At 46.3% G+C, this 482368-nt stretch overlaps 8 protein-coding genes, 1 non-coding gene and 1 pseudogene across 29 annotated transcripts; 3 read left to right on the top strand and 7 right to left on the bottom strand.

Annotated features, from left to right (window-relative positions):
• Nucleotides 1-30099: 30099 nt before the first annotated feature.
• Nucleotides 30100-195974, bottom strand: ZBTB26 (zinc finger and BTB domain containing 26). 3 transcript variants are annotated; one of them, XM_053373289.1, is made up of 3 exons: nt 195842-195974; nt 192618-194050; nt 30100-30119 (listed from the first exon to the last, which is right to left on the bottom strand). In XM_053373289.1, the coding sequence occupies exon 2, from the start codon at nt 194038-194040 to the stop codon at nt 192697-192699; it is 1344 nt and encodes a 447-aa protein (XP_053229264.1). In that variant the 5' UTR covers nt 194041-194050; nt 195842-195974; the 3' UTR covers nt 30100-30119; nt 192618-192696. The 3 variants fall into 3 exon arrangements, with proteins under 3 accessions (XP_053229264.1, XP_053229263.1, XP_053229265.1); XM_053373288.1 differs by having other exon boundaries at nt 195847-195974; XM_053373290.1 differs by lacking the exon at nt 195842-195974 and adding an exon at nt 194330-195084.
• Nucleotides 37794-88760, top strand: PTGS1 (prostaglandin-endoperoxide synthase 1). The gene is made up of 11 exons (XM_053373287.1): nt 37794-37903; nt 38037-38099; nt 69116-69232; nt 70959-71099; nt 71918-72061; nt 77728-77909; nt 80882-80965; nt 81339-81585; nt 83001-83287; nt 85345-85492; nt 87084-88760. Exons 1-11 carry the CDS (start codon nt 37897-37899, stop codon nt 87443-87445), a joined length of 1782 nt encoding a protein of 593 aa, XP_053229262.1. The 5' UTR covers nt 37794-37896; the 3' UTR covers nt 87446-88760.
• On the bottom strand, nt 101845-111196 carry PDCL (phosducin like). Of its 3 annotated transcripts, none has more exons than XM_053373293.1 (4): nt 111101-111196; nt 105831-106017; nt 103386-103567; nt 101845-102448 (listed from the first exon to the last, which is right to left on the bottom strand). In XM_053373293.1, the coding sequence occupies exons 2-4, from the start codon at nt 106006-106008 to the stop codon at nt 101894-101896; spliced, it is 915 nt and encodes a 304-aa protein (XP_053229268.1). In that variant the 5' UTR covers nt 106009-106017; nt 111101-111196; the 3' UTR covers nt 101845-101893. The 3 variants fall into 3 exon arrangements, with proteins under 3 accessions (XP_053229268.1, XP_053229270.1, XP_053229269.1); XM_053373295.1 differs by lacking the exon at nt 111101-111196 and adding an exon at nt 108113-108179; XM_053373294.1 differs by lacking the exon at nt 111101-111196 and adding an exon at nt 106431-107516.
• RC3H2 (ring finger and CCCH-type domains 2) lies at nt 117905-168551 on the bottom strand. 6 transcript variants are annotated; one of them, XM_053373270.1, is made up of 23 exons: nt 168424-168547; nt 160703-160921; nt 158212-158258; nt 154112-154409; nt 152393-152510; nt 151249-151482; nt 150709-150884; nt 149698-149898; nt 148609-148741; nt 147423-147541; nt 144950-145062; nt 137250-137561; nt 136482-136714; nt 133506-133927; nt 132110-132286; nt 130216-130371; nt 129536-129749; nt 129327-129411; nt 128202-128283; nt 127895-128029; nt 121472-121579; nt 120683-120831; nt 117905-119447 (listed from the first exon to the last, which is right to left on the bottom strand). In XM_053373270.1, the coding sequence occupies exons 4-23, from the start codon at nt 154340-154342 to the stop codon at nt 119231-119233; spliced, it is 3615 nt and encodes a 1204-aa protein (XP_053229245.1). In that variant the 5' UTR covers nt 154343-154409; nt 158212-158258; nt 160703-160921; nt 168424-168547; the 3' UTR covers nt 117905-119230. The 6 variants fall into 6 exon arrangements, with proteins under 6 accessions (XP_053229245.1, XP_053229242.1, XP_053229243.1 ...); XM_053373267.1 differs by lacking the exon at nt 158212-158258 and having other exon boundaries at nt 160875-160921; nt 168424-168549; XM_053373268.1 differs by lacking the exon at nt 158212-158258.
• Nucleotides 149538-149650, bottom strand: LOC128407062 (small nucleolar RNA SNORD90). The gene has a single exon (XR_008328710.1). It is a non-coding gene; the product is annotated as a small nucleolar RNA SNORD90 (small nucleolar RNA).
• Nucleotides 171831-186076, bottom strand: ZBTB6 (zinc finger and BTB domain containing 6). The gene is made up of 2 exons (XM_053373291.1): nt 185890-186076; nt 171831-176835 (listed from the first exon to the last, which is right to left on the bottom strand). The coding sequence occupies exon 2, from the start codon at nt 176823-176825 to the stop codon at nt 175539-175541; it is 1287 nt and encodes a 428-aa protein (XP_053229266.1). The 5' UTR covers nt 176826-176835; nt 185890-186076; the 3' UTR covers nt 171831-175538.
• Nucleotides 195975-196161: 187 nt separating the features above from the next.
• RABGAP1 (RAB GTPase activating protein 1) lies at nt 196162-290366 on the top strand. 4 transcript variants are annotated; one of them, XM_053373273.1, is made up of 26 exons: nt 196162-196306; nt 209707-209907; nt 218332-218572; nt 219659-219863; nt 221819-221993; nt 223410-223567; nt 225418-225528; nt 226353-226419; nt 226577-226679; nt 228583-228752; nt 230866-231040; nt 232837-232930; nt 236661-236811; nt 270135-270248; nt 272336-272410; nt 276833-276958; nt 278451-278594; nt 281622-281663; nt 282657-282785; nt 284518-284610; nt 285221-285331; nt 286914-287018; nt 287440-287523; nt 287903-287974; nt 288981-289178; nt 289459-290366. In XM_053373273.1, exons 2-26 carry the CDS (start codon nt 209758-209760, stop codon nt 289579-289581), a joined length of 3216 nt encoding a protein of 1071 aa, XP_053229248.1. In that variant the 5' UTR covers nt 196162-196306; nt 209707-209757; the 3' UTR covers nt 289582-290366. The 4 variants fall into 4 exon arrangements, with proteins under 4 accessions (XP_053229248.1, XP_053229250.1, XP_053229249.1 ...); XM_053373275.1 differs by lacking the exon at nt 209707-209907; XM_053373274.1 differs by lacking the exon at nt 276833-276958.
• On the top strand, nt 244717-248089 carry GPR21 (G protein-coupled receptor 21). The gene has a single exon (XM_053373292.1). The coding sequence runs from the start codon at nt 246236-246238 to the stop codon at nt 247292-247294; it is 1059 nt and encodes a 352-aa protein (XP_053229267.1). The 5' UTR covers nt 244717-246235; the 3' UTR covers nt 247295-248089.
• On the bottom strand, nt 265038-427131 carry STRBP (spermatid perinuclear RNA binding protein). 9 transcript variants are annotated; one of them, XR_008328419.1, is made up of 18 exons: nt 427009-427130; nt 366433-366653; nt 353538-353703; nt 351387-351531; nt 339654-339748; nt 339062-339157; nt 337300-337411; nt 335409-335506; nt 333649-333760; nt 320472-320564; nt 318680-318879; nt 314885-315043; nt 311295-311429; nt 310409-310549; nt 307810-307933; nt 306519-306569; nt 266661-266781; nt 265038-265127 (listed from the first exon to the last, which is right to left on the bottom strand). XR_008328419.1 is itself a non-coding variant. In XM_053373285.1 (18 exons), the coding sequence occupies exons 2-18, from the start codon at nt 369183-369185 to the stop codon at nt 300468-300470; spliced, it is 2046 nt and encodes a 681-aa protein (XP_053229260.1). In that variant the 5' UTR covers nt 369186-369370; nt 427009-427114; the 3' UTR covers nt 300332-300467. The 9 variants fall into 9 exon arrangements, 8 of the variants coding, with proteins under 8 accessions (XP_053229258.1, XP_053229255.1, XP_053229260.1 ...); XM_053373285.1 differs by lacking the exons at nt 265038-265127; nt 266661-266781 and adding exons at nt 300332-300562; nt 369183-369370 and having other exon boundaries at nt 427009-427114; XM_053373284.1 differs by lacking the exons at nt 265038-265127; nt 266661-266781; nt 427009-427130 and adding exons at nt 300332-300562; nt 369183-369370; nt 374787-374896.
• LOC128407039 (uncharacterized) lies at nt 358036-358154 on the bottom strand (annotated as a pseudogene).
• Nucleotides 427132-482368: the final 55237 nt, after the last annotated feature.

Raw genomic sequence — 482368 nt, 5'->3', positions numbered from 1 at the left:
CACTGGCTCTCATAGGTTCCCCCCCCAGCTTTTAATTTTCATCCGTTGTCATAACTGATCTCCCTGTTTTATATACATTATCAAATGAAGTTTTTGGTTTTTTTAAACTTTGCAGGGAAATTTGCAGTAAAACGATGCTGGAGATTGGCGGGGGGGGGGGGGTAGAGCATCTCAGTAGCAGAGACCTGCCTTGCAAGCTGAAGGTCCCAGGTTCCCTCCCCAGTGGCATCTTCAGGTGGGGCTCGGAGAGGTTCCTGCCTGAGATCCTGGAGAGCCGTGGCTGCCATTCAGTGTAGACAGCACTGATCAAGATGGACCTGTGGTCTGATTCGGTAGAAGGCAGCTTCCTAAGTTCCAACGAGGGCTTGAGAACAGAGGCCTCCTAGAAAGGGGGAGATGGGGGACTCCCAGCTGAATTTGTGGATTGCCTGCAACTATTAGTTATCTCTCTGCAATTTACGAAAAGAGCTCCACCCCCACACCCCCTGTTTGGCTATCACTCCATCCAGGGCTGTCTTAAGCATATGCGGCGCCAGGGTACAAAGATCTGCCTGGTGCCACCCCCACCCCCGGTTGCCCAGTCCCAGGCGTGCAGGAGGGCAGAGCCGGCTGGCTGCCTCAATCGCCCCATAAACTTGTGGCACAGAGCCGCGTGCAGCAGAAGAGCCCATTGTGGCGCTCTGACCAACAGGCGGGCTCATTCCTGGACTCAACTCTTGGGCCCTGGACTCTTGGCCTGGCACCCCAGAGAGCCTGGCACCCGGGTGCCCCGCACCCCTTGCGCCTATGGGTAAGACGGCCCTGACTCCGTCACCATCTTGGTCTCCCTCAGCAAATCCCTGCCACACATCTAACTGCAGGACCTGCAGGGCATGAGGCAGCACGGGTGCCCACAGCATGGGCAGGGGGGACACCCACCTGTGAAACATCACCCCCAGATTCCATTAAAATGAAGAAGAGGTTTCCAGCATACTTATTCACACAGCACCTAGTGAAACTGTGAACTTGCTCCTGCCGGAGGCCGTTATGGCCACCAACTAGTATGGCTGTAAAATAGGATTGTGACGAATTCACAGAGCATGTGGCTCTCTAATAACCCTCACAGTTATGCTCTTAACTCCATGGTTTAGGGGTGGGGCTTGTGCATAAGGGGCGGGACAAAGCAGGCTAGTGTGAGGAGCCTATTTTTCTTTGGCAATTCCAGGAGCAAAGAACAGTGCACACGCTATTTATTCCCCTAAAGTGTACAGCTTTTAAAAATAATAATTACAATACTCAAAACAGTTGTGGGAGATTTGGGGCTGCTTACCTTTCCTGGTACAGTGGTACCTCTGGATACGAACGGGATCCTTTCCGGATCCCTGTTCACATCCTAAAGTGAATGTAACCCGCGCCTGCGCGGGTCATGATTTGGTGTTTCCGCGCATGCGCGTGACACCATTTTGACCATCTGCACATGCGCGAGTAGCAAAACCTGGAAGTAACATGTTCCATTACTTCCGGGTCGCCGTGGAGCGCAACCCGAAAGTGCTCAACCTGAAGCATATTTAACCCGAGGCATGACGGTAGTTGTTATTGACTGCATGCACTCACTTTTTAATTCCAGAAGAAGAAGAAGAGAAGAGTTTGGATTTTATTTCCCGCTTTATCACTCCCCTTCAGGAGTCTCAAAGTGGCTAACATTCTCCTTTCCCTTCCTCCCCCACAACAAGCACTCTGTGAGGTGAGCGGGGCTGAGAGACTTCAGAGAAGTGTGACTGGCCCAAGGTCACCCAGCAGCGGCATGTGGAGGAGCGGGGAAGCGAACCCGGTTCACCAGATTACGAGACTACCGCTCTTAACCACTACACTACACTGGCTCTCAGTAAAATTCATAAAAATTCCAGTTTTATGTTTTGTTTGATATGTTAGTCACCTTGCTTAGATTCCCGGTTTTTTTGGTCAGTTGCCTTGGATATCTTACAAATAGAAAGCTGGGGCAGAAATACTTTTAATAACAAACTGATCTGAAATTCAAATACCTGGGCAGGTCACGGCCCAGCCCCAGACAAGCTGGCAGCCCCACAAATGCACTGGGGCAGATTGTAAAAGGTGGCAAACCTATTTTTCCTCCTGTGTTTGAAGGATGTTGATTATACCTTCTGACGGGAACCCAAGGAAGGCCCTGCCCTCCCTGCCTCTTTCCTAACCATCTCTCTCCTAATCATCCATGCTAATTTAAAGAAGCTGTCATTATAAATTAAAACCTTTACCAGCAAAGGAATCGGTGGGGAATGGAGGGGATAAGCCACTTGGGCTGTGAGAAAGCCTCACCTTCAGCCGCTTAATTTTCTAAAAATCAAATATACATACTCCCTCACGCCTACGTTGCCTCAGAGGGGAGGCAGGGGAAAAACAAACCACTGGTTCCTTTTGATATTTTCCCCTTGCCGGTCTTAATCGTCTTTTAATTAACGGGAGCTACCTACCCTGCAACTGTGGCAATGAGCAGGTAAGGTTTTCCTGGAGGGCTAAGCCGTTGCTCCCCCACCCTTAAGCCCCCACCATGCCCAGGGTCTGCTTACTCCATTTCTCCTCCTCCCCCGGACGTAGGTCCATTCTGAAGCAATTTTTATAAAATAAACTCTCTAATCAGGTAAATGATTCCATACGCTAAATTGCTGCCTTGCAGCTGCTTTCGTAAACCTGCTCTTTCTTCCCCCACTCGCTCACTTAAAAAAAAAAACACAACAAAAAGGGGGGGAAACAGGGCTTGGGGGGGCAGGGAGACAGGCAGACAGTAACTGTGCCCCCCCCCCAATTAAAGACAAATCTGGGTTCAGGTGAAAGGGATCCTTTGCAATGATGCATCACCCAATATTAAGGATGTCACCTGGGACAATTCTGGTGGGCGGCTGATAACCTGGGGGTGATGGGGGCGGGGAGTATTGCCTTCTGTTTAGGTTCACATCCGCTGCAATTTCCTGGCCTCTGGCGTGGACCATGACAGACTGCTGGGCAAGTCAAACTCTGGGCCACGTGTGGCCTCCCTCTGCCTCTTGCTGACCTGTGTCCTGATGAGAGAGAGAGAGAGACAGAGAGAGAGGGGGAGAGAGAGAGAGGGAGGGAGGGAAAACACCAGCCAGCCCAGCGTTATTTTGCTGATCATTTGGGCTTATTTCGGAGGCTGGGGTTTCCTAGCCACCCAGCCATGCAAATCTTCCCTCTCCACCCTTCCAAAACAAAGGCAAGATTATATAAACAGCCAGCCTCTGAGCATGTAGAGAAACATGCTTTCCTGCTATGCTCAGAAACAAAGGCTCTCCCTATACATCTCGGAAGCGTTGTCAATGAGCTGTAATTCATATCATGGCATCTCTGCGGAAGCTGCAGCCAGCACACAGCACCGCTCAGAGACGCTCTGTTTGTAAGGCCTGGGTCTCCAGTTAATGCTTCTAGCTCAGGTTCATCCCCAGCACATATTTGTTTCCTGAATCAAAGGGCTGTTCCCCCACCCCAATTCATCTTCCTCTTCTACTGAAAGGAGACCACCCAGGATGGCAGGAAGGGGCCACCACCTTAAGGGTACTATAGAAAACCCTTAGCAACCTGGGACCAGTTTACCTGTGAGATCTCCTTGCCCCATATTAGGCTTGCCATATTTCAAAAAGTGAAAATCTGGACACAAAATCGACACTTCTGACATGGATTGCCATACATCCGGATTCTCCCAGACATGCTTGCGAATTCCAGATGTATGGCAACCCTACATATGCACCCACTCAACCAGATCAACTCAATCTGCAGAGCTGACAGGCTGCATTTGTAAGAAATCAATATTTAGTGTGACGGCGCTCAAACTTTGGAACTCCCTTCCTATTGATGCCAGGCAGCTGCCTTCATTGTACTCTTTTCTACACCTGCTAAAAATATTTTTGTCTAAGCAAGCCTAGCCAAATGTGTAAAATGTTGATGTGCATTTTTATCTGATTTTAGTTTATCTCTGATTATATTTTATTGGAATCTTTTAAATAACTGTTTTTAACAATAAATTTTTTCTTTCGCTGCTTTGAGTTGTTTATAATTTATGAATTAACTAAATCAATATCCCAACAAGCCTTGGAGGCGGGCTGTGGACCAGCCACCCACTTTTAGCCTAAGGCACCTTTGCCCAACCTGGGCTCCTCGTGGGGGTTAGGAACAGAAAGTGATTATTCAAGTAAGTTTTACTCAGAGTAAATCCTTTGAAATTAATGGACCTAGCTTTGTCATGTTAATTTAAGTGGATCCACTCTGAGTAAGGGACGCGGGTGGCGCTGTGGGTTAAACCACAGAGCCTAGAACTTGCCGATCAGAAGGTCAGCGGTTCGAATCCCAGCTACGGGGTGAGCTCCCGTTGCTCGGTCCCTGCTCCTGCCAACCTAGCAGTTCGAAAGCACATCAAAGTGCAAGAAAATAAATAGGTACCACTCCGGCGGGAAGGTAAACGGCATTTCCGTGCGCTGCTCTGGTTTGCCAGAAGCGGCTTAGTCCTGCTGGCCACATGACCCGGAAGCTGTATGCCGGCTCCCTCGGCCAATAAAGCGAGATGAGCGCCGCAACCTCAGAGTCGGCCACGACTAGACCTAATGGTCAGGGGTCCCTTTGCCTTTACCTTACTCTGAGTAAGATTTAGTTTAATGCCACCCACCATAATCCAGACCCCTGGTTCTTCCCACTCGAGACTGTACACCAAGAGTCTTCCACTGGGACCACTTCGAACTCAAACAGACATTTGGGGGCCATTTGTTTGCTGCAGCTATTGCGACAGGCAAAGGCCTGTCAGTGAGTTCCAAACTAACAGCGAGATGCTCTCGAGGGTTCAGGGCAGGTTTGGGCTGCCATACATCCAAAAGGCAGCACTTTCTTCTGGATCTTAAGCTCAACAACTTTCAGGGTGTCCTGGTTTTTACTTTTTGAAATACGGGAACAGTAGGGAGGTTAATTAAGTTGGAGTTCTTGTTAATAATGTACCAAGAAAAATGTTATATAATACTGTTTTATAATTTATGATAATTTAGAATTTAAATGTATTTTCATGTAATATTTGATACTTCCAGCTGATGAAGGTGAATACATCGAAACAGGGCCCTGTCCTGGTTTCTGATCCATAATTGACTTCTGACTTCTGCTCAGTGATTGAAACTAAGACCTCCACGTCGAATTTGACTATGGACTAACATAAACTTATCTCTACTCATAAACTCCTATCTCTAATTCTGTAACGAATTATTGTGTTATACATATCTTTATGAGTTTGAGTTTGCAATCTCTGTTGGAGTTTGTAATCTCTATTTGAATTTGTAATCCTTGTCAGAAGACATAATTTGGGTTAGTTTTTGTTAGAATTGACTATTGATTTGCGAGTAGGGACCACTCCCAATATTGAAACTTACATTAACTGTAGGGAGGTGGCATTCCTGACCCCACCTGGAGATGCCACTGGGGGGGGGGTTCAACCTGGGACCTTCTGCATGCAAAGCAGGTGCTCCACCGCTCTGCTATCACCCTTTCCCTGAGCAGAGAGTCCCACAACATGGAGGTGGATGGGGGGAAGGAGAGGCTCCCCATCTCTGCCCTACAAAATGATGGGGGTTTCCTCACATACATGAAGGCTGCCTGACCCACTGCCCCAGCAGTAAATAGCCACAACCAACAGCTACATAAATAGAGGTCACATCCACACCAGACATTTAAAAGCACTCTTATACCACTTTTAATGGTGACTTCTTCCCCCAACAAATCCTGGAAACTGCAGTGTCGGTTTGTTTTTAAAAGGCATTCAGACTTATTAAGAGGCCCCTCGCAGAGCAAAAATTCCCAGCACCCTTACTAAACTGCAGTTCCCAGGTCCTAGTCCTACATGCTAAAGATTGCACCCACACTGCCTCTGGTGAGGATGTGAACAGAATTAGTTCAAAACCAGTTCCAGGCCATGTGGAGCAACTTTCTGCCCTATCTGCCAGTTTTGTTGTACCTTCCTTACCTCTTCAGGTGAGATCCGCTAACCCTAGGACGGGAGGAGAGGGCCAGCCCTGCAGGTGCAAGGGATCATTGCTGCAACTCAAGCCTGACACAGGAAACTTCATGCAGCTCTATGGGAATCGTTTTTGGAAGGAGGAGGGTGCTGGATCAGACCAATGGCCCATTTAGTGCAGCGTCCAGTTCTTACTGCTGGAGACCAGCAAGCAGGATCAAGCACAAGAAGAGCCTCCTGCTCCATGAATCTGTCCAGTCCTCTTTCAAAGCCACCTAAGTTGGCAGCCATCACTGCCTTCTCCAGTGGGAAGGAGTTCCACAGATTACCGTATTTTTCGCTCTATAGGACGCACTTTTCCCCCTTCAAAAATGAAGGGGAAATGTGTGTGCGTCCTATGGAGCGATGACGCCATAGCCCCGCGACCCTCTCCCGGCTGGAGAGGTGACGCGCGGCTATGGCAGCAGCCTCTCCACTGCGCCTTTCCGCTGCTCCCTGACCTGCTCTTTGGGGCTGGTGGTGGTCTTCCCCCCAACAGCCCCAAAGAGCAGGTCGAAAGGAACCTGACGCCTGGAGAGCAAGAGGGGTCGGTGCACACCGACTCCTCTCGCTCTCCAGGCTTCCAAGGTAGCTGCCTGAACGCACCTTAAACGGCACCTTGTTTTAGAGCAGGAAAACAAGAGAGGGGAAATTCTCCCCCTTTCTGTGCAGCGCCTCCTGTCGCTTCGCTGAAGGGGCGCTGGGCAGAGAGGGGGAGAATGTTTTTTTCTTGTTCTTCCCCCTCTAAAACAAGGTGCATCCTATTGTCCGGTGCGTCCTATGGTGCGAAAAATACGGTAACTAAACACCAGCATGTCACTTCTTACTTGCCTTTTCTCTTAACTGAAAAGTCCTGAATGTGGTGACTGGGGAACCACTCCAACCTCATCTCTGTTGCTCTTTTCTGAACCTTTTCCAACTCTGCTGCTGCTGCTGCTGCTGCAGTAGTAGTAGTAGTAGTAGTAGTAATAATAATAATAGCAGGACCACAACTCAAGCAACATCTTTCTAGCAGCAACAGCAGCAGCAGCAATAATAATAATAATAATAATAATAATAATAATAATAATAATAGCAGGACCACAGCTCAGGCAGCATCTTCCTAGCAACCTGGAAGCATTTATGCCTCTGAAATGGATCCCTTTTCTCCATGCCTTGCTGGGGATCCGCTGTGGCCAGCTACCCCGAGAGCACATGATGGATTTGATTGCCGAGCAGCTGCTTTTTCCGGGAGGACGTCTTGGGTTTCGCTGTCCCAGACTTCCTGTCCAGCACCAGACTTGGCTTTTCATCTCTCCTTCCAAGCGGTCTGTCAGTGGCTCAGGAAACAACTGCCCTTCTCCAGAGGATGGCAGCAGGCGCAAAAGGCCACAGGGCAGAAAGGCTGGCAGGAGCCGGCAGAAAGAGAGAGGGTTTATTGTATTTTTAATATTTTGTTGGAAGCCGCCCAGAGTAGCTGGGGAAACCCAGCCAGATGGGCAGGGTATAAATAATAAATTATTATTATTATTATTATTATTATTATTATTATTATTATTATTACTACTACTACTACTACTACTACCAGGCTTTCTGCTGTGGAGCACAAACCAGCATTATGGGGGGAAGAGGGAGGGAGGGGAGAGCCCCCAGACCTGATGGCCATCAATAGTGGTCACCTAGAAGTTTTCAGTGCCCCTCCCCTTACAAAACAACACATTGTTACTATTTTTAATTAATAAACAAAATTCATCAAAGATAAAGAGCATAGCAAATGCTGCTGCAGGAAGGTGGTAAGCAGCATAATAAAGTTGGGCATTATTGTTGAACGTCGGTTTTTTCAGGGTAAGCTTTATTTATTTACTTCACTTTATAGTGCATATGGGACGCAGGTGGCACTGTGGGTAAACCACTGAGCCTTGGGCTTGCCAATCGGAAGGTCGGCGGTTTGAATCTCTGCAATGGGGTGAGCTCCCATTGCTCGGTCCCTGCTCCTGCCAACCTAGCAGTTCGAAAGCACGTCAAAGCGCAAGTAGATAAATAGGTACCGCTCCGGCGGGAAGGTAAACGGCGTTTCCGTGTGCTGCTCTGCTTCGCCAGAAGCGGCTAAGTCATGTTGGCCACATGACCTGGAAAAACGGTCTGCGGACAAACGCCGGCTCCCTCGGCCAGTAAAGCGAGATGAGCGCCGCAACCCCAGAGTTGTTTGCAACTGGACTTAACTGTCAGGGGTCCTTTACCTTTATAGTGCATATAAAACAGAGAGAACGATTATAACACCAGAAGAAAAGTAAAGGCGGAAGAACCAAACTACAAAATAGGCATGTAGAATGGGTACTGATGCACATGAGTTAAAATAACAAACTCCAAATATCAGCAGGATCTGATTGTCAGTCTAGTTTCACATTCTCCAGGACTGGGATGGGGACAGTGTTTAAAATGATGGTTCTGCTGTACTTGTAATAAAGAAATGCCAAATCATGCAAACAGTGTGATTAAGTCCTTGTTGAAATCTGAAGTTATACCTATTTTTCTCCATTATAGCTATTTTCCAGAGCGAGTGCTACAAAGCGTCCAGGTTTATAGTTCCAGATCTCTGGGCTTGTGACAATAATTGAACTTGTTGCAAAACTTTACCCCCCACACCAAAAAAATACCAATTTCTCCATAAACTCATTGGGCTGGTTTATATGTATTATTTGGTAATAATTGTACCAATTTTTCTCAATGCACTCAAATGTAGCAGGAGCAGTGCTTTTTTTCTGGGGGGGACGCAGGGGTACGCATACCCCTAAACATTTTGTGAAACCTCATACTTTTGTCCATTTACTGTATTTATTTTAGCCGATTTGAACTATAAAATGGTGGTTTTCTTGAGTTAAAATGAAAGTACTCCTAAACATTTTTTTAGGGGGGAGGGAAAGCACTGAGTACCAGGACGTATGTCTGCACCCCTCCATTATTTCATATTATTATCTCAGAAGCAGTTATAAGGTTGAACACTATTTCTTGATCATTTTCTGAAATAATTTACAGTGGTACCTCGGGTTAAGAACTTAATTCGTTCTGAAAGTCCGTTCATAACCTGAAACTGTTCTTAACCTGAAGCACCACTTTAGCTAATGGGGCCTCCCGCTGCCGCTGCACGATTTCTGTTCTCATCCTGAAGCAAAGTTCTTAACCCAAGGTACTGTTTCTGGGTTAGCGGAGTCTGTAACCTGAAGCGTCTGTAACCTGAAGCGTATGTAACCTGAGGTACCACTGTATTTTGGATAACCAAGCGTAAACATTTTAGGTTCCAAGAGTATGCCATATCCTAACATGGCAGTTGCCCTCCCCCCTTGGCTTTCAGATGGCTTTAAAAGAGCATTGGACAAGGCTTATCAATGGCTACCAGCCCTGATGGCTCGGCTTCTGTGGTGCTTGCAAGGCGGCAAGGCTTCTGAACACCAGTTGCTGGAAGAAGCCACAGGAGGGGACAGTCCTGTTTGTGGGTTTCCCACAAGCACCTCATTGGCCTCTGTGAGAACAGGATGCTGGGCTAGATGGGCCTTTGGCCTGATCCATCAGACCCTTATGGTTCTTAAATGCAAGGCCAGGCAACTTCCATGCAAAGATCTTTAAGTAAGAAACTAGAAATAAAACTGCCAATATCATAATGCAGTTATTCAAAGCTGTAGTGCGAACCACATTTGGAATACAGAAATACCTCTGGTGGCGAACGGGATCCGTTCCGGAGCCCCGTTCGCAAACTGAGCAGAATGCAACCAGCGTGTGCACGTGTCGCGATTTACCGCCTCTGCACATGCGTGTGACGCGATTCACCGCTTCTGCGCACGCGCATGACGTCATTTTGAGCGTCTGCACATGCGCAAGTGGCGAAACCCGGAAGTAACCCTTTCCGGTACTCCCTGGTCGCAACCTGAAAAGATTTAACCTGAAGCAAACGTAACAAGAGGTGTGACTGTACTATGTTCAGTTATGTTCAGTCTTCCATCAAAAAGGAAGGGTGTTGCAAAGGTTCAATGGGATGGAGGAAGCCCCCTCTGCAGAAAGGTGCGGGGCCTTTTAATGTACAGTAAAGACAAGGAAGAGGCTTTTTTTCTTAAAAAAGTAATGTTTAGGGATACTCTCATTTTGACTCAAGAAAATCACCATTTTATAGTTCAAATCGGGTAAAATAAATACAGTAAATGGACAAAAGTACAAAGATACACAAAAGGTTTAGGGGTGTGTGTACCCCTGCGTCCCCCCGGAAAAGCACTGATAAGAGGCAACACAACAGAAGTTTTTTTAAAAAAAAAACTAGAACTTGTGAACATCCAACGAAGCTGGATGTTGGAAGATTCAGGACAGAGAAAAGGAAGGGAGGGACACAACAGCTGAGGAAGGCTTTGGGTCTCAGAATAGTATCTGGTTGGCCACTAGGGGTCAGAGGACACTGTCCCATATCACACGGTTCTTCTGAAGTTGGCTTCTGGGTTAAGTCATTGGCCTTCAGGTGGTAAGTTGCATAGGAGCCAAGTCCAGGGGCCATGGGTGCTTAAAGGTAAAGGTAAAGGTACCCCTGAATGTTAGGTCCAGTCGTGACCGACTGTGGGGTTGCGGCGCTCATCTCCCTTTACTGGCCGAGGGAGCCGGCGTACAGCTTCCAGGTCATGTGGCTAGCATGACTAAGCCGCTTCTGGCGAACCAGAGCAACGCACGGAAACACCGTTTACCTTCCCACCGGAGCGGTACCTATTTATCTACTTGCACTGGAATGCTTTTGAACTGCTAGGTTGGCAGGAGCAGGGACTGAGCAACGGGAGCTCACCCCGTTGCAGGGATTTGAACCGCCGACCTTCTGATCGGCAAGTCCTAGGCTCTGTGGTTTAACCCACAGCGCCACCCACGTCCCAACAGGAGGCAATGATGGCCACCAATTTGGAGAGCCTTGATGGAGGTTTGGACAAATCCATGGAGGAGGAGGAGACGAGCCACAGTTACTGCGCTGTGCCTCCGTGGTCAAGAGGCAGCGAGGCTTCTGAATACCAGATGCAGGAAAACACAGGAGAGGAGACCTGCTCTTGTGCAAGAATCCTGCTTGCTGGTTTCCCACAAGCATCTAGTCAGCCACTGTGAGAACAGGACTAGATAGCTCATTGGCCTGATCCAGCTAATGGCTCTTCCTACCTTCATAAGCTTCATCTGCCTGGATGAACAAGGACTGACCTTGCCAGCTTATGCTTTGCGGATGAGCATCAGGCTGGTAAAGGCTATGCGAGACAAACAAACTGTATCGGACAATCAGTTCTTCTTCTTACATTATGATGTTCCCTAAACAAACCTTCACTTGAAAGCCGCTCTGTTGTGTTCCTCTCTAAACACCGGCTGGAGGGATTGGGGCTTAATCTGTTTGGCCTTCCCAGGTGACAGCAGGGCTCAGCTAACATGGAAACCGTGATCCAAGGTACCTGAAGCAGCTCAGCCAAAAAGCAAGGGGTAGGAGGATGAGATAGGCAGGTGTGAAGGTGTAGGTCCCACCCCTGACTATTAGGTCCAACTCTGGTGTTGCGGCGCTCATCTCACTTTACTGGACGAGGGAGTCGGCATTTGTTAGCAGACCACTTTCTGGGTCATGTGGCCAGCATGACTAAGCCACTTCTGGCGAACCAGAGCAGCGCACGGAAACACCGCTTACCTTCCCGCCGGAGCGGTACCTATTTATCTACTTGCACTTTGACATGCTTTCAAACTGCTAGGTTGACAGGAGCAGGGACCGAACAACGGGAGCTCACCCCGTCACAGGGATTTGAACTGCCAGCCTTCTGAGCCCTAGGCTTTGTGGTTTAGACCACAGCGCCACCCACGTCCCAATATATGTTGGCACCCACAATAATATGATTGTGGGGGCTGGGCACCCACAAAGTCAATGAGAAAAGCTGGCAGGCAGACAAGCAGTTCCACTCCGCCCTCCACAGCCACCGAGATAGGCAACAAAGACGTGTGACACCACACACACCTGCCTGCGTTCACCCACAATCCTGAGGGTGAGTTGGCTCCCCTGCTAAGTTGCGAACCAATATATTAGCTATGTGATTTTGCTCTTCCCTTCAACCAGGAAAATGCATGATCAGTAAGAAGACAGTCCCTGTCACCAGACTCTTAATCTAAATGACACGACACAAAAGGAAAAGAGACTGGGAAGGAAGAGGGGAAGAGCAAACCCAGGCACTTGTTCTGAGTTACAAAGTTCTTGGGCCAGGGAGAAAGCAAGCTTGCTGCAGCAGCTGCTTCTCTTGCCAGCAGGGGGGCAGGCTGGTCTCCCCCATGCCATGATGCTGTTTCCAGGAGGCAAAGGGAACAGCCTCTCAGTGTCCCTTAGACTCCTGGTCAACAGAACGTTTCATCAGGAGGAGGGGCTGCGGCTGAGCGGTCAAGCACCTGCACTGAATGCAGAAGGCCCCTTAGCCTGGCCAGGTAGGGAATGGCCCCCAGCTGAAACCTGCTATCAACCTGCTTGCCAGAGCTTAAGGCTTAAGGAAAAAAATATAACAGGCTAAAGAAGGGGTGAGGGAGACATACAGCCATCATTTAAATGTTCCGTTTTGCAGACTGGAGCTGGTCTTTCCTATAGAGATGGTCATAGACTCTATTGCTGCAAGCAATTTGTCCTCAAATATGATGCCCGACTGCCCCTCAGTGGCCACATGTGGATTTGCAGCATGTCCTAACCCTGCTCTGTCTCCCTGAGCTGTTCACACTGTGCTGTTGTCATACATAACGGGCCCGCTTTATCTTCTGCTTTCCGTGCTCGTATTTGTGCATTTCCACCCGCACACACACACAGTCCAAGCCAGTGTTATAAGGATGCCGCCTAGGACCCTCGTACCTACGGGACCACCTCTCCCGGTATGCCCCGTGGAGGACCTTAAGGTCCATAAATAGCAACACCCTCGAGGTCCCAGGCCCTAAGAAAGTCAGATTAGCCTCAACCAGAGCCAGGGCCTTTTCAACACTGGCCCCAGCCTGGTGGAACGCTCTGTCTCATGAGACCAGGGCCCTGCAGGATCTGATTTCTTTCCACAGGGCCTGTAAGACAGAGATGTTCCGCCTGGCCTTTGGCTTGGAATCCACTTGATTCCCTCCCCCCCCCCCTTTCCTTTGTCCTTTCTCCTTCTGTGATGGAACTCCTATTTGGGGACTTCCCTGGCTTTTTTCTGGCCCACGTAGGACCAGTCTGGATAGTTGGCCTTGGTGAAGACTTGACGTTTTCTCCCCCCAAAACAGTTTTTGATCTGGGCTTCCACTGAAATGAGGCTGCATTTTAAGTTGTATTTTAATTCTGTTTTTAAGTTGCATTTTAATCAATTGTTTTTATACCTGATGTTAGCCGCCCTGAGCCCGGTCTTGGCCGGGGAGGATGGGGTATAAATAAAATAATTTTTTATTATTATTATTATTATTATTATTATTATTATTATTATTATTATCATTATCATCATCATTATCACCATCATCTCTCAAATATAGAATAAATATTCATAAATGTGTGCATATCTAAATATATAAAACATGTGTCTGAAATAGTACAGGAGAGCAATCCTGAAGCCATTTTGACTCTCCCAGTGACCTCAAATATTCCTCTGCAGTAAAGGAGGCAAATAGGGAAAGGCTTCCCATTGTCTTTTCACTTACAAATCCTGTCTTAAAGGTGTACTGTATTTGTGTCTGAATAGGATAAGCCTGTGAAGGATTCAGGAACCAAAGTATTAACCATCACAAAAGAATGGCCAGGCTGCCCAGGTAATGCAATCAGCGACCATTATCAGGTATCCTGGCAGACAAGATTTCTGCTGTAAACAGCCTCCTATGATGTATGTATGATGATTTTGGGGTGGCTAAGAGGTCTTTGGCTAAGGGGGTTGGGCAATGTCAAAAGTCTTTAAAAGTTCCTGGACACTTTTGTTCAGGGTCTCTCCCTCCTTGGAAAGAGTGGAGGGAACTCTGTGGCAACAGAAAAATGAAGATTTGCCTTGCTTTCACCGCATCCTGCCTCCATCCATTCTTCTCTGGCCGATCAAGGACTTAAGGGACTCAAAGTCCCATGGGGAGTTGGGCAGCAAAAGCAAAACCCCAATTTTTATGTCACCAGCATGACCTACAATGGAACTCACTGCCACAATACATAGTCTTTTTGCTGCTGAAGTTTTGCTATCTCGCTGTGCCTGTTTGTGGGCATCTGTAATAATTTTGTTTCTATGCAATACTTTTTGGCTGCTTTAAAAGGGGATTAGACACAGGGGGCAAAATGGCTGTGTGTGTGTGTAAAATTTTGGCGTCGCACAGGGTGCTGCTGAAATTTGAAAGACCAAAGTCCACCTCTGCTGCCTGGCATCTGCCAGAGGCATCTTGTTTGTTTGTTTGTTTGTTTGTTTGCTTGCTTGCTTGCTTGCTTGCTTGCTTGCTTGCTTGCTTGCTTGCTGTACTTATGATCCACCTTTTTCTCCAAGGAGCACAATGTGGCATGCATTAATTCTCCTCCTCCTCATTTAATCCCCACAAAAAACTTGTGAGGTAGGCTATGCTGAGAGGCAGTGACTGGCCCAAGGCCACCCAGGGTGCCCTTAAAATAATGAAATGATTTGTTAAATCGTGGCTTGGAGCTTCAAGCCCTTCCACACCCACTAGCCCCCTAACCCATTAGACCAGCTCACCCCATTCTCCCCGTCTTTCACACGTAGACAGAAAATGTTGATCACCTGCTGTAGAATATTAGAGAGGGTTCTTTGCAAATTCTTGGCAAATATTCAAAATAGCTTTCCCAACCTCATTTGTATAAACATGGAAGAAACATCAAATGGTTTATATACCAAAGGTCTTGGGGTATAAACCATCTGGCACATTTTGCAAACAGCATCCATCACAACCGCAAGAAAAGGAATTTCTAAAAAGCCTTTTAGAGGATCCTGTACACTTCAGCTGCATTTATTTCTGTAATTAGGACAGCAACTCTGTTAGGTACGTGAGGGTCAGGATTATATCTCAGCAGTGCAGACCAGCAACGGAGTGCTGGAAAAGTGAGGTTTGAGGCAGCCCAGTTTATGAGGTCTCGGCTAAGTCACTGAGCTACATTAGCCCTCAATGCATTACGTACATTGGATCCTATGCATTTTTTTTATTTACTCTGAAGTAAGCCCCATTGAGTTTTATGTGGGCTGGTTCCTAAGAAACTGTGCTGAGGACTGCAGCCACAGTCAAATTTTAGACGGGAGGGAAGGGGCGACTCCATGTCATGAGACAAAGGTTCTTGAGAGCAAAAGCAGTAAGGCCTACACAATCATTCAAGCCTAGGCCTGCTAACTGTTAACGGTTAACAGCAAACTGCTAAGTCTCTGTGACTCGTGGCTCATCTTGGGTGATGACTCACTATCCCTGTAACAAGTAGCTATGGGCCTCAGTCAGAGAGCTGTATGGATTGTGTATGGAGTAGTCTGTGGAATATAGCCATACAGTGGTACCTCTGGATGTGAACGGGATCCATTCCAGAGCCCCATTCGCATCCTGAAGCGAACGCAACCCACGTCTGCGCGTGCGCGGGTCGCGATTCGCCGCTTCCGCGCATGTTATCATTTTGAGCGTCTGCGCATGCGCAAGCGGCGAAACCCGGAAGTAACGCGTTCCATTACTTCCGTGTCGCCATGGAGCGCAACCCGAAAATGCTGAACCTGAAGCTACTTCAACCTGAGGTATGACTATACCTCCTTTTGCGTCCAGGATCCATTCCGGAGCCCCAGGCGCTCAACAAAAGGGACGCTCAACAAAGCGCTCTTCTGCGCATGCGTGAAGCGCAGTTTAGTGCTTTTGCACATGTGCAATTTAGCGCTTCTGCACATGTGTGAGCAGCAAACCCGGAAGTAACCCATTCCGGTACTTTCAGGTTTGCCGCAGACATTCGACGAAATGGACCCTAACCGGGGCAGACTCAAAACGAGGTACAGTGGTACCTTGGGTTAAGGACTTAATTCGTTCTGGAGGTTTGTTCTTAACCTGAAACTGTTCTTAACCTGAGGTACCACTTTAGCTAATGGGGCCTCCTGCTGCTGTGCCGCTGCTGCGCAATTTCTGTTCTCATCCTGAAGCAAAGTTCTTAACCCGAGCTACTATTTCTGGATTAGCGGAGTCTGTAACCTGAAGCGTGGTACCACTGTACCACTGTAGTGCTGTTGTTGCTGCTATGTAAAGCTAAGACAGACAGAGTGGCTCCAGGACTCTAGTAAATTACTAGCTAAGACTGTGCCTCTATGAAGAGTCAGCTAGCTGCTATGAGCACTCTGTGTATGCTCTTTGACTATGCTGTTTCTGAACAAGTTTATTTTCTTCCGTAAAGTTTTATTCTGTTTATGAGGAAGACTGTGTGTGGTTACTTTACCGTTGCGCGACACTCCAAAGGGTGCTTAGCCCTGCTCTCTCCTCTTGCCTCTGTGGCTTCTGGAGACAGCTACACCAGGCAAACTGAAAAGCAGACAACCTGAAGAGAAAACACTAACAAAGTAAAAACGGAAACAGAAGAGAAAACTGAAGCTGGTGGGTTTTTATGTGTGTTTCTTTTTTTAAGGTGAGAAATGTTTCAACCTAGGAATGATGTTAAATAAATAAGAAGCGCCAGACCCAGATAACATTTTGGATGGAAGGCACAGGCAAGGTTGCAAGTGCAGGGGCTCTACTGAGCCTGAAGGGGCTTTGACGCTAAACAGGCCAGACTCCTTTACACATCTGTAAACATTGCAGGCAGCAAGTCAGATGGCAGAGCAGTCTTGTCAGACAGCACAAGACGTGAAATGTGTATTTTGATTTGACAACGCTTACAGCTGGGTGGGATATTTCTTGTTGCACTATTCTGTATATGGCAGGAAGATGGAGGACACAGAGCAGTTCTTAAGAACAACAGCAGCAAAAGGTTCCCAGAGGCGAGGCCTACATAGCTCTCTTTGCAAAACAGGGTAAAATGCTGTTGTGTGCACCCAATCCTTGGGATGAAGGTCAGTGGAAACTGTGGTGTCTTCAGGATATATGGTTTTATACACATACCACCTGAGCATCGTGTGGAGGGGCTCACAGCACTGACACTCCCGTAGTTCTTGTTTCCTCATTAGGTTTCCAGGGAAGCTCCCAAACTCAGCTTTGGATCCAACACAAAGCTTCCAGGGCCAGTGTGATAAGAATGTTAAAGTTTAAGATATATAATAAATGTTCATAAATGTACCAACCAAGCACGTACATAGATCAGCACAGGAAGACCGACCTGAAACCATTTTTGATTCCCAAACTGACCAAATGTTTTCTCTGCAAGGTCAAAGGAAAATGGAAAAGCCTCCCCATTGTCTCTTTCCTCACAAATCCTGTCTTAAGGGCAAATTTAAGATATGAATAAGGTGTGAGCCTGTGACCTGGCACAGGAACAAAGTATTTGTTATGTATGTTCTCACCCTGGCCACCAGGAGTATTGTGTATGTAGTTTTCACTCAGGTCCACGTCAGTTATTTTAGGCGGGAAACCCTGGGTTGTTGTTGCTCGAATGTTGACAGCTGGCTGTCTATAAAAGCAGGCCGGCTGAGCTGTTTGCTGTTCATTTCTGTCCAGCTTACAAATAAAAAGCTGCTTTAGAAGAATCGCTGTGTCGTCTGCTATGTCTACCCACTATTCAACAGTATTTATCATTACAAAAGACTGGCAAGGCTCCCCAGGCAATCCAATCAAGTGACCATTAAACAGGTAACCTGGCAGACAGGAGGTAAACGAAGCACTCAGATTTCTGCTGTAGACCGCCCTTTCTGTGATGTAGGTATGATGTATCTGGGGAGGTGGTCTTGAGCTCCACCCCTTCTGTGATGTATGTATGATGTTTCTGGAGGTGGTCTTGGACTCCAGGAAGGGAATTTAAAATGTCTATATAAGGCCTTGTGCGCCATTGTTCTGGGTTCCTCCTCTTTCCTGCTTGTGGTGAGTAAGGACCCTGTTGCAACAGTTCAATAAAGATCAGGCTTACTAGCTGCTTTGCTTCTCAATATTCTCTGGTTGGCCTCTGTTATTTTCTCCTACCAATAGGGAACCCACGCAAGGACTCTATATGAGCTCTTGGATACCCCATTATGGAAAAGGTGCAGATTGATTTTGTTTACAACACCAGCCAAAACCACACACATGTACATACACTGCCAACTTGGCCTATTGTACTGCATCCTAGGATGACATGGAATCTGCCCTTTGTTTCCATAGCTACCTCTTTGGACTAGTAAAAGGAAGTGCTTAACTGGCCATCACTTTAGCAAAGATTTGGTTTACTTCATACATTTTATTTATTTATTGCATGCACATGCCTCCTTTTTCTCCAAGGAGCTCAAGGTGGCGAACATTGTTCTTAAACTCCACCTACAATCCATAAAACTAACCCTGTGAGGTAGCCTAGGCTGAGGGAAGGCAGTGACTGGCCCCAAGGCCACACCCAGCGAGTGGCATCGTGGCATAGTGGAAATTTGAACCCTGGTCTCGCCCAGGTACTTGCCCAGCCCTGTACCTACTGCACCACAAGTGGCTCCTGGTGTTAGTGAATGTTAGTGGGCATTCTGTGGGCACAGCATGGTTGAGGGCAGGGGAAGGTCCACGGTTTCAGAGGAGCCCCCAAGGGCAAACCCAGAACTATGGGCTCAACCACACTTCTGTTGTGGCCGCATTTTATTCTGTTTGCCCTGTGCTTTCAAGGCACGGGTTTGAGGGGTTTTTCGTTTCCCCGCCACTACTTACCTACTGTTTACCACTGAATCAGAACAAATTGTCCATCTGTGAAAAACCTGATTTATGTTTGTTATCATTCCGTGGCAAACAGTGGAGAAAGAAGTGAGGTCACACAACCTTTGCCTAGAAAGCCCTTTCAGACCTTTGCCTAGAAAGCCCAGGGCAGGGGGAAGGGAATCTGTGGCCCTGTAGATATTCTTTGACCCTCAATTCCCGTCAGCTTGGTCAGAGGTGATAGGGGCTGGAGCCTCATGGCGCCCAGCTGTGATGGAAGGCAGCTAGTAACATGCAAGCGTTTTGTCACCACTGTTTTCATTCTGCTCCAGATGCAGCCAGCCACAACATTCTAGTTTGGGCTCCCAGCCATGGCTTTTTAATCCACGCCTGAAATCAAGCCAGGAAGGCAGAAGTACCCAGAGCCAAGGGACAGCCGCCCAGCAAGACTAACACCAAGATCGGAAACATCTGGGGTGAGACAAGGCCAGCGAGAGCACGCAAGGGGCCTGGAATGGCAGAGAAAGCAAATGCAGATGAATTAGTGTCTGCAGAAAGCCAGGCTATGGGGGGCTTCCCTTGCACTCGATTCAGAAGCTGCGGCTGACAGGAGGGGGCCCTTGTCAGCATGTAAGCCCTCTGCTCAGAGACCTGCACTGGTTGCCCATTTGCTGCCACGACAAGTTCAGGATATTACAATATAAGCCCTTAACAGCTTGGGACCAGAGATCCTCTTACTCCATATACGCCCACTCTACTAAATCAACACAATCTGCAGAGCTGGCACTGTTACAGGTGCCATATGGCACCCATTCTGCATCCGTAAGAAATCAGCATCTTAGTGTGATGGCAGCCACCCTTTGGAACTCCCTGCCTATTGAAATCAGGCAGATGCCTTCACTGTACTCTTTACAGAGCCTGCTAAAAACATTTTTGTTTAAACAAGACTATCCAGATACAGTGGTACCTTGGGTTACAGATGCTTCAGGTTACAGATCCGCTAATCCAGAAATAGTATCTTGGGTTAAGAACTTTGCTTCAGGATGAGAACAGAAATTGCATGGTGGCGGCGCAGCGGCAGCGACAGGCCCCATTAGCTAAAATGCTACCTCAGGTTAAGAACAGTTTCAGGTTAAGAACGGACCTCCAGAACGAATTAAGTTCTTAACCTGAGGTACCACTGTATGCGGAATGTTTACATGTGTCTTAATTTGGTTTTTAGCTTATGGTTGATTTTAATTATTTTTTTAATGTTTTCAATAGCTGTTTTTAACTGTTTTTCCTGATAACTTTGTGGTTTTGCTCTTTATATAAACCCCTTTGAGGATTAATTTTTTTAACACCATCAGTGGTATATCGATTTTATGGAACAAACCAATAAATACATAAATAGCCAGAAGGAGACTTAGACTGCCAGCCAAAGCTTGTTTTCTTCTGCTCCAGAGGGTAGGACCAAGGGGTTCAAATTGCAAGAAAGGAGATTCCAACTAAGTGCAGTACAGTAGACACTCGGGTTGCGAACATGATCCGTGCGGGATGTACGTTCACAACCCACAGCAGCACGTCTGCGCACGCGCGGGTTGCGATTCGGCGCTTCTGTGCATGCGCAAAGCTCAATTTAGCGCTTCTGCGCATGCGCGGCTACCAAAACCTGGAAGTAACCCGTTCTGGTACTTCTGGGTTTTGGTAGTCCGTAACCCGAAAAAACGCAACCTAAAGCATCTCTAACCCGAGGTATGACTGTATTCAGAAGAACAGTAAGAGTCACTTGACAGTGGAATGGACTCCTTTGGAAGCTGGTGGACTCTCCTTACCTGGTGGTGTTTAAAGAGAGGTTGGACAGCCCTCTGTCAGAGATTCTCCTGATTCCTGTGTTGGAGGGGGCGAGATTACTCTTTGGGTCACTTTCTTCCAACTCTACAATTCTATGAGATCAAGGGCAGGACTTGGAGGGTTTTTTTGTTCTTTCTTTGTAAAGCCCAGGGAGATATCTTTAGAATTTTGTGAGTCTGAGGCCTAAAAAGGGGGGAATCAGTACCATAGCCACCTGGAACTGCAGAGGGAGACCTAACTTTGCACATGCTCTGTTAAGTTATGGGTGAACATATCAGACGACACAACGATTCTTCAAACAGCTCTTGTTTATTCACAGGCCAGAACTGAACTGAAGGGTTCAGCCAGCCTGCTTATATAGAGCTCCACTAGAATGCAACAGTAACCATTTTCTGTAACTATCCAATCACTGAACTTCACTTTCAATCCCTTATTTGCATATGTGGACCTGAGTGAAAACTATCTACAGTATCCCCCTGCTGGCCCAGGGTGAGAACTTCAGTACATAACATGCTCAGAGTAGTCACCTTCACTTACTGAAGGCCGGTTCCAGGGCTGAGGGCAGCCTCACCTTGTCCCAGTTGGATAAGCAGCATGAATTCCAGGGGAAAGTTGGCAAGAAATGCATTTGCTCTCTCTCCCCCACCCCTTCCTTCTGCCACCTTCTTCTCAAGGAACTGAGGGGGAGCAATATACCACAAGCCTGGCAAATCTGGAAATAGACTGCAGAGGGAGACCAAACTTTGCACATGCTCAGCTAACGCTGGTATTCATTTCAGAAGGAAAGGAAATTCTCTTTAAGAGGCAGAAGATGAAATGTTATCTGCTAGGAAGGCAACACAGTTTACTTTGTTTGCAAAGAGTTAGAAGACCAAGCTGGCATCCTCCTTGAGACTCGCCTATCCTATCAGCAGGCTCTCATCATTAGTCACCCCAGGGGTTTGGTTTTCCTGTTGCAAGCTGGCATTTTGAGGAAGTAGCAAAGGAGATAAGCTGCTCTTCTTCCTCTACACAGTTTAACGAATCAAAGACTGCAAAGCTCATAAAAGGGGGCTGTGGAATTGAGAACCAAGGCTGGGCCCAGGGAGGGTCCTTCTGGGTTATGTAGAAGCAGAAGTTTGCAGGTGGCTATGGAGCTACTTAAAGGGATGCGGGTGGTGCTGTGGGTTAAACCACAGAGCCTAGGTGTTATGTACTGAGTTGAATAGGATCCAAACTGCAGCAGTCTGATTGGTCCTAGAACAATAGGATCCAAAAGGCAGCAGTCTGATTGGTCCTAGAACAATAGGATTCAGAATGCAGCAGTCTGATTGGTCCTAGAACAATGCAGCAGCATGATTGGTTGGCAGGAACTACCCAATCATGCTCCAGATAGAAGTGAATCCACAACCTGATTGGCTTACAGTAGAATTCCGGAATTAGCCAATCATGTGCAGCCCATTGTGTAAATAATGTATATAAAGCAGATACTTTGAGGGGACTTTCATTCATTCCTCCTCACCACTATGAGCTGAATAAAGAGCATGAAATCACTTCGCGACTCTGAGTATATTTCACTGGCGACGAAGGTGGGATCCCGCTGAGCTGACTGCCACACACAGCACCGCAGCACCGCCACCTGCCGCACCGCTGCCTCGCACCGTGTATCCAGGCTTCAGCTCCGGGACACAAGGAACTCAGAATGGCAACCGACAACAGCTTCTCGCCATTCAACCCAGCATCTGGAGACTGGGAAGCGTACGCCTCCCGTTTCACCTTCCTCCTAGAAGCCAAAGGGGTCACCGATGAAGAAGACGCCAAGAAGAGGGCAATATTCTTCAGCGTCTGCGGAGAGGAGACGTTTGAAATCGCCCGGGCCCTCCTTGCGCCTGAAGACGTCGCTACTGTTCCATACAAAACAATAATGGAACAGCTGAAGGGGCACTTTTCGCCGCAGCCCTCAGTGGTGGCTCGTCGAAATGCCTTCTACGCAAAGCGGCAAGCCCCTGGGGAAACCATAACTGGGTTTGTGACGTCTCTCCGCCAAGCCGCCCGGTTCTGCAACTTCTCAGAGCTGGAGAACATGCTTCGTGACCGCCTCGTCGGTGGCCTGAAGGATGAGAAGCTGCAACGACGCCTCTACGCTAAGAAGGACCTAACGTTCCAGGTCGCTCTGGAGGAGGCCCTGGCAACGGAAGCTGCCGAGAGGTCGACGCAAGAGGCACGGCCGAGCCAGCTGTCCCAACCGAGGGTCCACCACGAAGACCTCACCGACGACTCAGGATCCGACAGGGAGGAGGTGCACCGAGTACAGCAGCGCACTCAAGCAGCCCACATACCACAGCTGCCTCGACGAGAAGGAGGGAGCTGCGCAAGCTGTGGAGAAAGTCACGAGAGGAGGACCTGCCGTTTCCGCAACGCAGAGTGCAGGCAGTGCAGAAAATTGGGACACATCGCCCGGGTGTGTCGGGCTCGGCCCACCCGACGCCAGGCATCAGATGACCAATCCAAGAGCCCCAGGTCCCGGGGCCCAACGCACCAAGGCAACTCGACAGAGCTCACGGAATTCCAGGTATACCAGTTGCCCCACCCCAACGTAGAGAAAATTTATGTTGACGTACAGATAGAGGGGGCCCCATGCCGCATGGAGCTTGACACGGGTTCAACTCTATCCATAATCTCGGCAAGGACCTTAAGGAAACTGTGTCCTACTGGGGGTCCCAAACTCAGGCCGGCCCCATTCACCCTCCGGGACTTCCAAAAACGTAAGGTCCCCACAATGGGGGTGGGGACCTTCAGGGTGCAATACCGAGGGCGGACGCGGCAACTGGACTTGCTTGTGGTCAAGGGCCCCTACATTAGCTTACTGGGATTGGCATGGTTTGGACCACTGGGGCTAGCCGTCACCGGGGTGAACCACACTAGCTTACAAGTGGACGTGGACGCAGTATGCAAGGAATTTCCGGGGGTTTTCGATGGGAAATTGGGACAGTATACGGGCCCCCCCATTGCTCTACAGCTTGACCCCGCAGTACGACCGGTCAGGCTCAAGGCCCGCCGGGTCCCGTTCGCCCTGAAACCCCGTATAGACGAGGAATTGGACCGGCTCGTGGAGCAAGGAGTGCTGGAGCCGGTGCCTAATGCCCCCTGGGAAACCCCAATCGTCACGCCCGTCAAGCCTAATGGTTCAGTCCGCATCTGCGCAGACTACAAATGTACCATAAACAAGGCCCTCACGGCCCATGCATACCCAGTGCCAGTGGTCAGCCATGTTCTTGCCACCCTGGCTGGGTCGAAAATTTTTGGCAAGCTGGACTTGGCCCAAGCATATCAACAGCTGCCAGTAGATGAGGCCACAGCAGAGGCACAGACGATTGTGACGCACAGAGGAGCATTCAGGGTAAAGCGGCTGCAATTCGGTGTCAGCGTGGCACCAGGCATATTCCAGAATCTAATGGACTCTCTACTTAAAGGGATTCCTGGCGTCACCCCCTTCTTCGATGATGTGTTGATTGCCGGGCCCACACCAGAGGAGTTTGAGGACCGCCTCCGCACCGTTCTGCACCGTTTCCAGACGGCGGGTCTCAAGGTGAAGCGGGAAAAATGTCTACTAGGAGTGCCTCAGGTGGACTTTCTGGGATTTATGGTGGACGCAGAAGGGGTCCACCCGACTGGGGACAAGGTACGGGCCATTTGTGATGCCCCAGCGCCCAAGAACAAGACTGAACTTCAGGCCTTCTTGGGACTATTGAACTTTTACCATTCCTTCCTTCCCCACAAGGCGGCGGTAGCAGAGCCCCTACACAGACTCCTGGACAAGCGGGCCCCTTGGGTGTGGGGCCAGCGCCAGGAGGCCGCATTCCAGGCAGTCAAGGACTTGCTTGTCTCAAACTCGGTCTTGGCACACTTCGACGAGAGGCTGCCGGTGGTGCTAGCATGCGATGCCTCGCCCTATGGAATTGGCGCTGTCCTGGGACACCAACTCCCAGATGGAAGAGAGGTACCGGTGGCATACTTTTCCCAGACACTCAACGCAACCGAGCGGAACTACTCGCAAATCGACAAGGAGGGTCTGGCAATCGTGAAGGGAGTAAAAAAATTCCATGATTTCTTGTACGGGCGGCCCTTCACCGTGGTGACTGACCACAAGCCGTTGCTTGGCTTATTTGCCCCTGAAAAGCAGACCCCCCAAGTGCTGTCTCCTCGCGTCCTCAGGTGGTCAATTTTCCTTGCCAGCTACCAGTATGCACTGATTCACCGTCCGGGGAAGGCGATGGGCCATGCGGATGCCCTCAGCAGGCTACCACTACCGGAAACAGGCCCCGACCCAGCACCTGCACAAGAGGTTATGAGCCTGGAGCTGCTTCCCGACCGCCCCATTCAGGCACAAGAAGTTGCACACCATTCCAAGAAAGATAGGGTCATCTCCCGGGTCCTGGACTGGGTGTGGAGGGGATGGCCCAGCAGCAGCCCCGGGCCAGAATTCGCCGGCTACACAACCCGCAAACATGAACTGTCGGCCCACAAGGGGTGCCTGTTATGGGGAAGCAGGGTCATTGTTCCCCAGCCCCTCCGCAAAAGGGTCCTCACAGCCCTACACGAGACACACCCAGGGGTAGTAAGAATGAAGGCCCTTGCCAGGAGTTATGTGTGGTGGCCGGGGATCGACGGAGAGATAGAGGCCTGGGTCAAACACTGCCAGGCCTGCCAAGAATCCCGCCCAGATCCCCCAAGGGCCCCAGTCCAGTCCTGGGAGTCCGCCCGAGCACCATGGTCACGCCTGCATGTGGACTTCGCTGGCCCCTTTCAGGGGAAAACATTCTTCATAGTGGTGGACTCCTACACCAAATGGCTGGAAGTCGCACTGGTACCGTCCACTTCTACGTCCGCAGCCATCCGGGTACTACGCAGGCTGTTTGCAACCCACGGGCTCCCTGACACTCTCGTCTCAGACAACGGGACTGCATTTACGTCAGGAGAATTCCAAACCTTCACAGCGCAGAACGCCATCCGCCACATCCGTTCGGCGCCATTCCATCCTGCCACCAATGGCCAAGCAGAACGCATGGTGCGGACCACCAAGGACACCCTTCGCCGCATGACGCAAGGGGATTGGGAGTACCGCCTTGCCACATTCCTTCTAGCACAGCACAGCACCCCCAGCTCAACGACTGGCCGGAGCCCCGCTGAACTACTAATGGGTCGGCGCCTTGCAATCAGATTGGACCGCATTCACCCCGATAGAGCTCAGGATGAGGTAGTGGTGGGGGAAGGCAGGAACCCCCGGACCTTCGAGGCCCAGGACCCAGTGTACGCAAAGAATTTTGGGGCAGGCCCAGCATGGGTACCCGCCACAGTCACCAGGGTCACTGGCCCCGTGTCGTATGAGGTGCTAACAGATGGGGGGCAATGCTGGCGCCGCCACTGCGACCAGATACGGCGACGATTCCCGGGAGAAAACCAGGAGGAGGAAAGGTCAGAGGAGTCCCAAGGGAACAGAGGGGCAGTGAGGCCCATAGAGCACGAGGGGCCAGCAGGAGAGGCAGAATCAGTAAATACAGAGAGGACCTGCGAGGCCGAAAGGACACCGGAACCAGAACCACGACTGAGCGAGCCGGTTGCGCCAGACCAAATAGCCCCATCACAGCCAGCATCCTTGGAACACGAGCCAGAACCTGGACCCCGGACCAGGGAACACCCCAGGCCGCAACGCACACGTAGGCCGCCAGCGTACCTCGAGGACTATGAATGCGACCTCCCGGGCAGGACTGGAACTTAGAGGGGAGGGGTGTTATGTACTGAGTTGAATAGGATCCAAACTGCAGCAGTCTGATTGGTCCTAGAACAATAGGATCCAAAAGGCAGCAGTCTGATTGGTCCTAGAACAATAGGATTCAGAATGCAGCAGTCTGATTGGTCCTAGAACAATGCAGCAGCATGATTGGTTGGCAGGAACTACCCAATCATGCTCCAGATAGAAGTGAATCCACAACCTGATTGGCTTACAGTAGAATTCCGGAATTAGCCAATCATGTGCAGCCCATTGTGTAAATAATGTATATAAAGCAGATACTTTGAGGGGACTTTCATTCATTCCTCCTCACCACTATGAGCTGAATAAAGAGCATGAAATCACTTCGCGACTCTGAGTATATTTCACTAGGACTTGCTGATCAGAAGGTCGGCGGTTCGAATCCCCGCAATGGGGTGAGCTCCCGTTGCTCGGTCCCTTCTCCTGCCATCCTAGCAGTTCGAAAGCACGTCAAAGTGCAAGTAGATAAATAGGTACCGCTCTGGCGGGAAGGTAAACCGCGTTTCCGTGCGCTGCTCTGGTTCACCAGAAGCGGCTTAGTCATGCTGGCCACATGACCTGGAAGCTGTACGCTGGTTCCCTCGGCCAATAAAGCGAGATGAGCGTCGCAACTCCAGAGTTGGCCACGACTGGAACTAATGGTCAAGGGTCACTTTACCTTTTTATGGAGCTACTTTGCATTAGATTTCTCCACCTGGGTGATGTCAGCCCAGTCTCTTGCTTCACATTGTTTTACCACTGCTAAGGCTGGGGAGGGGAGACCTTTTGGCAGGAACAGTCTACCGCCAGAAAGGGCCATTTAAATATGGAAGTGGAGGGAGGGAGAGAGATTTGGCCCACTGGTCACGCTAATCACAAGCAAGCCCCATTGAATTGAACATGAAAGGAGGTGGCGCACCACTGTGGAGGGCAGCAGCTGGCTAGTGCCCACTGTGGTGCAACCAAGCACCAGGCTTTTGCATGGTTCTCAGTGAACATTCTAGCCAGCATCTTAAAAAGCAGAGCCATCACCTTGCCAACAAAGGTCCGTATAGTTAAAGCTCTGATTTTTCCAGTAGTGATGTATGGAAGTGAGAGCTGGACCATAAAGAAGGCTGATCACCGAAGAATGCATGCTTTTGAATTCTGGTGCTGGAGGAGACTCTTGAGAGTCCCATGGACTGCGACAGATCCTGAAGCTGAGGCTCCAATACTTTGGCCAACTCATGAGAAGAGAAGACTCCCTGGAAAAGACCCTGATGTTGGGAAAGATGGAGGGCACAAGGAGAAGGGAACAACAGAGGACAAGATGGTGGGACAGTGTTCTCAAAGCTACCAGCATGAGTTTGACCAAACTGCGGGAGGCAGTGGAAGACAGGAGTGCCTGGCGTGCTCTGGTCCATGAGGTCACGAAGAGTTGGACATGACTAAACGACTAAACAACAACAACAACAGAGAACCTTCCACACAATATGTTATTGGTGGATTGGGCCACATATTAAAAATTGAGATGCGGCAATAGTCATTGGGATTTCTCCACCTCAGAAACTAAAATATATTCAGCCACAGTCTTGGCTTCTTGGGAGTGGGGAATGGGGGGAAGGAGAGAAAATCCTTCCAACTCATTTTCAGTTTGGTAAGCTGTGGAACTCCTTGCAACTGGGTATAAGGCCAGAAAATGTTGGGACTTTTTGTATACGGGAGCTTGCTTGGAGAAAAACGGGTGTGGAAGTGCAAGGAGTCTGCCAGTTTCACCCACCCCTAGAGCTACATGCCTGCCTTGCGCTGGTGATATCACTCACTTCCTCACCTGGGGCATAGCAGCCATCATGAGTAATGTGGGCTGAGACTGGCAAAATGTGGTGCAAAACACTTGACAAAAATGTGCACCACCAGAGGAAGCTTGGATTTTTAAGACTTGCCATGTGTAGCTACGTTAATAGGTTTGATTAATCAATTGAAAACATTTGTGTATGGCTAAAAAAGGTACCCAAAGTTAACGATGCTGCGAACAAATTTTTTTAATTTTTTTAAAAAATATAGGTGTTTATATTTTTATTTTAAAAAAACAGCAACTGCAGGTGGCCAAAGGGCCTCTTAGAATCAAGGAAGGAAGGCCTCTGCTTAATGTCATCTACAACCCAAAAAGTGTTTGCTCTGCCGCAAGACAGTTTTAGGTTTGAGGGGTCAGTCTGGGTGACATTTGTGGATGATCCTGGACCTGTGAGGTTAGGACCAAAGAAAGAAGCTTGTTGGAGCAATCAGGCCAGTTTCTCTGTCAAGGAGAATCAGCATCTTAAAAGGGTGAGCTCTGTTGCCATAGAGACAATAGGTGGGCCTTTTCCCACTCCTTACCTAGGAGGCCAGGGCTGCGTGTGAGAGAGTTTTGGCTGATGATGGAAGCTGTAGTCTCAGCCTTGACACCTTGGGTCCATACTGGAGGAAAGGGTTATTCCCAAATATTAGATGAATAAATATTATTTCTGACTACATAGGTTCAACTTGTAAAACGCACAGAGCATTTAACAAAACTATATTCTGTCAGTTGAGATGCAAATTAGAATGCTTTTAATAAGAAAGGCAAGCGACGCGGGTGGTGCTGTGGGTTAAACCACAGAGCCTAGGACTTGCCGATCAGAAGGTTGGCAGTTCGAATCCCCGTGACGGGGTGAGCTCCGGTTGCTCTGTCCCTGTTCCTGCCAACATAGCAGTTCTAAAGCACGTCAGAGATAAATAGGTACCGCTCCAGCGGGAAGGTAAACAGCATTTCCTATGGTAAAAGGGCAGTCCTTCCAAAGGATGGCTTTATTTAAAAAGAAGAAGAAAGAAGGATTAATGGTTTTGTAGACTGAATTTCCATGTACGGAGGCAGTTATCATTGTATAGAAAGCTGATGGATCCTGGGAACAAACGAGGTAAGGCTATCACTTCTATTCCCCTGCTTTTAGGATCTCCTGGGCCACCCAGCTGGTTTATTTTTTACAATGTGAATGCTGGATTAGAGACAGACCCTTGGTCTGATCTTACAAGTCCCCACTAGGAGACCTGTGAATTCACAGGGGTTGCTAAATGATTAAAAGCTTTGGAGTTATGCTGATCTCTTCCTCAGGCGAGTTGCTCCATGAACTGGAAAAAAAAATGCAGACCCTAAAATATGGACATTAGAGTCTCCCCTCCTTTGCTTTTAATGGGGGCGGGTGTTTCCCCACTCCTAAAACACAGTTGGAGAAGCAGTCTGTGCAACTCAAAAGCTTGCACATTTAAAAGATGCAGGCTCTGTACACATTGCTGCACATTTCCACCTCTGGTGGGGTTTGAAGCTGAGTACACAATCCATAAGTATCCTGTAGCTTCTTAGCTCATAATCATCATTAATAATATTTATGTACTGCTTTATATGCAAAATCCCTGAGCACTTTAACACAGTAAGATAATTTTTTTAAGGAAAAAGGAAAATGTATATACAGCATTTTAAACAAAAAATTTAAAACACCTCACGTCACGAAAAGCAAAGAAGCTGTCAATAATGATGGCTTTTTATTAGGTAGATGAGGGAATATAATTAACTATATCCCACCCCCCCACCCCAGACCTACATGTGTGGATCAACAGTCAAAAGGATCAGCTTTTCAGCTTGTTTTTAAAAGCGTGGGCCTGAGCAGAGTTTAAAATCCCATCTTAAGCGGTTTAATTGAAAGCAAAGGATTCAGCTCTTAGGCTGATCCCCCCCCCCTTTGTAACCCCATTTATCAAAGAAACAAGCTGCAGACTGAAAAGTAAGTTCAAGACATATAATTTATACACAGTCAAGCCTTTGTCTTTAGCATGTTGTAGGAAACCCCCCCAATCATTCAGTTTGTACAAACACGACACACACACACATGCGACATACACGACACTTCTGTTATAAATTCATAGAAAATCAGCCGTACATCGGATCTGTACTGTTCCACTTTATTTTACACCATGAAGGAAGGACTATCAAAGGGAGGAGACTTGACACAAGGCAGCCACAATTCCCCAAGAGCACCAACATGTCCGCAGCAAGCCCTACCCAGTTGGCATGCCAACCTTGATGGTCCTAGACAGAAGATCATTACACTCACAATGGACCTGAATATGGAAGTGGATTCAGTAAGGACTGAAACAAAGGACAGTGACCAGCCCTTCCCTCTGGGGGCAGGAAACAGTGAACTCCTCTTTGCCCCCAGGAATGTAATCATGGGGAGGGGGAAAGGAGGAACCGGACAGGTGACAAGACACTCAGGTTACCACCACAACTCCTCCCTGAACCCCTCCTCTTTGTGATGTGTCAATGATGTAGTCATGATGTAGTTTTGATGTAGTCTTAGGGGTGTAGCATGGGGGATTAGTAGCTAATAAAAGTTGGGGTCTTCTTTCGTTCGGGGCTTCCATCTTGTTCCACCTGGTGGCAGGTGGGAGTCCTGTTGCGACAGTCTTCAATAAAGACCAAGCCTACTGGCTGCTGTTTCGCTCTGGTATTCCTGGCTGGTGTCCTTGTTTTTTGTCCAAGGGAGCCCTCAGAATTCTCCGTTAACAAGCAGCAACAGCATTAAAATAAATGCAGTAAAATACTTGTGTTTACAGTAAAAACAGCTTCAGGCTTGTGCCTAATGCTGGACCATGTTTAAAAGATAAACCCACAGCAATCCAGTTTCCATCCATTTGTAAAATGGAAGCCAGACCCTCCAAGTTTCCCTATTTTCCAGGGAAGTCCCAGATTTAGAGAAGCCGTCCCGGTTTCTGATTTGATCCAGGAATGTCCCACTTTTCCTTAGGATGTCCCTATTTTCATTGGAGAAATGTTGGAGGGTATGGGAAGTTGCAGCCAGACTCAGGCACGTCCATTTCAGACAGCCATTGCACATGTTCAGATGACTGCAGGCCTGGTAATGGCTTCAGTGAACTGGAGCTCTGCATGGGGAAATGAACTGGTCAGTGGGCACTGGGTGAAGAAGGCACCTCCCCTCTGGAACGCACAGCATTATGTGATTTGAAAAGCAGTGTTGTTCAAATTCAACAGCAAATAATAGCAAATGCAGATGTGCACATCTGAGACACAAGTTCCTGCCAAAACAACTGTATTTGCTTTGCTGGCCTGATATGTAAGAAGTCAGGGGCAAAATAGCTTGGATTCCTAAGACGCAAGAAGCAGGAATGAATAAACAGTTCAGTTCACCAAACAACGTTGTCTCATTTCTGAGTGAGCAGAAGCTTAAGAGGAAGCCATATGCTTCGGACTATTTGTCCAACTAGTGTAAGAGAGGCTTCTCAGTGGCTCCTAGCCACAATGGCTATGCTTCACCTCCTTGGCTGGAGGCTGTATGCTTCGGAATACCAGTGTAATAAACGAAAATCTGCCCTTATTCCCTTATGGGGGACACAAGAGCCCTTATAGAGTCCTTTGTAGGTTCTCCATCGGTCGGAGAAAATAACAGAGGCCAACCAGAGAATATTGAGAAGCAAAGCAGCTAGCAAGCCTGATCTTTATTGAACTGTTGCAGCAGGGTGCTCCCCCCACACGCAGGAAAGGAGGAGGACCCAGAACCCAGGTGTGCCCGCCCTTATATAGACATTTTAAATTGCCCGCCCTGGAGTCCAAGACCACCCCCAGAAACATCATACATACATCACAGAAGGGGTGTAGCTCAAGACCACCCCCCAGACACATCATACCTACATCACAGAAAGGGGTGGTCTACAACAGAAATCTGAGTGAATTGTTTACCATAAATCTGTTGTTTACCTCCTGTCTGGCAGGTTACCTGTTAATGCTTACTTGATTGGATACCCTGGGGAGCCTGGCCAGTCTTTTGTAATGATAAATACTTAGTTCCTGAGCCAGGTCACAGGCTCACCCTATTCATACACAGACATACCCTTAAGACAGGATTTGTGAATGAAAAGACAATGGGGAGGCTTTTCCATTTTCCTTGACCTTGCAGAGAAATTATTTGGTCAGTTTGGGAGTCAAAATGGTTTCCGGGCTGTTTTCCTGTGCTGCTTCAGACATGTGGTTTATATATTTATGTACGTGTTTGCTTGGTACATTTATGAACATTTATAATATATATGAGACCTCAATTTTTTATTTCACCAGAAACCACAAGAGGAAAGAGGGCACTTGTGTTTGTGTCCTGCTTGCAGATTTCCCAAAATGGGCATCTGGTTGGCCACTGTGAGAACAGGATGCTGCAGTAGATGGGCCACTGGTTGGATCCATCAAGCTCCTTATATTCTTCTGCGCCCTGGGAGTAATGGGGCTTGCAGTCTAAAAACAGCTGGAGGGCACTAGGTTGGGAATGACAGCTCTGCTCACCAGGGTATCTAGCAGAGAAGGGTGTGGGTTACCTGATGCCTTCTAACAGGAGGTGTTTGGGATTGAACCTAAAACTTTCTGCATACAGAGCAGATGCTTTGCCCCCAGGGTGTGGGCAGAAAGAGGGGGAGAGATGACCAAAACAAAATGAAAGAGGTGGCAGAGAGAGAAGGAGGTGGCAGAAGGAGAGGTGGAGGAAGGGAGGCACAGAGAGAGGGGGGAGGGAGGGGAAGGCGATAGAGAGAAAAAGGTGTGGCAGAAAGGAATGGCAAAAGAGAGAGACCAAGGGCTTGCAGAAAAAGAGAGAGAACAAGGGTGGCATAGACAGCCAGGAAAGTGGTGGTAGAAAGAGAATACAGTGGTACCTCGGGTTACAGAAGCTTCAGGTTGCATGTTTTCGGGTTGCGCACTGCGCCAAACCCAGAAGTACCGGAACAGGTTACTTCCGGGTTTTGGCGTTTGTGCAAGTGCAGGAACACTAAATCGTGCTTTGTGCATGAGCAGAAGCACCGAATCGCAACCTGCACGTGCGCAGATGTGGTGCTGCGGGTTGCAAACGTGCCTCCCACACGGATCACGTTCGCAACCTGAATGTCCACTGTATTTATCCCTCCAGGTGCCAGGTATGTGGGCTGAACCCTTGACAGCAAAAATGAAAAGCATAGGAATTAGGCCACAAAGCAAGTCAAGCTACAAAGCAAGCTGGCTTCACCCTTCCTAGCCCACTTAAGAAAGAATCATGCAAGCAAGTGTAAAAGTAAGATTTACAAAGTTTATAATCATGCATTGGTTTGTAGCAACATTGGCAGTAAAAACCATAAGGGCAAAATACTTAAATTTACAATGTAACCTGCTTCAAGCATGTGCCTAAAATTGGAGAGAGCGGGGGCACGTCTGCCTCCAACACTGGTCAGAGGAAGAACAGGAAGTACTTGATGCGTCTTCCTCTCCAGGAGAGGAGGGGAAATGACATCACACAGAGCCCTCTCTGCTAATTTTATCTGCCTATCAGCAATACGGATGCGGGTGGCGCTGTGGGTTAAACCACAGAGCCTGGGACTTGCCAATCAGAAGGTCGGCGGTTTGAGTCCTTGCGACGGGGCGAGCTCCCGTTGCTCCATCCCTGCTCCTGCCAACGTAGCAGTTTGAAAGCACATCAAAGTGCAAGTAGATAAATAGGTACCACTCTGGGGGGAAGGTAAATGGCGTTTCCATGCGCTGCTCTGGCTTGCCAGAAACGGCTTAGTCATGCTGGCCACATGACCTGGAAGCTGCACGCCGGCTCCCTCAGCCAATAAAGCGAGATGAGTGCTGCAACCCCAGAGTTGTCAGCAACTGGACCTAATGGTCAGGGGTCCCTTTACCTTTATCTTTATCAGCAATACAACTCTTTGGTATTAGCCCCCTCATGCTAACTAGCAAGAACACACATTTGTTAGGTTGGGCTGCTAATCTCCCGCAAAAGGCTGGTGGGAAAGAGAGAGTCACAGAAATCAAGGGGGGGGGGATACTTATTTGGGCAGTTGCTCCAGGCTCTTCTAGTTTAAGCTCTGTCCAGTCCTGGCATGTTATCCTGCTTTTTCTTTCAGGGGACTCTCTCATTTTGGTGCAGCAAAGCAACCTTTCATAAACCAGCTTGGCTAGGGCAGGGGGCAGAGGTGGAATCTACTGGTCAGGGGTGGGAGCACAACCTTGTTGATAATCCCATTAATTAGCAAAAGCAAGACAATATTAGGTAAAATAAGAAGAAAAAGGGCCTGTTGTCAATGCATGCCAACAACTGGATTCAGTGGTTTTGGCATGCAGTTTTGAAAAATTCACTGCAAAACAAACAGTGGGAAATAGTAAATTTATGGTGGGACCGTTGAAGAACTGAAAACATTCCATTGTGTGCACATATTATGCCTGGCTCTTAAAAATTGATGGTGGCTCCCAGGAATTTGAAGTATTTTGCCTAACCTTAGAAGTGACTTTGAAGGGTTTTAAAAAATGGTTCCATTGTTCCATTGTTCTCCTCTGGGTAAATGTGGAGGAGGAAGGAAGTGGAATGGCAGAAGGCTTTGTGTTTGTTAGGGTTGGATGAGAGAGGGGACCAGCCTTTGGCAAAGGAGATCTGCAGCTGAGTAGCTACCAGGTTAGCAGAAACAGAGAAAGGTTTTTCAAAACACTAGGGGACATCTTATGAAGCTGATGGTTGGAAGATAAAAAGAAACCCTTCTCATGCAGCCATAGTCAGAGTATGGAACCCCCTCTCACATGAGGCAGTGATGTCAACAGAGACAGGTGGCTTCAAAAGAAGACTGGACTAATTCATGGAGAAGAAGGCTATCAATGGCTACTAGGCAGTGTGGTGTAGCAGTTAGAGTACAGGATGCGGATCTAGGAGACTAGGGTTCGAATCCCTATTCAGCCATTAGGCTCACTGGCCCCTCACTATATAATAATATAATAATAATTTATTATTTATACCCCGCCCATCTGGCTGGGTCCCCCCAGCCACTCTGGGCAGCTTCCAACAAAATACTAAAATACAATAACCTATTAAACATCAAAAGCTTCCCTAAAGAGGGCTGCCTTTAGATGTCTTCTAAAAGTTTGGTAGTTATTTTTCTCTTTGACATCTGGTGGGAGGGCGTTCCACAGGGCAGGTGCCACCACCAAGAAGGCCCTCTGCCTGGTTCCCTGTAACTTGGCTTCTTGCAGTGAGGGAACCGCCAGAAGGCCCTTGGAGGTGGACCCAGGTGTCCGGGCAGAACGATGGAGGTGGAGATGCTCCTTCAGGTATACTGGACCGAGGCCGTTTAGGGCTTTAAAGGTCAGCACCAACACTTTGAATTGTGCTCGGAAACGTACTGGGAGCCAGTGTAGGTCTTTCATGACCAGTGTTCAAGACTCACTCTCAGACTAACCTGCCTCACAGGGTTGTTGTGCGGATAATGTGGGCAGGGATCTTCCTATGTTCTCTCTTGGGGGATGACCAACATATGCTGGACTCCTAATTCACATCAGATTCAGGCAGTGGCTCCAGGCTGGTGGGAGGCCAGTAGTATCTTCAAGGCCCCCACGGGACTCCCACCCCTGGAAAAAGCCTCACCATAAGTAAAAGCAGGAGGGGGCTTGGAAACTTTTGGACCTTGCCCAGGCGAGTCGCAAGACTGAGTCAGTCAAGGGAGGCCTTGTGAAGACCTGTTGCAATACAGCTGCTGCTTTGATGACAGATGGGGGAGGGTGAGTGCCGCCTGCTTTTGCCCCAAGCTGTCTGTGGGGCCCAGGAAGCTGCGTGCGATTCTCCTAAATAACACACCTCAGAACCCCCAGGTTCAGTCCTCTGCATCTCTAGGTAGGACTGGGAAAGGTCCCTGCCTGAAACTCTTTTAAGAGTTGCATTTGTAGCCCTGCACAGCAGCTGCCCACACACACACACACACACACACACGCCCAGGCTTAATTTAGAACCCCTTTCAAAAAATAGCACTGGCTGTGCTGCGGAAACTTTCAGTTTCCTCTGTGTCCCAGGCTTGTGTGGCGTTGGTGCTCTGGCATGCAGGAAAGAGCCCTGTGGGTGTCTAAAAAGGTTACCCACCCTACCCTAAGACTGTGGCCTCCGTGGCCAAGGTGCCAATGTTCAGGTGCATATGCATAAGGATATAAGAAGATCACTGACATTCTGCTTCTTTTGATGCCCATGAATTATAGTGTTTCGAAAGAGGAAGGAAAACTTTTCACTACCCACTTTCTTCATGCTCTTAGGGCTATGTACACTTTCGTCCCTTCGGGGGAGGGGACCACTCTTTATGGCTCCATTGGAGCAAATGGCAATTGGGTTTCCCACAGATTCTCATTTGTTCCAATTTGACGCTAAAGAGCAGGTGTTCCATGAGAAAGGAGTGGGGCAAGGGAAACACGGCTCAGACTCATGGTTTTTAGGGGAAGTGTGGAGAGCCCTTGTTTGCCTTTTACATCTCGGGTGTCCGAGGGTCAGGCCTTCTCAATAAAGGACAATCAACATTATATTTTGGGAGTGACTCGTGTCTTTATGCAGCTGCCTTGTTTTTTACTTTCTGGATGCCCCATAATCGTGTTATAAAGTGGTCGTTTTCTGTGTTATAAATCAGTCATGGCCGGGAGTAGTTTCTTTTTGTTTTCCATTGTATTTCTTATCAATAATAATAATAATAAATGGTGTGGCATAAGTAAGTTTTTATTCTGAAATTGTGGCCCAGAGAAAAAAGTTGGAGAACCACTGGTCTAACTGTTGCACTGCTGTAACTGCTTTGAAATGAGACAGTTTATATAATCCTAAGCAGATGCAAGGGAAGGGGGCAGATGCAATTGCTCACCCGCTACTCACTTTCGTAGAGGTGACAGCAAAGTTGTGAAAGTTGGCTTGCTTGTTCTGTGTGTGTGTGTGTGTGTGTGTGTGTGAAAACACTAGGTCACCGCCAGGAGTGCCAGCTTGGCTCTGTGACCGTGGATGCCCAGGGCTGTGGATGCCACGCAGTGTGCAAGGCCCTGACACCAAAATTTGTGGATGCCTGGCCCCTTCATGGGGAATTTTTTCGGTGCTCGGACACCCAGGGCCCCAGCACCAATGGCTACCGCACAATACCAGAAAACTCACCAGCTTGTCCCTTCCAGCTTCTGGGCAGCTCATGTGTCACACTCAAAGACTTGCAAAAAGACCCCCGTCCTAGGAACACCAGAAGAGCCTGCAGGATGAGGCCGATGACCCCTGTAGTCCAGCGTCCAATTAACAAAGATGCCTGTGGGGAACCTGTAGGTAGGATCCAGGCACAAGAGTGCTCTCCCTGTGGCTCTCAGGAACTGGTGTTCAGAAGCATTATTGCCTCTGACAGTGGAGGCAAGGCCATTTCATCCATGAATTTGTCCAGTCCTCTTTTAAAAGTGGTGGCCATCACTGTCTCCTTTGCGAGGGAGTTCCACAGTTTAACCACGTGCTACGTCAGGAATTCTTTCCTTCTCCAAAGAAGAAGTCAAGAGCCCACCGGCACAGCCTGTGCAAACGCAGGCAGAGGCAAGAATCCGAAGGAGGAGCGTCCCACGGGGCGGGGACTTTGCCGGGCTGCCTTTGGAGCCCACAGCAGGCAGGAAAAGGCACAGCTATCTGCCTGCTGGATTTACCGTGCCTGGAGCCTCTCTCCTCTTGCAATGTACTGTAAGTCCTGGCCAAGCGCCTGGCCGCTCCCTGCTGCTGCTGCTGCTGCCCCCTCTTTCCCCCTCCAACCCCCAAGGATTCTTCATCCTCACTCCCACCACTAACCAGCTTCCTTCTTTTTCTGACTTTGCAGGGCTGTGCTGTGCTCTTCCCTTGGTGATGCTCCTTGGTGCCAGCCCTGGAAGCCTCAGCACAGGTAGGGAAACTCTTCCACCATCACCAAGAACACCTGCAAGCTTTTGCAGCAAGCTGCTTGTGCCAGTGAGACCTGGGCAGTGTGGGTGAGAGGCAGACAGAGAGAGAGACTAGCCACGAATGTGCGCCCTGAGGTCTCTGAGGTCAGTGGCACTGGTCATTCCTGGGTGGCGGTGAGAGGGCTGCAGTTGTCGGTCTGCAAAAGGCAAGGATGACACCCTCCCTCCCTCTGCTATTCCTAGGGTGAGCAGGAGGGAATGGACTTTGTTTCCATAGGCTTCTCAGAGGTGCCTGGCTGACCATTGCCAGAAACAGGATACCGGGCTGCGGGTGGGGGAAGGGTTGGTCTGATCCAGCATTTCTTCCCCCTTGCGTTTTTCGGGATGGGAATTTGATTGGAACCAGGTCTTTGCTACAGAAGAGCTCCAATTGTACTTTCACACATCCTGAATTAGGAAGCAAGAGGCTCCAGGGCATCTTGGAGCATGAATATCTGGCAAAGAGGCAGCCAGAGGCTGGGGTTGCTTCTGAGAGGTGTTTGGCTTAGTTATGTGGACTTGAGACCGGGCTCAGAGGAGGTAGCGCATCCATTTAGGTGAGCCCTCCTTCACCTGGTGCCCTGGCACTACCATTCCCATCAGATCCAGACTGCTGGCTGAGACAACTGGGAGTTGTAGTCCAAAACATCTGGAAGGCACCAGGTTCCAGAGCACAGACATGTGGGCGTGTTGTGGAAGTTACGGCATGTGCTTAAGTAACTTACAAAGCTTTTATAATTCACATTTTCCATTGTTGCTCTTTCATATGATAATCAAAACCAGTGGGCATGTGTGTGTGTGTATTAAAGCTTTACCCGCAAGTTAAAAGAAAAGAAAAGAAATGATATAAACATTAAAAAGATTAAATTGTATTTGACATTGATATATTAAGGATTTTTTAAATTTGCAACTCAATATATAGTACAGGGTATATAATTTATATATAATTATTTTCTGCCCTTAAATATTGATCCTGTTTCTTTCTGTTATTTCCTTCTGTAAGATACTAAGCCTTTTTAATTAAAAAAGGTTATAATAATTTACAAATAACTGTATGGCATTTACAAGCAATCCATAGATTGAAACCCGAAGCCTTGCATTCCTAACGGAGGAGAAACAAACCCCATTTTTCTACAGCCTTACCATCTGTCTACCTGCCTTCCCTCTCTCTAATAAGACTTGTTAATTTAATGCTATCGATCATCACCTGAACTTCTGATAACTGCAAAGCAGTTGAGGGTGCCGTATGTTTTTTCCAGTTCAGACAAATTATCATTCTGGCAGTACAGATGGCTATGATGTTTCTGAGCTATTTCTGAGAGCGAAATACTTCTAAGATGTCAGATGAATGTGCTGCAGTGAACATCCTTTGGGAAACAGTACGTGAAGCCCTTAGGGGGCAGAGCACTGTGCTTGTTTCTTTCGGTGCTCAGGGCCAGTTCTGGAGGTAACCAGGCAAAGCGCCCCCAAGCAGGCTCTCCGCTGGTGATGGAAGCATCTGTACTAGGTGTGTGTGTCCCCCCCTCCCGGTCGGTAATTAAAAGGTCTGAGCTTGAGTGCCAAGCATGCGCCTGACGTGAGTGACTTGAGGCTTCCAGCTGTGGAATTCCATCCTGCAATTGGAAATATTTTAAGGGCTCTGGCTGAGGCTGGTGTGAGGCCTCCAGGCCCTTGGGCCACACGGGGCGCGTGGGTGGGCTTGGCCTGAATATCTAAGGTCCTCCATCTTTCACTCCTCACCCCCATCCCTCAAATACCTCCTTTCTTTGCAACCCCTGGTGGGTTGAGAAACTGACCCCTGGGTAACCCCAGTGGGAATGAAAACAGCGAAGGTAGAGCTCAAAACCCCCATCTGGTTCAGAGTCAGGGTGTTCTCCAGGCTGCTACTGCCTTAAAGGAGGGATTCAAGTCTGTGCTTTCAGTTTGCAAAGCGTGACAAAAGGGCTCTGCAACTAATCCACCTTAAAAAAAAAATAAACAGGCTTTTTGCAGTTTGGGAAGCGATGGAGAGAGGCACTGGAAAGTGTAGGGTGAGCAAAAGATGAGCAGGAATATGTGTAAGGACCACTTGAGCAAATCAAGATGTATAATAGAATTGTAGAATTGGAAGGGACCTCAAGGGTCATCTAGTCCAACCCCTGGCAATGCAGGAATCACAGCTACAGAATTCTGCTTAATAAACCTCCAGTGAAGGGGAATCCTCCACTTTCCAAGGGAGTCCACTGCACTGTCATGCAGCTCTTACCGTCAGAAAGCTCTTCCCAATATATGTGATGAGTGTGGGATCAATGCTCAGAAAAGACTGAATATGAGCTAACTCTGCATATGCTAGACACAAGCTATTGTTGATGGATGGATGGATTGGATTTGCACTGGGCTCTTCTGCTAAGAGGGGCTTCCATAGCAACATTTGATAACAACCATTAAAACAGGACAGTCCCTGCCTTCACCTGGAATAACATGACACAAGGGGAAAAGGGACGTGGAGGGAAGAGGAAAAATCAAAACATAGATTTCTAAATAAAATAAAATAAAATAATTAAAATTTTCCTTCCAGTAGCACCTTAGAGACCAACTAAGTTTGTTTTTGGTATGAGCTTTCGTGTGCATGCACACTTCTTCAGATACACAGAAACAGAAGTCACCAGACCCTTATATATAGTGGGAAGAAGTGTGCATGCACATGGAAGCGCATACCAATAACAAACTTAGTTGGTCTCTAAGGTGCTACTGGAAGGAATTATTTTATTTATTTTGTTTTGTTTTGACTACGGCAGACCAACACGGCTACCTACCTGTACACAGATTTCTAAACACTTTCCCCTATATTGACCCAATGCTGACACAAGACGTTCCTGATGGAGCTGGCCTCTCACAACAGAGCCCAGTAATTATGTTTGCTCAGTAATTATGGACCTTTTCAGTGTTGGCTCCCTGTTTGTGGAAAAGTCTTGCCAGGGTGGATCCTATGGCACTACCTTTATCTACTTTTAGGCGCATTTTTAACTTTTAACTTGCATTTTTAACTCTGGCTTTTGGACCTCCATTAGAATCTTTTCTAGTACTTGTGCCATCTTTTAGTGAGGAAGGATCTGTAAGGCCTGGCTGTTACCTGTACAGGTGTGGTTTCTAAGTTTTCTCTTGGCTGCGTTCATTGACGCTGGCTTTTATCTGTTCACATGGTGTTTGTTACATCACTTTGGGTCACTCTGGTAAGAGAGCGAGTAATATAAAAGCAAATATTTATCTGTTTATTGAATTTATATCCCACCTTTTTCCAAGGAGCTCAAGGTGGGGTACACAGTTCACCCCCCTCCCCATTTTATCCTCCCAACTATCCTGGGAGGCAGGTTAGGCTGAGAGGCAGTGACTGGACCCCAAGGTCATCCAGTGAGTTTCATGGCTGAGTGGGAATTCGAACCCTGGTCTCTCCCAGGTCCTAGTCTAACACTCTAACCACTACACAACATTGCCTGGAGGAGTCCTACCAAGCTGGCCTTTCAGCTCTTCCAATCCAGGTCCCTCCTCCTCCTGCTACTGCAAACCTCTCCCCACTGGAGCTGAATTTAGGCCAATGCTGATCCTCCTAACCTCTGTTCCATCACCACTGACACCCATTGAGCACCCACAACTTCAGTTGCTTGAGAGGAATTTGCCTCTGAGCATGTGAAGAATTCTTTCCTCTAACCCCTGATTGCCAGCCAACCCCCAAGTACCCAAGGCTTAGTGGGTGATAGAGGCAGAGAAAGTTTCATTGCATCCCCTTCTCATTCTGCATACCAAACACCTTTCTTTCTCCTACTTTCAAGTTGTTTCCCTGTTGCTAAATTCTAAAACCTACAGAATACAGTGGTACCTTGGGTTAAGTACTTAATTCGTTCCGGAAGTCCATTCTTAACCTGAAACTGTTCTTAACCTGAAGCACCACTTTAGCTAATGGGGCCTCCCGTTGCTGCTGCACCGCCGGAGCACGATTTCTGTTCTCATCCTGAAGCAAAGTTCTTAACTTGAAGCACTATTTCTGGGTTAGCAGAGTCTGTAACCTGAAGCGAATGTAACCTGAAGCGTATGTAACCTGAGGTACCACTGTACAGACAAAGGAGAGTTATAGAGGTGGGAAGAAGAGCAGGGGGGTCAGGGGTTGGGGGTCAAGGCTAACTAAACAGCTCTCACAATGAATATTTTAAGCATTTATTACAATCTGGCATGTTGCAAAAAGGGGAAACTGCAAACCTAGCAACTTCTTTATTTTTTAAAAAAAGTTCCCCAGAACTTCAGAGTTCCTTCATGTATCCTTGTACTCTAGTTTTTCAATCTGGGTCAGTAGAAAAGGGGAAATGGGACTTCATGGCATCTGCATCCTGATAACCCCACACTATAAATTCCTGGAAGGCCTTACAGAATGTGCAGAATGAAATGGAGAACCCATCCACACTTACCATTGTCTTGTGGTTTCTTCATTTGTTCTGTGATTTCAAGCCATGGGTCCTGGAGGGTTTTGCTTTCCCTCGCCACTTTCCCAAACTCACTGCTTATTGCTGAATCGGGACAAATGCCAATCTGCAGAAAACGTGATTGTTGTTGTTTAGTCGTTTAGTCGCGTCCGCCTCTTCGTGACCCCCTGGACCAGAGTACGCCAGGCCCTCCTGTCTTCCACTGCCTCCCGCAGTTTGGTCAAACTCATGCTGGTAGCTTCGAGAACACTGCCCCACCATCTCGTCCTCTGTCGTCCCCTTCTCCTTGTGCCCTCCATCTTTCCCAACACCAGGGTCTTTTCCAGGGAGTCTTCTCTTCTCCTGAGGTGGCCAAAGTATTGGAGCTTCAGCTTCAGGATCTGTCCTTCCAGTGAGCACTCAGGGCTGATTTCCTTCAGAATGGAGAGGTTTGATCTTCTTGCAGTCCATGGGACTCTCAAGAGTCTCCTCCAGCACCAGAATTCAAAAGCATCCATTCTCCGGCGATCAGCCTTCTTTGTGGTCCAGCTCTCACTTCCATACATCACTACAGTACTGGGAAAACCATAGCTTTAAGAAGTCCCAAATGTTGTACCCTTTCCTCACAGGGGAGTCCTTCCATGTCCTTGATCATTTTGGTTACCCTTTCTTGAACCTTTTTGCATCTGGCTATCTATCCACCTTGTTACACTTAGTTCAAAGAGCTCTGCCCTCCCTGCTCAGGTGGGGAAGGGGATCCCCTACCCCACCCAAGGAGAGAGAATATGTGAAGCCAGTTGTGGCATCGTCCCCATGCTGCTCCAGGCTTCTCCAGAGTCTCCTCCAGCACCATAATTCAAAAGCATCCATTCTCCGGCGATCAGCCTTCTTTATGGTCCAGCTCTCACTTCCATACATCACTACTGGGAAAACCATAGCTTTAACTATACAGAACTTTGTTGAAAATGTGATTAACATTGACCATAAAGTGTGGGTTTTCCTGGGGAAGCAATGTGACAAAAGAAAAGCCTCTTGGACCTGTGCCTAGAAATGATGGGGCATTCAGAAGTGTGGGTGAACCCATTGTTCTGTGGGGCCCTGAGGCATTGTTGCCATAGAGTCAAGTATGGGTCCCCCAGCCCACTCTCTGATTAGCTGCCATAAGGCAGCAAGATAAATTCCTGAAGAGTGGAGCTCCATTCATCAGACAGCAGCAAGAATAACAGGAACATCATGCAGAAGGTGTGTTGGCGCATTGTAATATGTGGATTCCACAAGTTGCAAGACATCCTGGTGATAGCTAAGAGAGCAGAAGAGGTATTATTCCAGCATCTGATTTATCTATTCCATCTGTTGGTGGGCTATCCACAGGCACACTCATATTTTCAGAAGCTCCAGGAACGCCTTCTAAGAATGAGAAATGAACTGTGAACCTCTATCTGAGATTACTGTACAGTCATACCTCATGTTACGTCCACTTCATGTTATGTTCTTTCAGGTTATGTCCTGCAGCGACCTGGAAGTACCGGAAAGCATTACTTCTGGGTTTTGCTGTTCGCGCATGCGCAGAAGCACAAAATGACGTCATGTGCATGCACAGAAACGGCAAATCGCAACCCGCGCATGCACTCTTTTCATGTTGCGACCAGGCCTCCGGAATGCATCCCGTTTGCAACCAGAGGTACCATTGTACATTACCTGGAAGCCCATGAAGGTAGAGCTATTGATTGGTAAACATCTGGATGATCCTGGTAACATATGGCTGAGTTCAAATGAGTTATCTTGGCCGGCAACACCCCAGCTAAGATCACATTGTCTGCTTATGAAGATGGGAATTTGACAATGTAGTGAAATGAGATTTCAGCCCAATTCCTCATTAGACAGTGGCTGGAGTAGGGCCTGGTATCTTGGTCCTAACACACACTTCACAGGCATGGATGGAGCACTTGACCTCGTTTTGAAGAGATGGCAGCAAGAAGGCATGAACAGGGTTTTCAGGAACCTCCAGCTCCCTATAGTAGAAGCAGCCTGGCACTGATGGGGCATCTGAAGACTAAGTAGACACCCTTTAATGTAGAGCCTCCAGTGGTGGAACGGGTGGTCAACCTTTGCATTGGTGATGGGGAACTTGTAGCCTTCCACATGTTCTTAGACTGCAATGCCCATCAGCTCTAGCCAGCAGGGCCAGTGGTGAGAAGTCCAACAACCATGGAGGACAAGGCCATCAATGCAAGGCTGGATTAAGACCTTTAGAGACCCTAAGTACTTAAAAGATTTTGGTGCCCCTGTATATATCTAAATCAAAATATAAACAATAAAAAACCATAAAATAAAATTTTATTTTTTGAAATGAAACAAAACCTACAGCAAGATAGAAAAGTAAGATGAATTTTTGTATACTTCCACTTTATTTATATTTGGGGGGGGAATCCTATTTTACTAATTGTAAAGTCTTTGATCAGATCCTCAGAACTAATCTGACATGACACATCTGCTTCCATATTTAGTAGAGATAAGGCATTCAACCTGACTTCTTGCATAGTTGTTCTTTTGGGTTTTTAAATATCCCTCAACTGAGAAAATGAACGCTCAGCTGAGCAATTTGCGGCGAAAAGCAATGACAAACCTAGACAGCATCTTAAAAAGCAGAGACATCACCTTGCCAACAAAGGCCCGTATAGTTAAAGCCGTGGTTTTCCCAGTAGTGATGTATAGAAGTGAGAGCGGGACCATCAAGAAGGCTGATCGCCGAAGAATTGATGCTTTTGAATTCTGGTGCTGGAGAAGACTCTTGAGAGTCCCATGGACTGCAAGAAGATCAAACGCATCCATTCTAAAGGAAATCAGCCCTGAGTGCTCACTGGAAGGACAGATCCTGAAGCTGAGACTTCAGTACTTTGGTCACCTCATGAGAAGAGAAGACTCCTTGGAAAAGACCCTGATGCTGGGAAAGATGGAGGGCACAAGGAGAAGGGGACGACAGAGGACAAGATGGTTGGATAGTGTTCTCAAAGCTACGAGCATGAGTGTGACCAAACTGCGGGAGGCAGTGGAAGACAGGAGTGCCTGGCGTGCTCTGGTCCATGGGGTCATGAAGAGTCGGACTAAACAACAACAACAATGTTAAAAATGCAAACTATATAGGTGCTGCAGCTAGGAAGACAGGTGGTTGGATGAATACTTCCTGGGGTTTTGGTTTTTTAAAAAAGAAAACGCATGCGTACTCTCTTTCCCTCCCTCCCACCATAGGGTTGCCATATTTCAGAAAGTGAAAATCTGGACAGAAAACTCCGGCCCCTCAGCATGGTCCCAGGTGCTGGCAACCCACGCTATGCCACTGATGGTATCCTTCTAGAGGGGTTGTCTAAGTCTGGGAAATTGTAGCCCTTTGAGGGGAATGAGGGGGGGTGTCTCCTAACAAGCAAACTACACTTCCCAGGATACTTAGAGGTGAGCCACGGCTGTTTAAAGTGGTATGATACTGATTTACATTTACATTGTGGATGAGGCCATGTTCTTGAAGCAGTAGAATTAGTGGTGGATTGATTCTGCTTTATTAGTTGTTCTGTGATACTTCCTCAGCGCTGCCACTTATTGTTGTTTGGAAAAGGCTGTAGTTCACCAAAGTGGTACCTTAAACATTTGCAGAACGAAACATCATGAGATTGCAGCAGGAAATTACAGGATATGTACTGACTGGAAACAAAGAAATGTGTCCTCCCCAAAACTTTTGCAGGCATGAAACGTATTGAAAGCCGGATCTCATACTAAAGTCTTGATAGCTTCATGAACAGGGCCGTTTTTAGGTTTGATGAGGCCCTGAGCTACTGAAGGTAATGGGGCCCTTTATATGTCCAGCTGTCCTTTGTCAACAACAAATTGTCACTGCTTTTGTGTTGAATATATGCTATATGGGAATATATGGACCTAATAGGTATCTAAAGCCATTTGCACATAACAAACAGGAGCCTACATAACACCTTTGCTGTATGTAGGTTTTATTTTATTTGTTTTTTAGCTTATATTTTGGAAATGTACACCCAGTTTTTCCCTTATTTTGGGGGGGGGCCAAGAGAGTGAGGCCCTAAGCCTGAGCTTGTTTAGCTTATATGTAAATCTGGCACTGCTCATGAATTGTCACAAATACACAGTCAAAAGGATGCCTGGAGGGACCCAAAAGGAGTCATAGAAATTGGGATCATGAGTAGACAATGTGTTGGCTAATAATTGCACCTCCCCATCCTAGCCCTGGTGCTTCATTAACTTTAATGTAACCTTTGACACCTCCCTCTCCATGGAGGCGCAGGTTGCAGCTACAGCAAAGGCGGCCTTTTTTAATCTCCGCCGTATTAAGCAGTTGGTCCCTTACCTTTCTGGCCCCGATCTGGCCACAGTGATCCATGCGATGGTCACCTCCAGGCTTGATTCCTGTAATTCACTCCAAGTGGGGCTGCCCTTGAAGCTGACTCAGAAACTCCAGCAGGTGCAGAATGCTGCAGCGAGACTCCTTACGGGGTCCTTGCCATGGCATCACATTTATCCAGTGCTTTACCAGCTGCACTGGCTCCCGGTGGAGTACAGGGTCAGGTTTAAGGTGCTGGTTTTAACCTTTAAAGCCCTATATGGCCTAGGACCCTCGTACCTATGGGACCGCCTCTCCTGGTATGTCCCACGGAGGACCTTACAGCCCGCAAATAACAACACTTTGGAAGTCCCGAGCCCCAAGGAGGTCAGATTGGCCTCGGCCAGGGCCTTTTTAGCTCTGGCCCCGGCCTGGTGGAACACCCTACCGCAGGAGACCAGGGCCCTGCGGGATTTGACCTCTTTCCGTAGGGCATGCAAGACGGAGCTGTTCTGCCTGGCCTTTGGGCTGGACTCAGTCTAACCCCCCCCCCTCTCATTTTTATTTTTTTATTTTTTTTATGGAACCCCTCATATGGGATTTTGTATATAAATTTTCCCTCGGCTCTTTTTCTGGTCCATGTAGGACCAGCATGCATAGTTGGTCGCGGTGAATATTTGACGTTTTCTCCCCTTATGGCTTTGATCTATAGGCTACCACTAAAACGAGGCTGCATTTTAAGCTGCATTTTAAACTGTATTCTAACTTATATTTTAATCAACTGTTTTTTGTTTGTTTTGTTTTGTTTTGAATGTTTTTACTATATTTATCTTTAGTCTTAGCTGCCCTGAGCCTGGTCTTGGCTGGGGAGGGCAGGGTATAAATAAAATTTGTTTGTGTGTGTATATTTTTGGGGGGAGGTGTTCCACTGGTTTTGAAGGATTGAAACTGGAGTATTAGCTCATTTATTAACTGATTGCACCATGGCCATAGCCAGGATTTATGTTAAGGGAGACAGAACCTCAGTTAAGTATTTTTATTGATTTACTTGATTTACAATAAAAAGTAAGTTTTATTGTTCCCCACCCTGAGATTTCATGATAAAAGCTAGGCTACCAACGTCTTTAGTAAACATAGTATAAACTTAAATGAAAGCCTCATGACCCAAAGTGAAGCTGCGTTTCCTGGGTCATAACACAGCATTGTTCCCTGGGGCTTTTGTAAAGTAATGTGTGTGGAGGGGTGTGATTTGAAATTGCACGCCACCCTTGTGAGGGCAGCCAGAGGCCAGCCCACACAGGGCTTCTGTGCCTTTCACAGTTGTGCAGGCGAGGGAATTTCAGGAGCTGCACGTTGTCATGCAAGCGATACCTATTGAAAGGTGCAAGATCCGTGTCTGCTTTTAAAAACACAAGACTACCAGAACAGCCCTGCTGGATCAGGCCCATGGACCATGTAGCCCAGCATCCTGTTCCCACTGTGGCCAACCAGATGCCTGTGGGAGGGCAGCAAGCAGGACTTGACCACAAATCTCCCCTCCTGTGGCTCCCAGCATTACTGCCTCCAGTTATGGAAGCAGAAGAGAGCCACCATGCCTAGCAGATGCTGATCGCCTTGTCCTCTATGAATCAATCCTCTTTTAGAGTCCTCCAAATGGATGGCCATTATTGCAAGTTCCATAGTTAACTCCAAGCTGCATGAAGAAGTACTTTCTTTGCTGTTGCCCTGAATCTTTCAACATTCAGCTTTGCTAGATGTCCACAAATCCTGGTGTTGTGACAGAGGGAGGAAAGCTTTTTTCTGCCCACTCTCTTGATTCCAAGCATAATTTTATAACCTTCTCTCGGGTTGCTTCTTTCTTGCCTTTTCTCTTGAGGCATCTGATCAAGGCTTGTTGTTGTTGTTTAGTTGTTTAGTCGTGTCCGACTCTTCGTAACCCCATGGACCAGAGCACGCCAGGACCTCCTGTCTTCCACTGCCTCCCGCAGTTTGGTCAAATTCATGCTGGTAGCTTCGAGAACACTGTCCAACCATCTTGTCCTCTGTTGTCCCCTTCTCCTTGTGCCCACCGTCTTTCCCAACATCAGGGTCTTTTCTCATGAGGTGGCCAAAGTATTGGAGCCTCAACTTCAGGATCTGTCCTTCCAGTGAGCACTTAGAGCTGATTTCCTTCAGAATGGAGAGGTTGGATCTTCTTGCAGTCCATCGGACTCTCAAGTCTCCTCCAGCACCATAATTCAAAAGCATCAATTCTTCAGCGATCAGCCTTCTTTATGGTCCCGCTCTCACTTCCATACATCACTACTGGGAAAACCATAGCTTTAAGAAGTCTCAAATGTTGCACCCTTTCCTCACAGGGGAGTCCTTCCATGTCCTTGATCGTTTTGGTTGCCCTTTCTTGAACCTTTTTGCATCTGGCCATCTATCCACCTTGTTACATTGAGTTCAAAGAGCTCTTCTGCCCTCCCTGCTCAGATGGGGACACCCAGGGACAGAGAATATGTGAAGCCAGTTGTGGCATAGTTCCCATGCTGCTCCAGGCCTCACAACACCACCAGCATCCACAAGGCTTTATTTTTTAAAGTTAAAGAAGGAAAGGGGGTGGACATGACCCTCAGCCACATCAAAAAGCCTTGTTCACACATTACACTGAACACAGGGTCTCTGTACATGTACAAGTGTTTGCATGAAAGAGGGTACACTTGTTGATTTGTACAGGTCAGCTCTTCCATACTCAGGTACACTTACTTGTGAATAACTACAGGTGTGCTGCTCAACACACAATCTGCCTACGCAGATGGTATGAGTGTTGGATGGAATGTGCTAGTATGGTGCAGACTCAGCTCAGCCTGGGCACTCAGCACCAGCTTGCATTATGAATAGAGGCAGGACCCTGAGAATGCACCCAACATTCTCCTGCATGTACCTCTCCGTGGCAAAGGTACAGGTAGGAGGGCAAAACAGTGTTCAGGTGGCCCAATTCAAAAGAGGACCTGTGTTGTTCCTGCACCTTTAATAGTTGCATGGCAGCTGAAATTCCTTCTTCTGCACTTCTTTTCAAGGTGCAAGAGTCCTTGCCACCTTTGTTCCTAGTCTTCTAGGCAAGCTGGTCCCTTGTGATGAAACTTCTCATTAAGGAACCGCAGAGAAGCTTGCAAACAGCCCTTTCTGGGTTTTTTTTCTGTCTCATTCCCAGAAAGAAAAATAGCAGCTAGCTTCCGAAGCGGGAAACAGGCAGAGCTCAGCCTTTACTGGCCTGAGATAAAGGGTTGCTCCCACTTCTTCCAAACTGACTGCTGTATTAATATGTCAGCCCCTTGGCCTCATGCATCCCTCTTGCACTTCCCGGAGGTTAACCACAAATGAACTCCCACAAATGAACAATCTTTAGGGAGTTACCAGGAAGAGCCACCTCCACGCTGTTTTTCAAAGGGACAAGCGAGTTGCGTCCTTTCCTTCCAGCAGATTCAAATAGCTGGGCATTCCAGAAAGTATAACGTTCTGTAAATATGTGAGGAAATAGATAGGCCTTTTAAAAGGGCTTGAGATGTTTGCTTTAACTTAATTTGCAAGTAAGGCATGGGCGAGAGAGGCTTTGACATTCTCCCTTCTCCAGAGGGCTTGATTTAAGCCTTCCTAGGCCCAGATGGTTTATTTATATGTGCAAATGAAACATTTTATCCTCTGGACAAGAACCAGGAATTCTAGCTCAGAAGCTGCAGCCCAGGATAGCGGACACGAGGGATGGGGTTGGGTGGGATTTGCTTCAGAGTTCCTCAAACATTTGTAAGAGCACAGTTTGAATTTATGCATCAAAGGTAATAATTGAATCCCCATTTAAAAATATTCATACCTCTGAATGTTTCTCTTGCAACCCAGGGATGTGTCCACAATGACACTCTCAACCAAGGGAGATGCTGGAGGGGGCAGGGGGCAAGTACCCCCCAAAAGAGTTCACCTCCTCATTCTCCCCCCCCCAAATTCCTGGACTCATTAACATATTGCTGTGTGGCACCCCAGTCTCCAAGTGGTGAGAAATTCCTGTGGTTCCAACTGCTTACCCAGATTCGTTTTTCTTGTAATAAAAGTCACCGGAGATTGCGGTGTCTTTAGGATATGTAGTTTTATTTACACATCTATACAACCTGAGTGTAAGATGGAGAGGCTCACAGCATTAACATTCCAATGGGTTTTGGGATCCAGCACAGAGCAAGCGTGTCTCTGGGTCTCCAGCTTCCAGCCTGCTTTTTCCAGCTCATCTCCCACACACCACCCTGGCTCTTGTTCTCCTACCTAGCAGCCAGGTGAGGAGGGAGAGGAAAGGCCCACCCATCAGCCTGGAGGGCCTCATCCCTTCACTGTAGCTCTTGCAATGGAGTGTTGAATGGTTTCTTTAAATGTAAAGGTTCATCATTGTTCCACCCGATGTGTATGTCTTTAAGGGGCCAGAGCAAGGGCCAGAGCAAGATAATGAGACCCAGCTTTACAGCTGTGAAACATAGCTGGTGCTGCTAGGTTGTATTTGATTAAGGTGTGTCAGCATTTGGGTGTAGTATATAAGGAGCAGCACCTAGCTCTCCCATTACCCTGGGGGATGGGTTGGTGGTTGGGTCTGGTTTGGTTGTTAATGTATTTAGTGTAAAAGGAGTTTTTGTTTTTCTTATTAAAACCTTGTTTAAGTTATTTTTGAGTCGTTTTCTTTTTAATGCATGGTCTCCCCAGCAAGCTCTCTGCAGCGCTACCATACTGCAAACAGACAACATGGAGCCCATCCTTTTGGGTGCGGATGAGGACACTGCAGTGGCCAGCCAAGGCACCGTCTTACAAAGAAACTTCTCTGGCTAGTTTAGCAGTAGGATCCTCTCTTTGAATCTAATGCTCCCCAGGTACAGGATCCTAAGAATTGGAAGGGACTCGTGGCATCATCCAGACTGACCGCCGCAAAGCAAAACATCATTCAAGTGTAAGGTAAAGGGACCCCAGACCATTAGGTCCAGTCGTGACCGACTCTGGGGTTGCAGCACTCATCTCGCTTTACTGGCTGAGAGAGCCGGCGTACAGCTTCCGGGTCATGTGGCCAGCATGACGAAGCCGCTTCTGGCAAACCAGAGCAGCGCACGAAACGCCGTTTACCTTCCCGCCGGAGCGGTACCTATTTATCTCCTTGCACTTTGATGTGCTTTCGAACTGCTAGGTTGGCAGGAGCTGGACCCAAGCAACAGGAGCTCACCCCGTCACGGGGATTCGAACCACCGACCTTCCGATCGGCAAGTCCTAGGCTCTGTGGTTTAACCCACAGCGCCACCCGCATCCCTCATTCAAGTGTAGTCATATATTATTTCTGTAGCTTTCCAACAGTGCAGCTGCCGCTCTTGAGGCAGAAATTTCTGCGTCTTTTGCAGCTGCTGACAAGAGATCATTGAGAACCCAGAAATGGGGAAGCATCTAACTTACAGCATTGAGCAGCCAGATTCCTTTTTTTTATTTATTTTATTTTTATTATTATTGAAATCTTGAAAAACAACATCAAACAATAGCATCAGAAAAAAAACAGAAAAGAAAATAAAAAGAAAAAAAGAGGGGGGAAAACAACATCTATAAACATAAAACAAACAAACTAACATAACATCACTCAGTTGACTTCCTTCCATCTCAGTTTAGGCAAAATAAACTCATATCCTATCTGCAGTTATATTATATCAGCTCTTTACATCGCAGGTTTTAAATTCCGCCCACTGTGATTTTGGTAATACCTAGATTAATTTCAATGTAACTTAAAAATTTACTCCAGGCATTCGTAAACTTTACATTTTTTTGATGCCTGATTTTTTGTGACATTCTTGCTAATTCAATATACTCAAATAGTTTCATTTGCCATTCTCTAATAGTGGGGATGTTTGAGGTTTTCCAGTTTTGCGCTAACAAAATTCTGGCGGCCACCATTGCATATTGAAAGAATGTTTGGTCTTCACTTTTGATCTCCTCTCCTATCATACCTAAAAGGAACGCTTCAGGTTTTTTGGGGAAGGTGTATTTCAATATTTTTTTCAATTCATCATAAATTTGTCCCCAAAATCTTTTCACTTCGTCACAGGTCCACCACATGTGAAAGAAATTACCCTCTTTAATTTTACATTTCCAGCATGTGCTGTCTCCGGTCTTATACATCTTCCCCAGTTTTGCTGGGGTGATGTACCAACGATACATCATTTCCTCCATATTTTCTCGGAGAGCAGCACATGCTGTAAACTTCATACCTTTCTTCCAAAGTTTTACCCATCTGTCAAACTCCAGATTATATCCAAGGTCTCTGGCCCATTTGACCATGACTCCTTTCACCTCTTCATCTTTAGTTTCCCAGTCTAACAGTTGGTTATACATTTTGGATAGAAGTTTAGTATTACTTTCTAAGATTTCCACCTGGTACCTGGACTTTTTTTCACTCTTCCCTATTTTTTTATGATCATACCATAACGCATTAATTTGGTGAAATTGTATCCATCCAGTTAATTTATCCTTTAACTCTTCGTACGGTCTAATTTTCCACCCTCTTTCTGATTTAACTAGGAGATCTTCGTATGTCCATCTTTCACATTCCAGATTTAACTTTTTAGTTGTTAAGATATCAATTGGTGAGAGCCACCAAGGAGTGTCTTTTTCAATAAGCTTTTTATTCCTATTCCAAACTTCAAGTAACGAGCCTCTAATGATGTGATTAGAGAAGCCTCTGTGAATCTTTCCTTTATCCTGCCACAGATAAGCATGCCAGCTGAATCTGATGTTAAATCCCTCTAAATCCAGCAAATCCGTGTTTAAAAAAAAAAAAAAAGAGCAGCCAGATTCCAACCTGGTCTCCACCTCCAGCATCCCAGACCCACCCAACCAGCATGGGAACAGAGCCTTTAGTCACTGAAGAGATGTCTCCTAACCTTTTGCGCTGATTGGAGCCCACCAGAGTGAAAGGAGTATCACCCATGAGGATGGGCTTCCAGGGTCACTTTGTGGGAGAGGTGTCGGAAGGACACTGAGGAGGAATGTGGAGGACCTGAGAGGATAAGAGCAGACAAGCACGTGCAAATTTACCAGCAGCCTCTTACTCTAGTGGTGACCTTGGAAGTTCTTTTCTGACTCCATTGTGGCCACAATACTGCACTCTGGAGTTTCTTGCTGCCATTGAGAGCCTAGGTGCTCTTGAGCTTCACCAGACGCAGGACTTGCACACAACTGAAGAAACATCAATCAAAGTTTGCTGTCCGTTTTGGTTGTCTAAAGCTGCATGAATCAGCACTTGGGTTTAAAGCAATCATTCTGAAATGAGATAGTCACTTCCTTTAGTTTTGAGATGCTGCACAGATTGTCACAGCAACATTTTAAAAGAGATCAAGAGAGTTTTGTGTCACCCCTGAAGACTAGCCAATATATTACACAATAAGCGTTATAACTTAGAACTCTAGTCTGTAACCTCCAGATAGTCCCTTAGCGCCTTTCCCTTCACTCTCCCAATTTTCCATTTTTTTAAAAAAATGTAGGGAGTTGGACTAGATGATGCTTTGGACCTCTTCCAACTCTACAATTTGGTGCTTTGGTTGGGATGGTCTGTTTTTAGGGGGCATTATTTTGGGGTCTTTTTTATTATTTGAGTGGGGGGGTGCAGATAGGTGTTTTCCTGTTTAGAGGTGAGCGACACAGGGAAGACTCAATATGTGTCCTTCATACAGTGGTCTCTCGGGTTATATACGCTTCAGGTTACATACGCTTCAGGTTACAGACTCCGCTAACCCAGAAATAGTGCTTCAGGTTAAGAACTTTGCTTCAGGATGAGAACAGAAATCGGACTCCGGCGGCGCGGCAGCAGCAGGAGGCCCAATTAGCTAAAGTGGTGCTTCAGATTAAGAACAATTTCAGGTTAAGAACAGACCTCCGGAACGAATAAAGTACTTAACCCGAGGTACCACTGCATTGTCAAAAGGATGTCATGAGCTTTAGACAACTGCTTGAGGAATCCCATGGAGTAGCGTCAGTACAAGATCCAGCTAGCATTGTATCATTGATCAGAAAGGGTTGAGCCCCGTCACTTGTATTTTTAAAGTCATCAGCCTCTGGGGGTCTGCATGAGGGTGTGGCAAACTCTTCTGTAGCTGCACTGCTTTTAATTTTTATGTGGGGGGTTGGGGTGTGTGTGCGACAGGACTGCTACAAGCAGTGTGCCATTGTGGTGTGATAAGAGAGTGTGAGACCAGGGTTCAAATTCCCACTCAAGTCATGAAACTCACTGGGGGAACTACCATACAGGCAGGATATAAATGTGATAATAATAAACATATTCATTCATACAGTGGGACCTCAGGTTACATACGCTTCAGGTTACACACTCCGCTAACCCAGAAATGGTGCTTCAGGTTAAGAACTTTGCTTCAGGATGAGAACAGAAATCGGACTCCGGCGGCGCGGCAGCAGCAGGAGACCCCATTAGCTAAAGTGGTGCTTCAGGTTAAGAACGGATCTCCAGAACGAATTAAGTTCTTAACCCGAGGTACCCCCCCCCCTCTCTCTCTCTCTGGTTTTTTACATATCATTTTCAACAATCATTTAACATAACTTCTTATCTTATACAATATTTAGACTTCCATCGACAACCTCTGATGATTTTCCGTTCTTTATCACTTATTCTGCATTTCTTAATTTCTCTATTACTCCTTATTATCATCAACTAATAATTCTCATAGTCTTCCTTGCAATATTTAATATAATCCTCCTTACAGAACTTCTTGCAGTCCAACTAGCGTAATCTGTTCATTACTATTGCTTTTCAAATAGTTCATATATTTACTCCAGTCTTCTAAGAATCTCTGGTCCCGCAGGTTTCGAAACCTTCCTGTTAATTTATCTAATTCCGCATAGTCCAATAAACACGTTCATCTTGCCCCAGCTTGATTGATGGAATCCACTGCCATCAACCTCTCCTTCACTGGAGGTTTCTAAGCAGAGGTTTGATGGCTGCCTGTCCGGGGTCCTTAAGCTGTGATTGCTGCATTGCAGAGGGTTAGACTAGATGACTCTTGGGGTCCCTCCCAACTCTACAATTCTATGATCAGAGGAGGAGGAGATGTCTGTTAATGTCTACCAGTCATGGTGGCTGCATGGCCTTCAGAGTCTGCTTCATCTGCTAGGGAACAGCAGGAGGAAAGGACTGTGCTGCCTGGACATGCCCAGCTGGCTACTCTAGGCCGCATGGATCTCTGGTCTGATCCTGCAGCTGAGCTGTTCTGGAGGTAACTTCTGGCATCCAGTGGTGGGTGCCTATCCCAAAAGCAGGAGGCAGCATCATGGGAACAGGATGTGCGCCACCAGGTCTGCACTTGCCAGGGGAGTGACTCTTGTCCCATGACGCCTGTCCATGCGCAGCCTCAGGTGGGAAGGGCATGTATTCTCATGCCCCTCCATCCCCACCTCACATTCCCTGGGGTTGCCAAGTGTAATTCATCACCACAGCTGAACGAAGCCAGGACTTCCAGAGGACATTCCCTTTAGAGACTGGTGCCAGGAGGGTGTGTGTGCATTCACAAAGCTTCGGGGGAAAGGATCCTTCTGGAAAAGTCCTTCTGGAGGGCAACCAATATGATAATGGATCTGGAAAGCAAGCCTTATGAGGAACAGTGAAGGGAGTTGGGGATGTTTAGCCTGGAGAAGAGGAGACTGAGAGGTGACAGGACAGCCATCTTCATATGTATCTGAAGGGCTGTCACATGGAAGATGGAACTAGCCTGTTTTCTGCTGCTCCAGAGGGTAGGATACAAACCAATGGATTCAAAGGAGATTCTGGCCGTAGTAGATTCAGAAGCATTTTCCAATGGTAAGAGCTGTCTGCAGGGGAATGGACTCCATCATAAGCTGGTGGACCCCTTTTCATTGAAGGTTTTAAAGCAGAGGTTGGATTGGCCACCAGTCACAGATTCCTTAGCTGTGACTTCTGCATTGCAGGAGGTTGGACTAGATGACCCTTGAGGCCCCTTCCAGCTCTGCAATTCTGTGATTCTATGAAATGCTCAACAGACTTAATTGTTAGAGGAATGTAGGACGGACCGTTCCAGTTCAGGAGAATTATGAACAGAATTATTAACATTTATTAATTGTGACCATCTTTATCTTTCTATATTTCACATATGTAAGTTGCTTTTCAACAAGTACCCATGAAGACATGCAAACCATAAAAGAACACCAACATTTCTCACTGAGAAAAGAGATCGGTAAAGGGACCCCTGACCATTAGGTCCAGTTGTGGACGACTCTGGGGTTGCGGTTCTCATCTCGCTTTACTGGCTGAGGAAGCTGGCGTACAGCTTCCGGGTCATGTGGCCAACATGACGAAGCCGCTTCTGGCGAACTAGAGCAGTGCACGGAAACGTGTGTACCTTCCCGCCGGAGCAGTACCTATTTATCTACTTGCACTTTGACGTGCTTTCAAACTGCTAGGTTGGCAGGAGCTGGGACCGAGCAACGGGAGCTCACCCCATCGCAGGGATTCGAACCACCGACCTTCTTTTCGGCAAGTCCCAGGCTCTGTGGTTTAACCCACAGTGCTACCCACGTCCCTGAGAAAAGAGATATTTGCTGGTAAAAAGGAAGAAGTATTTGTGTGCTTCCAAAAAAAAATAAAATACAAAACCCCTCGGAATTATAGTACATACTTTCTCCCTTTCTTTGCGATGCTCTCTGCTTGACCTCTCCAGGAGAGGCTGTTCTCCACCCAGTCAGGAAACTGGGACAGGAGCCAGTAAGGGCTTGGGATCTCACAGAGCAAGGAGTGCATGTTCGGGAAGAGTCCTTGGCTGCCATTTGGTCTAGAGCTGCATTTTTGAGACTGTTACCATCAACTGTTAAGCACCATGTGAATCTCATTCCTCCTTATCTGTCCTGAGGGTGGCCAGTCAGCAGTGATGGAGCCAGGGTTCCTGTATGATTAATAGCTGTGGAGAAGAACTGTAGGTTTCAGCAGGTGAAGACACTCTCTTCTGCACAACTGTTAAAACCGGCATTAAAGTACAGTTTGCCCTGACAGTAGCCCACTGGCCGCCATCACCTCCACCTTCGTTTCCAAAGCCCTGTCCTGAATAGGAAAGTCTTAGCCTGCCCAACAAAAGGTTAATAAGAAGAAGGGAGTCATCCTAATCTCTCTTGGGAGGGGTCTCACAATCTGGGAGCAACTGCAGAAAAGGCCCTCTCTCATGTCACCACCAGCTGTGGAGAGGTGTTCACAAGAGGATCTTAGCACCTGGGCAGGTTCAGACAGAGAGATACAATTATCCAGGTAGCCTAGGGCCAAGCCATGTAGGGCCTTATAGGTCATAACCAGCACTCTGATGCCCAGAAATGGATTGGTCACCAGTGATGTTGTTTTTTTAACAGGGGAATAACATTCTTTCCGTAACCAGGCCTCAGTCAGCAGTCTGACAGCAGCATCTTGGACCAGCTGAAAACTTCCAAACACTTTGCAAAGGCAGCCCCACATGGAGTGTGCTACAGTAGTCCAACTGGGATGTAGCTAAGGCATTGTATCCTGTGAAGCACCAAACTCACAGTTCTGAGCTTTGTGCTTTTAATAATGTATAATTATTCCTTCTGTTTTATTAAATCTGAGATGCCAGAACTCATAGCACTGAAATACAGGGTTTTTTTCCCTAAGCTCACCATACTGTTTAAAAGGTTTTAAGGTTTCTACCAAGTTTTTAGTCTGCTTATGGAAGGTTCAGGCCCACTTCTGGCAACCCTTAGTAGCCCATGCATTTGGAATGGGTGCTCAAAGACCCATGGAATTGTAGAGTTGGGAAGGGCCCTCAAGGGCCATCTAGTTCAACCCCTGCAATTCTGGAATCACAGCTAAATAATCCCTGACAGGTGGCCATCTGGCCTTTGTTTCGAAACTTCCAGGGAAGGAGAGTCCAGCACCTTTTAAGCTGGTCTGATGTCAAACAGCTTCTAGCATCAGAAAATTATTCTGAATGTTTAGTCAGAATCTCCTTTCTTATAACTTGAATCCATTGAGTCCTACCCTCCAGAGCAGAAGAAAATAAGTTTGCTCCCTCTTCCATGGGGCAGCCCTTAAGATATGTGAAGATGGCTATCATATCTCTTCTCAGTCTTCTCTTTTCAAGGCTAGACATACCTTGCTCCTTCAACTGGTCCTCATAAGCTTAGTTTCCAGACCCTTGACCATCTTGGTTGTCCTCCTCTACACACCTTGCAGTTTGTCAATATCCTGCAGAACTGGACACTATTTCTGTTGATGCAGTCAACAACAACAACAAAATAATAAAGCTCAACAACTTTGCCCCCCCCCAAAAAACCCCTCAACATTTGTGTCCAGATTTTCACTTTTTGAAATATGGCAACCCAAATACATACATAGATAACATCATTTTTTCTTGTCTCCTTTCCACAGTCCAAATCAGGGGTAGGCGACCTAAGGCCCGGGGGCTGGATGCGGCCCAGTCGCCTTCTCAATCTGGCCTGCGGACGGTCTGGGAATCAGCATGTTTTTACATGAGTAGAATGTATCCTTTTATTTAAAATGCATCTTTGGGTTATTTGTGGAGCATAGGAATTCGTTCACACACGGTCTGAGGGATGGTGGACTGGCCCATGGCCCACGGCTGAAAAAGGTTGCTGGCCCCTACTCCAAACCATGCTCTAGGCAGCTCACAACATGGGGGAAAATGTAATTACAAACATAGCAAAAGTAGTCAAACAATAAATAAAACATTAAAAAGCACACAACCAAATAGAATAATTTCCATGTAAATCACAAGATGTAAAAGAAAGATACATGAAAGTAATATAAATAACAATCAATGTCGCTTTTAAAGCTTGACTCATCTGTAAGATCCTTACGCACCCACACCAGTTTCTTTAGGTACCTCCCACTTTTCTTTCTTGTTGGAACTGTTTGTGATTGTGCCTTAAACACCTCACCTTTAAGAAACTCCCGTCCATCATGGACTCCCATTTCTAATAATGGGATCTTGCCCAGAAGTTTTTTGAAACCAGCTTTCTTAAAGTCCAGAGTGTGTGTTTGACTATACTCAGCTTTCCCTTGCCTCTGTGTAATCAGTCCCAAGAGGAAATGCTCACTCCATGAGGAAACCTTGCCTTGGGTCCAGGAAGCAGCAGGAGCCTTGATAACTTCATTTATGAACAACAGCTCAGCAGCTCAGCACAGCAGCTGGATCTTGCTTTAGGCAAGGCTAAGGCTCCAACTATCTCCCACGATGGAGGGACTCACAGACCAAAGAGAGGAGGGGGTTAGGACTAGATGGCCCCTCAAGCCCCTTCAAACTCTACAATTCTATGATTCAATTACAGATCGAGTACGTCTCTCATAGGAGAAGTAAACCCAAGACAAATCCGAAGTGGAGTCCCTGAGATAGTTGGCAGGCGCCTGGTACACCTCTGTCCCGCAGCTCTTGCAGCTAATCTGGTGCCAAACCTATTGCTCTGCTTTCCTTTGGACTACGTCAGCAAGGCCCAGAGGGGGGTCTTGTAGATGTCTGGGCAGCCCAGGACCTCCATATGCACGGCCCAGGCCTGTGCCCCGGGGGGGAGGTTACTTCAGCGCTTAGCAAGAGCTCAGGGGTATCAGCTGTTGTTTTATTACATTGGCCACTCATTATCTCTGAAGATGCAAGGATCTTCTCCAGCTCCATTTACTGGGTTTGTTTAGTTCTTCCCCATCTCATATAAACACAGCATTCTCCAGCGTCCTATTAATTTAAGCTTACAAACTACAGCTGCATCCCTGTTTGGCATGTCAAGAAAAAGACAAGCCACAACAGCTGCTGTGCAGCTGTGGGTGCTAATGTCATTCCGTTGGCTCAGAGGTCTTGGCTCTTGATGTGGATTGGCCTGGGCCGTGATGAGACACCGAGAAGGACTAGGGACAGACAAAGTTTATGGTTACGAGAACATGGTAATTAAAAAACCCCAAACACCCCATGTTTAGGGGATGTATAAGTGGGGATACCAAACAGTAGCAGAGGGGCTGTTGCCTTTGTGGCCTGCCTGGGGGCTTCATAGAAATCTCTAGTTGGCCACTCTTAGGATCTGGGTGCTGGATTATATCATTTGATCTTGCGGGTTGATTTGTACTTTTTGGTCAACTATGCCAGTGAGGTCTTGAGATGTGCTTCTGCAATGGCTCAGCCTCGGAGCATAAACTCGTTCAGAGTTGCAACAGGCAGGCTCTTCCAGGAGCAGGTAGTTTTTTTACCAGAGACTCCCCATGGGATTGATGCTGGTGAATTCAGATTGCTGGAAGCCCACTTCTTAATGACACAAAACTCTTCCTGGAACCCCTTTTTGTACCAAGTATCTAGGGCAGTAGCCAATGTTAGTCCTGCTCAGAGTAGACCCATTGAAATTGAGGGTCTGCTCTGAGCAGGCTGCAACCTGAGTAGACTACAACTTCTAGTTCACTAGTTTGGTTCAACACAGAGGAGTGGTGGGAGGAACTGAGTAAATAAAATTCAGAGCCTGGGGATTGGTGGTAGGGTGGTGGTGATGAGTGGTCACAGGGAGAAGACTGGGAGGAGGAGGTGTCGGAAGCTGAAGAGGTAACAGGGTTTAGTGAGCAGGGTGAGTCTGTGGCAGACTCCAGAAGCAGAAGCTGGCGAGGGATAGGAGGGAGGTCAAAAGGCAGAGATGAAGCACCCTTGTCTCCCAGAACCTGAAGATGCATAAAAAGGCCAGAGGAGAGGTTGGCTGCACACAACTTGGGGGAAAGCCCTGGAGAGAAGGAGACGTGGGCAGCTGTGGAGAGCCGGTGACTTTCAGCCTCCATAATTTCATGGAAGAAGACCTACCAGGAATGAGCTGATGTGCTCATTAGGCCTGACACTCAGCCAAGTCTGGGAAGATCATGCATTGCTAATAAAGCGTTAACTCTAACTTCGGACAGTGATTGCTGACTGGCACACTCTGGGACAAGTGGTCTTCAACTGTTCGGTCAGGACTCAGTAGTGGGTCGCAGTCTAACCCAAGGCGAGTCACGATGGGAGCGCTAAAAAGGTAAAGGTAAAGGTACCCCTGCCCGTACGGGCCAGTCTTGACAGACTCTAGATTTGTGCGCCCATCTCACTCAAGAGGTCGAGGGCCAGCGCTGTCCGAAGACACTTCCGGGTCACGTGGCCAGCGTGACAAAGCTGCATCTGGCGAGCCAGCGCAGCACACGGAAACGCCATTTACCTTCCCGCCAGTAAGTGGTCCCTATTTATCTACTTGCACTTTGATGTGCTTTCGAACTGCTAGGTTGGCAGGCGCTGGGACCGAGCAACGGGAGCGCACCCCGCCGCGGGGATTCGAACCGCCAACCTTTCAATCGGCAAGCCCTAGGCGCTGAGGCTTTTACCCACAGCGCCACCCGCAAATATGTGGTAAAAGATTAAGAAATAGGTCCCCAAATGTAGGAAGTCAGGCCATTGGCCACCTAAATAAATAAATAAATATTTTTTTATTTATACCCCGCCCTTCCCGGTTCAGGAAACCGCCCTCAGGGCGGCTAACAACAAATTTAAAATACTTAATAGATGATACAAAAAAAAAAGAGCATAAAATACGGTATAAAGCGTAAATAACAATAAAATCAAAAGTCAGATTAGGGGGGGAAATCCATCCAATAAACATTAGATGATCACCAGGGCTAGCTGACTAAATCAGTCCCACTTGGGCCAGAAAGGAACCAGGGGAGAACCAGCTGTGGGATCCCAGAGCAGGGAATCTTCACAAAAAGGGGAGAGGGAGGGAAGGAAGGGGAACAAAAGATCAGGCCAGGTTCAAATTGAAAGCCATGTGGAATAGTTCTGTCTTACAGGCCCTGCGGAAGGAGGTTAAATCCTGCAGGGCCCTGGTCTCATGGGACAGAGCATTCCACCAGGTCGGAGCCATCACTGAGAAGGCCCTGGCCCTGGTGGAGGATAGTCTGACTTCCTTAGTGCCTGGGACCTCTAAACGATGGTTATTCATGGACCTTAAGGTCCTCTGCGGGGCAGACTAGGAGAGGTGGTCCCATAAGTACGAGGTCCCTAAGCCACAAAGGGCTTTAAAGGTCTAGCTCAATATTGTCTACACTCTCAAGGATTTTAGGCAGGAAGCCTCTCTCAACCCTACCTGGAGATGCCAGGAATTGGACCCAGAAGTTCTGCATGTTTGGGTTAAAAGTGGTTCCTGGGTCTGAAGTGAGTGGAGATACCTGCCCTAGTTTGTATCTAGATCTCTGACCAGATTGAAAACAGGCAGAGATTCTTGGCTGTAACTGAGAGGTTATCAGCTAGCTGTCAGGGTCATCTGTCCTAATCTTCTAATGCAGATAATTTGGGCTTCTTGGCTCAACTTGGCTGCATGCTTTTAAAATCATCCTGAGTACTTGGGGGGGGGGGGAAGGCAAAGGGTCCGTGTAGAAATGATTCCTTCATCAATGGCCTCGTTTTCTCTTCCTCCTCCTGGCACACCCTCTTGCAATGGCCAATTTGCAATGAAAATCCAACACCAGGCCCCTTTCTTTTGTAAAGAGATCCCGTGTGCTTCTAAATTTCCTTTGCGTGGTTAGGTGGCCCAGAGAAGGACAAGTCCTACATTGTGCTAGGGGCGGCCTCATTTGCTTAAAGCCTCCACAGGTGTGGAAATCTGCTATCATCGGATTCCCAAATTCCCCTAATCTCTGATGACTGCAGTAGCTTTACTCATGTGTGCCTATGCAGGAGTTGCAGATTGGGGGCCGGCACCAGCCCAGCGCAGCAACTTGTTCAGAGACACAGTAAGCAGCCTCTTCCCAGGAGCAGGTAGTTTTCCAGCATCTCTCCAAGGGGAATTATTCAATTGTTCTGTCACACATTGAAGTGGTCTACTGGCAGAGTTAAGGAGGTGAGCTTGGAGCAGCTGCTGAGTCAGAGAAGCAGCAGGGAGAGTTTTCTGTTACGTTGTGGGGGGGGGGTGTAGGTTAATTATTTGATTCATCTTACCCCATGCCAAACCTGGTGCCTTGCAGCTACAATTCTCATCAGCCTCAGCTTTCCCAACCCATACTTCCATGGGCAGCAAAAGCGCAAGCAAAATGGTCCAGGGGTTGGAGCAATTTCCCTATGAAGAAAGGTTGCAGAGTTCAGGACACTTGGGTTTAGAGAAAAGGCGTGTAATAATAATAATAATAATAATAATAATAATAATAATAATAATATTTTATTATTTATACCCCGCCCATCTGGCTGGGCTTCCCTAGCCACTCTGGGCGGCTTCCAAAAAAATATTAAAATACTATAATACATCAAACATTAAAAGCTTCCCTAAACAGGGCTGCCTTCAGATGTCTTCTAAAAGTCTGATAGTTGTTGTTCTCTTTGACATCTGGTGGGAGGGCATTCCACAGGGCAGGCGCCACCACCAAGAAGGCCCTCTGCCTGGTTCCCTGTAACTTGGCTTCTCACAGTGAGGGAACCGCCAGAAGGCCCTCGGAGCTGGACCTCAGTGTCCGGGCAGAATGATGGAGGTGGAGACGCTCCTTCAGGTATACAGGACTGAGACCGTTTAGGGCTTTAAAGGTCAGCCCCAACACTTTGAATTGTGCTTGGAAACGTACTGGGAGCCAATGTAGGTCTTTCAAGACCGGTGTTATGTGGTCTCAGCGGCCTCTCCAAGTCACCAGTCTAGCTGCCGCATTCTGGATTACAGTGGTACCTCGGGTTACATACGCTTCAGGTTAGAGACTCTGCTAACCCAGAAATAGTACCTTGGGTTAAGAACTTTGCTTCAGGATGAGAACAGAAATCGTGCAGCGGCAGCAGCGGGAGGCCCCATTAGCTAAAGTGGTGCTTCAGGTTAAGAACAGTTTCAGGTTAAGAACAGACCTCCAGAACGAATTAAGTTCTTAACCCGAGGTACCACTATAGTTGTAAGAGGTGGCATGATAGAAGTTCATAAAATTATGCATGGCATGGAGAGTGGACAGAGAAACCTTTTTCTCCCTCTTGCATAATACTTGGAACTCATGGGCGTCCAATGGAAAGTCCTTCTCCATGCAGCACAGAGTTAAAATCCAGGGAACTCCTTCCTTCCCCCAGGAGGCAGCGATGGCCACCAACTTGGATGGTTGTAAGAGAGGATTGGACAAATCCACGGAGGAGGAGAGGGCTATCAATGGCTCCTAGCCACAATGGCTATGCTCTGCCTCCACAGTTTGAGACAGCAATGCTCCTGAGTCCCAGCTGCTGGAAATCGTGGGCAGGAGAGCACTCTTGTGCTTGACTCCTGCTTGCTCGTCTCCCACTGGGGCACCTGGTTAGCCAGTGTGGTACCAGGATGCTGGACTAGATAAGCCTGATCCAGCAGACCCTTTTAATGTTCTTATGTTAGCAGCAAGGTCAGTGGAAAAGACAGGTTCCTGCCCTAATGAGATTACCAACTTAATGTCTGGCAGTAGAGGCAGTAACAGAGGCAAGAAGAGCAAGGAGCCTGGCCACACTGAAAGCTGCTCCTCTTCAAACTTCTAGATGCATAGGTTCTGGGATAACCCAGAGGCTTGGGGGAGCTGCTGGTTCCTCCCAGTGTATGCTGCTAGCCTCTGATCCATTTTCAGAGGATGTGGTGCAGGAGTTTGGCTCCAGTGGTGGGGTGGAGTCTGCCTGGAAGGTACTGTTTCATCATCCACGCTTTCTGCTCCTGTGCTCTGGGCCACATCTAACCCTTTGTTTGTTTAGCTCAGATTGCTTCCTTATCTCAGCACTCTGTTTAATGGGGCTATAAAAAAAACATGGGGCCTGGATCCCTTGCCAGCAGGGTTGATTTGTGATGGGAAAGTCCTTGCTTCTTCAGTTGCCTAACTTTGCTACAAGGCAAGGCAACCTTCTTCAAGCCCAGTCCAGCCAAGGACAACCATGTCTCACTTGGCCAAACAGCGGAAGCTGGGTGACATCAGATACGACCCTGAGCTCTACTAAAATCCAGCACATATGTTTTCCCAAGCTGGCCAGAGAACTCTGGACAAACCTCCACACCCTCTGAGCTTTACAGTTGTAGACAAACACCAGGAAGATTCAGGAGGAATAAAAGGAAGTCCTGTTAAATAGAAGGAAGTTAAAACGATGGCACTCGCTTCCACAGGGGACAGTGGTGGCCCCATACTTGGACAGCTTTAAAAGACGATTGAACAAATTCATGGAGAAGGAGAAGGCTAACAATGGCTTCTGTTACCAGAAAAATGCCCATTGCATATCCCACCTCCTTTTCCTTTCTCTATACAGTATGTCTGTTGTGTGCCACTGTGAAAAGAATTTTAAGGTCGTAAAGGTAAAGGGACCCCTGACCATTAGGTCCAGTCGTGACCGACTCTGGGGTTGTGGCGCTCATCTCGCTTTATTGGCCAAGGGAGCCGGCGTACAGCTTCCGGGTCATGTGGCCAGCAGGACTAAGCCGCTTCTGGCAAACCAGAGCAGTGCACGGAAATGCCGTTTACCTTCCCGCCAGAGCGGTACCTATTTATCTACTTGCACTTGACGTGCTTTCAAACTGCTAGGTTGGCAGGAGCAGGGACCGAGCAACAGGAGCTCACCCCGTCGCGGGGATTTGAACCGCCGACATTCTAATCAGTAACTCCTAGGCTCTGAGGTTTAACCCACAGCGCCACCTGCGTCCCTAACCCTTTAAGGTCTTAGGTATATATTAAATGTTCATAAATGTACCAACCAAGCATGTACATAGATCAGCACAGGAAGACCGACCTGAAACCATTTTTGATTCCCAAACTGAATGTCCCCAGGATATACATGAAAATAAGTGTATATTTATGCCATATACTTTCACCTGAGTTTCCCCATGGAACAATTATTCTTGCCTCATTGCATTCGGGAAAACCCCCCATGATTCCCCTAGCCAGAGATAAGGTAGGCAGATAACCATTAGGGGAAGTTCCTGAATCTGCCATTGTTTGCTCAGATGTTCTGCACAGAGAATGTCTGCTGAGCATCCTCATTGTCTTCATCAAATGCAAATGCTTTGTGTAAAACTGTGTCTGGAACCACATGAAACTTGCTAAATCTTTAGGAATACCACGCCTTGACCTACCTGAGCCATTGTAACCCCATATTAGGTGGGATGTATTTCTGATTTTGTTTGCAAAAGGGGATGTTCTTTTCCATGCTGAAAGGCAAACCTTTAAAAAGAGTGGTTTTTCTTGTTTCTGGGTCCTTCACCTCCTGACAAAAAAAGGGGGGGCTCTATTGCAACAAATCATAAAAGATCAGCTTTGCTTTCACTGGATTTCTGCTTCAGCTCATTAATCTCTGACCAGTAACGAACTTGGGGAGTTTGGCCATCTGGTAACACTACTAGCCCTGGTGGCTGGGCTTTGCCTCTATGGTCAGAGGCAATAATGCTTCTGAATGATTGCTGGAAGCCACAGGAGGAGAGGGGGGGGCCTTGGGCTGAGATCCTGCTTGTGGACTTCCCATTGGGGCCTCTGGTTGACCACTGTGAGAGCAGGATGCTGGACTAGATGAGCCACTGGCCTGATCCAGCCTCGAGGCTCTTCTTACATTCTTAGCATTGGGGAATCATCACAGAAAGTGGAACGTTGGGTGGACAGCCCATGGTTATTGTGTCAGTGACATATTGCAGGAGATCCCTAAAAAAGCCAGTGGTCTCAAGGGATCCTGACTTTCTTTGTAAATCAACATCTGGCTTAAAGAAGAAGTCAGTTCATTTGAAAACACTGGTCCCTTTTTATGAAACTTGATGCCTCTTCATAGTCTCTTGATCGGTAGACAGAACTTAAAAGTAATACAGAGCCAGGTCTAATGTAGAGTCATTGTGGTGTTTTGGACAGTTATATGTAGATCTCTGTTCGTAAATCGTATTTCCTCTTTGCTGTTCTTTTCATTTGCGAATGGAATCACTTGCCTTAGAGTACAATCCCTATACACACTTAATTGGGAGTTAGCCTATTGAACCCATTGGAATTTGCTTCTGAGTATAACAGTTTCTATAATAGCCAGCTGAAACAATTCAGGGGCAGGAGGTGCTTGCCCTGCTTCCCATCTCCCCACCCCACTCAGGCAGTCTGATGGAATAGCTGCCCCCAAGATGGCAACTGAGGGAGTGTTGGCCTGGTGAGGCTGGCCTGTCACCGCAGAGCAGATGGCGTGATAAACTGTTGGCCATCTAATTCTACATACCAGAGGTTTCATATTGCATGCTAGATGCTTGTATATTGCACAGTATCAAATCAACAAGAAATAAATCTCTTGAAACCAATAGACTTATAAAGAATATTATGAACAAGAGACTCAAACATGGCTCAGGGCAGCTTACAGTAGGACTGTCAAGTAATAAATACTCAAATATCAATATGCTGCATAATTTGGACCTGCCACTGTGAGAAGAGAGATGAATGTGTCTGCCATACTTATCATTACAGCCACTTCTATTTTTCTAGAAAAAGAGGTGCCAGAACTCACCATGAACACCTCCCTTGTTCTCTTATAATGGCAATGGCACCCACCTGAGAGGTGGCAGAACTGAGTTCTGGTGAGTTCCAACTGGAAAAAAGTGCCCTTAGAGTGGTACTTATACTGACAGTGAACATTTTCTGTTAAGAGCAGTGCTGCATCATCTAGATTCACTGTTTTTGGAGTCGAAACAAAATAAAAAAATTCCTTCCTGTAGCACCTTAGAGACCAACTAAGTTTGTTATTTGTATGAGCTTTTGTTGCATTCACACTTCTTCAGATAGTACAAGAGTGTACAAGTTTTCAGACTGTACAAGTCCTGCTTATCTCTCACCTTGATCACTCAGATCATCTGCAGGGACAAGATGACAAGACTCATTTGACAGCAACAAGCAGCTGGGCCTATAGTCTTACCAGCCCAGTCTTATGGAACGCTCTGCCACTGCAGAGAACGCTCTGCAGGCACCTTTCGTTTCAACATTTAAATGCCTGCTGAAAACTCTTCAATTTTGCCAAGCCTATGCTTGGCAAAGAACACATCTTTCCACAATAGTTGATTCCTTGATTCCTGATTTTGATTGTTTTATGCAGTTTTTGCTGTATGATTTTTGGGTGCAGTTGTTTGCGAGCTGTTACAATCTTTTTTATGAAGAGCAGTTTTAATAAATAAAAAGTGACAATAATTTGTTTTCTCTCCCCGCCTCTCCTGCCCCACACAGTGAATCCATGCTGCTATTTCCCATGCCAACACAAGGGCGTGTGTGTCCGGGTTGGCACAGAGGGCTACGAATGCGATTGCACCCGGACCGGCTACTTTGGCACAAACTGCTCTCTGCGTGAGTATCCCTGTGGCCTTTCTGCAACATGGTGTATGGGTGGATAAATAAGCAGATTCCAGATAACTGAAGAGTCCAGAAACGGTGGGAAAAGCTGCTTATCTTGGAGAACCTTCTTGTTGCTGCTGTTCTACCATTACACGCTACCTCAGTCTCTGAGTGGTGAGAGGCTCCAGGGGTTCCAGTTGCTCCCCCAGGCTTTGGTTTCCTTGGAACTAAGGTCACTGGAGACTGTGGGGTCTTCAGGGTCTGTGATTTATTTACACCCATAGACAGCCTGAGCATAGGAAGGAGGGGCTTACAGCATCATCACCCCAGCATATCTTGCTTGGATCCAGCACAAAGCAAGCAGGTCTCTGTCTCCAGCTCCCAGTCTTCTTTTTTAGTTCAGCACTCTCTCTCTCTCTCTCTCTCTCTCTCTCACACACACACACACACACACACACTGGCTATTATCTGTAGCCAGTGCCACTTATGCTGATCGAAGCAGTTGAGTGGACACATGTAGAGTAAGGCAATTTTGTGGTTATCTGTTGATAGCTATTAGTCATTAATCATAATCATAATAACAATAAATTTTATTTATACCCCACCCTCCCCAGCCAAGACCGGGTTCAGGGCGGCTAACACCAGGTGTAAAAACAATTGATTAAAATACAACTTAAAAACAAGATTAAAATACAACATTATTATGCAGCCTCATCTCAGTAGAAACTCAAATCAAAAACTTTTTGGGGATGAAAACGTCAAATCTTCCCCAAGGCCAACTATCCAGACTGGTCCTACGTGGGCCAGAAAAAAGCCAGGGATTATGGATAGAAAGGGGTGAAACCTCCATGTTCAGAGGCATCTACCTGCGAATATCAGTTATCAGTGAGGCATGTTGCTTCAGTGCCTCTATTTGTTAGGCTCCCCAGAGATAATCTGCTTGGCTGTCATGGAAAACTAGATGCTGGACTGGGTGGGCTGAGCTTTGGCATTATCCAGCTGGGCTCCTCTGGTGACATTCTGATAGGAACAAAGGGAGCAGCAGCATACTGAGTCAGACCTCCAGTCCATCCAACTTAGCATTGTCGACACTGATAGGCTGCCCAGGGTTTCATAGGAGGAAATTCCCTGCCCTACCTGGAGAAGTCACTGGGGACTAAACCATGCATGAAAAGCAGATACTTTGCCCCTGATAGCTAAGAAGGAAGCCTCCAAGTCTAGTGGCAGTCTACCTCCAAATACCAGGTGCCGGGGCCAAGCAATAGGGGAGGGGGGTTGCCTGCCTGCTGTGCCTGCCTGCTTTCTGGGCACATCTGGATGGAGGCTGTGGGAACAACAGGATTCTGGATGAGCAAGGATTTTTAAGCTGTAATTCCTGAATTGCAGAGGATTGGAGTGGATAACTCTTTAGGTCCCTTCCAGTGTGGTGTAGCAGAGAGCCAGTTTGGTGTAGTGGTTAAGAGTGGTAGACTCGTAATCTGGTGAACCGGGTTCGCGTCTCTGCTCCTCCACATGCATCTGCTGGGTGACCTTGGGCCAGTCACACTTCTTTGAAGTCTCTCAGCCCCACTCACATCACAGAGTCTTTGTTGTGGGGGAGGAAGGGAAAGGAGAATGTTAGCTGCTTTGAGACTCCTTCGGGTAGTGATAAAGCGGGGTATCAAATCCAAACTACTCTTCTTCTTCATCATCATCTTCCAACTCTATGATTATATGATATTTGTGTTTTCTTTCCCAGCGGAGTTCTGGACGCGGTTGCGCGATGCCCTGAAGCCGAGCCCAGCCTTCTATCATTTCATCCTGACTCACTTCCAGTGGTTCTGGACCATTGTCAACAACACCTTCATCCGGGACACTTTGATGCGTTTGGTGCTGACGAGTAAGTGAAGAGCAGTAGATTGACAGCGGGACTTCGGGTGATTGGGGGGCAGTCTCTCTGACCAACCAACAAACAAACAACTCTTACCTCCCAAAAATGAGCTTTTGAGCATGATTGCACAAGGGGGCCGGGGAATTATCCCAGGAATCCTGAGATCTTGGCAAGAAGGATCCATATCCTATGGATGCTTCCAGCAGTTCACCAAGGTTTCCCACTAATTAGCATGGAGGGCACAATCCATTGGGCCGATTCGCTCCTACAGGAGGCAGCAATGGCTCCTAGCCAAAATAGCTTTGCTCTGCACATTTGGAGGCAGCAATCATTCCAAATATCATTTGCCAGAAACTGCAGGAGGGGAGAGGGCTCTTATGAATGGATCCAAGATGCCAGGTTACTGCGGGGATCTGGAGATTTCATGCTCTACAGAACAAGCCACACCGGCAACGAATGGGAGAATGCCAAGAGCAGGGGTCAGCAACGTAAGGCCCATTGGCCACAAGAGGCCCATGGGGGTCGTTTAACTGGCTCATGAGCCTCCCCCGAACTGAGCCGCCCACTCGGCGAGTCCCCACGCAGTGCACTAAACCAGCACAGAACGGCACAGGGACTCACTTCCGCGGTGCCGAAAATCGTGTCTGCGCAAACACAGACGCTGGAAATCGCGGGCCAGGGAGGGATCTCCTCTGGAGTGAACTGGCCCAGGTGAGGTAAACCTTGCGGACCCCTGCCCAAGAGCATCACTGTGGAGGAAGGTGTCAGTTGGCCGGTGTTCAATGGAGGTTTATTTTGCACTCTTCTCTCTCTCTCTCTCTCTGCAGTCCGAGCCAACCTCATCCCCAGTCCACCCACGTACAATTCCGCTCACGGCTACATCAGCTGGGAGTCCTATGCCAATGTCAGCTATTTCACTAGGGTCCTCCCACCGGTGCCCACCGACTGCCCCACGCCAATGGGAACAAAAGGTGGGTGCAGCTCAGCAGGGCCTCCACCGCACCTCAGCTTAACTTTTCTCTTGAGATAGCAGCAGCGAAATCTGCTCCGTATCAAGTCCGTTCCTGCCTTCACAGCTGTGTCACATGGCTTAACTTTTCCAAGAGATGAAAGTGGTGTAGTGTGAAAGTTTCTGTTGATAGCATCTAGGTGTGTGCTGGCAAGGAGGGCTGTTATTAGGGAGGGGACGCAGCTCAGGGCGAGGGTTTGTTTATTTATTTGTCTCGTCACTGATAGGTTCAATAACAGGCACAGAACTGAAGAGTTTGGAAGGGGCTCTTTCAAATTGTCTAGTCTGACCCAATGCACAGTGCAAGCAAGACCTACAAACCAAGCCTTATGAGGAATGGTTGAAGGAATTGGATATGTTTAGCTTGGAGAAGAGGAGACTGAAAGGGAATATGATAGCCATCTTCAAATACCTGAAGGGCTGTCACATGGAAGAGGGAGCAAGCTTGCTTTCTGCCTCTCTGGAACCAACAGCTTCAAGTTACAAGAAAGGAGAGTCCGACTCAACATCGGGAAGGACTTTCTCACAGTAAGAGCTGTTCAGCAGTGGAGCAGACTCTCTAGGGAGGTTGTGGACTCTCTCTTGTTTTTGAACAGAGCTTGGCTGGTCATCTGTCATGTGATTTCCGCATTGCAGGGGGTTGGACTAGATGACCCTTTGGGACCCTTCCAACTCTACAATTCTATGCTTCCGTCTGCAACTCAGGACATTACAACTGCAGCATCCTTGCTGCCTGAATATTTCCGTCCAGGAGAGGCCACTGCCTGCTGTGGAGGAGGTTTCCTCACTAGAAAGTTCTGAGAGTGTCTTTTCTACTATCAGACTCAGTCGCCTCACCTCAGAAAAGGATGTTTCAGGGTTGGGCAAGAGTCAGAAAAGGGCAGCCCAGATGATCAAGGGGACACTATGACTCTCCTGCAAGGAAAGGTTGCAGTGTTTGGGACTTTTTAGTTTAGACCATGAGTAGGCAAACTAAGGCCTGGGGGCTGGATCCAGCCCAATCGCCTTCTAAATCCGGCCTGCGGACCGTCCAGGAATCAGTGTGTTTTTATATGAGTAGAATGTGTGCTTTTATTTAAAATGCATCTCTGGGTTATTTGTGGGGCATAGGAATTCGTTCATTATTATTTTTCAAAATATAGTCTGGCCCCCCACAAGGTCTGAGGGACAGTAGGCCGGCCCCCTGCTGAAAAAGTTTGCTGACCCCTGGTTTAGACAAAAGGTGACATGATAGAATAGAAAATGTATTTCTTGCATTTGTGTCCCAGCTTTTTCTCCAAGGCACTCAAGCTGGTTTACATGGTTCTCCCTCTCCTAATTTAATCTCCTGTGAGGTAAGTCAGGCTGAGAGACTGTGACTAGCCCAAGGTCACACCCAGTGAACTTCATAGCTGAGTGGGGATTTGAATCCTGGTCTCCTGGGTTGTAGTCCAGTACACTAACCCGTATACCAACCTGGCTCTCTTACAAAATTATGCAATGGATAGAGAAAAGTTATCATCTCTCTTGCAGAGCTACAACTCCCAGAGTGGCTTAATAATCAATCCCTCTTCATTGAGAGTCCTGGGAATAGTAGTGCTTCTGTGAGGAAAACAGGGAATCTCCTAAAGACATTCATCACCCTTAACAAATTAACAGTTCCCATAAGCCTTTGTGGGAAGCCGCAACTGTTTAATAGTGGTTTAAATGTACTGTGTGAACATGGCCTTCATATCATTCTGGGCACCTTTTCTTTTGAGGATATTGAAGAAAGCTTGTGAGAATGCTTATCAACCAAATTGTTGTTTTTTTAATAAGATATTTATTGAGATTTTACAAAAAATAGACAAAAGTTTACAAAGAAAAATACATAAAAGAAAAATACAATAATCATAAAAGTAAAAACACATATTTAAAAGAAAAGAAAAAAATTGAAAAGAAAAATAGATCCATCTTTATGCCTTTTGCTTCATTTACTAGTTTCTTTGACTTCCACCCGCCTCCCCTTTTTGTATTCCCATTTAGCTAATCAATTCAGCAAATCCTTGGCCTATTTTCTTTATCTTAACTCTTTATCTTGACATATTTATAAATGAATATTTTCATCCTTTGTCAATCTATATTTAACATATTCTTTTTAACTTTGTTGCTAACACCTCTTATTTTCAATCCAACGTCAAATTAACATTCTATAACTTTACAATATTTCTGCAAATAGTCCTTAAATTTCTTCCAATCTTCTTCCACCGACTCTTCTCCCAGGTTACGGATTCTGCCAGTCATTTCAGCCAGTTCCATGCAATCCATCAACTTCATTTGCCATTCTTCCAGAGTGGGTAGCTCTTGCGTCTTCCAATACTTTGCAATAAGTATTCTTGCTGCTGTTGTCGCAAACATAAAGAAAGTTCTATCCTTCTTTGACACCAATTGGCCGACTATGCCCAGGAGAAAGGCCTCTGGTTTCTTCAAAAAAGTGTACCTAAGTACCTTTTTCATTTCATTATATATCATCTCCCAGAAAGCCTTAATCCTTGGGCACGTCCACCAAAGGTGAAAGAATGTACCTTCGGTCTCCTTACATTTCCAACACTTATTGTCGGGCAAATGATAGATTTTTGCAAGCTTGACTGGTGTCATGTACCACCTATATATCATTTTCATAATATTTTCTCTTAAGGCATTACATGCCGTAAATTTCATACCAGTGGTCCACAACCGTTCCCAGTCAGCAAACATAATGTTATGTCCTATATCCTGTGCCCATTTAATCATAGCAGATTTGACCGTCTCATCCTGCGTGTTCCATTTTAACAGCAAGTTATACATTCTTGACAGTATCTTAGTTTTGGGCTCTAACAGTTCCGTTTCCAATTTTGATTTTTCCACCTGGAAGCCAATTTTTTTATCGAAATTAAAAGCCTCTCTTATTTGATAATAATGAAGCCAATCTCGCACTTTGTCTTTTAGTTTCTCAAAGCTTTGCAATTTCAACTTATCTCCCTCTTGTTCCAAAATTTCCCAATATTTAGGCCATTTGGCCTCCATATTGGGTCTTCTCAGAGCCTTTGCTTCCATTGGTGACAACCACCTTGGAGTTTTGTTTTCCAATAAGTCTTTATACCTTATCCAGACATTAAACAATGCCTTCCTGACAATATGGTTTTTGAAAGCTTTATGTGCTTTAACCTTGTCATACCACAAATATGCATGCCAACCAAAAACATGGTTAAAACCTTCTAAGTCTAAAATGTCTGTGTTCTCAAGAAGTAGCCACTCTTTCAGCCAGCAAAAAGGTGCTGATTCATAATAAAGTTTAAGGTCTGGCAGGGCAAATCCACCTCTTTCCTTTGCATCAGTTAGTATTTTAAATTTTATTCTGGCCCTCTTGCCATTTCTAGACGAATCTAGAAATGTCCTTCTGCCACTTCTTGAAACAGTCCATTTTGTCCACAATTTGTAATGATTGAAACAAAAACAACATTCTTGGCAATACATTCATCTTAATAGCTGCTATTCGACCCAACAAGGAAAGCTTCAGATTTGACCATATTTCTAAGTCTTTTTTCACTTCTGTCCAACATTTCTCATAATTGTCTTTAAATAAGTTCCCATTTTTAGCCGTCATATTAACCCCTAGGTATTTTACTTTCTTAACTATTGTCAAACCTGTCTCTTTCTGAAACCTCTCTTTCTCAAATGGTGTTAAGTTTTTCTCCAAAACTTTAGTTTTAGATTTGTTCAACCTAAATCCTGCCACATGCCCAAATTCTTGAATCAGTTCTAACACTCTTTTTGTACTAGATTCCGGCTCCTGTAACGTCAAGACTAGATCATCTGCAAAAGCTTTCAATTTGTATTGTTTAACTCCGAACTGTACCCCTTTAACCAGCCGGTCCCTTCTAATCATGTTTAGCAAAACCTCCAGGACCGAGATAAATAGCAATGGGGAAATTGGGCAGCCTTGTCGTGTCCCTTTCTCTATCTTAAATTCTTCCATCATCACATTGTTAACTAATAGCTTAGCCTTTTGTTCTGAATAGATTGCACTTATACCATTTTCAAACCCTTGACCGACCCCCATCCCCTGAAGATTTTTCTTCATAAACTTCCAAGAAATATTATCAAAGGCTTTCTCTGCATCTATAAAAATTAAAACTGCTTTAGTGTTAATATTCACTTGCAATTTCTCCAAAATGTTAATTATATTCCTCGTGTTGTCCGACAAGTGTCTACCTGGGAGAAAGCCAGCTTGGTCCTTATGTATCTCTTCCATTAATACTTTTTTTAGCCTATTAGCCAAAATGTCAGCAAATATTTTGTAATCCACATTAAGTAGGGATATGGGGCGGTAATTCTTAAGTTGTGTCTTTTCAGACTTAGTTTTCGGTATAAGGGTGATGTAGGCTTCTTTCCACGACTCTGGCGCTTTTTCCCCCTCCAAAATTTCATTACAAACCTCCTTTAGTGGTTGAATTAACCAGTCTTTCAAAGATTTGTAATATTTTGAGGTTAAACCATCCGGCCCTGGAGATTTGCCCAACTGCATGTTCTGAATAGCACCTTCTATCTCTTGTTCTGTGATTTTATGGTTCAACATTGTCTTATCTTCTTGAGAGATTTTTTGTAATCCATTTGTTTCTATAAATTGGTCTATGTCAGACTCTTTCTGTGGCCCTTGTGTATATAGCTGTTTAAAGTACCTCTGGAAACAGTTTCTAATTTCCCCTGGGTTCTGAATGTTCCTTCCTTCCACTTCCAAATTAGTGATGGTATTGAGCTTTTGTCTTTTTGTCTGGTTTCTCTTCAGATCGTATAAATCTTTCGCCTTTTGCTTATCAACCAAACTGACTGCTCCGGTTGTCAGAAGGAAAGTGTGGCTCAGAAAAGAAAGCAAAGGTGCCTTTAGCTCTGTACTCCAACAATTTGACAACTGGCTCAGCTAAAGTTGGTGGATCTCCTAAGTACAGACTTGTGGGTCTGATTTTATGGCCTGTTTCTTAAATGAATTGGAGTCCATGCACATCAAAACTCCCCCTCTGGTTGACTGGTGTGTGTTCCTGTTTGCTCTCCTGCTGCGTGTTCACACACCTTCCAGCCAGAGGTACTAAACCTTGATGTGAACTAACTCCATTGAAAAGCCTTGTCTTTGAGTTGCTTGGATGGGAGTCTTTGTAGTGGTTCATTCACATATGAAAGCCACCACTCAATACTGCAGCTGTTTACTATCACCTTTAACCACGTCAATTTTGATTTTCAAAAGTTAGAAAAGATGAGTCCCATGAGCGACTGGTGTGTACCTGAAGGCAGCCCTGTTTAGGGAAGCTTTTAATGTTTAATAGACTATTGTATTTTAATATTTTGTTGGAAGCCGCCCAGAGTGGCGGGGTATAAATAAATTATTATTATTATTATTATTATTATTATTATTATTATTATTATTAGTTATTATTATCCTATAAGGGCATGCCTGAGCCCCCTGCCTTGGCTACAGGAGTCTTGCAGCTTTAGCTGTGACTCCTGCACTGCAGGGAATTGGATTAAATGGCCATTGGGGTCTCTTCCAACTCAGCTGTTCTATGATTCTATTAAATAAATAGCCACACGCCAGAGGGGCAACTTTGGAATTGCTTTTTCGTTCCTCTCTTGCAGGGCCGCTGCAGCTTCCTGATGCACAGCTAGTAGCTGAAGAGTTTTTCCTGCGCAAGAAATTCCACCCGGACCCCCAGGGGACAAACTTGATGTTTGCGTTCTTTGCCCAACACTTCACGCACCAGTTCTTCAAGACGTCTGGGAAGATGGGCCATGGCTTCACCAGGGCTCTAGGCCATGGGGTGAGCAGAACCCTAGCATGCTAAATCCTGGGGGCCTTCAAAGCCTCATCCTGGGTCTCCTGCTGCAGAAATAAGGGCATGGAGTGACCCTCAAAGGTGGTTCCCCCCCCCCCAGTACAACATTGATATACACTGCTTGATTATTATTTTTTAAAAAAAGAACCTCAAAGTGGCTTGCAAAAAGATAAAACAAACAAACAAAATCAAGACAAAATTACAACAGTACTTTAAAACATACAAAAGTTAAAACACTAAAACAGTTTGGAATTATCTCAACTGGGTAGGCTTGATATGATACGATACGATAAACTTTATTGTCATTGTCCCATACAGAACAACAAAATTGAAAAATCTACATCAGACATTCAAAAACCCAACAAGCCTGCTATCCCAGCTATCCCAGCCTGGTTAGCCCCCTAAAAACTCTGATACCCCATAACTGAATACAATTTACTCCCATAGAGACTACCTTACACTGCGTTTAAAACCAAAATCGCATTTGGATAGAAACCGTTTCTCAGGCGACTAGTCCTAGTCTTGATAACCCTGGACCTTCTTCCAGAAGGCAGAAGCTGGAAGAGATCATTTCCGGGGTGGGCACTATCCTGCGCTATCTCTGCAGCTTTCTTATGATACCTGGAAGCATAGATTTGATCCAAGGTGGGAAGAGGGCACCCAATTATTCTCTCCGCAGTCTTTACAACCCTGGACAGCATTGTTTTTCCCCTGACTGTGCAGCTCCCAAACCACACACACAGACCATGTTAATAGTACAATAGTACAATAGTAAACAGTACAATAGTAAAATGCCTTGTCTAAACAAGGATGTTTTTAGCAGGCACTGCGAAAAGTACAGTGAGGGCTCCTCTGCCTGATATCAAGAGGCAGGGAGTTCCAAAGTGTAGAGGCTGCCACACTAAAGGACCAAGTTTTTACTAAAGCGGGACGGGTAATATGTCGCCCCTGTAACACTGCTAGCTCTGCCAATCAAAGTGATTGAGTGGGCACATGTGAGGCAAGGGGGTCTTGTAGGTAAACTGGTCCCAGGTTGTTGAGGGCTTTGTATACCAACAGGGACACCTTGAAGTTGGGCCAGTAGCAAATGGGCAACCAGTGCAGGTCTCTGAGCACAGGTATTAGCAACCGTGCTGCAGCCTTCTGCACTAACTGCAGCTTCTGGATCAGGCACAAATGAAGCCCCGCACATTGCAGCCTTGATGAAGGGGTGGAAGAAAACATGGTGGAATGGAGAAAAGACAGAACTTTTCTAGGACCAAGTGGAGTGCCCACTTCTGCAGCTGCCTAAATTCAAGGCCCTTAGAAGGTCAATGGTGGCTTCACATTTAAAAGAGCTATGCAGAGTTCAGTGAGGGTTGCTTTAGTCAAGGGCTTTTGTGGGCAATGCTTGGGCTCCATCCAAGGATGCATCACCCATGAGGACAAGGAGAATTCCAGTAGATACAGAAAGGAGCTTAAAACAGCATGTGAAGCATGAGTTTCTCTTGGCATTGGGTGACAAAACAAACCATATGTCAAATGGAAGCATGTATACCACCTTGCAAGCGTGCACATTCTGAAAGGTTGGTTAAATGCCACCCTAATCTCCCAAGTAGTGAGAGACTCCAGGGGTTCCAGGTGCTTACCCAGGTTCAGTTTCCTTGAGACGAAGGTCATCGGAGATTGCGGTATCTTTAGGATACAGTGGTACCTCTGGATGTGAACGGGATCCGTTCCGGAGCCCCGTTTGCATCCTGAAGTGAACGCAACCTGCGACAGCGTATGCGCAGGTCACGATTTACCACTTCCACGCGTGCGCATGATGTCATTTTGAGTGTCTGCGCACGCATGAGTGGTGAAACCCGGAAGTGACGCGTTCCGTTACTTCCGGGTCGCCGCGGAGCGCAACCCAGAAATGCTCAACCCAAAGCTACTTCACCCCGAGGTATGACTGTATGTAGTTTTATTTACACATCTATACAACCTGAGCGTAAGATGGAGAGGCTCACAGCATTAACATTCCAATGGGTTTTGGGATCCAGCACAGAGCAAGCGTGTCTCTGGGTCTCCAGCTTCCAGCCTGCTTTTTCCAGCTCATCTCCCACACACCACCCTGGCTCTTGTTCTCCTACCTAGCAGCCAGGTGAGGAGGGAGAGGAAAGGCCCACCCATCAGCCTGGAGGGCCTCCTCCCTTCACTGTAGCTCTTGCAATGGAGCCCATCCTTTTGGGATGCGGATGAGACACTGCAGTGGCCAGCCAAGGCCATCGTCTTACAAAGAAACTTGCCTGGCTAGTTCAGCAGTAGGATCCTCTCTTTGAATCTAACGCTCCCCAGGTACAGGATCCTAAGAATTGGAAGGGAGACATGGCATCATCCAGACTCACTTCCCAAACCCAGATCACTCACTTCCAAGAATATGAATACATTAGATAAATAATATTGAAAGTCTGGCAGTCCTTTTGGAAAAGCAAAAGCTGTTCCCTGAGTTGGGTGGGTGGAATCAAGAGCAGAAAAATACAAGGGAAGGGCAATTAATCCACTCCCCATCAGGGTGTGTGACTTGTTCCCAAGTAGGTTTAAACCCTAATACAGTATTGGGGGGGGGGCAGGACAGGCAGGGAAGAAATTAATTACACAGGTTAATTTTTATATTGTTTTATTGCACACCAATGCTTTAAATTCTTTATTTTATGTTACCTGAAATTGGGTACCAGGTAAGCAATAACATCTCTAAGCAGTTTATGCAGAATATAAAATATACGTTTAAGAAGTTTATAAATGTGAGCAGTTAGAAACAGGTCCTTCTATATCTGCAGCTGGAGGCAGTGATGCTTCGAATACCAGTTGCTGGAAACCACTAGCCTGATCCGGCTTCAGGGCTCTTCTGATGTACTTACATGCTTTCAAAATTTCTAAATACAAAGCAGCTGCTACAGTTTCATGAGCTGTAACCACCTGGACCTTTTCTGCAGGTGGATCTTGGACATTTATATGGAGACAACTTGGAACGCCAACAAGAACTGAGGCTCTTCCGAGACGGGAAGTTGAAATACCAGGTATGAAAGTGGATAAATGGTCCTCCTGCCTTGGGAGAGCAAAACATGATGGCCCTAGACAGCGGCTGCCGATCAAAATAGTCAATACTGGGCTAGACAGGCAAACAGTCTGGTCTGCTCATCATCCCAGGTGGGGTACTCTGTCTGATGCCACAGGAGGCAAACCTGTGTTTTATTTGTCTGGTTTTAGAATGTCTCTAATCCCCTTCAGAATAAATATTTCCTGGGCAGGTTATGAAGCATGCAGATGAGGGTGATGGGACCAAGAGAAGGGCAGGTTCGTATGGGAGGACATGATATTTCAGATAGCTTGGGCCTGCGAGGAGTTTGAGATGCACCCCTGATGAGCACCCTTCCTCTCTCACCTCCCTAGGTGGTGAAAGGGGAAATTTATCCCCCGACGGTACTGGACGCCCCCGTGCACATGATCTACCCAAAGCACATCCCAGCAGAAAAGCAGCTGGCTGTGGGCCAGGAGGTGTTTGGCCTGCTCCCGGGACTCATGATGTACGCCACCATTTGGCTCCGCGAGCATAACCGCGTCTGTGACCTTCTCAAGCAGATTCACCCCACCTGGGATGATGAGCAGCTGTTCCAGACCGCAAGGCTCATTCTTATTGGTGTGTGAGGGGGGAGGGCTGTGGGGGAGGGCAACAGGGCAGTAGGGTGTTCCAACCAAGCGCCATGCCAACATTCTTCCAGTGTTATTTCCTCCACACAGACACACACGCACGCACACACTCATTCATTCTCCAATTAATGAGGAAACAATTTGCATTTGAAAATTATAGACTTGGTAGCATTGGAAAGATATTCCACACACACACACATAGATCATATCGTCCAACCCCCTGCAATTCAGGAATCTCAGCTAAAGAATCCCTGACAGAGGGCCACCCAACTTCTGTTGAAAAACCTCCAGTGGAGTCCACCACCAAAGGAACAAGAGAGGCGAAATCTGTGAAGCTCGACTGTTTTAGCACCAGTATTTAAAAAAGCACATAAGCATCAGATTTCCTGGATTCTTGACCTGTTTGGACAGATTAAGAAGCTGGTACAGCTCCAAAGTCCAGCATGATAATACCACCTTGCAGATTGATGTTTGTATGTTAAAAACTTTGTTGTGGAGTGGACCACCAAGCCCTTATTATCTTCAGGGCTTAGGTGGGATTGGCAAAGTGAGATGTTTGTGGCTTTTTGGTTTAAAAGAAGGTGAGTGACATAATAGAAGTATACAGTGGTACCTCGGGTTAAGAACTTAATTCGTTCCAGAGGTCCATTCTTAACCTGAAACTGTTCTTAACCTGAAGTACCACTTTAGCTAATGGGGCCTCATGCTGCCGCCGTGCTGCTGCTGTGCAATTTCTGTTCTCATCCTGAAGCAAAGTTCTTTACCTGTTTCTGGGTTAGCAGAGTCTGTAACCTGAAGCATCTGTAACCTGAAGCATCTGTAACCTGAGGTACCACTGTACAATGTTAGGCCTAGCATGGAAAAAGTGGAGAGAGAAAAGTCTCTCCCCCCCCCCCCACACATAATAGTAATAATAATATATTTATTCATGCCCTGCCTTTTCATGCCCTAGCACTAGAACTCTGGGACATCCAGTGAAGCTGAGTGTTGGAAGATTCAGGACAGACAAAGTCCTTCTTCATGCACCATATAGTTAAACTATGGAACTACAGAAGGCAGCGATAGCCACCGACCTAGATCGGTTAAAAAAGGGATAGACAAATTCATGGAGGAGAGGGCTGTCAATTGCTTCTAGCTATGATGGTTGTGCTCTGCCTCTGCAGTTAGGAGCAGCAGTGCTCCTGAAAACCGGAAGCTGGAAACCACAGGAAGGGGAGAGGGCTCCTGTGCTTGAATCCTGTTTGCTGGATTCCCATTGGGCATCTGGTGGCCACTGGAAGGACAGGATGCTGGGCTAGATGGGGCCACTTTGGCCTGATCCAATGGCCTCCTCTTACATTCTTGGATCAAGAGCTCAGTTGTCTGCATCCTCACCCGTTGACTCCCTCCCTCTGCTCTTCCCAGGTGAGACCATCAAGATCGTCATTGAGGACTATGTCCAGCATCTGAGTGGCTACTTCCTACAGCTGAAGTTCGACCCAGAACTCCTCTTTGGAGTCCAGTTCCAGTACCGGAACCGCATTGCAGTGGAATTCAACCAGCTCTACCATTGGCATCCACTGATGCCAGATACCTTTAAGATCCAGGATCAAGAGTACAGCTACAACCAGTTTGTCTACAACACCACTATGCTGATGGACTATGGAGTGGAGGCCCTTGTAGATGCCTTCTCCAGGCAGCAAGCTGGGCAGGTGGGTGCATTGGCCACACCCATCCCAAAGGGCCAAGCCAATCTTGAGGAGCAGGATGGTTCTTGGTCCACCAGGATAGGAAAGCAAGCAAACCTAGGGAACTGACATACCTCAAGTAGCCATACCATGCCAGCTGCAACTGTCGGCTTTTAGTTCTAATAGATCAGTGGTTCCCCAGCTTTTCTGGGCCACTGCCTCCTGATTTTGCAAATTTGCCCCAGTGTCCCCCTACCCTATAAAAAGTATTACAGTCATACCTCTGGATGCAAACAGGATCCGTTCTGGAGCCCCGTTCGCATCCTGAAGTGAACGCAACCCGCACCTGCGCGTTTGCATGTGCGCAGGTCGCAATTCACCGCTTTCGTGCATGCACATGACATCATTTTTAGCGTATGCGCATGCGCAAGTGGCGAAACCCGGAAGTAACGCATTCCGTTACTTCCGGGTCGCCACACAGCGTAACCTGAAAACGCTCAACCTGAAGCCTATTTAACCCGAGGTATGACTGTATTCAGAATAGTGGTTTACTGTGGTTCCACTGTGGAAGATACCAACACGATAAAATTCAAAACAGTGACAGTTAAGGACACATTTGTTGAAAAGCAAATTAAAACTATTTAGTGTAATTAAGTCAACAGAAGTGATGAACTTGATCCAGTGATAATCAGCTTAGCAAGAGACTTAGATACCACCTTTAGTAACTATTTCACTGTTTGATAAATTCTCAATGTGACAGATGCGCTTGCTGAAGTGAAACCAGTTTCCCAATACCTGGTTTAAAATCGCTTAGCAGGAATCATTCATACACACACACACACACACACACACACACACACAGTGCTTTTTTCTGGGGGATGCAGGGGGATGCTTTGTGAATCTAAGTTTGGCCTCATTGAGGAGCAGTATTTCAGTATGAGGAGGGAAAAGAGGACCCCTAAACATTTTTTAAAAAGAAAAAAAACACTGTACACATACACACTCTTCACCTACCACAGATTCATGGTCACTAACTTATCAGAAAATAAATAGCTGTTGCCAGTAATTAGCTAAACAAACGTAAACAAAGGAAACAGATTTGACAATGAGAGGAGCAGTAGAACTTTAAATATAAAGTGAGGAAGGTGTTTTGCTTTAGGAAGGTGTAACCTGGACAATGGTAAGTAAACACTTGGCACGCTCAGAGGCACCCACCTCCAGCGCACCCTTGCCTCTTAGCACCCCACTAGGTAATCCTTCCCCAGGGGGTGATAGCACCCACTTGGGAACCACTATTGCAGAGAGTCTGGATAAGGGTTTGAACAGTGCATTTGTTGTTGTCTTTCTTTGTTTTTTTGCAATGCTGATTTGTGGCCTCTTTCTTCCCCTCCCTCCCATAAAAGGCTATTTTCATATAAATGCCTGGATGGCTGAGGATTTTAAGAGTTACTGCTCATTCAAAGTTTTCCTGCTCACAGGCTATTTTATTGTTTCCTGTTCAGTGTAGCTGAGGGATTTGTGATCAGCTGCACCTTAAGAGAAGGAAAATTATAGCTCCATAAAGAAAGAAGAGGGGAGAAGTAAACAATGAATGGTAATTAAAGCCACTAATGGGGAACAGGAACTGACTAATCATGGGGCAGTTCACCACAAATCCCTCAGCCTTGTTGAAGGACATGGCAAGGCCTGCAGTGAAAGAACTTATTAACATTGCAGGGGACCCTTAACTGAAGGAGACTTACATGTGAGTAGACATTGCAGAAGGGTCATGGTCCCAGGGAGAGACTTAATGGGATCACACTGCTATATTAAGTGCTGCCCCAAACCACCATTTTAATTACCCTTCCTGCTGACTGTAGAAAAGCAGAGCCTCAGTCCTGCGGCTGTGGAAGCAACTTTGGTGTCAGAAGTGGGATTTGGATTTTGACCCCTGCCCTCCCAACGGATGGTCTGCAGGCCCAACCATCTCAACAAATTACTTATGATTGCATGCAAACGGGAACTTCTCAAGGGTGGGTGGGAAATCTAGGTGGCTTGGCCCCTCCCCTCCTGCTAACCAAGCCTCTCCATTGGCTTTTCAGATTGGTGGGGTACCAAACATCCACAAGCAGCTTCTTAAAGTGGCCATTGGAGTCATTGAGGAGTCAAGGCTGCTGCGCCTCCAGTCCTTCAACGAGTATCGGAAGAGGTTTGGCATGAAGCCCTACACCTCCTTCCAGGAGCTGACAGGTAGGGCAGGCAACCTGCCGGAATGAGGGGAGGGGGCTCCCAGAGGGGTCACCATGTGGGGCACTTTAGATGCCACCCCCCACCCTGCAAAGGCCATTGTGTTTCCCTGTGAGGAAAAGGCTAAAAAGTGTGTGTGGTGTGTGTGTGTGTGTGTGTATTGGTGTTTTAATTTGGGGAGGGGGAGTGGTAGAGGGTGAAGGGAGATGTTGGTTTCTGAAAGGGTATGCGTAGAGTAGAGCCTGTTTTTCCTAGAGTGCTTGAATTCAGTGTTGTCCACTGAAATGGACACGTAGAAGATTCAGAACTGTTTATTAATTATTATATTTGAATGTATCACTCACCTTTCACCCTGAGGTCCCAGACATCCCTACCCCACAGCATACAGAACTCACTGCCACAAGATGCATCACTGCAGGGATGACGACTTAGCCTTAGAGGCTCAGTCCAGTGAGGGGGAGGAGCCAGAGTAGTTAAGCGGAAAGTCCATATTCAGAGGCAGTCTACCTCTGAAGCTGAGGGGCAGGAATGAGGTGGGGGGATGAGGCGGAAGAGGAAAATTGTCTGTTGTGAAAATAACACGGGGAGGAAGAGAGCCTTTGTGTCTTCTTGAGCACCTTGAAGAAAAATGAGATATAATTTTTGAAATACCGTGGTACCTCTGGTTGCGAACTGGATCCGTTCCGGAGCCACGTTAGTAACCTGAAAGGAACACAACCTGCGTCTGCGCACGCACGGGTTCCGATTCGTCGCTTCTGCGGATGTGCGTGACGTCATTTTGTGCGTCTGCGCATGCGCGAGTGGCGAAACCCAGAAGTAACCCTTCCCAGTACTTCCGGGTCGCTGCGGGACGCAACCTGAAAAAACGTATCATGAAGCAAATGTAACATGAGGTATGACTGTAAATGAAATACAGAGTCACGGCCCACTTTTGAGCAGAAGGGGAGCCCCGCTGGATCAGGCCCATGGCCCATCTAGCCCAGCATTTCATTCTAACAGTGGTCAACCAGATTCTCCAATGGGAAACCCGTAAGCAGAACCAAGCACAAGAGCAACTCTTCCCTCCCATTTTGTTGTTTAGTCGTTTAGTCGTGTCCGACTCTTCGTGACCCCATGGACCAGAGCACGCCAGGCCCTCCTGTCTTCCACTGCCTCCCGCAGTTTAGTCAAACTCATGCTGGTAGCTTCAAGAACACAGTCCAACCATCTCATCCGCTGTCGTCCCCTTCTCCTTGTGCCCTCCATCTTTCCCAACATCAGGGGCTTTTCCAGGGAGTCTTCTCTTCTCATGAGGTGGCCAAAGTACTGGAGCCTCAGCTTCCCTCCCGTAGTTTATAGCAATTGAGATTTGGAAGCATTTCTGCCTCCCAACTGTGGAGGAAGAGCTGAGCAATCAAGGCTGGGAGCCATTAATTGGACAAATTCATGGAGGAGGCCAGGGCAATCCTCTTTCAAAACCACCCATGGTGGTGGCTGCTACTGTCTCCTGCAGGAAGGAGTCCCATAGATTAACCATGCGCTGTGTGAAGGAGGACCTTTGTCTGCCCTAAATCTTCCATATTCAGTTCTTCCTCTCTCTCTCTCCTTCTCTCAGGTGAAGAAGAAACTGCTGCCAAACTGGAGGCCCTCTACAGAGACATTGACGCCCTTGAGTTCTACCCAGGTCTGCTGGTGGAGAAGAGCCAGCACAACTCGATTTTCGGCGAGAGCATGGTGGAGATCGGGGCCCCATTCTCCTTGAAGGGTCTTTTCGGGAACCCCATCTGCTCCCCAGAGTACTGGAAGCCCAGCACCTTCGGTGGTGAGGCTGGCTTCCAGCTGGTGAACACGGCCTCACTCCAGAAACTGGTATGCCTCAATGTGAAGAGGTGTCCCTACGTGGCCTTCCGGGTTCCTGGCGGTGGAGAGGACGCCGTTGTGCTTGCAAAGGAGAAGGGGCCATTGGATGAGCTCTAGGATGAGCATCGGGGGCAGAGGGCAGGGGCTGCTCCTTGGCTTGGCTGTGGTCCAGCCAGTGGCAAGTGGCAAGGAGTGGTGGTAGACTATGGCTGGCTGGTGGGGAGGAATGGAGAGAACAGAACAGCATCCCTGCTCATCACACACCTGGAAATGTATTGTGGAGGGTTAGGTTCAGAGAGGAGAATTAAAAGTACAGTTTACTGGGAGAAATGAAAAGCCTTTTGTGGTCTGCCTGCCCTCTGCCCAGCCGGCTTCCTCTTTCCCTCCCACCTTCTTCTTCCAAGGTCATTTTGGCCCATCACACGTGGCAGTAAAACACGTAATACAGGGATGTGGTTGGGTGCCAAGAGCTTTCTCCTTATGACACATAGCCCAAATCACCTGCTCCTCCTGCTTTCAACTTTGATTTTTATTTGTTTTACTTTGCTTTCTAGGAGGGCTGGGCACTGTTGCGGAGCTCCTCAGCCACTTGTCCTGTTAACGTCCCAGTTGTCTAGACATAAAAACCAGCACAACACATTATATGCAGATTTATGTCTGCTTCATGATATGCCATGGGTTCCAATTGTATCTTTCACCCCCTGGAGCCAGTTCCCAAACATCATTCCCTAAAATCTCTAGAGGAAAATAGAGAATTGCAGAACCATGAAGTCGTAGGGGACTCCAAGGGTCATGTAGCCCAACCCCTTGCAATGCAGGAACATCAGTAAAGCATGCAAGACCGATGGCCATCCACCCTCTGCTTCAAAATCTCCAAGGAAGGAAAGTCCACAACCTCTCGTGGGAGACCATTCCAGTGTCAAACAGCTCTTACTCTCAGAAAGTTCTTCCTGATGTTTAGTTGTAATCTTCTTTCTTGTAACTTGAAGCCATTGGTTCGAGTCCTACCCTCCATGGCAGGAGAAAACAAGTTTGCTCCTTCTTCTGTGTGACAGCTCTTAAGATATTTGAAGATGGCTATCGTATCTCTTCTCACTCTCCTCTTCTCTGGGCTAAACATACCCAGCTCCTTCAACTGTTCCTCATAAGGCTTGGCTTCCAGACACACTTGATCACATCTTTCGCCGCCCTCTGCACACCTTCCAGCTTGTCAATAGAACTGCAGAACCAGTCCAATCTCTTTTAAACCTGTGGTGTATACATGCCTTAGAATAATAGGTCTGGGAATTTTTTGTGGGGGATATAAAGTGTTTTCCTTTTGACCTCCACTCAGATGAGTGTGTGAGAGTGTGTGTTTCTGCTATGGGGCGGAGAGGGTGTTGGGAGTGAAGGGAATGGTCAGAATAAATAGTGATTTCATTTCCAAAAGTCACACATGTGCTTCCTTTCTTTAGGGTGAGGGACCATTTATCATACCATCAACTGGCAAACGTGGTCGATGCTGGGGGCACAGATGTGGTTGTTGGGCCCTTGAGGACAAGATCCAGCACTGCCTTGTGTGCCCTTCAGCCAATCATTCTCCTGCAAGTGCTAAGATCTCTAGTCCAGGAGTGGGGAGACTCTTTCAGACCAAGGCAATCTTCCAGGGGCTACTTGCCAGTGGCGGAGGTTGCAGAGGTCCAAAGTGGGTGCATTGGCAATAAGCTACATTCTGACCACACAAACGCCAGAAGCTTCTACATGCACACAAACGTGTCACTCACCCAAACCAGCAAGAGGGGTCATCACAATCCCAGAACACCACCTTGATGAGGGAAGCCCAACTTTTCATACCCCGTGGAGCACAAGAGCGCACAGACACACTGCTTTGTCATGCCGGGGTGGGGAGGAGTGATGCCAGAATTTGAGCCCCTGCCCCACAGCCCTCGCACTGCCTTCCCAAAGCAAGCTCAGTGAGGTACCAAGCTTTGGGAAGGAGGTACCAGGCTCTGGCAGAGCCCTAGAGCCCTAACAAGGCTTTAGTTAAGCTTCCCCCCAACTTACATTGGGAAGGCAGTGCAATGGCTGGGGGGGGGTTCAAATGTTGCCAAGAGCCTCAGAGAAGGCCTCAAGGGCTGCATTGGGCTGTGCATAGCACCAGGGGCAGAGGAAGGGAAGGCGGCGGAGGCGGCCCACCATGGGTGTCATCACTGAGGCGGTGACATTCTGCGTGCCGCCCGCAACTCCCAAGCCTACCCCGAGCCGTCGGGGGGAGGGGCGGAGCTGTGCCAACTTCCCCCTTCCCCCTTCATTTTGACAGCTCAGGGGAGGCTTGGGAGTCGTGGCCGGCTGGCTCAACATTGCCCCATGCTCATGGTTGGCTTATGGTTTTTTGGCACATTTCCACTCCAGTTCTCTGTCCCACAGTGCAGGAGGGGTGAGCAGTGAGCTGATTGTGAGAGTTTCAAAGTGCAGGGACGACACACTGAAAACATTTTGGGCTATGATTTGGAGAAATCCAAATGCTATCACCAGCTTACACTAGAAGTTCAACTGTGAAAACACTCTCCTATGGAAGGCACCAGTTGGTCAGTGCCTGTGGAGTCACAAACTACCACACTCTTGTGCTACTCCAGTGTGTTTCAACAAGGCTTCAGCAGGAGATTGTGGCAGACTGTGGCCCGTGGGTCAGATTTCTCTCCCTTTTGCTCCCAAGTCTGCTGGGGAAGGCTTACCCTCTGCTGAAAGAGCCAGTTGGTCCCATGGCAACACATCCATGCATGGTCAACTCTTTAGACATGTGAGGTAAAGGATAAAGGGATCCCTGACCATTAGGTCCAGTCGCGGACGACTCTGGGGTTGCGGCGCTCTTCTCGCTTTATTAGCCGAGGGAGCCAGCGTACAGCTTCCGGGTCATGTGGCCAGCATGACTAAGCCACTTCTGGCAAACCAGAGCAGCGCACGGAAACGCCGTTTACCTTCCCGATGGAGCGGTACCTATTTATCTACTTGCACTTTGACGTGCTTTCAAACTGCTAGGTGGGCAGGAGCAGGGACCGAGCAACGGGAGCTCACCCTGTCGCGGAGATTTGAACCACTGACCTTCTGATCGGCAAGTCCTAGGCTCTGTGGTTTAACCCACAGCGCCACCCATGTCCCTCTTAGACATGTGAACAGGGTGCTTAATAGGCCCGGCTCACTAGCAAACTCTGAGATGGTGGCAGCCTGGTTGCCTGTTTTTTCTTTTGCAACCATCGCAGGTGGGGGGGGCACAGGGGGAATATCTAATAAATTTTAAAGCTTTCCCAGAAGAGATGATGAGGCCACCCTTGGGGGTATAATGCAGGGAGCTGCCCCCCCCATGTAAAACCTAATCTCCCTGTGTTTATTTTTAATTGGCCACGAAAAACAAAGCAGAGGTGTCAACAGGTGGAGAGTGGAAAACTTATATTATTGTTTATGAATTAGTGAAACCGGGCAGCTGGTATAGGTAGCTGATATTGTCTTACAGCAGGTTTTGCAAGTCAAAGTATGAGTCAAAATGAAATGGCCAGCTCAGAAAAGGAAGTGGGGGGGGGGAGTGGAAGAGATATTTTAGCTCTGCACGAAGGTCTTCAAGCTGCTGGTGCTGCCACCCCAGATTAAACTGGGAGTAGCCTTATCAGAATAACATTTTCTGAGTTAGTATTGGAACCTTCCCCAACCTGGTGCCCTCCAGGTGCTGTGGACTACAACCGCGACATCAGTCCCTGGGATTGACCTTAATGGCTGGGCCTGATGGGAGTTGTAGAAGACATCTAGATAGCACCTGATTGGTAAAGGGTTCACCTAACCCCCTGCTGTAGCAGGTTAATATATCATTCTGCTATAGCAGCAATATAAGGATCTAGGGGTCTGGGTGGACCACACGCTTAACATGAATCTAGACTGTGATGCAGCAGCAAAAAATGCTATTCTAGGCTGCATCAACAGAAGTCTAGGGTCCAAATCATGGAAAGTAATAGCACCACTCTCTTCTGCCTTGGTCAGACCACACCTGGAGTCCTGTGTCCAGTTCTGGGCGCCACAGTTTAAGAAGGATGTTCACAGGCTGGAAGGTGTGTGGAGGACGACGGCCAGGGTGATTAAGGGTCTGGAAACCAAGCCTTGTGAGGAAAGGTTGAGGGAGTTGAGGGTGTTTAGCCTGGAGAAGAGAAGACTGATAGGAGAGACAATAGCCATCTTCAAATATCTGAAGGGCTGTCAGATGGAATATAGTAATATCCAAGGCAACACGATGACCAAATACAATGATATCAATATACACTTTTTATATAATATGAAATATATGAAAACACATAAACAGAAAACTTATGAATCTTTGAAAGTCACAAAATATGCACTCTTAATGGATTCTCTTGAAAACATAAAACCAAATAAACATAAGTCTTATAAGTCTCTGAAAGTCTTTGAAGATTATGCAAGTCTCTGAAAGAAGCAATGCATCAGATTCCACATAGCGCAGCATCCTGTTCTCACAGTGGACAACCAGATGCCCGTGCGGGGAAACCTGCAAGTGGGCCCTGAGCACAAGAGCAACACTCTTCCCTCCTGCGGCCCCCTCCCAGCATTCAGAGGCATTTATTGCCTTTGACCATGGAAGCAAAGCAGAGCCATTGTGGCTAGCAGCCCCTGATAACCTTCTCTTCCATGAATTTTGGTGGCCATCCCTGCCTCCTCCTGTGGGAGTGAGTGCCATAGTTTTACTATGCGCTTTGTGAAGATGTACATGTACAGTCATACCTTGGGTTACAGACACTTTGGGTTGTGCGATTTCGGGTTGCACTCCGGGTTACTTCCGGGTTTCGGCGCTTGCGCAGAAGCGCTAAATCGCACTTTGCCCATGCGCAGAAGCGCCAAATCACAACCCGCATATGCACAGACACGGCACTGCGGGTTGCGGACACTGGGGGTTGCGAACGTGCCTCCTGCATGGATCACGTTCGCAAGCCGAGCGTCCACTGTACTTTCTTTTGTTTGTCCTGAATCTTCCAACATTCTGCTTCATTGAGTGTCCACAAGTTCTCGCATTAGGAGAGAGGGAGAAAAGCTTTTCTTTGTCCACTTTCTTCATGCTGTGCATAATTTTACAAACTTTTACCTTGTCACCTCTTACTTATCTTTTTTCTGAACTAAAAAGTCCCAAACAGTGGACAGGCAGCCATCCACCAAACTAATTTTAATGTCAGTGAGATACACGTTTGTCCAGCCTAGGGGTGGAAAAGAAAAAGAGAGGAATAGATGGGTTACAACAGGGAGGCTGGATTTTCTTGTTGTTTTGATGACCAGTTTGCACAGAATTGTAACCTGAGCCTCATGCAAAAAAGGCTTTCGGGAAGGAGACAGATGGTGCGCCAACATTTCTAGTAAACAAGTATTAGCCTCACATGGTCCAGACACAGGTCGGGAAATTTAAAAAGGAAACCTAAAGGGCATTTGTGTGTTTGAGATCAAGCTTGCATGGTCTTAAAAACACTTTGTGGTTTTTTAGTGTTTGGGTGTATGCTCACTGATAGGCAGGAATGAAGAATGTATCCAGCTGAGCATGAGCACAGTTACATTCCTTGCATCACAGAATAAGTCATATCTCCTAATGCTCTGCAAGCCTCCAATGGCCACAAGAGCTTCTGGGCCAAAGCAGGTCAAAGTGCACGTTGCCAAATGGGAAAACCCACATCCCACCAATGGATGGGAGCAGGAAGAAGCTCAGGCTGGTCCTTCAACACAGTTGCTTCTTGCAATCCAAAAGGATTCATTTATTTGCTTAGCACTTTTGTACCTTGGGGTGTATGAGGTTTTGGGGAGCAGTAGTGCCTCAGGTGCGGTACATGTCATTCTTAGGTAGTTTGTCCGCCTTTGGTCCCCACCCTGCACTCATTTCTCACCTGTGGTTCCTGGAAGCTGTCAGCATGTGACAGCAGCCACAGCCTGGGAATGGCTTTGACTGGCAGGCTAAACCAGGTGAGGAGAGCTGATGGTTCTCAAACCCTCAGTGAGTTAGGGATTTCCCCTGAATGTGAAGACAAGGTTCTCACGCATTGAACAGATGAGACCAAGAGTGGGTCCACCAGTCAAGAAGATTGTTTCTGCATATGCTGTAGAGGGAAGTGAGGGGCAGGTGGGGCTCCTCAACCTAGGAAGGTAGACCTTCTAGGAGAAGGAAAGCTCTAGTCCTAAACAAGGCAAGGCAAGGCTCAGGAGTAAACTATACAAATCCCTAGGATGGTTGGATGGCGCCTTGTAGGCCTCCTTCCAGCAACTCATGCAGCCCAGCGGTGCCAAACATCTTGCTCTGCTTTCCTTTGGACCACATCAGTGTGTTGTCATCTGGGGAGGTCACCTCAGAGCTGCTAACACAGTGGTTTGTCTTCACCCCGGAGGTGCACTCCATTGTCTCTCGAGACAGATGGAAGCCAAACACATTCATACCCTGCTCCTCAGCCAAGAGGGCCCCCAGGGCAGCTTGCAATAAAAAGAGAGAGACATGATACAAAAGGAGGGGGAAAGGGACAGGAGGGGAAGAAAATAGCCCCCTGCTCTAGGTCAGCTATCACCCCTCCATCACAATATGATCTGGACTTCATGATAAAATGGATTGAGATAGGCCATAGGTAGCTTGAGGTGGTACCCAACTGGTGCAGGTTGTGTGCTGTTGCTGGAAACCGCAGGAGGGGAGAGTATTCTTGTACACAGATCCTGCTTGTGGGGTTCACACAAGAGCATCTGGTTGGCCACTATGAGATCAGGAGGCTGGACTAGATGGGTCGTTGGCTTGATCCAGAAGGCTCTTATTATGGTATTATGAGTTTCAGTGCTTTTGCTTGTGTTCTGAACAGAGACAAAGGATTTTTCGTGCTTGAAAGGGATTATGTAGTTGATCAGCGCCAGTGTCTCACACAAAATCTCACACAACATCTCACACAAAATCTAAGTGACCTGTAGATAGGATCGTATGAACTGAAAATAGAGGCGTATGCACCTTTGTTATCCATGAAAATCTTTCAATAAAAACCTTTTTTTAAAAAAAACAACCTGTTTTATGGATTAGCACCATCAATTAGTCTGCACTTTTCTGCATTTCGTTCACTTCAGCCATTTCCCCAATTCTCCGGTCCCAAACACTTGTATTTCACCTGCATCTCAGATTAGTTCTCTGTGTATCTGATGAAGTGGGCTGTTGTCCATAACAAGTGACGCCATAATCAGCGTGTTAGTTTTTAAGGTGCTGCAAGACTCTTTGTGGAAAGGAAAACCATTTGGTCTTCAGATGTTGCTTATGCCGAAAGGGCTCCCACAAAGGATCACAACATTATTTTCTTGATGTTAGTAAATACTAGTGAACTCAGATGCTTGTTACTGAGAAAGGTAAACTAATTTAATTCATTAGGCTATGAAATCAATTGCATTTCATACCTCCAGCATCTGGGTTTTTTGGGCTGGCTCAGAGAGAAGTCCTATTGGTATTATTATTATTTATTAAATTTGTAAACCTTCATTCAAAGATCACAGGGCAGTTTACAATATAAAAACACAAAATACATACCATAATAACAAACAAATATCTTAAAAGGCAATACAGTAGTACCTCCAGTTATATAACTCTCTGGTTATATAAAATTCAGGATGTGAAAATGGCAAACCTGGAAGTATTTTACCGGGTTTCGCTGCGCACACATGTGCAGAAGCAGTCCTCATGTTGTGGAAACCTCGGGATCCGACCAGACCTCTGGAACAGATCCTATTCGCAACCGAAGCTACCATTATAGATTGTTTAATTAGCCAAAGGCATGGGATGATAGGAATGTTTTTGCCTGGAGCCTAAAGACATGTAGAGAAGACTCCAGGTAAGGCTCCCTGGAGAGAGCATTCCACAAACGGGGCCACTGCAGAAAAGGCCTGTTCTTGGGTTGCCACCCTCCAGACCTCTCATGGGAGGGGGCACACAAAGAATGCCCTCAGAGGATGATCACAGGGTCCAGGTTGGTTTATATGGGGAGAAGTGGCCCGTGAGGTACTGGGGTCCCGAGCCATTTAGTTCCAGTAATCATTATGTCAATTTCCTGCTAGATGTTGTTAGGTGAGTCACTTGCGTTAGGTCACAACTGCATCTCAGGTCATGCACAGCAATGCTCTAGGTTGGGAAGATACCTTAATGCTCTCTAGGCAGAGGTGTTCAACCTTTTTGAGTCCACGGCTCCCTCGACCAACTCCATTCTTTCTGCGGCTCCCCTGTGGGGCTCAGGAGCCCACTTATGTCCCCCTTGCCTGCAGAGCTGGCAGCCTCTCACCCTTTTTCGAACACCCTCCCCTGTGGAGTGTTCCCTCAGCCTCCTCTCCTCTCCCCTCTCCCTGGGAGTCCTCTGGGCAGCTGCTGTCTCTGGTCTCTGAGCTGCCCCCCCACCCCAAAGAGAGATGCCTCCTTACACTGCGCCACAGGGGCTGGGGAAGCACCCCCTGGCCAGCCCCAGAGGCACACCATTCGCCTGGGGAGCTTATAGCCAGGGCTGCTGCAACAAACAGCTGCGCAAGCCTTGGGGAGGCAGAGAGGCAAGAGGGCATCACAGGAGGGAGGGAAGGGAAGAGGGACAGAGGCCAGGGTTGCCCACCGCACCCCTGACCAGCCTTCAAGGCACCCCAGGGGGCCATGACACACTGGTTGAAAACCACTGCTCTCTAGGTATTGTGGAACTTAGAACTCCCATAAACCCATCCAACATTTTAGGTTAGAGAAAATGCGAGTAAGAGGTGACATGATAGAAGTTTATAAAATTATGCATGGCATAAAGGAAGTGGATAACAGTTTCTCTCTCTCTCTCTCTCTCTCTCTCTCTCTCTCTCTCTCTCTCTCTCTGTCTGTCTAATACCAGAACTTGTGGCCATCCAATGAAGCTGAATGTTGGAGGATTCAAGACAGATTTTTAAAAGTCCTTCTTCACATGGCACTGTTGGCTGTTTGCAGTTTAGTAGCGCAGAGAGCTTGCTGGGGAGACCATGCATTAAAAAATAAAGGACTCAAAAATAACTTAAACTAGGTTTTAATAAGAAAAACAAAAACTCCTTTTACACTAAGTACATTAACAACCAAACCAGACCCAACCACCAACCCATCCCCCAGGGTAATGGGAGAGCTAGGTGCTGCTCCTTATATACTACACCCAAATGCTGACACACCTTAATCAAATACAACTCAGCAGCACCTGCTATGCTTCACAGCTGTAAAGCTGGGTCTCGTTATCTTACTCTGGCCCTTGCTCTGGCCCCTTAAAGACATACACATCAGGTGGAACAATGATGAACCTTTACATTTAAATAAACCATTCAACATTTCCCCTGCGGTTCATCATTGTGGAACAAAAACATAAAGCATATTTTGTACATGTCTTTCATGTGTAACCTTTGGAAGTGCTTTAGTAAAAATGTCTGCAATTTGATTGTCACCTGGAACATATTCAAATACAATCATTTCGTCAGCAATTAGTTTCTTTACAAACTGTAAACGTAACCGTAAGACTCTAGTGCGCTGCGTATTGGTCTCTGAACACAGGATAGCAAGTCCGCTCTGGGAATCAAGGTAAACTTTTACTGGTAGTGTTACTTGCATCTGTAGGTCTGCAAATACTTGCAGATACCATTCTACATCACGAGTGGCCTGAACGCATGCACATAATTCACTCTCTGTTGTGGAGAGACAAATAATGGTTTGTGTCTGGGACTTCCATTCAAATGGACAACCGTTATAACAAAACACCATACCAGACACACCCCTGCAATTATTTTGTTCCACTGCATGAGATGCATCGCAGAAAATTTCAAAACCTTTGTCAATACATGTTGTAAACTGCAACCTATAATGTTTGGTGTGTTTAAGGTACATTACCACTCTCTTAAGAGCAGAGAAACATTGCATAGTGGACTCTTCCACATTGTGATGCATCTTTTAACATAAGCTTAACTGTTTCGTATTTTACACTTGGTGAATAACACAGATCATAATCTACGCCTGGAATTTGTTGAAAACCCCTAGCAACTAATCTTGCCTTGTACCTTACAACTTCATTTTTGTCATTCATTTTAATTCTATAAACCCATTTTGGGTCAATAAGTCTCATATCTGGGGTTTGTGGTACAAGAGACCAAGTGTTATGCTCTTTTAAAGAAGCTATCTCAGAGTTCATAGCTTTATACCAATTTGCAGCTTGTTGCTTAGGTAATTTCTGAACATCATTGTAGCTTTTTGGCTCAAAAACTGCCTTATTGGCATACACAGTATTAAAATGTTCATCTGCAAAACGTTGTGGCTTCTGTCTCTTTCTATCTGAACGTCTCAGTCCGGAAGGAGAGTCAGACTCCTCAGACTTAATGGGACTAAGTGAACCACTAGTTTCAGATTGTAAATCATTGTCAGATTGAAGAGATGCCTGTAGGCTAAGCTCACGATCAGAAAACTCAAGAGAATCTAACCTCCCCTTGGGTGCCTGTGACTTTAAATCATCAAACAAATCAGATTCAACAGACTTTTTGTCTTTTTCCATTAATTCAGAAGCACCATTTCCTGCTGCTGCTGCTTCTTCCTCTTCTTCCTCAGTATTATCTATACCATCAGTATCTTGGAAGACAGCAACTCCATTCCAATTTACAGTTTGTATCATGCTTCTGGTAATATGAAATTTGCCAGTTGCTGGTATGTAAATTCTGTACGCCCCCTGCTGGTAGCCCATTAATTTTCCCTGGACACTACGTTCACCCAATTTCTGCTTAGCGGGATAATGCATAATTACATCTGAACCCCAAATGCGTAGGTATTTCAGATTAGGGCGTTTTTTAAACAGCTTCTCATAGGGGGTGACATCTAAACCAGAATGATAACTGCGATTTCTAACATAACAAAAGGCATTGAGCGCTTCAGCCCAAAAGTCTTTGGGCAGATTAGCATCGTGCAGATAAGTTTTAACCCCTGCCTGTAGGTCACGCTGCACAACTTCAACAAGCCCATTTTGCCAGGGACTTCGGGGGCAAGATAACTCATGAGTAGTCCCCTGCGCTTCCAGGAATTTCTCAAAATCCTCAGAAACAAATTCCCCGCCCCGGTCAGAAAATAGGTTCTTAATTGGTTTGTTAAAGTGCGTTTTTACCCAGTTGCAAAAAACTTTGTACTTCTCAAATGCTTGGGACTTCTCAGCTATTGCATAAGTCCAACAATATCTACTATACTGGTCTATCAGAGTAAGCCAGTACTTAGAACCTCCTAATGATGGTGGGAGTGGCCCAACTAAATCACAATGTACACGCTCAAATGGCTCAGTTACTTTCCTATCTGAGCATCTACCCTTGCGTGCAACCTTAATCTTATTCTTGCAACAGGATAGACATTGCATAAAGAATTTACATGGTTTTAAGTTGAGGCCATCAACAATATTCTTTGTCTTAATTACATCAGCAAAATTCAGGTGTCCCAGAATTCTGTGCGCCTCATGGACACACCCGGAATGTGGCCTTACATTCCTCAACCCCTGGCTTGACTGTGCTGCTCTGCAATTTATAGGCGATTGGGAGTAGGTGCGAAAATACAGTCTATATAAACCATCAGATTCCCGGGCATATAATAGACGTTTGTTCCCATCGAAAAACTCACACATTGACTTTAAGAAACGCACAGTTATGCCTTGACGAGCAAAGCACCTTACTGACAATAAATTGTCCACTGACGGGCAGTAAATGCAGTTCACTATTGTAATGTTTAAAGAGTCAAGTTTAACAGTACCCCTGCCAAGCGACTGCAAGACTTGTGAATTGGCTAAATGTACATTACCAATTTCCTCTTCGAAAGAAATAAACAAGCTTCGATCATTGCAAACGTGCTGAGATGCTCCTGAGTCCACAACAAAAGACTTCCACTTGGCACGTTTAAGTCTTTTACGATCTGTTGTCCTAGCATGGAAAACTCGCGGCTCGTTTCTGTCTCTACTATACGATGTCGGCTGCTGGGCTGACGACCGTGACTGACGAACAGAAACAGGCTTGGGAGTACTTTGCTTTCTTTTGGATCTGCAGTCCTTTGCAAAATGTCCTTGCTTATTGCAGAACCAACAACGCTTGGCAGCTTTAAATACAGTTGTATCACCACAAGTTTGCATATGGCGGTCCTCATTACTTCTGGAAATAGGAGTGCTTATGGCACAAGCCTCCCTTCTGTCCAACTCGCCCATTAATCTTGCCGTTACCCCTTCCACAGTTAATTGTGCTGGTGGAACGGCAGATATCTGGCTAGCTATACCATCGAAGTCCTCATTAAGGGAACAAAGAATGATAAAAACATACTGAATATCAGGTATCTCCATGTCCCTTCGAATTAATTCGCAGCGTATTGCCTCCAGACGTCTCAAGTGTGCTGCCAAATCACCACCAGGCTGCAACTTCGTCTGGTACAACTGCTTGAAAAACATCAATGCAGATGCTGACTCTTTTCTAACATGCACTGCTGCAAGACTGTCCCACATTTCTTTGGCAGTTTTCTTATTTCTTATATAGACTACTTGCTGGTCGCTGACTGCCAAATTAATTATCGCCCTGGCTTTTGCATCTCCTTTCGACCAAGCATTAGTCACAGGGTCAGGAGGGTCGTCAGTTACATAGGTCCATACTTCTCTAGAGGTCAAAAGCGCCTCCACCCGAAAAGACCATAAACTATAGTTCTCATCTGTTAGCTGTGGGAAGACCAGAGCCTTCTCAGCTTCAGGAACCCGGTCAACCATTCTGGAACTCTTCCAGACCCACAGAACTACGCTAACAGGAGAAGGAGTTTTCAAACCTTTCTCAGAGTCCAAAAATAGTCATCCACTCAGCAGCTGGGCCCATAACCAAAGATGTTGGCTGTTTGCAGTTTAGTAGCGCAGAGAGCTTGCTGGGGAGACCATGCATTAAAAAATAAAGGACTCAAAAATAACTTAAACTAGGTTTTAATAAGAAAAACAAAAACTCCTTTTACACTAAGTACATTAACAACCAAACCAGACCCAACCACCAACCCATCCCCCAGGGTAATGGGAGAGCTAGGTGCTGCTCCTTATATACTACACCCAAATGCTGACACACCTTAATCAAATACAACTCAGCAGCACCTGCTATGCTTCACAGCTGTAAAGCTGGGTCTCGTTATCTTACTCTGGCCCTTGCTCTGGCCCCTTAAAGACATACACATCAGGTGGAACAATGATGAACCTTTACATTTAAATAAACCATTCAACAGGCACATGGTTAAACAGAAGGGGAGAGGGGTCTTGTGTTTGTTCCCTGCTTGCAGGTTTCCCACAACAGGCGTTGGGTTGGCCACTGTGAGGAGAGGATGCTAGATCAGATGGGCCAGCAGGGTTCCTCTTGCGTTTGAGTCCAGAGGGCACTGTGCTGGCTACCTTAGCTGCAGGGTTTCACACCTGTAGTCACATTTATGGGTCATTAAAAATGAGAGAAAACCATCTGTTTGACAAAGCAGAAGGTGGATTAAAAGGCAGCAAGTTCTACATGGGCAACACTGAGGCTAAGGAGGAAGACACTGGAAATGATTGCTGCTGCTGCCACCACCACTCTAGACTGGCTGCAAGAGGGGTAGGCATGTTGGGGCTGATTGATGTTGGTGGGGAATGCCCCATCCCTCCCAACAGACCGGCCTCCGTGGGTGAGCACCTGTACCTGTGGCTCTGCTTTTCTTCCTCCCGATGAACAACAACCCTGGGACAAGGGCTGCATAGCACCAACAGCTGCTCAAAGAAGCAACTGGACAGGAAACTTAATGATACTCATGTCTTTATTGCATTAGTTTAAAAACAGTTAGGAATACGGTACACATTTTAAAAGAGAGCTTAGCAAAATAGAGTCCATTTCCGCTGGAGGAACAGGGCAGAAGGTCATGTCTTGTAGATTAACACAGGGGATGAACATCCACAAACAAGCATAGGGCAGCCTGCAGTTGAGGGCGATGTTGTACAGAGCAACACATCAAGGGTTGTTAAATGAATGCTAGGAATGCCCAGGACCCCGGAGAGAATAGCCAGACTTACCAAGCCAACTACTGGGACTGAACTATGGTCTGCAACAGTGTTTGCCAGCCTGGGTCCCCTCAAGGTGTTTGGACTACAACTCCCATCAGTACAACTCCCCCACCCCATTTGACACCTCAGGGTTCGTGTGAGCCCCATGCAGGCCTACTCCTTTGGGAGGGTGGGTTGCTGGCATCCAGCTCCTGGCTAAAATGCCTGCTTGTGCAAAATGCAGGTGCAAGATCCATAAAAGCAAAGCAGCAACTAGGAACTGAGGCTTCGAGACCCATCAGGGGCAGCGGCAAGGGCTCTGTGGTGGGCAGGGCAGGGCAGAGGGGCCACAGGCTGCTGGACAGGTTTCAGCTGGAGGCTTGAGGTGGCTCCTCCATTTGGGAACGGTGTGTGTGTGTGTGTGTGTGTGTGTGTGTGTGTGTGTGGCAACTGGGTAACTGCCTTCTAGCGGCTTTTCTACTTGCCCCTTCACAGGTGCCTCTCTGCTCACCCTAGCCTGCCCTCAGTCGATCTCCAGGTCACTGTCATCGCTGAGGCAGGATGAGGAGGCATTGAGGACGGAGGTGAGGAGCACCAGGTCCTTCTCAGGGAGCAGGCCGCACTCCTGCAGGAAGCCCTCCAGGTCCCCGGCGAAGAAGTCCTCACCCAGTTGGTCAGTGATACGGACAAAGTTGCCCACCAGTTCCCCACCCTTGTAGACCAGGAGGGCCGGCAGGGCGCTGGTGGTGAAGCGGGAGCTGGCGCCGATCAGGGAGCTCCGCACTCGGCAGAACTTGACTGCGGGGTACTCAGTGGCCAGGCAGACCATGCATCCATGGAGGGAGTCGGCCCCTGGGACATCATCCTCGTAAATGTGGACCATCACCAGGGTATTTCTGGGCCCCTTGTCAATGGTGTCCAGGAAGGCCTCCGCACTGTGGATCTCGAAGACCTGCTTGAAGTACTGCCCACTGCGCAGCTGCCGCCGCATCTCCTCCATGCGCTGCTTGCGGTACTGCTGCAGAAACTCCTCGTCATCTGGGCCCTCACGCAGCGCACTGTACTCCTGCAGGGTTAGCTGGGAAAACAGGCTGCCTCCTCAGTCAGGGATGGCCCAAGGCCCTGTGCCACTCAAGGCAGAACAGAAATTTCCACCCTCCTGCCCTCCCATTGCCCCCCCCTTCCCCTCCTCCTGGCACGCATGGGCTGAGCTGCATAACATCAAGAAAAAGATGCTGATTACACAGTAACTGGAGCACTAAACAAAAGCTGCTTAAATTGGCACTTGCTGGAGGACAGCTCAGAAGCTGGAAAGGAAGTTCCCAACAAGCAAGGCAGGGCCAGCACAAGACATTTTGCCACTTTAGGCAAAACAGTCAACGGTGCCCTCCTACAGCTGCCTTTGCCTGGGACGACTCAGGGCAGTTCCAGATAGCTGGAGGAAATGGGGGAGAAAAGAAGGATGACAGAGAGGCAGAGGCGGCAGCAGTCCTGCTCTTCCCAGGCATCCACCAAAAGCAGCAAGAGCAGGAGGAGGTGAGCTGTGCACTTCTGGGGGCCCAGGATCTGCTGCCCCTCTCCTGAGGCAGCTGCCTCACCAAGGCCAATGGACAGGCCAGCCCTTGCTACTAAGTTCCCCCGAAAGTTAACCCACCTGCATTCCTCCCTGCCTGAAATCCCCTGCCCCCTGCCTGCCTGTTTTTAAACTGATATACACCAGAGGCGGCACAAGACCCCGGGTGCAGTTGGGGACTCCAACTCCCCATCACCCCGGGTTGTGGGCCGTGCTGGTTGATGGGATCTAGATTCCAAAAATACCCAGAGGGCAGCAGGTTCCCCTATGCTAGCTGTGCCCTGAACACTTGGCAGCTCCACCACCAGGTGCTGAGTGCCACTCAGGGCAGGTGGTCCCCCGCCAGCTGCAAAACAGCACCTGCTCCAGGGATGCCTGCGGGTAGGGTTGGAATCCACACGGAAAAGGTTGCCAGAGAGGCCTCCCTTCCTGTGCCTGTTACCTTGCCATTCAGCTTTTCCTGGAGCTCCTTCTGCTTCCGCTTGTCCTCCTCGTCATCCAGGTGGGACCTGCATGTCACTGAGAGCTTCTGGATGAGGCGCTCCATCTCCCGGCACTGTTCCTCCCGCTGCTCTGTCTCCAGCTGCTTGAATCTCCTCCAGTCGTTGATCACCCCTTTGGGGCCTGGGGAGGGAGGGAGAGAGGGAGGGGATGAAGCAGGCAGTGACAGCAGCAACTTGCCACATCAATAACAGACGGTGCCTGTGCCTCTGCCTCCACAGTCAGTGGTGCTTCTGAACAGCAGTTGCTGAAAGGCACAGGGCAGGGTGGGTGAGAGCACTCTTGGACTCAGGGCCTGCTTGAGGGCTGCCCTTGGGGAGCCAAATGGGGGAGGCTGGATTAGCTCAGATATGAGGAGCAGGCTGGCCTTGGGCTCAAGTAAAATCCTGTATGGATTACACACACACACACACACACACACACACACACACACACACAAACACTGCTGCCTGAGGACAGAGGACTCCGGACAAACCTCCAAACATCACAGTTGTGGATGAACTCTGGAGAGATTCAGAAGGGAGAAAAGAAACCACTTCTTCACGCAGTGCATGGCTGAACGGTCAAAACTACAGATCTCTCTCCCACAGGAGGCAGCAATGGCCAAGAGCTTGGGTAGCAAGGCTACTAGCCAGAAGGGCTAAGCTCTGTCTCCACCATCAGAGGCAGTAAACAAACATATATTACAGTGGTTTATAGCAATAAAAACGTATGATATTAACCATTAAAATGGTTAAAAACAGACTTCAATTATAACCATTGTGGAAAGATGTATTCTTCATTGCCTGCATAGGGCAGGTGATAATAGAAAAGTTGTCAGCAGGCATTGAAAAGGTTGGCATGAATAGAAAGAGAACCAACCCAAGTGACACTGACACAAAAGCGCCCCTCCCCATCTAAAAGAATGTATTAACTGTTAACACCAGTTAGCAGAAGCCACAGGAGGGATGAGCGCTCTCACACTCAGGGCTTCCTTGGTAGTTTCTCATTGGGACACCTGAATGGCCACCGTAGGAACAGGAAGCTAGACTAGAAGCCCCCCCCCCTTTTGTGGGCAGGGCTCTGCTTACGTCCCAGTCAAGAGTTAGCAGAGAACTCCAAATGTCCTATTAAAGCACAAACCCCATATGGGGTATTTTATTTGTTTATAGAAAAATAACAAATAAATGTTTGTAAATTTATATGCATATGAATATAATGCTATTCATAAAATAATACAATACAAAATACAATATAAAAACCATATACAAAAGATAATACCAGAAATCAGCTGGAGAGCAGGTTCTGGAAAAAGACATGTCTCTGCACAAGTCCCTGGTGAGCCTTTGCCAGTCAGAATATAAAATCCTGGGCAGAAGGGACCAACGGCTGGATTTGGAGTGAGGCAGGCTCTTACCTCCCAGCGCAGGACAACTCCCACAGGGAAGCTTCTTCCAGGCAGGAACCAACTTTGACAGCTGGACAATTGTGGAGGATTTCAAAAATCTGGAAGAGTTATACCTTTCTGCATTTAACTTGCAGACTCCTACCCTATTTTCAAAGAAGGAAACATCTCCAACATTAGCAATGAGATCGCCTTGCCCCACAAATGCCCATTCAACTGCTTCAATCAGCAGAACTGGCACATAATACTTGGTCCGCATTGTAAGAACTCAATATTCTGGTGTGGCAGCATCTACACTTTAGAACTCCCTGCCTATTTGTCAACAAAAATGCTGAAAAACATTTTTGCTTGGACAAGCCTACGCAGATGTTTTGAAAGCTGATGTGAGCTTTTTAATAATAATTTTTATTAATTTTCAATTGTTATCCAATAATAGCCTCATTATAACAATACCAATTTATTATACAATCAATAATATCAATCATTCAAATACCAAATTATATAATTTAGATAAGGTGGCCCCCCACGTGCTAGAATTGATGAGTTGATGATTTTCTTTATTTCTGCGTTCCAAAATCTTGTTGATTTCAATTACATTCCAGTCATAATAATAATGTCACACACAGGAAGAACAAGGATATAGTTTGAGATCCTCACCTGTAGTTTTATAAATCATTTAATGTGTCAACACGAATAGAAAGGGGATGTGAGTTTTAATCTGTTTTAGTCTACTGTTATTTTAACTTTCTGAAAGTCTTAAAACATCGTGTTGGCTAATCCTTCTTCCTGATTTTTGAATTTTTTTTGTAAAACGTTTTCAGGTGTTGTCATTGTTGGTTTTTTTTGGGTATATAAATTTTACGAAATAAAATAAAACTAAGTAAAACGTTCCCCAGCAGACTAGCCTTAAAGGATCATTTGTGCGTATTAAATGCAACTGATTGGCTCAGCCCTAAGGAAGTCGTAGGTGAGTTCAGGGACCTGGAGGAAAGGGAGGCACACCTGTGTTTACCGCACTGCCATCGCTGCTCAACACCACGTTCCTGGGTTCCGTGGCATCCTGGGGGGCGCCATGCTGCTGCTGCTCCCCCTCCTCTTCTTTCTCGCTGTCCTCCTCCTCGCTGCTACTGTAATAGTACTGGAGTTTTTCACCCAGCAGCTTGTCGTCCAGGGTAGTCATTGTGGAGAGCTGCCAAGAGAATGCACAAAGGGTTAACAGAAGCTCAGCTGCAGCCCTGGCTTTGCGTGGAAAGACCACTGGAAAACGGATGTCCGAGTTCCCCCTCGATCCAACTTGGGTGGGTTAGAGTGAGCTTAAAGGAGAGGTGCAAGCTCAACCTCAGCCTCTAGAAGCAGAGAGAAGGAGCAGGCTCTGCCCCTATAAAGGTTACAGGGATGAGTGTGGATGAAATCTCACTCAGGGGTGTGAGACCTGCCCCTCTTCATCGCTGGCTTTGAAGAGGTGGACGGGGTGCATGGCAGTCTTAAGGGAAAGGACACATTAAACTCTCAGTGACCTTGCTCAACGACTACACTTCTTCTCCAAAAACAGCCTTTACACTCCCCCTCTCTCCTACCTCTTCAGGTCCCAGAAGGACTTACCGTAATGCCCACGCCTACCGTTTGCTCAGCCTGCAAATGAACAAGCCACCTGCATAGCACAGACACTGATACCTATGAGCACTGACACGGAGGATTCTGGTTTAGCACCACCCCTTTTTAATCCTTCCCTTTTCCTGAGCCAGATCTGCTCCCTCCGCCAGGGATTTGCATACAGCACTCTGCTCGCCATCTGGGATGCAGTTGCTCAGTGATTAAAAACAAAACAAGGAAGCGAGATTCTCCCGTGAAACAAGAGATGCGAGCAGCAGCTCAGGAGCCCAAAACGTGGAATAATAGCGGGGGGGGGGAGCATCTCTAGTTCTGGTCTAGGAAATGTGGTGTGCAGGGAATAGGTTACCCAAAGATGGAGTGATGGCCCAGGGTTCTTTAAAAACCAGCTCAGGCGGTCCACAAAGGTTGGGTTTCTTAAGGGTTGTTAGCCGTGAGAGACAGAGTGAGCCTCCAGATGCAGAGAGAGCCTACCTCGGAACGGGGATGAACAACATCTGGCACGAGAGGATTTGCCATGAGGCAGCAAGTGATGTGAGAATGAGCCCCAGGACAGAACCATGCCCATGTCACTGCAGGGGGAACTCTCTTGCCTCAAGCATGGGGTGACAGTGCACTGGCCTCCTCCTTCCAGGCCAGGAAGGATGTGGTCAGCAAAGGGGAAACATCAGCCTGGTCCAGCTGCTGGGGACTGCTGGCTGCTCAGTCCCCTCTGTAGTGAATTCACAATTGCCAAAAAAAACAGGCAAATAAGAGCCCAGCTCCAATCGCGAGCCAAAGGGCTACTAGTTGTGTGAGAACTTATGACTCCCTCAAATGGGGTGTCTAGCCTATGCATCAGTTGTGGCCCACGGGGACTTCTCTGTCTGCATCAAGGTCCCCCTCCCTGTTGTTGTTTTTTTAATGGTTGTGATTTTCCCCCAGTTTTATTGTTTTACCTTTTTAAAAACCATTTTGAGGGTCCTTTTCTTTTTTTACAGTCAAGCGGTATATAAATTTTATGGAATAAATAAATATGTATTGACTGTAAAATGACACTCAGTGGGTTCATTTCGATTCATTTAATAAAATTTCATTTTATAATATATATATAAAACAGAGAAACAATTACAATAGTCAAAAAGTGAAAGATAAAAAACTAAATAACATAGAATGAGCACAGTTGGGTTTAAAAATAACAAAGCCCAGGTAGAACCACAGAACTGCAGAGCTGGGAGGGATCTTGAGGGTCATCCAGCACACCCCAGGCAATGCAGGAATCCCAACAAGATCATACATGACAGGTAGCTACCCACCCACCCCTCCCTGTTAATGTAAGAGATGGGGGAGTTTATATGGAAGGTTAGCCACATGAGAACTCAGGCTAAAAAGGGTTCCCCATCCCATCTAGAGGATTATGCAGATTAGCAATCCAATCAGATTAGCAAACACATCAGAACCAATGGGGCTGACTCTACTGGAAAACCCAGAGTAGCAGCTGTTGGAAAGAGGGAAGTGAGCAAGTTACTCTGCACGCTCTTCAAGAGGGCAGGGTGGACATTTGCAGGTTTGCAAATAAGGCCTCAGCATCCTTGCTTCATGGCTTTGTTTCCTTTAATATGTAACTTGATGGATGCTGTTTTTGGATAGAGGAAAGTATTTCTCCCTCTCTCCTAAAGCTAGAATTTGTGGACACCTAATGAAGCTGAATGTTGGAAGATTCAGGACAGATAAAATAACTAACTTCTTCACGCAGCGCAGAGTTAAAAATCAGGGAACTCCTTCCCCAGGAGGCCTGAATGGATCTAAGAGAAGACTAGACAAATTCATGGAGGAAGAGAGGGATGTTGGTGGCTCCCAGCCACGATGGCTATGCTCTGCCTCTGCAGTCAGAAGCAGCAATGCTCCTGAGTACCAATTGCTGGAAAACACAGGAGGGGAGAGGGGTCTGGTGTTCAAATCCTTGTGGCTTTTCAAAACCATGAGCAACTGGTCAGACACTGTGTGAGCAGGTGCTAGACTACAGTAGATCAGCCATAGTCAAAAGCTTCTGAGGGACAAGGTAGATCAGTCTCTGCCAGCCTGGTCCCCCAGATGTTTTCAACAACAGCTGCTGCCAGCACCAGAAAAAACATCTGGAGGACACTAGGTCGGCAAAGACTCCGGTAGGCTGTAGGGTTCCTGTAGTTTTGTTGTGAGGGATGCACAACTTTTACTGTGAATTACTGAGATCAAGGCTATGGTTTTTTGTTTTTTTAAAAGAAGAATGAGATCAAAGGCACACTATTAAAATGCATTTCCTGTTAAGCCAAACAGCTGCTGCTGCTGCTGCTTTGGGAGATTTCGACCTCTGAGCCAGGCTCTGTGCTCCCATTTCATGTCCTACATAATCTAGGTTTAAGGATGAAGAGAAAGGAGCTAGAGTACAACGCCCCCATTCAGTATTGCAAAAATAAAGGATGCAGTGTGGGCTTGGGGGGAGATAGGCACACTAGCCCTACCCCACATTCTCAATGATGCTAACCTTAAAAAACAGCAACTGATTTTGCTATACCAGCATCGGAAGGCAGAAGAAGAAGAAGAAGAAGAAGAAGAAGAAGAAGAAGAAGAAGAAGAAGAATAGTAGTAGTAGTAGTAGTAGTAGTTTGGATTTGGTACCCCACTTTATCACTACCCGAAGGAGTCTCAAAGCAGCTAACATTCTCTTTTCCCTTCCTTCCCCACAACCAACACTCTGTGAGGTGAGTGGGGCTGAGAGACTTCAGAGAAGTGTGACTGGGCCAAGGTCACCGAGCAACCGCATGTGGAGGAGCGGAGACAAGAACCCGGTTCCCCAGATTACGAGCCCACCGCTCTTAACCACAACACCACACTGGCAGCCCTGTATCTGGAAGGCTTTAATGTTTGTTGTTTTGTTACGTTTTTATATTTTGCTGGAGGCTGCCCAGAGTGGCTGGGGAAACCCTACCAGATGGGTGGGGTATAAATAATAAAGCTATTACCATTACTATACCATGCTTTTATCAGAAATATCGTCGGCAGGGTGACACTTTGGCTGTCCTACAAAAGCTGAGCGGTCAGCTGCTGTGAAGGGCATAGAAGCAAAATAAGACAAATAAAAAGCCCATTATTGGCAACCCGCTTTTGAATGCAAGAGGGGAAAGTGGTAATGTGTCAGCTTCCCATCAGGGCATCTGGGTGGTCACTGTGAGAACAGGGTGCTGGACTCCATGGCCTGATCCAGCAAGGGTCCTCTTATGTTTCTTTTTTTAAAAAAATAATTTTATTAAAGGTTTTCTTGGTTTACGAAAGCACATGCGTTGTCTCTTTTTTCAGGTTGTCTTTTCTACATATCAGTTACATTTGTTGTGAGCCATTAGTGTTGTATATAGTTAAAGGGTCCGGGAAGGAAAGAGGGGTGGGGAGAGGGGGTGGTTGTTAAAACTTATTTTATTTAGTGTACAGTGTGTGTCAGATTTTGCGTCACAGCGTCACTTGGGTAGTTACTCTTCCTATTCACTTATTGTATGTATTTCCTTTCTAGTGAGGGGGGCGGGGAGCCCAGGGCGTGGTTGGCTCTCTTCTGCTTGCAGCAGCGAGATTTGTTTGCTGGGGGGGGGGTTAAGTTAGGCCACAAGAATCCACCGAAAGCATGCCAATCAATATGTTTTTTATGTTTCTGAACTTGACCTAGCCAATTAATGCCTCCCCTGCGATCTATGCAAATAATAACAGGATCCACCCAAGAGAAAACGAGCCTAAATAAGGAAGCCTGGATTTAGCCGTCCTCGACTCCCGGAGGCCCCAGCCGACTTCCCCCCTGCAACCAAGCGAGCGCGCCCAACCCAAAGCCCCCTTTGAGCCCGCGCGGGCGAGCCCAGCCCCCTGCCCTCCAGGGCACCTGGCCGCTCTCCCCCCGCACGAGAAAGGATTAAGCTGAGACGGAGCAGGAGCGGAATCTTCTCCCCACCCCGCCCTCCCCCCTTCCATGCATCTATCTCCGCTGCAGCACAGCCAGATGCTGCCGCCCCCCCAGCCTCCCCCCGAGCCAGAGGTGCTGAAGGGGTTCAGAGTGTGGGGAGACCAGAGATCGAGCCCCCCCCATCCCTGGGCCGCGGCCACGCGCTCTCGGCCTCTACCTGTCTCGCAGGGCTGGTGGTGGGGTTAGATGGGGAAGGGGGCGACCATGCGCGCCCCCTTGAGCCCCCCGGGATGAAGATTGGGGTGCAGGTGCGACCCCTAAATGCAGAGGAAGCTGAGGCGCGGAGATGCCTCTGGAAAGCGAGCCAGCCCCCGACACGGTCCCGCTGCCCACGCGCCACAGGAGACCCACCGCTGCCCCACACGAGGGAGATCCCCCCGCCCCAAATCCCCACTGTGAGGAAAGAAGCCCCCCCCGCACACGCCGCCTTCCCACATACGAGCCCCACACACTCCATCCCACAGAAAACCGGGGTTCTTCCCTCGCCCTCCCCAACCCCCCTTGCTACGGGGCGCCCCATAACAAAACAGCCCCACCCTCTGTCACACACGGGGTGCTTAACCCTTTCCTCCCCACACGCGCGAACGGCGCCCTCTGTGGGGCAGAGGTTGCTTCCTTCCTCCCCCAGGGCTCCCCTCGATCATCGCACTACGGATCGGTACCCGCAACCCCGAAATCGGGGCCCCTTCCCCCTCCTCACCGGGATCTGCTCTCGCTCTCCCTCAGTGTCTCTCTCGGTCTCCTAGTGACAGGGGGCGAGGGGAGGGGGAGGGAGCGGGAGGCGCCGTGCGCAAAGGTTGCCGGGACGAGCTTCGCCAGCACGAAGAGGTAAGGTGGAATAGCAGCCTGCAACTGCACTTGCTGCCGGATCCCTTTCGGCCGATGCCGCCCGTCGACCGCACCATGGAGGGGGAGGGAAGGGGGAGATCAGTCCTGCTCCCTGTTGGTTTTTTTAAAAAAAATATAGCACCCTTCATAGGAGGATCACAGGGCAATTTACCGTATGGAAACACAAAAATACATAGCAACAAAAAACAGTTACCCTCCCAATTTTTTAAAAAAGGCCTGGGAGAAGAGGGATGTTTTTGCCTAAAGATATGCAATGAAGGTGCTCGGAGAGCCTCCCTGGGGAAAGCAGAAAAGAGCCAAGCTCTGCACTGCCACCTCCTCTTTCCCTATCTATCCACAGCCAAACATCTCTTACAAGAAAGCCCTTCTTTGTGCAGTACGTAGTTACTTCCTCCTGCAGGAGGTCACCAAACCTGGACAGGCTTAAAAGAGGGACTAGGATAAATTCAGTGGAGGATAACAAGGCTGTCAGTGGCTACTAGGCCATGACGTGTCCAGGACGGTTGTCTACCAGCTCCATCTGGTACGCAGGCTGAGACCCTACCTGCCTGCGGATTGTCTGGCCAGAGTGGTGCATGCTCTGGTTATCTCCCACTTGGACTACTGCAATGCGCTCTACTAGGGCTACATTTGAAGGTGACCTGGAAACTACAACTAATCCAGAATTTGGCAGCTAGACTGGTGACTGGGAGTGGCCGTCAGGACAACGTAACACCGGTCCTGAGAGATCTGCATTGGCTCCCAGTACATTTCCAAGCACAATTCAAAGTGTTGGTGCTGATCTTTAAAGCCCTAAACAGCCTCGGTCCTGTATACCTGAAGGAGCATCTCCACCCCCATCGTTCTGCCCGGACACTGACATCCAGCGCCGAGGGCCTTCTGGTGGTTCCCTCACTGCGAGAAGCCAAGTTACAGGGAACCAGACAGAGGGCCTTCTCAGTGGTGGCACCTTCCCTGTGGAACGCCCTCCCTTCAGATGTGAATAAGCAGCTATCTTCTCTTTAAAAGACATCTGAGGGCAGCCCTGTTTAGGGAAGTTTTTAATATTTAATGCTGTATTGTTTTTAACACTCGATTGGGAGCCGCCCAGAGAGGCTGGGGAAACGCAGCCAGATGGGCGGGGTATAAATAAATTATTAGTAGTAGTATTAGTATTAGTATTATTTGCCTGTGCGGATGGAGGCAGCAGTGCTTCTGAAAGCCAGTTGCTGGAAACCACAGAAGGGGAGAGCACTGCTCTTGTGTTTGGGTCTTGCTTCAGGGTTTTCCACTGGGGCATCTGGTTGGCTACTGTGAGAACAGGATGCTGGACTGGATGGGTCCCCTTTGGCCTGATCCAGCAGCCTCTTACTATGCTCTTACAGTCCTAAACAAGCAGGATTTATCTCCCTTCTTCCTTTCTTTTTCTTGCATTCCCCATAAAGAGGGATTGGTTGTTAAAGCACTTTGGGAACCATAGCACTGGGAAGGGGTCATCTCACAACTCTCAGCACCCTTAATGGATTCTTTTTTATGGGGGGGGGGTGGAACTGTGGCTGTTTTAAAGTGGCTTCTTTAAACATATAGTGTGAATAAGCCTTTTTCATGTCGTTCCTTTTGTGGGGGCAGAGCAGAAGTTCACTGTTGTGATGAGATTTCATGCATATTGTTACATGCAACCCATTCTCCAAGTAATGAGAAACCCCAGAGGTTCTAGGAGCTTACCCAGGTTCGGTTCCCTTGGAATGAAGGTCACCCGGGACTGTGGTTTATTTGGGATACATGGTTTATTTACACATCTATACAAGCTGAGCATGAGATGGAGGGGCTCACAGCATCAACACCCCAACAACTCTTGCTTCTCCATCAGCCACATCTATGGGTCCAGCACAGAGCAAGTGTGTCTCTGGGTCCCCAGCTTCCAGCCTGCTTCCAGCAAGCATGTCTCTGGGTCTCCAGCCTCCAGTCTGTTTCCAGCTCAAACACAATTCTGGCTATTTTCCTACCCTAAGAAAGTGGGGTGGATGAAAGGCCCATCCATTAGCCTGAAAGGCACCATCTCTTAGCTGTAGCACTTGCAAGAAAGCTCATTCAAAGTTTATAAATAAACATTTCAGGCCAGTTCAGCAAACTCCTTTATTAGATTCTGTCACTGACCCCAAGAATTGGAAGGGCCTCAAGGCATCACCCAGACTGACCCCGCACCCAAACCCACAATTGTGACTTATCCATAGAAAAAGCTATCATGTTCCAGCAGAGATTACCTGTCCCAGGACCAGTCCACTCTGCTTCAGAAAGGACTTTCCCATCCTCTGTTGCCCAATACTTTTTAAACAAAAGACACCAAAGCATGTGATCTAACAATGCGTTATAACACCTTTGAGAAGAGCAAGCTATCACTGTGAATGCCTAGCTAACAGTTTCCACCTCCAACCTCAATGTGCAAAAATTGAGACAACCCCCCCCCCCTGTGTTTAGAGAAGAAGGCAATACAAGTTAAGGTGGACAAAATGTTTTATTTTACGGCATGCAAATACATGTCAAGTACTGCAAACTTTTTTCTATTAATTCTCTCTCAAACACTGAAAAAAACCACGATTCGCTAAAGTCCGTGTCCAGCCCAAAAGCTAATTATCTTTTCACTTCAGTGCAACAGAAAAGACACGCACACAGACTTCACTCTGCTATTCAGGCTAAATCACAAAGCCCACACCCATCACTCAAACTTCCCTCCCCAAAAATACAGACCGTACGGTCTAAGCTTTCCCATGTAAATCCTATTCCTATAACACAAAAGGGAAAAACAACAGAATTTGGAAATTGAAAACGGAACTAAATGGAATAGAATTCATCCCCCGCCCCAAATAGATCCCTTTTTTATTTTACAGATTTTTTAAGTTAAATATTTTTTTTTAAATAGAAGCTGAGTATGCATCATTAAAAATGAGGCATTAAATCCACCGTAGCGATGGTGTCTGCTTTATTATACATGATGGGTGTACACCATCTTTTATTTCATTTACATTTCAATCGAACAATAGATTTGCAAAGAAAATGTCTAATACAGACGTAGAAATATTCACACTTCAGCTTCACAACCGGTTGTAGAATTGACAAACAGCCCTCTTTTCCCAAACTTTCTGGGCCAAGCAGGTTTATAAAATGTTAATCAACGCAACAATAAAAGAAAAAGTGGTGTTTTTCTTTTCCTTTTAACTTCCAGGGAAAAGAATATGTAGTATATAGTATAAATGCAGACAGCAGATACTGCAAGCTAAACCACAATACTTTGGAGTGGCTGTACAGGGTGTGTGTGTGCAGTACAAAGAAAAGCCACGCATGTTGTATCACAACTACAGTATAATCTATTTGTCTGCACAGATAAGGGAAATGCATGCACCCCCATGCCTTGGACTAAATAACCGAGGACTCTCTCTGGGTAAGCAGGTGGGATCTGTGCAAAAGTGTACTTTGCCCTGTTTTCTGGCACTCAGAAACACAGCCAGAATTGTTTTTATTTTTAATTCAAACTCTGTCAAGTATATAAAGTGTCCATTAAAAAGCTTCACAAAAGCCTGTGTGTGTGGTGGACAGGTATTTGCTCTCTCAGTTTTGGGGCTGGTGGGATGCTCACAGTTTTGGCTCACTCCACTCCAGCCACCCCACTCCACCCTTAAGCCTGGTAATATCGCTTTGCCAGCAAAGCACCGTGCTGCTGCCCATCCTCAGAGCCAAGGAAGTGGCTGAGAGTTCAGGCAGGGGAAGAACACGCCCCAGCAAAACACTCCGTCATGCCATGTTATTTGCAAATTCAGTCTCTAAATATAGAACTCCTAAATACAAAGGGCTTAAAAATAAACATCTCCCACAGGTAGTGAATGGCTGGCTATTGCCCCCTCCCCAAATAATATTGGGGTGCAGATGCAAGCACTTAGATTGAACCCTTTGCAAAGCAGGCTAGGCTTAATCAAATACTGAGAAATGCCAGCCGCTCACAAAATTAGACATGAAAACTGCTCACCACAAGAAAACCCACAGCCAAGCCACATGGAGTTTTTGTTTGTAAATGAAGTTTATTTCACAACAGACCTGGCTTTCAAATTATCAAAAAAGAATGGAAGAAAGATACTACCAGGACTTCTGTTCTGGCATTTGCCACACACACTTTAGGCAAGCACTGGGTTCTACACTCCAACCGTCACCAGGTATTAATTTCGAACAGCGCATCCGGCAGGGACCAGTGGTCAAACCAGGCCTATCACAGACCTGCCACTCTTCCTTAGCACAGGCCAGCAGCTTCTCTATGCAGCTCAAAGTCTCATCTACCATCACACTCAGCATTTGTTTCACATCTGAAGCTTGGCTACCCAAAGCACTGAGTCAAAACTAAGGGGGAGAGGAAATGCACATTATGAGGAAGCACAGCTGAAGTTTTTCTTGCTACCACAATTAACCCCCCCCCCCGGTATGCGTGCCCCCAATCCCCCCTGCACCTGCCAACAAAAATGCCACCTGCTGGCAGAGGGCAGGAGGCACCCTCCTCTGCTCTCTCCGCCTGGCTCTCCTGTGGTTGGCCTAATTTTCTAAGGACACAGCTGCAAAGCAGGCTATGGTGCTGATTCATCTCAGCATCCATCCCTCTGGCTGTCCCAAAGCCAAGGGGTGCAGAGCTTCTTTGGGCCCCCCCACCACCACCAGGTGCTGCTGCAACACAGCTCCCATCACCTATGACTATTCTTGGCCATGCTGCCTGGGGATGGTTGGTGGGGGCTGGGAGCCCAAGGGCATCCAAAGGATGTACCATAAGTTGACTGCTCCACACCCAGACAGGCTGGTTTGTACAAACTGCTTCTGAGATGGACAACGCCCAGCCAGAACGATGCCATTTCCATGGCGAGAAAGTCCCAGCTGTTTCCTTGAGCCTGCAATTCTCTGTGTTGAAGATTTAAAGTACAACCTTGGAGCAGAGGCTTCCTGTCAAGTGTGTGGCCCTTTCTACTAAACTACTGTAGTGCAGGAGTTCTCACTACCTCTGCCAAGGAAGCACAAAGGCAGCTCGTTCCCAGTCCAGGTGGTAAAAGGACAGCAGAAATATGGTGGCTTTTAAAATTATGCGATGCCACTGGACAAGTGAACAAAGAACTGTAAACAATTTATGCCACGCCCCCTTCCCCAGCAGCACAACCAAGGTCTTACTATATATCCAACCTTGGATTGTATTGGCGCCTGGGGGAGCTCCGGTTCACAGAGGGGCTATTTCCCTGAGGGCAAAAATGAGGATCTCTCAGACTTCTAATATTTGTCTATTTTTGCAATAAAATAGCAATTCATTTTCTTCCTCCTTAAAAAACACGTCACCTGCAGCACAGAAGATCTTATTGTTTAAATATCCATGTAAAAGAGAGAGAGAGGCTGTTTTGCATATATCTCTATATATCTGAAGTTACATATAGCGCAAAAAAACAACAACTTTTGGAAGCATTTCAAATGTAATATTTATATATACAAGATTTCCCAGCTGGATCAGAGAACACAATAACAACCCAAATGGCATTCCACACCAAAATCAGTTAATCTTAACAGTCACAAGTTTAAAGAAAAAGGGTACTTTAGTCTCAAATCCCCGCTGCCCTGTTTCTCTTGTTGCAGGAGTGAGGTGGCAACAGGAGGAGGAGCCTGAGGAATTGTCCCATGAAATTAAGAGAAGGGATTTGGCTGTCCTATTATAAATAGCTCTTTGTGCCTTAGTATTAAATAAGTGGCCGGGGTCTTTCACAACATCACTGGAATTATATATATTATATAAATATATATAAACTAATGCTTGGATTTTTTTTCTCAGATAATAATATTTACAACATAATTTTTTCCATGAACTTTCAAGTCAGCAGATATAAAATAAAAAAGGATGCAAGTCAGTATTGTAACCCTCAGAGAAATGCCTGTTTTTGCCCCACCCCTAATCCAGAAGTGTGCACGATATAGTTTCTTAAAAAAGGAAGTGAAAAGAAGCGGCCTGATCCTGCACACGGGGTGGCATCCCAAACAGTCACCAGCTCTGTTTTGCCAGTAGTAACATGATCGTCTCTTTTACAAGCCATTTGCTAGTGGGACGAGCCCTTGAGTACAGTGTACCTGTGAAAATGTCACTTGGCTAAAATATCCCAGTACAATTCTCCAAGTAAACAACTTCACAGAAGTTAATTATCAAACACTGCAAAAAAAGAAGAAGAGGAGTAATGCAAAAATCAGAACTAGAAAGCCATAGAAGACAAATGAGGAAGGTGTTATCTTGCCAGCAAGCATTCTTTTGCTCTACCACCTTCTGGGTGCCCTGAGTTTCTAAAGCAAGAAAGGAAAAGAAAATATGGCTCAGGGCCCAAGAGGTGTGTGTTCTTCAGGTGATGGCTCCCAACTTACGTTTCCTTAAAGTCACATTTTTAAACAGACACATTTATTTGTTGTTCTGTACAAGCCGAACTAAAGCTATACCATTAAGTGTTCAAGGCCTTGTCAAGAGTCAGTAATATAACCTAAACACTAAACTTCTCAGTAATGCTATAATGAAAACAACACAATGAATTACATGGAAGAAGAAAAAAAATACGAGGCACTACACTTCTGTAAAACAAGAAAATCCTTAATAAAAAATATTAAAAACAACAACAACAACAACACAATGAATGTCAAAAGAACTGCTAATCACTTCTTATTTGACAAGTACATTAATAGCAATACTGTGCTGTCAAGTCAGTGCAAATGTGACAGAAAATGTTTCTTTTGCAGGGAACGACTGATTGCTGAGGCTCTGGGGACTGATCTGGCCGAAGGAGCTGCACAACTCGGAGCCCAGGGAACAAGTGCAGTGGGTTTTTGGCCTTATCCACACTTAGGCTTTACCCTGCTCTTTGTAGGCAGAGGTCTACACTTTAATGAACTGCATCTTTTTGTGGGGGTTCTGCCCTAAGCTTTCCCTGTGAAAGCCTGTTCTTCAAATATGAATTGGAGCAAACATCCATTTGGGTTTTCTGCAGATTGCTCCTTGCGCTTGCTGATCTTTAAAGAGCGGGGTTTTTGCAGAGAAAACTCCGGAGAGATTGTGCCTGGAAAGAGCAGAGGAAGGTGCCGTACTTTCCCATGTATTAGACGAGGGGGCGTCTCATAGACGGAAAAGTACGGTCAGTGTGGACAAGCCCGTTGTCGATGTAACAATTCTGCTTACAACTCAAGAGCAGGTAAAGAGACAGAAGATGTAAGCGCTAGGATGCAGGCACTTCGATTTTGCACTCTATTATTTGTACACAGGCAAGTTGCTTGATATGTGGAAATACCAAGCTCTAAATCAGAAGAGGGGTGGGGTAGGGGAAATGAAGGGGGAGGGCCAGACAGGAATATGCAAAGTGCTACACTACTGCATATAATGCAGTCGTGCAAAGATAAAAGGAAAAGGAAAAGGAAAAAGTGTATCAACCCTGAATTAAGTCTTATGTTAAGAGGATCCCCAGCCCACCTCTCTCTTTCTCTTTCTCTCACATGCTTATTTCATGCAAAGTTCCACAGCTGAAGAAACAAGCAACTGCAACCAGGTACAAGTTCCTCTCTCATGAAACAAAACAAGGCAAAACAAGTGAGTTCTATTCCCATGAGTCACTTCACCCCGAGGATCTGCTGGCTTCAATGAACTAACTTGCAAATTTATCTAGAGAGGCTGTCTCTCAACAAGAACGGCTCAGAAGGCGCCCTGGAATTTCCACAAACAAATTAAAAAGCTGCTCTTAAGCTTTTTACAAACCACTTGTGGAACGTGAACACCTGAGCCTAGCAAAGTGGTTTGTTTTCTCTTTTCTTTTTCCAGAATGCAAAGTTGAGAGGGGCCTGATGTATCAAAGAGTCCACAGGAAACAAATCACCCCAATAGTATTTTCTTAAAAAATATATACATTATATCATATAGTGTAAATGCTGCCTTAGCATGATCAAGAGCTTGAAAACGTAACACCTCTCAGCTGTTAACCATCTTGCCATTTGCCACTGGCCTTAAAAAGTCACTTTTCCCTTCTGCCATGATGTGAGCTGCTGTGAGGCTGTGGGCTGTCTTGAGAATGAGGCTGCCCACTCCGGAGGAGGAAGCTGTGATGGGCAGGGACGTCACCCCGCTCACAGAGGATGCCATTGGCTGGCTGAAACAGGTCATTGGCAGGGCTGCTTTCTGCTTCTCCCTGGTGATTTATTTTGGGTGGGGGGAGGGAGGGAGGAGAGGGGAGAAGAGGGAAATAAACCCTGATCATTATTTAAAATAGAACACAGAAATGTCAACATTCTCACAGCAACCCAAGGATGTAAAAAACAAGGGACAGTGAATTATCCCTGATAGTTTTGATACCCTACTTGAGTTGTGTTTCTTCTTCTTTATTTTTTTTACTTATCATGACAGATAATGAACAGATGGGTTCTGACAGAGTGGGGCAGGGGGTAGAAGCTGTGTTCATTAACCCTGAGCTCTCACACTGCTAATAACCCAGAATTTGAAAGAGGGCCCGTACAGCATCAGTAAAGTTCTCTCCCTTCTCTGTGGAGCCACTGGTGTAACTCTGGAGCCTCTTGAGAGAAGCTAGCAGCACAGCAGTGACCAGAAACGCTGTAGCGCCATCAGTGCTCAGAGCCATTTCCTTTCTTCACTCATCACAGTGGCTGAAGGGCCGCTGCAAATGAATGGGAGAGACTGGATTCTCAGCCTTGGAGGAGAGAAGGGGAAGAAGAGAGAAAGAGCCTTCCCTGTGTTGGTGCCCTCCATACATTTCAAACTACAACTTCTATCAATTGCAAGATTGCATGGGGCTGGTGGGAGCCAAAGCCCCCAAAATATTGAAGGGCTTGGAGTGGGGGAAGTCTAAGGAGAAAGAAAGAAGAGACCAGGCAAGAGAAGGCCAGCATTCGGCAAGGAAGCATGGTGGATTTCTCCAATAAAAACACCACTGTGGTGCTTGAGACAGCTTTACTTGGAAAGAACAGCAGTGGCTGCTGGGGAACCCACAAAAGTGGAGTCCATGGGTTTACAAATCACACAGGCTTATATAGCCATCCCTTCGCCTTAGCTCTACACCAGCGTAGAAATTAAGTCATGTTCTCAGAAGAAAAGCATGCCTGGATTATTGGAGCTGGATGCCTAACTCAGAAAGGAGAGCAGGGCGCAGATTTTCTAGCAGGCTAGCTCAAGGATGAATTCTTCCTGCACAGAAATGATCAACACATTCTTTATATAATGTGAGAAAGCAGATTCTTTCCTCCACTTTTGTGAGTTTCCCAGCAGCCACTATTGTCCGGATCAGGTAAAGCTGCCTTAAACATTGCAATGGTGCACTTATTGAATAAATGTGACACAGGGGACACCAGGAGAGACAACAGAGGCTCTGTTTTGGGGCACAGAAAGCTTCTGTTTCCGTCTGACACTCACAGAATAGCAAGGTCTTCACCTAAGGTGGGCCTCGCCTGCTGCCTGGGCTCTTTTGGAGGCTGCTCCAGAGGGTGGCCGTTCTCCAGGGCTGACCCGTTGAACAGATGATCGTCCTGGTCGCCAATGCCAAGCTGCAGGCTCAGAATCTCCTGGAAGTGGAAGGACAGCGTTAGCCGTGTGGGAGTGGGGGGTGCTGCCAACCAATCAGAACTCCCGCACAAATGATGGAGAAAGGTGAAGTGGAAATGGCATTGCTGAGAAGGAGCTGAGAGGCTAGAGGGCAGACCCTAAAGCTCCCTGCCATAGCCACCAGGGACTCTTTGTGGCCAGTCCAAAATATAGGGGAGGGGGGGTCTGGGGCCCAGTGTTAGGGGCATGTGCTCTGCACATAGAAGGTCCTGGGCCCAATTCTCCACCTCTACATTTAAAAGTGACTTAGGGAAGTGGGGCTGAGAAGACCCATATCTGAACTGATGGAAAGCTGCTGCCACTCAGGGTAAACAGACTGGACCAGCAGTTTGACTCAAAAGTTCATGCAAGACACAATTCTATAGAGTGGGGAATCAATACTCAGAATTTTATGAACATCTCAGTAACACTGCTGTGTCTGAACTGGGAGTCTGGCAAGGCTGGGATTCAACCAGAGTTTTGGTCTGTGATTATTTCATACTTTACATGGAAACTTAATAGGAGGGTCACCAGCTCTGGATTTCTGGGATAGTGCAGGATGCAAAGACACAGACACATAGGCATGTTCAGTGAATCAAGGAAACGGCAGTGTTCATGTACCTCAATTTGCTCTCCCTGCCCACCAAGCTCATCGGCATCAAGGGCTGACAGTTCCAGTTCAATGTCTCGGTCTGGCTTTGTGTCTGCACCGTCCTCCAGATAGTCAGACTAAGAAGCAGGATAGGAGTGGGGGGAAACAGACAAAGCACAACTGATTTAAAGAGAGGGAAAGAAAGGTATTTCTATGAGATCGCCTTACGGCCACTCAACCGCTTCAATCAGCAGAACCAGCACTGTTGTAGGTGCCACAGGCCACCTGCTCCACATCTAAAAGAACTCGATATTTTAGTGTGGCAGCACGCACACCCTGAAACTCCCTCTAGGTGTTTTCACTGTACTCTATCTCTGTTGTTGTTGTTTTTTTTACTGTTAAAAACAGTTGTGTTTAGGCAAGCCTGTCCAGATGTTTAGAAAACTGGTGTGAGTTTTAATCTGTTTTTAGTTTATTGTTTCAGCTTTTCAAAAATCTTAAAATTATTGTTAATTCTTCTTACTGATAATTTTATTTTTTTCCTTTTCCTTAGGCTGCTTTTTTTATATATATAAAATTTTTATTGGTTTTTCAACATATAATATAAGACAATACAAATAACAAACACTAACAAACAAACATATAAACATGTATAATTTCATAAATTTTTTCATGTACCCAATTTCAGCGACTTCCCCATGCCTCCCTTTTCTGCATCCCTGTTTTGAACTTTTTTTCAGCAACCCCTGGTCTAAATTACTTATTAATTCCTTTCTTTAACCCCTTTCTTTCCTCTTATCCAGTCATTTGTCACTGCAAATCTGTTATGCTTTACCCATGGCATTTTAACACTCAATAATTTTACAAGAATTCCTTAGGCTGCTTTGATATGTGTGTGTGTGTGTTTACAATCAGGTGGCATGCAAATTTTACAAAATAAAATAATAAAATAAAAGTTAGGGACCTGGCTCTTCCAAAATACCTAATGGTTAGGGGCTAAACTAAAAACAAACAAACCCATTTTGACAAGGTCTGGGTCCCCCTGTGTCAGCTATGTAAACAGAAGTACATTCATGCATACTTATGGAGAAGATATGTCGCAGATAGCTGAAGCCTTGACGATGAGTTCAGTGATTCAGTTATATGGCAGTGTTCCTCCTCCATTTCCCTTCTTACATGTGACTGGCATATGCAACGTGTAGCCACTCAACAGGTTTGGCTGAAGCTGATAAATGTCATTTTGTTATGCAACCAGAAAAACATTACTCAGAAAAAAGAAAGGGAGGGAGGGCAGTGCTCCAGGAGAAGGGCATGGTGTAGAGAGATACCACCCCAATGGTAAATAAAGGAGAAGTAGCTGCTGTTCCTGTTTCCACAGAAAATGGGGAATCAGGCATACAAGAAACTGGAAGCTCATAGTGTGTCCCTCAGCTGCAGGCAGAAAGTGCTTCTGGATTACCTGTTTATTGGTCATTCATCCTGATTTGTTTGGAAGGAGATTAGACAATGTTGGCTATTGTATGAGCATTCTCTCTTATTTGTTTGCAGGGAGGTTAGAGATGCTGTTGCATCAGGGAAGGTCTCACCCTACACTTTCCCAGTGCATCTTCGCATTCACTTTCCTTACTGAAAAAAGTATTGACATTTTGGGGAAGCGTGCCTCTTGCACAAGACCTTGCAGTCAACTATAACTGCATGACCTGGATTTGCCCACAAGTGGCAGGTCCTGCCCTGTTTTGCATCTGAAGTGACAAATATATATGCTGCTGAATCAAACCCTAACTCAGGCACTTGCTCTTGGAGGAGACCTGCCCCTTGAGAACAAAAGGTGCCCTTCTAGGACCTTTGCAGGCTGCCCAAGGAAAAGAGTGGGCACATTTCACACAATGCCATTTCCTTCTTACTGAAGTTGCCCTTCCTTTTAAGTTTAGAGTAGCCAGGCTCACTCTCAGGCCAAAGACATTTGCGGAGCTGGAACACTTCTGGGCATTACATGGGAAGACAGAGAGGGACCAACTGGGATGTGTCCAGAGGAGAACATGACAAACATGGCGAGTCAGCTGGAGACCAAGGAAAGATGGAAGGCGCTGGGTATATGGAGGCTGGAGAACAGACAATGAAGTAGCAATGGGACAGCCATCTTCCAACAGCAGGAAAGGAGGAGCAGCCAGAATAAAACACTGACCCTCTTTAGAGTCACTGGACCATCCCTGGAGGACCCTGAACCCACCCACCACTGATTCACAGCAGCAGGCCTTGGTGCTGGACTTCTGGGTGGGGTGGCAAGATTAAGCAGAGAACAAAACAAAAACAGGATTGGTGTGATTGGCTTTTGAACTAGGGAGGGGTGTGAGTCAGTTTTGAGTATTTATGTTTATCTACTAGTTTTGTAGGTGGGAGTGTTAATATTATATATTTATTATGTTTATATCCCACCTTTTTCTCCAAGTAGCTCAAGGTGGGTCTCCCCTCCTCATTTGAGCTAAGATTGGGCTGAGAGGCAGTGACTAGCTCACTGAAACCAAGTGAGTTTCATGGCTGAGTGGGGATTTGAACCCTGGTCTCCCAGATCCTAGTCCAGCACTCTAACAACTATGCCACACTGGCTCTCAGCATTGAGCTGCTGTTCGTCTTTGTATTGCTAATGTTTTTTATTACTGCTGTGCAGGAGGGCTGGTGTTCAGTTTTTGTTTTCCAAGTATGCTGTATGGAATATTTATGGGTTACATGATTCCCTAACCCCTTTTCTATTGTATACTACATTTATGCATATATTCGTTTTCTTTGCAAGTTGCTTGGAAACCCTTGGGTGGCAAGTGACTAGAAAGCTTAGGAAATCAAGAAACAACTGAAGGGCTGCCCCCTAGATCAGGGTTGGGGGGCTTCTTTCAGCCTGAGGGCTGCCTCCCATTCTGGCCAAGCCTCCAGGGGTGAAATGCCAGTGGCAGTTGGGGGCAAGAAGCATAAACAGGTGGAGAAATTATTGTATTACCCTCAGAAAGGAGGCTAGTTTCTACACAGGCTCACCCCTGACAGATGACAAAGCAAGTTTGTTTTCTATTGCTCCAATGGGTTCAGATTACAAGAAAAAGTATTAAGACCAAACTGCATCCAAGAGGATTAAAAGAACTGGCAGGTGTGATCTCAGAACCACTGGCAGTCATCTTTGAGAATTCCTGGAGAACAGGCGAAGTCCCGGCAGACTGGAGGAGGGCAAATGTTGTCCCTATTTTCAAAAAGGGGAAAAGAGAGGACCCAAATAATTACCGCCCAGTCAGTCTGACATCAATACCAGGGAAGATTCTGGAGCAGATCATTAAGCAAACAGTCTGTGAGCACCTAGAAAGGAATGCTGTGATCACCAATAGTCAGCATGGATTTCTGAAAAATAAGTCATGTCAGACTAACCTGATCTCGTTTTTTGACAGAATTACAACCCTGGTAGATGAAGGGAACGCAGTGGATGTAGCCTACCTTGATTTCAGCAAGGAATTTGACAAGGTGCCCCATGATATTCTTGTAAAGAAGCTGGTAAAATGCGGTCTAGACTATGCTACCACTCAGTGGATTTGTAACTGGCTGACTGACCGAACCCAAAGGGTGCGCATCAATGGTTCCTCTTCATCCTGGAGAAGAGTGATTAGTGGGGTGCCACAGGGTTCTGTCTTGGGTCCGGTCTTATTCAACATCTTTATCAATGACTTGGATGATGGACTCAAGGGCATCCTGATCAAATTTGCAGATGACGCCAAACTGGGAGGGGTGGCTAACACCCCAGAGGACAGGATCACACTTCAAAATGACCTTGACAGATTAGAGAACTGGGCCAAAACAAACAAGATGAATTTTAACAGGGAGAAATGTAAAGTATTGCCCTTGGGCAAAAAAAATGAGAGGCACAAATACAAGATGGGTGACACCTGGCTTGAGAGCAGTACATGTGAAAAGGATCTAGGAGTCTTGGTTGACCACAAACTTGACATGAGCCAACAGTGTGACGCGGCAGCTAAAAAAGCCAATGCAATTCTGGGCTGCATCAATAGGAGTATAGCATCTAGATCAAGGGAAGTAATAGTGCCACTGTATTCTGCTCTGGTCAGACCTCACCTGGAGTACTGTGTCCAGTTCTGGGCACCACAGTTCAAGAAGGACACTGACAAACTGCAACGTGTCCAGAGGAGGGTAACCAAAATGGTAAAAGGCCTGGAAACGATGCCTTATGAGGAACGGCTAAGGGAGCTGGGCATGTTTAGCTGGAGAAGAGGAGGTTAAGGGGTGATATGATAGCCATGTTCAAATATATAAAAGGATGTTACATAGAGGAGGGAGAAAGGTTGTGTTCTGCTGCTCCAGAGAAGCAGACACGGAGCAATGGATCCAAGCTACAAGAAAGAAGATTCCACCTAAACATTAGGAAGAACTTCCTGACAGTAAGAGCTGTTTGACAGTGGAATTTGCTGCCAAGGAGTGTGGTGGAGTCTCCTTCTTTGGAGCTCTTTAAGCAGAGGCTTGACAACCATATGTCAGGAGTGCTCTGATGGTGTTTCCTGCTTGGCAGGGGGTTAGACTTGTGGTCTCTTCCAACTCTATGATTCTATGATTCAAACATTTGACAGAACTGTGGGATAACTAGCCTCATATAACTAACATGCTTAAGTTCAATTAATGCATGATGGGGTAAATGACATAGAGTAAACTGTCCTGCCAGGCTTAGCTAGGTCACTTCCCCTTACCTTGAGGAGTCAATAGATAACCAAGCCTATTGATCCCTTCAAGTCTACCTGAGCAGCTCAGCGTTTGAAGAGGTTTCAGCTGGTTGTTCCAGCTCAACCACATGGCTCTCACAAGCCACTCTTGAGTTTCTACACCAAAATTTTTAAAATTTAGGAATCATCATCATCATATATTTATACTGTACTCCACTCATCTGGCAGGGTTTCCCAAGAGAATATTAAAAACTCTGGGCGGCTCCCAAGAGAATATTAAAAACACCAAACATTTAAAACTTCCCTAAACAGGGTTGCATTCAGATGTCTTCTAAAAGTCAGATAGTTGTTTATTTCCTTGACATCTGATGGGAGGGCGTTCCACAGGGCGAGCGCCACTACCGAGAAGGCCCTCTGCTTGGTTCCCTGTAACTTCACTTCTCACAGGGAGGGAACAGCCAGAAGGCCCTCGGAGCTGGACCACAGTATCCAGGCAGAACGATGGGGGTGGAGATGCTCCTTCACGTGCTTTTACCACTTTGTGACTAAGACAAGTTTTGCTGCCTGTGCAACTTTCTGAAGCACATGAATCTGACCTTTGGAGAGTTTGTAAGCAAACTGTTTTTAATTGACAAAACGTGTTGCCTTTTCCCACGCAGGGGGAAGAGAAAAACTTTTGAAAGAAACCTTTTAAGGGGACATTTTGGAACTCATTTGGAGGGGCATGTTTTAAAGGTCTAACAGCCTATATTCCCATGCTTTACTTTGCTGCATACTTTGTGACTTTAAAGCTCTTGCTGGGGTTCTCTCACCAAAGAGAACTTGCCCTAAACTTGGATCTTGGCCTCTAGGAAATTATCATATACAGTGTTGTTTTTTCTGGGGGGATGCAGGGATACGCATAGCCCTAAACATTTTGTGAATCTTATGTTTGGCCTCATTGAGGGGCAGTATTTCACTATGAGCAGGAAAATGAGAGTACCCCTAAACATTTTTTTTAGAAAAAAAGCACTGCTCATATACATACACATATACAATCACACCTTGGGTTACAGATGCTTCAGGTTGCGTTTTTTTGGGTTACGGACCCGCCGAAACCCGCAAGTACCGGAACGGGTTACTTCTTGGTTTTGGTGGTCGCGCATGTGCAGAAGCACTAAATCATACTTTGCACATGTGCAGAAGCGCCAAATCGCAACCCATGTGCCGCTGAGGGTTGCAAACGCTGCGGGTTGCGAATGTGCATCCTGCATGGATCACGTTCGCAACCCGAGCGTCCACTGTACATATACATATACATATACCAACAACAACAACTTCCTGATGGTACTGAGCTCCTCAGCAGGGAAACAGACTGCCTTCATTAGAAGAGCTTTTTAAAGCAGAAGTTGGAGTCTTGTATCAGGGAGATGGTAGCAGTGGTCTTCCTGCCTAGCAGCAGTAGGCTGGTCTAGATGACCGCTGATGTCTCCCTCCAGACTCTGTAATGCATTTACAGTGGTACCTCGGGTTACAAACTTAATTCGTTCCGGAGGTCCGTTCTTAACCTGAGGTACTACTTTAGCTAATGGGGCCTCCTGCTGCTGCCATGCGGCCACCACACGATTTCTGTTCGCAACCCGAGGTACAACTTCTGGGGTTAGTGGAGTTTGTAACCCGAAGTGTTTGTAACCCAAGGTACCACTGTATTCTAAAAGGGGTCCCTCCCTTCAGTATCTTCTCCACCCAGCTCAGCTACTTTTTTACCTCGCTGTTTCTCAGGTTGATTTCATTGCTTAGGAGGGTCAAAGAGAGGGGGCTTCCTTCTGCCAAGGAGCTCCATTTCTGCTGCGTGGCAAGTGCGTTGGCCTCTCTCTGAAGCAGCAACGAGTTACTTTTGGCCTACATGGAAGAATAACAGAGGAAATGGCAGGTTGGAAGCAACATTCATTCCATTCCTCCCTCCGCCCTGCAGCTCTTGGACCATGCTCAACAGACTGGCTGGCCCTCTGTAAATTCTCCATCCCCTCAAAAAATTACAGAGCAGGAGGCAAAGTTGCCAGATCAGCCATACCTGCTGCAGTTCGATGCTCAGTAGATCTCCAGTGCTAGAATGCTTTCTTGGGGCAGACACATCTGTAAGGATGAACCGGTCCCTTGAAAGAGAAGGAAGGTTTAGAAGTTGCTCCCTGCACATTGCTTCGAAGCGTGACACTGGACCTCTGATGAAGAAGGAAACAGAGGGGGCTCTTCAGATGGGCCTGCCAGCCAGGGGTTTCCTTTCATCCTCAGACCTTCTGAAGGTGCACAGAAAGGTCCAGGGATAAAAGGAAATTCCCAGCTGACTGGCCTGTCCCAGGATTCCCTCCTCTCTGCAGGAAAATGATGCCCAGCAAAGAGACAACTGAACCTCTATCCCCCACCCTTAAATTGAACAGCCTGGTATGAATTAGTCTGCACAGGGGTCGCTGCAGAATGCCAGGGAAATGACTACAATGGGGTTTCAACACATCGTATTTCATGCAGGGCAAATGTTGTCAGAAAGCACCCTCATCCCAAGCCCAAGCCCAGTCCCCATGCACTGGCTCTGGCAAGGTGGCGCTCACTCCATTCTATCGTCCTTTTATTTATTATTACATTTGCATCCTGGCTTTCCTGGAATGAGCTCCAGGTGCAATCCCTGGTTCTCTCCCTCCCCACATATTCCTTTTAACAATGTAGCAAGAGCTCTGTTGGATTAGGACAGGGCAGGGGGCACTAGCCCAGCATCCTGTTCTCACAGTGGCCAACCAGATGCCCCAGTAAGAAGCCTGAAAGCAGGAGCCGAGTCCTTATGTTCTCCAGCAACTGGCATTCAGAGGCAGACTGCTTCCCACAGTGGAGGGAGAACACAAGACATCCTGGCTGGCCACCAGGTATACCTGCATCCTCCATCCTTGTAACAACCCAGTGGGGTAGGTTAGGTTTAAAGAAAGTGGTTGGTGCAGTGAATGGTTGAATGGGGATTTCAACCCAGATCTCCCAAGCCCCAGTCCCACCACTGAGGAGCTGTGAACTTAGCGCTGACTGCTGTGGCCTGAAAATTCCTACTGCTTCCATGGGATCTGGCAAGGGATCTGGGCATGCTGAGCTTAGGCGAGGTGCTGTGACCAGGATGGGCTCCCCAGATGCCCCCTTCGAGGAGCGCTACCTCACCTACCGTTCTCTGAAAGGCGCTGATGAAGTAGAATCGGAATTGTAGGAGCTCCATCTGGAATCAATGGTGCTGACGTAAGGGGTGTAATCTGCAACAGGCAAAAGGTGCAAACTCAGCTCAGGCCAGAGAGAATCCTGTCCTCCGCCTACAGCTGCCACCCTGGCATCCTCTTCTATATCGTTTCCAAGGCTCCAGACCAACCCAGCCCATACCTGACATGCTGACTGGCTTTGTAGCACTTCCTTGGGAAGCAGTAGCTTGAATTGGGTCTGTCGTGTGATAACCCGTGCGCGACGACCTGGAGATGGCGCCCCATTTGGAGATGATGGGCCCATCACTGAACGGAATGATTGGGTCTTCCTCCTTTGCCCTTCTCTGGGTGTCGAAGAGGTGCACCCGCCTCTTCATGTCCCCACTGTCCAGATCCTGGAAAGCCCCACAAGAAAAGAAAAGCCCAGAGATAAAATCACAGAATAGTAGAGTTGGTAGGGGCCCAAAGGGTCACCCAGTTCAGTTTCCTGCCATGCAGGATCTGGCCTGCACATGGCCTGGTGCGGCAGGGAGGCTCATTCTTAGGCCCAGTGTAACATTTTGCACGCATAGGAACCCTTTTAGAAGCAGTTCCCTTCAGAATGTCATCTGGCAGGGCATCCAAATCACTTCTCACAATCCTTACAGCAACCCTGTAAGGTGCTCAGGACAATATATTTTCCCTTATGCGGTAGACTGGGGGAGGGCACTCGTGCGTGTGCGCATGTGGACGTAAGATGAGGTTAAGGGAATCATGTTTTGGAAACTGGTTCTAAGAAAACCCACCACTAGCAGAGGGAGCAGCACTGGCTCTGAGCCTGGCTACCAAGCAGAATAGGCTCCAGAGGGGAAGCTGCCTTACCAGGAGCACAGCACCAGAATTGGCAATGACGTCCTTGGGCTCTGACTCAATGGCACTTATGCAGGAGCTGATGGTGCCACAGGACCAGGGAGAGTAATGGGAGAGGCGGTCGTCCTCGTACTTGGAGCTATGCTGGCTGCTGGCACTCTCGCAGAACTGCAGGGAAAGGAAGACACCAGGTAAGGTCTGTGGGGTGGGTTTTAATCGGTAGGAGAGGCTATATTAATTGCAAATCATCCCTCCAGGTGCCCTTGTGTGCGGTTTGAATCAAGTTTCAAAACCCCACCTTTGGCAGCACAATTAAAAACATAGGAAATAGACTGTAACACCTTGGGGGGGTTACCCCTTCCTAACCCACTTAAAGCATCAGGCAACAGCTTGTCAAGTTTATAATCATGCACTATTTCACAGCAATGGCAGCAGTAAAAAACTATGCAGCCAAAATACTCGTTATTTACAGTATAACCAGCTTCAGGCTTGTGCCTGGAGTCAGAGCAAGTGGGGCCTGCTGGTCTCCCAACGCTGGTCAAAAGGAAGAGAGAGTGGGACAGGAAATACTATATGTTCCTACCTTTCCAGCAGAGGAGGGAAAATGACACCACACAGAACCCTCTCTACCAGTTCTATTTCTATGGTCTGGGTATCTGCCTATCAGCAATACAGCTCTGAGGATTTAGCCTCCTCTCATGCTAACTAGCAAGAACATGCATTTGTTAGATTTGGAGGCTGATCTCGCACAAGATCTTGACCAATCATCCCAAAGGCCTTTTGTGTATTTCCCATGTCAGCAGCAGAAACATGTGCACATTTGGGGACACTGTGCTGTACAGAGTAACAGAAGAAAGAAGGAAAGCAATTTCCCTGCGCTGAGGAGGTTGCAGGGAAACACATGGCAGAAAGGGAAGAGAAGGAAAAGGAAAAGGGAGGTGGGAACCAAGGATAAGTAAGAGCAACCTCGGGGTGCCTGCTGAAGTTTTGTTTCCACTAGGAGGGTGGCAGGTAGGCCTGATGTGGGAGGTTTATCTTTTTATCAGGCAGCCATCCTAACCAGCAACATAGGACTGCAACTTAATAAAACAAAGTCAATGGATTCAAAGTACAAGAAAAAAGATTCTAACCAAACCTTAGGAAGAACTTTCTGGAGGTTAAGAGCTATTTGACAGTGGAACAGACGCCCTCAGAAGGTAATGCAGTCTGCCGCATTGGAGGTTTTAAATCAGTGATTGCACGGCCCTCTGCATTCCAGGAGGCTGAACTAGATGACCCTTTGCATCACTTCCAACCCTGCAATTCTGTCATTATGAAAAATCTCCCCAAAACAGATATATGGTCCTATGTGAGTTGTTTAATCTCAATATCTTTCCCCAATCTAAATACTGGCCCTGGTGCAAACTGTTATTAGCTTGTGGTGGTGGAGGGGGGGTGAGTAGAAGAGAGAGAAAGAGGTTGTAGCTACCCTGTGTGTGTGTGTATGGTGGGGGAAAGTGATTTGGAAAAGGAAAAGTATCTAGGAGGATTAAATCACATCCCAGCTCTTCAAAGCAACCATGCAGGACTACAAATTAACAAAACAGAATTGTAGGAGATCCCAAGCCTCAGGACCATCATTGGCCATTAGACTACAGATGTGGCCTTCCAGATGTTGCTGGAATCAAACTACCATCACTCCTGGCTGCTGGGGAGGGGAGAGCCTGGAGCCAAGCCATATTTGGAGGGCCACAAGTTCCCCAAAATGCCCTATGGAGCTAAATCCCAAGCAATCGTGGGAAGCAACCACTTTCAGGCAGGACATGAGGGAGCACGTGCTGAACCTCAGGAGAAAGGCATGCCAAAGCATCTGGTGGAGCAGTCGTGCTCTTCCCCCACCCACCCCTGTAGCTCTCTGGTGCCTTACTTCTCGGCTGAAGTCCACGTTGAAGAGAGGGGAAGGAGGAGGAGGAGGAGACTGTGCAGCTGCAGGCAGAGTGGAGGAGGACACGAGAGGCGTTTTTGGTATGTGGCATTGGGCCCACTGCTCTGGCTTCCTCCGCAGTGGGTCGTCGTAAGCGGGTTTCAAGTGGCCACAAGGATCCTAGGAGAAAGGTGCCAGATCAGGACCAATTAACATTACAGGAAACTCACATGGAACACAAGAGTTAGCTGCTCAAAGGCTTGTGTTACAAGAACACAGGAAGTTGCCTTGTATGGAGTCACACCGTTGGTCCACTCAGCTCAGCATTGTCTCTGATGACTTGTGGCGGCTCTCCAGGGCAGGGGACATTCCCAGTCCTGCCTGAACCTGGGGAACCAAACCAGGGACCCTTTGCACGCAGGGCAGGTGCTCTGCCACATGAGCGGCAATGCAGAATTTTGTATTGTTTGATGCTATTTCATGGTCTGTTGTAAATATACTGTTGTGGGCCGCCTTTATATTTTACATAAGTGGGTGGCACATAAACCTTTTAAATAAATAAATGTTCAGCTGGCAATGCAAGGAAGGAGTTAAGCTGGATCTCCTCCCACCATGCCCAAATTACTCCTGATCTGAACCATGTGACGGCAGTTAAAATCAGAAATACACAGTATAAGACCCAGACCATGGGTCCATCTAGCTCAGTACTGTCTACACTGACTGGTAGCAGGTTTCAGACCTAGAGATGCCATTGGGCAGTGAACCTGGGACCTTCTGCATGCAAAGCAGATGCTCCACCACTCAGCTGCAACCTTTCCCCTACACCCTTCTCTCTGATACTTCCCCCAAAGGAATTCACCAGTTGGCCAGGAGCTTGCTCTGATTAAACAAAAGACAGGCAATAGCAACTTCCCAAAAGGGGAAGCTAGCCTTGTATCCTGCCAGCCTGCAACCCAGAAGTGTGCATGGATTCAAGTGTGCTACTGGGGTAAGGGGTGTGAGGAGGAGGGTCACAAGGAGTCCTAACTGGCCCCTGCCCCAAGTGTTGGGTGCACTTGCTCTTGCTCCTAATGTTTGCTTTGTTTCCCCTCTGCCTTGTTTTATGCAGTATGGGAGTGCTCTTCAGCTCAGAGCCATAAACCATTTAAACAGAAAAAAATCAGGTTGCAAAAATGCCCCAAAGTTCTAAGACATCATCTCATTCGGCCTAGGGAGCTTCCAAAAAGGAAGCCACACAGGAGAGTAATTGATGCAGCAAGTTTAAGAGTCCCAGGCAAATAAAATGTGTCTCTGCCTGCAGACAAAACAGCACCAGAGGCCCTTGAGGAGCTGGTTTGGGATATCTGAGAGGCCTCAGAGCAGTAAGGAACAAAGCTCCAGTGGCTAGTGGGGAACCTACCCTCAAGGAAGGCACCGTCCTCTGGTCAGCCGGCAACTGACAGGCCATGGAATGGTAGCTGTCCAAAGAGTTGTATCTCTCCCGCAGGAAGGACTGGTAGACAGTGGGATGGACGACGTCCATGGGAGGCAAGGAGTTGCTCCGGATTATGTCATCCCTTGGGTACATCTGCGGCCGCCAGATCCGCCGGCTGTCGTAGAGCGGGGCATACATCCCAGACGGGACTGGCCCATAGGGCTGCGGTGGTGGCGGCGGCTGGTAAGGAGAGCTCAATCTGTCCCGAGGGGGGAATGCGCTGTAATGGTCGCCGTATGGCACAGAAGCAGATGGGAGGGCGGATTCAGGGACATTGCTGGGCCTCACAAAGCGAGGGAGGCAAGGGGCCACACCAGCTGGAACTGTCGGTGGTGCTGGGTAGTATCCTATGGAACAAGAGACACTTGCTGAGCTTGGCCTATCATCTAGAACTTCACATTGTTCTAGGGCCAGTCTGCACATGCAGCAGAATTAGAAAGTAGGGTGGACTGTACCATGTTCAGGTCCATTTTGAATGTTTCCCCAGGCAAAAATGAATAATAGTAATGATATCTCCACAAGCAGAAAACTGGCAGAGCAGGGAGCAGACTAGGCTACAACTTCGCTAGTGTTCTACTTGCAGGGGAACGTTTTATTTTAAAATTAGCTTCCATCCACCCACCTGAAGCCTGCAATGGTACAGATAATTCTATCACCTTGATTTTGCTGCATGCATTGACCAGGTCTTCTTAGCTGCCAGAAACTAGCTGAACAGAACTTAAGGTAAAGTAAAGGGTAAAGGGACCCCTGACTGTTAGGTCCAGTCGTGACCGACTCTGGGGTTGCGGTGCTCATCTTGCTTTATTGGCCGAGGGAGCCAGCGTACAGCTTCCGGGTCATGTGGCCAGCATGACTAAGCCGCTTCTGGCGAACCAGAGCAGCGCACGGAAACACCGTTTACCTTCCCGCCGGAGCGGTACCTATTTATCTACTTGCACTTTAACGTGCTTTTGAACTGCTAGGTTGGCAGGAGCTGGGACCGAGCAACAGGAGCTCACTCCGTCACAGGGATTCGAACTGCCGACCTTCTGATAGGCAAGCCCTAGGCTCTGTGGTTTAACCCACAGCACCACCTGCGTCCCTTGTCTTACAACTTACTTGTCTGCATAAAAACCACTCCTCTCCTCAGAATATAAGCCCAATAATAATTTCTCCCCTCTGTATACATTTAAATGGACCAGAAATATTCTCTTCTTTATATGCCACAATGTAGACTGACATACGGCAGCTGCTGTCAGTGGAGTAAGGCTATTGGTAGAAATAATTAAGAGAAATCAAAAGTCAATGAGCTATATGAATTTTACAACATACAGCTGCTAAAGTTGGGGGAGAGGGGGTCATTTCTCATCATGGTTCCCACTCACCCACAGAGCCTTCATTCATCTCCACAACCATTAACTACAGAACAATAATGGTTGCTACTGTTAACTGAACACTTACAATCACCTGTCTTGGAGGCCTGTGGTCATGCACAAAGGTAAGCTATAAATGTTAAAAATAAATCAACAGCTTTGTGGCACCTACACATTAACAAAATGACATAATGTTTTCTATGCTACAAGTGTGTATAAAAGTAGTTGGGTGAGGGTGAGATCTGAACAGTACAGATGCTGTTTGTATTACCAATGCAACTTTTTTGTGAATGACCACTGTTAATAATTATCACTGTCTACTTTTCTGAATTACATTTACCTCTGACCGCATTGATGAAAAAAACCCACCACCTCAACGTGCAAGCAGAATAACATTTCATTTTTCCCATCTGCAAAGCCTGGTGACAAAGCCTGAGACCCTTTGTCGATTTTGCTGTGATATACCAACACGGCTACCTTTCTGGTAATTGTTTAATAAATACCTGATTAATCAATTTACAGCACAATTCTGTGCATGTTTACTCAGAAGTAAATTCCACTGCGTTCAGTGGGGTTTAGTCCCAGGAAGTGTTCTAAGAACTGCAGCCTAAATCTGCATATGGATATATAAAATATTTCCAAAAGAGGCTGGGGGAAGAAGAGGAGATATTTTTGTTTGCAGATAGCATATTACACATGTAATAAATAATAATAATTTATTTATTCCCTACCCATCTGAGTTTCCCCAGCCACTCTGGGCGACTCCCAATCGAATGTTAAAAACAATACAGCATTAAATATTAAAAACTTCCCTAAACAGGGCTGCCTTCAGATGTCTTTTAAAAATAGGATAGCTTCTTAGTTCCTTGACATCTGCTGGGAGGGCATTCCACGGGGTGGGTGCCACCACCAAGAAGGCCCTCGGTTACATGTTACATGTGTTGCATCTTCTTTCTCCCATGCAAGCAGAGGGAATGCCTTTTTTAAGCTGCTTGCATCTTTTTGTAATATACAGTTGTATTAAAGAACAAATGTTAAAATCTGCCACTCAATATTTATTAGGAAGCACATTTTCAGTTGATGTTTTGAAACCAATCCATCTAGGCCAACTTTCCCCAGGTGCCCACCAGGTGCTTTGGACTACAACTCCCATCAGCCCCAGCCGGCATGGCCAGGCTGGAAGAGACATTACAGTCATGTGCTGGGGCATCAGACTGAGGAAGCTTGAGCTACACACTGTGTGAAAAAGTCCTTTCTGTCCTGAATCTTCCACCATTCTGCTTCACTGGATGACTCCACTAGGTTCTAGTATTATGAGAGGGGGAGAAAAACATCTCTCTAGACACACCACACATAATTTTATACACACAGCGATAAAAGTTCTACTCCACCAGTGTGGGCCACCACTGAAAGCATGAGGGAAGAGGACTGTCCCTACTTGGGGCCTAAAGGACAGCAGGTCCGATGGCCAGTTCCCTCTGAAGGTCCATGATCCAGGGGTGGCCACAGAAAAGGCCAGGTCTGCTTGAGTGCCCTGTCAGTGACTCACCTGCTTGCGGGTACTGCTGGGGTTCATAGGAGAGGTGGGTTCTGGGATCTTGAAAATACTGGAGGCTGTCGGAGTGAGGCGGGTAGACAGGCATTCGAGCAGCAAATGGGCCAGCTTGGGGGGTGATGGAGTTCATCTCTGTGCCCACAGGAGGAGGAGGCGGTGGCGGCGGAGGACCTGCTGAGGTGGCTGCCACCTGACTGACTGGAGTCTTCGAAAGGGAACCAATTTTGCTGGAAGAAATTCAGAAAGAGAGAGATTAAATTTAGGCTGTCTCTTGAATTATAGAAATCTTAGGGTCACTTTTTAAATTTAGGCATGTAGACAAAACCTCTAATGTTGGTTTTAAAAAGCATTCCCTCTTTGCTTTCAGTCACGGCAGGGATGGGGAGCCTGGGGCCTCCCAGATGTTGCTAGACCCCCAATTCCCACCATTCCTGGCTACTGACCAGGCTGGCTGCACACATCCCAGCAGGGGCCTTTTTGAGAAGAGGAATTGCCTCCTGCATGGAAAAACAATGTGTTCATGGGGGAGTAATGGGAACAGAGAGAACATAGGAAACTGCATTATAGTGAGCCAGACCACAGGTCCATCTTGATCAGTACTGTCTACACTGAACGGCAGCACCGGCTCTCCAGGGTTTCAGGCAGGGAGCCTCTCCCTGCCCTACCTGGCGATGCCACTGGGGACTGAACCCGGGACCCTCTGCTTGCAAGAAAGATGCTCTGCCGCTGAGCTATGTTCCTTCTTTCAAGCATGGCACATACTTTTCAGAGAGAGGGTCTGCCAAGGAGCCCGGGGTGTTCTGTCCATTGGCTCCAGCTTTCCCCGCTTTCTTCACGTTCTCCAACACCATCAAGGACGAGGGGTCAGCGCAACGTGGGATCAGCTGGGGGCTGCCACTCTCCAGGCTCACAATGCCGTTAGTGCTCTGTGCCATCTTCCCAGAGTTCTCCGCGCTTCCCATGATGGAAATGATGCTTCCTGTCGTGGTGGAGACTGCGCTCGTGACACTGGCTTTGCCTAGCAGGGGGAAGGTTCTCACTGTGGCACTGATCTTCTTGTTCCTCAGCCGATACCTATGGTTGCAATAAAGCAGTGGGCATGTGAATTCTGGTGACATTTCCCTTCAAAATTACAGGAAGGGTTTTATTATGCCAGCTTCGCCGTTTCCTTCATTTGGCGCTGGTATGTTATTTTTAGTATAAACAAGTCTCCGTTTTTGTTTCTACACACACCGCTGTTAATTGTTTTCCGAGATAAGGAGGGGAGGAAAAGGAAAACAGACATTCTGCGATCAAATCAGAAACAGAGATGGCTTCTGAAATTCTGGGGCTGTGCCTGGAAAATTAGGATACTTGGAAAGCATGCATATGTCTTTTTAAAAAAAATATTATTACTTTTCTTTTCTCTCATTACAAATATAACATACAGCTTACATCACATCTCTCCCTCCCCTCTTTTGGACTTCCCTCACTTTCCATTTTTGATTTATTAACCTCATTCATATATTCTGCTATTTTCTACAAATATCGTATTTTTCCTTTTATTACATTATCTGTTCCCTATCCATAAAGTTGTGAATGTTTAGTTAAATCCTACCATCAGGTCAATATTTTTTCTTTCTTTCTGCAAATATAATATAAAAGTTTCCCACTCTTTTTCAAAATCCCTATTGTCCTTTCCCCGAAGTCTGTGTGTCAGCTTCACCAATTCCGGAAGGCATGCATATGGAGAACAGCTTCCACATTTGTATGGGCCTCAGCTTGCTCAGAAAAGCCCGTTTATTATTTCTTAAATTGGAACTGTGTGGTAGAAAGGCTGGTGCCTTCATTATACATCTTTAGGGATCAGGTGAAAATGGTCTTCGACCAGGCCTTTGGCTGACAGACATCCAATGCCCTTTTAAACATGTTGTGGGAGGCGGGGATTATTATTGGTTTGTTATTATTGTTATTATGTATTTTGTGGGGGTTTTCTTGTATTTTTATGTTGTGACCCATTTTGAGATCTATGGGTGGATATACAAATTTAATAAATAAATAGTCCAGAGGCGGCGCCAACGGCAATGGCGGTCTCCTTCCGATCCTGGAGGGGGAAGCTCCGCGGAAACGGGTCGTCCGCTACGGCGAAGCGGAGACCCTCGTGAAAAAATCGCAATTGATTTTAGGAATTTATACACCAAATGAGGGGAAATCGGAGTTTTACAAGAAGTTGCACGAGACACTGCTGGACTATATGGATTACAATATTATTATGATGGGAGATATGAATGGGGTGGTGTCTACGAACATGGACAAGGCACAGAGACAGTCTGTAACAAAAGATGGCAGACTACCGAAAACTTTTTTTGAACTGACTGACAATATGGACTTAATTGATATTTGGAGAACTAAGAACCCCTTAGGAAGAGAAGGCACATTCTTTTCTGATGCCAAAATGACATGGACCAGAATTGACCAAATATGGATAACTAGAGGACTGGCACCTAAGATAAAAAAGGCGGAAATCTGCCCAAAAACTTGCTCCGACCATAATGCTGTAAAGATGGAAATGAAACTAACACCAACCGGTTCCTTCAGATGGAAGATGAATGACACCTTACTAAGAGATCAAGAGGTTACTGAGAAGGCCCAAAAGACCTTGAAAGACTACTTTGAAGTAAACTTGAAAACTACGGTTGAAAAAAGAGTAATCTGGGATGCAAGCAAAGCGGTTATGAGAGGGTTTTTAATTCAACAGAATGCAATAAAAAAGAGAATTCAAAATGAGAAAAAGGATAAAATTTTGGAGAAAATAAAAGAAGGGGAGAAGAAATTAAGATCTAAACCAAAGTCACAAGAGATTCTGAGAGAAATTAAGTTATATCAAGTACAATACATGAAATTGATAAACCAAGAAGTAGAATGGAAAATTAAACAGATGAGACAAAAGACGTTTGAGTCGGCTAATAAATGTGGAAAACTGCTAGCTTGGCAGTTGAAAAAAAGACAGAAATTAAATACTATTACAAACCTTGAGATAGAAGGAAAGGACATTCAGAATCCAGTGGAGATCAGAAGGTGCTTCCAGAGATACTTTAAACAACTTTATACACAAGGGCCACAGAAAGAGACTGATATAGATCAATTTTTAAGAACCAATGGATTACAAAAAATCTCTCAAGAAAATAAGATAATGCTGAACCACAAAATTACAGAACAGGAGACTGAAGGTGCCATTCAGAATATGCAGCTGGGGAAATCTCCAGGGCCGGATGGGTTAACTGCAAAATATTATAAATCTTTGAAAGACTGGTTAATTCAACCATTAAAGCAGGTCTGCAATGAGATTTTGGAGGGGAAGAAGGCGCCTGAGTCGTGGAAAGAAGCTTTTATTACACTTATACCGAAAATTGAGTCTGAAAAGACACAACTTAAGAATTACCGCCCCATATCCCTGTTAAACGTGGATTACAAAATTTTTGCTGATATTTTGGCTAATAGATTAAAAAAGGTTTTGGTTGAAGTGATACATAAGGAGCAGGCTGGTTTTCTCCCAGGTAGACATTTGTCTGACAATACAAGAAATATAATTAACATTTTGGAGAAATTACAAGTGAATATCAACACAACAGCTGTTTTAATTTTTATAGATGCGGAGAAGGCCTTTGACAATATTTCTTGGAATTTTATGAAGAAAAATCTTCAGGGAATGGGGGTGGGACAAGGGTTTGAAAATGGTATAAATGCAATTTATTCAGAACAAAAGGCCAAATTGATAGTTAATAATGTGGTGACAGAAGAATTTAAGATAGAAAAAGGAACACGACAGGGTTGCCCTATCTCTCCATTACTTTTTATCTCGGTCCTGGAGGTTCTGCTGAACATGATTAGAAGGGACCGTCTGATTGAAGGTATTCGGGTCGGAGTTAAACAATATAAATTGAAAGCTTTTGCAGATGACCTGGTTTTGACGTTACAGGAGCCAGAATCTAGTACGAAAAGGGTATTAGAACTGATTCAAGAATTTGGTCATGTGGCAGGATTTAAGTTGAACAAGTCAAAAACTAAGGTGCTTGAGAAAAATCTAACACCGATTGAGAAGGAGAGGTTTCAGAAAGAGACAGGCTTAACATTGGTTAAGAAAGTAAAATATCTAGGGGTTTTCTTGACTGCTAAAAATTTGAATTTATTTAAGGATAACTATGAGAAATGTTGGTTAGAAGTAAAAAAAGATTTAGAAATATGGTCGAATTTGAAGCTTTCCTTGTTGGGTAGAATTGCAGTTATAAAGATGAATGTATTGCCAAAAATGTTATTTTTGTTTCAAACATTGCAAATTGTGGACAAGATGGACTGTTTCAAGAAGTGGCAGAGAGATATTTCTAGATTCGTCTGGCAGGGCAAAAAGCCCAGAATAAAATATTAACTGATGCAAAAGAAAGAGGTGGGTTTGCCCTGCCAGACCTTAAACTTTATTATGAATCAGCAGCATTCTGCTGGTTGAAAGACTGGCTGCTTCTTGAGAACACAGATATGTTGGATTTAGAAGGTTTTAACAATGCATTTGGATGGCATGCATACTTGTGGTACGACAAGGTAAAAGCACATAAAGCATTTAAAAACCATATTGTCAGGAAAGCTTTGTTTAATATCTGGACAAGATATAAAGATCTATTGGAAAACAAGACCCCAAGGTGGTTGTCACTAATGGAAGCAAAGGCTCAGAAAAAAACTCAGTATGGAGGCCAACTGGCCGAAATATTGGGAAATATTAGAACAAGAAGGAGACAAATTGAAATTGCAGAGTTTTGGCTGAAATGACTGGCAGAATCCGTGACCAGGGAGAAGAACTGATGGAACAGGACTGGAAAAAGTTTAAGGACTATTTACAAAAACACTGCAAAATGTTTGAGTGTTAATATGATGTGGGAAGTGAAGGTAACAGGGTTTGTGGGATCTGGTTAAATGTGAATGAAAAGAAGAATGTTAAAAAGGAGAAGGAGTTATGAACAGAATAATATTATGTCATAGTATATAAGATGAGGAACTGGGTTAAAACAATGAAAAATTGGGACATAATAATCAGAAGAATATAAATTTAAGCATGGTTTAAATAAGGGTTTGAATTTGCTGAAATTGATTGGAATAAAGAGGAACACAAAAAAGGGGGATGTGAGGAGGTCAAGACAGAGGGGTATGGAATTTTGTAAATGTAAGAAAGTGGATTTTTCTTTTTTCTTTTTTCTGTTTTTCTTATTTTTGGTTATATGTTTTTGTTTTTCTGTTTTTTATGTGAGCCTCATTTATGGTAATGTTATATCTGAAATGATGAATTTTTTGACTTGTAAAACTTTAATAAACATTTATTTAAAAAAAAATGAAATTGCAGAGTTTTGAGAAATTAAAAGATAAAGTGCGAGATTGGCTTCATTATTTTCAAATAAGAGAGGTTTATAATTTGGACAAAAAAAATTGGTTTCCAGGTGGAGAAATCAAAATTGGAAACAGAACTGTTAGATCCAAAAACTAAGACACTATCAAGAAAGTATAACTTGCTGTTAAAATGGAATACACAGGATGAAACGGTTAAATCAGCTATGATTAAATGGGCACAAGACATTGGTCATAATATTATGTTTGCTGACTGGGAGCAGTTGTGGACCACCGGTATGAAATTTACGGCATGTAATGCCTTAAGAGAGAATATTATGAAAATGATATATAGGTGGTACATGACCCCAGTCAAGCTTGCAAAAATTTATCATCTGCCCGACAATAAATGTTGGAAATGTAAAGAGATTGAAGGTACTTTCTTTCACCTCTGGTGGACGTGCCCAAGGATTAAGGCTTTCTGGGAAATGATATATAATGAAATGAAAAAGGTGTTTAAGTACAGTTTCTTGAAGAAACCAGAGGCCTTTCTCCTGGGCATAGTTGGCCAATTGGTGTTAAAGAAGGATAGAACTTTCTTTATGTATGCCACAGCAGCAGCAAGAATACTCATCGCAAAGTATTGGAAGACACAAGATCTACCCACCTTGGAAGAATGGCAGATGCAAGTAATCGATTACATGGAGATGGCAGAAATGACTGGCAGAATCCGGGACCAGGGAGAAGAGTCGGTGGAAGAGGATTGGAAGAAATTTAAAGATTACCTTCAAAAATATTGCAAAATTTATGAATGCTAAGATGATGTTGGATTTAAAAATAATATGGCATTAGTGATTAAGTTATGGAGTATGTAACAATGAACTAAAAAGGGATGAAAGATTGGAGATATATTATGTTAAGCTATATAATTAATAATGAGAATTGAAAGAGGGTAGGGATTTGCTGAATTTGATTGAATAAATGGGAACACAAAAAAGGGAGGTGTGAGGAAATCAAGAACCAGGGCTAAACAAATATAGAGTTAAAAATTGGGGTTTTTTTCTTTCTTGTTTATGTCTTTTCATTATCTTTTTTTGTATTGTTTTATTGTGTATTCTTTGTTTATTCTTTGTGTAACTTTGTTATTTTTCTTTTTTCTTTTTATGATGTATGTATTCATATGCTTTTTTGTAAAACTTTAATAAAAAAAACAAATTTAATAAATAAATAGATGGTGATGGTGATAAATTGGATAGGGCTTGCCACAGCATCTGAAGATGTTCCAGGAGCAGTCACACCAAAGGGAGACTGGACATCAGGGAGCCATCCTTAAAGCTAGATCCTTTTGAGTTGTCCTGAAGGAAGGGTCACTGCCGAGACTTCCACCCACTTCCCTCCTCTGCCCCACAGTTCTCTGGCTCTAGCTCCATCCCCCTTCCAAATCTGAGCAAGAGGAGCTCCTATTCAAATTAGAGGCTAATGACTGTTTCTGAAAGAGCCAAAAGTAATTTGAGAAAGGTTTCAGCGTTACACCTGGTGTTTTTTTGTTTTTTAAAACTGGTTTATTTATTTACATTTCAAAAAAATAATCCATTAGTAGTTAATTCAATTTTTAAAATGATAGAAAATTGTAAAATTGCATATTTAAAGCCTTTTCACTCTTAATAATTCATGCTGTGGCATCTTTTGCATTATCTTGCAAGACTCTTGCTGTGTAATAAGCTTGTTGGATAATCTTTATCATTATTGATTGACTGTCTCTCATGGTATGTTAAGTATGCTGAATAGAATTTATTCAGCCTTGTGATTTTTTAAAAAAATCGCTGCCACTTTTCAGTTTGTTTTTAGCTAAGCTATCTTTGTCAGTGCCAAAACTTTTTGTCCAAATGGTGCATTCTTCAATGCACGAAAATAACATACTGTGCAGATAAGGAATTCGATGGAAACCCAGTTGATTAGATAGCAAAGGAAGTAATGTTAGTATCTTAAACTTATGAGATAAATGAAGATGAGATTGAACATTTTGGAAAGCTTGCTATCATTTAAAGAAGTTCATGATTTAGCTAGGCCAAATACTTTTTTTGCAGGGGGAGGCATTGTCAAAGGAAGGGACGTCAACATATTTACATGAAATATGAGTGTGGTATCCAGCTAAATAGACCTGCTAGCGCAAGTGTAGAAAACCTTTGGCCCTCCAGATGTTGCTGAACCACAACTCCCATCAGCCCCCCAACTGATGGTCAGTAGCCAGAGATGATGGGAGTTGTAGTTGAGCAACTTCTGGAGGGCCAAATGTTTCCTTCTCCAAGCATAACTGCCATCTTAAAGGCAAAAGAGATCAGGAATTACTCTCACACTGAGATGTTGGCATGGCTTCAGAACAAAAGGAGGCCTCTCAGGATGGAACAAGAGGCCAGAGAGAGAGGCAGGGATGTGGGAACTATAACTGCTGTTGGATGACAACCCACTCCCATCTTCCCTGGTCTGGAGTCAATGGGAGTGGAGTCGAACAATACCTGCATGACCGCAGGGTGCCCATCCCTGCATTAAGGGAAAGCTGTGCGTAGGAAAATAAAATTATAAAAGGGATTTTAAAACTAAAGAAAATTGAAATGCATGTGAAAAGGGCTGAGTGAAGTGAAGGTTTTGTCTGCAAGGAAACTGAGAGAAGGGCGGGACATGTATGTAGAAGCTACTGCTACAATGGTTAAGGACAAAGAAAGGAGTGGAAAATAAGAAAGTTGCTGTGCCTTGAGATTAAGCCAGTAGAAGCCAGTATAAGGAAGTGCTGCCATATATGGACACAGCCACCCCTTTGCTTGTAAACCTATAAATGCTACCTGCTGGTTGAGGTTGTGTCGCACTGGGCTTACAACGCCTACATCAATGTCCTGTTTGCCTGGCAGTTGAAGTCTGGATCCACAGGGTATTATTGAACTGCAATATTTCCCCACCCACCCACTTCCACCTTCCTTGGTCTAGGGCCAATGGGAAGTGGGGTGCAATGACCCCTGGAGGGCAGCAGGCTGCCCATCCCTGCATTCAGGGAAAGCTGCGCATCAAGCCTCTGCTGAGGGAGAGTTCCTGCTCCTCCCCCACTTCCCAGTACTTACTTCTCCAGCTCTTCCTGAGAGTGAGCAAAAGTGCAGTTGGTCCCTCGCGGACACCCGCCTTGCTGTCGCAGGTCACGGCACATGCTTGTTTTGTATTTGCTATTTGGTTGCAGCTTTCAAAACGACAGAGGGAGAGAGGGAGGGAAAACATTGCATTACATAAACCAAGCCTGGAATAAATCCCCACCAGAGTTGTTGCTGACCCCACTAGAATGAGAGAACCGCATTTGCAAGACTTTCGCCTGACAGCTGTGCTGGGTTCTGTACTCACCATAAAATCGAAGAATTGTAGGTTTGGAAGGGACCTTGAGGGTCATCTAGTCCAACCCTGTGCAATGCGGGAATCACAGCTAAAGAATCCCTGAGATGTGACCACCCAACCGCTGCTTAAAAGCCTCCAATGAAGGAGAACCCACCGCCTTCCAAGGGAGACCGTTCCACTGTCGAACAGCTCCTACGGTCAGAAAGCACTTCCTGGTTTTTAGTTGGAATCTGCTAGTCAGTTAAGCATGACAACTTTCATAGTTCTGTTAGTTCAACACGCAACCGTGCTGAGAGAACATAAGAAGAGCCATGAGCAGTGGCCCATCTAAGTCCAGCATCCTGTTATCACCGTGGCCAACCATAAGCTTGTGGGAAACTCGCAAGCAGAATAGGCGCACTCCCTCTCTCACCCTGTGGCTTCAAGCCACTGTATTTGGAAGCCTTACTGCCTCCAACCAGGAGGTGTTAACAATATGCCAGGGAGAATCAGAAAGGAGAACCAACCAGGAGAGTCACTGCCTGCCTCTGGCTCCTGCCCTAGAAAAGCCCACAAGTGCCAACCCCCAGGAATCCAAGAAACAAGCAGCAAGCTACTTTCAAGGAGTTAAAAAACCACCCCAGCAACTATCCCTATGGGCAGCCCCAAAGCCCTATCTGGCCCACGGATCATTGGTTCCTTTCTTTTCTTTCTTGTTTTAATTTTTCTTCATATATATATATATATATATATATATATATATATATATATATATATATATATTTAAAAAATTCTACAGTTATTCTTATACCAAAAAAGTTAGCTAGAACAGATAAACACTATTACACCGTTCTCTTTTGTTGTTGTTGTTGTTGTTCTAATTCTTGTGGGCCAAAGAGGATCCTATAGTGTTGCAGATTTATGCTGATCGTAAAAATGGAATGACACATAGTCCATGCTTAATACTTTGGTTCCTAAGAGCAGTTAGCCAGATGCCTCTGGCCACCCGCAAGAAGGGCACAAGCACCACCTCTTTACCACCAACCCCCAGGAATTCAGAAGAGTCATGGCAGCAGGTGGGCATTCCTAGATTAGATAAATTCTAATACTTAGATACAGATGTACCTTATTGAATCATTTTAAAATATACTTTTCTTTAGTCCCTTGGACCCAGCTGCCTGCGGCAGGGGGAGACAAGAGGTACAATCTCCCTTCTCTCCCCAAGTGAGGAGGCCCGAGGTGGCAAACACAGTAATATTAAGTAATTTAAAAGCACACTAAAAAAAGATTCCAAACATTCAAAAACATCTAAAAATAATAAACACAACGAACCACCTAAAACAAATGTAGGAACAGATGTAACCAAATCATGTGTTCAGATAGGCCTGCTAAAACGGGGGTGGGGGGATCAGCAGGAACCTAAAAGTGCAGAGCAATGGTGCCTAACTAATGTCAAGGTGGCAGGGAGTTCCAAAGCGCAGGTGCCACCACAACAAGGGGATGACTTCTTAAAAACAAAGAACAGACATTCTGTGGCACTTTTAGAAGCGCAGCTTCTACAGATCAAAATGACCAATTTGACATATATGGGATAAGGCAATTGCTTAAGAAACTAGTCCCATGTTGTTCTGGGCTTTAAACACCAAAAACAACACCTTGAACTCAGCCTGGTAGTGAACTGGCAGAAGGAGCAAATCTCTGAGCACAGGTGAAGATCCTGAGAGACTCTTGGTCCCGTCAGGAATTATGCAGCAGCATTCTGCACTAAATTCATTTTCCAGACTAAGCACAAGGGAAGCCCTACATAAAGGACTGCAGCGGCTGTGGAACCAATGTCTCTCTGAAGCTGAATGATTTTACCCTCAAAATGTGCAGACAGAGGTCTTCCCCCTCAGTGGGGGCCAGAAAACTCTGGACCACCATATATCTTACAATTTTATTCACATCCCAACTCTACAAGTCAAATCTTAACTGCCCAGAGTGGCTGGGGCAACCCAGTCAGAGGGCCAGAATACAAATAATAAAATTATTATTCCCAGTTCAGGAAGCTGCCTACACCTTCTCTGGGGTTTCAAACAGATGTCTTATCCCCAGCCAGCCCTGTATGGAGAGACCGGGGACTGAACTTGGGAACTTCTGCATGCGGAGCAGGTACTCTGCCCCTCAGTTAAGCCCCTTTGTTGGCCGAAAAGCAAGCTAAAAACAACCAGCTAAATAATATCAGTCAGTCACCTGTGGAGTTTCATGGCCTTTCCTACTGTAATTCTGAATGAAGTCCACCAGGCCATGGACAACTGTCTTCACAGCCACCATGGCATTTTCCAGTTGTTCCCATGTTGGAGATGTTGCATCTGTGGGAGCAGCAAAAGAGGAGGAAGGGGAAAGTGAGCTATCCATAGCAAACAGGAATGCACCACATTTTTTGGTCAGTTACAACTTTTCTCTTGAGCTAAGCAGAAACATCTTTGAAGTGCAGGGTTAATCTAACCAAGAGCTCTGCTGGTGCCAAAATTCCCACCAGGCTACACTGATGCTCAACTGACATGCCATCATTTTCTCGCAGTATTTTTCTGGTAGAGCCAAACTGGAGTCCTAAAGTTTTGTTTCCCCAGATCTGTGATTGGGCCTCTTTACAGCTTCTACTATCTCACAGTTGGCAACTGCATAAACTGCCTCTCCCCATATGAACCAACCCAGACCCTTATCCCATGATCTGGAGCCTTTCTTTGTTTGCCCCCTCCATGAGAGGTCCGGAGGTGAAAACGTGAGTATGGGTCTTTTCTGTGGTGGCTCCCCACTTGTGGAATGCCCTCCCCAGAGAAAACCACCTAGCATCTTATCTACATATATTTAGGCACCAAGCAAAAACATTTCTCTTCTCCCAGACCTTTTGCTAATTAAATAATTGATGGCCTTTTAAATGATGTATGTTTGAATGGAGGAGTGTTATTGTTTTATTTGTTATTCTGTTATGTATTTTTGTGTTCTTAAACTATAAACCATCCTGTGATAATCAGATGAAGGGTGGTATATAACTTCAACCAACCAGGCTTCCTTTACCGAATGTCCTCTATATGTTTTGGACCACAACTCTCATCAGCCCCAGACAGCAGGCAAGGGGTCAGGGTTGATGGGATTTGTAGTCTAATGACATCTAGCAGGTACCAGGTTACTACAAAGAACGCACTCCTGTGGAGGAAACCGCACAGAACAAGATAAAGATTGTCCCACGTGATGAAAGCATATCTAGGTTTTCCATGGCATGCACAAATATTGCTGTGAGTAAAACAACTAAGAAAGAAATCCCCCAGTATACAGTGAAAAGGGAAATAAAACTATCCCTCTCCGTTCATAAGGAAGGAATGTAAAACAAAATGTGAGTGTCATGCTCAAGTACACATGCAGACCATTCACATACCTGGATTAGGATCTATGTTGGCCAATAGCTCCAAATGGGGACGAAGCCTGTTTAAATTTGCAGGGTCACCTGTACGTTGCAGAACAATGGTCAACTCCTGCACACTTTTTGCAAAGGATTCTGGGGACTGAAGCTAAAGAAAAGAAACAAACAAGTGCTTTAAATAATAATAATAATAATAATAATAATAATAATAATAATAATAATAATTTCTACCCCGCCCAGCTGGCTGTGTTTCCCCAGCCACTCTGGGCGGTTTCCAATAAAATATTAAAAATACAATAAAACATAAGAATCCTTGGTGCAGCGAGGAGGTTGGTACACCAAAAGGAATCCTGTACTGCTTTGCGTTATATGAAGGAAATTCTACTGTGAACCTATGAAGAGCCCTGCTGGATCGGACCATCTAGTCCAGCATCCTGATCTCTCCACAGCCAACCAGATGCCTCTCCTGGGAGGCCCACAAGGAGGACCTGGGCACAAAAGCAGGTTCCCCACTTGCAGTTCCTAGCAACTGGTATTTAGAGGCCTACTGTTTCCAACAGTAGAGAGAGAACATAACCATTGTTTCTTGTAGCCCCTGATAGGACTTATCTTCTATGAATTTGTCTTATCTTCACTACATCTTGTGGGAGCAAATCCTGTAATTTAATTATGCACTGTGTGAAGAAATACTTCCTCTTCTCCAGCCTGACTCTTCTGTTCTGTTTCATTGGATGGCTCCAAGTTTTAGTATTTTAGGAGAGGAAAAAGAGCTTCTTTCTACCCACTTTCTCCACACATATTTTTGTGGCTCAAGAAACATCAAATCTCTTCCCTGCTCCCCATTCCCAAATCTTATTCGTTATGTATTTTAGTTTTTGTTCTATAAAATGGTTGCTGTTTGATTGACCTGAGCCTAAGGTGTAGGCAGGAGAGAAATCTTCCATAATTAACAGCACGTCTTCAGGTTGCATGAACTGAGGATCAGTGCTGAGAGGCTGTATCTCTCAGCTCAGAATCTGCCCTATGCAGCTTCATCACCAGACGTAGTGCTGTATTTCAGAAAAAAACGAAATAAAAAGCAACTATTCTGTAGCTGCTACACACCTTGTCAATAATGGATTGCATGTGGGATTTGTGCGCTAGGTCTCCATAGAGTAGGGAAGACCACTGCTCTGGCGATATCCGAAGGCCGGCTTCCATGGCAATGTGGACAATCTGAGCATCATGTTCCCTACGCAATGCCTCATAGCTGCGAAATTCCTCTTTCAGTTGCATCAGGGAAGAATCTTCATCTCTTTTGGTGACCTACACAAATCAGTCAATGAACAAACATGCCTGTTGTTGTTGTTGTTTAGTCGTTTAGTCATGTCTGACTCTTCATGACCCCATGGAGCAGAGCACGCCAGGCACTCCACGCCTAGTGCACTCAAATATAAATTTAAAGGACTGTGGGGCTGCATCCACGTGCAGACATAGTCCATCTGAACCACACTGCCTTTCAGCAGAATGCATGCTGATACCCCCCATGCATATCCAAGAGTGCATTTGATGGAAAGGAATGCACCCCATGATTATTGTGTTATCACCAGTTACTGCTGTCATGAAAAATACTATGCTCTCATTGCATAGATTTAAACTTTTATAAAATTGACAGAGACTTGTCATTAGGGTAAGGAACCACCCTACTCAAACCCAGATGGTGGTAAGTTGCTTTGGCTGACCGTGGGGAAGATAAAGCAAATAACAAATGTAATAAATAAATAATAATAATAATAAATGGATAGAACCAAACTTTTTGAAAAATATATTAGTTTTGCACTGGTCTTCCTTTGAAGTTTTAAAAGAAGAGGTCAGAGAGATAGTACTACAAAGATTTCTCATGAGTTAATTCTTATTACTAAACTACCCTAACATTTTCTGAGGTATCGTAACCAATATTTCATTAAAAGCAACTTTGCTAACTATGAGTTGCCTAGCTGCAGAAAACCTAGAATGATTTTTTTTACCATGAAATTTACTTTACCAGCAGGGTCCAGGGCGGGCTACAACAATGTAAATTTCAGAATTAAAAGCAGTTAAAACAGATTAGAAATGGGAAACTCGAAAGCACCGCACCTTGAAGCATGAGGCTCGATATAGAAGCTGTACCACGTGGCCAATGCTGGTTTTGGATGCCTGGGGGAATCTTGGCTCCAGCCTCTGGACAACAAAAAGCACCAAGACCTTCCTGGAGAGGGCTGAGCCGTCTTCCAAGGCCAGCAGCACCAGCTTCAAGGCTTCTTCCTGCATAGCTAGAAAGCCACAGGTTGACGTTATTTAGGGTCTAGAAATGCAAGGGCAAACCATAGCAGGTTAAAGGACGTAGGCCCAAACTATTCTTTGCCTGAACTTTCGCAACAGTGAAGGCTGGAAACTTAAATTATTTGTTCCAAAAATAAACAGAGCCCACTAGCTTCTACCCCAAGGTGGGGACCTGGTAGGAAGTTTTCTCAAATAGTGTCTGAGTGATGAACAGCCCAATCCTAGATGTATCCATTCAGAAGTATGAGTCTTAGTTCCAAGGGAACTTGCTCCCAGGTAAGCATGTACAGGACTGTGGCCTCAGTGCTTTACTCTGACAAGTCCCTCTCTCTATTTACTCCAGCTAGGGGTTACCTGGACCGAGGAACTGGCACCCTCGTGCCCGTACAGCGGCCCAGAGATTGGCAGACAGTTGCTGAGGGTTCTGGTGCTGCAATATCAGCTCAGTGACAGTTCTCTCCCCAAGGGAGCGGGCTGCCCGCATGGCCCTGACCCGGCCTTCCTCTTCCACCAGCTGACAGTTCACTAGTGTCACCAGTTTCCGTTGCATAGGCCGGCTCAGTGCGCTCTGGTTCAGGCTGGCAATGCCTTCAGAAGGAGGAACAAAAGGAGAAAGGTTAGCAGGGAGGCCTTCTACTCAATGTGAAAGGCAAAGATTTCCTCAGTGAGCAGGTGGGGCACAATGGCATGTGAAATGCACAGATTTTGGTAGCGGTTGGGGTGGGGTGGGGTGGTGCAGAATTCATTCAGTTTACATTTCTATATGAACCTACTACATTTGCACTTCCTAGATTTCCACTACAAAACAAAACAAATGAAAACACACAACTATCCTCTGATGTCTCTGAATATTGTCTGTTTCTGAATTTTACACTGCAGTGCATATAATGATGAATATGTTAGTGAAAAGTACACTTATAATGGATATATTTAGGAAAAATATGGACAAAAATGCAATTAGGAGAAAACAGAAAATACTAGGCAAAATTGTGTACAAAACTGTATATATTAGGAGAAACAAGCATGCAGATGCACACAGATTCTCACTGAATACACTGCCCCCCCTTTTTTTACTGCAAATAATCACAAATAAATGGATTGAATCAAACTAAAAGTTAGGAAAATGAGAAAATGAGAGAAACCAAAACTGGCAGAACTGCCTATTTCTACCTGGGCATCAGGGAAAGGCAGTTGACAAATTAACTAATCTCCTTCTGTGTGGCAATATACTACTAAGAGAGTCAAAGAAAGCACCATGCCTCTGAATACCATTTGCAGGAGAACAATAGTGGAACAAGGCTATTGAGCTCATGCCTTACTTGTGGGTCTTTACTGGGATCGAAAAGGGCCCTCCTGATGTCCTGGAACCCAAGATGAACAAGCAGTCTGACGTGGCCAAAGGCAACTTCCCACCATGTGCGATTCGTATTTAAAACCTTCAATTTGAAAAGGACACCAGCTTGACCAGCTTCTTTCACTACCTCATGGGGGAACTTACCCTTGCCTCCACTTAGTGGCTTCAAATAAAGTGCCAGATCTTCAACACATTTCTTCGCCACTTCATAGTGTTTGTTCTCTCCTAAGTTGCTTAGCTTGATGGTCTGGTGATCAGGTGCCTGTACAGGTCAAATGCAGAAAGGAAGAAGCAGTGACCAGTGTGTAATTTGTTATCAAAGAATGGAGAGAGATACACACCATTAATGTGATGCTGCAGGAAATTATCCACCATTTCTCAACAAGCACCCTAATTCTGGAATTATGCAAGATCAAAGAGCTGCCACTAAAAATCTGACTTGTCAATAAGCAGCAATGCTTGCTTATTTGATTAGACCCAGACCTAGCATAAGATTTTATGTCTTTAAGATACCACTAGGCTCTGTCTAGCATTAAAGAGTGGGTTTTCGGGGGGAAAGCTCCAGGGCAAAATAATCCTCATGCTCAATCATGGAGCTTTTAAACACGGACTTGTACTTGGGAAAAGGTGCGGCAAAAGATAAGTGCAGATAAGCCCTTCGCCTGAACATGAAGGCAAAGAAGGCAACAAAAGACCAATGAAACAGAAGGAATAAAACCAATGCAGTATCAGAACTATAAAATGGAAACATACTGGCCTGGTTTCCATATAATGCTAATATTTTTCCAGGCAAGCTAAACCACAAGCCCAGGTTCAGACAAAACCAAACCATGGCTTAGTTTAACGCAGCAACAAAATTACTGGAGGTGCAAATTAGCCACCATTCCCTCTCTGGAAGCCTGCACCTCTGCAGAAAGCCATGGTTTGGCTTAGAAGTACATGCAAACAAGGTTGCTATGAAATTAACAAGTATAGGGTGCCTCCTCTCTCTCTTCTCCTTCAGGCCCCCCTTTTCTGCCTGGCCTTTGGCTTGTCAATTTTAATCCCCAACTATAATCAAACTTTAAGTATGTGGCACAAGGATTGCCCACATAATTATAATAATATAATAATAATTTATTATTTATACCCCCGCCCATCTGGCTGGGTTTCCCCAGCCACTCTGGGCAGCTTCCAACAGAATATTAAAAACACGATAAAACATCAAACATAAAAAACTTCCCTAAACAGGGCTGCCTTCAGATGTCTTCTAAAAGTCAGATAGTTGTTTATTTCCTTGACATCTGATGGGAGGGCGTTCCACAGGACGGGTGCCACCACTGAGAAGGCCCTCTGTCTGGTTCCCTGTAACCTCACTTTTCACAGTGAGGGAACCGCCAGAAGGGCCTCGGAGCTTGCCCTGAGTGTCCAAGCTGAATGATGGGAATGGAGACACTCCTTCAGGTATACTGAGAGGTAGAGCTTGGTATCATCTGCATACTGATGAACACCCATCCCAAACCCATTCTCCCCTCCCTTCCCTGTGGCAACAAGCTGGCTCAAGAGGGCCAGTATATGCCATGGAGCATGTACAGTGCTGCCCTTCAACCAAGGGGAATGGCCAGAAAATGGGGGTTAGGAGCACCAGCAAGGAGGCTGCCTCCACTGTCCCCAGCATCTGCTTGCCTTATGCAAAGAACAGCTGAAAAAAAGAGAGATTCCCTTCTCCATCTATTTCCAGTTAAGGTATTTGAACTCCCAGTGTGTTTTTCCAGCTCCTGTACACAAGTAAAAATTCACAGGAGGATCAGATCAGATGATGATGATGATGATGATGATTCTGAGAGGTATAAATTCTAACCAAAACCAGCTCCTTTCCTTTACCTGGGCTCCAACTAATTGGAGAAGTGCAAAGTTTACAGGAAGCACATCAATGTCAGTGTTGATGGCTGTCTGGTCAAAAGGACAGGCCTTGCGGTGAAGCTTATTCAAGCAGGTCTTGCAGACCGTGTGTGAGCAGCCTAAGCTGATGGGCTTGTGCACATTCTCGTCGAATTCGTTGTAGCAGATTGGGCAGGACAGGAACTCTGTCCACTGAGCCGCCTGCACAGGCATCGTGAAAGCCAGGCACTCAGTCAGATAGCTAGCAAACCATGCTGTCTCTTGTCCAGGGGTCTGGCGGCTGTGAAGCAAATAAATAAATAAATAAATAAATAAATAAATAAATTTTTCTCCAGCTATATCCAAAGCTGATCACCAGCCACCACTGACACAATGACCTTACCCACCCACCCCAAATGGTTTTGTAAATATATAGTTCCATGTAAGTGTCTACAGTTCATGTACAGTGAAGACCTTCCCATCCATTGCAGTGTTAAAAACAGTGCATTTGATAACTAAGAGGCCACAGCTAATCCATTATTTTTTTTGTTCTGGAGTAAGGTTCCATGGAATTAGAAAGTATCATGGCAACACTATGAGTTACTATGACTTTACTGAATTGTATTAATTGCATTGATGACCTTGTTGCTGCTGTTTGCTTTATTTATACACTATTTTGTTTGATATTATGATGATTGCAGTGTTTGCTTTTTATGCTATTGCTAATATTGTGAACTGCTTTGAGTTCAACATTTGTTGTTGGAAAAGTGGAAAACAAATATTGTATCAAATCAAATATACAAATGCATTTTTGAATACAGACATATGTACATTCCTTTGCTTTTTCAAGCTGCAAAAAAGGTTGGGAGGTGTTCGTTTTCATTTAAAAACAAAAAGCAAAACACATAGCTGTCCACTACCTAGGATGCTACACAGGCATGGGGGTGCAGGTTGACATTCTTGCTCAGTGACAAACAGCAGACAGGTTAAGATGGCATACATATATCTTAGATCAGCTACAAAAACACATGAACGCCTCAGTGTTGAGAAGGAAGAATGCAAATATAGTTGTACCTTGGTTTTTGAATAGCTTAGGTCTCAAATGTTTTGGCTGCCAAATGCCGCAACCCCGGGAGTGACTGTTCCGGTTTGCGAAATATGTTTGGAAGCCGAATGTCCGATGGGGCTTCCACTGCTTCCGATTGACTGCAGGAACTTCCTGCAGCCAATCAGAAGCCGTGCTTTGGTTTCCGAACGTTTTGGAAGTCAAACGGATTCCGTTCAACTTCGAAGGTATGACTGTATAGCATTGTTTCTGTCCCTCAGTGGCTTAGCCTGAGTTGCAAACAAACTACTTGGCAATTAGGCAATTATCTGGCTGCACGTACCCATCTGAACTCACTATTTGCTACACAAGCCTTGTCTTTTGAGCCTGCAAATGGAATAACCCCCCCCTCCACCTGCAAACACTACGCCACACTCTTCAAGTGTCCCTATTTTCCAGGGACAGTCCCAGATTTACAGAAGCTGATATGATCCTGGAATGCCCCACTTTTCCTTAATCTGTCCCTATTTTCATCAGAATTGTTGTAGGATACAGAGTTATGCAACCCCTGAGCCAAGGATATAAGCAGCTATACAACCTTTAGAAGACATCTGAAGACAGTTCTGTATGGGGAAGTTTTAAAATGTTTTATTGTTGTATTATGTTTGTATATATGTTGGAAGTCGCCTAGAGTAGTTGGGGCAACTCTGTCATATGGGCAGGATATACAGTGAGGGGGGAAAGTATATGATCCCCTGCTAAATTTGCCCGTTTTCCCTCTGACGAAGAAATGACCAGTCCATAATTTTAATGATAGGTTTAATGGTATTCTGTCTCTCACAGCTACAATAAACCTACCATTAAAATTATGGACTGGCCATTTGGGATCATATACTTTCCCCCTTCACTGTAAATAATAAAAAGATGATAAAGATGATGATGGAATAGGATGTCCCTATTTCCATTGGAGAGATGTTGAACGGTATTCTAACCTCAAAAGACCCTGCCACAACAGTCAGTGAATGGGCTAAACAAAACACTTTCAGCCTACCGGCAAAAGCAAAGAAGGTAGGGGCACAGCCTAGCCTCCTTTGGAAACAAGTTCCACAATCTGGTTACAGCCACTGAGAAAGTCATCTCTCTCCACCAGGGAAGAGGTAGGCAGTTAAAATAAAGATAACGTACCTCCAAGCTCAGATGGAATGAAGGGGGGGCACTTTTGCAGGTGATTTTACATGACACAGCTAGATTAGCCAACAGGTGTTTGGCATCTAATGCCTTGGGTGTCTCTAATCCTGCCAAACTCCCAGCTTCCAAGGCAGTAACATCCACATCCACAGCCGTTGGGATCAGGACGACAACACTTAATGCAATTATAACACACAGGCACAGTTCAACTCTTCGGGAACTGTGGCCAATCACATTTAACCAATCTGTCCTTTGTAACACCTCAGGTTTGGGAGATGCAGAACCAATCCCTGTTTGTTTGTTTGTTTGTTTGTTTGTTTGTTTGTTTGTTTGTTTGCAAAGCTTTTTCTATTTGGCAGAGTCAGAGCTGTGGGCACGTTGAGATTACATGGAAGCATAGGAGTGGGGAGAAAGAGCACAGAATGCAATATTAGGAGTGGCTTCCTGAGCATCTGTTTTTGCTACCCAACTCCTAAGTTAAGCTTCTAGCCTTTAAGTTCATGAAGAAATGCTTGAAAGTGTAGGCAATCCCTGTTGCTGAATCAGAGAAGCCTAATGAACAGCAGTAGGGCATTGGTGCCCATCCCTAAAGGTCAGCAAAACTAGAATGAATTATGTAAAATAAGGGAATTTGCATGATTTACACAGCCTGGGCCAGTTCAACTCCAGCATTTTAATTTTGTTAGGATGGGAATGCACAAAGAATGGATACCAAGAAGGCCTTGAAACCTGGAGTGGAGCTATTTCAACATTCTCACAAGCCACATCCTGGCTCCCAAATTGAGAGCTGCACATCAAAACTGAAATGGGAAGCAGCCCCACCCACAGTGGGCAGGCCTTGACTTTCAGGTACCACAAGCAGGAAAACCACTAAACTGGCTGCTTGTGATGGGCATCAGCAATCTCACAGCAATATGCCTCTCAGTAACATGCAATGGTTGTCTGGATGTGATGATGGGCAGGGTGAGGGCTAGCAAGCAGAGACTGAATCCCAACAAGACAGAGGCACTATAGACGAGCAGCTGCTGGGTCTAGGAATTACACATATTGCCTGTTCTGGATGGGGTTGCAATCCCTCTGGTGCCAGCTGATGGGCGGGTGGGCATTTTTTTGGGGGGGAAAGGTCCTTGTGGGCCAAACTAGACCCTCTGGCAGGCTAAAATTGGCCTACAGGCTGGAGGTTCCCCATCCCTGTTATAAGGAATGATTGTTTACAGCTGGCATTTTTCGTATTGTTGGTTTTATTATGTATTGAGGTTTCACACATTTTCTTTGCTACCTGCTCTGGGGCAGCTTTATACAGTGAAAGTATGGGCTCTGAATAGGTTGCATCCAACTAAGCTCTACTATGAGTACTTCTATTTAAATTAATGAGCCTAAGTTTGCCATGCCCATTGATTTAAATGGATCTGCTCTGAGTAAGACTAGCCCTGGGTACAACTCTCAGTTTTAAAATAAATATGGGCAGCTTTATCAGAAGACCCTTATTTTTGCTACCTTCACCAGGAGCCAAAGATAGCTCCAGGCAGAAGGGGGGAGTTAGGAAAGATGCTTTGGGCTAGATGTCTTCAGCAGGCTAATGCTTGCCTTGCTTCTGTTGCTGCTGCCCATAGTCGTATCTTCCTCTTCCAGGCCCAATACACACTGCCTGCCAGGGAGAGGCTGCTGGTTCTCTTACTTGCGCCTGTCACTCCACCCTGGTTCAGAGGCAGAAGGTGCACAGGCAGGAGCAGCAGCAACAGCAGCGCCAGAAGGCTCCAGGGCCGGCAGTGGTAGTCCCTGTTGAGGAACGGGCCTTGGCAGGGCCCCAGCCATGTCAAACCCTGATGCTGGCACTTGCAAAGAACCACTGGGTCATCATTCAACCCACCAACTGGGGTAGATTCAAAGAGTCAGGGCTCGGACCTTGTTATGCAGCTGAAAAACAGGAATGAAAATATGCAGCCACATTAGATTCTCGTGAAGGTGAACAAGGAAGACAGTAAATCACTTCTGCATAGTGGGCAAATCTGAATTGCACCTGAATTCCTCAGTTTCTGATTTCATATCTCGCTTGGGCTTTGGCTGTGCAACAATCTAATTAGTAGCAACACATTAAAGTGCTTACTAGAATGCTGCTGATTAAGACTTGCTTTTTTGCATACACTTTAATTACAACCATCTGTTAAAAAATTCTGTTTGGAACCTCAGCTATCTAATGCCCTTAAGCAACAGGATATGCTTGATACACAGTGTTCTTATCTGCACTCAGAGTATTAACATTTGGAAGGCTTATTATTTCTAATTCTTCCAACTTCTGATTTCTGTGCTGCTTTTGCTGATGTAACATGTACAGGCGTTCCCCACGCGTGATCAACTCACAAGTGACCATGTATATGCACAGTGCCGGAAAATAAAATAATTCAGTTCTGTAAGGCGCTTTTTTAAAAAAACAAAACAAAGTCCCCCATGATATTCTTGCAAGGAAGCTGCTAACATGTGGGTTGAACGAGGTAAGCTTTAGGTGGATTTTTAGCTGGTTGACTGTCTGAACCCAGAGATTTCTCATTAATGGTTCCTTGTCATCCTAGAAAAAAGTGACAAGTGAGGTGCTGCAGGGTTCTGTCCTGGGTCCGTTGTTGTTTGACGTCTTTATAAGCGACTTGGATGAAGGAACTGAGGGAATGCTCATCCACTTTGCAGGCACCAAACTGGAAGGGCTAGCTAATGACACAGAAGGCAGAATCAGAATTCAAAATGACCTCAACATATTGGAGAACAGGGCCCAGGCTAACAAAATGAATTTCAATAAGGACAAAAGTCAGGGCCTGCACTTAGGGAGGAAGAACCAGATGCACAAATATAGGATGGGGGACACCTGACTAACTAGCAATACATGTGAAAATAACTTAGGGGTCTTAGTAACGCACAAGCTTAACATAAGTCAACTGTGTGATGCAGCAGCGAAACAGCTAATGCTATTCTCAGCTGCATCAACAGAAGTCTGGTGTCCAGATCAAGGGAAGGAACAGTACCACTCTATTCTGCCTTGGCCAGACCATACTTGGAATACTGTGTCCAGTTCTGGGCACCACAATTTAAGAAGGATGTTGACAAGCTGGAAGGCGTGCAGAGGAGGGCAACCAAGATGATCAAGAGTCTGGGAACCAAGCCTTATGAGGATCGGTTGAAGGAGCTGGATATGCTTCGCCTGGAAAAGAGGAGACTGAGAAGAGATATGATAGCCATCTTCAAATGCCTTAAGGGCTGTCACACGGAAGAGGGAGCAAACTTGTTTTCTCCTGCCGTGGAGGGCAGGACTCAAACCAATAGCTTCAAGTGACAAGAGAGGAGATTCTGACTAAACATACAGAAAATCTTTCTGACAGTAAGAGCTGTTTGACAGTGGAACAGTCTCCCTCAGGAGGCGCTGGACTTTCCTTCCTTGGAGGTTTTTAAGCAGAGGCTTTTGGATGGCCATCTGTCATGGATGCTTGAGCTGAGATTCCTGCATTGCCACGGGTTGGGCTATATAAACCCTAGGGTCCCTTCCAACTCTACAATTCTATAATTCTGCGATTCTAAGATCTGGCATCACAAAGAACAGTGGAGGTTTCTCCTCTGTAACTGTGCTCAGTAGCAACTGTTAAATACATCCGCTGCGAATTTGTCCTGAAGGAGGATAACAGCAACTATTAGCCATTAAAAATTAAACAAAACCTCCATGGTCAGAGCCAGTATACCTTTGTTTATTAGATGTATGGGACAAAATAACAGAAGATGCTGGGAGCAACATGGGTTGAAAGAGTTTTGCATGGGTTTTGCAATCTTTCAGATGAGCTTCAAGCAAAATTGGTTTATTTATTGCCCCTACCCCCCAATCTCCCCAGGTCTTCAGGATGGGCAGGGTTAGCCTTTTAAATAAATTAAATAAATAACACAGCTTCCTTAGAACAAGTGCCTCACAGCTCAATCCTAACTATGGATAAATTATTTTTAAATTAATGGCACTTGCTTCTAAGTGAACATTGCTAGAGAGATGCTTGTTTATGTGCAATTTTAAGCAGATTTCTCTGAAACTAAGCTTGACTGAAACCAAGTTGACATACTTTCAGATAGTTGTTGTTGTTGAAACTGCATTACAATGTTACTAAAGACAAAGCCATGGTTTCAATGGCACCAAACTCCATGCTTTGGCTAGTTACAACTGGTGAGAATTACACAGCGTCTTCAGGGAGGCGAGAGTCACTAATTTCCATCCAAACCAAACATGAATTTGTCTAGTCTATAGAAAGGGGAGGATTCAAAAATTATATTGAGCTGGAGCACCTCGGTCAGTTCACTACTTGCACTCAACAAGGTATTCGCATGGAATTACTTACAGAGAGGACTTCCGTCTTTTACACACCAGTTTTCTTCTGTAGCAGCCAGATAGAGACCTGAGTCATAGTCAAAGCCCAGGGAAGAACAGCAGTCACAATAATAGCACCCTGCATCGTTTAGACGTGATGACTTGAAGCTTAAATAAACCTTCTCTAGATAGAACAGACTCACTTATTTCTGCACATTGCATGATGTCTGCCACAAGCCAGGGCTCAGTCCTGGAATATGTGAAGAAATAAAGAAGACACACACCCTGAGCATGTGCAGAATGCCATTCCTTCATGTCTCATTAGCCCCTGCCTACTCCCACATTGCTGGGGCCAGCAGACAAAACTTCCAGATCACACAATCTGTCTTTAGAAATGAAGCACCAGCCACAACTAGGCCTCCCTATTAGAAGAGTTTCATATAGTGAATGGCTGCATTCGGGTGTCATGCTAAACCATGACTTATAGTGATTGGAACAAACGAGGTTTTCCTTGGAGCTAGTGTGCCCCACTCCCCTGTGGTGCTGCTATGCTGGTCAAGGAGATCAAAAGCTTCTGCTTCCATTTTTCTTCCTTAATCACAGATTGGTGCTATGTCCAGATGTGGTTAATTTTAACTATGGTTTGTTGAAGCAACCCTGCTTTATGCCCATGGACTGAAATTTAAACCATAGTTCACATGAAATAGAGATTGGTCCAGGCCATAGTATATCATAGTTGATGGCTTACTGTGGACATGGAGATCACTCCTGCTGTGCTCACTACATGAATGGGAGCAACAAACTATAATCCATGGCCTAGTGCTACATCTGAACCAGGGATTGTGGCTTGTTCATGAATACAAACCTTGGCTTGAGCAAAGTGAGAGCCGTCTACACCTTCACGGCAAGCCATTAACTATGGTTTACCACAACCTGTGAATGCAGCCTGTCAGCCTTGCATGAAATAAGAAGCTAAGATTAATAAAGAATGAAAGTGAAGCTTTGGATCACTTCCTCATAACAGCACTGCAGGAAGGGGGGGGTGAGCTTATGATTTGCCTAGGCTTACTCTCTTAATAATAAACAGTAGTTTAATGTAGCCTTCCCCAGCCTAGTAGCCTGAAGCATGCGGAAGGCGCAACTCTCACCCTCCCTAGCCATGCTGCCTGTGGGAGGTGCAGTAGGGGTCTGGAGGAAGTACAGTGGTACCTCTGGTTGCGAACAAAATCCGTTCCGGAGGCCCGTTCACAACATGAGCAGAACGCAACCAGCGTCTGCACGTGCGCGGGTCGCGACTCACCGCTTCCATGCATGCGTGTGCCGTCATTTTGCGCGTCTGCACATGCGGGAGCGGCGAAACCCGGAAGTAACCCATTCCGGTACTTCTGGGTCGTCGCGGCACGCAACCTGAAAACGCTCAACCTGAAGCAAATGTAACATGAGGTATGACTGTATAGTGGGGTGGAGGGAAGCAAATACTGCACAGTACATTACTGGCTGTGCTGCGTACTGGACCCTCCCCTAACTGGGGGTACAGCGAGTGCTCCGTCATCCAGTCCTTGAACCTGCAGGTGCTGTTGGTTTGTTTTAAATAAAATCTCCTCCATCCACAATCACTGTGGATGAGGAGGCTGATCTGACTTGTGTAAGTGAAACCTGGGCAGATGAGCAGCAAGGAGTTGGGTTTTCCCCAGCTAGGTATTTTTTGCCAACCTGGGTATTCAGGGCAGCATGTGTGTGTTTTTTGGGGGGCGGGGTGTATGTCCTGTAATACTCTCTTTCTAGGATTACCACATGACCAAATTCAAGTCCCGTGTGTAGAGGACATGTTAGAAGGCTGCTGGTATACTGCCCAGTTGTCTTCCTGCTTGAGCTGACATAAGCAGTCTCTATATCGTGGACCACTGAGCTGTTGGTCATGGGGGATTTCAATATGCATGCTGAGATCACTGGATCTGGGGCAGCTGCGTACTTCATGCTTATCATGACAAAGATGGGGCCTTCCAAACATGTCATTGGTCCAATGCTTACAGCTGGACACGCTCTGGACAGGACAGAAGGAGGGTGATCTGAGAGTGGAGGATATTATCAAAATTCCCTTTTCATGATTGAGTCACCCCCTGGTGAGATTCAGGCTGTCACAGTCCTTTTCTCTATGCGGAGGAAGGGTATCAGTTAGGATGGCCCACTCTGACAGAAAGATGCCAACAACTACTACTACTACTACTTCCAGAGGTTGAGTCAAACAGATTCCCAAACAGTTGGGGCTCCTACCTCCCCAGCTGATAGGACTGATGCTCCTGTCTAAGTCCCATGGAGTGGAGAGGTGACCCAGGATCACTCCTACTTGATAAAGCCCAGATAGCTCTGTGGTACACCAGGGAGTAGAGGGTGCTCAGGCAGGCTGGGAGATGGCTTGAATGTGTGGAGGAAAACTCCAGACAAATGCAACTGAACTAGTATTCATTTATTATTGAGTCTGCTTAGTAGCAGTGAAGGACGCAAAGAGTGTTTCTTTGTTTCTTCCATTGCATCCCTTATAAGCTGTCCAGCGGAGCTATTTTGTTGCATTTAACAAATTGGCCTAAATGAGTTTTTGGAACCCACAGCATCCTGCTATGTCTTGTTTGCAAGACATTTTAAGGATAAAATTGTATCTGCCAGGACTTGGACTCCACTATTGTAGCAGGTCAGTTTCAAGAGGTACCCAAAGTACTGTCTAGGCCAGTTTAGTTGGACGAATTTTAGCTGACATGGCTTGAGGTTGTGGGCAATGTGTTGGTGGATTACTTGACTTCTTGCTCTTGCCTCTCAAAGCTGGTAAAATCTATGGGGGCGGAGCTTGTTAGGCAGGGAAGGGAGGGATTAATGCAATATGGAGAAGTCCCAGGCAACCTGAGATAGGTGGTGTTAAGGTCACTCCTGGTCAATAGTCCCTGGACTCAAAAGATATGGACAAAATAGAAGGGTCACTCCTGTCCCTTTCTTGTGCACGGTTCTCAAGTGTATGGTCACTAACCAGCAAAAGACAATCTTGGATGGGACTGATTTTCTGGACCATTTCTACTGGAGTTTCTTCCTGCTCTTGGCAGAAAAACTGCCACTATGTTGACCTACGTTGGGAGAGATGGGAGTGTCACCCTGTTGATTGTCCTCTCAGTGGCTTTTGATACCATCCATCTTGCTATCCTTTTAGAGTTAAAAATGGGTGGTGCTGCCTTGTGGTTGTAGCTGTATGGTTAGCTCCAGAAGGTGGTGTCCGGCGGGGGGGGGGGGGTATTGTTTGGTCCCATGGAATCTCCAATGCAGGTTTCTGCAATGTTCAGTTTTATCCCCCATGCTATTCTACATCATGCTGCTGAATGGAGACATTCAGAGTTTGGGAGTGTGTCATCAGTGCTCCAATCCAGTTAAGGCAGAGAAACTGTTAGTGGGCAGTTCCTCAGTCTGTACAGGGTGTGTGTGTGTGTGTGTGTAACCTGTTAGGATGGGATTTCACCTCTCCTGAAGGAGCAGGTGCTCAGCTTGGGGGTACTATTGGATCCATCAATGTCACTGCAGACACAAGTGGCTTGCATGGTGAGAGTGCCATCTCTCTGCCCTGTCTGGTGGCCCAGCTGCAACCCCATCTGGATTAGGATAGTCTGGCTTTGGTGGTCTATGCTCTAGTAACCTCTAGTTAGATTACTGCATTATATGTTGAGCAGCCTTTGAAGATAGTTTAGAAACTGATGCTTCTGCAAAATTATTGACTACGACCAGCTAGCCCAATGGGGAAGGGTGCTAACAAGCCAAGAGAGGAGGTTGCAAGAACCAGAAGATGACCCCTGACCTGTCACAGAGAACTTGGCACTGCTTCTGCCATTGGCAGCAGACCCACACCCCTGGAAGAAACATGTTCCTTGAAGTGCACCAGTCTCTTAGTGAGTATTATGAGTGTGCTGTGTCTCACCTTTAAAAGGGGGGTGGGCATGACCAGTTGTAATGTCTCCAAAGCTACTGCCTGGTCTTGGACCCCGATGTCATTCTTTAACTCTTCAGCTATACAATCTGTTAACGTAGCCTGACGTGTACCATTCCAAGCCTTGAATGAAGCTTATTTTCTTACTCACACATAAGCATTTGAGTGGGAGCCCAGACCATCTTTCCACCTATGAGCCTACCTAGACCCTATGACAATAATCTCAGGTCCTTCTTAGGGTACCACCTCCAAAAGAGGTTTGCAGTGAGAGAACAGGCCTTTTCAGTGGTAGCTGGCCCCCAACCCTGTAATCTGCAGAATGCTTTCCTGTCACCAACACTGTTATTTTTATGGCACTAGGGAAAGACGTTCTTATTCTCCCATGTATTTAAGCATTGATACTGTGTTGGGTCTTTTGGGGTTTTTCTAGTAGAAATTGGTCCTTACCCTGCTGCTGAATGGGGAAGAGTGGCTTTGTATTCTGACTTATTTTTGTGGGTGAATGCTTCAGTGTAATTTTTGAATACAGTATTTTCTATGGGTTTCTTCAGAACTTCTTTGCAGGAAACAAAATGCAAATAAGTAAGTAAGTAAATGATAAAAAAGATCTGCTTGGCACAGGGCTGGGAAAGACTTGTTTATCATGACATACAAATGCAGCCAGCAAGTGGTATAGGACAGGACACAGAATGGATGCAACCTTTTGTCCTAGAAACCAAAAAATTGCCACTTCAGAGAACAGATAATTCAATTTATTCCACAAAAAGAGCAGCAGCTCAAGGCACACCAAAGCACCACCCTGCTACTTCCATTTATAACTTTACTTGAACCAAACAAATTTTAAATGAAGATAGTCACATTAGCATTAACATAAAAACATTAGTAACACTTTTTGTATGGCTGTGAGATTTTGTGTGATAGGGTTAAATTGGGGGAGGATAGTTGGGGATTTTTAATGGTAGTTTAGTCTGAAATTTATTCTGTTTAACTCCTTGATTTTTAAATTCTTATTAAATGAATTCTAATTTTTTTATTAAAATGGTGCCAACTTTATTTTAGAAACGTACAAATACATGTCAAAAAAGTAGGGGGAATAAAAAAAGAATCAATAAAACTAACATGGGAATCTGCCAGATTATCTGTCCACACAACCCAGTATTGACAGACTGACTGGAGCTCTCCAGGGTTTCAGTCAAAGAAGGATCTTCACTTGCTATCTAATCCTTCTAACTGAATATGCTGGGGACTGAACCTGGGACCTTCTGCATGCAAAGGTATGTGCTCTACAAGTTAGCTATGGCCACTTCCTTGAGGACTGCTTCCTTCGAGCTGAAATCTAAATAAATACGCATAGTTATGTATTTCACTTCTCCAACTCTGCTCCCTTCTACATGGAAAGACAGCTGTTCTACTTGAACACTAGCTTGTTAAGAGTCACCTGTGATGGAACTGATATGGCTCAGAAAGTCAAAGGTTATTGGGCACCCCACTGCTGGTGCAAATAACGGAATTCTGAATTACGCAGAGCTCTTCCAAAAGGTAGCGATTAAAAGCTCTTGCTTGCTGAAGAATTTTGTGCCGCTCAGGAGCCTGCTTCCCTCAAAGTCACATAATAATAATAAACATTGCCATAACTATTTTATCTCTCTAGAAATGGTAATGATTGTGTTCAGAACCCTTGATTTCAATCAACTATGCCCCCTTGATGGTTCAAGGCACAGACCATCTCTAAGCAGCTGCAGCAAGCTGAGCTAAATAGCTGGCATCTCTTGAGCTATTCTAGCATACATGCTGCATTTTTCTGTGCTGTAAAGTCTAAGCAGTGGAAAGACAAACTGGGCCTTGTTCAGACCACCACGTAGCTGAGCTTCAATACATTTCCACCAGCATTTTGTCTTCAAATTTCCCACAGGATATAAGGATGAAAAGCACTTCTATCATCTTTGAACAGGAGCACAATCAAATTTTAACTCCCAAGCTAACTAACCCCACCACATTTAGGCTTATTAAAAATATTTCTATGCTCACTAGGAGGAAGGTGTGGTGGCGGGAAACTATAATAAAAATAATGGCATTAGGGTGACAAGTTTTGCAAGGATCTAATTTTAAAGCGAACACCTCTGCATACAGAGTACAATGTTAGAAATAATAATTTTGAGAGTTTGAGCAGGTTGCTTAAAATCAGGGGTGGGGGATTTGTGGGGCTCCAAGGCGTTGTTCCACTCTAACTCCCATCATCCCTGACCACTGCTCACATTGGCTGGGACTAATGCAAGTTCAAGCCCAAAGACACCAGGAGGGCTTGCAGATTCTCCATCCCTGATTTACACTCTCATGAGGACAAGGAGGCAAATGGTGGTGCCTTTTGCCTAGAATGAAAGGGCTGCTCCGAACACACCAGAATTCCCACATGAAAAACACTTCCATGTGTGAAACAGCATACAATGCACACATAGATCATCACATGTGACATAAACACAATACACATGTAGTCTGGGAAGCAGTGGCATGCGTTGTGTACTGTTTCTTTGATAAATATTTCCCATGTACAAAAGTTATCATGTCTAAAGCAGTCCTTTGGGGCATTTAGCAACCTGGCTTAACTGTCTGCTCGTGTGCATATACTTGACCCGAACATATTAACATGCTGGGCATGCAACCTCACACTTTTTAAAAATCTGAGCTCTGACTGCAGAATCCTGCAGATACATTTTGTGCAACCTGAAAGCTCATACCCAACATTTTAATCATCTGGGGGCAGGGGGTGCTCACATTGTTCTTCTCAAACTTTCCAATAACCAGGGAAAGTTGAAAGTGGAGGAAAAAGAAGATGACAGGATAGGGGATAGGAACATAGCGCCTGTCCTACCATTAGGCAGACTAAGGCAGCCAACCTAGGCAACTGCTTCTGGGTATCTGCTGTTCTGCCTTGGGCGGCAAAATAACTCAGGCTAGCCCTGGGAGGGTGAGATGAAACAAAGTGATGTGTTTCAACGGTGTACACATACACAACCCCTCTTCTTTTGAGGGAGAAAGTTCCCCTTATTCCTCATACAAACTCTTGCCCCAAGAAAGGAAGGGGGGATTAGTGTGTGTCAGGCACCCACCCAGGGCACCCCACCTATCAGTACTGGGGAGAAAAACATAAATGATCCCTTGCCAAAGGCCCAACTAGTGCAGCTGCCTGTTTCTCGCAGCGGCTAACCAGAAGGGCTCCCCCTCCCCAATTCGCAAGCAGGACACAGGAGCACAGCAACACTCGCCCAGCTCACCACCAGCAACCCATCAGCCCCCAGTGACCACGACCCGTAGCCGCGGGCAGCCTTGTTCCCGAGAGGGGCTGCTGGTGGGGAGCCCAGCCTGTGTGTGCACTGGGGGCGGGGGGCTTCTCTTCCGACCCCACCGACTACCAATACTTTTTTGAAGCGGGGGGCGCGGGAGGGAGAGAGAAATGACATCCAAAACAACAACTCCCCGCGCCCCCCCTCAAATAATCGCCATTCCCTTTTCTTTCCTTTGGGGTCTGAGTGGGGGGAGGGTGATGACCCACACTGAATGGAAGCCCCCTCCCCGCACAGCAGTTGGGGGGGGGCGGGAACGCACACTACAGGGGAGTGGGAAGTGGAGGGTCGCCCTTCTTCGCCGCCCCCCCCCCCGCTGGGAACGAGCCACGCCCCCTCCCCTCCCCCAATTTCACCCCCTCGGCCCGCGGGGTGAGAGGGCAGAAGGGGGGCGGGGCCGCCTTCCGCCTCACAGCCGCCGCTGGGCCCCCGCCCTCCCGGGCCCCCTACCTGCAGGAGGGCCCGGGATCTCCTCACACCCCCTCAGGGGCGCACCCCGGAGCAGCCCAGCGGCGGCGGCGGCGACGGCGCCTCCTCATCGCGGTGACAGCCGGGAGCCCCGCCCAGATCGGGCCCGCCCCACCTCTCGCGAGCGTTCGCCTCGCAGCCGCGGCCCCGCCCACCTCCACCCAAAGTCACGTGGACGGAGGCGCGCTTGCTGGGTACGGAGAGACAGGAAGAAGCGTCAGAAGGGCATACTACAGAGATGAAGCGCCCAGATGGGACCGGTATCGACGATAGATACCGCACAGCGACGACCGCTCCCCGCTCCTCGTTCCAGCTCGCTAGCCGCTGTGCAACGCGCGTGCGCCCTGCGCAGAAGTGAGGCCGGCGGGCGGAAGAGGCGACGTGCGCCGCGGCTGCGCTTCCTGTAATTCGCGCACGTTCGCACAATCACAGAACGATAGAGCGTTAAAGGGACCCCCGAGGGTCATCTAGCCCACCCCTGCACTTCACCGCACTAGAAACATTCGGTCGTGGCTGGTTTTAATTTTCTTTGCTACTCATTTTGCAACGATACAGTACAATCCTCGTAGGAGTCTTGTGGGGATTAAGCGAGGAAGAGGAGAACCATGTATTATTCTACCTTGAGCTCCTCGGAGAATAGAAATAAACGAATAAATTTAGTAATATTTATCATTTCTGTCATGCAGCTTTGCTTTTCACCCGTTGTTATAATTGTTCTCTCTGTTTTACATAAACTAAAAAATGAAACGGGGGGAAAAGCTTTATGAAGAAAATAAATATAATACTGTATTCCCTCGCCACCCTGTTGTTTTTAAAAGATAAAAGTATTGACAGACGCCTCCTGCTCATCCTTCATTGTTTCTCCCCATACATTTGTAGCTCGATTCAGTCTGGAGTGGCAATATAGAGGGAGAAGATTTGGGGAACACCCACATCATACATTTAAAGCACATGACTCCCCCCCCCCAAAAAAAATATAATAATCCTGGGGACAGTAGTATGTTAAGATGGCTGAAAACCGTAGCTCCTGTGAGGGCAAAACTATAGTTCCCAGGTTTAGGGAGGGAGGAGTTGTGAGCTTTAAATGGTGCAGATCGGCCTCTGTATTTAAAGCAGGTGGGGAGGAGTGGGAGAAATAAAAGACGGTAACCCCTGAGGTCCTGAAGTTGGAAGGGTTTATACAATAATAATAATAATTTTTATTTATACCCGGCCAACACCGGGCTTAGAGCGGCTAACATCAAATGTATAACACATTAATATATCACAATCAGATTGTCGCACTGGATATTTAGTAAAAGCTTAAGATTTCTCTTGACAATAGTGATTGATTTCTAACAGCATACTGTTGAAAGGACATACAGTGGTACCTCTGGTTGCGAACAGGATCCGTTCCGGAGGCCTGTTCGCAACATGAAAGGAACGTAACCCGTGTCTGCGCACAAGCGGATTGCGATTCACCACTTATGCGCATGCACGTGATGTCATTTTGCGCGTCTGCGCGAGCAGCGAGACCTGGAAGTAACCCTTTCTGGTACTTCTGGGTCGCCGCGGGACGCAACCTGAAAAAACGTATCATGAAGCAAACGTAACAAGAGGTATGACTGTATATTGAGAGCTACTTGGGTGTTTTGTAGGATCAAGACCCTACTTTCACTTTTGTTATTTTTGCTATTAGTAGTCTCTCGGTTGTCAGATCCAGACCGGTTACACCCCTGTGCACAGTGGTTTTGGGGGAGTGCAACACTACGTCAGCCTCTTTAGTACTGAGGGAGCTATTTCTGGCCGCCAAAAGCACCAACTCAGCCAGGAGTGACATTACCTTTTCTAGTTTGGTGTTAATTTCCTCCACTGTTCTTGCAGTCAGCAGAGTGGTCCGTGAGTATTTCCGCATAGAGTGGTGCCCTCTCGGTAGTAGTTCAAGAGATGCTTCATGGGCGCTCATCTCAGCCTTCTCCCCTGGGTGGTCTCCACCCATTAAAGTGTCCCCACCTATCTAGGAATGAACTGTGTTTGATGTGGTAGGTGCTGGATTCTGGGCTCTTACAAAATCATCCAGTTAACTCTGCTTGCACTTCTGCTATGGGCTCACTTGTGGAGATGAAGCCAACGGCTTCTTTTTCTTAGACATTTTAACAGAGATGCAGCTGCTACTGCTTTCAGCTGTAAATCAGGAAACTCGGAATCCTTCCAAGATTAGGGCGTTTGATCTCCTCTCCTGCTGATAAGTAGTTGGTAGACTGAGTCGAGCTCAAGCTAATTAAGGCTTTCTCCGGGATGTTGCCTAAAACTTTTAGCTTGAACTTTGTGATTAAAATAATTAAGAAAAAGATACCGAGCGATAAAATACTAGAATACTAGTAAAAGCTAATAAAAAGCTGATAAAACTAATAAAACCTCCTTTGGGAAGGTTCTCAGGCAGGGTGGAAGAAGAAAAAACTTGCCCATGCAAAGACCGCCTGGTGGAAACCCTTAACACATACCGTTCTCAAATGTAAACTATATGCTGATCTCCGTCAGCAATTTCTGGATCAACTCTGTATCCCCAAATGGAAACCAGAGTCGGAGGTCATACATTTTCTATTACTGGGGAATGATCAGGAGCTAGTGGCTAAATATCTCTATTTGGTTTTTTGTCATCGAAGTACACTGCAGACATCTGATCTCCCTGGAGACCAAGAGATGTGACGATAGACTGCTCTGCCTCCTTTCTTTTAGCAAATATTTTGTGCCACTGGGGAAGTGGTAAGTCTGTATTTATTTGTTTTGGATGTTTGTATGTGATGCCAATAAAAGGTTTGATGATGATGATGATGACATTAATATAAAAACAGACAATCAATTTAAAATACATCCTAAAATCAGATCAGGATCAGAATAAAATCCAATCAGATGGCAACTCGCAGATTAGGGTTGGGGACCTTAAATGCTCACCAGGCCCAACTGTTTGTGCTGAACTTATATGAGCCTGTAATGGTCTGGAGGCACCAGCCTATATCTGAAATACAGTGGTACCTCGGGATGTGAACAGGATCTGTTCCGGAGCCCCGTTCGTATCCTGAAAGGAACATAAGATGCGACGGTGTGTCTGCGCATGTCACATTTTGCCGCTTCCGCGCATGCGTGCGACGTCATTTTGAGTGTCTGCGCATGCGCGAGCGGCGAAACCTGGGAGTAACGCGCTCTGTTACTTCCGGGTTGCCGCGGAGCGCAACCCGAAAGCGCTCAACCTGAAGCACATTCAAGCCGAGGTATAACTGTACTATGGTGTTTTTTTTTTTAATTGTCTTCTTAGGGACCTGAATGGATTTGGATACAGCATTATGTGAATAGGAAGAAATAATATAATTCACAGCATTATGTGAATAGGAAGAAATAATATAATTAAAAGGAGCATAACTGTTCACTAAGTGCTGTTGAAAATTAATTTATGGTGCTCATACATTTATGAGAAGCAAAATTTTAACACAACACTCATGGCGATTCTTCATATGTAAGTAGCACTGGGATTTGCTTCTTAGCAAGTGCATTTAGGGTTTCAGGTGTAAAGTCTTTTTTTCTTAAGAAATTGGTGGGTTGAAAGGGCAATATTTATTGAAATGTGAAGCTTATAGATCAGGAGGCACAACTTAAAAAAGCAACATCAAGGAACTTCTAACTAGTTAAAGAAAATGGTTTGATTTGTGCAAAAAGGCCTCTCTTCTCTGTGCAAAACTATGTGTTCCAGAAGAGTTCAGCATGGTTTGCAGTCCTTTCAGTTCATTCAAGAGCATCAGAAATATGTCCTTCAGCTGTGGGAAAACTTTATTTTCACTACAAGTCATTTGGAGGGGGATTGGAGGGGGATTGGAAATGCAAGTCAGCTGGCAAGTCAGCCAAGAAAACAGGATATCAAAGCTGCCATTCCCATAATTATGCCCTGAAGACAAAGCAGGTGACAACTTGTAAAAATTAGCAGTTAACACAACTCTTTTACAATGGGCTGGAGAGAGGAAGATAAGCCTTTAAAAAGGCAGTAGGACACCACTCAAATACAGACTTTTCTGTTAAGCTAGAGCTTGTAGCTTATTATTAGCATACAAAAAAATTGACATCCAAATTTACAAAAAGCCAAAACCAGCAGATCATATAACACAGAAAGCCTAGGTCAGTTTAAGGCTGTGAACACACATTATGGGATGCAGGTGGCGCTGTGGGTTAAATCACAGAGCTCAGGGCTTGCTGATCACAAGTTTTGGCAGTTAGAATCCCCTGGGTCCCTGCTCCGTTGCTCGGTCCTTGCTCCTGCCAACCTAGCAGTTCGCCGGCTCCCTCGGCCAATAAAGCGAGATGAGCACCGCAACCCCAGAGTCGGTCACGACTGGACCTAATGGTCAGGGGTCCCTTTGCACACATTTTATTTTGCATTTCCAGTGTGCTCCCACTGCTGGTTTGGGAAGCAGTGCATCATTCTATTTCTTAGAAAGTGCTGTGTTTTGATGCATTTCCCCACAAACCAGCTTCAACCCAAATTGAGAAAAAATAACTTGTGTATGTTATAAGCTGGTAATGTGTACACAGCCTCTGTTAGTGTATAAGCTGTGTGTATACTATATTTTGTCAGGATAGATGGAGCTGACCAGAAACAAAGGTTGTGGCAAACTTTTACAACAACAGGGGGGAAAAGACATGGCACTTAATAATGCCCAAATTGGCAAGGTGGTACACGACATGATCAAGGCCAGTGCCTCTGCAAGCACATCCATCATCCAACTTGACCAGTAACAGCAGCCATTACATCAGATTCCTGTTGGATAAAGCATCGATGACCCCACAGTAAAGCTATGCACCATACAAAAGCAAAACCTGCCTCAAAATAGAACCAGATTGGCTGGAAACTTGGGGCGTTGCTAGATAATGTACCATAGCGCAAAAACGTGGTTTCAAACCATGGATCCTCATGGTGTTTGCATTGGCCCACCTCTAACTCACTGTCGAATCACACACCGTGGCCATAGGCACAGCCTGCACACACAATAAACACGGGTCCACGGCTTCCTGGCAACACTGTGGGCGAAAAACATGGTTTCGAAGCACGCATCCTCATGGATCCTCTGGTTCTGGCATTGGGCCACCCCAAACTAAGGATCAAATCACACGTCATGTCCATGGGCACAGCCTGCACCAAAAAAAACACACGGATCCACGGCTTCCTGGCAACTGTACTGTACTTAAAAGACTCAGCTGCCTCTCATAAAATTAAGATTGTGGGTGACTTGGTTCCCACCAGCACTATGCTTTGCAGCATACTCAAGCACCCTGTGAGGAGGGCAAAATTTCTGTTATAGGAAGTCAGACCATGGGTCCATGCAGCTCAATACTGTCTACACTGACTGGCAGCAGCTGTAAAGGATTTCAGGCAGCAAGTGTCTCTCAGCACTCCCCGGAGATGCCACCGGGTTTAGAACCTGGGACCTTCTGCATGCAGGTCAGATGACCCTTGATGTAGCCCACTGTACTTCCCCTAAAATGGGTGGGGGGGGGTGTTTCCCTCCACACCCAGAAACACCATTTAACAACATCCTCACTGGCTGCAAACACCAGGTCCTCCCAACATGCGATAGCCCACTAGGTCTAGGGGGAAGAGAGGGAACTTAAGCTGTAGATACCTTCTTTTTTATGACACAACATACAAAGGTAAGCCAGAGTAACAAATGGTCTAAAGAAACAACAGTGCCATAAATTTCTGGTCTTTTTCACCACCATCCTTAAATACCAGACCTCTGAGGCCTATTTTCATCAAAGAATTAAACAGCACTTAGGAAATCCACAAGAAAATGAATCTATCATATAGAGATAACCTAACCTGTTCACTGAGCGGAACGTGCCGGCACCAACGCACACCAAACCAGTCCACATGTTTCAGCCAGAAGGAGCAGAGAAAAATCTTCAGCTGAAACTGATCTGGTTACAATCACACTCTGAAGCCTTGAGCGTCTGATTGGTCCTTCTGACTGCCACTGGCCTCCCCCAGTTAAAAGTTCTAGCTTCTAAGAAAACATTAAGCTGTAACCTTCTTTTAAGAAACAACAAAAGATAAAGCGTGAAAGTGGTGTCTCTGCTCCATGCAAACACAAAATCCAACAGCATTCGTTGCAGCTGCACAGTTTTATCGCCATGAGAGAAATCAGTAACAACCCATTAAATATTTAATTCACAGTTGCCTCCACTAAAACACCAGCGGTCCAAGACTTAATTTTTCTTTCAAGATTTGGGCTCAAGTCATCTTGCAAAAAGTACTACTACTAGTAATAATAATAGCAAGAGTAATTAATAATAATAATAACATCATAACCACCACCAGCAACCGAAAAAACTAAGTGCTGTGCAAAAGTAAAATAAGTCCCCTAAAGTTTTTTCTTCACCCCACACATCTGTTCATCTGTTGACAACTCACCCCCCACCCCCGGAAAGGGATGGGGGGGGGGAGATGAATTTTGTTCCATTTCCTGTTTGTGTATAGGATGTTCTCATCTCGGATGGGCAACTGGTTCTCCAACAAGCCTCCATGAACATCACCAGCGGAAATGTTGTGCTACATCTAAACACCCATCTTGTAGGGTTGAGATCCAAAAGAGAGGTTGACCTCTATACTTGCAAAGCAGCTGACCTTACTGCACACTAGGGATGCAGTATTACAGTATTTTAATATATTTTTTTGGAAACCGCCCAGAGTGGCTGGGGAAGCCCTGCCAGATGGGCAGGGTATAAATAATAAATTATTATTATTATTATTATAGAGATGGAGAACTCCTTTGGCTCAGTGGGCCAGTTCTTTACCTCCCCCCATTCACGGACCAACTGTGTATTTTGATGGCTGCTGACAGATGGTTGGGTGGTCCCACTTTTGTCAACATTTGGGTCTACTTTGCAAAGCAGCACCTAGCAGAATTGTACCAGGCGCTCCCACCCATCCTCTGATGTCAACCAGTGATTTCGGCAGATGGGCAAGTGGGCGTGGTCTGTGGCAAACAGCCTTGCAGGGTGATGTGGAAAACCCCTCACCTGGTGGGCTGGGGGTTTCCCAAACCTGCTCTACAAACCCTCCCCACCTCCCACTAGTCGTAGTCTATTCTGACTTCCGTAATGGAGTCAAAGTTGGCTTTGTCCATGCTGCTCCTCCCGTGTACAGACGTCAGGTGCTTCTTGAGGGCAGACTTGTGCTTGAAGTCCATGTCACAGCAGTGGCACTTGTAGGGCCGGTCCCCGCTGTGGATGTTCAGGTGGTCCTGGAGGGTGCTTTTGGCTGTAAACGTCTTCAGGCAGACCATGCACTGGAAGGGACGGATGCCCATGTGTCCACGGATGTGCCGGTTCAGGTTCTTCTTCTGCGTGAATGTCTTCCCGCACTGCAGGCACAGGAACAGCTTGTGCATCTTCAGGTGGCGGAGGTAGTTCTCCAGGTGGAGAAATCCCCTGGGGCACTTGGGGCACTGGTGCCGCCAGGAGTAAGCAGAGTCCCCTGGGCTCTGGAACCCACCTGGGGCCGTTCTGTTGGCTCCTTCCGGATTCTCCCCGCCAAAGTCTTGGAACTGATCCCTGGGCACTTCTGTGACCCTGCTTTCCACCGTTGAATTGATCAAAGAGTGCTGAGTCTCGGGGAAGTACAAGTTTGATTTGGAGGAGGTGCACGGCTGTGGAAACTGCTCACCTTCCACATTAGGAGCGCTGATGGAATCCATTCGGATAATGCAGATTTCGTTGTCCTTATACCCTATCTTGACAGTTGATATCTCAGGGCTTTTAACGTTCTTTGTTTCTGATAGCAAGCTCTGCATGGGCGGCTGCTGAAGGTCCCCCTTTTCCAGTTTTATATGATCCTCTGAATTCACAGGGCTGTCTTCAGAAATCTCAATGATTTCACAGTCTTTATCAGGGCAGCCACCGCTGCATTCCAGTTCTGTCTCGGAGGAGTGGCACTTCTCAGGGCTGGCCCGGCTGCCCTCCACGGCCGCGTCAATCTCCAGGTACCTGGACAGTGCCTCCGTGCACTTTTCCACAATGTGCACCATCTGCAGGTAACTTGCAGCTGTTAGGTACTTGAGAAGCTCCTTCTTCTTCACCTCCAGAGACCCTGTGTAGCAGGAGAGGAGCAGCTTTCGGCCAACCTCGGCACTCTGCAAGATGGTGATCCGCACCTGCTTGGACTGGGTGAGCAGGAACTGGTCCCGCATGAACGTGGAGCAAGCGGCGAAGATGACTTTGTGCCCTTGGAACTCAGTGTCGTTGATGTAGATGGAGACATCGCAAAATAGGTTCTGCTGTCTCAGCAGGTTCATCTTCTGCAGCATGGCGCCCCCTTGCTGCTCAAACTGGAAGTGCAGCACATCCGAGTCGGCCGCCATGGTGGTGATTCTGTTTGGGGAAGAGGGGTAGGGGAAGCAAAAGAAAAAAGAAAGGTGCATTGCATACAAAGCTCAGCAGGTTGTTAATAATAATAATAATAATTTATTATTTATACCCTGGCTGGTCTTCCCCAGCTACTCTGGGCAGCTTCCAACAAAATATTAAAATACCGTAATACATCAAACATTAAAAGCTTCCCTAAACAGGGCTGCCTTCAGGTGTCTTCTAAAAGTCTGGTAGTTGTTGTTCTCTTTGACATCTGGTGGAAGGGCGTTCCACAGGGAGGCGCCACTACCGAGAATGCCCTCTGCCTGGTTCCCTGTAACTTGGCTTCTTACAATGAGGGAACCGCCAGAAGGCCCTCGGCGCTGGACCTCAGTGTCCGGGCAGAACGATGGTGGTGGAGACGCTTATTTGAATATCCTCCACTGCACCCTGACGACAATGGCCTAGTTTAGTGGGTCCTACAATATTTGTGACCTGAGGCAGCTGCCTCACTCTGCCTCATAGTGGAATCCTGCCAGGAAGCTGAGGGGCGAAAGATTCATGACAAACAAAACAAGCAACATCTTCACACAATGCAGAGTTAAAATTGTTGAATTTCCTGCTGCTAGATGTGCTGGCGAAGGACGCGGGTGGTGCTGTGGGTTAAACCACAGAGCCTAGGACTTGCTGATAAGAAGGTCGGCAGTTCGAATCCCCGCGACAGGGTGAGCTCCCATTGCTCAGTCCCTGCTCCTGCCAACCTAGCAGTTCGAAAGCACGTCAAAGTGCAAGTAGATAAATAGGTACCGCTCCGGCGGGAAGGTAAATGGCATTTCCGTGCACTGCTCTGGTTCACCAGAAGCGGCTTAGTCATGCTGGCCACATGACCCAGAAGCTGTATGCCGGCTCCTTCGGCCAATAAAGCGAGATGAGCGCCACAACCCCAGAGTCGGCCACGACTGGACCTAATGGTCAGGGGTCCCTTTACCTTTACCTTTAGATGTGCTGGCAGCCACTTGTTTGCTATTGGGCCAAGTTCAAGGTGTTGGTACTAACATATAAGTTCCTATGCAGCTCAGGACCAGGTTCCTTGAGAGACAACCTTGTCCCTCTATCCACCCACTAGATCACTGCAGTTTGCAGGAGAGCAGAGATCCGAAGTAAGGTCTGAAGACCTCAGAAGCTGACTCCATAGGAATTTGGAGCAGGGCTTTTAGCGCGGCTTCCCCTGTCCTGTGGAAGCGTATTCCTGTTGAGATACAATCAATAACCCACTATGTGCCCATTCCATAAACAGTCAAAGACATCTTTATTCAGATATCCTTTAGTGGCTGGATAAATGGGTCCTTATCCCAAGTGCCCACCGGTTGCAGTGGTTCTCAACCTGTGGGTCCCCACATGTTGTTGGACTACAACTCCCATCATCCCTGAGCTCCGGCCTTGCTAGCTAGGGGTGATGGGAGTTGTAGTTCAACAACATCTGGGGACCCGCAGGTTGAGAAAGGCTGGTAGGGTTTTAGTCTTGTTTTAAATGTATTTGCTGCTTTTGTGTTTTTGACTGTTTTAAATTTGTGTGTGTGTAAAGCTCTTTGGAACAGTAGTTTAGAATGCGGTTAATTAATTCTAATAGTATTTAGAAGGCTTTAAAAAAGTGGTGGCTGACTCTCATCCCAGGGACTTAGTAAGGCCTCCAAGTGAACATTTCTAGCAGCAAAAACTCACCAATTTTGGGAGTGGCAGCAAAAAGAGAAATACAGTAGAAACAGTGCTGGTAGTGGAAAGAGGAGAGGTGTGTGTGTGTGTGAGAGAGAGAGACAGACAGTGTAGAGTGTACACACCCACTGCTGGCATAAGGTCTCAAGAGGGTTGGCCAACGGTGGATACAGCCTTCAAGCCAAAAAAAAAAAAAAAAGGTAGGCTCTCATTGGCTACTAGTCATGATGTGGGACACGAGTGGCACTGTGCTCTAAGCCACTAAGCCTCTTGGGCTTGCCGATCAGAAGGTCGGCAGTTCGAATTCGCACGATGGGGTGAGCTACCAGTTTGAAAGCATACCAGTGCAAGTAGATAAATAGGTACTGCTGCGGTGGGAAGGTAAACGGCGTTTCCGTGCACTCTGGCTTCCGCCACGGTGTTCCATTACACCAGAAGCGATTTAGTCCTGCTGGCCACATGACCCGGAAAGCTGTCTGTGGACCATCGCCTGCTCCCTTGGCCTGAAGCAAAATGAACGCCGCACCACGTAGTCGCCTTTGACTGAACTTAACTGTCCAGGGGTCCTTTACCTTTCTTTCTTTTTTTACTAGACATGATGGCTATGCACTGCCTTTAGGATCAGAGGCAATGTGCCCTGGGATACCAGTCACTGAGGGTGGTCAAGAGCAGGAGAGGGCTGTTGTGTTCATGCCCTGCTGTGGGCTCAGGAAATAGGATACAGAACTTGAGAGAACCCAATTGGGGCTCTTCTTATTTTATTAAATGACAAGCAGTCCTGTGGCACCCTAAAGACTAACGCATTCATAAGCTTTCGTAGACTACAGTCCACTTCATCAGATACATGAAAAATCTGTGAGACGCATGGATTGCCCACTGCAAATAAGGCTAAACCTTTTGGCTGCTTCCTTTGCAACTGTTTCCAGAGGGATAGTCACAACTATCTCTTGTAGAAGAATGCACAAAAGTGTACTTTGCAAAATTGCAAAATTCTAGTGGTTTTGGCTACATGTCTCTTGATTGTAAAGAAAAGAACAGAAAACCCTCAATGCACTTTACAAAGAGGACAAAGGAATAAGACATAAGGGAAAACCGTGAAACAGCTCTTTTAGACATTTAGACATTTAGTCTGGTCGAAAGACAAACTCAGCAGTTCCAGAGTGTAGGTGCTGCCACACTAAAAGATTTCAAATCTGGAATGCGTAATATACAGTGTTGCACTTTTAACAGCACCAGTTCTGCAGATTTAAGCATTCAGTTGGGGATGTATAGCGTAATTTATATATAATATATATATCCCTCGTACCTACGGGACCGCCTCTCCCGGTATGCCCCGTGGAGGACCTTAAGGTCCATAAATAGCAACACCCTAGTGGTCCTGGGCCCTAAGGAAGTCAGATTAGCCTCAGCCAGAGCCAGGGCCTTTTCAACATTGGCTCCAACCTGGTGGAGCGCTCTGTCTCATGAGACCAGAGCCCTGCGGGATCTGATTTCTTTCCGCAGGGCCTGTAAGATAGAGTTGTTCCGCCTGGCCTTTGGATTCCCTCCCCCTCTTTCATTTTTCCTTTCTCTTCCTGTGATGAGGCTGCATTTTAATGTTTTAATGCTGTATTTTAATCTTGTTTTTAAGCTGTATTCATTCAACTTGTTTTTATTATTGGTTGTTAGCCGCCCTGAGCCCAGAATCACAGAATCATAGAGTTGGAAGAGACCACAAGGGCCATCGAGTCCAACCTCCTGCCAAGCAGGAAACACCATCACAGCACTCCTGACATATGGTTGTCAAGCCTCTGCTTAAAGACCTCCAAAGAAGGAGACTCCACCACACTCCTTGGCAGCAAATTCCACTGTCGAACAGCTCTTACTGTCAGGAAGTTCTTCCTAATGTTTAGGTGGAATCTTCTTTCTTGTAGTTTGGATCCATTGCTCCGTGTCCGCTTCTCTGGAGCAGCAGAAAACAACCTTTCTCCCTCCTCTATGTGACATCCTTTTATATATTTGAACATGGCTATCATATCACCCCTTAACCTCCTCTTCTCCAGGCTAAACATGCCCAGCTCCCTTAGCCGTTCCTCATAAGGCATCGTTTCCAGGCCTTTGACCATTTTGGTTGCCCTCCTCTGGACACGTTCCAGTTTGTCAATGTCCTTCTTGAACTGTGGTGCCCAGAACTGGACACAGTACTCCAGGTGAGGTCTGACCAGAGCAGAATACAGTGGCACTATTACTTCCCTTGATCTAGATGCTATACTCCTATTGATGCAGCCCAGAATTGCATTGGCTTTTTTAGCTGCCGCGTCACACTGTTGGCTCATGTCAAGTTTGTGGTCAACCAAGACTCCTAGATCCTTTTCACATGTACTGCTCTCAAGCCAGGTGTCACCCATCTTGTATTTGTGCCTCTCATTTTTTTTGCCCAAGTGCAATACTTTACATTTCTCCCTGTTAAAATTCATCTTGTTTGTTTTGGCCCAGTTCTCTAATCTGTCAAGGTCGTTTTGAAGTGTGATCCTGTCCTCTGGGGTGTTAGCCACCCCTCCCAGTTTGGTGTCATCTGCAAATTTGATCAGGATGCCCTTAAGTCCATCATCCAAGTCGTTGATAAAGATGTTGAATAAGACCGGGCCCAAGACAGAACCCTGTGGCACCCCACTAGTCACTCTTCTCCAGGATGAAGAGGTACCATTGATGAGCACCCTTTGGGTTCGGTCAGTCAGCCAGTTACAAATCCACTGAGTGGTAGCATAGTCAAGACCGCATTTTACCAGCTTCTTTACAAGAATATCATGGGGCACCTTGTCAAATGCCTTGCTGAAATCAAGGTAGGCTACATCCACTGCGTTCCCTTCATCTACCAGGCTTGTAATTCTGTCAAAAAATGAGATCAGGTTAGTCTGACATGACTTATTTTTCAGAAATCCATGCTGACTATTGGTGATCACAGCATTCCTTTCTAGGTGCTCACAGACTGTTTGCTTAATGATCTGCTCCAGAATCTTCCCTGGTATTGATGTCAGACTGACTGGGCGGTAATTATTTGGGTCCTCTCTTTTCCCCTTTTTGAAAATAGGGACAACATTTGCCCTCCTCCAGTCTGCCAGGACTTCGCCTGTTCTCCAGGAATTCTCAAAGATGACTGCCAGTGGTTCTGAAATCACATCTGCCAGTTCTTTTAATACTCTTGGATGCAGTTCATCTGGCCCTGGAGACTTGAATACATCTAGACTAGCCAAGTATTCTTGTACTATCTCCTTAGTTATTCTGGGCTGTGTTTCCTCTGCTGAATCATTTGCTCCAAATTCTTCAGGTCGGGCATTGTTTTCTTTATCGGAGAAGACTGAGGCAAAGAAGGCATTGAGGAGTTCAGCCCTTTCTGTGTCCCCTGTTTGCATTTCACCATCTTCTCCTCTGAGTGACCCCACTGTTTCTTTGTTCTTCCTTTTGCTACGAACATACCCATAAAAGCCTTTTTTGTTGCTTTTAACCTCTCTAGCAAGCCTGAGTTCATTCTGTGCTTTAGCTTTTCTGACTTTGTGTCTACACGTGCTGGCTATTTGTTTGAATTCCTCTTTGGTGGTTTCCCCCCTTTTCCATTTTTTGTACACATCCTTTTTTAATCTTAACTCAGTTAAAAGTTCTTTAGATAGCCACCCTGGCTTCTTTAGGCACCTTCCATGTTTCCGTCTCATTGGTATTGTCTGAAGTTGTGCTTTTACTATCTCCCTCTTAACAAACTCCCAGCCATCATGAACTCCCTTTCCTTTTAGTATTACTGTCCATGGGATCACACCAAGCACTTCCCTAAGTTTTATGAAGTCGGCTTTCTTAAAGTCGAGAAATTGAGTCCTAGTATGCTTGGCTGCTCCTTTCCGCTGTATAGTAAACTTCAGAAGAGCATGATCACTCGCGCCTAATGATCCTTCTACTTCTACCCCACTAACCAGGTCATCAACATTGGTTAGGACCAGATCTAAAATGGCTGTTCCTCTTGTTGCTTCTCCCACTTTCTGGACAATGAAGTTGTCTGCAAGGCCAGTGAGGAATCTGTTTGACCTTATGCTCTTGGCTGAGTTTGACATCCAACAAATATCCGGGTAATTGAAGTCCCCCATTACTACTATCTCCCTTCCTTTTGCATGCTTGGCCATCTGTTCCAGGAAGGCATCATCTATGTCCTCCGTTTGGCTTGGGGATCTATAGTAAACTCCCACAATGAGGTCACTGTTATTCTTCTCTCCCTTAATTTTGACCCAAATGCTCTCACTTTGGCTTTGAGGTTCTAAATCTTGGATCTCTTCACAGGTATACACATCCCTGACATATAACGCCACTCCTCCTCCTTTCTTGTCTGGTCTGTTTCTCTGAAATAGATTGTATCCCTCCATTATTACATTCCAATCGTGGGACTTATCCCACCAGGTTTCAGTGATTCCTATTATGTCATATTTAGTTTGCTGTACCAAGAGCTCAAGCTCATCTTGTTTATTTCCCATACTTTGCGCATTAGTGTACAGACATTGAAGTCCATTAATCATTCCCCCGTGTCTCTTATTTAAGGATTTTTTCCTCCCACCACTAGGTCTGCGTGCTGTTTGCTCCATTCGGTCTATGCCATTTGGATGATCATCTTCATCAATTGATAGACTCCTACCTTCAGGAGCACTGTCTCCCTCCCCCACATTAGTCAGTTTAAAGCCCTCCTGATGAGGTTTCTGAGATTTTTTGCAAAAACATTCCTCCCAACCGTTGTGAGGTGCAGCCCATCGCTTGCCAGAAGTCCATCTTCAAGAAACTGCAGTCCGTGATCTAAGAATCCAAACCGTTCCTGTTTACACCATTTGCGAAGCCAGTTGTTCACTTCCACTATTTTTCCCTCTCTCCCTGGGCCACGTCGTTCAACTGGGAGGACAGATGAGATGACAATTTGTGCATTTAATTGCTTCAGTTTCCTGCCCAGAGCCTCGTAATCTCTTTTGATCTTCTGGAGGCTATTGCTTGCAGTGTCATTGGTTCCCACATGAACCAAGAGGAAGGGGTATTTGTCAGTGGGTTTTATGATTCCTTGCAGTCGTTCAGTTACATCTTGGATCTTAGCCCCGGGCAGACAGCACACTTCCCGAGACATCTTGTCAGGCCCACAGATCACTGCTTCTGTTCCCCTCAGTAGGGAATCCCCTATCACCACTACACGCCTCCTCTTAGGTCTGGTCGGGGTTCTTCCGTGAGCTGTCCGTTCCAAGGTCGCCTGCACATTCCCTGAGGACTGCCTTTGCTGCTCGTCTTCATATACCTGATCGACTGTAATGAGGGAGAGATCCTCAAATGGAGTCTGCTCTTCGTCTTCCATGCTAGGGGAAAGGACCTCAAAGCGATTGCGTATTTCTAAACAATCAGAGCGAACCCTGGGCCTCCTACTTCTTTGAGTCACGTTTCTCCATATATCTGGCTCCTGTGTTGGTGAACTAGCCTCCTTCTCTGGGGAGTCCCCTGTCTCCTCCTTGGTGGAGACGGTGTGCTCTGTTGCTTCCAAGAAGAGCTCCAGCTCTCTAATTCTTTGGAGCGTAGCTACACGTTCCTCCAGTTGCTGGACTTTGTCTTTTAAGAGGGCAATCAACATGCAATTGCTGCATGTAAAGCTGCCTGCAACCTTTGGCAAGATGGCAAACATTGCGCAGGAACCACAGGCGACTGCAGCTGTTCCCTCATCCTCCATCTTGAGAAGGTGTCGTTGGGGGTGACTACAGCGGTCCTCCATCATAAAAAGCGTGAAGACAGGACAAATAAATCCCCCCAAATAAACCTATATCTCCCCCAACAAACGTTTGAGACTAGCTCCCCTAAATCTAAAAGTTGGATCAAACTGCGCGCGCCGCTAGGCGCGCGCTGCTGCCCTACAAGCTCTGACAAGCTCCTCCCACAGCTAATCCCCTACCTCAACAGAAGCCCTGCCCCCTCTGACCTTTGCACAGAGAAAGCAGCTAATCAGCCACAAGAAACTCACACAAGAAAACCCTTTTTGTTCCTTCTTCAGCCGCTGCCCTACAAGCTCTGACAAGCTCCTCCCACAGCTAATCACCTACCTCAACAGAAGCCCTGCCCCCTCTGACCTTTGCACAGAGAAAGCAGCTAATCAGCCACAAGAAACTCACACAAGAAAACCCTTTTTGTTCCTTCTTCAGCCGCTGCCCTACAAGCTCTCAAGCCCGACCTTGGCTGGGGAGGGTGGGGTATAAATAAAAAATATTATTATTATTATTATTATTATTATTATTATTATTATTATTGCGATCCCACAGGTAAACTGGTCCCAAACTGTTAAGGGCATTATATACTAGCAGTATATTAGTATACATTGAACTTGGCCCTGCGTTATTCAAGAAAACAGGAATATCAGCCAATAGAGATGGAGTCCTCCGATGCTTTTCATCATTCCAGGTTCCCTCCCTTTGTGCCCCCCCCAACTGATCCATCCCAAGTGCTGGTCCTTGGGATTAGTCACCATGTTTTGATTTAACCAACATCAAAGGGAAGCGCAGTTCATTTACTCCCCCACTCCTCTAAGCGGGTGTGTGTGTGTGTGTGTATGTGCGCGCGTGTGTGTGCATGCTGGAGGTGTAAATGACTATCAGACTTTGAAGAGCTGGTATAACTGGACCAAGTTCATCAATTTTGTCTAATTAATTAAACTACATAGTTTTAGTTGAAATTCCAATAAATGCACAATTCATTGTGACTATTTTGAACTTTGCTGTGTTATTATCTTCCCTAGTGGGTCATGCAAATAGCTTTCCATAGGGTTGGATAGGGGGCAGTGGGGGTGAGTTCCCGGAACAAGGGGTGGTGGAGAACCAAATGGGTTTGGGAACCACTGACTTAGCAATGGTGCAGCAATATTTAGGGACGCTTTTAATGTTTGATGTATTACTGTATTTTAATATTTGGTTGGAAGCTGCCCAGAGTGGCTGGGGAAGCCCAGCCAGATGGGCAGGGTATAAATAATAAATCTACATCATCATTATCATCATCCTCATCATTATATGTGCTTCAGCAGGTGCAGCTTATTTTGCCAGGATGGGGAAGAGGAAAACAAAACAAATCAAAACAGCATCAGCAACCCTTTAAAAATTCCCTCTTCTGCACAACAGCCCTGCTCTCTGCCTCCTGCCTGAGAGAGGCCAGGGCAACATTTTCTTCAACTATAGAGATGCAAGCTTATTCCAGGAACTCCTTCAGGTGGGACAGCTCCCTGCTTCCTTCCAGGCATCCCTTTAAAGCCCTGGGACCTGTCAGCTGAGGCTGCCTTGCACTCTCTGCCACCTCCCCTCCCCCCCACGCAACACCCCCAATTCCCTGCTCCTTGCTCACCGGTTGCTGCAGTCAGGGGTGTGGAAGAGGTCCAGACTGAATGCTTCCCAGGCAAGGGTGCAGATGGCTCAGGCGAAGGAATAAACTTCCGGCAGTCCTTCCGAGCATCACCTCTTCTCCCACTCTAACCCGGAAAAACATCAGCAGACCCATAGCCTCCCAAAATGCATGCACCTTGTTCCTGATTGGCTGCTCCTGCAACTTTTTCAACCAGCAGGGAGGAAAGAGGTAACAAAAGGCACACGCACACACACACACACACCATCCCAGAGGACATCTGCTGACTGCAGCTCTGGATATGTAATTTTTGGCAAGCAGCGCAGAGCCTCTTTCCAATAATATAGTTCCTTCCCACATTTTCTTATGAATTTCTATCCCTTTTCATATATTTGTATCCCATTCCACTGTGAATATATGGGATGTGGGTGGCACTGTGGGTTAAACCACAGAGCCTAGGACTTGCCGATCGGAAGGTCGGCGGTTCGAATCAGCTCCTGTTGCTCGGGCCCTGCTTCTGCCAACCTAGCAGTTTGGAAGTACGTCAAAGTCCAAGTAGATCAATAGGTACCACTCCGGCGGGAAGGTGAATGGCGTTTCTGTGCGCTGCTCTGGTTCGCCAGAAGCGGCTTTGTCATGCTGGCCACATGACCCAGAAGCTGTCGCCGGCTCCCTCGGCCAGTAAAGCGAGATGCGCACTGCAACCCCAGAGTCGTCCGCGACTGGACCTAATGGTCAGGGTCCCTTTACCTTTTACTCCTGTGAAAGGAACTGAAATGCACCCCCTCACCCCAAATATATGCTTACCAGTATCCAGACAGCTGCCAGTGTATTCACTATCATTTTATTGTGTGTGTTCGGTTCTGTATCGTTTAATCTATCTGCCTCCATGGACAGAGGCAGCAATGCTTCAAAATACCAGTTGTTTCGTGGGAACAATGGGCAGGGAGAAGACCCTTCCAGGCTTCCCACAAGCATCTGGGTAGCCACTGTTAAGAACAGGATGCTGGCCTTGGTGGCTTCTCTTTGGCCTGACCCAGCAGGGGTCTTTTTATATTCAATAGTGTAACTGTGGGATTCATACTTTATTTTATTTATCTATTTCATTAATAAACTACCTAACATTAAAAAAATAATCTCTAAGCAGCATACTCAGAGTGGCTTGCAACAATTTAACTAATAATACCACAATATAAAAGCTGAATGCTATGTAAAACTAGGCTTATTTAAATGGGGGGGGGGCAGACCCTAAGCAGGGCCATTCCCTGTGAAAGAAAACTAAGTGAATGAGACTGTTGTCTCATATTATGGTGGTCTCTAATTTGCAGGCTCAGGATGGGGAAACTCTGGCTCTTCAAACACTGCTGGGCTCCCAGGTCCCATCAGCCCCAGAGAGCACCCAGTGGCCTCAATAAAAAACTGCCATGAACAGGCTTTGTTGGGAGGGATGGAGGTCTGCCTAATCTAGCCTGTTGGCTTTCAAATGGTTTGGAGGGAAGCTCCAATCAGCCTCAGCCAGCAGGACTGCATGATGCTGGGACTGATTGTAGTCCCAATCATCTTCTCCCAAAAGACTGTTACAGGTTTGGGGGTCAATCTGGATGATACCCGGGGAGTCCCCTGCAGGCCTGTGATCCTGAATCCATGAGGTATGCAAAGCAAGTTTCTTCGTATAATAAGGGCCTTGGTTGACCAACTAAGTCCTGTTATTCACCATATCCAAAGAGGTTGCTCTGCTGCCAAAGACCAATGGCTCTGCCATTTCCACCTCATTTGCCTGGATGCGTTGGGGTTGCACTTAATGATACCAAGACAACGCTGCTTCTGTTTGGAGAGAGCATCTTTCTAATCAGCAGGCCAGAATGGAAAACGACCTGAAGTTAAAATGTATACTTTTTTTTAACTTTCCAACAATTCTAAGTACCAGTTTCTGGAAACCATAAGAGGGGAGAGGGCTCTTGTGCTCAGGTCCCGGTTGCAGGTTTGACCTCTATGGTGACAGGATGCTGGACTAAATGGGACCCCTTTGGCCGGATCCAGCAAGTTCTTCTTGACATCCCAGTGCCTTTGATGAGCTGTAAACTCTGGAGAGTCTTTCAGATCTCTCTCCTATAACCTGCTGACCTTTTTATTTATTTCTAAGACAGCTTTATTTTACATTTTGGACAGATGGCTGTGTTTGTGCATCTTTAGATTCTATCTAAGCTGCCTTGAACATCAAGGTCTAAACAAAAGGTAAGGTATAACTTTCAGTGAATAAGTAAGAAAGACAGATAGAAAGAAGATAAAATGGATGTATGGATGGTCTAGGGACGCGGGTGGCGCTGTGGGTAAAAGCCTCAACGCCTAGGGCTTGCCGATCGAAAGGTCGGCGGTTCGAATCCCCATGGCAGGGTGCGCTCCCGTTGCTCCGTCCCAGCGCCTGCCAACCTAGCAGTTCGAAAGCACTCCCAGGTGCAAGTAGATAAATAGGGACCGCTTACTGGCGGGAAGGTAAACGGTGTTTCTGTGTGCTGCGCTGGCTCGCCAGATGCAGCTTTGTCACGCTGGCCACGTGACCCGGAAGTGTCTCCAGACAGCGCTGGCCCCTGGCCTCTTAAGTGAGATGGGCGCACAACCCCAGAGTCTGTCAAGACTGGCCCGCAGGGGCAGGGGTACCTTTACCTTTTTATGGATGGTCTCCTCCCCTCCCCCTGCACTAGTGGTTAGTTATATTTGAGTGTGAGGCTTGCACAATGGATAGAATACACCCCCCAAGAATTGCACTAGTATGGCATTTGCTGACTGGGTCCCCTCCACTCATTTTAGACTACAACTCCCATCTGCCTCAGGCCACACAGCTTTGCCTACATTGCCCCATTCATTTTTAGAACAGCCCCTTATGGTACTCCAGTATTATCATTCCCATGTTAACAGGCTGGGATTGAGAGGGATTAGCCAAAATTCCACCTAGAGCATGCAGTACATGGGGTTCAGAGTACTGTTTAGGGTGACTGGCTGCTTTGTGCATTAGTGCTGCCTGGAGGAGATACGTATTTTATAGCAGTAAATGGCTCTAGTGTTTGTGTGAATGGCAGGAGTGGTATTGTGAGTGGTTGCGGTAAGAGTGTGTTTTATGTTAACTTGTATCAGGCTGCCTGCCTAGTGTTTCCCCCCTTAATCTCTGTTATATAGATGCAGATAGTGTGCATATTCTGTATGTTTGCAGTTGGAGTAAAGGTAAATCACCTAAGCTTGTGATTAGTGTAATTTATGTATTTTGATTTTCCAGGAAAGCGCTGATACTGGTGAATAACAAGCAATCTGTAAATGTACTGATTAAACAAATAAGGGTCACTTGGTGTGTTTGATGAGATTCAAGCAGGCAACCTCAAAGGTCATTAACTTGCAAAGGAGCAACCACGCTCCTGATAGTTGCTTTGCAGTCATGTATTTTTCTGTCCCATATCTCATGTCGCCTATGTCATCAGCTGTGGGGCTGTAGTTTGTGAGTTGAGGTAGAACGGCCTCACGGGCCAGTTTAGGAGCCCTGCTGGGCTGACTTGGCCCATGGGCCAGATGCTCCCCACTGCTGATTTAGCCACTCCCCCCCCCCCCCGCTCTCTTGTAATGAATAACATTCTGCTTGGAAACACCCCCCCTCCCAACCTTGCAAAGCAGCTCACAATGATCACGGATCACATTTCACATTAGGAGGTGGTGTAGTTGTTTTATTTCGAAGCCACTGTGATGACTTGGCACACACAACGTTGAGTGGTCTTTTGGTCCTGCGTACAAGAGCACATTCACAGATCAAAAGCAGCCTATGTTCTCTCCAATAGGGGTATTTGCAAAGCTTTTACCCTATGCTAATTCACAACCCTATGCTAAACCCACTCGCACTTGCTGACATGGAGAAAAGGGGTGGGGTTCATGATGGTTGTGGCTCCACCCACATTTCATCAAGAGCCTCCCACCCCGCAGTGGAACTCCCATAAGCCCCAGTCAACATTGCCAAAGATCATGTATGAGGGGAGCTGTAGCCCAGGAACATTTGGAGGGCTACAGACCCACTGCCCTTGTGCTGGACACTTTAAGGAGGATCCAACTGCTAGCTGAAATAGGAGGCACCCCTTCCCCAAATTAATGCTTACAATTCCCTCCTGTCTCACAACAGGGGAAGCAGGAGAGATGAGGAAGTGAGACAAAGACCCTGGTTTGCATGTAAAGCTGAAGAAAACTATGGCTAAGTGTATGAATGGGTGAGTACTCACAGCATAAACAGCCTCAAATGTTTCACCATCTTCCTGCTCTGCTGCATCCTGCCAGAGCTAAACTCCAGGGTGGATACGCTTGACAAACTGAGATCAATAAACTACGAACAAACTTTGGCTACAGCTCCTGGCTTGCTTGAAATCAGACACAGCAAACAGCCAATATTAGACCAGAATGCTAAGCCAAACACGGCTAAGCAGCAGCAGGGCTGGTGAGAAGTGAAGCTTGCTAGCTTTTGCTGTGAATACCTAGACACTCTCTCATTCACATTTAAGTCATAGCTTGGCTTAGTATTACAGTGGTACCTTGGGTTACAGATGCTTCAGGTTACAGACTCCACTAACCCAGAAATAGTGCTTCAGGATGAGAACAGAAATCATGCTCCGGCGGCGCGGCAGCAGCAGCAGGAGACCCCATTAGCTAAAGTGGTGCTTCAGGTTAAGAACAGTTTCAGGTTAAGAGCGGACCTCCGGAACGAATTAAGTACTTAACCCGAGGTACCACTGTATGTGTGAACTTGGCCAAAAAGGATGGGAGAACAAACAAGGTGTGTGGGGGTGGGGCGGGAGGGGGTCTCAGCTTGTGGCACTCTCCTGCTTTTCTTTTTACTTCTCATGGCACCAAGAATGAGTGGGTGTGGCTCCTGTGGGCAGATGCCAGCAGAGGCCCCAGACAAGGAACAGCGCATGCACTCCAGGTGAAGCGCGGAGGGTGCTCTTTCCCCTCCACACCTCCTGCCCCTGCTGGGAGAGCGCTTGAGCGCAAAGTGGGGGCAGGAGGTGAGGAAGCACTGGCCCACCGGTTGGGGGCCTCTGGCTGTGGATGGGAGAGTGCTTGTGTGCTGGGTGGGGCATGTGGAAGGTCATCTTCACGCTCCCTGCTATGAAGCTCCTGCCACCGGCAGGCTGCAATGGGGATCTATGTGGGGAGGGGTCTGGTTTGTGCCCCCCCAAACTGTGTGCCTGTGGCAACACCCCCTGCCCCCTCCACTACGCCCCTGGATGCCAGTCCCCTCAGCATTATGCAAAATTGAATGCTATTCCTTCCAAGTCATGGCAGCACATATCACCCTCCCTTACAGTTCAGCCTCACAACAGAAGTGAGAGAGAGACTCCCTCAAGAGAATCCCTGTTCCATTTCCTGCTTCCAGCTCTCAGGCCACAGTAGTCTGCCAAGAGAACGCTGCAGAGGGACAGGTAGCCCAGGGTCGGCCTGAAAAATCCAAGAGACTCCTATCCTGCTATACAGGCCTGACTGCAGGGTGACACTGATGCTGTAACTCACAATAATAAATATTTAACCATTATTTGACTGCTCAAGCGTTCTTCCCTCCTCAAAGGTGTAATTCCAAAAGTCAGCTTGGGAGGAGTCAGGGTAACAATCTGCTAACTACCTTGGGTTCCTGCGCCTTTAAGAGCTCTGATGTCTTGGAGGTGTGGTAGGGGGCCAGTTATGCCAACTCCACCCAGCTCACCACCTGTAACAGGACATCTGAATTATCTCACAAGTGCCTACAGGATTCCAAGCAGCATCCACAATGCAGGGCGAGATACTGGCCCAGGCCCAAGAGCTTGCAGTCAATGTCATGGAAGGAAGGGCTCGAGGGTGAGGTCAAGGAAACAAAGAGACACTGCAGGTGAGGACAGGAATAGTCAGGTGTGGCAAAGGGAGGCTCCAGGAGCAAGTCTGGAAGCCATACAAAGCAGAAGAGGGGGGGCCTGGCTGGCTGCTGGACAGAAAAACGGATGCCACTTCAGATGAGAGGAACAACATGAGAGAAAGGCCCAGAAGAAAACAAAGACAACTGGGGCATGCAAGTTTAGCCTTTCTAGTCTAAGCACATACTTTCCACAAAGGGTGGGTCGGGTTGTTGGGGACAGGAACTCAGCCTGGGCAGAGGCACAGAGGCAATTGCCATATTCTGTAGCAGCAGCCTTCACCCATTTTAAATCAGGAAAGTGACTTCACTCACAACAGTCAAACAAGTTTAGGGGTGAAAATGGTCAGTTGGAAGGTAAGAAGAACAGAAGGCAAGTATCAAATGTTAAACAATACAGTTTTAAAAAATCACAGATGGACTAACAAATATTAAGAGCTTATAATTATCCAGTGCTTTCTCCCCATAAGAACTCAAGATCCCCCTCCCCCCCCCGCTGAAAAACATATCTATCACAGGGTATGTCTGTATTTACTCCTTCAGCCCACAAACCGGTAACTGCTTCCTGGAGGTACAATTCAAGTCCCCTTCAGAAAAGGGGGGCCATCCAGCGCTGCCTTACCTAAATATCAAAGGAGGCAGGCTTATGCCTCTGTTCTTTCCACGCTAGGGACAAAGACACGGAGTCACCAAACACATCAAACCACTCTAGGGCAGAAGACTTGCTACAATTTTCAGTCCAGCCCCCACAGCTCATCCAGCAGAGCCTCTTAGGCCGATTGTTGTTGTTGTTGTTTAGTCGTGTCCGACTCTTCGTGACCAAAGCCCGAAGCAGCTCTTCACGGCTCTTCCTGCCCCAATGCTCATAGAGAGGTGCTCCACCACCCATTTCAATTCGCTCAGGCGCTTTCGCTCCGCAAACTGAGCACTGCCTGCGCCAGTTTCCCGGTGTCCAGCACCTGACTGGCCTCGGCCTGCTGGCAACCTTTTGAGTCTGTGCCTGAGCTGCAGCTGAAGGAGTCAAAATCCACGGTAATGTCCTGGACATTCCTCTCATTGGCGTTGTCAAAGCTGTTCTTGCCATGGAGCTGCTTGAGGTGCTTCCTAAGGACGGGCTTGTGGGCGAAAACCATGTCACAGTAGTTGCATTTGTGGGGCTTGTCCCCACTGTGCAGGTTGAGATGGTCCTGTAAGGAGCACTTCTGCGAGAAGGTCTTCCCACAGATCTTGCACTGGAAGGGCTTGATGCCCGCATGCACCCGCATGTGCCGGTGCAAGTTGCCCTTCTGTGTGAAGGTCTTGCCGCACAGCAGGCACATGAAAAGCTTGTGCATCTTCAAGTGGTTGGCGTAGTTCTCCAGATGCCGGAAAACACGTGTGCACTTGGGGCACTGGTGGTGCCACTGAAGGCCTTTGTCCACCCCCCGGTTGCTGGTGCCAAACATGTCTTTGGAAGCCATGATGAGGCTGTCTCCCCCCATGTACGAGAGGGTGTAGTTGTGGAGTTGGCCTTGCTCCAGGTCACCAGCTCGATTCTCCACCGTGGAATTGATGAGGGAGTGCTGAGGCTCTGATGAGTGGAGGCTGTTCTGCTGCTCTGAGGAAATAAACTGGTTCTGGTCCTTCTTGCTTCTGACCTCTGCAACCTCCCCAATGGACTCCACCTTCACAATTTGGATGTCGCTATCGTCCATGTCCAGGCTGTCTTCAGAGGGTTGGATGCATGGAGAGTCTGGAAGCAAGGAGTCATCTTCCTCCTCCTCCTCCTTACTCCCCAGCCTCGGACACTCGTTTGGCTCTGAAGAGTCAGTCTGCTGAGGCTGCTTCCCCTCCTCCTTGTTTTCAAGCTGATGTTTTGGCCGGATGAATTTCCACAGGGCCTGTGTGCAGCGCTCCACAATGTGGCTCATCTGAAGAAAACTAGCCGCCGTCAGGTAGTTCACCAACTCCATCTCGGGAAACTCCAGGACACCAGTGTAGCAGGACAGAAGCAGCTGCCTCCCAACCTCCGAACTCTGGAGGATGGAGATTTTCACTTCCTTGGAGTCATTCAGCAGGAACTGATCCCTTAGGAAAGGGGAGCCAGCAGCAAAGACTATTTTGTGGCCGTGAACCTCAAGGTTGTCTATGTGGACTGTGACATCACAAAACTTCTTCTCTTCCCTCAGCTTGTCCATTTTTTGCAGCATGGAGTCCCCATAGTTGTCGAACTGGAAGTGGAGGCTATCAGTTCTCATGGTCATGTTGACAAACCTGAAAGGGGCAAGTGGATGAATACTGTGAATGCCACAGAAAGAAATAGTTTCAAGACTGTACTAGTTTCTTCCCCTGTGGCTCTCGTAATGATCACATCATAACAATAATTACTGTTTTCTCAGTTTCCCTGCTTGTCCCAAACCCAATATTGCTGAAAGAAGTGACTGGACTGTGGAAATTAGCTGTTGGAAAGTACCTCAGAAATTAGGTTATTTGCAGTGCAACCCCGAATGCATTTACTCAGGAATAAGTCTTACTAAGTTCAGTGGAGCTTACCCTCAGATAAGCGTGCACAGGGCTCCAGCCTTACAAACAAACAAAATGCAAAATAAACTTAATAACTGTGGGGGGTGGGGAGGTGTTTCTGAGCAATCAAAGCAGCACAGATGCACCATCTCATCCTAAACCTACCAATGACATTAAGCACAGAGAAAGACAAAAGCATCAACCTCTTCACTGGAGGTTTTGAAAGGGAGGCTGGACAGCCACTTGTCAGGTATTCCTTAGCTGTGATCATTGCACTGCAGGGGGCTGGACTAAATGGCCCTAGATGACACAGCTAGTGTGGGATGATGCTGAGGCCACAGCTCAGAGATAGGGTACCTGCTTTGCACACAGAAGGTACCAGCTGAGCCCACTCCTCCCCAGAAAGATACACAGACGCCTTCTTGAAGGTCATCAGCCCCTGGCGTGACTGTACTTTGGTTCTTTCAAATTCAACACTGAGAAGAGAGGATCACTACAGTACCTCACTCACAAACACAAAAGAGCCTGCTGGATAAGGTCAGTGGTCCATCTAGTCCAGCAACTTGTTCTCACAGTGGCCAACCAGATACCAGAACATGAGCACAAGAACACTCTCCCCTCCCATGGTTTCCAGCAGCTAGTATTCAGAAGCATTATTGCCTCCAATCACGGAGGTGGAACAGAGCTATCCTGCTCAGCAGCCATTGACAGTAGCTTATCTCCTCCATGAATTCAGCTAATTCTCTTTAAAAGCCATCCAAATTAGTGGCCATCACTGCCCTGGGGCAAAAGAGCCTGCAGGATCAGGCTAGTGGCCAACTCAGTCCAGTGACCTCTCCTCACAGTAGGCAACCCCAAATGCCGAAAAAGGGAAACACGCAAGCAGGATCTGAGCACAAGGGCTGCAGTCTTCCCTCCTATGGTTCCAGCACCTGGCATTCAGGAGTGTTTACTGTCTCAGACCATGACGCAGAACACAGCCATTGTGGCTGACAGCATTATCTCCTCTGTGAATCCGTCCAGTCCCCCTTTAAAGCCACCCAAGTTAGGGTGAAGAATAGCCCTGCAGGTGAATCAGGTCCAGCGTGTGTGGGGAGGTTATCTAGCGCAGCCTCCGTCCTCACAGCCCCCAACCAGATGCAACCAGATGCTTATTCTAGGAAGCCCAGAAGCAGCGCTGCTGCAGCGGCACAAAAGCAACTCTCACGTCCACATTAAGCGCGCTGTCAAAACAACCACCACCCTCAAGTCCCACTCCGCGACCCCCACGTCCCCCCTTTTAGCCAAACCACGCCTCTCAACCTCCAGCTGCATTTACGGAGCAGAAAAACGGCGGCGGCGGCGGACCGCTGTCATGAATGCGGAGGGCGATGGTCGGCTGGGCTCCGCCTCGTAACGCCCCCCACCCCCACCCGCAATCGGAGCACTCCTGAGGTGGGACAGCCTCCGCCGGGTCTAGTGGCCGCGAGTTCCACCAGCCAACGGCTGGGACAGGAGCAAGCGGGGAGGATCGCCGGCCCCCCCACAAACCCCCAGCCTCACCCCACCTCCTCTCCGCCTCCCCCAGGCGGCGCAGCCACGGGGCTGGCCCGAGGGGCGCGGGAAGGACCGCGCGGCCAGCGGAGCTCCTCCGCCACCTCCTCCTCCTCCGCCACCGGAAGCTTGAATCCCCGCAAACCCCCCCCCCCGCAGCCCCACTTCCGGCGCCGCTTCTTTCTTTTCCGAGAGGAGAGGGATAGACGGGTTGCTAAGGAAGAGGACGGGACGGGGGGCGGGACCGGAAGCCCTGGGAGCCGGAAGTGGCCGGGCGCCCGTCTTCCGGCCGAGCCCCGGTCACGTGACGGAGGAAGGCGGGGAAGGAGGCGGAGGCGGGGGGCGGGATCGAGGTTGCGAGGCGGCCCGACTGAGGCCCGGCGGTGGCGGCGGCGGCGGCGGCTGCGCTGCTGCTGCTGCTCCTGCTCCTCCTCTTCCCGCTGCCCGGGGAGGCAGACGGAGGCCTTCGAGAGGGTAAGCCGGGCGCCGCCCCGCCCGTGCCTGAGCGGGGCTGTGGGGCGGGAGGGCGCTGGCCGCCCCTGAGAGGATCCGGGGCTGGGCCGGCCGGGGGGGCGGCGGCAGGGAGGGAGGGAGGGAGAAGCAGCCGCCGCCCTCGCCCTCGGGCGCCTCAGCCCCGGGAGGGTCGGCGCTCCTCTGTGTGGAAACAGCGGTTGGCCGGGCGCTTAGCCCTCCCTGGTCTCAGGGATCGAGGGGTGGGTGGGGCTGGGGGCCGGCTCTCCATTATTTATTATTATGGGTAGCTATGACATGTATGTATCGTCCTACATCCGTTAATCCCAGGGCGGTTGACAGCATGAAAATGAAAGGTTAAAGCACAAAATGCGTAATGACAAGAACAAAACAGACCAGTAAACCTACCCCCCCGCCCCAATTCCCACAAACCCCTTTCCAAGGATATATATAGGATGTCAGTAAGCTCAAGGCCTGGTTGAAGAAGGGTTGCCATCCGCCCCCCCCCGCACCTAAAGGTGTATAATGATGCTGCCAGGGAGTTTATGGGAGAGCATCCCATAAACGGGGAGCCACCACAGAAAAGGACCGTTCTGGTGTTGCCACCACCCTCCGGACCTCTCACAGCAGAGGGACAAGAAGAAGGGCCTCAGGTGGCGATTGCAGGGTTTGGGTTGGTTCATTTGGCCCATGCATAACACTTACAAACGTTTGTCATGTCAGCCCTTGGTCACATTTTCTCCACAACCCCAATGTGGATTCCTGCTGCTGGAGTGTAACAAAATCTTTCTTATATTACTTATTTTAACAATAATTCATCTTTGTATAGTTGCTTTTTTATGGATCTTCTCAGTAGATACCCGTATAAATGTAGACATTCATATTATTATTTTGCACCCCCTCGGCTCACCTTCCTATGCAGCGGAACCACCCGCACCTAAATCCTGTGCTGGTAACTCCTATCATTCTTGACCACATTGCTTGGTGGGGCTGATGGGAGTTGGTGTACAGCAATTTGTGGAGGACACCAGGTTCTGCATTCCTGACATAAAAGCTACTGCTGTTGTCATGATAATGCTCTCTTGGAGCGGGCACACAAAGAAGGGCCTCATTATTTGGTATACAAATGATGTTAAATAAAAATAAATTATTTGCAATTGTGTTGGGGTGCTGCTGTTGCTCTTGCCAACACCTGGTGTTGCATATCCTCTGTGCTGTCTCACCATTCCCAAAGACTCCAGCGTGATGGAGAGTATTGCACGAGAAGTGGTGAGGCCCAAGTTCAGATCCCCTTTCAGTCATAGAACACAGTGGGCAACCTTGGGCCAGTCGTTCTCTTTCTCATCCTGACCTACTTCACAGGATTGTTGTGAGCATAAAAGCAGGGGGAGAGGAGTAGGCCCCTGCTTGCTGCCTTGAGCTCCTTGGAGGAAAGGTGAAAGTTAAATTTACTGAATAAACTGGGTTGTTGTTTTTGTTGTTATTGATGATATTGAAAATAATAATCATGACACAGTATTATTAGCAGTGATAACAATATAGTGGCTGTTTGTGTTGTGTTTCCACTAAAAAGTACCTGAGACAAGTGCAGTAAAATTTCCGTAGCTGCCTTTCTTTGTCTCAGGCAATATTTTGGTGTCCATGGTATGAGCCTTCACATGTTTTGGGTTAATAGTCCACAGAACAGCCCTGTAAGTTATGCTGGTTTGAGTAGCTCTGCAGTGTAAGTATGTGTATTGTGGGAAAGACTGAGAGAAAAGTAGCGTTCGTAAAGGTAGCCAGTGATGCTGCAGCTGAGGTTTTAATTGGGGGCCTTTTTCAGTACAGTGGAACCTCGAGTTGCGGATGTAATCTGTCCTAGAGGCACATCCGCAACTCGAAGCGTTCGTATCCAGAAGTGCCACGTCTGCGCAAAGGGTGATTTAGTGCTTCTGCGCATGTGCAAAGCGCGATTTAGCGCTTTTGCACATGCACGAGCAGCAAAACCCGGAAGTAACCATTCTGGTACATCTGGATTGCCGCGGGGCGCAACTTGAAAAGACGTAACCTGAAGCGGACGCAACATGAGGTATGACTGTACAGTAACATCTCTGTATGTGTCATATGCATAAAAAGCCCTGAGATGTAGGCTGGTACTGACTACTCATGTAATGGTGAGTTGATAGCTTGAGCTCTTAACTCATTGATCTTCTCAGCTCAGCCCCTCATTCTGTACCTTGATTGAGGGGAACCATGGAAGTTAGAAGATTTGGGCTGCTGACCTAGTGTTGTCCCAAATGGAGGAGGATTGCAGAACTTTGCCAGATCCTTAGGAAAGGCTGACTGAAAAAATATTTATCTTGGATTTTTTATTTATTTATGTAATAAAATTTACACACTGCTAGATTTTTAAAAGCTTCAAAGTGCTTTAGAAAAGATAAAACAGTACAGTTGTACCTTGCTTCTCGAATGGCTTAGTTGCCGAACAAATTGGCTCCCGAATGCAGCAAACCCGGAAGTAAGTGTTCTGGTTGGCAGACGTTTTTCAGAAGCCGAATGTCTGATGCAGCTTCTGCTTGAGTGCAGGAAGCTCCTGCAGCCAATTGGAAACTGTGCCTTGGTTTTTGAATGGTTTCGGGAGTCAAATGGACTCCGGGAATGGATTAAGTTCGAAAACCAAGGTACCACTGCAAAATCAAGAAAAATTTACAACCCCACTTCACAACATACAAAAGTTAGAATACTAAAGCAAATTAAAATCACCTCAACTTTCTAGGCATCTGGGTGGGCTTTTCTAAACAGGAATGTTTTTAGTAGATGCCAGAAAGAGTACAGTGAAGATGTCTGCTTTATCTCAGTATGCAGGGAGTTTCAAAGTGTAGGATGCCGTGTTTTTCTCTTGTAGTTGAAGACAGGTGAATAGGGAGGTTCTTGAGATGGTTTTCCTTCATGGTGGTTTGATGTCAACATCTATGGTATTGTTTGCCAACCTGGTATCCTCCACATGTTTTGGATTGCAATTCCCATCAGTCCCAGTCATTGTGGCCATGCTGGCTGGGACTGAAGCAAGTTACAGCCCAAAACATCTGGAGGGCAGCAGGTTGACAAAGACTGGCCCGTGTAGTCTGGTTTCATGCCCCACTCCTCTCTGTTTCTTGGCCCTTCTCCCTTCAGCTACATGGGAGTCCATAAAATTTATCTGAAGGTGTTTTAGAGCTGATCTGCTTCAAGTGAAACAACACCATGATGGTAGCCAGGTCTGTGGGATGAAGCACTCATGCTTGCTTCTATAGTTTCTGTAGGGTGTTTGTTTACAAAGCTAGGATGGGGTGGAGGTGTGTGTGTGTTGCTGGGCTGTTGACAATCTGATTGCTGTAGGAGAGAGAAGTGAAGCCGCAAGGGTGTGTGCACCCCAGAAGTGCCTGGGCTGTGTTAGGAATACAAGTGTTAGAAATACAAAGGCTTTATCCATGCAAGTGTGTGTGAGGGGATAAACTTAGCCAGCACAAGATTAGTACTGGTTTGGCAACAATATTGTGTGGTTGGGGAAAGAACGAGGTTTTTCTGACTTTTACAAGAGGGAGTGGTAAAAAACAGTAAACTTGTTGTCTTTTATTCCTGTATATATCTGATTTGGCATTTGGTGTTGGTTTTAGAAGAAGTTTAAAGAGAGGAACTGAACTGGAATTAGAACAGTGTACATACACAAGACGCACACTGCAAAGGCGTGGGGGAGGGAGGGAGAATGAAAATCAGTTGACACCACAGCCATCTGCCTGCCACTGCCCCACCCCCTGAGGCATTTGCTATGCTGGCTTAGTTGGATGAGCATGTTATGCTTAGAATTACCTGATTGCAGGCTGTAACTCCTTTGATAAAGGACTGGGAGTGTTTGTGTAGCTTGAGCACCAGCTTCTTGGTCCCGCAATACAGTGCACATAACTAAGAGTGCTACAGCATAATACTGGAAAGAAATTGGTTGTGATGTCAGGGAGAGGCAGAACTCATGGACCACAATCCAGCCAAACCCAAGCATTTTAGTCTTGCATTTTTTTTCAGTGGAGGAGTTAAGCACAATGACCAGTCTGTCCCCAGTGAGATCAAGGGGACATAAAAGTGCTCAACTTTGGCCTTGTTATATGCATGCCTGCTTGCTTGCTCACCCCCATTGCAAAATCTTTTTAAAAGGGTGTGTTTAATGTGGTTTTCAAAGGTTAACAAAAGAACAGGGAAATTCTAGAATATTTGACATTTCACAATGGTTCAAGAAACTGCAAAAAACTAGAAACAGACTGTGCAACTAAAGAAGAATAAAAGGGAGGTTGGATATTTGGTCTTGTTGGTAGATGAAGTATGATAACAAATGTGTATACACTGATGTGTCTCAGGAGCTCTATGTCTGCTGGTATGCATTGAAACTGATTGCTTTTTAAAGTTCATACAAAAGAAGGCTTTGACAGTTTTCAGCATAGTCTGATGATCACTAATTCCTTAGACCACAGTTTCCCAAATTTGGGTTTCCAGCTGTTTTTGGACCACAACTCCCACCATCACTAGCTAGCAGGATCAACAGTCAGGGATGATGGGAACTGTAGTCCAAAAAGTCTGGGGACTGAAGTTTGGGAAGCCCTGCCTTAGATTATTGAAAGCTTCAACTGTGACCCAGAGTTTCTGAGAAGCAATTGGCACCCAGAGAATGACTATTTATTTATAATACTTGTATCCCGTTTTATAGCCTTGAGTGAAGGTTATAAAAAACAAATAAATGTAATGCAATGTTGCTTTCTCCTGATTTATGCCCCAGACAGCCTTCAGCAGTGTGTGTCAATGAAATTCTTGTATCACTGTTTTGAAGTGGCCTGCCCTGGGAAATACTTTTAGTTTGAAACACCAACCAGAGAGTCCAAAGAGTTGTCAATTTTTTTAAGGACCGTCTCTGGAGCGGAGCCTGCAGTTCATCATCATTGGTTTATTTGTATGCAGTTTTTCCACAGTGGTCCTCAAAGTGGCTCACAACATACCAAATGAACAATAATTATAATAACTAAAAAAACCCATTAAGAACAATTAAGGGACAACTATAATATTAATGAACACAAAAAATCAAGCCATACAGAAGTGCTGTAAACAACCTAACCTAATTTAGCATCTTAAAACTAAACAAGAAAGAACTTCAAGCTTTTCCTGCCAGGTGTTGTTGGGCTATAACTCCCACCTTCCCTGGGTAGCATACCTGTGGGGGTTGCAGTCCAAAATCACCTGGAGTCCACCAGGTTTGGAAAGGGTGTCATATATAGTGTGCATATATAGTTATATATATTGCTATGTATTGAGTTATGTAGTGCTACAACCCATTAGGACGTTGCGGTTCTCATTCCCTGCTGAAACCAAATGGAATCTTAGTAGTTGAACAGAATTGCAAGGTCTTCAGGACGGACCTATAATCTTTGTTGCACTCAAGCAGAGGTAGCCAGTTTGTTCCCTCCAGAAGTTGGTGGACTACATTTCTATTAATCCACGACTATTGGACATGCTGATAGGAGTTGTGGTCCACAAAATCTGGAAGGTACCACATTGGTTAGCCCTGCTATGCACGTATGTGGAACTGTATAAATAAATGGCAACAATGATGATCACACACCCCTCTCCCAGAAAACCTGCTCGTTTTATTGTCATATATGTAGGTTATATCCAAATATTGTCTCCCATGTATTTTCTGCTTCTCAACATGAGGCTTAGAATACACATTAAGAAGAGAATGTCAAATTCTCTGGGATCTTTGACTGCCACCATATTTTTCACTGGCCACTATCTTCTGTTGCCCATGACACTGTTGTGGCCATGTAGTGACCCCCCCAACAAAAAAAGTTGGAAGAGAGCCTAATAGTAGCACTTGGGCTACTTATTAATCCTCAAGATTTTAAGATTAAAGTCTAATTGGTCTGAATGCCCGTATTTGTGCTTAGTTTCCCATTGAGTCAGCCTTGTATTTATATGCTCCCTTTGAGACAGCACAGGGCTTTATACAGGTGGGTAAGTGAACTAGCAGAGGAAAGATGAGGTGTTAAGCCCCTCTTTACATCTAGAATGGCAAGCAAGAAGCCAAGAAGCCCCCTTTCTCCACATCCAGCAGAGAAATGCAAGAGGGATGTTCTTCCTTCTTGGGCAGTCTCTAGCCAGCTAGTAAATTAAATAAATATCTTGCCTATTATGAAGAGTATTTCAAGCTGGCTTACAGTAGAATCCATTGAAAATACAAATATAAAATAATAAATCTAGCAGCGTTTCAAGACTCCGTTTAACTAGAATAGTTCTGACAAGTGGCTGGTATATTTGATAGCAAAGGCCTCGGTAAACAGGTAAGTTTTCAGCATGTGCCAAAAACTGCATGATCACTTTTTGTTGTTGTTTACTTACAAGACTGGATAGGGAAATCTGAATTTCTCTCCTGGGTGGCTGAAGCATGCCATTTCCTCTTTCAAAATGACTTGCAAATGTTTTGGGGAGCTGAATTCTCAGCACAGAATCTTTGTGTGTTTGTGGCTTCTCAGATTGAGTGGTGGATCCTCTTTCTTGTTCAGCAAGAAATGTTTATTCTCCAGCTAAAGGGTGATTGGGCAATGTGAAAAGCAAACTTTTATTTTTATTTTTTATTTAATAAAAAAAGATGCTTTACTGCTTCTTTGGTGCGTCACTTTTCTCGGATAAGAATGAACGATACTATTGTGCTAATTACTCACATTGAAGGATGGCTGCAACTGTGCTGGGTCAGACTTTACTGCTGGGTTGAAGAGGCATTATATTTCTATGGTATATGCAAAAAATGTTAGGCCTACTTTTGAAGCTGAAATTTATTGGTATTGGCACAGAAGATGACCTGTCCCAAAGATGGTAACTACCTGTGGAAACAATGACCTGTCTTGCCAGCTGTTGAGAAAATAAACTTGTTGAGGGAGAGAGCCTTGGTGGGCCAAATGCTGTCTGTCCTTTTGTATTCTCCCTTTAAAGGAGGACTCAGAAAAATCTTTGAATCAAGATCTCTGGCCTGGATTTTAATAGATGGAATGCTGTTGTTGGATATTATGCCTTCTGACAGATTGCTGGTCCTGCCAATGTGGTACATCTCAAATTGTCAAGGAACCAGTTTTTATTCCTCCTTTATCTAGCTGCTGAAATCAGAAAATCTGCCTGGGGAGAAGAATTAAAAACCTCAAAAGCAGGAACCTTTGGAGAAGGCAGCATTCCATAGTCTTATCTGGCTGGCTGCTTCTGGCTGCTTGCTTCTTTTGTGGTCTCCAAAGAGCTTGGGAGAAATCCCAGGCTTCAAGGGGTATAAAAATAATTTGGTATCACCAGCTTCTTCTTGCTGATGCAGTGCTATGAAATCTAGACCTCTGTGTTTGTTATTTATTGGAAGGGGCACAGGAAGGGTGTTTTTCTTGAGAAGCCCTCCTTTCTTTGGGGTGCAGCTATCTGAGGGTGCAAGATCATGTGGGTGGATCTTTGCCCTAGTTTTGAACTTGTGTCAGCCTCCAGAAATTATTCTAAGGAACAACTGCTGTATTTGGTTCAGCTCTCTTGGTTTGGATTAGCTGCAAGTCTGTTATCAGTAAGGTAGCTGGAGTGTTGAGTACAGTGGTACCTCGGGATGCAAATGGGATCCTTTCCAGAGTCCCGTTCGCATCCTGAAGCAAACGTAACAAGTGACGGTGCGTCTGTGCGTGCGCAGGTTGCATTTTGCCGCTTCCACGCATGCGCGTGACGTCATTTTGAGTGTCTGTGCGAGCGGCGAAACCCGGAAGTAATGTGCTTTGTTACTACCAGGTTGCCGCGGAGCGCAACTCGAATGTGCTCAACCTGAGGTATGACTGTACAGTAGTACCTCTGGTCACGTACTTAGTTTGTTCCGGAGGTCCGTTCTTAACCTGAAACAGTTCTTAACCTGAGGTACCACTTTAGCTAATGGGGCCTCCCGCTGCTGCTGCGCCACCTCATCCTGAGGTAAAGTTCTTAACCCGAAGTACTATTTCTGGGTTAGCGGAGTCTGAAGATGATGAAGAAGAAGAGTTTGGATTTGATATCCCGCCTTTCACTCCCCTTCAGGAGTCTCAAAGCGGCTAACATTCTCCTTTCCCTTCCTCCCCCCCAACAAACACTCTGTGAGGTGAGTGGGGCTGAGAGACTTCAGAGAAGTGTGACTGGCCCAAGGTCACCCAGCAGCTGCATGTGGAGGAGCGGGGAAGCGAACCCGGTTCCCCAGATTACGAGTGCACCGCTCTTAACCACTACACCACACTGGCTCTCACAACCTGCAACCTGAAGCATCTGTAACCTGAGGTACCACTGTACTCCTGGCCCCTCCCTGTCACAGGCAGGAGCAAAATGAAAAGGCGGATACATTTAGCTTGCTGAATTGGACTATTCTTGGGGCAAGGTTTGTATATGAATGTGTGCCTTATATATGTATGCAAACACATGGAAATGAAGCTCTTATTCGGCCAGTGACGAGGCACGTCCCTGGCTACTTCTGGAGCCCACCCCCTCCCCTTCCCCATTTAATTCATGTATGTGAATAAAGGACAAGCGGATTTTCTCTGTCCAAGAAGTTAGGAGGAAAATGTAGTTAAATGTTGAAACATCTGAAAACTGGACTCCCTCCCAACCCTCAGCTCTCTGAGTGATCTGGAAATACCATAACTTGTTTAGATCTTCTTAGAAAGAGACATGGCAATTGTCTCTTGCAAGTTTTTTTTTCTTACTAAATTTGTCTTGGACTGCATCTGTGATTGTGCCAAACTCCACTTTTCTGGGAGGTCTGAAGTTATATTAATTATTTGGCGTATACTCTTGTAGTCTTGCTTAAAATCTCATTTTCACATTCCTCTGGGAGTCAGAGTGCCTTGGACTACATGAGCAGCAGACCTCAGCTTTTTAAGTGTTGCAGAAATACTGTGATGATTTTAAATACATATGCATGGGATGCAAAGTGTGCTGAGCCGTGGAAGTAGCTGCAGTGAAAAATCCTGCCCATTTCTCAGTTCCTAGATAATGGAACCAAAGGTTTGTGAAGTGGATGAATCCCAGGTGAGGCCACGGCAGGAATAATTTATTTGAAAAGAGAGAGCCTAGTGGCCTGGATCTGGGCCTTCCTACTTGAAGGGAGCAATGGAGACCCCCTCCCACAAACTGAGGAAGCCTTTCCCCCTCCCCACATGCCAGCTTAGTTTGCCCAATTTTCTGTAATTACTCCCTTCCCTCCTTTTTTGAATTTTTGCCTAAATATGGAAGACGGCCAAGTCTGAAAAAGGCAGGAAGGAGCCGGTTGTGCCAGCTCAATTTTGTATTGGTTTTTTGAAGCTTTGCCTGCCTTATAATGTGTCGGCCAATTGAGGCATCAATACACAGTGTATTGTCTGCATTGAACTGCAGCAGCAATTTCAAGCAGTGGATATTCCAAACCCTACCTGGAGGTGCTGGGGTGTGTGGTTAGGCCATTTGGCCTGTGGTGAAGGTGGAATGCTCAGGAGAGCTTTTCACAACTCATTTCTTCCCTAGCTGTTGCAGAATGGCCCTGCAGTGCTGCCAGCTGGACCTTCCGACCCAGTGGTTGCTGTCACCACCAACCCCAAAAGCAAAGGAGGGAAACTGGGAACTGCCAATTAATTGTTAAATCCTGGGATGCTGGACCAGTGCAATTTACACAGAGCACAAGGCCCACTCTCCAGCCCTCTGCTTCTCCCTGGCAATAGGGTAAATTCCACTCTAGTCTTAGACTTCCAATAGTGTGGAACCCAATGCAGTCTAGGTGCGTTTTGGATTCCCAAACCCTGAGGGTGGCAATTGTCCAATTGTGAAAATTTATTAGAAATATCTCTTATTAGAAATAACAGATAAGGGAAAAGCAGGCAACAGGTCGAGCAGAATAATACACAATAAACTGTAGCCTATTTACTGCAACATGGTATTGCTAGTCCATTTAGCTGAGGATGGTGAAGCTTCCTGTTGGCATGGAAGACCTGGACTGGATTCCCAGCAGCGAGATTAGGAACAAAATGCAATGGCAGCTCGGCCTTTAAAGGCTCCCCTGCAGCTGGAGGCCATTGTCTTCTGGCTCATTCTGATCAGTGAAAGCCAGAGTTAATCAGGTAGATCACATCTCCCAAGCAGCCCTTCTGAGCACCCTTCTGCCTTTGATAAAGCTGGAGGGAGACACATGATAACTAGGGCTGGGCGATGTAGCAATACATTGTCCAAAATTGGTTTGAAGTCCACATTGTGATAACAGTTTCATAATACCTTGTGTTGCGTTTGCTTCAGGTTGAGTGTTTTAAGGTTGCGTCCCGCAATGACCCGGAAGTACCGGAAAGGGTTACTTCTGGGTTTTATCACTTGCGCATGCGCAGACGCTCAAACTGATATCACGTGCATGTGCAGAAGCAGCGAATCGCCAGAAACGCAGGTGCAGGTTGCGTTCTGCTCATGTTGCGAACAGGCCTCCGGAACGGATCTTGTTCGCAACCAGAGGTACCACTGTATTCAACTTGGAGATATATCGCAAAAAAAAGTAAAAAATTGTGATGTGGGATAAAGTGTGAAGCTGGTCATCACTCCTCTCATTATTCCTGCCGCCCCCGTTGCTCTGTACTATAACAAAACAGTTGTAAAAACATGTTAAAAGTAAGTAAAAATGTATCGGTTTTACACCCCTATGTAGTAGCAGTTGCCAGGACATTACCCTGTTCGCTTCTACCTAGTTCCATCCTTATTTCAGACATCGTGCTGTATTGGTATATCACAATGCTTAGCTGGTGATGTATCACAATGTTGACCACCAGGCATCGCTCAGCCCTAGTGATAGCCCAGCTTAGAGAAGTGGTGGGGCAGGGGACCAGGTCCTGTGTCACATGGCCCATCTAGCTCAGTGTTGTTTACTTTCCAGGGCCTTGGGCGAAGTGCCATTCCAGTGCCATGTTATTGGGTCATTCAGCTTGGGGGTGGGAAGCATTTTTCAGTGTGAGGACCTTATTTCCTCATTGGAGAAACTTCTGAACAAGCCACGCCAGTGGTGGCCAGTGGCAAATATTTGGTGTATCAATAGATGCGAATCCTAACCTTGTATTATTATCATTATCATTATTAAAATTTGTATACTGCCCAATATCCATAGATCTCAGGGTGGTTCAGAACATAAAATGACAATATAAAAAACACAAAAGACAGAAATCATCCTCATCATAATCATGCCCTGCCCATCTGGCTGGGTTTTCCGAGCCATTCTGGGCGGCTTCAAGCAAAATACAGCGGTACCTTGATTTTAGAACAGCTTAGTTTATGAACAACTTGGATGTAGAACACTGCAAACCTGGAAGTAGATGTTCCAGTTTGTGAACTTTGCCTTGGAAGCTGAACATGTACGGCTTCGTGTTGAGTGTGTTCCATTTGTAAATTGAGTCTCCTGCTGCTAACCAGAGGGTTCTTGTTGAGTCTGTTGGCTGTTGAGTCCTGAGCACCCATGCAACACAGAGGTGATATTCGGAGCCTTTGTTTTTGCTATTTTTTTGCGTTTTTGTTTGTGTGGCTTTTTCATTTTTATGACTGTGACTTGTTCTTCATTTTATGGGACTGACTTGTGACTGTGGCTTGTCTGTGACTGTGGCTAAGTTTTTGTGACTGTGCGGAACCCAGTTCAGCTACTGATTGATTGATTGTGTGACTGCAGAAATGGATAAAAGCCCCTGTCTTGCTTATTTTATAGTACAGTACTTTATTGCTTTCATTTTATGGATCAATGGTCTCGTTAGATAGTAAAATTCATGTTAAATTGCTGTTTTGGGGGTTGTTTTTAAAAGTCTGGAATGGATTAATCCATTTTGCATTACTTTTTATGGGAAAGCGTGCCTTGGTTTTGGAACACTTTGGTTTTGAAACAGAATTCTGGAACGGATTAAGTTTGGGAACCAAGGTACCACTGTATAAAAACATAATAAAACATCAAACATTAAAAACTTCCTGATACAAGGCTGCCTTCAAATGTCTTCTAAAAGTTTTGTTGTTTATCTGTTTGACATCTGAAGGGAGGGTGTTCCACAGGGAGAGGGTCCACTGCCGAGAAGGCCCTCTGCCTGGTTCCCTGTAACTCTCACAGTGAGGGATAAATAAATAAAAATAAGAACAAAAACAAACCAAAAATCCTCCTTCCCACAACACATTTAAAAGGGCATCGAATGTCAATCAGCCAAAGGCCTTATTGAAGACGAATGTTTTTGTCTGGTGCCTAAAGGTGTGTAATGAATCCTTCAGCCAAACCTCCCTGGGGAGAGCATTCCATAAGTGGGGGGCCACTGCAGAAAAGGCCCATTCTTGTGTTGCTTGCCCACCCAGCCCCTGGCCTTGCGGCTATGTTTTCAATCAAACAAAAGCCAGCAGTTTCTGCACACGCCCTGAGCGCGTCTTCTCACCCACCACCCAGCAAGCAAGAGGTTGCATTCTAGCCAAGGAAAGGGAGGAGGGCATGGAGGTGGGCCAGTGAGGGGTGTGGCCTGCAGCAAGTCCCGAGGGCTACTTGGGGCTTATTGGTCTGAAGTTCCTCTGATATAGATGAAGATGCCAGTAATCTAACCTGGGACTTTTTGCATGGAGTGCGTTATTCCAGGGAGCTGCATTCCATCTCTAGCATGAGGATGAATGGTGCCGTTTCTCTTTTAGCAACCAGAATGGCAGGGGCAACTTGGGAATGTGCTTTATTAAAAACCCATGTGGAGGTTGGGACAGTGAATTGGGTGACATCAGCTCTGTCTTGGTTTCAGCACTGTAACTGAAGATAAGGAAAGGCCTTGTGGGTTGCATTGCTCTCCCCTATCTGCTCCCTTGGAAGATCTGTGTCAATGCCTTGTGATGAAATGATGAGGCGTGCCAACCTCTGCCCCAGTTCCTGCTTCAGTGGCCATTTCTTAAGGTTTAGGGCAGTAGTGGGGAAGTTGCGGGCCCTTCAGATGTTCACCAGCCCCACTCAGCATGGTCCAGTGGGAAAGGATGGTGGGAGTGGTAAGCCAACAACATCTGGAGGGTCATCGGTTTTCCACCCCTGGTTTGTGGCATTTTGATGTATTTTTAAACCACATAAAATAATAGAAAATATCTGAACAGCTTACAGTAAAAATACGCCAACAATAAAAAGGAAATAGTATTTAATGTAATTATTATAACTTGGATAAAAACATGCTGTTTGCTGCTTTGGAGGCCTTTTTGGCTGAAAAAGTGGTGTATAAATAAACTGTAGCGATAAGTGGTAACTTGGCTCAACAGCATCTTGAGGTGTGCGGGTTCTTAACACTGTGCAGCTGTGCAGAATTTAAGAACATCTCAAGGCATGACTTTCTAGGAGCAGCTTAGTAATAAACAAACTTATTTTATTTGTTTTTCAGGTACTTGTAATACAAGCCCATCCATGAGTCAAGCTTCCTTTTTTTAAAGTCATGGATGACAAGGCCTCTGTTGGAAAAATCAGTGTGTCTTCAGACTCGGTATCCACTCTTAACAGCGAAGATTTTGTCTTGATTTCCAGGCAAGGGGATGAAACACCATCCACCAATAATGGTAGTGATGATGAAAAGACAGGCCTGAAGGTAAGAGCCTGTAGTTCAAGTCTGATCAGACAGAGATGGGAGTTCAGTCTTGGGGGAATGGGGGAAGAAGGGAAGGTATATCTGCACAGCACGGTCACTCTGTTCCATTTGTCAGCAGTTATTTGCTGGAACTAGCTTCTGCAATCCCAAATTAAATTGTTTTTTAATCAGAAGCATTTTTACACCGCTCTTCAACTGAAAAGGGCTCCCAGGGTGGCTTGCAAAGATCAGTGATAAGACAAGTCTTTGCCTTCAGACTTGCAGTATAAAAGGCATGATACAAAATGAAAAACATTTGGGAAGGAGGAGGAGGAAAGCAAACCTGGGCATTAGGTGGGTGCTAAGTACTTTGTAACTAAGATCTATTGCCAGGCCGGATAACTTTTCAGTCAAAGTGCTGCATTCCCTTGTGGGCACGGTGGTGATGGGCAGAACAAAAACCAGACACTGCCAGAGGTCAGTATGTTATATTCCTTCCATTCAGAAACCAGAGGTTTGTTTGTGCGCACGTACCCTCTCACACCATATCACTCCATCTAGGCAAGCAAGAGAGATTATCACAGTTGAAGCACACATTCCAGCCAGATGAAAGCATTTGAGGAAGGCCAGTGAGAGTTGGGCAGCCTGGGAATGAAGTATGGCCTGCTCACATGAATCAGTTCCTCTTTTAGATATAGGTACCTGCAGTGGCTCTCTCTAGAGCGCTGCTTCTGCCCTCTCCCCAGTTTAAATTACATGGCTTGGCTGCTGCTTCTGACCATATTTTTTAACTGTGCACTGAACCATACCAGGGAAGGGGTGCTGAGTGGTAGGGGAGTGTTGTCCCAGTGCCACAGATCATGAGTGTCCAGAATTCTTCTGTGTTGTTGTTCCAGTATTTGAACTGTGATTATTAAATGTTTGTTTGGTTGATTACGTGGTGTGGCTGATAAAGCCAAGCTTGCAGCCCACCTGATTTAGTGCAGACTGTTTCAATGTGATGTGGTTTGACCCTGGCAACATTGAGCTTGGTGCAAGACACTGAATGATTTCCTCCAGCCCAGTGCCTGGATGCTTCCTGTTTCTCCAATTAGTTTACATCTGCTCCAGAATCTAAAGAATAGGCTTCTTCCCAAAGGTATTGTGTTCCCTGTTTAAAAAGTAGGGGCCTTGCCCAGCTCTGCTCTTGTGCAGGCTTTTGAAAAACAATTCGAGGTCGCAGTAATTACCAAACGGAATTATCTAATCTGGAACTCCACACTGTGTTGCATTAGAGTGTTTATCACCGGCCAAGGTTAGATACAGTGCTTAACGACTTGGATGGCTTTGAACCTTATCTTGCTTCTTGTCTTGGCTGTGCTATTTGAGTGAGTTTGTTGTGTTTGAGTGATTGCTGTCTGGATGCTTAAGGGAAGCAGGGCAGCCTCAGTGAGTCCTGGGGGAAGGCCAAGCCACGTGGAGCCTGCTAGGTTTCCTCTCATAGTTTTGGCCTCTCTTACTTCACTGAAGAAGTGCATAACTGTGCATGGAAAGAAGGCTCTCCATGCTGGGCAGAGAGAAAACATGCCCTGGAATACAGAGTGTTGAAAAATAGTGATGCGGGTTTTCTGGGGCGGGGGTTGGATTGTATGCAGGGGGAGGGGGAATCTGTGCAAATTAGGTTAATTTGCATTGGAAGATTGTCAACTTGCCTTGGAAGTCTTTCTGATGCCCTACAGTGATGTAGTTTAACATATTTATTTCACTTGTATTTAGCAAATGAGTATCCTGTGGTATTTTTTGTCCCAATACACCATAAATATTTGACCTGAAATGCTTTGAAACTTCTAAGCATGCCTAATACAGTGGTACCTCGAGTTAAGTACTTAATTCGTTCCAGAGGTCCGTACTTAACCTGAAACTGTTCTTAACCTGAAGCACCACTTTAGCTAATGGGGCCTCCTGCTGCTGCCGCGCTGCCGGAGCACGATTCCTGTTCTCATCCTGAAGCAAAGTTCTTAACCTGAAGCACTATTTCTGGGTTAGTGGAGTCTGTAACCTGAAGCATATGTAACCTGAAGTGTATGTAACCTGAGGTACCACTGTATTGGGTTTTCAGTTGGCATCCATTCATTCTTCTCAATGAACATATGAAATATAAAATTTACCAGTGCCTTTTTGGTGTATGTGTAAACACATTTACTGTCGTATCACCATTGGGAATGCTGTTGAACAAGGCTTGAGCTCTGATCATAAATGCTAGCACTGCCTTGAATGCCGCTCTTGACACTCACTTCCTGTTGCCATCCCTCTTCCAAGGGAGTAATTATTACAGGGTGAGATTGTTTTTTCTTTTTTACCTTCTTAAAGTTGTAGAGCCTGGAAAGAGCTTGCAATGCTCAAGCACAGCTAGAAATTCTAGGGCACATCCATGGCATGAGCTTACGCTGGTTCCATGCTTGTGGCTTCTCACTGGGAGGATGGGGAAGTTGCATTGCTGGAACGGGAGAAGTGATGGGCTACCACAGAGGAAGGATGAGACCTGTGGTAAACAGTGGTCAAAACTGTGAATATTAATTATTGACCACTATTGCAGGGGCTGAGCCCCATTTATGTTTGTGGTGCCCAGTTAAGAATTGCTATTAAAAATGTGTTATTAGCAATGTGTCACTGATGTGAACTATGTATTAGTTCATGTGTTTCGAAAATATAAATGGAAAGGGTGACTGAATTATGTTGTGGCCTCTGTAACCTAGGATTCAGGAGCCATCTGGTGAATATCTTATGTACCTGAGTTTCTAACACTGACAGCAGCTCTCCCCACTTGTGATTCCTGGCAGCCAGTATTCAGAATCACACGGCCTCCTCCTTTAGTTTACTTGAGTGTGTGTTTGCACATGTTGGGGGCTGGGGGACCATTGCCCAGTCCCTGACAGCATCTCTGGTTAGAAGGGTTAGGAGACCCTGCCTCTCACAATACTTTCCTAGGTGATCAAGTAGTTGGTCTCTGTATATTCCTACATTATGTGAGCAGTGATCGGGCTGGGAGGTGTCTGATTGAGCGCACACATCTTTTAACATGCGTTGTTCTGGGAGAGTCACTTCTGTGCTTGCTTTTGCCCTTCGTTTGCCTACACATTTGGAGGGGGGGGTGCTAATCAGAGGTTGAAGTGAGTTGAAAGACTTGACAGCACCCGGCAAAATAAGGGCCTCTTGCCAACATGCTTTGATCCTGGCACCAATTGCTGGAAACCACAGGAGGGAAGAGTGCTTTTGTGCTTGGTTGTGGGTTTCCCACAAGCATCTGGTTGGCTACTGTGAGAACAGGATGCTGGACTAAAGGGGCCATTGACCATTGACCTCTTCCAGCAGGCCTCTTATGCTCTTGTGTTACCAGCAATCCAGCTTTTCATACCAAAGTGGGTTTCAAGAGTAGTTCAACCCTGAACCCACAGGCTGCACACAGCCAGGCATCATGTGAGTTTTGCAACTGGAGCAGGTCCATTAGCGACCACATGGAGATCTTTGGATGCCAGGTTGGCAGCTGATATCTCCATCTGGCTAGCCTCTCCAGCTTTCTTAAGCAGGTAAGCAGAAGGGCTTATTTATTGCATTTATATCCCACCATATTCTGCAAGGAGTACATGGTTCACCCCCTTGTCAGTTACCATATTTTTTGCTCTATAAGACTCACTTTTTCCCTCCTAAAAAGTAAGTGGAAATGTGTGTGTGTCTTATGGAGCAAATGCAGGCTGCGCAGCTATCCCAGAAGCCAGAACAGCAAGAGGGATTGCTGCTTTCACTGCGCAGTGATCCCTCTTGCTGTTCTGGCTTCTGGGCTTCAGAATATTTTTTTTCTTGTTTTCCTCCTCCAAAAACTAGGTGCGTCTTGTGGTCTGGTGCATCTTATAGAGTGAAAAATACGGTAATTCGTACAACAACCCTGTGAGGTGGGTTTAGAGGCTGTGACTAGCCCAGGATCATGACTTGAGTGGGGATTTGATCTCCCAGGTCCTGGTCCGACACTCGATAACCACTATACCATGGTGGCTTCCTAGAGTACTTCTACTAAAGGGCAGCTATATAGATTAAGTAGGTAAATAACTATAGAGAAAACAAAATGTCACTTAGAAAAGGATCCAGGGTGGATAAAAACCAGTGATTTTTTAAAGAAAAATAAATCAGATTTTTTTATTTAAATCAGTTTTTTAAAATAAAATGCTTTTGGAGGAAAAATATTTTTAAAGATAGTTTTCTGTTTAAGTTACATTACAGTCCAAAGGCTATTCATCAAGAAATAAGGATTTATTTAAGTTTCTCATGTGTACTGAAACTAAGTTTTTTTAATTAAAAAAAATTGTTTAACCACATCAGTTAACAAAGATGGATATGTATGCTTTAATGTTACAGTATTGCCTTAGTTAAATAAATGGTTTAAATTGTTATTAAGGAAGTGATTATTTTTCTCATTCCAATAAAGTACAGCGGAAAGGATGTCCAAATGTAAACAGTTAACTTATTAAACCTCACTATAATTTCATAATTATCTGTCTATGTGTTTCTAATAGTATAACCAAATCAGTAATTTTTGATATAACTGTAAAAACTACTCTGAACATTTTTTATTCCAAAAATGAAACTGTCATATGGTTGTAAATATTAAGATTATACTAGCAAGAATGAGTCTTTCTGTAAAAAAATGATTTAAAACAAGTCTTACTGACTAGTGATTTAAATCATGATTTAAATAAATTTAATTTAAATCTAATCCACCCTGGAAGGATCCAATATATTTTCCTTGAAGCTTGAATTTGTTTTATACTGGATTGTTTTATTTGATGTTTTAATATGTTGTAAACCACTTTGAGATTATTTCTTTAAAATATAAAGTGGTATATAAATGAAATGAATAATAATAATAACAATAACAATAAACTTCACAGTTTAAAAAAGGTACCTAGACATTCTGCTGTGGTGACCGTAACTAAGGTTCAAGGTGCCATTTGGCAATTAGCTTATATATCTGAGTTTCTAACTCTGGCTGCATATTGCCTTGTTGCATGTGGGGCTGGGGCAGAGGAAGCGAAGCCACCCCACCAACCCTTGTGCTGCCTTCCTAAAGCTGGATAAGCAAGGCTCTGGGCTTTGGGAAAGATGTATTAGGCTCTGGCAGGGTCCTAGAGCTCTCCCATCTTCTTCCCAAAGCTGGGAAAGCACTAACTTTGCTTTGGAAATAAGACGAGAGGACTTTAAGACCCTGCCAGAGGTCTTCTCTCACACCTCACACCTTCTCAAAGCCCAGTGACTTGCTTGGATGTGAGGGTCACATGTTGCTTAGGGCCACCCAAAAGGTCCTGAGTTAGAGGGAAGCAAGTTTGTTACCTATGGTGGGCCAAATTCCGCTTCATCATTGGCAGCCAAAGACCCGAGAACGGGGCTGCAGTCACCTACAGTGTACATAGCAATGACTAACAACCTGGTTCCTGTAATGTTAATGGGTGATGATGAACCCGCTGGCTGGCATGCTGACACACTCCTTGCTGCCCAATGTCTACTTGTATCCCTTCATATATTATGCTGGGATGGGGAACCTCCAGCCTTCCAGCTGTTGCTGGACAGAACTCCCAACCTCCTTGACTATTGGCCATGCTGGCTGGGGTTGAAGGCCCAATAATATCTGGGCAGCCCCAGGTTTCTTACGCCTGCATTATAACATATCAATTAAGTCCTACTATATTTGTTTCTCTTGTTCTGGAAACCAGCAAGTCTCTCCAGCTGAATGCCCCCTTTGCATTTGGTCTTTTATGTAGTTAAATATCCTCAAAGATCTCCTCTCCCTCCTTTTGGATTTAGACTTTTAAAGGGCAGATTATTTGTGAATGCCTCTTCATTCTGTCTGCTGGAGTCTTCTCTGTGCACAGAAACCTAGGCAATAGCCTTCTACTACACTTAAAAGAAATGTCAAATTGCTTCAAACTGAGTCAGACCATGGGCGTTGGTCAGCATTGTCTACTCAAGGGGTGGGGAACCTTAGGCCCAGGGCAGAATCCAGTCCTGTGTTTCCGGCTGCCAGAGTTTCCACAGACCATGCCCCTTACTAGCCCTGCTCTGTATCCTCCTTGGGCTCTTTTGCCTGGCTGGAATTGGCCTTTGAACTGTGATGAAGCCTCTAGCTTGCCTGGGTGGAGAGGTGTGTGCAAATCTCTAGCTGCTGCTGCATGGTTGGAATGTAGCCTACATTTCAAAGGCAAGAGTCACATGCATTGCTCTGCCTACGTTTGATTCTGGCTCCCAGAAGGTTCCCTATAAATGAAGTGCAGCCCTTGGGTTAAAAAAGATTCTGTACCCCTCATCTCCCCTGTCCACAGTTTCCAGGATCTTGGGCAAAGGTCTGTCCTCTCCACCTGCTTTCTGATTATTTTAACTGGTGATGCCAGGGACTCACAATGAGACCCTCTTTGGTACACAGGGTGACTGCTCTGCCTCTGAGCCTACAGCTTTTCTCCAAAGGCTCGTTCTCTTCTGATGCAAATTACAGGGCAAAGCTACCTGCTGTCTAATTTAGCTCAACAGGCTTAACCAGATTTCAGGCCATCTTGGTCTGTCCTTGTACCGATACATGAAAGACTTCCTTCCAAGTGGAGACAGTAATGTTCCATGTGGCTATGGTCTCGGTCGCATTGAATCTGTGAGCCAGGATTGGCCAACTTTGTGGCTGTGGAGGTTGCCTTCTGTCCTAGAGATGGAAGTGAATGTGACTAGGTGGCATCTCCACACCTACCATTTCAGTAGTTTACTCCCACGTTGACAGGGCAGGAAAACTCCTGTTTTGTGTACTGTTTGCACTTCCACTTCACTGGAGGCTTAAGTGACTGGTGTTCTTTGCTGGAAGGAAGCAGCCATCAGGTAAGTGAGGTGGAGAGTAGATGGAGGGGGATGTTTTTAAAAGGTGGCTGTACCCAGTTATTTCTCCTGGGGAGGATGGGAGTGCTTGCATTCTGAATCATTCCTTCAACTTCTCATTTGAACATCTTGGAGGAAGCAGCCATAAGATGTGTCTGGCCACAAACTACCTCTGGCCAAGTGTCAGCTCTGTGGCTCTGGAAGGTGGCCAAGATACGCAGGGGGAGAGGGGTGTTTGTGGCCAGGCAGTGGTGGAGAACCATGGCACAGGATGGGAGGGAGAAGTGGGGGCTCAGAGGCAGGCTGGTGTTGGCAGGGTAGTGTAGTGGCTAGGGTGTTGGACTAGAACCTTGGAGACCAGATTTGAATCCCAAGTCAGTCATGAAGCTCACTGGGTGACCTTGGGCCTGTCAGTGCTTCTCAGCCTAAGATATTTCACTGTGAGCAATAAATGAGGAGAGGGAGAACCATGTGAGCCATCTGGAGCTCCATGGAGAAAATGCTGGGGTTATAAGTGCAGTCAGGAGTGCCAAGGGAGCTACATGGTCCCTGTCTGTGAGGGGGAAGCAGGAGCAAGGAGCCGCATACCATACGGCTTTGGCTTTAGTGCTTAATAGTAATCAACATTTTTATCCCAGTCTTCCTCCAATGGAATCAGTGGCATGGTGCCTCTTTTTGCCCTCACAACTACCCTGTGAAGCAAGTCAGACTTGAGAGGCATTGACTAGCTGAAGGTCACCCAGCACGTTTGACCAGAGGCTTGGGCCCTGCCTCTAGGTCTGAAAGGCTAAACACTAGCAGTGCTGCCTTATGCAGCAGGCTGTGGGAAGACTTCTGAGTGGGCGTCTCTTTGCATTCTTTCTCCTTAGTAAATACTATATTATTCCATTGTTTTGACACAAATGCGTTTGGGATGGTCAGATGTTACTTGATCTAGGTGTAACTTCACAGGCTGGGACTTGTCAGGAGGCAGGCATTTTAGTTAAATTGGTAAATGTGGAAGGATTAGGTGGGGAATAGAAAGCCATGGTAGAAATAGGTATGGTGCTGACCACAAGGGCAGCCCTGGCAGCTTGGGTGCCTGCGAGAAGTTGCCTTCATCTATGAGTTGTGAAGATGCTGCAGCCTCTTCCCAGTCTGCTTTAACCACTGTGGAATGCTCAGCCACGCTGTTCCCAGCTCCTTGCTGTCATTAATGCCCATCGGAATTCCACTACTGTTGTTGCTCTTGGTTCTGTGTCTCTACTATGCAGTTTACACATTCAGAAGTCTGTAAGGCTGCTTTTGTGCTGGAGAGAGCAGTGCAGCATTTTCTTGGCCAAACTTGTTGCATCTCCAGAAGGCCGAGATCTTAATATGCTTATGTATTGTTTTCATGAACGTTGCAGATACCCAATGAAACCTTCTAGTGATATCAGTGTCTCTTGAGAGAGTTGAGAAAATGCAATGTTATTTGAACTGCTTTTAACCTCTCTTTAGCCTCCTGTAGTGAATGTGTGTCTGGTCTCAGTCAAGCCCCCATCTCTCCTCTTTTGGCTGACCCTTTGCCACTTGCTTTCACAGATTATAGGGAATGGGAGTGAGCAGCAACTGCAGAAAGAGCTTGAAGACGTCCTAATGGATCCCCCCATGGAAGACCCATCAAATGACCGAGAACACGAGGAGGAGGACAGCCATCATGATGGAGGAGAGGGAGATGAGCCAGTCCTCCTCGAGGCTTCTGCATCCTCCACAATTAACCCTGTGTCTGTGGCAGGACCCCAGAAACCTGATATGAGCTTGCCAGTGAAGCCAGCGCAGGGAGGTGAGATAAATTTGGGGCAGGTGGGTGGGGGATGAGAGGGCGCAACCGGGTCATGAGAAGCCTCTGAAAGAAAGAGAAGGAAGCACAGATGCAGAGCAAATCTGGGGTGAGCTTCTGAAAGTCATTTCTTAAAACACTCATATTGTGCCTTCCTGTCAAAATGACACTCAAGGCAGCTAATGAACAATTAGCTTGGGCAATAATGGAGAAAGCCAGCAGAAACACTCAAGGCAGCTGACAAATGGCAAGGGACAGCAGCTGGTCAACTAACTTAATGCAAAGGCCTCTTTTGTATCTACCCTCTGAGGTTCAGATGGTGAAGGCAGGGGACACAGGGGACTTTTCAGTGGTATCCACAATATAGAATTCCCTGCTCTGTAAGAGACGTGACCACTTCATATGGAGTGTTTTACAAGGCAGGTCAAAATGGCCTTGTTCAAGCCTGTCTTTTATGAAACTGGGACCGGTGACTCTTCCTGGTTCTCCCGGGTGTTATTCGTTACTTGGTTCTGATATTTTGGTTAGATATTTTGGTTGGGAGCTGCCCTAGGGGGTAGGCTTAAAGGATGGAAAGTGCAGAATATAAATGTGTTATTAAGTCTTAACCTGCACAACAGTAATGCCTAGGAACTTGACTATCTTGTTGAGGTTGAACCCTGCCAGATACAGCCTTTTGCACTTCTATGGTGCTTTCTTGGAGAGGAGCAGAGTACGCACAGCCTTTGTGTGTCCTGAGCAGAGACTGGCCAGGGGGCTTCATTGTCCTTCCTAGCTGTTCTCTTCAGAACTGGTTTTTCCAATCATGGCTGGTCTTTCACAACCATTCCCTAAAGGGTGGGATGCTTTTTAAGGGGGAAGGGGCCAATTTCAATCATTGATATCACTAAAGCTTCCCATTGGCACCCCTGCTTAATGGTGCAGATCCAAACTCTGCAAATCAGATAGGGTCAAATAGTCATATCTGAGAGTCAGATTGGTTACACAGGAGAGACTCATTTTAAGTTAATGTGAGTGGTAGAGGATACTGATCCAATTTAGCAATTCGATACACAGATTAACGGACTCCGCTTTTCTGCTGTTTTGTAGATTCCGAGGAGTCGAGTCCTTTTACTCCAGTTGCTGATGAGGACAGTGTTGTCTTCAGCAAGCTCACTTACTTGGGCTGTGCCTCAGTCAATGCTCCCAGGAGCGAGGTGGAGGCCCTGAGGATGATGTCCATCTTGCGAAGCCAGTGTGAGATTTCCGTGGACGTGACTCTTTCGGTTCCTAATGTGTCGGAGGGAACTGTGAGGTACTTTCCCACCTGTGGTGTGGCATTGTGGAAGGCTCTGTAGGTCCACCTGTCATTGGCAGTGATGTTTTTTAGGACCTGCTTTGTATACTGTGGCAATAGATTCTAAGTTGCCTCATGGTTACTATGGGGCAACACCAAGACAATCTTCTGAAAAGTGTCTTCTTTGATAAACTGGTTGTAAATTGTGGCTGTTTATTTTCTTTTTTTAAAGTTTCATTTATTTCTATGCTGTTTGTCCACAGTGCTAAAGCAGTTTATCAAAGTACAAAACGTTGGGGTGGGGGGGACACACAACTTGCTATGGAACATGTCAGGGCATTCAAATAAGACAAAAAACATTTCAGGAAGCATAGGATAAATGCCAGTACAGCAAGCCCACAACTTACGCAGGGGTTACATTCTTGAGCTTGTGCCTAAAGCCAAAATCACGTATAGTCAAAACACTTCAAGGTGAAATGGTGGGTGGGATTGCAAACATCTTTTCCCCCAGTACCCAGCCTCTTTTTAATTTTTATAAATTATTTTCTGACGCTTGTAAAGCTGAATGTACACAAGAAGAAGAAGAAGAGTTTGGATTTGATATCCCGCCTTTCACTCCCTTTAAGGAGTCTCAAAGCGGCTAACATTCTCCTTTCCCTTCCTCCCCCACAACAAACACTCTGTGGGGTGAGTGGGGCTGAGAGAAGTGTGACTGGCCCAAGGTCACCCAGCAGCTGCATGTGGAGGAGCGGAGACACGAACCCGGTTCCCCAGATTACTAGACTACCGCTCTAAACCACTACACCATACTGGCTCTCAAGTTAAATGTGCAAACGTTGTGGGCTTACTGTATTGCAAAGAAATGAATCTAGATACAAGTACAGTGCAAAATCTTAAGTTAATGGGCAAAATAAATAAATAAAGCTAACCCGTACTGTAAGTAAGTGTGTGGTCTTGCTTCACTCCACGGTGACTGCAGCAGCCTGACTTAGATGCAGTTCAGTTGGGCTAGGGATCTTCTCACCAGGCTAGATGGTTCACCGCCAACTCTCTGGTCTCTTGTCCAAAGGCATTTGCCAGCAGCAGAAAGGCAGGTGGGTGGTGGGGAAGTCAGTGGAGGGAAGTTCGCTCCCCCAGCCTCCCAGGTGTTCTGGTGGCTAGTGCTGGCTTTTCTGTGCTAGCACTGATTTTATTATTTTTCAGATAACAGGCGTTAAACTCAAACAAGAAATCTATAAAAGGGAGAATGGAGGCATAATTATTGTCTAGTCTGCTCCTGCAACTTCTGATTTATGTGGACGGAAGATTTTAATATCAGCAAAAGAACAAAACTCTTTTTAAAATTATCTGTAATGTCCAGCGGAAGGAATTCAGTGTAGCACTATGGCAGTTATTCCAACAGAGCAAGCAATTCAGCTTACCCCATGCTGTTCTGAGGGTTCTCCTCCCCCGAAGCCAACTGGGGGTGGGAGGAGAGATAGGGAAAGTCATGTTGCCTTAGTGGAAGTCTTTGCTAGTGGGAGTGAGGGCCTAATGATGTCCTCTCTGCCCTCCAATCAGTGAACCTGGCATTTACAAATATAATACTCTTGGGATGGTACAGAGTGATTCAAGCGAGTCGGGAATAAATTCATATTTTCAAAGCCATCCCGTAGATCATGATGGGCATCAAGTATGAACAGTCCTCCATCAGGGAAACATGTTTCTTTGAAAACCACCTTTGCTTCCTTTAAGGAGAGCTGTAAAAGCATTCAGTAAGAAAGAAAGCAGAAACACAGAAGGTGCACTTCTGAATATGAGCTAAGTTGCTCAATTTAGATCCTTTTTTAGCCTACTAGAAAAGATTTTGCTCACTTAAATTGACCAGTTAATTAGTTAAAGATTGGATCCAGCATTAAACTACTTGCAGCTTGTCTGTCTTCAAGGTGAAGCATTTGCAGCTCACACCTTCATTTCCCCCTTTTGCTCTGCAGGCTGCTAGAACCCCCAACGAACACCGAAATAGCCAACTATCCCATTTACAAGATCCTGTTCTGTGTGCGGGGACACGACGGGACTCCAGAAAGCGACTGCTTCGCTTTCACTGAAAGCCATTACAACTCGGAGCTCTTCAGAATTCATGTCTTCCGGTGTGAAATCCAAGAAGCTGTAAGTTCAGCATCTGCTTTGCCTTTGTTGATGCTCCTGCCTTGCATGTGGAAGATCCCAGGTTTTGTCCCTGGCATCTCCAGAGAGATCCTGTATAGAAACCCTGGAGAGTTGCTGCCAATCAGTGTGGACAATACTGAGCTGGAAGGATCAGTGGTCTGACTCAGTATTAAGGCAGCTAGGTGTATTTCATTTATTAATTAAATTTATGTCCTCCTCTTCCTGCCAAAGAAGGAATCTCCTTCGTATAATGTCAGTACCTTCTTAGTGATACTTGGTAACCCTGATGATACAGATCTTCTGCTTCCAGCCATTTATTTGTACTGACAGTTTAGCATCATACTATGCTTCATAGTGGGTAAAACCTCAGCGCCTAGGACTTGCCGATCGCATGGTCGGCGGTTCGAATCCCCGCGGTGGGGTGCGCTCCCGTCGTTCGGTCCCAGCGCCTGCCAACCTAGCAGTTCGAAAGCACCCCCGGGTGCAAGTAGATAAATGGGGACCGCTTACCAGCGGGAAGGTAAACGGCGTTTCCGTGTGCTGCGCTGGCTCGCCAGATGCAGCTTCATCACGCTGGCCACGTGACCCGGAAGTGTCTGCGGACGGCGCTGGCTCCCGGCCTCTAGAGTGAGATGAGCACACAACCCTAGAGTCTGTCAAGACTGGCCCATACGGGCAGGGGTACCTTTACCTTTTATGCTTCAGTTATTCTGGGCTGGGCTCATTAAACTCTTGACTGTGATCAGGTCTTTCTTCTCTGCGTTGATAACGAGCAGTGTTGCTGAGAAGGATTTCAAGATATGCACTTGCAAGATGGAATAATTTGTTAGATTTTGGCACAAATTTCTGATTTGGCTCATAGTCACAGACTTGGGCTGCAGCCTTGTGTACACTTAACACAGTAGGACTTACTTCTGAAAGTAATTGCACTGAATTGCACTGTTAAAGGAAGCCATAGCAGAGGTGTTCCATTCAGGCACCAAATTCAAAGAGTGAGTCTGAGCAACTGAAGGGAGTTTGGAGAATCCTAATGAAAGCGGAAAAGCATATCCTATCAAAACAAACAGAGTGGGTGTAATGTAGCAGTTATAAGAGCCGCCTTCAACCTGGTGTGCTCCAGAGGTTCTGGACTACAATTTCTGCCATGCCTGGCCATTAACCTCTGCTAGGTGGAGCTGGTGGAGTTGTAGTCCAAAGCCTCTGGAAGGCACCAGGTTGGGGAAAACTACATTAGAGTGTCTCACCAGCCCTGTGTTGAAACCCTCATTAACTTCAAAAGCTCACTGGATAGCTGCTAAGCCAGTCACGAACTCCCCCCCCCCTCAGAAATAACAAAAGAGCCGTTTCCCTAACTCTGCTCCCCACTAGGAATCCCAGTTGCTGACTTTCTTTCTCTCTGGCTCTTCGTGTCCACAGGTGAGTCGGATCCTGTACAGTTTTGCCACCGCCTTCCGCCGCTCTGCCAAACAAACCCCGCTTGCTGCTCCCTCTGCTCCGCAGACGCCAGACAGTGACATATTTACTTTCTCCGTTTCTCTGGAAATAAAAGAAGATGATGGGAAAGGATATTTCAGGTGTGCTTTCCCCACTTCCTCTCCAGAACCCTTTTTAACATGAAATATGGTCCAAGTTATTTTTAGCTGGGTTTTAAAATGCTTTTTAAAGAATTGTTTTATGTTGCTTGAAACGGTCTTTATGTGGATAGAGTCTGATTTTATTGTGTTAACCTTTTAAAAATGGTGTATTTTATTTTTTATGAATGATGCAGGGGGTGTGGTTAATGAGGGGTCAGTAAATGGGAAGCTAAAATGGGTGATAGCTGACTAAGTCATTCCCAGAGTAGACCCATTGAAATAAATATGGACTCCGTTGGCTACCACCCAATAAAAATGGAGTAAATGTGAAGCACCTTGTCCAAAATCAGGTATGGGAATTTTATATGCTGTTTTCTTCTGGCTTGGACTTTGTTCAGCAGTGGCCCTTTTTGTTAAGAAGGAAAGAGCCACCGTGCAGCTGGATCAGGGGGGCTGGATCCTGGCCCTGACAGGGCAACACTCTGGGGCAGAAGTTCAGGGCCCCTCCCAGCAGAAGGAGCAGGAAGGCCCCACAAAGGCACCAGGGCTGGCCAACCATATTTTTAAAGTGAAGGAATATACCTTACTGCCCAAAGAGGAGGGCCTCCTAAGACCACAGCGGGGAACTGTGCCCATCCAGGTCTCCCTTGAGACCATAAGAAGAGCCTTGTTGGAAGGGGAAATATAAAAATAAGACAGAAGGTGAAAAAGTGCTTATAGAAATGCTAAGATTAAAGTAAATATATATGGAAGTCAGGAAGAGGGGCGGGAGGAGGTCGATGCTCTGGTAAGAGCGAGGTTTGAGTTTATTGATGTATGTATGGATATTGTGATTACAAAAATTGAAAATGTAATAACTTTTTTTAAAAAAAAAAGCAGAAGAGCCTTGTTGTATCGGGCCAGTGGCCCATCTTGTCCAGCCGCCTTCCCTCAAAGCGGTTTTTGTGTGTGCGCGTAAGGTTTTTTTCCCATTGGATACATGCTGGAGATACTGGTCTCTTGACTTTGTTGCATTTGAGCAACCATTGCCAAGCCCAGAAAACTGAAAACCTGTATCTCCTTAGCATGCTTTATCTAGTGACCACCCTTTTTTCCTTCTGATGTGCACTGCTTTTGGAGTCATAGAGCTGTGAGGCCACCTGCTGTCCGTTCTTGCCATAGCAGCTCTACATGTGTCAAACAGACTGGTGGCTGAGTAAAAAAAAACGCCTTTTTAAAATTTTGGTGCCTCTTTTAAAAGAGAGTGCTGTGCGTATTGTTGATAGGAAGCTACATTCTAGTACATCTTAGGTTTTTTGTTTTTTAAAAAACCCCAGTCTTCAATTATCACCTCAGCTAAATCTTAGATCTTCTCACCCCATTCTCGGTCTTCCAGTTCCTTATGTTTTCATTCCTCTACACTCTACTGTTGGTTCTCCAATATTGGTTGGAACACTTATTTCCTATCATCCTTCCATACCCTGCCACAATCAGACTCTAAAAAGCCTTTTCAAGCCTAATTGTTGTGGTATGTGTGTGTGTGTGTCCTGGAGATTAATTCTTGCCTCCCTAGCTGCTGTTTTCCATTAAGAATACCCACCACCCTCAATATGCTTGAAAGAAACTATAAGCACTGATCCCCCCCCAGCCTTATTTCAGGTGTGGGATGGAGAGCAAGAGAGAGGTGTGTGAGATTTCAAATATTGGTGATTCCTGTTTTAGGGCATGCTGTTGTCCTTGTCGAATCACCAACTCTCTTAGATTTCTGGACTCACCAGGCTGTGAAAACTCTCACTTGCCTACTGATTCTGTTCTCAAATTTGTGACTACAAATAAGAGGACCGTGTGAATATTTCCCTTTTTGACCACAGTGCTGTCCCCAAAGACAAGGACCGGCAGTGCTTTAAACTGCGCCAAGGCATCGACAAGAAGATCGTCATTTACGTACAACAGACAACCAACAAAGAACTGGCAATTGAAAGGTAACTTTGTGTCTATTTCCTCTGAAGAGCTTTGGTGGCCATGCAGGAAGGGGCATCTTTGGTGGTGGCCCCACACCCAAGTAAGATCAGACAGGCCCCCTCCCTGCTGCCCCCATCATTCAGCCCACACACTCAGGTTCCCTCACTGCAAGAAGTTACAGGGAATCAGGCAGAAGGCCTTCTTGGTAGTGATGCTCTCCCTGTGGAATGCCCTCCCATCAGATGTCAAGGAGATAAAGAACTACACAACTTTTAGAAAACATCTGAAGGCAGCTCTGTATAAGGAAGTTTTTAAACGTTTGATGTTTTATTGCCTTCTTATGTCTGTTGGAAGCCACCCAGAGTGGTTGGGGCAATCCAGTCATTTAGGTGGGGTACAAATAATAAAGTTCTTGTTAGGTGGAATGCTGAAATGCTGCTAACATTTATTCTTACTGTGCTTGGTGGATTGTAGGGGGTTTTGTTTCTGCTGGCATTTTTAAGGTTTGGAGTTCTGTTAAGTTTTGAATGGTGTCTTTTGTATTGTGTTCACCACTTTGTGATGAGACTCTCTTGAAAAGCATGATAAAATCTTTAAAATAAGTACAATGTATGTTCTGACTTGTAAAGTACTATTGAGCTGAAAATCTCCTCTAACCCTGCTGCCCAGTTCCTCATTTCAATTCTTCTCTAAGAGCTGATGGGGCAGTTGTTAAACAGTTTAGTACATATTGTGGTTTTTCTCCACCAAAGTACCCCATAAAATCTGACTACCTTTTTCAGAACTACCTGTTCCGCATGGAAATGGTTGCTAGAGGTTGGCTTTTTTTCTTTTTAAATCACAGGTGTTTTGGCCTCCTCCTTAGCCCTGGGAAGGATGTGCAGAGTGGCAATATGCACCTGTTGGATCTGGTAAGATGCCCTTCAGTTTCCAGAGATTTCCCCCTCAATTAGCCGCACTAAATGACATGTTGCTTGTGTGTTTCCAGGTGATTTCAAGTGTATTTTGTGATGTGATCTAGCAGAGCCTATGGGCTTTGTTTTAACTCACCCTGTTCTGTGGTTTTAGGAGTCTATGGGCAAAAGTTCTGATGGGAAGTCCTATGTCATCACTGGGAGCTGGAACACAAAGTCTCCACACTTCCATAAACTGAATGAAGAAACACCGAAAGGTTTGTGATCAGTGACTTTTCTGTTTGGGTCAGATTGCTTGAGATGTGTAAGTTGTTTCCTGTGTATTTTCCTAGATATGTGTGCAATGATCAGTGGCCAATCCCAGATAGTCGAATGTAGGGAATCTTTTTCCTGTCGAGGACCTCATTCCGTCTGGGGTCGTCTGTTCAGAGCCACATCCTGACAGTGGGTGGAGCCGGAGACTTAAGTTTTCTGGATAAACTAACCTTGAAATAAGACTGCCTTTTATCAGTTTTCACCATGGCTGTTTCACATTAGAATTGCTAGTCCCCTGCAGGTCTAGGTGGGTGTAAGCTCCACTGAGTTGGATTGGAGTACACTCAAAGAAGCATACAGAGGATTTCTTGTTAGTACTATAGTGGACCGATACAATTACTGTTCTGCGAAGCAAGTGAAATTAATTCCTTTCTGACTTTAGTTAAAGCCTACTTGTTTGTTGTCATGCTTTTATAAAATCAGGAAGAATAGGAAGGAAGGAACTTGGATGGGATGGAAGAATGGGGTAACTTCAGAAGCGTTTGAGGGCCACAAAAAAGTGAAATCCAGGAGTGCACCTGGTCCCAAGTCAGCAAGTTGCCAACCTGTTTTGTCAAGAATGTTTTGTCAAGCTGAGATGGCGTTGAGTCAGGGTGCGTGTGTGTGGCATGGAGACGTAATTGACGTCTCTGTGTTCTAACCCTTCAAGCCAGACTCTGGAAGACAGTTCAGGTGGGAGCAATGGCAGGAGGATAGCACCAAAACGATAGGACAGCCCACATAAGATGTGAAGCAGATGCTGGGAAATGTAATTCCCCTTGCTGGGAGATGACTTTGTTTCTGGATTCCATTTAAAATACTGGCTGTGAGCTACAACATTGCCTGGTTTATGGAGTATACCAGGTTCTCTGTCATGGGCTAGTTAAAGTGGGGGTGAGGAACCTCCAGGCCGCAAGCCAATCTTGGCCCACCAAGATGAGGTTTGGCCTGCAAGACCTTTTCCTACAAACCACACCTACCTGTCCCTCAGCTGAAATGACTCATGATGGACAGGAAGGTGGGGTTCAATTCTGCTTTGGCTGTGCAGACAGGGACTTGCAGCCCAAAGTAGGATCTAGCCCTCCTACTCCTAGTCAGCTGAAGAGCAGGGACTAAATCCTGCTCAGTTTTGGCTGCTCATGCTGGTTCTCTGCTGGGAACAGGCACACACAGTCAAGGCACTTCGATATTTTTTAATTAGTATCAATTTAAAAATATTTTTTTATCAATAGATAAATAAGGCAAGCAAAAAGAAAGAAGCAGAAACAGTGCTGGAAAAATCCCCTCCATTGCCTTTGCTTGCCAAATGCTTTGCAAACTTCGCTCCCCGCCCCACTTTCAAGATTGAAGTGAGATAGGGGAGAGGCCTGAAAAAGCCTTTGCAAATTGTCTCCCTCTTCCCTTTTAAATTCCCAGTCTCAGGGACTTTAGGGAAGAGAGAGGATGCTTACAGAAACCTTTAAAAGTCTCTTTCTATCCACTCCCCTTTCCTTGCAATCTCTGTCTGATATTAAATGGGATGGGGAGACGTGCAAATGTTTTGAGATCACAGTAAAAGTGATTTTAACAGGTGGGGAAAATGTGAGGTATTTTATATGTAATAATAATAATAATAATAATAATAATAATAATAATAATAATAATATAATAATAATAATTTACTACAACAACAACTTTCAGCTACAGTGCTGTTCACCCTTAACCTGGGAATAACCCCGCTTGGTCACCATGGTATGGATGTACCTGGGGTTTGGCTACCTGTGTCTTGGACACACTGGCATGGTTGATTTGGGCCACAGGCACAGGGCAAGGGCTATGTTGAATGGCCTAAGGGGAAACACCAGCTTCCCTGCTTCCTCTCCTTAGACAAAGTGCTGTTCCTGACCACGGCTGTCGACTTGGTGATCACTGAGGTGCAGGAGCCTGTGCGGTTCCTCCTGGAGACCAAAGTCCGTGTGTGCCCTGCCAGCGAGAGGCTCTTCTGGCCTTTCAGCAAGCGGAGCTCCACAGAGAACTTCTTCCTGAAGCTGAAGCAGGTAACGCTTGTGGGTCCCATCCTTAGTGGTGTGGATATTGTGGGGTGGGCCCTTTCGTTCCTTCTCTAACTCTGTGGTCCTTTGAGTTATGTTCGTCTGGGACTCTGGTCTCGCATGGAGGAGAAAGCTAAAATTTTGGACCTGGTGCCATTTGAGGGCTTGAGCCCAGCCCTTGTGCAGGCAGTACTTCCTACCTATCGCTGGGAGGGTTGGGAGAGGCTGGGTTTATGCATCTTTTCCCTTCTCACACAGCCCAGGGATGGGCAGAGTTGCTTCCTGCCTTGGAATGCTAAGTGGGGCTGCAGCCTTCTCTGCTTGGTTTGGTGGGTGTCGTGGTGTGTCACTTAAAAGTTCAAAGTTCAAGTGATGGGAAATGACTTTCTGGAGATATTTGGCTAGCCAGTGTGCAGTGTCCATTGGAGCCTCAGTCTCTCTCTGCCCCTCTCCTTCCCTCCCTCATAAACCCCAAGGATGACAGTGATCCCAGACAATAACCTACCTAACCTACCTCACAGGATTGCTTTGAGGATGAAATGGGGAGAAAGAGCATCATGTACGCCACCTTGAGCTCATGGGGGGTGGAGGGGGGATGTGAATCAAATAAATAGTACGGGTGGCATCTGATTGACATGCAACCCCTGACACACACATCCTTTTCAGTGCGGAATGGGCTTACACACGACTGCTGACGCGCATAGTGACCCAGAATACAACCCCTCACAAATGGGGAGTTGCTTGTAAATCAAAGGAAGATGATTGCAGCACATTTGAGGTTCCCCTGGAGAAGTGGAACTTCATGCCTTGGCACGTTGGGCAGGGGTGTGTGGGAAGTCTTTGAGGTTATGTTCTCCTCTCTTGAAGGTGAAACGTGAAGAAGTTTGAAGGATTGCTTCTCTTGGCTATAAATATTTCTCGGCCCTAAAAGCATAAGCCTTGTTAATTTAAGGAAGTTTATCTTACTGAGCTAATTCTGCTGGCTCTTGTCTCGCTCCACCCACTCTCATTGTGAGGCTTCTTATCGCATTTGGTCTTGGCTTCTTCTCAGCCCCAATCTGACTCTTTACAAGGACCAGGCTCATCTTGGGTGTTGTGGCGGAGGGGGAACTGCTTTGTTTTGGGGTATTTCTTTTGAAGAGGTGCTAAAGAGAGGTGCCTGATAAACCTCCAAAGAGAACCTGATTCTTACAGACATCTGAGCAGCCATGCTGCAAGTGGTTAAGGGTGTATGCTTATCTTTATTTACCAGTGGTGTTGGAATTTTACCAGTGGCGGCAGCCTGGTGAAAAGAATAACTCACTTTTTCCAGAAAAAATGAAGCCTGAGCTTAATTTTTGGAAATGGTTTCTGTTGGGGGGGGACGGGGACCATCTTGGACCTGGTTGTAAGGCAGGTACTCTGAACAGTGAATCGGAGGTTGAAATGAAAATATTTTAATTTTATTTATTTATTATTACCTTTTTATCCCACCAAGGAGTTCAAAGGGGCATATATGGTTCTCTGCCTCCTCATTTATCCTCACATCCAACCCTATAAGGTAGGTTAGGCTGAGAGACCTGGCTGGCTGAAGGTCACTCGCTGAGCTCTGTAGCTGAGTGAGGACTTGCACCCTCATCTCCCAGGTCCTGGTTCCAACACTTAAACGACAATAAGCATCTCAGCCTCCCCCAGAAGGTCCATAGGTCTTATCTTGCTGCCTTATAGAAGGCAGTTGGAATCCCCCTCCCCAAGCATTAAGGAGCTAGAACATAGCGGAATCTGTATCCGGGGCAGTTGCCTGAATTCCACACACCTCCCTCTTCTTCCTCTCCCCCATTCCTGCCCTCTTGCTCCTATGCATCAAGGCTTTCTGAGAGGAAGAGCAAAGCACTTTAACATAAAGTTTTGCCATTTTGGCCACAGAGCAAAGGACCTTTGGCAGATGTCTCTCTGGAGTCTGGAAAGACTAACCAAAATTATTTTCTTTCTCCCTCCTCTGTGGTTGTTGAATAGGAATAATTTCTTCCTCCTGTGCCTTCTCACAGATATATACAGAAAGTTGCTTGCGAGTCTGTCTAGGCATTTCTTGTCAAGCTCTTCCACAGCGCTGAAACCTAATCTGCCCTGTATCCTTCAGATAAAGCAGAAGGACCGGAAGAACAGCACAGACACACTCTATGAAGTCATATGCCTGGAGAGTGAGTCAGAAAGGGAGAGGAGAAAAACCACCGCGAGCCCAGTGCTCCGCCTGCCACAGTCCGGATCTCAGGGCTCCATGATCCCATCCCCACCAGAGGATGATGAAGAGGAAGGTAAGAAGGGACTAGCTGTGTCCCTCCAAAGCAGAGCAAGGAGATGGCTTTGTCAAGACTGCCTCTTGCTGTGAATCAGCTAAAGGTTTGCTTCAGAGAAGTTTACAAACGCGTTATGTGTTTGGGCTTGGACGATGTATTGATATATCACCCAGGACTGATTTGAGGGCCAGATCGCAATGGCGTCTTCACCTGGCAGTACATCATGGGTGGGGCTTGCTGGCTGGCACCTAACCTTCATTCTCCAGCTGCCTCCTTCCTCTCTGCACCAGGTGCTAGTGGCAGCTGTTTCATCCCAGCACCTTGCAGGTCTGGGGTCGATGCTCCTTCCTATCAACATGGTGATGTATCACTATATCACGATGTTTAGCTGGTGATACATTGTGATGTTGAAAACCTGATATTGCACAGCCCTATACAGTCATACCTCGGGTTGAATGTGCTTCAGGATGAGCGCTTTTGGATTGCGCTCTGCGGCGACCCGGAAGTAACGGAGTGCATTACTTCCGGGTTTCGCCGCTCGCGCATGCGCAGATGCTCAAAATGACGTCACACACATGCACGGAAGCGGCAAAACGTGACCCACGCATGTGCAGACGCGCCATCGCATCTTACGTTCTATTAAGGATGTGAACGGGGCTCTGGAACGGATCCCGTTCGCATCCCGAGGTACCGCTGTATGTGTTTTTACTGAAGGCTTCAAAGCTGAAGGTAACTGCAGATACTACTACTGTTCTTCTACAGCAGCTTAGCACAACCTGGGTGCCTTCCCTAGGCTTGGGGCTACTGCAACTTCCGTCTAAAACATCTGGAGGGCACCAGGTTGGGCAAGGCTGCATTCGGTTGACTTAATCTGCTTTTCCTCTACCATACTAGCATTCCCAATGCTTTCTTGAAGCCAAAAGTCGTATTTGGCAGATACCTATCTAGCTGTGATCCCTTCACTGCAGGGGGTTGGACTAGAGGACCTTTGAGGATCTTTCCAACTCTATACGTATTTCTATGATTTTATGCCGCATTTAGCTGTTGGCCATGGTGGAGGATGAAGTACCAGGCCCTTGCTCACCATCCTAAGTGATCTGCTAAGAACTCTTACTGGTGCTTTCAGCGCAGGCCTTTGTTCTGGGCTGGCAAGTGCTGGTGGGGCCAGGAGGGGCATAGGCAGTGTGTGCGTGCATGTGTATGGTCAGGGTGGTGGTCAGATCATATTTATGGACTTTCAGTTTCTGCTCTCTAGTTTGTGTGGTTAATTGACCACGACTGTAGAGCATGAGTGGGGAACCTCAGGCCTGGTGGCTGAATTGAACCCTCCAGGTCTCTGTCCAGCCCTCAGGGCTCCCCACAGGCTGCGTCCTGCTCAGGTGCTTTTCCCACTTGCTTCCAGGGATAGAGGTTTGTGTGAGCCTGTTTTGATGAGTGTGTAGAAACCTCTGACTTTTGCTTGGCTGGAATGCAGCATACAGTACAAAAGAAGAGCCAAATATGTTGCTGCACCCACTCTCTTTATGGCTCGCAGACCTAGAAGGCTATGCATGAGAGAAAGAGAGCTGCCTTCCGCCTGCAAAGGGCTCCCCATGCCCAGCATCTTTTCCTGCTCCGCGGCATAAAATAGGGATGTGTTGTTTCCCCCCTCTTCTGGCTTGGGCTGAGCCACCCTGCTGTCTGTGCCATGTTTGCACATGTTAAGCCTGATCCAACAGGTGCAGCGCATCCTAGTATTTCCTTCTAAATGGAGGTCAGAAATGGTGCTTCTTGCTCTCATGTCCCCTTCCTCTGTGTGGGTTTGTGTCCTACAGATAACGACGAGCCTCTCCTGAGTGGTTCTGGAGACGTTTCCAAAGAGTGTGCAGAGAAAATCCTTGAGACATGGGGAGACCTCTTGTCCAAATGGTAAGCAGGTTCACCTCTCTATTGTGAACCAATCTCTTTGAAGAAGCTTATGGTTGAGAGTAATGCAGGCAAGACAATTACAAAGAGGCAGGCAGGTAAGGGGACTGCAGGCTGCCATACACTGGATCCATTCTGTCCTAGCCAGCTTGTGCTTCTTGCTACCTGGTATGCTCCTTGAAGGCTGCTGGGCAGGAGAGGTCAACTTCCACCCACTGCCACTTCCCACACATGGTAGACGAGCCAGCTAAGAGTGGAAGGCTTACCTGGGCTGCTGCAGACTCCTCCTGCCAGCATCCTTGCCTGGAAGTCCCCCGCTGCCATGAGCCCTGCCAGCCAGTCCTCTTTCATCAGCCTCTGTTGAATGGTTGTTCTGTGCCCGTTTGCATGCCTTGGAACTGCTCCCCTCAATTTATGAGCATGGGGCACTTGGATGTTGATGCCTTCCAAACTGCCCCAGAAGGTGGTGGACTCTCCTTCATTGGAAGTTTTTAAGGGGAGGTTGTATGGCTGTGTGTCATGGAGGCTTTAGCTGAAATTCAGAGGGTTGCAATAGATGATCCTCAGGGTCCCATCCAACTCTTCAGATCTGTGATTCTACTTACATGCACACTGGTTTTTTCTGTGAACCTACCTGCCAAATATGTTCCAATGTGGGCCTGGTCCCCCCCCCTTTCTGAATACATGAATGTGCTTCCTCCACATTTCTAAAATGATAGATCTGTCATCCTTTTTAAAAAGAGCATGGATTTGTTTAATTATTTTTTTTAAAAAAAACATTTATATACAAAAATATGTTACAGTGGTTTATAACAATAAAAAACATAAAACCAAACAATAACATCTTGAAAAGTTGAAAAGAATTTAAAAGCAAAAAGAAACTAGAAACAAATACCAGCAGATCTTATTTGCCTGCATAGGAACAGAAAAGTTTTCGGCAGGCCTTTAAAAGTTGGCACAGAAGGCTCCTGCAGAATCAACAGTCGCAGGGTGTTCCTCATGACTGGGCTGATGGCACTAAAGGCTCAATTTCTTCTTGTTGTGAAATGAGCCTCACCAACTCAGGGAATGGCCAAAGATGCTCCTGCAGCTGATCTGAGTGATTGATCTGGGATAGAAGGGTTCAGGCGATTCCTGAGCTATGCTGGACCCTAGTTGTTCAGGACTTTGCAAATCAATTCAAGTACCTTGAACCTGGGTCAGTAACAGATGGGCAGCCAGGGCAGCTGTTAACCATGGTGTCACATGTTCTTGAGGAGAAGCTCCCATCAGCAATCTGGCTGCAGCATTCTGCACTAGCTGGAGCTTCTGAACCAGACCCAAGGGCAGCCCCACATATAGAGCACATTACAGTCATCTAGTCCTGAGGTTACCAGTGCCAGACTATCTTTGTCCCAGAACAGGTGTAGCTGGTGAACCAGATGAAGCTGGTAAAAGGCACTCCTAGCCACAGAGGACACCTAGGTCCCAGTGATAAAGGTGTATCCAGGAGTACCTTCAAACTATGCACTTTCTCCATTAGAGGGGATGCAACCCCATTCAGAACAAGTAACTTGCCAATTTCCAGAATGTGGGAACCACCCACTCAAATAACCTTTGTCTTCCCAGAATTCAACTGCTGTATCTAGACACTGGTCCAAAGTGTTCACAGCCTCTCCTGGTTCAGATGTTGCAGAGAAGTAGAGCTGTATATCTTCAGAATACTGGTGACACCTTGCCCCAAAACTCCTAATGGCAGCTCCCAAGAGCTTCACATAGATATTAAATAGCACTGAATCAGTGCTACTCTCTGGACATGAATTTGATGTGAATGGAACCACTGTAATACAGTACCTCTGATGCCCATCTCACTAAGTCTGTCCAGGAGGATACAGTGGTCAGTGATATCAAAAGCCACAGAGATCAAGCCACCCAGAGTGGCTGGGGCAATCCAGTCGGATAGGCAGTATATAAATGATAAATTATTATAATAATTAAATTAATTAAATTAATTAATTAATTATCAGAAGTAACAGGGTCCAGTATACCTGAAGGAGCGTCTCCACCCCCATCGTTCTACCCGGACACTGAGGTCCAGCGCCGAGGGCCTTCTGGCGGTTCCCTCACTGCGAGAAGCCAAGTTACAGGGAACCAGACAGAGGGCCTTCTCGGTATTGGCACCCGCCCTGTGGAATGCCCTCCCTTCAGATGTGAAGGAAATAAGCAGCTATCTTCTCTTTAAAAGACATCTGAAGGCAGCCCTGTTTAGGGAAGTTTTTAATATTTAATGCTGTATTGTTTTTAACACTCAATTGGAAGCCGCCCAGAGTGGCTGGGGAAACTCAGCCAGATGGGCGGGTTATAAATCATCATCATCATCATCATCATCATCATCATCATCATCATCACACTCCCATGTCCCTCAGGGCAACCAAGACTGATTCAGTTCCGAAACCAAGTCTGAACTCAGATGGTAGTGGATTTAGATAATCGTTCTATTCCAGGAATGCCTGTAGTTGCTCTCTATCACCCTGTAGTTGTTATACTCCGTTGGGTCTAGGGTTGGATTTTTGAGGAGTAGATACACGGCTGCCTCTTTTAACACACAAGGATGCATTTATCACACCTTTGACCCGTCCACTCACCCCAGCCCAGGTAGTTAATAAGCCAGGGTGGACAAGGATCACTTCATGTGTCCTGTCCATATTCCCAGACCGCATCAATTGGAAATGATCTCACAACACCGAGCTCGATGTTGCATTGAACACCTGGTCAGGTACTCTCACAGTAGCAGCATCTAAATCACTATAGAGCTGAGCAACTTTATCCTTGAAGTGTTTAGCTATCTGGATACAGCTAGTTACTGTCTGCTCCAGAGATCCCCCTCCTGGTCAGGAGTAAGTAACCTCCAGACCACACAGAACAGCTCTGCTGGGCGGCTTCCCAAGGATGCAATGGAGGCAGTGAAATAGGATCTCTTTGCTTCCCTTACTGCCACATGGTAGGCCTGATTATGATCTTGAACAAATGCTCCTTAGTGAGATTTGTGCCTCTTATGCTCCAATCCTCTTCCAGTCTGCCTCATTGACCTCAACTCCTCCATGTACCAAGCCATGAAACAGACCCCACAGGGCCAGAGAGGGTACTCAGAAGTGATCATGTCAAAGGCCCTATGAGTCTCACCATTCCATAGTGGAACTAAGACTTCAACAGGAACACCCCCTCTTGTCCACAGGGAAATTCCCCAGAGGAGTCAAGAATCCACCAAATTCCATCTGTTTCTGGTGGCAGACCATCCTAACTGGTCTCCCACCCTTGTAAGGAGGGACAGACATAGCAAGTCCAAACCTCACCAGGAAGTAATCTGACTATGACAATGGGGTGATAATCAAACACACACCATTTCCAGACCCCTCCCCTCCCCACGTAGATCAAAGGCTACTTCTGTGCATTGGACCCATAACTGTGTGAGACAGATTCAGGTAGGTAGCTGTGTTGGTCTGACGCAGTCAAAATATATAAAAAAATTGTCCAGTAGCACCTTAGAGACCAACTAAGTTTGTTCTTGGTATAAGCTTTCGTGTGCATGTACACTTCTTCAGATACTGAGACAGGCCCATGGTTGCATCATGGACCTGAGGCATCATCAGTGTGGATGTTGTGGATGTTGGAGTCACACAAAACCATTCAGTCCATGGTCTGTATCCTGCACACCCTTCCTGGTTTGATGTCTGGTCTCCTTCCTCTCTTCCAGGCACTTGAATCTGAGTGTGCGACCAAAAACCTTGTCCACGCTGGTGAGAAGCGGAGTCCCTGAAGCTCTCCGGGGGGAGGTTTGGCAGCTGCTTGCAGGATGTCACAACAACGATCACCTGGTGGAGAAGTACCGGATCCTCATCACAAAGGTAGGCCAATGGAACTGTCTGTGCCTGGGGGTGGGGGTGGGGAGAGGTTTAGTCCGACAGCAACTTCAGGAGATTTCCCTGCCTGACACTTTCATCTTTTTGGCACTGATGGCTTTCAGTCTGTTTCTGTGGAATCCTGGAGCCATCTCTGAAGGTTATTGGAGGCTCCTCAGTAAGACCACCTGTAAGGGCGGATGCTTCCTTGAGGGGGCACTGACTCACTGCCGCTGCTCCCCTGTTAATGTGCAACTGTGGCAGAGCTGGGAATGCATTCTAAGGCAGCAGTGGGGTTTATTTATGTCATAACATTTATAGACTGCTTGATTGCAAAGAAAAAATGTTAAAGCGGCCCACAAAAAGAATAAAACAGTTATCAGTAAAAACAGTTAAAAACAGCTATTTAAATCTTTCAAATAATAACTGAAATAACAAGTTAAAGGACTTGTCAGCATTCTGTGTATCTGGATAGGCTTGCCTGAACAGAAATGTTTTCAACAGGCACTAAAAAGTGTATAAGCGGTGCCACCTGGCTGACGTTAATAGTCAGGGAGTTTCAAGTGTGGAAACTGCCATACCAAAAGACTCTCATAGGTGCAGAACGAGTATTATGTGGCACATGTAACAGTTCCGGTTCCACAGATTGAAGAGGGGTTGGGACCAGGAGGACTGTTATGCAGTGGGTCCACTCCTTCCTCCTGGGTTGTGTCTAGAAAGTGCTGCTGAGGCAGGAGTGTTCAGACCCCTGGGCACTCAGTTGGGCTCTGTCCTCTCCCCCATGCTTTTTAACATCTATATGAAGCTGCTGGGCAAGATCATCAGGGGGGTTGGGCTGGGTGTTCATCAGTATGCGGAGGATACCTAGCTCTACCTCTCTTTTAAATCAGAACCAGTGAAGGCGGTGAATGTCCTGTGTGAATGTCTGGAGGTGGCTGGAGGATGGTTAACAGATTGAGGTTGAATTCCAACAAGACAGAAGTACTATTTGGGGGGGATGGGGGAGGGCAGGTGTGGGGGACTCCCTGGTCCTGAATGGCATAACTGAGCCCATATAAGACCAGGTGCACAACCTAGGAGTCATTTTGGACTCACAGCTGTCCATGGAGGTGCAGGTCAATTCTATGTCCAGGGCTGGCTGAGACCCTACCTACCTGTGCACTGTCTTGCCAGAGTGGTACATGCTCTGCTTATCTCCTGGTTGGACTACTGCAACATGCTCTACGTGGGGCTACCTTTGACGGTGACTTGGAAACTACAACTAATCCAGAATGCAGCAGCTAGACTGGGAGTGGCTGCCAGGAGCATATAACACCAGTCCTGAAAGACCTACATTGGCTCCCAGTATGTTTCCAAGCACAATTCAAAGTGTTAGTGCTGACACTCAGGTCCAGACACCTCCTAGGGTCTTCTGGCGGTTCCCTCACTGCAAGAAGTGAAGTTACAGGGAAGTTACAGTTGGCTGTGATGCCCTCCCTGTGGAATGCCCTTCCATCACATGTCAATGAGATAAAGAACTATACCACTTTTAGGGTATAGGTGGTTTTTTTAGGGATAGGCTTTTTAGGGAGGTGGGTGGTCATCTCAGTCTAAACCACTGAGCCTCTTGTGCTTGTTGATCAGAAGGTCAGCGGTTCGAATCCCCACGACGGGGTGAGCTCCCATTGCTCTGTCCAGCTTCTGCCAACCTAGCAGTTCAAAAGCATGTCAGTACAAATAGATAAATAGGTACTGCTGCAGCAGGAAGGTAAACACGTTTCCGTGTGCTCTGGCTTCCCTCACGGTGTCCCGTTGCACCAGAAGCGGTTTAGTCATGCTGGCTACATGACCCAGAAAGCTGTCTGCAGAGAAACGCCAGCTCCCTTGGCTTGAAGCAAAATGAGCGCTGCACCCCATGGTTGCCTTTGACATGACTTAACCATCCAGGGTTCCTTTACAACTTTTAGAATACATCTGAAGGCAGCCCTGTATTGGGAGGTTTTTAATGTTTGACGTTTTATTATGTTTTTATACATGCTGGAAGCTGCCCAGAGTGGCTGGGGCAACCTGGTCAGATGGGTGGGGTATAAATAATATAATAAATCAATTAAGTGGTTGAGTGGGCATATATGTGGTAAAGTGAACTACAACCCTCATCAATCCCAGCCAGCATGTACCAGGGTTGGCAAAGGTTGGTCTGCAATCAGACACATTTGTGGAAAATGGATTTATTGAAAGTTGAGTGGAGCCTGCATTTTCAGAGGCAGAATGTGCATGGAGTAGCAGATGCTGTGGGCAAAAGGCTGTTGCTTGTAAGTATCTCTGAAGCTTCCAGCAGCCCACCATAGGAAGCAGGATGTTGACTAGGTGCACCATTTGGTCTGCTGCGCCCTATGCTTTGTTCATGCCTAGCAGCCTCCTCCAACCTGGGCGATGCTAGTTGAGACTGAGGGGAGTTGTAGTCCAAAACCTCTGGTTGGGGAAGGCTGCTGCCTAAGGTCATAATCTTGTGGTGAAGGGCTTGGGTGCATGGAAAAACTGTAGGCCACCACTCATTATGGTGCCAACCTTTGTAGAAACACAAATACGGCTTTACCATTTAAAAAAATTGTTTCCTCCTTTCTTTTGTTGTTTAAACAACAGCCTCTGTTGCTTCTTTTTTACTTCCACAGGCTTGGATGTGCTCACTGAAAGTGTCAGTCAGCAAAATTAGCTCAGTGGGTTTTTTAAATGCAGCTTGTTTATATTTATTTATAATGCATTGCATATATTATATTGCGTCAACTTCTGGCAGTGCTCTTTTCATCTTCCTTGTTCCTTATGAAAGCATTTAGCCAAACCCAATAAAAGTACAGTTGAATTGGGTTCTAAGTCTGTGACTTAATCCTTGGGGAAGAGTATTTGGGCAGATAGATGGTGGCCTGGTTTTGTGGAGGGCATCAAATTAGTATAATGAATGATGGATGCTATTATCTACCAGGTTGGGAACTGGGTGGGCAGAAATCTGGGATTGCTCAGCAGAAGTAATTAAATCTGTTTGAAAAACTGCCGAGAAGATGGTTGTAATCTCACTGTTCTTTCTGTATTAAAACTGGTGCTAATCCATTTTCTTTATGTCTTACTACAGCCTTGCATTTAACAACTAACCTGGTAGCCTTATAGGACCAGGAATTTCATGCAGGCGAGTGAGTGGGCTGGCAGAAGAGGAACAGACTCTTCCATCCCTCACCCACCAGCCTACTTGGTGTCCATGCTGGGAGTGTAAAAACTGTGATGCATTTGTGAGCGCAGCACTGTGGCAATGAGTTTTAATGTCAACAGACATTTGCAAGATGTATTCTGAGTCTAAATTTGTGGCAGTTGTGTGCCTTAAAGCCACCCACATTTCACGCTGGGGCTCTTGCCAGCTGTGCAGCTCAGAAACCTGTCAAATGAATGTGGTATTTGAGGTGGAATGAAAGAAGGAGACGGTTGCATGCAACCCCCCCCCTTTTGTGGTAACTAGCATGGTAAAGGGTACTGAAGAAGCAGGAAATATAGGAAAGCTCTCCAGTTGGCGGCATTAGCAGCTTCTCCTAGGTTGCTTAGAAGAAGGTTGTGATGCAGCTTTGAAAGAAGAGCATGATTATTTGGAACGGGAAACAGTAATTGCATTCGGGTCCCAGGGAATCTGCCTGGCCTGCTCAGAACCAGACGGAGACAGTGTTACTCACCCACAAGCTTGCATCATGGTATTAATGTGTGGGGTCTGCATAGGAGATTCACTTAATCTTCCTGTACCTGTTGATCCTACCTGTAAATCATGCTCTCCCCACCCCACAAGCACACATACTAGTAGAATGCCACAAACATAAGAGTTTCGAACACCTAGTTTTCTTTGCAAGGCACTGCTCCTTGCTTGCTGCTGGAGCTTATATGTTCTGTGCCAGACCTGCATCTCCTTCTAGTTTCCTCAGGCCAAGTTCTGCCGTTGCTGTCTGCCTTTTGAGACTGGTGCAGTGGGACTTGCTGTCTGAATTGGCTCACAGTATTGATTTAGCTGCCTCCTAGAGCAGGCATAGGCAAACTCGGCCCTCCAGATGTTTTTGGCCTACAACTCCCATGATCCCTAGCTAGCAGGACCTAGTGGTCAGGGATGATGGGAATTGTAGTCCCAAAACATCTGGAGGGCTGAGTTTGCCTATGCCTGTCCTAGATCTTCTTGATTGGGCCACCTGTTACGCTACCCACCAGCTTCTCTTCCCCTTTTCCCCAAAAGCCACCATCAGTTTTCCAGATAATGTCATCTCCCAGGCAGGTGCTGGCCTCCATCAGAATTCTGTCAAAAATGCCAGTTTTGGTGGATTAGGAGTTTGCTAGGCAGACAAGCAAGCAAGAAGTCTGGTTTCTGTGGTTCTGTTCTCTCCTGCCCAAAAGCAGTTGATACTCTCACATGCCTACTTTTTTTGCTATCCTAAAACAGCACCTCTCCACTCTTCTCCAACATCCTGACTGTGCTTGATTTGCAGGAGATTTCTCTCTCTCTCCATGCTGTTGCTCTCCTGGTCTGGAGGGGGGGTGGCGACATCAGGAGGAGAACTAACTCATTTGCATTTTGAATAACAATGCTTTCTGAATTTTGGGTGAGCTTGGTGTAGAATTTGCATTCACTTGGGAAACAGTGAATGCAGCCTGGGAAGGAAAAGAAATGCCACTGGCTTTCTGGATGCCAGCTTCCAATTCTTAGGAAGTTAAATAGCAACTTAAATAGCCCCTTTCAAAATCTTCAGGTTCCTGTCCCTTCAAATTTCGTTACTTTAAAAACATAGGAAGAAGCTTCCTTTATAGTGTGTCAGACCAGGTTCTGCCTCCACAGGAGGCAGCAATGCTTCAGTTGCTGGAAACCACAGGAGGAGAGAGGGCTCTTGTGCTCGAATCTTGCTTGCAGGATCTTGCTTCCAGCCATCTGACTGCCCACTGTGAGAACAGGATGCTGAACTAGATGAGCCATTGGCCTGATCCACCAGGTTATTCTTATGTCCTTTATTTCAATCTATCTCCATATTGTTTATTGGCAGTGACTCTCCAGGGTTCCAGACACGGTTCTTTCCCAGCTCGGTCTGGTGATGCCTGGAATTGAACCTGCGACCATCTGCTTGCAAGCCAGATGCTCTGCCACTGAGCTATAGACCTTTTCCATCTTCTCTTGCCCCCGCTTTTAAAGGCTATATGCCAAGAAACACAGAAGGATGTTGTAGAAGCCAAGATATGCACTTTCTAGCCTAGCTTGGTCCTCTGGCTCTCTCCCTTCTTTGAGAGGGTGGGGGCAAAGGACCAGGGTCTGATTTTTCTCCCTGGGAATTTTGATCTCTTGCTTTACTTTGATAGCCAGACCTGCATCCATCCTTCTGTCACTGCACATTTTTATTTTTAAATAGGCTGAATTTTGTGTGTTGTTTCTTTTTAGAGGCTGCACTGAGCCACAAATGGCTGTTTGGCTTCTCCTTCCGCATGAGTAGCTGCTCCATTGACCCAGCAAGCTGCTGCTTCAGCTTGTGCTGGCTCAGCAAAAGGGGAGCAACAAATGAGGAGATCCATAATGCAACCCTGATGGACTCGCCTAGTTTCCCTGGCAGGTTAATGAACTGCTGTCAGGCTTGGAGTCGAGAGGAGTCCTTTGGGCACATAAGAAGAGCCTGCAAAAGCAGACCAGTGGCCCACACAGCACAGCCTCCCGTTTTCAGAGTGGCCAGCCAGGTGTCTCTGGGAAACCAACAGGCAGGATTTGATCACAGGAGCAATCCCTCATCCTGTAGCTTCCGGTTGAGCTCTGCAGAACGAAACAGAAACACTGAACGCATCAAATGTGGGAAGCCTCTTTCTGGTGGCACGCTGGCTGTTTTCACTGTGACATCCAGGAGATGCTGAGTAAATGCAACTCCAAAAGGAGCTGGTGGAGTGTCTGAAAGGCCTGTCGGTTGGGATATCTCTGAAAACCAACTCCCTTTCTCAGCTAGGACTCAAAACCTTTGTTTCAGAAGTTTGTCCTTGATGACTTTTGCTGCTCTGTCCTCACTGGTGCGTCTATGCCCCACATGGCAGAAGGTCCTTACGTTAACACACCCATATGTGTTGGTAGCAGCTGCTGCAGCTCTGGAGCCATTTCCCCAGCAGATGTCTCTGGAGCGAATAGAACTGGATGAAGTGAGAGCTGCTACAGTAAATCTTCTGGCCCTTTTGCCTTTCCATTCAACCAGTTAGAAAGTTTTTCAGGAGAATACATATCCAGGCATGTGTCAAATAAATCTGGCTGTCACTTCACAACAGCAGAGATTGGGATTGGCACTTCGTCCCCCAACAGGCAGGTGGGTATTGTCCCAATAGCAGTGCTGACACCCATTTACAGAACTCTTTGTGGATTAAATCAGTTGAGTTCTGGCTTCCATTCCTTTCCCAGTACAGTTCAAGCCACTGGTTATAGAATATAGTCGTACATCGGAAGTTGAATGCCTTTTGGTTCCTGAACGCTGCGTTTTGGTTCCTGAACGCTGCAAATGCAGAAGTGATTGTTCCGGTTTGCGAACATTCTTTGGAACCCAAACATCCGACACAGGTTCCACGATTGACTGCAGGAATTTCCTGCAGTCAACTGGAAGCCATGCTTTACTTTCCGAATGTTTTGGAAGTCGAACGGACTTCTGAAACGGATTCCATTCGACTTCCGAGGTACGACTGTAGTAGAATTGTAGAGTTGGAAGGGACTCTGAGGGTCACCTAGTCCAAGCCCCTGGAATGCAGTAATCGCAACTAAAGAATCCCTGACAAGTGGCCATCCAGCCTCCCTTTTAAAACCTCCAGGGGAGGAAAGTCCACACACAGCCTTCCAAGACAGTCTGTTTCAGACCATCAAAAAGTTCTTCCTAATGTTTAGTCACAATATGCTTTCCTGCCATTTGAATCCATTGGTTTGGGTCCTGTCCTCTGGAGCAGAAGAAAACAGGCTTGCTCCATCTTAGGTGACAGCCCTTTAGATATTTGAAGATCATATTTCCTCTCAGTCTTCTGTTTTCCTAAACACCCCCCCCCACTCCCCCAACCATTCCTCATAAGCAGGGCTGTCTTTACCCAGGGGTGCAGGGCACTCAGGCACTGAATTCTGGGGGGGCCGTACCACTGAAGCCGCCTAAGCTCTTAACTATCTACCTGTTACGAAAAAATAAGTAATTTTGATCAAGCTGACATTCAAAGCTGGCCTCCCCCCCGGCCGCTTTCTCCTCCCCAGAGTCCCGTCCTGCGTGGAGAGGCGTTGCTCTCTCGCCCACCATCAGAATGGCTGCTGCATCCCTCCTCCTTCCTCCTCCTGGGGAGCTTTTAAAAGCGCCTGGATGTGAAGCTGCATGCCTTTGCGGAGCTTGGGCGCCCGGCTCTTGAGGGGCGACAGCAGCAAGACTCAGAAGGGCAGGCCACCACCGCCATGGCCTTGCCTGCAACCACGGAGAAGTATATCGTGGGTGTAGACGTGGGCAGTAAATTTTGGGGCATTGGGCGGATCTTTGCACCCTGGCGCGCATATGCTAAAGACAGCCCTGCTCATAAGGCTTGTTTTCCAGGACCTTTATTACCTATAAAGAGTTTGTGTGTGAACCTGCTAGCCTCAATTACGGCTGTTGTATGTGTCACTGAAGCAAGGTTGTGGCTTCTCTGAGAAACGTTTAAAGTTGTCTTTGTGTCCTGGCCTGTTCAGGATCCACAAGCCATAGTTTCCTCAATTGGACATAACAGGAAACTATGGCTTAACTGTGGCTTCCTGGTTGGTTTATTCATTCACACAGAGGAGCCAGCGAAGTGCCTAAATGCAGGTGCTTGAAGCTTATTCATATGGTGGCTTATTAAGCTAAGATTTGATCAAGGGATTGCAGCCATTGTGTTTGCTTCTATAGAGGCTTTGATGCTCTTGCACAGTTCCTACTTATTGTAAGTCAGATATCTTTCAGTTGTGTCTTCCCCATAATGCCCAGGTCACTATCATTTAGTGGCGATTTTGTATAGGACCTGTTAAGAGCATGGCAGAGCATAATTGCCAAGCTTAAACATCTCAGTGGGCATGGGAGTGTGCCAGCTGGGTTGGGTTCAGATGGTTTAAACCACGTGGAGAGTGTGTCTTGGGAGAGAGAGCGTGCACTTTGGGATGTGTGAAGCATGCCGTCTGCCCCGACCCCTCGCAGCCCACTCCCATGCGTCTAACTCAGAAGGGCATATTAGGATTTTTGCTGCACATCTTAGGTCAAGAAGTACAGCTTTGGGGGAAAAACAACAACTTAATGCCTTGGTGATCAGCCAAGGAAAGACGCGTTGCAAACCTGTAAGGGAACTGGACCTCGGAGCGCACGATTACTCTTCGCACCTCCGAGAGCCCCTTCAGAAGAACGAAGCGGGTGGGCTTGGCTCCTGGCAGACTCCGCCGCGGCCCCTCTTTGCTAAAGGGCGGGGCGCTCCTCTTTGGAGATGAGGGGGCGCACCGGCGATCGAGCCGGGAAACGAGGGCGCGCGCGCCTTTGCTGCGGCTACCCGGGCGCGGAAGGGAGGCTCTTGGCTGCGCCCCCACCCCTCCAGTCGCCGCCGCCGTCGCCTGGATCGTCTTCCTTTGTCCGCCCCCTCCCTCACACCTGGGTTCCTCCCCCTGCGCCGCGCAGGCTCTTCTGCGGCGGGCAGCTGCTCTGCCTGGCTGGGCGCATCAAAAGCAGCCGCTGCCGCGTCCCTCTGCGTCTGCTCCCGGCGCTCGCTTCGCCTTTGTCCTTCTCGGCTGCAGGTAGGCAGGAGGGCAGCTCAGCCTAGCCCAGCCGTGGGGGAGGGGGAGGGACCCGCAGGCCGGACCCTCTCTTCTTCCTCCTCTTTCATCACTCCTGCATCGACGGAGAGGTGCGGGATCCGGCGCGGCGGCGGCGCCCATTCTCCAGCCGGCTGCGGAGAGGCTAGCCGAAGTCCTGCGGCGTTGTGGGTGAGGAGGCCGGCTTGTTCGCGTCCTGAAGCTATGGGAGGGGGGGATGCTGTAAAGGCACCCCTCCCTCCTTTCCTTTTCATCTAGCACCCGCCCTCGCGTGGCTATTGCTGGATCTCCTCCCCCCCCCCATTGCACAAGCAAGCGAGCTTCCCTCCATCCCTTTTCTCTATCGCCCCCCCTTCCACGCATCTGTGCGTGGTGTGTTGCTGAGCTGCCAGCAGAGAGAGAGAGAGAGGAGGAGGAGGAGGGGGCGGTGGCTGTGGAGGCTGCAGCCAAAAGAGCTGGTGTTTCCTGGAGGGAGCCACTGCGGACAATGCCCAGCAGCTCCAGGGAGCCTCTGCATCCCTCTCCATCTCCTGTTTGGGCTTTGACAAGGTGGCACGTGTGGCAGCCGCAATGACAGCAGAAGCAGCCAGGCAGCATCCACCATCAGTGGCGGCAGAGTGAGGGGGTTTCTGCCACCGACGCAAGATGAATGCCTCCCTCGATGGTAGCAACCACAGCAGCAGCAGGCCCTTCTGCCTCCTGGCTGCCGGCTATCCCGAGGCCTTGGACATCTGCCTGCTGGAGCTGATCGTCATTGTCTTCCTCACCGTCCTCATAATCTCGGGCAACATTGTGGTCATCTTCGTCTTCCACTGTGCGCCACTGCTGAACCACCACACGACAAGCTACTTCATCCAGACCATGGCCTACGCTGACCTCCTGGTGGGTGTGAGCTGCCTGGTGCCTTCACTCTCTCTGCTGCACTACCGGGTCACCTTCTTGCCGGAGTCTGTGATCTGCAGAGCCTTTGGCTACGTGGTCTCCGTGCTCAAGAGCGTCTCCATGACCTCCCTGGCCTGCATCAGCGTGGACAGGTACATCGCCATCACCAAGCCTCTGTCCTACAACACCCTGGTCACCCCCTGCCGCCTCCGGGTTTGCATCCTGTTCATCTGGCTGTACTCGGGAGCCGTGTTCCTCCCGGCTTTCTTTGACTGGGGAAAGCCCGGCTATCACGGGGATGTTTTTCAGTGGTGTGCTGACTCCTGGGACACCTGGGCCATCTTCACCCTCTTCATCATCATCATGCTGTACGCACCGGCAGCCTTTGTGGTCTGCTTCACCTATTTCAGCATCTTCCGCATTTGCCAGCAGCACACAAAAGAGATCAATGAGAGGCGCGTGCGGTTCAGCTCCCAAGAAGGGGAAGCGGCTGATGCCCAGCCATGCCCAGACAAGCGCTATGCCATGGTTCTCCTGCGCATCACCAGTGTCTTCTACATCCTCTGGCTCCCCTACATAATCTACTTCCTCTTGGAGAGCTCTTCTGTCTACCACAGCCGAGCAGCCTCCTTCCTGACCACCTGGCTTGCCATCAGCAACAGCTTCTGCAACTGTGTCATCTACAGCCTGTCCAACAGCGTCTTTCAGAAAGGCTTGAAGCGCCTCTCTGGTGCTGTTTGTGTCTCTTGCGCCAGGCACCGGGCGCCAAAGGAGTCCTCCGCCTCGAGGAGCAAAAGACCTTCAAATGGGTGTCCTGCGTAAGATACAGATTGCTCCGACAAAAAAACAACAACAACAGAAAAAAGATTAAAGATATTGCCAGGTTTGCAAAAATAACTAAAAAAGTGACAAGAACACACAAATTTTCTCTGAGAAATGCTGCTGAAGAACTGGAGATTTCCACAAGCATGTCTGTTTTAGTGTTTCACTTTACAAACGTCCTTGTGTGAGGCGGGTTTGGTGACCTGGCACCTGTGTTTCCAAAACTGAGCGCTCCTCCTCCTCCTCCCCTTTCTCTCTTGTTTGGAGTGCCTGCCAGTGCTGGGCTTGCAAGACCTCTGGCAAAAGAGACATTTGTGTTCTTCCTTTAAAGCTTGGGCATTTTCGGAGAGCTTTGATCTTGCGTGTCAATGTGGGAATGTGTAAATGGTCTGATGGTATACTCCCTGATTAGTTGCTTTTGTTTTTCTGTGCAAATGCCAAAGTATATTTCAGAATTCTTAACATAAGGGGCCAAAGTATAGTCTCCCTGACTTCCCCCCAACCCCATTTCCCCCATAGTCCTATAAACAAATAATGTAAACACTTGAACATTTGATTTTGTCGCGTGATACAGCCACACCACATGTGATTAATCAGTATTCTGACCTCCCCACCTCCCCCGATGCTTTTTCCAAAAACTTCTCATCCTGAGTGCCCTGTTAGAATGCTCATATGTGATTTACAGTACAGTGTTTGCTTTTTTATTTTTTAAAAAAATGTTTGTGTAGTAGTTGGGATGACTTTGAAGCAGACAAAATTTAGCAGTTGAATAAAGTATTTTCTTTTTCTAAGTAAGTGGAGAAAATATTTTGACCATCCTTATTGCTCTGGATATGTAGGCGGCAGCTTGAGAATGGAACAAAGGCATTCTCATTAGAAACCAGTGTGCGCTCAATTTTTGTTGTTATTTTGAGGAAATTTCTTTTTAAAAAACTTTCCTTTTAAATATTGAATTCCTCTAATACTTTACATACAGCTTTAGTAGCAAAACAAGAGTGAAGCATTATACTCCTAAATAACTTGTATTTTCAAGAAAGGTGCAATATTTTGGATTTCCAATTGGGAAACTGGGGACTCCTTCCTCCTGTTAGGGTAGGTGGGCTTGAAATCTGTTCAAAAACCCCAGGAGCCAAATGCATTTCTGGTTTACCAAATGGAAAGAGGAGTTGGGCTCAGTGAACTTTCCTGGGGTGTCCTGTATGCCCCCATTTGAGGAAAGCAGAGCAATCTCTAAGCAGATCAGTGTTCTGGGTACAGCACTCCCTGTTGTCCCTATCACACCCCTGGCACTGCCTTGGCATGATAAGTTTCTTTTGTGGGAGAAATATACAGAAAGCAGACTGCTAGTCATGATGGCTATAAAGTACATTTCTGATCACAATTCAAAGTGTTGGTGCTGACTTTTAAAGCCCTAAACGGCCTTGGCCCAGTATACCTAAAGGAGTGTCTCCATTCCCATTGTTCAACCTGGACACTCAGGTCCAGCTCCAAGGGCCTTCTGGCGGTTCCCTCCCTGTGAGAAGTGAGGTTACAGGGAACCAGGCAGAGGTCCTTCTTGGTGGTGGCACCTGCCCTGTGGAATGCCCTCCCATCAGATGTCAAGGAAATAAAAAACTACCGTGGTATCTCTGGTTATGAACTTAATTTGTTCTGGAGGTCCATTCTTAACCTGAAACCGTTCTTAAGCTGAGGTACCACTTTAGCTAATGGGGCCTCCCGCTGCCGCCGGTGCATCATTTCTGTTCTCATCCTGAGGTAAAGTTCTTAACCTGAGAAACTACCGGGTTAGCGGAGTCTGTAACCCGTAGTGTTTGTAACCCAAGGTGTTTGTAACCCGAGGTACCACTGTATCTGACTTTTATAAGACATCTGAAGGCAGCCCTGTTTTGGGAAGTTTTTAATGTTTGATTGTTTATCGTGTTTTTAATATTCTGTTGGGAGCCACCCAGAGTGGCTGGGGAAACCCAGCCAGATGGGCAGAGTATTAGTAATAATAATAATAATAGTAATAATAATAATAATAGTTGTTGTTATGAATCTCCCAGTTCAAAGTCAGTCGACCTTTGAATACCAGTTATTAGAGGGGAGCAACAGAGCAGGAGGGCTGTTTTCATGCCTGCCTTGTGGGCTTCCCAAGAGGCATTCCTTTGTCCACTGTTGGAAATGGCAATGTGGTGCTTTGGGCTGATTCATCAAGGTTTTCCTATTAATTTCTTTTCTTTGTCTACTGGAGGGACAAGTAGGTGTACAGAACCTGAACTCTCACTTTCTGGCTGCAGGTGACCTGCTCTCTTCCCCTTACTGGGATTACTGGTTATGCTCCCCACTTTTTCAAGCTTATCTTCTCCGGTCATATTTTGGTGAGTTTTAAAACAGAGACAGTGAACCTGTGGCCCCGAGAAGCTGTTGGACTCCCATCAGCCCCACCCAGAGTGACCAGTGGTCAGGATGAGAGGGGTTTGTAGTCCAGCAGGATCTGAAAGGCCCCTTAAAAAAAACAGCTTCTGAGAGAGCTGCCACTGGGACTTAGCCCAGCTCCTATTGTCTGGAGCTATTGGCTTTTTTGTTTGCGTGCCTGATAGAGAACTTAAAATTTTTTTCCTTCCAGTAGCACCTTAAAGACCAACTAAGTTAGTTCTTGGTATGAGCTTTCGTGTGTATCTGAAGAAGTGTACATGCACACGAAAGCTCATACCAAGAACTAACTTAGTTGGTCTTTAAGGTGCTACTGGAAGGAAAAAATTTTTTTGTTTTGACTGTGGCAGACCAACACGGCTACCTATCTGTAACTGATAGAGAACTTGTTTTTGTATGTGCCTCCGCCGCAGCTGGGTCCTGACCAGTATTCCATATATTTTAGCCAGTGTGCTGTTTTTTTAGAGCTAGATGTAAATGCTGAAGCTGCTGCATAATTATATCTTCTGAAGAAGACGAGGACAGCTGTCTCGAAGTGAGCGTTCATCATGTTTGTGGGCTCTTTGCAGTCTGCTTCTTGATACAGCTTTTCAATGAAGGCCTGCTTTTCCAGATGCCTCAGAGCAAGCTGCGGGAGGTGCGGGAGGTGGTGGAGGACAGGGGTGCCTGGCGTGCTCTGGTCCAGGGGGTCACGAAGAGTCGGACACACCTGAACGACTAAACAACAACAACAAGAGCAGCAGCGGCCAGCCTGCACCCTCCAGACACTCCCATCATCCCTGACCATGGGCAGTGCTGTGTGGGGCTGGTTGGGAACTGTAGTCCAAACCCTGGTGAGTCCCACATTTGCTACCCCTGTTCTAGAGAGTGATCTTTGGATCAACTTTTTGGCTTCTTGGAGACATGGCTTTCTCTTGCATCCACCCATTCTGTAGCTCTCTTTATTTCAGGAATGTGGGGAGGCTTTAAAGAACAGCAGGGGGTGGGGAGCAATTTCCATTAAAGAGAAACCACTTTTTCCTCCTCAAGCTAAGGCTACTGGTGTTGCCCATCAGCTGGTGGGTGACTGGGGGTGTGCCCTTCTCCAGCAGTGGAATCACTGGGAGCCCTCTTTAAGCTCCTGCTCCATCCTTTAAAGCCCTACCATTACCTGCCCAATACCTTATGTCAGGTATGATGGCAGCTGTATTTGTGAATTCACCAGAATGACCTGGCTAGCCAAATGGGAAGGTTCTGGCAGCTCCGTTTCATCTATGGGCCAGAAGTTCCTCTTGCAGGATTAAGCTGTGGCCAGACATAAGATCCTGTGTCTCTGACCTTCTGTCCCCAAATGAACTCACCCATCTTTACTGTACTATAATGCTGTGGCTTATGATAAATAGAAACTGTTGTTGTATCATAACTCTCTTGCCACTGATCTAAGCTCCTGTGGTGCCACAGAATGTTCACGAGTGTTTTGCAGTTTATTAAAGAGAGGGGCCAGCTCATAAAAAGTGCCTTTTTGATGGGAGGTAGACTTCAGCCAAACTGAAGAGGGGGCGGGGAGCCTTAAATAGCGTGTTTAAGAAAGGCAGGAAGGCAGATTAGGAAGTGGCTGGAATGAGTAGTCTTGAGATGTGAGGTCACCCTAGGTAGCATAGAAGTACTTGGGACAACCTCATGACTGGTCCATTGGGCAAGACTGGATCTAGACACATCGGAGAAGCGTTTCAGTTAAATGCATTGTAAACTTTGTATGACAAATCGGGTTGGCAAAAACCGAACTTCACAGTGCCATCTGGTGTCACAGTGTTATAATGCATATACAACACCTATAAAGTGCTTTTTCCTTTTTTTATATAAAATATTTTATTAAGATTTTACAAAAACATAGGTTTACAAAATACAAAAAAGACATATAAAAAGAAAAAGATACATAAAAAAGAAAAAAGAAAAAGAAAGATACAAAAAACAAATAGATAAAAAAGAATTAAAAACAAATCCATTTTTGTTACTTTAAACTCATTAGCTTGTTTCCTTGACGTCCTCACACCTCCCCTTTTTGTATTCCCATTTAAATAATCAAATCAGCAAATCCTTACCCTCTTTCGTTTATCTTAACTCTATATCTTAACATATTATAACTCTATATTTTCATCCATTATCAATTCATTTTTGCATATTCTTATTAACTTTGTTGCTAATGCCACTTATTTTCAATCCAACATCATTTTAACATTCATTAATTTTACAGTGTTTCTGCAGATAGTCTTTAAATTTCTTCCAATCTTCTTCCACCAACTCTTCTCCCAGGTCTCGGATTCTGCCAGTCATTTCCGCCAGTTCCATATAGTCCATCACCTTCATCTGCCACTCTTCCAGGGTGGGTAAATCTTGTGTCTTCCAATACTTTGCAATAAGTATTCTTGCTGCTGTTGTTGCATACATGAAGAAAGTTCTATCCTTCTTTAGCACCAATTGGCCGACTATGCCCAGGAGAAAGGCCTCTGGTTTCTTCAGAAAGGTATATTTAAATACCTTTTTCATTTCATTATAGATCATCTCCCAGAAAGCCTTAATCTTTGGGCACGTCCACCAAAGGTGAAAGAATGTACCTTCATTTTCTTTACATTTCCAACATTTGTTATCGGGCAAATGATATATTTTTGCAAGCTTGACTGGTGTCATGTACCACCTGTATATCATTTTCATAATATTCTCTCTTAAGGCATTACATGCCGTAAATTTCATACCGGTGGTCCACAACTGTTCCCAGTCAGCAAACATAATGTTATGACCAAATATCTTGTGCCCATTTGATCATAGCAGATTTAACCGTTTCGTCCTGCGTATTCCATTTTAACAGCAAGTTATGCATTCTTGAAAGTATCTTAGTTTTGGGATCTAACAGTTCTGTTTCCAATTTTGATTTTTCCACCTGGAAGCCAATTTTTTTGTCCAAATTATAGGCCTCTCTTATTTGATAATAATGACTTGGTAATAAACGATTTTGATAATAAACGACTTGGATGATGGATTCAAGGGCATCCTGATCAAATTTGCAGATGACACCAAACTGGGAGGGGTGGCTAACACCCCAGAGGACAGGATCACACTTCAAAACGACCTTGACAGATTAGAGAACTGGGCCAAAACAAACAAGATGAATTTTAACAGGGAGAAATGTAAAGTATTGCACTTGGGCAAAAAAAATGAGAGGCACAAATACAAGATGGGTGACACCTGGCTTGAGAGCAGTACATGTGAAAAGGATCTAGGAGTCTTGGTTGACCACAAACTTGACATGAGCCAACAGTGTGAAGCGGCAGCTAAAAAAGCCAATGCAATTCTGGGCTGCATCAATAGGAGTATAGCATCTAGATCAAGGGAAGTAATAGTGCCACTGTATTCTGCTCTGGTCAGACCTCACCTGGAGTACTGTGTCCAGTTCTGGGCACCACAGTTCAAGAAGGACACTGACAAACTGCAACGTGTCCAGAGGAGGGCAACCAAAATGGTCAAAGGCCTGGAAACGATGCCTTATGAGGAACTGCTAAGGGAGCTGGGCATGTTTAGCGTGGAGAAGAGGAGGTTAAGGGGTGCTATGATAGCCATGTTCAAATATATAAAAGGATGTCACATAGAGGAGGGAGAAAGGTTGTGTTCTGCTGCTCCAGAGAAGCGGACACGGAGCAATGGATCCAAACTACAAGAAAGAAGATTCCACCTAAACATTAGGAAGAACTTCCTGACAGTAAGAGCTGTTCGACAGTGGAATTTGCTGCCAAGGAGTGTGGTGGAGTCTCCTTCTTTGGAGGTCTTTAAGCAGAGGCTTGACAACCATATGTCAGGAGTGCTCTGATGGTGTTTCCTGCTTGGTAGGGGGTTGGACTTGATGGCCCTTGTGGTCTCTTCCAACTCTATAATTCTATGAAGCCAATCTCGCACTTTATCTTTTAATTTCTCAAAACTCTGCAATTTCAATTATTGCTTTTTCTTTGCTAATGTAGCTGAGTCCCCAAAGGTTGACCTGCTTCTGTGGGATCTTCAACATGTTACTCTTGTTTTGTCCACTGCTGCTCCTACTACTACACATACTATTCTTTTAGTTTGACCACACACACACACATTGGAAAGTGTACTTTGCTTTTCTGCATTTGCTGTTTGATAGATTACACATCTCCAGCATCACTTCTCTTACTCTGTTTATTTATTTCCTGAAATAATAATTATAATTATTATCAACATTTATTTATACAGCATCATCAATGCATATGGCTCCATACACAATTATAGTGAGAAATTCTGCTCTGAAGTGTGTACAGTCTAAAAGCTTATATTCTGCTTGACTGAGCGGGGATGAGGGGAACAACCCTCCAAGTACACTTGGTAGTGTTTTATATCAGCCTCCCCCCCAACCTGGTGTCTTCCTGATGTTTTAAACTACAACTCTCATCAGCTCCAACCTGTTTTTGTTCAGGTTACTCTGTTTTCAAAGCAACAGAATCCCTCCAACCTCTTCTGAATTACTTGAAAACTGTGAGCATGTTCCTTTCCCCTTCCATCAGCTTTCGTCAGTGCCAAGGGCCTCCCTGTAGAACATGAGGTCTGTTTTTTATTATCCTGAAACCCATTTTTTTTCAGGGCTGCTTGAACTCTACAATAAAATAACTTTAAAATCCTCTGCTCCAGGTGACCCAGATTCTGCACCAAGGAAAGCCAGATATTTTTGCTTGTGCAGAGTTGCTTGTTTTTATTTTGTGTAACTGATTCTGCAATATTTGCTGTTTTGAATAACTCTGGGGCAGGAAGAAGGAGCCATGTAGGGTGTACAGTACTCAGGCCCCCTCGTCTTACTTAGCCCTCCCCCCAAAGCTATTGCCCAAACACTCTGGTCTGTCTTAGCAGTTAGGAAGGAGGGCAGTTCTTTCTCTCTGACCCAGTTTGCATGTAGTACTAAACATAGGCATGGTTCAGTGCAGACAAGCACACATGAGAGTTCCCAGAGAGAATATGACAGTCCTCAAGCTGTTGCTTGACTGAAGAAATCTTACAGTTTTTAAAATGTGTGCATAGTTGCACACCCTTGAAATAACTGAGGACATGGCTACTTTCAGGGCTGCCTCCTCCCATCCTATCCTGCTTTTCTGCTTTGTTCAACTAGGTTGGTCCTTGTTTGAGGTGTGATTCTAATCTGTGAAAAGGCTTTTTCTCTTGCAGTGATTAAGCTGTGGAAATCCTTGCCCTGTGATGGGCATCCACCTGACTTCCTCTCTGATGGCGTCCTGATGCCTTTGGCCTGGCCATTTGCTGAAAGGTCTTATGCCTTCTCTTCTCTTCTCTTCTCTTCTCTTCTCTTCTCTCCTTTCTCTCTTGTTGTTGAACTGCTCTACTTTCAAGTGTCTTTTGAAAATTGTTTTATAACTTGGTGGGGTTTAAAACTTTTTGTTGTTGTTGTTAGTCCCCTTGGGTGCTCCAGCTTGAAAGGCAAAGGTGAGATATAAATGGATTTTAATGAATAAATCATGTGGAGGAAAAACCTAGTTCTGGAGAGCATCCCTTGGTTTTTGATGGTGCTCACCTGTATTGTCAGAGGCATTTTCAAAGAACCACCCCATAGAAGTGGGGTTATTATTCTACGATGGCGCTTGCCATCTTGCCGTTTTCACAAGCTGACGGTATTTTAAAACAATTTAAAACATTTAAAAGAGATTCTTCTGACTAGTTCAAGTTGGGGGTGGGGCACCTTTTTAGTTGGCAAAATGGTTTCTTTAATCAACGAAATATGACAGAACTTGAGTAGGGTTGTCTTGTGGTACATGCAGGATAAATTACATGCAGAATGAATGTAGATGGAAAAGGTAAACAGCGTTTCCGTGCGCTCTGGTTTCCGTCACGGGATTCCGTTGCACCAGAAGCGGCTTAGTCATGCTGGCCACATGACCTGGAAAGCTGTCTGTGGACAAACGCCGGCTCCCTCGGCCTGAAAGCGAGATGAACGTTGCAACCCCATAGTGGCCTTGACTGGACTTAACCATCCAGGGGTTCTTTACCTTTTTACCTTTACTTAGAGGGAAAATCCATGGGGTCACAAAGAGTCGGACACGACGAAACGACTAAACAACAAGATGGAAAATGAAAATCCTTCAGTTGCTCTCACTTGCTATGTCTTTTTAAGTGGAAGAGGTCAGTTGGCTTGGGGGAGGCCACTCCCTTCATGACTGTTGAACTCTTCTGGAGTGAGGTGTTTGTGCAGAATCGACCAATTGGCAGGAAGTGGTCTGGGGACCTTTTATTGGGGGGGGGGAGGCCCCACCTCTCTCCGGAAGAGCCCAATAGACGTACTTACTGCCCCGGAGGGTGGGGCCTCTCCCAGGCTATTTGGCCAACTCCCCCTTGAGAGAAGGGGAGCCTTCCTGTTCTGGCTTGGATTGCTTTTGCCTCCTCAGGGCTGGGTCTGGTGAATGACACAACCTTAATATGGCATTGGCCTTTTGTGCCATATCTAATTTAATTGCTTTGTTTTGGACATGTGGCTTTTGCAGACATATAAATGTGTTCTCAGATTGCTCTGCAGCCTGGGGGCTCGCATTCCGCAGTGGGAGGCTTTTTAATATGCCAGTTATTAACTGTTCCTTGGCAGGCCTTCGTGAAGGAACATGCAGTGGCTGTGAAGGGTTCAGATGCAGTGAACTAGGACTCCCTAGAATAATTTTGATTCTGTCTGCTGACACTGAAGGAGTGAGCCAGACGTGAGTTCAGATTCCCCACTTCGCCATAGAGCTCAGTGCAGACGCTGGGTCTCTCTATATGACTCCAACCAGGGCTGGGGAACCTGCTACCTTCTATTGTTGCTGGACTCTGGTTCCCATCAGCCCCATCCAGCCCCATTCTCAGGGATGATGGATGTTGTAGTCCACCAACACTTGGACAGCTGAAGCTTCTCCACCCTCCACCCAAGTCAAATGGCCTGTGGGTGGGGAGTGTTTATACCACACCACTAGCGCTCATGGCACTTCGGAGGCACTATATGTAGGCAAGATTCCTGCTCTAATGAAAGAACTTGAGTCTATAGGAAATTTCCTCATGCTGAGTCATCCGGCCATTGATTCATTTTGTCATCACTGGCTGGCAACAGCTCTCCTGGGTTTCAGACTAGAGTCTTTTCCCAATCTGAAGATACCAGGAGTTGTACCTGGGACCTCTTCATGCAGGCCATGTGCTCTGCCACTGAACAACGGCCCCTTCTCATACTCCCATAAGCTCTTTGAAAGAAATATGTGATGCAAATAAAACAAATGCTTAAAAGTTAAGGCTGCAGCAGTGAGTTTAATCAGTGGTTCCAGATTTTCTGATCTAGGTCAGTTCCCATATTTTCCTTTTGTGGACCACTTGTAATTCACTGTGGGTCTCAGCAAACCTCCCCTCACACCAGCACCTTTGTGAAAACCAGTTTTAGTATGTTATGAAAATCACAAGCCTTAGGCTAGGCCATTGACAAAAGAGTTGTTTTAGCTTGTCAATTCCTAGAGCAAAAATAGGACACAGTACCATTGCCATATTACTAAAATCTCAGGTCTTACACCAGGGCCTCCTTGGTCCATTTAGCAAATTGTTTTCATCTGTCTTGTCAGGGGCACAGAATCAATTATTGACTCTTCTGCAGCTGTTCCTTGGGCTGCCTGAATGGAGGTTGTGAACCGCAGTATGAGAACCCCTGACCTAGATTAACTTAAAATCCATTTTTTAAAAAAGATCTCTTTGTTAATCTGGCAGCAGATAAACATACAATGCGAGTATTTTTTTAAGCTGCAAACGCCACCACCAGAGGTTCTCCACACGCCCAATTTGCCCTTTCATTCCAAGGTGTTACTGCTTCCTGGAACCTGTGGATAGATCCAGTCTCCCACCATCTCTGCCCATTGAACATGCCAGCTTCAGCTGATGGCAGGTGGGATTCTAGCAACACCTGGGAGTGGGCACGGGTTCCCCACCCCTGCACTGTGTCATGTGCAGGCACCACACTTTTGGTGGCCAGGAGCTGCTTTGTAAAGGAGAACTGTGGAGGCTTGTAAGATTCTGCAGCGAGTGGTGGGATTGTGTTGCTGGAAAACTGGTTGGCTCAGGAATGGAGGCATCCTCAGGTTTGGTGCTTGAGAGATCTGCTGGGGATCAGTGGGTTGTTTCTGAAGGAGCATCCGTATACCAGGGGACCTCTTCCATAAGGTGAGCCTGGGAGAGGAGCCAAGGCATGGATTCTTTGTTCCTCTTGGACCACATCGGGGATACTGCAGATTTGAGTGCTGAACGCCACAGCTTTGAGCCTCCATGTTGATGCCTTGTGCTGTAAGCAGAGTGAGTCCCCTCAAAACGTCGGGGGAGAATCAGAACTGCAGCCTAGTTAAATAAAACGAGGGTTTAGTCATGTAAAGGAATGACAAATGCGAGCAGATAATGTATTTCTCTTTGTTCTCAGTTTTGTACATGTCATAAGTAATGACAGCTTGACAGAAACCAGCATTTTCATTTATGAGCTTATTTATTTTAGGGAAAATGGAAAGCGGAGGAGGGGTAGTGGAGAGGAGAATCAGGAGGTCCGGAATAAACCCTGGAACTAAGGAAGGCCAAAATTTCCAAAAGGAAGAGCAGCCTCAGTGTGTTGGCAGGAGCATTAAGGCAGTAAAAATAAACTTCTTTCTGTAGATTTATAGTGCCAGTAGTTTTTCTGTGCTTAATCTTTTAGTGTTTGACAATAATTGTATGCCTTTGATCTTTCACTGTCCCTCAGTGCCCAGTTACTAAAAAGCAGGTGAGCGCTTCAACATTTCTGAACAATTTTTTAAAAATTTTGTTGTTGTTCTTGTCTTGAGCAGGAAACAACCTGACATGCAAGGAGGCTTGTTTTACAATGGGACCTGTACTGATTGGGTGGAAAGCAATAGGTACCTTGCCTACAAAAATGCCTGTGTGCTCTATCTAGCGTAAAGGTAAAGGGACCCCTGACCATTAGGTCCAGTCATGACCGACTCTGGGGTTGCAGTGCTCATCTCGCTTTATTGGCCGAGGGAGCCGGCGTACAGCTTCCGGGTTATGTGGCCAGCATGACTAAGCCGCTTCTGGCAAACCAGAGCAGCGCACGGAAACACCGTTTACCTTCCTGCCAGAGCGGTATCTATTTATCTACTTGCACTTTGATGTGCTTTTAAACTGCTAGGTTGGCAGGAGCAGGGACTGAGCAACGGGAGCTCACCCCGTCACGGGAATTCGAACCGCCAACCTTCTGCTCAGCAAGTCCTAGGCTCTGTGGTTTAACCCACAGCGCCACCCGCGTCCCCTCTATCTAGCATTGGCATAGGCAAACTCGGCCCTCCAGATGTTTTGGGACTACAACTCCCATGAATCCCCTGTCCACTGGTCCTGTTAGCTAGGGATGATGGGAGTTGTAGTCCCAAAACATCTGGAGGGCCGAGTTTGCCTATGCCTGATCTAGCAGGCTGCTTTGTGGGATTGGCAGTTATGAACCCAAGAAGAGCTTGCTGCATCGGGCCAAAGGGGCCCCATCTAAATCCAACATCCTGTTCTGACAGTGGCCAACCACTATTAGGAAACCCACCTGAGCACAAGAGCAATATTCTCCCCTCCTGTGGTTTTCAGAAACTGGTACTAAGGAGCATCTGTGCCCCTAACTCTGGAGGCGGAACACAGACGTCCTAGCTAGCAGCCATTGGTAGCCCCCTCCTCCATGAATTGTCTAACTGCCTGCATGGCACTTCTGCACCCTTTTTAAAAGCTTCAAGAAGGAAAACTGTGCTCTCCACGAATACTTGCTCCTTCTCACCAGGTGCAGTGGGGGATAGTTTTTGCTCAGAACGAAGTACAGTGGATGCTCGGGTTGCGAATGTGATCCATGCGGGAGGCACGTTCACAACCCGCAGCATTCTCAACCCACAGCACCGCGTCTGCACAGCGCGGGTTGCAATTCAGTGCTTCTGCGCATGTGCGAGCGCCGAAACCCGAAAGTAACCTGTACCAGTACTTCCTGGTTCAGCATGGTGTGCAACCCGAAAACATGCAACGTGAAGCGTCTGTAACCCGAGGTATGACTGTAGTGAGTTTGTTGAGTCTAAGTAGGCCGGAGAAGATTATGCCTTAACTCAGGGGTCAGCAAACTTTTTCAGCAGGGGGCCGGTCCACTGTCCCTCGGACGTTGTGGGGGGCCGGACTATATTTTGAAAAATATATATGAATGAATTCCTATGCCCCACAAATAACCCAGAGATGCATTTTAAATAAAAGCACACATTCTCCTCATGTAAGAACACCAGGCAGGCCGCACAAAGAACCCAGAGATGCATTTTAAATAAAAGGACACATTCTACTCATGTAACACATTCTACACATTCTACTCACGCTGATTCCTGGACCATCCGTGGGCCGGGTTTAGAAGGTGATTTGGCCAGATCTGGTCCCTTGGCCTTAATTTGCCTACCCATGCCCTAACTGTTGGTGGTTCTTAAGGTGCCACAAGATTCTTGTTTATTTTAGCTACAACAGGCTAACATGGCTACCTCCCTGGCAACTGCTCATCTCAAAGTGGGAGTGACTTGTCTTGCGGGAACATTGTACATGTTCTCTCTAACCACAATCAAGCCATGTTTTCCTCCAGTGACTCAAGAGGGTGTACGCTGTCAAGTTGCATAACGGCTGAATTCTTTTATATGCTAATAGTGACATGCCTGTTCAATCTGCCTCTCAACATATGCTGATGCATTTTTGCATCATTCAGGTGTACTTTATTTTAGATGACAGATTTCTAACATTTAGAAAATAATATTCTCAACCAGCTCTAGCAAAACTGCTGCTCTCGCTTCAGGTTTGGAATTAGGAATAAGTTAGTGATTGTGAGCTAGATTTCAGGGCCACAGTATGCAAACATTTGCGACAGGGAAGGGCCCTCGCTCGGTGGGTAGAGAACTTGCTCTGCATGCAGAACCCCCAGCATCTCCAGGTAGGGCTAGGAATGTCACCTGCTTGAAACTCTGCCTGTCAGTGTAGCCAATACTGAGGTAAGTGGACCAAGGGTGTGATTCTGTGTAAAGCTGTGTACTTAGGTATATATGAGCTGCCTTGGTAGCAGGGAAACTTTGAAGCCAAATTGCATGCAGATGGTTGCAAGTCCCAATAGGAAATATTTGGACAGTCTGGGGATTCTTGGCTTCTCACTCAGAGGTGATGCTGCTGTAGTATCTTAAGATGACCTCTGAAAAAGGTGGCTGAAACAATAGATTTTGGGGCCAAGTGTAAAACAGCCATTAATAAACAGCCCGGAGTAATATGAAGACTTATTGACAGGACTAGGGCAGAATGGAGGCAGTGTAGCCAAAGCAACAAATTAATATTATAAGTACACACGTGCATACAACACATGTAAAGGTAAACGGACCCCTGACCATTAGGTCCAGTTGTGACCGACTCTGGGGTTGCGGCGCTCATCTCGCTTTATTGGCCGAGGGAGCCGGCGTACAGCTTCCGGGTCATGTGGCCAGCATGACTAAGCCGCTTCTGGCAAACCAGAGCAGTGCACGGAAACGCCGTTTACCTTCCCGCCGGAGCGGTACCTATTTATCTACTTGCACTTTGACGTGCTTTCGAACTGCTAGGTTGGCAGGAGCAGGGACTGAGCAACGGGAGCTCACCCTGTTGCGGGGATTCGAACCGCCAACCTTCTGATCGGCAAGTCCTAGGCTCTGTGGTTTAACCCACAGCGCCACCCACGTCCCTGACAACACATGTACACGTATGTTATGTCATCTGTATACACAAAAGCACAGGCTTTGCAGGTCTTTGTCCCAAAGTCCTTACAATCTACGAGCAGATAACAAGTGAAACATCAAAGGAAGTGAAGGGAAAGGGAGGTAGGGGTGAACAGACAGAATATGTGATTCATTCGTTCCTGGGAGCCTGTGGTGCAGTGGGTCAGTGGATCTGGCTGTTAACCAGGAGGCTGGTGCTTCGAGCTCACCAAGGGACTGCTGTGGGCAGGGTTTCTGCATTGCAGGAGGTTGGACTAGATGGGTCCCTCTGGGTCTCTTCTGATTATTTGATTCAGATGCACATGCATAGACTTTGTTACAGGAGGGGCAAATGCCCTTTGATGAGAGTTAACACTTGAAACCATTTTCAAACATTAAAATATAGTGAAGCATGCCTGATGATGGCATCTAGTTGTTTTTGTTTATTTTTAAAAATGCAGTTGTTTGCTGTAGCTTTTGTCTTGCTAGAGCAGAGTTTTCCAAACTCTTCATGTTGGTGACACACTTTTTAGACACACATCTTTTTGTGACACAGTAGTTCAGTTTTACTAGCAAACCTGTGGGCTGCCTGTTCATTTTCCAGCCCCGAGGAGTGTTTGCGTGACACACCTGCACACTGCAGGTGACACACTAACATCGCGACACACAGTTTGGAAAGCCCTTTGCTAGAGTGTAATGAAATCTTGTGCTGGAAGAGAGAAGATGGCACCTTCATCACGGTCTGTTCTGGGTTGTAAAGCACTTAAAAGCTATTGCCCTCTTGTGAGCCTAATATGATCACATGGAGTGAGAGCCATATTTGCTGGACTCCTCCTGGAGAGGGTAATATGATGCTGTTGTTTAGCACTGAATTGTACAAAGCACTTTATGTGCCTCTTGTTTTTCCTTTTTACAACCACCCAAATGAGGTGGGCTAGCCCGGTGATGGGCAGACATTATACTTGTGGGTTTACTAAGAAATCCACCAACCAGAGCCTGGTTCAAAATGCATTTACCTGGAATCAAATAATAGCAAGCCAGAGATTTCTTTTCAATATCAGAGCACTCACAGTGCTTTCTCACAAAAGTCCAGTCCTGACCGGCTTCATGTCAGAAGCCTAGTCATTTTGCTGCTATTGTTTGACAAGCAAGAGCCAGGAATTCTTGTTGATCTATTGCAAGTCATCAGGATCTACAGTACTAATAGATTCAGACCTACATTCTGCCCACCCTTGAACAAGGCTTAGCGAGGGTGACTTGGCTTTGATCCTCCTGTGCTGAACCCAGGTTTTCTATTTGCACACACCTGATGAGTTGAGTGACAGTTTCGCCAAAATTTTGTTTACCTGTCCTCTTGGCATCTTGTCCATGCAGCATTTTTAAAGGCATTTTGAAAGCATTCCCATATTAATGGCAAGACATCCAGGGCACAGCCCGTTTATGATCCATTGTTTGTTTTGGAGACATACCACTGCTTCAAAGAAGTGTGGCTAGATGTATTTGTGGAGTCTGAGCAAGTGATGGCTTTGGGAAAAGGGTTCTCAGCATACAGTATATTCATCCTAGAAGCATGCCCTTCTAGGAAATGGTTGCAATGAATTTTTGTGTCAGCTTTCATTTTTGCATACAGAGACTCTTCTCAGTGTCCCTTTCCCTGTACATACCCTTGATTTGAAAATGCTGGTTCTCATTTAAAATAAACACACCCTCATATTTTCCCCCTTTTGTGGGGTGCTGACTTTGTGCCTGTTTGCATTGCGGGACAAGCTATTTGGGTGTGTGGGTGTGTATTCATTCTTTTCCCTCACCCCTACCCATTTTCTTTCTCGTATGTTCAGAGAGAAGTTTTTGCCTGCCACGTTTTTGCCTCAGGCACGAAAACAGTGTCTGGGCATTTCTGTCAAAGCTGCACTAGATCCGCATGTGATTGTAGCATACAGCTTTATATATATATATATATATATATATATATATATATATATATATATATATATTTACCAAGTGCCTATTTATGATTTTCCTGTGGGAAACTTGATCCCTAAAAGGAAATGAGTGCAGCTGGGGATCACTTGGGGGATTCACTCTTATTTTTAGAATCAGATTTATTGCCATATTTGGCCTGAAACGATGTCACACTGGAAGCTTATTGTAGTGCGGCCGGTCAGTCATTCTCACCTGATCTCAATTGGACTTGGGCTCAAGGTAATCAGTGGAACCTGGACAAAAGGATGAATAATAACAAATGTTTGTTGGCTCAGGAATCCTGAATTTCCCATAAACAATTTCTGGTGATGAGGGAGATTGAGCTTTGCAGGATGAAAACCTTTTTTTTAAAAAAAATTAAAAAAATTCCCAGGTGTAGTTCTCAGTGCAGCTGCTCACTCCAAGACAGAATGAAGAGATAGACATTTGATTGATTCAGTTTCCCCTCCCCTCCCCAAGGGGATAACAGCAATTCAGAAGGAGAAATATACAGTGATGCCCCAAGAGATCCCACAACCAAAGCACTCCCCATTTAGTCCTTGACATGGAAGCCAGCAGAATTTTAATTTTTTTCCCATTTATTTGTTTTTATTAAAGATTTTCTTGGGTTACAAAAGTACATACCTTGTCTCTATTTTCAGATCATAAAGTCCTTTTTACATATCAGTTATGTTTGATGTGAGACTTCAATGTTGTATACAGCACAAATTTTTGAAGCCTTCCAACACTAGCAGAGGAGAGGAGGTTCTCTTGAGCATGCTCCATTCGTGGTAGTGCTTTTGAGCCACGCTCATTTTCACTAGGGTTGTGTGCAGGACGAGGTCCCAGAAAGCGTTTCCCCCACCACAATCCCAGTCTGCCTTTAAGACTCTCCATGGGATTTAGTTTTATGGTCGGAGAAGCCATAATAAAGCCCCCCCCAGTTGGCACGTGAATGGTCAACCCAGTCATTAAGCGTTGGCATGACTACAGTATTAGGGCTGGGGCACCTGTGGTGGCACCTCCAGATGTTGTTGTTGTTGTTTAGTCGTTTAGTTGTGTCCGACTCTTCGTGACCCCATGGACCAGAGCACGCCAGGCACCTCTGTCCTCCACTACCTCCCGCAGTTTGGTCAAACTCATGCTGGTAACCTCGAAAACACTATCCAACCATCTTGTCCTCTGTCGCCCCTTCTCCTTGTGCCCTCCATCTTTCCCAGCATCAGTGTCTTCTCCAGGGAGTCTTCTCTTCTCATGAGGTGGCCAAAGTACTGGAGCCTCAGCTTCACGATCTGTCCTTCCAGTGAGCACTCAGGGCTGATTTCCTTAAGAATGGATGCGTTTGATCTTCTTGCAGTCCATGGGACTCTCAAGAGTCTTCTCCAGCACCATAATTCAAAAGCATCAATTCTTCGGCGATCAGCCTTCTTTATGGTCCAGCTCTCACTTCCATACATCACTACTGGGAAAACCATGGCTTTAACTATACGGACCTTTGTTGTCAAGGTGACGTCTCTACTTCTCAAGATGCTATCTAGATGTTGCTGGACTCCATCTCCAGATGTTGCTCCAGATGTTGCTGGACTCCATCTCCCATCATTTTCATCCTCCTTCATCCTTGAGCATTGGCTGTGCTGGCTGCTGCCAGCAGGACAACATAACCTGATGGGCCACAGGTTCCTCTGCTGTTGGGCAAAAAACAAAATTGGATTACTTAGTGGATCCGACCAAGGTCTCTCTAATCCTCTCTAATGGCAAAGAATAGATGGAGGTAGCCCTTCTCTGTTGTTTATTCCTCTGCTCAGGCATATGGTAGCCAGTGATGCTACCACTTTAACATGGAGGTTCCATTTAGCCATCATTGCTTAGATATTAGCAAGCCCACCTGCATTCTCCATGGATTTATTTCAAGGAAATAAACAACTATCTGACTTTTAGAAGGCATCTGAAGGCAGCCCTGTTTAGGGAAGTTTTTAATGTTTGGTGTTTCATTGTATTTTTAATATTCTGTTGGAAGCCACCCAGTGTGGCTGGGGAAACCCAGCCAGATGGGCGGGGTATAAATAAATTATTATTATTATTATTATTATTATTATTATTATTATTATTATCCCTTTCCAAAATTAAAAAGCAGTTTAAGACAGGGGTAGGCAATGTGGTGCCTCCAAAAGATGCGGCTCAGTTATCATCTGGAAAGTGCCACGTTGGCTGCTTATGATCTAAGCCAATACCCATGACCACCACACTGTGTTGCAGTGACTTCTGTAAGTTGGCTTTGGGTGAATGCACATTCTCCTCTGTCTTGCGCTGATCTGGGTGGCTGTTGTTCCAAGAAGGAATGGGGATCCTTACAAAGCTGTCCTCCTCAAAGGTTTAAGGGGCCCAGGTATTCTCCTGAGTAGTGAAGAACCCAGTTCTGCTCTGTGCTCCTTCCCACCCATTAATCCCACAAACTTTCCTTGCCCTCCCTCCTCCCCATAAGACATATTTAAGGCTTCATTAACCATTCATGTATTTGATTTATACCCTGCCTTTCCTCTGAGTGCAGGGTGGAACCCCACTCCCCACGTTATTAATCCTCACAGCAACCCTGTGAGGTGGGTTAGACTGAGAGCGCATGACTAGCCCAGGGCCACACCTTCATGGCCGAGTGTGGGGATTTGAACTCTGGTTGCCCAGATCACAGTCTGGCGCTCTAGCCACAGCGCCACACAGTACCACACAGTTTAGGCCCCCAGTTTCTGTCACGAAGCCCACAGAGTGATTGCAAGCTAGTCAGGCTCTCTCAATTTTGCCTTCCATACAGGTGGCCTGTTCTGAGGGTGGGTCGTATCCCTATTAAGGTGATGGGGGTTCTGTCAGCGTGCCCTCAGCCAGCACTGGGGGGGCTGTCTACTTGCCTTCTTACAAGCATCCCGGGGGGGTACAGCCAGCTGTGTGGGACATCAGAGGAGAGGGTGGGCATAAAACTGGAATTAGTTGGCCATTGGTTTTGGCTCCAGCTACTTACTTTTGCCCTCCCTTCTCTGCATTCTTGTTATCCCACTCTCTGCTCTTAAAGTCCCAAGGCGACAATGATTGAAACACAATATTAAAAAGTCCTTTAAGAGATCCTAAAACCACAGAAATAAGGTGGGGCCTAAAAAATACACCAGGCTGAATGGGCACCAGCACCAATGGGATCTGGGGACCAGCCGATGGGATGCAATCTAGCCTACCTGCCATTTTGAGCCCCTTGGAAGAAATACATCATCATTTACTTTGCCATAGCTCAGGAGTCGGCAAACTTTTTCGGCAGGGAGTTGGTCCACAGTCTCTCCGACCTTGTGGGGGGCTGGACTATATTTTGAAAAAAATATATGAATGAATTCCTATGCCCCACAAATAACCCAGAGATGCATTTTAAATAAAAGGACACATTCTACCATGTAAAAACACGCTGATTGCCGGACCGTCCACGGGCCGGATCCTGGCCCCTGGGCCTTAGTTTGCCTACCCATGCCATAGCCAAAGAACAGGAACTGTTGGAGAAAACATGTGTTGAGAATGATTTTTGTTTGAAGATTTTCCTCTTTTATTTGAATGCACGTGCAGTCAGTTTCAGATAATTTGGCATTATAACATGCATCTTACTTAGGCCCTCCCTCTTCTTTTAGCCTCTAGCCCCCCCCCCCAAATATACGGTACCTTTCTGAGCCTGGCTGTGCCTGGAAAACTGCTGAGATGGCTCCCGTGCCAGCCGCCCTCCATTCTCACAGCGGAGAATGCTCTGCTCTCCCACCTATGCCATTCCTGCCCTCTTCCTGCCATTTATCGCCATCTATTTTCAATCCTAGGGTGTGCGCGCACACTTCCAAGCGCTTCCCTTTGCCTTGCCCCCACTCCCACACCAGAAGCCTGAGAAATGACCCAGACATCCATTCTTCACAAAAAGGTATAAAAATAGGAGCTGGAGAAGGGGCTCACACAATAGCTGTGACTGCATTCTGTTTGTACCACCAAAACACACATTTCAAAATGTTATCATTTCCGTACATTACCCACCCCCCTTCCTTTCACTCCCTAAACAGAACGTTCCAAAATCCTTCGGCCAAGTCTTGGTGCCACTACACATTTAGGAGAGAGAAGCATGTCGCTCTTGCATATAACACCCACGGCCCAATGTTGTGTAGTGGTTGCAGGGCCAGACTAGGACCTGGGAGACCAGGGTTCAAGGCCCACACTCAGCCATGAAGCTCACTGGGTGACCTTGGGGCTGGTCACTGCCTCTTTCAGCCTAACCTATCTCATGGGGGGGGGGTAAATGGCGAGGGGAGAACTGTGTACGCCACTTTGTGCTCCATGGAGGAAAAAATGGGAGATAAATGCAATAAATAAATGAATCACAGCAACCCAGTCATCTCAAACTCACCCCCCCGAACAGGTTGGTGTCTCACTTAATAGTATTGCGCCTTTTTTCTAGAGGGGTTTTCCGTGCCCCCGCCTGCCAGTACCATTCGAAAGCTACCACAATTCGCTTCTGCTTAAAGCAACACATTGGGGATAGGAGATTGTCGACAATAACTGTGGTTGTCCTTTTGCAAGCTTTGCTTACCTGGTTCTGTGCTTCAAGCAAACTCCACCTTAAAGACTCAGATACGCAGTAATTGCATTGTTAGGGTGTTAATTGAGAGCAAGGTACCACAAATATTGTTTGGTTTTTAATTTGGCAAGGCCAGGGTGGCATAATGCTTGGGGGGGGGTCAGGTTTCCACCATGTTCAAATTTCCCATCAAGCAGGACACTAGTAAGCACACTTAAATAAATAAGTTCAGGACCAGATTGGTAGGTCTGCACAGATTTTTTTGCAGAATTCATTTTTCTTCTTATAGTGGGGTTTTTTTTTGGAGGGAGGGAGTTCTGAAGAGCAGTGCAAGTGCAAACATCCCTGATTCAGCTGCCCGCATTTCCAGCTAAAGGGGTCAGATAATAAGTGATGGGGAAATTCTCTTGCTGCCTGGAGAGCTGTTGCCAGTCACAGTAAACAGCACTAGTCTAGAGGGGCAAACACTTTAGCCAGGTATAAGCTTCCTATGCTGACACGACCCATCAGCAGAAATCCTGCTCGCCTCCCTACTGGTCTGTTATTTTACCAACGTTGCCTATGTTGTTTCTGAAACCTTGAAGAATAGAAGCTTCATTTGAAGAAAAAGTAAGTAGGGAGTTTTCCTGGTCAGAATTCTGCAATTCCTCGGTCCAGTATATCTGAAGGAGCGTCTCCTCCCCCATCGTTCTGCCCGGACACTGAGGTCCGGCGCCGAGGGCCTTCTGGTGGTTCCCTCACTGCGAGAGGCCAAGTTACAGGGAACCAGGCAGAGGGCCTTCTCGGTAGCGGCGCCCGCCCTGTGGAACGCCCTCCCACCAGATGTCAAAGAGAAAAACATCTACCTGACATTCAGAAGACATCTGAAGGCAGCCCTGTTCAGGGAAGTTTTTAATATGTGACATTTTAGTGTATCTTTCATCTTTGTTGGAAGCCGCCCAGAGTGGCTGGGGAAACCCAGCCAGATGGGCGGGGTACAAATAATAAATTATTATTATTATTATTATTATTATTATTATTATTATTATGCAATGCATTGTGGCTCTTGTAGCCAGTGCAGTTTTGAGTTCAATGAAATGGCCACTACTCTGCCTGCAAGTGCCAGCTGAGACCATTGGAGAAGGAGGACAGGCAGCTTGTGCAAAGTAGTCACCACCCATCACCTGTCAGGCTCAGAACTTGGAGAATAATGCTGTGCTTTGGGCTTCGAGAGTCTGCAGTGAAACTAGAGCCTCTGTGTGAATCTGTGCAGAGCTGATGATGGAAGCTGCTCACCGTGCAAACATAACAGGTTGCTGGATGGTATAAAATGTACAAGGTGTGTGAACGACTCTGAGATCTACAGATGAAGGGCGGTATACAGATCTAATAAACAGTGATAATAATTACTGGTGGGATGCTGGGGAGTGGGAGGGAGGTGAGAGAATAGCTCAGTGGTAGAGCATCTCCATTGCAATTCCTGCCTGAAACTCTGCAGGCTCATTGCTGCCAGTCAGTACTGAGCCAGATGGATCTATGATCTGACTCAGTGTATGGCACCCTCCTGTGTTCCTACAACTTCCTGGGTGAAAGAGGTAAGAAACTTGGTTAACCTTCCATAAACTATGCACAGGAAGTGGGGGTCTGTTTTCTTTTATCGATTTAAATGTGGCACTCTGACTCTGCAAGGGAAGGTGGTTCTTTTCTACCCTTCTCCCACAACTGGTTCCATTGAGTAGTCTGCATAAATCTTGATACTAAGCAGGACCAGGAAACCTCAGTAGCTGGTGCCTGAGTAGCCTGTGTCTAGAGCTGGAATAGTACCCAGAAAGGGGTGGGGGAATCTGGCACCTTGAGCTTTTATTTTCTCCCCCTTGACTCCTATTAATGCTTAAGGTCACCCTTTGCCTCCTGCAGATTCCTTCTCTGCACTGGATTTTCATGTAGAAATGAAGAATCTTAATGAAAGTGTGAATTGACAGCGCCTTTCTCTTACATGTGCCCTCTCACTTTTAAATTGGAAAATGCTATCTCTGATTCATGCTCCCCAGCATCTTATTGTAGCTGCAACCACACCCATAATTCTGGGGCTTAACAGTCTCCCCCAATTTCTCTCTCCTTGGCTTTGCAGGAGTCTCCCCAGGACAGTGCTATCACACGCGACATCAACCGGACGTTCCCTGCCCATGACTACTTCAAGGACACTGGGGGCGATGGCCAGGACTCCCTGTACAAAATATGCAAGGTACCCTGACCGGGATGCTATCTTGGCTCACTTGTGGACCAGGATGGTGGAGCTTCCTTGTGGGAATAAATGTGCTAGGCCAGGTTAGCCCTGGGTCCTTCGTTGTGCAAGCACCTCCAAGTGTGAGATGGTAGTGTTGATAATAGAATTATGGGGTTGGGATCCCAAGGGTTTCTAGCCCAGTCTCCTGCATCACAGCTAAATACCAGCAGGTGACCTTCCAATCTCTGGTTATAAACCTCCATTGAGGGAGAATCTGTCACCTTCTGAGGTAGCCTATTCCATGTCAAACACCTCTTACCATCAGAAAGTTTTCCCTATCATTTGGTTGGGATTTCATTTCTTGTCATTAGAATTCATTGTCTTGGGTCCCACCCTCTGGAGCAGCAGAAAACAAGCTTATTCTGTCTTCCATGTGGCAGCCCTTCATATATTTGAAGATGGCTATCCTATCCCCTCTCAGTCTTCTCTTCTCCAGGCTAAACACCCCCAGCAAAAAGGTTGTTGAAACATATTGCTTGTTGTGCCTGCTAATTTAGCCTTACTGGGATTGTAGTCCAGAATTATCCAGAGGGCACAAGGTGGGTAAGTTTGTGCTCTTGGATGCCTGGGCAAATCAGCCTTTTGCCTCAAAGGGCATTCCCAGATCTTCTGGGCTCCTTGCATCAACTGGAGCGGCTGCTGTATTTCTTTTTGTGTGGCAGAGAGCAAAGGAAGTCTCAGCAAAAGGATCTTTGCTCCTCTCTAACACTCTGGAAAATTATTCAGCTCCTCATTTGCATTATAAGGCAAACCACAAACACATTCAAGCCACTCATTAAAATGCGGGAGGCAATTAGCAGGTTAAAATAAAAAATGTCTGCACTCTGGTTTGATCCCTTTACCTTGCTTGACCGGAGGATCCGGCTCTTTGAACCTGGCATTTAGAAAGCTGCCATTGCTGCCTGCTCCTCCTCCAGAGACTGTGTGGCCTGGGAAAGCAGCTTGGCTTCCTGGCCACCTCCTAAGCTCTCTGACAAAGCACACCATTAAAAAGGATGAGCTCTGCGTGGGACGCGGACCAAGGACTGGAGCAAGCAGCTTCCTATCCGCTCCCTGTGTATAATTGATATTCAAATCAAAGACTTAACGGCACAGCTTGAAAGATTTGTTTTTGTGTTATTATCCCTGCATAAAATACTTCGGGTCTCAAACATGCTCTGGCTTATTTTGGGAGAGTTGGATGTGCACACCAGATCCCCACAGTGTGCATTTATGCTTCAGCCCCACTCCCACCCCCATCCTTGCAGCTCAGTGAACCAAGACCCTAGCCCAGGACTTAGCTTTCTACTCTCTCTCTATAAAATGCCATCGAGGTGAAATTATGCCCCCTCTTGCTAGGTGTGCTGGGCTCCCTGCCTGTAACAGGCCCCGAGGCTTTGGTGGGCAGATCCTCTGCAGACCTTTCATTTTTCTTGTGACTCTTGTGAAATCCTGGTCAGGATAAGCACCCCCTTGCCCCAAATTGCCTCCTTAGCAGTCTTCACTGACTTGCTCCAAGTTCCCTTTGTCAGCCCTTTCTGTGCTGAGGGACAAAGCAGACTATTCCACGTACAGACAGATTGTGTGATTGGCACAAGGTTGGTTCTCTGGATGGCTGAGACGGAGGCAGCCCTTGTTTTCAGCCAGAAGGTGGTGACCTTCATAACCTGCCCCCTGCCACAGCAACACTCTTGCTGTGCAACAAATATACATTATGCGTGCCATAATATACAGATGCACACTGAAGCTGGGAAGCTGTTTTGAATGGAGTAGGGGTGGTTGTGGCCAAGCCAGTGGTGGTGGTGTAGTGGTTATAGTGTCAGACTAGGACCTGGGAGACCAGGGTTCAAATCCCCCCCCACTCGGCCATGAAGCACACTAGGTTCCCTTGGGCCAATCACTTCCTTTCAACCTAACCTACCTCACAGGTTGTTGTGGGGATAAAGTGGGGAGGAGAACTATGAGCTCCTTGGAGGGAATGCAGGCTATAAATGCAAGCAAGCAATCATTCAGGTGGGGCATCTTGTGTTGTTGAAGTCTTGACTGTTTCCTGATTCTTCTTCCAGGCCTATTCTGTCTACGATGAAGAGATTGGCTACTGCCAGGGCCAGTCATTCCTTGCTGCTGTGCTGCTTCTACACGTGAGTTCCTCTTTGCTACCCGAGAGAGGGCCCTGTGCAAGAACCTTCCAAAGCGTGGGGTGGGAGGTCCTCTGCGGCACTCAGGCACAATCCAGTCTCCCTTTGCTCTGCCTTCCCCGCCTCCCTCCCTGCCCAAGACCTGTTTAATTAATCAGAATCTGTGAGCACTTTGAACCTGGCAGGAGGATGGGCAAATGTGCCCGAGAGTTTAGGAGACCCTGGTATGTGACCCATCCATGTATGTTCTGTGTCTTGTATTGGTTTCCTTGAATGTAATGTCACCCTTTGTTCTCTTTCTCCCTTTTAAATGTCTAAATCGCCTTTGATGCCATTTGCTGAAACATACATTAAAGCCTGCTTACATGCCCACAAACCAAAGATTGCAGCAGTTACCTAACCAACAACTAGCAATGAATCACTGCAGGTTTAGTGATTTTTATATAATCAAAACCAGGACAATTATCCTATAGTTTATATGTATATGTAATTAATTGTACGTATAATTTATATGTAAGAACAGACAGAAGAGCTCTGTTGGATCAGGTTGTTAACAAATCCAAACTCCATCCAGGCTGCCTGTTGGTTTCTTGCTGTTCTTTATGTTGTTGAGCAGTAATGCAGGTAGATCCATTGTGAAGATCTCAAAACTTCCCCACATCCAGAAACGGTTGCTCCATACATGGATGCTGTCTCTTCTAGAGATGTTACAGAACTGAAATTTTTCATTCTTCGAACATGCTAATAGTGAACATGGGTGCAGACCTAGGGCAGATTTACAGCCCAAATTGAAATAGGGAGAATGCTTGCTGCTGGGGAGGAGCAGCCCAAGGTTTGTAAACAGCGGGGGGGAAAGAAACTTTTAAAATAGTCCAATAAGGACTGAGCATGCTTGTTGGCTGCAGAATCTGGGTGGTAGGTGTCAGGTTCAAGGGAATCCGATTCCCCCTACGGTAGGCTGCCAGGGATGGATATCAAGGAGAGTTCTTACCAAGTCTTTTATTCAATATTCACAGAGAGAGTCTTAGAAAAGCTGCTCCCAGTGAAACCCCACCCCCTCCATCTCTCTCATTATACGCCATCCCTACGTTGGCTGATCTGTGCTTTCTGCCTCTGGGATTTCTGTTCTCCTACTTTCAATGCCCACCCGGTTCGGGTGTGTGTGTCTGGAATGCTTTCTAAATACACTGAGTCTGTCGGCTGCCTCTCCCCTGGTGCTGCTGCTTCTTCCTGTTCCTCTCCCAATATTTCCCAGCTTCTCCCTTCTGCAGCCTCTGAGCTGTGACCTCCCTCAACCCACTGTTGTAAATCTCTACTGTCTTCCTCTTCTCTGGAAGGTTCAGGCTGAGGAGGCGGTGTCCACTATTCCTCCTCCTCTTCTGCCCAGTCCCTGACAGTAGGATGGGCAGTCAGGAAATCTCTTGGTGTTTGAATGGAGTATCCTGGCAAAGGGCATGGCTGGCTGGTTGGCACCCTGAGCACAAGCACTCCACAGTGCAGCATTTTGGTACAGGTCCAAGTGTCATAAATCCTGTGCATTTACCAGGAAGATGGGTGGCATGTTCTTTTCCTGCTTCTGTCAGTCGAGGAGTCAAGTCAGGTTACCAGGCTGCTCAGTTCAAAGTCCACCTGGGACCAGCTTGGGCTCTGGGCCACAGGTTTCTTCTGGTGCCTGGCTGGACTGATTTCCACATCTCACCAGTGGCCTCTGACTAAAAGAGCTTTGTAGAAAGGCTTAAAGGGAGGCTACAGTCTCTTGCAGGTGTCAGATAAAAGCTGGGGGGAGGGCGGGCTTTGTAGTTTAAGATGACCATCCACTCCTAAGGCTGAATATCTTTTCTTTCCCTCTCTTAATACATCAGAGGTTATGTGGGCCTTTGAGGGGCTAATCGGTCTGTGCAGAGTCCACCACGGGGAAATCTTGGACAATCTATTCAAAAGGAGTTGTCTGGATGACCCCTTCGGGTACTGGTTGCAAGTTTTCTCTTGTTCCTTGGAAACAGCCAGCTCAGAATACCACCAGGGATGCCTGCTCTGTCTCGCTTCATTTCCCTGGCTGTCCACCCCACTCCAGCAGTTGCTTATGCAGAAGTGCTGAGCATTTTTTGCAGTTACTTCTCTCTGACACCCTTAATTCCCTTTCTGCTGCTAGAAGTTATTTTTAAAACCCCATTCATGTTGTTGGTTCTCTTTCTCTGCTCTCTCCCCGCTTCCTCAAACTAGCTATCTCTGCTGTCAGTTACTGAATGACACTCTGCAGAGCTTCCAGGCCCATTTGTTGTTCTGATCCACAGCAGGCTCCTTTTCCTTTTTTAAAAATATCCCCCCCCCCCAGCAACCCTTCAGCTTATTTGAATGATGGCTGTACCACCATCTTATACTAAATATAAAGAGACTTGGTGTGTCTCTGAAAACCAGACTTCCTGTCAGTTTGAGAGGAAAGTATTTCTCCCCCCCCCCCATGACACAAGAAAGTTGTAGAAAGATATTCTGAACACCAGTCATAAGGGTGGTTTTGTTGTAATTGAACAGCAGCTCCCAATATTCACTGTGAAAACTTGAGGCCTCGCAGAATAATGAATTTAGCGGTTCTTCGCCTTGCCACAGGCAATGCAGGCATTAGCTGTGCAATTCATAAGAAATGAAGATGAAATTGTGCTTAAATTGGATCTTAGAATTGCTTCTGAGGTTGCTTTTGGAAGATTGTGATGGGTTTTTAAGAGCTTAAATCCCAGAGCAGCAGAAGCTGGAAATGTCATTCAAAATGGGTGGCTTTCCTGGGCCCTTGGATAGAGGTCTTGGACTTCCGTGAGTGCACCTCTCAAATGTTCATGAGGTGTGCATGAGCCTTCTGGTGCATTCTTCAAAAGCACCACAAACTCCCTCTTTGCAACAGTTTTGTTTCCCCCTCAGTAGGGACGCAATTGGCACTGTGATCTAAACCACTGAGCCTTTGGGCTTGCTGATTGGAAAGTCGGCAGTTCAGATCCGCGTCACCGGGCTTTGTCCCAGTTTCTGCCAACCTAGCAGTTTGAAAGCATGCCAGTGCAAGTAGATAAAATAGGTATCGCTGTGGCAGGAAGGTAAACGGTGTTTCCATGTGCTCTCGCTTCCATCACAGTGTTCCATTGTGCCAGAAGCTGTTTAGTCCTGCCGGCCATATGACCTGGAAAGCTGTCTGTGGACAAATACTGGCTCCCTTGGCTTGAAAGCGAGATGAGTGCCACAACCCCATGGTCACCTTTGACTGGACTTAACTGTCCAGAGATCCTTTACCTTTTTTTTAAAGCTGTTCTCCCCTCAACTTGTAAAAGGCCCAGTTGACGTGGCCCAGAACGTGAACCTTCATTACTGTGGGAAAACAGGGTGAGTTTTTGAGCAAGGGAAGATGACAGACTTTTCCAGAGCGCCCTGGGTAAGGATACCCACTTAAGACTGGCATGGTGTGGATAAGGCTACTAGTGGGTTCTAGCCATGATTGCTGTGCTCCACCTTCGCTGTTGGAGGGAGGGTGCCTCCTAATACCAGATGCAGGGCTCTTGCGTTCCTATGAGTAGATATGACACCATCAGTTTACCCCTCATTTTCTGCTGAACTGCTGCTAAACCTTCCCTTGCTGTCATATTCTCACACAACCTGTGGTGGTTTACGGTTCATTGGTGGCAGAAAGAATGAGCAATAATCTCCTGCCTTTTCCTTGTGGGAGTAGAGTAGGGCCACATTCACACCACACATTTAAAGCACACCTTTACCACTTTTAAACAGTCATGGCTTCCTCAAAGTCATTACGGAAGCTGTGGTTTGCTAAAGGGGGTGAGAGTTGTTAGGAGACCCTGCATTCCAGAGCTACAATTCTCAGAGTTCCCTGGGAAGAGGGCTTGATTGTTAAACTATTCTGGGAGCCTTAGCCCTGTGAGAAAAATGGGGGTCTTCTAATAGCTCTTGACATCCCTAACAAACTGCAGCTCCCAGAATGGATCTTTAAAGTGGTATAGTTAGGACTGCCGTGCGCCCAAAATTTCCCAGCAGTGTCTGGGTGGGATAGCTTAAATGTCCAGGAAAAGCCAGACTTGCATGTTGGAAGTGTAGATTTTGGAAATTTTCCTTAAAAGTAGCTCAAAAACTTCCTTTTCTTTCTTTTTTTGTGATCTAGCAAAAAAAGTTTAGCAACTTTGAAGAAAAAAAACTCAGCAACTTTTGTGTCTGGATTTTCACTTTTTGAAATATGGCAACCCTTAGGTATAGTGCTTTAAAAATAGGGTGTAATTGTGGCCCACGTTTGGCTGCCTATAAAGTAAGGTGGTTCTCTCAACATACTGGTAGGAAAGACTGAAGGAAGAAGTTAGATTATCATGTTTAGCTCCCCACCCCACATCCCACCCCCTTTTAAAAATGACAGCCGGTTTTGTTCTTTGTCTTTGACAGATGCCTGAAGAACAGGCGTTTAGTGTTCTGGTCAAAATCATGTTTGACTACGGACTCAGGGAGCTTTTCAAACAGAATTTTGAAGATTTGCACTGCAAGTTTTATCAGTTGGAGCGACTCATGCAGGTAAGGGGTGCTGGCTGTCCCCGGAGACCGAGATTTGACAGGGGGCGGGGTTTCATCCGAGAGAGTGATGCTCTTTGCAAGGTGAAGTCCAGAGGTGATGCTAACAGTGGTGGCCTGGGTGAGCGGTGGCCACATGGCCTTTAATTGTGTGACAAGCTGTGCCCCATTCTTCCCTTGGCCATTTTCTTCTTCCCACGACTATCGCATCAGCGTGTGTAGCACAGTGGCAGGGAGAGTGGGGTGGCTCCTGTGATCTTCACTGCTGGACTCCAGCTCCCATCATCCCTGCCTACTGACCATGCTGGGAGTTGGAGTCTAGCAACATCTGGAGTGCAGCACAGCTTCCCCCAGCCCTGGAATAGCATGCCTTTATTCTCTCCCCTTCAATTTCTTTCCTTTTTCTTTTTAAATTGTTGTTCTTCTACCAAGTATACTTGAAGCTTCTTGTGAATTGTTCAAAAGAGCCACACTCTAAATATAGTGTAACATTGAATGAATGAATAAATAAATAAATACGTAACGATAGAAGAGAAGCAGTGGAATTTCATAATAATAATAATAATAATAATAATAATAATAATAATAATAATTGATACGACAACCCAAGAATTCATTAAGTGAAAATGCTTAGTCAGATTTGTATTATCTGTTAGGCAAAGACCATTGCAATACTAGTCACCAAAAACAGTAATAAGAATCCAAGAATAAATTAAAATATAGATTGTCAAAATTTAAGATTGCAAAGTCCCTCAATTCATTTAGGTTTAGGTTTTGTAAAAAAGATCCCCTTGGCAGTTGTTTTTGCTAGGGGGGGCGGGGCTGTAATTTTGTTTTTTACTAAAGTTACCCTGTAGGTAACAGACTTGTCTACATTTTGCCAGCAGCCATCCGATTGACCCCTTAGAAAAAGAATTTATTTGCTCCACATCTGAAAGCTGCTGGAGATGCAGCTGGAGTGGGGAAGCACACGCGGGAGGCCGTTTCACAGTTTTGGTGCCACAGTGGAGTAGCCCCACCACCACCACGTGTCCACCCACCACATCTCCAGTGATGAAGGAATTCGTGGCAGGGCCTCTGATTAGCACTTTACAGTTTGAGCAGGCTCACATGCCTGAATCCCCGTGTTTCTACAATGCCAGACAAGTGAAAATTTCCTTGCCAGGTCATTTGCAGTAGCCTTCAGCAGCTGGCTGCCCTTCGGCATCTTGGCATTTCAGCAGGCCATTGGGGTCATGGGTCTTGCCCCTCCCCTGCTGCCACCATTAATGCACCAGAATGGGTGTTTTTTGAAGCCAGTTGCTGCCTAGGGGCATTGATGTCCAGGAGACCTAAACGTTGTAAATTACGTTAATGGGAAACTTAAATGTTCTGTGGTGTATTATGAGTCCGTTGTGTGCTTCCATCTTAAACAGCGTCTTGCAGATGAGAAGATGGTTGTGTTGTTTATTTATTGCTATTTGGGACAAACTTTTGTCTTTTTCTTCTCTTTTAGGAGTACATTCCTGACCTCTACAACCACTTTCTGGACATCAGCCTTGAAGCACACATGTATGCATCCCAATGGTTCCTCACACTGTTCACAGCAAAATTTCCCCTCTATATGGTCTTCCACATCATTGACCTGCTGCTGTGTGAGGTAAGGGCGATCGCCTTTGACAAATTCCAGTAATCCCGGCCCTTCACATGGGTATATTTAGTTATAAACTAAACACAGGAGAGTTTGTAAACAAGCAAAAATAAAAGGGTGGAGAGAAGGAAGGTATATATAAACAGTTTCACAATCATGTTCATTTTCATGGATGTTTTTCTAGCCTTCTGTAGACATGGCATCATGGCAGCTTCCAGCCAGCGCATTAGATGTTAATCTCCCATTTCTTTGAATCCACCTATTGTGTGCCTGTGTGTGATCTGGACATTGAGTCACTGGCAAAGGAGGTCAGCTTTGTCCCCCTTAATCTCTGAATGGCTGTGTGCAAGAAGCTGGTGCTGGAGGAAGGAAATGATTCAGCAGCTTCAAGAAAGTTTTGGGCATAAGCGACTGGGTTAAGTTATGGCCAGAATGTGGTGCCAAGAAGAGCTTGCTAAAAGCTTGCTTTTATTGTTGCTTATAGTCCTCAGGTGGCGTAATGGGTCAGTCATTCTCACTGTTAACCGGAAGGTTGGTGGTTTGAGCCCACCCAGGGACGGCTGTGGGCAAGACTCCTGCCTTGCAGGGGGTTGGACTAGATGACCCTGAGGGGTCCCTACCATCTCTATGATTCTATTACCATCATGGTTGTATTAGCTGCAGAAAAGAATATACATGCTAATACAATATTTAAAGAAATGACATCAACCAAAATATATTGTTACATTAAAATATATAGTAAAAAATATATACAAAAGGTTAAAATAATGCCTTAAAATCACCTCCATTTCTAAATGCTGCAACACAGCAATAAGAGTGCTGAGGACTGCTATGCTGTTGACAAACATGCTTGATGGTAGAAAAGTCTTTTTATTTTGAGGCAATTTTTCACCTTCCTCTTTGGCCATAAAGAGGTCCCAAGGAAACTCACAATTCATATAAAAAACCAGAGCCCTCCCTGCCATTAGGCTTACATTATAAAAGGACACAACACACAAGGAAGATACACTGCAAGGGAGGAGGAAATAAGCATGCTTAGGTTAGATGTCTTAGTTACTTGGGAGAAGAGACCCACAGCTGGTGAGGTGCGTTTTCCCTGTGGGACCCATGGCCAATTGCTTGGGTAAGGTCTTTCCATGCCACTTTCTAGTACGCGCTGTTCTTGTTTGAGTTCATTGTTGTCATAATGTGTTAGGAATATCCATAAAGCTGGGGAGAGATTTCAGCTCAGTTGCATCTCCAGTTACAGCGATGGGAGAGATCTTTGCTTGAGAGCCACTGCCAGCCTGGGTAGACGATGCCAGTCTATAGGTCACGGGAGAGGATGCCTTTGTGGACTGTTTGCCCCCTGCCTGCTGGCCTACAGAGAGAGCAAACGGCTATCCCTGGCTTTGTGCTACTACACCCAACCCAGGGACCGTTGCTCATTCCACCCCCAACAAACCACAGTCTGTAAGCCAAGAGCAAACCTTGCCTGCAGATTGTGGTTCCTTAGCAGTGAAACAACACCTAGCCCATGGTTTGGACATAGTGCCGAAGCCAGAGATCATGGTTTGTTTCTTCCTGGTGCTATTGGGGAGGAGCAGAGTGAACAAGAGAAACAAAGCAGTTCCATGGAAAACGCTTAGCTGGGGTGTGTCACAGTGTGTGAACGAGGGACATAGTCTGACCTGCTCTTAAGGCAACTGGGTATTAATCACCATTCTGCATTTGGCAGAAACACTTTTGGCACTGGGACTTCTGATTGTTTTGGGATTCCGATGGTGTGGAACTCTGGTGAGGAATTGTTTCCCCTCCTTTTCTGATTTAAATATTTGAAAGTCATTGGCAATTCATGCTGCCCCCTGCCCAGTTCCATTTGGGGCACCTTCTTAGGGACCAGCCTGCCATGCCAGGAGAAGGGATTGTGCTTGACTCCAGCTCCTGTCAGGCCCAGCCTGCAAGGCTTTTGGCCAGGGATGAAGGGAATTGCAGTGCAGCAGCATCTGGAGGGCATTGTAAGGGTGGGCCCTGCTCTAGACTATTTGGCCATGTTCGGAGGGCTCCTCTGGATTCCCTTCCCTAAACAACCACCGGATTGTGCAAGGGGCTTCTGTGGGGGCTGAATGCTTAGACCTGGAAGGAGAACTTAAAAGTGGAATTCAACGCCGTGCAGTGTTCTTGTTTAAGAGATTTAGAGGGTTCCTCCAAACCTTGCAGCAACATTGACGAAACATGTCTGAATCACACTTGTGAGGGAGCAGTGAACAGAGCACATTTTAGCCAGGCAGCAGCAGCAGTGGTGGTGGCAATGGCTTCCTGGGAGGCAGTTTTAATAATTTGTTTACTCGCTTGCTAATTAGCAACATTCATTAATTCTCAGTGGACTTTCCCCCTCGGAAAATGGCACAGTTCTGCTGTGCCCCCTTTTACTGAGAGATCGTTCTGTTCCTTTCCCAGCTGGGGTCTGTGCTCCTCGGTGTGTGTGTGTGTGTGTGTGTGTGTGTGTGTGTGTGTGTGATGGGGCGGAGAGTGGTGCACCCTGCTGAAAATAGCAGCTATCAGCTCTGCTCTAGCCTGTCTCTTCTGAGCTGCCAGAGGAATTGTCTGCCCATTTTCAGCTTTTCGTTTTCAACCATGAAGGATAGGAACCCTTTCCTGAAATCAAAGCAGTTCAGGTGGAGGCTGCATCCCATGATCTAGTTGTGCAAATGTCTAGGCACTCGTCTTTGTCTCTTCTCTGCCCACAATTACAAGAAAAATATATGCAGACTTGCTGGTGGAGCTTGTGTTCTAGGATCCTGTACAGCAGCGATGAGCTGTTGAGTCTTCTGGGTACATTTAGCTTACGTCCTCACCCCCTGCAGTAAGATGACGCTTAGTAGAGGATATCAAGGCTTTGGAGCAGAGAGAAAGACCTGTCTGTTTAACAGACTATAAATCAGGATGGGTTCTGGGGCTGATAGTTCTCGTCCAGAAGAGACTTGGCAGAGACTGCTCCGAATGTTGGTTTTGTCTCTCACTACTTGCTTTTCTTTCTTGTTTTTTCCCCTGCAGGGCATCAGTGTTATATTCAATGTTGCCCTTGGGTTGTTAAAAGTGAGTATCCAGCCCCTCTGTTCTGCTTCACACGATTTGTGCCGAAAGCTCTGCAGTGAACGTCTGCACTGTAGAAATCCTTAAGCCTGCAAAATTATCTTGCAGTTTTTAAAAGCAGGGTCTAAAAGAAAGAACTTGACAAGAGAATGACTAGTGGGTGCTCGCTCCAGTGGAGTGAGTTTTACAATGGGGCTCTTGCTGAACACCTTGGGGCTCTTGTACATGTCTCTCCCCACCCATGGGGCCATGTTTGCAACGTAGAAAAAAGCGCTGGGCTAAATAGTCATTATTGTTTTAAAAGAAAAAAGGAAGGAAGGAAGGAACCGGGATCCAATAACTCCCCACTGGTAGTCGGGACAGACTGTGAGCATCCTTCCCTCCTGGCCACCTTGGACGGGAGTGTCTGTCTCTCTTTGTCTTCCCTGGGGTGGGGAAGGATGAACCGTACTTTGCTAGGAAGGACCTAGCAGAATGAGGCTTTCCTCCCACTCAGTGCCTGCATTTTGCCACTAGCGTGGGTGGATAGGGAAAGCAGGGAGGCTGCTCTTGCTTCAGAACTTCCTGCCATTGTCAAAACTTTCAGTTTTAAACTGTCTGCGACAATCCAGATATCCTGTCCCTTAACCTTACTAGCCTTCCCTCCATCCTGTCTTCCATCACAAAGGACTCCTGCCCCACAGCAGCCTGCACCAAGGTGCTGCCCTCAGGGTGCATGGGACCGCAAACTTCACTGGCCCCAGCCCGCGGGGGGGGGGGGGCTGTGATCTGGCACTGGGCTGCAGACAGCCACACAGGAAAACAGGAATGTGTTGTGTTGTGTTGTGTTGTGGGGGTTTTGTGTTTTGTTTTCAATAAAGTGGAGTTAAATATCATTTCCAAGTTCTTCCCTAAGGAAGAAATGAAGCTACTTTCGCCACCACTTTTCTTGGTTACAGGATGTGGGTGCCACACAATTTCATTTTCCAGAAACCCTTTTTCTCTGCACTTTCTCAGACAACTAGGGACGACTTGCTGCTGACTGACTTCGAGGGTGCTCTGAAGTTCTTTCGCGTGCAGCTGCCCAAGCGATATCGCTCTGAGGAGAATGCCAAAAGGCTGATGGAGTTGGCTTGCAGCATGAAGGTATGTGAGTGGAACCACCGGCCCTTGGGGGGTTGCATTTAAGTGGAGCCTTGCTATGAAATACTCAGGGGGGAGGGTGAATATGCCCCTCATGCACTGCCAGCAGCGATGCCTCCTGTTCTGGCTGTGACGGGAGACTTTCCAGACAGTTAAATAGCTGCTGTAAAGTGGAGGGAGGAAGACTTGCGTTGCCAGAGAGAGCCTTGGTGGAGCTTCTGCATCAGTGCCAGTAGAGGGAGCAAGAGGACAGGTTTTGTGCCGCTCCAACATCCCTTGTCTGAACCAAACTGCAGGAGGCAGTGGAAGATAGGAGTGCCTGGCGTGCTCTGGTCCAGGGGGTCACGAAGAGTCGGACATGACTAAACAACTAAACAACAAAACTTAACAAAACTGTTGGTATCCTTCCTGGGCAGCCTCTGGCACCAGCCTGGGCCCTCCAGATGTTCTAGACTGGGGCTGATGGCAGCTGTAGTCCAGAACATCTAGAGGAGAGCCCCAGGCTGGTCTGGAGGCTGATGGTTTTGCAAATCGTGCTCCCCATCCCCTTCTGATTGACAGTCTTGTCTGTTGTTGTTCTTTCCGTTTATCTCTCACACTGATAATTGCCTTTTTGTAGGGCGAGCTGGTGTGCCTTTCAGCCAGCCTCAAAATGAACCTTACTGCATTGGGATGGGGGACAGGTGGGAGCCCCAGGTTTGCTAGCTGGCTTGCCCATTCACGGAGATAAGAGGTTGGAGTGTGTTTGCTTCACTTTTCCCTTTCCCTTCCTGCATTTACTTCCCACCTTTTCTCCATGAAGCTCGAGGTGGCATATGTGGCTCCTCCCCATCTCTTTTAACCCCCAAAACGACATTCCTGTGAGGTAGGTTAGGCTGAGAGGCAGTGACTGGCCCAGGGCCATGGCCGAGTGGGGTTTGAACCCTGGCTAGACACTCTGCTACACCACACTGTTTGTTTTGCGGAGCAAATATACTGCTTAATCCAAGTCAAAAAAATAAATCCAAGGCTTTAGATTTGTGTGATAACATTTCAGCAGTTAGAAAAGCAGGGCACTGGGTAGTGTGTTTTCTTAAGTGTCAGGGAATGTTTAAAAACTGCCAGATTGCATAAAAGAGGGGGTCTCCAGAAAGTCCGTGCCACAATAGATATGGACTTAGCACAAGTTAAAATGTACAGGTTAATAAATGCTACCTGAGCCCCACCCCCAGCCTGAAGCCCCCTTCTTATTGAGAAGTCAACCATGATATGTTCCAGATCTCGCTTGAGGTGAAAACAGGAAAGATTGTTCTGGGGAAAATGTCTGTGTTTGTGATGCAATGGCGAGGGAAGAGGAGACCTTCTCCATGGAGCTTGGATCAGTGTGTGTGTGTGTGTGTGTGACATTTGCTGAAGATGCTTTGAGGCGCTCTAAGGGTTATGTGATCGGGGCACTGTCCTTCTGAAGTCACAGTCTCTGTCCCTCTCCCGACATGCACAACTCCTCCACTCATGTACTGATAAGAATTCATTTATCCTCCCTACTGTGTCCAGTGAAAACCTCTGTAAGTTGGAAGGGTGCCTAACTGTAAGCTTCCTAAGCAAGAGACTCCCAGCCAAAGGTAAATCAATCATCAGAGTTCCGTTTTGTTTTTATAAAAAGGCTCCAGCGGATATCTTGAGTTAAAAGAAGCAAAAGCACAGCTTCTCCACATGTCTTGACTGAGATGCTCTTGATTCTCTCCCCCACCCCTAGATTAGCCAAAAGAAGCTGAAGAAATATGAACGGGAGTACCATGCCATGAGAGAGCAGCAGGCTCAGCAGGAAGACCCCATAGAAAGATTTGAGGTAATTTATGTTATTCTGTCATGTTGGAGGCCAGCCTTGGACCAGATAACCACACATGTCTCAGTGTTGTTTTGTGTAGGGACCACAGAGCAGGGATGGTCCCAGGCAGTCCTTTCTGAGAAGGCAAATCCATAACCAGGGGCACTACCACTGAAAAAGTCCTGCCCCTGCTGGCTATATGCAGCATTTAATTCCAGCCTTGTAATTCAGTCTGCAAAAGTCAGTCTCCTTTCTGCTTACCCACCCCATGTCTTTGTTGGTGGGCAAGCTGTTGGTGGCCTCCATGAATAAGACATAAATAAGCTCCTTAGCCCCCTATTTGCAATGCCAAGTTCCAGGCAGCTACAGTGAATGTTTAATTGCAGGGTTTAGGGTGGAGGAGACCCTCTGGGGTGCCCACTCTGGGGGCAGTTGCTTTGGGGGCACCTAGAGGCTGGGGCTACTGCCTTGAAAATAAGGAAGCATCTTGTGGAGCAGGGCCCCTCAGCCCTTGGGTGAAGCATTGGTAGCCTTCTAGGAACTTAATCCAGTGTCTTCTGAGGTGGGGTCACTTAATGAGTCATTGATTCAGGAACTTGCTCTCTTTTGACTCTTTTTTGCCTCGATCCAGCGAGACAACCGGCGCCTGCAGGAAGCGAACATGAGGCTGGAGCAGGAGAATGATGACCTGGCCCACGAGCTGGTGACAAGCAAGATCGCCCTGAGGAAGGACTTGGACAATGTAAGGGCCAGAGGCCTTGCCTGGCCATTCGCTGCCCTTCGGTCTGTTTGGCTGCCATTCTCTCTCGGTGCCCCTGAGGACAGAGCCCGTCTTTTGTGAAGGCCTCTAGCTCAGCGGCAGAGCATCTGCTTTCCATGCAGAAGGCCCTGGGTTCAACTCCTGGTGTCCCCCAGATAGGGATTTGGCTTATGGCAGCTTCCTGGGTTCTGCCCTTTGAGAATCCATTCCCTACCTCCAACCTTCTCAGCCCAGTTGACTTGAGAGCAGAGCCCCATGACCAACATAAACTGGCTTTATCCCTAGTCACTTGTGCCTGAGTGTCCTGGGGTGGGTTGCTGTGTGACAAAACAGTTGTGGGAGCTGGGTACGTTTAGCCTGTAGAAGACAGAGACGTGATAGGTAAAGGTAAAAGTGACAGGATAACATGGAGGTCCCATGGAAGATGGAGGAGGCTTGTTTTCTCCTGCTCTGGAGGTGGGACCCAAACCAGTGGATTGAAGTGACAAGAAAGGAGATTCTGACCACGTTGTGTTAGCATAGGCAATACGGCCATGTTTGCTGCGGCTGATGGGAATCGTAGCAGCTGAAGACTTCTGGGCACCTGGTTGGGGAAGCCTGATTTGATGAGGCAAAGCATTTCCTTTTTTGCAACTATCCAAGCTTCCTTCTTTTTACCTTCTACCAGTTTGGCAGCAGGTCTTTGAATCCTGCCCAGCCTTTCCTGTGCCTTATCACAAATAGCCATACACTCTCTATTGGGTCATGTAAAATGGCGCCAGTCGACTTGGTTTAGCCAGGTTCTCATGTTAGGACAAGGCAGGAACGTTCCCAAAACAGTGACGATGGATAAGTCTGCCATCTTTTCAGAGAGCAGTTGACTCAGGAAGAAACGGGGAAGATTTGTTCTGTGCAGCTCCTCCTAGCCAGCCTTTTTCTTCTGGCACTTACTGATTTTAAAAGACCTCTGAACCTCTCTGTATTCACATAATCCCAGAACATTGTGTGGGAGGAGGAAACAAATGAAGGTTACCTGGCAGGTGAAAACACTGGGTGTGTGTGTGTGTGTGTGTGGATGTGCACGATGGATCCCTTCTCAGTGTCACTACCCTGTCCCTGGGAGGTCCTCATCTTGGAAAATAGCAAGAGAGGCAGATGTTGGAACTGACACTCGCTGTGCTTGTAAAGCAAGCAAGCTTTCTGCTTCTCCTTTTGTCTGGATTCCTGGTTGAAAAGGCAGTGCCTTCAGCACAAACCCTTGTTTCAGTATTGGAGGGGTGTCAGCTTACATGCCCCCCACCCTGGCCTCTCTCTCCCTTTTGTATATGGAGTGGGTCTGCTGCTTTCTGAATGGACTCAGATATTACCAAGTCTTTATTCTAAATTTAATGTGCAAGACCTTGCCTCAAATCTCAAGTGCCTGCCCATGTATACACCCACTTCTCCACAACTGTTTATTTGCTGTTTGCAGAATTGCTGCTTTCTGCTAGGAATGTTTTTTGTTTTTTTAAAAATTAAAATAAATAAAACATGACCGGAGATGGACTCTGACAGTTTGGCTCTTCCATGCTTGGCTTTCCCACAGGCAGAGGAGAAGGCGGATGCCTTGAACAAGGAGCTGCTGATGACCAAGCAAAAGCTGATAGATGCTGAAGATGAAAAGAGGCGGCTGGAGGAGGAGTCGGCTCAGGTTTGGGCCATGGGGCAAGGAGGTGGGGACGGAGTGGGAGGGAGAGCAGGCACGGCAAGGGCAGAACCACTGGTTCTAAAGTCTGGCAGCCTCTCCGGGTGGTTTTTCTGTGGTTCTGCCCTTGCCAAACCCAGCTGGATTCCAGATACCTGGGGGGAGAGAAAGGTCTTGTGCCAGAAAGACATTTAGAGCAGGCACTGTGCAAGTCTCTTTCAGGAAAGGGTTCTAGAGTTGCTGCCATCCCCTCCCCAAGCATATTGAGAAGGAGGGCCCATGTGGGAGATCTTCAGGCTTGGGGGTGGGTGGGGAAGGTACATACAACTCAGATGTGAAAAGTTGCTATGCATCTTTGCTTGGAAGCAGAATGAGAGCTGTTTGCTTTTTTGCCTAGCCCTGATCCCTCCTGGTCTTTCTTTTGCAGCTGAAGGAGATGTGTCGCCGGGAACTGGACAAGGCGGAGTCAGAGATCAAGAAGAACAGTTCCATCATTGGAGACTACAAGCAGGTGAATGCAGGGGTCTTCCAGGTTGCTGGCTGCAAGGGGAAGCCTTCTGCCTTGCTGCAAATGGATGCAGCTCTCAAGAAGGCCTCATGAAGGCTGCTCCACCCTGATGCCCTCCAGGGGGTGATGGACTTCAGCTGAGGCTGATGGGAGTTGTATTCCATCTAGATCAGGGGGTTGGAACAGCCTTGTGCATGAGCAGAAGAGGAGAAGCCACAATGGGTAAATGGAATCTCTCGGCAAAGGCTGTGCGTATCGCTTCCTATCTGTCTTTTGGACAAGTCCTAGCCATGGCTTCCTCAAGGCCTCTAGCCGGCCATTTGGGAAGCCAGGACCAAGGACTTGAATGGGCTCAGCTGAAGTTCTTTCTCTGTTTTGGTAGATCTGCTCCCAACTGAGCGAGAGACTGGAGAAGCAGCAGACAGCAAATAAAGCTGAGATTGAGAAGATTCGGGTAAGGAGTGCCTCTGCCAGGGCTTTGGTTGGGTTTAGCACTAGGCTGAAGGCAGCTTGAATCCCTTGGAGGACATGTGAGACTGTGGTGCTCAGGTCCTGCTTTCAGACTTCGTATTTGGGCATCTGGTTGCTGAGCCATATGGGGTCCTTGGCCTGATCCATGCTGCTACAGGCTCTTTTGGCATCCTCTTGAAACAACCCCTGTGCCATTTTAGGATTGGGCCATTTCTGGGATTCCTCCTTAAAAGCGTAATAATGTGTTGGAGGTCACCCCTGTTGCTTTTCAATGGTGCTCATCCTGATATGAAAAGGGTGACTCTGAAGCCTCTCATCTCCCTGGGGACCTTCTGACTCTGGATGCTACCCCTCTTTGAATGTGTGAGCAAATTGGAGCTTGAATTACGTATTGCAATTGCATCCTGCCTTTCCTCCCACGAGGTCAAGGCAGCATACACTGTTCTCTCTCCCACACCCTGAACTTTTATCCTCACAACATCCCTTTGAGGTAGTTTCAGCTGAGAGGCAGTGACTACTAACCCATGGTAACCTCAGTTAGCTTCATAGGTGCACAGCGATTTAGACTTGGGTCTAGCCTGACACTCTAACCCCCACAACCATACCAGCCATATGGGAATCAAGGTGTGTTTGTGTGTGTGATGGAATAGTTCTTGGACTGGGGAAACTGCACTGGCATCTGGAGTGGCTTTCCTCTCCCACAGGCAGAAATTTACCCCTTCCCAATTGAGTCATTCCAGAAGCAGAAAAGTTAGAAAGTCCCATGATCATTAAGTTTAAAGCTGCATCAGTTTGGTGTCCATATCAGCTGTCGGCTACTAAAGGTTGCCTCTGGGCAAAACTGCTGCTTTGGACCCAGGCTCCTGCCGCTAGCTTTGGGGGGCAAATTATGGGCGTGCCAGGGGCAGGTTGGCACACAGACGCAGGCTGCAGTGGGAACCCTGCCCCTGTGGGTGGGGAAGCTCATGGCCTGATCTCCTTGGCTTCAGCAAAAGGTTGACGACTGTGAGCGCTGCCGGGAGTTCTTCAACAAGGAGGGGCGGGTGAAGGTGGCCAGCGTTGCCCGGGAGGGCTCCGAGGAGGACACAGACGAGGAGAAGGAGGCGCTGAAGAACCAGCTGCGGGAGATGGAGCTGGAGCTCGCCCAGACCAAGCTGCAGCTGGTGGAGGCAGAGTGTAAAATCCAGGTAGGTCACATTGGGGGCAGTGGGAATGGGGTGGTGCACCAAGCCAGTGCCCCTGCCTTCCTACAAGGGTGAGTGGCCGTGTCCAAAATGAAATCCCCATTCTTAAGCTGGAAACCCCCAAGTTCTTCTCTTAAAAAATGGTTTCTGGAAACAAGACGACGTAGAGTTGGAGTGAATTTTGTACCCCCTGCTTAGGTTTGTTCAAGTGAGGTTGGGGAGGGGGGGGTTGTGTGCACGGAAATTGGGAGTTATGTGACTCTCCTTTCCTGTTGCCTTCCAGGATCTGGAGCATGACTTGGGGCAGGCGCTGAATGAGGTGCAGGCCTCCCGGAAGACCTGGTTCAACCGAACACTGAGCTCCATAAAGACAGTGACAGGCGTTCAAGGGAAAGAGACGTGCTGAAGGGGCGGCCTCCTCCCGCGGCCCATGTTCCCCCGTGGGACACCTTCTGCCTTCCGTTGCTGCCTCGGCCAGTTGCCGATGCTGCTGCCATGTGGGAGAGAGAGGACCAGAATGTACATAGACTCTAGAAACACACAGCGCATGTTGGGGCTTTCCGCAGGTCAGTGGCCCAAGCTCTCTGCGAGGCTACCGCTGCGAGGCTCAGCGCAGGATCTTCATACTACTGATTATTTAACCAGGGGGTGTAGCTGTAGACTGGAAGCTCTTTTCAGAGGGGCAGAGAGGGGGGACACACACAAAAACACTCCATTCTACAGTCTGGCTGGAGGCATTTCGCAGGCCCAGGTACGAGAATTTACCAAAACCTCGGACTTACTAAGTTTACAGATACAAGAACTTCTTTTTTTTACAGTTATAACTCTTTAAAAGAACAAAAGGGAAAAAATACTATTTCCAAGAAGTTACTCCAGTGCCAGAGACCAGATTCCCCCCCCCCGCCTGAGTTAGTGGGGGAAGAAGCATTTGCATGGTTACCTTTTGGAGCAGGTTCGCGCCCCCCGCCCCCCCGCAAGTGTGTGAACACACCTCCCTGTGTCTCTCCTTTGTCCACCATTTAGTTATTGTGTCACTAATCAATTCTATGCAAGTGGGTTGGAGGAGGGGGAGTGTCATCATTGTCTTTTCAAAGTACCTGTCGCTACTGGAGTCCTCCTTGTCTCCGAGCTACTTAACTTCTAGCGTGGTCCGTTCCACACGTGGTTCATCTTCCAGAGCCATATATAACACATACCTGTATCATTTCAGTGGGCAGGACCTCTGGACTGAGTTAAGCTAAACTTGGGCCTAATGAAGTCTGCGAGGCTTTTAACTCGCTCCTAACTTTGTCTCGTTGACTTGGGTGGAATCTTCAGATGCTACTTAGCTTAGTTTGGATCCAGCCCATTTGTGAACCAGAAGCTTCGTCCTTTTAACTTAACAAGCATTAAGACTGTCTGTCTGTTTAGCCAGCCTCCCTCGCACTTTCTGGAGCTATTATCCTTTATCCTTTATGGTTTTGCACATGGATGGGAAGAGGGCAACACAAAATAAAGGGGTGGGGAGGGAAGGAGGGATCACTGCACTGGCTGCGCTGTTGCTGTGTGCAATGTTTCGCCATCTTTGCATGGGCCTCTCCCAGGCAGAGGCGATTCGTGGCTCCGATGGCTGGCTGGGTTTTCCTTGTTCGTGTGCACCATTCCCACTGCCACCATCCCTTCCCTTTCCCTCCACGCTTCCTGTAACTACACTGGTAGGTCCTAGGTCTGCTTGGATTTCTGAGCGCTTAGACTACCCCAAAATGTCTCACCAGAAAAGCTGTAGAATGGAGGTTTTGCACCTTTGTAATTTCTTCTTTTTTAATTTATACTGGTTTATGCTACGCTGAAATGAAATAGCTATTGTATCAGCGGATAAACTTTTCTTGTGTGCAGCGTGTTTTGAGTATAAGCTGGTTACAATAAGAGGCACTGGTTTGTATATAAAGATAATTTGTATTTCTACGTTATTATTTTTTTGTTGTTGACCAGACTAATGCTAGCTAATGCAGCCTGAGACTACCAGAGGCAAAAAGACCTTGCGGAGCCCAGGAGTTCATAATTTCTCTTCCCCTTAAAACTGTGTACATGAATATCTCGTATTGTTTTAATAATACCAAAAAATAACTGTAACTCCATCATTAATAGATGTGTGGACATTGTAGTAGAAGAGTAGTTTGCAGAGTATAGATCTTTGAATTGATATATAAACTAGTAAAATTGTATTACTATTTTCTTGTTGTCTTTCACTTTTAATGGAAATGTCATCTGCTCAATTTGTCTCTGCTGGGGCAGTAAGAAAGTTAAGAAAAGGTTGGGGCATTAGGAAGCAGCCTTCTACGCTCAGAGCAGCAGCACTCCAGCATTTCAGACAAGAGCACTTTCCTGTGCGTTACGTGTAGGGATTGAGCCCAGCGCCTTCTGCACACAAAGCAGGTGCTCTGCTGCTGAGCTTTGGCGTTCTTGGTTCCTGGAACCCACCCTCTCCAGCGTCCCAGCTGTGTTCTGATGTGGGAAGAACATCACTCACAGGAAACACATCCATTAAAAGCCCCCCTGCACTGACCCACAGCACTTCGCTTGCACGGAAGCTCCCTCATTGTTTCACATAGGAAGCCCTGCTGGATGGGGCCATGGGCTGTGTGTGTGTGTGAGAGAGAGAGATAGTGTGTCTGTGTGCCTAAGCCTAAAATGGCCTCAGGCTCTTGGCATGGGCAGCACCTTTGAGCACCTGTGCAAAAAGTTCCCACTTTCCTTAGCCCTGGGAAACACACTTTTGGATACATGGCTTGCTGTGTCTGGAAGCCTTGGGGTGGGCAGGCACGTATTTTCCATTTAGTTATTGACTAAAAGAACATTGGTTAAAATGTTCTCCAGCGCTGCTTGGCCTACAGGACACAGCACTGTTCTCCTCTCCCTTCATCCTCACCTAGACAGTGGCTCTGCTGAAGGTCTGGTGACTGCATCAGAATTTAGCTGGTGAGCTTTGTAGCTGAGCGAGCACTGGAAACTCTGCACTTCAATCCTTGGTTGCAATTTGAACCCATTTCAGAGAGGATGACTGCTAAGAGAGTCACTTGGGAAGTTCAACTGCTGAATGTTTACCCTGACAAGTGGGGAACTTCACAAGACATCTCTGAGCACCATTATGGATATATTACAGGAAATTGCTAATTGTCATCCTGTTGATCCATAGCAGGGGTGGCCAACTCCCAAGAGACTGTGATCTACTTACAGAATTGAAAACGGAGGTTCAGGTCAAAGTTGTTGACCTTTTTTGGGAAAGGAAAGCCCCCTTTTTGGGGAGTACAGGGAAATGTTATTGAGCTTTTTTAGGGAGGAGGAAAGCCCCCATTTTGGGGGGGGGACGACAGTCACTCAACAACAGTTCACTGGGGAAACAAAGACCCTCACTGAGTAAACTCCGTCTTCCGTTCTGCAGCTCAACAATGGTAGGCAGGGTGAGGGGGCAGGGCCAGATTCTATTTTCCAAACGCTAAGGGAAGGGACCCAGCGATCGACCATGATCTACCACAACCTCCCGGGGATCCACCAGTGGATTGCGATCAACCTGTTGGGCATCCCTAGTCTATAAGACTGCAGGAAGATGCCTTACCCTGAGTATGACCATTGGGCCATCCAGCTCAGCAAACCAGCAATGGCTGGAAATGCTGCCAGGGACTGGGACCTTCTACATGCCGGGCAAGTGCTGTACCACTGAGCTGCACCCCGTCCTTTAGCAGGTGCAGAATTGTGCCCATGGATGAAGGAGTTGCTTCCAAGGCCCACTTTTCTGCCTGCTTGTGGTACCTTGGCTAGCAGTTAGATAATTGGCTGCAAAGGATGGCTGTCATTGGGTTCCATAGTCAATGTTTGAAGATTCAAGTTCAACGTGGAATCGAGCCCCTTCTGCCCTGTGTGCGGCTCGTGGGCTGTACATTTATTGATGAGCCTCAGAAGGTGGTGGACTCGCCTTCACTGGAGGTTTTTAAGCAGAAGTCGGATGGCCATCTGCCAGGGATTCTCCAGCTGTGATTCCTGCACTGCAAGTTGCGCTAGATGACCCTCGGGGTCCCATCCACCTCTGCAGTTCTAAGCTGTGGACAAACACCGGCTCCCTCGGCCTGAAAAGTGAGGCGAGCACCACGCCCCATAGTCGCCTTTGACTGGACTTCACCGTCCAGGGGTCCTTTACCTTTCACACTTCTATTATTACCCTGAACCGCAAGCTGAAGTTCGCTCACTAGATGCAGCAGCTTCCAAAGCACACACAGGTGTTGCCAGGCTGCCTAGCAAGGGAGATGTGCTGCAGCATTCTGCTTTGTTGCTAATTGCTTAGGAGCCTGTCTCTCCTTCCCTCTTGAATTTAACAAAGCTAAGAATAGCTTGGAGGCCACCTTGGGGCAGGCAAGGCGGCCGCTTGGTGCAGGAAGAAAGGGTGCCTGCCTGACCAGAGCATTTCAAGGGGCAGTGTTGGTGTCAGGAAGCAGAAGGCATGTGATGCTAGGAGCCCCCAGGGATCCTGCCATAGTGGGCAGGGAGGGGACAGCCTGCTTAGAGGCTCTGTCTCTGGAGCCCACAGACATAGCAGGCACACGGTGGGGGGCTGTCTCAGCTGCTGCTCCAGAATCATTTTCGCTGTGCAAAGGCTGGGAGCCCAAAGGTGCTCCACCATCATTTTCCTCTGGGTTCCACTTTTCTGGGGGGTGGGGTTTCATGATGTGTATTGCATGTTGTCCCTACAAAGTGCTTGCTGACTTCTTTTGTGTGAAATAATACATTTCATGTAATCAATTTTCAGGAAGTATGGCTCATTCAGTGCAGCAGGGTCATGTCCCCCCCCCCCTAAAAAAAATCTCTTACAAGTCCTTTATTCAGTTTGTCTCAAGTTCCTTTAGTGCAGACAGGTGACTGTACGGAGAGCCAGCTGCCTATCTGGCACCTGATGCACCTTGCACCTTAATGCACTGAAACCTCTGGCCACAGAATTGCCTCCTCCCTCTGGGAATCCTTTTTATTGCAAGGGCCACATGCCAGCGGCAGGTAGGGCCAAAGGTGAAAGTAAATGGAGCAACAAATCTGAATTTTAACTTTGCGCAGTGGGGTAGCTTCTGCACACATGCACACACCCCTCTCTGTCCTCCATTCACACAAGAGGGAGGCATCACAGTTCAAGAATAGGCAAAACCACTCTGGGTGTGAAGTGGGCTGGGGAAAGGTGTGGCTTGGGCTGAGATCCAAAGTCCAGACAAGAAGGCTTGGAGAAACGCATTCTGCCCCTCAACTCAAGGACCCCAACCCGATTTAGGCAATGCACTGCAGCTCAGAGTCTGCAGTGACTGCCTTGACCTTCTGGCCCTCTCTGTGCATGTGATGCAGTTGCCCTGGGCCACAGGAGTATAAGAGCCCAGGAGATGAGGCAGGGAGCTGGCAGGCTCATTGGTAAGGCTTGGTGGCCCTGATGTGGCCACCATCACTTTCTTCAGCCACAGGACTCTACTGTGTCCCACCAGTTGCTCTTGACTGGCCTTCTGAATTGATGTTGCCAGTCAGCACAGCCAAAGAAACATGTTCTGAAAGTGAGTCAGGATGGCAGGGATTGAGCAGGACACCCAACGGAACATTGAAGTTTGTTGGCATAAATCAAAAGGTACGTGTGATTAATTCTATCCTTGAATAATTTAGCCAATAAGTACTAGGAGCATAATAGAAAGATGCATCTGTGGAGCTTTTAAACTTTTTTTCATTTGGTTCCCCTTGGCTTGCAAAACACCTGTTTTGATTTGGAGGTACTTGCAGGGCATGTTTTTAGCACTGTGGAATCGGGCGGAAGGAGAAGTTGAAGTAAAGTATGATTTTGCCACACAGAAAAAAGAGAAAAAGCTGTGAGCTGTGAAAATTGGCCCTTGCTTAATAAGCAGCTTTGGAATAAGATAGTGGTGTGCAGAACAGGTAACTGCTTAACAGAATTGAGGGATGTGGCCTGGAGAGAGTGCCAGGAGACCAGATTAAGAGAGTAGGTGAGATGGATTAGGCCAATGAGCCGGTGACTCCCCTTGTCTTTGGTGCTGTTCCCCTTGGAATAGTCTTAGTGAAATACTTAATATCAAATGGAATTGGTAAACATTGTAAAACCAGAGTTTGTTTTTCCAGCTGTGTCCTGAGGCCATGGCTTAAGTACACCCTGTCTGTGGTACAGAAATGGTCAAAGTCATAAACCGCCTCTACTGGCTCTTAATTTATTGCCATACTTGTTGGGTTTTTCACGCTTCATGTCCCATTAATTCGATACCTGCACCTGGTTTTGAAGATCAGTCTGGGACAAAGCTTCTGCTGATCTCCATAGCTATCTGGCTTCACCTGCAGCTGCTTCTGTCCTCCTCAACTGAGACTTAATTGGCCCACCATACAAACACATCTCCTGGGCAGGTTGTACTTCCTCATCCTCCCTCCTGTGCTTAGTGATCTGTACAGTCCAGGTTTATTTACCCACTGGCCAGTGCAATGTGAATGTTAAGCACTCCTAACTTTTCAGTAGGCAAAATCTATAGTGGTTATATGCCTGTCTTTTTGCCATGGAGGACACTTTTTAGATCCAAGCCCGTGCACAAAGCAGATCCAGATCTACCAGTAGACCATGGTGTGAGCAGCAAAGGCTTCGGACTCCAAACTAATTAACAATAAGCACAGCAAAGCAACTTTCTCCACTTAAATTTATTGTTTAGTCGTGTCCAACTCTTCGTGACCCCATGGACCAGAGCACACCAGGCACTCCTGTCTTCCACTGCCTCTGCTGAAATGAAAAAAGCTAACCAGGACTGGATTTTTGTGTTGAAAGGGCTGTGTGCCTCAGTTCAGTTCTTTCATGCTATTCTTTAAGTCTAACTTTGTATCTTTTGCAACCAGCTCTTGTTTTCAGGTCATGGAAGGGAGCCCAGTGTAATCTAGTCCAATTCACTGCAGTGCAGGATCCGCAGCTAAAAATCCCTGACATAGGGCGATCCAACCACTGCTTAAACGCCTCCCAGGAAAGAGAGCCCACCATCATCTAGGGGCATCATTTTCTCTGTTGAACAGTGCTTAACCTCAGGGAGTTCTTCCTAAAGTTTAGTAGGAATGCCCTTTCTTGCCATTTAAATCCATTGGTTTGGGTCATACCCTCTGGAGCAGAATCCTTCAGCCCTTCAGATATTCAAAGGAGGCTCTCATATCACTTCTCAGAACATACCCAACTCTCTCAACTGACCCTTGATCATCTTGGTTGCCTTCCTCTGCACCTGTTCCAGCTTATCAGTATCCTTCCTAATTTGTGGTGCCCAGAACTGGACACAGGACTCCAGGTGGGGTCTGCTTTTTCTAGAAAAAGCAAAGTAGGGTTGACCAGCTGCCAGTCCCTGCTTTTATACAACAACAGAACAAGGGCAGGCAGACTCCACTGCTTCTTTCAATTGTAAGGGGGCTCTGGCCTGCTAGAGAAGGGCGTGTGCTGCTTGCCTGCCCTGCATCGCCCAATAAAGCCAGGACAGCCTCTGCCACCAATAGGGTTGTGTGCCTTATTGCTCTTGCATAGTGATAATAGTTTCAAATTGAGTTTTTTTAAAGTAGGGACACAGATGCTTGAAGGAGAGAATGAGAAGCAGGCTTTTTTTATAGAAGAAAAAAAGAACACACACAGAAGTCACTGGAGGAAATGAATAACTTAATGGTTTCCCAGCCTGGGCTGACTTACAAGCAGAAGCTGGCCGGCCAAGGTTACAGCATGGCTGCTGACAGCATGGGGGCTCGTTTGCTCTCAAAGTGGCAGGGCAGAGCAACGCCAGGAAGGCAGCCAAGCTGTGTGTGGTCAGAAGCTCCCCTAAACACCAAAGAAGCATTGCTGCAGTTTCTGAACTCCTGGCCTTCAGGAGGTTTGTGTTGTGCTTCCTATCACACACACCAAGTTCACTTGCCAAACTCACCACTGGTTATAGCTCCTTGTGATAGCAACATGGATTTATTTATTTTTGCTGCTGCTGTTGGGGTTTGTTTTTGTGTTTGTTTTGTAACTTGTCCACAACAGAATGTTCCAGCCTAGACTGCATCTCTTCAAGCTGCAGGAATGAATTAGAATCAGTGTTGGGAGGGGTATCAGATGGTTATCTAGTCCAGCCCCCACTGTTACCATGTCCTGGACAGGCAGTTGTTCAACCCTTGCTTGAAAATCTCCAGCTACGGAGAGCAGCCTTCTGAGGCACAGTCTGTTCCAGTGCCAAACATTTAGTCTAAAGTCTGTTTTTCCCTTGCAGTTTGAAGTTGGGTCCCATCCCCTCTGGAGCAACAGAGAATAGACTCTGGTGCAGCATCTACAGAGCATCTCTGCACATGGCTTGCATCTCACCTCTGGAAGGTCTCTTCCCCAGCCAAACCTGTTCCTACCTCAAGTAGGAACTGTTGCAGTCCCTTCCCCGTGGTGCTGCCTTGAATTATGAATGTTGTAGCTGGAGAACATGGATTGAGGTGCAGAAGGTAGACTTCCTGGGATGGGGGAGGGGTAGAACATGACACATCACTGCATGACCCACATGCTTGTAGCATGAATCTTGTACGAAGGCTGTAGAGGTAGATTTTGCTAAGTAACTGGTGTTGGGCACTAGGGACAACGGAGTATTTGTGTTGGGGGTGTGGCATTGGAAGCCTGTGCGAAGGGAGACCCACACCCCACAGCTGACCCCACTTCCCATAAGCAAATGGGGGGGGGGAGAGCAACAGCTGTGTCTCTCTAAGGCTGAGGTGGGCAGCCTTCAGCCTTGCCAGGCTGGTTTGGGGTTTTTCCTCTCTCTATCTTATGGGGGAGGTCAGTGGCATTAGATGTGAAGAGACAGTTCCAGAAATTCAAAGTTGCAGAGATAAAGAGGTAATTCTCCTTATAGCACAGGGTCTTCTTCCCCCTTCACTTTTCTAGGTTCTGTTGACACAGTATGCAATATTTTAAAAATTGAAGCCAAGAGCAGCTTCAGAGCCCTCCTGCGACATTTGGACAGTTTATTAAAGGTTCCCATCCAGCAACAACCTTATTAACCTATGAGTTAAACACTCATTCTCCACGCCACCCTTTCACCCCCACACAGGAATTAATCCACTCTATTTATAAACATGTTCTCTGCTGACTAATGTTTCTTTTTAAATAGTAATAATAAAAACATCAGAGCATCAGTTAAGTGATCAGATTTAATTATTGATAAGAAAACATTCATTTCTTATTCATGACAGTTATTATGGGACATCCTCTTCTGTTCTTCAGAAGCCAGCAATGAGGGTGGTGGTTTCAGCACAAGCCCAGAAAAGGGGGTGTGGGTTATGGCCTGTGGAAGCACCAGGCCCCCACCTCAGGGACTGCAGCGTCTAAAATGGGTGGGGGTTCAGTGCCAGAAAAAGTTTGGCAGCTTCAGCACAGGCTGCTTTAAAAGGGGGGAATTGGGCAGGCTCACAGAGTGAAGGTAAGGCTTTTTCATCATTATAACTGCAGATGCCCAAAACAGAACCATCTAGAGGTCACCCACTGCTAAATTACTGGGTGCCGGGGACCAGGGTTTGCCACCAGCAGGGTGGGCTCTGGACTAACAAGAGTGTTGGGGAAACTGGGGACTCCAGCTGTCATCAGCCCCCACCCACAGATTCCCCACCCAGACACAAACCAGGCTACTCTCTGGTCCAGCTGCGCTGCTTTTAGGTCATTCAGATGGAACACAAGAGAGAGAGCTCTAAATTGAGGATTTTTCAGTGAGTAATTGAACCACCTGCTCAGAAGTGTGTTAGGAACCAGGTCACCCTATTGGGGTCCACCCAGCTCCTACGCTGATTGACAGTGGCTCTCCAGGGTTCCCAGGCCCATGTGGAGATGCCATGGGGGTTCAACTGGGACCTTCTGCATGCAAAGCAGACACTCTTCCACTAAGCAAATAATATTTTCCTTACGGTCAATTCCTTGAGCAGGACACTAAAACACAACTTAAATTGGTATTTAACCAAAGAAATAAATATGTAAAAAAAGAAAAGAAAATCCTCCCTGGATATTTACATTCCATTTCACAAGTGGAAAAACTACAGAGAAAAGCCTATGAACAGTAAGGTGCAGTGAAACAGCAGCCTGGTTGAAAAGGAAGCAACAGAAACATTCTCTAGGCCAATAAATAGAAGTGCTATTCCTCTTCCAGCCACAGTTCAAGCCTAACTTTATAAACAGAAGTCCAGAATGGCTGGAAGCGTGATTTCTGTTAAACCTCCTGAGAAGCAGGTATAGCAAGAATTCACTTGCTATGTAGATATACCCCCCCCCCCAGGACACAGCCTGCAGGGCTCATCCCTCACAAGCTCTGCTGGAATAAGAGGGCTGCTCTTGCCCCCGACCCCCCCCCCCCAAAATTCCAACAGGGCTTGAGGATTGGCTGCATTGATAATATAAGTGATACACCTGTCCTTGCAAGGGGGGAGGTGTTGCAAGGTAGGCTTATTGCTCCCATTTTATAGGAAAGGGCTGGCTCTTAACCAAAGCCACACAGAAGATCCACTGCTGAGCTATAATCTGAAGCCAAAGGTTCTGCACTCTCTTGCTAGCAATTGGGCTGGATTCCCCCCTAAGGAATTTGCTTGTTCCCCATGGACCCAGCACCCTTCAATGGCATCCTTCAGGCCATGAGGTTTCTAGGGCAAATGCTAATGGATAGGGGGGCAGCAGCAGCAGCAGTAGTGGGGGCACATTTATTTGCAGGTGAAAGAGCATACAAGTTTCACAAAGTTGTGCATTAGGAGTGAAGCTTTCTTAACTCCCCCCCCCCAACCCCCATCTATAAACCAGGAAACTTCCCACCCCATTGCTGCAATCCAGGGGGCGGGCAGGTGGGGGGGGGAGTGGAGAGTGTTCCCTCCCATTGCTCAGACTCAAAAGCCCAAACTGGAGTGCCAACAATTTGACCTGAGCAGCTAAGCCAGTGCTCAGAATGCAAAAAAGCCCCAACCCTTTTTTCGACAGGCTGGTTCCTTTCTTGGTGAAATGCAGAAGTAGCCAAATGACATTCTTTTTGTACATCTATTGCTGTGGTTTTAAGAGCCGGGGTGGGTTGTATTGCTTTTTGGGAGTTCAGGAAAGTCGAGAATTAAAAAAAATACAAACGAGCTTTTTTCTTTTCTTTTCCCTGAAAGAGAAAACTAGAGAGTCCCAAATCTGATTGCTGAAGGCTGCCCCCAGCTCCCCTCCTCCTTCCAAGTCTTGCTTTTAAAAACCGTTTGTTGGAGGGGGGGAAAGCACCTTTTTCCGAACCGCATAACCTGTTTGCTCTAGAAGTCAGAGAAGAAATCTTGAGGGCCCAAGTGAATGATAAAGGGAGCCATGTCGAGAGGTTGGCAATAAGGGCCGTCAATGAAAAAGCCACCTACAGCAGAGAGAAGAGCAGAGAAGCAAGGGGAAGAGAAATCGCAGGTTAATTAAAGAAAAGGGAAAAGTAGCGAGCGCCGCTTAAATTTCTCTGCTCTTTCAAGCTGTAAGTGGGATTTTCATTGCAAAATGGGCACATTTTTTGATACCTTTTTGGGGTAGGCGGGTGGTTTTTTTTTTAGGTAAATAAAAAAATAGATGGAACCATCCTATATTAGCAACCTCAAAAAAAAGTTAACAGTTACCTGCTCCCCCCCTTCATATATTTGTCGGCATATAAAAAATAAGGAACCGATAGCTTATTAGGATTTTCAAGTAAAGCAGAGAAATGTAAAATACGCAGCAAAAGGGCAGGTTTACAGACGTGGTTAGTAACTCCCGACATGACAAAAAAATAAATGGAGAGGAGAGGGCAGGGGAAATGACTTCATATCAATTATTGGAAATGATTTTGCCATCAAGTTGGAAAAGAGCATAGCACCCACAGAGAGCTTTCACAACTGACCAGGGAGAGGATCTCTCTGGAAAGCGAATCCTCAATAAAGTCAGCAAGATTTGTGCTTGAAAGGTTTTTAGTGTGGGGGTTGGGAGAATTTCATGGCATTAACCAAAACAAAAACACACACCAAAAAACACCCCCAACCCTCGAAATTTATCAAGCTGCCAATTTGCACGGAAACAAATCTCTTTGTTTGGTAAGTCTTATCTGCCATGCTTTTCCAAGCTCAGTGATGGTCTTCCTTTCATCCATAGGCCAGCAAGACAGTCAATGGTTTTATCAATACTGTTCTCGATCTGAAGGCACCCCAAGCCTCAGTCCCCTTCCCAACCTCCCCCCTCCCCGCATTAAAAATAGCAATCCCTGGACACAGATGCAAGGGAAGACGAACAGCAGACTTGATGCTGCCCAGCCAAGACAGCCTTTAAAGCACCACCGCCACTGAACCAAAAAGCCAGAGGACAAAGTGGAAACAGCTGTGGAGGACGGAGAAATCACATTCCAAAGAAGCACAAATACTTAGGTGCTCACTTTCCACTGCCACCTTTTCCCAAAACCACAACTGTGGTTAACCCCGAAGAAAGCTGCTTGTTTATATACTCTGCCTCTGAAGAAGGCATCTTAGGGATAGAGCTCTTCCTCCACGGAGGTTTAGAGACCCCCCAACTCAACCTCCTTTCCACACACACACACCCCACCACACATTGACCAAGACCCACCTTGCCCCTGTCCAAGTACACCTGGAGGAGAGCAGAGTATATAAAGGCCTCCTCTGGGCAGCACAAAACCATCATAAAAAAGGTGAGCCACAAATGGGTGACGTTTGAAAAGAAGAGAGCAAGAGGAACACTTACGTTTTTTGTGGGGGTGATGCCTTAATAGCAGTTCCCTTAGCTAAGTCCCCTAGAGCGAAAGAGTGAAGAGCCCCCACATATCCACACATAAGTCTTTCTCGAGAACAGTCTCCTGGATCTCAAAGCGAAGCAGGTATGTGCACAGGCAAACCCATGGCACATGACCCAGCAAATCGCCGCTTTTGCTTTCAATGCTCGAATGTTAAAAGAAAAGGGCAGATACTGGCCTATGGCTGAAACGGCTAACTTTCCACAGCAGCACTGGACGAGACCAGGACAATTAAGGTAGCAAGTTTTCATGGGGACCGTGTTGCTGCTTCAGATTCTTAGAATTGTACAAGGTTGTGGGTGGGAGGGATGGGAAAAGGATAGGCCTTGGTTTTAGCTCTGAAAAAGGGGGCAAAAAAATTCGTACCAATGAGCTACAAGATCCCAGACTGAGCGAAGGAGGCCACAAGAACATCCATGAGTTGGGCTCATTTATTTGAGGTTGGTTTCTTTTTTTAAAAGGTGGGGGGTGATTGGGGGAGCAGACTTTGGAATTAAAGGATCTAACTATTGGAGCACTTAACTCCCAGTAGATCTAACTATTGGACTTTTATTACATTCCAACGCTCTCATTTATGGTCTGAGAACTTTCTCAATTTGGATTATCTGATATGCCTGACTCATTTGAAATTTGAGGGGCAGGGGAAGAGGACATTCGAAACTTCTCTATAGCCACCATCTCTGGTTCCCCAAGTAGCAAAATGAATCCTAACACAGGAAGAGAGCATATTCTGGATCTGAAGTGTCCAGGTAACCCCCCTAAATTAACAGCAGATTGCACCAGAGTATGAGCAATCTGCCGCACGTAGACATAGCCGGCATTATCGCTGTAAGTGCTAAAGAGATATGAAGTCCTTCCAAGACCTGGGGTGGCATGTCTTAGGAAGGACCTCACAAAACCTTCACATGGAATTCATTCAAAGCTTTCTCTTTGAAGCAGTAATTGAGCCCATATTCTACTGGATTACATGACTTGGTATTTACAAAGCTAAACAGGCTTTTCAGGGGGTGGGTCTTCTTCTTCTATTTTATTTTTAGTGCAGAGAGTATGTTTTTTAGAGAAGCAGCTACACCACATATCCAAAGGCCTAAACGTGACAGGCACACGGAGGCCTTGGCCCTGTGTTAGAAAACAGGCGAAAACTCTCCATTACAACAAGAACTGGTTTTATTATTCTTTTGTGATCAGCGTCTTATACTCTATACATCCTTCACAAGTTTTTTTTTTAAGTTTTACATAATTTGGGTACTTCACTTAAAAACAATGATTTTAAGCATCTAAGTTTATTCCCTATAACAGAAGGCTAGTATAAGTTATTTTGGGGAAAAAAATGAGGTAACCATTTCACAGACCATTGTTTGCTTGCTTCAAGTTTTTAGAGAACTAAATTTGCATTTTCTTAAAATAAAAAAGTAGGAAAAGATGCTTCTTTACAAATGGTTTTTGCTCAAGTTCAAAGAAAACCAGGGTTAAAAGCAGGCAGGACGTCCTGTCAATCTGCCTGTATCACTTTTACTTCTAGCATTCTGTACTGCAGTGGTCAGTCAGCCAGAGGGGACTGCTTTCTGCCATTTGCTAAAAGAAGGAATAATGGGGCATTGGGTAGGTGGGAAGTTTCATAACTGGCAACAGAAGCATTCTCTTGGGCAAACCTAAAAAGAGAAGAAACCAAGAGGACTCCAGGTAAGTCTAACCATTGGAAAACAGCAAGTTGTCTGTTTGCTTGTTTAATTGAGACAAGAGGAAGCTTCCTAATTTGGCCTCCACGGTCAAAGCAGCCAGTATGCTCAGGGGGACAAGGTCACCCTCCCCTGAAGCCAACTCCCTCCCAAAGCAGACCAGAGCAGACAAGGAACAGGACGTGGTTCATTAGGGGCCTGCAACTAGTTTTGTCCTTGTTTTTTTAAAGGAGAGATTCAGCTAGAACTTTGGCTGGAGTTTGTTTCACAAGCCTGCTATGGTGGCAAATACAGCATCAACACCCTGCTACGTGTGTGGAAGGGAAGCGCATCCGAAAGCTGTCCCACTGGGGAATTCGCACCCCTCCCTCTGCAAAAGGCCTCAAAGCGGACAGGAGAAATGCAGCTCAGACAAATAATTTGTGGGAGTTTGTCCTCTTAGGCGGGGGAAAGGGGCTGGAAAAATACAACCAGGTCTCTCTCTGCCTAATTTAACATTCTTGTGGCCTCACTAAGAGTCTGTTGCAGATGCTTGTTTTGTTTTGTTGGGGGAGGGAAAAAAGAGAGTAAAACAACAAGTGTTTCCTGTTTGAAGGGCCCTGGGTCTTTTCACCTACATGTTTCTTTCAGAAATCAGAAAGCAGCAACAGCAGTTATTCCAAGAAGATCAAGATGATCAGGGAAACTTTCCCAACATGCAAACAGCTTCACAGAGGCAGAGAGAGAGAGAGAGAGAAAGAGAAAGAGAAGAAAAAATGGGGGAAGGTGGGTGGGTGGGTGGGAACCTTACAGCCAGGAGCAGCGCTTCTGTCCCCAGACTCAGCACCACAACCAAGCAGTCAGACATTTCCAAAAAAGAGTGGTGAGGATCCTTTATGCAGAGAATGAGGGCAGCATTTCTCCACGCAAGATGCTGGGAGTCAGCGATGGGCCGTGTAAGGTGTGAGGGAGAGGGAAAGGGGCAGAGAACGACACAATTTTAGGTGGCCAATTACCTCAGCCGCCCCCCCTCCTGAATTCCTGCCCAACTTTCCAGAGCTATGATGAGAGAAAGAGGCACGAACACTGTAGCGCTCTCAGCCTTTTCTCCAAAACTCCACTAAGGCAGCTCCAACCTCTCCACTCTGAGGTGAGAGGCCAGTGTCTTAAGGGAAGGGACTAGAAAGCCCTAAAAGATCAAGACATTAAAATCAGCTGCAGAAGCTCCCCTTTGCCTCTCACCCAACCTCTGGGCTATGGATGTGGGGAAAGGCTTTCTCTGTGGCTGCCCCTTTTGTGCTCTGGAACAGCTCTTGCCGCTAGGAATATAGAACTACAGAACTGCCGAGTTGGGAGGGGACCCCCCAAGGGGTCTTCTAGCCCAAAGCAGGAATCACAGCTAAAGAATCCCTGACAGATAGCTAGATTAGATGGTTAGGATTCCCCCCTAATGCTGAACTGAAGAATGGCTTCCATTTCCACCCCTTTTGGTTTTGCCCTCTGGTGCAACAGAGACCAAGACTGCTCCATCTAATGTATTGCTCTCCATATATTGGAAGAGAGCAGGGCTTGCACATGCCCTCAAACTCCTCTTGTTCTGGCTGCTTTTAAATGCACAAGGAATGCTTGGAAGAGCTGGCTGTGACTTGAGTTTCCAAAACCCCTAACTGGCTGCTCCCCTCCACTTTGCCAAAAGCAGTCTTAAGAATGCAGTGTTCAGACCTGCAGGAACCTGAGTTGCAGGAAACGGTGCAGGCAAACAGCCATGTTCTCTGGGAAGGCTGTATCCTCAAAACAACAAAGGCTTCTGACTCCTTCAATGGAGAAATGTGCCACAGCAAATGATTCAGGGAAAGGGGGCAGTTGGGATTCCACAGGATCCGGACCGTATCGCTGACTCCAATGGGTTTTGCTCTCATTGCTGCATAAAACTACATTCAAAGTAATCCAAAGAGCCAGGGTTTTTTTCCCCAATTAAACAAGACAAGGTTGTTGTTGTTGGGCGGGGGGCAGCATTGGGGCGGGGGGAGAACTACACACTTTCAGAGGAAGGAGTGTTGAGGTTCTTTTGCTCAGCACACCAAGTGGCACTGCCTAGTTTTTTGTTTGTTTGTGGGCAGGAGAGTAAGCAGAGCCAATTGGACTTGCTCACAAAATCCTGCAGGAGGAAGAGTTCACACAATGACCTGCTCAATTAATAGCCACTGCAGCTAATGTTGCTCATTATGAGATCGGCCGCTGTGGACCGCTGCCTCTCGCCAAGCCCGGTTGAGAAGAAGAAGGGGTGCGCAGCCTCAGGTGTGTGAACTTAACCACCACAACAACTATGACTCTGTTAACATGAAAGGGACCCAGGACTGTGTGGCTTCAACACTGTGTCTGTGTGTCCCCAAAAATAGAGCAGTGACAAAGAGCTGGTTCGCTGCAGATTGCAAAGAGGACCCAAGAAAGCTGTACAGCTACCAATAAGCCAGCCATTTTGGGGGAGAGTTGGGCGGTTCAAGTCAATCGAGCATTGGCCCTTCGGGTTCCTTTGAATGGAGTACGAGATGGCTGTAAGAAGGTAGAGGAGCTACTCAGGCAGGGGAAAGAGAGGTTCAAGTTCTGGTATGAAAGGGGAACAGGCAGTTAGAACAAGCAACCCTTCCACAGTCAGGCAGAAGCAGGAGGAGGAAGGAGGAAGCTACTCCAACCAGAACAAGAGCCACGGCAGGGGCCAACAGCCTTCCAGAGAGACAAAATGAGGTGCTGCGGTTTATCAACGTCGCTGGGGAGTCAATGATTCCTCCCAGGCCGCTCCCAGAAGCCTTTGGCTCACGCCCCATGAGATAATAAATACTGTACATACATACAACATGGCCTGTGGGGTCACGTAAGGAAGAGGCTGTACATACCGTAAGCTGGTGCGGCAGTAGCTGTGCTGTATCCATAGGGTGCCCCATAGCCTGCAACAGAAACACACGGAGGGGGCAAAACTGATTTGTCATGGCCGAGTGTTGAGAAGAAGCAGATACTTGAAGGGGACCTCAGAAGAAGCCTTCGGGCATTTACACACTCAAGGAAACTCGAGTATCTAAAGGAAAAGATCCCCTGCCCGGAAGTTGAGTGGGGCAGTTTAGACTATTGACACCCTACCTTAAACTGAGCCCCAAGGCAGCTAAAAGAATTCCAAAAACTTATGGCAGAGAATCTGGGTGGGAAACCCTTCTGTTTTTAAGCAAACGCCTTGACAAAAATGCAAATGTGCAGACTCATAACCAGTGCTTTTTCTCTAGAAAAATAGGTTCTGGTCCTCACCATGAAATTGTTACAGTAAGTGCCACCCCTTTTTAACAAAAAAAGAGGTGCTGTACTGTGTACCCTTGATTGCCCCTTGGGAAAAAAGCCACTGCTCATAATCCCCAGGTTTGCTTGGTTTTTTGGCGGAGGGTGGAGAGATCTTCAAAAATGTAGGAAGTCTCCAAAGGTTTGCATTCAATGAAGATGGAAGCATCAATTTAATCCAAAACAGATGCCTATTTTGTTATTCCCAAGTAGACTGCTGGCTGCAGCTCTGCCGAGCCACCACAAAGTGCCATGGCACATTTGCGGGGGGGGGGGGGAGAGATATGGGAGTAGGTGGCACTTTCATTAAGAGCAGAGAAACATGCTTAAAGCACAGGCCAGTGTTACCTGCTGGGTGCTGGTGAGCTTAAAAACCAACATGGGATGGAAGCCTTTCTATTTATTTATTATATATCTATTGAATTTACATCCCACCTTTTTCTCCAGGGAGCTCAAGGTGGCCTTGGGGGAGGGAGGTCAGGCTGAGAGAAGGCACTGACTGGCCCAATGTCACACTCAGCGAGCTTCTGAGGGATTGGACCCTGTTCTCTCCCAAGTTCTAGTCAAGACACCTTAACAACAATACCACACCGGGGCTGCTCAGAATCCTCTCATCCTGGGTTGGGCTACCTGCGACATTCTACAATCTTGCTGGCCTCCACCTCCCGTCACCCTTGACCTGTTGGGACATTCTGGCTGCTGGGATCTGGAGTGCAGCAACTCCTGGAGGGTGGGGGATGAGTCCCCATTCCTGCCCCATGCAAAGCTTGACCCAGTGCTCCCGAGATGTGGGGTGGACCTCTGCAGCTGGGCTGGGCTCTCCATTGCCACAACTGGGGGACAGGCCTGGCTTGGTCATACCTGGTGCTAGGTAGCCAGTGGCAGCTGTTGCCCCAACAAATGCGCCCCGTGTGAGGGCCCCTCTCCCTCTTCCTCGAGCCACCTGGACCGCTGCAGACATGGCTGTGTTTACGATCCCTTTTGTCTGCGTGGAGAGAAAAATGCAGATGAGGCACAACCAAGGAAAGATGGATCCCAGGTAGCTGGACACCTGGGCTATTCAGGACACCCAGAGACTGTTCTCAGTGGTGCTCAGAATCTGGTGCTGCCTCCTCATTCAAGAGAGCACCAAGCTCCTTGAACACAAGAGCATAATAAAAGTCTGCTGGATGAGGGACGTGGGTCATTAGTCCAGCATCCCGTTCTCAGATGCCCCAAAGGGAAGCCTGCAAGCAGAACCTGAGCACAAGAGCAACTCTCCCCTTGTGGCTTCCAGAAACTGGTATTCGGAAGCAGAACAGAGCCATTATGGCCCGTGGGTTAATGAGAGCCCTCTCCTCCGTGTATCTGTCCAATCCCCTTTAACGTCATCCAAGATGGTGGTCATCCCTGCCTCCTGTGGCAGGGAGTTCCACTGTTTAACTATGCATGAAGAAGTACTTTCTTTTCTCTGTCCTGAATCTTTCAACATTCAGCTTCACTGGATGTCCCGAAGTTCACATGTTATGAGGGAGAAAAACTTCTCTATCAACTTTCTCCACGCCATCAATAATTTTTATAATTTTTTAATAATATTCTTGTGACACCTCTCATTTGCCTTTCCTCTAAACTCAAAAGTCCAAAACGCTGCACCTGTCCCCTTGATCACCTGGGCTGCCCTTTTCTGACCCTCAATGCTTAGGGTCAAAATAAAGATCTTCCCCTCGTTTTGTAGCACTGGGGACAAAATGTGTTGTGCTCTGGAGCTGCAAAGCATCCCTAGAGTTCTTGGCTCCTTCAGATGGTCTCTTCCTCTCCAGTATGTTTGCATGAAGAGCCTGAATCCAATACTCTTTTCACTTTTCACGTTATAACCATCTTATTCCTTAATTACCTTCTGGCTCCATCTGCTCTGCTCTTCCTCCACATTGGAAAGTAAATATGCTCTGTTCCGGGGCCTGGTTTTAGAAACCACATACACACAGGGGAGCAGGCCCAGCCAGGGGCAACTCTTCTGCACACCCTCTCCATGATCCAAGCACTCTGCCAGCCTACCCAAGGCTCAAATCGCCAGTTCAGCTCGTGGCAAGTGCTGAGATGAAGCTGGAAAGCAGGACAGACGCCCTCCAAGGACCTCATGGTGTCCTGTTCATTGGGGGAGATAGGAAGCCCAGAGCACTTGTTCTTTAGATGTCCCTTTTATGAAGAGGCACGTAGTAAGACCACTGATCCCCTGCTGGTGAGGCTCCCTGACCTCCCGGAAAAGCAAAAATTTGACCTTTTCCTGTTAGGCAAAGATCGTAAGACGAACTGGATGGTCACCAGATTCTGTGTACAGATCTGTAGGCGCAGACCACCCCCTGACCCAAACTAGTGTGTTAAGAAAATCCCCAAACTCTGTTCCATGGGTGACTCTGGGTCATCTCTGTGGTAGCTTATCTTAAAGTTTTAAGTGTCTATATACCTATTGCATTTATAAATTTATTGTTGTACATTGTTTTAAATGTTTGTTTTCCTTCTGGGATTGTACCCCCAAGTGTGTTTTATAAGCTGGTCTCCGACTCTAATAAATTATCTTGCTTAGTTGACTTTATGGTGTGTGTGTGTGTGTGTGAGTGTGTGTGTGTGTGTCCCAGCAGAGCTTTCTTGACTGGTCTCACGGTGAAGGGAGCAGCCTCAAAGGAACCTGCAAGAGCCAGGTCCCTGGTGCCTTGCAGTTCCCCAGATAGAAGCCTGCTGGATCAGTCCAGCATCTGGTCCAGCACCCTGTTCTCACACAGGCCAACCAGATGCCTGTGGAAGACCAGCAAGCAAGACCCAAACGCAAGAGTCCCCTCGCCTGCTGTGGTTTCCAGAAACTGCTATTCAGAAGCACTGCTGCCTCCTGCTGTGGAGACAGAGCAGAGCCTAGGAGCCATCGATCGCTCTAAAACAAGCTGACAGAACTGGAGGAGACAGCATTGTCTCTGCTTTCACTGAAACAGAAGGCCCTGGTCTCCTCTCTCAGCATAGACTGAGAACCTCTGCTGCCACAAACTGGTTGCTGGATCTGACCATCCCACCAGGAGAAGCAGCTACCTCCAGAACATCCTCGCCCAGGGTGAAGCTGGACCCAAACCATTTAAGTCAAGCTGGCATCCTCCAGAAGATTTGGACTGCGAGTTCCTGTCAGTGCCGATTTGTGCTGGCTGGGGCTGATGGGGCTTGCAGTCTCAAACAACCAGAGAGCACCAAGCTGACAATGACTGTTTTAATTAAGGCTTTAAAACAGGTGGCTGACCTGCAGCCCATCAGCTGGTGCTTGGTCCAACTCCTATCAGCCAGCATGGCCAACGGGCAGGGGTGGTGGGAGCTGCACTCCCTCCAAGAGGAGAGCTCCAAGAGTCCCTGCTAGAAAGTTCCAAAATCAGCTATTGGGTGTCAGCAACCTCGTTTCTGCTGCACTGGCCAAGAGGAAGCGGCTCACCCAGACAACCCTCACCTGGGGCAGAATCTTCTTCTTTTTGTTGGCAGGTGCGTTGGGGCCGGAGAAGAGCTTCTCAAGAGCTGCCAAAGCTGCGCTTGCCTTGGCCACCTTCTTGTTGGGACCAGCCCCTCGGAACTTCTGCCCATCTACTTCTACCTGGAAACAAGATGCCTGGTTTTACACCTGCCGCTCTGCGTCCTCCGCTGGGAGCCACCCAGCCTCCACTGGGGGCTCTCAACCCACTACTCTTTCACACATCACAGCAAAGGTGGGGAGAATCTGGTGCCCTCCAGAAGTTGCCGTACTCCAACTCCCACTATATGGGAGCTGCTGATGGGAGCTGCAATTCCATCACATCTGAAAGGCCACAAGATTTGCCTCACGCAGGACTAGTTACCAAGTCTACGCACAACGCAGCAATACTTCTGGGGGCCTATATATGATGATGCACATGATATCTGCTGTACCCACACATTTCAAGGTGCAGATTTAACACATTTTAGGTGTTCAGCTCCTACCCTTTGGAACTCCCTGCCAATTGACACAAGACAGGCGCCTTCACTGTTCTCTTTTTTGCACCTGCTAAAAACATTTTTGTCTAGGCAAGCCTGTACAGTCATGTAGAATGTCTTTTGATCTCTGTTTTAGCTTGCTGTTGACTTTTTTAAACATGTGAAATCAACAGTTTTTAACCGGTTTTTCTCATAATTTCTTTGTTAAAAACAAAACAATCTCCTCCTCAAAGTGCTTTACAACCAAGCAGTACATAATTCCTATGAAGTAAATAAATAAATTCTGTTGACTCTCTCTCTCTCTCTGGCCCAGGACCTTGTACCCCATCAAAAGGTGCAGTAAAGCAAAACTGAGGCCAGGAGGCCACCATGTGCTTCCCCCCCCTCACCTCCATCACGAAGCGCTTGTCATGGCTGCCGCCTGTCTCGGAAATGAGCTCATACTTGAGACCTCGCCGCTTCTCATTGAGCTCCATCACCGGATTCTTGCCACTAGCTGTGAGGATGGGACCCTGAGTTCTCACCTGAGCGAAGTAAAATACGTCAAAGTCAACCATATCAAACTGAACTGGCCCAAGAGACAGACACACATACTTCTAAGGCAGGGACAGGCAGACTTCAAAAGCTTGTTCCCCATCCCACCCTGCAGACCTCAGGGGCAGGAGGAGCAGTGAACACACACTCAGGATTAAGGAACAGGTGTCTGAGTATTCCTCAGCTGAAGAACTTGGGGGGAGTGGGGTAAGGAGTCAGAAATCCTTGGTGATCTATTGCTGGTAACCCACAGATCTTCCAGGAGGTTCTGATCTATGAGTAAGAAATGGTTAGCCAACTGGCAAAGACACAAACACACACACACGAAATGCAGCAACGGAGACAGCTGGGCTAGCAGTGCCTGTGGACCACATTAATCACTGAGCTAGCACACCCTTGTTTCAAGTTTCTCCTGTTGACATAAACATGTATTTGTAAGCCAAAATTCATACGGCGGCCCTCTTGCTTATGAAATTGTGTGGCAGCTGGAAAAGAAAGCCCTATGAGGGATGGCCTGACCACTGTATTCCAGGCATATGGTAATGTCAAGGCTGCACTGCTGCAATGCGGTCTGCGTGGGGCTGCCCTTGAGTCTGGTTCTGAAGCTCCAGCGACTGCAGAGTGTGGTGGCCAGATTGCTGGTGGGGTCACCTGGCCGACAATGTGTGGCACCCTTGCTGAGGCATCTGTACTGGCTGCCCATCTGCTACTGAGCCAGGGTCAAGGCCCTTGTATTAATTTACAAAGCCCTGGACAACTTGGGTCCAGGGTACCTAGGACCCTTATATCCCAGCTTGATCACTCAGATCATCTGCAGGCATGTCATTAGTTGTTCCTTATGTTGGCGAGAGTCCTTCTGAGAGTAACAAGAAGCTGAGCCTCTAGTCCTATCCAGTCTTGTGGAACGCTCTGCCACTAGAGATTCCACAGGCACCTTCTGTCTCAACTTTTAAATACACTTTGCTATGAAAACTTTGCTATGCCGTCTGACTTATGCGGGCAATTAAGAATACATTGTTCTTACACTGTCCTCTCTTGGCGCCTGCTGAAAACATTCTGGCTAAGACAAGCCTTTCCACATACTTAAGAAAGTTAATGTGAATTTTAACGTTATGGTATTTTGACTTTATGTATGTTTTAAAATACTGTAATTTTCCCCTTGATTTCCTTGTTTCATCTTTTCTGTAAGCTGATTTGAGGTATTTTTTAAAGCAGTGCATAAATTTTACGAAATAATGAGTAATAGCTGATGTCTCATTTTAACTTTTCAAATGTATGGTTTTAGGTACAATTGTTGCAAATGGCTCTGATACCTTCCTCCTCCTCCTCCTCCCCAAAAATGAGGGCCACTGCTCATTCCAGGCGGCCATCTGCTGTAACAAGCCACTTGCCATCTCTCTTGAAAGACCCCCTCAACCTTCCGCTCTGCCTGAAATGGGAATCCCTGGGCTCAGAAGGCCAGCTCAAGCACAGCCAGAGCAAGTCAGCGCTTCCAGCTACCATCCGGCACCTGCTCTCACGCTACAGATCACCTTATCTGCTTCCTGCTCATGCCCCACACAGAAACCCGTGTTTGCTAACAGTAGATCTGTACCCATCTCAAACGTCAGAGAGAGGCAGGTCAAATGAGCCACTGAACAGCTACAGACTGTTCAAGCAGGTTTCCTTTTAAAAGAAGAGCAGGGACTCATGATTTAGGAGCAAGGACCTGTGACAGCTGGGGAAAAACCATTTCCAGATTTTTGGAAGAGTTTGCAATGGCTGGGGAAGCTGCACGATATAGCTGGACTTCCCGCTCCCACCATAGCTGACAAACAGCCACGCTGGCTGGGACTGAGTCAAGCTCCATCCAGGAGGCCACAGGTTCTCCATCATTGCTGTGCACATGTGTGAAACATCCTTGCTGTCACCTTGTTCAGGTGTCCAAGAGACACGGTGTCACAGCACGATGTGGTCTGTGTGGAGGACTGCCACAAAAGAGCAGAAAAGCAATACAACTTTGTAGTTGTATAATGAGTTTAAGGGCTTAGAAGTATTTGTAGACTTTTTCCTGTTACCCCCAAACTCTAACGGAGGCCTGCTCCCTGGCATTTTCAATTCTAAAAAAGTATCTCAGGTCAAAGGCCCGGAAAGACTTGGGTCAACTGCTGCTGCCAGTCAGAGAAAACAGTACTGAGTTAGATGGACCTGTGTGTGGCCTGATGCCTTGGGCTATAGGATTTCCCCCACATTATTGTAGGGAGGAGGGGCAGTGTCTGAGGCTGAAAGAGAACAAGGTCTGCAGTTGTGGCTGCAGCCTGAAGCTCCAGTGTTGAGCACTAGATTCTCTAATGTTCAATTTTCCCATTTTGAGATGAAATTCTAGATTATGATATCTAGAAAAATGAGTGGATACAGATGCAAGTTTCTAAAGGAGGTTCAAGCTGGGGAGGCCTTATGAGGAACGGCTAAGGGAGCTGGGCATGTTTAGCCTGGAGAAGAGGAGGTTAAGGGGTGATATGATAGCCATATTCAAATATATAAAAGGATGTCACATAGAGGAGGGAGAAAAGTTGTTTTCTGCTGCTCCAGAGAAGCGGACACGGAGCAATGGATCCAAACTACAAGAAAGAAGATTCCACCTAAACATTGGGAAGAACTTCCTGACAGTAAGAGCTGTTTGACAGTGGAATTTGCTGCCAAGGAGTGTGGTGGAGTCTCCTTCTTTGGAGGTCTTTAAGCAGAGGCTTGACAACCATATGTCAGGAGTGCTCTGATGGTGTTTCCTGCTTGGCAGGGGGTTGGACTCGATGGCCCTTGTGGTCTCTTCCAACTCTATGATTCTAGGGAGCTGGATAGAACATGCAGCAGCCAAAGAGACTGGGGGAATCTCTTTACTGCCGGAAAGATTAACGCACAGAGGGAGGAGGAATATCCCAGAATCACAGAATTCTAAGAGACCACGGGGTCATCTAGTCCAACCCCCTGCAATGCAGGGGTCTCAACTAAAGCATCCATGACAGATGACCATCCAATCTCTGTTTAAAAACCCCAAGGAAGGAGACTCCACCACCTTCCTGGGAAGTCCATTCCACTGTTGAAAGGCCCTTATCCTCAGAAAGTTCTTCCTAATGTTTAATCAGAATCTCCTTTCTTGTCATTTGGATCCATTGGTTCAGGTCCTACCCTCTGGAGCAGCAGAAAACAAGCTTGCTCCATCTTCCAAGTGACAAACCAAGAGCCCTCCAGACTAGGTTGATGGAATCCCAATTCCCAAGGCTCAAGCCAACATGGCCGATGATTAGGGATGATGGGATTTAGTTGTCCAGCAATATCTGGAAGGTGCCCTGTTGAGGGAGCCTGAGGCACAGAAGCAAGAAGCATTTGCACCCTGTTCTCACTAGCTTGGCCTCTCCACCTATTTACTATCTCCCACTTCATCACTGGATGACGACTGAACAACCACCTCCAAGGCAGCAGAGGTGTCCATTGTAGAATTTCCAGTATTATTGCTTGAGTTTGAAGAGACTGTCTCGTTTTTGCCTTCAGTGTCTGACTTCTCATCAGAGCTCGTACATTCCATGTCCACGTCGAAACCAGTGGGGTAGCCCATTGCTTGCAAAACCTGTATGTACATAAAGAAAGAAAAGAAAAATCACTAGGTGACTAGGTAGGATATTGAACCTGCCCCTCTCTCCCCTTTTAAGAACAGACCATGCGTTTAGGGTGACCTGAATTGAATTCCATTGCTTGACCTGTTGAGAAGGAGGAAGGAGCAGCCTTACCCCAACCTAGTGCCAACTCATTAGGCCTGATGGGAGTTGTAGTCCAAAGCACCTGGAGTGCACCAGGCTGGGAAAGGCTGAACTAGAATACTTCCTGTGCCCAATAGCAGCTTCCCAGCGCTGCTGACCCTGTGGATACCATGAAGCAGGGGTGTGAATACTCCCAGGTTTTTGTAAAACAAACAAAAACCGAATCCAAACTAAATTTAAATATCTGCTCCTAGAAGACATTGACTCCTGAATCCTGTATAAATTATGCAAATACCCAGAACTTTTCCTATTTTGTTTTGCATTTTATTGTGTTATTGTCTTCCTTAGTGGGCTGTGCAAACCACTATTCTGAATAGTACTTTTTATAAGATCAGGTGAGGGACATTGGGGGCAGGTTTATGGAACCCGTTTGGGGGTGGGGTGGCCTGAAAAAGTTTGGGAACCACGGAACTAAACCCTTCTCCATGGTCAGTCTGCAACATTCATGAAATTATCTGTGGCAAGAAAGCTGCATCACCACATTTAGAGGAAATTGAAAACTGTGTGATTAAAATGGCCTAGAGTCTAAATGTCATTGCTTTACATGGGGCTTAAACTTGTTTTGCCTTTCCATTGATTGCATGCAATAAGCAGCAAGGAGAGACAGTATGGTGTAGTGGCTAGAGTGTTGCACTTGGACTTGAGAAACCAGGGTTCAAATCCGCACTCAGTGGAACAGACTTCTGGGAGAGTTTTCAAGCAGATGCTGGATCCGTCCTGTATGATTTAGCTGAGATTCCTGCATTGTAGGGGGTTGGACTGGATGACCCTTGGGGTCGCTTCCAACTCTACAATTCCTTGGTTCTATGAAGCACACAGAGTGTGACGTTGGGCCAGTTACTCTTTCTCTCTCTCAGCCTAACCTTCCCTCACAGGGTTGCTGCGGGGATTAACTGGAGAGGGGGGTGAGCCATGCACATAAACTTGCACTCCTTAGGAAAAAAGTGAAATATAAATGAAATAAATAAATAAACGTGTCATAGTGTGACCTTTCCCCCTGAAACTAGTGTTTTCAGAACTGGGGCTCTTTCATTAAGAATACCAACGCTGACAGTTTGATGAGAATTCATTCATTCTCTATCCCAATTAGAGAGATAGAGAGATAGATGCTCTAAAATGCACAGCAGGGGGTTGGGGAGGGAAACAAGGAATATTCAGCAACTGGATGGGAACGGACAGTGCCCTAGGAAAAAACAGAAAGAGCTTCTCTCAAATACTTTGGAGGGACTTTCATGTTCAAAGTGAGCAATGCATAAAGGAAAAGTTTCTCTGGGCTCTGAAACGAAGAAGAGGAATCAAACAGCTGCCAGATGAACTCTGAAGAACGAAGGCCTCATTCGGAACACATGAAAGGAACCACTTCTTGATTTATTTTTTGAAGACAGGTGGAACCACTGCAGAGCCTCTCATGACTGAGAATATGCCAGCTTGGGGGGGAAAGGATTCTTCCTCCCCGCTCCTCCTTCAAGTCCTCCTTCTCAAGTGGCTGGAGGTGAACTTCCCCTATCAGCTATCACCAGGGCCTTGTCTTAAGGCTGCCACCTTGCTGAGCTTAAGAATAGGAGAAGGGCGCTGCTGGAGCAAGCCAGTGGCCCATCTGTTAAGCACCCCATTCTCACAGGGACCAACCAGTAACCCACAAGCAAAACCTGAGCACAAGAACACTCCCTCCAGAAGCATATTTGCTGCTATGTTCTTTAGTGGTATAACATTTAAGAATTTAAGAGGTGCCTGCTGGATCAGGCCAATGGCCCATCTAGCCCAACATCCTGTTCTGCGAAACACGCAAGCAGGATTCAAGCACAAGAGCCACACACTCCCCTCCTGCCGTTTCTAGAAACTGGTATTCAAAAGCAGTGCTGCCTCTTGTGGTGGAGAGCAGAGCAAAGTCACCCAAAGCCCTCCCCTCCAGGAATTTGTCTAATCCACTTTTAAAACCAGCTGGATTAGTGGCCATCACTGCCTCTTGTGACAGTGAGTTCCACAGTTTAACTCTGCACTGCATGAAAAGTCTTTTATTTCCCCTGCCCTGAAGCTGCCAACATCAGCTTCTTTGGGTGCCCACATATTCTAGTGTTAGGAGAGGGGGAGAAAAAGTTTTCTCAATTCACTTACCCCATACCAGGCATAATTTTATAAACTTCTATCACGTCACCTCTTACCTGCCTTTTCTCTAAACTAAGCTAAGCCAGGTCTGGGTCTTGTAAGAGTTCAAATGGGTTACCACTTGGCAACCATATATATATACAATGCCTTGGGTTCTAAAATAGAAGAAGTAGCAAATAAATATTAAAAAATAAATAAAAGCAAATCAATGCTGGTAGGCTATGGAGTCGTTCTAACCTGCCTCTATGTTTAGTCTTAGCTAGGGTTTACTGAACACATCAACTTCAAACTAGAGTTCATAAGGCTTGCTTGTTTTAATAAACCCTAGTCAAGATTAGCCTTACAACTTAACCACATGCTTTTCAGGGTTAATTACTTAAACAGCGGTTAACTGAAATCAAATGCTTTCACTTGCGCTAGAGGAGGGGCAGGCAGAAGCCCAAGGTTCAAGCATGTGAGACTCACACATTGCTTATTGTTATGCTCATGCTTTGCCTCTGTGACCTGGGAAGACAAAGCTGGCTCCTGCATTTGAACATGTCTTAACCACAGTTTGTTCAACAGATCACAAGGAGCCTTACAGAGAAGCAAACAAGTCACAGGTTTCCTTCAAAGCTTTGTTTGTGTCCCAGCTGCTCTTGCCTCGTGCCAAACATCTGGGCTACAGTGGCCAAACAAACCATGGTTAAGCAAGGCTGTTGTAGCACATAGTTTGGTCACAATGACAAACCATAATTAAAGCTTCAACCAGAGCCAGGGCCTTCTCAACACTGGCCCTGGCCTGGTGGAACGCTCTGTCTTGTGAGACCAGGGCTCTGCGGGATCTGATTTCTTTCCGCCTGGCCTTTTGCTTGGAATCCACTTGATCTCTTCCCCCTCTTTCCTTTTGCCTTCTGTGATGGAACTCCTATTTGGGGACTTCCCTGGCTTTTTTCTGGCCCACGTAGGACCAGTCTGGATAGTTGGCCTTGGTGAAGACTTGACGTTTGCATCCCCAAAAAAGTTTTTGATTTGAGTGTCTACTGAAATGAGGCTGCATCTTAATGTTGTATTTTAATCTTGTTTTTAAGTTGTATTTTAATCAATTGTTTTTATACCTGGTGTTAGCCGCCCTGAGCCCAGTCTTGGCTAGGGAGGGCGGTATATAAATAAAAATTATTATTATTATTATTATTATTATTATTATTATTATTATTATTATTATAGCAAGCCAGAGTTACATAGCAACAACCCATGGCTTCACATCATGGCTTGTTGAGGGATACAAACCACGGTTAGCCTGCGAACTGAGTTTGGATGTTCAAACAAACCACCTTTTTGGCTCTGCCACACAACTTTACCTTCACTGCAACATGAAGCTTGGCGGTTTTCTTGGAAGGCCCTGAAGCTTCATACGTCGTGCCATCCACATCAACTGACATGGTGAAGACCGGGGCATGGACAGGGCCGGACTGAGAAAGGAGCTTGTACTGCAATCCAGGCCGTATCTGATTTAGACGCATCAAAGCATTCATGAGATCTATTGCTTTGCTGTCAAGGACTGGAATGGGAGGAGAGAGAGAGAGAGAGAGAGAGAGAGAGAGAGAGAGAGAGAGAGAGAGAATTGGCAGTTGGAACAGAGCAGGCCACATAGTGACGTGGGGTGAAAAACTTTCCACAGCCAATTTCCCACTGAAATGCTGTTTCATAAAATTAATTAGTAGCAATGAATGAATGAACACAAGGCATTTTGCCACTGTCTCCAGATGTTGGGCCACCATCATCCCTGGTCGGTTGGCCATGCTGGATGGGGCACCACATTGGCCACCCATGCTTAAAGGATTCAGTAATGCTCAAGGCACACATTACAGTGCAAGCTCTCATGGACTAGAGTCCATTTCATCAGATGCACGATATGTTATCCTAAATTGGCTCGCGTCCAGCAGTAGTGGGGTCAGAGAGAAATGGAATACAGAAAACGCAGGCTATGGTGGTTATGTCAAACCTTAAAATGTATAAAAAATTAGGCCAGTGGCAGCAGTGTTGGTGAACTATTTCTGAAAATTTTCAACTCTACACTGTCCCTTTTTAGGTGAGGCGACCAGAACGCCATACACAGTACAGTCTTACCTTGGTTCTCAAACAGAATGCGTTCCGGGGGTCATTCGACTCCTGGAACCATTTGGAAACCAAGGCGTGGCTTCCAATTGACTGGCAATCGGAAGCCGCACCGGACATTCGGCTGCCGAAAATTGTTCAAAAACTGGAACACTCACTTCTGTGTTTCGATCGTTTGGAGCCAATTTTTTCGGAAGCCAAGGTATTTGAGATCCAAAGTACAACTGTATTCCAAAATGCTGTCACGCCATAGATTTCCATAACAGCATTGTGTAGGCAGTTTTATTTTCAATTCCTTTCCTAATGATCCCTTGTATGAAACTTATCTTTTTCAGAAATGAAATAATTGACAAAGACCCCTCCGTAAGTGGGGCCAACCGTTAGAATTCAATAAACACTTAGCAGAACAGCCTTCCCCAACCCAGGGCTCTTCGAATGTTTTGGGCAGCAACTCCCATCATTCTTGACCACTAGCTATCCTGGATGGGGCTAATGCAAGCTGTTGTCTAATAGCACCTGGAGAGCACCAGGTTGAGGAACACTGCCAGAGCTATCAATAGCCTCATCCGCCATAGTTTTCAAGCCACAGTCTACAATCACTTGTAGCACTACCACAAGGGTACAGCCTAGAAGCTACTGAACCACTGCATACTCTCAAACACCAATGGTTGCGTAGAATGGCTGCATAGATCTTCTGTTCCAAGAAACTGAGCACATTTTTCAAGATGCCTCAATGGATGCTCCAAGTCCCAGGGACAGGGCCTTCTGATGCCATTGGAGACCCAACTCTCCTCAGCCCTAACCAGTATGGCCAAGGGTAACCCGGAAGGTCAAATATTCCCCATCCCTACTTGTAAGTGCAGTACTGTGGAAGGAACAACACACACACTACCACCCTACCCCTCGATCAACTTGGGGGTCCCTGCCTCTACTCAATCCCCACAGCACTTCAAAGGCTTTCAAATCAGCTCCCTATATAGCACTTTGGCTCCTCCTTGGAGCAAAACAGAGGGGGGTGGAGATATGACAACTTACTTTTCCTCAAGTTTCGCTTCATCTTTTTATTTGGGTCTTTCTCATCTCCCAACCCATCTTCAAAAGGCCTCTTCAAAGCGGAAGAGCCTGCACCTACAAAAGATAAAACTCTCATTAGGTGGGTTTTGGAGATGGACCAAAGTGAGCATTCAAACAGTGGTCGTAAACAAAAAACACAACATACCCACCGAAACATTTGTTAAATTAAAATTCTGATTGCAAGTAAAGCTCTTCTGCAACTTGGCTAAAATTCGCACAATCTCCCCTAATAATTCTGCACTGCCCTCATTTTGTATTCTAGTCTTGCCAATTCCCCAACTCCCACTGAATCAGCATTGCCAAAGCAGCTGTTGAGAGCTTGGAGATCTGGTTCAATCCATTCCCATCCGGCTTCAGAATTTTCAGCGGGCATTGCACACGCATTTCCAGTAATATCTTCAAGGTCTAAAAACTTGGTCTTTTTGGGGAACTTCCGGGTTAGCGCCAGCGCTTAATGGCGGATTTCTCCCGGAGCTCCGGGAGAGATCTGCTTCGTGGGTTCGGGTCCTGTCAGCTACGGCGGAGCGGGGACCCTAAAAAATCACAGGCACATAGCCTGTGAACTGGAGACTCGGCGGGCACCTTTGCGCCCCCCCGACGCTGTGAAATAGCCTTTTTAAAGGCTGCGGATCAGCGGAGGGAGTGTTGGAGCGGTGCTGAGAGTCGTCTTCACCCAGCCTGCGAAGCGAAGCCGCGTCGCCATTAGCGGAGAGCGCTGACTTCTTCCAGTGAATTTGGATTAAAAGGAACGTCTATCCGTGAGTAGGATTGACCGTTAAAATATAATTTGACACTAAAATTGAAGAAATTGGATACCGAGACGGACAAGCACCAAAAAGGAAGTCTGCTTTCCGTCCTGCAGAAAGATCAAAGCGAAAGACATTTCAGCTGTAACCGATTGAAAGGGGAGCTGCGAGAGCTAATAAATCCACCACCAAGTAAAGAACTCCCTCCCCGAAGGCAGGAGGGGGAGGGAAGAAGATTTTAAAGTGCTTTCCTGCCTTTTTAAAAGAATTCGAGTTATTTACCGCTGCTCCTGTACCTGGGATCGGACTGCCGGAGAAAAGGAACCGGCTTAGGACTGTTGATACAAGAAGGTAAAAAAAGTATCTTTAACTAACTGACTTTGGTTACTCTCAACTTGAAACATTTACTTTGTTGCATAGTAAAGCTATTCTGCAGGATTTTACTGACTTGGATTTTTCAGAAAGAGAAAGAACAATTGGAAAGAACTAGTAGGACTTTTGCTTGACTTATGGAGAGTGGGAGACTAATTTGAAAGTAAGGATTTGACTGTACGCCCTCTAGAGGACTTATAAATTGTTTCAGCAACAAGTGGAATTTTAAATCTGAGAACTTTTTGTCTGACAGCTCTAGAGTGTGGGAATGACCTTGAGTAAAAGACTTTGTTATGGCAGATGGTAAAGAGAAACTTCACAAGAAAGAGGATTTACAAGAAACAACCTTGAGATCTGGCAGACAATACAAAGTTGACTCTTCCATGCAAAGAAGGGCTTCTGTATCAGGAGCCTCGGGAATTACAGCTATACCAAAGGCAAAAGTGAAAATAATGTCTTCAGAAGAATCCTTTGCTAAGGTACTGGAGAAGATAAGTGACTCTTTAGAGGAATTAAAAAAGCAAGGTGCAGAAACTAAAGTACAAGTTGCTGAAACAAATAAAAAAATTGAAGAAATCTCTGGGAAAATTGATTCAAATACAAAAAGTATAACTGACCTTGGGAACAAAGTGAATTCAAACGTAGAAGCAATTGGGAAATTATTGGAAGAATCATCTACAACAAGAAAGATAGCTGAGGAAGCTAAAGAAATTGCGACTGCTGCGGAGGGAAAATTTCCACCAGTGTTTAAGAAACTCAATGAATATGAACTGGCACTCTCAATGCAAGATATGCAACGCAAGGAGAGGAACCTAAGGATCAGGCTTGTGCCGGAAAAGGAAGAAGACAACCTGGTGGACTATTTGACAAAAGAATTTTCTGACTTTTGGAAGCAGGAGCTGGATAAAGAACAATTTAAAATAGAAAGTGCATTCAGATTGGGAGCAAGGCAGAAGAAGAACAGACCCAGAGACTGTTTAATAACTCTGAGATCAAAGGAGGAACGGGACAAGATATTGAACCTGCATTACCAAACAACCCTTCGAATTGAAGATTCTCACATTGAGATTTTTAAGGATATCCCGAAAAATATTTTGGACGCAAGAGGACACTACAAGGACCTGGTGATTTTGCTGAGAAGGAACTACATACCATTCAGGTGGGAGTTCCCCCAAGGCTTGTCTTTTAAATATAAGGGGAAGAAAAGAAGAATAAAGACAGTGAGTGATAAAGACAAGTTCTTGGAAGAACACGAAGAAGACCTACAGAAAGAGACGCATCCAGGGCAAGGGCATCCTTCATTAGACACGGACACGGAACTACCGACGAACGAGGAACAAAAATTGGGAGCTGTAGGAGGAAAGAGTAAATAACCTCATCATGGCTCTGCAACTTCTAACCTGGAACTGTAATGGTCTAAACAACCCCCGAAAAAGGAAAAATATATTTCATGCTTTAAAGAAAGACCAATTGGACTTGATTTGTCTACAAGAGACTCATGTGACAAGAACACACAGAAAATTATTAATAAATAAGAGATTGGGACAAGAATTTATATCTTCAGACAGAGTAAAAAAAAGAGGAGTGGTGATCTATGTAAAGGAAAATCTGCAACCGAAACAAATCTTTAAGGATGACCAAGGAAGATATTTGGCAATTGAAATTCAATTCCAAGGAGAAAAATTTTTGATAGTGGGAATATATGCACCAAATGAAGGGAAAGCAGAATTTTTTAAGAAGCTGCATGAGACTTTAATGGACTATATGGATTATAAACTAATCATGATGGGAGATATGAATGGAGTAGTTTCAACAAATATGGATAAAGCACAAAGACAGGTAGTTACAAAAGATGGAAGACTACCAAAAACTTTCTTTGAAATGACTGACAATATGGACTTGATTGACATTTGGAGAACAAAACACCCATTAGAGAGAGAGGGAACCTTCTTTTCTGAAGCCAAAATGACATGGACTCGGATCGACCAAATCTGGGTGACTAGCAGTATGGCGTCAATTATAAAAAAAGTGGAAATCTGCCCAAAAACTCTCTCCGACCATAATGCAGTAAAGATGGTGATGAAGCAAACGACAACTGGCTCTTTCAGATGGAGAATGAATGACACTTTATTTAGAGACGAGGAGATCTGTAAAAAGGCCCAAAAAACCCTGAAAGATTATTTTGAAATTAATCTAAGGACTAAAGTAGAAAAAAGAATAGTATGGGACGCAAGCAAAGCCGTGATGAGAGGGTTTTTGATACAACAAAATACATTAAAGAGAAGAAAGCAAAATGAGAGGAAGGAGAAAATTCTGGATAAGATAAAAGAAGGGGAAAGGAAATTAAGATTGAAGCCAAAATCGCAAGAGATTCTAAGAGAAATTAAATTGTACCAAACACAATATATGGAACTGATGAATCAAGAAATAGAATGGAAAATTAAACAAATGAGACAGAAGTCTTTTGAATCTGCAGATAAATGTGGTAAGTTATTGGCTTGGCAAATAAAGAAGAGACAAAAACTCAACACGGTAACAAACTTAGAAGTGGAAGGAAAGAACATATGTAACCCAGCAGAAATTAGAAATTGCTTTCAGAACTACTTTAGACAATTGTATACACAAGGGCCGCAGAATGAAACAGATATACAACAATTCCTCGAGAAAAATGGGTTGAAAAAGATTTCGCAGGAAAGTAAGACAATTTTGAATCAGGAGATATCAATACAGGAAATAGAAGATGCCATTCAAAACATGACGTTGGGCAAATCACCTGGACCAGATGGACTGACTTCCAAATATTACAAAGTTTTGAAGGAAGGACTTACACAACCTTTGAAGGAAGTCTGTAATGAGATCATGAAGGGGAAAAGGGCACCTGATACGTGGAGAGAGGCCTATATTACACTTATACCAAAGACAGAGACTGAAAAGACCCAACTTAAGAACTACCGACCCATCTCCTTACTAAATGTGGATTACAAAATCTTTGCTGATGTTTTAGCAAAGAGACTGAAAAGAGTTTTGATGGAGGAGATTCATGGGGACCAGGCGGGCTTTCTCCCGAAAAGGCATTTGTCGGACAATGTAAGGAATATAATTGACATTTTGGAGAAGTTGGAAGTGAATATAAACACTAAGGCCGTTTTGATATTTGTGGATGCCGAGAAAGCCTTTGACAACATTTCTTGGAGTTTTATGCTGAAGAACCTCCGGGGGATGGGGGTAGGCCAAGGGTTTGAAAATGGTATAGGTGCAATATATTCTGAACAGAAAGCAAAATTAATTGTAAATAATGTTGTAACAGAAGAGTTTAAGATTGAAAAAGGGACACGACAGGGGTGCCCTATCTCCCCCTTACTTTTTATATCGGTCCTGGAGGTTTTGCTTAATATGATCAGGAGGGACCAGTTGGTTAAAGGGATTCAGGTCGGAGTTAAACAATACAAATTGAGAGCATTTGCAGATGACCTAGTACTTACACTGCAAGAGCCAGAAGCTAGCACGAAAAGAGTTTTGGAAATAATTCAAGAGTTTGGTCAACTGGCAGGATTTAAATTGAATAAGTTAAAGACTAAGGTATTGGAGAAAAATTTAACACAGTTTGAAAAAGAAAGGTTTCAGAATGAGACGGGGCTGGCTGTGGTTAAAAAAGTGAAATATCTGGGTGTGAACATGACAGCTAAGAATGTGAACTTATTTAAAGACAATTATGAAAAAACGTGGACAGAAGTGAAAAAAGATTTAGAGATTTGGTCAAACTTGAAGCTTTCCTTGTTAGGTCGAATTGCAGTGATAAAAATGAATGTATTGCCAAGAATGTTATTTTTGTTTCAAGCATTACAAATAATGGATAAAATGGACTGTTTCAAGAAGTGGCAGAAAGATATATCTAAATTTGTCTGGCAGGGCAAGAAGCCCAGAATAAAATTTAAGATATTAACGGACTCAAAGGAAAGAGGGGGGTTTGCCCTGCCAGACTTTAAATTGTACTATGAAGCGGCAGCTTTCTGCTGGCTAAAAGAATGGCTGCTTCTTGAAAACACAGACATTTTGGATCTGGAAGGATTTAACAATATTTTTGGGTGGCATGCATATTTGTGGTATGACAAGGTTAAAGCGCATAAAAGTTTTAAAAATCATATTGTCAGAAAAGCACTATTGAATGTCTGGGTTAGATACAAGGACTTGCTGGAAAATAAGACTCCAAGATGGTTATCACCAATGGAAGCTAAGGCAGTTAAAAAGCTAAATATGGAGTCGAAATGGCCAAGATATTGGGAAATCTTGGAAAAGGAAGGGGACAAACTGAGATTGCAGAGTTTCGAAAAATTAAAAGGGAAGGTGAGAGATTGGTTACATTATCACCAAATAAATGAAATGTTTAAACTAGACAGAAAAACAGGCTTCCAGGTGGAAAAATCAAAATTAGAGACTGAACTGTTAGAATCCAGTACTAAGAATTTGTCAAAAATGTATAATCTGCTGCTGAAATGGAACACACAAGATGAAATGGTTAAATCAACTATGATTAAATGGGCTCAGGACATTGGTCATAACATTATGTTTGCTGACTGGGAAAAGTTGTGGACCACCGGGCTGAAGTTTACGGCGTGTAACGCCTTAAGGGAAAATATAATGAAAATGATTTATAGGTGGTACATAACCCCAGTCAAGCTTGCAAAAATTTACCATTTGCCTGATAATAAATGTTGGAAATGTAAAGAAAAGGAAGGTACTTTTTTTCACCTCTGGTGGACGTGCCCGAAGATTAAGGCATTCTGGGAAATGATTTACAATGAACTGAAAAAGGTATTTAAATATACTTTCACCAAGAAACCAGAGGCCTTTCTCTTGGGTATTGTCGGCCAGGGGGTGTTAAAGACAGATACAACCTTTTTTATGTATGCTACAACAGCAGCTAGAATACTCATTGCAAAGTACTGGAAGACACAGGATCTACCCACACTGGAAGAATGGCAGATGAAGGTGATGGACTATATGAATTTGGCGGAGATGACGAGCAGAATCCGAGACCAGGGAAGAGAAGCGGCGGAAGAAGAATGGAAAAAGTTTAAGGAGTATTTAAAGAAACATTATAAAATTGGTGACAGTTAGAATGATGTTGGATTAAAATAAATGGTTACTATCAGTAAGGGTTATGATAAAGAGAATAAGGGTGAATATTATAAATTTATAATAAAATAAGGCAAGATTTCGCTGAATAACTGTAAGAATTTGGAATACAGAAACGGGAAGTAAGGGGAGGTCGAGGAAGTAAGGTTTACAAATTGGGTTATGAAATGGTACTTGTTTTTATGTTTTATTATTGTCTGATGTTTGTTTATGTATGTTTTGTTTTTGTTATATTAAAAATTGTTCAATAAAAATATTATTAAAAAAAAAAAAAAACTTGGTCTTTTTGGTTTGTTTCTTCAAAGAAGAAAACTTTGATTCTCGGAAATGTGAATTCTGCGCAGCCCTGCTTACTGTTTCCAAACACTGCCATTCACCTGAAGCCTCAGCGGAGAGAGCAAATTAAACGTATCAAATGATTAAGGCTTGTACTTTGATGTCTCTGGCCCAAATCCAGCTCCCTCTCAGCCAGCCACCCACTTCTCTTCCCATCAAGACCACCCAGCAGATTACTCCCTTCTGCAGCTGAGGGGTTGCATCCCACGAAACTTGCAGTAGCAGCTTATGCAGCTATGCGTGGAGAAACAAGAGACTGGGGCACAGACTAGTCCTGCCTCAGAGGGCAGTTAAACCTAAGGTGCTTAAGTCACATGGATGGATGCCTATTAGGAAAACTTCTCAATAGCAAGAGGAGCTGGACAATGGAACCCATGACCTAGAGGGTGGTGTGTGTGTGTGTGTGTGCCTGGAGGAGTCTTTGAGCAGAGGCAAGGCAGTCACCTGTCCCCAGCTCTGTGCTACAGAGACAGCTTTACACAGAACTCAGCAAGCTAAAGAGCATAAAAGAAAACCCTTAACGCTCCAAAAATGCAAGGAAACAAGAAACCAACAAGAAGGTGATGTGGAAAGTGAAGAAAGATAGATATGAAGCTTTCTAAAAGAAGAACAGGCTGGCTTGTGGAGGAGGTGAGGACCACAGCAGAGCTGGGCCAAAGGCCTAGAACAGCCTCAGAGAGCTGCCACTCGATTACAAAGAAAGCAGAATCTTTTTCAACCCAAGGGCCACATTCCTTTCTGGCAACCTTCAGAGGGCCACACACTGGTGGTGGGAAGGGGAAGAGGCACCAGTAGGCAGAGCACAAATATGTTTACCTTTGTACAGAAGGCTGGTTTCTACACATGCTCTCTCACACGCCTCTCTATTCTCCATCCAGGCATGCAAAAAGGCATTTTCAGAGCTCACAGTCACATTCACAGTCAGGAAACACACACAGGGAGGGTATCATTCTGGACTAGTGAGATGTAGCCTGGAGAGAGTCCCAAGGGCCATGCAGACAGGTCTGGAGGGCCGCACCGGGCTATAGGTGGGTTGATGGTGTGTGACGTAGGGCCAGGCAGCTTAGTAATTTTAAACAAATAATGAATAAGGGCAGCAGATTGCTGCAATGATAAAGTTGCTTTGTAAGCTGCCTAGTTTTCCACCAGGGAAAGCCAGCACCCTCATTGGAAAGGAGGTGACTTTCTCCTAGGTAAACCTGAAAAAACCAGTTCAATTACAAGGGACTCAGGGGCAAATTAATTCAACGAGGCAATAACTTTGCTGGAGGAAAAGTAGGAAAGCAAGTCCAGGGGTGCCATCTGGATACCGGTCGCTGGTGCCATCAGCTGTTGCCTAGACAAAACTTCCTACCTGCTGTATTCTAATGGTTAGTTACTAGTTTTACTGGATCACAAATTTAGGTTTTCTTACCTAACTCTTACCTAACTCATTACCTATCCATTCTGAAGGAAATCAGCCCTGGGGGCTCACTGGAAGGACAGCTCCTGAAGCTGAGGCTCCAATACTTTGGCCACCTCATGAGAAGAGAAAAGACTCTGGAAAAGACCCTGATGTTGGGAAAGATGGAGGGCACAAGGAGAAGGGGACAACTGAGGATGAGATGGTTGGACAGTGTTCTCAAAGCTACCAGCATGAGTTTGACCAAACTGCGGGAGGCAGTGGAAGACAGAAGTGCCTGGCGTGCTCTGGTCCAGGGGGTCACGAAGAGGCAGACACAACTAAACGACTAAACAACAATACCTAACTCAGGGTCCTAGGATGGGAAGAGGTAGGCAGAAAACATTTAATTTGTTTTGTAACTTTAAAAAAAATGTGTTCAGGGGATTCTTACTGTTAACAGAGATGGATCTTATTACTGGTGGGAATTTAACTGATTCACTGCCAGATCACTGGAACTGTCTTGACATGGATTTGTTCTGTGTTTTAATATGTATCCTGGGTTGTTGTTGTTGTTTTTTTGCATACTGAATATCATTCTGATACTGTGTGTTAATTCACAGAATCAGTGAATTGTAGAGCTGGAAGGGACCCCAAGGGTCATCTAGTCCAACCCCCTGCAATGCAGGAATCTCAGCTACAGCATCCAGGACAGCTGGCCACCCAACCTTTGCTTAAAAACCTCATAGCAAGGAGAGTCACCACCTTTGAGGGAGTCCGTTCCACTGTCAAACAGTGGGGTTCCACTGCATCTTGTTGCCAGGCACTTTTGGTTCCCCTCCCCGCAAGAAAGGAACGAGGCATTAAGAAACACAAACAGCTGGAAGAATGTTAGCACTGGAAAGGTCCCTAGAGACCAACTACAGGTGAAACTCGAAAAATTAGAGTATCGTGGAAAAGTTCCTTGATTTCAGGAATTCAACTTAAAAGGTGAAACTAATATAGGAGATCGACTCATGACATGCAAAGCGAGATCTGCTTCTACTTTTCAGAGGTCCAATCTTGCTCCATTTGCATTCCCTGTTTTGCTGATTTCATTTAATATTCTAATTTTCTGAGATTGTTAATTTGGGGTTTTCGTCAGCTGTACGCCGTGATCATCACAATTATAACAAATCAAGGCTTGACATATCTCGCTTGGCATGTCATGAGTCGATCTCATATATGAGTTTCACCTTTTAAGTTGAATTACTGAAATTAAGGAACTTTTCCACGATATTCTAATTTTTCGAGTTTCACCTGTATTGTGCTTGATGCAGGATATACAGTGCAGAATGCATCCCTGAAAGATGTCTCCCTGGACTGTTTCCATGCAGAAGCCTTGCTGACAGATCAGTCATGGTCAAAGAGGAGCTGGCAAAGTACAATGCCATACAGGACCAACAAACTGCAACAGAATGAACAGGGCTAGGGCAGGGATGCTTAAGAGACAGCACATTTGCCCTAGGCCAAATACTAATGAGGCTCACTTGCACATCCTGCGTGGGTATAAATAAGCACTGGATTTCTACAGCCACAAGTCACCTGGGAACAGAGCGTCTTGCTCCCTCCCTCTCGCCTCACCCTGAAGGGACTGATAAGCCACCTCCAATCTGAGAGTCTCTCCTGCAAGTCTATCTTGGATGCTGCAGGCTAATAACTCTGCTATAAGCATCCCGGCTTCAGCATCCATCAGGTTGGCTGGAAGGGGAGGGAACGGAGAACAAGGGGCCTATCTATCGGCATCCATCATTTGCCTTAATAGCAATAAACTCGCCCGTAATAGAGGGTGTCACAGGATCAATGTTCTCACTTTAAAAATAAATGGCTGGGGCTGCCTAGGCCATCATTAAAGTGCCAAGAAGCCATTATGCTTTTGACAGCAGCGGGTACCAAAAGAGGCAACAGTTTAATTGCTGGGAAGTCCCACATGCAGCCATTGGTGTGGGGCAGCTGCACAGAGCTGCCCAGGGAAAATGGGGTCCGTGGAGAGTTGAAGCTGGCAACTGAAGCCCAGGGACAGGCTACCCAGCTCCTACAGCAAGGATCCCCCACAAGACACCTGTATCTAAACAGCCCCCTGGAGCATGGCTGGCTCTGCCAAGGCATCAATTAGATTTATGCCAGCTGGGTTTGAGAACCTTAATAAATGAACAAACAGACCTGTGTGTGTGCTTGTCTGGTAAACCACCCAAACGTTGCCTGCTATTCCCACATTGCAAACGGGAGGCAATGGGGAAGGCTAACAAATCAAAGGTCCATACAGTGGTGCCTCGCAAGACGAAATTAATCCGTTCCGCGAGTCTCTTCGTCTTGCGGTTTTTTCGTCTTGCGAAGCACGGCTATTAGCGGCTTAGCGGCTATTAACGGCTTAGCAGCTTTAAGAAAAAGGAAACAAACTCGCAAGACGTTTCGTCTTGCGAAGCAAGCCCATAGGGAAAATCGTCTAGCGAAGCGACGCAAAAACCGAAAAACCCTTTCGTCTTGCGCGTTTTTCATTTTGCGAGGCATTCGTCTTGCGGGGTACCACTGTATAGTTAAAGCCATGGTTTTCCCAGTAGCGATGTATGAAAGTGAGAGCTGGACCATAAAGAAGGTTGATTGCCGAAGAATTGATGCTTTTGAATTCTGGTGCTGGAGGAGACTCTTGAGAGTCCCATGGACTGCAAGAAGATCAAACTTCTTCATTCTGAAGGAAATCAGCCCTGAGTGCTCCCTGGAAGGACAGATCCTGAAGCTGAGGCTCCAATATACTTTGGCCACCTCATGAGAAGAGAAGACTCCCTGGAAAAGACCCTGATGTTGGGAAAGATGGAGGGCACAAGGAGAAGGGGACGGCAGAGGACGAGATGGTGGGACAGTGTTCTGGAAGCTACAAGCATGAGTCTGACCAAACTGCGGGAGGCAGTGGAAGACAGGAGTGCCTGGCGTGCTCTGGTCCAGGGGGTCACGAAGAGTCGGACACGACTCAACGACTAAACAACAACAACAACAAATCTGCACCTTGCAAGGAGTTCGAATTTTGAGTCGCATAACTAGGATGTCTATTAAGAGAGAAAGCCTGAGCAGCTGAGAAGAACCTGAGCAGCAGGTTAGGAGGGAAACTCATCCCCCTTTCAAAATGGGTTATGAATCACACGGTGTTATTCATAGAGAAAGACAGATATTTATCTTACAAGCACCTCAGGGTGGTTCCCCTCCCACACACTTTCAACTTCACTACCGCCCTCTGAGGTAGGCAAGGCGGAAAGCAATGACTGCTCTGACACCAATTAGCAAGCTTGGTGGCTTTCGTGGAATCCCAGTCCAATATTCTAGCCACTGGTTCTCAGATGGGTAGGGGTCTCCCACTTCCCTGGAGATCTTCAAGAAGAACCTAGATTTCCTGCATCAAGCGGGGGTGGGGATGCAAGTTTAGCTGGCCTACAAGGAATCCTCTAACTATAGGATTCTATGAAAACACATTACTTTTCCAAATTTGGAATAGACTAAAATGGAGCAGCTATGTGTCTGGTCCCCCAAATCAATTCAGAAATATGCACATATTCTCTCTCTCTCTCTCCCTCCCTCCCTCCCCCCACCCCACTGGAAAACTGTTTGCTCACTATGCATTTGAACACTGCATAACATATCTGAACCAAATTTTGAATGATGATTCCTAAGGTGGAGGTTTTGGTAAACAGCATCTGTCATAACAAAAAAAATTTTTTCCTTCCAGTAGCACGTTAAAGACCAACTAAGTTAGTTCTTGGTATGAGCTTTCGTGTGCATGCACACTTCTTCAGATACACTGAAACAGAAGTTGCCAGATCCTTCTATATAGTGAGAAGGTGGGGAGGGGTATTACTCAGAAGGGTGGTGGGAATGGGTGATTGGCAGATAGCTGTGATGAGCCTGTTGACGACTCTTAACGACTGCAATAGGTCTTACAGGAAAAAGCAAGGGGTGAGAAGGTGAAAAATGGCTTTGTCATGTATAATGAGATAAGAATCCAATGTCTTTGTTCAGACCAGGTCTCTCCATGGTTTTAAGTTTGGTAATGAGTTGCAATTCAGCAGCTTCTCTTTCCAGTCTATTTCTGAAATTCCTTTGTAGTAAAACAGCTACTTTGAGATCTTGTATAGAATGTCCTGGGAGATTGAAGTGTTCTCCTACTGGTTTCTCTGTCTTGTGGTTCTTGATGTCCGATTTATGTCCGTTTATTCTTTGGCGTAAGGTTTGGCCTGTTTGTCCAATATAGAGAGCTGAAGGACACTGTTGGCATTTGATGGCATGCACACGAAAGCTCATACCAAGAACTAACTTAGTTGGTCTTTAAGGTGCTACTGGAAGGAAAAAAAATTTTTGTTTTGACTATGGCAGACCAACACGGCTACCTTTCTGTAACAGCATCTGTCATGAATGCTTTGGCTGAGACTCCAGCATCACAGGGGGTTAGACTAGATCAGGGGCCATCAAACTTTTCCAGCAGGGGGCCGGTCCACTGTCCCTCAGACCTTGTGGGGGGCTGGACTATATTTTTTGGGGGGGGGGAATGAATGAATTCCTATGCCCCACAAATAACCCAGAGATTCATTTTAAATAAAAGGACACATTCTACTCTTGTAAAAACAGGTTGGTTGCTGGACCATTTGCAGGCCGGATTTAGAAGGCGATTGGGCCGGATCCGGCCCCCGGGCCTTAGTTTGCCTACCCATGGACTAGATGATCCTTGAGGGTCTCTTTCTGTGATTTGGATGCTGTTTCGAATCAAGGGTGCAGGTTGAACCTTTCACAACTGCACTGATTTTAGCAACTGATTTCAAAACTGCCCTGGTGGTAGTTCTATCCCCCCCCCCCCCATTTCTTAGAATTCCCGAGCAATGCTGGGTAAAAGGCTGCTAATCATTTGCATCTGTTAGCTGCCCCATAAACACAAATTCTCAGGGTGGAAGATAAGACATAATTCATGCTGTTTCTGAAAGTTAAAGGGGGAAATGCTGGTCAGGGGTGCTTGAGCCAAAGACTCAGAGCTACCGTCCTCTTAGTTCCCACGCTCCTAAAACAAAGACAGCAAAACCATATACTAAGCCTCCTCAACTGACAGGCAGATTCCCTCAACTGACAGGGAGATTCCCACAACAGCTACCTTCTTTGTCGGATCCTGACCAGGAATATTTCTGGAACGACTTATTGGAAGGGAGAGGATCCATTTCCAGCACCTTGTAGATCTGCCCAAAAGCTGACTGTCTCAAGGCATGCTGCAAGAAAGAAAGGTTATTTTCAAGCCCCATTGCTCCACAAAGTTCTCCTAAACACATATCAGGCTACGTTTTGCCCTGCAGGCTGATGCACACCCCCCCAGGTAACGGAGGCATGAGAAAAGCACATGAAGAGAGAGAAAGCCCCACTCCCACCAGCAAGCAACACCTGCGCTGCAGGTAAGACAGGTGTCAGCCCAGTTTTTTCTTATGGGAGAAGACTCTTGAGCTCTGTAGGAAAAGCAATCTGTTCTTCCTCCCCATTCCCTGACTCCTGCAAGGAAGCCAGTTTTATGACACTTGAGAGCTACATATTTTAGAACCCACTCTATTCTTGTGACTGCAATTATTTTAAAGCTGATTTTAATGTTGTATTTTAAATTGCTGGAATCTGCCCTAGGACCTAATGGTGAAGGATGTAAGAAATCGAAAAATGCCAGTTCCAATTTATAGGCAGGCATTCAGGTTTAGTATTAAAACTCCACAGATGGAAAAGCCCACTAATTTCACACCCAAACCACTCCACCGTCACTCCATTTGCACCCCACCCCAAACCAGTTCATTTTTAATTAATCCAGTTGACTTCCCAACAGATCCTGCTCTCAATAAATGAAATTCGCCTTCAAGTATCCACAAAGTCATCTCATGATACAGTCATCATAAACTAATCCCCCTGCCCAATAGATAATCTGCCTAGTAACACAGATTACCTCCCAGTTCAGTTTCCCCAAAACCCATTAATCACCCGGAAACTCTCAGAGAAAGATTCAGGGTCCACAGCCCTCAAGGCCAGGTTTATCAACTCCTCTGTGCTCACCCCCTGCTCCCAAAGCCCAGAGGGAGTGAGAGGAAGGAAGAGTCCAGCTTGAATACACATATTACCCATACATAAAACGTACAACTTAAAATGCTGGCTTTCTAAAACAAGTACAGTCATACCTCATGCTACGTTTGCTTCATGTTATGTTCTTTCAGGTTATGTCCCATGGCAACCCGGAAGTACAAGAAAGGGTTACTTCCGGGTCTTCCTGCTCGCGCATGCGCAGAAGTGCAAAACGACGTCACACGCATGTGCAGAAGTGGTGGACTGCAACCCGCGCATACGCAGACGTGCCGCTGCGGGTTGCGCTCATTTCATGTTGCGAATGGGCCTCCGGAACAGATCCCATTCGCAACCAGAGGTACCACTGTATTGCAGCCACAGTAGCCAATTGGTACTACACCTCCTCATTCAAGGTGCAATTACATCAAATACAATGTGCAGGATGCAGGTGTTTTCCACAGCCAACGTTAATGTCACAGGCTACCTTGGGGTTTTTTGTATTCATAGAACGCTGGTCAGGAAGCCTATGTGCTCATTTTGTTTTGACCCAAATGAAAGCTCTGACTAAGGGTTTTCCTAGGCTTGCCATACTTCAGGAAAATTCCTGACATGTCCTGGTTTTCGGGTGTAAAGATGGCATTGGGGTGAATTTTGCTGAATTGGCAAAATGTCCGGGAAAACCCGGGTGTATGGTAACGCGATGGAAAAAGCAGCAGAAACAGCTCAAAATATGGCAACTCTAGTTTTCCAACCACTTGTGGCCATAGGAGTTGAACAAAAGGTGGTCCAGGATGCTCTCCCACCCAGGCGTCTGGCACATTTTACCTGGGCACTGTGGGTAATGGCTTCTCTCTGTTGAACAGTCAGATTGGACAAGGCATCCGTTGGCTCCCGCTCACATGGATCATGCACACCAGGCCCACCTGTGGGGCAAGAAAGCAGGACAGCTCAGATCAGCACCAAGGACTTTAGGACCAGGGATCGGGGATGCTTGGCCCCTTCCAGGTGCTGTTGTGGCTGCAACTCTCCGCAGCCTCAGCCAGCAGGGCCAATGGTCAGGGATGGTGGGAGCTGTAGTTCAGCAACCTTGGCAACCCATTGTAGCCCTGTGCTTCCTTCTTTTCTGAACTGCTGTGAGGACAAAATTACCGTATTTTTCGCCCTATAGGACGCACTTTTCCCCCTCCAAAAACGAAGGGGAAATGTGTTTGCGTCCTATGGGGTGAATGCAGGCTCCTTGGCTTCAGCGATAGCAACGTGAAGCCTCCGAAGCATGCGCTCCGGAGGCTTCGCGTTGCTTTCGCTGAAGCCAGGAGAGTCTGCTCTTTGAGGCTGGCGGTGGGGTAAAGCAGCGCTTCCCCCCACCGCCAGCCCCACAAGCTGGGGGGGCAGCAGGAAGGCACGCGATGCCTTAGCGCTGCTCCCCGACCCGGCTTTGAGGCTGGCAGTGGGGGAAAGCAGCGCTTCCCTCCACCGCCAGCCCCACAAGCTGGGTCGAAAAGCCCGCAGGAGCCGCGTGCTCTTTAAAGGGTGCGTAGCTTCTGCGGGCTTTTCTATGAGGTGGGGGAATTCCTGTGGGCTTTTGCAGGAGGTGGGGGAATTCCGTGCAGCCTGTCCGCTGCTCCCAGAGCTGCGGGGGGGGGGGTACGGACATACTTTCCCCCTTGATTTCCCCCCCTGAAACCTAGGTGCGCCCTATGGGCCGATGCGCCCTATAGGGCGAAAAATACAGTATTAAGGAAACCAGGTAGTTTCAGCAGAATAGGGGCAGGGGGAATGGCTGCCCAAAAGCACCTGGATGGAAGTGGGGTTTCTCCAAATGAAAATTATAAGGGCCTAATTTCTCTATTATTCTAGGACTGTTCATTTTGCCATAAGCTGATGCTTTTAAGCCAGCTTCTGCTGTGTTTTGTGGGATTTGACCATGAATGCTTGAAGAATGCGAGTCCTTGTGTCTGCTCAGTGGGGCAGGAAACAGGGATACCAATGGGAAGGATGGGTGGAAAGCAAGGAAAGTTTACACTGAAGCCTTTACCCAAGTATCTTTTCTCACAGTGAGAGATCAGGAGCAGAGCTTGGGGGAGGGGGAGGACTCTAGGTCAGTGGTAAGAGAATCTGCTTCCACTGCAGAAGGACTTAGGTGCAATTCCTAGCAGATCCAGTTCAAAAGACCAGGCACCAGACCATGGGGAAGACTCTCCTTTCTGCTGCCAGCCAGAGTGGACACCACTGGAGTAGACAGACAAAGAGTCTGACCAGATAGAAGGAAACTCCCTTAGTTCCACTACACTCTTCTCAATGTAGAGAGAAAGGAAGAAGCAAATCTAAAGCCGGCTCTCCCCACAAGGAGAAAATAATGTCCAAATAAACCAAGGCATTTCAAAACCTATCGTAATGTAGGCGAAAGAGTCCCATTGTGTTCAAGCACCACCTATTTCAAAACAGAACAAAGACTGGAAAATGGTACAGATCGCCCAATAAAACATGTGCTGCTACCACTGCGTTATTAAGAGACTTTCAGTGGCGCATGTTTGTTCCTTCCAAGGGTGTTAAAACAACACTCAATTGATTCACTCGCTTGGGGAAATACTACTTTAAAAACTCACAGGACTAGGACTGAGGCTGGCGCACAAGTAACAAACAGGACAAGTTGAAGAGATGTGTGCCCGGGCATGTACCACCCAGCACCTCAGGGAGTGCCTGTGGCAGCTCTTACCAGGTAGCAGGATCCCTGATGCCAAACACTCCATCACTCGCCGCAGAGCTTCACCGGCACCCAAGGGTCTATTGCACGTGCCTATGGCTTTCTCACAAATGAGCTCCAGTGGCTAGAAGACATTGAGACCTCTGTCAGTATGAATACCACCCATGGGGAAGAGGCAACGTTTGTTGGACACTTGGGTGCTAGGTTTTCTACTTTCATTCTGCATCAAGAGGTGGGGGTTGTAAGTGTGTGTAAGGGAAGGTGGCCTATGCTTTAAGATGTTTGCATACCAGGAGACGGTGGCATGAACTGTGCATTAATGAACTGTGGGGTTGAATGTTTAAAGAAGGAACTGCATGCAATGCCTGGGGAGACAAAGGGGACAAGAGGGATCATTCACAGCAAGGATGCGGAATCTGTGGCCCTCCAGATGGGTGTAAGACTACAACTTCCAGCAGCTCTAGCCAGCATGGCCAAGAGTCAGGGATGATGGGAGCGGTAGTTTTGCAACATCTGGAGAGTGACAGGTTCCTCATTCCTGAGCCACAGACTGCTCTTCATTCCCAAGCCCTGGTTAAATGAATGGGAACTACATCAATTACTATCCATCCCAATGGGCTTTTTCATAGGAGAAATCCCCAAACCGCTTGTGTCTGTGGCAAAAGTAATTCAATCCACTTCCCACAAGGGTATCAGAAGATCCATGTCGAACTGTGCAAACAGTTATAGCTCTGTTTACTAAGGCAAGTGGCCCAAGTGAAGAGGACTTTCTTCTGACATGCAGTTAGATTACTGCAATGTGCAGAGCTGCTTTTGAAGATGGTTCGGAAGCTTCAGCTGGCGCAGAATCCAGCAGCCAAGTTGCTCACCAGGGCAAGATGGCTTTAGCTCATAACGCCAATCCTGGCCCAACTGCACTGGCTGCCAATTAGTTCCCAAGCCCCATTCCAAAGTGCTGGTCTTGACCTATAAAGCCTTTTGCAACTCGGAATCACAATAACTCAAGGACTGTCTCTCCTTATATGAACCAACTCAGATCCCATGATCATCATCTGAGGTCCTTCTTCAAGTTACCCCTCCATGGGAGGTCTGAAGAGCAGCAACACAAGACTAGGCCTTCTCAGCAGTGCTCCCTGTTTGTCGAATGTTCTCCCTAGGAAGGCTTGCCTGGTGTCTTCATTACATATCTTTAGATGCCAGCCAAAAACATTCCCCTATAACCAGATCTTTCTTTGGCCTTCAACTATGTGTGACCTATTACAAGTTATGTTTTTAATAAAGAATTATTTTATTTTATTTTTAAATCCTCAATACTCTTTGGAATGGGTTAAACCACAGAGCCTAGGACTTGCCGGTCAGCGGTTCGAATCCCCGCGACAGGGTGAGCTCCTGTTGCTCAGTCCCTGCTCCTGCCAACCTAGCAGTTCGAAAGCACGTCAAAGTGCAAGTAGATAAATAGGTACCACTCTGGCGGGAAGGTAAACGGCGTTTCTGTGCGCTGCTCTGGTTTGCCAGAAGCGGCTTAGTCATGCTGGCCACATGACCACATGAGCTGCACGCCGGCTCCCTCAGCCAATAAAGTGAGATGAGCGCCGCAACCCCAGAGTCGGTCACGATTGGACCTAATGGTCAGGGGTCCCTTTACCTTTACCTAATCAGTCGCCAGGTGGGGAAAGCAATAATTGCATACAGTGTGTTTTTCTCTCTTTCCTCCACCATGCAATTTAACAACCCTTTCCCAACTGGTGGGGCTCCATTTCATTCCAGTACTCACCCATCCTTTCAGCGGCGCCCAAGTGTGGACTCTGTTGCACAAATCTCGCAGAATACGCAGCACAATCACACAGGACTTTAGTCCATTTGCCCTTGCCTAAAACAAACAGAATTGTTCTAATCCACTTGAAAAATGCCCAGAATAAGCAGGTTTTTTTTTTAAAAAAGCAAGCCTCTGTGTTTGTTTTTTTTAATGTACAGGGATATAAGGAACACTCTTTTACATACAAACATGCATAACAACAATATGACAGTAAAAAAAGTTACCCAAAACAAGGGGGGGTGTAGAATTGCTTTTTTCTTTTTAAAACAGGAGGCAGGATAAGAAAAGGAAGAAAGAATTTTTTTAAAAAGCAGCATTATGACATCGCTTTGTAACCATTCTAGACCATCACACGTGAGAAGCAAGTGGCTCACAGATCTGCAATATCTCAGCTGTAGAGTAGAGAAGGGGACTGAAAACACTAAAATCTAAAAATAAAAATAACAGAGGCGGCATTTCTGATGTGTTTCAAAACAGAAAGAAAGAAAGACGAAAAGGAAAACGGGGAAAGCAGCAACTTCTACAATAAGGTAAGAACGAAAAGCCCAACCTGGAACCATTTGGCGTGCCGCAGAGACGCCAAAGCATCAAGGCATTTTTGCCTGTCGAGTAAGTCCGGAGGGTCTTTCATCGGAACACTGTCTACTGGGAAAAGGGGAATATAAAGAAAAACAGAGACAGACACCATTTGACCAAGGGGGTTTCTGTCACAAAAACACAGAAGACTTGGCAGCATGAAGAGGGGTGGGGGACTTAATAAGGCTCCCAGAAGTCCTTTTGATTCCACCCCAAATTTTATTCTCTTTTCCCAACACTGCAAAATGACATTTCATAAAATAAACGAAGCCAATTTTTTAAATAGTAAATATGTGTCCGTGTAAAAGAAGGCATTTTTTCCCCAATTGGCCACAGTGAATCTGGGATCTTATTAATTTTTTTAATTTAAAAATGTAACACATCGGGGGCAGACCATAAAAAGTGTGACGCTTTGCACCATCCCTGCTACTTTTAAAGACTTTTGGAGTCGAATGGAAAATGAAACCAGAAGAGATTTACAAAATATTCAGCACATCCTGGCGCCTGGGAAGGACTTTGGCAGTTCCCCTCTCTCTGAATGTAGTGATCAATTCTTTATTATTCTCACCCCAGCGCCCCCCTTCCAATTTACAGGGAGCGAGGTCTGGGATGTTTAACAATGATCAGATATTGCCATTAAAACCCAGGAGCCAAGAAACTCTGTGCATTTGGCAACTGGACAAATGTCTCAGCCAGAGCTGCAGCCCAGATGCAGTCACAACTTGGCAAGACAGAAACACCTCTATTGACGTTTATGCTCTTTTCTCTCTCTCTCTCTTTTTTTTTGCAAAAAACAACATACTTTTTTGCGGCAATTAAACATGTTTTAGCCAATTGCAACTGGACAATCTACAGCATCTTAATTTTTCAGCACAGAGAAATTCACATCCATAAGGATTCACTTTTTTTAAAGCCACACCACCTTAAAGCACAGATGGCTTTAAAGGGGGATTAGACAACTTCGCTGGAAGAAGAAGGCAAGGTTATTAGTGGCAACCAGTCCCAATGACTGCATGGAAGTTCTGGATTCAGAGGCAGTATTCCTCTGAATAAGAACCACTTGGGACCATGAGAATTAGGGGGTTATTGCACTCACACCCGTGCGTAGGGACACCCCAGAGGCATCCACTTGGCCACTATGGGAAGCAGAACACTGGCCTCAGTCCAGTAGACCTGAAGGAGCATCTCCACCCCCATCGTTCTGCCTGGATGCTGAGGTCCAGCGCCAAGGGCCTTCTGGCAGTTCCCTCCCTGCGAGAAGCCAAGTTACAGGGAACCAGGCAGAGGGCCTTCTCGGTAGTGGTACCCGCCCTGTGGAACACCCTCCCACCAAAAGTCAAAGAGAAAAACAACTACCAGACTTTTAGAAGACATCTGAAGGCAGCCCTGTTTAGGGAAGCTTTTAATGTTTAACAGACCACTGTATTTTAATACAGTGGTGCCCCGCAAGACGAATGCCTAGACGAAAGGGTTTTCCGTTTAGGAGGTGCTTCGCAAAACGAATTTCCTATGGGCTTGCTTCGCAAGACGAAAATGTCTTGCGAGTTCCTGCAGGGTTTTTTTCCTCCCCCCCTTTTTCCCAAGCCGCTAAGCCGCTTATCAGCTGATCCGCTAAGCCGCTTAACAGCTGATCCGCTAAGCCGCTAATCAGCTGATCTGCTAAGCCCGCTAATAGCGCTAATCCGCTAAGCTGCTAATGGGCTTGCTTCGCAAGATGAAAAAACCGCAAGACGAAGAGACTCGCGGAACGGATTCTTTTCGTCTTGCGAGGCACCACTGTACTTTGTTGGAAGCCGCCTAGAGTGGCTGGGGAAACCCAGCCAGATGGGTGGGGTATAAATAAATAAATTATTATTATTATTATTATTATTATTATTATTATTATGACTTTGATCTGATCGAGCAGAAATTTTCTTACATTCACAGGAAATATATGAGATGACTGTGTGGGTCTCAAATATTAGTAAGGGGAAGGGCCATGTCAATGCCACACTTCAGAGCACATGCACAAGATCCCAGCTCAATTTCCAGATAATTTTTTTGGGGAGGTGGAGTATGTTTCTTCCCAGAGATTTCAAAAGACCTGTGGTAAGGAGGGAGAGGAAGCTGTGGCCCACCTGCTGCTGCAAGCCAACAGCTCAAATCATCCCTGACACGCTAGGAGCTGGGTTGGCAGGAGCTGGGAGCCCAGCAGCGACCCTGAAGTAAACAGTAGCACACTAAACGGACCAATATATGGGGGTCACAGTTCAGTGAGAGCACCTGCTTAGCATGCAGAAGGCCACAGGCTTAATCCTGACCATTGCCAGTTAAACGGTTCTGTGTGAACCATCCAGAGTGATGGCTAGCCAGAACAGCCTGCTTTGGGCTACCTGGGCTAACACAGCACAAAGCAGCTTCACAAAGCAGAAATGCTTGTTTGCTTTGGCAGGGGCCAAGCTGTGCTGATAGTCATATGCCATATTTTGGAGCTCCAATAAAACAGTCTTCCAACACCTGGGTAAAAGCTGTCCTGATGCATTGGGCTGCCCACTGTCAGAGACAGGTGATGGTTGATGTAAGGGGGAAGTCAGGAGCCTCAGATTTCCAGGAGGGCAGGCAGGTGAGGCAAGGTATGGTCAGCACCACGGAGAGGGACCATGGTGTGAGTTTCGGGACCCTGACTAGTGATCCTGTAGCTGAGCCAGAACATCAGCAGCATCCTGGAGCAACTTGCAGATTGATATAGCCAGGGCCAGGTGTTCATGGGGCAGAGCCCCACACCTTGAACTCTGTATCTGGCAAGGTAAAGGCCGAGTGCCTTATTCTGCTGCCACGGGCTTCTTCTAGGTACTGGAGTTTCAAGCTGTGGGAGTATTGTGCATGTTATGTGGTGTTAGAAATCTCCCAGGCGCAAGGTGCATTTTGCACCTGGCATGGGTCCAACTGCGACCATGTGAAGATCTCTGGGTGCCAGATTAGTGACTGACATCGCCATCTGGCTGGCCACTCCAGCTTTCTTAAGCAGGTAAGCAGAAGAGCTTGTTTATTACATTTATATCCCATATTTTTCTCCAAGGAGTACATGGTTAAACCCCCTCCTCAGTTTTAATCACTACAGTGACCTTGTAAGATAGGTGAAGATGCTGTGACTGGCCCAAGGTCACCCACTGAGCTTCATGTTTATGTTTATGGATACTGTTTTACGTATTTTCTTATGTGTATCATTTGCCATGTTTTTGCTGTGCTTACTGTGCACATATGCTTATATATTTACCTACTGTAAGCTGCTTTGAGATTTTTCAAATGTTAAATGGTCTATAAACAGAAATGATGATGATGGTGGTATCTCATCAGGGCTCCACTGATCTCTCTGAGCAACTTGCAAGAGAAACACCTGAGTCTGATGACAAAGGCTCCTCCTCTTCAGGACTGTGGGGAGAAGATGTGGACTCTGGTTCCTACAGACCAAGGCATGGCTCTATCTCCTTGGGGCTGCTGTCATCAGAGGACTGTATCTCTGAGGATCCCTGCTCTGGAGCCATAAAGAGAGAGACTTAAAAGCTTAAAATTGTTCTCTCTCATTGATGGTATGGACATGGCTTACTGGAACATTAGATATACAAGAAATTTCATTTCCTGAAATAAAATTATTTAGGCATCCTCTCTTATTGCTGAAAGAGGATCTAAGTTTAGTTTATAAAAAGTAGATGGGTTTATCATTTTATCTCCTGCCGTCTGGAAAGCCTGCCGGTTCAGTGTCACAGCCCTATGCAACCCGTAATCTAGCAGAAGAAATTAACAAGCGTAGAAGAGCATAAACCTCAAAGAAAATCCAAAGCCGTCTTGATTTGCAGCTTTCAGCTCTGGCTGTGACCAAAAAGGAGCTACAAAGCGTCACACAGTTATGGTTCAACCCATATTAACTTTGCAGCAGATATTTGCATTGTTCTTTGCATTACGCACATCAACAGGATTGCAACACTCCCAATAAAAGCTGCAAAGTCGTAAATGGGATTAGCTGTTGGATGTTTTTACAAGCACAATAAAGGACAGTTTGGAGATTTTTTTAAAAAGTTGCTGTTTTGTTTCTCCCCTCCAACCCCAACTCTTGCCAGCATCTTTTAGTTCAGTGAGTGGAAAGGGCTTTGCCATTTCCTTTCTCCAATGGTTGAAACTAGGATATTTTCTGATGCAGAACAAAAACATTGTGCATGCATCTGGTGGGGGGAGTTGGGGGAGACAATAGAAACATCTGCTTCAAGATCATGCTTTGGACAATACAGCAACTAGTGGGTGAGTAAGAATCTCTTTTAATAAATTGCGCGGGTGGGGGAAAACAACAAGAGAGACTGACCGGCTGCAAGGCACTCCACCAACCATGCAGAGACCACCTGGGCCCACCTTGCAGGGAAATCGTGCAACCAGGTAACCATTAAAGCCGCTGGCAAAGCAAGCACAACCTTAAGAGCGGCACAAATGAGGAACTTTGCTCACGTAAGACAGATTCTGTCTGCCTTAATAAGTTACCCGGAAGAAGATAACTATCACCCAAAAAAACCGCAACACCCACAGGGGCTGGGCTTCCACAGTGCTCATTTAGCGTTAATTGAAGAGGCCATGGTGAATGTGTTAGGAAGCCTTGGAAAGCAGCGAGGCTCTGAGAAGCTCAGTTTATCCTCTCTGTTTCCGCAAGGCCGAGTCCCCCACGTCGCAGGCAGCCAATGCGTGAGAGTTAAGTGTTGCAGAGGAACAGAGAGATGGAGAGAAAAGTGGAATCTTCAAGGGGGTGGCTCACAGCGTCAGGACTCGTTTTGGCGACCCTCACTAGAATAGGTGTGCCAGCTCATGCTCTGACCGTCAGGGAGGCAAAACATCTGCAAAAAAGACATTCGGGTGGACAGGACTGGGTGACTTTAACCACTTCATTACACGGGTGGAGGGGGGAGAGGAATGTAAGCAAGGAAGAAAGGACTGTGGGGCAGTGCCGCAAACACATCTGGGGTGAAATGCAGCCATGGGGAACTGCCCTCCAGAGTGAAAAGCTCTGTTCTGCCTTGGGCTGTGCCACCTGTGCTCCTGCTCACCTCCACCTGGCCCATTAAAACTGCAATCCTTCAGTTATTTGTATGCTCCCTTAACCCAAGAGATTTATTCATTTTTAAAGGAGGCAGGGTCAAAAAGCTGCAGGCTTTCCTTGGGGAGGTCTTCTCCCTTTTGCTCACCCACCCCCCAAATTCAGCCCAGAGACTGAGCTGGATGTCAGGTCTGTTGGTGCAGGATAACTAAAGGCAGCTCATTTGCAGAGTTGGGCCAGTGGGACAGGGCAGGGCAGAGAGATCTGAAGGGACCAAGAAATGAGAATGAAACATATTTCCACCTACTGGGAAAGGAGAAACTTATATACACACGACAGAATAATTGATTCCTTCATTGCAGGAGGTAGATGAATTCTATAATTCAAAAGAAGGATTTGCAGAGGAGGGGTGGAACCAGAACATTTTTTTAAAAAGGGCAAAAGAGAATTTAAAAAGAGTTTTTTAAGGGCCCACTGAGCAAAGTGGCAGCGTATGCATCTATTAGGGATGGGGGGGGAGAGACCTGTGGCCCTTTCTCTCCACATGTTGATGGGGAACAAACCCCCCAGCCAATATGGCCAGTGGTCAGGGATGATGGCAGCTGTAGCCTAGCAACATCTTTAGAGCCCCCAGTTCTGTGCCTCTGGTATAAATATATAAAAACTCCAAATTGTTACAGCTAAAAAAGAAATGGTCAGCAACCGACAAAACTATAGGAACGCCAGGCCGTGCGGCAAGCACAAGGAACGTCGCCTGGACTTCACTGCTGCAGCAGCAGCCCTGGCGCTGGGTCCCTCTGCTGCCACCAGGAAGGCCAGGCCAGGTGACATTCCTTGCGCTTGCCACCCGGGTCCAGCCTTCACAGCTGCAGCAGCGGCTCCAGCACTGGGTCTCTTTAACAATGGGGGGGAGGGGGGAAAGAAGGGAGGGCAGGCGCTATCAGGATCCGCGCCAGCTGCACGGCTCCCTTTGATGGGGGCGGGGGGGGGGAGAGAAAGGCCTGGCTTGGGGGGGGAGCTGCTTTAGGGGGAGAGAGAAAGGGCTGGCTGGGGGAGAGAAAGAACTTTTGCCTCCCTTTCCTCCCCCCGATAAACTCCCCCCTCCCCTGTCCAGTTAGCCACCTCCTTCCACACAGCACCCTGCGCACGCTCCTCGTCCCTCCAACGACAATTGGTAGATCACTGCCAGTTTTTTTATACCAGAAGTAGATCACAACCTTTTGGAAGCTGGACATGCTTGCTATATATCAAGCGTCATGATTTATCTAGCACACGATCCCTCTAGTTCTCCTTCTCGTTCCCTCTACCAACCACAAGCCTTGCCCACTCTCAACTCTGTTGACTTCTCTTTCTTCCACTCTTTTCACAAATAAGAACAGCTAAGAAAAGGTGAGCTGGAGGCTGATTTTTTGCCTCTGGGAAAAATCAAGGTAGTAACTGCGTAAAATGATTTTGAAAAACCAAACCCATCCCAAACCTAAGTTCTTTATTCCCAATGCATATTGAGTAGATAAGAACATCTGAAGCCCCCTTCTGGGTCAGACCAAAGGTCCACCTAGTCCAGCCTCCTGGTCTCACAGTAGCCAACCAGATGCCCCAATGGGAAGCCAATGGGCAGGATCCGCGTGCAGCAGCTCACTTTCATGTTGCTCAACAACTGGTATTTAGAAACCTACTGAGTACACATTACTCAACACTACAGGTAAAATGTGGCCATCATGGCTAGTAGCTATTGATTGACAAATTTGTGACAGATGAGGCTAATCCAATTTTTAAGGCCGTGTAAAGTTGGCCGACGCTACCTCTTGTGGCAAATTTCAGAGTCTAACCATACGCTTTGGGAAGAAGTACTTCCTTTTGTCTCTTTCAAATCTCCCAGCATGCGGATCCATTGGCTGTCTCCCACTGGCTTGTAGTTCAGAAGAGAGGAAGAAGGTTCCTATCCACTTCTCTACATCACACAGAATTTCATTTTTCAAATGAGCAGAATTGGATTGCTTTGGTACATCAGTGAAGTACATTGTCCTTGAGAAGAAAGTGTTATCCTCAAAAATATACTGGGATTTAAAAGAGAGTATCTGTTTCTCTACCACTGTTTCCATGCTTCCTTAACAACTCAGTGATGCTTCACATATCTTGTATTAATTCCCGATTCTTTCAATCCATGCCTGGAGGGAAAGTCTGGATTCTGATAAAATGCTTACAATTACGATTGCTAAGCCAGGGGCTGGCATTTACCCCTGCTAAATTAATGCAGTTTATTAGTTGCAGGGGCCCACAAATTTAGGCCAGGCTTGGTAGTCAACCATTGCCTCTGGTAGTTTGCAAAACTGGGCCACCTTGCTGCCTGCCTCACAAAGGTGAAAGCAAGCAAAATCCTTCTGAATTCACTGCCTACAGAGAGTTTTTATAGGGGAGAAAAAGCAAGGATTTCTGCTCCCCACTGAATTCCTGCAAAGGCGAGGGCTTGGTGTGAGGCATTCAGCCTATTATACCTTCCCAATTCCCACTTCCACACATCTACACCTCCAACCCATCCAATTTGGCCATGAAGCACCCCTATCACCTTTCCACCTGCATGAAACACTTCTCCTTCCAGGGGCTCCAAAGACCTGTCCCCAATTCCATCCTGAAGGAGACAAATTAAAACTGACCAACGCTTCTCATAGTGACGATGGTTCGGTGTGGGGTGGAGGGCAGGGAGGGGAGAGGGGAAACAGAGGAATATGTGCTATGTCTAGAAATGGAGGAAGAGCAACCAGGAGGGGTGGGGGTCCAGTTGCCTCAACCTTCATGACAGAGCAGCACCAGTTGGTCAAAAGTCTGACATTGCTCAATGGCTAAATTATGGGGAGGGGGAGGATAAAAAGCACTGGAGACACGAGACAGGAATTCTATTCCAGTGGGGATGAATAGGACAACCCTATGCGTGCCTACTCATAAGTAAGTCCCATGGAGTTCAATGTGGCCTACTCTTGGGTAAGGGGGTACTTGGGGTAGGGTCGGTGGGTAACATGGCAAGAGCCCTGCACACCATGCTCAACTTTATCTTCGGCTCCCTATGAATGCAGAGGAAACATCCTCCATCCATGTCTTTTCTTGTGCCTGAACAGCAAAGTCCAAGTGCGTAACAGGAGATGGGACAAGACACGGCGAGGAGACAGATGACACCCAGAGAACGTTATGTGCAGCGGTTTAAGTATGGCACTTTAGCAGTAACCTCAACTCTGTCCTGCTCATGGGTATTATTGGCTTAAAGGTAAACACACATCAATAATTAGCAGAGAAGGGGAGTCTTCTGAAGAAGGAAAAATACCCTCCAGCTTCATCACCACCATGTTGGGCAACGCATTTGTGAGAAGCCCCTTCTCCAGAGTATCCACTGTTAAGACTCAGATTATTTAACACAGCATTTAATCAAAAAGCAAACAGACTTGGTATCTGTTGTTAACCGATAGCAAAATTGAAAGGGAGCCAGCAATGGAATTTGCTAGGTGTGCCAAAGTCCAAGCTGAGCAGGTATAAAAGTAGGACCTGACACTCGTTCTGAAAGGAGGCAGCAGAGGCACAGCAAAGTGGTTGCCTACCTTTAACATACACACAAAGCCACAGAGCTAGGGCGGGGGCCAAAAATCCCAGCCAAGGGGCAGGCAACCTGGTGACCCTCCAGGTGTCACTAAACTACAATCTCCCTTGACCACTGGCCACTCTTGGCTGGGGCTGAGGGGAGTCCAACAACATCTAGAGCAGCCTTTCTCCACCTGTGGGTCCCCAGATGTTGTTGGACTACAACCCCCATCACCCCTAGCTAGCAAGGCCAGAGCTCAGGGATGATGGGAGTTGCAGTCCAACAACATCTGGGGACCCACAGGTGGAGAACCGCTGATCTAGAGGGTACCAGGTTGTCTGACCCACTTCTGTCCACCCCTTCCCCACCCCAGAAATATGAGCTAATCAATTTAACAGTGGTTCCCGAAGACCAGTGGTTCCTGAAGTGGGTAGTATAGCTCGGGGGGGGGATTACTGGGGAGGGCAAGGGATATGTAAATGAATACCAGAAACTGAAAATCTGGTATCACTGTTCATTCATTTTGTTGAATTAGTTAATTAAACTAAAATATTTTAAATTGGGTTTTGAATAAATGTGCAATTAATTCTTACTGTTTTGGGTTTTGTGGTTATTATCTTCCTCATTGGGTCATGCAAACCATTTTTTTGAATACTGCTTTTACGGGGTAGGAGGCACTGGGGATGAATTTGTGGAACCAAGGGGGCAGTTGTCAGAGAAAGTTTGGGAAACAATGGTCTAGACCAAATGATGTTTGCAAAGCTAAAAGTTATGTATATGGAAAGATTCTGTTCCATCTGGATAGGAGACCAGTCTGATTCTGAAATAAATTTAAAGTCCTGCTTGCAGCATACTCAACGTCAGGGACAGGAACACAGCCTTGTAGTCCAAACACTCAATGATAATCATTTCCCATGAGCAACATGTTAAGAGTTTGGTTTAGAAGGCTTCCGGTCCTGCCTGTCTTAATGGAGGCAGCCCCAACAACAGCGGGGGATCATCGATGAATTAAAAACAAAGATGACAGAGGGCAAATCATCCTTGCAAGTTCCCGCCAGGGACAGGGGGAAGGGGCTTCACTCATAGTTCATCTCAGTACCTGGCTCTCACTCTGGCATGGAATGTGGGAGGTCAGGGGCTGCTGAGTGCAAAAGCACTTTGCCTGGCGAAAACCCTCCTACGCCGCCATTAGGAAACAGAGGTTCTCCTTTTAACTGGCTTTAAAATACCAGCATAAGGGTTGCAACAACATATTGCCAAATATACCAGCTACATGGATCAAAAGTTTGAACTGAAATAAGATTTTCTTTGGCGTGAGAATCGGTTGGGGGGAGGGAAGCCCACAATTTGTTTATTCTAAGCTTCTTTTATATATTTATGATTTGGCAACCCACTCCAGAATATAAAATAAAAATATATTTACAAGTGAGGAAGGGAGGTCGGAGTAATATCGATATTACCAAGCAAAAAAATGGAAACTGTGTGATTTGAAATGAAGAAAAGAGGGGGAGGGAAAGCTCAAATATGACTGTGTTGGAAAGACAAAGCAATCCCCCTCACCTCCATTTAAAAACAACAGACAAGGAAAGAGAGACTGAGACTTGTGTGTTCTACTGACAGAATGTAATGTAAGATAAAGTTTAATTGGGCCATAAATCTCCAGCTGGAAGGAAAAGAATTTGGGGGCTGTGATAAGAACCCTGCAGAGATTCTGGGAGTTGGAAAGGAGTATTACCGTATTTTTCCATGTATAAGACACCCCCTATTTTTTGGGGACTACAAATTAAGTAAACACCCCTCAGAACTACCTGTGCATAAGATGAGACCAAATTTTAAACCTAATTTTTTGTTTAAAAAATCCTAATATTATACACGAAAAAATACAGTAAATCTTCAGTGCATTTGAAAACTGCCCACCTTTTCCTAGGCTGAGGGGGAAATGGCAGAGATCTACGACATGTTTTACTAGTGAGACAGAATGGTTTCTAGCAGACTGCCGTCTGTTCCGGGACATCGAAGCAAGGGACGGAGAAATAAGACCTCTGAGAAACTTGGAGATTCAGTTCCGCCCGAAGCCATGATGGGAGAAAACAACAGCTGGGACGTGAAAGAGGCAACACCATATATGGACAGAAGGAATCTCCATCGATATAACAGTTTTCACATGCAGGGCAGAAGAAAGATAATAGTTTTGAGTTCCACACGTGAAGCTTTATAAACTTATATATTGTAACATCACAAATGGAAATCACTAATTCTGTTGCAGTTGATTAAGGATTATTGTAATTGTATTGTAACTGATGCAGTGAAATGCACCCAAACCATCAGGCAGGGAGTCACTAGAACTAAAATGTATTAATTGGAAGTTGATTGGCACTTTGATAATTGTATAATTTGGGGATTAATTGTTATTGTTATAATTTGGCTATTATTTGGGGTATATTGGAAAACTAATAAAAATTATGTAAGAGTTGGGGATTAGTAGCAAAAGCAGTATCTCTGAGGGAAGAAAACGGGTGGGTAAGCTGTGACCCTCTAGATGGGCTCCAACTCCCATCAGCCCCAGCCATCATGGCCAATGGTCAAGGATGGTTGGGAGTTCAACATCATCTGGAGAACCAAAAGGTTCCCCACCCCAGGAATAAAAATTAATAATATTTTAGACCAAGACCTGCCTTAACAGAGAGGTTTTCACACAGGGGTGAGAAGAGGGGGCAAGATGAACCTATCAGAGGAGTGCATTCTAACATCTAGGGTCAGCCATGGAAAAGGCCCTGAGTGAACCATGTTTATATGATATTGAAATATGACTTGGGTGGGCTGTTTTGAAAATAGTGTCCTAATAACAATCTCGTAAACTAACAGAGTTAACTGAAGGTTAGCAACTGTACTCCTGTATACAACTTTCTCTGAACGGGGCTGTTGAATCCCTAGTGAGATCAATGCTTCTGCCCATCCTTTTGGCAAGTAAACTGAGGTTTGCTGGTAGCACAACAAGGAGAGAGAACTCCTTTTTCACCTGCACAGTATAAGGAGGAAAATCATTAGTACAATCAGGAAAACAAGGGAACTCCTCTCAATACCTCCGTCCTTCTTCTCAGCTTCGTCCCGGATTAGAGGGGAGGTTAGGGTCACCTTGAGAGTTAGTGGAAGCTCCTTTGTGCTACGGATTATGATGGCTGCCTCACCCACATGATGCTCCACGTGATATTTCTCCTCTGTGAGTTTCTGAAACAGTTCAGAATTGCTCAGTTGAGTCATTGCGGTGGGAAATCACAATCTCAGCAAAGAAAAAGACGTGTTTATGCTGGATGGAGCTGATGGGAGTTGTAATCCGAATTTTCAGGAGGGCAAAGTATTGACTAACTTCCTAGAAACTGTTGCTTTGAAACAATATCAGAACACTTGAAAACCAAACAACCCATCTTCTCATTTTCCTTCCACTGGAGACGGTAAGGCCAATATAATCTTCTCCCTCTAAGTCGGGCTGAGAACTTGGAAGTTCTCGTTATTTATGCATAACTCAGGGAAGTTTGTAGTGGGTCTATCTGGGCACCCAGGGTTGATGGGGACACCCTGTTGGCGTCTATGTAGATTATTCTGAAAGTGAATCCAACCCCAGCAACAGTTAAAGTAGAGATGCCAAGGGTTCAAAGGCTAGTCTGAACCAACACACATTTTCCTTTTTTATAAAGGGCAAGTCAGAAGGAAGATACCCCTATCCATTTTCATTCTCCACTAACTGAGCCCCTTACAAAGTGGACAATATATACTAAATAATAACAACTTCTCTTGACACACATAGTTTAGTAGGGGAGTTGGAGAATTTGCTTTATGAGACATCTGTGATTATTTTTTAAAATAATAATAATTGTACTATTACTTTTAAACTGTGTGTGAATTTTTAAATTATTTGTTCTGGCAGCTGGAAAATTAAGAGATAAAATTGTGGCTCCCAATGTTGAAAGTTCTTTCTGTTTTGCAATGGCTTATAGCCAAACAAATAAAGTTGTGACTTAGCTGCCTACCAACCTAGTGAGAAAAAGTTTACTTCCTTAATAACATTATAATCATTAGTACTATTTATTAGATGTAGCTTTACAGATAAATGAGAGGGCAGCTCCAATTCTGAGAGAGAACAGAAACAAAGCTGGTGTATTTAGGCTTTGTTAGGTCAGGGCAGAGGGACCCCCCATCTGTGTTGTCTACATTTGTTACTGTGATATCTGGGTTTCTTGACTTCCTTGAAACTGATGTTTTCAGAACTTCTTGACCCAAATAATTTTGATGCACATCTGGACTTTCAAAGAGACATCCCACCTAAAGGGACCACTGCAGGACAGATAATGCACTCATACAAAAGACATAGCTGTCAACTTTTCCCTTTTCTTGCGAGGAATTCTATTCGGAATAAGGGAATTTCCCTTTAAAAAAGGGGAAAGTTGACAGCTATGACAAAAGAGGGGCAGGCTAGGCAGATGCACAGAATTTATTTTTTATTCATTCACTTTATATAGAATCCTTTATCAAAAGATCCCAGCAACAGTAAGAAAACATTCTGGAGCACCAATTATAAAAATCAAAATAAAAAGCATAATAACCAAAGATGAGCATATCCATGGCTATGAGTCCCATGTGCTGGAGACAAACTGCAGAGGATGCTTATCAATTCCACACCTTGTGGGGAGCTTCTGTTTGCCCACAGTTGAAAACAGAACACTGGGTTTGGCCTGGCCTGGTCATTCTCAAATATGAGATCTCAATGTTAAGACAAATGAGTCTTCTGGGTTTTTAGGGGAGAAGGGTGTTGCAAGAGAATTGCATGCTGAGTGTTCAGCTTTCTGCAAACCTGTAAAAAGCCAGCACTCTTTTGGGTTACAGAATTTTGGTTCCTGAACTGCGGCCATATATCACGGCACAGCAAGGGCATACTGATAAGAAAAAAAGATGTTTCCGAGCCATTGCCCTGAGCAACAGTCAGAAGGAACAAAGCAGAGAAAAGCAAGGCACTTGTGCCATTTCTGCTCACCTTCTCTGGAGGATAGCCTAGATTTAAGGGCAGAGAACAAGCGATTCATCTTTAAACTGTTTCAGGTTTTCCATGGTGGAAAATTCAGTTAATGTTTCTTCTTTGCCCAGGACAGCATTCAATTTTTAAAATAAAAAACACCAGCACTGAGCAGTGCTTAGCTGAGCCATTCATCACAGCCACAGACTGCCCTAATTTTACTCACCTGGATTTGGATGGGGAGATTGTCTTTGACGAGAGACAGTAAGGTCTCTGTGGGCTTCTCTTTGCACATAAGAACCAGCTCCAAGTCCATGTCGTCTTTTATCAGCAGACCTTTAGCTACCAAGCCAATCCTCATCACGCCACACAAGACCCGGCCACCATGGTCCCTGAAGACAGGAATAGATATATTTTCCCTAGAACAATAATCGCAGTGATATTTTGCACACTCAACATGTGTGTGCATGTAACAATATGTTCTGCTTCACACCCTTAGCACAGGGCAACAATTTTGCTGCACCCTTATTTCAAACTCCTGAAACAGACAGAGGGCTATGAGTAATAACAAGGAGAAAATCTGTAAGTAATGAGTTTATTTTCCAGAGGTGTAACTCTGTCATCATCTCTTGCAGCAAAAAGAGCAAAGAGTTTTGGGGCACTTAAAAAACTTCCTCTGCAACTAACCTTAGGGAAACCGCCCTTGAACAAAGAAACTTTAATGGGAACCTCCAAAGTGACACTATTGAATTGCCACACAAAGAAGCTCAGTGCTATCATTTGTGGGCTGAATTGGCATAATGGATTTTTATCATATTACATGTGTTAACTAGCTTGCCAGTTCCCAAATGCCTGTATTGTCAATTACTAGTTTGTTTGTTGTTAACCATCACATAAGATAATTATTAGGATCTGTACTTTTTGGCATTTTCTTCCCTTTTGACATCACTGTTCAAAATCCTACCCCCTGGGTTGTAAACTTAATGCATCTGATGAAGTAAGCTCAAGTCCATAAAACTTTATGCCATAACACATTTGCTATTCCTGAGCTTCCCTTTAAAATAAACAAGATCCCTTATGGTTCTAAATCAGGGATCAGCAAACTTTTTCGGCAGGGGGCCGGCCCACTGTCCCTCAGACCTTGTGGGGGGCCAGACTGTATTTTGGAAAAATAATAATGAACGAATTCCTATGCCACACAAGTAGCCCAGAGATGCATTATAAATAAAAGGACACATTCTACTCATGTAAAAACACACTGATTCCTGAACCGTCTGCAGGCCGGATTTAGAAGGCGATTGGGCTGGATCCGGCCCCCAGGAAGTGGTGATGGCAGCTACCCAGGGTTTCAGGAAGAGGAGTCCACCTAGAGGTGCCAAGATTGGACCTGTGACCTTCTACAAGCCAAGCATGTCTGCTGCCACTAGCCTGCTGCTCCTTCCCCATTTGCAGTCTTTGTAAGTATTAAAATGCTCTTAAAAATAAAAACAAAAATTTTTTTTCCTTCCAGTAGCACCTTAAAGACCAACTAAGTTAGTTCTTGGTATGAGCTTTCGTGTGCATGCACACTTCTATGGCAGACCAACACGGCTACCTTTCTGTATCTTAAAAATAAATGAAACTGTTGCTGTATCAGGGCCATATTTAGTTGAAAGAAAGTTATTTTTAAATTGAATCAACTGACTGAGGGATGCGGAACCTGTGGCCTTGTGGGAGCTGGCAGCCTGCAACTGCCACCAGCATCCCTGACCACTGGCGTTGCTGGGAGTCCAGTGACATCCAGATGAAGACAAGATCCCCAGCTCATTTTGTTGGAAGATTCAGGACAGAGGGAAGGAAGTCCTTCTTCACACTGTTAAACTATGGAACTCTATCCCACAGGAGGAAGAGATGGCTACCAACTGGGAAGGCGTTAAGAGACAAGTTCATGGAGGAGGAGAGGCTCTCAATGGCTGGGCTCTGACTCCACAGCTAGAGGGAGCAGGGCTTCTGAGTAACAGTTGCTGGAAATAAAAACAAAAAAGTGTGTGTGTGTGTGTGTGTGTGTGTGTGTGTGTGTGACCTTGTGCTCAAATCCTGCTTGTTGGTCTCCCACAATGGGCATCCGGTTGGCCACTATGAGAACTGGATGTTGGGTTAGATGGGCTGATGGCCTGATCCAGCAGGCCCTTATGTTCTTAAATGTTACATCCCTAACAAATGTAGCAAGAAATGTGGCTAATCAGGCTGATTTCTACTCCATTCAGTACAACCCTATGAATTTTTATTGGCAAGCCATCCCCACTGCGCTCCATGGGGCTTAGTCCCACGACAGTGTGGACTTGGGGCACAGCCTACAAACAGTCTTTGTCAGCACGAGTTGCTTAGACATCATTTGTGGCTTCGACAGACTGAACCATTTTCCATCACTGCACCATGTATTCAGTTCTCAGTTGTCCAGATACATTGACCCTGTAGACGGTCGCTTGACGAAACCCAGTTGGATTCTTTCTTTGGAGGTTCCTGGAGGCTGTCTCTCCATTATGGCTAAGCTGTCCAGACAGCAGTCCTTTCATGGGAATCAAGTCCCTCTCCCTTGGGTTCAACTGTAGGAGAGGGCTGATTTTGTCCATCCCAAAAAGACACTGGAAAGCAAGCTGCTTGCTAAAGGTTAAACAGACTATGCTAGACTCTAGGCTGCGGGCTGGAGTGTCACACATCATAGCCAAACGTTACTGATGTCAGGGCTCCCTGTAGAATTAACCACCAGGGGCCAAATTGAGCAATTTTCTGGGCCTTAAGACAACCTGGAGAAAAAGTGTGGACAATGCCAGGCTTGTCAGCTTCAGGAAATTGCTTATCATCACCTGTTCTTCCATTAATATCCTACTTTTCCTTCAAGGAGCTCAGAGTGAGATGCATTTCATACTCACAGCAACCCACAGAGGATGGAGGTAGATTAGACGGAGAGAGACGCAAGCAGCTCAGTCACCCCAGTGAGAGCTTTGAGGCTAAGTGGGGCTTTGACCCTAGGTCTTCCCAGCCCTAGTCCAACATTTTAGCCACCAAGCCAAGCTGCTGGCTCTCAAAAGATGAAGCCAAACTAGGATTTCTAATAAAAGAGGCCAAAGACTTGTTCTCTGCTGCTGCTCCAGCTGCTGCTAGAAGCAAGAGTAGATACAGGTGAAACTTGAAAAATTAGAATATCATGGGAAAGTTCATTTATTTCAGGAATTCAACTTAAAAGGTGAAACTAATACAGTACATGAGATCGACTCATGACATGCAAAGCGAGATGTGCTTCTACTTCTCCGAGGTCCAATCTTGCTCCATTTGCAGTCCTTGTTTTGCTGATTTCCTTGAATATTCTAATTTTCTGAGATGGTCAATTTGAGGTTTTCATCAGCTGTACGCCATGATCATCGCAATGATAACAAATAAAGGCTTGACATATCTCGCTTGGCATATCATGAGTCTATCTCATATATTAGTTTCACCTTTTAAGTTGAATTACTGAAATCAAGGAACTTTTCCATGATATTCTAATTTTTCGAGTTTCACCTGTATAACAAATAAAGGCTTGACATATCTCGCTTGGCATATCATGAGTCTATCTCATATATTAGTTTCACCTTTCAAGTTGGACTTCTGAAATAAATGAACTTTTTCACGATATTCTAATTTTTCGAGTTTCACCTGTATACTAGGCTTAAGTTACAGGATGGAAGATTCTGGATGAACATTGTAAGAAACTTTAATGGTAGTAAGGAAACCAAATCTTAGGAGGAATGGTTGAGGGAGCTGGGTAAGTTTAGCCTAAAGAAGATAAGACTGAGAGGTGATGTGATAGCCCTCTTCAAATACCTGAAGGGATGTCAGACAGAAGATGGAGCAAGCTTGTTTTCTGCTGCTCCAGAGGGTAGGGTCCAAATTAGTGAATTCAAATTACAAGGAAGTGGATACCCACTAAACATTAGGAAGAACTTTCTGACAGTGAGAGCTGTTCGACTGTGGAATGGATGACCTCAGAAGGTGGTGACCTCTCCTTCTTTGGGGTTTTAAAACAAAGGGTGTGTGGCCATTTGTGGGGGATTCTTTAGTTGTGGTTCCTACTTTGCAGGGGGCTGGACTAGATGACCCTTTGGGTCACTTCCAGCTCTACAGTTCTATAATTCTATGTTGACAGCAGCTCCACAATGAGTTGGCAATTAGGTACCTCCCCCCCCCCAGCAGAATTATTTAAAAAAAGAATTAAAATGTATGCAAATATGTTTCTGGGAGATCTGCTCATGATAGTTTTCTTCTTAGGCTGCTGTGTTGCAGGAATTCTCCTTAAGCACAGAATCTACCCTCTCAAACTAAACCATGATATAATGGTATGTGTGCTTTGTATGCCTGGTAAAGGTAAAGGTACCCCTGACCGTTAGGTCCTGTCACGGACGAATCTGGGGTTGCGGCGTTCATCTAGCTTTACTGGCTGAGGGAGCCGGCGTACAGCTTCCGGGTCATGTGGCCAGCAGGACTAAGCCGCTTCTGGCGAACCAGAGCAGCGCACGGAAACGCCATTGCCCTTCCCGCCAGAGCGGTACCTATTTATCTACTTGATGTGCTTTCAAACTGCTAGGTGGGCAGGAGCAGGGACCGAGCAACGGGAGCTCACCCTGTTGCGGGGTTTGAACTGCTGACCTTCTGATCGGCAAGTTCTAGGCTCTGTGGTTTAACCCACAGCACCACCCGCATCCCTAAGCCTACAGCACCCAGTATTCCCAGGCAGTCTCCCATCCAAATACAAACCAGACCTGACCCTGCTTAGCTTCTGAGATCAGACGAGATTGGGTGTGTTCAGGGTAGTATGGCCGTAAACTGTATGCCTGGTGGTGAGTCACAAAAAACATATAGGGTACTCATGAGATACCCAGACCTGCAGGTGATGGTGGCAGAAGTGGAGGTACAAGGTTCATGCCACTGAAGTAGAAGACACACAACATCTGGTGAAGAAGACCCCTCCTTTAAGGGACCCTGAGCAGGAATGTTGTAAGCACCAGATAGATGACAAGGTGCTCATTTCTTGGCCATTCAACTGAAGCCTGGGGTGGGAAGACTGGCCCACCCTTTTCTTCTTCATGCAGCACCTAGTTAGGCTGGTTGGCCACTGTGAGAACAGGATGCTGGACTAGATGGGGACTAGATGGGCCACTGGGCTGATCCAGCAGACTCTTTTTGTTTTTACATCACATTTTAAAAGGGGAAGAAGCTGAAAAAGGAGAGAGAGAAAGAGAGAGAGAGAGAGCGCGCACGCATTTACACACAGCTCTGCTCAGAAACTCCAAAACTGACCTCTTCCCTCAAAAATTTGGGCCAAGTAGGAGAAAAGCATCTGTTGTCTCCTGATGGGGACAGTCACACAGCCAGCAGACACGATCTGTCGTCTTGCTGGCTTTTTAACCAGACAAGAACTTGCTCTGTCCTGGTTTTGCTGTTCAAAGGCTTCTTCCAATCACATCAGATTTTCTGCTCTGCAGAAGCTATGAGATGAACATTCTGTGTCTTTTCAGCAAAACTCAGCAGAACAGAACCCTCACCCACTGAGCAAGCTTTTCATCATAAAGGTGCGCAGAAAGGAATGAGATTCGATTTTCCCTTCTTCTTTTTGGTGGGCCCAACAGGTGAAACCCCTGGCCTTGATGCCGTTCTCCAGCATGCTATTCTGCAGGCAATCAGCTCTTTGTGGGAACATCTGGACACAGACGTTTGTGTGCGCACACACACACGCACAAAAACACACTGTGCCCTAAATTTAGAGTGGGCTCATGAAAAATCCGGCACAGAAAACCAGGAAGAAAAGAGCCACCAGGCTGCTTGAATGTCTCAAACAGCACCACTCGCAAGCCTAGAGCTTAGACCAGAAATGATTTGTTAAAAGGGCAATCAGTGCCTCGTTTATTCCCAGTCAAAAATAGGAAGGAAAATGCATGCTGCTAATGCAGCTCAAGGAAAAGATGCTGGTGATGAACTGAAGCCAGGAAGGAGGAAGGAATGAAGGAAGGAAGGGCAGTGGCTCAGAAATGGATCACAACAGCCCTGCCGCCACCGCGATCAGCCTCCAGCTTCCAGGAATGAGACTTTCACCTGCTCTCTTGCCTTTGCTAACAAGGCATGGCCATTCAAAGCAACTTGCTGCTTGATTTCATGCACAGTATGCAGAGATGTGTCTTATCCTTATGCAATGTCAACTCTCTACTTGCGCAGGGAAAAAGTACCGTATTTTTCGCCCTATAGGGCGCACTTTCCCCCCTCCAAAAATGAAGGGAAAATGTGTGTGCGTCCTATGGGGCGAATACAGGCTTTCGCTGAAGCCTGGAGAGCCCCATTGCCAGCCCCACAAGCTCGGGGGACAGCGGGGAGGCGCAGCGCGCCATCCCACTGTCTCCCGACGTGGTTTGGAGGCTGGCAGAGGGCTTCCCCTTCCCCCAGCCGTGCAAGCTCCCAGAGAGATGCTGAAGCTGCCCACTCTGGGTCCCGTTCTGGGATGCACCTGGGGGGGGATTAATTTTTTCCCCTTTATTCCCCCCCCCAAATCTAGGTGCATCCTATGGGCTGGTGCGTCCTATAGGGCGAAAAATACGGTATATCACGTTGTTGTTTGACCTAAGGCAAGAAGTTAGCATGAAAGAGAGAAAAGGAAGTGAAGGTCTAGTTCGCACATCAACTATGGATTAGTATGATGTGAACAAGCAGAAAGGAGCAACAGTCTCCTGCCCTCCCTGCGCACAGCCAAGAGGAGCTGAGAAGCTTTCACTACCAGATTTGACTGACCACACTTTGCTGTGTTGTATGAACTCTGAACTGCAGTTAATGAAGCCAGTTTTGGTAAACATAGGTGGTTTGTAACTAACTGTGGTTAACATCAACCCACAGTTAAAGTATAGGTTTCTCAAACTCCTCCCTCTGACAGCACAGAAGAGAGAAGAGGGAAATGGCATGAGCAAGAGGTTGTGCAAAGTTACGGTTTAGTGTAGGGGTGGGTGTGGCCCAATGATGCTGACAAGCTGCTTATAGCGGTTCAGGCCACAAGATCCACCTGCCCACCAAGGCTTCTCTGAGCTGGTGCAGGGAGAGGAGGGAGGAGGTTAGGCAAGTGGGTTCAGGAAGTGGTTAAAGTCTTTTTGCCTGACACCTTGAAGGAGGCGGCAGTGCAGGTGATCCTAAAAGGCCCTGACATCTACTGCACTTTTATTAATAGCAAGGTCACAAGACATAGGGATAACCATGGATTTTACTGAAAGGGGGAATTAGACAAAATCATGAAAGAAGAGAGATCTATCCATGGTGATTAGCCATGACAGAAAAACGGCATGCCTGCATTAGGGGCTGCTGCCCTCTGCCCCTCTTGTGGACTTCCCAGAGGCATTGTCCAGTGAGAAGATGCTTGATAGACTGCATAGGATGTTGGTCTGATTCAACGGGGTCCTTGTGCCACACTAGTCATGGAAATTAGGACTGGAGCACATTCATGGAATTGCAGAGTTGGAAGGGACCCAAGAATCAGCTAGTTCAATTCCCTGACATGCTGGAACCATTCAGACCATTGATCCATCTTGCTCAGTACTGTCTACACTAACTGGCAGCTGCTCTCCAATGTCTGCAAGAGGGGTCTTGAAAACCCTACCTGGAGACACCAGGGATTCAACTTGGGTTCTTTTGTATGCAAAACCATGAGCTCCACCCCTGAGCTATGACCCCTCCCTTTTCAGAGAAAGCCTTCTTCCCAGAGTACCAGATATTGATGAGACCTGCTGCCCTTAAGCCCTGCTTTTTGGCCTTCCCAGTGCATCCACTAAGGAACAGCTGGGCCTTTTGCCTGATTCAACAAGGTTCTTCTTCATACAGTAATGATCACGCATTGTGTGAAGTATACTTGCAGGACTTAAACAGAATCAAACACGAAGGAGTGATTTTAACTAAAAACCATTACTCTAGGAAATATTTTTATGCTACAACAGGGACTAAAAGCATGCTCTACAGAAGTCAAGATGCCGTGTTGGATACAGGAGGCCCCATATAGCATCAATCCCCCCCTCAGTCTGCCAATACATGGGCAGCAAAAAGGGTCCAACACAATTCCAAGAGGGAGCCCACTCTCCTGGGATGGGCAGGGAGGAAATCACACCGGCCTAGAAAGCACAGTTCCCTTCCAAAGCCCCAACAGCCTGGACCAGACTGAGAAATGGCAGTTATTACCGTATGTTTTGCTCTATAAGACTCCCTTTTTCCCTCCTAGAAAGTAAGGGGAAATGTGTGTGCGTCTTATGGAGCGAATGCGGGCTGTGCAGCTATCCCAGAAGCCAGAACAGCGAGAGGGATTGCTGCTTTCACTGCGCAGCGATCCCTCTTGCTGTTCTGGCTTCTGAGATTCAGAATATTTTTTTTCTTGTTTTCCTCCTCCAAAAACTAGGTGCGTCTTGTGGTCTGGTGCGTCTTATAGAGCGAAAAATACGGTAGCTGGGATATCGCTGGGATATCCCACAAGTGAAAGGAGGATGCCTCCCCATTGTTCTGAGAATGTTTCTTATTGTACAGTATTTTGCTTTAAAAGGATCTTAAAATTTATTATTGTTGGTGAAAGACATGCAACATTTTGAGTGCAAATGTGCCTCTGAATCTGACCTCAAAAGATTCCCCCCAGGCATCAAAAGTTTAGGAAGCATTAAGGGAAATAGTCAGATGGTGTAGTTCTATTAATATGTGCTCTCTCTCTCTCTCTCTCTCACACACACACACACACAGAGAGAGAGAGAGAGAGAGAGAGAGAGAGAGAGAGAGAGAGAGAGAGCTGGTGCAGCACTGCAACCACAAAACATTGATCTGCAGACTCAGCTCTGCAGATACTGCCCAGGCACCCGCTTACACTAATCAAACACCATGCAAACACTTTGGGCTGGCAAGGAGGAAATGCATTTTAAAATATTAATACACAAACACACAGCTTTTGACTGTTTAACATAAGCATCATTAATTACAAGTTGAGCAGGCCAGAGACGCAGAGCAGTGAAACGGTGTTCTGAGACCTCTTAGGCAGCCGTTACCAAATCAATCTTCTCTTTTAAGTATAGATAATTTGCTTCAAGTGATTACCCGTCTATCTCTTCTTCTCCTCTCACTCTTCCATTTGTGCACACGCACACATGCACGGGCTTTCTACGCTAAATATTTGCTGCAGCCTTCAAGTCCCAAGTCTGTTTACTTTCTGAAAAGCAGAGGCACGTGAAAACACAAGCAGTTGTTCCAGCTGTTTTCCAAACAGCCAGGACAGGGCTAGAGAGTCAGAAACTGGCACAGCTACAAGAAACAGACACGGACACACGACAACATATGTTTTGCACACAATCTGTCATCACAATGGATTCACAACTCCCTTCTCGTAGCAGAGGCTATCCCTCCCAGCTAAATGAGACGTGGTTCTTAAGCTCACCCACGGCTGCTAACCTGGCATGGAGCAAATCCACATGCCTCAGCAGTTACAGGGGCTTAACTGCACTTGTTAATTCTTTCTGCTAGTAGGGAGCTCCAGCAGCTGAACTGCAAACGATACAGAGTGATCCTTCCAAACTCAGCCCCCTTTCAGCATTAGTGCCTTGCCTTATTTAACCCCAGCACACTCCTAAGTTGGCAGCTGCAGGAGTCTCGTTGCAAGAGGAAAGGCAGATGGATGCTCCATTCCTTCGTAAATCGGGGAAAGGGATGTCCTCAGGCAATGACCTCTCTTTACGACCCCAGTGGGCAGCTAGATTAAGATCAGGCAATGAGTCCTCTTGTCCCACCAGCTGCTCATTTCTAGGCAATCCTGGGAGAAGGCCAACAGCAAACTTCAAATCTTCTTCCTTTGGCTCAATCAAAATCCTGGCTTGGAAGACCTCAGGAGTACAGAGGGAGCTGTTTCCTACAGAGCTGCTGGTCCCCTGATCATTACAAAGCTTTAAGTTCTCCAGATGTTGCTGGACTCCAGCTTCCATTAGCTCCTGCTACCACGCCCAATGGTAAGTAATGGTAGGATCTAACAACAACCGCAGGCTCAAAGCTTTATGAGTACCAACTTGGTCTTCAGAACTCACAGTTCACTAAGGCAGCCTCATCGTGCCCTCCTGATGTTGCTGGACCACTTCTGGCACCATTGACTACTCTGGTGTAATAGGTGTACAGTGTAGAAATGGGAAAGGAATCAATTCTCAGAAATCCTTGAATCAAGCCGTGGAGCAGGGCTGAGTCCAAGGGGTCAACCCAGATGCTGCAGAACTACAGCAGCAAGGTCTCTCACCACAGGCCATGCTGGCTGGGGCTGGAGGGCCACAGGTTCCCAACTTCTACCCTAGAGACAAGTTTCATACTTAGGAGTAACCTCAAGACTGGATTGTTGCATTGCATGCTGTGTGGGAGGTCTGGAAGCTGCAACTGGTGCAAAATGCAGCAGAGCACCCTTCTGCTAGCATGCAACACCTTTGCCAATACACTACTGGGCCAGGCATACAAAGCCCTGATGGATTAGAGAGAGAGAGAGAGAGAGAGAGAGAGAGACTAAATAAGAAATGAAGCAGCTATGGGGGGATATATTGGACATATGATGCAACGGGAGTGGGAAACCCGATTTTAAGAAATTGTATTAAATTAAAGTAATTTGGTTTGATTTGTAATAATTTGGAAAATTAATAAAAAATAATTATTGTGTTTTTGTAAAAAAATGAGAATGTAGAAGAAGGTTGGTAGGTATGACGCAGAAATCAAGAGGAACAAATGGAGCGAAAGATAAGGAAATGAAAAATGTTATTCTTGCTTTGAAGCAGGCTCTTGTGTCCCCTCTGTGCTGGCACTTCCAAACCCCTATAAACCATTTAGACCAGTGGTGTCCAACCTTTTTTCAAAGAGGGCCAGATTTAATGAAGTGAAGGGCTGTGAGGGCCGACCAAAGGGCCGACCAAAGTTGTTGAGGTTTTTTTTGGATTTTACTCCAGACCCCCGAAACGGACTTTGGACATGCCTGATTTAGTCTAAATGTACACGAAGCAAAAGGAGTGGCCTCTGGGGTCCTGATATGACGATGGAGCCCAGCCTGGAGGATGGTGGGATATTATTCAAAGAATCTGGACCTGGTAGTAAAGTCTGGCTGGCATGTTTGAGAGTGGTGGCAGCTTCTAGCTTACTAGTAGAAGAGGCTAACAAGATAACTTTGGGCGATGAGATAGAGGTTTGAGCCCCACATGGAGTCCCTCAGATCTTAGGAACTGATGGGGGAAAACTGTTACACCCAGGGCAGCAGTCACGCTATGAGGTTGCCTTGCTCACCAACCCAAATGTGACATTTAGGTGGGTAAACACAGTGAACCCAGCCTCCCTCCTTCCAACTACCAGAAGCTTGGAAGCCCATGACTGTGTACAGGTTTTGAATGAAAAGATAGTGGTACATCCCAATTTACAGGATTTTCCATTGGAAAACACTGAAATGGAGATGTTTGTTGATGGGTCCAGTCACATGTTGGATGGCAAAGGACATTCAGGCTTTGCAGTGGTCACACTGGAAGAGGTTCTACACCAGGAAAGAATTTCCTCACAATACTCAGCACAAATGGCAGAACTGATAGCTCTCACTAAGGCCCTTCAATTGGCAGAGCGAAAGCCGGCTGACATTTACACAGATAGCACGTATGCTTATAACGTGCTACATGCCCACTGACTTTTATAGAAAGAGCGGGGTTTTGTAACTGCCTCAGGGCAGCATGGAGCCCATGGTGAGCAGATCATTGCTCTATTAGAGGCACTGCTCTTGCCAGCAAAAATAGCAGTAATGCTCCTATTAGCACATGGGAAATGCGCCAATACAGAAGGGAATAAGAAGGTTGATGAAGCCTCAAAGATGGCAGCTCGCTTGCCCACTATCACACAATATCCTATTGCCAGAGAACCACCAGCATATTCACAAACAGGGAAGAAGGTGATGAATTGTTGGCTGGTTGGTGGGCTTTTGGAGATGGTCGTTTCTTGGTGACTACACCCCTTCTCAGACTTTCACTGAAAGAATTACATTCCAAAGCCCAAATGGGAAGTGAGGCTCACCTGATGGCGAGGACTATAGTGGCTTGAGGGCTGTTCATGGAGGCATACTCTATAGTCTATAGCTATGATGTTTGCCAGCAATCGCACACGGTAGGAAAGGGACAGACACCGCCCCCCCCCGCACCAATAGGAGGTCGCCCATGGGCCCAGTACCCAATGGAAAGACTGCCAGTGGACTGCAGAATTACCACCCAGTAACAGATACAAACATATTGGTGTTTGTGGACCAGCTCGCTGGATTTGTTTAGGCATTCCCCATGCCGCAACTGTACAGCTCAGGAAGTGGTCAAGAAACTACTTGAAATAATTCCTAGATTTGGAGTACCAGCAGTTTGGGATTCAACTCAAGGGACACACTTTACAGCTCTAATAGTTAAGGAACTCTCAAGAGCTTTAAACATACAAGTGCTCTCCCCATCATGTTGACCCACATTTTGACCCCCCGAAAACCAAAAAAACCAACTGGAAAAACCCAGAAAAACTCCCCGAAACCTTACTAAAGTACAGATCAGTACAGGTCCTCAGCTAACCAGCAAAAAACAAGCAAGAAAGGGAAAAAAATGTTCACTGTTCGGATATCTGAATCTGCAGTGTGTATAACGAGCTTTGAGTACCAATTCCTCATGTTCAGATAAGTGAATTTTCGCAAAGTGAGCATTCAGAAAGAGGGATCCAACTGTAATAACATATTATATTACCTATTATACATTAGATATGACATAACACAATATAATACACTATATATATACTACACTATAATATATATATATATTGTGTATATATATATATATATATATATATATATATTATATATAATACATATATATATATAGCACTATATGTATATAATACATAACACAATATACAATATAATACAATATAATACACTATATATATATATATACGATTATATCTTATTGCATGTTTTCATATTTTTATTTATGCCACTTGAGTTATTTTCTGAATATAAAGCAGATTAAAGAATGAGGCTTCAATAAACCTTAGCCCTTTTAGGGAGTGCATTTTAACCCACTCACTTGCCGCTGCCCACATCTGAAGGCTCCTCCTTGCTGTCCATGCTGCCCTCGGCCCTGCTGGACCTGCTCATTTCATCCATCCAATCGGAGACCTGCTTGAGGGCGCACTCCACTGTGGAAACCATGTTCTGGACAGCTTCGAGTTCTTCTGGAGATGGGTAAATGGTTGAGTGCTTCATCATCACGTGCCGGTCATCGTTGGCAAACGATCGGATGGATCTCTGTTGAGAGGGTTAGGAAATAACAGGGAGAAAGAAGGTGGGAGGAGGCAGAAGAAGTTGTCAACAGCTCTTCTTTTATGAAATGAGAGGATGAGGGTATTATTTGCAAAAGGGATAGCTGAATCAAACCTGCTGGGCATTTTAGGGCATCACACTTCTGTCCCAATGGCAGCAGACAAATCTATCAGAAGGAGGCACAACACCTGTTCAAACCTGTGAAGTCTGCTTTAAAACCAAAAGAAACAAACAAATGGAATCTCAAAGCCAATGTCTACTGGTCATGTTGGCTATGCTAGGCCTCTACAGCCAGGGACAGCAATGCTTCTGAATACCAGTGACTGGAAGAAGATGTAGGAAGGGAGAGTGCTCTTGTGCTTGGGTCCTGCTTGGGGTTCCCCACAGGGGCATTTGAGTAGTCACTGTGGGAACAGGATGCTGGTCTAGATGGGCCATTGGCTTGAAAGAATGGGCCTCCTCTTATGTTCCCTAAGAACTAGCAGTAGAGAGCTACCTTATCCCAAGTCTGACCACTGATCTGAATGTGCCTCCAACTGTGGAGGTAAATGATAGCAAACATTGACAGCCCTCACTTCCTCCATGGATTTGTCCACTTCTCTTTTAAAGCCATCCAAGTAGGTGGCCATCACTGCCTCCCATGGGAGTGAGTTCCATAGTTTAATAATGCACTGGAGGTAGAGGAGGCGCTGGTGGTCTACCAGCAGCAATTGGTTATGATCACCAAATGTCCAGAGACAGTGTTCCTCTGACTGCCATATACTGGGGAATGGCAGCAGGAGAATGCAAGTGTCTCCTTGTCCTGTTTGATGTTTCTTGCGTGGATCTGGCTGACCACTCTTGGAAACAGGATGCTGGACTGCACAGGCCAGTCTTTCCCAACCTAGTGCCCTCCAGATTTTGTTGGTCGGAGTTCCAGCTCCCACCAGCCCCAGCTGGCATGGGCAATAGTTAAAGATAATGGGATGTGATTGATCCAATCATATCTGGGAGGAACCAGGTTAGGAAAGCCTGAGATAGGCCCCTGACCCAATCCTGGAGGTAAAGGGACCCCTGACCGTTAGGTCCAGTCATGACCAACTCTGGGGTTGCGGCGCTCATCTCGCTTTATTGGCCAAGGGAGCTGGCGTACAGCTTCCAGGTCATGTGGCCAGCAGGACTAAGCCGCTTCTGGCGAACCAGAGCAGTGCACAGAAATGCCGTTTACCTTCCCTCCGGGGCAGTACCTATTTATCTACTTGCACTTTACATGCTTTCGAACTGCTAGGTTGGCAGGAGCAGGGACCGAGCAACGGGAGCTCGGCCCGTCGTGGGGATTCAAACCGCCGACCTTCTGATCGGCAAGTCCTAGGCTCTGTGGTTTAACCCACAGCGCCACCTATCCTTAAGCAAATGCAAGTCAAGAATTGTTCAGTCTTCATCTGTCTTCATCCCCACAAGATTTGGAGGAGGAGGAAGAGGAAGCGACCCCTCTCAGCAGTGCCCCTCCTGGCGCTCAGCTACCCTCCCTCTCCTGCCTCCGCCACCCACAGGAGAAGAGGGGAAGCAGAAGGGCACCAGAGCAATGAAAACCTCCACTCCATTGCCCTATGGCTCATGGATTTCCAGGCTGCTTCTGACTCAGATGCACTGGCAGGCAATAAATCCTCTTGAAACTCTGTCTCCCGTTTGCTTCTGAACTGGCACCTGAAACATGTTCTCTTCCCTTCCTTCCTTCCACTCTGTCTCTTAGCAATAACATTTGGAGGACCACAGAAGAAATCAATAGGCTTGGGATGCTCTCCCATCAGTTGGCCAGCAGGAATTCATTAATTGTGAGTGTGCCACCAGCCCTACACCCCCTCCTGCTCCTCAGCCATTGGTCCAAAATAGATTTTAAAGAAAGGGCAGAACATCGCAATAGTTCAAGTCCAGGAAGGCACAGCTGTCTTTCTCCTCTCTCTCGGCACTCTACAACCAAAAAGGGGTAAGGAGGAGGAGTGGGGACCAAAAACAGCATCCCTGGAATCCCTGTGCCTGGGCAGGTGAGTTTGGAAGGCCACGTTCCAAGCCCCCAGCAGGGGTTTCACCTTGCGGAAGGGCAGGGAAAGGGCTGGACTGAGCTGAGAGCATCAGCATTTGGTTATACAACCCAGCAGAGTTCAAGGTCGCCTGAGCCACTCTCTCAAGCAAGATAGCTGGTGCCACTTCCAGCAAAAAAAAAAGAGTCACGTTATTCTTGAGCGTTCTCCCCCCCCCCCATGCCTTCACTCAATAATTCATAGACTGCAGCCTCTGTGCTCCCTGGGTTTTGATGATGCCCCAGCCATAAATCAAAGACCATTTTGCTCTGCTTGAGAGTGGTGCCAGACCACCTCCCTTTTAACTCAGCAGCATCTCCTCCTTCTCCCCCGGAAGCTGTTTTGGCAAGTCTGCTAGCAGGCCAGGAAGGGAGAGGGAGAGAGGGAGGAAGTCTTCCCATGGCCTCCTTCCTGCCTGCTCATTGCCCCAGCGCCTGCAGCCATGGGGACCTACCATGGCTGGCTACAGTAAGCTTCAGCTCTGGTACCCTTCCCCTTCCTCTTTCTCCTTCTCCCTCCTCCGGGGTGTCTTCGCTAGGCACTGTTTCGCCTGCCAGAACCTCCTCATAAGCCTCTCAGTCGCTTGACGGCTCAGGAGGTCACGCAGGTGCAATGCTCCAGAAGTCAGACTCTGCAGCACACCTGCAAAAAAAGCACAGAGAAGGAGGAGGGGCGTGTTTCAGAAACAGAAAGCTGAAGTCGAAAGTAGTGAGAGATTGGGAACAAATCCGGAATGTGAGAATATGGGGGGTGGGGGGGGAGGCTCATGGGGGGAACAGAAGCCACACTGTTTTCAAGTAACTTTTTAAAAATTGATTTTCAGCATACAGGAAAGTAAGAAACAGTTTAATACCAACTGTATAAAAAAAGAAAAGTTAACTGTAAGAAATAAAACTTGAAGTTGACTTTCTGGGCATGTGCATAATAAACATCCTGCATGAGTGATCTACTCTGGTAAGTGCATCCGGCAAGCATCTGAATCAATTTCTGAACTTTATGTCCCATTTTTCCATTTTGGGGTCTAGGGAACTGGAAACGCTATGAAGGGTCTATGGAAACCAACAGAACTCAAATCATCCAAATCATCCAAATCCACTTAGAGGCTTGAGGTGGAGACTGTGCATGTTCCTGCATTATACCCTTACATCACAAAATCATACCGTCTATCTTTTTTAGCCTGGCCTCTAAGAACTCTTAATTTGAACGTCTAATTTTCAAGCAATGCAACGTCCCATACTTTCACATACCACTGGAAACAAATCTGAAATATGGGGTGGGCGAGGTTTAGGGGGGAGCAAAAGCTATGCTATGTGAAAAACAGAAGCCCCTACGGAAGACGCAAGCCACTATGAGCCTCCTTCGCCAACACTAGCCAGCCCAGAGAATTTCCAGCACTGCCTACCCTCTAAGCTTCAGTGGTGCGGTTATTCAGGAAAACACATTCAGAGTATGAGAAATGTTCAGCGGAAATTTCTGCTGCCCTAAAATCAATGGGAGATCAGATCTGGCATGTTTGTTTGACTTCTGCTCAGTAAACAAAACTAACAACAACAAAGTATTTTATATTAATGTCATGCACTGCATAAATATCTGAATTCCCCACCACCACCACCAACAGGAAGAAAACAGCTGAACTGAAATATTTTATCGGGAAGGAGCAGGGGAAGAATCAATAAAGTGCACTTAGTGCAGTTTAAATGTTATTTTCAAATAAATTCAACGTTTTATTTAGAAATTTGTTTTAGTGGAGCACTTTTTGTGGCCTGCTTAATTTTATTCTTACCTATTATATGCCACCAGAGTATCCTCGTGAGATCCAGTGTGGCTTAGTGGTTAGAGCTCTCTATGAGGACCCGGAGACCCAGGTTCAAGTCACCATTCAGTCATGAAACCCAAGGGGCCCAGACACCACTTCTCAGTTTACCCTACCTCACAAGGTGGTTGTGAGGATAAAAAGGAGGGGGGGGGAGGAAGTACATACATCACTATTAGCTCTCTGGAGAAAAGGTGGCGATATAAATGAAACTTTTTAAAAAGCCGGAGCCAGATTCTCTCTCTCTCTCCATACAAGCATACATGCTGAATCAAGAACTGTAGAGTTGGAAGGCACCCCGAGGGCCATCTAGTCTAACCCCCTGCAATGCAGAAATATCAACTAAAGCATCCATGACTGATATTCAGGTACATATTTGCATCATATACCTGGCCTTTCTCTTTGAAGGGCTTCTACCTGCCGAAGGAATGACTCTGAGAATGATGGCGAAAGGGGAGCCCAGTGCAGATTCTCAAATTTCGTTTGCATCCTTATAACCTGACGCCTGTTTTATCTGTAAAAGCCGTGCATTTCCAGAAAACACATTTCTAACCTTTCTCAGCTGCCCTACTTGGTCCTCACATTTGCCTTCTCTTTTCTCTCCTCCTGCCCCTCCTGCCCCATTGCTGAATTTACAGCTGGGATGTCTGCAAATATATGTTTTTCTGCAGAACTGCTGGATTTTGTCCGGGAGGTTTGCAAGTTGCAATTATCTTTGCTTGTTTGTCAATTCTGTTTCGCTCTGTCTAAATATGTCATTTGCCACCGCCTCCCCCCCCCCCATTTAATTGCTGGGATCCTCTATGCCCTGCCTTGGCACTCTCTGTCTCTTTCTTGGTGGGTACAATGGTTTGATTATTCCCAGTCATGGTCCAACCGCCAAAGAGTGCCTTTGCCCGCTTTCAAATCACACCCCCCCACAGACACCATCCCCTTGTTGCCAAGCAGAAGTTTATTACCTCAAATAAAGGGTTGGGGGACACGGCAAGAGAGACTGTTTGACAGACAGCAACCCAATGGATAATTATTTCATATTCAGGTCAGCACAGCATGCAGGCAGCTGCAAAAAGGGAGAATTCCATACTGGGAATCATTAGGAAAGGGATCGAAAATAAAACCGCCAATATCACAGCACCACTATTCAAATCTATGGTGCGGCTGCGCATGGAACATTGTGCACAGCTCTGGCCTCCTCACTTCAGAAAGGATAGTTGTTTAGCAAAGATCCAGAGCTGGAGCAACTTCCCTTTGAGGAAAGGCAGTAACCTTTTTTGGTGGGTTAGTTATGGGGGGGCGGGAGCAAGAAGGGGTACAACGTAAGAGGTGTCTTAAGATTGTGCATGGTGTTGAAAGAGACATTTTCCTCCCCATTAAAGCGATATGCAGGTCCCTCCATCCAATCACAGTGTCAGGAAACTGTGTGTTAGGCAAGCAATTGCATAACAAGTCAACAATTCCCATTGATTCCTATGGGGAAATTTCTAATATGTTTCTGACCACCCCAAAATGATTGAATAAAACCGGGGAAACCCTCTGAAACCTTGCAAAAGGCAAACAAGGAAGGAATAAATGCTCTCTTATTTATCCGATCTCCTTCCCTCCTTCCCACTATGGTTCCTAACGAAACGGGTGCCACAGACCAGCAAAACACAAAAAGTAAGGATTGTTTAAGGCTGCTTATCTGTTTCCAGCTGCCTGGATATCTGGATCTGTGGTGTGTATAGTGAGGTTACTAATTCCTCGTGTTTGGATAAGTGAATTTTCGTATAAATGAGCACCAGGATAGCAGGACATGTGTGTATAACCTTGTGGAGCCATCCAAATGAAACTTAAGGTCCCACATGAATCCGACTGGCCAACATAGTAACAGGATGTTGGACCAGATGGGATTTTGGCTCTCCTTATGTTAACTTTCATAAGATGCAATGGCAAGTAAGTTAAGTTTTGACATCCCTGGGACTTAATCTCAGGGTTGTGAGTTTGAGCCCCATGTTGGGCAAAATAATGATGATGATGATGATGATGATGATGATGATAATAATAATAATAATAATAATAATAATAATTTATTATTTATACCCCACCCATCTGGCCGAGTTTCCCCAGCCACTCTGGGTGGCTCCTAATCGAGGGTTAAAAGCAATACAGCATTAAATATTAAAAACTTCCCTAAACAGGGCTGCCCTCAGATGTATTCTAAAAGTCAGATAGTTGTTTATTTCCTTGACATCTGGTGGGAGGGCGTTCCACAGGGAGGGCGCCACTACCGAGAAGGCCCTCTGCCTGGTTCCCTGTAACCTCACTTCTCGCAATGAGGGAACCGCCAGAAGGCCCTCGGCGCTGGACCTCAGTGTCCGGCTGAACAATGGGGGTGGAGACGCTCCTTCAGATATACAGGACTGAGGCTGTTTAGGGCTTTAAAGGTCAGCACCTGCATTCCTGCATTGCAGGAGGCTGGACTAAATGACCCTTGTCACAGGAGCCAACTCCCAGAGCCCAAGGCCCCTCCCAAGTCTACAATTCTATTATTGTACTATTCTGTGATTTTCTGACCTGGCACTAGAAACAGGGGTGAGGAAGAGCAACTAAGCTCCTAGCCCTAACTTTGCTATCACATCACACACACACACACCTAATAGAGTTTAATAAAACTGGCTACTGCCATCCATACAAAAACATTTGTGGTTTCACTGCATAATTACAGTGCAGCCAAAACAGCAGTGATGCCAAGCCAAGAAACCATGGTTTAGGAAGAAGCACATCCTATCTAGGAAACCTTCTGGGTGCCACAGGCCAGTAGCAGGCAGAGCAACGAATGTAAATGTTACCTTTGTACAGCGAGCTAGTTTCTGCACCACCTCTCTACCCTCCATCCAGACAACCAAGGGGCATGACCAGAGGTTCAAGGTCACAGTGAAGCCAGGCCAAACACTCAAGGGGGACATTAAGTAGGGCTGGTGTGTGGCCTAGGGAGAGTGAGTGATGCTGAATGGGAATGCAGAGTCTCAGGGGCCAGACAGAGAGGCTTGTAGGGACGTATTTGGCCCCGGCCTGAGGTTTCACACCCCGGATTTAGTGTAACAGATGGACCTGGAATCAAGGCTCATTTCTCCCTAACGAATAATGACCACTAGTCAGCCTTCAACCATTGGTGTAGGCTTAAGGAGAATGAGCTGTCTGATAATGGAATCGACTATCTCGGAAAGTGGTGGAGTCTCCTTCACTGGGGGGTTTTAAGCAGAGCTCAGATGGCCACCTGTCAGGGGTCCTTAAGCTATGATTCCTTCCATTACAGAGGGTTGGACTAGATAGCCCTGGGGGGCCTCATTTCCAACTCTACCATTCTATGGTTCACTGGGGAGAAACAATCCACAATTCTGATTTCTGGAATCACAGTAAGTTAAACCCTTTGTGGCTTGTTTACCCCCTAGTAAGAAGACTGATGTGGGGTGAGCAGGCTGAAAATGTTAAAATGCACTGCGCGTGCAGAGTGCAGCCTACAGTGACGTGGGCTTTACAGAGAAAAATGCAAATATGCCAAAAATGCAAAAGCAAACATTTTCAGTTTACATTGGAAACTTTTCTTATATCCTATGGAATGACCTAAATAAGCATGTTTACTTTACTTTGTATTTAGCAAACAAAGTTTGTATTTTACTTGTGTGTAGTAAGCGACATCCATCCGTTGTTACTAATGAACTCATAAAATGAGGGAGCGATTCCCCACCCCAACAAAGCACTAGAAGGTTTTCCACTTTGGAGGCTTTGAAGCCTACTTCACTGCTTACTAAATCAAAATTTACAGCTCAGAAATACATGCAAACTCGCCCAGTAGGCAAAACTAGATCAATGGAATTAAGTTTCAAATTCTAGTGAAATGAAATCATACAAGGGATAGGCTGGAAAGCTAGCTACTCTGAGGTCAAACCCGTCTCGATCATGCTTAGGATGAGAACACCCCTTTTCAGAAGCCCCACTGATATAGGTCATTCCTGCTCAGAAACCACCAGAGTTCTTGGCTTGCCAAGCAGATTCTCAAAGCAGCCAAGTCCAATCCCACTCCCGAACTCAAAGCTTGAGGTTTCCTCCCTGGCCTCATTCCTACTTTGACACCCATCCAGCCAGAATGCAATACGTTTTACTCTTTTCCTGCAATCCCAGCTCCCCATCAACAGTGCCGTCCTTGAAGCTTTCCTGCTAAATTACTGGATGTGCCCATACCCCACCCCAGAATTCAAGACTTACCTCTGTCAAGTATCTTGGATGCACCCAGCTCAAGCGACCTCTTTGGAAAACCCAGAGGAGCTTGTAAGTGCTGACAAACACGCCTTGGTTTATCAGAACGCTGTCACACTGAGAAAACTGCACTCGGTAACCTGTGGCTAATTTGGAGGTGCAGCAACAATGCAGCTTTACAGAACCTCCGTGCTTCGCTAGCAAGGAGGACGAGTTTGACAGGTATCATTGTTAAAGCTTGTTCAACCGGCCTTTCCTCCCAACAGAGAGAAAGGAAACAAAAAACAGAAAGGTATCTGGGCAGAGACTGCTCATTTTAAGCAGATTACAAGAAACACCTTTGTGTTAGACTGAGGCAGCTGAGGAATCCATCCCTCTCTCCCAAAACGCTTCTCCAGAGCAAGAAATCCACACCTCCATACAAAAATGTTTAAAATAGAAGACATTGTGCAGGTAGCTTCTCTCGCTACACAGCTGAAAAATTAGAAAGCGCATTGTGTTCCTTCTGCAGTATAATTTTAATTCCTGGCCTCTGTCCAAGGTGCTCTCTGGTAGCATCTGTCACAGTCGGAAACTGTGCATCTGGGTCACAGGATAGAGAGAGCGGCTCTGAGAAGCCCTAAGTTTCGGTGCTGGGAACTGATGTTGTAAATTGAACTCTTTTCTGGGTAGGGGAGAAACAGAGATCAGAATGAAGGTTTGCAGAGCTGACCAGAGGGAAGATACCTTGCTAGCAAGCAAATGGAATGCTTAACCACAGGTGACAACTGAGCACGAAGTCCAAATGCAGCAAGTATATCTACTGGGGTCTTTCCAGCTCCCACAGCACGTACTACTTTTGAAATTCCCTTCAGCTCTAAAAACAATATTGCCCTGTGACACAGGTAAGCTATATCAGCCCCTGCTTTGCACACACACAGCCCCAGGGTTCCATCACATTATCACCAATTAAAAATAATCAGATGGCAGGTGAAGGGAAAGGCCCACCTGTGCTGGAGATTCTGGAGAGGTCCTGTCAGTCAGAAGCAGGCAATTACTGGACTACAGGGACCACTAATCGGGCCTGGTGCAAAAGGCACCTTCCTGTGTTGCTAGGAAGCACTGCTTGTAGAGAAGCATGTAGAACCAGTTCTTTGGATCCCAGCCTCTGTTTCCATACTCAAGCATCCAAAACATAGGCCAGCAAATATACCCAGAACACCAAAACGTTCAGGAGAAGAGTAACTGCTCCTTGTGAGTGCCTGGACCAGCTAACACTCCCGGAAGGTGCAGCAGCTGTAGAGCTTGTTGGTGTTTTGCAACTTTGACTTGTTGCAGGACCTTAGCAGAGCATATGCAGAGTTCCAGAAAGCAATCAGTTGCAGGCAGGATGGACGAAGCAGGAACCAGACGCTGCTACCAGTAACTTGTTTACTTAGAGGTGTTTATTATTTACAGCAGACTCTACAAGTTACTATATAAGGTAAAGGTAAAGGGACCCCTGACCGTTAGGTCGTCGTGGCCGACTCTGGGGTTGCGGCGCTCATCTCACTTTATTGGCCGAGGGAGCTGGCGTACAGCTTCCGGGTCATGTGGCCAGCATGACTAAGCCGCTTCTGGAGAACCAGAGCAGCGTACGGAAACACCGTTTACCTTCCCACAGAGTGGTACCTAGTTATCTACTTGCACTTTGACGTGCTTTCGAACTGCTAGGTTGGCAGGAGCAGGGACCGAACCACAGGAGCTCACCCTGTCGCGGGGATTCGAACCGCTGACCTTCTGATCGGCAAATCCAGCTGCATCAATATAAGATGGGGGACACCTGGCTTACTAGTACTACATGTGAAAAGGATCTAGGGGGACTTCCGGGTTGGCGCCATTGTTTAATGGCGGATTCCCTCCGAGCTCCGGAGGGAATCGGCTCCGTAGCGTCTGGGTCTGGCCGCTGCGGCGAAGCGGGGACCCTTAAAATCACAGGCGCGGATGCCTGTGAACACAGAGACTCGGCGGGCACCATTTGCGCCCCCCCAATCCGCGCCGGAGCCTTTTTAAAGGCTTCGGAACGGAGGCAGGGTGAGGCGTGGTGCTGAGAGTACTCCCTCGCCTACGGAGTGAAGCCGCAAGCCATAGACAGAGAGCGCCAACTTCTTCCAAGACCGACTGGACTCTAAAATATAAACCCGTGAGTAATACGGAGATTGGAACGTTAAAAAACTTAATTCTGGATTTGGAACGAGCGGGAAGGGGCTAAAAAGGAAGTCACCCCCCCCCTCTTTGTAAACAATTTAAAGCAAAGGACTGGGCAACTAAGGTCGAGAGAACCTGTCTTTTAGTGAAAAGATCTTGATTTCACGGTTTTGACACTATAAGGATTTACTGGAGGATAAAAAGAATTTGGGGACTGAAATTTCACCCCCCCCCCCCGAGACCCGGGAACGTCCTAAGAGAAAGTCTGTTGCATGGAAGATTTTGACAGCTGTCAAGAGAGCTGCGAGTCAGCTAGTTGCCAGCTGGAAAAAGAGAACATTGTTTCTGCTGTTTTTGTTGTTTTATTTGGAAATAACGAGGGCTGATACAAATTAACTGGACTTTTGGTTTTGAGCTGAAAGGAATATTAAGGAACTAAAATCCCCCTAGAGGGGTAATAGGGATACTACATTACAAAAATGGCTGGAGTACGTAAATTTCAAGCAGAACTGGATAGAACACTCGCTCTCTTGGGAAACTTGAAAGATGAATACAATGTTATGTCTACAAAGATATCACTACTACACTGGACAGTGAACAACAGTTTTGAGCCTGATAAGGACTTGAAACAGGAAGCCTACTTAACTGAACAAGTAAATGAAACTGAAAGTGCAGAAATGATGGAGCAAGGTGCTGTCTTTGAAGAAAATGAAGGAGAAGCAGGAGATGTGCAGGAGTTAAAGGAGAGTTACAATATGAGGCCTGACATGATGATAAAAAAGGACAATAAAAATTGGATGTGGAAAGCCTGGTCTGAATGGGAGATTATAAATCTGCGGAAGGTGAAAGCTGGAGCCTTGGGGACATCTGGATCTGTAAGAAATTTGAAACAAGAGTTGGAGCCCCCCATAGGCTTTGCGTTCAAGTATGGAAGACTGGCTGGAAGCAACAAGGATTCTGCTGGGCCGGAGCCCCTCCGAGACTTGGGGTTTAACATTAAGGACCATCAAAGAGACCGGCAGAAAGGAACTGAGAGAGATAAAAGGGCCTCGGACGTGAGGTCTCCAGGCTAAATAAATAACATAAAGACTGATGGACATTGGTTGGGGACTGGAACCGGGAAAAAGGGCGGGTGGAGGTTGGGAATCCAAAGGGTACATAAGGATAATTTGTTTTTCTTTTCATTTTTAATTAGTGGTAAGGAAATTGGGTAAATCGTGGAAGGGAAATTTTGGTCGACTTTAGGAAAAAGGTTTAAGAACAATTAATGAGGTATAAGTATTGATGTGTGTTTTTAATAAGGTAAAATTGGTTTCTTCTTTTTTAAATTAATTGAAAATAAGATTGTAAAAAATAAATGGAGGAAATGGAAAAAAGAAGCAAAGTAAAATAATGGTATGTTAGAATAAATGTATAAATTAAGGTAAAGAAATAAGTTAAGGACTTGCTGAACTGATAATTTAAATTGGAATACAAGAAGGGGAGGTGTGAGGAGGTCTGAGAAATAAGGTTAAGAACAATAAGTATGAATAATTTTATGTGTTTCTTTTCTATTTTTTCTTTTTTTGTTGTTTAATTTTGTTATGTATTTTTGTATTTTTCTTTTGTTTTGTTTATTTTTTGCTCTTGTTTAATTCTTGAAAATGCTAATAAATATTTAATAAAAAAAAAAGAAAAGGATCTAGGGGTCTTGGTGGACAACAAGCTTAACATGAGTCAACAGTGTGATGCAGCAGCAGCAAAAAAGCTAATGAAATTCTCTCTCTCTCTCTTTCTTTCTTTCTTTCTTTCTTTCTTTTTTATTTATTTATTTCCTGCCCATATGGCTGAGTTTCCCCAGCCACTCTGGGCGGTTCCCAACAGAATATTAAACAGAATAAAACTTCAAATATTAAAAACTTCCCTAAACAGGGCTGCCTTCAGATGTCTTCTAAAAGTCAGATGGCTATTTATTTCCTTGACATCTGATGGGAGGGCGTTCCACAGGGCAGGTGCCATCACTGAGAAGGCCCTCTGTCTGGTTCCCTGTAACCTCACTTCTTGCAGGGAGGGAACCACCAGAAGGCCCTCGGAGCTGGACCTGTGTCCGGGCAGAACGATGAGGGTGGAGACGCTCCTTCAGGTATACAGGACCGAGGCTGTTTAGGTCTTTAAAGGTCGGTACCAACGCTTTGAATTGTGCTCGGAAAGGTACTGGGAGCCAATGTAGGTCTTTCAGGACTGGTGTTATGTGGTCTAAGTGGCCACTCCCAGTTACCAGTTTGGATGCCGCATTTTGGATTAGTTACAGTTTCCAGGTCACAATGCCCCATGTAGAGGGCATTGTAGTAGTCCAAGCGGGAGATAACTAGAGCATGCACCGCTCTGGCGAAACAGTCTGCGGGCAGGTAGGGTCTCAGCCTGCATACCAGATGGAGCTGGAGGACAGATGCCCTAGACACAGAATTGACCTGCGTCTCCATGGACAGCTGTGAGTCCAGAATGACTCCCAGGCTGCGCACCTGGTCCTTCAGGGGCACAGTTACCCCATTCAGGTGGGTATGCGTGTTCCAAAGAGGCCTTAAGCAATAATTTAGTCAATACCAACCTAGTCAGGCTCTGATAGGTCAAAAGGGTGGCTCATACTGAACTCCAGCCTATCAGGGCAACCTGAAGGTCAAAGGATCTGCCATATTGGTGTGTGTGCACGTATGTACTATCAGAAGACGTAAGACCCTACCAGACACAGCAAAGAAGCCACAAATTAGCTGTCAAGGGAACAGGATCTGGCAAGGGCCACATCCCTTCATAGATTACCTGCCAGGGGCCAGGGGCCCGTAGTGGGTGGGGTCCAGAGGTAAAAAGAGGATGGAGCAATGGATGAGAACCTTAGTTTTGTGAAGTAGGCAACATGCTAGCCATGCAAAAGCCAGGGGTTCACATATAGACACCACTCTATGAAGAAAACCAAGAAGCATCATCACAATCCAAAGACACCCTCCCCCAGAAAAAACATGTTGGGTGTGGGAATAATAATAATAAATAATAATAATAATTTTTTATTTATACCCTGCCCTTCCCAGTTCAGAAACCGGGCTCAGGGCAGCTAACAACAAATTTAAAACACTTAATTGTAATACAACATAGAAGCAGCATAAAATACAGTATAAAAACATAAATAACAATAAAATTCGAAGTTCAGAAATCAATTTGGGGGAAATCCATTCAATAAGCATTAGATAGTCACCAGGGCTAGCTGGCTGAATTGGTCCTACTTGGGCCAATGAGGAGGCCAGGGGAGAATTAGCTGTGGGGTCTCAGAACGGCTAATCTTCGTAAAAGAGGATGGGGAGGAAAGAGAAGGGAAATAAAAGATCAGGCTGAATTCAAATTAAAGGCCAGGCGGAATAGCTCTGTCTTACAGGCCTGACGGAAGGAGGTTAAATCCTGCAGGGCCCTGGTCTCCTGGAAGAGAGCATTCCACCAGGTCGGAGCCATCACTGAGAAGGCCCTGGCCCTGGTTGAGGCTAGTCTGACTTCCTTAGGGCCTGGGACCTCTAAACTATGGTTATTCATGGACCTTAAGGTCCTCTGCGGGGCAGACAAGGAGAGGCGGTCCGTAAATATGAGGGCCCTATGCCACAAAGGGCTTTAAAGGTCAAGACCAGCACCTTGAACCTGACCCTATTCTCCACCGGGAGCCAGTGCAGCTGGTAAAGCACTGGGTGAATATGCTCCCATGGCAGGGACCCTGTGAGGAGCCTTGCTGCAGCATTCTGCATCTGCTGGAGTTTGTGGAACAGTTTCAAGGGCAGCCCCGCGCAGAGCGAATTACAGCAGAAGGGCTTGGGAGAGTCTTGAAGGCCAGGTAGACAGGCCTGGAGGGCTGTATTCGGCCCCCAGGCCTGAGGTTTCCCACCCTTGTGATAAAGGATCTAACGAAGTAGCAGATCCAGGCATGGCCCATCCATGATGCAAAGTAAAGCAGTTTGCCTGGGCGGCAGCTCCCAGTGGGGCAGTGCCATGCCCAACACATGCTGCTTGGGTGCTTGCTTGCGGCTGCCAGATACGTATCTCCTTCTCCTGCTCGTCCACCAACAACAGACACCAGTGGTTGACCAGCACATTGTAACCTCTCAGCACAGGGAGGCAAGTATTTAAGCTGAAGTGCTGGTGGGGAGGCGATTTATTCACAGAAGAGCTGTAGAGGCGCTCTCTGGGGTTAGAAGACTGAATTGCCTTTTCAGGTTTGTGTAGAGAATAATCCTCAGCTGGTATCTTCCCAGAGGTAGTCAACCTTTTTATACCTACCGCCCACTAATGCATCTTTCTTGATGGTAAAATTTCCTTACCGCCCACCAGTGCTGCAGTAACTCAATAATTTTAGCACAAGTAGGGTTGTTTAGAAAAGAGGGTTGGTTTTTTTTAAAAAAAGTACTTAAATTTATCTTTTTATTTCTACTTTATGCATGTTTATAATGTTTTTAACTTTATGAAGTTAAATGTGGAAACAATAAAGTAAACTGAAATTACTTTTAACTGGCGATTAATGAGATCTTTGAGGCTGATGCTGTGAGACTAAATAAGTGATATCTGGTTCGATTTTCATAAGGGACAAACGAAGGTCTCCTCTTTCGGTGATATTCAGATGGTTTCTCTGTTTGCTCATAATATGATTAACAGCAGTGAAGACTGATTCTACAAGATATGTGGTAGGGAAAGGTATCAATAAATTGAATATCATTTTGCCAGAGTTTTTGGTATCCACCATTGCCGAAATTACATTTACTCTCTTCATCATTTTTTAGTTCTAATAGTTTTTCTTGGCAAGTTATATCAACCTCAGCAACATTTGCTATAAAAGTATTTATCATCCAGTCATGCACCTTCAAGTTCAAAATACATTCGTACCTCGTTTTGTGGCCAGGATCTGTTCCAGATCCCCGGCTGCTAGCCGAAAAGGACACAGGGCAAACTGCTGCGTCTGCACAATGTGCAGAATGGTTTGCGCTTCTGCACATGCACAAAGTGCGATTTAGCGCTTCTGCGCATGCGTGAGCGGCAAACCCAAAAGTAACCTGTCCTGGTACTTCCGGGTTTGCCATGGACGTTCGCCGGAATGGACGCTAGACGAGGCGGACGTTCATGGAGGATTACTGTATCTTGAAATCGTTTTTCCATATCCATTTATTATTATTGTCCTGGCACAGCTGTCAAAACATTCTATTATCTTTGGCGTTAGATTTGATCTTATTTACAGCTCTAATTATTATACTTAATGATGAATGGAGACTTGTACTTAAATGTTTTCCTACAATACAGTGGTGCCCCGCAAGACGAATGCCTCGCAAGACGGAAAACTCGCTAGACGAAAGGGTTTTCCGTTTTTTGAGCTGCTTCGCAAGACGAATTTCCCTATGGGCTTGCTTCGCAAGACGAAAACATCTTGCAAGTTTGTTTCCTTTTTCTTAACACCGTTAATACAGTTGCGACTTGACTTCGAGGAGCAACTCATAGAACGCAGTGTACATAGTAGCCTTTTTTGAGGTTTTTAAAGACTTTGGTGATTTTTGAAGCTTTTCCAAAACTTCTTTTGCAGCCATTTGGTAAGTTAAGCTTTTAAAACTTTTTTGGGGGGTTTTGGATTTTGGGTTGGGGTGTTTGGAATTCAAGGACTTGGTGTTGGGGAGGGGTTTGCAAGAATCTGGAAGCTTGTGTGTTTTTTCCCTGCATTTTTATGATTTTTTGTGACCATTGGGGCACTCTGCTGTTTTTTTAAAAAAAATTCTGGATTTGAATTTCTGTGTGCTGGGTGGCTGGGAGAACAGTTGGGGAGGGGTTTGCAAGAATCTGGAAGCTTGTGGTTTTTTTTTCTGCATTTTTATGATTTTCTGTGACCATTGGGCCACTCTGCTGTTTTTTAAAAAAATTTCTGGATTTGAATTTCTGTGTGGTGGGTGGCTGGGGGAACAGTTGGGGAGGGGTTTGCAAGAATCTGGAAGCTTGTGGTTTTTTTTCCTGCATTTTTATGATTTTCTGTGACCATTGGGCCACTCTGCTGTTTTTTAAAAAAATTTCTGGATTTGAATTTCTGTGTGGTGGGTGGCTGGGGGAACAATTGGGGAGGGGTTTGCAAGAATCTGGAAGCTTGTTTCCCCCCCCTGCATTTTTATGATTTTCTGTGACCATTGGGCCACTCTGCTGTTTTTTTTTAAAAAATCTGGGTTTGAATTTTGAAATGCTCTTTACAGTATGTGTGACTTTAAAGAGCACTTAATAAACTCTTGTTGTACCAAATTTGGCTTTGTTTGGACTTTTTTTGACCATAGGAACGCATTAATTGATTTTCAATGCATTCCTATGGGATTTCGTGCTTCGCAAGACGAAAAATTCGCTAGACGAAAAAATTCGCAGAACGAATTAATTTCGTCTTGCGAGGCACCACTGTATGTTGTCTGTGCACAACACAATGAATACACAAAATGTTTGGCACTTCTTCCTTCAAGTAAGCCAGAAATCCACAATAGCAACCTACCATTGCTGGTGCAACAATATTGTTCAAGGGTATATTATTTTGTGCAAAGTATGATTTCACAGCATTAAATATTGATAATCCTTTTGTATCTGTAATCAGAATAACAGTGAATAGCATTTCTTCTTGCAATGTTTTCATCAAGGTACCGGACATATGTCATCAGTAGAGCATTATTATCTGCAATGACAGATTTGTCCAATTGTATGGAAAATGAAGAATTTGGAGAATACCTATAAGTTTATTTTCAACATTAGCCACTATTTCATCAATGTGTCTCTTTACTGTGCTATCACTAAGGGGCGGTGTTTTTAAAACTTGAGGTATATCCTGATGCATTACTTTTGAGATAAATTCTTAATAGAGGGTATCATCAAAGTTTCTCCAATATTATGGCGTTTACCACTTTTTGCAATTAATTGTGATACACGATAAACTGCAGTTAATCCATCCTCATTGTTTGCATACTGTTTTTGAAATGATGCAGCTTTGTTGAACGATTTTGAAATCTTTCATAGATTTCTTGAAAATATTCAATGGGCTTATCTTTATCTTGTGAATGCTTTGTAGCAAGATGTTCTCGAAATCGACTTGGCTTCATTGCTTCGTTAGATAATGTCTTGTGGCACAGTAAACACATTGGAAGCTGTTTATTTGTAACAGATTTCAACGAATCCCATCTTCAGGTACTCTGGTAAATAGCCAAGAGCATATTTCTTTTTTCCAGACACGGGTTCTAAATTTGTTGCACAATTTAACAACTACTTTTATACTCTTACCATGTTTTGATCTGCACTCCACACAATGCTCCCCCCCCTTCCCTTTTTATTACAAACATCAAAAACAACGCTGTATTAGGTGGCAATTTTTATTATGTATCACCATAAAAAGAAATCCCCCCTTTTCTATTTTCCTGTCTTCTTCTTTACCTTCCTTATATTATATCAATATAACAGGGGTCTCTTTTTCCCTTTCGCTTTATTCTCTCTATCTCCTTCCTTTCCTTCTTTCTTTTACTTTATAAGAACTTGCCAAAACATGAGCCACTCCAAACACCATGATTCTGCCTGTCCCTGATTTCTCTCCTCCATTATTTTCCACCATTTTTTCTATTTTTCTTCCTTTTTTCAGTTTTTTCCCTTCCTTTTCCTTTTCATCTCCTTTTTTAAATTCTGTTCTTTTACCTTCCACATGGCAATGCCCAGAAGTAAGGCTGAGCTAGTTAGCCCAGTTATTATTATGAGTCAACAACAATTCCCTCCTTCTCTTGCCTATAACTTTTCTTTCCCCTCTTTTCCCTATTTTACACGTACTCTGCTCCGCTTCTGCCTGTCTTTGAAGAAGAAGAGGAGTTTGGATTTCATATCCTGCCTTTCACTCCCCTTAAGGTAGCCTTTCTCAACCTGTGGGTCCCCAGATGTTGTTGAACTACAACTCCCATCACCCCTTGCTAGCAAGGCCTGAGCTCAGGGATGATGGGAGTTGTAGTCCAACAACATCTGGGGACCCACAGGTGGAGAACGGCTGCCTTCAGGAGTCTCAAAGCGGCTAACAGTCTCCTTTCCCTTCCTCCCCCACAACCAACACTCTGTGAGGTGAGTAGGGCTGAGAGACTTCAGAGAAGTGTGACTGGCCCAAGGTCACCCAGCAGCTGCATGTGGAGGAGCGGGGAAGCGAACCCAGTTCACCAGATTACGAGACTACAGCTCTTCACCACTACACCACACTGTCCCTGCTATCATGCATCAGCTCCCATTCCTCCCCTTGTTGAAAACATCTTATAGTATCACCCCACCAATCGCTCTCCTGCGTTTAGATTATTTCCCTTTTTGGCGTATGTCACCACTTGGCAGAGCAAGTTGCTTTCTTGATTACCTTATATCAGGCACAGGCAAACTTGGCCCTCCAGCTGTTTTGGGACTACAGTTCCCATCATCCCTGACCACTGGTCCTGTTAGCTAGGGGTCATGGGAGTTGTAGTCCCAAAACATCTGGAGGGCTGAGTTTGCCTATGCCTGCCTTATACGGTACACCAGGCCATACAAGGTGGACACATTCACAGGCAGGGCCACTGGAAACTTTTCTTCTGCAGCTGCCCTGCCTATGCATATTATAATAATAATAATAATAATAATAATAATAATAATAATAATAATAATAAATAAATAAATTTTATTTATACCCCACCCTCCCCAGCCAAAACCTGGCTCAGAATGGCTAACATCTAATATATCACATATTACCATAAAATCAAGCAATCAATTAAAACACATCCTAAAATCAAATCAGAATCAAAGTGAAATCTAATCAGATGGCAACCCGCAAATTAGGGATGAGGACCTTAAATGCCCACCAGGCCTAACTGTTTATACTGATCTTATATGAGCCTGAGAGAAAAGCTGGGGGGCCACTTTCATGCAAGTTCTTATGGGGGAAAGCAGAGTCAGACTGAACCCCGAACAAAGGCCTGGCGAACAGCTCTGTCTTGCAGGCCCTGTGGAAAGATGTCAGATCCCGCAGGACCCTGGTCTCTTGTGGGAGAGCGTTCCACCAAGTTGGGGCCACAGCCGAAAAGGCCCTGGCCCTGGTCGAGGCCAGTCTAATCGCCTTGAGGCCCAGGACCTCCAAGATGTTATTATTTGCGGACCGTAAGGTCCTCCGTGGGGCATACCAGGAGAGGCGGTCCTGTAGGTACGAGGGTCCTAGACTGTATACCCACTTAGTGCCTCAGAAACATAAGCAAAACACAAGGGGGGGAATTCAAACTTGGCTACCACACTTCCTCTTCCTTTGTGTTACACTCACTCTTGTTCGTGCTTTCACGTGCGCTTGCACCCATGCACACTTCCTGGTAACCACCAAGTGCGAGAGACATGAATAGAGTGCTCATCTCTCTCAATGGAAGGAAGATTCAGATTGTGCCGTAGAACCCCCTACCGCCCACCAGGAATCCTGAAATGCCCACTAGTGGGCCATGCCCTAGCCCATACGTAGGCAAACTAAGGCCCGGGGGCCGGATCCAGCCCAATCGCCTTCTAAATCCGGCCCGTGGACAGTCTGGGAATCAGCATGTTTTGACATCAGTAGAATTTGTCCTTTTATTTAAAATGCATCTCTGGGTTATTTGTGGGGCATAGGAATTCGTTCACTTTTTTCCTTCAAAATATAGTCCGGCCCCCCACAAGATTTGAGGGACAGTGGACTGGCCACCTGCTGACAAAGTTTGCTGACCCCTGCTCCAGCCTATCGCAGTTTGTTCCCTGTATACTTGAAACTGCCTTCTAAACACCCCCGTGATCAGCCGTCCTCCCCCTAATTCTTTCACATCTCACTTCGTCCTGTAAGTTTGAGAAAGAAATTCTGTGTAAATGTCCCAGGTCACTTTCCACTCCACACCTTCTTCTTCTGGTTTAGTGCCCTACAGCTTAATCTGCAGAAACCTAGACATGGAGCAATTCAGGCTGGAGATGGACCACAACTCTGATCAGGAAGAAGTTTATGGGTGTTGCTCGCTGCCTCCGATGACACTCACACACGATTCTTTTGGCCCTCAATTGCCCCAGTTAAACAGGCTCTGGAAACCATGACAGAGACCCATTTACTAGAGGCAAAGAAAATAAACAAATAAATAAACACATAAATACAGGGTGAGCACGCACATCATGCACAGCAAGCCCACTTAAATGCACTTTCGATGTGGGGTGGGGTTGAGAGACAGATTGGTCTGCCTCCAGTCAGATACACTAAAATATTTAACGAAAGGGCATGCAGGAGTAGGTTAAATCAGCAGTCGTGCTAGCAAGGAAAAGGGCTGTCCTTGCACATTACGGCAACTTATGGTTTTTGCGCCGCACCACCACCAACTGTCATAGGGACAGACAGAGAGGATCAGCTGCAGTGGAAGAATCTCTGCCCCATTTTGATTCCGGTGTCAGGTCCTGTTACCAACTGTATTTCCGAGTCCCTGACTTCCCTTGCCTTTGCATCCCACTTTTTAAAAAAATAAATAAATGCATAAAATCATTGAGGCAGCAACTGACAAGCTAGCAGTGCATTTAAGCGAAGGCTCATTAAACTTTAAACCAGCTAAGAGAGACAAGGAAGGGGGCCGTGGTACCAATGCAGATTTGCAAAATGAAAAGAAGAGGGACGGGGAGAGAAGTGCCAACTTGTTCAAAATACAGTCAATAAGGGACAGCCAAGGAAATAATTCAAGAGGGCAAACAGCTGCTGCCACTACTGCATCCCTTTAGTACGGATAAGCAGGGTTTGGAACCAGCATAAAAATGAAATGAAATGAAAAATAAAATAAACACTTTCTGGATTGGATTTGGATGTCTGCACTATGTTTTAAAATATGCTTCCTTAATAGAAACCAGAGGTTTTGGATTGTCATTAGACATTTCAAAATGGTGTGGACAAGATAAATAATGAGGTTCGTATGCACATGCACACACACAGCATTTTTTTTTAAATAAGCCAAGCCAAGCCTGTTTGCAGGTTTCATATAACTTCTTTCCTGCACTGCTTTCTACTTTTCTCAGGCTCTACGATGATTCACAGTGGTGCCATCAAGGCAGGACACTGTGGCCATCAGGAGCACCTGCCATTGTCTCCCAACACAACAGGACTGGCTCATCACATTTTAAAGCATGTGAAATAATACATTTTATCATTTAACTAGGGCAGATTTGGGGGGGGGGGAGGTTGGACATGATGCCATTAAGTCCAGAGTCTACAATCACGCAACGGCACCACTGGTTATTCATGGACCAGGCATTGCTCAAAATAAGGGAGAATCAGTACTTTCTGTAAGAGACCCTGAGTCCCAATCCGCAAACCAGAGGATACTGCGAGCTGCAGCTAAACAAGTCAGTGAGCCAGTGTGTGGCAGATCACAACAGTGAGGAGCCCAAAAACTGCATCTGCCCAAGGGAGGAGCCCACAAACGGATTTGGCTCCCACACAGGATTATATGCAACTTTTCGCTTGAGTCAGAATGGATGTGGCTCAAGTTTTCGTCCCACTTCAAAGTCTGCAGATTGACTCACTTGCGAGGACTGCCATTTATTTATTTATTCAGCTACATACCAAGCTTTCCCTGAAAACAGCTCCAGGTGGCATGCAGAGTTCTCCCTCTCCCCGTAATTATCCTCACAACAACCCTGTGAAGTAGAAACAGTGACTAGCTTAAGATCACCCAGTGAGCTTCATGGCTGAGTGGGGACTAGAACACTCACCTCCTCAGGTCTCACGCCAGCCCTCTAACCACTGCACCACAGTGGCTCATGAGTGGGGAAGGGCTGCAGCTCAGTAGCAGACCTTTTGCTCTGCTTGTGGCATTTCCAGGTAGGGCTGGGAACAGGGCCCTCTGGACTAGTGACCTGACTGGGTGTAAGGCAGTTTCCCATGTTCCTATCCGGCTCTGCAATAACCTTTGTGCACCAAGACAGCTCTCTTCAGGGAGTACAAAGTGCCTGGTTTGCACCACGATCAAGTCTGTGGTGGACAGAAAATAGGCAACAGTTCAGTGGCCACTTCCTAGTGGCAGCCGAGAATTTCAGCAGAGCGCTTCTTCTGTTTGCTAGCTAGCAGGAGTCCTAACTCCAGATTGCTTAAAGCAGACACTTATGGTGTGAAAGCTTTCGGGGGGGTTTCTTGAGCATGCAATCCTTGCTTTGCAAATTTAAGCATACTTCAGCAGACCCGAGATTCTAGAACGAAAGTAAGTGGACCAGGTAAGACTGCAATCAACCCGTCCTTGGTGCAGACTGATCTGACAGGAGGGGTGGGGCTGGAAGGAGGGAGGAGGGAGGAAGAGAAACAGCAGGTTCTGCTTTGCATACTGGACCAAAGAATCTCTTAGGATGCAATCCAAAAAACAAAACACCAAACCCACTTACTTGGGAACAAGCTCTGCTGGTTATAGTGGGATTACTTGTGAGTATGCATACATAGGACTGTACTGCTATGAAAAATGTCCATGCATGCCCAGGAAGAATGACACAACTACCACTCTTCCATTTTAACTACAGGCTCCATTCCTCATCCCCACCCCCAAGCATGAAATATGTGCTGAGACGGCTTGCATGTCAAAAGGCGCTGATTACGCATCACATTTCAGCAGTGGCTTCTCTTGGGTTTCTGCTCTTGCCTCAGCCTGAGGTGCCTCAGATGCAGCCACACAGATCTGTCACTGAGAAACAAGCATGCAGTCATTTACTGTCAGAGCAAATGTCCCTTTGGTGTGCCTGCATGGGGGGGGGGGGAGTGAAGAAAGCATAGCTGCAATTCTGCACAATTGCCTGATTAATCACAGTGCAAACAGCACCGCTTTGCCCACTTCAGTATCTGTGGCCATGGAAGGAGGGGGAGAAGTTGCTGCTGGTGCAAGAGAGGGGAAACCACCACCCACCCCTCGCACAAGTCCGTCTTGCAACCTGGGTATCCAGCACTATCCAGGCCTGAGTCCAGAAGGGTTGTCTTGACTTGAGGGGCAAGCAGTGCTAGCCATGATGTCTGCGCTCTGTCTCCTCAGCTGGAGGCAGCGCTACTTCTGAATACCAGTTGCTGGAAGTTGCAGGATGGCAGAACAGAGGTGGGTTTAGGGGAGCGTGACCGGTTCAGTCACAGTGGGTGCGGAGTCTCGGGGGTGCTGCAGGGGACGCCACAACTATTATTTAGAACGGAGTGCGAGAGGTGGAGGGGCACCAAATTTTGGCATTGCACAGGGCGCCCCTGAAAACTGAGACCCCACTAGGGAGAGGGCTCTTGTGCTCAAATCCTGCGTGCTGGTTTCCCATAGTGGGCATCTGGTTGGCCACTGTGAGAACAGGATGCTGGGGTAGATGAGCCACTGGCCTGATCCAGGATGCACTTCTTACACCCAGTACACACTGAATAGCAAGATGGGGCTCCCCTTGGAGGGGAAAGGGTTGTGGCTCACGGAAAGAGAATACAGTGGTGCCTCGCAAGACGAACGCCTCGCAAAACGAAAAACTCGCAAGACGAAAGAGTTTTCCGTTTTTGAGTCGTTCCGCAAGACGAATTTCCCTATGGGCTTGCTTCGCATAGGGAATATAAGGCCCCCGAATATAAGGCCTCCCTGATAATAAGGCTACCCCGGAATATAAGGCCCCCGAAGCTACCGTAAGGCATTGTACTGTATACAGGTTCCTCTTTTTTTTGTTCAACAATAAATGTGTACCATATTCTTCTTCATGGAAAAATAAGACATCGCCTGAAAATAAGACCTTTGGGAGCAAAAATAAATATAAGACACAGTCTTATTTTCGGGAAAACAGGGTAGATTTAATCCCTGGCTTCTCCAGGTAGGGCTGCAAGAGATCCCTATGTCTGTCAGTCCGTACAGGTAATACTGAGCTAGATGGTCTGGCACAGTGTAAAGTCATTTCCTACATTCCCTTGTTGCCTAAGAGCCCCAAATGCAGTACTGCCAGAATCACAGAACTGTAGAAGTGGAAGGGACCCCAGGAATTTCAACATGCAGTGCCCCATTCAATTTGAAACCATACCGGACCGTACTTAACTTTGCAAAAGTGCTAGGAGTTTTATTGCTGCACCACTAGGTAGGAAGCCAGGTCTTAAGCTTTTGCACCCCTAAATTTAGGGCCAATGCTATATTCAGAAGGCCATCTTCAGGTCCTCCAACTCAGCTATATGAGGTGGGTGGCAAGTAAAGGAGGAGTTTTTCAGGGGTGGTGTCTCACCTGCCCTGTTCTGACCGTGGCCAACCAGATGCTTGGGGAAACCAGCAAGCAAGTCCCAAGCGCAAGATCACTCTCCCCTTCTGTGGCTTCCAGAAGCAGAGATTCAGAAGCATAACTGCCTCTGAGCATGGAGGCAGACCAGCGCCATCTTGGCCAGTAGCCATCAGTAGCTGCCTCCTCCATGAATTTGTCCAATCCTCTTTTATTTTAATTTAATTATTCCAATCTTAATTACATTTTTAAAATTTAAAAAGAAAGCATATATTAAACATTACATCCAAATATTCAAAACTAAAAAGAAAAAATACAACACAAAAAAGAATAAAAATATAAAAGGGAAATAAAAGGGGGGGGAGAGAAAAGAGAAAGAAAAAAAGGAATTGATAAAGTACACCAAATTATTCAAAGGATACGAACAGTGATTTGATTATTCTATTCGCCAAGTTCCCAGAAAGAAATTACATTTGTATTCCTTCTTTTCTTTCTTTACAGTCTCTTTCTGTTCTAGAAAACTAGTTTGAATCCCTTCTATGTTGATTGGCTTCCCTCTAATTCTTTGCGGTTTCTATACTTTTCTTAAGTAGCGAGTATTCTGTATTCATTTATTAACATCAATCTATCCCATATAACTGTGAAATTAATCTAGGCACAACAAAGTATTATTTTTGTAAACATATTTTATCAGATAGTTTTTGAAGCAATCCCATTCCTTTTTTACCTAATCACTTGAGTGGTTTCTTATTAGGTCTGTCATTTTGGCTAGTTCAAGGTACTCACACAACTTTAATTGCCACTCATCTTTCGTTGGTGTTAATTCACTTTTCCAATATTTCACTATTAGCACTCTGGCCGCTGTTGTCGTGTGGAGAAACACTCTTTTATTTTCGTTTGGAATGCTTATCATTACAATGCCTAATAGGAAAGCTTCAGGTTTGTTTAAAAATGTGTGTTTTAGCATTCTTTTTAGTTCCTCATAGATCATGTCCCAATTTTTTTTAATGTGGGGACATGTCCACCACATGTGGAAAAAGGTTCCTTCATTTTGTTTACATCTCCAACACATATTGTTATTATTTTTATATATTTTTGCTAATTTGGATGGGATCAGGTACCATCTGTATATCATTTTCATAAAGTTTTCTTTTATCAGATAGCATGCGGTGAATTTTAAGTCTTTTTTCCATAATTTTAAGTCTTTTTTCCATAATTTTCCCCATTTTTCCATCTCAATTGACAACCAAAATCATGTGCCCACTTCACCATCACCCCCTTCACCTCCTCGTCCTTAAGGTTCCAGTCTAGTAATAGTCTGTATGTTTTAGATATCTTTTTATTGTTTAATAATAATTCTTTTTCTAAATCCGATATATTTGTGTCAAATCCATTTATCTTTTTATCTGCCTTAAAAATTTCATTTAACTGATAATACTGTAGCCAGTTCAGTCCTGTCTGCTTTAATTCTTCATATTTTTAAATTTTCAATTGGTTATTTTCTTCTTCTAAAATTTCCTTATACGTTAGCCAATTATTACCCATATTTTTCTTTTTTACTGCTATTGCTTCTACCGGTGACAACCACCAAGGGGTTTTAGGATCCAGTAAATTTTTTTTGTTTCTTTCCCATACAGTAAATAGAGATTTCCTAATTATATGATTGAGGAATCCTTTATGGGTTTTAACTTTACTATATCTCAGATAACTGTGCCAGTGTCCAAACCTCTTTTCAACCTTTCCAGGCTGGTGGCCATCACTGCTGCAGAGGACAGCTTGCTATCTTCCTAACACCGGGGGACCTTCCTTGCTAACTAGGGCTTGCTTTATCAGGTTGTAAACCTTATTTTGAAGGAACCCCTGGAAAGCAGGCAGGGACAGGTGAACCAAATAGAGTGAAGGAAAGCAAAGACTCACTGCTGAGCTAAACTGGAAATTAATTTGCAAAATACCTAATAAGCAGAAGGCAACAATATTCCAAGCAGAAGCACATTCACTGCTGGATGGAGAGGGGTGGCAAAGCTCTTGTGCACCTTTCACCATTGTGCTCAATCTGGTTCCCCTGTGGAAATTTCTTAAGGTATTTTTTATAAAGGGTGGGATAAACCACAGTCATAAGACAAGAATACAATGGGATCTGCTAAACGCTGCACTGCAGAGCTAAAAATAGTTACACGCTGCAGGACGCTTGCATATCCAGGAATAATTCCTAAGGGACTAATGCTGAGAAAACAAGCGGGGCGGGGGGCAGGTGGATGGAAGAAAAGCATGGAGACAGCAAAAGTAAGAAATGGGGGCAGGTGGGAGAAGAGGGGAAGGAGGATGAATTTTGCAATGCTTAACGTTTTCCTCCCATAAGTTAGCAACAAGAGAGAGACTAGTAAGAAGGAGATACTGCATGTATCTTTTAATAGAAAAAAATGCAAAAATTCATCTGCATTTTGTGCACAAGGAAATTAGAAAGTGTGCAGTGTGGGAAAGGGACAAATTGGGGGGCGGGATTCCGTCCTTCTACAAGTAGTGATAAAGATCACAGGAAGCAAACTGTAAGACTAACTGCTGCCAACCTGGTGCCCTCCAGGTATTTGGAACTAGAGCTTCCATGCTGGCTTGGGGGGCTGATGGAAGTTGCAAACCGAAACATCTGGCAAGCACAAGGATAGGGAAGGCTGAATTAGATCATAATTTTATGGCAAGGGACAAAGCGTTTCTCTCTAGACTAGGAGCCTCTTTACACCTTGTGCTCCAAAGTATACGCCTAGATGTATTTAAAGATGCAGCTAAAAGAACTTAACAGAACCATCAGAACCATCAGAACAGGCATGCCCACCAGGGCCAGGATTGTATATACACTGTGGGCAAACACAAGGCTACCCTGTGCAGACTGTGGAATATCCTCAAGGAGCTCCTCAGACTCTGGACTGGAGCAAACTGATCTAGGGCAATCGTGTGAAATGTCTTCTAGCTACCCCACGTGCCAAAGGGACAACCCAAAACACGTGACATCAAGTTCCAAGGTATCAACATTCAAGAACAAGGTAGGTGGAAGCTAACGATGACTAACAACCTTTTGGGGACATATCCCAGCAACTTGTCACACGTATCCAAGCATGATTTTTTTTTTAATACAATGCTAAACCACTGAGCCTCTTGGGCTTGCTGATCGGAAGCTTGGCGGTTCGAATCCCGCGATGGGGTGAGCTCCCGTTGCTCGGTCCCTGCTCCTGCCAACCTAGCAGTTCGAAAGCATGTCAAAGTGCAAGTAGATAAATAGGTAATGCTCCAGCGGGAAGGTAAATGGCGTTTCCGGGTGCTGCTCTGGTTCGCCAGAAGCGGCTTAGTCATGCTGGCCACATGACCCAGAAGCTGTACACCGGCTCCCTCGACCAGTAAAGCAAGATGAGTGCCGCAACCCCAGAGTCATCCACGACTGGACCTAATGGTCAGGGGTCCCTTTACCTTTACCCTTAAGAAGAAACAGCACCACCACAAAAACAAAAACAACTGTGAGGGCAATGCACCTTTGACTGTCCCTGAAAACTAACAATATGACTTTCAATAGGGTGATATTTAAGGTTCTGCACATAGGCAGAAATAATCAGATGCACAAATACAGGATGAAGTACCCCTGGCTTGACAGCAGTACATGTGAACAGGATCTAGAGGGGGGTCTTAGTCAACACGAGTCAACAATATGATGGAGCAGGGGGGAAATCCCTAATGCAATTCTGAGCTCTGTTGTTGTTGTTGTTTAGTCGTTGAGTCGTGTCTGACTCTTTGTGACCCCCTGGACCAGAGCACGCCAGGCACTCCAGTCTTCCACTGCCTCCCGCAGTTTGGTCAAACTCATGCTGGTCGCTTCGAGAACACTGTCCAGCCATCTCGTCCTCTGTCGTCCCCTTCTTCTTGTGCTCTCTTCTCATGAGGTGGCCAAAGTATTGGAGCCTCAGCTCTGAGCTCTATAGTGTCCAGATAAAGGGAAGTTATAGTACCACACTTTTCTGCCTTGGTCAGACCCCACCTAGAGTCCTGTGTTCAGTTCTGGGCATGACAGTTTAAGAAGGATGTTGACAAGGTAAAGCTTGTGAAGAGAAGGGAAACCAAGATGATAAAAGGCCTGAAAACCGAGCGTTATGAGGAACAGTTGAGGGAATTGTGTATATTTAGCCTGGACAAGACAGAGAGGTGACAAGATTTCCATCTTAAAATACCTGAAGGGCTGTCACATGGAAGATGGAGTAAGCTTATTTTCTGCTGCTCCAGAGTGTAGGACCTGAACCAACGGATTCAAATTACAAAAAAGGAGATTGCAGATAAACATTAGGAAGAACTTTCTGGCAGTAAGAGCTGTTTGACAGCAGGACAGTGGACGATCTCAGAAGTTCTTCACTGGAGGCTTGTTTTAACAGAGGTTGGGTGGTCACCTGGCAGGAGTTCTTGAGCATTCCTGCATTGCAGGGGTTGGACTAGATGACCCCTGGTGTCCCTTCCAACTCTACAATTCTATGATTCTAATCCTAAAAACGGAAACATTTCCCAAGCAGCTTTGTTTCCAGAGCTAGACAATATTTGAGATACTTGAACTGTTCATGCTCCAGTGCTTCTTAATCAGCACATTAATCCATAGTCACTAACACCATGGGCTTTCAGATGGGTTTCCTAAAAAGACCAAGATTAAAATAGGAGGTTTTTCAACTGTGACCTGGCAAAGGCCAAATGGCATCTCCCATTAGTCTTCTAATGAGATTCAGATATATGACCAGCCTTTGTTCAGGGAGTGTGGTGTGAGCTGCTCCAGAGATGGCAATCCAACACTTGTGCCAATTTACAGTAAGGTAATTTTCGTAAGGTAAGAAGCCGTCGCAAGAGGATTTCACCTCATCCGATTTAAGCAGGGAGTGTTTCTTGCAACCAACCTGCATGTGGAGATGGCTGGCTGTGACATCCCAGAGGCATTCTCATACCTACACGCCCATGTGGGTAGAAGCCAGAGGCTTGCCACACACAGGTTTATTTCATAAAAAGAGGCAGGACTACAACATGTAGTCACTCCCTTAAGAGGTCAAATGCAAATGTGAAGATTTGCACCAGAAACCTAGTTAAGCCACCACAAGGATGACTGCTCATCCCAGACACTGTTAAGTAGTAAAAGGCTGAAGACGGCAATGGAGAATGCCTGGCTGTGCTCGACATAGTTCTATTTTGAAGGGATAAGGGCTGGGGATACACACTTTCGGAAACAAAATGGGGGAAAAAACAGCTTACAAGAAGCCAAAGCCAATGGCTGGAACCAATTACTATTCCAACCAAGCGCAATAGAAGCTGCCACTGCAACCAAGCAAGCACAGGAAAAATATTCCAACACTGATGAGGAATAAATTGAATAAGACATCCTCAGGAATGACAGAGGAGACTGGCTGGGGAAACCATTTCTCCATCTGCCAGTAAGGTGACGGAATGACTCAGAAAAGACTTGGGGGTTGGTAGAAAAGGGAGGGGAGCGATAATGCCTTGGATCTGCCTTTACAGTCATCGAAACCCTCATTTTGCACCTTACACAGAGGCCTAGAGGTGTATTCTTCAGCATTACTAATATCAAGGGCATATGTCCCGAGTTCTCCCTTAATCCTGAAACACCAGAGAAGCTAATGTTCTCCAAATTTTCTGGACTACCATTACACTGAGATCCAGTGCCGAGGGCCTTCTGGCGGTTCCCTCATTGCGAGAAGTGAGGTTACAGGGAACCAGGCAGAGGGCCTTCTCGGTAGTGGCGCCAGCCCTGTGGAACACCCTCCCTTCAGATGTGAAGGAAATAAGCAGCTATCAGACTTTTAGAAGACATCTGAAGGCAGCCCTGTTCAGGGAAGTTTTTAATATTTAATGCTGTATTGTTTTTAACACTCGATTGGGAGCCGCCCAGAGTGTCTGGGGAAAGTCAGCCAGATGGGCGGGGTATAAATAATAAATTATATTATTATTATTATCATCCCTGGCCACTGGCCATGCTGGTGGGAGTTGCAGCACAACGCACCTGGAGGACACCAGGTTGAGGAAGGCTGTTCCAGGTTGTGGCATCAGAGAGCAAAGGATCCCGCATGCACACTGGAGAACATTAGAAACATGGGAAGCTACTTTATTCTGAGTCTAGCCACTGGTCCTAGCTTTGTGCTGACCACACTGAGTGGCCATGACTCTCAAGGGTCCGACAGAAAGTCTTTCCCAGACCTACCAGGGGATGCCAGCGAATGAACCTGGGACCTTCTGTATGCAAAGCAGTTACTCTGCCCAGGCTTGTACCACCATCCCCCCACAATGCAGCTGCAGCAGGCGATAAGCAGCATTGCATTAAAGCTCATGAGACCAAAAATGGAAGGGTGGTAGAAGGTTAGCAGGACACTCTTCTTAAAGGTAAAGGGACTCCTAACCGTTAGGTCCAGTCGCGGACGACTTGGGGGTTGTCATCTCGCTTTACTGGCCAAGGGAGCCGGCGTACAGCTTCCGGGTCATGTGGCCAGCAGGACTAAGCCGCTTCTGGCGAAAGCAGAGCAGCACATGGAAACGCTGTTTACCTTCCCGTCGGCGCGGCACCTATTTATCTACTTGCACTTTGACGTGCTTTTGAACTGTAAGGTCAGCAGGAGCAGGGAGCGAACAACAGGAGCTCACCCCGTCGCAGGGATTCGAACCGCCGACCTTCTGATCGGCAAGCCCTAGGCTCTGTGGTTTAACCCACAGCACCACCCGCATCCTGACACTCCTCTTAAAAGACACTTATTCCCAGGATCAATAAAGCTTTACTCCAAGCAAAGCTCATTTAAGGGTGTGTTCATGTTTAAGGAATACAGTGGTACCTCGGGTTACATACGCTTCAGGTTACATACGCTTCAGATTACAGACTCCGCTAACCCAGAAATAGTGCTTCAGGTTAAGAACTTTGCTTCAGGATGAGAACAGAAATCGTGCAGTGGCGGTGTGGCAGCAGCAGGAGGCTCCATTAGCTAAAGTGGTGCTTTAGGTTAAGAACAGTTTCAGGTTAAGTATGGACCTCTGGAACAAATTAAGTACTTAACCCGAGGTACCAGTGTAGTATATTAAAAGGGGAGCATGAGGCATAAAAGCACATGCTTTGCAGCAGGTATGGTGAGGTCCCCTGTGTGATCTAAATGGCTCCAACGTGGAGAGATGACTTTCAAAGTAGCTCTGCTTCCCAAGAGGAAACAAATCTGTCAGGGGTCAGTGAGGCAGCATACCCAAATGGCACCCACCCACCAGGCTACGTTCACTGCAGGTCCCACTAATGAATTGTGCAGGAAACAGAGAGTGGGGATTAAATTCTGTGCCTGCAGAAGCACCCACCAAAATCCTCTCTACTTCACTTGACACCACTAGCCAGAATATGACCTCTGACTTTACCGGGAGCCTTTGGGCTGGACTCCCAAAGGTATTGGGTTCCCCCAGGCTATTTCCACTCAAGGGTTACAAATACACTCTGGAATACAGCTATAACGGAGAAAAATACGCATAATTTGAGATTTTGACAAGGACTAGAACCTCCAGATACTTTTTACATATACAGTAGAATCATCCTTTTGAACACGAGCCTCATCATAAGCCTGGCAATCTGGAATTACATTTGATAATAAGATAACGCTATTATTATTTACTTGGACTTTGTTATTTAACCCATGCACAACTGGACCCATGCTATGTGCTATTTTGTATTTTTGTTCTTAACCTTTTAATTTTAATGTGTTATAACTGTTCTCTCCGTTTCAATATACATTACAAAATGAAATTTTTAAAGGGTTGCAAATGAAGCCCACATCTTTGCTTTAGAACCCTTTCTCTATGGAAACTTTACACCAGAGACACAGAGGTGGTGTAGAGCGAGAGCAGTACAGTTTTCTGCTGTCAGGGTAAGATAAGAACAGAGACGCCCTTCACATCTAGGCCACCACCTTTCCAAAAACAAGCCCAGATGGGAACATTTCTTGGTATCTCAGGCAGCGACCTTCAGCGTCAGTAAACAGCTGGTTAGCCTTGGTTTAGTTTGAAGGTTGATTTCCTCATCTTGTACATCATAGTCAAGCAGGCTTCAGGTTTGTCAAAATCCACTTTTTTTTGCAGACCTCCACAAACTTTCAACTACAGACAAGCGAGTTAGAATTAAATGTGCAATTGAGCACATTCTGAGCAGGAGACTTCAGTACCAGGACTGAACTGAGCTCACAAACCTTTCACCAGGGCCAGCCAAGGACATTTTGATGGCTGAGGAAACCACAAAATTCCCCCTCCCATTTGGGAAGAAGGAGTGAGTGAAAGCTTACATCGGGAACAAGGCAGGGAGGGAAATTAAATCAGAATTAACCAACAAAGGCCATCAGAGTGCGTAAGGGGCCTTCTCTGAATCACACCAGGTGGGCAAAAACCCCAGGAGACCCCAGAGAGCAGCCCTTGCCATTTCCTCCCTAGAGGTGGGAGGAGACCAGCAGTGTTCCTTACAGTGGTACCTCTGGTTGCAAACAGGATCCGTTCCGGAGCCCCGTTCACAACCTGAAAGGAATGCAACCTGCGTCTGCGCATGCACGGATCACAATTCGCTGTTTCTGCGCATGCGCGTGACATCATTTTGCATGTCTGTGCATGCAACACAACCCAGAAGTAACCCTTTCCAGTACTTCGGGGTTGCCACAGGACGCAACCTGAAAAGACGTAACCTGAACCAAACATAAAAAGAGGTATGACTGTATTTGCCAACAGGTTGCTGTTGAGGCAGCATTTGGAGAGGGGTCTAGCCAAAGAAGAAGCAGACCCAGCCTCCAAGGAGCATGCACAGCTGTTGCTGCCACTGTGGCAGAGGCCAGGTCTGCTGCCCCTGTGCATCCTACTGCTTGAGGTCCTGCCTTCCATACACAAGCCTACTCCTAGTTAGTGCTCTGCTTTTCAGCAGACTACTTTACGTGGAACAAGTCGGGCTTTTGTTGCTATGGTTCAACAACTGGGAGCAAGAAGCCCTTGCAGAGCTGCTAAAAACCATCCAAAGATCTGCTAGTAGATTCAAGTCTGACATCTGCCCATCCCAGTTCGATGCTCAGCTAGAGGATCAAGCAATCCCAAATGCTATTTAAACTAATTACTTGAAATTGTTTATATGCTGTCTTTGGGGGGCATGCCCCACCCAAGAAAACATACAAGATTATAAGATGACAAACAATCATAGCAATTAGTTACTATAACATTAACAGCTATTAAAAAGACCATTGAAAATAAATAACAGGGCTTAATAAAGTTACCTATGGTGCATTCTGCAATATACACCAAAAAAGTGGGTTTTATACATCAAGGCCATGCACATCTCTGTGGGAAGGGAATTCCACAATCTGGGGGCCACCAGAGAAAAGGCCCCCAACTTCCATGCATGTCAACTAAATCACAGGCAGACACACTAGCAGGACCTCTGGGGCAGATCTCAAGGCCCGGACAGGATCGTATTACACTTCAAACATTTAGGGCATGTTTCGGGTTAAGGTCAACCCTCCAAGAACAGAATACGAAAGTGTTAAAAAGTGGGCTGTAGCCAATTTTAACTTTTTGAAAAATGGGCAATTTTATTGGCGTCTTGGGGCAGAAAAACCTCAGCAGAGTTCGCTAGTTGCGCTGCAAGTTAACCACCCCCTGGTCTTGTGCTTTACGAAGTTAAAACCAGCACTTTGGGCCTTGAAAATGAAGTCGTAACCAGTGCAACTGGTACAGAATTGGTGTCCCACACTCTGACCACCTTACCCCTGCAAGCCACCAAGCAGCAACAGTTTGCACCAGCTAGAGTTTCTGGGTGGTCTTCAAAGGCAGGCGGACATAGAGCACATTACAGTAGCCTAACCTGGACATGACTAGTGAATGGATTACTGAGACAAGGTCTGATTTCTCCAGCTAGGTTCATAGCTGGCATCCCAGCCTCATGCGGTAAAAGGTACTCCTAGCCACTTGTGCTTCCACAGACAGCAATGAGTGCAGGTGTCAACACCACCCACCCGACTCCCAGCAAAGCTATGAACCTGGTCCTTGCTCCTGTTCCCATGCACAGCACTAAGGTGTATGATAAGAACGTGATTTTTCCCCTTTCGGCTTTAATTTTTTTCTAATTGTTTTTTTCATCCCTCCCCCAATCTGCTGAGCAGCACTTGAAACCAAAATATTGTTTTGCGACAGATGGGAAGCCTCAGAAACAGAAGAACAGGACTTATAATAATCTGCAGTTTCATTTCCATAAAGTCTCTCAGAAGCCCTGGTTCCTTTTGCTCATGGAGTGATTTCATAAAGATATGTGCGGATGACAACTGCTTCTGCATTTAACACTCAAGGTTAAGTGAAGCCTATTTGGATCCTTATGAAATAGGCAGCAACAACCCAACCTTTTCCTGCACTAGAAAAACCATGGTACCTTCCATGAAGCATAGGGAAGCTGATGCAAGTGTCAGTTGAAGCAGAATTTGAACCCTGAATTGAAAACTTCAAAATTCATATTGAGTATGTCTGGAAACATCTTTCATTAATGATTTGGAAGAGCCTAAGATTGGCCACAGTTTGATAGGAGAGTTTTAACCATGTAGAGGTATAGTTTGCTCCTGGCACCCAGATTTTACAAATCCTGTTCACTTTAGGTTGGGTGAAATTCACCTAGCAGGCAGAAGGCATGGTGGGCTTTCTCCCTCTCCCTGTGCACCCCCCCAAATTGGTCCTGGGTAGTGATGTAGGTGAGAATATTCTCCAGAGAATATTTTCGAGAATGAGAATATTCTTGAGAATATTCTCTACTAGAAAATTCTCCAAAGAATATTCTCCACAAACTGTAAATTCTAATGTAAGAACCAGTTTTACAACCCACATTTAAAAAATCTAGTAAATAGTAAGTCAAGCTGTGATATTGCCAGTGTAATGAATAATGATTTTTTGATCCAGTTACATCATTAGGCATTGTGTCATTCACCATTGGCAGTTCTGAAATGTGAGCTACAGAAAACATTCTTTTTGTTTTGTTTTTGTTTTGTTTTTAAAATGCTGTTCATTTAATTTGATGAACATTTGAATTTGTATGTATTTCAACTATATATAATAGCCTTTTTTTCTATTTTGGTGTGACCTTATTCTTAGCAATTCTATACCCTTGGCCATACAGTGTGATTTTTCTTACAGAAAGTAGCTTTAATGCTTTATACACTTAAAGTACCTAGGCCTAGTGATGTGACTTTAAAAGCTACATTTCATACATACACAACATAATTAGAATTCAAAGTTGATGGTAAATATACAGTCAGTGGCAGGTTTAGTGATTAACGTGAGTCATTTACGCAATGTGAATCACGTTGAATTTTCAATTTCAAGTTTGTTGCAAAAAAACAAAGAATGTGAATTCACTGCATTGCCCCATTGAATAAAAGTATCTGTACAGTTTTTGGTTGCCATCTGAACAAGTTTACCCATGAATAAACATGTATATTAACTAATTATATCATTTTTGATGTATTAAATAAAATAAATATTCTCCTATTTTAAATGAAAATTCTCTAATATTCTCATTAATCAAGAATATTCTTGAGAATATTCTCCAAAAGATTATTCTCGAGAATTTAACATCACTAGTCCTGGGTGGGTTGGGAAAACCCCCAAAACAGGAGCACATGGGGGGAGCATTCTGCCTAGCAGGCAGAAGTGCTTATGGAGACAGAACAGCTGTTATAGTGTGACACTGAATTCCACCCTAACCACGTTAGTCCTATTCAAAGCAGATCCACTGAAATTGATGGGCATGACTAAATGTATGTCTATTAATTTCAGTAGCTCTAGTGTGACTATAATGCAGCTGAATGCAATTCTATATACCCAAAATTATGTGAAATAGACTATATTTGAATTTTATGCTTTCATTGTGATACATTTGCGGGTTCTTTTCCCAAGATGCAAACATCATTTCTTTGGGCTTTTGACATGCCCAATCTCGGTATATTGTGATTCAGACGTACACACACACACACACACACTCTCTCTCTCTCTTTAAGACCCAGCATAGTGTAGTGGTTAGAGTAGAGGTGAGGAACCTGTGGCTCTCAAGCAGTGTTTGAAACTCACCAGTCACATTCCACAACAGGGAATGGTCCAATTGCAAGCAATTTCTGAAGTCTTGTCTGCAATTGATTAAAATTGCAGACCCTGCTAAGAAGCTGTTGCCCATTGCTGGCTGACCGTTTCATCAGCTGATGTTTGCGTCACAGCATGGGTCAGGCCAGCTAATAGATAGCAACATTTCATGCGCAGGGCTGAGGTGAATGGGCCTGAAGTGTGGGCTTGTTCGGTGTGGTTCTGGCCTGACAGTGAGGCTGCTTATTTATTGAGATTATTATTTCCATTGCAACTAGACATTCTGCTGTAGCAACTGTAATCTAGGTTTAAGGTGGCATGCGGCACCTTGTTTATATATCTGAGTTTCTAACCTCTCACAGTATTTGCCTCACCACAACTCCCATCATCCCTGGCCGTTGGCCATGTTGACTGGGACTGATGCAAGTTGTAATCTGACAACATCTGGCAGGCCACAGACTGGCCACCCCTGCTTTAGAATATTTAGGCTAGGACCAGAGAAAGTCAGATTCAAATCCCGAATCCACCAATGAGGTCACCTTTCCTTCTCTCTCCATGCCTTACCTTCCTGACAGGGTTCATGCTGCCTATGTTCACCAGACAAAGAGAAGGGAAAATGTAATCAACGAAACAATAAATTAAGCCAAGCCAAGTAAAACACAGCACTTGTCTTACCCCCTTCAAATCCCTCTCCCAAAAGCCACCTTCCCAAGGATGTCATCAGCCCTACCAAATTATGTCTGGATACATATAAACTTAAGAAACACAGAGAGCCAAAGTGGTGCAGTGATTAGAGTGTCAGACTGAGGCTCAGGAGACCAGGGTTCAAACGTCCACTTGCCTATAAAGCTCCCTGGATGACCTCAGGCCAGTCACTGCCTCTCAGCCTAACCTACCTCACAGGGTTGTTGTGCAGATTAAACCAAGAGGGGGAGAACCATGTATGCCGTCTTGAGCACCTTGGAAGAAAAAGGTGGGATATAAATGCAATAAATATTAAAGACAACGACAATAATATTCTTAATATTCCTGCTTTTTCACCTGCCTCAATTTCCTTCCCCTTCCTCTTTTATCTCCCCTGTATCAAATTATAGATTGCAAGCCCCACAGGGCACAGATTTGTCCACTTGCACTCTAGAAAAGTAACATAACAGTTTGATGGTACTATACAAGTGACAGAATTCTCGATTAAGAGTTTAATTACTGTTACTGCATATTTGAACCCATCCTTCACAATCACATCTCCTCTTCTGCCAGGAAAACGTGCCCGCCTTATGCCAAGCTGCATTTGGGGGGCTCATTTCCATGGTCATCCACTGCCCCACACCACGCACAAGCGCATGCATTCACCCTACGAGGCCTGCTCCTGTTTGGCAGCATTTGAGCAACTGAAGAAGACTGCCAGGACTCATTCTCGGCTCACTCCTTGGCGCTGCTGCAAGACAGCATGTACTGTAGTTCAGTGCAGGAGGCACAATCAGTTTTGCTCAGCGCTGCAGAAGTTTCTGCAAAGCTAAGCTGCAAGGGGCAGGGGAGAGCTCGCTTCCCAAAAAATCATTCAATCACTGTGATGTCTTTATGGGGGAGGATGCTAAAAAAAAAAATGACATACAGCCACCCTTGCAAAAAACCAACAATACTCTTTCCTTCTCAAACAGTGAACTTCTAAGGCCCTTTTAGTGGGAGGTATTTTTTTAAAAGTCCCTCGCATACCAAAAACCCCTACACAGCAGCCCACAAAAGTCCCAAGCCCAAATATCCATTTTTAAATATTGCTGGTTTCATGGGAATTTCATCCAGAGAAGAATTTCACACAAAAAACTGCCAGTAAAAAACACCATCTCTCCACCCGCAAACTTGGTGGGCCTCCAATTGATTGAGTTCTTTCTTTTAAAATCTATTTTATTGGTTTTTAATAAACAATCATACAACATCAAACTATGTATGGAGTTCAGCCATCTAAACCCGTATCATACAATGCACATCATTTCAGGATGCTGCATCCCTCCGCAGGGTTACATGTGTTGCAGGAGGAAGCAGCTGATTTATTAAATGTAAGGGAAAAACAAAAGCTAAGCCACATCAATCCTATCCTATCCTATCCTATCCTTTTTTGAATTAAAAAAACTGACTTCTTATCATCCTGCTCTGCTGAGTTAGATGCCCTGATACAGCTGCCTCCCGCCCTCTAGCAAGCCACTTGTGAGGAGTTGAGTCCTGAACCAGTTTGGCTGCTAATTCACTCCTAAAGACTGTAGTGATGAGCCCTCAAAATCAATGACATATGCAGATGTGATAAGAGTACAGGGACTGAAGACGTTATATGCCACTAGAGAGCCAGAGAATTCACTGTGCAGCTGCTTTGCTCTACCTCTCCGAGAAGAGAATCTGGGTGATCAAGTTTCTGGTGCACAGCCATGGCATTGGGGAGGGGGGGTAGATGCATTGCTGGCTGACAAGTACTAGGCACAGGTAACTTGCACTATCAAAGCACAGCAGAAAAAGTGCAAGTGCAGGCCGGCTGAAAGCTAAGCCACCGTCTTGCCTAGCAAGCAAACCCTCCTGCCCTTCTCTCCTTCAAAGTCCTTGCCATTTACATCACCAATATACAAAAAGGGTGGTGGTGGCACAGGGTCTTCCAGGCGAGACCACTTAATTCTAGCAAGACTTTTGTATCAAAAGCAGCAGCTCATATGGAACCATAGCTGTCAACTTTCAGATTTGAAAATAAGGGATCAGCAGCCTCGAAAATAAAGGATCAGCAGCCTCACCTGTCCCAGGGACACTCTACGGGATATCTAACAATCCGGGATAGCAGCAGGAAACGGTGCTGGAATACGGGAATTTCCAGCAAAAAAAGGGAAGGTTGACAGCTATGTATGGAACAGCCACCCCAGACAAGACAGTTTCATCAGAGCTTTCCAAAAGAGCAATAGGAAACATCTCACCAGAATGCAAACACCAACTCCCCATGCATGATTTGTGGCGGCACACTTCGGCTGCTGCGGTAATGGAGCAATTTCCAAGAGCTGCTGCTAAATAGAGAGTGATTCTCCCAGAAATACACAATCATGATACTTTCCACTAAGAACAGAACTCTCCCCAAGTTAAGAGAGATGTATGAGATGTACAGGAAATCAGCCAACTTTTAGAGGCCGCTTTAAGATCATTCCCCTGGTCAACTGGTTGACTGCGGCAGCAGCACCATCTGTAGGTTTGCTACATGGAGAGGGTTCCCCCCCACACACACCGCCACTGTAAGTCTTCCATATAATGCTAATATAGCTGCAGTTAACAAGGTGGGCACTAACAGGAATGCAGAACACACATTCTCCTGGACAGCCGTAGAACTAAACATCAATATAAAATAAGCACGAGACCTGGATTTAACATCCAGGTCCTCCATTCAATTCTGTGCGCACACGCAGACATGCAGTATAATCTTTCTCACCTACAAACACAATCACTTTCTTAACCCCCCCCCCCAAGTGTCGGCCTATAAGAAAACATCCAAATCCATAACATCCTTGCTAAGCCCACCAAAATGTGACAAAAATGGTTTGCAATCTCCAGAGCTCTCTTCAGCAGATAAGATGCTAATCAGCTAGAAAGTGGAGCAGAGGAAAAGTTGTCTGGTGGCAAAGGGAGGCTGTCTGCATCCAGTCAGACAATAAGGAATCAACCATTGCATGCTCCTAGGTCACAGCAGCCTGAAGCGCCACATGAAACTTGTACAGGTGAAACTTGAAAAATTAGAATATCGTGGAAAAGTTCATTTATTTCCATAATCCAACTTGAAAGGTGAAACTCATATATGAGATAGACTCGTGACATGCAAAACGAGATAGGTCAAGCCTTGATTTGTTATCCCTGCAATGATCATGGCGTACAGCTGATGAAAACCCCAAATGAACAATCTCAGAAAATTAGAATATTCAAGGAAATCAGCAAAACAAGGATTGCAAATTGAGCAAGATTGGACCTCTGAGAAGTAGAAGCAGATCTCGCTTTGCATGTCATGAGTCGATCTCATATATGATTTTCACCTTTCAAGTTGAATTAGTGAAATAAAGGAACTTTTCCACGATATTCTAATTTTTTGAGTTTTACCTGTATAAGCAAGCACCTAACAACAGTCTTGTTTGAATGCCTGCTACCTCCTCACATCCCATCTTATGACCGTCACCTGATGCAGGTTCCATGTGGTCACTACCAGTCAATCTTTTTTGTCAGCTGTAGCAGGAAACATTTGTCCCCCAGCTTCCTAAGTTAGTTAACTGCACAGGTTCTGAGAGCTATGACATCACAGGTGTTCCAGGGGCTCCCAAACAGGCAGCTGCAATCTGTGGCAACACCATTACTCTGACGAGGCCAGAAGGACTGACCCGAGAATAACCTCTGTCCATCACCGATGCGCACCAAGGACTCAAGAGACTACTTTAAGCACAGCGTGAGTGAGAGCCCAGATTCTCCCACGCCCACTGTGCAGAAGCCAATGCCAATAATTAACAATCCATGATAGTTCCGTCTGGCAGAAAGGAATCACCAGCAGCAAAGCTTCGCGACATAGCCCTCATTTGCAGCTGCCAATAAAACAGAGCGGAGAAAGCAGCTGTAAGATGCTTGTTTGGCTGATCCTGCCTCCTCAGACAACCTATAAATTCAAGGCTCGTTACGGACTGCTTATCTCAATGCAATTTTATTGTAGTCACATATACAGGTTTTTAATGGCGCCATTCAGTGAGGTTAATAGCAATTTTTGAGAACTCAAAGCACACTACATGTCTTTTCCACAATGCTTACAACAACCCTGTGAAGTAGGGAAGCACTATCCCCCCCCAGAACAGGGAGTTTTTCCAAGGCTACCTTGCAGATTTAATAGCAGAGGTAAGATTCTTATTTATTTATTTAATAGGTGAATATGCTTTTTCGGTGGCGCTGTAGGTTAAACCACAGAGCCTAGGGCTTGCCAATCAGAAGATCGGCGGTTCGAATCCCCGCGATGGGGTGAGCTCCCGTTGCTCGGTCCCTGCTCCTGCCAACCTAGCAGTTCGAAAGCACGTTAAAGTGCAAGTAGATAAATAGGTACTGCTCCGGCGGGAAGGTAAACGGCATTTCCGTGCGCTGCTCTGGTTCGCCAGAAGCGGCTTAGTCATGCTGGCCACATGACCCGGAAGCTGTACGCCGGCTCCCTCGGCCAATAAAGCGAGATGAGCGCCGCAACCCCAGAGTTGGTCATGACTGGACCTAATGGTCAGGGGTCCCTTTGCCTTTATGCTTTTTCCAACTCTCTGGAGTGGCCGACATAAAAATTAAACCACACCCAAGTAAGGAGAGAAAAGTGGAAAGCAAGAATCACAACATCAAGGCAGCAATGTCAACTTTAAAATAGCCACAGAACACCTATTATTTGACAGTTCCTGGTTCTGAAGCTGCCCTTTCAACCCTACCTAAGCACAAAAGATTGCCAACATCAGATCTGCAGATACGGCTGGAGTGCAGAATTCTCAGGAAACCAAAGTGAAAAGAGAGGGGGGTTGGGGACATCAAAATGTGTGGCAGAAAAGCCTTGGAATTCCTCATCCAGGTAGACAGGCAGGGCTAAGCCTAAGCCTTTTTTCTGCTCGAGTCAAAGGAGAAGATGGTGCCACTCCTATTCATTTCAGAAACAGAAGCTGACTGGACTACCAGTTTAATGTTACTTTGAGAGGATGCTATAACTCCCCAAGGAGAAATGAGGTGACAGCACTTGGAACTTGTCAGTTTAGAGAAAGGTGGGTAAGAGGTGCCAAGAAGGAAGCGTGAAATGATGCATGGAACGTGGATAGAGAAGGTTTTCTTCCTCTTGTGTAACACTAGAACTCGTGGACATGGAAGGAACCTGAATGTTGGGAGGATTCAGGGCAGACAAAAGAAAGTACAGTGGTACCTCTGGTTGCGAATGGGATCCGTTCCAGAGGCCCATTCGCAACATGAGCAGAACATAACCTGTGTCTGCGGGTTGCGATTTGCTGCTTCGGCGCATGACGTCATTTTGAGCGTCTGCACATGCGCGAGCGGCGAAACCCAGAAATAACCCTTTCCGGCACTTCCGGGTCGCCGCGGGGCGCAACCTGAAAACGCTCAACCTGAAGCAAACGTAACATGAGGTATGACTGTACTTCTTCATGCAGCACACAATGGCTACCGGCCACGGTGGCTGCGCTCTGTCTCCACAGCCAGAGGAGGTAAAGCTTCTGAACCACAGTGACTGGAAGCCAAAGGACAGAGAGTGGCCCTTGAGCTCAGGCCCATTGGGGGCATCTAGTTGGCCACTGTGAGAACAGCATGCTGGACTACATGGGCCACTGTCCTGATTCAACAGGTTATTCTTATGTTCAACACTGGTAACCAGGACAGTATCCTCCGCAGTACCCAAGTACACGATATACAGAGCTGTATCTCCAACACTTTCCTATTGCTCTGCACCCCCAGCATCTACTGCCGGGCAATATCAGTTTTTCAACACTGTAATTTGTCACCAGCTAAACATCGGGTGGCGCTGTGGGTTTAACCACAGAGCCAAGGACTTGCCGATCAGAAGGTTGGTGGTTCGAATCCCCGCGACGGGGTGAGCTCCCGTTGCTCGGTCCCTGCTCCTGCCAACCTAGTAGTTCAAAAGCACGTCCAAGTGCAAGTAGATAAATAGGTACCGCTCCGGCGGGAAGGTAAACGGCGTTTCCGTGTGCTGCTCTGGTTCGCCAGAAGCGGCTTAGTCATGCTGGCCACATGATCCGGAAGCTGTACGCCGGCTCCCTCGGCCAATAAAGCGAGATGAGCGCCGCAACCCCAGAGTCGGCCACGACTGGACCTAACGGTCAGGGGTCCCTTTACCTTTAAACATCGCAATAGTGATAAATCACGATGTCTCAAATAAGGAGCAAGAAGGAAATAAGGTGAAGAGAAGCAGCCAAGATACATCACTATAGCCCTACAGTATTGGCCCCACACCTGGGGAACACCAAGGGAGAGGAGATCACAAGGCTGGGCAGACATGGTACCGCGCACACAAACAAGGTGTCCTGGACCACATAAAAGACTGCCCCTTGCCCAGGCGAGGCACCACGTCGAAGCTGCCTCCACCAGTACCTGGTGTGCAGAGGCAAGAGGACGGAGCCCTGGCCCCAGGCCAAGAGACTCCAGGTTGAAGCTACTGTCACTTCCATCATCACCTGTGCCCAGTACGAGGAGGAAGGAGGAATGAGCACCGGCCCCGGCCCCACAGGGATGAAGCTGCTATCGCTTCGCTGCCAGTGCCCAGTGCGAGGAGGGAGGGAGGAGCACTGGTCCTACAAGGCACTGGGGTGAAGCCACCACCAGCACCCTGTACAGGGAGAAAGGAGGCAGCCCACCTGCTTGGCCAGAGAAGGAAGCAAGGTGCCGGCTGGCTGGCAAGCCTCATTTGCAATGTACCACCAGGTGAAAAATCAGGTAATTGCCATCACGATCTGGCCTTCCAACTGGTCCTGGATGATGTATTGATACATCACCCAGGCCTACTGCTGCCTGAGGCAGCTTTTCCTCCACCTGACAATAGGGCTTGTTTCACTGTTGAGACTTGATGCTCAGGAGAGCTGTTGCTTTAGGCCTTGCCTGAGCGCTTCCTAGAACAGTATTTCCCAACCTGTGGGTTGCAAAGCCTCTGGCAAGTGGGTCAAGTAAGCACAAAATAATTATTGTTTATAACCCTTACAACTTTTTGATTTGTGATTTGATTTGGCCTATTATATTGCATTTGCAACTGAATGTTAGCAAGGTGTCTTACATTCCCATAAACAAAATTGTGAATGATTTTGTAAGTACAGTACTCTAAATACTTCAACCAATTCCACATTACTAGGGAATTTTTGCTTCCGTCCCTCGAGTAATGATAACGATAGAAGCTAACTTACTGGTAAAATGCAAGCTGTCAAAGACCTAAGATCCAAAATTCATGTTAAATCAATGGGTCACCATACTGAGTAAGTTTGTATGTGTGGGTCGCCATACCAAAAAGATTGGGGACCATTGTCCCAGAGGTACCTAGCAGGCGAATATTGAAAAATATGTTCTCCTAGACAAACCATCGGCTATTCTTAAGTCCTTACAAAGGGCAAGAGAAATTGCCAGATCTGTCCTCTTATCAGTAGTTCTTGTTCATGGTAGCCAAGACTTTAAGTTGCATTTTTAGAGGCAGGATACTTCTAAATGTTAGGTGCTGGAAACAAACTTTCATGGTCAAGCTGCGTATTATTATTATTATTATTATGAAGAAACACTGGCTGGCCATTGTTGGCTGCTAGTGGGGTAGATAACCTGTGGCCCCACAGATCACAATCCCTGACCATTGGTTATGTTGGCTGAGGCTGCTGCAAGCTGGAAACCCGACAACGTTTGGATGGATATGAGAGTCTCAGCCCTGGACCACGTGGTCTGGTCCCAAAAGGCTGGTCTTGCGTTCCTAACAAGTACAGTGGTACCTCAGGTTAAGTACTTAATTTGTTCCAGAGGTCCATTCTTAACCTGAAACTGTTCTTAACCTGAAGCACCACTTTAGCTAATGGGGCCTCCCGCTGCTGCTGCTCCGCCGGAGCACAATTTCTGTTCTCATCCTGAAGCAAAGTTCTTAACCTGAAGCACTATTTCTGGGTTAGCGGAGTCTGTAACCTGAAGAATATGTAACCTGAAGCGTATGTAACACGAGGTACCATTGTACTCAATAAATGACCTCATAAAGCCCTTTTGGTGAAAACCAGGCCTAAGCTCTCTTAAATGATATTTAGAAATCACACAAACAGTAGCGAAACCTCACAATGGAAAAACAAACTTTATAGTTAGGGGTGTCATGTGTTTTCTTCCATCCATCCACCTCCAAAAAAAAAAAAAATTACACAATTTCATATAAATGTTTCTGCACAAAATGACACATTGGAGAGAAAAGCCACTGTAATGAGCAGCCCTGAGCCTTCCTGACATATAAACCTCAAAACGGATGAATTAGTGCCTAGTAAAACAGCATATAATTTACATTTTGTTATGTCAATCACTGGAAGCAACCAAAGGCTCTTTATGACTAAGCAAGCCAAAACCACAACATGCAAGAACGGCTCTAAATCATCCCCCACACAGAGAGAGAGAGAGCAGTCAACAAGGAGGAGGAAGGGAATCTCCCAAAAGGAATGAGAGGGTCCTGGAGTGATCTCCCTCCCTTGGAATTCCACGCCGGCAGCGCAGGCCCATTATTTTTCCTGACAAGTCACTAAAGATGAACATACCACAAATAGCCATAAATTAACGAACTGGTTGTACCACAATTTCCAGCTTATGAGCACAAGCAATTAAATACAACTGGGCAACGCGGCAGCTGGATGGTTTTGGCAACTCCCAGCTCTGCCCAATACACTGCTGGAATAAGGATAGGAATTCCGGCTTGACCAAGAACATCAACAGAAGCCAAAACGCCAGTACCACTGCCAAGAGCCACACTCCTCACAAGACTTGGTGTAAGGACTTGACCCCAGGCTGATGTGAATGGACAGGGAATGCGTTTCTGCTGGTAGTTTACCACTTCTTTGCTGTTGGCTATGATCCTGAGGACACAGGGTTTGCCTGAGAGTAGGAGGAGCACAGGCGAAGCAAAGACTAGTATATCCATGGGATGGAGAGACTCTCTTATGAGGAAAGGTTGCAGCATTTGGGACTCTTTTGTGAATAAGCAGCAACATTATAGAAGCTTATAAAACTATGCATGGCATGCAGAAAGTGGGCAGAGAAATGTTTTACTCCCTCTCTCATAACACTGGAACTTATGCACATCCAATGAAGCTGAATGCTGGAAGAGTTAGGACGGATAAAAGGAAATATTTATTCACACAGCACATAGTTAAACTATGGAACTCCTTCCCACAAGAAGCAGTGGTGGCCATCAACCTTAGGTAAAGGTAAAGGGACCCCTGACCATTAGGTCCAGTTGTGACCAACTCTGGGGTTGCAGCACTCATCTCGCTTTACTGGCTGAGGGAGCCGGCGTGGAGCTTCCGAGTCATGTGGCCAGCATGACTAAGCCGCTTCTGGCAAACCAGAGCAGCACACGGAAACGCCGTTTACCTTCCCGCCGGAGCGGTACCTATTGATCTACTTGCACTTGGACGTGCTTTCGAACTGCTAGGTTGGCAGGAGCAGGGACTGAGCAACGGGAGCTCACCCCATCACGGGGATTTGAACCGCCGACCTTCTGATCGGCAAGTCCTTGGCTCTGTGGTTTAACCCACAGCACCACCCGCGTCCCGGCCATCAACCTGGATTGCTTTAAAAGAGGGTTGGACAAATTCAGAGAGGGCTATTGGTGGCTACTAGCCATGATGGCTATGCTCTGCCTCCATCATTGGTCGGCAGCCATGCTACTGAACACCAGACGCTGGAACCACAGGAGACAAGAATCCTAATTGTGCTTGAATCCTATTTACTGGTTTCCCCTTGGACATCTGGTTGGCCCTTCTGAGAAAAGATGCTGGACCACTGGGGTCTTGGGCCTGATCCAACTTGCAGCCTCCTGGCCAGAAACAGTTAGCTAGAGTGCCCTTTTCTAATGCCACCACCCTCCTAAACGCAAGGAGGGATTGGAGGCCCACTATGCTTTCTTCTCAGCATGGAAAGGAGGAGGAGGAGGAGGAACAGCAGCAGACATCTCCCTGACCCCTGCAAAAAAAGTGGCAGCATGAGCCATACAAAGGCAAAGTCCATTCCAGTCAAAGTGCAGTGCAAAGGAGAAGAAAGCGCTGACTGGGCTGGGGGCGGGGAGGCAAGGTAGGCTTGAAGATTTCATTTAGGCACCACCCCATTTGTTTTGGAAGCTTTACTGTGCTTCATTTTAAATCAAGTTTGTCATGTGCTTCTACTACAGGTGAGGTAGTGTATAAATGTTTTAAAGTTTTAATAAAAAGGAAGCATACACGTGTGAACACACATTGCAGTAAACTGGAGGCATTAGAAATTTGCTAGGTGCATTTTGCACCTGGCTATCAGCCACTTGCAACCAAACGAAGATGCCTGTGTGCCAGGATAGTGCCAAATGTCTCCACCATCCGGAGGTGCATGCCTGGGGATCCTTGGATCTTGTCTGTTTCCACACATTAACAACACATCCTGCAGACTTCTATCCGTGGTATTTTATCTGCACAATCAAAACAAATTTCAGGAACCAAAAATTCCTATCGAATAATACGACTTCCAAACCATTTGGCCCCAAAATAGCAACTAGACCTTCCATTTTGGTGACTGTAACCCTGGTTTAGGGAGCCATTTGGCCCCTGGGTTATGTATCTGAGTTTCTAATATTGTTCCCATGACTGAAAAGCCATTTCATATTCCTAAGCATCTATATTATCCCGTAATAATAAACACAACAACACTTAACTCTTACCTTAGTGGTGGGTAACCTCTAGCCACCTCCAGCCTCCCCATTTAGCCTGCAAGGAGGTTTTCCTCAGGTTGTAACCACCTGACATCAGGTGTGACACAGGTAGAGATGGGGCTACAGAAGTGAGTGGCAGGTGGGTGGTCCGACCTTGCTGTCAAAGTTGGCCTACAAAGGGCAAGATACAGGTCTGGCCCACTGGGCTGAAAGGGAACCCCATTCCTGAGTGACACAGTGAGCTAGTGTGGCACAGTGGCAAGGAGTCCAAGGTACAAATATCCCCAGTTCAAGCTTCATCTCTGCTATTAATTCAACAGGTGGCCTTAGGCAAGTCACTCTCTCCCCCCAGCCTCAGCCCTCCCATTTGCAATATAAGGAGGGACAGTAATAATACCGGTTTACTTTACACAGTTGCTGCGAGTATTATGATTAGGTAGTGCATGTGAAATGCTCTGAAAATACCAAAGTGTCAGGCAAGTATCATTTAGCAAATGACATTTAGAATGTTTAAAGCACTTTACTGAATTGCAGTAACTCTTACAACAGCCCTTTAAGGTAGACCAGTATTGTTATTCTACACACTGCAAGGGAGAAATGAAGAGGGAGAAGTAGGAGAATGTGCTTTAGCTTAAGGTGTCTTAGGGATTTCACAGCAGAAGGGAAATTTGTACCAGGGCCATGCTAACCTGCTAGATTCCCATCCAGTAGCAGAATAGGTGGAATATACTTTAATATGACATGGGCCCTCAAAATTTGTCAGGTTAGTGCAAAACAATCACTGGAGAACAGAATCCGAAGACAATAATACATAACCTTATGGGAGCAAAATGGTTGCCTCTGCAGTGTGGGAGTAAAGGGACCGCAGGAATGCTCCTTGAGTCAGAACTCTACGGGGTACGGACCCTGAATCTTCTTCCAAGTCTCCCAAGAGCTTGTGTGTGTGAAATGAATTCAGGAGAAATTCAATGGAGGTGGTCTTGGTTACTGGGTAGTATACTGATTTGGGGGGAAATAATTTAAGCCGACTGACTAGAGTTTATTTGGGGGTGATGGATGGGGGGCAATCGTAGGGGAATTGATTTGGACATTCATTGCGGCAAATCAACTGAAAAGTGGGAGTACAGTAGTACCTCTGGTTACGAACTTAATTCGTTCCGGAGGTCCGTTCTTAACCTGAAACCGTTCTTAACCTGAGGTATCACTTTAGCTAATGGGGCCTCCCGCCGCTGTGCCATTTCTGTTCTCATCCTGGGGCAAAGTTCTTAACCCAAGGTACTACTTCCGGGTTAGCAGAGTCTGTAACCCGAGGTGTTTGTAACCCAAGGTGTCTGTAACCCAAGGCACCACTGTAATCCAAAGAGGGGTGCAAATTAGCATAATTTACCTGGGGTGATCTCGGTGTGAAATTTTGTTGGCTTGCCTTCTGTGGCATTTAAAGTCAATACCTGCATCTATACAAATAAATCAGCATTTTTTCAAATGTGGACCCAAATCTTTAAAGTACATAGTAACACCACTGAGCTACCCATTACACTGGTTCCATTCCAAATATTAACCAGCCTATGAAGGCAAGAGCATGGAGAGTCAACAGTCAGGTCAGTTGGCCTTCTAATCTTTTCTTTGCAAGAACCCTTGCAGAGGCAGCTCAGCATTCAGACAGCTTGGGAGGGGCGGGGGGGGGGGGGAATATGTCTGCAGGAAAAGTGCCGCTGCCCATAAGCCTTGCTAAGTACCTTACCAGATGCCCTGCTAAGGCTCAGCAGCATCTCAGGGACTTCTCCTCTGGCCTAAGGAACGGAATTTGGTAGCAAAAGTTGGCAGGAGCTCTCATTCTCTCTGCATCCTCTCTCTCTCTTTCTTTCTTTCTTTCTTTCTTTCTCTCTCTCTCTCTCTCTCTCTCTCTCTCTCTGTCTCTCTCTCTCTCTCCCTCCTTCCTCTCCACCACCTCCAGAAAGCCAAGTCTCCAAAGCACAGTTGGTTCTACAGCTGTGTGGAAAAAATGTGTGGGTGCTTTTTTAAAGCATTATTTCTATAAAAAGAATTTAAGTTTTCAAATCTTGCCTAAGGCAACAGGCACACTCACCAAAAATAAAGGTAGAAAAGGGGGAAGAAAGCAACAGCAACGCCCACCTGGTTAATTTTTTCTTTAAAGTCTAATGATCCATTATTTTTTTTAGTGAGAAAGGAAAGGGAAGCTTCTGCGCACCCAGTGAAGGACATATTGAGAAGGGTACAAAGGGCCAATAATCAAGTGGAAATGTTTAAACCACATCATTTTTATTACGGAGCGGGGGAATGAGGCACTGTTTCCATTAAAAGATGCAAAGCTCTCCAAAATGCAACCGTGGTTCAGACCACTCAGTGGTAGTATTTTAAGCAAGTGTAAACCCACACCCACCTCCTTCCCTGTCAGCATTTCAGGCATTTAAATGCCCTTATCTGAGCATCCAGGGAGGTCTTTATTTAGCCTCCTCACCAGCAGGGAGAGGCTCCTCACACACTAAGCCAGTAGGACACCCAGTGGTTCCAGTGGTGCTGCGGGGAAGGGCGCATAGGAGAGAAACCAACTATGGCATATGGGTAGCAATACAGCAGAGGTTTTAACCCTTTTGGGGTGCATGGGTTCCTTGACCAACTACATGCTTTCTGGGGCACCCCTGTGGGGCTCAGGAACCCCCCCTTGCTTACAGAGCTGGCAGCCTCTCACCCTTTTTCGAACACCCTCTCCTCTCCCCTCTCCCTGGGAGTCCTCCGGGCAACTGCTGCTGCTGTCTAGGTCTCTAAGCTGCCCCTTCCCGACCCCAAAGAGCGGCACCATTCACCTGGAGAGTTTATAGTCAGGGCTGCTGCAACAAACAGCTGTGCAAGCCTTGGGGAGGCAGAGAGGCAAGAGGGCATCAGAGGAGGGAGGGAGGGAAGGAAGGAAGGAAAGAGGGACAGAGGCCAGGGTTGCCCACCGCTCCCCTGACCACCATTCAAGGCACCCCAGGGGGCCACAACACACTGGTTGAAAAGCATCTTTGTTTCAAGCTGAACTTTTTGTGTAGTCCTGCCATGTCACCCTGACCAGCAACTTTTTGTTCACAGGAAGGTACCGGTAACTTTTGAGCCCATAGTAGGAAATGGTTTCCAACTTCTAGAAACGAACTTGGAGACAGCAAGAAGCATTTAGGCATCACCTTGCACAGGAAAGGAACATGAGTGTCAAGATTTCTTAACACGGAGTGTCCGGGTACCTCAAAAGGTGCCCAGACCACGAGTCATCCTCCCTGGAGACAAAGCAGCGGGGAGTTTTGCAGCCTGCTGAGGCATTCATTTGTAAGACACAAACCTGAACCCAGGACTCATTAATCCCACCCTATGAGTAGAAACATTTCTCCTCCTTTCTCAAATACTGCTGCACCAAGAGAACCCATCTGCAAGTCATGGTCTTGCATGTGAAGAAATCACAAGGGTCAGAAAAGCCAAGAAAACTATTGTTATATAATGGAACTGTTTACATGGTGCCTTACAGAGCAGCACAAGCAAAACTAGAGGTTCCTGCCCCATAGACCTTACAATACGAATATACCGTATATATCAACAAAGAGGTCTAGCAAAAGAAGAGGAGGAAAGGAAAAGAGCTAGAAGAAACAGAGATGTGCTGATAAATTGGCTTTGGGCAAACGGAGGTCAGGATTGGGCACAGACCAGAGGGGCACAGAATCAACAACAATGAATCTCCTTTAGAATGAAAGCGGGCCAAAGTAGAATGTATAATGTGTTTAGATGCACAGTGAAGTGGTACATCATCAGGCTTCTCTCACACCTGAGTCCCAATTCTTAAGTGTCGGCTGGTACTGTAAAAGACCACCACCAACTGACTGCACAGTGGTTCATTAAAAAACCACAGTGGTCTTGGTTGTTGTTGTTTTTAAAGAAAATCGAGATACAGAGCAGAGGATGAAATTTAAATGTACGGTCAAGGCCAATTCCATATTTCAACACCTGGCTGGCAAGAAAACCTTTCACATCCCTGAGAGTGGCCAGCCCTTCACACCAGGTGAGTGTGCAGAATGACATTCCCATTAGATGTTCAGCAAAGGAGCGAAAGAGGCCCCACATCTGCTTCTAAAGGAGAATGAAAGTGCAATACGACAACGGTTAGGATCACAAGCATGCTGAGCATGAAGTACTGCTGTCTTGCTTAAACCTTTGGCACTGGAACTGCAAGTCAAGATAGTCATAACAACCTCAGTATTGCCCCCAGTTGCTTGGGGAACGCAAGTGGGACATAACAAATATTTTATTCACTTATATTTGCTTTCCACCTGCCATAGAACCCAAGGCAGTGGTGGTTCCAAAACTAGTCACTCATTCAGGCATTGATCAGAATCAGATCTGCCTCACGTGTCTTTGGATCTTAGATCTCATACCCTGGTTACAGGCTTCTTATAGACATCTGGTTGGTCACTGTGATAGACAGGATACTGGACCAGATGAGACTTTGGTTTATTCAGAAAGGCTCTCCTTATGAACAACCCTTTAGTTCCAATACTCTACAACAGGCTTCCTCAACCTCGGCCCTCCAGATGTTTTTGGCCTACAACTCCCATGATCCCTAGCTAGCAGGACCAGTGATCAGGGATGCTGGGAATTGTAGTCTCAAAACATCTGGAGGGCCGAGGTTGAGGAAGCCTGCTCTACAATAACAAATCCAACTGCAATAATAACATATTGTCCTGTTTACCCCTGACCACATTTCTCTGCTTCTATTTTTAGACTATAGACCCCTTGAGAGAGCCAGTGTGGTGTAGTGGTTAAGAGCGGTGGACTCGTAATCTGGTGAACCGGGTTCGCTTCCCCGCTCCTCCACATGCATCTGCTGGGTGACCTTGGGCCAGTCACACTTCTCTGAAGTCTCTCAGCCCCACTCACCTCACAGAGTGTTTGTTGTGGGGGAGGAAGGGAAAGGAGAATGTTAGCCGCTTTGAGACTCCTTCGGGTAGCGATAAAGCGGGATATCAAATCCAAACTCTTCTTCTTCTTCTTGAGGCAAGGGCTTATCAAACCTGTAGGAAGCTGCCTGGTACCAAGAATCAGATCATTAGTCCACCTAGCTTAGAAAACTCTATACCAGCCTTTCTCAACCTGGTGCCCTCCAGAACGGGTTAGTCTACAACTCCCATCATCCCTAGCTATTGGTCATGCTGGCTGAGGCTGATGGGAATTGTAGTCCAAAACTTCAGGAGAGCACCTGGCTATTTCCCAGCCTCACAAGGAGCTATCAGGGATTAAACTTGGAACTTTTTTTCATGCAAAGCAAAGCTACAGCCCTTCCACATGAAGTCCCATATACATAGGTTATGCCATATAAATACATAAAATAAGCACTATAATGTGGGTGCCTGCTCTCGTTATTCTTCAAGCCAATACAGGCATCTCCCCCCCACCCCCAACTATAGAATAAAGTTCAGAGAGAACAAGCATCCTGCTTACAAATATTTGTTTTGTTAGGAAGAAGAAGAAAATGCTTGGCAAAGCCCCTCCAGGAGCAGTGATGTGGGAGGGTGGATAAGCCCACACGCAAGATCGGCTACTTAAGAGGGCCATCAGCTGTATAAGGTAAAGGTAAAGGGACCCCTGACCATTAGGTCCAGTCATGACCGACTCTGGGGTTGTGGCGCTCATCTCGCTTTATTGGCCGAGGGAGCCGGCATACAGCTTCCGGGTCATGTGGCCGGCATGACTAAGCCACTTCTGGTGAACCAGAGCAGCGCACGGAAACGCCGTTTACCTTCCCGCCAGAGGGGTACCTATTTATCTACTTGCACTTTGACGTGCTTTCGAACTGCTAGGTTGGCAGGAGCAGGGACGGAGCAACGGTGGTTCTCAGAGCTCCAGCCCTGACTATACAACATTTGTATCTCACCTTTCAAGAACAAGTTTATTGGGGGGGGGGGGTTTCTTTTAGATAGACAGCAATTAAACCTATCTTCATTTAAGTTTGTCACTACTTGTGTTGCTATATAGTCACATCACATTCCAGTCTATGGATCAAGGAAAGTCTAAGCTCTGTTCGCCTCTACGTAGTTCCATCCTTATTTTAGATGTTGTGATATATTGAAATGTTTAGCTGGTTATATAAAGTGGACGCGCGGGTTGCAAGTTGGCGCTTCTGCGCATGTGCAACCGCCGAAACCCGGAAGTAACCCGTTCTGGTACTTCCGGGTTTCGTAACCCCCAAAAAAAAACGCAACCTGAAGCGGCTGTAACCCGAGGTATGGCTGTATTGTGAGGTTGAAAACCAAATATCGTCCGCTGTTAAGAGACAGAAACTGGAAACTTTTATCATGGAACTGTATATTTGAAAGGGACCCCCAAGGGTCAACTGGTCCAACCTCCTGCAACGCATTACAGATGCTTTTAAAACTACAGTGGCAGACTAGATGAACACTCTGACTTGCAGGCAATGATTAGCTGCAGACAAACACCACTGCTGTAGAGAAAGGTGGAGGGTTATGCCAATGAAAATGGGTGAAAAGAAGCAAGGACTTCAAATGGCAGTGGCAGAGGCTCTGGAGGGACATGACCCCTTTGAGTGGGCACAAAAATCATTAGGTACCCAGAACAAATAACATTTCATGTGTTAGCCAGACCTTCACTCTCTAGTCAGAAGAGAATGAGGCACATTTTGATGCCGGCCAGTGAGGGATTCTGTGCAACTTGCAAAATCTACATCAACAGAAGCCATTTCAGTCAAAGATACCAGAGCTGCTAGCTTGTACGCAAGGATCCACTGCAGTGAGCCAGCTGCTATAGACAGCCATCAAACACCATCCTGTATCCATCTCTTATCCTTTCATGCTGGCAAAAAGCCAGGAGGTCCCAATGCTTACAGTAGCCCTTCTGAGGACACACATAGGAACTGGGTATCTCACTGCACGGAAAAAGGCCCCGTGGCGTTATTGCTGGAATATTGTTATTTTTCCCTTAAAAAAGGAACATAGGATCCATTTAGAAAGCCTCTGCATATCTTTTCTTTTTTTAAAAAAAGAATACAATTCCAAGGTGAAGGCTGTTCCATCCAAATCATGCAGCTTCACCCATTCTCATCGACATCTCTCCCTTTGTATCCAGCAGGTCCCCAAACCAAAAAACTCCATCTTGTCCTTTGCATCCCTCTTAAAGAGACATGACTCCTACCTTGAAAGTCACCAGGTGGTGTGAGCAGCCATTTCTACAGCACCACAAATTTCTAAAGATTCACACACACACACACACACACACACAACAACACCCCCCCAAAAAAATCCTGATTGCATTGCCTCCTTTTAAGCTCTTGGCAATTGCTCTCATTTTGCAGGAGGATACATTTTTTAAAAATCAATTTCCAAACCAGATATTTTTTCTCAGTTTGTTCCATTGCACTCAGCCCTGCCAATCTCCCAAACGCTAATCAGAAAACATGCCTGAAAACTCTGTGGAAGGCCACTGCAGCGCACACAGTCTCAGATCTTGACAGAACAGTTCAATGTTCAAATCCAAAGTTCAATGCCTCTTAGCTGAACTCACTCCAAGTCCTGTTGTGACGATAAGATGGGAGAACAGCCCACACACATATGCACAACACTATGTATATCACTTTGTGCTCCATGCATATGCAGGGATAGCCAACATGGTACCCTCCAGGTGTTCTGAACTATAACTCCCAACTAGCATGGATTAAGCTAGAAAATGATGGGACTTGCAGTTCAGAACAGCTGTGGCCGGGCACCATGCTGGCTACACTACGCAATCTGAGTAATAATGACTATTCCATCCAAATCCACTCCTAAAGCACACTGAATGCCCTTCAGCTGTCCCCTCTTGCTAACGATATAATCCTAAGCACACTTACTTGAATGCAAGCGCTGTTACAAACAGTGACACTTACTTCCCAGTAAAGATGGTTGTCCGCCCCTTGCTCATTTTGTTGGGTATGCTTACAATGTACACTTAGGCGTTAATTTTGAGTGGGACTTTCCCCTGGAACATATTTTCCTCGGCCCACTCCAGGCCTGAGGAATACGTGATGAAATTCAGTGCATCTGAACATAACGGGGTGGGGGGTGTAGCTCATTGGAAGAGCATCTGCTCTGCATGCAGAATGTCTCAGGTGCAATTCCTGAAGTCTCTGTATGAGGCTGGGAGTGTTTCCTGTCTGAAACTCTGGAGTATAACCAATACTGAGCTGGATGGATCAAGGTGGAGTCTAAGGTGACAATCCTGTATTCCTATACACACAAATTACATTTTCCTCCTAAGTGAATGACCACAAACCCATCTAGACTTCTGAGATTATGGGGCAGTGCTTCCAGGTCAGAGGAGGCAATTTCAAGGCAGGTTTCCGAAATTTCCAAGTGTTTTAAAGAATGCAATAATTAGGTTTTAGAAAATTGAGCAAGCACCAGGGGATTGGTATTTTTATTTATTTATATATATGTTATATAACACAGATAAAGACTTACAGAAAGGATAGTATTTTAACGAACCTTTTCAAAATGAATGAAATTTAATTATTATTTATGAAATTAATAGTTTTCATCTATTGAAGAAAACAAACGTAAATTGTCTTCTCTGGAGTAGCAGTAATGTGTGTTAATTTAAAAGAGAACTTCCATAAGTTACCATATTGTTGATATCTAACAAGATAATGAACATTTTTTAAAAAAACATAAAACAAATAGGTTTGTTTGGAATGAGATTTAGTAGCAACAGAACATCTGCATGTGTGGTGGTCTTGCCCCAACATTTAAGTATTTTGCTATCCAGAGGATGGTCACATGAAATTAATGCTGGGATCAAAAACAGTGCCTATAAATACCAATTGTTCAAGCATACCCAAAATATATTGAGTCATGATTTCTTGCTGATGGACAGTCCCTAACTTGGTTATAGCACAGAACTGTAAACATCCCAAAATTCCATTGAACCAAGATTGAGCAAATAAGATCTGGCAGTCAGCACAACTGAAAATGCAATCCTTGCGCTAGCTGTCCTGCACACACCTTTGCACCAGCCATTCGTGGCCTAGAATGTTTTGCAAAGCTTCACTTCTGGGTTAGCCAGAGGACATTTTTACATGCCAACCGACAACTGACATAAGCTTACTAGACATCAGGCCATGTAATGATAAAACTACAGCATTAACGAATTTCACTGACCCGAATAGTCACTAACAAAGATATTAACAGAATCAGAAACACCAGAGCAGGAGTAGGCAAACTAAGTCCCGGGGTCTGGATCCAGCCCAATCGCCTTCTAAATTTGGCCCACGGACGGTCCGGGAATCAGCGTGTTTTTACATGAGTAGAAGGTGTGCTTTTATTTCAAACGCATCTCTGGGTTATTTGCGGGGCATAGGAATGCATTCATTTTTTTGTTCAAAATATAGGCTGGTCCCCCCACATGGTCTGAGGGACGTTGGACCGGCCCCCTGCTGAAAAAGGTTGCTGACCCCTGCACTAGAGGTTAGCATGGTCACCAGTTAGATGGCAAATGTAAATGGAGTTTTGGTTTTGCGGGCAGGTGAGAGCCAGTGGAGGGAGGGGAGTGACAGCAGGCAGAAATGCTGCATATCAGGGGGTTAGTAGAAAAATTCATGTGCTTTCTGTTCTATTTAAACATACCACCTTCTACAGATGTTGCTCCTCCTCCCTTTCCACATTCCTCCCCAACATCAAATCTGGGGTTTAATCATTAATAATCAGGAGACAGTAAGTTCAGAGAGAGAGAGAGAGAGAGAATAAGGGCAAGGGGGAAGAGAAGCAAAAGCAAAGCATGAACATTTGCAATTAAGAACTGCATACAGAACTGGTGCTCAGGCAGAGCACGGAGTGTTCAGAAGCCACCAGGAAGTGCAGTTGCTTCATTTTTGGAAAAATCAGGTCAGCCTGAGAGACAATCTGATGCGCCATGCCAGCTGCATGAAGGCTGAATTTCGATGGCTACGGATAAGAGAGGAAGCAAGGTCAAGCAATGGAATACGCCTGCTTAAACATTATGCGTGCACACACTCATTCTTGCTCTCTTTAAAATTAAAACTCCTCAAAAAACCAAGCACCTGAGGAAAATCAGGGCCCCATCTCTCATTTGTTATTACCACTGGTAATAACAGTGTGGCACATTCATTGCCACACTAAAGGAAAGCACATCTAACCCCAGTTGTGTACAAGGAATTGGACAGTTCACTTTCACCACAGCTGACAGCTGTCAATACTTCACAAAGTCAGCACCAACCCCTCTCTTGTCCCCACAAACAGCCTGGAACAGACATTAAGACAACCATTCTAGCAGTGAACTGTCCTACAAAACTCTTTCAAGCCATGAGATTCTCCTTAGCAGACAATGTCCACACCACAAGCAGAACAGACAATAGCCAAAACGTTTTTTACAGGAAAAAAACCCCAAAACAGAAGCAATATAGGAATGACTAGAAGTTATAATGCTGGATGTAAACTTGCAAGTCATACTGGAATCTTCCTCATGCTGGATGCTGGGAACCCGGGTTAAGAAAAATAAGTAAGGAAACCAGGGTTAAGAAAAATAAATAAGACAAACACATAGTAGTTGTCTTCGAGTTTGTGTCCAAACGAAAAAAGAACGAAAAAGAAGAACACATTATATGCTTCTATCACTCTTACAGGACATTGGTTCTGAGGAAGAGTCCTGTGTTACTTACAAAGTTTACACACATCATCACGCCAGTGAAATTCATTCAGAATCCATCCTCAGTTCCACATTCACAATAGCTTAAAATGATTACATGATATGAAAAGGAAGCAATATTCAAAGATTATTAGCATCCCCACTTGAGCTGTAAACATGGATTCAAAAGACAGGTGGGGAATCCAGCCTTTTGCTACCCTCACTGTAAACCCAACAAGGTGGGGTTAAGGAGTAAACAATCTATTACTTGTGTACGTGGCGGTGGGCTTCCTGTCTTTCTCATGGCACACTATGAATCAGAGAACCCAGGAGCAACCAATTCCATCCAAAACATTGGTTGGTATATCCCAAAAATGCTGCCCAGTGCCTCTTACCTTCCTCACATCACTGTTGCCCCTGAGCTTCACACTCACCCTCCCGTCAGCAGACCTTCGCTAGATACCTGAAAGTCTCCACCCAGTTCTGCATTATCTCAGGGTACACCCCCAGAACCCTATTCCCCAAAGCCACCACTGCCAGCCTTGCTCTTACCCGCCCAGTCAAATCTCTCTCCTTTCCTGCACCCAAACTGCACCAGGTACCCCTTAATCTGTGGAGCACCCCCTGCTCTCTCACATTAGTGTCCACTAGCTTATATGGTCAGCTGTCCAACACTCGGTGGCCCCTTCAAAGTCTGAAACTTAAGCTTCCCTACCTGACATCCATGGGCGCTGATTACAGTACTCCCTTCTCTACAACACTTCATCCAGTCCTTCACAACCCAGCGGGGCAACCCACTGCAAAAACACCACCCTCAGCAGGACTTATTCCTGCTATTGCTCCAAGGGGCACCCAGGATCCCGCAACTCCGCTCCCACCTCGCAGCCGCGCTAAACCCCGACCAGACCCCGTCATAGCTGTCAACGTTTCTCTTTTTTTAAGGGAAATTCCCTTATTCCGAATAGGATTCCTCGGAAGAAAAGGGAAAAGTTGACAGCTATGGACCCCGTGCACGCAGATACCACCTCCTCCTAAGATCCAGCCCGCATCCCCCAGTGCTTGTTCTTGACCCCGGAGCCCCTTTATTGCGGCTGCAGCTGCTTCTCTTCCAGCCTCCACAACTCCCCTTCTCCCACCACACCTTGCTGTCCCACGCACCATTATGACCCTGCTACAGCAGCAGCCTCTCTTCCCACGGACCCCTACCATCACCATCAAGGGGGAGCCCCCTCCCACTGCTTGGCACAGCAGGATCCTATGCAAATTTACTTGGAAGCGAACCCGCACAGCGTCCAGTGCGGGGGGGGGGGCGCACTCGCTAGCAAGGGTGCATGTGTCAGGATCGGAGATTCGGAGCTCTCAGCGGGGACGCCTGTGCCGCCAGAGCCATATGGCCCTCCGTCCCCAGCTGCACCCCCTCGACACCCCCCTCCCCAGCCCCCCGAAGGATGGAGCCCCATTTTCCCCTCCATTTCCACTGCACCGCCCCTTTTCCATCTTGCACGTTGCACCCCCCCCCCGCCGCCTCCAGACCCTTTGCATGCTCCGCGCTGCATCCCCCCACCACGTTATCCGCAGGGTGGGGGGGGTCCTTACCCGCCTCCACACAGTCCCCCCGGCCCGGCTCGGTCCGGCTCTTGCAAGCTCCGCAGCAGGCAGCGTTCGGGGGCTCCAGGGCCACGTGACAGCGCCCAGCGCCCCCATAGGCTGGGCCCGGACCAGGGCTGCCGGGCAACGGTGAGCCCGCCCTCTTTCCCACCCTCCCTCTTTCCCTGCACCTGAGAGAGGACGAGTGCGCGAGGCAGAGCCGCCTTACGCCGGCAGCGCAGCCCGCCACGCAAGTGGCGTAGCGCGGCGTTCCCCGAGTCCCTGCGCAACAGCGGCACGGCCAACGGAATTGGCGTAAGATGCCCGCCGATGTTTTTTTTTCTACCTGTGACGTCGCTCCCCCCCCCCCGCCCCCGTTACGCACATTACGCACCCCGGCTCTTCTATCTCCCGTTCCGCGCAAAGTGCGTAAGTCTCCCCTTTCGGCGTCCCAGTTGCTGTACCTGAGGGGTTAGCGCGTGCGCAGAGCTGAGCAAAATGCGTAATGCTTTCGCTAGAATACGGAGCGCCTCCTCCCCCCCTCGGGGGCTTAACCAGAAAGGGGCGGGGCTTGTGGTCTTTTAAAAATATAGAGGGGGTGATTAAGGTGCGGTTGGGTAAGGTAAAGTAAAAAGGCGTTAGGCAGGTGCGAAAAGACGAGAGTTTGGGGGAGAAAGAAGTGAGAGGAGGGCCCGGAGGCGGGTGAGGTAAAAAGTGGAGGAGAAAGGTAGCATGATGGAATATAAATACAAAACTGCGTATAATTAGGGACGAAGGTTGAGGCTAAAAAAAGAGAAAGGAGTGAGAGAGTCAAAAGATGCTGCTGAGGGAGAAACGACTGAAGCGGGGAGGGAAGCTGAGGTAAAAAGCCAAAGGGAGGAATGGAGTTCGGCGAAGGTCGGCGTGAGGGGAAAGGCAGGCTGAGGTAAAGAAGCGCAAAAAGTGTGGAAATGGGAGGCGACGCGTGAGGCGGGAAGGCGAGGTCAGCCTTTAGCGAGGGGAGGATGGAGTGGGAAAGGAGCAGCACGCGGCGATGAGGATGGGGGGCGGTTAGAAATAAAATAAGGGGGAGCAAGTAAGTGGGTATAAGCGATGGCGGGCTCGGGGGGGGGGGCGGCCTGAAAAGGGAATGCGAGCCGAGGGCGTTTCAAAAGAGGCGGCGTCTGGCTGCTGGAGGGGGAAAGAGTGGAGGCGGGAAGGAGAGGCTGCCACCCCTGGAGCTGGGCAAACGGGGGGGGGCGGTCTGAGAGAGAAAAGTGGGGAGGGGGTTTCATATTCGTTTTAACTAACGTGGAAATATACAAGATACCTGTACTGCATTGTCAGACGGAAAGCGACACACCCTCAGGTGCAGTGGCGTAGCGTGGGTTGTCAGCACCCGGGGCAAGGCAAGTAATTTGCGCCCCCTAACCCGTGGATTTTAGCAGGGGGCAGAGAGCTGCGAGTGCGAGCGTGCCCCCCCCATATGTTGCGCCCGGTGTGGCCGGCCCCCCCTGCACCCCCCACGCTACACCACTGCTCAGGTGCTCTCATTGAGACACACACTGCCCAGGGGCAAGGAAGAACTGAAATGGCCCTGAATAAGACTGCTTCCTATGTTCATAGCTGTCAACTTTCAGATTTGAAAATAAGGGATCAGCAGCCTTGAAAATAAGGGACAAGCAGCCTCACCTGTCCCAGGGACAGTCTACGGGATATCTAACAATCCGGGAAGCAGCGGGAAACGGCGCTGGAATAAGGGAATTTCCCACCAAAAAAAAGGGAAGGTTGACAGCTATGCCTATGTTCTCCAGCTCCTTGAGCACCTGCATGCTAATATACATTTCATGAATACTTGGTTCATATGCTGATAAAGTCCTCCTTTTATATTGGGGATGTGGTTAGGGACTAAAACGTCAAACTCAGGTCGCAAGGGAGAAACATGGAAGGCACGCTTAGCAAATCCACACAGTGATCAACTCCCGTCTGGAGCTTAGCTGTCAACTTTTCCCTTTTGTAAAGGGAAATTCCCTTATTCAGAATAGGATTCCTCGCAAGAAAAGGGGAAAGTTGACAGCTATGGTCTGGAGACCAATGTCCCTGCTGTGGAAGGACGTGTGGATCCAGAATTGGCCTCCACAGTCGCTTACGGACTCATTGTTAAAACCGTGTTGATGGAAGACAATCTTACTCGGCTACGAGTAATTGCCAAAGAAGCAGAATAGCTTAGCAATCCAATTCAAAGTGAAAAAATAATGCCAATGGCTAATAAACAAGCCCTGTGGTCTGTAGATAATAGAATCCTAAGTGTGCCTCATTGTAAAATAGAGTAACTAGCCCACCTCCTAAGCTGTTTATGGGTGACACCAAACTTTACTGAGGTTTGCAGAATGAAGCCATATTCTGTCCCAGACAGGTGAAGTGGCAGAGGGGAGAGAGAGGCACATTGCTTGATAGCAGCCCTGAGATAAGAGTTAAAATGTACAGACAGGTTGCTAAAAGAAGCCGGTTACTTTAAGGGGCTGGGCTTTGAGGACCAGCATAATTAATCCCTTTACCCCATCTATGATGCTCTTATCAACCAACTGCCCAAGAGTTTCAAAGAGGATTAACAAACACCTTTCAAGACTTGCTTTGTGAACAACTCTGGGGGGTTTTCTCTCTGACAGCTGCTTATTTTCTGTTCCATGCCTCATCTCCCTACTCATGTGTAGGCCTCTGCTCATAAACAGGCTGCAGCTGCTACTGTTAGCTGAGCAAGTGCTCCAGAGCTTGCAGTCTTCTAGGCAACCATTGTTTGGACAGATGCTTTTAAAATGCAGCCTCTCTGGGGCAGGGCCATTGTTCCCTCAATGGTTCACCTGAGGCACCCTCTTTCCTACTCACCCACCCATCATAGACCTATTCCTGTGACCTCAGCACTCCTGGGTCAAGCCAGAAGCATACATCTAAAAACTTAGTTTTCTTTCAACAGTATTCTGTTATACTTTTCTGTGCATCCTGGCAGATGCCATTCAGAATAGAACTGCATAAATTAATGTACCTAAGATAGCCACGCCCATCATTTTCTACTCTGAGTAGGAGTAGTAATGCAAGTATAAACTATTACCATACAGAGAGGTGAAGTAGGTTGCCTGTCGGACCAGAATGACAAAACTTCTTAACCCTGACTTTCCATTTCCCTAGAGTGGCAATACCTTCTTTGGTATTTATAACTAATACGATGAAACAGTAACTGGAAGAGAGAGGCAGGTAAACACTGGATCACATGTGTTAAGACAGGACAGAACTGATGCTACAAAGGTCTGCAGCCACCAAATTCCTTTAGAAATGATGTATTCAAAAGTTTTAAAATCAGGACAGTTTCCGGCACCTGTAATTCGTATGTGAAACCCTCACAGACTGAATTGTTTCCTTTCAGGAAAGGTGTATTAACCAAAGGGCTGGTGCTTATTAGGCTAGCACCTATCTTGAATACAGAAGTTTCCCAGGTTCACAGCCTGGCACCTACATGTGGGACTGAGGAAGTCCACTATCTGAAAACATGGAGAGCCACTGCAGTATGCTTCATGGTTGAGATCCCAGCTTGCCCGGTGTTTGAAATATATTATAGGAAGTGGGGAGATATGATCCTACCTAAAAGCTGAGGCTTTTGACCAAATGATTATTACACCAAAGATACTACCCCTTAGTCATCACTGCCTCAGTTACCATGAGTACTACTTGCACTAACTGCACATCAAATGTGCCTGGGAGTGCATGCCCCCCACCCAAAAACCTGCTTGAGAATTGCTTGCTAAGAGTTAGGCAATAAGATTGAGATCAGTTGTGCAATTGATCACTAATCTGCTTGCCAGAGGCAAAAAGCAAATGCTTTTGGAAGGAAAGCCAGGAGACAAACTACCCCCCCACACACACACGTCCAGCAAACTACACACATTGTCACAGATAAAGTTGTATGCTCCGATCATAGGCTTCCTTTGTGCATACTGGAGAAGAGGACAAGCAGGGTAGGATGTGAGTGACTCTTTCCAGACTAATTATTTACAAAGCTAATTAAGATAAATATTTTAAAATGTATTTTTAAAAGTTTTGAAAAATACATTGAATTTTGCATAGCTCACTGTCGACATCTAGTGTCACATTTGTATATTGCACTTTACAACACATTTAAAATACAGTGGTACCTCGCAAGACGAAATTAATTTGTTCTGCGAGTTTTTTCGTCTTGTGAAGCACGGATTCCCTGGGTATTAACGGTTTTAAGAAAAAGGAAACAAACTTGCAAGATGTTTTCGTCTTGCGAAGCAAGCCCATAGGGAAATTCGTCTTGCGAAGCAACTCAAAAAACGAAAAACTCTTTCGTCTTGCGAGTTTTTCGTCTTACGAGGCATTCGTCTTGCAAGGTACCACTGTATTTTATTTGCATCTCTATAGCTGAGTCCATAGACTGGCTCCTGAGCTGTCCGTTCTTGAGCATAGCATAAAATGGGGTTTTCTTGCCTTATTTTCACAAGATGAACCTTTGGTATGAATTTTTGTTTGCAATGGTTTGACCGCTTTCCATTTTAACAGTACAAATTCTACAAACACCTTCCATATTGCCTCCTACATATTTCCCATCTTACCTTAATGGCACATGTTAATTTATCGTTAATAGCTACAGGTGAAACTCGAAAAATTAGAATATCATGGAAAAGTTCCTTAATTTCAGTAATTCAACTTAAAAGGTGAAACTAATATATGAGATAGACTCGTGACATGCTAAGCAAGATATGTCAAGCCTTGATTTATCATTGTGATGATCATGGCGTACAGCTGATGAAAACCCCCAATTAACAATCTTAGAAAATTAGAATATTCAAGGAAATCAGCAAAACAAGGATTGCAAATCGAGCAAGATTGGACCTCTGAGAAGTAGAAACACATCTCGCTTTGCATGTCATGAGTCAATCTCATATATTAGTTTCACCTTTTAAGTTGAGTTCCTGAAATAAATGAACTTTTCCACGATATTCTAATTTTTCAAGTTTCACCTGTATATCCCACACCTCTTTATACCATTCTTCCATTTTGTATTCTGCTTGCCCCTTCCACTTCCACGTTTCTCCCATATTTTCCCCCAATTTTGAGTATTTATCTGCCCTGTTGTCTCCTTTTCCCACACCTCTTTTAATTGATCTTGTTGATCCTCCATGTCTGCTAATATTTTATAAATTTCACTCGGTTTCCCTATTATAACTATATTTTCTTCTTTATCTCCATTTTTTATATTTCTTTATAGTTTTGTATATTCTTTGCAGTTCTTGTTTTCCCTTAAGCACTTCTTTGTCCATTGCTCCAGTTGTATACAGTTAAACCAAATTATTTTACTTCCTGTTAGAGCTTCTCTTATTTGTTCTAATTTTCTCCACCCACTTCTTTAAGTATTTTTTGTTCCTTTTTTATTAAGAAAAAATCATTTTCAGATAAATAAATAAATAAATAAATATAGAAGAAAAGAAATAAAGTTACATCAAAACATCATAAAAAATTCCATATATTGAGTTTACTCTGTATCTCCTGACTTCCCCCCATCCCATCCATGGGTCCTATTACTTCTATTTTCAACTGCATATCAGTACTCCTCCAATTTTTCATATTTCTAAATTATCTATACTTTCTGTTGTATTACAAGTGTATTTAAAATCCTGCTAATCTTGATTTTGTATATATATATATATAATAAACATTTCCCATTCTTTTTTGAATTTCTTGTCTTCTTGGTTCCTGAGCTTCCCAGTTGATTTTGCCATTTCGGCATAGTCCATCAACTTGCAGATAGGTAGCCGTATTGGTCTGCCATAGTCAAAACAAAAAAAATTTTTTTGTTTGTTTTGTCCATCAACTTGATTTGCCATTCTTCTTTAGTCATGGTTGTGTCTTCCTTCCACCTCTGAGCTAACAACATCCAAGCGGCCATTGCAGTATACATGAACAGTTTCTTCTGATGTGTTGGGATATGGGTACCTATAATTCCTAAGATTTCTAGTTTTTTCAAAGGTTATTTTAAACATTTTTTTCATTTCATTGTATATCATTTCCCAGATTTTTAAAACTACATTGCAATTCCACCACATATGATAAAAGGTACCTTCTTTTTCTTTACATTTCCAGCATACATTGTGCTTGTTCTATACATTTTTGCTAATTTTATTGGGGTTAAGTACCATGATACATCCTTTTCATATACTGTAGTTTTCTTTCAGTGAATAATATGCAGTAAATTTCAGATCTGTTTTCCATAGCCTCTCCCAATCTGTGATTTGTACAGCCATACCTCGGGTTAAAGACGCTTCGGGTTAACTATTTTCAGGTTGCGCCTTGCGGCGACCCGGAAGTACCAGAAAGGGTTACTTCTGGGTTTCGCCGCTCGCGCATGTGCAGACTCTCAAAATGACATCATGTGCAGAAGCAGCGAATCGAGGCACGTGCAGAGGCGGGTTGCGTTCTGGTCAGGTTGCGAACGGGGCTCCAGAACGGATCGCAACTGTATATTATGTCCCACATCCTTTGTTCATTGTATCATCACAGATTTAACCTGTTCATCTTTTGTATCCCATTCCAGGAGCAAATTATACATTTTTGACAGTAATTTAAAGTTATTTTCTAAAATCTCTCTTTGAAATCTTAATAATAACTAAAACCAGTCTTTTTATCCATTTTTAAAAAAGTAATTTAATTGATGGTATTGTAGCCAATCTGTTACCAGGTCTCTCACCTCTTCAAAGTCTTTTAATTTTACCTGGTTTTCTACCTCAGTTAACAGCTCTTTGTATGTTAGCCAGTTAGTCCTGATAGTCACTTTCTTTACATATAGTGTTTCTAACGGGGAAAGCCACCATGGTGTTTTTTGTTCTAATAAGTTTTTATACTTCTCTCATACTTTAAAAAATGGTTTTCTTATTATATAATTCTGAAAGCCTTTGTGTGCTTTCACTTTGTCATACCATAAATATGCATGCCATGCAAATCTATTGTCATGTCCTCCTAAATCTAACACATCTCCATTGTTCAATAATATCCATTCCTAGATCCAGCAGATGCAAGATGCCACATAATATAATCTCAAATCCGGCAGGGCGAAACCTCCTTCCTTTCTTGTATCTGATAATAATTTATATTTTATTCTTGGTTTCTTCCCTTGCCAGATAAATCTAGAAATATCTTCTTGCCATTCTTTGATGCATCCAGCACTGCTTATTACCAGGATTGATTGAAATAGAAATAATATTCTTGATTTTTGTGTTGTTGGTGCTGCTTATGAGGCTGAGAGGAGGAGGAGAGAGTTGTTTTATTGTGACTGGTTTTATATTTGGAGGCAATGAACCAAAGTGAAATCTACAGCTTGGTGATCCAAAGAGGCAGCATCGTTGGCTAATAGAATACAGTACAAACTATTCCTGCTATAGAGATGGTGACATGGCTATTAGCTGTAATTAAAGAAAGAAAAACAGATCTAAGTGAGCCAGGATGAAATGTAAACTATCAAGTGTTTGCTATGTTAACAAAGCAGATAGGTTCAATTCTTCACATGTGTGAACAGAGACATAATCTTTTCTAATGCATTTGAAAAACAAAAACTCTGAGATCAATACTTTTGTTCTCAGATTCCAAATTTCACCTTCAGGGACTTATTCAGGATTCTCTTTTGGAGTTAATGGGATTTGTGTCACCTGTATCTGAAGGCAGGGTTTGAATTTAAACACCCCAAGTGACTCTACTTTGAGTAGGCACACATGTATATTGCTGTATACCTGACCAATCTCACTGAAATCAATAACACTTTACAGGTAGTTTAGAATAAATTAAGCCACTGAAGTGCATGTAGTTGGGTAGGGAAGGCTAATAACTCCTTCGGTCCCCACAAAAGAGCCTGTATTTGCTCTTTCCAAAAAGTCATGTTGTGTTTTTAGAATAGAAGCATATTAACAGCAGTACTGTAGCATGTTGCCCACAGCTTTTTTGCAGTTGCCCACATCCTTGGGGCTGTAAAAAGGCCAGATTAGAAGAAACCTCTGTCATCTTTAACACACACCCCTTCTTCCAAGTTGAGAGATGCATAATTGCAGATGTGCACAGTGTCCCATATAACAGCACAGCCTTTGCCAACCTGGAGCCCTCCTGGATGTTTCGCTGGCTGGGGCTGATGGGAGTTGTGGTCTAAAACATCTGGAGGGCATCACATTGGTGAAGGCTCCTATTAGCAGATCAACCTAAGGGACAGGCTGAGAAAATACACAACTTCTGACCACGTAATAATTACTTCCTAACATGCAGATTAGTGCTTTAAGCAAGAGAAGGATGGGTAGAGGATTCCAGCATAACCAGAGGTCTTTGGTTTTTATCCAAAGGACTCCTGCCAGACTGTAAATACATAAAGTCAACAAGTGCCAATTTCCATTATCATTGTAGGCCTTCTTGCAGCCAAAACCAGGGCAGGCCTAATACTTCTGGGCACCTATAGCAAAGCACAAAATAGTGTTCATTCCCCACCAGGAAATAAGAGGGAGGGTGAAGACCAGCAGCTTCTCCTATTTACCAAGAGGCTGCGGAGGGGTGGGGGGCAGCTGCAAAAGAAATGGCAGATTTGAACTCCAAGGAACATGCTGCAGCTGTCAGTGCCATCACAGCAGTGGGCAATGCATTAATGCATTCCTTGGAAGCCAGATCTGCTGCCCCTGTGGATCCTGCCACCAGAGATCGTTGCCTCACCTTGCCTCATGGGTGGGCCAGCCCAAGACAAAATGACTACAGCAATTGCTGCTGACCACTGTTTTTGGCCTGGTTCACATTTTCGACACTGCAGTTTATCAAACAACTGGGACAGGTCCAAGGAAGGCAACCAATGATGGTGAGGAGCCGGGAGGCCAAGCCCTATGAGGAAATATTGAAAGGTTTGGATATGTTTAGCATGCAGAAAAGGTGATTAAGAAGTAATGAAAGAGCTATTGTGGCTAGTAGTCATGTTTCACTTCTACTGTCAGACATAGTCTGCCTCTGAATGCAAGTTGCTGCAAGTCACAAGCGGGGAGATCGTTGTACTTTGGGAATAGGAATCTGGACTAGATGGACTGTTAGCCTGATCCAGCAGCCAAACTCTTCTGATGCCATTGAATAGTCAAAGGACTGACAACGTAGCAAACTTGTTTTCTCTTCAAGGGGAAGGACCTGAACCAATGGGGTCAAATGCTAAGGAAGAGAATTAGGAAATCCTTCCTGATGGCATGATAGTATTGAGCAGTGAAACAGACCTGGCTCAGCAAGCTATGTACTTGATGGCTGTGTACTACCCCCTGTGTCAGAGATGGTATGCCTCTGAATGCCAGTTTCTGTAAATCATGTGGGTTGTGCTCAGGTCCTGCTTGCCGGTTTCCCATTGGAGCATCTGGTTGGCAACCACGTGAATGGGTTGCTGGACTAGATAGGCAAGTGGTCTAATCCACCAGAGCCCTTCTAATATTTAAGTGGTGGGCTCTCCCTTGGAGGTTTTTAAGCAGTAACTGAGATGGTCACTTATTGGGTGTGCTTTAATAGTGGCTTTTCAGTATAAACAGGGGGCTGGAGTAGATTGCCTTTGAGGTTCCTTGCATCTCCATGTTTGGCAGTAAGCAGAACCTAATGATGAAGGGAGAATATGGTATAAGGGTCTCAAGTGTAGAGTCCTAGCATGTGGTTCAGGATAGTACCTTTTGCATTTACTTTAGGAATTTGTGCAATCCAGTACCTTTTTATGGGACACTTTTTTCTGTTAAAATACACACAGAGAATGATAATGATGACTTTTATTCATCCCCTTTGCTGTTTAAAGACTGAAATGTTTTCAGTTCTTCTAATTTCTTACTTAAGGCCTATTGATTTTTTTCCCCTCCCAGGGTTCTTCTGGGATGGGAGACCTTGTGGAATTGTGTCTCATGCAAATTGTATCAGAGCTGCCTGCAAATTGTGGTGAGCAGGCAGAATAAATGTAACTTTGCCATATTAATAACTAGGCAAAAGACTTATTTAAGCTCATGTTCCTAGTGAAATATTTATGTAGCATATTTGAATGCTGAAGAGTGGACATCAGGACATCAGGAAACAGCAACCATCTCATCACCATCAAATTCAGGACCAGGATGCAATTGCGTATCAAAAGGCCTGGTCTGAGATGGCAGAGCAGACCAGCTCTTCACACTGCTGTTGGAAGTTCCCATTCTTGAATGCTCCCCTTGTGACTTTACTGTTATTATTCATTAAATTTGTATACCGCCCTATACCCATAGGTCCATAGGGTGGTTCACAACATAAAATTACAGTCTAAAAAAAATACAAAATATACCTAATAAAATCAAGAGCAAATGCAATCCAATAATCACCCCTTCCACAACACATTTAAAAGGGCATGCCACAGGAGCAGTGGGAGCCTGGGGAGGAGCTTCCTTGTCCTGGTGCCCAGCATATTGGTGAAATCAAAATAACAGACCACACTCCAGTGAACCCACAGTTCCTATTAATTGCATCAGAAAATGTCATAAAGTTCTAAAATTGGATATTTTAGTACTGTCCTAAATCAAACAGTAGAACAAAAAAGACACTGGATTTTTTTAAAAAGGAGAAGAATACAGAAGGAGTAAGTTAAGGTTTGCTGCAAGAAACAATGAAGGCAGTGTTTAGAGCATAGAGGCATGTATTCAAGAAAAATCAATACTGAATAAAATTCACACAAAAGAGGCAATTAGAACAGGAAGTCTTCCCTGGAAGAACAAAGGCACAGGGCAACAAGTTCAAAACAAGTTAGTAAACAATTGCAAATTACGGTAAGCAAAAAGAACTAGAAGCAATAGATAAAACAATGGTACAATTACTACATTTAAAACAAAAATATTATGAATATGGGGGTCAGGGATCCAAACTTTTAACTGCCAGGTTCCAAAATGGGAAACAAAGCAATAATTACAGGTATAGAAAAGCTAGTAGAAAGGGTTTATAGTACAAAATTAATATGTGCAGGATTCTGAACGTTTTTCTTCTCTTTGTTTTACTTCTCCCCCTCTCGAAATGAATGTGGTAAAGACAAAGGTAATGATCACTTTGTCTTTCTTAGACAGCTTCGCTGTCATTGTTGGACCATCCTCTGCTTGTTGCTTTGAAGTTTGCAGCTGATCAGTAAGTACCTCAGCCTGACGGCATTATGTCCTTCGCTGGTGTCCAGGCAAGACCAGAGACTGGGTGAAGAGCATTAAAAAAACCTGCTGTGCCAGCCCAACCCTTGGTGCCGGGCGGGTACAGGGCATAGAGGTTTCACGAGGCTGCACTGCACCGTGCTGCCTGCTTGCCTGCCTGTGCAGGGGGGAGCCCAGCCAGCCAACACAGCCCTTGGTGGGCACATCCCCCCAACTCGGGCCAGGCAGCCATTCGGGGAGGGGCGGGAACAGTGCCAAAGCAAAGCTAGGCTGGGCTCCAGGGATAAGAGACCCCTGGTGGCAGGCAGGGCAAGTTTCCCAGCATGGGGGTGCCTAGCTTGCCCCCTCAAAATCATGTACCTGGGGCAACACACACCCGGTCCTCCCCACACTACACCCCTGCCTCAGGCAGCTTTTGGCTAAGTTCCAAAGGGATGAGATAACTGAAGATGGACAAACATATAAGAGAAACATAAGAGAGATTTAACTGATTCCAAAATAGGACAGAGTTGGCTGCAGATGCAACAACATGAGCACAGAAATGCCGTTTACCTTCCCGCCAGAGCGGTACCTATTTATCTACTTGCACTTTGACGTGCTTTCGAACTGCTAGGTCAGCAGGAGCAGGGACTGAGCAACGGGAGCTCACCCCGTCGCGGGGAATCGAACCGCCGACCTAGGCTCTGTGGTTTAACCCACAGCACCACCCGCGTCCTAAAGAGGTGTTTATGCCAGAGCATTTCACTTCCTTGTATTGGCAGCATTTTTCCTGGAAAGCTTCTCAGTTCGCTTTAATGAAAGAGATATCCTTTCTGTTGCATCTGTCAAGGGAGGTGGCTCCCATGGCTAGTTGGAATATATTAGTATTAATATTACTTGTGCCCTTAGGAGGATGTTTGGAGACCAGGCTCTCCTATTTCTAGCAAAGTGAACAGGAAGGCAGATGAAGTTTCAGTGCTGTAGATCATAGCGGCACCTTATTATTCAGACTTTCAAATAATCCATATGGTAGACGAGTGAATTGTTTGTGCCTGTTGTCTTTTGCACACAGATTCATCCACACATGTTTAATATTTAAAATATTCCTAAAGTACAATATTTGAAATCTGCAGACAAACATTTTTTGTGTAGGATAACTTACTTTTCTTTGTGTTTACGTGTTAATGACATGGAATTGTTGATGTTACTGAGTCTGGGGTGGGATGCAATCCACAACCATACTGCAAAATCCCCAAATGAAGATAATTATTTAAGAGCTTCTTCTGAAGTCTGTCAATTCTACTACACTTTGCATTTTGCAGACTGTAGCCAACACCAGGTGAGAGACCCACAGGTTTGTATTACTTGTTTGTACCCTGAAGCACATCTGTTCTTCCTGTAGAACGTGGGTGATTCTGCTTCTCAGCACTGCATTAGCTAATTGATATCTGGCTTGGTGACCTTCCAGCAAGGTCACTGGAATAGCATCTCCAAATACGAAGCACAGGAGCACTACAGGATTCTGAGAAACAATATTATTTAAGTTCCCTCCTTTCCCTTGTGAGACAATTGTCCAGCCTACAGGGTCTCCTTCTGATTACAGTCTACTATTTCTGTGTTCTGTTAGAAAGAAAACATTTGAGTGTTAGGAAGAAGGTGGAAATTAGCACCCCTGCCGTGTGTGCGCTTGTGTGTGTGCACATGCACATGCATGTGCCTGCATGTGTAAGCAAGTGAGCAAGCCTGAGCTTGTACTAAGGTGCCAAACAAGGCCACCAGTACCGTAATTAATGTTCAAAGCTTCTAAAAGTGAAATTTATAAATAGGGATAATTTGACCTTTTAAAGGTGCATACACATCAATTTCCCGCTTTGCAGAGGACTTGTCCCTCTGCCGGTGCTGAAACGCACCCCCAGTGCCTTTTGTTGCTTGTTCACATTTCTGACACTGGCTAATTTAGGTATTCCATCCGAAAGCTGAAGTAAGAGCACATAAACCTGTCAGTTTCCAAATGCCAACCCCATGTTATGAGCTACATTATGGATATGTCATTAGCACAGATTATTTGCATATCTTTTTATTGCCACTTTAAGAAAAGGTATTCTTAGACTGAATGCTTCGTTTCCCCAACACTTTGTACATGCCTGCAGTTAAACTCCAAGGAGGTGGCTTTGCAAGGAGAGGGCCTTCCAGCTCAGCATAGTGAACCATGGAACTGTGATACAGACTGCTCAAAGAATGCTAAAAATGTTTCTGATTGAAATTAAATTAGGAGGGTGGGAGCATGGGCGTAGCCAAGGAGGGGTAGCTCCCCCGCAAAAAAATAAATAAAAACACATAGCTGCTGCTAACCCCCCCCCCCAAGTCCGGGGCCCCCTAACAAAAATCCTGGCTATGCCCATGGGTGGGACAGCTCAAACAGCAAGAATCCAATGATCTTGAGCAGGGTCCCCCATTTCCTAGGACATGGATGTCAGTGCTGGCACAGACACATTCTAAATACACACCTTGCTTGCTGTGCTTGCACTGTTCTTTAAAACCAAAAAGCAAGGGTGTATGTGTGTTGCTTATTGGATCAACGTCTTAGCTTGCTAAGCCATGCAGTTCACCTGCTGTGCCTTTTAACTTTTGTACCATACTGATCTGAACATTAAAGATTTGGGCAGAAGCAGTAATCCATGTTTTGAGTTCTTCATCCTGTGAGAGCAGGCATGTACCTACACTAGGGGCTGCTGCCCCTGCTTAGCACCAACCTCTTTGTCGTCCCTCCACTAGACCAACCCCCTTCCCTTTACAGCTCACCCACCACAAAGCTTGCCTCCTCTCTCATCCCAAGCCCTACACCCTTTTTAAACAGCTTGCCTGAGCCTGCCTGCCATTCCTCATGCGGCACCATAGTTTGGGCAATACACTAAACCAGGCATAGGCAAACTCAGCCCTCCAGATGTTTTGAGACTACAGTTCCCATCATCCCTGACCACTAGGCCTTTTAGCTAGGGATGATGGGAGTTGTAGTCCCAAAACATCTGGAGGGTCGAGTTTGCCTATGCCTGCCCTAAACTGTGACTAATTGAGAAGTGAAATATTTTTATCTCCTCTTCATGGCCACAAGTACATCACAAACATGAGCAGGGAGGAAGCATGCCAGGATGAGAAAAGATACAAATACTGTATAGTGGAACCTCTACTCATGTAATGAATCCGTTCTGGAGGTCTGTTTGTGAGTCGATCCGGATCGCTGGTAGAAGCACCATTCTGCATGTGCGCATTTGGCAGCGGCACCGTTCTGCATGTGCAGATGGCAGAAGTCGCTTCTGCGTGTGCGCGAATCGCAGCAAACCCGGTATTGTGGGTTTGCTGCGGTTGCGAGTCGAATTGTTCGCGAGTAGGGGCGGTGGTAAGTCAGGGTTCTACTGCAATGTCAACTCCATGGACTTGTAGCAATTAGAGCCAAGCAGTGTTGATGAAACCAGAAGTGGCTGGCAGCTACTATGTAGTTCACAACTACTGTGTCTATTTTAGGTACAATTACAGCAGCGAGCAATATTTTCACAGTACCTTTCCTTCATCTTAGGAACATAGGAAGCTCAATATTGTGCCCCCCTGGGACTGGCAGCAGCTGTGCAGGATTCCAGGGGGCAGCCTTTGTCAGCCCTCCCCAGAAACACCTGGGAATCAATCTGGGACGCTCTGCATGCAAAGCACTGTCAGAGATTTTCCGTCCTCCCCATGAGTCCGGGTGGACCACATGGGCCTGGTATGAACCTCCTTAATCTACTGTGGGTACATTTCTGCAGAGACCAAAACAAAGCAGAACAAAACACCTTTCAGCCAGGGCATAAAAAGATTGAAACAGGATTTCCTCTTGCAAAAAACTGTGTGTGTGTAAGTGTGTGAGAGATGCTAGGCCTTCAGGTGTGCTGTTGCACCTGGAGCTCTGCTTTGAGGATAATTCCAGTGAGCATGAAGGGCTTGCTGGTCTTCTGAGGCTGTTTCTCCTGGTCCCTCAGCAGTGGGTGAAATTGTTGCAAGTAGCATAGGCAGGGTGAGGGGGAACATATGCACTGCACTGGATGAAAGAAAAGCTAAAAGTCTCTCAAGTCTGTGTTTGTTGGCAAGGAAAGGATAGGTATAAAAAGCAAATTCCCTGGATGCCAAGATCTGAGTTTGGAGAAAGTACTCTTTGGTGAGAACCTCAGGAAAACCTCAGATTTAATATTGCCAAAAAGCATCAAGGTGAAGTGTGGAAATATAGGCGATTAGACCTTTAAAATATGCTCTTGTGAGTTCCAAAAGCTTCCATCTTCCCCTAGCATAGAAAGCTAAATATGGTTTACTTACACAGGTCAGATTTATGTGCTTTTCCATACAGCAGAAAACAGGCAGTTCCTAAATTATTAGTTCAGGAATACAAGAAAGGTCGACGGGTAAAACAATAGGCTTGATTACCTTCCTCCCAAGGTGAGAGAGAGTGACTTAACTAATGCCTGGCAGGATAGTTTATGGAATTAATCCCTTCGTGCATTAATTAAACTTAAGCAAGATTATCCCATGTTTGTTAAGCAAAAAGTGGTGCTGCATTTTAAATTTATAGGAAGATGTTACGGGAAAGTTTGTTTATTGAGCAGGTTGAGTCACCAAGTGTTTTTTTTCTCTGCCTGCCAGCAAACAATTAACTAGCAACTGCTCCTGATTGGCCAGAGTTCCAAGGGCGGCAGATGGAGTGGAGTGAGAGACTGTATGAGAGATTCATTTGGTCCGTGAGGGGGATTCACTCAGGAGAGTTCATTCTGACAGGTGGTAGAGCTGAGGAGAGCCGAGAACTCGCAGTATATGCTCCTAGGTTGAGAATCACAAAACACTATTAAAATAGACAAGACACAGTCCCACACAGTGTTTTACAGGAAAAAGGGTCCTCAGAGGAAAGGGCAGTAGTGATTCCGAGGCCAGGGAGGATTTGGGGGTCTGTAAGGAAACAGTCCAGTTAAAATCCTACATTCCTGAAGTGTGAGTGGAGAAGTCTGATCTATGAAAGATGTGTAAAAGGAAGTAACCTTAAGTCTGAACAGTATATAGCCTATGAGACAGAATGTTGTTGTTGTTTAGTTGTTTAGTTGTGTCTGACTCTTCGTGACCCCCTGGACCAGAGCACGCCAGGCACTTCTGTCTTCCACTGCCTCCCGCAGTTTGGTCAAACTCATGCTGGTAGCTTCGAGAACATGGTCCCACCATCTCATCCTCTGTCGTCCCCTTCTCCTTGCGCCCTCCATCTTTCCCAACATCAGGGTCTTTTCCAGGGAGTCTTCTCTTCCCATGAGGTGGCCAAAGTACTCGAGCCTCAGCTTCAGGATCTGTCCTTCCAGTGAGCACTCAGGGCTGATTTCCTTAAGAATGGATAGGTTTGATCTTCTTGCAGTCCATGGGACTCTCAAGAGTCTCCTCCAGCACCATAATTCAAAAGCATCAATTCTTTGGCGATCAGCCTTCTTTATGGTCCAGCTCTCACTTCCATACATCACTACTGGGAAAACCATAGCTTTTACTATACGGACCTTTGTTGGCAAGGTAATGTCTCTACTTTTTTGAGACAGAATACCTTTAATAAAAAAGCAACACCACTCTTTGTTACATTTCTGTGGAAGAAGAAGAACCGAAACTCCTTTATCTGTTTATTATCTGTTATAATAAAGTTTATTTGCAACCTGTTTTCCCAACAGAAAAACCCACTGTCACTCGTGATTCATTCTCCATTGGGGATTTCACCTGAGGGAAAGGGGAAGAGAGGTGCAGTGGTGCCAGGGAGAGAGAGGGCCGTTGCGTCATTGCATTAGACATTGCACCTGGAGATTTCAATTGAGAATTGGCGCTGTCTCCTCTAAAATCCAAGGAACAAAGTAAAAACTGTAGCTATATAACTGCTGGTAGGAGTAGGATTCAAAAAAGACATATTAGTTGAAATAGAATTGCAGCCAAATCTTCCATTATATATTATCCATATTTTGTATTGTTTATTCCTTTGTACATATATCATTTGAACATAATAAATAGTATAAATAGGGTGGCCTCGTTTGTACACATTGTTGATTGCACTTTATCTTCGGGTCGGTTTGCATCACCTTGAGGCTAAGCTGCAGGGATTAGAAGGGTTTCGGCATATAGCCCAGCACGCCCTCAAACTTAAAACAATATATTTAAATTGCATTTAATAATGTTTTAGAAGGTAGGTATTAAAATACAGTTCATTTTCTCTTAGAACAATGCATACAGTCATACTTTGACAGTTTTTAAAAAAGAATGTGCAAAAGCCCCTAAATGCTCTATATAGACCTCAGTAACTTGGAGGACAACTAACAGTACTCCTCCGATTGATCTCAGTCCTGATTGATCTGGGATATAAGGGCTCGGGTGGCACTTAAGGTGTCCTAAACCCAAGATGTTCAGGGCTCTATATATTATTATGAAAGCTTTGAACTTAATCCTTTAGCATATGGGCAACCAGTGCAAATGTTTTAACAGAGGTGTCACATGTTATCAGCTCTCTGCCCTGTAAACCATCATGACATTCTACATTGGCATCTCTTGTGGGAGCAAATTCCAGAGTTTAATCATGTGTTATAGTATTAAGTACTTTATTTATTTATTTAAAAATATCTTTTTATTGATTTTCACATTTTTATACATTTAATCTCTTTCCAATTCCTATATAAAGTTACAAGGTTCTATGAACCTTTTGACTTCCTCCCCTCCCTCCCCTGGGTTCTTATAAGATAATTTTTTGCATCTTATACTTTTCCAAACGTTACATATCTCTAATTTATCATAGTCAATTTCACATTACAAATGTCATTACAATGCTAACAATGATTTTAACTGTTTACAATGGTTTATTAAATAAACTACAAATTTACTCCAGTCTCTAACAAATACTTGATCTTCTTGGTTTCTGATCTTCCCCATCAGTTTTGCCATTTCTGCATATTCCATCTGCCATTCTTCCTTTATTGGCAATGTTTATTCCTTCCATTTTTGGGCTAGTAACATTCTTGCTGCTGCCGTTGCATACATAAAAAGTCTTTTGCCTTCTCTTGGTATTTCTACACCTATTAAACCTAAAAGAAAGGCTTTCTGGTTTTTAAACAAATGTATTTTTAAACATTTTCTTTAATTTATTATAAATCATTTCCCAGAAGTCTTTCACCTTACAATATGACCACCACATATGGTAAAAAGCACCCCCCCCACACATTTCCAACACCATAGATCAGCATGGTATAGATCAGAGCTTTCCAAACTGTGTGTCATGACACGTTAATGGTCAGCTGCAGTGTGTAGGTGTGTTGCGCGAACGCTCCCCACGCTAGTAAAACAGAATTACTGTGTCATAAAATGATGCAAAACTGAATTTGTTGAGAAATGATGTCAAAAAAAGTCACCACCATGAAAACCTCTGGTGTATATACCGTAGTTCTGGTGTATATAGAACAATATCAGAGTTAAATGCTTTAATGTTGCAAGGTGGGGGTAGTAGATAACAACCTGGCAATTGCACTTTGCATCAGTTGTTCCTATTCTCCTTCGAAATAAGTCCGCATCGAATTCACCAGGGCAATCATCATAGGTGCTAGGTCCTCCTTTCATAGGAAAGGCCACAACTGGTGAACCAGTCCTGTGTTTTACTTCACTTCTACTGCTTGTACCTCTAAGGTAAGGACCAGGCCAAGTAGTAGCACCAAACAGTGCATCTGCTGCTTAAGAGAACTACAATCCCATTCAAGGATGAATAAAACATTCTCCTCTTCCATCCTTCCCCAGGGTTTCCCTCTTATCTGAATCATGTTCCCTTTTGTTCACGCTATTCCTGAACAACTGAGACACGAGCTTCAATTCTCTCTAGGATCAGAAGATGGAAAGAAGAGGTGAGGTTGGGTGGACTCACCCAAGCAGAGGCAAGGATACCCTGGTCAGCTTCATACAGGGCTCAGATGTTGCTTCCACAGTCTCAGTCTAATACCACAAAGAGGTAAGCTTTAGCTCTATGTCCGTTGTAGCTCTGCTTCTGCTAAGAGAAGCCTACTTTGGCAGCTGTTGACTTCAGTGAAGTGGGGGAGGCTGTGTTTGCTTTAGGGCTGGAGTCCTCTGAATCAGAGGAGGAAAATGCAACATTCTTGGGCTAGAGCGATCCTGGCTCCTTGGTTTCCTTCTTGCAAAAGTGCTTTCAGTTAGTTAGGTGCCTCTGGAACCCCCCCTCAGAGCAATTTCCTTTCAACTCTTCGATTTTATGTCTCCAGCATCCTGTTCTCCACAGTGGCCAGCTAGATGTGTCTCAGTATAGCCCTCTATTGATGCTTCAGGCTGCCACCACTCCAACACGATATGGTGCCTCTGATTCGGAAGGGAGCATATAGTTGTTATGACTAGTAGCTACAGATCTCTTTAAAAGTGTATTGGACAAATTCATGAAGAATACGGCTGTCCAAGTTCGTGACCATTGCCACATCTTATGGGAGATAATTCCATATTTAAACTATGTGGAGGATTTCCTTCTGCCTGTCATGAATCTTCCAACATTCAGATTCATAGGATCACCCCCATTATGCTCTAATATTATGTAAGAGGGAGAAAAATGTTTCTCCTTCCACTTTCTCCATGATTGTGTGCACCTCTGCAAAGTCCCCTCCTTTCATTTACCTCAGGGAAATGTTCTTTCGAACATTAGTTGCCCTTTTCTGAACCTTTTCCAGTGCTGCAATATCATTTTAGAGGTGAGGCTCAATTATTTCATTAAGACTGGCACAGTATCTGGAATGGGCGGTGCCATTTTTACACGCCTTTTTGTAGAGAAGGAGCTTCATTAGCAAGCAAAATTCCTGCAGACTGAGAATTGTAGCTCATATAGTGTGATTACCTTCCTGGCTTTTCTTTGTTGCATCTATCTCATTCTTGGGGTCAATGGAACCTCTTGCATGTGTTTTAACCTCTGCACAATTTTTCTAAAGAGATATTGCAAGGCTTCAGAAAGTGGAACGCTCTGTTTGTGCACAGTGGACTGTCCTGTGATCTTTATGCTGTCTCTATGCAAATCTATTACACTGAAAGGCAGTTTGGCTTGACCAGCTACAAATCCCCTGGGATCTGTCTTGATGTCACCCAAAGAGGGGTGGCTGGGAGAGATGTCTAATTCGTGATATCCCTGGTGCTGCTCTCTGGCTAGACTTGGCAGCCCAAGCAATTTGCTTTTAATTGATGAAAGGGTCTTGTTATGCTGCTGCTGCTGCTGAGAAAATGCCTGGGGTGTGTGGTGACAACCCATGGGTGAGAAGAATCATGCTGGCAGAAAGCAAAATGTGTGACACCGCCTTGAACCACAATGATAATTACTTGATCTGATCCTGTTTATTCTGCTAGATTGCAAAGTAAGTAATAGAATGAACAGGCATCTAAGCCTGAATCTGTAACTTGCTTATAAATATGTATAGTAATTAGAACTCGAGTTCTTGAGAGTCACCTTGAGGACTTAGAATAAGCATGCAGGTGCTTTTCTTGGAAATGTAAATGTTACTGCAGCATCTCACCTGTGCCCCCAAGTGGTGGTTTACTATTACTGCCTGTTGGCATAGCCTCTGCCTGGCCGCTGAGCCACTGCATTAATCAGGAAGCAGATGCTGCTACTGTTTCTGGAAGAGAATGTCGCTGCTCCTAAAGAAAAATGAATCCTTTTTGGAAAATGAGAAATGAGCCTTCAGAGGTTTTTCTGCTGGGGCAAGTGGTCCAGACTTTGAAGACATAATATTCTGGCTTGAGTTCTTTATTTATCATTAAAAATTGCTTGTGGAAGAAACAAGAGAGAGGGGTGCAAGGCAGAGAAGAGTCTGGTGGTGGCTGTGTACACATCACTGGCTTAAAATGCAGCTAGGTCATTCTTTTTCTCAACTGAAGCTGCTGCGTTGCTGGGGTTGGGGTGCTCATAAAAATCCAGTGTTTCCTTAGGATCACCAGAAAAAGGGATCCTCACCCTGATCTACACAAATGGACTGAGGAGGATGTGTTCTCAAGCACAGGCAACTGGGAAGCTGCTCAGTGTTTATTTGCCAGAAGCCAGTGTGAAAACGTGACTGTACTTGCACTGAAATAGGTCTTTCCAGTCCTTGACCCAGACTGAGTGTGAAATATTTAACACTTGAGTGTGAAACTCGCTGTCTACTTTGAGCTGCTGGCTCCCACTGCCTGTTTCTTTGCTTCTGAGCTCATAAAACATTCCGGTGATTCATTCCCTCTGTGTCACATCTGACAAGATAACTCTGATTCTCCATCACTGTTGGTATCAGTGTTCATTTCTTAAAAGAATGTACAAACAAGCCAGACAGTCATCTTTAATTCTGCTTAGTTCTAGTGTCTACCTCACCTCCAGGAAGGAGCTATTACTTCACAGTTACTACTGTAGCTTATTACTGCAGGGTAAAAAAAACCTCTTATCCCTGCTTAGCACAGGCTGCTTCAGCTGCAAGTCTGCCCTACATGTGGGGGCCCTACATGTGCCCTTCTAATGTACCATGTGGTTTGATTATCAGTAATATTCTTTAAACGTGCTAAGCTTGGGCAAGGTAAATGCTTCTGGTTTTTATTTTTAAAAGCCATTTGCACAATATCTAGGTTAGAATGACACAAGTGGGGCTAGAAAGATAATGTTGCAGCCTGGCATGCTCCTGTTCAGTATTTCAGCCATGCAGCCGTGCTCTCTTCTGAGTATTCTACGTATTACATTTCTCATGGGTTTTCCAATTTTCCAACAGTCATCCAGCATCACATGGTCACTGGGCGTGGAGGATGTGGAGGATGGTCAGAGGCTGAGAAGTAATAGGAGGAGATTGGGAGTTGGACAACCCCAGGAAGAGTCCTCGTGGGTTGGGGGTTAGTTTAGCTTGAATGTGGGGCCCCAAGGAGTTCTAACTCACAGTAGGGACTCAACGGGCTGGGAGACATAGATCTTGGGCCTAGCAGGCTTTCAGAAGACTGCTATTTCCCCGTGACACTGGATACCCCAAGCCCAACACCACTGATCATAGCACCGCCTTGTGTGTTGTTCCTCCTTAGTGAAGAGTCATACCCTTCTGAAAGGCATTGAGAGACAACTCAGATCTAACTGGTTGACCCGTCTCCAAGGACACTTCAGCACTGCAATTAAAAAACAACATACAGAGACAACCATGACGGGTGTAAATGCCCTGCTCTTCAAAAGATGAGTGCAGAGGGGGCATCAAGTCATGGATAAATGACTTAGCTACAGGTAACAGGTGCCATGTACCACATGTACAACCAATGCTTTCAAAAATTCAAGTCTTAGTAATTGTTATACAAAAAAGCTGGGGTTGGCTTTTAGAGCCCATTAAGGGATTCAGTCCCCTGTCCATTATCGGCAGAGAAGAATGCATGGAGCCAAAGCAAGGCAGATCTTTATTTTCCTGTTGCAACACAGTTTCTCCACCCATTGCTAGGATGTGAGGAGACACCAAATCTTAATTTGCGGGCCCAGGATTTGAAGGATTTGTAAGTGAAAGGAGCCATTGGGAGAGGTTTCTCTAAGGTATTTCCTTCTGCAAATGGTTGGGCTTATTAAGAGTCAAAATAGCTTCAAAAGCTATGCGTACTTACCTGGGGCACAATGGACATTCATTTTATTTATGACACCTTAGAATTCTTATAACAGTAATGATTCATGTTATGTACTGAAGTCTCACCCTGGGCCAGCAGGGGGATACTGTATATAGTTATGCAAATGAAGGATCGAAAGTGACGTTCAGTGATTGGATAGTTTGTATGCAAATGAAGGATCGAAAGTGACGTTCTGTGATTGGATAGTTTTAGAAAGTTGCAACAGTTACGCTGTTCTGGAGCTCTATATAAGCAGGCTGACTGAGCTCTTCAGTTCAGTTCTGTTCTGGCCTCTGAAATAAACAAGTGCTGTTCCAGCTTACAAATAAAGAGCTGCTTTGGAATAATAGCTGTGTCGTCTGATATGTTCACCCACAACTTAACAATTCAAGTTCTGGGGAGATCCAGGGCATTTGGGTCATCCCAGTTTAACCCCCTCCCAAAGGTTTCGTTGTACAACATAAAACCTCAGGATGCCCCTCTGCCTGCCAATGTCTCCCTCTTGTGCATAGTTGGTGCTGTTTTATCTACATAAGTACTTATGTTGCAGAAAAGGAGAACCCCCGTCCCTGCTTCCAGTGACATTTAAAGCTATAAAAAATTACTGGACAAGCACAGAAGGGATTTGCCTCAGCATTTAGCCATCTGTTGCTCACGTACAGAGCTGGCAGCAGGGAGAATGGTTTCCAGCTCAGGCTAGCCATTGCCCAAAACTCCAGGCTACCCAGAGGCTAATTTTTAGGGATCATTTGCAGAACTGGCTGGCTATCCCTCTACACTTGGGCAGAACAAAGCCACAGACCTGGGCTTTCATTGATGTCAGTCAGTAGATGTTCCAGCTATGCACTGTGCCAAATGTTTAGAATGGGCGATTTGGATATTGTAGGTGCTTACGCCCTCCCGGAATTTTTGGTGCGTGTGTGCATGCACATGTATGTGTGCATTTCCTCCTGAAGGGATTGGGGATGAAAGAATTCAGACATATAACATGAAAACATTTAGCAGCCATACATAGCAGAGAGACCCCCCCCCCACTGTCCCAAAAAACACTCCACTAACTTTTTGCTCTTCCCACAGGCTTGGGTGTCCGGACAGATTGATGGATGGCTCAGTTGCTAGAGCATCAGACTCTTAGGTTGAATCTACAAACATAGTACAGACACATTTCACGCTGTGAAGATGCTTTTCTTAAAAAAAATGTTTTCAAAAGTATATTGAATTTGCCATAGCTCACCATCGTTTGTATATTTGTATGTGCACAAAATGTTTTATTTTTCAGCTGTATAGCTGTCCTTAATCTCAGGGTTGGGGGTTTGGGCCTCACATTGGGTGAGAGATTCATGCATTGCAAACGGTTGGACTAGATGACCCTCATGGTCCCCTCCAACACTATCACAGATCTGTGATTCTATTTCCTTCTGCACAGGTTCCTTGAGCAGGAAACAGTAGAAGGGTATTAAGAAAATCTTGAGTTAATCTTACAAACAATCTGTATTCCTTTTTAGTTCAGAGGAACATGATACGGTATGTGGAGAAAGAGCGAGAAATGATTTTCCTCTTCTGGAATCCAATGAGGTCATCCAATGAAGCTGAATATTGGAAGGTTAAGGAAATATAAACGGAAGTGCTTCTTCCTAAAGATGGGGGAGAAATCTGAATTGGTTTGCCTTTAAAGGTAAACTTATCTGCCCTCCAAATCAATACATGAACTGCAACACAGCAGTTCTTTGAAATTTTCACTTTTCTGAATACCGCTCTCTAGTCAGATAGTTGTACAAAAATACTAATGAAGTGTGCATAGTGAAATTGTAAAAAGGTCTAGATTGGGGAAACTTTCATAGAAAACATGTATTTTATTAGAAATTTGCTGCAAAATGCTGGTAAGTTTTGATGAGCATTTTAAAATAATAATAATTACAAATTTATGGATGTGTAGAGAGCTTGCCTTATGATGGTGCTGGAGCCCAGTATAGGTTGTCTAATGGAGGGAAATCAGTGGTATGTGATGGGTGCATGTAATGCTGTGCAGCAGAGTGAGCTACTTTGCTCAGGAGCTAGACAATCTGAGGAGGCCAACACTTGATTTGTGGGTTGGGTACCCCCCCTTTTGTCTGTAAGAGGTGGAAGAAAGAAGGTCGTCATGTTGGGAGCTTAATTACTTCATCCCAGTGATGTTTCCTAGGCCAGGGGTGAGAAACCTCAGGCACAAGGTCCAGATGCTGTTATCCAGGGATCTCTATTTGGCCCTTGGGATTCTCCCTGGCACCACACCCATCACCGGTTCTCCTCTATGTCCTCCTTGATTGTTTATGGCTGGATAGAATGTGCTCTTGAACCGTGCTGCTTGCTTGCCTGAGTGGAGATATATATATGTGTGGTGTGTAGAAGCCTCTGATGTGTGACTGAAATGGATAATACAGGAGAAAGGCAAGCCACATCCTCTGCTTCAATCAAATATTGCTTCTAGGCTAGCCTTGCCCTTGCCCATCGCTGGCATGTGGCCCTCAGAATGTTGAGCGCTGCACATTGTGGCCCCTGGGCTCAAAAACACTCCTCACTGCTGTTCTAGGCCATGCTGCTTTTGTTTGTGATAAGGAGCCATTTGCCACAGTGAACTCTGATAGCGCCTCTTGCTTGTATTGGTGGATGATAGAAAGCTGTGCATGAGGCTGTAGATGCAGACCTCATCCCTCTACATTTGTCTGAAGTGTTATAAAGCCAGTTTCTCCAACATGAGGATCCAGTGATATTTTGTTAGCAGCCTTCTTGCAAGAGACCCTACACTGATCAACTGCAGCTATCCAATTCAACGTATTTTCCTGATAAACGTCTTTGAGTGCCAAGATTTAGGATTTCATTCATCACGGTTTAATTTGGGTTCCAATGTCGGTAATAGAATGCCATGCAGGAATTTGGAAAGAAGTAATACTGGAAAAGAAGAAAGATCAACAGAAGCTGTTCTGATTTCAGCGTTAAGAGCAAGGAAAAGGCAAGGCAAAACTGTCAGGAGAAGCTGTCAGAGTTGTTGAGAGCTTATCTCTGTGTCTGGGCTGGCAATTGCCTGGTCTCTCCCCCCCCCCCCCCGCCTCTGGTAACTTGCTGCAGTGTTTAATAGAATTAGGACAAGACCAGAATAGAATTTTGCTCTCTGGACATGTCAGCTGTGATCAATGGCTTATAGAACAGAGAAGTTTATAACCTTTTAATGCTGAGATGAGGGTCACTTTTAGCTCATGAGAACTGGTTCCACCCCCCAAAAAACCAGTCCTTAGTACTATTATGTTTTGTTATGTGTACTCCCTCTTCCCCTTATTTTGTGTTTTTATGCTGTGTTCCTGCTTCTCTGCACTGAGTGCCAAAGAGCAAGCGGATAATTTTATCCTTTAAGAATCTTGTCTCCTGGCCATTCTGCTGAGGACAGCAGGGAGTCACTTATATCACAGGAACACAGGAAATGGCCTTATGCTCACTATTGTTGACTGACTGGCTGGCATTATTTCCTTAGTCGGCTGTTATGTACTGAGTTGAATAGGATCCAAAATGCAGCAGTCTGATTGGTCCTAGAACAATAGGATTCAGAACGCAGCAGTCTGATTGGTCCTAGAACAATAGGATCCAGAATGCAGCAGTCTAATTAGTCCACAGGAGCCACCCAATCCAGCTCCAGGTGGAAGTGAATCCGCAACCTGATTGGCCTACAGGAGAATCCCAGAATCAGCCAATCACGTGGGGCCCATTGTGTAAATAATGTATATAAAGCAGACATTGCGGGGGAACTTCCATTCCTCCTCACCACTATGAGCTGAATAAAGAGCATGAAATCCACTCTCGACTCTGAGTATATTTCATCGGCTATATACCAAGAAGAGTAAAACATGTGTTTAATTAAATACCTGCTTGATACATGGTATGGTCACTTCTGCCATGATCACTTCTGATCATATCATGCAAGATAATCGGGCATGTTGGCTGTTCACTTTCTTCCTAGTGGGAGTATAGTGCTATAAGTTTGGTAGAGGGTAAGACCCTCCCCCCAAGAAATTAATGAATGTCAGGATCTGGCCATGGGCTTAGCCAGGATTTATTTTAGGGGGCAGAGAGGAGTAGCTGATGAAGATGATGGACTATGCTGAAATGGCAAAATTGCCTGGAAAAATCAGAGACCAGGAAGAAGAAATTTAAGGAATGGGGGAAAATTTATAATGTATTTAAGAGAATGTAAACAACTAAAAACTTTGGCAGGATTAGAGTAATACTTGTAACATACAAAATGCAATGGAAAAATGGGTAATAATATTTCTAACAAATTAAAGAAAAGGGGATAAGCTGAATGAAAAAGGGATTGATAATGGAAACCAGGGAAGGACGGAGGGAAGTCAAAGGATTCTGAGATGTGAAAGTGTATGATATGTTTAAATTGAAACTTGTTATATAAAATTTAATAAAAATATTTATAAAAAAAAAGAAAAGAAAGAAGAAAAGGCCAGAAGCTTATTGGCTCTGGCAGGAAGAGACTGCACCGAGAGACTGGGAACCATGACTACTGGATTGGCCCCAAGCTTGCTGAAGCTGTTATAAGCGACACTTGGGTATCAGGTTCTGCACTCCCTCCATGGAAGACTTTGGGTGTATATAGATGTAAAATAAACCATATACAGTGGTGCCCCGCAAGACGAATGCCTCACAAGACGAAAAACTCGCTAGACGAAAGAGTTTTCCGTTTTTGAGTTGCTTCGCAAGACGAATTTCCCTATGGGCTTGCTTCGCAAGACGAAAACGTCTTGCAAGTTTGTTTCCTTTTTCTTAACACCGTTAATACAGTTGCGACTTGACTTCGAGGAGCAACTCATAGAACGCAGTGTACATAGTAGCCTTTTTTGAGGTTTTTAAAGACTTTGGTGATTTTTGAAGCTTTTCCAAAACTTCTTTTGCAGCCATTTGGTAAGTTAAGCTTTTAAAACTTTTTGGGGGGGTTTTGGATTTTGGGTTGGGGTGTTTGGAATTCAAGGACTTGGTGTTGGGGAGGGGTTTGCAAGAATCTGGAAGCTTGTGTGGTTTTTTCTGCATTTTTATGATTTTTTGTGACCATTGGGGCACTCTGCTGTTTTTTTAAAAAAAATTCTGGGTTTGAATTTCTGTGTGGTGGGTGGCTGGGGGAACAGTTGGGGAGGGGTTTGCAAGAATCTGGAAGCTTGTGTGTTTTTTTCTGCATTTTTATGATTTTCTGTGACCATTGGGCCACTCTGCTGTTTTTTTAAAAAAAATTCTGGATTTGAATTTCTGTGTGGTGGGTGGCTGGGGGAACAGTTGGGGAGGGGTTTGCAAGAATCTGGAAGCTTGTGTGTTTTTTTCTGGCATGGAGAGGCTGCCAGTTCTGATGTTTCTGCGGCTGAAGACTTTGCAGCGGAGTTCCTGGAGGTTGTGAAGACGGAGGGCTACGTTCCACAGCAGGTCTTCAACTGTGACGAGACTGGGCTGTTTTGGAAGAGGATGCCCAAAAGGACTTTCATCACACAGGAGGAGGCCAAGTTGCCTGGCCACAAGCCCATGGAGGACCGTCTGACCCTGCTCTTCTGTGCCAACGCAAGTGGCGACCTGAAGATCAAGCCCCTGCTGGTGTACCACTCGGAGAACCCACGGGCCTTCAAGAAACACAAGGTCGACAAGGAGCGGCTGAGTGTCATGTGGCGATCCAACAGTAAGGCTTGGGTCACACGTGTGCTGTTTGTGGACTGGGTCAATCATGCTTTTGGCCCTGCTGTCAAACAGTACCTGCTGGACAACGACCTGCCTCTGAAGGCTTTGCTTCTGATGGACAATGCTCCTGCTCATCCTAAAGGCCTTGACGAGGACTTGCTGGAGGAGTTCAGCTTCATCAGCATCATGTTCCTGCCGCCTAACACCACGCCACTGCTCCAGCCGATGGATCAGCAGCTCATCGCCAATTTCAAAAAACTCTACACCAAGGAGCTTTTCAGGCGATGCTTCGAGGTGGCTGATTGCACCACCATCACCCTGCGGGAATTCTGGAAGGACCACTTCGACATCGTCACCTGCTTGAAGATGATCACCACAGCCTGGAACGGGATCAGCCAGAGAAATTTGAATTGCGCTTGGCGCAGCCTGTGGCCGGACTGTGTGGCACCAAGTGACTCTGATGCACCAGAGACAACAGTGGTGCAGGACAGTGTTGCCTTGGGGAGGACCATGGGCCTGGAGGTCACAGAGGAGGACATCAGCGAGCTGGTGGAGGAGCACAACCACGAGCTGACCACCCAGGAGCTGGTCAAACTGCAGGCCGAGGCTGCACAGGAGCAGGCCTCGCTGGAAGAGGAGGAAGCAACTGAGGAACGGCTGTCCTCCAAAGAACTGAGGGACATTTGCCTGAAGTGGAAGGATGTGCAGGCTTTTGCACAGCGGCACCACCCTGACAAGCATGTGGCACATGACCTTGTGAACACCTTTGATACGAGGGTCCTGTCGCCTTTCAGGGAGGTGCTGAAAAGGCGGATGAAGCAGCAGACCATGGACAGGTTCTTCAGCAAGAAGCAAAGAGTGGAAGAGGAACCTTCTTCGAGTTGTCCCCCAGAGTCTTAGAAAATGTACTGTACACTTTGTTGATTTTAAAATGTTTTTCTGTCATGTTTAGAAACTTAAATTATTGTTCCTTCAATTTTTGAAATGCTCTTTACAGTATGTATGACTTTAAAGAGCACTTAATAAACTCTTGTTGTACCAAATTTAGCTTTGTTTGGACTTTTTTTGACCATAGGAACGCATTAATTGATTTTCAATGCATTCCTATGGGAATTCGTGATTCGCAAGACGAAAAATTAGCTAGACAAAAAAACTCGTGGAACGAATTAATTTCGTCTTGCGAGGCACCACTGTATCTAAAAATGTTACAACCACCACCATGCCCCATATTCACATTGGAAACACACAATGAACGCCTGGAATGCCTGGCTTCTTGCTACCATGGCAGAGACTGGGATGGCATGTAACAATTGCAATGGTGAAATAATAACTCCAGAGGGCAATAATTGTACATAAGGTACGCTATAATTCCCTTAGTATCTGATATTCAGGCATTCATGCCATTGCACTTATGTACAGTGGTATCTCGGGTTAAGAACTTAATTCGTTCTGGAGGTCCGTTCTTAACCTGAAACTGTTCTTAACCTGAGGTACCACTTTAGCTAATGGGGCCTCCCGCTGCCGCGATTTCTGTTCTCATCCTGAAGCAAAGTTCTTAACCTGAGGTACTATTTCTGGGTTAGCGGAGTCTGTAGCAAGATACTTGAAGGAGCGATACTTGAAGGAGCGCTCCACTTTTATCAGAGGCTGTCTTTACATGAGTATGACACAGGGCCTTTTCCACATTGGCCCTGAGTTCCTTCCACTGCCAGTTGTGTTTGGCTCCTTCCTCCTCTCAACTTCCTCATGGGTCAAATATGTTTTCAATTTGCTCTGCCCTTGCTGCTACTTGAGATAATTTCATATTCCCCATGAATTCTCTTTTTACAAGTTGTATTTCATGGCTGTCTCATTGATGTGTTTTATTGCATTGTTTAAATGGCTGTGAGCTTCTCCAGTGAAGGAAAGTCTACCATCTCCTGTGCTGTTGGCATTTCAGCCCTTTGCTTCTTGTCTGGTCCTTTGGAGCAACAGAGAACAAGCTTCCTCCATCTTCTGCATTGTAGCCCTTCAGAGATTTGAAGGCTGCTCTCATCACATCTCCCTTTAACCTTCGGGTCTGCATGCTAAACACATGTGGCTCTTCTAACTGTTCCTCACAGGACTTTGGTTTCCAGCAACCTTCAGCACCCTGGTTGCCCTCCCCGGGACATGCTCCCGTTTATTAATGTCCTTTGTAAAATATGGCACCTAGAACTGGTCCATCATTTCCCTTCAGAGCACACCCTGGGTCAACATTTGCCTAGTGCCAAAATACTTCCACATTCAAGGAATGTAGCTCCATGCTTCATGAGGGCATTAATCCTGCCCCCTAAATTCAGTCTGCCCATGATGTAGAACCACCTTTTCAACAAGCTAAGCATCCCTACCTCCAAACCAATAAAGGAGGGGTCAGCAAACTTTTTCAGCAGGGGGCTGGTCCACGGTCCCTCAGACCTTGTGGGGGGCTGGACTATATTTGGGGGGGGGGAATGAACAAATTCCTATGCACCACAAATGACCCAGAGATGCATTTTAAATAAAAAGATACATTCTAGTCATGCAAAAGCACGCTGATTCCCGGACCATCCAAAGGCCAGATTGAGAAGGCGATTGGGCCCATGCAACCCTACCCATGCAATAAAGACAGGAGTGCCTGGCGTGCTCTGGTCCATAGGGTCACGAAGAGTGGGACACGACTAAACGACTAAACAACAACAACAACAACAACAGAGCTCAGAACTGCATTAGGGATTTCCCCCCTGCTCCATCATATTGTTGACTCGTGTTGACTAAGACCCCCCTCTAGATCCTGTTCACATGTACTGCTGTCAAGCCAGGGGTACTTCATCCTGTATTTGTGCATCTGATTATTTCTGCCTATGTGCAGAACCTTAAATTTCACCCTATTGAAAGTCATATTGTTAGTTTTCAGGGACAGTCAAAGGTGCATTGCCCTCACAGTTGTTTTTGTTTTTGTGGTGGTGCTATTTCTTCTTAAAGGTAAAGGACCCCTGACCGTTAGGTCCAGTCGTGGATGACTCTGGGGTTGTGGAGCTCATCTCACTTTACTGGCCGAGGGAGCCGACGTTTGTCCGCAGACAGTTTTTCCGGGTCATGTGGCCAGCATGACGAAGCCTCTTCTGGCAAACCAGAGCAACGGGAGCTCACCCCGTCGCAGGGATTCAAACCGCCAAGCTGCAAATACTTACAGCACTTGGGGCCTGGTCCCTGAAAATACTCAGAGCACTCGGGGCTGGCTCCTGCAAATACTCACAGTACGTGGGCCCGGCTCCTGCAAATACTCACAGCACACGGGGCCCAGCTCCTGCAAATACTCACAGCACTCGGGGGCCGGCTCCTGCAAATACTCACAGCACTCGGGGGCCGGCTCCTGCAAATACTCACAGTACGTGGGCCCGGCTCCTGCAAATACTCACAGCACACGGGGCCCAGCTCCTGCAAATACTCACAGCACTCGGGGCCCGGCTCCTGCAAATACTCACAGCACTCGGGGGCCGGCTCCTGCAAATACCCACAGCACTCGGGGCCGGCTCCTGCAAATACGTACAGCACTCGGGGACCGGCTCCTGCAAATACTCACAGCACTGGGGGCCGGCTCCTGCAAATACTCACAGCACTCGGGGCCGGCTCCTGCAAATACTCACAGCACTCGGGGGCCGGCTCCTGCAAATACTCACAGCACTCGGGGGCCGGCTCCTACAAATACTCACAGCACTCGGGGGCCGGCTCCTGCAAATACTCACAGCACCCGGGGGCCGGCTCCTGCAAATACTCACAGCACTCGGGGGCCGGCTCCTGCAAATAATCACAGCACTTGGGGGCCGGCTCCTGCAAATACTCACAGCACTCGGGGGCCGGCTCCTGCAAATACTCACAGCACTCGGGGGCCGGCTCCTGCAAATACGTACAGCACTCGGGGGCGGCTCCTGCAAATACTCACAGCACTCGAGGGCCGGCTCCTGCAAATACTCACAGCACTCGGGGCCGGCTCCTGCAAATACTCAAAGCACTTGGGGGCCGGCTCCTGCAAATACTCACAGCACTTGGGGGCCGGCTCCTGCAAATACTCACAGCACTCGGGGCCGGCTCCTGCAAATACTTACAGCACTCGGGGGCCGGCTCCTGCAAATACTCACAGCACTCGGGGGCCGGCTCCTGCAAATACTCAAAGCACTCGGGGGCCGGCTCCTGCAAATACTCACAGCACTCGGGGGCCGGCTCCTGCAAATACTCACAGCACTCGGGGGCCGGCTCCTGCAAATACTCACAGCACTCGGGGCCAGCTCCTGCAAATACTCACAGCACTTGGGGCCAGCTCCTGCAAATACTCACAGCACTTGGGGGGCCGGCTCCTGCAAATACTCACAGCACTCGGGGCCGGCTCCTGCAAATACTCAAAGCACTCGGGGCCGGCTCCTGCAAATACTCAAAACACTCGGGGGCCGGCTCCTACTAATACTCACAGCACTCGGGGGGGCGGCTCCTGCAAATACTCACAGCACTTGGGACCCGGCTCCTGCAAATACTCACAGCACTTGGGACCCGGCTCCTGCAAATACTCACAGCACGGGGGGCTGGCTCCTGCAAATACTCACAGCACTCGGGAGCCGGCTCCTGCAAATACTCAAAGCACTCGGGGCCGGCTCCTGCAAATACTCACAGCACTCGGGGGCCGGCTCCTGCAAATACTCACAGCACTCAGGGCCCGGCTCTTGCAAATACTCACAGCACTCGGGGCCCGGCTCCTGCAAATACTCAAAGCACTCGGGGCCGGCTCCTGCAAATACTCAAAGCACTCTGGGGCCCGGCTCCTGCAAATACTCACAGCACTTGGGACCCGGCTCCTGCAAATACTCACAGCACTTGGGGGGCCGGCTCCTGCAAATACTCACAGCACTCGGGGCCGGCTCCTGCAAATACTCAAAGCACTCGGGGCCGGCTCCTGCAAATACTCACAGCACTCGGGGCCGGCTCCTACAAATACTCACAGCACTCGGGGGGGCGGCTCCTGCAAATCCTCCCAGCACGTGGTCCCGGCTCCTGCAAATACTCAAAGCACACGGGGCCCGGCTCCTGCAAATACTCACAGCACTTGGGGGCCGGCTCCTGCAAATACTCAAAGCACTCGGGGGCCGGCTCCTGCAAATACTCAAAGCACTCTGGGGCCCGGCTCCTGCAAATACTCACAGCACTTGGGACCCGGCTCCTGCAAATACTCACAGCACGGGGGGCTGGCTCCTGCAAATACTCACAGCACTCGGGAGCCGGCTCCTGCAAATACTCAAAGCACTCGGGGCCGGCTCCTGCAAATACTCACAGCACTCGGGGGCCGGCTCCTGCAAATACTTACAGCACTCGGGGGCCGGCTCCTGCAAATACTCACAGCACTCGGGGGCCGGCTCCTGCAAATACTCACAGCACTCGGGGCCAGCTCCTGCAAATACTCACAGCACTTGGGGCCAGCTCCTGCAAATACTCACAGCACTTGGGGGGCCGGCTCCTGCAAATACTCACAGCACTCGGGGCCGGCTCCTGCAAATACTCAAAGCACTCGGGGCCGGCTCCTGCAAATACTCAAAACACTCGGGGGCCGGCTCCTACTAATACTCACAGCACTCGGGGGGCGGCTCCTGCAAATCCTCCCAGCACGTGGTCCCGGCTCCTGCAAATACTCAAAGCACACGGGGCCCGGCTCCTGCAAATACTCACAGCACTTGGGGGCCGGCTCCTGCAAATACTCAAAGCACTCGGGGGCGGCTCCTGCAAATACTCAAAGCACTCTGGGGCCCGGCTCCTGCAAATACTCACAGCACTTGGGACCCGGCTCCTGCAAATACTCACAGCACGGGGTGCTGGCTCCTGCAAATACTCACAGCACTCGGGAGCCGGCTCCTGCAAATACTCAAAGCACTCGGGGCCGGCTCCTGCAAATACTCACAGCACTCGGGGGCCGGCTCCTGCAAATACTCACAGCACTCGGGGGCCGGCTCCTGCAAATAATCACAGCACTTGGGGGCCGGCTCCTGCAAATACTCACAGCACTCGGGGGCCGGCTCCTGCAAATACTCACAGCACTCGGGGGCCGGCTCCTGCAAATACTCACAGCACTCGGGCCCGGCTCTTGCAAATACTCACAGCACACGGGGCCCGGCTCCTGCAAATACTCACAGCACTCGGGGGCCGGCTCCTGCAAATACTCACAGCACTCGGGGCCGGCTCCTGCAAATATTCACAGCACTCGGGGCCCGGCTCCTGCAAAAACTCACAGCACTCGGGGCCCGGCTCCTGCAAATACTCACAGCACATGGGGCCCGGCTCCTGCAAATACTCACAGCACTCGGGGGCCGGCTCCTGCAAATACTCACAGCACTCGGGGCCCGGCTCCTGCAAATACTCACAGCACATGGGGCCCGGCTCCTGCAAATACTCACAGCACTCGGGGGCCGGCTCCTGCAAATACTCACAGCACTCGGGGCCAGCTCCTGCAAATACTCACAGCACTTGGGGCCAGCTCCTGCAAATACTCACAGCACTTGGGGGGCCGGCTCCTGCAAATACTCACAGCACTCGGGGCCGGCTCCTGCAAATACTCAAAGCACTCGGGGCCGGCTCCTGCAAATACTCAAAACACTCGGGGGCCGGCTCCTACTAATACCCACAGCACTCGGGGGGGCGGCTCCTGCAAATCCTCCCAGCACGTGGTCCCGGCTCCTGCAAATACTCAAAGCACACGGGGCCCGGCTCCTGCAAATACTCACAGCACTTGGGGGCCGGCTCCTGCAAATACTCAAAGCACTCGGGGGGCGGCTCCTGCAAATACTCAAAGCACTCTGGGGCCCGGCTCCTGCAAATACTCACAGCACTTGGGACCCGGCTCCTGCAAATACTCACAGCACGGGGGGCTGGCTCCTGCAAATACTCACAGCACTCGGGAGCCGGCTCCTGCAAATACTCAAAGCACTCGGGGCCGGCTCCTGCAAATACTCACAGCACTCGGGGGCCGGCTCCTGCAAATACTCACAGCACTCAGGGCCCGGCTCTTGCAAATACTCACAGCACACGGGGCCCGGCTCCTGCAAATACTCACAGCACTCGGGGGCCGGCTCCTGCAAATACTCAAAGCACTCGGGGGCCGGCTCCTGCAAATACTCACAGCACTCGGGGGCCGGCTCCTGCAAATACTCACAGCACTCGGGGGCCGGCTCCTGCAAATACTCACAGCACTCGGGGCCGGCTCCTGCAAATACTCACAGCACTCGGGGCCAGCTCCTGCAAATACTCACAGCACTTGGGGCCAGCTCCTGCAAATACTCACAGCACTTGGGGGGCCGGCTCCTGCAAATACTCACAGCACTCGGGGCCAGCTCCTGCAAATACTCAAAGCACTCGGGGCCGGCTCCTGCAAATACTCAAAACACTCGGGGGCCGGCTCCTACAAATACTCACAGCACTCGGGGGGGCGGCTCCTGCAAATCCTCCCAGCACATGGTCCCGGCTCCTGCAAATACTCAAAGCACACGGGGCCCGGCTCCTGCAAATACTCACAGCACTTGGGGGCCGGCTCCTGCAAATACTCAAAGCACTCGGGGGCCGGCTCCTGCAAATACTCAAAGCACTCTGGGGCCCGGCTCCTGCAAATACTCACAGCACTTGGGACCCGGCTCCTGCAAATACTCACAGCACGGGGGGCTGGCTCCTGCAAATACTCACAGCACTCGGGAGCCGGCTCCTGCAAATACTCAAAGCACTCGGGGCCGGCTCCTGCAAATACTCACAGCACTCGGGGGCCGGCTCCTGCAAATACTCACAGCACTCAGGGCCCGGCTCTTGCAAATACTCACAGCACACGGGGCCCGGCTCCTGCAAATACTCACAGCACTCGGGGGCCGGCTCCTGCAAATACTCACAGCACTCGGGGCCGGCTCCTGCAAATACTCACAGCACTCGGGGCCCGGCTCCTGCAAAAACTCACAGCACTCGGGGCCCGGCTCCTGCAAATACTCACAGCACATGGGGCCCGGCTCCTGCAAATCCTCACAGCACTCGGGGGCCGGCTCCTGCAAATACTCACAGCACTCGGGGCCCGGCTCCTGCAAATACTCACAGCACATGGGGCCCGGCTCCTGCAAATACCCACAGCACTCGGGGGCCGGCTCCTGCAAATACTCACAGCACGCAGGGTATTAGCGGTATTTGCAGGAGCCGGGCCCACGTGCTGTGAGTATTTGCAGGAGCCGGCCCCCGAGTGCTGTGCGTATTTGCAGGAGCCGGCCCCGAGTGCTGTGGATATTTCCAGGAGCCGGCCCCCGAGTGCTGTGAGTATTTGCAGGAGCCGGCCCCCGAGTGCTGTGAGGATTTGCAGGAGCCGGCCCCCGAGTGCTGTGGGTATTTGCAGGAGCCGGCCCTCGAGTGCTGTGAGTATTTGCAGGAGCCGGCCCCGAGTGCTGTGAGTATTTGCAGGAGCCGGCCCCCGAGTGCTGTGAGTATTTGCAGGAGCCGGCCCCCGAGTGCTGTGAGTATTTGCAGGAGCCGGGCCCCGAGTGCTGTGAGTATTTGCAGGAGCCGGCCCCCGAGTGCTGTGAGTATTTGCAGGAGCCGGCCCTCGAGTGCTGTGAGTATTTGCAGGAGCCGGGCCCCGTGTGCTGTGAGTATTTGCAGGAGCCAGGCCCACGTGCTGGGAGGATTTGCAGGAGCCGGCCCCGGAATGCTGTGAGTATTTGCAGGAGCTGGCCCCCGAGTGCTTTGAGTATTTGCAGGAGCCGGCCCCCGAGTGCTGTGAGTATTAGCAGGAGCCGGCCTCCGAGTGCTGTGAGTATTTGCAGGAGCCGGGCCCCAAGTGCTGTGAGTATTTGCAGGAGCCGGGCCCTGTGTGCTGTGGGTATTTGCAGGAGCCGGGCCCACGTGCTGGGAGGATTTGCAGGAGCCGGCCCCGGAATGCTGTGAGTATTTGCAGGAGCCGGCCCCCCGTGCTGTGAGTATTTGCAGGAGCCGGGCCCCAGAGTGCTGTGAGTATTTGCAGGAGCCGGCCCCAGAGTGCTTTGAGTATTTGCAGGAACCGGCCCCGAGTGCTGTGAGTATTTGCAGGAGCCGGGCCCCGCGTTCTGTGAGTATTTGCAGGAGCCGGGCCCCGTGTGCTGTGAGTATTTGCAGGAGCTGGGCCCCGTGTGCTGTGAGTATTTGCAGGAGCCAGGCCCCGCGTGCTGTGAGTATTTGCAGGAGCCAGCCCCAATATTTCCTGTTCTCTGCAAATACTCACAAGCACACGGGGCCTGGTCCCAGCAAATACTCACAGCACTCAGGGCCTGATTCCTGCAAATCTCTAGCTCCTGTATAAACACTGATGGCGCTCATTACCTTTTGGGTTCCCAACTTCCACTTGGAAGGAATGGTGTCAGCGGCCCATGTCATCTTGCCGTCCCATAGCAAGATGGGTCTTTGACAGGACCACCAGCTTTCTCCACTGAAAGATCCCCCAGAGCGTTCAGGAACACATCAGGTGGCCTCATTCTCTGAGGGCTCACCCCCTTTGCAGGGAGGAAGTGTCATTGTCACTCCAAACTCAACAAGACCATAGTCTGGCCATGACAAGCCCAACCATATTTGGTCCATCTCTCACATCACTTGGGGCAACGATCCCGTTGAGAGTGCTCTCTCTTACACACCTGTTGTGCATGTGCATTAAGTATCTACATGAGGACGTGTAATATGCACTGGTGGTTAAAAGCATAATGTAACACACACACAAACAACCCCAAACACATTTGATTCCCGCATAGTAAACATAAGCATGTTATTTGCATGATGGAGCATGATAGTTAACCGAAGATGACATAAGAACATAAGAAGAGTCTGTTGGTCAGGCCAATGGCCCATCTCAGTCCAGCATCCTGTTCTCACAGTGGCCAACCAGATGTCTGTGGGAAACCCACGAGCAGAATTTGAGCATGAGAAGCACTCTCCCCTCCTGCGGTTTCCAGAAACCGGCGTTCGGAAGCATTCACTGCCCTTGACCCCAGAAGCAGAGCAGAGCCATCGTGGCTAGGAGCCATTCATAGCCTTCTGCTCTGTTCTTCTTTTCTTTCCCTCTTTTGAAGCCATGGTCTCAGTTGGTGGCCCTCACTGCGTCCTGTGGGAAGGAGTTCCTTAGGTTAACTCTGTGCTGCACAAAGAGGGACTTAATTTTATCTCTCCCGAATCATCTAACATTCAGCTTCGTTGGGTGAGAGTGAGAGTTGGACCGAGGTCACTTCACACACACACCACAAAATACTTGAGGGCGTCAGGCTGCTCAAGTTGATGGGCATCGTCATTCAAATGGTGTGTGCGCGCTGGATCTTTTGATCAGTTATGTGGGGCAGGGCTTATAGAATCATAGGGTTGGTAGGGACCACCAAAGGTCCTCTAGTCCAACCTTTGATGGCCATCCAACCTCTGCTTGAAAACCTCCAGGGAAGGAGAGTCCACACCTCCCAAGGGAGACTGTTCCACTGTCTAACACCTCTTACCATGGAAAAGTTTTTCCTGATGTTTAATTTGAATCTCCTTTCTTGTCACTTGAAGCCATTGATTTGGGTCCTACCTTCCAGAGCAGGAGAAAACAAGCACGCTCCCTCTTCCATGGGACAGCCCTTGAGATATTTGAAGATGGCTATCAATTGTCTTCTCAGTCTCCTCTTTTCCAGGCTAAACATACACAGTTTCTTCAACTGTTCCTCATAAGGCTTGGCTTCTAGACTCTTGATCATGGGTAGGCAAACTAAGGCCCGGGGGCCGGATCCGACCCAATCGCCTTCTAAATCCGGCCCGCGGACGGTCCAGGAATCAGTGTGTTTTTACATGAGTAGAATGTGTCCTTTTATTTAAAATTCACCTCTAGGTTGTTTGTGGGGCATAGGAATTCGTTCATATTCCCCCCCAAAAAAATATAGTCCGCCCCCCCACAAGCTCTGAGGGACAGTGGACCGGCCCCCTGCTGAAAAAGTTTGCTGACCCCTGCTCTTGATCATCCTAGTTGCCCTCTGCACACCTTCCAGATTGTCAACATCCTTCCTAAATGGTGGTGTCCAGAATTAGACACACATTATTCCAGATGTGGTCTGACAGAGGCAGAATAGAGTGGGGCTATTACTTCAAAAAAGCAGAGACATCACCTTGCCAACAAAGGTCCGTATAGTTAAAGCTATGGTTTTCCCAGTAGTGATGTATGGAAGTGAGAGCTGGACCATCAAGAAGGCTGATCGCCGAAGAATTGATGCTTTTGAATTCTGGTGCTGGAGGAGACTCTTGAGAGTCCCATGGACTGCAAGAAGATCAAACCTCTCCATTCTGAAGGAAATCAGCCCTGAGTGCTCACAGGAAGGACAGATCCTGAAGCTGAGGCTCCAAGACTTTGGCCACCTCATGAGAAGAGAAGACTCCCTGGAGAAGACACTGATGCTGGGAAAGATGGAGGGCACAAGGAGAAGGGGGCGACAGAGGACAAGATGGTTGGATAGTGTTCTTGAAGCTACGAACATGAGTTTGACCAAACTGTGGGAGACAGTGGGAGACAGGAGTGCCTGGTGTGCTCTGGTCCAGGGGGTCACGAAGAGTCAGACACGACTAAACAACAACAACAGCAGCAGCAACAACAACAGAGAGCTATTTCATACTAGCCAGACATTGGTCCATCTAGCTCATCACCTGTCCAGCATCTGTCCAGTGTTTCAGGAAGCGAGATATTCCCAGCCTTGCCTAGAGGTGCCATGGGCTGAACCTGAGACCTTCAGCATGCAAAACAGGTACTCTGCCATTGAGCTAACATCCTTCCCCAATATGCATGGATGCAAATGGCTTGTGCCTCATCTGAGCACAACAGACTCCTCGCTTAATCCTCATGCGTGCTACAGCTCATTTTCACCCACAATCATGTACTGCATCTTTGTAGAAGATATATGTGGGACTCCTTTACTCTGCATTGTGCTGTTCTTCTCTCTCTCTGTGTGTGTGTGTTTGTGTATGTGTAGCCAGGAGTTGAGAGACACCATTTGTCAGCATCTCCCATTGCTTAATTGCCAAAGAGCTATTTATAATTTGTCACAGGAGCTGACAGCTGTGGTTTCTGTTCTTTTCATGGTGTGTGAGTTTTAGCAGCTTGTCACCATTAGAGGTTTGTGGCTTGGCTCGAGTCAGGTGCAAAGCCAGAACTGCAGCAGATGCCAAGGGCACTGCTGGAACCCAGGGGTTGGCTGGGTCCAGGATGGGGGAAACAGAACCAAGTCAGTTGGATGGACTGGGGAAAAAAGGAGCTGGAACCCGGTGCCAGACTGACGCATCAGAACCAGGTAAGAAATTAAAGTGATTTAGGATACTGGAGCACATGATGAATGGGAGCCAAGTAAGATAAATTAGAACCAGAATTCTGGTGTGAGCCCAGGAGATGAAGCTAATCTGGAGCCAGGCAGCATCAAACAAGAACAGATGAGTAAGTTCAGAAATGAGACAAATAATGACACCAGCACCGGGAAACAAACCGCCAGAACCAAGAGATGAACCCAGAAAGCCATTGCATGTATCCTTTACTGCTTCTTGTAGGGCAGGCTGCAGTGACCAATGATCAACTAGTTAAGACCACCACCATTTTATCAGTGAGGTGATGCAATGGTTTCTGAAGGCAAGAATGCCAGCCCTCCCCACCCCTTCGGCATTCTCTCAGATCTGTCAGTCTGTTGCTCCATCCAGCTCAGTGTTGTTGACAGTGCCTGTCTTGGGTTTCAGGCAGGGGACATTCCCAGCCCTACCTGAGATGTAAAGGACTGAGTCTGACACCTTCTGCATGCAGAGCAAATGCTGTCACTGAGCTATTCCACAAAGCAGTGCAGATTGCCTGAGACTTTAGAAGAAACTTGTTTGCTGATATAAAATACAAAACAAAAACCGGGACCTGTAACAAAAGGTTGCAGTCGAGCACTCCAGTTAATCAGCCATGCCCTGCCTCCATATTCCATTTCAAACCCTGCCTACCTGCCAATAGTATTTTATGGGCTCAGTTCTATCCTCATTCAGCTCTTTTGGCCCCTAGCAGTTAGTGTCCCCTCTATTACTAATGCACTTTTACAAGCTTTGGGACACCTCCTCCCAAGCCCGCTAGTTTTATACATGGGTTGTGCTGTTTTGGCTACATGAGCTGGCCCAAGGGATTTTGCAGCCTGAAGGGCAAGATGATGCTTCCTTCCAGTCCCATTCCACGTACAAAAGGTCAGCAGGCAACTGAATTTTATTTCAATATCCATCTCACCATGAGGACAGTGGCCTGGTTTAGTGGGTGCAGAATAGGTTGCATAGCACACACACAGAGAGAGCTGTCACCACTCACTGTCTCTCAGTATTTGCTGCCTTGGGCTACCTCACTCTGCCTCATGGTAGGGCCAGTCTTGATGAGCAACACCTAAGCACTGGAAATAGAAGGGATGGCTGGGAAGCAAAGAAGACTGCAAATAGACTTGTACTGCAGGCTGCTGACAGTCGTGACCAGGCAGGCAGGAGGATAGGGTACCAAACACATATTCCAGCAGGAACACCCTAAGTGCATGTTTTCTTTTACAGTGTAACAGTGCAAAGTCTTTCGCGTGCATGCACACTTCTTCAGATACACTGAATCAGAAGTCACCAGACCCTGATATATGGTGAGAGGGTATTACTCAGAAGGGTGGTGGGAATGGGTGATTGGCTGATAGGTTGGTAAACCTGTTGACGACTGTTAATGACTGCAATTGGTCTTACAGGGAAAAGCAAGGGGTGAGATGGCTAAAAATAGCTTTATCATGTATAATGAGATAAGAATCCAATGTCTCTATTCAGACCAGGTCTCTCCATGGTTTTAAGTTTGGTAATAAGTTGCAATTCAGCAACTTCTCTTTCCAGTCTATTTCTGAAATTCTTTTGTAATAAGACGGTCTGAATGGCAGAGAATCATTGCTGAGCCAGTTATCAGCTGACACTTCTTAATATACATCCACTGGAGGTGATGGTGATGGGTCCACAAGGTTGTGTTTTCATTTTGCGTGAGTAAAGGAGTGTGGGCAAAATGAGATGCAGTGGTGGAACTGCAGCAGCTGGAATAGGTAAATGTGTGGATTTCCTTTCCTGGTTCTTCATCCTTCTGAACTGCAGCATCCTATAAAAAGGTTGCTTGAGTTGGAAAAGTGAAGTCACCTCTCCATGTTGGATGCTGCCATCTGGTGTTTACTGAAGATTCTACAGAGCAGGCATCCCACTACCTGACCTGGAATAGTGTGGAAGGCTGCACCTATGAAGTTTTTGGAACAAATTGTTTATAGAAAATGAGTCTGGAGAAGATCTAAATATGATCCAGAATTCCAGGCTGCAGTGGGATTGAATGGAATGCCCTGATAAGAGGAGGAAGAAGAGAGAGAGAAGAATGATCACTAGAACAGAAAAGGCAATAGAGAAATTAACCTTTAGATGTCTTCATTTGTCACTGGGAAGGGAAATAAACTAAAAAGGGAGAGAGAAATAAACAGCGACAAAAGGGGTTTTTTTAATAAAAAAAAAGGTCAGAAGAAAAAGGCAGCTTCCTTTTATAGAAAGGAAGTAAAAGGAGAGAAAATGAATGATAAGAATGATTGGGAAGGAACAAAACATGAATGTAAAGAATCAACAGAGGGGAAACTATAGGGTCCAAATCATACTATAGTATGTGTCAGCGCTGCCCAAGGTCCCAGCTCACACAAGACCAACGCTGCTTCTTCCTCAAGTTAAAAAGTCTTTATTGAAGTTCAGTTTCATTTCCAGACGTGCAGCGCGCAACGCTACGTCTATGCATCAGACCGTAGAAGTCCCATCTGAATCTCCTCCCCCCTGACACCAGCTTAAGATTCTAGCCTTACTCCACCTCTTCCTCTGTTCCTTCTTTCTCTGGGTCCTTCTGCTAGTCGGAGTCTCAGCCCTCCTAGATTCTTCTGACGCTGATTCTGCCGACTCTTCTCCCCCCCTCCTTCGGGCTTTAGGACCTGGCTCCCAATCCGGGTTTTCTGCTGTCCCGCGCTCCTCCACATTTGAACTTGGCGCGCGCGCGCAGCCTCCCACTTTCCTTCTGACCGTTACACTTGTGTCACTGCTCCCCCTTTCGGGGAGGCTGGCTGGACCTGGCCTTCCCTCCGTTTCCCCACTCCCCGATGGAGGAGAAGCTGGTCCTGACTCACGTGACTCTTCCCCCCCACTGTGCTCTGGTGGGGGAACTGGCCCTACTCCTCCGCTACTCCTTTGGGACTCCCCTCTGGTTCCTTGTTTATGGATCGTCCCCCCTGGGACTCGCCTCGCCCTTACCATAGGCGCCCCCTCCTGGGAATCTTCTGATTCGCTGGAGAAGCTCATGGAATCTCTCAGTCCACTGTCATATTCCCCTACGCTCCCCTCTGATTCCTCTCCTCCGCTCTCTATTTGCTCTCTCCCCTGCTCTTCTGCTCCTGAGCCTCTGACAGTATGTATAAACTTGTTTGTAAACTTCTAGGATGTTTCATTGTGGTCTATTACATCTGGCTACTTTGGAATCGCATTGCAGGAAATACCTGATAATAGCATAGGTGCCTGTGTGGGTGTCTGGAGGCAGTTGGCAGGTGGATGGCAGTATACAAATTGAGGTTGAATCCCAACATGACAGGAGAGTGCTGTTTCTGCATGGGAGAAGTTATGGAATGTAGACTTGAAATTTACAGCGCTCCAATCGGAGAACAGCTTTTACCATGGACTTTGAAGACATTCGAACTCAGGGCGAAAGAAAAAACGTGCTAAGAGGAAGGCACTTTTGGCAAACCCTCACTGGGATCAACTTCTGCCAGGAAACCTATGACCCCATTGTGCCCACGTGGCCCCAGAATTGGCCTCCACTGTGTTCATGGAAGACAATCTTCCTCGAGTGATCGCCAAATAATGAGTTTGAAAGCAAAACTATAGGAAAATGATGTGCCTATGGGATTTAACTCCTAGTAAAATAGCTAAAATTTATAAATCAATAATAAATGTATGCAACTTTTACCATAGATGGTGGTCATGTAAGGTAAAAAAAACTTCTGGAAGATGAGTTGAAAATAATGTTACAGGTACCGGTAACTTTTCCAAAGAAACTAGGATCTTTTCTTTTAGGAATATTAGGTGCAGATACCGAAGGACCGGGGGGGGGGGGAGTTCATTTATACAACCACAGCTGCCCGGATGCTGCTAGCCCAGAGATGAAAGGTACGGTCCCAACCAAGGAAGAATGGCAGATAAAATTAATGGACTATGCAGAAATGGCAAAATTAACAGGCAGAATTAGAACAGGAAGAATCAACATTTAATAAAAAAAATGGGGCAAGTATATAATTTATTTGAAAAATTATTGTAAATATTAAATTCATTAGCAGGTTTGATTTAAAATGTAGTTAATTTGAACTAAGGAATACTTAAGGATTTATTAAAAATTGGAATTATAAAGATGGGGGGAATAACAACATAAGGATCCACAAAAGGTGGATATAACACTGATCCTAAAGGATCTACATTGGCTCCCAGGACGTTTCCAAGCATAATTCAAAGTGTTGGTGCTGACCTTTAAAGCCCTAAATGGCCTCAGTCCTGTATACCTGAAGGAGCGTCTCTACCCTTCATTGTTTAGCCCGGACACTGAGGTCGAGCTCCCAGCCCCCTCTGGCAGTTCCCTCACATGAGAAATATAGTTACAGGGAACCAGGCAGAGGGCCTTATTGGTAGTGGCACCTAGGTTGTGGAACACCCACCAGATGTCTCCTTCTCCTTCTTCTTCTTCTTCTTCTTCTTCTTCTTCTTCTTCTTCTTCTTCTTCTTCCACCCTGTGCTTTTCTGGCATCACATGGGCATGCTAGGGCAGTTCAAAACATCTCGTGACTACCAGGTTAGAAAACCTGCTTTACAGCAAATTAAGGGGAAAGGTTTTGTTGGATCTAAGCTGGGTCTTGGCCAAAGTATCAGATATACTGATCTGCAAAATTCAGTAACTGGGACGCGTGGGATCTGCTTTCCGATAAGTCTCAATTTTGATCTTGTCAGGATTTCTGGCACCTGAATATTTCAAGTTTTAACAGTTCCAAAGTTTTGAAAAGCTTTTACTCTGGCACGGTTGTAGGCTCTTCCATAAGCTGTAATGGATGGGCATTTCAGGAGAGTGCTGATAGACTATGCACACATGGTTGAATCAGTGGCATGTGCATTATCCACTTGTTAACTCCTAAAAGGGATCAATCACTCTTCAGCACTGCTTGCAATTTTATCAACTGCCAAGAACAAAGAATTACTCTGGGGAGTGTAGTTCTAGTACAGGCATAAGCAAACTCAGCCCTCCAGATGTTTTGGGACTACAATTCCCATTATCCCTGACCACTGGTCCTGTTAGCTAGGGATGATGGGAGTTGTAGACCAAAAACATCTGGCAGGCCGAGTTTGCCTATGCGTGTTCTAGTACCACCAACAGCATATATATTGTGCATTTAAGCCATATTCTAGATATCCTCAGATATTGATTGACTGGTTTACTGTTAGGTTGGAAGGTTTGTAAACTGTACTAAAGCTGTAATAAAAGTAGTTGGGTGCTGATGGATATAGAACAATAGAGTAGATCTCCCCACCCCACCCCCAAAACACAGAAAACACAGCCAGTTTAGGGTGCTTTGGGATGGTTCCTTATTGTGGGATAGCTACCACTTATACATGCAAAGCATGCAATGTCTTGGGCCACTTTTTATCTGAGGGGGAAGCTGTTAAAATTCTATAACTCTTCCTTTCCTCCTGACAGCAGCTTACCCCTTTTATGTTTCTGAGGCATTGCCGGCCCTACCATTAGGCAGAGTGAGGTTTGTGCCTCAGGCAGCAGATGCTGGGGAGTGCTGGTGAGGTATTGGGGGACAGAGCTATGTGAGTCATACAGCCTGCACGGCACTCACTAAACCAGCCTGTTGCCCCATCACCAGTACTGAAATAAGATTCAACTGGCAGGCCTTTCCCTACACGGACTGTGGTGGTGTGTGCGCCGTATTATTCACTTTGCACAGCAAAATGCCCCAGCCCTGGGTATGAGTGTTTCTTCTTGGAGTCCTTGCACATCACATATGTCATATGTCACTGTAATGGGGTTATTGATGCCAGAGTGTTCCTTGCCCTGTCCTTGAGTCTCTTTGTGCATGAAAAACTTCCTGGTGTTTCCATGACCACCTAAAGATTGGAGCAGAAGAAGCTTTGCAAAACACTGGGAATCACAATGAAGAAGACATGCTTTTAGAACGCTAAGTATCACTCTGTGATTTAACTGTGGTCTTGAGAGATGGTGGCTCTCTGAAAACTGGTTTTGCCGAATACAGGGCACGGATTATTAATGCACATTTCAGACATTTCTTCTGGCCATCGATTTCTGGCAAACATGGTTTAACATTTTAACTGTTCGATTGCAGAGCCAGGCTTTTGACAAATGATCTCCAAACGAAGGGCTCATCTTGCAAAACTTAACATCTGTGGGGTAAACATATTGCTTCAGCTTGTTCATCAGGGTGAGCAGTGAAATATGTTTTATTGTACTACTTAATTGTTCCCAACCCATCATGATTTGGATCAGATAGAACAGGTTAGAAAAAACTAAAATAAATGTAAATGGAATCCAAGGTAGATTCCATCTGGGGCATATGCTGTGGATTAGTTCAGCTTTGTTCACTCAGTTTTTATCCCAGTAAAGTCCTGATTTATTTCAATGATGCAGGTGATGGGAATATTTTGGAACTTGGTAAAGAAGGCACTTGATGAGGCAGGAGAGATACTTGGTGGGTGTGGAAAGCTTGATGCTGATGATAGACAGTTAAGCCCAAACATTTTGCTGTCTGAGGCAGAGCAGCACATGGGCCTTCACCTCCCAAAATAGAGGAAGTCCTCTGGCTTGCTCCTCGGTTTAAACTGTCCCGGCCACCCCCCCCCCAGCCAGCGGATTGGCTGGCCAGGCTCTGACGTGGCAGGGATACCCCAGGCAATGGGGGACAAAGTCCCCTGCCCCCAGTGGGGAGTGGGTGGCCATGCGGTCCACCACAACTCCTCCTCACCGTGAAGTGGAGCGGATCTCCCAAAACAGTTAAGGCACATCGTTCAAAACACTGATCCATGTTATCCATAAGTACCATTCCCTCTTTCTGACACTAAAATTGCAAAAATGAATTCAATAACGTGATTTGCTGTCCCAAACAACCTGCCTCATTCTGCCTAATGGTTGAACTAGCTGGCATAGAAATTGTTTGTTAAGTTTATTGGCTGCTTTTTCTTGCTAGTGGCAACTCAAAGCAACCTACAATCAAAAAACCAAAAACCACATACATTAAAACAAAACAAAACAAAACAACCCATTTAAACAAAAATACTTAAAAATACCCCACAGATAGGTCACAGATAGCTAGAGGCCAAAGTGCTTTTGCCTGTGACCTGAAAATATGTAATGATGGCACCAGGCAAGACTCCCTGGCGGGAGTATTCCACGAATGGGGAGCCACCACAGAAAAGACTGGTTCCTGTGCTGCCGTCCTCTGGACCTCTGGTGGAGGAACATGAAGAAAGAGATTCAGAAGGTGATCTCAGGGTCTGAGTTGTTCATATGGAAAGAGGCAGTCCTGGAGGTGTGGTCCTGAGCCAATTAAGGCTTTATAGGTGGTCGTTCCCCCCTGCCCAGTGTTTTTGTGTTTTTTAAAGAAAATTTTATTGATTATTTTCCATAACAAATTATTTCAGCAATTGTATTTTTCCCCATTTTCCCCCTCCCACCCCTGCATACCCCCTCCCTCCCCCCTACAACTTCCCTCAGTTCCTCTCTCTGATTTATCAACACATATTGTTCTCTGCATATTATAAAAATGTAAAGATCTCTAAATTATCCATCTATTATGTTAACAAATAAATTTGTGTATGTTTATTCAAAACCTGCCAAGGAGTCCAATTCATTTTGTTGTTTCTTTAAGTACTTTGTAGAGGGTTCCCATTCTTCTTTAAAGTCACAGTTGTCCTTGTCACGTAATTTATGCAAAAATTTTGCCAGTTCCACATAGTCCATCAATTTTTTTTGCCACTGTTCTTTCATCCGTCCTCCCCCCCCCCCCCCGTGTTAAAGGTGTGGCACTTACTGCAACAACTTCATGGCACCAGCACCTATTTCTAGGAAACAAGCCCTGGTTAAAGAAGTTCCCATTTGGCTAGCCTGCCTCTGTTGCTAGGGGACATGAGTGGGGCTAGCGCTCCTGCTCAGTCCTGTTTCCTGGTGGGGCACCTAGTTGGCCACCGTGAGAACAAGATGCTGGGCTAGATGGGCCTCTGGCCTGATCCTGCAGCAAGGCTTTCCTCATGCTCTTCAGTCTGGTAGCGACTGCAGTCTGTGTTTTATGCCACAAGGTGGAGTGTGACAACCGCATCTCTTCAGTGCAGTTGGAAAATGGTATAGATTCCTGGAGTTTATCCAGCGCAGAGCTTCGTGACTGGTGTGCTAGGCTTTCCTGAGGTCATCCGTAAAATAGTGCCCCCCCCCGCCTGGGAAGAAGGGGTGAGTGAGGGTGGGGGTGGGGGGAATAATGATACACATCACTTTTCTGTCTGTGCGCCTTGTGCTGAGGATTCAACATTCATATGTATTCATGTATGTTGTGGTTGTGCTTCCAGGTCTGTGTCCCAGAGCTCAGCAAGAGGCAGAGCTTGCAGGGGTGTGGAGCTGTTTTGCAAATCTTGGGTGGTGTTGGTGAGGGACCCTTCAGAGCCAGCACGGTGAAATTAACAGGATCGTGTGTGGTGGTGGATAATTGAACACTCACTGGGTGGAGATCTGTGTGGATCTGCATGTGCAGAAGCTGTGTTTCTCTGCACACAGGCAAAGCGAGAGGTTTGAGGGCAGCTGATGTACTGCTTTGGGTGAAGAGGAAAGAGAGCAAATCCCTAAATCAGGGGTAGGGGCCGATTTTTCAGTTTGGGGGCCAAATTCCCTCATGGGCAACGTTCTGTAGACCACATGAGAGTGTTGGGTGAGAGGCAAAAGTGGGCAGAGGAATGGATGTGACTTTCTAGCGCCCAGCCACATTCCAGGCATGCAGTTAGAGGGGGTTTTTCATCCAGGCAGAGCACTGCCATACAGTTGGGAAGGGGTGAGCCCTTCAAAGTCCCGTAGGACCTGCACATTGCACAATTTTTGCATTTTTGTCGGGGGGGGGAAAGGAAATTGCTTTTCCTCTGTGTGTGCTTTGTGTTAGAAAGATATACATTGCAGAAACTGGTCTGGGATTTTATAAGATGGTGGGGCTCTTCAAATATTTAATATTCTCCTTTGATGCCTCAGTGAGAGCTTAATTTACTTGTGGGTGATCATCCAGTGTTTTGATGGAATTTCTTCGTGGTGTATTTATAATTACATTTGTCATTGTTCTTATCGTTGTAAACTACTTTGGCAATTAAGCGGTACATAGGCTTCAGGCACCTGACGCGTTGGCAGTACCACTCTGTCTTACAAAAGATGTCTGCAGACATGACATGAAGGCTGGTGTTATAAGAACCAGAGTATATTGAGAAGCAAAGCAGCTAGTAAGTCTGATATTTATTGCAATAGAAAAGTACTGTTGCGACAGGGTTCCCACTCCCCACACACAGGAGAGAGGAGAGAACCCCAAAGAATGGTGCACAAGCCCTTATATAGACTTTTGAAATTTCCCATCCTGTAGCTCAAGACTGCCCCCCAAAACATCATACATACATCACAGAAGGAGGTGGTCTACAGCAGAAATACATGACAGGAGGCAGTCTACAGCAGAAATCTTGTCTGACAATGATCGCTGATTGCATTACCTGGGCAGCCTGGCCATTCTTTTGTGATGGTTAATACTTTGGTTCCTGAATCCTTCACAGGCTTATCCTATTCAGACACAAATACAGTACACCTTTAAGACAGGATTTGTAAGCGAAAAGACAATGGGAAGGCTTTCCCTATTTGCCTCCTTTACTGCAGAGGAATATTTGAGGTCACTGGGAGAGTCAAAATGGCTTCAGGATTGCTCTCCTGTACTATTTCAGACGTGCTTTATATAGTTATGTATGTATTTGCCATGTACATTTATGAACATGAATATTTGCAATTATCCAATACTTCCAAGAATTATATCACATTGCAGGAGTCATTCAAAGCCTGCCAAAGATTTTACATGTTTGCAGTGATCTTTTAAATATTGTCTGTATTTATCCCATTCTCTGTTAAATTTTTGATCTTCTTGATTCCTAACTTTCCCTGTCAATCTTGCCATCTCAGTGTACTCAAATAATTTCGTCTGCCATTCCATTTTTGTTGGTATGTCCTTTCCAACATTGGGCTAACAGCATTCTCACAGCTGTGGTTGCATACATAAATAATCTCCTTAAATCTTTCGGTATCTCTACACCTATAATCCTCAGGAAAAAGGCTTCTGGTTTCTTTGCAAAGGTTAAACTATTTTTAGCTCATTGTAGATCATTTCCCAAAATTCCTTTATCCTTTTGCAATTCCACCACATATGATACATAGTTCCTTTCATTTCTTTACATTTCCAACACAGGTTAGAGCTGGTTCATTTACATTTTCTCTAGCTTAGAGGGTGTCAAACACCAGTGATAGAGCATCTTCATGTAGTTTTCTTTTAAAGTGTAACATGCCGTGAAATTTGTCCTCTCTCCAGAGTTTTTCCCAGGCTGACCTTTGAATGTTATATCCAAAATCTCTAGCCCATTGAATCATCACTGATTTTACTTCTTCATCTTTAACCGGCCAATCCGGCAAGATCCTATACATTTTAGAAAGTAGTTTCCCCATTATATTACCGTACATCCTTCTCAAATCTCGATAAATCAATGGCAAAGCCTTTTTTAAAAATCTGCTTTGCAGATATAATTCAACCGGTGATATTGTAGCCAGTCAGTTAAACAGTTTCTTACTTCCTCAATTTTTCCCCAATTTCATCTGGTTTTCCTCTTCCTTAAGTAGTTCTTTATAAGTTGCCCAGTCATTTCTCGTTCATTTTCTTTACTGAGATCGCCTCTAGGGGTCATAGCCACCAGGGCGTTTTTTGTTCTAGCATATCATTATATTTATTCCATACTGTGTATAATGATCTTCTTATCACATGGTTCAGGAACCCTCTGTGTACTTTGACTTTTTCGTACTATAAGTACGTATGCCAACCAAATCTGTTGTCGAAACCATCTAAATCTAACATATCTGTGTTTTGTAAAAGTTTCCATTCTCTGATCCAGCAGAGGCAGGATGCCTCGTAATATAGCTTTAGATCTGGCAGGGAGAAGCCACCCCCGTCTTCAATTTCTGTTCGTAACTTATATTTAATTCTAGGTCATCCCCCCCCCCGCCAAATGAACTTTGAAATACCTCTGCCAATCCTTGAAGGGTCCTGCCCCGCTGATCACAGGGACTGGCTGAAACAAAAACAACATCCTCGGCAGCACGCTCATTTTTATCCTCCCCCAAAATGATAGGTTCATTCTGCCCCAGATCTCCAGATTTCATTTTATTTCTTTCCATGCCATTAAGTAAAGGTAAAGGGACCCGTGACCATTAGGTCCAGTCGTGACCGACTCTGGGGTTGCGGCGCTCATCTCGCTTTACTGGCCGAGGGAGCCAGCGTACAGCTTCCAGGTCATGTGGCTAGCATGACTAAGCAGCTTCTGGCGAACCAGAGCAGCGCACGGAAACACCGTTTACCTTCCCACCGGAGCGGTACCTATTTATCTACTTGCACTGGAATGCTTTTGAACTGCTAGGTTGGCAGGAGCAGGGACTGAGCAACGGGAGCTCACTGCCGTTAAGTAGTTGGCTTTAAATAAGTTAATATTTTTTTGTCGTATTCCATACTTCTATATATTTGACTTCTTTTTTTACTTATAGTCATACCAGTAACTTTTTGTAGCTCATTTTTATCTTGTTCTACCCTGTGTTTCACCAACAACTTTGTTTTATTTTTGTTGAGTTTGAAACCTGACCAAAATCTGTGAACCTTTCGAAAACTATTGGCAGACTTTCCTTCGGATTTTCTGTTGTTATTATAAGATCACCCACAAATGCTTTTAATTTATTTCCTACCCTTATGCCCTTTATAACTTCCTCCACTCTTATTTTCCTTCTCAGGGTTTCCAAGACCAGTATAAATAGTAATGGGGACAAAGCAAAGCTAACTTTCAGCCCCCCCATTCCCCCCCTTCTTATTTATCATTATCATTACACAATACAGTACAGAAGTGTTCGCAATTTAATTTACTGTGTAGGATTTCAAAAAATAGCTGAAAGCACCGTTGCAAAAACATAAAGGAACATTCCTCCATTTTTCCATACATATATTTGGCTGCTTTAAATATTATCTCAAAATAATTTTATCATCGTTAACCACAGACCTCATCTTCTCCATCCTATATATCCAATTCCTTGTAGCAATTATTTTTGAAGCTGCTACCAAGACAACCAACACCTCCATGTAATTTTTTGGAACGGTGTCTTTCAGTAATCCTACAAGTACTATCTGGGGAGCATAAGGTAAATGAGTCTTATCGCTCCCATTATGGTGCTGAGGCGTGTGTTCCGTGCCTCCCACACTTATTGTCAACATTGAAGCCTTTCCAGCAGTTGAAGTTCAGCCACACATTTCCATGCTCCTGTACCCTGGAAGGAAAGCTCAGAGCAACCTATAAGCCTCCTTCAATGACTGATACATGGGGAGGCGACGTGCATCCTCTTGCCTCTAATTTTAGTCCTGCATTAAGGAGCGGCTTAGTTTGCTTTGATGCGGAGGTGGCACAAACGATGACCGGACCAGAGGGGCTTTAGTGAGGATGACTCAGGGCTGGCGGCTTATGCTGCAAAACCCTCTGAGCGTGGCCAAGGCTGGCCAATTTGGGGCCTTAACGTCTTATATTAAGGTCCCTTAATTGGACTAAGCCAGTTAATTCACCATATGGGGTTTGTGTGCTCCGCTGACTGACTGGTGAGCTTGCTGGCAATGCTCCCACCCTTCCCATTACCATCCCAAATACTGGAAAGTCAGCTGAGAGTTGGGCAGAAGGATTAAAGAGGGTTTGATTGTTACAGTTTAATAAAGGGAGCAGATGGTCTGACCTGCACAGGGCTAATGAGCTTCAGGCCAAGGGAAGCTTCGAACTGGCCAGCCATCCCAGAAGACCCACTCATCTTGAAGGGGGCATGGCAGTTCCCAGCCCAATTGCAGTCCTGACAGCGGCCCCCAAGCAGTGCAGCGTTTATATGCGGAGTTTCATGTCTGCAAACAAACCACCGCAACATGACTCTCCTTCATTCTTACCTGTGCTTTGACTGTTTTGTATATCTGAGCCTCCCTCCCCACTGAACTTTCATATGGAAAAGTAGAGGGCAGCAGCTAGTCACCCTCTGGGGCTTTCGGCATTTGCTGAATCCACGAAGCAGTGGATCAGGGCTGACCCACCTGTGGGGCAGACTGAGGCAGCTGCCTTGGGCCGCAGAATCCAGGGGGAAGCTCCACCACAAGCGCCATGCCCTGGCTGCCTCCACCAACTGGGAAATGAGGAAAAGAGGCTGCAACCTCTCACAAGAGCCCCATAGTTTCTCGCCGGAAGCCATCACTGCCACTGCTTCTGCTTGCTTCTCCCGTGTCATTGCAGGCACCCAAGCCTTCTGCTGCCATCACCACCACTGGAGAAGTGGCTTCAGCTTCTGGGTTCTCCTTCTCACTTCTCTGGATTCTGGTGAGATTTTGTAGGGCTTTCACTAGAGCTTGCCAGAGCTCAGATGGTGCAGCCCAAGCCACACAACCTAAGAAAGTGAGGCTGAATTCAGCGGGGGAACACAGCCGCCTTTATTTTTCGCCTCGGGGGGGCAAGTGGGACTTGTTGTGCCACCCCTCATCAAGACAGCCCTTTCATTGTAGAGTCTAGTGTTCAAAATGCTTATTATGGTGCATTTTGACAATTGCTCTGCCATTCATACATTGCCACATTAGCAGGTGCATAAATGAGTGTATTTTCAAGTATCTGTATGTACCATATAGAGTTCAGCTGGGATCAAATGCTCTGGAGAGGAAATTGCTGTGTGGAAAGCTTTGTCACCAAGGGGGTTCTGCCTTGATCCCTTTTGACCCAATTTTGCAGATATGTGCCAGTAATAACAGAGAGCGAGTGGAAAGTTGATATGCCTTCATCTATGCATTCTGGGACGCGGGTGGCGTTGTGGGTTAAACCACAGAGCCTAGAACTTGCCAATCAGAAGGTCGGTGGTTCAAATCCCCATGACGGGGTGAGCTCCCATTGCTCGGTCCCTGCTCCTGCCAACCTAGCAGTTCGAAAGCACGTCAAAGTTCAAGTAGATAAATAGGTACCGCTCCGGCGGGAAGGTAAACGGCATTTCCGTGCGCTGCTCTGGTTCGCCAGAAGCGGCTTAGTCATGCTGGCCACATGACCCGGAAGCTGTATGCCAGCTCCCTCAGCCAGTAAAGCGAGATGAGCGCCACCACCCCAGGGTCGGCCGCGACTGGACCTAATGGTCAGGGGTCCCTTTACCTTTACCTATGCATTCAAACTATGAGTTTCTGGTGCATGAGTGGGAAACCTTTTTCTGCCCAAGGACCTCATGCTCACTTGCGCAGCTTCCAGGGGCCACATGCCAGTAGTGGTTGGGGCCAGAAGCATACGTGGGCAAGGCAATTCCTTGTAGCCACTCAGACGTTGAATTTTTGGCACACCCACACCTCTCCACCTTGCATACAGAGCTAATATTCAGTTGTAGGATGCTTTCCAGCCAGCCAAAGGCACTTGCAGAGCCAGTG

This window comes from Podarcis raffonei, chromosome Z (genome assembly GCF_027172205.1).
Source record: "Podarcis raffonei isolate rPodRaf1 chromosome Z, rPodRaf1.pri, whole genome shotgun sequence".
Lineage (NCBI taxonomy): Eukaryota > Metazoa > Chordata > Lepidosauria > Squamata > Lacertidae > Podarcis > Podarcis raffonei.
The sequence above is the reverse complement of the archived record's forward strand: the minus strand, read 5'-3'. Positions and strand labels throughout refer to the sequence as shown.

Excerpts from the sequence above, each read along its gene's own strand:
- ZBTB6 (XM_053373291.1), bottom strand. The coding sequence starts at position 176,825 with ATGGCGGCCGACTCGGATGTGCTGCACTTCCAGTTTGAGCAGCAAGGG.
- RABGAP1 (XM_053373273.1), top strand. The coding sequence starts at position 209,758 with ATGGATGACAAGGCCTCTGTTGGAAAAATCAGTGTGTCTTCAGACTCG. Across the intron at positions 219,864-221,818 it reads GTGTCGGAGGGAACTGTGAG|GCTGCTAGAACCCCCAACGA; the intron begins GTACTTTCCCAC and ends TTTGCTCTGCAG. Across the intron at positions 278,595-281,621 it reads TTGACCTGCTGCTGTGTGAG|GGCATCAGTGTTATATTCAA; the intron begins GTAAGGGCGATC and ends TTTCCCCTGCAG.
- PTGS1 (XM_053373287.1), top strand. Across the intron at positions 69,233-70,958 it reads TGGCACAAACTGCTCTCTGC|CGGAGTTCTGGACGCGGTTG; the intron begins GTGAGTATCCCT and ends TTTCTTTCCCAG. Across the intron at positions 81,586-83,000 it reads CGCAAGGCTCATTCTTATTG|GTGAGACCATCAAGATCGTC; the intron begins GTGTGTGAGGGG and ends TGCTCTTCCCAG.
- RC3H2 (XM_053373267.1), bottom strand. Across the intron at positions 133,928-136,481 it reads CCAGCAGTACCCGCAAGCAG|GATACTACCCAGCACCACCG; the intron begins GTGAGTCACTGA and ends CTTGTTCCATAG. Across the intron at positions 119,448-120,682 it reads GGTGAAGACCTTGCTATTCT|GGAGAAGCAGAAAGCAGCCC; the intron begins GTGAGTGTCAGA and ends ATAAATCACCAG.
- STRBP (XM_053373278.1), bottom strand. The coding sequence starts at position 427,116 with ATGGGGGCGCTGGGCGCTGTCACGTGGCCCTGGAGCCCCCGAACGCTG. Across the intron at positions 353,704-366,432 it reads TCAGATGTGGGCAGCGGCAA|GGACCATGGTGGCCGGGTCT; the intron begins GTGAGTGGGTTA and ends TCCTGTCTTCAG. Across the intron at positions 333,761-335,408 it reads CCATTACCCACAGTGCCCAG|CATGCCTTGAGACAGTCAGC; the intron begins GTAAAATGTGCC and ends TCTTTCTTGCAG.
- GPR21 (XM_053373292.1), top strand. The coding sequence starts at position 246,236 with ATGAATGCCTCCCTCGATGGTAGCAACCACAGCAGCAGCAGGCCCTTC.
- PDCL (XM_053373293.1), bottom strand. The coding sequence starts at position 106,008 with ATGACTACCCTGGACGACAAGCTGCTGGGTGAAAAACTCCAGTACTAT. Across the intron at positions 103,568-105,830 it reads TGGCAGTGCGGTAAACACAG|GCCCCAAAGGGGTGATCAAC; the intron begins GTGTGCCTCCCT and ends CTCCCTCCCCAG. Across the intron at positions 102,449-103,385 it reads AGGAAAAGCTGAATGGCAAG|CTAACCCTGCAGGAGTACAG; the intron begins GTAACAGGCACA and ends CTGTTTTCCCAG.
- ZBTB26 (XM_053373289.1), bottom strand. The coding sequence starts at position 194,040 with ATGACCATGAGAACTGATAGCCTCCACTTCCAGTTCGACAACTATGGG.